We start from the raw sequence: 420,000 nt of genomic DNA on the forward strand, positions 1-420,000 counted from the left end.
ACCAGATCACTTAACTTGGAGGCATCCAGAGGGGTCATTGGAGCATGCTTACATTGTCTACATGGAGACACTTTTTACTCTTTGTCATAGGGCAGGGGTAGTAATCTTTGATTAGTTGCAAAGCATAACATCTACATCTTTAAAACTGGCACTACTAAGACAGTCATGCTCTTTCTGGTCAAGCTCTTTTCTGAGTAGTCCTCTTCCCTGTTGTGTCCAGTTTACATTTTGTTCATTGTGTAGGCACCAGGAGCTGAACCATGAGAGGGAAAGGACTTCCTTCCCCTGCTCCCCCTTTTACTTCATTCAGATCTGAGAATGAGCTGGGGGTGCTTGCCTTGTTCAGTTGTATTTGTGCTTTTCATTTTAAAGTTCAAGTGGCAATCCCCACTGTAGTTGTGAATTTGAGTCATGGGAGGCTCACAGAAAGGGGGGGGGGAGGAAAATATGGCAGAGAAGATGTAAAGATGCTCATGTTTAGTAGTCCCAGGTTTCCTGGTAGATGCCTAGATCCAATGGAACACATAGTATAATGAGGTAGGTAAGTTGTTGATCATTAATTAAGTTAGTTTAGTCTTAGAAATGAATGTCAAGTGGATTAACTCTTCAAGAGTGAAAGGGTAGTGTATTGATCTCTGGAGGTCTGGGTTAAGGGGACAGTTATTCTTGTTGGGAATACATGGACCAGTAGTTGGGAATACAGGGACAAGAAAGATGCTTGTGTTGGATAGGCCTTTTGTTGCCTGACATGAAAAGAAAATAAGAGAAATGAGGAGGAACATGGGATATGATCAATATGTTCAAGAATTTGAATGAATCTCATGGAGAAGAGGAACTCCACTTGTTCTCCTTAGTTCTAGAGGAAAAACAACAAAAACAAACAACCTAGGAACAAAGATTGGGGGTGGGGAACAGACGATGTAGAAATATAAATTTTATTTATTTAGAGCTGTGTTCTGATTAAGTCCAGAAATTTTTGACTTATCTATTCTGTCCTATGAAACCCTCTAAATCTCAAATGACCTTGATTAATTAAGATGAACTCAGTTGTCATGAAATTGAGGGGATTCTTCTATGCAGTTAAGATAACTGTAAAGAAAAAAAATACTGCACGTTCCTGAAATCTAGGGTCAAGGATCAAATCCCAGCTTCGCCCCCTGGGGGGATCTTGACCAAGTTACTTCCCTACCACCTGACTCCTAGTGATGTAACATTATTAATAACCCTCCTGAATTCATTTGTCATCTTCAAACTTGTCATTTCCTCTCCATTCCAATGATTTTGAATTCTAGATGTCTTTATACAAATCCCATTCTCTGTCCTCTGCTGCCTAATCCCTTATTCCCATCTCCTTCAAACAACTTCCCCAGCCTATCACTCTAAAGCTATTCACCCCTACACTGTGCCCTTTAGAATAATTGCTCCATAGGTAGCAAACTTGTTTTCATTTTAAATTGTTTCTTTTCATTCCTTTCATCTTCTTGTTCTCACTGAGCCTTGGTTCCCTCCTAATGACAAAGACTCCCTGGCCACCTTTTCCAATACTGACTGTACTTTGACATTCATACCCCTCTCCCAATTCGTTGGTTGAGGTCTTTGCTCCCCATTGTCACTTCCAGGCTCTCTCTACCACCATAATCAAGTAATCTCTCCTATTTTGAGGTTCATTCCATACGTTTGCTATCCAATGAATTCTGATAGCTGTGGCTTGCAATTCCCCAGAATTTTCTACTTCTTTCATTGTTCAGTTCAGTGCCTGGCTCACAGATTTCTTTCTTCACTGGCACCTATCCTCATATTAGAGGACTCCAAAATACATATTGCTATTCTCTTAAACATCTTTACTTCCCAGTTCCTCCACTTGCTCATTTTCCATGACTTACTCTTCCACTTCACCCAGCTACACACAGAGAAGGTCAGGCCTTCACCCAGGAATCCTCCACTTCCATGCTTCTGAACTATGAAATTCTCTTACCTGATCACAATCTGTTGTCATTTCACCTCTCTTTCTGCCCTGCAACCCCAAAACATGTTCTTTATCCTCCAATCTATCAGTCCCTCAGTTCTTCCCCAGGTCTTTGCACCTATGTTGGCTGCATCTTGATAAGCCTTCCCATCTTGATCTCACTAGTGTAATTTTTTTTTTTTAATCCCTTCCCTCCTTATTCTATTGCTGCTCTTTCCCTGCTCAGCCTCAGCCCCAGATTACTCTCACTATCTGCAGCCTTCACTCATATTCATGTGCTATTGAACAAAGCTGGAAAAAAATCACAAAATTATACTAACTAGATCCATAACAAATTTAAATTGGATATCCTCAACAGGGCTCTCACTGTAGCCTCTCTAATTGATTCACTCTCCCACTCACTACAGCAGCTTTTCCAAACCTTTTCATTCATTCCTCCTATAATTCCCTCTTTTCCCAGTCTCTCAATTGAGAATGTTGCTTCAAATTTTACCAGGAAAATTCAAGCCATTAGCTGAGAACTTCCTCTTCTCTCCTCCTCCTTAACTCTTATCCTCAGTTGCCTTCTATCACTATCTCTGCCTTTATTCAAGGTTCACCCTTCTAACACACACAAGTGATCTCATTCCATGCCATTTTCTCCAGCAGACTGTCCTCTGTATCAATTCCACTTTCTCACTTATCTTCAGTCTCTCTCAGTTTATTGGCTGCTTCTACACTGCCTATAGATATGTCCATGTCTCACATCTGCTCAAAAAATCCTCACTTGGTCCACTGATCCCTGCTAGCAATCATCCTCTATCTATCTTCTCTTCTCCTTGAGAAGGTAGACTTCAATGAGTGTCTCCACTTCCTGTCCTTTCACTTTCTTTTTGACTTCAGTCAAAAGTCTGTTTTTTTAACTTATTCAACCAAATTTCTTCCATCCAGTTACTTAGGATCCCTTGATCACCAAATCTAATGTCTTTTCTCAGTTCTCAATCAGTACGACTTAGAGTAGCCTTTGACACTTTTTGTTGATCATCCTTTTCTCCTTAATAATGTCTTCTTTATAGGTTTTTGTGATATCATTCCTTCCTAGTTCTGTTCTTGCTTATGTGACTGCTCCTTCTCAATCTCTTTTGCTGAATTTTCATCCAGGTCATACCCACTGAGTAAGGTAATCCTATAGGGCTCTATCTATTGGACCCTCTTCTATTAGTCCTCTATACTATTTATCACTTGATCTCATTAGCTACCATGGATTCAATTATTATCTCTATGAAGATGATTCTCAAATCTACTTATCCAGCCCTAACCTTTTTTGCTCATTCCCAATCTTCTTATATCTTCTCCCTGCCCCTCCACAATCTTCAATCCACTAACACTGGTCTCCTCATTGTGCTTTTTGACAAAGACTCTTGATCTCACAAGTAGGCATTTTCTCTGACTATCCTTCTATAATGCCTACAATTCTCCCTTTCTTCATCTTTCTCTTGATACCCTTTAAGTCCCATCTAAAATCCTAAAAGTTTTTCCTCATTCTCTTTTAATTCCAGAGTCCCTGTTGATTATCTCAATTTGTGTGTGTGTGTGTGTGTGTGTGTGTGTGTGTGTGTGTGTGTGTTTGTCTGGAGGAAGAGAGAAACAGAGAGATAGACAGAGAGACAAAGAGAGAGAGGAGATTGTCATAATTATTTGCATGTTGTCTCCCATTCCCTATGAGATTTTTGAGAGCCCATACTGTTTGGGGTCTTTATTTTATGCCCAGCATTTAGCACAGCACTTACCACATAACAGAAAGTTAATAAATGTTTACTAATTGATTTACTGACTAAGAGGATTGAACTTGATTTTTTTCAAATCCTTTTCAATTCTGCTATATTGTATTCTATATCCTAATTTTGTATTCCAAGGTCTATTTCTTCACTAACATCTATTTACAACTCTATGATTATCAGAGATAGTCCAATCTTGTTCAATTACCACACTGTGGTTTTTCTGTTTTCCTGAATTCTAAGGGAAACTACTTCTAAATCACAATCCTAGGACAATCTAGTCCTTGAGGTCTATTTTGGGGATTTTTTGTTTGTTTGTTTAACTCAGCTTTATGTGAGCAGGAAACTGTCCATGTTCAGATTTCAGTTCTTACTTCACTGAAGTTCTACATATCACTTTTCATCTGGGAATTATGGGAATTATGGTTTCCCTTTTATATTGGGTTTAGGCACATACTCAAATTGTGAAAGAAGTAGTGGAGGGTTCTGAATCTCCTAATCTAGCATTATGATTTGATGCATTTCACCTTTCTCTCTTTTCTTCATCTCTATGCCTTCTTTATTCTCTCTCCTACTTCCTCCTCCCTCTGTCTCCTAATTTCCCTCTGTCCTTAGTATTTTTCTCTATCAAGTCTTCTTTCCTCTTTTCCTATCTTTTCTTCTCCCTTTCTTTTCTTTTCTTTCTCCCTGATTTTCCTCTTAATCCTATCCTTTGTCATCTCTCCTCTCTTCTCCTCTTATCTCTCACGCCTCCCACTGTCATTCTTCTCTCCTGTCTCATTCATTCACTCCCTGTCTCTCTCCTCTATTTTGCTCTTTTACTTCATTTCTCTTTCATGCTCTCATTTCTCTCCTCTTTCATCCTCTAGCTTCTCTCTTCTCTTACTTCTTTTCTTTTATAGCCTCACTCTTTTTGATTTTCCTCTCTCATACTTTCATTCCTTGTTTTCTAGCTCATCTGTTTCCTTGCTTTCATACATTCATTACTTTTTATTCTTTCTATCCTCTTCAGTTGAATCCTTCTTCTTTCTCTCTCCGTGTCTCTATGAGCTTCTTTCTTCCTCTCTCTCTCCCTCTCAATGATCTCACTCCTTCTTATTTATTCTCTCTCATCTCTCTTCTCTCATTCTCTCTCCTTCCTCTCTTGAATAGTCCCTCAATCTTTTTCTTCTTCTCTTCCCTCTTTTTCCACAGGGGAAGGCTCCTGGGCCCTCAGGCTGGCTGGCTCCTGAATTGTATAAGGCGCACACCCCAGATTGCTATAATATTGAGCAAGGATTTCCAACACATGCTTCCCCCTGGCAAATTGCCACCCACAGTGTGCCATGTGCCAACATAACACTTCAACTTAAAGAGGGAAAACTGCCAGATCAATGTTTTAGCTACAGACCCCTGTCAGGGCTGGATGGGGAAATCTTGGCGGAGGCCCCTGGCAGGAGGCAGGAGTCTGGGAGGCTGGGTAGCTTGTGGGGCTGTTGCTGGGGTTTGCTAGATAAAGGGGGCCTTTTGCTATGTCTAAAGCTGCCTCTCTATCCCGGCCTGAGTCCCATTGATCCCAAATCAATGGAATTTTACTTTGTTCTTTGTTCATGTTGGGGAGTATACATATAAGCTGCTGTGCTTGATAGTTCTGAGGGTCTGGCTATAGAATGGAACTGCTGAAAAGAACCTTAGAATGTAAGCTGTTAGAACACAGGATAGAATATCAGTGCCAGGAGCAAGCTTACAACTTAGAATGTTCTAATATGTGGGAGAAATGTTTGTAGTGGCTGCAGTTGAGACGGGAAAGGAGGGGTGGAGGTGGAGAGAGGTGGAGGTGCTGGAATGTAGACCACTGCCTTCTCCCTTTTCCGAAGAATTTGGCCTATTCTTATAGCCTGAATTCTGTACATATAGTCCAAGTGACTCAAAAAGGCCTCAGAAACACAAATCTTATTTTTCTAGGAGTTGAAATCATAAGGAAAAAAGGAAGATGATTTCTTTTCTTGATCATGAAGGAAATCACTTCCCAGAAATTCTATGCATCCAGTAGCCTCATTGCCTTTACTCACAGGTCATATCCCCGAAGTTATAGCAGCTACTTTAAAGCACTCATCTTTGCTAATGTAGGAACACCCATAGAAAGGCTCTTCTCTCATTTAGGCAGTAATAAGAGCCCCAAGGAAGAAGCCCAAGAGAATGGAAAAAAACCCTATCTGAAACACCACTGGTATAGAGAGGAGAGGGTGCTTGGTTGCTAACATAAACACATATATTCTAATCATTACTATTTCATAAAAAGCCCTGTTTGTTTGTCCCTGGACTAGCCACCTGCACAGCTGTATCTCATCAAGGGCCATTTAATATGTTCTCAGATCATTGTCTACACTAATTGTCTTAAACAAGCCTAACTTCATTTCACCTTATTCCCTAATGGACCCAGGAGGTTTTAATTACCTGTAGGTGGCTCTTCCTACAATCACACATCAGCTTCATTAAAATACACAATATGTTCATATAATCGGTTTCCCATTAAAATCCAATGGGTTCCCATCAAAATGAGTTATGCTCCCAAAAAAAAGCACAAACCCACTAAAATATATTTTAATTAAAGTAAATTAAATATTGCACGTGTCTATTATAGAGAGTAAGCCACACAGCACCCTAGAGCAATCAGGGAGGAAAATGTTGATGTTGAGAACACTACAGAGTACAGTGGGAGAAGCTTTGTTCTGAGAGTCTAGCCAAAGCTTTACCACTAGTTAGCTGTTTAACTCTGGACAAGTCAATGTCCCTCACTGGGTACTGATATTTTATCTTCTGTCAAATAAGGAGGCTAGGCTCAAAGGTCCTTCCTGACTTTAAGATCCATCAAGTGTCATGAAGCAGAAAGAGAACAGGACTTGGAGTGGGGAAGACCAGGCTTCAGGTACCAGTTTGCCACATACTCTAAGCATGGCTTTGGATAATCTACTTCTTGGAGATTGTTTTCTTCTAGAACTAACAGTCTGAGATTCAGTGAGTGCATTCTTTTTATTATAAAACATATAATTTTTATAATTTTATTATAAAACATATCAGGGGGCTAGAATGTTTGATTAAGCAAGATACCCTATGTCTTTAAGAATACAGATAATAGTTCTGGGTTTGAGGGAGCTCTGATCATCCCAGGACAGAGATCCTTTAACCACTAACTTCAATGGCTCTGCTCTAAATTTGGATTATTGGAGGACCTGGGTCAGAGTTAATCATTACAGTCATAGAGTATGAGGGCCAGAAGGAAATATGGATCAAATAGAAATTTAGACTACGGAATGTTAAAAGGGATTTTAGAACATAGAATGTTGGAACTGAAAGTGAACTTAGAGATCACAGAATTAAAACATTTTCTGGACATCCCCCTCCCTTCCCTTCTTGCTAGTATTTTCCCCTTTAAAATTATCTATCATCTACTCTGTATATATCTTGTGTGTGCATAATTGTTTGCATATTGCCTCCCCCATTGGAATGTGAGTTCCTTGAGAATAGGGATTGCTTTTGCCTTTCTTGGTCATTTCAGAACTTAGCACAGTATCTGCCACATTGTAAGCTCTATCCTTATTGATTGCTCCAACATCTTGATTTAACAGATAAGGAAATTAAGATTGAGAAGTTTAATCTTCACCAAAGTCACAGAGGACGGAGAGAAGTCATTTTAGCAGGAGCATTAAAAGCACAAGGAACAAGTTCAATGGATTCTTTCCCTCTGTTCGCTGGGCTCCCTTGCAGAACAGGCTGGCCCATCCATGGCCCTCCTCCTGGAAGGCTGAGCCATCAACCCTCAGCTCCATGAGTTCTCAGCAGGAAATGCCTTCAACTGCTTCCCAGGGGAATGATGTAGTGATGTGCTCTCCTCAGTACACAGCCAAGTGGTGCCCACGGCTCCCTCGCTTGCCAAAATGTGGGCTGCTTTAGCAGGCTGACTGGGCTCTGGAGACTTGGAGACAGTGCAAGGGAGAAGGAGAAGAGAAAATCCCAATATACCCCCCACATACACACACACACACACACACACACACACACACACACACACAAATACCTCCTCCCCCAGCAGCTAAATAGAGTTGTCTTTCAGGCTGCCTTTGGGAAGCCCACCCCAGAGAGTCAGATTTGTTAACAAAGCAGCCAAATGTGGAAGGAATACTTTCCTGGGAGTAAGGAGACTTGGTTTTGAAACCTGGCTCTACCATTTTAAAGTTGTGTAACCTCAGGCAAATCATTTTATTGCTCTGAATTTGTTTCCTCCTCTATAAAATGGAGGGCTTAGATTGGACGATCATTAAGGTCCCTTCTGTCTCCCACATGCCCACTGAAGCTTCTGGAGGGCTTGCTGCAGGAGCTGCCTAGAAGATGCTAGGGAGTCCCCCACTTTGGTGGGGCAGGAAAATGGAACCCTTTACCCCACTTTCTCAGTTCCAGTTAAATTAGATCCAAATAAGGTCCTACAGATGATTCAACCCTTGTCTCTATCTGATTGTCAAAGTCACTTCTTAGAATTCAGGAGTTACTTCCCCCTCCTCCCCCCTTCTCCATGCCCCAAAGAACCCACAGCCAACACCATGACTCACTGGCTAATTCTGTCCTTTCACAGCTGCCTTGGTCCTTAGTTGTGTTCAAATGAGTATTCAGATTCTTTCGTGTAAGAAGCTGTGCAGGGTATAGTGCAAAGGGTGCTAGACTTTGGGTCATCAGATCTAGGTTTAAGTCCTGATCTAACCACTAATTAGATGTATAAGCCTTAGCAAATTACTTTGTCTCTTTGGGCCTCAATTTTCTCACCTGTAAAAATTATAGATAATAATATTTGTGCTATCCATTTCACAGGCTTTGTTTAAATAAAGCATTTTGAAAATTGAAAAGTACTATGGAAATATAAGCAATGATGATGATAGGTGTACATCTCAATATGATTATAAATTCCTTCAAGATATACCCAAATATTCCCTGAATTATAAAAACTCAAGTAGATTTCTAAGGTCTTTTACATCTCTAATATTCCATACTTCATTTTCTAACATACTATGACCTAGAACTCTTAGAACATGGAGCTCCAATATACTATGTTCCTTGTGCTAAGATTCTATGCTCTAAGGTCCTTTATGTGCCGTTTCATGTTTCTGAATTCTCTGTTCCTTATAGTTCTAACATCTTATTCTTATTCTTGAAGGGTCCTTCCAGATCTCTCGGAACTCTAAGAGTCTATGGTTTTTCTTGGCAAGGCTCTTAAAATGCTGTAGGCCCAGGTGGGTATGCCTGTGGCCTTGTCAACAGTGTCCTAAAGAACACTGGGAAGTCGGTCACTCAAAGTGTGAAACAAAAACCCAAGCAGAAAAGTAACCTGACAAACCCACGCCATCAGCTTTTCTGCACCCCGAGCTCATGGGCCTTGGTGCCATGTTGAACTACCTACCCATTCTTCCAGTTTCCCTCCATCCTCAAGTCCCATTAAGTACCAATAATGGAACTGCTTACTGGGCCCCACCACAATTCAACCCTTATATTTTATTTATAGCTGACAAAGCTCTGAGCAGGAAAAATATAATCATACTTTAAATAATGGAACGAGTCGGTATTAAAGCTACCAGGGCAGTTACCGGAGTTGCAAAAATGTTTCCCCACAGACCTGACTGGGCGCACACTGACTGCATTTTTAATTTTTAAAACATATTTCTTTCCAAATTATTCCGTGTTACAGAGAAGCCACGTTTATGGAGGTGATAAATTACTGTAATAAAGTGCCTTTTCTCCAAATATATAGGAAGAAGCCACTCTGCACACAGCCTAGAGAGGCTGGCCCCGAGAGAGCCTCTGAGAACCAAGAAAGAGGCCTGCTGTCTGCTCTCCACTTTAATTATTTTGCCGACGCATCCTACATTTTTAATAGAGGGTTTTCTTTAAGCAAAGAATTCTGCTTGGTCCCCGATTTCTCTGTGTTTTCATGTACGCATGTGTGCACTCATGACACACGTGTCACGCTCATGTCACACTTGGTAAGAAATTATACCATCATTTCTTGGAATCTTCTATCTCTATAGAGCTTTATAGCATAGAAAGTCATTTCTTCTCAATACTCTCATGAAATAAGATTCTCCTCATTTTTTAAATCAGGAAACTAAGACTAAGGGAGTAAAAGAACTTTTCCATGGAGCTGCTCCACAAAGGGGAACTTAGGACTTCAGACTTAGGAACCTAGGACTTCAGACTCAAACTCAATCAATGGGTATTTTTAAAATACATTTTTATTGATTTTTTGTTTTTACCTTCCCCAATTTTCTCCTACTACCCCTTCTAACTCCCAAAGAGCCATTCCACAAAAAAAAAGTAAAGTTTTTGGTGGCAACTAGTATTAAGTGACTTGTCCAGGGTCACACAGCCAGTATGTGTCTAAGGCTGGATTTGAATTCAGATCCTCCTGACTTCAGGTTTGGTGTTCTATCCACTCTTCTATCCACCTAACCCCCAAAAATATTTCTAGTATGTGTGCTGCTGAAGAAAACACCCAAAGAATATTTTTTAAAGAGAGGAAGAGAAAAAAACCACACCGCAAAACTGATCAATATAATAGGAAAAATCTGAAAATGTATGCAATTTCCCACACTCGTCTACCTTCTATCTCTGCAAGGGAGTAGGGGAGGTATAACCTCATCTCTCTTTCTTTGGGAGCATGCTTTCAACAAGCATTTATTAAGCATCTATAATGTTCTAAGTACTGTACCAGGGAAGGGGATTCCAATATAAAAATAAAACAATTCCTGTTCTCAAGGAGCTTATATAGGATAAAGATGGGGAAGTGGGGATGGGGAGAGCAGGGAGATATTTTAGACTGTTTACCTGGTCAGTCAGTCAACAAGTATTAAGTAAGCACTTACTAAGAGCCAGGAATTGTGCACCAAAAGGCAACAAACATAGGGCTCCCCCTTAATTACCACCAATACTGTTCTCTTCCTGAATTACTTGGTGTTGGTCCCATGAGCCTTCTAGGGAACTCTCCTGCCCCTTCTCAGGCTATGGGTCCAGTGGGCATTTTTAAGTCCCAAATCTAAGAAGCCCCTTGCTTATCACATCATCAGTTCTTTTAGATGTGCTGGGATTCTTTCTGAATCCTCCTCTTCCCATGCCAGTCTTCAAGCCCCATAAAGAGTGAAAGGATCTATTCCACCACATCCCCATCCCCCTCATGGGGCAGTGGGCTAGGACAGGAAGGAGGAGAAGGAAGGAAAAGATGATTAAGGGGACAAAGAGTTGGGAGATGTGGACAATGAGAATGTAGAGTGAGGAAGAAGGGGAACTTGGGGGAGCAGAGGGCGGTACTGCTGTTTCCCTGAGTTCTCTGCTCTGGAGGCAACAGATCAGATGTTTCCTAAAAGGGTACTGAGGTGCAAATGATGTGGTGATGGAGGTGGAGGGAGGGGAGGCGGCTTCTAAAATAAGTAACTTCTTCCGAAATGCTGTGGTTTGCACTGGGGAAGGAAGACTCCGGAAATTAGCTCTCTTTTAGTGACAAGGTCCAACACAAGCTTTCTCCTCTCTCCACAGGGCATAGCAGCTTTGGATCGGTCTTATTCTAGGCAATATGAGGCAACCTGAAACCCTTTCCTCCCTCCTCTCCCTTCTCAACTGTGACGTATAGACCAGTATTAGTATTTTTTCTCCAAGGCTCCACAGTTTAGCATCTCAGATTTCCTGATGAGAATAATAGCTGATCTTTATATAGTACTTGCTATGTGCCAGATATTGTCCTAAATTTTTTTTATAATTCTTATCACATTTGATTCTCATAATAACCTGGGGAGGGGGAGCGGATCCAGTTATTATCCTCATTTTACAAATGAGGAAACTAAGGCAAAAAGAGATTAAGTGACTTGTCCAGGCTGATTTCAGAAAATCCTGGAAAGACTTAGATGAACTGATGCTGAGTAAAGTGAGCACAATCAAGGGAACACTGTACACAGTAACAACAAGATTAGGTGATGATCAGCTATGATGGACTTGGATTTCAACATGCGGTGATTCAAGGCAATTCCAATAGATTTGGGATAAAAAGAGCCATCCGCAACCAGAGAGAGAATTATGGAGACTGAACATAAATTGAAACATAGTATTTTCACTTTTTTATTTTTTTAGTTTGCTTGGTTTTTTTTTTTTTTTTTTCTTTCTTCTGTTTTTTTTCCCCTTTGTTTCCCTTTTCCCCTTTTGGTCTGATTTTTCTTGCACCACATGACAAATTTGGAAATATGTTTAAAAGAATTGCACATATTTAACTTATATTGCTTACTGTCTTGAGGAAGGTAAAGGTAAAGACACAAAGTCTTACAAAAATGAATGTTGAAAAAATAAAATATTATTTAAAAATTTTTTTAAAGTGATTTGCCCAGGGTCATATAGCTAATAATCATTAAAGGCTAGATTTGAAGTCAGATCATCCTGACTTTTGTCCACTGTGCCACCTAGCTTCCCTTCAAAGTCTCAAAATATTGATAGTGTAGTCCCAGGTCTTAGATCAACAAAATACTAATTTACTATCCACAAACCCTTTCCTCTAAAGGCTCAGCTCATTATTGATCATGATTGATGATGATGATAAAATACTTCCTATAGTCCTATAAGGTTTACACTTTCCTTGTAACAACTCTGTGAGGTGGGTTGTGAAAATAGTATTCAGCATATTTTATAGAGAAGGAAATATGAATTACTAGTGTTTTTATTAATAACAACAAGCTGAACTCTGTAAAGAAGATAGTTTATGCATGTTGATATAATCATTAACCTCTGAGACTCTAAGGTTAAGAAGGGTTCAATAATTTATTCATAGTCATACAGTTATACACCTAACCAAATAATTCAGTGGTACAATGGACAGAGCACCAGGAAGATCCAAGTTCAAATGTAGACTCAATGCTTGCTAGCTCTGACTGAGGGCAAGTCACTGAATGAACTCATATTAGCTTCAGTTCCTCATTTATAAAATGGGGACACTATGGAGAAGGAAATGGCAGAGCTCTAGTATCTTTGCCTAGAAAACCCCTAGACTTTTTCTTTAGGGTCACATAACATAGAGTCAGACATGATTAAATGACAGAACAACAACATACATTTATTAAGTGATGAAGCTGTGATTTTAACACAGGGCTTTTAATACCAAATATTGCACTCTTTCTATAATATAGAACATGTTATTTAGGCCAAAATAACATTCATATTGGATATTAACAATAACAATAGTACCAAAGCAAACTTTCAAATTTAAATGACTCTAGAGCAGGAAGAGACCTTAGAACTTAGGATTTTAGAATAATAATAACTAAAAGTAATAGCATTTATATAGCATTGTAAGGTTTGCAAAGCACTTTAGATATGCTAACTCATTTGATCCTCACAACAATCCTGTAAGGTAAATGCTTTCTTATCCCTATTTTATAGATGAGAAAACTGAGGCACAAAAAGATCAAATGATTTGCCTAGGGTCGCAGTTAGAGAATGTCTAAGTCAGGACTTAAACTCACATCTTCTTCACTGCAGATCCTGCTATCCATTGTGCCCCATAGCTGTAAGGGACCTTAGAATATAAAATATTAGAATTAGAAGGGATTTTAAAATATGAGAATTAGAATATTAGAACATAGATAATAGAATATTAGAGTTGAGAGGCATTTTAGAACATAGACATAGAATGTGACCTTCGTAATATCAAGGTCTGTTTCTTTTTCTTTTTCTTTCTTTTTTTTTTTTTTGTATTTGTATCACCAGGATAGCACATAGAAGGTATTTAAACATGTGTTGAATAGAAATGAGGTTGGGAGGAAGCTTACCAACAGAGAGAACATTTACTAAGCCCCACTGGAAGATGCAAAATTCAGTCAAGCACATTCCCTACATTCAGGGGTGCTCACAGTCATAAGGCAGATGAGATGCAAATGCAGATAAGTCCAAGGAATAATGTGATAGGATGGATGCATTAGGGGGGTATAGAGGGCTATGTGAGGTTCTGGAAAATTGGACTGTTAGCACACAATGTTGGGATTGGAAGGAGTTTTAGAACATAGATTAATGTAGGACAGAAAACAAGGGACATGAGAGAGCACATAGTTCAAACTCTTGGTTTTAAGTGGGGAGGAAGCTGGAGGCCAGCAGAGGGGAAGTTACATGCCTGAGGAAGCTGCCACTCTGCAATGTGCTGGTCTAGTTGTTGGCTTGTCGATTTTGCCTCTCCTGGCTTCCAGGTGTAGAGGACTCAAGAGAGATTTTGCACTTAACTAAACTGAATCTCTTTCTTCCCTAGCTAGCAACAAAGCCCCTTACTCTGCTTCCAGAAAGGTAGTGACTATCCTGAGCTACAGGAGTCAAGGTCCATAAAAGGGGACTTCTTTTTTTAATCTTCTGAGGCTGGCTGTTTGACCCTAGGATTGCCCTTTAACCACTAGGTACCTCCCACAACTATTAACTAATAATATCTTCTACAATTATTAATTAAACATGGACAACTTGATGGATAGAGAGCTGTGTGTATAGTCAGGAAGACCTAATATAATCCAGCCTCAGACACTTCCTAGCTGTGTGATCTTGGACCACTGTCTGCTTCAGTTTACTTATCTGTGGGATGGGGATAATAATGCATCTATCTCCCAGGATTGTTGTAAATGGGATAATATTTGTTAACCACTTGCAAACTGTTATATAAATGGTAGTTGTCATCATCATCATCATTAAATGATAAAAGCCACATACTCATATGTGGCTTCAAAAGTACTTTCTTTGTTCCAACCCTGTAAGGTAAGTAGTGTAAAGAAGCTTTATACCCATCATATAGATTTGGAAGTTGATGTTCCCAAACATCAATTGCTTGTTCCAAATCCCACAGCTAATAAATGTCATAATTGGTACTTAAATCTACAACTTTTTTTTGAAAAAAAATTTATTGATATATTTTATTTCTCTATTGCATTCATTTCCAAATAAATATACCCTTTCCTCTTCTGTAGTCATTCCTTGTTGTTTTTGTTGTTCAGTCATTTCAGTCATGTCTCACTCTTCATGGCCCAATTTGGTGTTTTTGTGACCAAGAAATTGGAGTGATTTTCCACTTCCTTCTTCAATTCATTCTACTGATGAAGAAACTGAGGCAGATAGGGTGAAATGAGTTGCTTAGTATAACACAGGTAAGAAGTGTCTGAGGCTGGATTTGAACTCAGGTCTTCCTGGAGCTCTAGCATCATCTAGCTGCTTGCATTCCTTGTGCCAAATAATTAAAAAGAAAGAAGGAAAAAGAAAGCAGTTCATCAAAATTAACCAACACTTCAGCCTCTGACAACATAAGCAATATTCTACATTCCTAGTCCCCTATCTCTATAAAGAAGGGATGGACGTGCATTTTTTCCTCTGTTCTTACGAGAGTTTCATTCATTATCATTAAACAGCATCAAATCTGAAATCTTCTGACTTCAGGCTCTTCAGTCTCCTTTCTAGTACACCATGCTGAAATCCAGGCTCCGCAAAACAGAGGGGCCTCTCATCTGCTGATGAGAAACCCCCTTTCCTTCTGAGAAAGGAAATGAAACCTTTGTGGTGAGTTTCATAAAACCATGCTTGGCAGATGAGAGCATGCAACCCAAACTTCACTGAGAGCAACTCATGGAGAAGCTAGTTTATAATCTGCGTGAATTTATATGACAAGCTGATACATATCCAGATGACATGACCGACCGCCTCAAGGGGACTGAAAACCATGTCATGGGAAGCTAAATTGAAGGAACTGCTGGTGTTTAATTTGGAGAAGAGCAGGTGCAGGGGTGAGATGGTGGCTGTTTTCAAATATGTACAGAGCTGCTATATGAAAAAGGAATTTTTCTCATATACAGAGAATCCAGAATCCAGATCAATATACAGAAAGGTTTCTTAATAGATCAGAAAGTCTGACAGTGAAATGAGCTGCCTGGAAAAATTTTGAGCTCCCTATCTCTATAGATGTTCAAGCAGAGATTAGATAATCATCTGCCACAGATTCCATAAAAAGAAATTCCTGAATTGCGTAGGATATTGGATAAGATGCCCTATGAATCTATATCTCATGTTCAAAGATCCTATAGAGTGTTACCAAGACATCCCTAGAACACACAAAGACCCTTCAATAATAATCTTTGAACTGGGAGTTTTGGTCCAATCAGAAGGGCTCTGGGAATCTCCAGTTTCAGGGGACCACATCTGAGCATGTTACTATAAAATGAGAGGGCTATGGTTGGGAAAGGTGGAAATCAAGTATCCCATTAAACCAGAAGCAGGAAAGCTCTGGGAAACCTCTCATAGAATCAGAGAGGTTAATCCAGTTCTGCTATTCAGGAATCTCATTTATAGCATCTTTGATAAATAGCATTTGAAGAATCCCAATTATGAGGAACTCTCTACTTTTTAAGGCAGCCCATTCCTTTTTAAGGCATTCCTTGTTGTTAAAAAGTTTTAAATCCTTGAGTTTCATACTAATTCCTTGATTATGAATATCAGAAGCCAGACTTTTAAAAGTGATATTCTAAATTAGGCCATATCTTTACAATTAGACAATTGACAAAGATGTGGAAAACACAGGATTCTACTTTGTCTATTTTTTAAAAAAAATTATTGTTTTGAAAAGCTTTTGATTTTGCAAAGTAAAACCACATCTTAAAAGCTCTCCAACAAGGTGGCTCCCATAGCTATATCTAAATCATATAAGATACTTTTAAAGGTATAATAAAATACAACTTTTCTCAATGTTCTGATTATTAATATCAAACAAAGCATGAAATAGGAGAACAATACAGAATTCAAATCATAGGCCATTTGAATAAAAATAATACTGAACCTTTATATAGCACTTTAAGATTGGCAAAGCGCTTTACAATTATTATCTCATTTGATTCTTACAACATCCTTGGGAGATGGAGGCTTTTATTAGTCCCATTTTACAGATGAGGAAACTGAGGCACACAGATATTAAATGATTTAGCCAGATCACACAGCTGATAAATGTCTGAGGATACATTTGAATTCAATTTCCTGATTCTAGCCTTGTAAGCTTTGAAATGTCCAGAGAGACTTCTCCCTATGCCACCTAATAACCCCACTTGTTCACTTATGATGTTCATAACTGTCACAGAGGATGTTTAGGGCGGAATCCAAATGGAAGAGGAAGGGAGAAGGCAGAGGGATAGAGGTGTTCCTCCAGATACTTCTGTTGGCAGATCACATTGTGCTGAATGCATCAGTTCTTGGAACATGGCACAACTTCCTCAAAAAGATTCATAATCATCAAAGGAGTCCAAGCTAGACAGATTAACTGTCTCCACAGGAAAGACCAAATGAATGAAGAGTGACTATTGTCCAAAGTCTGTGCAGTCATGTGCAGAGTCATGTGCGGTGAGATGGGCAATCTATATAGAGCATGTCTATCAATATACATATCTAAGACATTATAAATGGATAATGAACAGTCCAGAATTTAAAGGGGGCAGACAGTGGGGTTGGATTGCATTGGAAAACTGTGAAATACTTTTAATAACACCAGCCTTCTCCCTAAAACAGTCATCTTTTAAAACCAGTCTTCTGGGCAGGGTGGTACAAGCCTGTAATCTCTGTTCTGGTAAGAACATTAGCTGGAGCTAACAGATTGTTTGAGTTTGAGAGTTCTGAGTTTAAGAGATCGAAAGCCAGCTAGATGTCTACTGAAGATCTGGCACTAATATAGTGAGCCCCAGGAGAAAGCCTAAGGAATGGTAAACAGACCCAAGTTGTTAATGAAACAGGTCACACATTTCCTTGCCAATCAGCAGTGGGATTGGATCCATGGGTGGCCATTGCATATCCAATCTGGGCAAGACAGGGAGACCCAGTCTCAATCCTCTACCCCAAACCCAATATTCTTCCAGCATGTGGCTGTTAACCATGAAATAATTATTGCCCCTGGAGAAGTGAAGTTGAGGATCGCCCAAAGATCAGTGAAGATGTGTATAGTGAGTGTGAATTGGAAGCCACATATTATAAAGGAGGAAGTCACCAGAAGTGATATCAGATGCACTGTCAGATGATATCAGGTGATTATGCAGTGAGAGCAAACGGCAACCAATGGGCAGTACTCGTCTTCCAATGCCAGGAGAATTAGAGGAAGCTCTTCGGCCCATTGTGTGGAGCCCCTCAGTAAATTCATGGAAATGCCTCAATGAGTATTGCCCAGAAATGGGCAGGTCTGGATGGGTGGCCAGATGCCTCCCTAGCAGATTTAGCCATATCAATGAGATCACGGATTCGTGAGAATATTGAAGCTTCTGGTCTTACCTTCTGGGACTAAGTAAAATAAGGCTAAACCCTCTTTTATACATAGCTCTTCACCTGGTTGAAGGAAATGCTGTCTCTCATGTTCCAGTTTTCTCTCTGGCAGATTAGGTATTCCCATTTCTCCAATATATCTCCCGGTAGCGTGCTCTCTGCTCTCCTTACCAAGCCAGCTATCCTCCAGATGTCACAAAGTTTGTCAATTTCATGGCTCCCAGAGCTGAACACAATCCTCCAAATCCCAGAACCTGATTTAGAAGGAGCCTCAGTGGTCTTCTGCCCCCAAAGGGTATCATTGTGGACTCACTGTGTAGTCATCCAGCCTTGGCTTGGAGACCCCCGTAAGGAAGGGCTCGCTCCTTCTGGAGGCTGAGGGGCTTTCTGGCCAAGGCAAAGTACAGTGGGACTCAGGCCTTCTATAGCAGACTTTTGTTAATGCAGCCCAAGATCCTAGGTCTTAATGTAGGATTTAGGACCAGAAAAGACCTTGGAGGTCCTTTAATCCAAGCCTTCATGTTACAGATGTGGGAACTAAGGCTGGAGGCAACTTGTGATCAGTTGATAGAGCTGGAAGGGACCTTAGAGGTCATCTCCTTTTACGGAGGAAAGTTGCCCAAGATCATGAGATCAGCCAGTGGCAGCTAGGACTGGCACAGAGTGTTGGCCAGCCAGTGTTCTAGCTGCTGTGCCAAGCTGAGGACAGACTAAAATGTACTTCGGGTTGCAAAGAGCAAAGCCTGGATTCTATCCTGGGTCCTCTGACCACCGACCAGGATTTTTTTTGCCACCAGGCCACATTACATTAGCTGGGTACCCCCTCCCCATCCACCCACCCTCATCTCTGCTCTTCCTATCATTTCTACCCCCTTTCTGGGGCACTTCCCTTGTGAAATTCATGGGGACTGTTGGGAAAGAGCCAATCCTGCCCAGGTAATGTACTGCCTGGGCCTGGGCCCAGTCAGACGGGGTGTGACGAAGTGGGAGAGTGAACCCTATGAATGATGGTGGGGAAGGGGAGGGGCAGGAAAAGAGCTCAAAGTTCCGGGAGGCAGAAGGGCTTGTTTGTGGGCCTTCCTACCCTGAGCGAGCTGCTCTGAACCAGGCTAGGGGTGATATTGTGGGTCTGTGTCTGATCTCTCCTTGGCTGCCTGCCTGCTCCTCCACCAGGCTGCCAGACCTGCTTTTCCATGCCCCCCCCCTCCCCACCCCAATCCTCCATCTGTCCTGAGGCTGCAGCCACCCAGGCATTCAGATTAGGTGGGGAGTCCCAGGCCTTCGCTTTCCCCTTGAGACCAGAGATTGGGACAAGCACAAGGCAATGGCAGCGAGTCACAAGTGAACTCCCAGACACACCCAGGCGTGTGCACATTTACGGGTACAGCAGCATAACCACCAGGAATCACTTATTTCTACAGCATTTGCAGATTTATAAGCTACCTTTCCTACAAACCTAGGAGGCAGGTCAGGTAGGGTTTTACAGATGAGGAAACAGATTTGTTCAGCTAGAGGGCTTACAAAAGCACTAGAAGCCGCTCCTAGTTCCATCTCCTCTTCATTTCTCTTTGTAGCCTGGATAACACCAGGAACCCTTTGCCCACCTCCCACTGGGCAGTTAGGTCCCCCACAGGCAGTTAGTATTTCTCCCCCACTCAGGTTTCTAGGATTAGCCATAAGGGCTTATGAATGTCTTTCTAAGTCTGTCACCTCAAGCCCTCATTCTAGATTGTCCTCCACAATATCAGTTGCCAGTTAGAGTTAGTAGCATCTCTCCTAAATCATTGATCCGTTAATGAGTACCCTAATATCATATGGCCAATTAACATCCATCAACTTCTACATGAGGCTATTTACCACAAAGATGTACTTATAAGGTATTCCCCCGGCCCCCAGTATCAAGGATGCATTCCCCCCACTACACCTTGGTTCCTGGGGAAAGTGAGCTCAAAGAGAAACATGGCACTAGACCTCCCAAGCTCAATTCTAAATATGGCATAAACAAAGACAGAGTTCACGTGCTTGCAGAAAATGCCATCTGTGCATGCTAGGTTCATTCTCTGTGGGCCAAGCAGGTCATTCCCTTCATAGGGGCTGCTTGGCCAGGCTCAGCTGCTAGAGGATCTGGTAGGGACTGTTTCCTGACCTTCAGAGATCACAAGGTCACAACCTGGTTCCACATACATCCTTCATCCAAGAGCATGGAGCCAGAGTGGGACAGTGTGCTCATGGGCAGGAGCCTGTGGGAGAGAGGGTGCTCAGCCTCCCCAACCTCAGGGAGAGAAAGGCTGCCTATAAGGAAGGGGATGGGAGATAGTTGGGCGCTGAAGGTGGTTGTGGGAATTGTATGATTCAATGCGGTGCAGTCAACAGAGTGCTTAACTTGGAGTCGGGAAAACCCAGATTCAAATTATATTTTAGACCCTTACTTGTTATGTGACTCTAAGCAAGTCTTGTGACCTTGCAAAACCTCAGATCCCTCATCCATAAAATGGAAATAATAATAACACCGCCTGGCACATAGCAAGTGATTAATAAATACTCGTTGATTAATTGATTGATTGACTTGGAATAAAAAAGATGTGTTTCAATCCTAGCTCAAACTGTTACTACCTGTGTAATTCTTATCAAATCATTTACTTTCTCAACCTCAGATTCATAGAGTGTAGAATAGGGATAATAATAATAACTACTTCAAAAAGTTGTTATATGGACCAAAGAATAACAATATATAAAGCTTTTTGCAAATCTTAAAGTATTATATAAATGCAAGTGATTATTATTATTATTATTAATAAATTACTTGTCCAGGGTAATACAGGCTGTGTAAAATCATTTCACCCCTTAATATAGGTCCAAAGACCTTTTCATACATACATGTATATGTACATATACATATAATCTACATGCATTAATGAGCCTTCCTGCTTTGATCTTGCTCTTGGGAGTCCAGTACCCCAAATTAGGCAATGTATTAGAATGCAAAGAGGCCAAGACTTGCCGCAGGAAGATTTGAGTAGGAATCTCAGATCTGCTATCTATGGGATTGAGAACAAAGTTATTTAATCTCTCTAAACCTCAGTTTCTTCCTCTATAAAATTAGGGAGGTCTAGAGTTGGAATAGATGGTCTCTAAGGTCCTTTTCTTGCCCTAATACTTTGTAATCCTAGAAGCACATACATGTACTTAACTTTAAATTAAGTGAAAAGATTATAGGTCTCAGAAGTAGAAGACCTTGGATCAAATACTGCCTTCAACTTTTATGAACTGTGGGATATATAAGAAAGTCATTTAATCTCTCAAAGCCTCAGTTTTCATCTATAAAATGGAATAATACCAGCATTAGCTGTTTCATAGGATGCTGTGAGAGGGAAATAACTTTGCTTAAAGCACTACGTAACTTGGAGTTATCACAAGCATCACTATTACAATTATAACACGTATACCACATACTTCCATGCATACACACGTACACATTTATATATTTTAAGTATCTTGGATTTGGTCATTCTTTCCATTCATGTAGGACATTTCCCCTTTCCATATTAGTAGATGGTTTCCTTGAGTTAAGAAATAACAATGGAAATAATAATAACTAGAAAAAAAAAATCTCCTTGTGGCCAGCCTTCCGGTGATGGAAATTTGCAGGTTTGGGGTGGTTCCCTGCTGGATGGAAGACAGAAAATTCAGACTCCAGGCCCACACCTGCAGCCTTTCCAGTTCTGCCAGATAGCACTCTTGAGAATCCAGGGTCACATTGGGCCCCAACAAGAGATTAGAAAAAGGACTTCGGGGGAGGGTGGAGGCTATAATTGTGTCCTGTGTGCCAGCCTTCTTTCCTGTCTCACTGTGGCCTAGAGGCAGCTCTGACCAACTCCAGAGCAGGAGTTGGGCTAAGTCCTGGGCAGCTGGGATGGCTTCAAGTCCAATCCTCGTGATGGTGGCCATCCTGGCCAACTGTCTGTTGTCTGATGATGAACCATTCTAAGCTAAGAGAAACCTGTCACCACAGAGTGGCCACAGATTGATGGAATTCTTCTACACAGGAATCCTAAAATAAGCTACTGTCTTAAAAGAGCTGTGGATTTGCATGAGCGGAAGGAATGTGAGAAAATCACAGCTCCTTAAAGTAATGAAGAATTATATATGTTCTGCCTTCTATATACAAGTCTTCCTACCTGTCTTCCTGTCTGTCTGCTATCTGTCTGTCTGCCTGTCTGCCACCCTGCCTGTCTGCCAGCCTGTCTGCCACCTTCCCTTCCTGATTGCCTGCCCGCCTGCCTGTCTGCCACTCTGCCTTCCTCTCTGCCTATCTGCTTGCCACCTTGCCTCTCTCCCTCCCTCCCTGCCTGTCTGCCACCCTGTTTGTCTGCCTGTCTGTCTGCCAGCCTATCTGCTTATCAGCTATGTATATGTTTGTATGGATGCGTGTAGGACCTGTCTGTCATCTGTTCCCCACATAGAGGCATTGTGGTATGGGAGATAAAGGACAGGCTTGGAGACATAAACCCCTGAGTCCAGTGTGCCATATGTCACATGTTAGCTAGGTGACTAGAGACACCCCTAACCTTTTAGTGCCTCCAATTATCTCTCTAAGATTCATTTATGGAAGAGTTATGGATCTGCATTTGTGGAGGGAGTTTTCACAATGGAAGTCCCATACATCAGCGAAATTTTAGATTAAGACCAAGAAAAAGAGCACACACACATTGTCCGACTAGCCAGGGGCAGACAAGGCCCAGGGGAAAGGCTGGAGTAGCTTCTGGAGGCCTTTTCCCCAAATGGAGAAAAGTGGACACCTGCTGATAATCAATGAATGACAAGACTTTCCTGCCATGCAGCATTCTGGGGGTGGACTTGCTGTGGAGGAGGAAGGCCTTAGGAAAGACCAGGAGGCAGGAATGAACAGGGCCCACGTGGAGCCCAGTGGGGAGCCTCCTCTGACCGGGATTCAGAGAGCTCACACAGTACTGTGGAAAATTCAGCTTGCAGCCTGGCCTTTGGAGGCCACGAAGCTTGTTCCCATTCCAGTGGACCCACACAGCTTGTGAAGTGCTTTTCTCTACAGCATACTTGTGACACAGGTAGGATAAGTATTATTATTCCCATTTTCTCCAGGAAACCCCTAGGGAAGGTGGAAAAGACTGGCTCTCAGACAAAAGAAGACTGAAAAGTGGGAGCTTCTTTTAGACAAGGAACTTCCCCACGGTGGGACTCCAGTTTCTTTGTTTGTAAAAGAGAGGTTGCACCCATGATCTAGAAGGTCCCTTTCATGCACTAAGGTTCCCTCTAGCTCTCCTAATCTGCTGGAAGACCTAGTCATACCCAACGTCGAGTCTGTCTTGTAGGGCAGAGATATTAGGCCAGGTGCTTTTATTTCTAGGCAGGAAACCTGCTTCATTCAGGTGTGGTAAGAGTTAATAAATGTCTGCCCAGCCCTACACTGAGTTTGTAGGCTGGAAAGCCGAGTCTATCATTACTCTGTAAAGGGTAGACTTCCCCAAGTGTCATTATGTTTAATTAAATGCGTCAGTGCCCCCTTCTTTGAGGTGGAGGTGAAAGATGGGGTTGAGGATGATGGAAGTCAGCCAGGATTTGCCTTAGAAGACTCATAGAACCTCCAAGCTAAAAAGGACCTCTAATTCATCTAGTATAATTGTTACCTGACGAAGAATCCTTTCTACAACATTCCTGACAAATGCACTTAGTACAGATCCTAGCAAGTAGTAGTAGGTACATAGAAATGTTTATCTATGTTTTATATAATTGCACATATATACACCGTATCAAATTGCTAACAAGCTTAGGGAAGGGGGAAGTGAGGGATGAAGGGAAAAAATTTAGAACTCAAAAATTTTTAAATGTTATTAAAAATTGTCTTTACATGTAATTGGAAAAAATGAAATACTATTTAAAAAGAAAACAAAAAAAATGCTTATTACTGGCTGGTCATCCACTGTTTGCTAAAGATCTCAAATGATGGGAAACCCATTACTTCCAGAAGAAGCCTTTTATACTTTTGGATAGGTCTAATTGTTTGGAAGTTATCCCTCACATCCAGCTAAATCCACTCCTGGACAGTTTCACCAGCTGCTCCTGGTTCTCTCTGGGCTGAGCAGGATAATTCTAATCCCTTTTTCTTTCAGATACTTAAAGAGAGATATCATGTCACCACTAGATCTTCTTTTTTGAAGGTTAAAACCGTCTAGTTCTTTTAACCAGTTCTCATATTTCGGACTGATATTGAGGCCTTTTATCTTCATTGACCTCCTCTGCATGCTTCCTAATGGCAGTGGCAGAGTGAACATAATGTTGGACTTGGGGTGAGGAAGAACTGGATTTGAATCCTGCTTTAAATACATATGAGCTTTGTGACCTTGGCCAAAGTATTGGATCTCAGTCTTGGTTTCCTCCTCTGTAAAATGAAGAAAAATGAATAATAGCATCTGTCTCAGAAAGTTGTTGTGAGGATCAAATGAGATAAATATGTAAGGTGCTTTGCAGACCTTAAGAATGTTATATATATGCTAGCTGTTATTATTATTGTTATTATTATTAATGCTCTTCCAAAAAAAAAACAATCTAGTCCACATGTGTTTTTACAAAGGCAGAACAAGACAAATCCCTAACTAATGCTGGACATTGTGTTTTTCTTAATGCAGCCTAAGAATGGGGACTCTCAGGTTAGAGCTGGCAGAATCTTGATAGGAGAGGGGGTACACAACAAGCCTGGAGTGGAACTAACATCCAGCTGTGAAAACTGAGAGGTAGGACCAATCTCTAGGGCCCACAGAGTAATATATAACATTCATACCGAAAGGCAGGAGGCAAGAATTCCAGGGAAAATCCTCTGAACCTGGAGAACAACCGACACAAAGACCAAACTAACATAAAAGACAACAGCATGGAAAGACTTCAGAGCTCTGAGCAATACTTTACAGTATTGAGGGTGAAGCATGGGGTTCCTTTTTAGTTTGATGGAAAACATGAAGAAATAAATATTTCTCCAGCATAAAAGTCTTTTCCAGACAATTCACTGTAGGAAAGTATGTCATGGGTCAAGAAAAAAAATTAATGCCCTGAGAAAAAGGCGGGGAGGAAATCATCATACTTCGAAGGAAGAAAGGATGAATTTGAAGAGCATGGAGAAGCATGGGAAGGTTTATGTGAACTTGTGCAAAGGGAAGCAAATAAAATTGGGAGAGTAATATGGACTTGACTACAACAGTATAACTGGAAAGAACAAAATCAAAACCACATGCTGAGAAACTCTGACCACACTTGGCCTTAAGGAAGAGAGATGAGAATGTGGCTCCCACTGTTCCTTGCAGTAGCAAGGAACTATTAAATGTCTATTCCTGGCTGTTTACTGTTAATTGGATGTGTAATACTATCTGTTTCAGACTTGAATGATGCAACACTTTGTGTCACTTAGTTAATGCATTAGTTTTGCTAACCTGCTTTTTCCCCCCTTTTTTATTCTTTGATATATTTTATTCTTCTCTCTGAGAAGAAAAAAAAAACCTTGACTTGCCCAGAATCTCACAAAGCACTTGAACTCAGGGTATCCTAGCTCCAGGCCCTCTCCACTGTACTATGTTAGTATCTAGCTATTCCTATGTGGATCCTAGGACCATAGATATGGAACTAAAGGGGAATTCAGAAGCCATAATTTTACAGATGAAGAAACTAAGAAATAGTGACATTAAATGATTTGCCTGTAGTCATGCAAGTAGTAAATGTCAGAGGCAGGATAATTGGGCCAAATTCTATTGAGTAATTATGGACCTCATTTTGAAGTCTCTGCAATATTACAGGTCTTAAAACAATCAGCACAATGTCAAAACATTTGGAAGACTTGATAATCCTTCTTCCTTTTGGTTTCTCCATTGGACATTCTCCATTCTCATGATAAACCTATAAATGAAGATACATTTCCCTGGCTTATATTAAGAATGAAATTTTCATCAAGCAAAGTTGTATCTGCTATGTAATATTTCTAATACTCATTTACTTTTTCAATATATACATAAAAGATACATTATTGGAGGCTAATTTTCTAGAAATGTATATATGATCATCTTAATTTGGCCCTCACTGCTGCATGGAGATACTATTACTCTTCTTTAAATCATTTCCTAAAGTACGTCTTAAAATGTCTCTTCCAAATCTTCTCTCCTCTTCTCAATCTAGCTGAACACTTCTTCCCTTTCTTTCAGCACAGAACTTTGCTTCATACTTTACTATCAAAATTCAGATGCTCTAATTAACTCCCTAGTCTCTCCAGTAGACGCATAAACCTCAAATTGACTCAACTCTAGTCCCCATTTTCTTCTCCTTTGCTCCAATTTTGGAGGAAAAGGTGAACCTTTTTATTGACAAATCCATTAACTTTCATTTTTCAGGAGATTTAATTATCCCTTTGATTGTACCTTCTTTCTTTAGTGACCCCTTCTCAAATTCTTATTGACCAGATCATCATTGTTCTTCCTATATCTCTACATCCTTAAAAATTCTTTACTTAATCTCGCCATCCCCTCAAATTATTTCCCTATATTTCTGTTCCCTCCCATTGCCAAATCTGAAGAACAGCCATGTACACTCATTGTCTCCATTCATTCAAATCTTTTAATCTGGATCATCTTGTCAAGCCTCAGCCTCCCACCATCTGTTTCTTTCACTCCTACTCACATGCTGTTGAAAGAAGCTAGGGACAATCACTAAACTGTGTCAACTGCACACACTGTTAGTTATATGATCTTAGTTGGGCTCCTCACTGCAGCAAATCAATCTTTTTATATTTCTTTGATTGATTCACTAAACCTCTCAGTTTAATGGCTTTTCCCAACTTTTTTTGTTCCTCCTCAAACCTCCTATGGCTTTCCCTTCCCCTATCCTTTCAGCTAAGAACCATGTCTCATAAGTCTTTTTTAAAAAATTCTATTATTTTAGTTTTTATAATTTTTAATAGTGTTTTATTTTCCAAACACATATAAAGATAGTTTTAAACATTCATTTTTTAAAAATTTTATTTATTTTTTAAAATTTTAAAAAATTTTATAATTATAAAATTTTTGACAGTACATATGCATGAGTAATTTTTTAAATAACATTATTCCTTGTATTCATTTTTCTAAATTTTTCCCTCCCTCCATCTACTCCCTCCCCTAGTTGACAGGCAATCCCATACATTTTACATGTGTTACAGTATAACCTAGATACAATATATGTGTGTAAATACCATTTTCTCAACATTCATTTTTGTATAAATGTATGGTGGATGTCTTGTATTTTAAACATTTTAAACTCAACATTCAAAATTGATGCATTATCTTTCCTTCCAATCCTTCCTCTTCCTAACTTCTCTATTTCTGTATAAGATACAATCATCTTCCCAGTTAGCCAGAAGATAATTTATCTTCAACTTCTTTCTCTCACATCCCATATCCTAACATTGTTGTTTCAAATTTCAGAACGTCTTTTGTATATATATCCCCTTCTTTCCCCTGCCACTGCCATCATCCCAATTATACTCTCATCCCCTCCCACATAGATTATTAAAATCATCTGCTTGCTGCCCTCCCTGCCTCAAGTCTGTCCCATTACAATCCACTCTTCCAGTCAGTCAGTTTGTAAATAGGCATTTATTAAACACCTCCCATGTGCCAGGCACTGTGCTATACTCTGCATATATAAATATGAATAAAAACAGATATTCCTTATTGTCAAGGAGCCTTCATTCTAGCAAGGGGGAAATAGCACATAAAAAGGGAGCTGAAAATGGGGATAGAATGGAGAGAGAAAAAGATAGACAGGAGCATGGTGGCTAAGCCTAAAGAATAATGGAGTTTTCTCCTGAAATGGAAATTCTGGGAAGAATTCAGTGGGAGAAGAGGCCTGCAGGAAAGGAATTAGGAGGCAGCCATGACATGATGGTTAAGTCCAGAGAATCAGGGGTGATGACTCAACTGTCAAATTGTGTGCAAGTCTGACTACATCACCCTCCTTCTTCAATCAACTTCAGTGGCTCCCTATTTTTTCTAAGATCAAATATAAAATTTTCTGTTTCCCTTTTACAATCCTTCATAACCTGGCCTCTTCTACTTTCCCAGTCTTCTCACATCTTATTCTTCACTATTTTTTTCTGAGAACCAAGCGTTGCTGTTTTTTGAACTTGATACTCTATATGTTGACTTATAGTACCTGACACAAAGTGGGAACTCAATAAATGCTTGTAAGCTTGGTTTTGTTTGGCTTCTGACTCCACACTGAAATAGCTCTCTCCAGGGTTCCTGGCATATCTTAATTACTACATGCAAAGTCCTTTCTTGGCCTCCAACTCAACATCTGGATTGGTAGAGGGTATTTTTCTTCCCAGGGAGCCTTCTGTCCTATTGAAATCCCAGGTTTGCAACAACAATAAACAACAGCAACCAAAAAAAAAGTCCAGTACTTGACATATAGTGAGAATTTAATTAATAGTTATTGAATTGAAAGCCTTTAATGTGGTATTTTGTTCTACTAAATCAAATATATTTTTGTAGTTAACAAACCATAAACACAGTGGTATTTTCTACTCTCTGTATACTTTTCCATCAACTGTGTGATTGAAATGATACAGTCTATAGTGGAATATTATTTTTGAAAGCCTACAAGTTCACTTCTCAAATTTCATCAAGGACACCCTGAAAAAGCACATAGGTGCAATGCTATATGTAATATATGTTGTTTTGCCCATGTAATTTATGTATTTACACATGAGAGAGTCCATTTACTCTATGTACTGTCTGGCATAGATTCTCATTATATACTTTACTTCTCTAAATTCTGTTTGCTATGTGTCTGAATAAATAGGTTTTTTGCTATTTGTGTACATAGTAGAGCTGATATCTGGTGGCAAATAGGGTAGGGTCAAATCTCCGATAATATAGCTTGGGAATTTCCTTTTTCCATTAAGTGATAGTAATTAGGAGCTTGAATCTAGAAAATTATTTTCCCTAGATTTTAATTTTTAATTTTTTTCTAGATGAACAATATTTAAAGGTACCAATAGATAGAATTCTATCCTGATACTCCTTTTCTTTGAGGAAAGCAGAGTGGCCAGCCTCTGCCTTCTTCTTGCTTTCTTTCCTGGCAGGAATCAATTTCCCTTGGAGAAGGGTGAGGGGAGAAGTTGCTAGAGATGTCTATTCCTTATTCCTCAAAAGCTACATCTTAGATAGACCCATAATTGTCTATTATATTAAATTATTATATATTATTATTGTTATTATATATTTGAGATTAATATATTATTATATCATATTAAATTTTTATTATGTGTCAGGTACTGGACATCTTATTGTTCTCTTTCAAAGTTGGAAGCCAGAAGACCAGGATCTCTTCTCTCTACCTATTACCCCCCCAACTCCCATGCAGGCAGAGAATAATTAATTTTTATCAATGAGGGGAATACCATGCAAATAGGTTTTGCTGCTTGGGTTACAAAGGGTATTCTTATACATTCCCATACTGTCATCACTTTACTTCCTAGTCATCCTCTATATGATGCTGTCCAAATCTATATTTGAAATGGACCCACCTGGGACTTTGCCTCTAAGAGCCTGGGCTCCAAGCTAGGTCTCCTTGCCACTTCTAGATCATCTCCACACCATTTCTCCTCATTCCCCTTTCTAGTTCCCTTTCATGTGTTGTTCATGTTCCCCATCAGAATACAAGCTTTTTGAGAGCAAAGATCATTTTGCTCATATTCATATCTTCAATGCTGATAGGACAGTGCTGGTATATTGTGATATCTCTATCTGTATAAACTTTATAGACGTGAGAAATTAGGCAATTTGGATCAATAACTATTCATTACCTTTTTGTTAATGCTGTGTGGGCTGAGACCATTTTCTTGCCTTTTGTATCTTCCCCTCTTTCTTTTAATCCAAACCTTTTAAGGTATAATTTTATCTAGTTCAACTTTTCTTTCCATCTTTCTTCCATGACACTTCCAATTCCTGATGTGATATATTTGTAACTGTGGTGTTAAAACTGAAACATGGTTTCACTACTCTTAAAGATGAAAAAATTAGTTTTCAATATTTCTGTCTCTGTCTTTCTCTCTCTCTGTCTTCTTCTCTCCCGTTCTCTCCTTTCTTTCCTTCTTTTCCTCCCCTAATTGAGGCAATTTATAGGTTATTTCGTTATTTTTAAACTAAAGAAATTTTAAACTTCTTTTAAACATATTAATTTGTCAACATTTTTCCATTTTCAAATAGATTAGGTTGGAATTATTTTAATTGGATGTCATAACTTTTTCTCATTTTTATTTTTTCTTATAGATTTACATTAGAGTTGATCTTTGTGATAAGACGTATTTGCTACAGTTTATCAACTCTTCTGGATATTCTCTCTTCTCTGTTTTTGTTTTGTTTATTTATTTTTTTTGTAATGCTGCTCCCTCTGGTTTTCTTCCTATTTGTCTGACAGGTCCTTCCCACTCTTCTTTTCTGGTTCTCCATCCATGTTATACCCATTAACCATGAGTTGTACCCAAAGCTCTAACCTGGGTTCTTTTTTATTTTTTCACTCTACACTGTCTTCCTTTGCATCAACTCCTTTGGGTTTAATGATCACCTTTTTGCAGATGATTCACATATCTAAATATCTACCATTTGTTTTTCTCCTAATCTATATAGTCCACATTACCATCTACCTTATTGACATCTTGAATTGGATGTCCCACAGACATCTTAGATTCAGTTTGTAGAAAATAGAATTCATTCTCTACCTCCTCCTCCAAATCTTTCTTTCCTCTAAATTTCCCTGTTACTATCTGGCTACTCTCATCCTCTCAGTCACCTAGATTGTCTTTTTTTAATTTAAATTTTAAGTTCCCCACTATCTCCCTCTCTTACCCATTGAGATAGCAAGAAATACAATAGCCATTATACATATACAGTCATGAAAAACATTTCTGCATTAGCCATGTTCTGAAAAAATAAAAAAGCAAAAAAGTAGGGGGGGACATGCTATAATCTTTCTTCTGAGTCCATTAGTTTTTTTTTTTTATTTAGAGATTGATAGCATATTTTATTATAAGTTCTTGGAATTACAGTTGATCATTGTATTGATCAGAATTACTAAGTATTTTTTATAATTTATTTTCCTTAGAATATTGCTGTTATTGTGTAGATTGTTCTTCTAGTTTTGTTCACTTCACTTTGCATCAGTTCATATAGGATTTCCCAGATTTTTCTGAAACCATCCCTTTCATAATTTCTTTTTTAATTAAATTTAAAAATTAATTTTATAATTATAATTTTTTGATATGTACATATACATGGGTAATTTTTTACAGTATTATCCCTTGTACTCACTTCTGTTCTGAATTTTCCCCTCCTTCCCTCCACCCCCTCTCCTAGATGTCAGGCAGTCCCATACATGTTAAATGTGTTATAGTATATCCTAGATACAATATATGTGTGCAGAACCAAATTTCTTGTTGCATAGGAGGAATTGGATTCAGAAAGTAAAAATTACCTGGGAAGAAAGACAAAAATGCAAACAGTTTACATTCATTTCCCAGTGTTCCTTCTCTGGGTGTAGCTGATTCTGTCCATCCTTGATCAATTAGAACTGAAGTAGATCTTCTCTTTGTTGAAGATATCCACTTCCATCAGAATACATCCTCATATAGTATCGTTGTTGAAGTGTACAATGATATCCTGGTTCTGCTCATTTCACTCAGCATCAGTTCATGTAAGTCTCTCCAAGCCTCTCTGTATTCATCCTGCTGGTCATTTCTTACAGAACAATAATATTCCATAACATTCATAAACCATAATTTACCTAACCATTCTCCAATTGATGGGCATCCATTCATTTTCTAGTTTCTAGCCACACAAAAAGGGCTGCCACAAACATTTTGGCACATACAGGTCCCCTTCTTTAGTATTTCTTTGGGATATAAACCCAATAGTAGCACTGCTGGATCAAAAGGTATGCACAGTTTGATAACTTTTTGGACATAATTCCAGATCTCCAAAATGGTTGGATTCTTTCACAACTCCACCAACAATGTATCAGTGTCCAATTCAGAACAGAAGTGAGTACAAGGGATAATGTAAAAAATTACCCATGCATATGTACTGTCAAAAAAATTATAATTATAAAATTAATTTAAAAATTTATTTTAAAAAGTTTTCCCATAGCCCATCCAACATTCATCATTATTTTTTCCTGTCATCTTAGCCAATTTGACAGGTGTGTAATGGTATCTCAGAGTTGTCTTAATTTGCATTTCTCTGATCAATAGTGATTTGGAACACTCTTTCATATGAGTGGAAACAGTTTCAATTTCATCATCTGAAAATTGTCTATTCATATCCTTTGACCACTTATCAATTGAAGAATGGCTTGATATCTTATAAATTAGAGTTAGTTCTCTATATATTTTGGAAATGAGGCTTTTATCAGAACCTTTGACTGTAAAAGTGTTTTCCCAGTTTGTTACTTCCCTTCTAATCTTGTCTGCATTCGTTTTGCTTGTACAAAAGCTTTTTAATTTGATGTAATCAAAATTTTCTATTTGTTATCAATAATGATCTCTAGTTCTCATTTGGCCACAAATTCCTTCCTTTTCCACAAGTCTGAGAGGTAAACTATCCTATGTTTCTCTAATTTATTTATGATATCATTCTTTATGCCTAAATTATGGACCCATTTTGATCTTATCTTGATATATGGTGTTAAGTGTGGGTCCATATCTAATTTCTGCCACACTAATTTCCAGTTTTCCCAGCAGTTTTTGTCAAATAATGAATTCTTATCCCAAAAGTTGGGATCTTTGGGTTTGTCAAACACTAGATTGCTATAGTTGTACACTATTTTATCCTGTGAACCTAAACTATTCCACTAATCAACTTGTCTATTTCTTAGCCAATACCAAATGGTTTTGGACTGCTGCTTTATAATATAGTTTTTGATCAGGTACATCTAGGCCACCTTCATTTGATTTTTTTTTTTCATTAATTCCCTTGAAATTCTCGACCTTTTGTTCTTCCATATGAATTTTGTTGTTATTTTTTCTTGGGAGTCTGATTGGTATAGCACTAAATAAATAGATTAGTTTAGGGAGTTGTCATCTTTATTATATTTGCTTGGCCTATCCAAGAGCACTTTTTTAAAGGGTGATTTTTTTAAAAAAAATTTAAATTAATTTTATAATTATAACTTTTTTTGACAGTACATATGCATGGGTAATTTTTTACAACATTATCCCTTGTACTCACTTCTGTTCCGAATTTTCCCCTTCTTCCCTCCACCCCCTCCCCTAGATGGCAGGCTTTCCCATACATATTAAATATGTTATAGTATAACCTAGATACAATATATATGTGCAGAACTGAATTTTGTTGTTGTTGTTATTGTTGCAAAGGAAGAATTGGATTCAGAAAGTAAAAATAACCTGGGGAGAAAACCAAAAAATGCTAACAGTTTACACTCATTTCCCAGTGTTCCTTCTCTGGGTGTAGCTGATTCTGTCCATCATTGATCAATTGGAATTGGATTAGCTCTTCTCTATGGCAAAGATATCCACTTCCATCAGAATATATCCTCATATAGTATTGTTGTTGAAGTGTATAATGATCTCCTAATTCTGCTTATTTCACTTAGCATCAGTTCATGTAAGTCTCTCCAAGCCTCTCTGGATTCATCCTACTGGTCATTTCTTACAGAACAATAATATTCCATAACATTCATATTCCATAATTTATCCAACCATTCTCCAATTGATGGCCATCCATTCATTTTCCAGTTTCTAGCCACTACAAAAAGGGCTGCCACAAACATTTTAGCACATACAGGTCCTTTTCCCTTCTTTAGTATTTCCTTTATCCAAGAGCATTTAATGTCTTTCCAATTACTTAAATGTGACTTTATTTTTTGCCAAATGTTTTGTAATTTTGCTCATATAATTCCTGACTTTCCTTTGGTAGATAGATTCCCAAATATTTTATACTCTTGACAGTTGTTTTGAATGGAATTTCTCTTTGTATCTCTTGCTGTTGGATTTTGTTGGTGATATATAAAAATGCTGAGGATTTATGTGGATTTATTTTGTATCCTTCAATTTTGCTAAAGTTGTGGATTATTTATAATAACTTTTTATTAGAATCTCTGGGGTTCTCTAATTATACCATCATATCATCTATAAAGAGTGATAGTTTGGTTTCCTCCTTACCTACTCTAATTCCTTTAATCTCTTTCTTTACTCTTATTGCTGAGGCTAGCATTTTTAATACAATATTGAATAGTAATGGTGATAGTGGGCAACCTTGGTTCACTCCTGATCTTATTGGGAATGGTTCCAGTTTATCCCCCATTACATATGATGCTTATTGATGGTTTTAAATATATGCTCCTGACTATTTTAAGGAGTAGTCTATTTATTCCTATACTCTCAAGTGTTTTTAGTAGGAATGGATGTTGGATTTTATCAAATGCTTTTTCTGCATCTATTGAGATGATCATATGGTTTTTGTTAATTTGATTATTAATATGGTCAATTATACTAATAGCTTTCCTAATATTAAACCAGCCCTGCATTCCTGGTATAAATCCTTCTTGATCATGGTGTATTATCCTGGGGATGATTTTCTGTAGTCTTTTTGCTAATATCTTATTTAAGATTTTAGCATCAATATTCATTAAGGAGATTGGTCTATAGTTTTCTTTCTCAGTTTTCAACCTACATGGTTTAGGTATCATTATCATGTCTGTGTCATACAAGGAATTTGGTAGAACTCCTTTGTTCCCTATTTTTTCAAATAGTTTATATAACACTGGGGCTAATTGTTCTTTAAATGTTTGGTAGAATTCATATGTAAATCCATCTGGTCCTGGGGATTTTTTTCTTAGGGAGTTGATTAATAGCTTGTTCTATTTCTTTTTCTGAAATGGGACTAATTTTTTATTTTATTTTAATAGTTTTTATTTACCAGATATATGCATGGGTAATTTTACAACATTGACAATTCCCAAACCTTTTGTTCTAATTTTTCCCCTCCTTCCCCTCCCCCCAGATGTCAGGTTTACTAATACATGTTAAATATGTTAAAGTATAAATTAAATACAATATATGTATACATGTCCAAACAGTTGTTTTGCTGTACAAAAAGAATTGGACTTTGAAATAGTGTACAATTAGCCTGTGAAGGAAATCCAAAATGCAGGCGGACAAAATTAGAGGGATTGGGAAGTCTATGTAGTGGTTCATAGTCATCTCCCAGAGTTCTTTTGCTGGGTGTAGCTGGTTTAGTTCGTTACTGCTCTATTGGCACTGATTTGTTGAAAATGGACACATCCATCAGAATTGATCATCATATAGTATTGTTGTTGAAGCATACAACAATCTCCTGATCCTGCTCCTGAAATGGGACTATTTAAGCAATTTACTTCCTCCTCTGTTAATGTGGGAAGCCTATATTTTTGGAGGTAGTCATCCATTTCATTTAAATTATCAAATTTACTGGCATAAAGTTGGGCAAAGTATTTCCTTATTATTGCTCTAATTTCCTCTTTCTTGGTGGAAATATCCCCCTTTTCATTTTTAAGACTAACAATTTGATTTTCCTCTTTCCTTTTTCTGATCAGATTTACCAAAGGTTTATCTATTTTATTGGCTTTTTCATAAAACCAACTCTTGGTTTTATTTATTAATTCAATAGTTTTTTTACTTTCAATATTATTGATTTCTCCTTTTAATTTTAGAATTTCAAGTTTAGTTTTTGTTTAGGGTTTTTAATTTGGTCTTTTTCTAGCTTTTTAAGTTGCAGGCCCAATTCATTAATCTTCTCTTTCTCTATTTTATTCAAGTAAGCCTTTAAAGATATAAAATTTCCCCTTATTACCGCTTTAGCTGCATCCCACAAATTTTGGTATGATGTCACATCGTTGTCATTATCTTGGGTGAAATTATTAATTGTTTCTATAATTTGCTGTTTCACCCAGTCATTCTTTAAGAGGAGATTATTTAGTTTCCAATTACTTTTTGATCTATTTACCCCTAACTTTTTGGTGAATGTAGTTTTTATTGCATCGTGATCTGAAAAGAAAGACTTTACTATTTCTGCCTTCCTACATTTAATTTTGAGATCTTTATGTCCTAATATATGGTCAATTTTTGAATAGGTTCCATGAACTGCTGAGAAGAAAATATACACCTTTCTGTCACCATTCAGTTTTCTCCAAAGATCTATCATACCTAATTTTTCTAATATTCTATTTATCTCTTTAATTTCTTTCTTATTTGTTTTGTGTTTGATTTATCTAATTCTGAGAGTACAAGATTGAGATCTCCCACTATTATAGTTTTGCTATCTATTTCTTCTTGCAGCTCTCTTAACTTCTTTTTTAAGAATTTAGATGCTGCACCACTTGGTGCGTATATGTTTAATATTGATACTGCTTCATTATCTATGCTACCCTTTAGCAAGATATAATGCCCTTCCTTATCTCTTTTAATTAGATCAATTTTTGTTTTTGCTTGATCTGGGATGAGGATGGTTACTCCTGCTTTTTTGGCTTCACCTGAAGCATAGTAGATTCTGCTCCATCCTTTTACTTTTATTCTGAATGTATCATCCTGTTTCAGGTGTTTCCTGTAAACAATATATAGTAGGATTCTACCTTTTAATCCAGTCTGCTAATTGCTTCCTCTTTATAGGGGGAGTTTACCCCATTCACATTTATGGTTAGAATGACTAATTCTATATTGCTGCCATCCTGTTAACCCCTGCTTATGCTTTTTTTCCCTTGCCCCTCCGAACTCCTTCCCCAGTATTAAACTTATGGGCCCCACTTGCGTCATGCAGCCCTCCCTTTTTAGTATCCCTCCCCCCTCCCATTAAATCCTTTCCCCTTTCTTGTACCCTTCCCTTATTATTCTTTTCCTTTTCCCTTTTCCTCTCCCCCTTTTTAATGAGGTGTGAGAGAATTCTTTGTAAAGCAAATATGTCAATTATTTTCTCTTTGAGCCAATTCTGATGGGAATACAATTTACACAATGTACTTCCCCTTTCTAAATTCCCTCAGATATGATAAGTTTTCTTTGCTTCTTCCTGGGATGTAGTTTCCTTCTTTTTATCTCCCCTTTTCCCATTTTCTGACACTATCCCCTTTCCATTTCTACTTCGTTTTTTATGTTATATCAGTAAAATCAAATTATACATGTGGACTTTCTGTATATCCACAACAGAACTACAGTTCTCAAGAGTTCCTTTTACCTTTTTCTGCTTCTCTTGAGTTCTGTGGTTGGAGATCAAATTTTTTGTTTAGATCTGTTTTGTTTTTTTTTTTTTTTTTTCCTTAGAAACAAATGGAATTCATCTGTTTCATTAAATGTCCATCTTCTTCCATGGAAGAAAATGCTCAACTTAGATGGGTAGTTTATTCTTGGCTGCATTCCAAGTTCTTTTGCCTTTCGGAATATCAGATTCCAGGCCCTTCAATCCTTTAATGTGGAGGCAGCCAGATCTTGAATGACCCTTATTGTGGCACCTTGGAATTTGAATTGTTTTTTCCTGGCTGTTTGTAATATTTTTTCCTTAGTCTGATAGTTCTGAAATTTGGCCATAATATTCTGTGGAGGGTTTGTTTGTTTGTTTGTTGGTCTTTTTCAGAAGGTGTTTGATGAATTCTTTCAATGCTTATTTTACCTTCTGGTTCTATTACCTCTGGGCCATTCTCTTTGATGATTTCCTGTAAAATAGAATCTAGGTTCTTTTTTCATCATAATTTTTGGGAAGTCCAATAATCCTCAGATTATCTCTCCTATATCTATTTTCCAGGTCTGTTGATTTTCCAAGTAAATATTTGACGTTTTTCTCCAGCTTTTCATTTTTTTTTTTGGTTTTGCTTGACTGATTCTTGGTATCTCAATGAATCATTCATTTCTATTTGTTTAGTTCTGATTTTTAATGAGTTGTTTTCTTCATTTGTTTTTTTTAACTTCTTCTTGTATATGTCCAATTGAGTTTTTAGATGAGTTGTTTTGCTCTATAGAATTTTTTTCCATTTCACTATTTTCTTTTTCCAATTCACAAATCCTACTTTCTTGGGAATTTTTTATCTTTTCCAATTCACAAATCCTACTTTCCAGGGATTTTTTTAACCTTTCCCAATTCACATATTCTGTTTCCTTGCACTTCCTGTGAATTATTTATCTTTTCCAATTCAAATTTCAGGATGTTGTTACTCTTTTGCATAGCTTCTCTTTCCTTTTCCCATTCTTCTTCTAACTCTCTTTTGAAGTTTTTAATAGTCTCTTTTAGGAGAGAGTTATGTGATGGGGGCCAGGTAACATTCCCCTTCAAGTTATTATCTGGAGACTATCTGCTATTAGTCTCCTCGAGGTTACACACCTACTCTCTTTCTGTATAGAAGCTATCAATCGTCCTTTTAATTTTTTTACTCATTTTTAAAAACCTGTAAGGTCTGCCTTCAGGGCAAGGAGGTTACCAGCTTCCTCTGCAGAGCAGAGATAAATATATGGATGGCAACTCCCCCACAGGAAGTGATTCAGAGCTGGTTAGCATGGGCTGAGCTGCAGAAGAGCCCAGTGAAGAACCCCCTCTATGTGGCCTAGCAACTGCCCTGAGGCTAGAGCCTGAACAGTGAAAATGTCACAACCCCAGGCCAAATCCCCACCCCACCCATGGGGCTGTGGATATTAGCAGCTGACCAGCGAATAGCCCCTGTGAACAGACCGGAAGTGTCTCTGTCCTGGGAAGCACAGTCACTGCTGTGGAAGTTTCGCTGCTATGAAAGTTCCACTGTCCCAGGCTGAGCCCCCCACTGTGCAGATTAGAGGCTGCCCTGGGCTGTATCCCCCTGCCATGCAAGTTCTTAACTGCCTCAAGAAAAATCTCCATACAGCAGAATGGGGCTACACAGCCGGGCTGTGATCTGTGCTGAGTCACTTCCGGTTTGGGGTGGCTATAGGCAGACTATGGGGTAGCTATAGGCAGACTACATAATTTCTTACAACATAATTATCATAATTTGTTAAGCAATTCTCCAGTTGATGAGAATCCCTTCAGTTTCCAATTCTTTGCCACCACAAAGAAGAGCTGTGACATGTTTTTGTACACATACATTCTTTTCCTCTTTCTTTGATCTTCTTGTACTTGTATGGTTGAATAAGAGGGTATATAGCCCTTTAGATATAGCTCCAAATTGTTTTCTAGAATAGTTGGACTAGTTTATAGATCCATCAACAGCAAATTAGTGTACCTATTTTCCTATATCCTCTTTAGCATTTGCCATTTTCCTCTACAGTGAACTTTGCCAGTCTTAATAGTCATATGAAAAAAATGCTTTAAATCACTAATAATCAGAGAAATACAAATTTAGGGGGTTTTTTGTTTTGTTTTTTGCTGAGGCAATTGGGGTTAAGCGACTTGCCCAAGATCACACAGCTAGGAAGTATTAAAATGTCTGAAAACAGATTTGGATTGAGGGCCTCCTGACTTCAGGATTGGTGCACTATCCAGAGCATTACTTAGCTGCCCAGAAATGAATATTTAAACAATTCTGAGGTTGTTAAGACAACTTTCTCTGAATCTAAGAGAGAGACTAATGGTGGATATCATCTGCATAAAGATGATAATTGAACCCAGGGAGGCTAATGAGACAACCAAGGGAACAGCATAGAGTGAAAAGAGAAGAGAACTCAGGATATAGCCTTGGGCACTACTCTTGATTAGTGGATGTAAAGTTCTGATCGTCTCTCAGTTGTAATCCTTCTCTGGGAGGAGGTTTCTTTTCTGTATAATCTTTTCCTCTATGAGCAAGTTTCTTGGGAGGCTTCTGGAGCCTCCAGCCAGCCTCTTCTTCTTCCTGAATCCTGGCTCTGAATCTCCTCCAGCTCTTGTCCTTCCCCAATCCAGACTGCTCTCCAGGCTCAATGTTGCCTCTTTTTATCCTCCCAGAGAATGGACTTGTGGGTATTCCCAGGGGCTTGTGGGAATTACTTACAACCAATGAACTTGTTCCTCTTAGATTCCTAAGGTATAAACTCCCTTTAAAGGCCTGAGCCAAAGGTCTGAACAAGAGAACTGTTAAGTCAACCTGAGTTCTCACCTTGTAATTGTCCAGACAACCTGAGTTCTCACCTGGTAATACTAACAAATGGATATAATATGGATAAATGGTATGGAAGTGAAATGATGTGAAATGGTACCTCAGAGTTGTTTTAAGTTGCATTTCTCTATTTTCTCTAGCTTTGATTTCTTTTTCTAAAAGCTACCTGTTCTTATCCTTTGGCCATTTATCAATTGGGGAATGGCTCCAATTATTATAAGTTGGCTCTGTTTTTTATATATTTGAAAAATGAGAAAATGTACTGCAAATTATTTTTTCAGTTTCCTACTTTTCTTCTAATTTTGGATGCATTAGTTTTGTTTGAACAAAACATTAAGTGTAATCAAAATTATCCATTTTTATCTCCTGTGAATCCATCTCTCTTTCTCTTGCTTGGTCATGAACTCTTCCCTTATCTATAGATCAGGTAAATTTTTCCATGCTTCCCTAATTTTTTTTATGACACCACCTTTATGTTAAAGTAATGAATCCATTTTGAACTTATCTTGACATGCATCTTAGTTTATGCCTAGTTATTGCCAATCTACTTTCCATTTTCCTCTCAATTTTTGTCAGTTAATGAGTTCTTGCCTCAATAGTTGGGATCTTTAATCTGTATCAAATACTTTGGGATCTTTATCAAATGCTAGGTTATTATGCTCTGTATATTGTGTACCTAATATATCCCATTGAGCAATCACTTTATTTCCTAACCAGTACCAAAATTGTTTTTAATGATTACTGCTTTGTAATATAGTATGAATCTAGTACTGCTAGACCTCCTTCCTCCACATTTTTTCCACTGATTTTTTAAAAAGTATTTTTGACCTTTAGTTCTTCCAGATGAATTTTTTTTGTTTTTTTTCTAATTATCAAATAATTCTTTGGTAGTTGATTCGTATGGCACTAGATAAATAAATTAATTTGGGAAGAATTATCATGAGCAATTAACATTTCTCAAATTATTTCAATCTCTCTTTATTTGTGTGAAGAATATTTTATAATTTTGTTCATATTGTTCCTGTGTGTGTCTTCTCAAGTAGATCCCTCCCCCAAGTATATTATGCAATTATTTTAAATGGAATTTTTCTTTTCATCTCTTCTTGCCAGATTTTGTTGGTAATATATAGAAATGCTGATGATTATTATGGGTTTATGTTATATCCTGTAACTTTGCTAAAGCTGTTAATTATTTCAACTACTTTTTAGTTGACTCTCTAGAGTTCTTTAAGCATATTAACATATCATCTACAAAAAGTGATAGTTTTTGTTTCCTCATTGTTTAATTTCTTTTTTCTACTCTTATTACTATAACTAGTATTTCTAGTACAATATTGAATAATAATGGTGATAATAGATGTTCTTGCTTTATCCCTGATCTTATTGGAAAGGTTTCTGGCTTATTCTTACTCCAAATAATGCTTTCTCCTCATTTAAAAAAAAAGTTCCATTTCTCTCTCTGCTTTTTAGTGTTTTTTTTTTTTTTAATAGGACTGGTATTATATTTTATCAAAAAAATTTTCCTGTATCTATTGATATATGATTTTTGTTGTTTTTGTTATTGGTCAATTATGCTTTTAGTTTTCCTAATATTTTCACCTAGACTCTAAACTCAATACCACTCTTATTTCCTTAGTCTCATTCATCCCATATATGCAAATCATTACCAAATATTATGACATCTACCTTGAAACATTTCTTACCTATATTCCTTTCTCTTTACAAATGCAGCCACCCCTTTCATTGAAGAATATATTACCTCTCACCTGAACAACTGCAATATCCTTCTTGGTCACCAATTCTATTATGTCAAGTCTCTTTCTTCTTCAATGATCCCCTCAGCTGCTAAAATAACTTTTCTGCATTATAATTTTCATATATCATTTTCAAATAGTAATACTTTTGTTTCCTCTTTGTGCTATTCCTTCAGTTTCTTTTTTTTGTTTTACTGTGATAAAGTAGTATTATGAACTATATTAACTAATAATGTTAATAATGGACATTCTTGCTTCACCCATGATCTTATTGGAAAGATCATTAGTGTTTTTTCATTACCTATAATGTTAGTTTTTGATTTTGTATGGATACTGTTTACCATAAGAAGGAAAAATCTATTTATTCCTATAATTTTCAAGATTTTTAAACATGTATTTTGCTAAGTATTTTTATTTCTATTTCCCCGAAAACCTTTTTTCTTATCTATTGACATAATCTTAATTGTTTTGTTATTAATCCAATCTATTATGTTTATGAAAAGCAGTATAGTATAATGTTAGAACTGGACTCAGATCCAGGAAAGCCCCTAGATTCTAGTTCTTCCTTTGACAATACTGGTTATATAAACCTGGATAAATGATGTAACCTGTTAGGGCTCTAAGCCACTCTTTAAGACCATAAGTTGCAGAGAAGTCATTGACCCTGGATTGGTAGAGGAAGTTTCCTTATCTGCAAGTTCCCTATACCCAATGAATTTATAGTTGCACTCTATATCCTTATTTTGTTTGTACTTTTTTTAATGTTGAACCTTCTATTCTTGGTATAAATATAATCTGATCATAGTATTTTTGCTAATATTTTATTCAATATTTTTAATCAATATTATAGTCTCTTGCTATAGTCTCTTTGGATTTTTATTCGATATTTTTGAATCAATATTTATTAAACATATTGGTCTGTAGTTATTTCTGCTTCATTTTTTAATTTAACTACAATGATCATATTTGTTTCATAAAAAAAGAATTTGGTAAAAATTCTTTTTTTTTTCTATTTTTGCACAAAATGTTCAAAGTATTAGACTTCATTGTTCTTTGAATTTTTGACAGAAAATACAATGTGGAACAGTCTCTGAAAAGGCACTGAGGTGATGGAATGTTGAGCTTGTAGGCCAGGACTATAAAGACTATAGACTTCTAGCAAGTGACTACATAAGGGGTTAGCTAAGTTGATTACAAAAAAGGAAAGAAATTACCAAAAATGAAAAAGGGGGGGCAGCTAGTTGGTATAGTGGGTAGAACACCAGCCTTGAAGTCAGAAGGACCTGGGCTTTGAGGGATTTTTTCCCTTTGGAGCTCATTTATAGATTGTTCGATTTCTGTACTGAGATTGTTATTTAAATTCTCTATTTCTTTTTTTTTTTCATTAAACTTTGTATTCATATATTTTATTTAAGTTATCAGTTTTATTGACATGTAATTAAACAAATTCTAATATTTTGCTTTATTCTCATCTATTGTGATTTCTCTTTTTTCTTTCTTTCTTTCTTTCTTTTTTTTTTTTTTTTTTTTTTTTGCTGAGGCAATTGGGGTTAAGTGATTTTCCCAGGGTCAAACAGCCAAGAAGTGTCCAGTGTCTGAAATCAGATTTGAACTCAGGTCCTTCTGACTTCAAGGCTGGTGTTCTACCCACTATACCAACTAGCTGACCCCCCTTTTTCATTTTTGGTAATTTCTTTCCTTTTTTGTAATCAACTTAGCTAACCCCTTATGTAGTCACTTGCTAGAAGTCTATAGTCTTTATAGTCCTGGCCTACAAGCTCAACATTCCATCACCTCAGTGCCTTTTCAGAGACTGTTCCACATGTATGCTTTTTCTCCTCATCTTTATGTCTTAGAAACCTCAATTTCCCTCACATTTCAGCCTAGTTGCTATCTACTACAGAGTACTTTTCTACTATCTACTACAGAGTACTTTTTCTGATCCATATAATTCTTAGTGCTCTTTCTCTCCTCAAATTACATAATTATATTTCTGTTAAATATTTTAAACTAAATTTGTATATAGCCACATGTGTATATGTAACATATATGTATAATCTACATACATGTGTATGTGTATGTGCATATATACATATATGCATATATGTGTGCATATACACATATATGTATATATGTGTATATATATATATACACATATATGTAAAATCTAAATATTGTGTCCCTTCCTTCTCTGTACCCAGCAGAATATAAATTCTTTAAGGCAGTGCCTTTTTTTTTTTTTTTTTTTTGTCATTGCATCCTTGGTGCCAAACACATTATCTTGGATATAATATTAAAAGATTCAGTGAATTGAATTGAATCTGACTAATATGGAGGATAAGGGCCAGAGAAGAGTTGAAAATAACCCCCATGTCATGAACCTAGATGACTTGACAGATGGTGCATCCACCTCAGAAATAGATAAGTGTACTGGGAAAATTAGATTTATGGTGAGGATAATGAATTCTGTTTTTTTTTTTTCCCCTTTAACATGTTGATTGTGAGATGTCTATGGGACATCCAAATAGACAGAGATGTCCTGCAGGCAGTGTGATGGGATATTCAAGTATAGAAGAGAGATTAAGATTGGGTACATAGATTTGGGAGTGATTTGCATAAAGATAATTAGGCCCTTGGGAGCTGATGAAATGAGAAAAAGAGAGTGAGAAGAGGGGAGAAAGAGAGAATGAGGGAAAGAAAGGGGAAGAGAGAGAGAGGACAGAGAAAGAGAGAGACACAGAGAGACAAAGAATAAGGCCATAAGCACAGCTTTGGGGGATCCAGTTGGATGATAATCTAGCAAAGGACATAAAGAAATAGTAGTTAAATTTTATTCCAAAGAGCTAAAAGAGGGTATCTGATTGTCTTCTATGCAGAAGGGATGAAAGAGGGGACAATACTGAATACTGCAGATGATATTAAACTTTCTCCATAGGTTAATTACTTTTGCTAAACTGTTGCTTTTTTAAATCCCTTTTTTATTCTTTGTTGCAAAGGATCTCTCTGGCAGGGAGAGACGGAAGAAACACTTTGGGAAATGAAGATGATGTGAAATGAAAATATCAGTCTAATCTTTTTTTTTTTTTTTAATAAGCAATGACCACATAAATAGAAGAACCAGGAATTAGTGTTGTCATGATGAAATCTAAGGGGGAAGAGAATATCCTAGCAGAGGAGTCTAAAGTTACTAAGAAAAGGCTATTAGATTTGGTATTTAAAAGTTCATTTGTAAGAGCAATTTGAAGAAAGCAGTTTCATTAGAGTTAGTTTGAGAAGCTACTTGGATGAGTCAGTGAGTGAATAAATAGGAGATGAAGAAATGGAGGCAATAAGTATAAGTAACTTTTTCCAAAAGTTGCACAATATTCCAAAAGTTTGACAATAAAAGCAGAGGATGAGGTTTACACATACTTACTTATTAGCTGTGTGACCATGAGAAAGTCATTTAACTTGTCTGAGCCCCAACTTCCTTGAGGAAGATTCAAAGAGAGTAGTTTTAAAAAATGATGTATGAGACCTTAATCTTTATTATGCAAGACACCCTTGTGAGAAATATGATTGGAGTTAAGAAGATTTTCACATTAGAATATAAGCTTCTTGAGAGCAGGAGCTGTTTTGCTTTTGTCTGTGCATCCAAGCATCCAGCCCAATACCTACAGTAAGTACCAATAAATACTTATTGAATTGAAAGAGAAGTTGGAATTTGTGCTAACATCCAAGTAAAGATGAAAAACTAACACATATTAAAGAGACAATTAAGCACTAGCTGAAGGATATGTACTATCAGTATAAGCAGAATCCGGAATGTCAGGGCAGCTTACAGCTCCAGACCTCAGGCATAATCATTCAACCTTTCACGGCTTTAGTTTCCCTGTATGTAAAATGAGAGGATTGCCAAGCGGATGTTCAAGATCCATTCTGGCTCTAAAAGTCTTTCATCCAAGAAGGATGAAATCTAAGAAATGGAATAATCTCAGAAGACTGCTTGGTGTGGTGCAGAACCTCCCTTTTGAATAGTGCTTTTCAAAAGCAAAGATTTCCCAACTCTACTACTACTTTGCTGTATGACCTTAGTTAAATTGTGTTAATCTCTCTGGGCCTTAGTTTCTCCATCTGCAAAATGAAGATTTTGGACTAGATGATCTCTGTGGTTCCTCTCAATTCTAATATTCTTTCTTCTCAGCTTTGACATTCTGTGTCCTAATGTTCTGTTTCTAGGTTCTTTCCTACTCTGACCTATGTTCTAAGGCATATGATTCTGTAATTTTTCACAAGCGTGAAGAGAATTATCTAGACAGAGAATAGGGGAAAACTACCTCCCACACTGTCTTTGAGAGGAAGATGACCTATGGGCATTGGGTAAGGGGAAGGAAGCTGGGCTTTTCTCCAACCCACAGGCTTTAAATGTCAAAACGAAATATTTCGGCCACCACAAATAGGTCATTTTAAAAAAATTTCAGGGAATTTTTCTTTGGTTTTACTGAGAAGATTATAATGGACAAGAGAAGATAGTCTTTGGCGTGTGATGAAAAAGGCCTTATGAAAAACAATCCTGAACTGGAGTTTGGGGGCCTATTTTAAATGCTACTTCTTCCATTAACCTGTGATTCCCCAACACACAAGTAATATTTTCTTATCTCTTAAATGAATAGAATTAAACTAGATGCTCTCTGAAATCTCTTTCAACTCTAACATTATATTACTAAGCTGTATTTCAGCTCTGACATTCGGTATTCTTTATTTTACGCTTCATTCCATACGCCTTTACTCCTGTAACTCCTGTCTAAATCCTTTGTCTATAATTCAGTAGTGGGTATGTCTAAACCTTATCCTGGATCTTGGTTCCAGATTACTTTGGACCTATGTTCTTGAAATGATTATGTTTCCTTCACAAGATAAAATTTTTCTAGCATTAATATGATGTGAATTTCTTACCTTTATATACATACATACATATATATATATATATATATATATATAATCACCATATAGATGGTGATTGATTATTGATAAATGAAAGTGGGTCTATATATCTCAGCTATGGAACTAACCCTTCAAGGGTATTACAGATGGACTTTAGAAAGAGTGGAGAAATAACAAACAATGAAATGGAGAGGGGAAGAGATATTCACAGAAACATAGACTAAGTTCCTTGTCTGAACATTTTATCAACCCTTTCACCACCTTGCTGAAGGGCTTCCTTTAGGTATACTAATTGATGTTACATGAGAATTATTATAGCACATGGACTATCTGTTATCTCACTCTCACTATGTGATTAGCTCACTTCATCTTCTGACTACATATCTTTGAAAATTCATACCATTCTTTTCACATGCAATTTATTATTAGCAATATTCTGAAAACCATTTACATGCACATTGTCCTTTGAGTGAACCACAATTTTGACTTCTTCAAAACTGTGTTTTTCTATGATTTATAGCAATGCATCATTGGAAGAATACTGATATTACATATAAGTTTTTGTTTCAGGGGAAGGTGATAATTTAAAAGGCTCCATAATTCACTTAACTTCAAAATGCCCTAAATAACTCCGTAAAACAGAGGTCAGCAAATTATGATTGAGGGGTCAAATATTACCTGCTGCTTATTTTTGTACTGCCTGGAGCTAAAAATTCTTAGCTCTCAGATTATATAAAAATGGGCTCTGGGACTGGATTTGATCTTCAGGCCATAGTTATTTCTGACCCCTGCTCTAAGACCATAAATTATTAAAAAAAAAAAAAAAAGGGCACCGATCTGCATTGGTATAGGGAGTGTTTTCATCTGGATTTCCTGTGCCAATAAAATTATTGTCCCTATTCTTTTTTTAACCAAAGCTTTTTTATTTTTTAAAATGTATGCACAGATAATCTCCAACATTCACCCTGCAAAACCTCATGTTCCAAACTTTTTTCCCTCCCTTTCCCCTAGTCCCTCCCCAAGATAGCAAGCAATCCAAATATAGGTTACACATGTATAATTATTCTACATATATTTCCATAATTATCATGCTGCACAAGAAAAAATAACATCAAAAAAGAAAACAAAATGCAAGCAAACCACCACAAAAAAGTGAAAATACTATATTGTGATCCACATGCAGTCTCCACAATCCTCCCTCTGGGTGTAGATGGCTCTTTTCATCACAAGATCACTGCAATTGGCCTGAATCATCTCATTGTTGAAGAGAGTCATGTCCATCAACATTGATCTTTGTATAGCCTTGTTGTTGCCAACAATGATCTCCTGGTTCTGCTCCTTTTACTCAGCATCAGTTTACTTAAGTCTCTCCAGGTGTCTCTGAAATCATCCTCCTGATCATTTCTTACAGAATAATAATTTTCCGTGACATTCATATACCATAACTTATTCAGCCATTCTCCAACTGATGGGCATCCACTCAGTTTCCAGTTTCTTACCACTACAAAAAGGGCTGCCGCAAACATTTTTGCACATGTGGATTCCTTTCCCTCCTTTGAGATCTCTTTGGGATATAAGCCCAGTAGACACACTGTTGGATCAAAGGATATATGCACAGTTTGATAGCCCTTTGGGCATAGTTTCAAATTACTTTCCAGAATGGTTGGATTAGTTCACAACTCCACCAACAATGTATTAGTGTCCCAGTTTTTCCACATTCCCTTCAACATTTGTCATTATCTTTTTCTGTCATCTTAGTCAGTGGTGTGTAATGGTACCTCAAAGTTGTCTTAATTTGCATTTCTCTGATTCATAGTGATTTAGAGCACCTTTTCAAATGAGTAGAAATGATTTCAATTTCTTCATCTGAAAATTATTCATATCCTTTTACTATTTTTTATCACCTGGAGAAAGGCTGGAATTCTTATATACTTGAGTAATTCTCTATATATTTTAGAAATGAGTCCTTTAACAGAATCCTTGAATATAATTTTTTTCCAGTTTATTGCTTCCTTTTTAATCTTGTCTGCATTGGTTTTGTTTGCACAAAAACCTTTTAACTTAATATAATCAAAATTATCCATTTTGTATTTCATAGTATACTCCAGTTCTTCTTTGACCACAAATTCCTTCCATCACAAATCTGAGAGGTAGACTATCCTTTGTTATTCTAGTTTGCTTATAAAATCATTCTTTACATCTAAATCATGAACCTATTTCAACCTTATTTTGGTAAAGGGTGTTAGGTGTGGGTCAATGCCAAGTTTCTGCCATATTAATTTCCAATTTTCCCAGCAATTTTTAATCAAATAGTGAGTTCTTATCATGGAACCTGGGTCTTTGAGTGTATCAAACACTAGATTACTGTAGTCATTGACTATTGTGTCTTGTGAACCTAAACTATTCCATTGATGGACTACTATATTTCTTAGATAGTAGCAAATGGTTTTGATGGGCACTGCTTTATAATAGTTTTAGGTATGGTATAGCTAGGCTACCTTCATTTGCATTTTTCATTAATTCCCTTGAAATTCTTGATCTTTTGTTCTCTAAAATGAACTTTGTTATTTTTTTTTTTAGCTTTGTAAAATAATTTCTTGGGAGTTTGATTGGTATGGCACTGAATAAGTAGATTAATTTAGGTAGTGTTGTCATTTTTATTATATTAGTTCAGTCATGAGCACTTGATATTTTTCAAGTTAATTAGATCTGACTTTATTTGTGTGGAAAGTATTTTGTAATTGTGTTCATATAGTTCCTGACTTTGCCTTGGCAGGTAGACTCCCACATATTTTATATTATCTACATTTAGGATCATGGTTGGTCTTTGCATTGATCAAAGTTTTAAAGTCTTTCACAAAGTCTTGCTTTGTTGGTAATATAAAAAATACTGATTTCTGTGGATTTATTGTTTCCTGCAATTTTACTAAAGTTGTGAATTGTTTCTAGTAGTTTAGCAAACTACTAGAAACTACTAGTTTTTTTAATAGATTCTCTAGAATTCTCTAAGTATGCCATCATATCATCTGCAAAGAGTGATAATTTGGTTCCCTCATTATCTACTCTAATTACTTTAATTTCTTTTTCTTCTCTTATTGCCAAAGTTAACATTTCTAATACAATATTGAATAGTAATGGTGATATTGGGCTAATGTCCCTATTCTTATTCCTAATTCATGTATTCCAACATACTTTTTCTTTCTATTCAATTATGGATCCAGTTCATTATATAATTGCTGTGGCTTTTCAAGTTATATTCTTCAACCTGGCTTTTCTTATATAATTAGGCTGAACTTTTTTGAATGACAATGGATCTCTTGTAGGAAGCTGAGCAATATTGTTGGGGCTTGATACTATCAGCACAAGGCTATATGAAAACAGAAGCATCTGGTACTTCTCTTTGATTTGGATGCTGTGTTGGACATACTCCAGGAGAATAGGAAATACTTTTGGTATATATGTCTCTATGTTTTATACTTTCCATCATCATTTATAAGATTTTTAAATAAAGTTGTTTCTATCCAATGAAGGAATTTCTTTTGTTTGACCATACATATTTGTTGTAAGGGTTTTGATTTTCTCTTTTTCTCAGTGGGGGGTGAATGTAGGAAGTACAGAAATTGAGTTTTTTTGGTTAACAGAAAAAATTAAATTAAATAATTAAGCTGTTTCTGTTCTCTATCAAAGAACCTTTTATAATGCTCACAAATTGTAGGGAGATACTTTGTTTGAGGCAAGATTTTAAAGCAATATTTTGCTCAACTTAATTAATTTTTGAGAAAAATAATAAACAAGTAATGAACACAATGGTATTTCATATTCTTTGCACCTTGCAATCATTTGTGTGACTTTAAGTTTATGGTTTACCATACAATATCTTTGCAAAAACCTCCTTTTTTCTCATATCTTTATCAAAGTTGTTCTTGACAGTTGTGAATTACAATAAAACTTTTGTAAAGATGGAAAAGTAGGCATATGGGTTGATAGCTTTTGATATCTTTTCATTTGTTTTTTTGGGGGGTACCAATATCATCCATGATTTTTTTCAAGTTCTTTAACTTTTACTCTTTTAAGATAACTCTAGAATACATCTCCCAATTCCCTCAAAATGGTATCTCACCATGGACCTCCTCTCTGTATACTTGGACTGATCCAATGGCTCTCCCCATCTTTTTTTTTTTTTAATTTACCATCATCTTTACTTTTCTATGTAACACATTCAAGACTGTGATGCTAGTGTCCAGGTGTGATGCCTCTAATATCAGTGATGAAGAATACAGTTATTGTAGAAATTTTGAAAAATCTTTGCCATTTTTATGTTTGTTGTCTTCCACTTAATTTCATCCTTAAAAATTATTGTAATCTCCTTGCTTAATTGATAAAAACTTTCTTCAAACATATTTTCCCTACATTACTTCCAAATTTTTAAAGAAATATTACATATAAACTTATATCAATAATTGTTTTTGGCTGCTATGTCTTTTCTTTCAAGTTTCATTAAAATGACCATTTCTATATCCAAATAGAACAGAAAAGGAAAGTTGTATCAGAAATCACAGATCTCTATAATGGACTGTTTGCTTTTCTTTTTAAGTATATGATTGCTTCAACATAACTTTCAAAGCTGTCCTGTTTGTGTTTTACTTGGATTTCCTTCTGTTCACTTCTATGCATTTAAAAAAGTGTTTCAATAGTCCTTTTTCTGTTCTTTTTCTTCTTTATTTTTTGGCTATCCTATAACTACTCTCCCTTTACCCTACCTCCTGACCCCATTGAAAATAAGAATGAAGGAAAACAAGACAAAACTCTTGTAACATCTAAAAATATATATACCATTCTGTATCTTCGGGCCCTCTCTCAGGAAGTAAATAATATGCTTCATCAATAGTCATTTAGCATCATGATTGATCTTTGCATTGATCAAAGTTTTAAAGTCTTTCACAGTTATTTTTCTTTACAATGTTGTTATTGTATAGATTGTTCTTTGGGTTCTGCTCACTTCATTTCATCAGTCCACATAAATCTTTCCAGGTTATTGAAACCATCCCTTTTACCCTTTCAGTATATTAATATTCCATTACATTCATGTGACAAAACTTGTTCAACCATTCCCCAACTGATGGACACCCTCAAAGTTTCCAGTTCTTTGCCATAACAAAAAGACTTGCTATTAACATTCTTTCACATATTTTCCTTTCTGTTTTATTTCTTGAGGATTCAGGCCTGTGGTGGAATTGATGAGTCAAAAGCAAAATAACAGTTTAGTGACTTTGGGGTTATAGTTATGAATTATTTGCCACAAGAAGTAAATGATAGAGTGTAAATGATAGAGTAAACACAGCTCCATCAACTCAGCATTAAGGTGCCAGTTTTCCCACAGTCCCTTTAATAATTGTCATTTTTCTTTTTTGTTAATTTGGCAATTTAATAGTGGTATAAGATGGAACTTCAAGTTTGTTTTAATTTGCATTTCTCTAATTATTATTTGTTTAAATATTTTTCAATGATAATTAATAATGTAGATTTATTTTTGACAAGGTTATCAAATGTTTCCCATGTGATATAAGAGAAAACCAAGGTGTTTTGAACGTGCTATATAATATGTGAATTATTATTATTGTATTTTAGTTGTAGATGTATAATAAATGGTATTGAATAAATAACATAAGGACAGTTTGATTAATCAATTTTTCTAAGAGTCAAAGAGAAAGATTTGGGTAGAGAAAAAAAGAAAAATGTTTGAGAACAAAAATTTCTCTCAGCCACTATTGATATGAAACTTGGATGAAGTCATTGTGGGACAGTTTATATGATGCTTCTCTCTTTTTTATCCTTCACAGAAAGTTCCCACTTCTTATACAGAACTGCTTTCTAGACTTTTTCTCTTGAGTTTAAAAAGTAACAGAGATGGCAGCAATAAAAATCCAATACTAGATATACTCTTTATCTAACTTTCCTTTCTGAAACCCAATCCTAGATGTCAGAGTGGATGATATTTGCCAATGAATCATGAGATTTGAAAGGTGGAAGAGGCCTTAGGATGTACTGTAGAATATTAGAATTAGAAAAAGGCATTAGAGGTCATCTGGCCTAAACCCCAACTGAAGTAGGACTCTTTATAGCTTCCCAACAAATGTCCTCCAGTTTCTATTTGTATACCATCAATGACAGGGAATTCACTGACTCCACACATATCCTTTGGATGGTATCCATTAGCAGGTGTTCACGGGTTTTGATCATGACCCACAAACTGGAACTCACCTCTCAACTCAGAAATAGAGGGAGTCTTTCTTCTCTCTTTCCACCAGAAAGAGTGGGGATTAAATGCTTGTCCAAGTATGTTTCTCATAAATGATAAATTGCTGGATTCTTCATTCTATCATCTATTTTATGGGTGAATCATTGCCATTCTCATTCCCATTCCCTTCTCTTTAAAAAGAAGAAGAGATTCATGGGACAGTAGTATGCTCAGAACTTATGCTCTAAGCTTTTTCATCAAATTAGTATCAGTCTTCTGCTCCTTGCCTCTCTTCTCTGCCCTTCACTCAGACCCCAAACACAGGTTTATTTATTTACCCTTTTCATGATACTGTCTTTAAACTTAGTGTTCATGTTCTTTATCCTTCCCTGAATCTACCTTTCCTCTTATTCCCCATTTTATCCTCTTCTCATTTCCTCCTGTTGAGTTGAATAAATACATTCATTAATAAATAAATTACATGTAAAAACAATTTTAATATTCTTTTTAAAAAAGTTTTGAGCTCCAAATTCTGTCCCTTCTTCCCTCCCCTTCTTCTTCCTTAGGACAGTAAGCAATCTAATATAGGTTATACATGTGCAATCATATGAAACATTTCCATAGTAGTCATTTTGTTCAAGAAAACTTGAATATTTTTATAATAGGTTTTTAAAAAAATCTCTTTGGGATGCAGACCTAGTAATGGCATTGCTGTATTAAAGCATATGAACAGTTTTATAGCCTTTGGGGCATAGTTCTAAATTGTTCTCCAGAATGTTTGGATCAGTTCACAACTTTACCAACAATGCATTAATGTCCCAATTTTCTCATTAATACTCTAACATTTTGGAGTATTATTTTCCTTTTTTTGTCATATTAGCCAATTTTATGTGTGAGATGGTACCTCAGGATTGTTTTAAATTGCATTCCAATCAATAATAATTTATAGTATTTTTTTCATATGACTATAAACAGCTTTGATTTCTTAGTCTGAAAACCTCCTGTTTATATCCTTTACCATTTATCAATTGATGAATAACTTTTATTCTTTCAAATTTTGCTGTTTTCTATATGTTTGAAAAATGAGAGATAATTTATCAGAGATAATTGCTGTAAAATTTCTCCTCAGTTTTCTGCTTTCCTTCAACCTGGGTTGCATAAATTTTATTTGTGCAAAAACTTTTAAATTTTATATAATTAAAGTTATATATTTTACATTTCATGATATTCTCTATATCTTGTTTATTCCTAAATTCTTCCATTATCCATAGATCTGACACATAAACTCTTCTAAGCTCTCCTCATTTCCTAGGTGTATCACCCTTGATGTCTAAATCATATACCCATTTTGACCATATCTTGGTACATGATATGTGATGTTGGTCTATACCTAGTTTCTGCCATGCAGTTTTTTAGTTTTCCCAGAAGTTTTAGTCAAATAATGAGCAAATGTCAAATAAAAGCTTAGCTCTTTAGGTTTATCAAATTTGGGGTTTATCAAATTACAATGTATTGTGTACCTAATTTTTCCACTGATCTACTCTTTTTTTTTAACCAGTGACAGATTGGTTTTGGTAATTGTTACTTTATAATAGAGTTTGACATCTGGTAACATTTTTTTCATCGATGGACTGAATGTATTTTTAGAGCAAACTACTTATGTATGTTTTTGACTCTTCTTTAACCAGTTCATATGAAAGTTAGGTTCAAGTAATACTTGTTTCCCTCTATTCCTTCCTCACTTGTGTAGACTTCCATTTGTCTACCCATTTATGTGAGAAAAGTATCCCAACTCTTCCCCTCTTTTTCTTCTCTACTTTATCCTTTTTCCAACTCTTCCCCTTTTTTGCTTCTTTATTGTATTCTTTTCCCTTCCTTTACTTTCTTTTCTTAAGATAACCAAGATAAAATACTCTCAAGGCCTTTGTCTTATTTAACTTCTTCATAACATTAGGGTTCTAAGGGGATTATTAGCCCTCCATCAGAATATAAATATTTTATCCTTGGAAAATCCTTTCAGATTACTTGTGTGATTTACCTTTTAATATTTTTCTCAACTTCCAAATTTATATTTAAAATTTTCTACTAAATTCTAGTTTTGTTTTGGGTTTTTTTTTTTTTTTTGGTAACAAATATTTGAATGTCCTTTATTATTTTTTTTGAAAAATCCATTTTTTTCTTCTATAGGATTATACTTGGTTTTATTGGGCAAGTTATTATTGGTTTCCTTTTTGGAATATTGTATTCCATGGTCTCTGCTTCTTTTTAGTGCTAATTGCTAAAACTTCAGTGATTTTCACTGTGGTTCTTATGAACCTGAATTCATTCTTTCTGGTTATTTGCAAATTTTTTTTTTTTTACTTGGAAGCTCTGGATTTTAGCTATGATGTCCCTAGGCATTTTCCTTTTAGGCTTTCTTTTAGGAGATGATTAGTAGATTCTATTTTCATTTTGCCCTTTTGTTTTAATATGTCTGGGTAGTTTTCCTTCATTATTACTTAGTATAGATATCCTAGATCTTTTTTTAAATTCATAACTATCTGAAAGCCCAATGATCCTTAAATTATCTCATCTTGCTCTATATACCAAGTCAGTTATTTTTGATAGGAGACGCATTTTCTTAACATTTTGACTCTGTTTTAAAATCTCTTATTGTCTTATGAGGTCATTAACTTATGTTTGGTCCAATCTAATTTTCAACAAGTCTATTACTTTGGATAAGGATTTATATTTCTTGTGCTAAGTAGTTTTATCAGCCTGAGAGAACTAACAAATTTTCTTTCTAAATCTTTCTTCCAGACCTCTCGTTTCTTTTCCATTTGGGGGACCATCATAACTTCATTTAGGATAAATATTAAACTTAAAAAAGATTTTTACTTTTTCTAGTATTTCTCATTGATCTTGTGAGCAATCTATGTTACTTTGCCTAGAGGGTTTGGAATTATTCTGCTGTTCTGGATTTGTGTTTTGGGCATTGCAAACATCATAATGGTTCTTCATTTTTAAAAAAAAAATTTCTACTCATTCTTCTTGTTTTGCTTCCTGGTTTTGGATGAGATGTTAGAGGAGCTGAATTGCACTGATTCCTCCTCCCCTGCCATCTTGGTTGATCTTCCCATTACACCAACAGAAGAAGGTTCTGGGATACAAGTGCCCATTACTGCTTGTAAAACATTCAGTAGCTCAGAATGCTGAATCATTTGCTAAGGGTTTTCCTCACTATCTCACAAATAACTGATGAGGCTGGGTTCATAGATGAACCTAGGGTACATTAGGTGTTTAAATGTTTGTTGAATTGAGTTATGGATTTATAGAATCCTCTATTGTTCTACAACTTGGGACTGATGTTTTTTTCTTCTGGTTCTTCATTTCCCCATCTACAAAATAGGAGCAGTGAGTCTGAGCCATCCTGCTCTAAGAAAGTTACCAGTGAAGACCTTGGCCTAGTAGAAAGACCACTGGATCAGGAATCAGGTTTATGGATTTGGGTCCTGTCTTTGTCACTAATTTGGGAACTCTAACGAACCTTCTAAGGTCTCTTCCAGGTATAATATCCAAAGATTAGGCAATCGATTCCCTCTTTGTGCCTCTTCTATGTTATTGCTATGTTTTATTTTGCACTATAACTATTAGTCTCTGTCATATTTCTCCCTGACACTCTCAGATATTTGAGGACAGACTTTTTCTTTTTAATCATTTCTCTTCATTTCTCTTACTCTATACTCAACAATTTTCTGTATGAAGTGGATCTTTACTGTATCTTTTCTTAAAGCTGAATATAGTGGGTACTTAATAAGTGCTTAATGAATTGAATCTATATACATTAAGCTCTTTATAAATGTTTATTGAGTCTAATTTAATCTATACAGCAAATTATCTCAAAGATTCAGGGAGCCTAAATCAGTCTCCATATAGTGGGCAATATATAATTGGCCCCTAAATGAGTATTTAGTATTTGTTAGTCATAGAGTCATATTTTTAGAGCTAGAAGGGACCTTAAAGGTTATATAACATAGTTTTTCACTTCACAGATAAGGGTCAAAAGAAGTTAAGTCCTATAGATCCTATGTGGTAAAGGGAGGATTTGAACCTTTGCCCTCCAAATCTAGCAGAGTTTTCCATTGCAGCAGCTGCATCTGTACATAACAAACTCTTAATAAGTGTTTAATTGCACTGACTTTTCACTTAGTAGGCACTACTTAAACTTTTTTTTTAAATTAAATGGAATTTCTCTTTGTAATGGGGTAAAGCTGGGGGAGGAGGCTGGGGACCATTCCACAGAGACTTTTTCCGCCCAGCTTTTGAGACAAGTCACATAGTGGTATGCATTCCTGCAGCATTAATGCCTCCTCGGGGAATCCGACCTTTCAGAAATATGAGAAGGTTGCATGCACACAGCCTATCCTGCTAGGATTGGATTCAGCCTTCACTGGGAACAGCTAACCACAGGCCGGCTGCTTCTGACAAACACATCAGTGCTCAGCTTTCTCCACTACTCCAGCTTAGAGAGTAAAGGGCCTTCGCTTTTGATAAGTATATTTGGGAGGGCAGCAAAGAGGAAATCAGTCATTGTTAGTGGGATTGGGGAAGATCATTAGCCCCACCTGTCACGTGATGTAGCACTTCAGGCTGTTGTCAATCTTGTGTCCAAGATACAAATCTGGTGTTGAATCCTGGCTCTTCCACTTATTGCCTCTGTGATCTTAGTAAGCATCTGGTCTGAACCTCAGTTTCCACATCTTCGAAAGAAGAAATTGGACTATGATCTCAAGGACCCCTTCCAGCTCTAAAAATACAATTCTATGATCAGCAAATATTAAGTGAAAGTTTTATGTGGACATTCATTTAGGTTCATTGAATCTTTAAACTTATATGCTTAAATTCAGCTCAATAATCATTGATCAAGAGCCTAATGTATACAAGTTCAATTCATTAAACATTTATTAAATAATATGTGTAGATCCAAATCAAGACATAATAAAGGAACAGATAGTTGAATGCTATTCTTAAATTCTAGTTCTTAGATCCACTGTATACAGAGAGCACTGTGCTACTTGAGAAGATTAATAAGGAACAAAGTTCTTCAAGGAGCTACAGTAGTGAACTTGTTATTATATATCCAAGGGATAAATGGGATATTCAAGGAAGGTTAGCACTTCTAGTGGGAGGACTTGCTGAGCCCTTTTTAGACCTGCCCATCCAGCTTTGGTGTCCACCTGGCACTCAACTGTCACCTGTGGCTCCAAGCTGTAGCAGGAGCAGTAGCCACATCCTAGTCAAACCACCTCAGCAGAGGGGCTAAACAAGTTGAGGTAACTAACAGTCCTCAAATCCAGCAGTGAGTTAGAGCATGGGAAAATCTCCTTTGGCAGAATGGTTGGACAAGAGCAATTTGTTCCAACAGCCATGAAAAGTTGGCTGAAACAGGCACTGTGGAACACTTAGACTTTGGTCAGATGTCAAAGACTCCAAAGTCATCCACTGCATCCCAGTTGTTCTGACTTTTGTCTTGGCACTGGACTTTGATGACTCTGGAAGATAGAGCTTACAACTGTGCAATTCTGCCCCGTGATGTCATTGGTTTTCTTTGAAAATAAAACACAAACAATAATCCATGTATTCATTCATTTGTTCAACAATATACTAGACTAGGAATTAAGGGATGTGAATTAGGAGATCTAAGTTTGATCCTTTCTCCTCAGGTTCATGTGTGACTTTGGACAAGTCACCTATATTCTAACATTCCTGTGAAGATCAAGAAATATTCTATTACAAACTTTTTGTAAGAACAATAGAAATGTAAGCTATTATTAATAATGTGATAAGGTAAATACCTAGCATTACATGATTTTATAAATGATCATGTCTGTTGCCTTTGCCTCTGTGGAGACTAAGGCTGGTGGATTGATTGAGTTTGAGAGTTCTTAGTTGAAGTAGGGGTTAAAGTCTGACACCAATATGGTGAGCATCTAGTAGTACCCTATACTACTAGGATGTCCAGGTTGAAAATGGAGCAGATCAAAGTTCCTTTGTGCATCAGCAATTAGATTGGGCCTGTGAGTGGCTAGTATACTAGACTAAAAAGTCTAGGTGAGAAGAAGACCCAGTCTCAAAATTAAAAAAAAACAAACAAACAAAAAAAACAAACAAAAAACCCCAAAACAACAATAAAAGCATACTAAACTATTTGAGGAATATTTTCTAATTTGGGGATACCAAAGTCTTATATGAGCTACAAATGATTACTATCTAGCATGTCATGAGTGCTTATTAAAGGAAATCATTTTGTTTTACCCACACATTTTACAAATGCGTAAACAAATGCGTATATGACATACCAGTGGTCACACAGGCAGTAAGTGATGGAACCAGGACTAGAATCCTGATTCTTACTTAGATCAGTCAGTGCTTTTTCTATAAAATGGTCCCCCATTGTTAGAAGCTATTTGGGGTCTCCTTCCAGAATATTCCCCTATGGGCTGAGGAATGTTTTGTCCTCTTGCTGTTGGTTCAATTACAGGCTCCTTCAACTGTGGAATATGTATAACTCACCATATGGAATGAATAAAAAAAGGAGTAAGTCACAAAATACTGGGCAAGAAAAACCTTAGGCTCTAGTCTAGGGCTGGGGAACCTCTACCCTGCAGGCCATCTCAGGCCAGCAAAATCATTGGCCTTATCAAACAGGATATAATGAGCTGAAAATTAGGTACAACAACCTCCCATTGCTTGAGTTCTATAAGTTGATAATATGGCCCATGAATGATGTTATAAAAATCCAAATGGCCTTTGTCAGAAAAAAGGTTCTCCACCCCTGCTTTAGCCACATAAGAGTATCCAAATGGTTTCTGATCTAGGTCCTACGTAGTTTGAATTGCTTCTGGTACTAACAGGTTCTAAATTTCTGAGATTCCATGGCCTTTCCAGTTCCATCTAACTTTGTATGTTCCAAAGTCTCTTCCATTTCTAAAATTCTCTCATGTTAGATAAGGATGTTCTTTCAAGCCCTAACATTTTATGTTTTGAAGTCCCTCCAAATCCTAATATTTTATGTTCTAAGGTCTCTTCTAGATCTAATATTCTATATTTGAAAATCTTTTCTAACTCTAACATTTTATAATCTAATACTCTCTCTTCTAGGGTCCCTTCCAGTCCTAACAATCTATGTTCAATACTGTAAAATTCTATCTTCTCAAGGTATCTTCCAATTCTAACATTCTATGTAGACTCCTGCCAGTTCTAACATTCAGTATTTTAAAATTATTTCTAGTCCTAACTTTCTATATTTGAACATGCTATGTTCTAAGTTCCCTTACTTCATTGGCCACCTATGACTATCTTCTTGGGCACAGTCACTGATTACCCGACAACTACAGTAGGCTGTGAATCTCTTGGTCAATATGCAGTGTGCTTCTCCCAAGGCTCATTTTAATTTCAGCTAAGGAGTAGACGGAATTACCTATGGTGAAATTGACCCCAAACAGGAATTGAGTCAATGAAAATAATTTCCCCCAAAATGTCATCTGATCTGGAAGAAATTTGATTTTCTTTCCAGCTGTGCTCATACCGTAAGTTTGGGCAATAACTAACTTTGGGCATTAATCAGCTTCACTCTGACTTGTGGGGAAGTCCCAAATATTCACAAGAATCACACCCACCTGTAAAAGCAGTCCTTAGCAGTAGCTGAGACAAAGGCGCTCCCTTTCTTGGGCCTAGGAGTTGTTTGCTCTTTGTACTTACCTTAACCTGATTTCAGAGTCTGCAAAGAAACTGCAGGTAAGAAGGAGAAAGGGAAAAGCAGCACTTTTTTACTGTGTGACTTTGAACAAGTGGCTTCAATTCTAAATCTCATTTTCACCATATATTTATAGGAGTTGAATTAGATGTTGGCCCTTTCCAGTGCTAACATTCTATGTTCTGTATTCTAATAATTTATGTTCCAAGGTTCCTTTCAACTCTTACATTCTAACATTCTAAGATCCTTTCTACTTCTAACATTCTGCATTCTACTTTAAGGCCTTTTCCAACTTTAACTTTCTAGATTCTATTGTTTTAACATTCTATATGCTTTGTTGATTCCTGTAAATCTTAATATTCCATGGATAAGCCTCTAGGTATCACAGTGGATAAATGATAAACTTGGCATTAGGAAGACCTGATTTCAAATCCAACCTTTGACACTGCTGTGTGAATTTGGGCAATTTAGCTTTAATTTCCTCATCTGTTAAATGGGCATAACAAACATACCTATCTCTCAAGATTGTTATGAAGACAATATTTGTAAAAGCACTTTTGTTAACCTTAAAGTACCATGTAAATGCTAATTCTAATGATGAAGAATAAATATTCTATGAGATCTGGTGATGTTGTTACTATGCTACTACTATACAGTACAAAGAAAGGTTGCTATGTTAACAGCTATGGAATTGTAGACCTAGTGTGGAACTCAACAAATCCTCAAGAGGGTTTAGATATTGGGTTTGGAAGAGTGATTTTATAAGGGAAGAGTCAAGCCTGCCACTTTGCCAATGGAAAATCCTCCTCATTCCCTGACAAACTAGAGGAAGGAGGGGAAAAAGATAAATGGGATTCACATCGTTTTGTTCTAAGCACTTCCCTTATGTTTTAGATTTTGTATTGATGGACTGATGATATAATTTGCTTTAAAACCAGGTGGCCTCTTAGTTTCCATCTGTTCTGTCGATCACTGTCTCTAGTGAGCTGCCTGGCACATTTAGTGCCATACAAGCATCGAGGCCCAGAAGAGAGCCCTCTTTTAAATTCTCAGAGATGGAGTGTCATATAGTTGAGATTGAAAGACATGGTTTTGAGTCTTGGCTCTGTTAGTTCTCTCTCTGTGTCCTCAGACAAGTGACTTTCTCTCTCTGATTTTCTGATCTCTCATCTGCAAAATGAAAACATAATAATTCCTTACAGGACTGTAGTGGACAAGCAGACTAGTCCTGATGATGGTGATTATGGCTATATCCAGGGCCAGTTTCATATGAGATGAACAGCCAGAAGTGACGCTTATGCAAATGTTTCTCTTAGGAGGTAAAGAGATGCTGACACCCTACATTTTATTTGAAGTTTCTCAAAGACTCATTTTGTGGGTTAACCTGGCCCAAGCACAAAATATGATGCCAAACCCCAAACCTCAAAAGAAAGGACAGAGACCAAGTAGGTTTTCCCCCCTGGAGACACGTCTTTCTTCTTTTGTTCTCCTTTCTCTGCAGCCTCTTTTTTTTTTTTTTTTTTTTTTTTTTTTTTTTGTGGGGTGGAAGCCAAATGGCTTGATCCCTCCAGCACTTTAAGATTATAAGAGTGAAAAGAATTCTAAATGTGCCATCTGGAGATTTGGGTTCTAGGGCCTGCTCTAATGCTTGCTAACTATGAGATCCCAGGCAAGAAGTACAAACGTATTGTCATTTTGAAGACACTGCCACCCAAAGGATAGAAATAATTTACCCAAGGCCCTAAAATTAGAAAGCAGCAAAATTGGGATTCAAACCCTTGTCCTTGGATAACCAGTCAGCTGTTTCCATTAAGCCACACCATCTATGTAGACAATCAATTAATCAATAATCAATCAGTCAGCATCACTATGCGCCTACCATGTGCCAGGTACTGTTCTAAAAGATGAAACCATTAATGAGATCCCAGGAATTTTATTACTATAAACGGTCTTAAATAAAATGTTACTACCCTAAAGTTTATAGGAAAGTTCTGTGCTGAGAATCTCTTGTATGATCTTCCTTATCTACCCTCCATCTGTTCTTTCAAAACAAGAAATGATAAAACCATGAGTCCTTCTTTAACTTGTGATAGAGACATCAGCATCCAGAGAGAAAACTATGGAGATTGAATGGGGAATCACAACCTTTTTGTTGTTGTTTGTTTGCTTGTTTTTTTCTCATTTTTTTCTTTTGATTTATTTGATTTTTCTTGCGCTGGCATGATAAAAGTTGAAATATGTTAAGAAAAATTGCACATTTAACCTACACCGAATTACTTGCTATCTATGAGAAGGGAGAGAAAAAGTTAGAACACGTTTTGCAAGGGTGAAGGCTGAAAACTATCTTTGCATATATTTTGAAAAATAAAAAACTATTTTTTAAAGTCCTTTTTTAATCCCTAACCCTCAGGGGAGAACAATGTGAGCTCTTTCTCCCTGACACATTCAAATATTTGACACAGAGACTTCCATGGGAGGAAAAGTCTCCCATGGTCCTGGGACTACAGTTCTAATTCTGAGCATCTCGCTGCAGAGAGAAGCTCCTCTGTGACTCATCTTGACTCGGGGGAAAAACCCATTGAGTTAAAAACAAAAGTAAGAAAGGCCCAGGTTGATCCTTCCCGTTTCCCTCCTAGGCTGAGGCAGAAATCTGTAAATAACTTGTTAGGATTTGTTTTTTCTTTTGCTTCTTTTGGGGACGACGGCACCCTGGTGCTAGTTGCTAATTTACTCACTTCATAGAACTGCTTGTGCGTGGGGAGGTTTCGAGTGGGGTACGGAAACCGCCTCCCCCAGCACCGCAGACCTTTAGCGGCCTCTCTTCCCGGGGGGCCCAGAAGCCCGAAGGTACAGCCGAGAAGTGGAGGTACGGGAATGTCGCGGCTAGCCGGGAGCACAATAGTCACAAACACTCATGTTCGGCTTGGACTTAAAACTTTACCTACTTCACAACTCCTCCAAGAATCTCATGCCCATTTTATAGGCCAAAACACTGAGGTTCTGGGAGGCTCCGAGCCCTCCCCACCGGCCACGCAGCAGGTTAGGAGATACCGTCCCAGGAAGCCCTCCCGTTTCACAGATCCGGTAACTGAGGCTCCTCTCAGAGGAAGGAAGTGACCGGGTCAAGGTCGCCGACCTCCCGGGCTGTACACGAGAGGGGCTGCTGACCAGAAAGAGGTGTTAGGTGGGGCCCCGGGAGAGTCGGAGGGCGGAGTGGAAGGGACAAAGGGCGGCCCGGGGGAGCCCGGGGAGGGCGGGGCTTGTTCCCCGCCCCCTCGCAGTCCCCGTGGGCCCCGGGGCCGCGCTCCCGGGAGGCCTGCGTGGCAGACAGCGAGCGGAGGGGCAGGCTCGGCCCCGGCGGGGGAGGCGGGAGCGCGCGTGCGCGGCCCCGGCGGCGGCGGCGGAGTTGGTGGTGGCGGCCGCGCGGCTAAGTTGCGTCCGGGACTCCGGGGCTCCGGCTGCGCCGCGCTTCGCCCGCAGGAGCCGGTAAGGCCCCCGGGGGCTTGGGGAGACCAGCGGGGGCAGAGTGGGGAGGGGCAACCTCAGGTCCCCGGCCGCCGGGCAAGAAGCTGGGAGAGAGGCGAAACCTCGGGCTTGGGACAGCAGGAGAACTCCGCGCCCCCTCCCCCATTTTACCCCCTTCCTCCAGGGCTCAGCGCCCCGGGACCCCCCTCCTCCAAGGGCCCCTCTCCTGAGTCCTCCCTCCCCCAAGCACCCCCAACTTGGGCGGTCAGCGCCCGGGGGGCGGGGAGGAGGGAGAGGGGTGGCTGAACTTGACCCTGGCTGAGCTTGGGTGTTCCTATGTGTCTGGGTCGGCTTGAGCGCGGTCGTGGGGGCGCGTCTGTGAGTCAGTTTGGGGGCGTCCGTCCTTCTGCTGGTGCGCTGTCTGCCTGTGTGTCCGGGTCGGTGTGCTCCGTTATCTGTCGGGGCTGCTGTGCAGGAGTGTCCGGGTCTCGGCGTCCATGTGTTGTCCCCGTTCCCTCCATCCAGGCGGGAAGGGGCTTGGCCGTCAGCCAGTTTCCCTCAGTGCCTACAGCTCCCAGCTGCTCCGGGCTGTGCAGAGTCCAAGATTCCTCTTCCTGTGCACGGCCCCGGGGCTGTGTGTGCCGCGGGGGGGCTCCCAGAAAGAGAAGCTGGGCTCGGGCTGCTGGGCTTTTCCAGAACCGAGAGAACAGCAGAGAGGAGTAAGCTTTGGAGGGACCGTGGGGGATGGGCCCGCTGACCCCGGGACCGCCTCAGATCCTACAGGTAGACACTTACACCAGGTGACTGTTTTCTCGTGTGCTTTCCTCACGACAGGTCTGTGAAGTAGGGAGGGCAGGAAGTTTTGTTCCTGTTGCAGATGTTGAAAATTGAGTTCAGAGAAATAAAGTCCTTTTCCCGCTGTTACAGAAAGACTAAGGTGGGGTTGGAATCCACGGCTCCGGACTCGGTGGGTACGGTGGTGGTCAAGGTGAACACTGAGACATAGACACGCAAACACAAAGGCGCTGGCGCATACAGCCCGACAGAACGGACACATGGCTATGATAAGCACATGGACCCGTTTCTTCCAGGCTCACTTCACCGTCATCACCTGACCTGGGGCCTGGAACTTCTTCTCCTGACCCTTAGTTAGAGGTCTGGGGAGCGGACCATTCCCCTCTGGGTCTTCTTTATTTGGATGGGGTTTTAACCCCGCCCGGGTATACAGTGACACAGAAACAACCAGATTGCTTGATTCTAGAGGAGTTTATATCTTGTCTTTGCTTCAAAAGGTCAGGAACTCTTCATTTCTGAATCTTCTTAGGCTGCTTTTGACTTTAAATAAAGACAGCAACTTTTTCCTGTCAGATTCTTATATATTAGGAGAGACTTTTTGTTATGTATCCATGAGTTCCACCCCCCCTCCATTTCCTCAGGATGTAGGAGAAAACTTAGGCTGTAGGATGGCATTGGAAGGCATTTCAGAACATAGAATGTTAGAGCATATATAGAAATACTCTGGACCTGAATTTGAATTTTGGTTTTAATCCAAGCTGTATAAACTGCTCTGATCTGTATAATCTGTAAAATGGGCATCAAAAATTCACACTTCTATCGACAATATTGTCAGGAAAGTGCTTTATAAATTGTTTTGCCGTAGGAATAGTGAATTACCTTAGAACAAAATGTTAGAATTGGGAGGAAATTTAGATCAGCTCTGTAATGGGTGAGTGGCTGAGCTAGAACTTGAACCCAGACCTTCCAACTCCAATTCAGTTCACTTTTCAATACACCAGAATTCATTATTTGTTGATAAAGCCATAAAAACTGGAAACTTTTCTATAAGTTAATTGTAGAGATCCCTCAAGATAAGTGAATTGTCCAACTTTTGGGAAGCAGTACCTGTGGTATTGCTTAGGGTTCAACACTACCACTTAGCTTTGAGAAAGTTTCTTAAGATACCTTGGAGTCTTCATTTGTAAAATGAGGAACTGTAATCCTACTAAATCCCTCATAGGGATGTGAGGATTAAATGAGATAACAAATTAGGTACTCTAAAGAACATTCTAAAAAGAATTGTCCCCTTTGCACAATGTTAGAACTCACACAAGGTTGGTTAACTGGTGATGACATAATTTGATTCCAACAAGTTTTGAAACTAGCTTCTGAGGGGTAGAAATGTTGGATCCATATTTGCTGAGAGAGTGTCCACACTGATGAAATCATGAGGCCTAAAGTTATTGAAGTTATATTATTATTACTCACAGGTCTCTTGTTACTTTTGGGATGACCTGTTGTCTGGTTTGCCTGTGTTTTTGTACAGTGTAATGTTTCCATTTTCTTTAAAAGCAACCAAAAAACCCAACAGAATTTTACTCTTCCAAATTTGGGGATAGGACAAAAAAGGTAATGAGGGGCTGGGAGCTTTCTCTATTAGTGAGAGAAAGAGATACTTTGCATATGCAAATGTGATATTTGAATGAGAATACAAACAGATATCTACCTTATACAGCCACAGTATATGGATGATTGTGGCTTCTTTAAAAAATATTTTTCCATACGGAAATTATTGTTGTAGCTCTACTATAGGCAGTATGATATTGACAGAAAAGAGAATGAATGAGTTCTAGCTCTGACTTTGTACCTGCTGTGTGACTTTGGGTGAGTCGATTCCCCTTTCCAGGTCCCAAATTATCTTTTCTGAAGAATGAGAAAATTGGGATGTTAGATAGCTTCTAAGGTATCAGCTCTAAATTCTGGGATCCTCAGTCAGCTGTGTTGACTAATTAAGGAAATAGGATAAGCAGTTCAACCGCTGGTAAAACTGGCTGTATAGAGTGATGGGAAAGAGACTTGGCTTTGTAGCCAGTATACTTAGCTTGAACCTTGGCTTTGCTACTTAATATTTTTGTGACCTTGATCCCAACATTGTACATTAATTCTCAAACTTTTGGTCTCAGGACTCCTTATACTCATAAAAATTATTGAAGACCACACCTACCTCACAGAGCTTGGCTTATGCAGAGTTATAGATATTTTGGTATTACAAAAATAGTTTTGACCTTGTGGGCCCTTCCCTGAAAGGGTTTCAGGGAGAGCTGGAAGTTTCCAGGCCACTGGACCATAGTGTGTAGGACATTGGCCTTAGGGGCAGGATGAGTTGTGTTCAAATCCTGCCTCAGGTGACTTAGCTTTTGTAACTCTGGGAATATCACTTAACTCTCTGTGACTTAGTTTCTTCCTCTATAAAACAAGTGAGCTGAACTGGCTGGCCTCTAAAGTCCCTTCCTGACCTATATCTATGATCCTATGATCTAGTTATTTCCCCTTCTGGCCCTCACTTGCCTCATGAATCATTTTGAACCTAATGAACTTTAAAGTTCCTTCCATTTCCCTTATACTATGATCATAGGTTCTTTACAAAAAAAAGAAAAAAAAAAAAAAAGCTCTAACATTCTGTATTCTAAGGGTCCTTCTACTCTAACATTCTTTAATTCTCTAAATCACAAATGATTGATGCCAAAGACTTTGAAGCAAGTGTTCCATGTCGTTAAAAAAAAAAAAAGGCCCAATTCCCTTAAAAAAAAAAAAACAAAAAACAAAAAAAAACTAACCCCAACTCCCAACTCACAGCACTTCTGTGTTTGCTGGAAACTCCACCTCCCCCATCATGGCACAGCCTTCCTTCATTCCCCCCAAATAAAATACAACTCTGGGGAGGGGTAGAATGAGTCACTCCCTGGCAGAGATCCTCACTGGCAAAGGTTTGGGAAGGTTCTTGCCCAACTTCCCAGAAGAAAAGGCACAGGAGGTTGGAATGTTTTCTGTGGTTTGTGAAGCTCTGTGGTCCCGTCAGCTTTGGAAATGACTGAAAATGAGAGTTTAAAAAAATAATCCCTAAGGAACAACCAGGAACAAGGCTGCCCCAAAATCCTTCTCCCCCATCCCTACTTCATTTCTTTATTTCTCTCTGAGCTGGGAAGTGACTTTCAGATAATACAGAATGCCAGTATTTAGACATAAAGCTCTTAGAATTGCTAACTGGCTTTTTGGGAGTCATAAGATAGAATTCTGGAGAAAATCTACAAGACCTGATTAGTAGAATAGAATAATAAAAGTTTGATCAGGAGTCATATTGAGTTAGCTACATCTGCTTGAGAACATTTCAGATAGATATTTTGAGGATTAGACCAGTGAAGTTATTTGTCTGAAAGAAGACACGAAACATTTTGTATTTTTTTTTTTTTTGCCATCAATCACTTGTGATTTTTAGAGTCTAATAATATAGCAGAAGCAGCCTTAGAATGCAGTTAGAGGCACAGTATTAAAGGCACTTTAGAACATAGGATGAGCAAACTATATACTAACCTTGTCATCCTCTTTTCAATTAACAACAATGTTTTCCTATTATCTCTATAATCAAATAGATCTTCTTCCATGGGGTATTTCAGACTTACCATTTCTCACATCTTGGGCTCATCCTACCTTTCCAGTCTTCTTAAATATTATTTCCTCTCCGTTATTCCACATCCCTCCATATAGTCTACAGTTCAGCCGTACTGGCCTCCTTGCTATTCTCCTCACATGACCCTGGGTTTCCAGTTTCCATTTCTTTGCACTGTTTCCCTTCTCACCTGCAGCTCCTAGAAGCCAAGGTTGCCTTCCAGCCCCAGCTCAACTTCTGTCTTCTATAGAAGACCTTTCCTGTCTATCCCCTCCGCTTCTGCTGCTGCTTTTCCCTCTGAAGTTACCTTGTATCTACTTTACATGTATCTTGTATACATTTATATAGCAACATGTTGTTTTCTCATTTACAATGTAAACTCCTTAAGGCCAAGGGTTTTCTCTTTTGTCTTTGTATCCTAGATAATACTTGGTCAGCTAGGTGGCCCAGTGAAAAGATACAGTTCGAGGTCTGGAATCAGGAATACTGATATTTTTGAGTTCGGATACAGCCCCAGACACTTGACTAGCTGTGTGACACTAGGCAAGCCACTTAACCCTGTTTGCCTTAGTTTCTCATCTATAAAATGAGCTGGAGAAGGAAATGGCAAACTTCTCTTGTATCCTTGCCAAGAAAACCCCAAATGGGGTTACAAAGAGTCAAACAAAACTGAACAATAAATTTATAATTGCAAACTTGATTGACTGATATTATAGTGGAAAGAGACTTGGACTGAGACTCAGAAGGCTAGGTTCAAATTTTGTGCAAATTACTTCCTTCAGCTCCAGTTTGAATGTACACTGAAGAAGCCAGACCGTATAATCTCTTCAGAGTTGTTTTGTCTCTAACATTGTGTGTTCTAAGATCCTTCAAGTTCTGACCTTTAGTATTTCAAAATTCAAACATTTTGGGTTCTATGCTCTTACATTTTACATATTTTAAGGCCCTTTCATGCACTGACATCCTATATCCCATGTTCCAGAATTCTTCTGTATTTTAAAATTTCTTCTAGCTTAGAAATTGTTTGATTCTGTAATATCCCCTATAGCCTTTTAGAGGAGATGGAACACTTGCAGCAGTGATGTGTAGTAACAAGAGTACTGGATTTGGGGGTCAGCCCCTGGAGTCAGATAATGGTTTTGCCATATCCTGTGTAGATGACCTCAGGCAAGTCACAATCTCTCTGTACTTCAGGTCCTATTTCTCAACTAAGCTATGTATCTTTTCTTTCTTTCTGAAGAGAGAACCCTTAATAGATAGTCTCTAGGATGAGGTGTTGGATGAGGTGGTTTAAGCCCCCTTTCAGCCCTAAATATTATGATCCTATGAGCATAGAGAGCTCATTCAGAGCAGGGATGAGAATCTAGGTACCAGTCCTGGGCTCTTTCTACAATCCCAATATGTCTCTTTGTTCATATCTTAAATCATTACTTGTGAAGGAAGTATGCTTTGAAGTTTGTTTTTGAGTCTTTCTTAAAGTTTCCTTTGCATTAAGTGGAAAGGTATCTCTCTCTCTCTCATAAGTATATTCTGCAAATTGACGAACATTTGCAAATTGCTTTGAGATACACTAATTTAAGGTGTGAAATAATAGATCTTGCAGGAAGGCACAGCCACATTTCTGGCATTGATTGATTCTTTCCCGTCTGGCCTGTGATTTGGGGAGGTAAAAATAGTCCTTATTTTCATCTTTTATCTTTTATCCTGATGTCATCCTTTAAAAAGATGCACACACATGCCACAGAACTCATTTGGGCCATTATCACTTGCGGTGTCAGAGGTTCCTTCCAGATCTGACCAGACTCTGTGTTCTAAAGGTCCCGTAACTTTGATATTCTATGTTCTGAGGATGGAATGGAGTTAGGAGACCTGGTTCTAATCCCAGCTCTACTATTCAAATGCTCTCTTTTTGTCACTTGAAGTCATTTCCCTAGTTTCACAGGTTCAGTTTCTTTACTATAGTTAAGGTATTTAGACTACATGCCCTCTAAGACCCTTTTACATCTGGCATGTTATATAATATACTTATGAGAGAAAGAGAGAGATAACTTTTACATAACACATTCTGTGTTCCAAGGTATTTTTATGTGTGAATGTTCCATGTTTCTTGTTCCAGTGTTCTATATTCTCAGGACCCTTGTGACTATGAGATTCTGTGACTTTGTGGACTGAAAGTATTTCTGGAATGATTGCTGTCCTGCCAGAAGGCTTCCAGGCACCAAGTATGTATCTATGAGTCTCTGTGCTTGACTAATGAAAAGGCTAAACTGTGGAGGAAAACTCACCTATATCCTGAGTACCTGGCTGCCTCCCTTCATCCTAGCAGTCTAGAGAGCAAAGAGATTTTTTCATGGGAAAAAAAAATGTTAGTTTAAAGAAAAGAAAACTACAGGTAGATGACATCAGCCTTTCCTGTCTGAATTTAGTGACGTAAACACAATCCTATGATTTGGCTAGGTCTGAATTAAGCAGCATTCTTGTGCCTTGCTGCCAGACACAGATTAGCAGGATTTACATGCTACAACCAGTCATTAGGGTAATTTCCTGTGACATTAAATTTGGAAAAATGAACTTGGGGCATGATCTAGCAATTCGACATCTGTCTCTCTAATGGGGCTTCTGGTGTGAAAACAAACACACCCACCCACCCCTTTCCAGGCTCTGCAGAAGTTGTCATGAGTTTTGCCTTCTTTTTCCACAAGCTCTGAACTATAACAGAAAATCCTGGACTAGGTCAAGAGATTTTGGTTTTGAATTTGAGCTTTATCACTTATAAAATGTGAAATCTTTTCCAAGTCTTTAAACTATTATCATCATCAACAGTGATAATAAAACAGGGTTAATCAGCAAGTGCTTATTAAACACCTATTGTGTGCCAAACATTATTCTAAATGCTGAGGATAAAAGGACAAAAATTAAATCTGGGGTTTGTGAACTTGTTTTTAAAATACTTTGATAACTACATTTCAGCATCATTACTTTCCTTGGTAATCCATTGTGTTTTATTTTATGCTTTTAAAGGCATCAGTCCAAGAAGTTTTCATCATAAGCTTCATGTGTTGTCTGGAAGGTCCAGCAAGGAAGGTGTAAAGGTAGCACAACATAGAAAGGAAAAAGAGCTGGTGCTAGGACCAGAATGCTTGGTTTTGAATCTCTTCTCTTCCTCATACTTCTTGGGTAACAAGTAACAGAACCTCTCTGGTTCTCAGATTCCTTATTGGTAAGCCCGGGCACAGACTGTATCAGGAAAGGAGCTGGGATTCTGAATCCATTGAACGCTCCATTTCCTGTAGACAGAGGTACCGCACAGTCCCTGTGGTGCTCCAAAGAGAAGAGCCGGAGGGCTTCTGAAGCGTCCCCTATCATCACTGCCTGCAGCCGGCTTATCAGAAATGAAAGGGGGGAGGGAGGCAGCACTGGGGAGTAGCCTCGTCTGTTCACATCACACCAACGGGGAAATTGGCAGACCTGAGTTTGTATATTTCCAATGCTGAGCCCTGAGCCCACATCTAGTCCTTCCCTGTATGTCTTGACAAGTACTTGTTTTTTTTTTTTTTTAACTCAGTGAATCATAACACATCAAATAATTCTGTTCAGCTCTAACATTCTTTGTCCTACTATTTTACGGTTTAAAGTCCTTTCCAGATAACATTTTTAAAAATTTTGGATATTCTATGTTATAAGGTTCTTTCCACATCTGACATTCTATTTTCCAAATTCTTTTGAGTTCTTAACATTTTCTATGCATTTATTTGAGCTGTAAAAGGACTTTAGCTCTGTATCCTAACATTGTTATATTCTTAGGTCCTTCCATCCCTAACATTCTTCATTTTAATCCTTTAAACTCAGTATATGAATCTATCAGAACTGTGATGTCATACTCATATAGAAATGAAGGCTCCTGAGCTGTGGTTGACTCAGTTTTAAAATGTAATGCTATATTTTATTGGGTTTTATTTTTCATTAAATATTTCCCAATTACATTTTAATCTGGTTCAGTCTTGTTTGACACTTCGGTTGTCTGGGACTTTAGACATCATTTTGGACAATCCCCTTGTTTTACAAATTAGGAAATTGAGGCTCTGGGACTTAATTGACTTGCCTAAGGTCACAAAACTAGGGAAGGGCAGAGTGTAAACTTAAATCAAGATCTCCTGGTCTCTACTACTGTAGACTTTCTGATATTTGGCTTCATCTTTAAAACTTAAACCAGGCACTCACTGTCTTACTTGAGGTGTGTGAAGGGTGACTAAGGGCATCTGCACTGAGGCCCCAAACTGGATCCAGATGCCACTAATTCTTCCTAAATTGCCTTCCCCAAAATAGAGAGGAACAAGACAGCAGCTGCTCGGCAAGAGGCAGAATGTGAATGTCTAGACACTCAAAGTCCCCAAAGTCTATTGGGTGGGGGAGGTATAGAAATGAGGCACTTTGCCTTTGTCCCCTTCACTTCCTTTATTAAAAAAAAGCGTACTTTTAAAATTTGAAGACAAATCCTCTCAGAGAAAGTGGAGTCCCTGGGCATAGAACTAATCTTAGTAGCAGTATTTAATTCAGGAGGCAGATGTTTTGTTAATTATTTACACAGTATTTGCTGTAGTTCACTGCTCCTTGAAGAGTCTGGTGTAATCGGAGGTTGGGACCTGTGAGCAGCTGTCTATCACAGATGGGGGTGCATGGAAAGGAGGGTAGCACGACTAGGTGAGAACTTCTCTTGTCTTCTTTCCAAAGCTTCCTCTGGCTCAGAATTGGCAGAAATAATCCCAAAGACCTCTCCTAGAAATAATATATTCACAATGGGCTTAAAGAGTGCAGCTGGAATAATTCAGTTCTGTTTAATCATTTAGTAAATATCTATTATGTGTAGACTACTCTGCTAGATGCTGGATAGGATATGGACCCTGTCCTCATGGAGGTTACAAGTAGGGAGATGTTGACACAAACTTAGATTATGGAAATACAATCTCTGTGCATTAGAGCTACAGAAAAGGAGCACTTTTGTATACATGTATATATGTGTGTATATATATATATATATATGTCTATCCAAATTTTATATATATATACATATATATGTATATAAGTGCAGTATGTGCATATGTACATACTATTTATAAATTTATGCTCAGAACAAGCAAATCTTGAGTGAGTAAGGGGAAGCAGAGAGATCAGCAGCTCTGGTTGAGGATGTTCTCTTCCCAGTGGTGTCAGAATCAAAAAGAAATAGGAGAACTAGTCAGTAAAAAGAACCCTTGTGGACTGTATATTGACTTAAGTTTAAAAAACATCATATTATCTATGTTTCAGTATATTTTTGGTATTGTTATCTCCTAAGTACACTTTAATCTGATTCAGAGGTTGGGGAGTTTCGGGGCCCCATCAGGTTGCATGCTTGGCTCTTCACTGTTTCACTAGATTTCATTGATTTAGAAATGTCCTGCATCAGGCTGTCACACTAGATTACGAAGTTTTTGTGATATATGATCTGGGGCCTATAGAGAATCATGTCTAATCATGGTGTCATGTTATTTTTAAGCTTGGTGGGACAATGACCTATCTTATCAGGTGGTACAGAAGCCACACGAGAAATTAGAAAGTTCTGTACTAGATTTTGGGGCTCCAGGTCCTGATTCTAGCTCTGCTTCTTACTTTATGCTGTTGGCAAGTCATTTAACCTTCATTCGTTCTATAAAATGAGGCTGTTGAGCTAGATATTCTCTAAGGTACTGTAAGAGCTACCATTCTATGTTCTCATATTAGCACATATTTAGCAAAAAATCAGGCAGCTAGATGGCTCAGTGGACAGAGGCTGGGCCTGGAGTTAGGAAGACTTCTTTTCCTGAGTTCAAATCTGGCCTCAGATATTTACTACCTGTGTCACCCTAGGAAAGTCTGATTGCCTTAGTTCCTTCATCTGCAAAATGAGCTGAAGAAGGAAATATCAAAAGAGTCAGACACTACTGAAACCAAATAAACAACAAGAAAAGAATAGGATAAGATAGACATTGGACCTGTGATCTTATTAATATAGGGACATTGCACATGAGAAGTTTGGAAACCCCTCTGCAGTATATAGTCTGACACTGAGGAGTTAAGTGATTTGCTCTGCTTCACCTAGCCACTGTATGTTAGAGGTAAATCCAGGCCTTTCCAGCTGCAAGACCACTTCTTTGCCTACTGTACCATGAGTCCTCTTAGCAAGAATGATGAACTAAAATGCTTCTTATAATCAGTGAAAATAGGAAGCTACAAGTAGTAATTAATCTCAGTACTCCAATCCCTACCCCTTTAAGTCCCAGGTGAACTCTTTCTGCTTTTATCCCACGGAGACAGCTTCTGCATGGACGATTTCCATAAGGTTGCTTAGATTTCACCCTTGGTACCCCTTGCTACTTAGTCCCTAGATTACACCACTCTGCTAATTGTCTGTGCTCTGAGGTTCTGTTCTGTTCTAGTCTTCTGTGATCTGAGACTTCTTTTCTTTAAGGTTCTATATTCTCAGGACCCTTCCCAGATCTAACATTCTATGTTTCTCTTTAGAAATATCTAGCTCTCACAACATGGCAAATATGGAAATATGTTTAAAAGGATAGCACATATTTAACCTATATCGGGTTTCTTGCTGACTTGGGGAGATGAGGGAGGAAAGGGAATTTGGAACACAAAGTTTTACAAAAAATGTATGTTGAAAACTATCTTTACATGTATTTGGGAAAATAAAATACTTTTGGGGAAAAAAGAAACTTCTAGTTCTCTTCCTACCATTACCTAAAACAAAGTTGACTAGAATAGGAAACTGAATCTGAAAATTTATACAATCATTTTTACACTCCGGAGGATCTTTAAACAGACCTTTGCCTTATAGAGAGTCAAAATTTTGAGATGGAATGTGAGATTACTAAACCCTTAAAAATTCGTTATCTTGGTATTTTGAAAAGGAAGCTAATGTGTTAGAAACACTATAATGTTATGTTCTAATAATCAGATGACATCTGGTTGAAATATTTGTGGATTAAGGTTATGTGACAATGAGGAAAGAAAAATCTATGAAAGTCATTATGATGGACACTCAGAAAAAGTGAATGAATTTGCTAGATTATGTCTGATAATAGGATTCCTAATCTAAGATTAAAATCAATAATCGCTCTCACACAGCAATACAACTGCCTGTAAAAGCATTGTTTAGAGCAGTGGGGTCAAACTCAGTTAGAAATACATTTCTCCCCACAGGCTGCATATTGACTTAGAAAAAACACAAATGAACATTATCTTTGGAATTTTTTTTTGTATTTTTCTTTATTTTGTTCAATATTTTCCAGTTACTTTTTAATCTGATCCTGCAGTTTGACCATCTGGTATAGAGGATCTCAGAAAGAGATAAACTGTACCATGAGTTAGGAAACCTTATCAAATTTCTGCATTCTCATTTCTCCTTCCTCTTTTTCTTTCTAATAAATTAGTGACATCTCCCCTGTAGGTGGGAGTCTTGAAAATATAATCAACTGGATAGGAGAGTCTCAGTTTCTTCATCTGCAAAATGGAAATAGTAATACATTTTCCACACTTGACTCTCCATATATAGTATGTATCTATGCATCTAGCTTTGGAGGCTTATCTACTGTTCCTGAGCCTTTGTACTGCTAGGAAACGCTAGGCCTGTCTCTTAGTTTCTCTACAATGAAATCCTTGAGGGCAGAGACTTTGTTTTTTAACTTTCTCACCATTCCCATTAGCTAAGTAGTACTGTGGATAGAGCACTGACCCTAAGGTCAGGTTTCTAAAACCCCAGTTTAAATCCAGCCATAGACACTTTCTAGCTATGATTCTGGGCAAATCACTTAATCTGGTTTGCCTCAGTTTTCTGATCTGTAAAATGAACTAGAGAAGGAAATAGCAAATCACTCCAGTATCTTTGCCAAGAAAACCCCCAATGGGATTTTGGGCAGTTGGAGACAACTGAAATAACTCCGTAACAAGCATTCCTATTGCTTAATACGGCATCTAGCAAACCCTCAATAGATATTTTTTAAATAACTACTTACCTCCCAAAGCTGTTGTGAAGAAAGTGTTTTATAAACATTAACTCTTTGTAACTATTGTAGCATTATTATCATTATGCTCCCAAGCTTCAGAAGCATTTTGTTCATCTTGATCTTCTTTTGAGAACATGCAAACAGTTTTCTATCTACTTTATATCTTTCCGGTAACTTCTTGTTTACATGTTAACTCCCACACTTGTTGACAGCAGGAATCTTTTTCTGTATGTATCTTCATGTCCTCAGTGCTAAGCACTAAGTGCCTGACAAATAGGAAGCACATATTAAATGCTTGTTAATCAATATACTCTCCAAAGGTGCATCATATCTGGCTAGTGAATTAATTGAAAAACCATCTATAATAATAATTTGTAGTTGCCCAGTTACGAGGTAACTGTGATGAGGAGAGAAAAGTCTGGGTCATGGTGGGCAGGTGAGCGATGCCTGTTAACTCCCTTCTCTCTCTCCTGCCAGTCTCAGGATATTTTCATTTGACATCACTTTTGGATAGCAACAGCACTTGGAGATTCTGGCTCTGGACAGACTGTGGATATGTGCTAGTATTTCTTTCCTCCCTTCCCTGCCCTTACAGTACTTTTCTCAAAGAATGCTTCCCTCAGTTTTATTCCTTCAATTCTTTAGCAAAAAGAGACTTTGTTGGAAATCATATCCATTTGTTTCCATGTTTTCTTAAATTACAAGGGTCAAAGACCAAATAATCAGGCCAGTGACCCTCTTGGGATGAACACTGAACAGGTGGCAGGGAAACTTTGGACTTCACCAGCATATTCACACTCTTGAAATCCTCAAGCCCTAAACTTAGAAAGATCCTGGAGAATCACCAGAGAACAGGAGTTTGGTAGTCTGGGGAAGTCTCAAAATAATGTTGGAGGAAATGCTAAATTTCAGTTAAAGGTTAGTGAAAATAATGATGTAATTTTCCCTCATCTAATTTCATGTATATTCTAAAATGTATTCACAGACCCCAGAGTAAGAACCCTTAACAAAAAATGTTAGAACTAGAAGGAGTCTTCTAACAGAGAATGTTACAGCATAGAATGTTAGTGCTAGAAGGGGCATTAGGACAGAGCATGTCAGAATACAGAGTATTAGAACTGGAAAGGACCTCAGAAATCATCTAATTAAATCCCCTCATTTACAAGCCAAGAAAATGAGGCCCAAAAAGGAGAAATGACTTGCCTGAGATTACTCAGGGGGCCAGTGGCTGGAACATGGGTCTTCTTTATTCCCAGGTAAGCCTTGCTTCTATGTGTGCATCTTTAAGAAAGAGCTTACAATGTATTGTTACAGGGTACAGAACGTCTGTCACACATGTCTCATTTGTAAAATGGAGCCTTTCAATTGATGACAAGAAAAACGGATATAAAATAGTTGGGATGATTCTGTCTGGCTGCCTGACCCGTCTGCTTGTTCATCTCTGCTGGGAGGGGACACGTCAGGGATGGGAACAGAAGCTGCCTTGTTCCTGGCACAGGCTCCAGTGTTTTCCCCTCTCCAGCTACTGAGCTCAGCCAAGTGTCTTCCTAGTTGAGAGAGAGAGAGAGAGAGAGAGGAGGAGGAGGAAGGAAGGGAGAGAGAGAGGGGGGAGGGAGAGACAGAGAGAGACACAGAGAGAGAAGGAGGGAGGGAGAGAGAAAGAAAAGGAAGGAGAGAGAGGGAGGGAGGGAAGGAGAGAGAGAGAGGAAGAAAGAGGGAAAGACAGAGAGAGAGAGAGAGAGAAACTTAGAGAGGGAGGGAGGGAAACAGAGAGAAGGAGGGAAGGAGACAGAGAGCGAGAGAGACATAAACAGACAGAAAGAGAGACAGAGACACATATAGACAGAGAGACAGACAGACAGATAGACACAGAGACAGAGAGGGAACAAGAGAGACACAGAAAGAGAAAAGAGAGACAGAGGTGGGGGAGGGAGGAGGGAGGGGAAGGAAGAGGAGAAAGGCACCTCATTAGTCAGAGGTTAGATAAAAGCCTGTGTTCTGGAGGACTTAGAGCCTGCTGAGTGTGTTCAGGAGCCCAGCTGCACCTATTGATCTGTCCTGCCTGCTTCTCAAGTAAAAGTGAACCCCGGACTTGAGACCAGCTATTGATACAGGAATAGCAAAATAAAAATGACTCACAGTTTTGTAATCCACGAATGTTGACACAGCCCTTTAACTTAGAGCATTTTGTGAGGGGGGTAGCTCCATTTTACATTTAATAGTAAAACTGAGACTTGTTAGGGTCGGAGAGTGGGATCCAGGATTTGCACACTGGTCTTTGATTTTACGTCTCGTATTCTTTGGTAGATGATACCAAGGACCTTCTAACAGCATGAATCGCTGGGGTCCAGAGCTCAGAGCAGTCTTGCAGACTTTATTCTTTGATGTTGTACTTCAAGACTACATATTAATTCAACAAATATTTATTAAATTACTGTTATATAAAAAGTCCTACAAAGAATTCTGGGCTAGGAATTAAAAAACCCTAGAGACAGTTCTTCATTTTGTGATCTGATACAAGCCACTTAACTTCTGAGCAACACTTTTTTTCCTCTGTAAAATGAGACAGTCTTACTCGCGTGTACTGGCTAAGATCTCTTATAGCTCTAATGCATCATGTTCTAAAGATTTAGAGAATAGGGTTTGAACTCTGGTTCTAACAGTTAATAGATGCATGACATTGAGCGAATCTCTTTACTTTGCTGAACCTCTGTTTCACAGATCCTTCTAATTGGTCTCCCTGCCTCAAGCTTCATCCCAGTCCCATCCATTTTACCTTCCCACTCAATGAGCTCCAGTAGTCCCGATTACTTCCAAGATTAACTGTGAGATCCTCACTTTGGCTGTTGAAACTTGTGACAACCTAGTCTCTACCCTTCAGTCTTGTTATATTTCATTCCCCTCCATGCATTACATAATCCAGACACATTGGCTTACTTGCTGTTCCTCAAATGTGAGGAACATCTCCCATTCCCTTGCCTTTCCCCGGGGTTGTCTATCCCCAATGCCTAGAATGTTCTCCTTCCTTGTCACTAGCTCCTGGTTTCTTTCCAAGATGGCTGGCTGATGCCTTTGGAGATTGTCTTCTGTCTACCCTGTTTATATCTCAATATGTACCTATTTCTGTGTAGACTGTATGCTTCTAGAGGGCAGGACTTTTTCCTCAGTACTCAGTCTAGAATTTAGTAGGTGCTTAATAAATATTTGTTGATGAATTAAAATGATGATAATAAAATATGTGTCATCTCTGTACAGTTTTTTTGTGAAGAAGTTTTGTGAACAATAAAGTGCTATAGAAATGTGAGTTGCTATTATCACTAAACATAGTTCCTGATATTAGATATATGTAATCCAGTAGAAGTGAAACACATACAGATTAGAATGTGATGAAGTTTATAAGAGAGAGAGAAAGAGAACTCTGGATTGATCAGAGAGAGAGGCTTTCTTTAAGAGCAGTACTTAGGGAAGATTTTCTGATGAATATTGGATCTAAACTGGGCCTTAAATGAAGGAAAAAATGAGATTGGGGCAGAGACTGTTTCATATGTTGGCAACTGGGTACAATGTAAACAGAGGCTAAGAATTGATGTTCCTGGATTCTCACTCCAACAGTGTATTATTTGAGTCTACTCATCTTCATGGTGTTTAGAGGGTAATTTTAACTTGACTAACCTCTTTGTTTTCTTCAAACATCAATCATTCAGTTTATGACATCCTGTCAGTTGTGTTAAGGGTTTGGATTCAATAAAGGGTCATGAATTCTTAATGAAATCAAGAAAATAATTTCTAAATAAAACTATTGGGGAATTTCTCTTAATATCTGTTAAGATTTACCAAAGAACTTTTTGTAATAAGAAAGGGACTTTTGTAATAAGAAAGGGAATTTTTAAAAAGTCATGCAGTTTATAGAACTCTTTCCTTATAAACATCATTTCAAGCAAGAAATTACTGAGTGTTGTTGGCACAGGTATTTTGACATTTAAGTACAGGACTGTCTAGCCTATTGTGGACACATATGTTAGAATATATAATGCCATAGCTGGGAAGACCTCAGGGTATAAAATGTTAGGAGATATGGGACACGGAATGGGACACTTAGGAGGAACTTTGGAGCATAGAACATTGAGACTGGAAGGAATATTGAAATTGAATGTTGGAGACTGTCTAGTTTAATCCTCCATATTTGATAATTAAAGAAAGTAAGACCCAAAAAAGATGAGTTAACTTTCGGCCACAGTATAGTCTCAATTAGTGACTGACTTGAAGTCTAGTGTTCTTTTTACTACATCATGTTTGAGCTATGTAGTGGATTTTCTGAGAAATGTTGTTAATATTTGGTACCTGAATTTTAGGGCAGAAGAAAGTAACTTTTTAGATGTCTTACAGAAACTTTTTCCTTTTTAAATTGATGATCTGTGTTTGGTGGTTGTCTTTGTGATTGGGATAGGAGAAACTGAGTCAGAAAACGTTATTTTTAAAAATCCCCAAGAGGCCTCATGGCCATTTGTGAGAACAATAAGATTTTTTATCATGTCTGGAGAAGGTTGTTTTTTTTTTAAAGCACTCTCCTGTCCAGCAGCTGGCAAACAATAACTTAAAAATAAAGCAGGAAACATTCTGTATTCACAAATGGTTATAAAGCACTTAAATACATCTATTAAAATCAGGAGTCATGAAGGCTAAATGCTGCAGCATAGAGCTGTGTTTCTGTCGCTCTCTGCAATGGGGAAGCCTAATCTTTAGGGCTTTCTCACCCTTTTATGCTTTTCCTGCTGTATATTTGTAAAATGAAGCTTCTGCTGGCAAAAGCAGGTTTTAGCAACTGCGACGACTCTTTGAGGATCTAATAAGGCCCCCAAGGAGCCTGTGTTCCAGTTATGCTTTTCTTCCCCCCCAGAGGGAAACTGTGATATTCCTTCTCCTGTAGAAAAAGACGCTTTCCTAACACTTTGGGTTGAGCGCACCATAGATCTTGCGTCCTATTAACGGAATTACAGCCATAACTTCTGGAAGACAAAATTAGCCCTTTGGAATTGGCGTTGGGAGGGGAGCAGGAGAAGCTGTCATGCCATTTTGTCTCTGGAAGGGAAAACTTTTTTTTTTTTTAATTGATTACTTAAACCTTAAGGAGTGTAGGCACACAGATCAAAGAAGAAAAATTACAGAATTGAAAGCTGAGCAGACAACTTGGATTACCCTGCTCTGACCTCCAAGATATTAGCATCTGGACACCTTTTCAGCACAGGGTAAGGCAAAGAACTCTGTGTTTGGACTTAGGATCATAGCCCTTAGGGTAGTGCTAGAACTGAAAGGGACTTCTGAAGCCCTCAGATATAAACCTTTCATTATGCTAGGTGGAATTGAGGCCCAAGGAAATTAGGTGACTTGATGAAAGTCATCCAGAGAATGTCTTTGAGAAATTGGAGTGGAAGACCCTTTTCTGCCTCTTTATCATTTGAGATCTTGGACAAGTCCCATTACCTACTAGCTGAAATCTTTCACCTGTAAAATGAAGGGAAAATATTTGCATTGTTTACTGACCATTAGAAACCATTTATTCCAAAGCCCCCATTTTATAGAGAGGAAACTGAGGGCCAGAGACCTGCATGTATGGTAGAACCAGTATTCAAAGATGAGTCTCATTTCTAATCCTATGCATTTTCCACCAGAGCACACTGGTGTTAATGAGAATAATGTTTGTAAGCTGTAAAGTTGTTCATTGGTGTTCAGTTGTTTCAGTCACGTCCCATCTGAGATTTTCTTGGCAAAGATAGTGGAGTAGCTTCTCCACCTTATTCTACAGATGAGAAAACTGAGGCAGACAGATCACACAGCCATTAAGTGTCTGTGGTCAGATTTGAACTCAAGGCTTAGACTTCAGATCCAGAGCTCTATTCACTGTACCATCTGGCTGCCCTCAACTGTAAACTGCTGCACCGTAAATATGAGTTGTTTTGCCCTTTCTTAGATACTTCATGAGCATCCATCATATTCAGAGCTCTATGGTAGGTACTATTGGATTCTCCCAATATATATGGGAAGTATAATGGAAGCAATCCTGGCCTGGGAGTCAGAGAACCTGGGTCAACAACTCTGGGAAGAAAAGACTACAAAGGTTATTATTCTCAAAGTACTGGTGAGAAAACCTGAGCTGACATTGCCACCAAATTGATGTAGACTTCAGTCATCTCATGCTTGGACAATTACCATAGTCAAATGGTTGCTCTCCCTTCCTCAAGTCTTTCCTGGCTACAGGCTGGCTCTCCGTCAGCTATCAAAGGGAAATTTTCCAAAGTCCAGGTCTGACCTTGTCACTTTCCTATTCAGTAAACTTTTTTACATCCAAGGTCAAATATAAAACCTTCTTTGGGGAATATGAAGACCTCCCCAAACTGTCCTTTCCTACCTCTCCAGTCTTCTTATTCCTTGCACCCACTTTGTTCTCTGTGCTCCATTGGTCCTAGTTTCCTTGCTCTCCTTTCCACAAAACTCTCCATTTCCTAACGCTTTGCCATTTCAGTGTTTGATCCCCATGCTTGGAATTCCCAGTCTTTGGTTTCCCTAACTTTCTTCAAGTCTCAATTAAAATGCTATCTTTCACAACCCTTAATGTTTGTGCCTTCCCTATGAAATTATCTCCAATTTATCCTGTTTATATCTTTTTGCATGTGATCTCCCCCATTATTTTGTGAGCTCCTTGAAAGCAGAGATTTTTATTTCATATTCCCAGTAGTTAGTACAGTGTCTACAAAATGCCATACAAGGTACTTAATAAGTGCTTTTTGACTTCTTGTCTCGCAGCAACGTGGCAGAGCCAGAGCTAAACTGACCCATCTAGTGTTCTTTGTACTTGTTTTCTTCATGTTGTCATTTTTTCTTTTTCTTATAAAGCCATAGGAATAATAGCTCTCTCAATTCATTGCACCTTAAGGTTTACAGCAGAGTGGTGTTGTCAGAACAATCCTTTGAAGAGGATAGTGCTAAATATTATTATCCCTATTTTAATGATGAGGAAACTGAGGCTCAGAATGGTCAAGTAAGTTTGCCTAAGGTCTGTTAAGTGCCAGAGATGGGGCTCAAGCCTAGATTTCTTGTCTCCCTGAAAGCACATACATTGCAATGTGGTGGCAGTGATGTAAGAATAAATTAGAAGATATGTAAAGTTCTTGGAGCTTTTCTTGGGTATGAGAAGTACTCTCTGTGTTATTTTTCCTAATTCTGGATTTCTTAGTGTTATTTTTTTCTAAGTTAAAGAAACTGTTTTGAGTTCTGGGATGACAGTGTAAAGATAATGGGAAAGGGTGAACAGAGGCCTGCCTATCATTTAAGTTGTCTGCTGCAGAATTCATTTATTTTCACAAGACTTAAAAGGCTGTCTCATTAATCTCCCAGGGCTCCTATTCCAATTTACTTTCACTTTGTTGATTTTTAGATTTTAGTTTTTGGTCTTAAAATTTCAAGAGTAACTAGCACATTGTCCAAGGTTTGTATTTCATAGAATAAGAGACTCTGAGTTTCAGAGGGAACCCTGGAACCTAGAACATGATGAAGTTAAGGGACCCAGAACATAGAGTAGTAGTAGTTAGAAATTCCCCAATCTCCCCATATTGGTAACACACTTTTTCTTTTTACGCCTAATAGTGTGCTGCACTGTGCATTTAGTTATCTGAGCCCGTCTCACTCTCCAGAGCTCCATGAGGGCAGGGACTGCCTCTCTCTCCAGTAGGGAGCGTCTGGTCTGGATACAGGGGCTTAGTACTATTCGAATGAATGTATGATTTGGCATAGTACCTAGGAGACATCGGATATTCTGGCATTTTACAGTGGTGAATACTTAAGGCCTAGAGGGGTGAGATATACTTGTCCAAGGCTGAGCTCAAACTCACACAATGAGTTAGTGCCAGAGCTGCCACGGGAACCTGGGGCTTCTGGGTCCAAGTCTAGCCTTCTCTTCATTACCACACAGTAAAACAAAGACAAATGACTAAGGCTCATTCTTTGAACCATCACTTGCTCATAAGGGATCAGAAGGTATCCCAAGAATGGGAGTGTTAGTGTGCAATTGTGGTTTATTTCTAAACTCCGAAGGCTGAAAATATGATAGCTCCTTTTCTCAGAGTATAGAATGTCTTATGAAAAAGGATTAGTCATATTTGATTACATGAACATTTTTTTCTTCATCATCATAACATCAATTCTCATGTTGTGCTTGACTGGCCTCATGGTTTCCCCATGCTCCATTAGTTATCCTTAAGGCAAAAATTAAATGTTTTTACACAAGCGAAAAATATCTGCTTCCGTTTGGCTAAGAGGTGCAGGATCCAGATGTTCTCGAATGTTCTTCCTTCAGCCCCAGCATCTGGCTGCTTTGCAAGTTTCATAGGGAGTTTTTATGAGACAGCTTTGAAGTAAGTTGTGGCCTCAAATCACATGATGGCTAAAGTTGCATAATTTTGGAACTTGATTTTATTTTTTACAAGAAATATAAGTTTGGCTCGAAGAGGCAATTGAGCTTGAAGTCACAGGCACTGGGAATTAGGGGGCATGCATTCCAGGTTTGTCTCTGCTACCAGTTTGCTGTGGGACTTGGGGCCGGTCACTTGTCCCTCCTGGGCCTCAGTTTCCCTGATATGGAGATAATGTTACAAATGCTGTCTGTCTCCTAGGAACGTGGTGAAAATCAAATGAGGTGATGTCATAAGGCCTTTGTAATACCACGTCCGACTCTCAGCCTCCTCATCTGAAAAGGAAGTAGTGAAACTAAACTAATATTCCTGCGCAGCTTCTCTTTTTAAAAAAGATTATGCTTAATTTATTTTGACATTCACTTTTTGAAGTTTTGAATGTCAAATTCTCTCTCTTCCTCTAGGAGAACACCCATTGAGAAGGCAACCAAGATAATATCAGCTACACATGTGAATTCATGCAAAACATATTTCCATATTAACCAAGTTGCCAACTCTTCTCTCCCCCCAAACACCCAAGAAACATAAAATAAGTGAAAAAAGTCCACTGGCCTTTTCCAATGCCTCTTTATGATGTGGAGCTTTTCTCTGCTTTCCTAAATAGCTGTGTATTTACTTATATGTTTATATATTGTATCTCCTTAGTGTAACATAAACTGCTTGAAAGCAAGGACTCTTCTTTCCCTCCCTCCTTCCTCTCTCACTCCTTCCCTTTTACCTCCTCTTCTCTTCCCTCCTCTTTCTTTCTCTTCCTCCCTTCTCTGTCTCTGTCTCTTCCTTTCTTCTCCCCCTCTGTCTATCTGTGTCTCTTTCTCTCTCCCTTTTCTCTCTCTCCTCTCTCTGTCTCTGCCTCTGGCTCTCTCTCTATGTCTCTATCTCTCTGTTTCTCTGTCTCTGTCTTTCTCCTTTGTCCGTCTGTCTCTCCTCTCTCTGTCTCTCCTCCCCCTCCTCCCCCCCTCTCTCCTTCTGTCTCTGTCTCTCTCTGTCTCTGTCTCTCTCTCTCTATGTCTCTATCTCTTTGTCTCTGTGTCTGTCTTTCTTCTCTCTCTCTCTCTCTCTCTCTGTCTCTCTGTCTATCTTTCTGCCTTTCTCCTCTCTCTCTCTCTCTCTCTCTCTCTCTCTCTCTCTCTCTCTCTCTCTCTCTCTCTGTCTCTGTCTCTCTCTCTCCCTCTCCTTCTCTCCCTCTCTCCCTCCCTCCCTCCCTCTCTCCTTCCCTCCCTCCCTCCCCCCCTTCCCTCCCTCCCTCCCCCCCTCTTTCTCTCTCTCTCTCTCTCTCTCTCTCTCTCTCTCTCTCTCTCTCTTCTCTCTCTCTCTCTCTCTCTCTCTCTCTCTCTCCCTCTCCCTCTCCCTCTCCCTCTCCCTCTCCCTCTCCCTCTCCCTCTCCCTCTCCCTCTCCCTCTCCCTCTCCCTCTCCCTCTCCCTCTCCTTCCCCCCTCTCTCTCCTCCAAATCTCCTTTTGTACCTCTCTGTTTATGTTAGGCACTTAATAAATGTTTGTTAGTTTAGAGGAGACCCCAGTCTCTCAAAGAATATGTAGTTTAGTGGAAGTTCTGCTAGGTCCTGTAAAACTGGAAAGCTTTGTGTTGTGGGCCTAGTAAAGGATTATGCTTATCATTCAAAGATCAGACTAGCCATGTGGGGAAATGCTTATCACCAATGCCCGTGAGTTAATATTGTTTTAATCACAGCAATTCGTAAATTTATCTATTAAAGATGTGTAGAGTCTGAGACCTACATCAATGGAGAAAGCATCCACAGTGCTGAAATCATCATTAGAACCGATTTTTCTGGTGCCAGGAAGGCTTGGAAGTGGGTAAGGAACATCATCAAGGAAGAAAAAAAGAAAATTTAGTGTCCACAGGAGGCAAAAAATCCCAACTTCCTACCCCTGGGTATGAAAGTTATCCCTAGTGTACCTGTGGGCACATTAGTCAGCATATCTTATGAGTCACCCTCCTTCAGCACTATGGCTGATACCATTAGCTCTTCACAGAGAAGGGTGCTGAGAAGAAATGAGTGTTTGTAAAGCTGTTGTAAAGGGAGAGGGACCACCTGTCCACCTGATAACTTTTTTTCATCATCTGATTGTTCGTAGGGTTCAATTCAAGAAGTAAATAGCTTCAATTAATTAATTTATGTATATATTCATATATGTGAATATGATATTTTTTCAATAAAAGCAAGATTCTTGAGTCCAGTCTTGTTAAGGTCTATGAGCTAATACTCCATAGTGGCATGGAAACCCCATTGGACTAGGAGCTGAAGAAGTGCAGTTTTAATCTTAGTTTCTTTTTGGGGGCTTACATTTCCTATCTCTTAAATGAGTGTATTGGACCTCTGAGCACTTTTTTTTCCATCTTAAAAAGAGTTTATGTCCAACTCATAACATTCTATGAGTTGGAGTCCTTTAACATAATGTGCCATATATTCTAATGTTCAATGCTCATCTCCAACATTTTGACTTTTGTATGTGAGAGGGATACAGAGGTCCATGGAAGGAATCAGAGAGGCTTTGTCCCTGGAGCAAGTAGCATTGAGGCGGCACTCCAAAGGATGACAGATTGGGGCACCCTAACTACACAAGTAAATCAGATCCCATGATGCCCAAGCAATGATCTTTAGGGGTGGAAAAAGCATCTTTGGCCAGAGATGAGGTAGATGCCCTTTAAATTGAAGTATGTGGGCGGAGGGAAGGATTCCAAGCAGAAGAGGAAGTTCTTTATTGATATTATTCAAATATTGGCACATCCTGCTTGCTCAATTGTCTCTGGGGAGACTGGAACACTTTTAAAGGTATTGACTTATTCAGGTCTTTTTGCTCCCAGGTAGAGAACAGTGAATCTCACTGGGTCTCTATTTGTTTAATAATTATATAGTGTTGACATAACAATGTGGGAAGAAAACTCTGGGGAATGGGGCTCCTTTTAGGCCAGTATTTGCAGTTAATGGGTTTTGGTGTCTGGCAGAAGTGGAGCAAAGATTGGGCATCTCCCCACATCTATTTTAGCTCCTGTAAAGGGTTCAACTGAGCTCTATGTTTGTTTCCTTTATTTTTTGATGTTTCTTTTTCACTATGAATTTGGCAGTTATCACAAATATAACCATTTCAAAATACAAAAAAAACAAAAACAAAAACAAAAAAAAAACCAAGAAAAGAATTGTAGAAGAAACTGATCTCTGATCTTTTTATTATATACAAGTATGTTGTTTTAAAGAGAAATTACACTTCTGCTTGTAAGGAGTGGGTGTGAGTTCAGGGCAGGGCTTTTGAGGGACTTTATCCTCTAAGTAAGAGAAGTTGTTGACTCCATTTGGCTGCATGTCCTTCGAGTTACAGCCATCTTCCTACCCTGCTGCAGGGCTGGCAGCAGGTATTTGTATGTGTGTGATTTGAAAGATGAGTGGGATTCATAGGGAGAGCAGCCACCCAGAAAGCTGAGAAGCAAAAAATGAGCCAATTTGGGATACAGGACAAAGAAAGCAGAACAGAAACAGAAACTAAGACAGAAATGGGCAATGACAACAGCAGAAAGGAGGGACAAAGAAAAAGGAGACCAGAGACATAAAGGGAAATAGAAGATTGAGAGAGGTAAGGTGAGGGAATGGAGAACAAGGAGCAAGATAAGAAAGGGAAGGGGATGATGAAGCTTTCTGCAGGGATTGAGTCAAAAAGAGAGCTCAGCACCAAAAGTTGAAGTACTGATGTTCCCTCATGAATCTGACTTTGAAAAAACAAGATCAAGAGAGAAGAGCAGGATCCATTTCATAAAGAATTTGACTACAGTGAAAGCTGAATCTAAAAAACCAAACTAGCAAATGTCCGAGGCATTTGAGTCCATCATATAGGTCGTGGGGAAAATCTATGCCTAAGTAAAAAGCTTAAACTTTTATATAAAGAGAACTTTCTCTTAAATTGGCAACCCTGAATTCAAAGTAGAGGCTCTAAAGTGGGGAGTCAGGTAGACCTGGATTTGTCCTGACTCCTCCACCTATGACTCCTAAACTATTTAGCTCTGTGATCCTGAGCAAGTTAACTGTGCAAGTTAAGCATCTCCTCATTTGCAAAATGGGGTTACAAGGCATGTTACAATAAAGTACTCAGGAAATGCAATTGGCTTTAGTATTACTTGTAATCTCTGCTTTGATTATAGCTCTGGAGGCTCCATGAAGTTCTAAAAAGTCTAAAAATGGAGCCTAAAATGTTTTATCAAGGGCCTAATTGTCCAGTGGTTCTCACAGGGGCTCCCAGGAGAGCTGACTGGAATCACGAGAATCATGGATGGTTGTCACGCCTGCAGCTTGGCGTGTTTGCACATGATGGGCAGAGGGGCAGCAGTAGAAACACTGACCTTAGACTCAGGATACCTACTTTTGAGTCCCTACTCTATGACTAAATGACCCTGTGACCTATTGAGTCATTTGATCTCATTGAATGTTTGCTTCCTCATTTTTTGAGGGATGATGGGTGGGGATGGGGGGTAAATCATTCCTGCATTTCTAACCTCCAAGAAGGCTTAGTTGACTTCCAGCATGTGGAAATAAGAGTCTTTATTGGGACTAGAGCTCCCAGCCTAGACTGGTTTGTGGTCTGTGTCTATTACCCAAGGACCCATTTCTCCAAGGGCAGCTCTGCTGCTAGGAGAGGAACTTTTTTTCAGCCACATAATTTCCTGAGGACTACCTTAGGTCCAGGTGCAAACTGCAGTAGTAGAGATGCCTTACAAGCAGCAATAGATCTTTGGGAGCAAAGTGAGTCCTTTGTGATTATAGAGAAGATGCTTTACATTCAGTCTTTCATTTGAACTTCACCCCAAAATCTATGCAATGGGGAGGGCAAAAAGTATTGTTTCTCTTATAAATGATGAGATTGAGACTCAGACTAGTGACTTGTCAAAAGTCTCCCAGGATATATGTGATTTCAAAGATAAGAAGGACTTGGAAGGGGAGCAGGATTATCAGGAACAAAGATGGGTGTGAACCCGAGTCTTCTTACTCTACTGAGCCTCAGTTTCCTTTTCTGTAAAATTCAATAGCACTACACCACCTAAAATAGATTATGTACTCGTCTAATTGATCTAATTTTTTAAAGATAATTTTTTGGGCAGGCAGGAAGACCAGAGCAATCAATAAGACATTGTTGATCATGAGATGATCTTTTCCCTTCAGTACTAATGAAGCCAAAGAACAGACTACCCCAAGTGTTTCCAAACCTTGCCTCCTGCAAAAGCTTGCTCCTTTTCCCAGTCCTCTCAGACTAAATCAGTTCTACATTATGTAAATGGAACCTAGTGAATGTCTGACTTGGGAACAGCCAGATACCCAGACATGTTTCTGAAACTTACCTGGGGTGGTGTAATCCTGTGTTGTAATCTGTAGCTTTTTTTTTTTTTTTTTTTACCTTTTCTTTGCTCTTTGTCCCTCTCCCATCCCCACCCCCACGGTTTTTTATTTATTTTTTTTCTGAAAAAGAAAAGATCATGTTTTATGAACCAGACTTACATGTTCCAATTTTGTGTCCCAAGGTTCTTTCTGCCTATTATTATTTTTATGTTTGAAGGACCCTTCTAGTTCTTGCATTTTACATTCTCTGGTCTAGCATTGCATATTATTAAGATATCTGAAGACAGTTCAGTCTTTGCTAGCTTAAACATTTATCTCGTTTCCCCAACAATTTTGATGGAACATGGTCCTGAGTCTTGCATGTTCTGATTGTCTTCCTAGCCTAGATGGGTTCCAGCTTTTTAACATCCCTCCCAAAATGTGGCATTTGGAACTGAATTTGATATTCTATGAATCTTAATTAAGGAAGAGGATTAAGGGATGTGATATCCCTTCATCATGGATAGTTAGTATGTTCCATCAGATGAAGAGCTGAGGGAGAACTGAATCTTCAGTTTATTCTTTTTCTCCTGACACAGTGCTGTTCATTTCTGTTTATATGCTACAAAACCAATTTATGGCATTAGCTTTGTTTCCAGTTTGGATCTTGGATTATGTTGTCCTCTAACTTCATATCCTCTACTTATTCCATTGCCCACTGCCTCTGGTGTGGACATACAAGACTGCATTAGCATTTTGGGACCTGCATTGTTATACTGTTGACTCATACTAAGCTAATGATCCATTAAAAAAAAGACCCAGATTATGGTGGCTTTTTTTCATTTCTGTGAATTACCATTAAGCCACAACTTTCCTATCCTGTGCTCAGTAGTTGTGAATATTCTGTTCCCCTCATTCTTGGAGTTTCCATCTCCCTCCTCTTACCTGTTCATATTCCTTTCTATTGGCCAGGAATCACATCATTTGGTGAGGGCTCCAGATGGGAGGCTGCAGATGTGCTGGGGAATCACTAATTACATCTCTGGAAGTATTTCTGGGGACATCTGTGGTCTTTATTTAGAAGGTGGGTGCCTGATGATTTAATACAAGGGAAATAATACCAGCATCATGATTCTAGTTTCAGGATAGACGTCTGATTACTGCTTTGGGAAATTCAAGCAATTGGCTGAGGCCATGTTTATGTCCTTTTTTCTAGACTTGTCTGTCTGCTGCTTGAGAAAGCTAAGAACTCTTTTCTCCTTTATAGGAAAACATTTAAAAAGTTTATTTGTCTGTCTATGTGTGTGTTTGTATGTTTATATATGTGGATGTATGTATGTATATATGTATTTACATGGTCTTGTGGTTTCTCTATTCAAACTAATTTAATTAATTGGAAAGTTGTATCATTAAATTAAATTGTACATATCTTTGTTTTACGCCTGGGGAAACTGAATCCCAGAGAAGGAAAGTGCCTTACCTAAGGTTTTATGGTTAGTGAATTTTAGAACATAGAATGTTAGAGCTGAGAAAATATGAAAGACTGAGAAGTTAGGGGAAAGAGGAAGGATAAGGAAGAGCCTTTATGAAATAAGGCAAAGGCAAAAAAAAATCTAAATTCAGAACTGATGGCATCAAGTATATACCATGGCTACATAAGGGAAAATAATTAAACAGGAATGAATGGACACAGAATCCTGAGAGTGATTTTGAAATGATAAAAAGTTAGGACATTTTATGGTCAAATTTCATTTCTTTAAATATAAATGAGATAATATATGTAAAGTACTTTGGAATCATAAAGAACCACATAAATGCCAATTATTACTAAAAGTTGCAAAGCCAGTTTGGTTGTGCTGTTTTGTTTTTTTTAAATCATATACCATTTCTGTGACAACATTGATCAAACAAACATAATTAAGATTATGTGATGGAGACAAACTTAGAAATAAATAAATTTTTAAGCATTTTAGGACATAGCATAAAATGTTATAGGTGGTAGGTATCCTAGAATTACCATTAGAAGATAAAATGTTGTATTAAAAAAAAAACTAGAATGTTAAAGGAACCATTGAATAAGAATCTAGCCTAACTCATTTTTTTTATGAAGAAACTATGGTCCAAAGTCATATAGAGAGTTATTGACAGAATTTAGAACATATAGCATAAAATCTTATAGGTAGTAGGTACCCTAGAATTACCATTAGAAGATAGAATGTCAATTAAAAAAAAAGATACCAGAATGTTAAAGGAACTTTGAATAAGAATCTAGCCTAACTTGTTTTTCTTATGAAAAAACTATAGTCCAAAGTCATATAGAATGTTATTGACAGGATCTTAACTTGAACCCATTTCTTCTCAAGACTACATTGGTCTCTCTTTCCAAAGGTGTCTGATCAATTAGAGAGTCCCCAAGATACTTAGGCCTTAATTTCTTAATTTGTAAAATAAAGATCTTAGACTAGCTGATTTCTAAGTTCCCTTCTGAATTCTAGCAGCAACATTCTATGTTCTAACATCTTTCTTCTGAGGTTGGTTCCAACTGTAAGAGTCTATCTTCAATGGTTTCTTTCAGTTCTGATTTTGCATTTTCTAAGGTGCCTTTCTAATATCCTGTAACTCCATAGCCAGGCCTTATTAGTAAGTACTGTGTTTTAACCAGTGAGATGCTGAGCCATGGACACTCTAGAAGGGGGCCCTGGGGCCCTCAGCATCCGGCAATAATTTTATTCCACAAAGAGGCTTTCTTTGCCAAAAGCCCTTCTGTATGATGGATGGGATTGAAAGGTTGATCTGACTAAATTGCGATGTGAATACTAACGACAGAGATATTTCTGCTGTGAAATATTCCTACCAGGCATCCTAGCGGTGGTGTAAATGCTGTAAGATAATGGACAATAAAAGTCACTCACAAATAATACTCTCCCAGGACCCGCTTGCCTTTCTTGCCCTGGGTACACTGAACCAAGGAGGTAATGTAATCATGAGGCGGAGATAGTCATTTAAATATATGGGTTATCTCCCAAGCATCTTGTCAGATTTATTTTATTGTGGCAGAGCCATAGGGGGAAGAAGAGAAACCAGGCAGCAGAGCTCAGAAAGTCCTCACTGATCTTGTGGTTACTCCTACGATGGTTTAGCATCATTTCACTGTTTCTGAGAGGCTGCATCGTGTGGGAGCCCGATGAGCTTCTTCGGGGCGGGGGGAACCCCGAGGCTATTTCTTGAGACCGTGTTGGAGCCCTAACCTTTGGGCCTCTGGTTTACCCTCTGCCTGGGGGAGGAGAAATATTGGGCTCCTCATTTCCATTTTCCGACTGTTACAAGAGCACTGGTGTCATTACAGTCTGGGCCATGTGCGGAGGTAACGTGGCTTGTTGTGTACAATAGTAGGTAATATGTGTGTGTGTGTGTGTGTGTGTGTGTGTACACACACATATATAAATATATACTATAATAATATAGTAAAAACTTCTGGTATAATAATATGTAGAACTGCAGAATCTTAGATCTGGAAAGAAAGCCTTAGCACACAGAAGGCTAGAGATAGAGGAAGCCTTAGAACAAAGGCAGTAATAACAACTAACATTCCCGTAGTCCTTTACATTGACAAAGAACTTTCTTCACATTAGCCTTGTTAATCCGGTTGCTGCAAATAGTTGTTTACCCATTTACAGATGAGGAAGTCTTAGTTCAGAGAAGTTACTTGCTCAACAGCACAAGACCATCAAATGTCAGATACAAAATTTCAAAATCAGATCTGACTTTGAGTCCAGTGATAATCCCTTAATACCAGTTTAGAACACAGCATTATAGAATATTCGAATTAGCAGGTCCAGCTGAATGTTAGAATTTAGCACATGGAATATTAGATTATTGATCTACCTCTTCTGGACAAAAGGTAAAACTGGATAAGAAGTATCTCATTTTATATAGGTGGGGAAATTTAAGCCATTGGGAATATTAATGACTTGCTTGTGCTCATATGGTAGGGGGTCAGGTCTGGCGGTCCTCTTGATGACCTGTTTAGTACCCTAGCTGTGTGCAAGGCAGTGTTCCAGGTTGTACAAAGAAGAACTTAAATTCATCTGAGGTGGGAGGGCTGTGATACGGTTACAGGTAAGTAAATGCAAAGTATTGTAAGGTAATTTCAAGAGGGACAGCTGGAGGATGAGCCTTTGTGGGATAGAGATAGTGTTTGAATTGGGCTTTGAAGGAAGTTATGTCATATGTCATAGTTGGGGGAAATTACCTGTGTAAAGCGAGGGAGACAAGAGATGAAAAGCCATGAATGAGCCAGTTTGGCTGGAACAGAGAATATGTGGAATGCAATGATATAACAGTGGCTGGGAGGCAAACTGTGGAGGTCTGGTTGAGAATTTTGTATTTTATTAAAGAACAGTTGGAATCTAGTTACTTAAGAGACAGCAAGAAAGTGACATTGTCAGGTCCGTTTTAGGAATATAAATTTGGCTTCTGGGTGATGGATGGATGGGAGAGCTGGAAGGTCACTTAAGAGGCCTTTGGAATGGTTAAGAAAAGAGGTGATGAAGACCTGAATTAGTGGGGTGTTATAGAGAAAATTTATAGATGTGGTGACTGATTCCATATGTGGAGAAGCAACAGGCAGAGACTGTTAATAACTGACATTATAAATGTGGGTCGCTGAAAGGGTGGTGATGGTTCCATAAGTATTTGGATTCTTGGGTATACGAAGACCAAGGTACTAGTCCTGTCTCTACTGTTTGGTAACTGGGTGACACTTCCCCTTTCAGTATTTCAGGTTCCCATCTGTAAAATGAGAGGTTTGGATCAAATGCTCTCTGACGTCTCCTCCAGCAGTAATCATCTCTTCTTTTAGCTCTAGTGCTTTGATCTAGTGATCCATTAATTTTATTTTTAAAAAATTAAAAAAATATATTTCACCCATGGGATTTTAATTCAGTTCAGCAAATATCTATTTAGTAAGCACTATGCCAGACCTGCGCAGCCATGTGGTTCAGGGGACTAAGCACCAGATCTGGAGATGGGAGGATTCACCTTCCTGAGTTCAAATCCTGTCTCAGACACTTACTGGCTGAGTGACCTGGGCAAGGCACCTACTGCTCGCTTTATAAAATGAGCCGGATAAAGAAGAAAGTGTTTGCCAAGGAAATCCCAAATAGGCTCACAAAGTATTGAACGGGACTGAAAAACAACCTAACAATGCTAGGCCTGAGAATACAGAGTGCACACAGTCTGAAAACTCATAAAGAGCTTACATTCCGCATTAAGTACATTTTTAAGTAAACATGGGATCTTAGAGAGAGAGAGCCTTTACTACCAGGGGGATAGGGAAAGTAGGAAGTGGCAAGTTGAGTCAAATGAAAGAAGTAATTTCATTTTTACAGGGAAAGTGGGAATTTCTGTGCATCTTCTAAGCTAGGTGAGACCTGGGCAGAGTTACTAACATTAAAAAGCTCTAGGAACTAGTGTGTGATGTTTTTCAACTTCACCCCCAGCATAGGATGAATTAATACACGTTACTGCTGCCATTGTAGTCACTCCAGTAAATTTAGAACAACTCTCAGCAGTTTTATTTTTTAGGGTGTGATAAATCCTAAGTTAAATGTGGGGTATAATAAAAAGAGCTTGGAGTCTGGTCAGTCTGGATTCTAGTTTTGGCCCTGCCCCTCATTCTCTGTGATCTTGGGCAAATCACCTTAGCCTCTCTCTCAGCTTTCCTTTCCCAGGTTATTAAAAAAAGAAAGGGTTGGACTGTATGACCTCTATAAAGCCTCTTTGAGCCTTAACAGTCTATATTCTAGGAGTGTGTGTTTTGTGGTTCCTTCTGGATCTACCTTTCGGTGTTGTACCTTCCTGATGAGATAACGTTCCTTTTTAGATGTAACACTCCATATTCTGTATTCCAGCATCCTTTGTTTTCTGACCTAAAAGTGTGTGCCACTTTCTAAACCTTAATAGGATGCCACCGAAGGGCCTTGCTAGCTCTTATCTGATAGGTTTCAGCTGTTTGTAATTTTCAGTTCTTCATCTGGCTCAGCACAGCTGGCTTTGTGAGGATTTTGTAAGGTTTGTGGACTGGTCCCATTCCAGGCCTTATCCAAATATTACTCCTTGTCTTTGGGGTAGTGGGTTGCAGTCCATTGGAAGCTGACTTGCTGAGATTGTTTCTAGAGGGAATTTTGGCAGGGGTGGGATGGGGCACCATGGTACATCTAGTCTTGAAGGAACAAGGAGAGGATATTTTTAAAGAACTGTTTTCCAAAGTATGTGGTTGGGTGAACTTCTTTAAAGCAGAAAACTATCTCTTACTAGGTATTTCCTGGTTGTTAGGTATAGCTTAGGGAGGAGTTAAAATATCTAGGAAAGCAAATTTTATGTTCCTTAGAGCTATTTCTGCCCTTTTTTTCCTTGCCCACTGAGGTCTTTGTAGATGTCACCTTGTGGCTGGCTCAGAATCTGGCCCTCAGTACCCTCCAAGGTAAGTCCAGACTGTAGAGAGACCATGAGATTGCAAACTGGCATTCTTACTGGACAAGGAATTGGAGGAAGAACTGCATCTAATGTATGGGACAGTAAAATAGAGTTTGACTTTAATAATTTTTAAAATTCTTTTTTTGCTAGGGGGGAGGGGGACAAGGGGACGAGGTAATTGGAATTAAGTTACTTGTCCAGGGCCACACAGCTAGTAAGAGTTAAGTAGCTCAGACTGATTTTGAACCCCAATCCTCCTGACTTCAGAGCTGATGCTCTAAGCAATGTGCCATTTAGATGCTCTTTTGGCTTTCAATATTAAGGATAATAGCTTGATAGAGGAGGAGTCCTAGATTTAGAATCAGAAGGACTTGAATTTGAGTCCCAGCTCTGATTTTGATTAGCTTTGTGACTTTTGAGCAAATTATTTATCACTCATAGTTTCAAATTTCTCATTTGAAAAAATGGAATTTGTCTATACTGTCTATTTAACAGGGTTGTCTAGGGGGAAATGATTTGTAAACCTTGAAGCACTATAGAAATGTGAAGTACTATTATTATTATCTACTTGATAGAGCTATTGTGAATATGGGAGAAAATAATGTCTATCACACTTTATAAACTTTGCAATGCTTTGTGAAAAAATATTACAGATTGTTAGTGTTTGAAGGAGTAAAAGAGATGTTCTGATCCAACCAGCTAGGTGGTTTAGATTACAAGTAGATTAGAAGGTTGAATCTGAAGTCAGGAAGCCTTAAATTCAAATCTGACCTCAGACATTTACTATATGACCATAATACAAGTTACTAACTCATTTGTAAAATGGGGGTAATAATAGTACCCCCATTGTTTTGTTTTGTTTTGAGGATCAGGTGTTAAGAGTATTTATATAGTGCTTTAGTAACCTTAAAGCTTTATCATCTTCAGCCTCTTCCTTCAACAGATGGGGATGCTGATTTAGAATTTGTCCAAGAACACATAATGAGTGGGTGACAGTGAAGCTTGAATCAGATCTCTTGACTCTGTCAGCTGTATGAATATGGGGTGGGCTGTCAAGAACAGTACTGAATTTCCAGCCAGTGGGATGTATGATGGGATAGGATCTCTTCTCAGGTTCCTCATGTATCAGAAGACGTCAGAGGGCCCTTCCAGTTCTGATACCTTTTTGACTTAAACTTTCTCCTCAAAGTCTTAAGTCACCCAGAGTAACCCCTGGTACTTCCCAGAGCTATTTAGCTTTTATTTGTGATTTCTTATCTTTTCAGTGGTAGGTGGCTGATAGAGCCATACTTCAGGCTGGCATAGGAGAATAAGTTGGGATTAGATTTGTCCTCAGCAGGAAAATGATTATATGTGTGACTCTCTACTCTGGGCCCAGCATTGCTTAGTTGTACAATTTTCTTTTTCCTTCCTGTGACTTATATGATAGTACTTCCTATTTCAGGGAATCTGCCCACTTTGATTCCACAGTGACTCTCCTCAGTCTTTTTCTCTTTTAAGTCCCTCTTCTCTCTTATTTCCCTTTTCCATTTCCCCTATTCCTGCTCTTACTCCTTCCGTCAAGCCATCTTTCCCCCAGAGTTGCTTCATGTATTTAAGTTCTTACACTTAGGTCTAGATGGGGAATATTTACTATAGGATTATAGGTTTTCCAAAGGCAGGCTGATCACCAATAGTTTTAAACATTTCTGTTCCATCTATGTCTGTTCTCTTCTTTCTGACTTGGATTACTAATATGCTTCAGATAACCTCGTTGTTGTTTTACCAAGTCTGTTCTTTTTAATGATTCTGATGACGTTTTTCTTGTGGAGGAATTTCAGGTGCTTGAAAAGAAGCTCAAAGATCATCTAGTGACCTAAATCCCTTTAAAAATTATTTTGTTAATAAAAAAATTTTCTACTTTAATTAGAGGAAGAAAAATCTTTAACAAATATGCATAGTTGAGCAAAAGAATTTCTCACACTGCCATTTGTCTATATATATCTGCTTTCTCTGCCAGCGGGTGAATAGCACAGATTATTATTGGTCCTCTGGAATCACAGTCATGTCATTAATAAAAGTATTTGTCTTTCACTTTAACCCTTTAATTTTACAAAGGAAGAGATTGAGGTACAAAGTGGTGATATGACTACCTGGTAGTTAACACAGTCTTGGAGCATCTCAGTTTTCTTTACTAGGTACCTCACCACTCCCTTTTGACTACTCTTAACCAAGTGTTGGTGCTAACCCTAATGCTCAAAGGCTAAAATTGTTTCTTATATCCTTACTCAAACACTAACTCTTTTGCTTCCCCTTTCCCCCAATTGCAATCTTAGTTTCTCTCATTGCTAGGCTTCCTCCCATACCACTCCTTAAAAAACAAAACAAAACAACAACAACAAAAAACTTTTCCTACTTGGATCCATGGAACTGTTACCTGCTTTGTTGCCATCTCTTAGGACATTAATGATTTGGCCCCTCTCCAGAGAGGATGGAGCTAGTTATGGGCTTTTTCGAGGGAACAGGGAGAACTTCTAATATAATTTATCTTGTTTCCTGTTGTCACCTTTAACCGTAAAACAATTGTTAGGGGAGGAGAAGGAGGAGGGGATCTTTCTTTTTATGTGCCAATATTTTATTACCAGGAGAGGGAAGCTTGGCAGAAGGATTTGGATCACATTTATTAATAAGTGAGAGTGATTCTAAGATACATAATCATAGAGCATAGTCTATTAGAGTTAGAGGGGACTTCATAACGCATATTGGAATATTGAATATAGATTGTTTCTGTGTTCTTAAGTCTCTTTCTGCATTCTCTGGTTCTATAGTATTTTACTTTTTGCAAAGAATTTTTAAGAAGCCTGGGGAGAATTGATGATATTATTATCATTTTGCAGAGAAAGCAAGACCCAAAGGAGATAAAGTGATTTGATCACACTCAAGCCAGTATTGTGATAGACTATTAGAGATATAAGAAACCTTAGATATCATCCAGTCCATTGTCTTCCTTCTATAGATTAAAATGCTTAAGACCTGAATAAAGGAAGGGTCTTGTTTAAGGTTACACAGCTAGTAAGTGCTAGAGCTGGGACTTAAGCCCAGGTCTCCTTACTTCAAGTCTAGTACTCCTTCCAGAAGACCCTGCTGCCTCTTCAATAAGCTGTATGATAACAGAATTTATTGTGGGTTTTTTCTTTATATCCCTAGTATTTGACATAGTGACTGTTTTAGAGTAGATGCTTATTAATGCTTACAACTAACTAAAAATCTTCCTGGATAGATTTAAATGGCTATGTTGTTTTATATGTGAACATGTGTTGGGTCATAGCTCTTGTTTTAGATGTGGAGTTAGTACCCCTTGGGTCAGATTGTACAAGAAAGAAGAACCCACTCTTTAGGTTGTGAAAAGAGCACCCTATTTGAAACCAAGGGATCTGGGTTTGAATCCCATTTCTGCCACTTAATGCCCATGTGTTCTTAGTCTCTGAAACCTATACATCTGTTGCCAATGAAACATTTGTCAAACCAATCCTTTTTTTGACGTTATTTTCTGTGGAACTGACAGCTCACAGTGGAACAGTTGGAAGATATCTGATGTAATCAGCTCCAAGTTTAATGTCTGGTTTGACCAGGCTGCCTTCGTTTTTGGGTCTGAGATCTTGCTGCTTCCTGTCAAATGATTAAGCTGTCACACTGGCATCCCCAGAGACTGAGTGAGAGGAGGGGTAGGACTCTAGCTTCTGTATACAGCCTTAAGAAGAAGGTAGAATTGGAAGGGACCTTAGAGAGCATCTGATTCAAGCTACTTAGTGTACAGAAGGGGAAACTGAGGTTCAGAGAGGTTAAGTGATTTACCTAGAGTTCTTTAGATATAAATAAATAGTAGAACTGGGATTCAAACTCAAATTCTGCCCCCAAATACAGCTTCCTTTCCACTAAACCATAATTCTCTATTGTGGCATCACAATAATAAGAACTCTCATCTTCATTGTTCTTTCCAGTTGTAACACTTCTAGTCTCACCATACCATAAAATAGACAGGGAAGGAACTGTTATTTTCAAATTAAAGAGAAGAGATATATGTGTCTAATTATAACATTCTGTGTTCTCACCTTGTGCTCTAAGGGCTTCTCCAGTTCTCATACTCTATATTCTAAGTTTCCTTCCAACCCTAACATTATATGGTCTTATGTTTGGACATTCCATGTTCTAAGGTCCATTCCAACTTGAATATTCTATAACTTTGTTGAGCAAAGTTTATCTAACAAAAAAGCCAGAGTTAAAATAGTGCCCACTTCTAATGAGTTAACTGTTCTAGCCCAATGCAAGTTAAGATCACCACCATTATTTCTTTGATATCTATGCAAAAGCCTAATAGATAAATGATACTTGTCCAAGATAAATTTTAAATATTTCTTCTCTCTCCCCACCCCTACCTTGTTTTCCATCTCCCTTCCAAGAAATATCTTTTTTTTTTTTTTTTTTTTTTTTTTTTTTTTTTTTATTAATGGAGGAAAAGGTAGCAATGGTATTGAAGTAGGTAAGGAAAGAGAAGAATGATTGACAGGGCTTTAAAATTATTTGGAAACCCATAGCATATCTTGTATGTAGAATCTTTTTAAATTTAAGGAAATTAAAGGAAAAAAAGAAAATAGAGATTTCTTAGTTTGGCAGTTAAGCCCTCCACAATGCACAACCTACCTGGGTTTATCTGATCTTATACCCTTTCACAAACTGCATTCTAGCCAAACTGGAATATTTGTTATAAGATCAAAGCACTGGAAGGGACCTTAGAAGGTAGTTCAACCCCTTAATTTTAAGAGATGTTCATAAACCTTGGCCAAGGTCACAAGAAGGTAGAGATTTGAACCCAGCTTCTCTAATCTATTATTCTTTGATCTAACCTTCTTCAGATATTCCTAGAGCAAGAAACTCTAGTTTAGAGTTCTTCTTTGCCTCAGTCATATAACGTCTTGTTTCATGCTTATCTGTGTATCTTTATCTAATAATGAGTCATAGAATTTGAAATTTGAAATGACCTTAGAGATCACCTACTTTAGTACACTTATTTTTCATTATTATTATTTTTTAAAGGGAGACTTAGAGATAATAAGCACAGACTTGTGGGGGAATTGTTTCCTTCTGTTTGCTTTTTTATAATGAAATTTTATTGATGCCTTTTGTTTTTCTATCACAGTCATTTTCAGCCATATGACTCTACCTCCAATCCCTATCCAGTGACCGTTCCCTTCGAACAAAGAAAAAGTTAAGCAAAAGCAGTAGCAGTGTTTGCTGGCTGTGTCTGACATGAATGCAATACTCCATATTCATAGTCATCCACCTCACCAAGGAAAACCTCAGGGCCCTCATGTTATGTGTATGGAACAATCTCTCAAAGGAATGTGCCGCATCCAAGGTCAGAGGTCTAAGTGACAGACAGGTTTGGGGCCGAAATCCTTTGATTCCAAGACAAACTTTGCCTCTGTTTTCCTTCTCTCTCTCTCTCTGTCCCTCCCCCAATAGTAAGTGCCATTAAGGGCAGAGACAATATTGTTTTTCATCTATGATACCCAGATCTGAGCATAAGGCCCTGCTCACAGAATGTCCTTAAGAAATGTTGGTTGCCTTGCATTGGCTTTTTGAGAATTTAGCCTTTGAGATTAGCCACAGGCTCCTGCATTCCTGACATAGTTGGCCTGTGACTGTTTTTGGCAAGGGCTGCTTTATTGTTAACTGACTTGGCAAAAAACAGTCCCTCTGAAATCCTGACTTTCAGTGCCTTTGCTCAAGGCGTCTTGTAGAACAACTCTTTCAATTTCCTTTTTTGCCAGTTCCGCCCAGCCCCAGAATCTGGTGATTTCCCTGACTGCACCCATTGCACCATCTCTTGCAAAATCAGTGTTCTTGGAGAAGTGAGGAACTGTAGTAGTGAGCATTGGGAGCTGATAGAGTGTGACAGAATGATGATTGGAGTCCCAGGGCCTGAGTTCAAATCCCTCTCACATACTTGTATGACCCGGACCAGGACCTTTGCTCCTTGTGTCTTAATTAGTTTTTAAAGAAGGCTGAACTAGTTGCTTTTGAAGATATTGCTGATTCTAGATCTATGACTCGGGGGTCAGGCCTTGGAGTCCAGTACCATAAGCTGTTCTTCAAAGGATGGGTGAGATGTTCACTTTTACCTGCTGGCCTACATGTTGAAAACAAAAGACACTTTAGCCAAAAGAAAAAAAAGGAAAAATAAAACCTTCCCCCCTGCCCACGGGTGTGTGTGTGTGGTGTGTGGGAAGGGGGGATGAGGAATATTCACCCGAAGATGACCCTGGGAGCGGCCGGGAAGGCTTCTCCCGCCGAGGACACTGGTGGCCCAGACACATCCATGGCAGGTGGACGGGCCTTGGGGAGCGCAGGTAGCCGAGTGCTCTGTGCCTCTGGAGCGCTGAGCTGGCAGGTAGGGCCTGCTGGGGCAGCCCTGCCGCTCGCTGTGACCCCCCACTAGCTATGGCATCTCCCCCTGCGTTTCTGTTAGGCGGCTCTGCTGGTGTGTGGTCACCAGGCTGCTCTCTGCTACCATCTGCTGGCCTTCTTTGCACCTGTCTGATGAGGTATAAAGCTGCTCCAGCCAGGAAAGGCTAGCAGAACATCCTCAGGCTAAGGAAGGCCAGTCCTTTCATTTGTTTTTGTCCAGCACCAGTTTGAAGTTATGGTCCCAGACAACTTTCTGACTTAGGATTAGGAATTTCCTTATAAATGATGTTATAGCCTTGGTTATGAGCCTTTGTTCTCCAAACCTGTTTTGAGAACTCTACCCAAGAATACCCCTTAAGAGTTCCTCCATTGTAGAGATGAACCCTATCTCACTCCCAAATCCACTTTGATTGGCATGAAAATTAAGTTAGATTCAGAGTACCTGGGCTATATGTGTTTTCTGGCAACAAAAGCCCCGTCTTCTGCCCACAGAAAAATCGGTGTCTCGTCTGCAAACATTAAAGTGCTGTAATAAATAGCTTTTTGCTCATTAACAATAATTAAGATACCAACTTACCTTTGCTTCTTGGAGTAATATTTCCAGCTTCTTTCAACATTTCCTTGTTGAAAATGTTTTTCATATCTTTAATTTTCTTTGTTTGGATATTTTCCAGTTTCTTACTTAGTTCACCTATTTATTATCTGCTAAATGCAAGGCAGTGGATGTTATGAAAGATATTATGATGAAAAATGATGTGGTCCCTGGGATTTCATTGGTATAGATGCTTTTGCTATCCTAAACCTTAATAGGTGATCTCTGAATGTGTCTGTGGATCAAAAATTTGTCCTTGCAGCCACTAAATGAGAAACCTCTTTGTTTTTAGCTAGGTTTGTCCTTGAACAACATTATGTGTCACCTTGCTCATACTTGTAGACTTTCCAGGGTGGTTAGACCTGTTAGAGCTTGTACTGTGTTGAAAAGCATAAGGTGGGTATTTTGATGGAGGAGATCAGATAGAAAATGGTATGGGAGACAGGGAACATTTATTCCAAAGAAAGGGAGGCATGACTTCTTAGCTGAAGCAGTTGGGGGAAACTTCAAGGGAAAGAAGGCACTTAAAAGCTTGGTCATAGAATTTGACCTGAAAGGGACTTTAGACATTAGTCCCTTCCCTTTATTTTACTCACTAAGAAAGTGAGGCTCAAAGAGAGGAAGTAACCTACCGTAAATCACATAGGTAGTAAATAGAAAATCAGATATTTGAACCCAGTTTTCTAATCCCAAATATATTTTTGATTACCTAATGCTGCTTCTTATGCCAACACATGAAGATGCAGAATGCATTCCAGTCCTGTCCTAATATACAAACTTTGGTAGCTTTTGAAGGATAGATGGAAGGTTGACCAATTAGATCCAATTCATTTTGATTACAATAATCTAGGTAACACCTAAAGAGAAGCTAAATTGCATGGTAACTATTGGAAAGACACTGGTATTTAAGAAATTATGTATAGTAATAATTATTGACTAGTGACTAAATATATTCATTCTCCTGTTGATCACATTTTAAAATGAATTACTAAGATTCATTGTATTCAGCAGATGACATCTGGCTGAATTTCTACTCTTGTAAATTTGTGTTCTTGACTTTTTTCCCCTTGTTTAATCAAACATAATCTGCATTTTATGGACCTTTCCTGTTATTTTCCCAGAAGCCTCCATTTATAGAAAGAAAGGGGGGGTACGGGAGTTGGAATGGAAGGAATCAGCATGGAGCAGTAGAAAGATTCTTCTCTTGGCACCTCAGATTCTTTTATAAAATAAGAAAATTGGATTCTGTAATTGTGTGACAAAGTGATCTTTGAGATCCTTTTCAGCTCTAATATTTCAAGGTTCCAAGTTTCGCTTTAACTTGGATACTTAGTGTTTTTTTCCCCCTAAATGAGACTAAGTGCCTCACATAAGGTTCACTTGTAGAAAACCAAAGGCAGGGGAGATTACCTTATGAATCTTGTTCCTGAGAATGCAGGCTATCACTGCTTTTGAAACACAGGGAACCAGAAATCACAGTATTATAGATTTAGAACTGGAGGGGAGCTTAGATGTCTGATCTCTTCATTTTATGGATGAGTCACCTGTATCCCAGGGAGTAAATGAATGAATAAAAATGCACTTATTAAGTGCTTACTATGTGCCAGGTATAGTATGTGCTGTGGGGCTTAGGTGACTCCCCCAAGGTCACATGAGCAGCGCGTGGCAAGCTGGAGTTGGGACTCCATGGGAATTCTCGTCCCGCCTGTCCCCCGCCTTTGTGGGCTTAGCTTTGTGTCTCCTGTTTGGGGAGAGAACTAGACCCATGCTTCCTTTTGCTTGGACTGGCCCTGTCTGGATGATAAGAAAAGCAGCCTTTGTGGGAGCTGTGTCCTCCTGGTGTTTAAGGCCCAGCTCCAGTGCCCTGACACGCAGAGGAATTCTGTCTTTTCCAAAGAGGCTTTTGTTTGCCTGCAGTTAAGCCCTGAATGCTGAGTGGGTCCTGGGTAGAGGTGCCCTGCTGCTACTGCTGGAGCACCAGGGCCTACCCCGGGGGCACACACTGCCCATGATTTCCAGATACAGGCGAATTTCCATTCAAGAACTGACTCAGAATCTTATTGTCATGAGAGTGAATAGGCGCAGGCCTGGGGCTGTGAGGGAAGGTCCCCAGCTTTTTAAAAATCCATCACCCATATAGGTCCCAGAAGAGGTATGGAGGAAGTGGATAGCAAAGCAAATGCTTTTTCTGGTATTGGAATAAATAAAAGTGGCTTGGAAAGTCCTGGGGAAAACTTGAAGTTAGGGGTCTGGAGACCCTGCCATTGATTTCACAAGGTGACACTTGGGCACACTTCCCATTTTTAGGATTCAGTTTCTTAATCCATAAAATCATAAAGTTAGACTTAAATGATGTCCTAGGGCTCTTCCACCACTAATTATCTATACTTTAACATTTAAGATTCAGCCTATCTTTCCAGACTTATTTTACTTTACTTCCTCTCATGTGCATAACATTCCAACCATTGTAGCCTCGGCTTACTTTCCCACCCTCCAAATCCTTTATACATGGCTGGTCCCCTGTGCTTGGAAATGTTCTTCCTCATTTGCTTTCTTCCCTCTGTCCCTTGAAGTCTCAATTCAAAGGTACCTCCTGTCAGAGGCCTTTTCTGCTTCTCCCCAACTGTTAGTTCTCCCAAACTAAAAATCAAAATTACTTTGTACTCATTTTCTGTGTGTTTTGTATTTATGTACATGCTATTTCCTACCAGTAGATTACAAACTCCTTGGGGAGTGTGGGACACATAGGAAGTACAAGTCTCTTCTTCTGTAGGCAATAGGGAACAGTTGAAGGTCTTTAAGCAAGAGAGCACATGGTCAGATAGGTCAGATAGCTCATTCAGGAGTCCAGGATAGATTAGAAGGCTGTGGGAGACTGGAAGAGAGAGAAAATTAGATAGATTATTTGAGAAGTAATTAGGTACGATCTACTCTAGGCTGGTGACTGTAGAGAGGAGATGGATATTAATATACAGGAGGTAGGATATGACAACTGATTAGATATAGGGAGAGGGAAGAATTAAGAGACATTGCTTCATTGTTGAGCCTGGATAAGTGAGGATGGATGGAGTTTGCTGGTCCATGGAAATTGGTTATTGCATCAGTTGGAGATTTTTAAGTCTTTCCAGATTATTTATTTTTACTATGTTGTTAGAGTATAAATTGTTCTTCTGGTTGTGGTCACTTTATTCTGTATCAGTTAAAAGTCTTCTTAGGATTCTCTGAAATCCCTCCGTTATTTCTGACAGCATCATAACATTTCATTATATCAATGACTTTGCCTGTTTGTTACAAGCTTTTTTGTTTTGTTTTTTTAAGGGAGGGGATCAGGTTTTGGAAGGAAAGAAAATGAGTGTAAAATGAAAAAGTATTAATTAAAAAGGAGCTTAAACTCATAGCTAATCCCTTGGGACTTTATTTATCTTCTTTTTCCTTTCTCTAGCCCATCTTTTTTTTGTGTGGATTGGCATGATACCATGGAAGGACAACATAGCCATGCACGTCACCTTGGGGATCAGCCAGCGACAGAGTGTCCACCTGACCCCCAAGTAAGTATAATGGCTTTTTCTGGGAGGGTTGGTGGGAAAAAGGAGGTGTCCTTTTTAAGGACATTTTCTAAGCCACATTGTCACAGCCATCTCTACTCTAAGCCATACTGACTTTTTTTTTAGGGAATCACTTTCTTTTAAGTGAACAGAAAGCTGCATTTGCTTTGTTTGGGACCCCACCCTCTGGACCTCCAGTGATTCACAGACCACAATAATGAAATGAGGGAAGACTGCCTTTTTGAGGATTTGGTGATGGAAATAGGGATATTTGGCCTGGTGAACTCTTAGTAGGTATAAAATACCTGACTTCAGCTTTTGAAAGGCTGTCATCTATATGCGGGATTAGCCTTGTTTTGCTTGGCCCCAGAGAACAGAACTAGAATAGGTCAGAGGATGCTGCAGAGAAGCAGATTTCAGCTCAGAAGAAGATAAAACTTACAAATAATTAGAACTGTTCAAAGTGAAATGGGTTATTTTCAATAGATTTCTTCCATCAGGAGCTGAATGACTACTGGTCAGAAGTAATAGAAACAGGATTCTTCTGCTAGGATGAGCTCCCTGACGTGGTATCTAAAGTTTCTTCCAAAGATCTGCATTAATTACTCCATTCCCCCCTCCCAAAAAAACTGTCCTAGAGACCCCATGATAAGATGAACATTTAGAGGATTTACTGTTTCTTAAGGAATCAGATTAGAAAAGAGAAAGTATGGTAGTAGAGAGCTCAAGTAGTTTGGGTGAAAGGTGATGAAAATCTGAATGAAAATGGTGGTGGTGTATATAGCACAGGGACAGGGAATGTCTGATCTGCGGGCCATATGAAGCCCACAAAATCATTTGCCAAGGCAATACAGGCCATGATATAGTGAAAGCTAGGTACAATAATCTCTACTTGAGTTCTACAAATTAATAATTTTGTATGGCCCATGAATAATGTTATAAATATCCAAATGGTTCTTGGCAGAAAAAGTTCTTTACTCTGATAACAGAGAGAAGGGAGTGATTGGAGAGATTTTGTTGACATTTAGCAGTTGATTGAGCTTTATGGGGTGATGGAGAGGGAAGAATAAAAAATGAGTTCAAAGTTAGAAATCTGGCTAAGAAGCTAGAGGTGAGACATAGGGAAATAGAGACAAGTATTCGGAGGTGGAGATTGAGGTGTGGGGGAGGATGGTGAAGATGTTTTATTTTAGATTCATTGAAATTGAGATCTTGATGGAATTCCTGGGAAGAGATGTGTAGCAGATGATGGATTCAGTGTGAGAATAAAGTTCAAGGCTGAATTTATGGATTGGGAGAGTTATCTGCTTAATGACTTGTTTACAAGAGAGAGAAGAAAAGACATGTGTGGGTCCTGATTTTGTTACTTAACTAGCTAGCCATGTGGACTTGCACAAATAACTTCTTTGATCCAGTAATTCTGAAATTTAGTTAATGATATTCCTTGGAGATTGTATTTTGGGGTCTCTTTTAGGAGGTGATTGGTGAATTCTTTCAATAGCTATTTTACCCTCTCGTTCTAGGATATCAAGGCAGTTTTTTTCTTGATGATTTCCTGAAAGATGAAATCTAGGCTCTTTTTTTATCATGGTTTTCAAGAAGTTAAATAATCCTTAGATTGTCTCTCCTAAATCTATTTTTCAGATCAGTTGTTTTTCCAGTGAGGTATTTTACATTTTTTTCTATTCTTTCTTTCTTTCTTTTTTTTTTTTTTTTTTTTTTTTTTTTTTTTTTTGGTTTTGTTTGACTGTTTCTAGATGTCTCATTGAGACATTCATTTCCATTTGTTTGATTCTAATTTTTAGTGAATTATTTTCTTCAGTTACCTTTTTTAAACTCCTTTTGTATTTGACCAATTGAATTTTTAAATGAGTTGTTTTGTTCAATGGATTTTTTTCCCCATTTTACAAATTCTGTTTTTCAAGGAGTTGGTTTCATTTTCCATTTTGTCAAATCTGTTTTGTGAGGAGTTATATGCTTTTTCCATTTTACTGAATCTATTTTGTAAGGAGTTTTTTTAAGATAATTTATGTTTCCTTTTATAAATTCTCCTGCAATGTTCCATTTCCTTTCCCTATTTTTCTTCTAACTCTCTTTTAAGATCCTATTTGAATTTTTCCAAGAGAGCCTAGTGAGATGGGGACCAACTCCTATCACCCACTGGGGCTTCATTTGAAGATGATTTGCTTTTAGTGTCCTCAGAATTTGAGGTCTGTTCTTCTCCTTCTTCATAAAAACTATCTATGGTCAGAGTTCATTTTGCTTTTTTGCTCATTTTTTTAAAAGGTTGAGGTCTGCTTTTAAGACAAAGGGGAGATTATCCAAATTTCTTCCACAGGTGACAGTGACTGTGCTGGGTCAATGCTGACTCACTCCTGGTGCTGAGTGGATGAGGTCAGGTTATTCTGGCGTTCAGGGCTCACTATTTGGTTGTTTTTTTTTTTGTTTGTTTGTGTTGGATGTCTCACTGCTCATCTGCTGTTCCACTGGTTTGCATCCAGGACAGAGTAGCCAACACTGCAGTAGATTCCTCTGGTTATATTCCCTGGCTCCTGAGACCCACACTGCCCTGGCTCCCTGAGCTCAGCCTGTGCTCAGCCCTTCCTTCCCTGCCCAATTGAAATAGACCTTTTCTGAAGTTCTAAAATATCATCTGCTGGAAATTAGTTACACTCCAAATATCTGTGGGTTCTGTGACTCCAAAACCAGTTAAGAGGCTTGATCTGGTATTGATCTGAGGGACACCAGGGAAAGCTCAGATAAAGATGTATCTCCTCTCTGCCATCTTGGTCTGGCCCACACAGATAATTTCTTGATGAGCCTTCAATTCCATCTTCCCACTTCCATTCCCTGCAGGCCAGAGACATTTATCCTAGCACTATTATTGCACAGAGCTTTTGTGATGATGATCTAGTGAATTAATACATCCAGTGAAAAAAATGCTTCTTGGCCATAAGATTCAATTCACCAATACACCAAATGTGTATTAAGTGCCTACTATGTGCAAAGCATTATACTCACAGCTGAGATAAGAAATAATGCAGTCTCTGTTCCCTCTATCTACCAGGGGATAGAATAGGACTGGGCATAAAAAACTATAATTCAGGATATATTGTAATAGGTAAAGGAGAGTTTCAGGCAAAATTTGAGGAGGACTAATAACACATTTCAGCTGAAGGATTGAGAGCCAGTTTTGCGTATGTATGTTCTGAGCCTTGAAGGAAAAAGATTTCAACAGGGATGAGGAAGGTATGCTGAATGTGAGCTCTGATTGTTATTCTCACCCACATCACTACAGCATGACTGTACAGACAGACCTTATTTTGTTATGCTTTGCTTTATTGTATTTAGCAAATATTGTGGTTTTTTAAAATAAATTGAAGGTTTGTGGCAATCCTGCATTGAGCAAGGTTATGTGTGCCATTTTCCTATCAGTATGTGCTCGCATTGTGTCTCTGCCTCATGTTTTAGTGATTCTCAGAATGTTTCACACTTGTGTATTATTGTTATATCTGTTATGGTGATCTGTGATTGATGTTTTTTTCCTACTTAATGGGATTTTATTTTCTCCAGTCACATGTACTTTTCAACATTCATTTTTGTAAGATTTTTAATTCCAATTTTCCCCCATTCTTTCCTTCCTTCCTCAAGACAGCAAACAAACTGATTTGTTTTATATATATGTGTGTGTATACATATATATATGATAATTTTCAACATATTTTCATATTAGTCATGTTGCAAAAGAAAAAAATCAGAACAAAAGGGAAAAACCATTATAGAAAAAAAAAACAAAAAACAAAAAAAGAGTGACAAAACTATGTTTCAATCTTCAGTCAGTCTCCATATTTCTCTCTCTGGATGCAGATGGTATTTTTCATCCCATATCTATTGGAGTTGTCTTGGATCACTGTATTGCTGAGAAGAGCTAAGTCTATCATAATTGATCATCACGAAATCTTACTTTTATAAAAGCTCAGTGCTCTTTGATGTCACTATTGCACTTGTTTCAGGGCACCACAAACCACACCAGTATTCCTTGAGACATAAATTTACTTGATAAAACAGCAATAATGTTTTGATAAGATTGACTCCAATTTTGATTTTTTGGGGGGGTAGTTATGAAATATTTTAATTATTAAAGCTTTTTATTTTCTTTTTAAAATTATAGCTTTTTATTTACAGAACACATGCATGGGTAATTTTTCAACATTATCTCTTGCACTCACTTCTGTTCCAACTTTTCCCTTCCCTCCTTCCCCCACTTTCCCTAGATGGCATGTTATACATTTGACTCCAATTTTGAAAGAAGTTCTGTGGATAAAATACTATCAAATAGCATTGCATATTACAGAAAAACTTTTCACAAAAGGAAGAATAGGTCATTATGGCAAATTTCATTGTAGTATGATTTTATGAAATTGCCACAACCACCCAAGCCTTCAGCAATCACTACTCAGATCAGCCAGCTGCCATTTGAGGCTGCTGTCAGCAACATTGAGACCAGACCCTCCACCAGCAAAAAGATTACAGCTCACTGAAGACTCAGATGATGGTTAGCATTTTACAGCAGTAAAGTATTTTTTAATTAAGATATATAACAATGAGTTTTTAGACCTAGTGCTATTGTGCATGTAATAGAATACAGTAAAGTTATAAACATAACTTTTATATTCACTGGGAAACCAAAAAATGTGTGTAACTCCCTTTATTGTGATTTTTGCTTCATTGTAGTAGTCTGAAACCAAATGTGCAATATCTCTGAGGTATGTCTGTGGAAGATTAAAGTTCATTGTTAAAGTTTCGCTGTTAATTGATGTGCTGCTAGTCCAAATATTGGGAATGACACTTAAAGACATCTTTGGGGTTTTTGTCTTTTCATTTCCAGTCTAAAATGTTTTTAGTGGCTTCTGACTATTTTTGTTTTTCCAATGGAAGCATGTCCTGAGTTGGGCAAGATTTATTTAATTTATATGCTCTATTCTCTCTCTTTTTTTGGGGGGGAGGGGAGGTAACCCAGGACCATTATTTAAAACACTGGTGAGGCAGGGGTGGGGCAGAGGTCACACCCTCCCAACCCTGATGACTGACCCTAACCCTGCCCCTCCAAGGGACTCCAGAAGGGCAGATCGCAGTGAGGGCCAGAGGGACACAATATGGACATCAAGGGGAGGGGCAGCTCCCCTGGTTGGGGCAGCCAGGCCCCCCAGGAAAACCAATAAATTTAGAGTAGGTCATAGCAGGGCAGGGCCCTCCCACTGCTCCAGGCCTAGTTTCCCATTTTTACTTTGGAAATATGCTCCATTCTCTAATCGACATAGAAAAGATTTAGAAATAGAATGATTTCTGAGACCATCTGATAATTTACAACATGCATTCTCTTTGCTATGGACCGTGCTAAGTATTGTAGATACAAAGAAATGCTACATAGCTCTTGCTTTCAAGGAGCTCAGATTTTACTGGGGGAGACAACCGTGTATAGACAGGTTATATACAGAATAAACTGGAAATAATCTCAGAGAGATGGCACTGAGATTAAGGAGGAAAAGGAAAGGCTTCTTGAAAAAGTTTAAGATTTTAGATGAGACTTAGGGAATCCAGGAGGATTCCTAGAGATGAGGAGGAGAGGGACATCCAGGGATGATGCTCAGAGAGGCTGGAGGTGATGGGGTGGTGATGTAGGTGATGTAGGTGGAGAGTAGCGAGGAGGCCAGTGTTTCTGGTCACAGAGTTAGGGAGGGTGGTGGTGATGGGTGAGAAACTGCCAAGGTAGAAAGGGTTTAAAGCCAGGCCCAGGCATTTTGTGTGATCCTGGAGATGATCAGGAGCCACTAGAGTTTGTTGAATAGACATGGACAGACTTGTGGCTTAGCAGGATCAATTTGACAGTAGAGTGGAGGATGAATTGGAATGGGAAAGATTTAAAAGAGGGAGACCAACTTTGTCATTTTATAGAGGAAGAAACAAGTCCACAAAGTGTGGCTTGTGTAGGACACACAGTAGCCTTGGATTCAGGATGCAGAATCAGTCTGTTACACTCTTCACCAAATTAAGAACAACAACTCTAAAGTTTCCTTAAGTGATTGATCCTTATTAAAGTGTTACCTCTTTGTCCAATTCAGCATTGATTAGAGGCCTATTACTCTCTAGGTACCAGGAATACAGAGATAAAACAGAATTGCCCTTGTATGTGGTGGTGGTGCTGGTGGGTAGCATATAGGGATGTAAGTAAGCACAAAATATATGCAGGTTAATTGGTGAAAGAGCTAGTCCATGAGAGGCCACAAATTTGAGAACTGAATAATTGACTCAATGATATATTTCTTGTCACCCTTGGTCTTATAGTCAGGGATATGAGACAAGCTAAATATTGCAGAATACAAAATAACACACCAAATATAAAAACAACTCACCTTTATAAAGTACTTTATAAAGCCCATTACTTCATAGCAATTCTGGAAAGAAGACAATGCAAATACGATTATTTCCATTTTACAGATGTAAAATCTGAGGCTTCAAGATTTGTCTGCAGTTAAATAACTAGTAAGTGTTCAGGCTACAATTTAAACCTACATTATCTAATTCTAAATCCGGTGTTCTTTGTTCTTTGACTGTGCCATCATGTTTTAGTGACGTACAAGGTCTGAACAAGGACTGTTGTTTATTCAGTTTTTAGAAGTGTGGAATGAGGGTAGGGATAAGGATGGATCCAAGGAAAGGATGGAGCAGACCATGTCTGGGAAGGAATAAATATTTTTGAGCACCTATTGTGGTACTATGATTCTGTTCTCCAGTTTTTTTTTGTTTTGTTTTGTTTTAACCCACGAACCATCCCTGCTCCCTCTCTTATACTTACTTTTAGGCCTTAGATACTAGGATTATGGCATAATCTTAACTACTTTTAAAATTTTAATTTTTTTAGTTAGACTGTCTTGATTTGGAAGTAGAAAAATTTTAGTTATGGGACAGATTTAATTGGTTCTGTTATGGATGTTATTTTCTCTTATATAATTAGGATTAATATAGTTTTTGAGGTTTATCTTTAATTGATTTGGTTTCTTCTTTATTCCCTGAACCTCTTTTTCTTTCTCCCCCACAGCTATTAAGTGGGAGAACATATCCTACTTAGAATTCTAATGTACAGAACACTGCTTACCTATTCTGTGTTAGAAGATTCATAATTTGTTTTGCAGTTCCATGAAGATTCCTACTTGATAATCCTATAGACCATATAAAAAGTGGTGAATTTTTAAGACTCAACTCAGAGGTTACTTTCTTTGTGAAGCCTTTCCTGAATCCCTCCAATTGTTAGCATTCTAACTCTTCATGACTCTATTTGGTGTTTTATTGGCAAAGATATTAGATTGGTTCGCCATTTCTTTCGCCAGTTCATTTTATAGATAAGGAACTGAGGTATATGGGATTGAGTAACTTGTCCAGGGTCATACAACTAGAAAGTATCTAAGGCCGAATTTGAATTTATGAAGATGAGTCCTCCTGATTCTAAGCCCCCGAGCTATACCCTTTGTACCATCTATTTTTTTCTCCATTTTAATTTTTTTATTTATAATTTTTTCACAGTATATATGCATAATTTTTAATAATATTTTCCCTTGTATTCATTTTTCCAAATTATCCCCTCCCTCCCTCTATTCCCTCCCCTTGATGACAGATAATCCCATACATTTTACATGTGTTACAATATAACCCAGATACAATATATGTGTGTAAATTCCATTTTCTTGTTGCACATTAAGTATTAGATTCCGACGGTATAAGTAACCTGGGTAGATAGACAGTAGTGCTAACAATTTACATTCACTTCCCAGTGTTCCTTCTCTGGGTGTAGTTGTTTCTGTCCATCATTGATCAACTGGAAGTGAGTTGGATCTTTATGTTGAGGATTTCCACTTCCATCAGAATACATCTTCATACAGCATTGAAGTGTACAGTGATCTTCTGGTTCTATTCATTTCACTCAGCATCAGTTGATGTAAGTCTCTCCAAGCCTCTCTGCATTCCTCCTGCTGGTCATTTCTTACAGAGCAATAATATTCCATAACCTTCATATACCATAATTTACCCAACCATTCTCCAATTGATGGGCATCCATTCATCTTCCACTTTCTGGCCACTATGAAAAGAGCTGCTACAAACATTTTGGCACATACAGGTCCCTTTCCCTTCTTTAGTATTTCTTTGGGATATAAGCCCAGTAGTAGCACTGCTGGATCAAAGGGTATGCACAGTTTGATAACTTTTTGGGCGTAGTTCCAAATTGCTCTCCAGAATGGCTGGATTCTTTCACAACTCCACCAACAATGTATTAGTGTCCCAGTTTTCCCACATCCCCTCCAACATTCATCATTATTTGTTCCTGTCTTCTTAGCCAATCTGATAGGTGTGTAGTGGTATCTCAGAGTTGTCTTAATTTGCATTTCTCTGATCAGTAGTGATTTGGAACACTTTCATATGAGTGGATATAGTTTCAATTTCATCATCTGAGAATTGTCTGTTCATATCGTTTGACCATTTATCAATTGGAGAATGTGTACCATCTATTTTTATATCCCTCCCTTACCTTATGCTCCCATTACCTAGCATAGTACATGCACATGGGTGCTTAATAATTGTTGAATTGTAATGTTGATTTGATTAGCAAAGCTGTTGAAAGTTAATATCAGACTGTTTGACCTAGAAGAGACTTTCTTAGTAAGGTCTTTAAAAATAAGACCATATTCCTTAGAATATGAAATACAAGAGCAGAAAATAGAGCCAGAAGGACCATGGGATGTTAGAACATTGCTTATAGAATATTAAAGACGAAAGTCATCTTAAAATATAGAATGTTAGACCTAGGAGAAATTTTATCATATTGAGAATTATATAACACAGAGCATAGAATATTAGAGCTCAAAGGAACCTTAAAATATGCTTAAGGTATCATCCAATCCATCTTCATTTCATAGAATAGAAAATAGGTTTGAGGAGAGGTTGCCTAAGTTGCTCAAGGCCATTTATTTAGTGGCAGAGCTGGGAGTGATACCCTAGTTTCTTGACTTTTAGTCCAGGGTCCTTTCTCCATGCCTTTTTAAAAAAATTTTCCATACTTAGCCTTCCCACTCTTGGCTGACAGAAAAAGAAAGGAGTCTTATTTCCAAGCAGGAATCTAGGTAACCAGAACTCAAGAAGGCTGTGATGCTGGCTACCTCTTGGGCAGTCCCCTTCTCCCTGACTACTCTAGTGGTTTTCCTGCATTCTCTGCAAATGGTGTCTCCTCTGGTAATGCACCAATTTGTCATATTAAGTCATTCAATAATAATTGAATCCCCTTGATTAATCTCCTAGAATTAGCCAGTTGCATTTTGAGCAATTAGGGTTAATTACTGCCTCATTTGGCAGGAGAGAGCCCCTGTAATTATTTCATGAACAAGATGAGGAAGTGTTCTGCTGCCACAGATACGTTTGTGGCATCTTGTAGCACATGTTAGAATCGGTAATGCCATAGTTAAGTGTAATTAGTAACTATTACTCTGTGCTCGCCTGTTACCCGGGCTCTAGGCTGCCGTGCTTCTCCATGTGGCTATTATTGGGTGAACATTTCTCCAGGCCTGCCAGCATCTGTCCAGAGCTCAGTAATGAGTTCTGAGAGCAGGGCATTTTTTTCCTGGGGGCCTTCCAGAGTGGGAATGGGAGAGGAGGAGAGTCACATTTTTGTTTTCTGCTTTGTATCAAGGTTTCCTGGTAAAAAAAAAAATACCAACAAAGCAAAACTATGGAGCATTGTGAACTCAGGCTGTTAGAACTAGGAGTGATAGAATCATGGGTAGGTAGAGCCAAAGTGGACCTTTCGGACCAAGAACGTTAGCGGTCTGCCAGTTCAGCCGCCTCATTTTGCAGAAGAGCCAATGGAGTCCCTTTACATTGACCTGCCTGAAGTCACTCCACTCGTAATTGGCACTGTCAGGATTGGAACATTGCATAGTAGAGTATTGATAAACTGGGGAAAATGAGACCCGTATTGATGTTGTTGCAGGTAGTTTTTCTCCTTTGACTTTAGGAGGTTCTTATCACTGCACTATATGCCTTCATGAGGTGCTGATAGTGCTCAGGGAAAGCAGTAGAGTCATAATTTCAAAAACTTTGGTTTTTAACAGATCAAGAGGCAGCCTGATATAGTGCAAAGAGCACAGACCTTGGAGTGAATCAGAAGAAATGGACTCATACTGTGATATTTACTAGTCATGTTACCAGAGGGGAATTTCTTTAGCTTTCTGAGCCTCAGTTTCCTCATATGTTAAATAGGGATTATAATTCCTGGAGTGCTCAATAGAAACAGGGGCTACTATTATTTGTAAAGTTAGTTTGGGCCGTAAATAGAGTGGGTTTTCTTTTTGGTGGACACACTCATTTGCAAAGATAAGACTTTATAATCTGTTAAGGTTTTCCCCTTCTTTAAAATGTCATATATCTTTGAAGGTGAAATTAGTTTACAGTAAATGTCATTCTGATGAAATATGCATTTTAAAATCAGAGAAACAGTTGCCTCAAGATTAATGATGCATTGCAAATATCAAGGAAAAAAGATCTCCATCCAGCGTAAAGATAATTAAAATTCAGGTCAGAAGTCTGACTTAGTCAGGCCAAATTTTTTAATGAGATTTCAGAAAACTAATTGGGCGAGTATATTATTTTCTTTTAAAATTTAATGTTATGCTCCTTCAAAAACTAAAAAGGTATTTATTCATAAGTACAGGTTATCATGATTCAAGGATTTTAAACTCTGATGAATCCACTGTGGGATGCTTATGTTTTTAGTCCAAGCTGAGTGGAAAATGGACTTTTCATCAGTGCAAGATAATGGGGAATCCTTGGATCCTTTTCTTATCTCAGTTCCAAAGAAGAGGATCCCCTAAAATCTGTCCCTAATTTGCTCAGAGTGGTCACAGAATGCTAATACTAGAGAAGACCTTCGAACAAATAAAGCTATAACTGGAAGGACTTTAGAACCTTGTATGTTAGAAAATAAAATATAGAATGTTAGAGTTGGAAGGGATCCTTAGATTGTAGACAATTAGAGCATAAAACATAGAATGGCAGAGCTGAAAGGATTGTCAGAAGTCATCTACTGTAATCTCCCTCCCAATGCAGGAGCCCCTTCTATGGCATTGTTATAAGATGTAGCTTCCCTGTCTCTGTGTTGACCATGTTGGTCTTTTGGTCAGAAGCCCGAGGGAGGAAATTATGACTTCCCCCTGCTTGAACACAGTCATTGAGTCAGTCTGTTCCATTGCTGCAGAGCTGTAAATGTTAAGAAATTCTTCCTTATCATCAGCTCCAATGTGCCAACCTAAAGATTGATTTTCCCTCATTTTGTTGGAAGTTTGGGTACAGATTTTGATAACTAGAGGCAGAACCCATCAACCACATTACAAATTCAACCAGAAAAAGCCAATTTATCTTTTTTCTTTTTGGGGCTACCTAGAACTGTACAGTGGAGTATGGAAGGTATAAACTGCAACATTAATTCAGATTTCTTATTTCTTATTCAGTCTGATCAGAGTGGTCTCAAATCCATACATAGGAAGCTCCATATCATTAAAGGTGTAAGGAATGTCAGAGGTTAATTAGTTTACTCCCTGACCAGTGGGTTAATCCTCTATATAACATCTTGGTCACCTTCCATTCTGATCTTTGCTCCCTTCTTTCTTTCTGAATCATAATTTCTCCTAGGGAAATGGGTAGTTGAATGAGTTGCCACTTTTCCCATTTTTGATGCCCAATCATCCTTTCCACCTCTGTAGCCCATGCAGCTGTCTGAATAAGAACCAGGTCATAGGGTTATTTAAGGGAACGATGGAAAATAGGAATTAACATAAAGTCTTAGAATTAGATTTGTTTAAAAAATAGAAACAACTGTAACTGTAACTTCAGCACTTCTCACAATACGTAGCATATGATAAGAGTTTATTTAATAAATGCTTTTTTTTTTCATTCTTATGTAGTGAACTCTCCTTCACTGGAAAGTTTTAGGTAAAGTTTGGGTGGCATGTGAGGTCCCAAGATTTTGGGACTGTGCCTGAATAGGGGAAGCTCATGTTTTTAAATGAAGAATAGTATTCATGTTTTCTTTTTCATTCTTGAACTTCTAAGTCTTTTAGAGTCAGAAAGGACCTCAGAAGTTATCTAGTTCAGCTTTCTCATTTTACATACTAGGAAGGCCCAGGAAAATTAAGTGACTTGCCTGAAGTGACATTGAAAATGGTGGGATTGAAATTCAGACTCAGGTCCTGTAATTCCTGAATATTACCTTTGAACAAACATTCTTTATGTTCCATGTAAAGGGTATTCAAAAGCAGCTAGGTAACAGAATGGATAGAGAGCTAGCCAGAATCAGGAAGACTCATTTTCCTAAGGTAATAGCCAACCTGTGTGACCCTGGGCAATTCACTTAACTCTGCTTGCCTCAGTTTCCTCATCTGTAAAATGAACTGGAGAAGGAGATTACAAACTAATAACTTTACCAAGAAAACCCCAAATAGGGTCACAAAGAGTTGAACATGACTTAAAACAACTGAATAGAACAAGAGTACTCCAATCTTTAAAGTTCTATGCACTCATTTGCCATTAGATAGTCAAAGGGCACCGAGTTGTGTTTTGGGGGTACAATTGTCCTCCCTTCTTATCTAGTAACTTGAGATCCCTCAGAAGGGATTTTTATTAGTTGTTTGAATATCACTGAATAAACAGATAACTTCCTGAGGAGAGAAGAGAAGTCTATATTTTTTTGGATTTGCAAGTATATGGACTTTCAGAGGAATTTCTACATTAGTATATATAAAAATGTAAATCCATCAATATGACTTCTTTAAACCAGATATAATTCTTAGCAACAATAATGAAGACTCACAAGTACTCCTGCAAATGTGATGGAATAACGTTACAAATCAATATCTGTCCTGGGCCCAGCTGTGGCTCCTGGAGAGGAGCTGAAAGAAGCATCTTGCCTCCAGCTGTTACTTCTTGCCTATCCAGAGGGGAAAACACCCAAAGGAGAGATTGTGCATTCTTAAATCTTTCCAGTTCCTTTCAGTTTGGCTGGTCACCTACCTTACTTTTGTGCTAATCGCCATACCCTGTTCCTCAGTACCCTCAGGCTTTTATTCAAGAAGGTTTGGCAGACCAGGTTCCAAACTGGAACACAATTAACAGTCATAGACCAAAAACAGCTAACCAAAAAAGTGTACTTAACCTTAGCCAAGAAAGGAATATACAAGCATGTAGCATTGATTCAGTCATCTAGCTTTGCTGCCTCTGTGGTGACCATATTGGTCTTTTGGTCAGAAGTCTGAGGAAGGAACGAACCACTGACTTCTCATTTGCTAGCTTTTTGTACTGAAGTCACCAGGAAGCTATTTCAAAGGCTGAAGGTCTCTGTGCTAATTAAGGGCTTCAAGAAAAAATAATTAGCCCAGCCTAAATAATACATATTGATCTTATCATACTTCCTGAGATAATTAATACCATACCTTCTATATTAGAAACTCTGTAACAGACCTGAAAGCTTGGAGTGGCTTTTTCTTTTAAGAGGATAAATCAGTTTTCCATGAAAGATATTGATTTGTTTGTTTTTGAGGCAATTGGGGTTAAGTGACTTGTCCAGGTTCACACTGCTGGTGTCTGAGGCTGGATTTAAAGTTGGTTCCCACTACCTGCCCCAAGGACATTGTTAATGGCAGAAAGCTGCCTCTTCATTGGCATTCCCTGACATATCACCTTCTTCCTTCCCAAATGTTCTAGCCAAAATTGAATGGGAGAGGGATGAGTTATTCCTCTCCCCTACCCCAACTGTAATGCTGGAGAAACTGAGGCAAGATAGAGATTGGAGAGTTTTTAATATTTTATTTAAAGGGAGAGATTGGGCTGGAGGTAAAACAGGATCCATGTTGGCTCCAGGGCTGGACTGGACTCATATCTCAAAGCATCCAGCAGGGATGGATTCCAGGGCTTCTTATAAGGCTCCAGGGAAGTCCTTATCAAGGGAACAAAGCAGGGTGGAGGTGAGCACTGATGAGCAGGAACTTCCAGAAACAGGCCATAAATTCAGTTCTAACAGATTGGGGGTATGGAAGGATCATAAATCCTGTTAAGTTGGGAGGACTAGGAGCCAGGATACCTGAAATAGGAGATATGCTTACCTATTTCTAAAAAAAAAATCTGCATTTTATGGCTCTATGGAATGCTAGTTGTCTGGGCCCCCAGCCCTAATTCACATCAGTTCTAATGGTCAGGAATAGGGATTGCAACCAGGGGACTGAGGCAGAACAGTTCAAGAAACTGACGCAGAACAATTTAGGGAAACTGAGATAGAACAATTCAGGAAACCTGTGCCATAACACCACCCTGATCTATGAGTTCTAAAATCTCTTACTGTTCAAAAAAAATTATGTACTGAAGTTTAACATTCTCAATCCTAAATTTCAAATTTTAGTATTCTCTAGTTTTAGGGCATATTTCAACTCTTAAAGTCTCTCCTATTATGCATGCAGGTAGGATGATCTTGAAATCAGTGGCTAATTTGGGGATTAGCACATTCCATTCTAATGGATTATGAATGGTAGCTTGAAAGTTGATATCTAACTGGGGTTCCTGTTTTTTTTAATTTTGTTTTGAGTATTATATTCCTCCATTTTTCCTTGCCTATTATGAGGTAGTATTGTTTCAATTAGTTCTGATTGGTTAAGATAAGTAATGCAAATCTGGGTCATTGCATATGTAAATGTGCAGCTGTAGTCTTGTAAGGTTCCAGAATTTGTCAGCCTCTGAGGTTTCTAGGAACCCTCAGGGGGTTAACTCCTGAAAGGGGTTGGGAGTGGAGGATAGTTGCCTGCTGACAATGGGAATCATCAAGGCTTAAGCCCCCACACCCAGGTATATATTTCTTTTATGTAAGAACATATAATTCTTATATATAATCTAAATTTGTGGACACTGTGATTCAGTTAGAAATAACCAAACTTAGTGTCAGAGCACTTAGAAGGACTTTCCTCTTAAACTGCTACTTACAGCTTTATACAGGTCACTTTCTCTCTTCTAGCTTTTGTTTAAGCACTTCTCTTAAAAAAAAAAAAAAAAAGGCTCTCTAATATCCCATAAAGCCCCACATCTACTGGGTCTTTTAACATGTTGAGACATTCATCCACTGATGGCCTGACAGCCCTCCTTTTTTTTTTTTTTGGGTTGTGGATTATTTTAGATCAGAGGATCACAGATTTAGGGCTGAAAAGGGATCTTAGAAGCCATCAATCCAGCCTTTTCATTTTATAGATGAGGAAATGGAGACCCAGACAGGTTAATATGTCTGCTCCAGGTCACACAAGTACTAAGTGATAGAGCCAAGATGTGGACCCATGTTGTTTCCAGATCCCATCCATTGTCTACTGGGCATCTCCCAAGCTCAGCACACCCAGTGTCTGGACATCAAGGTGGAGCTCAGGTGTAGGAGAGCCATGGGGCCTACAGTAGTGCTACAGAAGAGCATTCATAGGATTGCATGGACTTTGGAGATGTCAGAGATCTTATGGGTGAAGAAAATGGAACTAATAACTTGAACTCTACACCATTTTTGTCTCAAAAGACAAATGCTTCCAAAGAGGGCATTTGTGTGCTCTGTATGAAGCTGTTAGGTGGACTGAATAGTTCTGAATGCTATCTCTTGTCCTTGCTTTGTATCTTAAATAAGTTAGTAGTCCCAGAGCAGGAAGAGAATTTAAAGGACATTTAGTCCAACCCCTCCTCGAAGAAGAACAGCCCTGATAGTTGGATAACCAGGTTGTGATTTAAGAACCCTGAACACAGTGAGCAATAGTATTTCCAGAGAAAGGATGATAATCTGGGCCATCTACCTCCTTTCCAAGAGAGTATCAGATTCAGAGGCAGAATAAGACACCAACATGAACATCATGTGAATCTGTTTTGCTTGATTAGGTGCATTTGTTGGAAGGTTTTTGCTTTTGTTTTAAATTAGGAGAGGAGAGAAAATAAATGATTATTAATTGAAAAATAAAACAAAGGGGGAAAAAGACAAGGGTATAGAAGAAGTTGGGGAAGACCTTTGGTGATGGGCAAATTACTCTGATAATATATGCTCTAGTGAAAAGCTCATTCAGCTGGATTTTAGAAAACCTGGTTTCAGATCCTAGCTCTGTCACACACTGTATGTGATTTTGGCAATTCTCAGATTCAGAGAACTAATTGAGAAATTTGTGAATCTTTGTATACTTTTAGAGATTTAGACTCTTCAGTGTGAGAAGGAATCCAAGATGTTGTCTATGACTGAACTGGAGGGTAGTAGAATAATATCATAATCACAGGTAGCATTTATAGTGTTTTAAGGTCCACAAGGCATTTTACATATTATCTTGTGTGATCTTCACAGCAACCTAGTGAGCTAGGGACTGAGGCTGAGAGATAACTTGGCAGAGAAATCATACAGCTAGTAAAATGTCTGAGTCAGAACTTGAACTTGGGTCTTCTTGATTCCAAGGCTAGCCCTCCACCAACTGTGCCACCTACCTGCCAGGAGAAGTTGTAAATATCTTTTGTATGTTTATTTATCTAATGTTGTTGTTTTTTAAGCACTTTCTTTTGTAAGGCGACATAGTATAATGGAAAGAATATTAGATTTGGAGGTTGGAGAAACAAGGTTCACATCTTGTAACTTTGGGCCTCTGTGTAACTTTACCCGTAGGCCTCAGTTTCTCTATCTATAAAATGAGGAGTTTAGATAAGATATCTCTGAGTGCTGCCATAAACTCTGTGGTAGATAGATTTTAAAACATTGTCCTCAGCTTTAAAAGGAATAAGGACATGGTCTCCCACCCATCTTTTATGATAACCTTGCAAAATTATAACCTTAAATTGGGGGGAGCTAGGTGACACAATGGGGTAGATTGCTGGCCTGGAGTCCAGAAGATTCCTCTTCCCAGGTTCACATAACTTTACCCTGTTTGCCTCAGTTTCCTTATCTGTGAAATGAGCTGAAGAAGGAAATGGCAAACTACTCCAGTATCTTTGCCAAGAAAATCCCATTAGGGCCACAGAGTCTGACAAGACTGAAATAACTGAACAACAAAAACCTTAAAATTGTTATAGGAAAAAATGATTTGCTATTGTGCAGAATCAAATATAATTAATTAGTATATAAGAGAAGTACAAAATGGTATTCTAGATCAAAAGAAAGGTTAGCAATAGCTGAAATTTATGCCTATTATTAATGCTGTAAGATTGGACCTTACAATGAGGGTTAAGTACTAGAAGCATTATTATCCCTTTTACAGAGATGAAAACTGAGAGAAGTTAAATTGCTCAGGGTCACAGCTAGTATCTTGAGGTAGAATTTGAACCTGGGTCTTTCTAATTCCAAATCTAGCACTTTATTCACTATGACATCTTGCCTTTGAGGAAGTCACAAATCAGTTTACGCTATTAAGCCTTAAAGAGAAATTCAAGACCTAAGTAATTTCCCAATTCCCCAGGACTAACCTTTCCATATAAATGCCAATTTTAAGTTAACCTGGTTCCATAAACCTCTATGTCAGTTAAAATTCTAATCTTGGGCCTCCCGCCATGAATTATAAAAATCAATTTCATGGAGCTGTGTAATCAGTGATGTTTAGGAAGCCAATTCTTTTTCTCTCTCCTAAAGATAAAAGTTGAGCTAACCTTGACTTTGAAGTATTGAAAATAATTACCGGGAGTGTCACTTTATTTGAAGATGCTCTTCGTGGGCACTTCAGCTGAGAGAGCTTATGAAGAGAATGATGGCCTGAAGTTAAATTCACAACTCCATGCCTCCCTTCATTACAACACTGACAGAATTCTCTGACACAGTGACATTTTTGCCTTGGCTGGAATTGATAATTATCTGTATGCAGATCCCATCAGGGTGCATACTTTTCTGGTTATATTTGGACTTTGAACATCCACTTAGAGAATCACACAAAGAGCTAATACGTGGACATACCTTGGAAGTGGGGCCACAGAGACCTTTTTATGGGAAAGGCTGGGGGCAAGGAATTCTGGGGGACATGTTACTGGGGAGCATTTCTGTCTATTATAATGATAATTTTCCTATATCCTAGGACTCTAAAATTTGGAATAATAGTTTCATCTTCCTTTTACAATGCTACCAATTAGAATTTCTAAGAATAATAGATTCATAGAACATAGAAGCACAAACTGTTTTTCAAAAGATAGAGGAAGCAATGAGGGAACATTGCTTTTATGAGCTTAATTTTCAATTGTAAAGAGGAACTGGTTGTTTAAGTAGAAATTATGGGAACCTTGAAGGAAGTAACTATTACATTGTGGAGTTTGTGACAGAGAAGAAGAAAACTAAATGTAGCCTGAATGGTATACCCTCTGTTTTAACTTATAAGGTTTCAGAAAAAGGATATGAATCATGTCATGGATTAAAATTCTCTGGTAGCCAGCACAAATACATAGGAAACCTCAAGATAAAATTTTGAAGGTACAAAAAAAGAAACAATTCTGATGAAAAGGGAGAGATGTCTTAAAGAGACCAATGCAGCTGTACAAGGAACTTACTGACCAACTTCGATTTTTAAAAGATGTGTCTAAAACATAAAACAAAGACAGGTAACAATAGATGAATTCAAAAGCCTTACAATAGTAGTGTCAGGAGTGCTAATGTTCAGAATGAACTGAGGCTGGAAAAAAAAACTAAGGACAAAAAAAAGAGGGTTTTTTTTTTTTTTTTCAAAAGATATTTGAAGAAAAGAAGACCAAAGAAGGGATAAGATTGTTGCTCTGGAAGGATTGATTGATGATTGGATAGAAGGCAAGCTTCAACTCCTCCCTCCCCCTTTTTGTTCCTGTTTTCTCTTCTAAGGAAAATGATCTTTGGGCTAGAAAGCAAAAAATAATGTAATGTAAGTCATTTGAAATCTAAGAGAAGTAGAAGGAGATTGTAGGAAAGCCTGCCTTTGAATTCAGTTCATTGGACTCAGGTGAGTTACATCCTGATTACTGAAAGGACTAGTGTCTGTTATTGTTTAACCACCATCTTTGAATGATGAAAAATGAAAGAGGTGCAATAGGACTGGGGAAGGGGAAATACCATTTCAGTTTTTTAAAAAAGAGAAGAGAATCTAAATTTAAAACTATATACTAGTGAGTGTAACTTTGGTTCCTGGTAAAATATTATTTTATATTACCAAAGGAATGGTTAATGAGCCTATAGAAAAGGAAGTTGTGCTAACCAAAAGTCAGCCTGGTTTCAAGATAGGTCATATAATATAATATAATTTCCTTTCTTTTAGTCAAGAATTACTAGATTGGTAGGGCCAGTAACATATAAGTTCTTCAAATGTAAAAATATCCATTTTGTCTTTGTATTTTTAATATCTCATACATAAAAATTATTTCTTTGACAAATATTTATTGAGTTTTTCAAATTCAGCCCCTTAGGTATATTTGCCTAGACTTTAGTAAAACATTTGATCAAGTCTCTTATTTTCTTGTTGTGGATGCACTGCAAGACAGCAAACACATTCAAGAGCTCCTGAACTGGCTGAATGGCTAGACCCACCAAATAGGCATTGGGTGCTCATTGTAGTCCAGTAGCTCAGTAATCTTTTTGCTATTTAGTGTTTTGAACAGTGATTTGTGACTGGATAAAAGAAGAGATGGCATTTGTAGATGATACAGATGTGGGTGGAAGTGATGGTTCATGTAATAACGTTATAAGAATCAGGATCCCAAAAGACCTCAACAGGTTAAAAATGTTGGGCTGAATCTAATAAAATGAAATTCAACACAGATGAATGTGAAGTCTTATATTTGAATTGAAAATCAGTTCTTATAAGCACAAGGTTGGGGAGGTACAGCTAGACTGCAGTTTGCTTGAAAAAGTCTGACCATTTTGAATGTGCTATGAACTCAGTATGAATCTACATTGTGATATGGCAGCCAAGAAGTGAGCTTGACCTTGGACTGCATTGAGAGATATTGTGACCAGGACTAAGGATATGAGAATCTCAATGTAGTCTGCCCTGGTCAAACCACATATAGGGTATTATTTGTTCTGAAAACCACATTGTAGAAAAGATGATGATAATAAATTGGATAGTCCAGAGTGGTACAGGTTTTCAAGACAAGCTGCTACAATTGTTGGAGAAGTAGACCTCTGTTTAGAACTGCCCTCAGGGGCTTAACTATAGCTGTGTGACCTTGAGTAATTTCCTCACTGCTCTATCTCAGTCTTTTCATCTATAAAATGGGGATAATTATAACACTGCCTCCTGGGGTGATGATAAAATGAGTTAAAATTTGTAAAAAAAAATAAATAATAGTAATAATAATAATAATTCACAGACTTTAAAGTGCTGTATCAGTGGCAGCAATTTATATAGCTGTACATACTTGTCTGGATAAAGAACCTTCTCCCATTTTCAAAGGGCCAATTTGGACAATAAAGAGTTCCCTGTTATTGGAAATGATCAGTCAGGGGATCTGGGAATGTTTGGCTCTTCCCCACCCCCCCCCAAAAAAAAAGATTTTGAAGGGGAGGAATAAATATTTTCAGGTTTTTGAAGATCTGTGCTTTGGGAGAGAGATTGGATTTCTATTGAGCTTCCAAGGACTTTACTAGGAGCAGTGGGTAGAAGTTGAGACAAATTTAGGTCTGAGATGAGTAAAAACTTCCTAAAGATGATAGCTATCTAAACGTGGAATGGGCTCCTTTGGAAGGCAGTGGGTGCTCCTCTTTGACCTCTTGCTGGAATGCTGTAAGGGGATTTTTTTTCAGCTGTGGGTTGAACTTGATAGCCCTGGAGGTCCCTCCTCTCCCTCTGTGTTTCTGTGACCAGAGAACAGGGTCACTGCTGGAAGGGCCCTTAGAGCACAGAATGTCAGGACGACAGAACGGGGGGGTGTTTCAGCTACTTCGGAACCTCCCTAGCTGCTTCCCAGGGCTGTTGTCAGGACCAGGTGAAGGCTTTGTAGCCCTGGGGGCTCCTCCTATGGTTATATTTTTTCCCACTGAACTCCTCTCTGACCCCAGTTCTTGCAGCCTTTTCCTCCTGACCAAGGGCCCACCCTTCTCAATTAACCGCCAGTGTGGAGGGCCACTGCGGCCTCCTCCTCAGCAAACAGGCCGGCCACCAGCCGGAACCGCCACCTGCTGTGACAAAGTTGGAACTCTCATCTCGTTGTTTCACTCTTGCTCCGTTTTTTTCTCTTTCTCAGAGACATTTGACTTCGTTTCCCTATCGCTGTACCTTAGCTGACTTCCAGATAGAAAAGAAGATAGGCCGAGGGCAGTTCAGTGAAGTTTACAAAGCAACGTGCCTCTTGGACAGGAAAACCGTGGCTCTGAAGAAGGTCCAGGTAACCATTTTAGGATGGAGGCTGGTTTCTTCTCTTTGGCCCATTCTCTCTCCCCACTCCAGCCAATATAGGGATATATACTTCCCCTTACTATTATTCTGGGTGTGTCTGGGCACGAGGACTCACCCAACTTTGACTATGAGCCCTTTTGAACAGAAGTGAGTCCTCTGTGGTTGGAATTGTTAGCTTGGAGGCTTGGAATGCGGGAGGAACAGTTCTGCACGGCACCGAGGGTGGTCCAAGTCATCTCCAAAGTCCAGACTAAGTGTTCCTGCCTCAAGAGATTATCCCTGGTCACCAGCCATTCTAGAGACTGTTGTTGGCTTCCCTGGGATCCTTTCACTGCGTTGTTGTAGAGGAAATCATTTAAATTCTCAACTTGAGTGCAGCCTCCCTTCAAATCTGCCCCTGTGACACCTGCTTGTTCAGAATTGTGTCGGCACTAAGGAGGAGGCCTTGGAGAATGCAGAATGTCACACCGGGATGGGATCTTGGAGCATGTGTGTGAGCCCTGAGAGAGTCAAGTGTAATCACGAATACGAGACAACAAAACACACCTTCCCGGAGCAAGCATTGCACCAACTAAGGAAGAGCTGGGGGTGTGAGGTCAACTGTGAAAGTTCAGAACACGGAATGTAGGAGCTAAAGGGGACCTGGGAATGCAGTATGTTCCCCGGAGCATGAGAGCTGAGAAAGCTCAGGACGTACAAAGTTTAAAGAGCCCATAGTGTTTGAACTGGGCGGTTTGTTAGGCAGGTACATCCACAGTAGATAGGGTACCAGATCTGGAGTCAAGAAGACTCATTTTCCTGAGTTCAGAACTGCTCTCGGGCACTCCCTGGCTGTGTGTCCTTGGGCAAGCCACTTAATTTTTGTTTGCCTCAGTTTCCTCATCTGTAAAACGGATTAGAAAAGGAAATGGCAGCCACTCCAGGATCTTTTCCAAGAATACCTTCAGACATGAGTGAAATAACTGAACAACAAGAAGGAATGTTGGAACTAGAATGTTTGCTGTAGAAGGGATGTTAGAGTAGTTTTAGTTCATTTTTTTTTCTTTTTAATAAACTGCAGGCCAAAGAATAAATTTAAGTAAAACAGAACTGCAGTTGAAAGAGTACTGAACATGAAGTCAGGAAGACCTGAGTTAAATTCAGCCTCAGATACTTACTAGTTGTCTGCTCCTAGGCAAGTCACTTAAACTCTATCTCAGTCTTCTCATCTGTGAAATGGGGATAACAGTATCACCTACTTTCCAGGGTTGTGAATATAAAATGAAGTAATACTTATAAAACACTTTGCAAATCTTAAAATACTATATAAATGCTAGCTACCATCATCATTATTAATAAAATAATTTTCCATCCTACTCCCCTTTAGAAAATGAAAATACTTCTCTGTGCATTTCACAAACATTCACATATGAGTCATGAGTGAGAAACAGTAAACTCATTGCACATGTGGCAGGTTTAAACATCATTTTGTTCAACTAAATCTCCCTTTAATTCTTTAGCAGAGCTTCAACAGTCCCCTGATTTGTTCATATAGAGTTATGAAGTGAATGTTAATGCTTATTACTCTGGTAATTACAAGCTCATGTAGAAGCACATGATGGATGGAGTTAAAAGACCACTGGATTGGGAGTCAAGGAACAAGTCACTTCCCCTCCATGAATGATGTCCATTCAGAAAAGAATGTTTAGCTAGAGAATGATCAGTAAAGGGTCACATAGAGCTCTACCATGCTGAACACTAACATTCAACGGTCTGAATCCTTTCCAGCTCTAAATATTCTGTGATTTAACATTCTGTGTTCAGAGATCCCTTCCAGATCTAAAAATCTGTAAACTAGACCTGGGGAAGAAAAAGCCATTTTGAATTGAATGGCCAAAGAAACACATTTTTAAATGACATGTCTTGGATGACTTTGGTGTTTTAGTTGTAAATTTCATGATAGATTTACTAATACCTGCATATAATCAGAAGATTCATCTATTTCTCATGCATTCATTAAGTGCCTCATATGAGAAATTTGAATCATAGATTCATCTCAGTTGTGTTGTTGTTAAGTTGTGTCCAGATCTTTGTGGGTGACCCTCTGGGTCATATTGTCCATTGGGCTTTCTTGGCAGGGATACTAGAGTGGCTTGCCATTTCTTTCTCCAGTGGATTACTGCAAACAAAGGTGAAATGACTTGCCTATAGTCATACAGCTAAGTGTTCTAATAAGTGTTTGGGGTTACTTTGAACTCAGATTTTCCTGAATCCAGGTCCAGTACTCTTTCACTGAGCCATCTAGCTGCCCTCACCCCAGTTTACTAAACCAGAAATAATATGACTTTCACTCCTTATCCCTGTGGGATAGGGATAAGGACTAGACTTGTAATTTCATTGATATAGTTACCTCTCAAATGAGAAAATTTTCTCTTAATGCAGCTTGGTACCTTCTCTGCAATTTATAATCTTGAAGAGTTGACTAGAAAAGTGATTTGCCTGAGATCTCACAGCCAGAATGTGTCAGAGACAGAACTTAAAGCCAGGTCTTCCCAGCTTTGAAGCCCCCATCCACTGTAGCACGTTGCCTCTCTCGGGGATGAAAGAGCTTTGTGAACTATGAAGTACTAGCTACTTGTGATCTTTTATATCTTCTGTTATTCTCTCTGGTTTCTAAAATAGGTGTTTTGTGTCTCTTTTAAAGATATTTGAAATGATGGATGCCAAAGCCAGACAAGACTGCATTAAAGAGATTGACCTCTTAAAGGTAAGATTTCTTATGCAAAGTGTTAGGATATTCTAATTTATCCCTGGGAATGTCCCTGAGCCTGTGTTCCTCCTGTATGAGCCTATGTCTGACATATTTGAGCTGACATTTATAATAGTACTCCATGAGTACAAAGCACATCCACGTCCATGAATTAGCACATTTTATCCTCACGGTGGCCCTGTGTGGTATGCAATACAAATATTATTCTCATTTTATCCGTGATGGAAACTTTTGCTCAGAAAAGGAAACTCATGCGGGGTCTTGTAGTTATAAAAATAGTAATCCTGTTAACTAGATAATCAGGAAAATGGTGGAGGTGGTCCTGATCTGACCTTAGTGGGGGGGAGGGGGAGAATCATTAACGGCAACAACAATGCACATTTTTATAAGCCTGCAAGACCTGGAGCCTTCTAGTTTACCCCATTTTACAGAAGAGGGAACTGAAGGCCAGGGAAGTTTGGTTATTTGTTTAAGGTTAGGTAGCTTCACAGGTGGGGTTTCTGTCTGGTCCTTTGACTTCAAGGCCAGATATTTACCCTCTGAGGTAAGGAGGGGAACGGCATGAAACTCAGACAATGAGGTCCTCTCAGTAGAGAGAAGTGCCCCCCCCCCCAAAAAAAAGTCAGGTTTGGGCTCCGTGCCTGGGGAAAATAAACACCAGCCCTCTTCTTCCCCACCAGAACTGCTGTGTAAGGTAGTGAGCTCCCTGGTCTTTGAATGGAAACTAGCTGACTGTGACTGTCCTGTTGGAGCTAGGACTCACACTCAGACAAGGTTTAGACTCTATGCCCTTTGTGGCTCCTTCTAGCTCTCAGGTTCCACGATTTTAAATATTCTTTGACTCTTTTACAGTGTTATAATCCACATTGTGAAGGCAAAAAGCATCCCTCCTTCCTTTATTTATCTCCAGAGCATTGGCACTCTGAGGGTCCCGTTCTCAAATTTCTTGTGATCCAACTCCTTCATTTTACAGATGGAAAAAATTGAAAGCCAGAGAGATGGGGTGGCTCTTCTGATATCTCACAGATTGTGATTAGCAAAATTTAGACTTCAAACCCAAAGCCTCAGCCTCTGAATCCAGTCTTCATTCCACTACACCTTGTAGACTGTTTCAGTCTCTTCCCAAGTTAGAAGCAAAAAACACTATCAACATAAAACCAAACCATCATCTGGTCCCCATCTCTGCCTTATACATATGGATGTATTTTCTCTCCCCTCTTGGGTTCTGCATGCAAAGTGACAGGTGCTCTGAAATATTCTTTCCCAGAGAACATCAAAAATGTATGTTTGGCTCTGCTTAGGCCTGAGGGCAGGGTTTGGCTGCTCTTAGCTCAGAGTAGAGCTTTAGATTTGTGATTGAGCCACTCTCTCCCCATCTTATTTATTTATTTTCCTTTGTGGCTGAACATAGATATTTGAATATTCAGTAGGATTTTGTTTTGTTTTGGGTTGTTTTTTTTTTTTTTAACTCTTCCCCCACACACACACCTTTTCCTACCTCTTGCTACCTTGAGGACTTGCTTCTTGTTAATTGGCCAGAAGTTTGGCAAAGCTCTCCTAGGTTACCTGAGGCCAGAAAGGACAGAAGAAACTACATAACAATGAAAAAAAGGAAAAGGGGAAAAGGATCTGGCCCTGGGGTTCTGAAGAATGGGACTCTTTGGTGGATTCTACTTGACAACTTCTCTCCCTGCCATATCTCCCAGTTCTTGTTCTTGTCCTGGTCCTTGATTCTAAACAAGCCACTGAGCCTCCTTTTTTCCTCTTCTATATGGTTAGTGGTGGTAATTAGACTATATGATCTCTAAGGTCCTTTCCTATTCTGACATTCTGTGCTTCTTTCTCATGCTTTGTAAGATAGCAATGATAGTTTAGCATTTTGTAGAGTTTGTATTGCATTTCTATGGTTTTTTGTTTTGTTTTGTTTTTAACATTAAGCAGAAAATTTTCCTTACAATATCCTTTTGAAGTTGGTACACAGTGTAATTATCATCATCTCCATTTTAAAGATGAGGAAACTGAGTCTAGAGAGGCTATGACCTGCCCAGAGCCAGACAGCCAGTAAATGTGGGTCCTGGAAGTTGAATTGGGTCTGTTGATTTTGAGATCATTATGTGTTCTTTTATTTTGCACACCCTATTTCTTGACAGCCCTGTGTTTAAAAAAAAAAAAAAATCACATATTTGGAATTGGAAGGCAAATCAGTTCCAATTTAGTCCAACACCTTTATTTTACAAATTAAGGAACTGACAACTAAAGAGATTAAGTTACTTGTTGGGTCTCAGGGATAGCAAGTGGTAGGTATGAGATTTGAACTGAGTCCCTCTCATTCAAAAATCCTTCCCACCGTATTATGCTGAAAATGACCCATGATGATATTTCTAAAATCCTTGCATTTTTTTTCATATTGAGATAAATGGTGCTCAGTGCTCACATTGCTTTGCCATATTATAGTTTACAAAATGTTTTCTAAGAAGCAAACCTATAAAGTTGGAAGGGCAACTATTAATTTTCCCCATTTTATAGATGAGGAAACTGAGGCTCAGAGGGTCATACAGCTGCCAGGAGACAAAACTTGAACTCAAATCTTATGATTTTGTTTTTTCTAGTACTTCCTCCATCCAAGCAGCCACAGCTCAGCCTGGGCTAAGAAGCCAGTTGGGTAAATCGGGTTGTATTGCCAATTCACAGGGGATATCTTTGTTAATGCTGCCTATAGGGCATTTCTTTCAAATGTATATCGGTCCTTCTGTGAAGGACACAACAAAATATGACAGATCTTTCTGGCGATGGAGAGAATTGGGCTGCTGGGGAGCTGAGCCAATCACTGAGAACGGGGAAGTTCTCTATGTCAACTCAGGAAACCCCTTTTCATTGTGCTGGTCAGCATTTCAGAAAACTGGATGCAGGTGTGAGCTGGGCCCCTGGGGGGGGCAGGGTTATTCAGGGTCTTGTTGGGGGACTGGGGAGGAGTTGGAGGGACCCGTTCCCATACTTCTGTCAGTGGCAGTAGTAGGCTCTCGCTTTCCTTGCTGCTGGGAAGCTAATAACTTGTCAGATCAATACCTGTGACTCATCTCTCTCCTTAATTGATAGCTCCCACGTTGGTGGTAGTTACAGCTATATCTAAATAACCCAAGGACATTGAGGAGACATGGGGGGATGGTCCCAGGCCAAAGAAATGTCAAGCTAAAGAAATGTTTTGTTTTCTTTTTGTGGGAGGAGCATTCTCTTTCATATAGGAGATATGTTCCTGAAAAGTTTTATGTAAATTAAATCCTATCTTCCTACTGACTGATTATTCCTGAGATGTATTGCATCTGTAATTGGAAGTGTGTCTTGGAATCTTAGAACTAGAAAGGGCCTTAAAACAGCATGTTAGAGCTAGAAGATCTTTGTATGTTAGAAGTTAGAATACAAAATGTCAGCTGGAAGAGGCCTTAGAGATTATGTAGTCTAACTCTTTCATTTCACAAATTAGGAAACTGAAGCAGCTGGAGTATAGTGGAAAAAGTCAAGAACTGAGGCTAGAAAGACGAAGCATCTCACACAAAGTCAGTACCATTCAGTTCAACACATTCTTATTCCATTCAAACTTACCTCAGTGGGACAAACATATTAAGTGACTGGAAAAGATAAAAAATGTATCTGCCTTTATGGAGTTTACAATCTCATGAATTGTAATCTGTAACCAGGAATCTAGATCCTGGTTAAGCCCTCCCTAGATAGAAACAGAATGGCATAGGAGGAAGATTGTTGTCTTGGAAGCCTAATCTCTGCCATTTGTTAGCTTTCTTCCTTGGTCAAGCATGGCATCTCTTTGGGCCTTAGGTTCTTCATCCATGGCTGGTCTTTCTATAACATGCTCTTTCAGCTTTCTCTGGTCCATGTGATGGAGCGGTATATCATAGCACCCACAACTCGGGCAGTGATCAGGAAAGGCTTTTCCAGGAAGAGCCTCCTAAGCTGAGCCTTGAAGGAAGGATTGAGAGACTGAGTGCAAAAATCACTCAGGCAGGGACTGCTTGGCTGGAACACAAGAGGAGCCTATGTGAAATAAGTCTGGGAAGCTAGTCTGGGTCAGATCTGGAAGCCTTTGAATGCCACATTACACAGGCAAGAAGGAACTGCTGAACATTCTTGAGCAGGACAAATACATGGTCAGATCTGTGCCTTAAAAGGATGATTTTGAGTACTCTGGGGAGAATTGATTGGAGAGAGGCAATCATTTACAAAGTGATGGTAGTTCAGGTGACGGACACTGAAGGCCTGAACGAGGGTCAAAAAGATGTTTGAACATCTGCCTGAATTATAAAGCTGTCTTTCAGCCAAGACTCCGAGTCCCCAGATTTCACAGTCTCTGTCATATATTGATTCTGAAGCCTCAGACCCTGGTACCTTGTGTCCCTCACCTTTTGCTGTTTTTTATTTTTTTCTTTGCAGCAACTGAACCACCCAAACATCATTAAATATTTGGACTCTTTCATTGAAGAGAGTGAGCTGAACATTGTCCTGGAGCTGGCTGATGCAGGTGACCTCTCTCAGATGATTAAGGTAAGCTACCTCTACACCGACGCAAGATAGAGACACATAGTTATTACAGTTTCTCTTAAGTGTACCACTTAATGTACCACAGTGGAGGTTCAGGGGAGGAAGTTTCCCATAGTGTGGGCTGAGGCGTCATGATTCACGCAGGCCAGAAATCTGTTGATTTTGTTAAAACAAACCAAAAACCCGCAAGGGTATTCTCCCAGGGAAATGGGGTACTCATCCCAAGGGTCAGAAGATAGAGGGGCCAGATTGAAATCAATTTTGAGTCAGTATCAAAGAGATCATCAAAGCAGGCAAAACCCAGTTAAGAGTTCTTCACATTTCCCTGCTAGCCATAGTTCATGTTGACTTTCAGAACTCCTGACCATGCTACTCTTTTGACTTATCTTTGGTTATCCAGCCTTGGTCTTTGTTTTATAGGTGACCTAAAAACTCCTCATTTGTGAATGAGTTCACTGGATTTGCATCTCTCTCTCTCTCTAGACAACTAACTTAGGAAATCAGAATCTTTTGTATCTGTGTTATCAAAATGTTCTCCTTGAGAATTTCTTCACCCGCTTGGTGTAATGTTCTCTTCTTTAAATTGTGATCATTCTCTGGGAGCAGGTTTCTTGGGGAGCTTCTGGGAGCAGCCTTAGTTTCAGTTCAGTTTAATCACCTCAAATGCAGCCAGGAGTTAAAATCCAAATCCTTTATTGTTTCCTTCAAAGTCTTGAATCTTTTCCTGGGGCCTGGTTAGCTTTAATAGAGGCCTATCTCTCTCCTTGGTTCCAAGAGCTCCCTCCAAATGTCTCTGAATCCAAAGGTTTGTCCTTCAGCCTCCAACCAGCTTCAGCCTTTCATCCTCCCAATGTCTCCAGCAAGCACAAAGGTAGAAGTTGGAATGAATCTTGACTCTGCCTCCAAGAATGGGATTGTGGGTTTCTGTGGGTTTATGAATCTCCCAGAAGTCAATCCTAGTTGTAAATCTCCTGGAAGTCCATGAGCAGGCTTTTCCTTTCCTCCTTATATATGCTCTCTAAAGGTGTGAAGTCTAATGTGTGAACCAATGAGTGAACTCCTTTAAAGGTATGAACTCCTTTAAAGGCGTGAACTAAGTACATTATCTTTGTCTCAAGTTCTGGCCCGTAATATCTCCTTGTAGGATCAGATCAATCATACTGAACCATGCTAAATTAGATAATTATTGTCTTCTATCAATTTCAGTGACTTAGCACCTTGTAAGAATCCTAACGGCTTGGGCTGAATTCTTCTGACAAATTTAAGGCTATGGAATTCTACCTTGTCCTTTTTCTGAATTCTTTTTAATGGACTATTTTGGCATTTAGAGCATATAACCAGACATGTTTGACTTTTCTCTCCACTCTCTCTCTGGAATGATTATTCTTCCTTCAAAGGTTGCCAGCATTCCTCCTTCAACAATTAGGTCCTTCTTCCTGACCAGGATCAAACCAGGCAGAAATTTTGGACCCACCATAGTAATGAAGATACAAGTATGATGAGGGGCCAAGACAGCTCACGTCCTCACTTCCACAGAGATGATGTTGAGGGTGTGAGGCATTGCCCTGCTGGGAACCAAATAAAACCATCCTTCTACCCATGAGTGTTTTTATTCCTCTGAGTTTGAGCCTGCCCTGCCCTCTATCTTCCCCTGAGCCCTCATCAGTGGGGTAGGGAGGTAAACAGCTGCTGCCCAGTAGTGGGATATGGGTATCTTACCTGAGATGTTTGAAGAGTGCCTTACAGCCTCTGAAGTGCCAGTTTCCCAGAACCTTACCTTATAGATGTCTGGCCATGAGCACTTTAGAATAAAGAAACCAATTGTCTTCTTCACTCTGTTAAAGTACTCCTTTGTCATTTAGCAGAGCTTGATGGTTGCAAAGGGGCATTTTTTGTTTTATGGCTTCCAAGGCGTGGGGTGCTCAGAGATGCAGAGGGTACAGGATGTAAATGACCACACAAGTGGCTCATCTGTGGCCCTGCCCAGGGTTAAGTGCCTCCCCAACCTGAGAGCAGTTTGGCTGACACCATAGAAACTAACCCAGAGGCTTTCCCAGTGTTTGTAAGCTGAATTTCCCCTTTTATAATTCATAGCATAATGCAGATTCTCATGTAAGCCTAGAGTGAGAGTTTTTCACTTGTTTTTAAAAAATATTTTGATGATTGTATTTCTATGATGTACATTTTAAGTTATTCTAGAAAGGATTTATGGGATTCACCAGCCTGTTATGCCAAAAAGCTTAACCCTAGTATACAGAAAGAATTGAAGTAGTCTTAGAAGCCCCCTTGCTTAGGGAGCAAGGAATGGTTAATGATTAGCCAAAGGAAACTTGAGAAGTTACAGCCAGACAAGTAGGAGAAAGAATCTAGGAAGAGCACTATCATAAAAATTCAGAAAAAAAAGAGTATCCAGGAAGAGAAGGTGGTCAGTGGTATCATGATCTGGCAATTAAAAGATCATTGATAACTTTGAAGAGTTCAGTTGATAAAGTCAGAAGCAAATGTAAAGGGTACAGAGTCAGGAACAGTCATTTCCTGAGTTCACATCTGGCCTCAGATTCTTACTGTGTGTCCCTGTGTAACTCACTTAACCTTGCTTGCCTCATTTTCCTCATCTGTAAAATTATCTGGAGAAGGATTTGGCAAATCATGCCAGTATCTTTGCCAAGAAAATCCCAAGAGTCACAAAGAGTAGGATGTGACTGAAGAACGATTGAATAATAATAAAAGGGTTGAAAAATAAATGAGAGAAGCAGAAATGAAGGCAGTAAATATAGGGGGCTTTTCTAAGAGTTTAACTGTGGAAGAAGAGAGATATAATAAGTCATGGTAGGTCATTTTTTTTTTTAAAGAGAAGGGGGATATCTAGGGATGTTTTAGGTAGTAATGAATACTCTCAAATATAAAGAGATAGTGAAGATTAAAGAAGGCAGGGATGATTGAAGGGATAACCTGCTAGAAGGGACTAGAAAGGGATAAGATCAGTAGTACAAGTAATTGACCTCATTAAAAAAAACAAACAAACAAACAAAAAAAACCAATAGCTTTTCATCAGAAACTAGAATGATGTCAAGAGTTGTGACATAGAGTAGGTGAGAGTTGGGAGATCAGGTAGAATGATTCTCTTTTCTCAGTAAAATATGAGGTTTTGCTGAGAGAAAAGGACAGAAGATGGTAGGGGAGGCTTAAGGAGAGAAAGAAAGGTTTGGAATAGCCAATGTGGGCAGGGTGAGAGGGTAGAAAGTAAGTGAAGAATAAAAGGATTACCTTGCTTCAGTGAAGGCTCAGTTGCAGTAAGATAGCACAGCCTGGTGGGGTCCAGTCAGCAGAGTTGGGGGCTTCCTCCAGCACCATTCAGCAGCAGGCTCAGTAGAGATGAATGCTGGGGAAGGACTAGAGCAGGGATTGATAAGGTCTGAGCAGTGGTACGATGAAAGGCAAGGCTTTTGAGAGGGGTCGCTGATGTAATGTTGAATTAGCTATCTGTAAGGGGAAGGCACGGGAAGCCAGATGATGGCCTAGGAGAGCTTTGAGGGGCAGAATGGCTGTAAGCCACAGGGAGAACAAAGAAGAGTTTTAAGAGGAGGTGTAGCAGAAGAAAAGAAATGAAAGGAGGTTACAGTTGGAGGAATCAGAGAACTTGAGTCCCGGAAGTGGGACACTCATCCTCTTAGGGTTAGTGGGATCATTGCCACTGCCTTGGGATTTGAGTGGCTTCTCATGCTGGGGGCTCAATGGCTTTGGGTAATTGTGTTATAATTATCAAGATAAAATTCTTGATTATAGGACTGAGAAGCTCTTTAACATACAGAGACTTTGACCTGGATGGTTTCCTCAATACTTCAGACACCAAGTGCTTTCCAAAGACCCCATTGGAAAAATGGCCTCTGAATTATTCTTGTCATTCTGGCCTGCTGATTTATTTCAAACAACACAGGGAGATGTATATTCATCACTGCCATAGAGAGTTTTTCAACACAGAGTTTCGAGAAGAAGGGTTCCCATATATATGATGAACTTTTTCAGATCAGTGTTGTCAAACTCAGATAGAAATACATCCCTGAAGGCTTCATATTGATTTAGGAAACTTGAAATTTAACATTATCTCTATTGTATTGTACTTATTTTGTTAAACATTTCCTAATTACATTTTAATCTAGTTCTCCTGCAGTAGGAGTTTTTGAGGGCCTGTGAGCATCTGGTCCAGATGCTTCTACTTTGCTGATGATGCTGTGCTGATTTCATCAAACCCAGAATATTATAGGGACTCATCAATAAAATGTAACATTATGTAAAAGAGATCAAACTAATACAAAATTAACTAGATGGATGATGAATGCCTGTTGTCCAGACTGTATGCTTCTGGATGAACAGTGCATTGAGTTAGTACAGTAGTATATATATCTGTGATCTGGAAGAGATCCTGAAGATGGACAAATTGTCCCCAAAATTGACTATGAGGAAAGAGAGCTGGTTGGATGGTATTTAGGAAATTGTGCAGTGCTTTTAATGATCCCACAGTATTTCCTAATGTTAAGATCTTTTCTAAAAAAAATAATAATAAATTTGGGGCTTTTTTATTTCATATCACGTTTCCCAATAGGTAATTTTCCTCCTTTCCTTCCCAGAAGGTTGTTTATTATAGCAAAAGAATAAAAAAGAGAAAATGAACACAATTTAGCAAAACTAACCCAATGTATTGATCAAGACTGATATTACCATTAGTTTTCACACCCTTGTTCACCACTCTATTCCTTTCCAAAAAAGTAGGGGGAGGTACCTATTCATGTCTCTTTGGGGAAAACTTGGTCATTACAGTTTTGCAACATTCAGTTTTGAATATTTTATTGTTCTTTCCATTTATAGATTTTTACTCATTGTTTATAGTATTTCCCTGCTTCTGCTTACTTTGTTTTGCATGAGTTCATGTAAGTTTTTTCATGCCTTTTTGTAGTCATCATATTTACCATTTTTATAGCAGAGTAATATTTCATTTCAATCACATATCAGAATTTGTTTAGCCATTCCACAGTCAAAGGTCACACAAAGATTTTCCCCCAGTTGGCCACTTTTCTTCTTATCCTTATTGAGTTAATTTTATTCATGCAAAAACTTTTCAATTTCATGTAATTGAAATAATCTTTTTATCTTTTGCAAAGATTCCTAGTCTTTGTTTGGTTAGGAAGATACCCTAAATATTAATTACATCCATTTTTCTTTTAAATTTTTAAGATATGATTTTTAATATTCAAGTCATGTAGTCTTTTCAAACTTATATTTGTTTATGACATGAGTTGTTAATTTAAATCTAATTTCTGCCAACATTTTTTCCAATTTTTCTAGGAATGTTTTCCAAATTGAGAGGTTTTTTTTTGCATTTTATGTTAGTCTATTCTAATAGGCAGCTTTAAAGATTTTTTTTAATAATAAATTTTTCCTGAATAAATTTTTCATTGCTATATGGTTTCAAATTTTGGAAAACCTTGACCTCAATAGGAATCAAAGTTGTAAATGACTCAAAGAGAAATGGAGAGACATAAACCTCCTTATAGGGCATTCAATCTTTTTGTTTGTCTCTGTACTGGCTGTCTCCCTGCTTAGAATCCTGACCTCAACCTCTTAGAACCCCTAGTATTCTTCAGGACCCAACTTAAGTGTCACCTTCTTACAACACATGAAGCCTCTCCTGATCTTTCCCTATTTCCCAGTGCCTTTTCTCCCTTCCAAATTACCTTTTGTCATATATAAGGGAATCCCAAAAATCTTGGTGTGGTTTTAAACTATTAAAGCTGTAGCATTAATATTAATAGTCCAGTGTTAATCCTTGGACTATAAATCACTGAAGGAATATTATCAAGAAAATGCATGAAATAAGCTGGCCAAATGAATAGAGTAATGTATAAATAAAAGGAGATCCCCAAATATCTTATTGAAGTTGACAAGATATGAAAATAAATCCTAAAGCAGAAGTGTCAACCAGATAGGCTGCATGTGGTTTACAGAGCTCCCAACAACCCAAACCAGATGAAAATATAGTGCCTATCTGATTTTAATGTGTTGCTGTATTAATAAAAAAAAAGAAATATATAAACATATGTGATTTCCAAGTCAATATGTATCCTGCAAGGATTCTGAAGTATGGTTCAGTACTTGAGTTTGACCCCATTTCCCTTGAAGAAAGTCTCCAGGATGTGAGGTGGATCCTCTGTGGCAGATTTGTAGAATAACATGGACAAGCATCCCTCAGGATGAAAAGGCACATTGGAGTGGTGATCTGGGCTGATGGAGGGCATACCCACATCACAGACGCCGAGAGAGGGCCGGCAGCATTAGGTTGTGGTACCTCTTCCTCTTCCCTGGGTGAGGGATGGGAAGTTAGCCTTGGACATGGAACCCAAGGGCAGGATAAATTGAATCAGAATATCAGGACTGGAAAGGGCTTTGGAGAATAGAATGCTAAAACAAAATATGTTAGTATTGGAAGGGACTTCATAATACCTGATGTTGCAACAGAGGATGTAAGAGCTGGGAAGGATCTTGTAACAGTTAGCATTGGAAGGAATTGAGACATAGAATATTAGGACATAGAATATAAGTATTTAGAAAACCCAAAGAATGCAGAATGTTAGCCCTACAAAGGGCTAGCCACTTCGCTGTCGGGCCCTCATGAGGAGACTGGGGCCCAGGGAGAAGGGCCATCCATGTTCAAAGGCACCTAGCCAGTTAGAGGCAGAGCTGGGCTGGGACCCTGGGTTCTCCACTACACAAGGCTTCCTCTTTTTTAAAGACAAGAAGAGGGAGGCAAGGAGGAAAAGCAGGTTTCCCTTCCCTGATCAGGTGTTGTTTCTTCAGCTCCATGGCTCTCCCCACCGCATCTCCTCTCTTCCTATTGGGGCCCCAGCAGGACTGTGGATGAACAGAAGTCTCTGACCAGGGCTTCCAGACAGCTGGTGCTGAGCTACTCTCTGGGCTAGCTCGGCAGTCCCAGCTATGCTGTCCTCTATCAGGAGCAAGAAACATTTTTTTCTTTAAGTTTACTGACTTTCTTCCCCACAGGGACCAGGGCTTGTGAAAATGTTCACTGCTTTGCTCTTCTGTTATTTTGCTCAGAGGAATACTTGTATTGCGGAAAAGCAGCTTTAGTTGAACCATCATCACCTGCTTCTATATTTTCGTTGACATATTAATGCATTCTCAGAGATGTTAATCTTCAGACGCATCCCCGGTGAGAACAGATGTGGTATATCATGTTTGTTCGCACTTTCAGCCCGCTCTCTGCATTTTACCTGTTTCCCTCCATCATTATTCAATGATTATTATAAATGAACACTTTCGAAAAGTTCACCTCCCTGCTTTGGTCATGTACTAAATCATCATCATGTCACAGCAGTTTGTCTTTCTCAGTATGTGCCTGATGTTGCCTGTTGTACTCCAGAGCACATCGTCCAGTCACTCATGTTCCCGAGCAGGGACTGGGCATATTTATCTTTGTATCTTCCCTAGCACAGTGCTCCACACTCCAAAGGTACTCAGTCAATGTTCAATGAACGGTAGGACCTCGGATCGAAAGAGATCTCAGGATATGGATGATTAGAGCAGGAAGGAACCTTAAAGGTAGAATGTTAACATCTAGAAAATGGAATGCCAAAGCAAAAGAGACTGTAAGACAGAGGCATTCAACTGTGGCCCACAGTACCACCCAAACCAGATTAAAATATAAGTGGGAAATACTTAACAAGATAAATAAAAAGTACAATAAAACATAGATAATGATACATTTTAAAACTAAGTCAATATGCAGCCTGCAGGAGCTTTACAAGTCATTTGTTTCTTTTTGAGAGTAACATCACTATTGCAGAACATGGAATGTTCAGGCTGTCAGAACGAGAAGATGCTACAGAACAGAATATCAATTCAAACACAGAAGATTATAATATAGAATTGCAGTGTTGTTCTATGTGGCCTAGAGGGAAAATGGATTAGGGAAGAAGTATATGTGAGATTTTTAGTCACAGTTTCCCCCTAATTAGCCAGCATACATCAATACCACCAATAGATTACAAAGTCCTAACCATTTCTCTGCCTCAACCATTGAGTAAAAAAATTACATTACTACATAATAGTATATAGTATTATAATACTACATGTAACACTATATAATTTTACTTTGGTAAACTGAATTTTCTCCTTCTGTGCTCATCCTTTCTCCTACTCCATGTTTTCTCACCTGTAACTCTAATCCTAAGTAGTTTTCCATTTTTATTCTCATTTTTCCTTCCTTCTTTTCTTTGAGGAACCAGTAAACTTCCTTCTCTTAAAAGCTAAGCCCTATGAAGAGAGACTTATTGCCTGTGTAACCTTGGGGAGCCCCTTAACCTTCCTGGACCTCAAGTTCCTTTTCTGTAAAAGAAGGGTTTTAGACTTGAGGGTCTCTGATAATCTTATCACTTCCCACTTATAATTACCTTGATTCATCTCCAGAATCTTGGATCTCTTTCTGCATAAGTACTGTAACACACCCCCTCCAAACCGGGTAGATTGTAGGATTTCCAGAAACTGCTTTCTGTCTCCCGGGTACAGCAGAGAGCTTACTCTAATTGAATCTCTTTTTTCCATCTTCTCTTTCATGGCTTACAAACATGTTAAATATTACTTGACCCTCTTCCTCACTCTAGCTCCTATTGTCATAATTTCCTGTGTATCTTGAGAGGTCCTAAGTAAATATTCCACACCTGTGGCTCCCTTTACCTTACCTCTCCCTCCCTCCTTACCGTCCTGCAGTGTCTGCTCCCAGGCTGAAATTGCTCTCCACAAGGACACAAAACCATGGATTGACGGGTCAAGTGGCTGTTCTCAGTCTTCTTCCCTGTTTCTAGATACTATCTCCCCACCTTGGCTTCTATGGCACTGCCCTTCTTAGAAAGTGCTTTACTAACCTTACTGTACCATTATTGTTAATTATTTCTTCCTTCCTTCCCTTTCTCTGACTCTTCCTTCTCTCTCTTTTCCCTTTTGCTCACCCTCTAGATGTAAATAGACTGCCTCACTTCCAGGGCTTTACCACTGTGTGTTGGGATTAATTCATGCTTTTTCCCAAGATTGTCTGTAATTGGAACAAAAGGTTTTGCAATTGTCGATGGTGAAAAATTACCCATGCATATATCTTGTAAACAAAAAGCTATAATAAAATAAAATAAACTGTTAGGAAAAAAAAAAGGTTGTCTGTCTGCTGAGGTAGCTTATAGTCTCCCTGTAGCATCATCTGGCCTGTAAAAGACTGGCCTGTGCTTTCAGTGTCTCACCAGAGCCGAGAACCTTGCCATCAGCTGCAGCTAGCTTTCTCCCTTCCCTCTCTGTCTCCCCCCTCCATTAGGCCCCTCTCTCCATTTCCCTATACATACTTCATATTAGCTTATGCCAATTCTCCACTTCCCATAAGTAACTACATCTAACTCCTCTAGTCCCAACACTATAGGACACACATACCTCGAGATTCTGCTTCCCCTCTTTGGGGTCACACCCCCCAGGTTAAGAAGTTTTACTGTAAGAGATGAATGAGATTTCCCTTGTGGTCTTGGGCAAGACTCCTTTCTTGGTGGGCCAAAGTGAATGATCCCTAAGTCCCTTACAGATCTTATATTTTGTCCTGATACATTGAGGATTTTAGAGGTGGTTGGGGTGGTGGTTTGCTTCAGTCTCTCTTTTAATCCTCCTCTTTAAAGCACCTTTTTGCTGCAGAAGTTACTGCTCCATCCTTCCCTTGAATAAATATCTTTCTCCAATGTCATATATGAAGCTAGAACTATATTATCAAGAATAATAATTTAAAATGTAAAGTTAACAGATAAGGTGTTTCCTTTCCTTGGGGCAGTGCACTGTAGTGTATCTTTGTTCTGTATGGTCCTAGGATCTCTGTCCCTCCCTCTCTTAAAAGACTTCCAGGTTTCTCGTAGGCATCGCTTGAGGGGTTACTCCAGGCCCCAAATCCTTAGTTGGGGCTCTGCATCTCCCCTGGTGCAGCAGGGAAGCTGCATCCCCACGCTGCTTGCCCTTCTCATCTGCTCTAACCCAGCACAAGACTGGCAGAAAGCTGCAGATCTTGTTCAGAAAGTGTGGGGCTGACAAAGCCAGGCAGCTCCACCGGGCCAGGCTTCGGTGCCGACATTATTTACGAGTGACTGTAAAGGAGTAGCTATGCGGTGGTTCAGGAATCCACTGGAGAGTTTGGGGCTTCCTGGTAAATGTCAGGCAAGGCTTATTGGACATGACATTTAGAAAATTACCACTTGCAGTCTAGGATCTCCTTTCTTAAATACTTTAATGAGAATTAAACCAATATTATGGCATAAATAACACTTTCCATCTCCCCTTGCAGTCTGGCTGTAAGTGTGTCTTCATTTGAGTTTTAGTGTACTCTCTGTCATATTTGCACCAAGGGCCTCGAAACCCCAACTGGGTGACCCGTCCAGAAGGACCATGATGTAGTAGTTTTGAGAGTGAGTTGGTTTTAGAGTGAGAAGATCTGGTTGGCATTCGGATTTTGTGACTTATTAGTGTGATCATTTCCTTTTTCTGTTCCTCAGTTTCCTCGTCTGTAACATGAGGAGGTTGAATTAGGTGACTTTTATGAATTCTCTTAATTGCAAATTCTATGATTCACAGTAGCTGGGATAAAGGAAATGGACTTTCTAGGATTCCCCCCCCCCCCCAGATCTTTTATTTTTGTTGTTACTATTGTTGTTTGTCGAAATTTCATTGGTGCCTTTAAAATGGGAGGAAGGTAAAGCATTTTGAACTCAAAAGTTTTATAAAAAATGAATGTTAAAAGACCATGCTGCCAGTGGAAAGATCATTGCCTTGGGAATCCAAAGTGTCAGACTGGAAAAGGCTCGCTCAGTAGAAGTTTTTCTAGTGGATAGAGCACCAGACCTGGAGTCCAGAAGACCTTTGTTCAAATGTGGCCTTAGGCATTTACATCTGTGAAACCCTGGGCAAGTCACTTAGTCCTGCTTACCTCAGTTTCCTCATCTTTAGAATGAGCTGGAAAAGGAAATGGCAAATCACTCCAATATCTTTGCTGAGAAACCCCAAGTGGGGTGTTGGACACAACTGAACAACAGTTCAGCTTACATTGAGTTTACATCAAGGTCAAATCTCTGCGCCTTCCACCTCCAATTATAGTTGAAGGTGAGCAGAACAAGTCCAGGCCCATTCAGAACCATCCCTTAGGGTCACAAGATTATAGATTTGGACCTGGGGGGGGGGGGCCCTCCAAGGCCTCTTGGCTGACCTCTCATTTTCCAGCTGAAGAGAGTAGAGCCAAGGAAGAGGTTAGAATGACTCACTTAGTCGCATAGATGGGAACACAAGATCCGGACCATCTCTAGAACCATCTTTCTACCCCCCTATGCCTCCTCTTCCTCCAAAGAATAGAAGGCAAGGATCATGTCTCCATGAGTCCTTGTTTTTCCAGGCTAGCCATTTTCTCTTCTGTCAGTGATCTTTAACTTTAGCAGGTTTACATTGCTCCCTTAATATTGGCTAAGTATCATCCTGGCCTCCAGTTGCTTCCCCATCCCCCTCTCCCACCTCCTTTGGTTCCCTGAAGTCTTGGGGCTTTCTGTGTGTCTCCCAGGCTGTTTACCCATTGTCTTTCATTTTTGTTTCTCCAGAACACAAAGCTTTGATCTAAATAAGGTAGTGTATGATAAGTGCCCCCTTTCTTCCCTTGCTGTCTTGTAGAGGTGACATTGGGCTCTTGAAAGTTCTACCAGTGGAGCGGAGACTCCAGCAGATCTTAGCAAGCTGGGAACAGCATGCATAAGCATCACATTTTTGGTGCCCGCTGTCTCAAGCAGTACAAAGACTATAGTGCTAGATTTTTTTCAGCCATAGTGACTCGTGGAACCAGGTTTCACAACGAGGATTTTTGCATCACAGACCCCATTGGTGATAGGCTAGTGAAGCCTAGAGACTTGGAGTCATTTTTTTTTAAATGAGTAAAATAGAATATATAAGCTTACAAAGGAAACCATATTGTGATATAGTTACAAAAATTGTTTTTTTAAAAAAGACAAGTTCATGAACCCCAAGTTATGAGTGTCTAAGTCATTGGAGGGTTGGGATCTGCCATGGGAAGGGGAATGGGGCTAGTTATGTAGGCTGAACCCACAGATCATGGAGTAGAGTAGATTGAGTGGTTCTGTACATCACAGAATTAAGTGGAGAATACTTGAAATGTTCCAGACAAAGCATTAAGAGGGACTCAAGGAGGGGAGAGATCATTTCCAGATGGAAAGGCCATTAGGGAAGTCTTCTTGGAGAAGGTGACCCTCTAGCTGGTTCTTGAAGGAGGCTGAAGATTTCAGCAGCCAGAATTGGTCTGAACATCTATTGAATCAGATAACAAGCCTGGCAGTGACAACGTTCGTGAAACTCAGGCCAGAGGCAGGCAGTTGGCACCCATACAGAGTTGGAAAAAGGAGAGATTGAAGCCTCTGTTGACACTGCATGAGCTGTGGCTGCCCAGTTCCTGCACACAGTGTTCCTTGATGAACGTCTGCCAGTAGGGTCCCAGTTTACAGTTTGAGGTTTATAAGCGGCTTGCTGCCAGGTCTGGCTGGTGCCTGCAAATGCCACATATCATGCTGCCACTCCCAGGCACTTCCCTGGCAGCCGCCCCCATCAGAGAGGGCCAGCCCTGCATTCCAGAGCGTCCGAGAGGCCTTGGCCAGGCAGCCCGGTGCGTTCTGTTTGGTTTTCTCTCAATCCCTGGGCTGCTGAAATTCAGAGTACTTGCTGTTGCTTTATAATTTAGGACATACTTAGAGTCATGGCAAGTTAGACCAGGAAGAGATCTTAGAATGTCACCTGGGAGAGCCGGAAGGGACGTTGAGAATCACCTTGCCTGAATCCTCATTTTGCAGATGGGGAAGCTGACCCAGGGAGAAGTTATTCCTGATGGTCACAGAGCTTATAAAGGGCAACAACAAGGCCTGCCTGATATCTTGTCAGCGTTTTTTCCATTGTAACAAGCTTTCTAGTCTCTGATTCCTTGGGAAAAAGTGTTTGATGGCCATGGAGGGATGGAGAATCTTGAACTTGTTAACTGACCATTCAGTTAGAATGTTAGAATATTAGAAAGTTAGAAAAGAATATTGTCAGAAAACCTATCTATTTATACACTTTTTTTTTCTTTTCCCCCAAACTCCATTTATTACTTAAGGGAAGATATCCTCAACATTTGTTGTTTTGAGGCATTAAATATGTTTCACAAGGTAATTAAGGAGATTAATGCTAATTATAATTGGTGTCCATTCAAGAATGTCAAACCTATTTAAGTATGTTTTTCGTAATGGTTGTTAATTAGTGAATTGTAGGAGGTTTACACCACACAGAAGGAGTGGAATGGTAATGACCAGGCAGAGCTGGCTTTTCTTATAGTTGATAGGAAAAGAACAGTTTTCAGCAGGTAACTTAACCTGAATAGTTAAAAAAAAAAAAAAAAAAAGTAAAACAAAAATCTCCAGCACTCATATGCTGCTTTACAGTGTGCAACATGTTCTCATGATTTGCCTCATATAATTAAAAAAAAAATGAGGATTTGAATACTTGTCCTGTCAGTGACTGACCATGTCACATTGTGGGCCTCTCTTGAGGCTAGCTCATTTCAGAGCTCCTGTCAAGCTTTTACGTCACATGATGTAAAAGAATATGAAAGAATTATCCACTGTACAAATGAGGGAACTAGAGCTAGGAGAGGTTAAGATTCTGGGCCTACTCAAAATCACACTGATATTAAATAGTCTTTTGACTGTAAATTCAGTGCTATTTTCCACTGCACCTGATGAATTTGGGGGAGGGTGAGATTGGTCATATTTTTTCCTAATTGTATAAATCTCTCATTTTCCCTTCCTTCTGTTCTCCTCGCCACCCTTTCCTTCTCTCGTCTCTCCATCTTCCTCTCTTCTCCCTGCCCTTCTTCCTTCTCTCTTCAACACCCACTTCTCTTTCCTACCTTCTGCTTCTCTCTTCTCTCCACCTTCGTTTCCATCTTTCTCTCTCGGGCCTTTCCTCTTCTCTTCTCTTCTCCTTCCCCTTTCTCTTTCTTCTTCTGTATCTCACTTGTTTTGTGCTTTTCTTGTTTATTTGTTTCTCTTATTCTTATCTTTCTCCCCTCTCTCCTTTGCCCCTTTTTGCTCTCTCCCTCTCTCTTTTTCTCCCTCTTCTTTCCCCTTGTCTTTCTTTGTCCTCCCTGCCCCTTCCCCCCTTCTCCTCCCCATCCCCCTCATCTTCCGCTCTGTCCTCTTCTCTTTGGGTGTTGCGTTTTCTTCCACAGTTTTTTAAAAAGCAGAAACGGTTAATCCCCGAGAGGACGGTCTGGAAGTACTTTGTGCAGTTGTGCAGCGCCGTGGAGCACATGCACTCCCGCAGGGTGATGCACAGAGGTAACATTAATCCGCTCTCTCTTTTCACTGAATAATAATATAATGTTCCAATTAGTAAGTGGCTACATTCAAAAACAATTATGCTGATGTGCAGCCAACGCATGTTTGGAGAGACGGCAGCACTGGTGAGATGGATTTCTCCTGGTTTTTTTTTTTTTTTTTTTGCTTCCTTGTTAGAGTCAGTCCAGAGTGAGGGGAGCATTGTGAAGAAGAGCTGCTTTGTATTCTAATCACTGGTATTAAGTCAAGTGTCAAACCTGCCATTAGCAGAGTGTCAGAAGTGGAAGGCTGCAGCTTGGGGGGTGCGGCAAGCTCCATGGCATCGACTTCATTGTGTTAAGCGTGATGTCCTGATGGAGGAGTGGTGGGGATTTCTTGGTTCCCCCACAGGGTTTCCCACAATTTGCCCGCCTTCCTGGACTCCTTAGAATCGGGCAGAACCTTAGAGCTCAGGAAGTTCCACAGAGCTAGAAGAAGCCTTAGAACCCAATGTGGGAGAGCAGGTGAGATGACAGGCTTAGTCTCTAGCAGGCTCCTTAGAGGACACTTGGTCTCTCCCCCAATATTTACAAATGAGGGAACTGAGACCAGGGATTAAGGTCAGTCAGGCCGCAGTCAGGGCCTCCGACTCCAGAGCAAGGGCTCCCTAGGACTTTGCTCCATGGGGGTCCAACCTGTTACTCTACAAATGAGGAGATAAAGTGACTGGCCCCAGGTCATCTAGCAAGCCAGTGACAGAGCCAGTTCCGGGACTCAGGTCTCCTCTTCCTGCCCAGCGGTTTCCACAGTTCCGCCCGCCTTGTGGCTGCTCTGGGGGTGTTCGGGCAAATCTTTGGGAATGGGGAGCCTGAAGACCCAAGAGGCCTCCTGAGTCTGACTTGTAGCTTTCTTTCCCTCCCAGACATAAAGCCTGCCAACGTGTTTATAACGGCCACAGGTGTGGTGAAGCTGGGAGACCTCGGGCTGGGCCGCTTCTTCAGCTCCAAGACCACGGCAGCACACTCCTTAGGTAAGCCCCTACCTTCCCAGAGGTCAGTAAGATTTGGAATTAGGGAGTCTCACCCTGTATTTTCTCTTATTTTAAAGCTGGTACGAGTAAGCCTTTCTTTAAGAAAGGCTTCCCCAATTCTTCTTCCTCCCCTTCTCTCTTTTCTTTCTCTCTCTCCCTCCCTTCCTTTCTTTCCTTTCCCCTTCCCCTCTTCCTTTTCTCCAACCCTCCCCTCTCCTCTCCTCTTAAATACTTAAATACCAAAGACGAGAGATGCCGATAGGACCCATCATGAAGACATTTCTGCCCACGTTTGTCTTGGAGTAGGTAATACAAGAAAGCTGTAGAGCCCTGGATTCTCCTGTGCTTCTTGTTTCTTGGCACTTTCCAGTAGCTGCTGCAAGGACTTGACCTTTTTTCAGGTTTTTATAAAAGTCAAATGTGCTTGAAACTTGCTCTTTCTGAGCTTTTTAAGCCATAGAATTGCTGGAAGACTCTTCAAGCACAGAATCTTATGAAACGTGGAACTTAAACTATTAGAGCTGGAATGGACCTAGACACGATCTATTCTAGTACTCCCATTTTACAGATGAGAAAACTTAAGGCCCAGAGAGGGGAAGTGACTTGTCCATTTTAGCCAAACTGTGATGAGAAATACTAGACAGTGTTATTATTGCTATTATTTATATTAAAATTTTCACCGAAATGTTATGGGGGAAAGGGAAATTGTGAATTACAAAAAAGTTCTATTCTACTTTCTTTCCCCAACCTCTTAAAAATGGTTTTGGGCCCAAATCATTTCTGTCTCACCCCAAACTTACAAGCTGGTCTGTCTCTCATGTTCTGACACCTTTGTGCAAGTGACACACATTGAGTGTAAACAGAATGATAATATGGGAGCGTCTTTTGGTTCACGCGAAAGAGCTCTCTGAAAAATATGATTTTTTCATGTAAACTGTTAGTGTGCATTATTCATATAGCTCCAGATGGCTGTAAGACTTGTAGCGGATAGCATATGATTTGGTGAAATTTATTAATTCTGGTGATCAAACAGTGGTAGCTGTTTAAAGTGCTTTAAAAAAACCAACTGTGTCATACCCCTCTGATTCAGAACATTTGAATACTAGGAAGCTGGCTTTGCTCTAAGTCACTATTGGGTTGGTTATTATCTTGTTCAGAAATAATACTAACCTTGACTATTATGGCTCAAAGGGCCAGTTTCAGTTGGGGGGGGTCTCAAAAGATAATGTTTGTTTCATCCAATTTATTCTTTGTCTCTTTTCTATTCATGGTGAAATCTAAGTATAAGTCACATTCCCTGTGCTATTCTGATATTTATGTCGAGGCTCAAAGAATCTTAAGAATATTAGAACATAAAGTTTGACAGTTGGAAGAAACATTGGAATCCAGAATGTTAGAGCTGGAAGGGACCTTAGAGAATATCATATTAGAAATGGAAAAGCTCTTTGAACATAGTGTATAAGGTTTCGGTTTGGCATAAGAACCTTGGTTCTGTTCTTTGCTAATCTTGGATAAGTTGCTTAAATCACTCTGAGCCTCAGTTTCCTTATCTGTAAAATGAAGATGTTGGATTAGATTCTTAATGATCGGATTCTCTGAATATTGGAGCATAATGTAGCACTGCAGAGGACTTTAGAATAGAATCTTAGAACTTCTCTTCAGACATTCATTTCCTTTTTTCTGGACTATTGTAATGTAGCTTTCTAAATGGTCTCCATTTATTCATTTCAATCCATCCCACACAGTGGGATGCAGGTCTGAGATGTTTGCCTTCTGCTCAAGAAGTCTCAATGCCTCCCTATTACCTTAAGGATACAACACAAGCCCCTCTGATATTTAAAGCCTTTCACATTCTGGCTAACTTACTAGACTGATAACAAATTATTCCCCCTTCACACACTCCATGCTCTAGCCAAATAGGCTATTCTTTCTATATGATGTTTCTTCCTCTCCCATCTTTTTCCATACCTTTGCACAGACTAACTGTCCTCTTTGTCTAGAATATATTCTTTTCCCATTTGTGAGTCTTGGAAACCTTGATTCCTTTCATGTTCCACATGAGTCCTTCTCTGAATTGTTGCTATTCCATTCCCCTTTCCAATTTTTTATTTGGTATATGTCCTGTCCAGGGTGTGCCTAGTGTCTCAAGTGTACAATTCTAAGCTATTCACACTTTATTTACTTGTCTGTGATCATGTATCTCCTCAGTAGGATTTAAGCTTCCAAAAGGGTTTTTATATTTGTATCACCAGTGCCTGATGTGTGTTGGCGTATAGTAGGCACTTTAATACATTTTTGATCGATAAATCATCTAGAACTATTTCCTTATTTTATAGATGTGGAAACTCGGGTTCAAAAAGTTGTTAGTTGCTCAGCCTCCCAAAATGAGTCAGTGGTAATGCTGGGGCTCAAACTCGGGCATCCTGACACTCTGCCAGCCAAGAGCTCGTCTTATTATACCAGCCCCATGATTGTTTTTCCCTTGATTCCACTGAGGCTAGAACTCTGCTTTTAGAACATTAGTTGCAATACCTTAAAAATATATTAATACACATGCACACACGTGTGTGCACACACATTCATGCATGGCAGGTGGAACTTTGCTTTGTACCTTGTGATCACATCAAGGGTAAGAGAGGTATGGGGAAAAGAGACAAAACGGAAGAAACTGAGAGAAACCAGTCTTTTCTCCTGAGCAGCTAAAATATCCCTAATTTTATCTTGTTAGATTTGAGCCTCCTTTCAATACTGCACACACATGCTCACACACACACACACACACACACACACAAAACCATCAGAGCCAGTTAAGATCACATCATTAGGAACGGGAAGAAACATGATCTTTTCCAATAATATGATTTTATCTAGTTTGGCTGCTGCACTTATTATAATAATAAGAATAAATTGGGACTTAGAAATGGACTCTGTCTGAGCATACAACCCTTATCCTTGGACTAATTGAAGATTCCTATGTAGTTATCAGGAGAGCATCACTTTGTAAACCCCTGTCTCTTTTCCAAATGCAGATAAAAAATATTTTGAACATGAGCAAAATAGGAATGGGTTGGGGTGAAAAATGATTTGAATTTGGACTGAAGAGCCCAAGTTCTACCCTAGTCTTAGTCCTTTGCTGTATGGCCTTGGGGCAAGTCCAGGAGCCTCAGTTTACTGCTATGCAGAGAAGAGATAAGAATACACAAACTCTGTCTTTTAAGATTTTGAGGATCAAACAGGGTCAACATTTTAAAATCCCTAAGCTTCATGTGAATGTCAGTTCATATTTTTATTACTAAATTTCTAGCTGAAGGATGGAAGGGGAAAAAAAGAAACCCTGCTCATTACAAACCAAAATAATGAATCAGTTCTTCAATCCCCAACTTTTTAAAGTCATTGAATTAGTTGTCATTCAGTCAGCAGGCCTGAGTTCTAATCTCTGCCTTTGGCATTAACTTGTTGCATGATCTCAAGTAAATTACTTTATTTATTTGAGTCTCATTTTCCTCATCTATAAAATGAGGAATTTGGATCAACTCAGCTCAAAGATTGTCTCCCTGAGTTAACCTTTGCAGAGCTTCTCGAGCTAGGAGGGACCCTGGAGATCTAGTCTAAACGACCCTTCCTTTTATAGACAAAAAACTGAGTCTTGGGTGAAGTGGTGTGTTTATGTTCTGTATTCTGTCCCCCAACATTCCTTGTTCCAAGGATTTGCTTTTGGCTTTAACTAGTTTTGATTCTTTGATTCTGTTTCTAGCTTCGATGGGACTGGGGGGATAATTCTGCATCTGTTTAAATATGCATTCCCTCATTTTAAGGTAGACCTACTATGTGTTGTTGTAGTGTGGAGCAGCATTGCCATAGCAACTCAACTGATCTCTGATCTCTAAAGCGACTGACCCATGAATTGAACATGGGACTTATGCAAATACATTCTTCTCTTTCTCTTCTCCCCCAGCCCTGCCTCCCTTAGATTTCATGTTTGCTCCCATCAGCCTGGCATAAAAGGGCATTAGGCAGTACTACAGCCAGTGTGACAGGTGTACTACCCGGCGGTGGCAGCGCGGCTGCCTTCGTGTCAGGGACCGCAGCCATAATTAGAGCAAGGAACAGAATAAGCGTCAGACGAATTACCAGGCAGCAGATCATATTTGTCAGGCAGGATTGCATACAGGAAAAAATAAGTGACAGAACACGCCGGGGTAATGAAAGAGAAATGAAGGATTTGCCCGTACACAGCTCACAAGATTCAAGCTTGTGTCTCGCTTGGAGCAAGAGCAGCCAGTTGCTGCAAGGCAGTCCACGTCTGGAAGGAGGGGAGGCGGGACCCACTTACGCCAATACCTGATGGACAGAGAGCCCTGTCAAGGGGAGGAGTGGGGACTCACCACCTGCCAAAGGAGAGCAGCGGCCTCCCCCAAGCCATTCGGGAAATGGTATCATGCGGGAGAGTGGGGGGGAGGACATCATCTTTGGGCTGCAAGGGTTTGAAAGGCTGTCTTGAGAAGAGAGATTAGATTTGTTCTCCTTGGCCCCAGAGGGCAGAGCTAAGGGGAGGTGAGACAGCCCCAGGGAAGGTACTTCCAGCTTACTGTGAGGGAGAAAGCTATGGGAGGCAGCCGGGACGTTGGGATGGGGCTCTTTCCTCGTTGTGTGATCCTTCCACGGGCCTTCGTGGGGTGAAGGGTTTGTGTTAGATGATCTTTAAGGATCCCTCTTTGCTCTAAAATCATGATTCTGATGATTAGCGCTATCCAACATGGGATAGGCTACCTTGGGAGCTCCTTATTCTTAGAGGTATTCGAGCACATGGGCAGACACTAGCAGGGGCTATGGTAGAAGTGGTGGAAAGGCTGGACTTTGTGATCTCTGGTCCCAAACCACGTGACCGCCCATCCAACCCTGAGATTCCATAAGGTTCAAGCTGAAAATGGCAACACGGTGAAGAAGGTTTCAGTCTTTGCAAAACAGGCAGCTATGCTAGATGGAGTCCCTTCTACCTTCTGAATAGCAGGCTAATGGAACTTGTAGATTCTAATCATGGAACAGGTTACCCCCAGAGGGGAGAGCAGTGGGAGTCACTGAACAGGATGTACTTGCTATTTCCTTCCCATGTGATCTTAGGGACAGGTTACTTTATACTTAAAATGAGGATGATTATACAAACTCATAGGATTTTTGAGTTGATCAGATGAGATCATGTATGCAAAAATGCAAACACAAAGTGCCATATAAATGCTCATGTTGATCATTATTGAGGTTAATTGTGGAAATACCATGTAGGGCAATTCTAATATTCTGTCTCCCAGTGTAAGAGAAAGAGTGAGCTAAAAATTAGTTCTGAATTAGAATTACCTGAGGGTAAAACTAGAAGTAATTGGTAGAAATTGTAAGGAGGTAAATTTTGAGTCAGGATGAGGAAAAGTCTTTTAATAATTACAGCTGTCTAACAGTGAGCTAAAAAAAAATGCTGAGGTCCCTTGAAGCTCCAAGAGCTGCAGAATCTGAGTTGGAAGGGACTTTAGTGGTCTTTTAGCCCACTATATGCCTGAAAAGGAATTCATTCTGCCACAAGCTCAATAAATGGTCATCCAGAATTTACTTGATGATCTCCCAGGTGGGCTGCTTGTTACCTCCAGGGTCACCTTATTCCTTACTGGGCTCCATTTGAAACTGCTCAGGATTCCAGGAGGAGGGTTGTGAGAAGGGTTGGGTGCAGATGATTTGTCTGAGATGGGGATACAACTTGAAGAGAAGACAGAGCAGGGACATAGTCACTCCTAAAATGTCAGGAAGGCAGTGAAGAGACCCAGGCAGCGGGCTTCCTCTAAAGTAGCACGTTGCCCCAGGAGGGTGCCTGTGCTAACACATTGTGGGATTTGGGATTAGGCAGGAGGGCATAGTCCTATTTACCTTCAGTATTTGTACACAACTGCTTGTTTGTTATCTCACTATAAGCCTCCCCAATGACAGATACTGTTTTTTGCCTTCTCCTCCCCCCCCCTTGTTTTTTTTTTTGTTTTTTTTTTTTGTTTTTTTTGGCTTCTCCACTTATTTAGAGCAATCAGCTCTAAATAAGTAGAATGCACATATCTTATAGTTGTTCAGTAATTTCAGTCATGTCCAACTCTTTGTGACCCCACTTGGGGTTTTCTTAGCAAAAATACCCGAGTGGTTGGCCATTTCCTTCTCCAGCGCATTTTACAGATGAGGAAACTGAGACATAGGGTGAAGTGACAGCTATTTGAGGCCATATTTGAACTCAGGTTTTCCTTACTCCAGGCTCAGTGCTCTATCCACTGTACCACATGGCAGGCACTTAACAAATGCTTATTGTCTATGACTATGAATTCATAGAAATTGATGAATCTCAGCAAGAGCATTTATTGTTGGATCAGTCCACATATTTGCTCTCCCATATCCTGTTTCCCATATCTCCTATGTTTTATTTCCATTTTAGAAACCAACATTGAGGTTCTCAGCCTTAGAGAGGTCATAGGCAGGGCCGGTCCTCAGTTACAAAGATAATGGAGCTGTCTGGGAGAGGGCTACTTGGAGAGAGCAGTCAGGCTGCTTTGCAGGATGAAGAGGTCCCCAAGCTCTTGCCCTATTTTGGCCTCCAGTGAGAATTGCCAAATCCCCAACTTTCTTGATTTTCCTTAAATGGATATCTAATGAAGTGCTTTCTCTCCTCTTATACCCAATTCGCTAAACATTTCATAAGATCTAGAGCTGAGAATCATCATCATCATGAACACTTCATCTAGATTTTATGAACTTATGGATATGTATGCACACATGTATACATGTATTTTATGTACATATGGTGAGGAGTAAACTGAGATTCTAAACCGAGATGGGTCGGTTCCTTTTCTCTCTCTCCTTCCTTCCCCAAAGTTACCAAGGGCAGGGTCGGCAGCAAAGGAATTTGCTACTTAATGCTGTATGGAAACATAGTCTTTATTGATTAGAAGAGACACCGGAGAGCCAGTGGGCAAAATGGCTGCATGGTACAAGACCAATTTTGCAAAGAATAGATTTTTGAGGACTCTGTTTTATACAAGAGCACAATCATTCAGATGCAGTGATGTAAGGAGGTTCTGGAGAGTGATGTCAATAAGATAAGGATTCTCTTGTTATGTTTTGGGGACAGACAGAAGTCTCTTCCCAAAAAGGAATTTCCTGCTGGCATTTGGTCTATCTGAGTAGATTAGAATGCGGGCTGTAAAACCCTGGCCAGCTCAGATAGCCCAAACTAGTTTGACCACATCTTGTATCAAAGGTCCAAGTCCCAAAGGAAGTTGGAGATCAAACAAGGAATATCAAGGGGCGGTTACCGCCCTCAACACATATACACATACAGGCACATACATATTCTTGTGTGCATATATAATTACATTTCACTATAATTAATTTCCATTGTAATTCTCTGTACTTTATTTTATGTATCTAAAAACATTATTCTGAGAAAAGACCTATAGGCTTCATCAGACTTTCACAAGTATCTATGACACACAAAAGAGGATAATTCTCTCAGTTTGCAAATGAGATAATTTAGGCCTACTGAGGAAAAATAATAATAATGTCTAATATTTTTGTAGCATTTTTGAAGTTTTGAAAGTACTTTACAAGTATTATCTCATTTTATCCTCGTAACAACCTAGGAGGTAGATGCTAACATCAGCCCCATTTTACAGAGGAGGAAATTAAGGGTCAGACAGTGGTTAGGTGACTTGCCCAGAGTCCTGTAGTTTATGTTGGGGTCCTACTTGAACTCCAGGCCTCCTAAGTGCTCTCTCCTGTGTCACCTAGATGTCTCCCAAGACACCCAGCATCTTCCCATTAGATTTTCTCAAGGGAAGAGAGTGCACTTCTTCCTTATCCCCAGTGCTTAGCATCAGCACACAGTAAACACTTAATAAACTCCTATCAATTGACTGGAGATAACTCTGCCATGGACTCATGGAGCTGACACGAGATCACGGGATTCCTGAGAAGTTGTCCTTACTCCTGCCAGACTAAGGCCGCCAAGCTCCCATTTTCTTAGTGAAGCTGAGAAATTCATTTAGATAATGAAATCCCACTTTATTGGTGGGTAAGGATATACTTGCTCTTAACTCTGCAAACAAGAATGATTTTGAAATGCAGAACAAAACCCAAAGAATCCAGATCAAAAACCAAAAACATCAAAACCAGAATAACATCAAAAGCATCAGAAAGAAAAAGAAGAATCTTACTGAGAAACTATTTTAATAAAATCAGTTGTATATATGCCCAGTGACTGGAGAAAGGCTCAGGTCCCACAGAGGCATCTTCCACTGTGAGTAGGCTTGGAAAGCAGACATTATGAAGAAAAAACAGTGCAAGTGAAGTGTTAACCCATTATCATTCATTCGAACAATGAATATTAAATTATTAACAGTAACAAATAGTATAAAAGATGTTATCAAAGAGATATGAGCCTGGAAAAGCAGATAGGCCCATTGTGTAGTGAGAGTGGGAGTTAACAGATGCAGAGCCTCTATGCTGTATAGTTTCTTTTTTTAAAATTTATTTTATTTTCAATTCAGGGAACAAAACAAGAATTTCCATATTACAGTACAACAAAAAGATGATTGCATACAAAACTGCAAAGCTACCATGTACAACTTGCTGTTCCCTCCAAAAATACAATGAAATTATCATACAGATCTCTTTTTTTTTCCTTTTGTTCCTTCCTCTCCTCCCCTACCTTAGAGATGGCTAGTATTAGACATAAATTGACATATACATATATATATATATATGTGTGTGTGTGTGTGTGTGTGTGTATATATATATATTTCACACACACACAAACACACAATGTAAAATTATTCTATATACACTTCTGTTTACCAGTTCTTTCTCTTAATGCACATAGTATCTCTTTTCAAAATATATCCTCTATTTCTAATTTGTGTATTTATAGGAATTAAAAATGGCTTAGTTGCTCAAAACTGTTCTTAAAACAATGTGTCTATTACCATATATGATACTCACATTCAGAGATATAATTACTATTTGTGAATTTCCCTCCATCTTACTTTTTCTTATTATTTTCTTTCTCAGCCTCTTTTTATCTTCTCCCCATACTTTTCTCCCCTCACTTCACCCATCCCTTTCCCCCAATCCTTCTCCCACTTCCCATCTTAATCCACATCCCTCCAAAAATTATCCCATCCTCCTAAATCCCAATCCACATATTCCTCTAAAAGTCTCCTATTTCCCCAGTTTTCTCACCTCTCTACTTGTTCAGAAAACTTCTACACTCTTCCATTAAAAGCTGCATATATTCTAATATTAGGAGACCTAAGGCTCCCAGCAAATTGACTAAACACCTTCCCCTCCCCCATTAAGTTATAACAAGATCTGGAAAAGAGTTACACACTGGAGAATGCATGGATGGGTTGCAATCTTCATCATTGGAGGGGGTGCCCACCTCACTCCTCCACTTCAGTGAGTTCAGAAGTAATATTCATAACTACCATTTACAAAAGGATGTTGGAGGCGGGATTTAAATCTAGATCCCTATCACCCAAGTCCACCACTCCATTTGTATTCCACAATGCCCTTCTTATCGTACCATCTCGAGAACAGAAAGTGAATTTAGAGCACTAAATAGAAAGAGATATTTCAGGCTATCCATGGTGTTCTAACATCTACATCTTAGTCTAATCTAGTTTAAGTCTTGAAAACTAGTGAAATGGGATGTGTGTGTGTGTGTGTGTGTGTGTGTGTGTGTGTGTGTGTGCGCGCGCGCATGCATGTACGCCTGCCTGCCCCTCATGTGTACCACTTGTCTCTGCTTTAAGTACCTTGAAGCCAGGGACCTGAAGTATTCCCTCTGGAAAGGACCTTAGAACATAAAAATATTAAAAAGATACTTTTCCAGCTCAAAATGATCTTTGAGATGATACTGCCAAATCTCACTTTAGAGAATAGGAAACTGAGATGCTTGAAAACCCGTTTTACATGGTTTTTCATAGACTGTGCCTGGAAGATTGGAATGCATCATTTTTTTTTAATCTTTCCTTCCTCTAGGAATTCAGAGACCTAGCCAGTACTGAGTACACTAGACTGCCTAACAAATTCTCTCATCAGTCTCTCATTGTCTCTGTCTCTCATTCTCTCTGAATTCTGTCTGACTCTCATTCTCTGTCTCTCATTCTTTAACTCACTCTCTCACCTCTGTCTCATTCTCTCTGACTCTCATTCTCTGTCTCTCATTCTTTAACTCACTCTCTCACCTCTGTCTCATTCTCTCTGACTCTCATTCTCTCTCTGTCTCATTCTTTAACTCACTCTCTCACCTCTGTCTCATTCTCTCTGACTCTCATTCTCTCTCTGTCTCATTCTTTAACTCACTCTCTCACCTCTGTCTCATTCTCTCTGACTCTCATTCTGTCTCTCATTCTCTCTCTCATTCTGACTCTCATTCTGTCTCTGACTCTCATTCTCTCTCTGACTCTCATTCTCTGTCTCTCATTCTTTAACTCACTCTCTCACCTCTGTCTCATTCTCTCTGACTCTCATTCTGTCTCTCATTCTCTCTCTCATTCTGACTCTCATTCTGTCTCTGACTCTCATTCTCTCTCTGACTCTCATTCTCTCTCTGACTCTTATTCTCTCTCTGTCTCTCATTCTCTCTGACTCATTCACTGTGACTCTTGTTCACTGTGACTCTCAATCTCTCTGTCTTTCATTCTCTTGGTCTTTGGTTCTCACCACTGTTCTCATCCTCACCCAGGCCCTTCTAAGTTCTGAGAGGCTTCTGGCCTTAAAAGTCCCTTCAAATCCAGTTTGTGTGGGTCATTTAGTGCCCACCTCTTGGCATAAAAGTTAAGATTGGGAGAGCAAGCAAACAGAATGGCCTTGCCTTCTGATTCGGAATCGTCATTTCATAGCCTCAGATCACAGCAGCGTAAATGGTGATGTGATGAGTGAGTCCTTTTTCTTATTGAAGTTGATGCTTTGGGGTTTGGTATGAGTCTGGGACAAAGCCCTTCCTTAGCAAGTCTATTATTGCTTCTGTGGGGATGTCAGAAAATGTACAGTAAAGTCTTCCCTTTTTCTTCCCCACATCCTCTACTAGTTTCCTTGTTTAAAAAAATAATGGTTTAATTTCTGTATAACCATCAGGGGAAGGCAGAGATGGGCCCAGGTCTCTTCCTGGCCAGCAGTGTGAAGGAATTCCCCTGTGCTTCTTACTGAATTGCCCAGGATTCCAATCTAATCATCTGGGCTCACCACTATATTGCTTTAGCCAATTTGACAAGGATGACTATTAATCAGAAACTTTCTTTGGACTCTGCCCAACTGGGAATTGAAGTATTCTTGCACATATGAAATCACCTTCAGATGACTTTCTAAATCTCTAAATGGAGGCTAGGATCTGCCATGAGCAAGTACATGCTGTCCCTGTCTTTTCTCCCTGAACTCCCTGAACATAGTAAGGGTAAATGGTTAGTTACTTCTTTGTTTAAAAATTTGGTTTGGTAGCCCTTGCCATGACACATCCTATAAAAACAATTTTGGGATTGTTACCATTCTGAGGGATGCAGTGAATAAAGTGCCGGGCCTGGAGTCAGGAAGACTCATTTCCCTGAGTTCAAATCCAGCCTGAGATATTTACTAGCTATATGACTCTGGGGAAGTCACTTACCCTCCTCTGCCTCAGTTTCCTTATCTGCAGAATAAGCTGGAGAAAAAAATGACAAACCACTCCAGTATCTTTGCCAAGAAAATCTCAAACGGAATCACGAAGAGTCATAAGGGACTGAAATGATTGAACAACAAAACATTCTGAAGATCATTTGATTCCAGAGTTGGAAATTTTATCTATAGAAGATAAAATACTGAAATTGGGAAATACTTTATAATGGTCTCTATCCCTAACATTTGATTCTCAAAAGGCCCTCTCCTATTTTAACAACCTAGACACTGAGTTGTTTCCCATTGCTAATACTCTGATCTCAGGTCCCTTCTGGCTCTGACAGTTTATAAATAACACCTTTTTTTTTTTTTTTTTTTTCAGAAGTCACATTTTCCATTGACATTGACCAGCTCTCATTGTATCTTGTTTTGTTCATTCTTGTCACCGTACTCTTCCTTTCCTTCTCTCATGCTCTTCTAAAATGGGATTGGATTTGTCCTTTCAATATTATGTGAATCTGCTTGTCCCAATAACCAGGTACCTACAGGTAGCCATAGGACTCTCAGAAAAGCACATTAATTAGGGAGTCCTAAATAAGTAACAAAATATATTCTTCTATTTCATTTTTATTCTCAAAAAAAAAGTTGAACAGGAATTTTAAAAAAAACTTACGTGAAAGCTTTGCCTTTTTCATATACAAAACCATGAGTATTTCAAAACATTTCGAAGTTTGTTTTGACAGGAGTGGAATGTCTCAGGAATGAAGGGATGCTTTAATCAGCTCCCCCTTTGAGGTCCCTGTTTTGCTCTGATATTTCTCTGTTTGAAACTCAGATTTCTCTTGTAAAGATACAAGAAAGGTCAGAATTTGTTAGGTTCCTCTTTCATATTCAGAGCTCTGTCCCCCACTGTGAAAAAGAAAAGTGAGAGATTGGGAAGCCATGTTTGGGCGCTGGATTAGAGATTTGCTGGAAGGTTCTGTTGAAACAGAAACAATAAAAGATTCCCTTATCAAATTGTCTGTTTTAAGATCAGTCAGTAGTAACTCCTGAGTTTTGTTGGCTTGGGTTCAGTCGTTCAGTCAGGCAGTCTTTATTGAATTCCCTCAGGTAACTGGACCAGCTCATGTCTAAGATTTCTCCCCACACTAACATTCTCTGATCTAACATTCATCACTCGCAGGTTCCTTCCAGCCCCAGCCTTCTTTGTTTTCAAGTCCCTTTTGGTTTTGACATTCTGTGTTCTATGTTCTGTATTCTAATGTGCTATATTCGCTGGGCCCTTTCAGTCCTAAAGTTCTGTGTGTTAGCTCTCTTCTTATTTTGACATTCGGTGTTCCATATTCTCCAATGCTCTGTTCTCAGGTCCTTTCTAGATCTAACATTCTATGTTTCTGGGTCCCTTCTGGTTTTGACATTCCACATTTTTTGTTCGGTACTCTAACACACTGAATTCGTGGGACTCTTTCAGCTCTGATAACCTATGATTTCAACATAGCTCTAACTAGCTGTGCTGAATATTTACATCAGGCATTGTGAGTGACAGTACTGCAGCTGTACACTATTATAGTAAAACTCCAAAATCAAGAATGAGGACTAAATGCATGCCATTCTTGGAAAATTATCATCGTTTTTAATAATAGGAAATTTGCTGATAAAATTGCATATATGTGGTGCATTTATGTTTTTTGCATTACGCCTATTACTGCCTTTGAACCTGAATAATCCTTCAAGTTCTGTAAAGTAGGAATGTCCAGAAAATAGATATTACATTCTTTGTAACTGTAAAGTACTGGGTAAAGGTAAAATATTATTTTTAAGAAGTTTCCCCTTAGCCCCCATGTAATACTCTCTATCTCTCCAGCGAATTTATTTATTTATTATGTTTTTTTTATTATTTTATTATTATGTTTTTTTAGGCACCTATTGGTGTGTTTAGCTCTATTGTGAGAATGTAGGCTTTATGAAAATAGTGGGTTTTGTTCTATCTGAATCTTGTATCATACCTAGTGATGAGCCTTAGGGCTTTTGTACCTCCAGCCAATAGGAACTTAATGCATATTTGTTGAATTGAAGTAAATCAGCTTCACATTTTACAAATGATGAAACTTTCCAGAGAAAGTGACCTTGCTTAGAGTTGTGTGGTGTAGAGCTGGGTTTTGAATCTAAGTTTTGAGATTTCAAATTCAGGCTGCTTCTGAAGTAATGGTCCTGAAGGGGTGCTAAAACTCCCTAGGTCTGGTAATGACAATGTGTGGTATATAGCCATCACTGAAATAAGGACGCCATTAGGTTGAGAACAGAAATTCCAGCATCGGAACAGTCTCCTAATTTACTGGCCATTGATGGACAAGTCCCCATGACTGCACAGTTTCTTTCCTTCCCATCATACCTGTGGTGTGCTCTGCTCTCTCACAGCATCTCTGCACACTAATGAAACCCATCTGGAATAGATGGGGGAATTTGTAGCATGGATGCTGGTTCTTCCTTCTTCTAGTGCATGTAGCACAAAGCAGCTGAGATGATGCTGATGTCCCAGGATGAGTCTTTGACCTCATTCACACTTATAACTGAGACTCAGAGTTGCATGTGGCAGAGGATAAACATAGGACTGAATAAACTACCTTCCTTCATATAATGAATCACCCTCTGACTTCCTCTGTAGACTGTGCCTTCTCTGCCCCTAGCCTGATGGGTCTTTGTCTTAGTAATTGTCTTAACTGTATACAGGTATAAATTATTTTCTTTATAATAATATCTTTTTATTTTTCAAAATATATGCAAAGGTAGTTTTAACATTCACCCTTTGCAAAACCTTGTGTTCTAAATTTTTTCCCTCCCTTTCCTCCCTTGGACAGCAAGTAATCCAATATAGGTTAAACATGCAATTCTTCTAAACATATTTCCATATTTATCATGTACAGGTATAAATTCACTTCACACAAAAGGAGTTTTTCCTAAAAATTCTGTATAAAATTCTTTATTATCTATAAATTTTATCTTAAATACATAAAGGGGAGCATACCTTTGAATGCTACACAGTATTCCCTCCTGTTTTACAAGTTTTCATTTGATTGATCACAGAGTAGGTTAAAGACAGGTATTTCATCTTATATAAACTGTGTTTCTTCCCAAGTGTAAAGCAAAGTACTCACACATAGTGGGCATTTAATGAGTGTCTACAGACTTGAAATGTCATGTGTATGCCTGCATGGACTTTTTGTGTTTTTTTTCTGTGTATGTATATGTATATACATACATATATTCACACAAAAATATATTTTATAATATATATATTTTATAATATATATAATATATATTATTCATTCTCTCTCTCTCTCTCTTTTCTCTCCCTACACACACATACACACACACACACCCACTATCATAGAATACTAGGAGAAAGACAAAGCATGGGGCTAGTTTGGAGTAGATAAATATAGATATAGACATATATGTATATATATATATGTATTCATATATGGAGGGAGTTTTTTTATTATTTTTATCATTTAACAAATGAATATCCCAGTGGCCAGAAAGGTGAAGATTTGCCCAAATGAATTGTAAAGAAGAAAAGAATGAAGGGAGGGAAGGAGGAAGAAACAGAGGGTTCACCTCTATGTGATTAGTTTTTTAGAAGCTGATTGACATTATCAGCATATTCATATTTTCTACGGGTTGTTCATTTTCTTCTCACTCCTTGCATCTATACCCCACCCTCCAGCTTATTTAAAGAACTGATTTGGTATTCAGCAAAGCTTCATAAACTCTCAGACTGATGAGGGAGAACAAGAATCATATGAAGAACATTGTCCATTGGAAAGATTATCTTTTAATAATTAATTGATGTTCCTTGGAGAAGAAAGAAAAGGATGTAGAATTGTAGACTATTAGTGCAGATAGGATTTTAGAACATAGATTATAAGAGCTGGAAGTAAACTTGGAATTGTAAGTATTTTAATATAGAATGTTTGAAAACAGTTAACACTTTTAAGTGTAGAACCTTGGAGTTTGTCAAGTCCAGTTCTTTCATTCTACAGATAAAAAAAACTGAGGTGAAAAAGATGATTTTTCTCACCTCGCCCAAGATTAGACTGTGACTCCCAGTCTTGGTGTTCATCACTGCATTGCTGCATTCTAGGCTTTACTGATTTTTTCTTTCTCTAGCCAAAAAGAAAAAGTGAATTTCTTTTCCCTGTTTCATTTCAGTTGGAACACCTTACTACATGTCCCCGGAGAGAATTCATGAAAATGGCTATAACTTTAAATCTGATATCTGGTCTTTGGGCTGTTTATTGTATGAGGTAAGAAATTTCAGAGATTTAATATAATGCTGTGAAGAAGAGTATTCAAAGTAAAGGTGTCTGAGTAAAGACACGGGCCACGACTGATTGTTGCTCCCAAAAGTCTTAAGACACAGAGTGTCCAAGCTGTAACTACATGTCAAGAACCAGCTACTTGGCATCAAAAGCTTAGGTTTCTTTTTTTATTATTAATTTTATAATTACACATTTTTGACAGTATATATGCATGAGTAATTTTTTTATAACATTATCCCTTGTATTCATTTTTCCAGATTTTCCCCTCCCTCCCTCTACTCCCTCCCCTAGATGACAGGCAATCCCATACATTTTACATATGTTACAGTATAACCCAGATACAATATATATGTGCAAATCCAATTTTCTTGTTGCACATTAAGTATTGGATTCTGAAGGTGTAAGTAACCTGAGTAAATAGACAATAGTGCTAACAGTTTACATTCACTTCCCAGTGTTCCTTCTCTGGGTGTAGTTGTTTCTGTCCATCATTGATCAGCTGGAAGTGAGTTGGATCTTCTTTATGTTGAAGATATCCACTTCCATCAGAATACATCCTCATGCAGTATTGTTGTTGAAGTGTATAGCGATCTTCTGGTTCTGTTCATTTTACTCAGCATCAGTTCATGCAAGTCTCTCCAAGCCAAAGGCTTAGGTTTCAATCCTGGCTTTGTTCTTTATTACCTCTAAGATTTTGAGTTTTATTTTCCCCATCTATACAGTGAGAGAATTGGACTAGATGCTATTTAAGGTTCTTCCTAACTGGAAGAGCTCTATTCAAAACCATAGAATCTATAGAGTAGTGGAAAGAAGGAAAGAGTATGGGACTATTCAGAAGGTAGTGACCAGGCTGGTTTATCTGAAGTAGAAAAGGTGAATAGTGTGAAATAAGACTAGAGAGGGACCATGAAGGGCTTTGAAAGATAGTTTAAGGGTTTTAGATTTAGCCTAACATGAAAAACACAATGAGTAACATTCCTTTGAATCAAGGCACAGGATAGGAAGATTACTTGCACAGGAACATGGAACCTTTTGCTTTCATAGGCATAAGTAGATACTGAATTTTTTTTTACTAGTTTAATTATATTACTGGAGTTATTCTTTAAGAAGATTAATCAGGCATATTTTAGGATAAGTTGGAAGGGAGAAACTGAAGACTAATGAGGCTGTTGCAAAAGTTTAAATAGAGGTAATAAAGAATGAACAAGAAGATTATCTTTAGGATTAGGAAGATATTGCTAGGTAAGGACTTTAGGTAGACTACTTTAAGGTAGAACTTATAGAACTGGTAAGCTGATTGGATATTTGAGATAAGAGGAGAAGAGTCTAAGATAATTCTGATATTTTGAGCCTGGGTGATTGGTGGTATTAGTATATACATGGAGAGAAAATTAGATGGGTAGAAAATATAAGATTGGGTAATGAATAATGAGCTCAGTTTTGGTCATATTTGAGGTACCTGTGTAGCATCTGGCTTGCCAGGAAGCAATATGAGATATTTGTGTGGAGCTTAGAAGAGAGATCACAAAAAAGATACAGATTTGGGAGACATACAACAAAGGTGATAGTCGAAGATTTAGAAATAAACATGATTTTATTTCTATTCTTTTGCCTTTGATAAAGTTGCAGAGGCAGATCCAAAATTGGAATTAGGACAAAACTTCCAAACAATGAGAGTGGTCCTCAAATGGAATGGACTATCTATTTCTGAATTTCCCAGTAGGAAAGGTCTTCCAATAAAGGCTGAATGGGTGCTTACCCATTATAAAATTGAAAGAGAAGGAGATGTGATGTCCCTTCTAAATCTCAAATTCTGTGAATAGGGCCAGAGATGGAACTTTTACATTTAGGAAGGAGGAAAAGGATCGATCCAGCAAATAAGATACCACCACAATCATAGCTAACATTATATAATACTTGTGGCTTGCTAAGTACTTGATGTAGTTTATTTCATTTGCTCCTCATGACAAGCTGTGAGGTAGGTACCATTATTATTCCCATTTTATAGTTAAGGAAACTGCGGCTAAGAAAGGTTAAATGACACCCTGGCTCCCACAGCTAGCAAGCATCTGAAGACAGGCCTTCCTGACTTCAAATCTAAGACCTTACTGAGGAGAAGAACCAGGAGAAAGCAAGATCCTAGAAACTTGAGGGAGGGAAAAGGGAATAGCAATAAGAAGAGGATATAGAACAGTCTTGAGTGTTGCAGATAGGTCAGAGAAGATGATGAAGAAATGGGGATTGCATTGCATGAAATCCTTGTCAATGCAAGGGGTGGTTACATGATGCTGAGGGCAGTGGGAGTTGTCAAGGGTTGAGGAGGGAGTAAGAAGAAAGAAAGTAAAGCCAAACATGAAAAGGTAAAAGTAGGTCAAGAGGTAGGAGAGCAAAAAAAAATTTTTTTAATGGGGAGGTGAGCACATTTACAGGCAAAAGAGCCTCTGGAATAGAATGGATGGACCTAGAAACTGAAAAAGAAAAAAAAGTAATACTAGTCACATCCTTAAAACCTAAATTTCTCACAGGTACATTGTAATAAGCTTATTATTTTGTTCCATATATCATAAGTTAGGCACCTTAATTGTTCTGTCCCTAATAGCCTTAATTTGAAGCGTGTTAACTTTAACTAATTTTAAATGGGCCTAAGTAATTCTCTGCTTTAATCCTTGATTTCATTCTTATGGATCTGTCTCTCCCTATGAGAATCATAATTCTCTTTTTAATTTTATTTTTAATTCTGAATTTAACAAAACTAAATAAAACCATCCATAGATTATATATAGAACTGCAAATCTCTAATATATAGCTTGCTTTTCCTTTTAAGTATATAATTATTTTTAATATGTAGCTTTCAAAGCTTTCTGGCTTTTCTCCTTTTCTTTCTGGCCTTCTTCTCTTCTACATATTCAAAAAAATGATTCAATGACCTTTTTTTTCCTTTTCCTATTTTTTGGACAATCTTATCTTCCTTCCCAACTGAAAAAGAAAAGCAAAACTATAGTAACAAATTTGCATCCTCAAATAAAAAAATTCTCTTATTGGCTGTGTCCAAAAATTCATGTCCTATTCTTGAACCTCAACTCATCACCATACTTTATTTTGTTGTTGTTGAGTAGTTTCAGTCATATCCAACTCTTCAAAACTTCATTTGGGGTTTTCTTGGCAAAAAGTGGTTCACCATTTTCTTCTCCAGATCACTTTATAGTTGAAGAAACTGAGGGTTAAATGAGTTGGCCAGAATTAGTATGTGTCTGAGTTGATATTTGAACTCAGGTCTTCCTGACTCCAAGCTTGTTACTCTATCTACTGTTCACTTCACTACCCCCATTCTTCATTTTAAAGGAGCATAATGAACAGTCTCTCTATAGTGTTTAACAAAACCAATCATCTTTTCTTCTTGGATACTCTCTTCTTTCTACGTTTTCATAATTCTGTCTCTCGTCTGACAGCTCTTTTTGAGTCTTTTACTAGATCTTTACCCAAGTCTTGCCTGTTAAGCCATGGGTTTCCTCCATGCTCTATGCTGGTCCCCCTTCTCTCTAAACAAAGTGCTTCACTTGGTGAGCTCACAGCTCCCATAGGTTAAATTGTCATTTCTATACAGATAATTCCCAGATCTGTATCTCTAGCCCTACTCTCTTCTGAGCACCAGACTTGTTTTATTGGATGACCCTTAGGATCTCAAATTCACCATATCTGACACAAAAGTCATTTCATTATCTTTCTCCCAGACCCTTTCTTCTTCCTAATTTTTCTATAAAACTGTTGAGGAAATGACTATTCTTCTAGTCATAGGACTCCCAACCTTGATGTTATCCCCTAATCCTCATTCATTTCCCTACACATCCAGTTTGTTGCCAAATCCTTTTGTTTTTTATGCTCACAGCATTTCTCACATTCATCCACTTTTCTGCCCTTACATAGCTGCATGGTTGTGCGGGCCCATAGTCTAAGGCCTGGGCCTGAGGATTCCATAGTGGATTCCAGCTTTCCACCTTTTTCCTTTACTCAGCTCCATCACAGCCCTGTGACGCCATCCTCCAGCTTAGCCGGCCCCTTGCTGTGGCGGGATCCAGGATAAAAAGCTGCATTTGGCCTTTAAAGTCCTTCCCAGCCTGGCCTCTCTGGTCCCACACTGGACCCCTCTCGAGGCCTCCAGCTGCTGAGCCTGCCTACTGTTGCTTACACATCGCTCTCTATCTGGGATGTTCTTTTACCTCCTTTTGTTCAAGACTCCATTCAACTTCTCCCCAACGGAAAAGGCCTGTCTCAGTCCCCTGCCCCACAAATACTGTGCCTTTCTTCTGGGTGTATCCCCACTTACATGGTATGGATCATCTGTGAATGTAGTCATTTGTATGTTGTTTCCCCGTTGGAATGGGAGATTCTCAAGGCAGATATTGTGCCCTGGCACAGGACCAGACATGTAGTAGGTGCTTAATAATAAGTACTTGTTGGCCTGCCATGCACCAGGACTGCTAGGATAAAAACAAAAAAGATCCTGGCATTGAGGAACTTATATTCTCTCAGGGAACCAGTGTATACCTAGGAAAGTATTTGCAAGATGGAGTCAAAATAAAGTCATTTATTGATGGGGAAAGTACTATACTTGGGGGTGGTAGAGGATTGGGGAAAGAGCTATATAAATTGTGTGTGTGTGTGTGTGTGTGTGTGTGTGTGTGAGAGAGAGAGAGAGAGAGAGAGAGAGAGAGAGAGAGAGAGAGAGAGAGAGAGAGAGAGAGAGACAGACAGAGAGGGAGAAGAAGAAAGAAAACAAGAGAAAGAGAATACTAGTTGTAGAGTTCTGTGAAAGGGACTCCTGTAGAAGAAAGCATGAAGTGATGTTGGTCTCAAGCTGACAGACATGGACATCATGAAGCTTTTCAGTCCTATCGGACCTATCAGATTTGGGGAGCTTTCTCCTCACTATGATGAGGCACATTTATGGGTGTGCGGAATCCCTCTGGTTGTATGGACCTGTTACCTCTTGAGGTTTCACCCTTCTCTTGTGGCTTGTGATCTGTAACCCTTCGTTCCTTCTCATCCTGGACAACTGTTCCCCATAAATCCTCCATAGAGAATCCATCACATGTTTGGAGGAGACATAGAATAGAATGGAGTACATGTAGTAAATATATACTTACTTGTATCCATACATGTATATATATATATAATAAAGGCATGCATGCATGTATTACACATATATATGTACTTCAGGATTCTGAAAGTTGGAAGGGATATTAATTATAATTGTTATTCCATTTTCAGGCATATCCAAATTTTCATTATCCCATTTGGGTTTTGTTTTGTTTTGTTTTTTTAGCAGATACTAGAGTGATATGCCATTTCTCCAGCTCATTTTACAGATGAGGAAACTGAGGCAAACAGGGTTAAGTGACTTGCTGAGAGGGTCACAAAGCTGGGAGGTATCTGAGGTCAGAATTGAACTCAAGAAGATGAGGTTTCATGACTTCAGGCCTGAAGCTCTTCCTAATTTGCCACCTAGCTACCCTAATAATAATTATAACTGAATACACACATCTCCATATGTACATGTGTATATAGACATATATATGTTTGTATGTCTGTGTGTGTATGTGTGTATGCACACATATACACACACTAAGTAATCTATGTGTAAAGCACAAATAGAAACATGTTTCTTTGGCCACATATTGACATAAAAAACCCCACAAGTTTACATTATGTTAGATTGTATTTTTAGTCATTTTGTTACAAACTTCTCAGTTACATTTTAATCTGGTTCTGGTCACACTGAGGAGTTTGTGGGCTGTGATTTGGTACTTCTGCTCAGAATATGATCTCATTGGTTCTCGTTTGTCCTTAGAACATACAGCATAGTTTGCCAGCTAGAACAACTCTTTGAAGGCAAAATATGGAATGTTACAACTGTTAGGACCCTTAGAAGTTAAAAAAGCCAAGTCCAAAAACATTTATTATATGTTTACTATGTTGCCAGGCAGTTTGTTAAGTACTAGAGATACAGAGAAAGGCAAAAAACACGGGGCCTGTTCTCAAGGGGTTAACATTCTAACGGCAGAGGAATGTAAGATATATACAGAGAATGCAGGAAGCACCCTGGGATGAGAAGACAGCAGCTGAGTCTGGGGGGAGGTGCAGAAAAGGCGAGGTAGGATAAGGTATAGGTAGGATAAGGATAAGGTCAGGGAAGGTAAAAGGTAGAGGTGAGGAATTTGTTCAGTCCAGAGGTGGAGAACAATTAGTATAAAGGCAGGGGAAGAGGAAAGAGACCATGTTGGAGAAACTGCATGTGGACCATTGACTAGTTTCCAAGAACTTCATTCTTTAGAACAAAATGTTAAAGTATTAGAAGTCACCTAGTTTTCATTTTATAAAAGGAGAGAGCTGAGACATGGAAGTGTCTTGCTCAAAACAGCTAAGATTTGGGCCCAAGACTTCTCATTCCAACCTGTTTTCCTGCTGCCATACCCCCAAGTCTGAGGGCTTCTTCCCCCTTGAATATCTCTGAGCGGCTCTGGCCTCCGCAGTGGCCCTGGCCACTCGGCCTCTGTGGGCTTCGTGCTATTTGGATTGATGAGTTGCCATCAATGCTGGGCTCTTTGTCCTTCTCGGCACATGTGACTCCCATTTGTCACCCTCCTTCTGAAAGTGAAGGAGCATTGGATTTTCACCCAGCCAGCTCTTCCATTCCAATCTTCAGCTGAGGTAACTAAATGTTTGCTTAACAAGGTAATGTCCCATCGTTAGTGTATTACCAGTCATGAGTCCCTCAGTTCGATAGGGGCTGATTTATTTGTTTGGAGTATGGGAGGGAGGAAGGGCCTGCTGCAGTGGTTTGCAGCTAGGAAGGGAACTATTGGTGCTGGGAAGTCAATGGAATAGATCAATACAATCCTGCCAGCGGGATTAAGCAGCCTCTGGGAATATCCAGGAGCTGAACGGCCCTTTGTCTTCTTCAAAAGGGAACTTAACACAGCCCCAAATGGGAACAAGCTCTGTCCAGGGGCCTTGAGCTGCCTGTGGCATAAAATGAGGAAAATGGGATCGTTTCATGAAATAGAGAGTACGGGCCTCAGAATAAGCAGGACCTGTGTTTGATTCCTAGCTCCCAGTGACATTGTAGAAATTTGAGTCAGAAAGCTTGACTCGTTCCTAATTCTTGATGCTACTTAAGTGACTGTAAGCTAATCACTTCATCTGTGTAGTTTTCTGTTTTCTTGGCTGTAAAAGGAGGTGTTTGCACCTGTTTGTTCCCTAAATCTTCATTTTATAAAACTTTGACTTGCCAGCTGTGTGATTATGGATCATTTCATCCCTATCCATGTCCCAGTGGCTTCACAGGGTTGTGGCAAAAGTGTTTGGTAAAGCCTCTGGAAATGAGAGCCGCTCTTCTGATCTGCTCCTCTGCCCCCACCGTGTTTCCTCCATGCCTGTAAATCTGTTTGGGACAGAGAAGAATCTGGGTGTTTCTCCCATATTCAGTCTCCACTCCCCCCTCCCTTCAGCCTGGAGAAATGTAGTCATTTCTTACATTTCAGGAAGGACATTAACAAACTTGCTGGGGAAGAGGCTTAACGCCATTAAAGTGCAGTGAACATAGGAAGAAACTGAAGATGTTTAGCCAAGAGAAGGTTATCTTCTTTTTAATATCAGATATCTAAATACTTAAAGGAGAATCAGTTACCCATGAGCAGAATAGGCCATCATAGAAGGTAATGGGGTCCACACTGAAGACAGATGAGAACAAGAACAACGGCATTTATTTAGTGCTTGCTAGTGCCCAGCACTGTGCCGAGCACTTTTCAAATATCTCCTTTGTTTTAAAGTTGAGGAAATTGAGGCAGAAATTGAGTGACTTGTCGGTGTGCCCGTGGCTTATAAGCAACCAAGACTTTGACCTAGCTCCTCCTAACTCTGGGCTCCCAGCTCTGTCCATGTGGCACAAATCTCCTCTGACATCCTGCAGAACAGCAGGGTAACAAGAGTGCTGGGCCCGAAGTTCAGAGATGGAGGTCCAAGACGCAGGATGTCAAAACCTCAGTGGAACAGTCTTGGAAATAATCTAAAAAAAACTCTCACGGTATCCTCAAGAAGTGACCATTCATCTTTAAAGACCGTTATTCTAGTTGAATTCTAGTTGAATGATTAACTGAGTCATCTGACTCAATTTATATAAATTTTATATAAGTTAGGTGGCTGAGTAGAGGGAGATCTGGAATCAGGAAGACCTGAGTTTGAATTCTTCCAAAGATATGTGCTAGCAATGTGACCCTGGGCAAGTCATTTAACTTGTATTTGCCTCAGTTTCCCAATCTAAAAAATGGATATGACAACAGCCCCTAATACCCTCAGTATTATTGTGAGGATAATATTTTTAAAGCGGATAGTACTGTGTCTGGCATATAGTAAACACTATATAAATGTTAGCCATATATAAATATCATCACTTCTCTATTCCTGTAATTTATGACCTTCTTAATGCAGCCCAGTATCATATTAGCTTTCCTAACTAACACTGCTGAACTTATATTGAACTTGTAGTCTACTAAAACTTCCATATATTTTTCAAAACAGTTCTAATCATAATCCTTCCCATCTTGTCTACCTTTGTAAAGCTGATTTCTTTGGTATCCGATTGTAAAATTTGACTCTTATCCCTATTGAATTTCATCTTATCAAGTCCAGCTCAGCTCTAGTCTATCCGGATCCTTTTGGATACTGAATTGTGCTAGCTATTCCTTCTGGTCTTTCCTTCATTTACAAGTCTGATGAGCATACACTATCTATGTTTTTATCCACATTATTGATAAAAATTTTAAATAGAATAAGACCAGAAACAGATCCCTAGGTCACTCCACTGGAGACTTCTACCATGTTAACATGGAACTATTAATAACCACTCTGAAGTCCAGGCATACAACTGGTTCTGAATCCATCTGATTATATCATCCAAACTATATCTTCCCAAATTCTCCACAAGGACAGAAGGAGATACTTTACCAAGACTTGCTGAAATCCAGATAAATTATATCCAGAGTATCCTCCTCATCTGTGAGTTTAGGAATATTGTTTTAAAAAAAGGAAATTTTCCCTTTGTTTCAGTAACTTTATAACTATACCTTTCTTCTTTTTCCATTAATACTAATGTGTTATATTCTTTTTTAAATAGTGTTTTATTTTTTCCAATTATATGTGGAGACTATTTTAACATTCATTTTTAAAATAAAATTTTGAGTTCCAAATTTTTTCCTTCTCCCTTAGATGATAACTTGATATATTAATATAGTATATTTAGGGTCCTTCTAATTGTAACATGTTCTCCATCCTATATTCCAACAGCTGGCCTCAGACAATTTATGTTTGCTTCAGTCTCAGATGTAAAACGGGGATAATAGTAGTGTCTTCCTCTCAGAGTCATTGTGAAGGTCAAATGAGACAATATTTGTGAAGCATTTTGAATATAGTAAGCTCAGTGTAAATGTCAGCTATTGTTGGATTGGATTCCCTCTAGAGTAATTTTGAATTCTGGGATTTTGTGATAGTCAACATTTATTAAGTGTCTCCTCCATCTAGGCACTGTGCTAAGCACTGAGAATAGAAATAAAAAGAAAAATATCTCCTGCCCTCAAGGAGCTCATAATCCAACTGGGGAAGACAGTACACAAAAGGAAGCTGAAAGGGGACAGGGTTGAGGGAAAGGGCACCAGAAGATCCCCAGCATAGGGACATGATGTTTTGTGGCCTTAAAACCAAGCAGAGAAGCTGGTGGTGTGAGCTAGAAAATTCTGAGTTCTCTACAAAGTGAGACTTTGGGGAGGAATTTTTGCTCTGTTGATTCCCAACAATGACAATATAATAGGCATGGTGCTGTGCTGGCGTTTTCAGGGCATATATTGTACCCCATGGACCCTCAGATCCATAAGAGAGCATTGTGTCCATCCCTTGTTTTAAAGGGAAGCCTGGAAGCCAAAGAGGCAAACCCAAGGAGGAGAGCCTAGGTCTCCATGGCATTTGCCACCATCTGTGCCCCTTTCCCTCTGAGTCTCTGTCCACCCCCCTCCCTCCATCAGGGTACTCATAAAGTGCCACTTGTGGCCACTCATAAAGTCATACATTTCAAGAGCTGGGGCAGGGGAAAGAGTGTGTGTGTGTGTGTGTGTGTGTGTGTGTGTGTGTGTGTGTGTGTGATGGGCAGGGACCTATGGGGAATTAAAGACAACTAGGGTTAAGGAGACCCATCTTCCTATGTTCAATTTCGACCCTGGCCGTTTCCCAGCTGTGTGACCCTGGGCAAGTCACTTAACCCAGTCTGCCTCATCTGTAAAATGACTTGGACAAGGAAAATGGCAAACTACTCCTATATCTTTGCCAAGAAAATGCTCAATGAGTTCATAAAATGATTGAACAACAGGGGGGAGGGAGGAGAATTAAAACCATATGGCTTTAGAACAATGTCAGTTAGATCTGCAATGTCAGAGATGAGAGGGAACTTATAAACTAGAATGTCAAAATGTAAAACATTTGCAGGTCTTTAGAAAAGCTGGACCAATCTCTTCCTTTTAAAGATGAGGTAACTAAGGGCCCAAAGAGAAGGCGAGGGATTTGGCTAGTGTGGACAGGAAGCCTGGGATCTTTGCTGTTGCATTGCCCGAGCTGACCCTGATGGAAGTGGGTCAGGGGAAGGAATCTCAGGATGTGAGGCAAAAGGATAGGAAATGTGTCTTTGTCTGGCTTGGATGATAAGAAGGTGATATATATATATATATATATATATATATATATATATATATATATACATTTTTTTTTTGAAGGGGAGAAGTGAGTGAGGATAAATCCCCGCAGGGGACTTGTGTAAGTGGGGCAGGAAGAGAGCGGGAATGGAGCAGGAGAGGAGGAGGCAGACCTTTGTCCCCAATTTGGATATGAACAGCCTGAACCCAAGCCATAGAGGACTCCAGGGTCCTGATTGAGTAAGTCCTACACACGCCAGCCCCACTTGGAATCGGTGGGCAGCTTTCTCAGCTCCGGAGGCTCCGGGCTAAACCGAGGAGCCTGGCACTTACTGGAGGAACCTGTGCTTTATTTTCATTATCCTTGGCACCCCGTAGAGGCTCCCAGCGGGCAGCCAGGGCTCCTCAGAATTTATTTATTTACACGGAAGCTCATCTCCGAGATCAGTGCTGCTGGATCTGGGCCTTTAGCGCTGGCATCCCAGTGAGGGGTCTGCTTGCGGCATACATCCAGCGGTGCCCTCCAGAATTAGTGCTCGAACTCCGCACAGCAGCCACTGAGTCTGTGCCCGTGATTAAGACCAAACAAGGGAAACAGGGAAAAATATCCAACAACTCTGGGTTTGCCAGCCCTGTATATTTTAGTAGCTCAGCATTGTCTTAAAAACCATAGGAATGTTTGTTGAATTGGGGAAGCTCTCAAGCCTCCAGATTACTATGAGGAACTTTTCTAACCTCAAACTTTTGGTGTCAGTTTGGTGAGCCATTTATTAAGCACCTACTGTGTGCAAGGCAAATCAGCTTAGTGAATAGCAACTCATATTTCTATAGAGCTTTTGGTGAGGGATTCCCAAGCTGGGGAACATGAACCCCTATGGGGGTGGGGATGAGAAACTTGTCAGAGGGATAGGGGGAATAGTTAGTAAAAAAACTATCTTATTGGTATAACTGAATCTAATTAATTTTAGTTCTTATTTGTAAATGTATGATAAAATTTAGAATTTATTTTTCATATTGAATAGAGAATACAGGGATAGTTACTAAAAGCCCAAAGCTATGGGGAGCTAAAAAAGTTTGAGAGCTCCCATTTCCTCATATTGCCAGGGAGCCACTGAGCTCAGAAAAAGCAGGTGAGTGCTGCACCGGCTCTCCAAGTAAGAAAGAACTCCAAGTTCTGCCAGCCGGAGCCTGAGCTCACACCTTCTCCTTCCCGCCCAGCGCAGCCAAGTTAGCGTGATGTCCGTGCCGTGAGTGCCAAGTGCCCCGCTGCAGCCTCGCTGACTCCTCGAGGGGCCCTCCAGGCCTTTCAGGCACTTGTCTGCAAGAAGGGTGGAGATAAAGACCCAGATAAAGCTGCTTGGCAAGGAGGTTTGGGGGCTCAGGAGGAAGAAAACAAACGTGGCCGGATTCTGACATGGAGCGACGGGGAGCATGAGTGCACATCACAGCCTAACAGAGTAAGGCAGAACTCGTGTCAAGCACTACTCGAGGCTTTGTCATCTGTACGATGGGGAGAGAGCTGCTCATCACTCAGAGTTGTTGTGAGGAAGGTTCTTTGCAAACTGTAAAATAACACTTGAAAATAATGCTTTAGGCATTGCAGGGCACTTTCTTCACAGCTGTGCTGTGGGAAACATTGTATTTTTATCCTCATGTTACAGAGGAGGAAACTGAGGCTCCAAGAGGTTAACTTGCCTGGTTAACTAAGTGGCCAAACCAAGTTCCAAATCTGGGTGTCTCTCAGCTCCCTAGTCAGCCCCACTGGGGATTTGCGCTTGCCGGGTCACAGCCGTGCGCAGTGAAGTCACTCCTGACGCTTTTGTTGAAGCTTTACCAGGGCTTCCTCCTCTGAACAGTAATGACTGGCACAGAAGAATTCAGCTTAATCCTTTTTCTTTCTTGCTCAGTGACGTATTCAAATGACATAGATTGACTCCTCTGGTCTCCCAGCTGCTCTCTGCCAGGGCAACAGATGTACTTTTGTAACCATCCAATTAACCCATGTCCCTTTGGTTACCATTTTGATTATTTGAATTGTATCCCCCGAGTGTTGCCACTTTGCAGAGTGCCAGAAGCCCTTCTATTGTGTCTGACTCCCGTCCTCACACACACACATGTCCTGTCACTTCAACAGCAACAGAAGTCTCACAAATATTTGTGAAGCACCTAGTGTGCGCAAGGCACCCGAAGGGCCAACCCAGTTCCTGCCCTCAGGGAGCATCTCCCCTGGTGACTGCAGAAGAGGAACTGATAGAAATGAGAACGTTATTTAAGGGTATAACAAAGTTCATACGGTATCCTAAGAGTTCTGAGCAGGAAGGCCAGGGAAGATATGAGCAAAGGCCTGGAGACAGCAGGGGGCAGTTGGCAATACCAGTGGCCATGGGGCAAGTGACTAGAATCCTGGCTGCCAGCGGGCTTCCTCGCAGGGGACACAGCTGGTGCATGCGCTCTGCCACCCTTGTGTCCTTCAACAATTGCTGGGACATCTCATCTCGGATCCATACCGTGCAAGGGGACACAGGAAAGGGGTTGATAACTATTTAAAAAAACAACCACAGACAAAAAAATCACTGCTCTGCTGGAAACTTGCTGTGTGTTTCTGCAACAAGACGGTGTTCTTTGGACAGTCTCCCTGGTGCATGATAATGAGCGAGGGTCTAACAATTATCAAATGGTCCCCTTATTAAAACCAGAGCGTCGCACATCTCCCTCAGCCGAGGCTAATGTGAAGAGCTTGGTGATTTGATGCAGCTTGCAAAAAAATGGTTTAAAAACGGGCCCTGTGAGCAGAGGAGGTATCGGGCACAATTAGCCCACGGTGCTTCATTAGGATGAGGCATTGCCCCATTGTTTGGCACTGGAGGTAACAGTGAGTGAGAGTGACAAGAAACACTTGAATCCCATTACGGATTAATAAGCAGATGGGGCACAGCCCGGGCCGCATGCTGGGCCGGCGTGCCGCTCGCTTTGCCGAGCCTCTCCACAGCTCCCCGCTCGCCTTTGAAGACAGGCCTGATTAGTGCTCTTCGTGCCTTAGTATGTAAATGGTGGGCCAGCTCGCCCGCTTCCTGGGCAACAGCTGTAACGAGCCGGGGTCTGGCCGCGTCCTGCAGGACGATCCTAGAGGGCCTGACTTTTCCAGGATGGCAGGCCTGGAGGCCCAGCACAAAGCGACGGTCTCTAACTGGGACGTTTCACATCGCTGGAGAACGACCTTAAAATATGCAGTTGTCTGAACTAGAAAGTTATCCAAGCGGGCCAGTGGTAGGGTAGACACCCATCCCAAGAAGGTCCATTAAAACCAGAATATTTGTGGTGGAGCTTGTGTGGGGGGGAACAAACTCTGGTTCGTGTTTGTAACGGACCGTTGCTGCATGCGAAACAGGAGGACCCGGGAGCGGGAGGTAACCTGAAGGGAGCAGAGCCATCAGGCGAGCGCAGCAGGGCTGGGAGCAGCACCGACAAGGTCACCGGGCCTAGATGGTGAAATCAGGAAGGCGCAGAGGGACGTGGGCCATATTCGGCTGGTGCGTTGGTTAGTTTTGCTGTGTGATTTTTTCTCCCTCTTTGCTATAAGGGATGTTTATTTCAGAAGAAGAGAGAGGGAAATATGCACACATGTGTGGCTATGCATCATAGGTGAGCATTCGTCAACACCAGTGTATGTATATATGTGAAAATGTGGGTGATGACAAAACCAAAAACCGGGAGGGGGTGAAAAACTGAAAAGTCCATTATTCATGAATAAATTGAGGCACTTAAATCTATATGTAAATGTGCTCTTTTTGTTATTTTGAAGTTTACACAATGTTTTCCTTACCCCAATCCTGTGAAGTAGGTAGCATGAGTATCCCTGTTTTACAGATGAGAAAACTGGGGCCAGAAGCAGCAATCTTCTGCCATTAGTTCCTAACAGAAAGGATCTGTGCTTTCTTCTGGAAAGATTAGAAGACCTGGGTTCAAGTCTCAGCCCTGCCATTATTGTCCTTCTCTAGCCTCAGTTTCCTCATCTGTCAATGGTAATAATATTTGCACGTTTTCCTTCAGAGGGCAGTTGTAGTGAAAATACTTTGTAAGCTAAGAGTTGTAATATTGAATGTGAATTGCTGCTGCTGCTGCTGTTATCCTTCTCAAGGGGATGGATGTGCATTCAGACTTTGCTCATGGCACCAGGCAGGATACAAAGCTGAGAGCTCCCTGTGTAATTTGGATTATCTACTTGTACCTCAGCCCTTCCTCACTGTTGTGCTCTCTTGTGACCCTCTTCTTGGGGAGCCAGGGGACAATCCTAGCTTCCCCCAAGTAAGTGGTGCTAATTCTTCCAGCCAGGGAGCAAATGACCCTTTCTCTGGCCCCATGCAATCACAGACCACAGGACTCCCACTGTGATAATTTCTATGATGGATGGATACTTATTCTTCTTTTCCTGAGTCTACTTTTATAAATCTGGGTGTTTCTGGATCTTGCTGAAGTAACGTCCTCTCCTCCCATCCAGGTGCTTACTTTCTCCCCCCAGTGATCTAAGGAAGTCAGATGTCTCAGTGGGATTTCACAGAACTGAATGGGTGGTTTTTTAATAAAGTGTAACTAGGAAGTTTTTCCGTTCTTCTATTCTTTTGTGAAAACCAGAAAAACCAATCGGAACCATTTCTCTTACCAGGCGGCCTCACAGGAAGGGAGGATGGCAGATGGGGAGAAATAACAGCAATTGATAATTTTCCACTAAATCTTCTTGGTACCTCCTCCTGACATGAGGATGACCCAGGATTCTTGCACATCCCACTAGTGGAGCAAAAGCTCTGGCAAGCCCTCTCATGCTTGAAAGGTTTTGACCTTGTGCCAGATGACAGAGCCATGACTGTTGTCTGTGAACCAGCTTAGCTAAGTATGGAGGAGATTGTCACCGGGTTGGCCACCAGATAATAAATGTGTTTTGGCCCAGCACTAAAAACAAAACAAAACAAAAAAACCTTCTACTAAGCAATAGAGTTTCTGATATGTGTTGGTGAAAAGCATTACTTTTATCAATGAGATTATAGATTGTTAGAGTACTGAATAACAATTTCTGTATCACTTTAAAGTTTACAAGCACTTTAATCACAAAGCTAGAAGGCGGATGGTTATAAATATTTTAATCTCCATTTTACAGATGAGGAAATATGAGATTCAAGAGTTTATGTGATTTGTCCAGGAAAGGGGATGGGGCAGTGTCCTCTTGAGAGAGGTCCTAGTTGGTGGCCAAAATATCAGACACTTGTCAGAATCAAGAAACAGCTTTGTGCAACTGCTAGACTGAAAATTCATTTTGTGTTTCCTCCTTATAGATGGCAGCTCTTCAAAGTCCCTTCTATGGAGATAAAATGAATCTTTTTTCTCTTTGTCAGAAGATAGAGCAATGTGACTATCCTCCTCTTCCAGGAGAACATTACTCTGAGAAGGTGAGTTAAATAAATCTGCCACTAGCCAGAGTCACCAACATATCTTTGTCAGGAGTTTTAGGGACCAGGCCGGATACTGATTTCATGGCCACAACTAGCAATGGCACAACTACCTTCCAATGAAAAAGACAGTTAATCCTGTCCATCCTGGCCCCAAATAATTTCCCAAAGACAGTTTGCAGAGAACCGCATTGTTACACCTAGAAGGAACTTCAGGAGATCTCATTCAGCATCATTTTGAGAAGAAACTTAAACTCAGGGTGATGGAGACACTGGGGCTTCCAGGTTTGATACCTTTGACGTCGAGCCCAGGGTCTTTTTTCCTCGCATGCTGCTGCTGCTGCTTCCCTTTGAAGGTGTGGACTTTGCTAGAAGTGTCCCTGTAGGCTGGCCCACTTGGTAACAGCAAATACTTGAGGATGTACCTGCGGGCAGCCAGAATTAGTGTGAGCTGACAGATGTGTTTCCTGTCTGCACAATTACTGTCTGCGTGCCTCCCTCTGGCTATGCTAAAGAGTGTGTGTAGTGCACGGCTGCAGTCCAGGGTGAACAGAACGCTTTCCAAGACTGGTCCCAGAGAAGGGCTCCAGATGGTGTTAGACACCATTAACAGAACACTGGAGAAGGCAAGAGACCTCTTACTCTCTCGGCCTGCTGTTTGCTGTTCCTAGCAACCAGGTTTCTTCCCCCCTTCTTTTTAGAAATCGAATTAGTAGAACAGAATCCCCTTTGTCTTTAGCTTCATGGTCTTTATCATCAGAAGCAGATGATCGCCCCCATTCTGAGGAGACTAGGCCTTCCCTTCCATTAGCTCTACTCAGAGTGCTTTAGGATGGCCAGGTAAAGGAGGGTCTATAGGCTGCCATGATTGAGAGCTTTGTTTAATAGCAACTTAAACTGCTTCGAAGGCAAGTCCCTTCCCAAAGAGGGGATCATCCTTGCTAGAGAAGGAAGCGTGTTCTGTGACAGCCACTCCACCAAGCCTGGGGCCCAAAGGTGCACCATGACATGCGCTTTTCTTTTTCCCACTAACTCCCCCAGGGAGCAGACAACAACTAACTCTCCATACTCGGTTTTGGAACCTGAGTACTAGTGGGAAAGATTTTTATGTTCTACTGTTTTGAATTCTTGGAGGCTATTTTTGTTATCAAGTTCATTGTCATCATTTATGCACTGGGATGAACATGGTAGGTTTTTTGAATGTTTTAGTTCAGTATTTCCCAAAATAATGTTGTCCTAGAACACTTTGGGGTTGGAAATACATGACCCATCACTTCTAATTAAGGAAATCTGGAAAATCACCAATAAGTTATACCTTGTATATATCTGGATATGTATTTATGTACATGTATCCTACCCAAAAATTAGCCCAATTTTATATTGAAAACCTGTTGTGTGCTAAATATTAAGATTCAAAATTTCCTATTTGCCTCATAGAATTAGTATCTCCTTCCTGGAGGTCTCTTTAAGTACAGGCTGGATGATCACTTGACAGACTAGTATGGTGGGGATTACTTTCAGACATGAATTGGATTAGATAGCTTCCAAAGTCCCCTTTCCAACTCTAAAATCTGTGACCCTATGAGCAAAATGTGTATAGTGTGAGGTTCTTTGACTCAGAGGTGAAATCCATTTAGCTTATTCTTCTCATTTTAAAAATCAGAAAAGAGCTCAAAATGTTTCGGTACTGTGCCTACGGTCATATAAATGTTAGACAATAAAGTCTGCTTCATTAATGATCATTGATGACCTTAAATCATGTTGCTTTGTTAATTTTTTTGAGGAGAAAATACCACTGGCATTGCTCTTTTCTTAGCAAGACCCTATTTACGTTGGGAAGGTTAATTTGGAATTTGAAAACATAGGTTTGAATTTACTTTTTAAAACTTGTCCAGCAATCAGATCCTGAATAGAACAGTAGAATGTACTTTGCATCACACCAACCTGTCTCTGCCATTACAGACTAAAACATAGAAGTTTTAGTCCTCCAAGCCAAAATGTTTGATAGCTAAATAGTTGATGTTATCACTATTTTGGTTGGGAATCTTGCTGTGGCTATCTGTGATGAGATTCTTACCTGCAAGAAGTACATTTATTTGTCATTTTCCAGAAGGGGAAGACAATATGTAACTAACTGTAGTTTCCTGGTTCCGAGGAACTAGAAAATACAAACTCACTAACACCACTGGTATGCCTAAGTGAAAGGCATTGGGCTATGTTGATAAACTTGATGCCAGTTTTTCCTTTTGGCTATTCAAATTTGCCAAGCCCCAAAGTAGATGGTGCCAGTTTCTACAATTAGATTTACACTCATAGTAGAAGGTTTTAGAAAATTTTAGAACTAAACCTGGGACTGACTTGGGAGAATGTCAGACCTGAAAAGGAGATTTGATCACAGGATGTGGTGTCCAACTCCAGTAAAAATAGGAACCAACAAACAGGATCCCTGAAGACCACACATTGGCTTAGTTTAACAATATGATGCCCACATTTTATTGTTTTTATTCTGTTAAACATTTCCCAATTACATTTTCATCTGGTTTGGGCCATACTCAGGAGTGTTGTTGGGAGATGCAAGATTGACATACCTGATCTAGTCCAAACCTTTTAATTTATAGGGAATGAGAATGGGGCAGAGGAGAGAAGCCAACGGCTATTATTGACTGTTAGAGCTAGAATCCATTTGAAAATGTCTTTCTGTCGATCTTTACTTGTAGCTAGCTAAGCTTCCAAAATTTATACTCCTGGTCAAGTACCTGAAACTTCTCAAGATGCCATATTTGATGGTCAGCTATTATGTTTGGCCTCAGAGAGCAGAATTAGGAACAATGGATGGAAGTTCAATTTGGGCTGGATGTTAGGGAAAAAACACAAAACTCTTTCCCATTAGAATTGTCAAAAAATGAATTGAGCTGCCTCAAGAGCTGTTGCCAGAGGTATCTCCTTCCTGGAGGTCTCTTTAAGTAGAGGCTGGATGATCACTTGATGGGCTAGTATGGTAGGGATTACTTTCAAGCATGAATTGGATTAGATAGCTTCCAAAGTCCCTTTTCCAATTCTAAAATCTTGACCCTAAGAGCAAAATTGTGTAGTGTGAGATTTATTTCCATCCTCCCTCTTCCTGTATTGTTCTCCCGAGCCTGGTTCAGTAGCTCAAGTACATTCATGGGACAGTTTGTAAAATGCTGGTGTACATCCCCTCTGGCATCCCCAAAACCATGGGTGCTAGGCAGTAGCTAGATATTAAAATAAATAGTGGAGGGATGATGCAATTTAAGTGTGTGCTTTATAAGGTCATTATTTTAATTACTATTAAAATAATTGGCACTGTGGCAATCAGAAGAATGTGAGAAGATCAGAGGCTCAAGGCTGTTCCTTCCCCAGCCTTGGAGGTATGAGCAGCTTTTAGTCTGTGTAATTAAAAGCTCCCGTCTTTCATGTGCACAATAAAGGGGGCTGGGAAGTGGGCAATCTGACTGTAACCCTTTTGCATTTTAATGCATTTGTGATGATCAATAAGCCCTATCCTTGAGTTGTGTCCTCTGATTTTAGCATCTTCGTGATTGTCATTTTACATCCACACTCCCGGGGTTCTAGGGTGTATCCCAGTCTGTGTTATAGCTCAGTGCTTCATTGCAGTGTGAAGGGAGACTCTGTGAGAAAATGTCAATGCTTTCTCTTGAAGATCTTTGCTGAAGCCTCATCCTTGGGTGCAGGTGAGCCTGGGTTCTCAATGGTTCTGCCATATATGATGGAAAGTCTCTCAATCACTAAGGACCCAGTAATGGACTACTATGCCTGCCACCTACACCCCAATCTAACTAAAATAAGATGAGAAATCTGGTGATGAACCTAACCAGAGAGCTGAGCTGCTCTCCCTCTAACCTATGATGATCTGCAGAAATGGATTATTTATTCTACATTGACAGTCATGAACCTTTTGAATTTAAAAATGTAAAATATGGAAAAGTTTAATATGCCCAAAAGTGTAGCTTTTTTCCATCTGAAAATAGGCTTAATGGCTTTGCTTACCTCATTTTTTTAGGGTATATAGACACCACCAGTATTTATAGCTTCTTGTTTAAAACCTCAAATTGACTGGATTTAATAGTACTTAGACCTCAATCCACTGAAGCTTCCCTTGTTCAGCAGCTGAGTAAATAGGACCAGAGTGAAGGTCTTGGCTCCGACTTTTAGAATGTCACTTCAAAGGAAACTTCCTTCCACAGTAATGGATGCAGTTCTCTTGCTTCTCTTTCAGTTGCGAGAACTGGTCAGTATGTGCATATACCCAGACCCTGACCAGAGACCTGACATCAGCTACGTGCACCAGCTAGCCAAACAGATGCACATCTGGAACGCTAGCACTTGAGTCCAGAGGCGATTCACCCAACAAAGCCATCATCACTTAATCTTACTTGAATTTTCTTTCTCCAAAGAAGCTGACTGGTGGCCCATGAGAGGAACAATTGAGCAAAGAGGCCCCGGGTAGTTCTGCAGGGTTTTGGTCCTGGCTTTAAAAGTGAAGAGGCAGTGCAAGCTCGGGAGGGGGTGGAGGGAGGGGAGCAAGCCAAGGACAGTTAGTTACCATTCCTCTTCAAGGAGTCCTTTCTCTAAACAGTTGTGTATAATACAGGGTGTCTGTTAACAAGGGTGTCTCGGGAAACTTCCAGTGAAGCACTCTCTTGTATCTCAGTTGTAATGTGAAATGCCAAAAAAGAACTCCTTCATTGAATTGTTCGTCAGTGTTTAAACACATGTAAGATTTGCCACAGACTGGTAATTTGTGTAACTGTTAATAAGCTTCTTTTGCAAACTGTTAATAGTACATTTAATTAAGTCCTTCATATCCTTTGTAAGTGATCAAACTCTGTGTTTGGTGTTCTCTGTTGCAAAGTGAAAACATGGGTAGTGGTAGTATTGGTTTTGGTTTGGTGGTTTTAAATTTTCTAAAGGAAAAGTGGAGATTTTGCTACTTTTTTACCTGCTTATAACTAACTAGTTAAGTACAGAAGAGTTAGAATTATAGTATGTTAGATAGAGCTGGAAGGGACCTAAAAGATTCTAATGCAAAATGATTCATGTGGTGGAGAAAGAAACTCAGGCCCATATAGGAAAAGTGACTTGCTCAGGGTCACACTGCAAAACACATGGTCAAGCCAGGACTAAAACCCATATTCCTTGGTTCCCAGCTCTACCAGGAATTCAAGAAACAAATCATCTTATTTTTCTCTCCCAAAGTCATCAGCTTGAATGTAGCCAAGGTTTCCTCTCGATATTTTTGTTCCACATTATCTGTCTTAACAAATTCAAACGTGTGCAGTTTTTACTCATACACAAATGCCAACCAAGACTATGGATAATGGATGGCCTCATTCAAGAGAAATGTCCAACTCAGTTACATACAGAAATGTTCTGCGGATCTTGTTTTCCCCAGCAGGATTAGAATCTAGGTCTAATTAACTGTGAAAATGAACTTCTAAATGTGAACTCGTGGTAAACTTAACCTTTTGAAGGAGGTGGATGGAATGTGTTTTATACATCGACACAACTGTCATTCCTGGGAGTTGGTGATGCTCCAGTGGGTTAGAATGAAAAGGACTCCCTGTTTGGTGGGAGTCTGAAGTCAAGCTGTGGGGAGGCATTCGAGCAGGACTTTGTGCTGTCTGGCATACTGCCTCAAATCCACCCCCAATGTGTGACATTATTTCTGTGGCCACAATATAGAATTTTGAGATTTTCTTCAAATGCAGTGTTTGCTTTGTTCTTAATATTTGTCCTCCAATATTGAAATAAAACTGGTATAAGAAGGTGATTGCACATGTGTGTGTGTGTGAATAGAACTGCCTATGTCATTTAATTTCATTTAATCTAACTCCATCTGACAAGAAAAAATTGTGTCCCAGAGACTTTTGCAGAGCTGGAGATACAGAATACTAGAGTTAGAAGAGACCTAGAGGATCTAGTCCAATTCTTCTATTTTATAGAACAGGAAAGCCGGAGGCCTCTTTCTTGAACATGCAGCTAGAAAAATGGCTGAGCCCAAATAATTTCAGAGCATTCTCTCACACTTGGGCACTTGCAAAGGTCTCTATTTGGTAACTTACATTAAAAATCACCTTTAAGAATGACAATAGTAAAATGAACACAAGTGGTATAATGTCTGCATGTATCAAGCCAAAGCCCTCAGGTGGATGCTTTTTAAACATTATTGATGAAAACCAGGGAAATGGCTTGACACTCCCTCAAAAGAGAAAAGGACCACTACTTACCTGCTATAAAAAACATAGGAACTTGTTGTTTAAAAAGTATTTAAGGGGTCACTAGATGATGCATTGGATAGAGCACAGGCCTGGAATCAGGAGGACCTGAATTCAAATCAGATACCCTGAAAAAGTCACTTAACCCTATTGCTTCCTTCTGCCCCACCTCTCCAAAGAAAAAGTATTTAAAAGTCCTATAACTTTACTAATAATCTAATCCAGATAGATGTTGTATAACATAGCAATTAGATAGTAGATATGAGTTTGAATTGAAGCCCAAGACACTTTGATAGGTATAGGAATTCCATAACTATGAGGGTTAGTTGTTCTCCCGAGCCTGGTTCAGTAGCTCAAGTACATTCATGGGACAGTTTATAAAATGGAGATATTAACCTACCTAATGGGAAAACCATCAAAATATATGCTGCTATTAGTAATTTGAGAATATTCAACATCCTGCAAAGCAACTGAAATAGCTTTTAAAAACCTGTAATAAAATGACCACTGCAGTAGTTACACAATTACCATTTATTTATTTTTGATGCATTTGTCTTACATAAGGTGATCCGGAGGCAACCCCAAACCTTCTGATTCAGTACAGTTGATGAGCAAACCCCTTTTAGGAAGTGTCCATTGTTTGTACTGTTTCATCCAGGACTTCAATTTCCAGGGAAGTGACTTTCTCTGTAAGAACAGCAGTTGTCCCTTTCTCACACTTGTACCTGCCAAATCTATGAAGGACAAAAAAGAGGTAAAGGATGAGGCTTCATTGAACTCAGTTTCGAATATAAGAGCCAAAGAGGACATTTGAACATAAAATATTAGAAAGACAATGTCAGAGCTAGAAAAGACCTTAGGACAGAACTGGAAATTGAGCCAGAGATATGCAAGAATTTTCCCCAAGATAATTATATAGTAAGTAAACTATTTAAAGAGCAGGTCTGAGACTTAAACCTACATTGAACTCCCAGCCTACAGTGATATTTCTACCTTGCTGCCTTAACTTCTTCATGCAAGAAATTGAAAATGCTCTGATGTACTCTTTAGATTGATAAAGTTTTAAACTCTCACATGGCACTTGCAAGGTGAAAGGGAGCTGGATGAAATGGGTAAAAATTATAGGGACCCAGATTTCAGGTCACTATAATAATCACTGTCAAAGAATGGATTGGGCTGTTCTGTGATAAACTGAGCTCTGCACTGCTGGAGACATCAGACCTAACCTGACTTGGGAAACAAAGGCGTCTGAGGCTGTAAGATACATATTTGTACAGTTAATCCTCACAGTGGGGCTGGGAATTAAGACACTGTCAAATGCCAATGCAAGTCCAACTGCTCCTCCCATCTGTCCCCAATTGGGAAGTTCGTTTCCATAAATATAAAGCTTCATTTGGGCTTGCAGAAAACTGCTGGCTGGAATAAGACATATGTACCTCGAAAATCTACCTTACTTCTAAATGGAACTTGTAATGGAAGGAGGCAGTGGAAGAGCATTCTTTTTAGTCATCTCTAGGTCTCTGCAGGAATCAAATATGCAGTCTCTAAAAACCACAGTTTAGAAAGAATGCAAACTGCAAAAGGAGCTTGTTTAAAAATGTAAGCAAAAGTTAAGTTTTTTCCACCACAACTGAATCCTTCTGGTCTTTCAGGCTACTACCCCTTTGGCCAAAAACTGATTTGTACAAAATCTGAGGATAGTCTAGAATCGCAATTATTTTGGAGGTAGATCTGTATATGAGGGAAATTTAGACAGAGTAAAAACAAGCTATCAATAACAATCTATTAAAAAAAATAAGTCATCTAGTAAAACCACTCAATTGACGGAGGAGGAAAAGTGGAGCCAGATGACTTATGTCACACTTAGTAATTAGGCAGAATTTGAACGTAGGATCCTCTGATTCCAGATCTAAGTCTTCACTATGCTCTGCACCAGTGCCCAAAATACACAGATGAAATCATACAACAGATTCTTGTATTCCTCTGCAGTAAGCAAGGAGATCTGGGTTCAAATTCTTACTTAGTACTTGTGAAAATTTGAGCAAGTTTCTATGAGCCTTAGTTTGCTCACTTACAAAATGGAGGTGGTGATAATTTCATTAGGTTTACTTTTGAGAACTTTGTAAACATTAAAGCAATACAGAAATATGTTTAAGAACTATCATCATTTTCCTTTCAAGAGAGGAAAAATGAAGAATCTGATCTCTCTTTAGAAAGTTCTTCCCAGCTCTGAATCTTAGAGATCAGCCCAACAAAAGTACTCAGCAAGTAAGTGGTAGGCAATAAATGTTTGCCGATTATTATACTATGGGTATGATCTCATAAGGCTTAGTCTTGGGGCCTGAATGAGGAAATATCATGTTGCAATTTTCTAGTAGTGACAGTATGACCACTGTTGAACAAACCCTTTATTTGTGGATGAGGTGCTCTTTGTTGGGTAAAAAAAAAAAAAAAAGCCATTAAAATATCTCCTTTATATTTAATTTAAAAATCTCCCTTGAGATACAAAGCCCTTATTTTTAGCACCATATAAGGTATTCTTTTTTACCTTATGTAAATGAGCCTTGGACTATTTAAATACCACACACTGCAAAACTCAATAGCCAAGAGAATTCTTAAGATTCAAATTAACCAATGAAAATTTCTTCAGTCATTATCAATACTCATAAAGAGGGGGAAAACAAAGAAATGTGAAGGCTACACCCACTCAGCCTCACACTAGATTGCAGACAAGGGCCCAAAAGACCTGGGACAAGCCCCTAGAAAGTCAAGATCTATACAATTCAATCCCTGTTGCCAAGTTCGTATCCTCAGATCACATCTGTTAGAGAAAGCATGCAGGGATAAGTGTCCTGCTTTCTAATCTCCTGCCTCTTCTGCAGGAGACTGACTGCTTTCCTTCTAGTTTTGAGTCCAGGCTCTGCCACAATGAGCTGAAGGACTATGGATGAGTATTTTCTTCCTCCAGACTATTTTCTCATTGGTAAAATGAGACAGACAGCTTACATAATTCCTAAAATTCTGAGGTCCCTTCCAGCTCTAACATTTCATATTCTTCCACTTCCAGTTATGATAATTTATGGGTCTAAGAGAATACTAAAGCTCAAAGGCCTTAGTAATCATCTAACCCAATTCCTTTATTGAGTCCAAAGAAATGAAGCACCTTGTCAAAGTCACACAATGAGTTGGTGATCAAATTGGACCCAGAATCCATTTTTCTTGATTAAATGGTCTATTTTCATTGCTTCTTCCAATAAATAAAATCCTTTCTTCCTGAATGCACTTTGGTAACTGCAACAGTGTTTTCCATCTTTGGATGAGGGTAGGGGAATACAAAATCACTATATGATCCGATAGAGGATCAATGCACAAGCTAGCCATCAGCTGTTACATGACAGTATGTGGTACTTTCTGCTGACAGTAATTCTATAAATTATACCCCCACACACTCAGAAAAAATCCTGTATCTCTCAGAAGCTTCTGTTCAAAGTTTAGTCATAAGATACTTCTGGAGTCCACCACAGCTAGAGGGGAAATAGGAATATATGGACTACTTAATTTTAAATAGAAATCGAATACTATAAAGACCCTAAGAGAAATAACAAAGTCAAGTCTTTTCTATTTTAAAAACAGGAAAATCAAAGCCCTGAGAAGTCAAGTTCTTTAAGTTAAAATGTCATTAGTGTTATAGCCAACAATAGAAATTGGGTCCTGGTGCTCTTTTCACTGAACTGTACCATCTCCCATACTGTAGTCCTGGAAAGTCAAGTCAGCAAGCTTTAATTAAGCCCTTACTCTCTGTTTGGCACTGTGCTAACAAAAATATGGTCCCTGCCCTCAAGGAGCTCAAATTTTAATGGGGTAAAGTTTAGTGATTATATAAATCAAAACTAAATTCAACAGAGAATCTCCCAATTTAAAGAAACCTTTTATAAGAAAAACAATTTTTCTAATTCAGTCATGTGTCTTATAAGACAGGACTTAGTATTAGTTTTCTTAATGTGATGTGTATTTGTGCAGAAGAGTTACAGTAATGGTCTAGACTGAAGACCAAACCCAAGAAAAAACTGAAGGCAGTATGACATAACAGAAAAAGCCCCATGCTTATTGTTAAAAGACATGACTGGGTTCAAATTTCAGATCCTTCACTTACACTTGTGTACTAGTGAACAAATTGCTTACCTTTTCTGAGCCTATTTATTTATTTGTAAAATGAGGGAAATCATATGAGATCTTTCTATCTCTTAGCTCTCTGTGTTCTATGTTCTGACATTCTACACTGAGAGAATCTTTCCAGCTCCACAATTACGTATTTTAGCAAAAGATGTTCTCACATTTCTTCCAGTTCATTCTTTGCTTAAACAAGAGAAAATCAAATCTGCTCACCTATTTCCCTTCTTGTTGGGAATTTCATATGGACGGAGGAAGTCCAACTTGGACTTGCTGATTACACAGAGATCTATGTTGCTTCCAGATCCCAAGTCATTGAAGATCCCAGCTGAAATGGCCTCACTTACTAGCTTCTTGGCTTCTTCCTCCTAAAAACAACAACAACAACAAAAAAAAGCTTGCCATCATTGAATGCAATCTGTAGTCTTGTGTTTTAATAACTACAAGAAAAAACATGAACTTGCCTTATGGTCAATAAACCTTATGCAAAATCAAAAGACAATAGCTCCACAGTGTCAGTGCCTAGCAATAGTGCTATGCACACAATAGATACTTAACGTCTGCTGAACTGAATTATGTGGAGTTACAAGTAAATCATTTGAAAGAAACTAGAAAGGCTTTCCATGTCCAATCTTACTCTCCTCAACCTCCCATCCAGATGCTTGATCATCATCCTCCCCCTACCCCCAAGCTCAACATTCCTCTTTTGGAAAACAAAAATCTAATGACACAAATTATTAAGGACATTATGAGGCAGTGGAAAGAACCCTGGATTCCAGCTTAGATAGTTATTGTCTGTGTGTCTACAGGCAAGTCCTTTAGCCTCTCTGAGCCTCAGTTTCCTCATTAATAAAATGAGGGGGTTAGGTTAGATAGTCTTTAAGGTTACTTTCAGCTCTAAGTACTATAATCCCGTTTCCAGAAGAGGATAATCAGAATAGTAAGAGGATTTCTAACAGTATCACATGAGGAATAGCTGAAGCATATTTTTAGCATGGAGAGAAGACCCCTTAGAAAGAACATAATCATTGTTTTCAAATAGCTGGTGGGATGTCAAGATTTGGCTGGGAGAAGAGAACAAGCCTCAATGGGCAGGAACTACAAGAAGTAAAAGAGGCATGTCCCAGTGAAGTGAGCCCCTTTTAAATGAGTTTTGTATTGCTTAAGGTGTGTAGGCAGAAGCTGCATGATCAACCATCTACCACAGACATTGTAGGGGGACACTTTCAATGTCCAGAAAAGAATGTGATGTACGTGTGTGAGTGTGTCACAGCTGGACTCCGGCTTCAGGTCCTCTCTTGACTTCAGCTCATTACGGCATTACAGCACAGTGATCGGTAGCCTAGATCTTGGAATCGGAGCTCTGCAGGCCTCAAATCCTGAATCAGCAAAGTGACTTAGGAAAGTCTCTAAAGGATTTTTTTTTTTTTTTTTTTGGCTGAGGCAGTTGGAGTTAAGTGACTTGACACAGCTAGGAAGTGTTAAGTGTCTGAGACCACATTTGAACTCAGGTCCTCCTGACTTCAGGGCTGGTGCTCCATCTACTGCACCACCTGGCAGCCCCTAAAGGTACTTCTGATTGTATGACAGTAAATCCACGTTTTCCCTCCTTCAATATAATGTTGTTTGTTTTTTAAGTATCAGTGCTGCTAAAAATTTGAGAGAGATGATATCAATTTTTCAATGTTCAAAATAAAGATGTGACCTATCTTTAGAAAGAACACAACTCCTAAACAAGTCTTCCTTTGCTGTCAGGGTGAGCTGGGAAAAGAGGGTGTAACAATTTTGGGGAGAGGTAAAATGAATAAAGTGCCTATCACCATGTGTAGCTTAAACCTATTTTGAAATTCAGCTATTGCTTTCAAGTCTTTTCTAATTCTATAATAATTTTATAATAGTCTAAGTTTTATGTCATTATATACAGCATAATGACATACAACTAAGCCTCAAAAGGAAGAAGACCTGGGTTCAGGTCCTGCTTCTGATACATGACTCTTGGCAAGTTCTTTTGCCACACTAAATCTGTAAATTGCAGGTTAGGTACCAAATTATCTTTGTAGGCGTTTCCTTATCCACAAATTCCCTGTGCCAACAAAATCTAGATCTAGACTCTATCCTTAATAATCTGCAAAAAGGGACAAGGCAAATAGGAAAAAGGAAGAATACTAAGAATGTAGGAGGAAAGTCAGTGATGAAACGTCAGGAGAGGATCTAGAAGGAAGTAAGGGTAAGTATGTGTCTGAAGCCAAACTTGACAAGTTATGTTAGTTCTGAGTCTGGATAAGGAATTAGGAAACCCAGTTTGGGGTACATCCCCCCAAACTAAGCTAACTTATAAAACTAAATACATAGATCCTGACCAGGTCACGCCTCCAAACTTGGTCTGGTGTGTTTCATCCTTGATCAGGAATAAAATATTTCTCCCAGCTCTAACTTTCTGTTTCATGTTCCAATATTCTATGTTGTAAAAGTCCTTCTAATTTCAACATCCTATATTCTAAAGTCTTTTCTGGCTATCATAGTCTAAGCCAGGGGTTCTCAAACTACGGTCCGCAGGGTTATGGCAAACAGGCTGAGGGGTGGAGAAAGAGTGTGAGTTTTTGTTTTTACTATTGTCCAGCCTTCCAACAGTCTGAGGGACAGTGAACTGGCCCCCTATTTAAAAAGTTTGAGGACCACTGGTCTAAGCTCTAACATTCCATGTTCTATGGTCTCTTCCTTTGTTTCCTTTCTGATGTTCTAAGGGAAGCAGAAAACTCCCAGCTACAAATCCCAGTCCCATGATTTGAACTCACCTACCACACGTGGGAAGAAGCTGTTAGAAGGCACCCCCCTTTACTTTCTGTATTGACTGCACCAGGCAATAACAACTTATTCCAGCAACATTAGCTCCCTCTACAGACTCAATGAAAGATACACAGTAAAATTTAGTACCTGGGTGGCCTGAGCCCAGCAAATTCTCTATAATACAAGCTTATCTCAAGCTCTGAAATACCACATTTATAAACACCAATAAATTCCACAATTTATACTTTGCAAAATGTCAAATTCTTAACACCTAATCATGGTGAACAAAAAGACTGGCTACATCCAATTCAGGCAGGGAAGAGTCGGAAAGGATTTTGATGCACGATGTTGGGTAAAAGTTTTTCATCCAAAGCATTTCCAAACTCAGTTGGGAAATAAGCTGTAAGTAAATGATAAGCTAATAAATGATAAAAATCTTTGAAGCTAAAGAATGATACAGCATAAAGAACACAGGGCCAGATGTGTTGACAGCTGGTTTCTATCTTAACTCTGTTATCCAGGAGTGGCAGAAGCTTAGAAACTCACATAACCCCTCTGGGCCTCAGTTTCTATTCTAAAAAGAAAAGCAAGAAGGCAGGCATTGTAGAAAACAAAATTTGAAAATCTGACTATAATATTGACCACATGACTGAAGGAGTCACTGAATGTCTCTAAACCTTTGTTTCATCTATGAAATAATTAGACGATAACTGGAGTACCTAGTCCACTGAGTTGTTATGCTCAAACCAGATAATTTTGGTAAATGTATACATTTTAAAGATAAGTAGATATAGATAGTACCTACTTTTGTCTTTATGCATGTATACAAGTCAGTCACTATGATTATGATGATTATTGTGTACCCTTCTCACTCCAAAATTCTAGATTTGAGGTCACTTCAAATTCTAACATTCTGTATTTGCTTCCAGTTTTAACAATCTGATCCTAAGACCAAATGATATTACTTCAGTGGTGAAGGACACAAAAAGCATTAAAAATTACTGCAGTAATCCCAATGCTGTATTTACCAATATTCTCTGTGGAAATGATGGGGTTTTTCTGAGAGGCAATCTAAGTGATGGTACTAGCAGGTAACTTTAAGGGGCCAAACTGGGTCATGACTATTATAGGGAAGAAACTACAGAGATAGCCATTTAAAAAAATAAAGAACTAAATAAAATAACCTTTATTTGGGGACCTACAATGCTATTTTCTTTTTTAAATGATTTAAAGAATTTAGGTTAAAATAAGTTCAGATAAAGGTTAAAATGCAGCACTTACGTATTTAATCTGGAAAGCCAGGTGGCCACAAATATCTGTGGCCTCAAATAACCACAGTGACTAATGGCAGAGACCTATCTGCTCCAGGGCTGAAGAAATTGCTGACAATCTACTATACTGAGGCCAAATGAAGTGCCTCAATATAATTAACTTTGTGAACTTGAACAAGTCACTTTTCACTACTAGCAGCTGAAAATGAGAAGGGTTAGCCCAAATTAGATGCTCTCTTGGGTCCCATGCAGCTAACTTTAATGATTCAAATTAGATTATATATGTAAAAACACTCTTTTAAAACACAAAGCAATTCTAGATGCATTGATTATGTCAATACTGACATTACTGTCAAAGTTTCAATGTGACACAATCCTCCCAGAATTGCTTCTGGTTCAATCACCAGCTCCACATGTCCCTGAAGTTAAGGCCTAAGGAAGCAGAATCATTTCTCCTTCTCACTCCTTGCTAAAATAACAACTATTTCAAAGATGATCTCAGCATTCTGTAGACATAGAAAAGCATGTGGGTAATAGGTTTCCTATTGTCACAGCCTAATATGACAGTGTCCAAAAGAGGAATACAAGACACAGGGTATGCCTTTTATTTTAATTCTACTATTTTGTAAGGAAAACGCAAAACAACAGCAGGAAAAGAATTGTAGATCCTTTCTACACACATTTGATTAAAGACCATCTGTCTTCATAAGCAACTCACTATCTTTGCTTATGACATCAATGATAATTTGCATGTTGTTTTTATTGGTATTATTTAACAAGTTTTCAACATATCAATGTGTAAAAATATGGATATTTAAAATTTTTAAATATTGTTTTAATAATAATGGTCATTTCATTCTAAAGCACTTTAAGGCTTACACAGTGCTTTCTTCATTAAAATTCTATGATATAAATAAGAATAAATATCATTCCCATGTTAAAAATGAGGAAAATTAAAGCTCAAAGAAATAAAGTGATTTGTCCATTCTAATCATTGTTGGTGCTAGGATTCAAATCCTAATGTCTTGACTTCATGTCCAGCATTCTTTCCCAATATATTACAGGGCTCCTCTTTGATTAATACTTGATAAGTATTTTAATTAAGTACCTTAAGGAGGTACTTAAGCCAAGAAACATGTTTTTGATAATGTGCAAAATATATTTTCTCTTGGCATCAATAAAACATTTATTACCTTTAGCCTGCATTACCAAGGTTTTGGCAAAATCATCAAGAAAAAAAAAATCAAGGAATATGATCTATAGAAGAAACTAATTGCACCCATAATAACACTAAAAAAAAAAAAAGCAGCCAACATTAATTTCAGAATTAATCCCCTGTGGCAAAATGTGCAGGTGCCTCTTGTTTAAAGAATAAGATGGTACCCATGTCACAGGAGACATTTACCTGAGAAAAAGGCTGGTTTGATAAAAGTTTACATTTTTAACTCTGACCAACAAATTTTATTTGGAACACAATGCTAATGATGCCAGGGTCATGGGTTCAAGTCCCATGTGGACTGGTTTAACTGCCACAGCCTAGGCACCTGCTAACTCTGGCCAGGTATCACAAGTGAGATTAGATGAAGAGGAAGGATGGATCTGTCTATATACCCTACCCCCACTGGAAAAATACAGAAAAAGCCAGTCCAACTGCTTAAAAACAGCTTTTTTTCTATGTAGAGAATAGCACACAACTTGATATAAGACAAAAGAATTCTAGGACATATGAATCAAAACCAAACAGGTGCTCCAAGTCTAGTGTTTTCATATAAAAAATATAATCATAAGAATGACAGCAAAGAAAGGCCCTTAAAACAACATTAAGTTAAAACCAAATAATTTAAAAAAGAAAGAAAGAAGTAGAAGTGGGACAAGACTTTAGAACCTAAAACATTAAAGTACAGGACAAAGAATATCTAGCTGGAAGGGACACTACAATTTAGTGTGTTATGATATATAAATATGATATATCTCCATGACATGGAGGGACCTCCTAGAACATTAAGAGCTTGGCGCTAGAGATGATCATTTCACACAAGACGAAAATGAGACCCAGACAGGTGATTTCCTCTTTATCATACAGTTAGTAAGCAGCTGACATAAAACTAGAACACAAGTCCCCCCCGTGTCCCTCATGTCCCCAATCTAATGTCCTAGCCACTACACCCTCCTTCATCATCAACAGCATGATGCTTTTAAATCAGTTTTGAATTAAAACTACCTTAAATTTTTGCCAAAGCCATAACTTTCCTTAATAAATAAGCCAAGCATTCTCCTGCAAATTTTAATAATTTCTAAAAAGAGTCAACACAAGGCACGAAAGCATGCAACATTTCAACAGGCCAAAGAAAAGGAGGTTATAACAAATATGCTGACGAATCTTCATTACAGTGTTATGAAGGAATTGCTGTGATAATTAATCCTAACCAAAAGGACACCCTCCCCTCAAAAGTTCAGAGAATATAAAAGGAGTACTTCCTGCTTTATGGCTACAAAGACCAAGCTAACTGGGAATATCAGTCCCCCAGGTCTATACTGCTTCTTAAATGAGATTACAATAAGAGTGATGTACTATAATACAAGTCAGCTGTGACAGGCAGCACTTTATAGAGCTATCTGTTTGTCTCCATCACTACATCACACAATGTGTCCCAGGACTCCAATGTGCAACTCCATTTACCACTACATGACAAATGGGCGGCACTTGTAAAAGGCACCAAGAGGTCCAGATCAGCCATGTAATGGTCACCACAGCTGTACCAGAGTGCTTGAGGGGACAAAACAGACCCCCAAGTTCATTAAACTGACCAGTAATGGATCTTTCAAAAAGTGCCTTAGGAATAGTACAGTAAAGGCTAAAATAAATAACTCAGCATGGAAGGCTAATCTGAAATGGTGTTTGATAAATTATTTATAACACAGACGATTGTCTGCATTTAATATTGGAGCTACTAGTAGCATCTTTAAAAGATGATTTATGTGTTGCAATGCTATTAAACTTTATATTGGCCCACTGCTAGCTATAAAGTCTGCTGAGATTTAGAGAATGAGTTTTAAACTGTCACGGCAACATCATAGTAGATGGAGACTGTATTAAATCTTTACTTTAAACCTGTTATCTAGAGAGTTGCATTTTGTAGACACTCACAAACTGATAGATTACCTCTCCACATCTGCTATGGTGCAGGTCCAAAATAGTAGAGCTAAGGAACTTTTCCACATTTTTCTTGTATATAGCTTCAATCGAATTTCTCTTCCCATGTAAGTGATTTTCAGATTTGGAATGGCAGCAAAGTAAAATTTAAGGGCCTATACTACTGGATGTACTGGCTACCTCAGTAGCAAATTAATGTTCTTCTATATCTAAGCGGTCCATTACACGGACTTATTATATTACTTAGTTCTTGAGAAAAATTATACACATATGATAGAGTATTTGACAGGCTATTCAGGGATAGCCTTGGGAATATGAAAATGAAATTGTATCAAAAGTCACATAATTTCAAAATAATAATGGTTTAAAAAAAAGGAATTGATTTTCTGCATGGTATTTGTTCTGAGTCATCATGATCTAGTAAAGGAAGTGACAGCACAGGATATGGCAAAGAAATGCCTTGGACTCAGAAGACCCAGATTCTAATGTTTATTTGGCGATAAATTTGCTACATGACCGGAGCTGGGGGTTAGGAGAAAGAGACAAAAAAAACTTTTCTGAACTCCCCCCAATAGTACTAAATTACATCATCCTGTCAGATCCCTTCTGGCTCTGATATTGGATAGTCTTAATATCCTATGTTCTTTCTTTCTTTCTTTTTTTTTAATTAATTAATTATAGTTTTTATTTACCAGATATATGCATGGCTAATTTTAAAGCATTGACAACTGCCAAACCTTTTGTTCCAATTTTTCCCCTCCTTCTCCCCCCCCCCACCCCAGATGGCAGGTTGACCAATACATGTTAAATAACATCCTATGTTCTAACAAATCATTTCCACTCTGAATTATGTCCTGAGGTTCTTTCTGTCTAGTTTTGGCAAAGTGCCTTCTAGCCCTGCTATTCCAATCTATGTACACTTAGATTCTACAGTTCTAAAGAGTAAGAGAACAATGCTTACATGAGATGAAAAGATCTACCATGGTCCACTGCTCACTAAAACTTTTCTAGGAAACTAAAGAAGAAATATCTTAACCTTAGACAAATCACTTGAACTCACTGCATCTTACTTTCCTTATCTGTAAAAAGCGTAGTAGCTGATCTCTAAGGTCCGTTCTGGCTCTAATATATCTAATATTATAATACAGTACAATGGAAAGAATACTAGACTTGCTATTGAGAGACAAATTATATGATCTCAGGAAAATCATCATCTACTCTCAATCACAGTTTCATTCTATGATTTTCTGCATGGTATTTGTTCTGAGTCATCATGATCTAGTAAAGGAAGTGACAGCACAGGATATGGCAAAGAAATGCTCCTACCTCACAGGATGTTATGAGGATGAAGCTAATATAGAGTAATTTCAAAACAAGATTAAAACACAACATAAAAACAGAACAAAAATATCAGAAAGATAAAAGAGACTTCTAAACATGTTATTGATTAGAAGTTCTGACCATACTCAATGTGACAGAATCATTTACAAGTTGCTGAATAAAATTTAAAGAGTTCAAAAAAAGTGTTTAAAATAACCACCCAAGGGCAGTTAGGTGGCACAGTAGATAGAGCACTAGCCCTGAAGTCAGGAGGACCTGAGTTCAAATTTGACCTCAGACATTTAACACTTCTTAGCTGTGTGACCCAGAGCAAGTCAATTAACCCCAATTGCCCCCATTAAAAAATAAATAAACAAGTGAATAAATAAATAAATAAATGAATGAATACATGAATGAAGTAACCACCCAAAACAATATGCTTCTTCTGTTCTGAAATATAACTGATATATCGCAGATGTAGGGAAATATTTTAGGGCAAAAAAATTGGTCTGATTTTCCGGAAACCAGGACTGTGTGGCAAGATTGTAAGAATTTAGATTTTACTTTCTGTGAGAGCTGTTTGGTTAAATGCAGTATTCCTATACAAACACCTGGGAATTGTTAAGTATAATTGAACTGCATCTGGTGCTGATTGCATCTGTCGAGTAGGGAATTAGGGGCTAAGTGTGCCATTATGTTTTTAAACTTCTACTATCTCCACTCTTCCCTTTCCTGCCAATGGGCTTTTGTGAATTCTATGAGGTGTTCACACAGAAGAGAAATCCTATCATTTATGGGAATGAGAGCTGATGGACAGAGGGAATGGGGACTTAAGAGATTTATAAGGTATGCCTATTTACATAAACAACTGACCCCAACTCAGAGGGTCTCAGAGGTATGACCTCAGTGCACATAAGACCTAATAGAAGGGCCTGGACTTCATCAATTTATCCAGTGGAAGGCAACATATTACTAATGCCCTAGAGACATAAAAATGATATCTTTAAAAAAGTATTAAAGGTGATTGAGTTCAACCTCTTAACATTTGGCAAGTAGACACCCAGCCTTTAATTCAGCATTTTCAGTGATTAGGAATTTATTGTCTTAAAAAGAAGTATTTCTGAAAGCTCAAATTGTCTTTTTCTTTCTTTTTTTTTTTTTTTTAATACTGAGATACAATGCAAGTCTGTAAATTTCCAAATAATATTTTTCATTCTATTATATGAAATTACAAATGGATCTTCTTAGCATCATGGTTTTCCTCCGATGGATCCAGTATACCTTGTCAAAGGCTTTCTTAAAATGTTACCCTTAAAAAGTTAATATAACTAGTATGGACATTAAAAAGAGAAAGAATGGAAACTTCTACAGGGAGAAGCAGCCAAGCATCAAGCTGCAAGAGGACATATAATACTGCAATATTCACAAGAGAAATCACTACTTACACCCACTTTTCTGAAGGAAAGCAGCCAGAACTCATCATTCAGACTGATAATAGGTATTAAGTCTAAGACACAGGTAGTAGTTTAAAAACCAGATTAAGGAAATGTTTTTACTAATCATATTTCATAATTGTCAACACAAAGATCAAAAACTTCCATACAGATTCAAGGTTAGGAGGAAAAGAGAGTTCCCAACTCCTAAACTCTTACCTCTCATCATTTTTTTTGCTCAGTACTTTTCCTTACAATCCTTTGACCACCTGCCAAATGCTCCAAAAGAATTAAAGTCTGTTCATGAATCCTTGAAACACTAGACATAAAAAACATCTTGGCTCAAACCAAACCCCGTGTTTTAGCCTGTTCTTGGAGGCAAGTAATCAAGACAACTAGGGAGAAGGAAACCCAAGTAAGCTTCAGGTGGACAATGAAAGAACAAAGCAGGAGGAGGAAAGGAAAGAGATGCAGGTAGTCTTTTCCCTATAAAATGTGTAAATGTACACATTTAAATGTATAGGCTATGTTAGATAAAATATAATTGTATAAGAGGAACAAAAGAAAGACTAAGTTTTAAAATAAGATAGTAAAAGCACTGCTCAAAATGAAAAGCAAAGCATGTCCAATGATAAACATTCCCTGTTTCCATAAAATGTTCCTGGTTAGTGACAGAGCTCTGCCAATAAATTATCCCTTAAAGGCCAACATCAGAAAAGAATGAAATGAATTCGTTTTTTGGTTCCTAGGGCAAGGGAGAGACCAGAAATAAAGAGTTCCCAGAGAAAGAAGAAATAATAAGAAATGCTGTCATCTAAAACTGGAGTATTCTGAAAAGAAGTCAGGTGTATTGGAAAGAGTCAGAAGGCTTGGACTTGAATCCCTGTTGTAGCTGGGTCATTTTCTCAACATAGACTGCAGTTTCCTCATCTATAAAATGGAAGGCACCAATAGATGGTTCCTAAAGTCCTATTCAGTTAACAATAATAAAAATTTTATTACAGAAAAATCAGGCAGAACTGGAAGGCACTTTGGAGATCTTCTATAGTCTAATCACATCATTTTACAAATGAGGATTCTGAGAACCAGATGGGGGAGACTATGAGCAAATCAAAAAACAAACAGGCAAAAAACAAGTTAAGTAGGAAAGCCAAGAGACAAGTCTGGGTTCACAGTCTCTAGATACACCACCACAGGGTAATAGTATTCCTCTCTCAGCACAGTTGGGACAAAAGGACTTTGCCAATGGAATGATAAAACTAATGTTTCTTATTTATGCAGATCTACTGCCATTCATCTATTCAAGATTATAGAGTATCTCCCTACTACTGCCAATACTTTGAAGGAAAGTATTGTTGTCACCTGTTGGGTGAGGCTGAAAACCCTCCATAGTTTGAGTTATATTCACTTTCATTATCTTCTCTACATCAAATAATTGCTGCCTGCCTCCCAAACAAGTCCTCAAATCCTCTGGTCTTCAGGCCTCTCTTGCATGATGTTTTACCTCCTGAATTCCTAGCAAATACCCTAAAGCACTCTTGGAATCCTGCATTTGCCCCTGTTAGTCCTGGACAAGGAGAATCCTTGAACTCGCATATTGACTCAGAGTTCTTTTAAGGCTGTAAGTGGCAGAGTACTATTGTTTGAAAAATTTGAATTGAGATATATCCAAAGGACAATGGAGAGACATTTGATTAGCATGAGCAGAATGAAAAGAATGTCATCAAAGAAAAAAATTACCAGAAAAGAGATTGACCAGTCATGGACTGGTCACCCATCAAGTGATACCCCCATTCCCTCCCTGGTGGTGAGCCAGTGAGGATGCATAGACAAGTCACACACAATGAGTACAGATGGGTTGTAGTAAGCATTAACAGGGAAGATAACCATATTGATGAGACCACAGATCCTTTTCTGTTTTGGAAAATACTGATACTTTGTTATCTGAGTCTACTAATATACCAAAAATACAAATATTGACAATTTATATCAAGAGAGAAATTAGAAATTCTCTTCAAGTACTACTGAGAGATAGGCAAACAGGAAAGAACATGAGAATTGGAGTTGGACTGGATTCAAGGTCTGCCTGAGCTTAATACTTTTATGACTTTGGGCAAATTATTTCACCTCTCTAGGACTCAGACCTCAGAGCTAAAAATGAAGCTAGAATACAAAATTTTAACCCTTTTTTTACATCTCGGGAAGTCTGTTGATAACTATGAATTCATTCTCCAAATGTTTTTAAATAATTGAAGGAAATATTAAATTTCTTTCCCATCCAATTTCATGAATCTCAGGTTAAGAAGCCCTTATTTTAAGAGTCTCCACATATAAATTCTTTTATATAGGCTAAGTGACTACAAACTCATACTTTGTTATTCTGATTTATAGGCCATATCTTAAATATCCTAAAATTAAAAGTTTGAAATGAAAAAAAATATTGGTACACACTATAAAAAAACAACAACACTAGTTACAGGATGCACTCAGGCTGCATGTATATGCCATATTTAGATAAGAGTGTGGTCTATAATCAATGTTTTTTGTTTTGCTTTCATCTCACCATTAAAAGTAAATATTACTACCATTATATTAGAAGTAAAATTCAATGCTACATCATAAAGTCCTTCAGTAAAGTCTTTGCTCAAAGATTTCAGTTATGACCTTTATTCTTCTCTATACAAAACATTGAGTATGATGTCTTTAACTACATTGGCCATGAAATTACACATTAGCAACAAAGTTCATGGTATATTGGGGAAAAAAAACAAACAAACATTAAATTCAGAATGAGAGAACAAGTTCAAATCTCTCCTCTGTCACTTGGTATCTATAACCTTGGGCAAGGTATTTTCACTTTCTCTGGGCCTCAGTTTCTTTATCCATAAAATAAGAAAGTTAGACTAGGAATCCTTTCTAGCTTTAAATCTATGGCATAATTTTTGTGTGTGACACACAGAATTAACAGATAAGCCTCTCAAAGATATTTACGGTTTTATACAAAGATTCTGAAGTGTACTTGTGATTTTCAAAAACTACCTACACCAGGGAATAGGACTACAGATGCCTATTTGTTACCAGACAGACAGTGTGATATAATGGAAAGATCTCAAGACTGGGATTCAGGAGAATTGAGCCAAACAATGGCTCAAATATTTCTTAGCATAGTAGAGCAGAAAGAATAGCGTGGGGGGGGGGGGGGGAGGTGCGGCACTCTTGCTTTCTCTTGACATTGCATATAGTTTCTCCCTACTTAGTCAAGTAGCCAGTTCCTATTTCTTTTTTTAAAAATTTATTTCTTGATATCTTTTATTCTAGCTCTTTAGTTATATAACATGTTACTGCATATTCATATCCACCAGGTTCTCTACCACTGCCCTCTGGATGACTGTCATTTTCACTTCCTTGGAATCAATACTGTGTCATGATACAGTCACAGAATATGTTATTTTTATTATTTTACAATGATCCTAACTCTTCATTGCTCATTAACCTCACCAAAGTTGGTAAAACATTTTGAATTTCTTCAGTTAAATTTCTGTAACATAAATAAGATATCTTTGATCTCATGGAGTTTACAACTTGCTAGAAGAATGCCACACACAAATAACCTAAATGCAAAATTCAATATGAGAAACAGAGAATAAAAATATTCATGAAAGTGGGAATGTAATTGAAGACAGTAAAATAATTTCTAATGAAAATCTGAGAAGTTTTTAAGAAGGAAATATCATTTGAACTTGGTATTAAAGACTGGAAGTGGAAATGAGGACAGGAAGAAAAGAGCATAAGTCATAAAAATCAGGACAAGCAAAGGTACAGAAGTGAGAAAGTGAAGGATATTTCTTCTAGTTTAGTAAGAAAATAAAGTATGGGAAGGAGCTATGTAAAAATAAGTTTACTTTACTTTACCAGTAAGATAAACTGGTGCCACACATAGGAAGAAAAAGCATACAGTGGCAAAAACACTGGCATTTGAGTCAGGAATTAAGTTCAAATTTGATTTCTTCCACTGATTAGTGGTATGACATGGATCAAGTCACAACCTGTTTGGGTCTCAGTTCCCTCCTCTATTAAATGAAATAACTGGCCTAGACTCTAAGGACCCTTCCAACTCTAAATCTCCAGTCATTCTGATCTCTGTCTGGCCACTGGATCCAGATGCTCTGGAGGAGAAGATGAGGTCTGTAACTTTACCCAGCTTCCCTCACTTAAATCGAATTCACTTGCCGTCAAGACATCACATCCCTGATGCCATGGTTCTCTCTGAGAATAAAGGGCAAACAACAACAATGAAACTCCAGATTATCTAAGTATAAATATCTAAATATATCCCACTACTAATCTACATAGCTTATTTTTTGCACAGACATGATCACAGATTCTTTAAGCACCCAGTAGGGTGTCAGGTTATGTAGAAGGCAGCCTGGTTGGATATGGGACTGGGTGGGAATAAGCATATAAATAATTTATAAATCATATTTGATGGTCATAACAACTCCAAATTATTGGTGCTATTGTGAACCTTATTTTATAGTACAAGAAACTGCGACAAACAGTGGTTAAGTGACTTGTTCAATGTCTAAGTCCAGATTTAAATTCAGGACTTCCTGGCTTATCAAAAAGTTGAACTTTCTGAACTACAAAAATTCACAAAAACTGTTGAGGTATAAAAAAAGTTGCTCAGCAACCTGTTACTTTAAATTTCATTACATTCCCACACCTAAAGCAATAATTTATCTGCTGCCTTCCAGGCCATTCTCTCTCCTTTTTCAAACAGCTAAGTAACTGGCATAATGCCTGTCTTAATTTTTTTTTTTAATAATAGCTTTTTATTTTCAAAATACATGCAAAGATAATTTTCAACATTCACACTTGCAAAACCTTGTGTTCCAAGTTTTTTTCCATCCCTTCCTCCTACCACCTTCCCCTATACAAGTAACCCAATATATGTTAAACATGTGCAATCCTCTATACATATTTCCACAATTACCATGCACAAGAAAAATCAGATCAAAAAAGGGAAAGAAAGTGGGAAAGAATTCAAAACCCAAGCAAACAACAAAAAAGGGGAAAATACTATGATGTGATCCATACTTAGTCCCCACAGTCCACTATTTGTCTGGATGCAGATGGCTTTCTTCATCATAAGATCATTGGAATTGGCCTGAATCACCTCACTGTTGAAAAGAGCCACATCCAGCTAAGCTAATCACTAAATAATCTTGTTATTGTGTACAATTTTCTCTTGGTTCTTTTCACTTCACTTAGTTATCAATTCATGTGAGTCTTTTCAAGTTTTTCTGAAATAAACTGCTTCTCATTCCAGAACATTCATACACCATAATTTATTCAGCCATTCTCCAATTGAAGGGCATCCACTCAGTTTCCAGTTTCTTGTCACTACAAAAGGGCTGCCATAAACATTTTTGTACATGTGGGTCCCTTTCCCTCCTTTATGGATCTCTTTGGGCCCAGTAGAAACACTGCTAGATCAAAGGACGTGAAGTTTGTTACTGTCTTATTCTTGATCCCAAATCTTTACTGTTTTATGCCTGTTTTATGCTCCTGATCTCCTAAAGGTCACCTTGCCAAACCCCAACACTAGATTACTGCAATGATTCCTCTCAAGTCCCTTTTCAATGTTGTTAGTCACAATAATGCTCATTTGATCCACAAGTGTTTGTTATCTAATCTCAATCCAGAGCTCACTGCACTAAAATAATTTTTTAATTTCTCCCTATGTGATTTCCCATCTCACTCTTCTCTTCACAATCTTCCCATATTTACCCATCCCATCACCACCATCTCAACTGAGCTGCTTTTATCCCTCATGAGAAAACAGACCATTGTCATGACCCTATTAACTAGAAGATCAAACATAAAATCCTGGTTGGTACTGAAAGCCCTTTACAATCTAGACTCTGCTTAACTTTCCAATTTGCTTACACTTTAATCTCTTCTATGATTCAAGTTGTCCCTCATACAGGATATTCCCAAATCTGTGCATTTAACTGAAATGCTCTCTACTTACCTTGGCCACTGACTTGCTGACCTCTTTTAAGACTGAGCTCAAATTCTAAATTTTCAGGCTTCTCCTCCTTTCATCTCCTTCACCCTAAGACTTACACTATTTACCATTTATTTACAAATAGACAGCCCATTATAACGTGAGCTTTGGGAGGTCAGAGACCCCATTTTTGCCTTTCTTTATATTTCCTGTGTTTAGCACAGCCTCTGCACCTGGCTACTAATCTGAGTAGGTGTTATACCTCCCTTTTCCCTATTAGAATGTAAATCCCCCTGAAGACAGAACTGTGTCACTTTGGTCTTTTATCTCCCCAGCATCTACAGTAGCATGTGGCACATATTGAGAACTTAATAAATGCCTGAAGATTGATTAACTACATGGAAAGGTTATCCAACACTGATGAAGTTACAAAAGTATTGAAATGAAATACAATTTCAACTTGGAAGGAGTCTTAGAAATCACATAAATTAAGCCTCTCATTTTAATAACTGAGGAAACCAAGGCACAGAAAGATTAGATAACTTGTCTGAGGTCACAAAATCTTAGACCTAGAGTCAGGTCCTCTAAGTCCCAATTCTACCACACAATGCTGTTAATATAAACATGTTGACGACAATTTCTTTCTACATGAGTTAAAATGGCATTTTGTAGAACACCATGTGGCAAGAATATGGTCTACATAATGTTTTAAGCCAGGAAGCAAAGAGGAATCCAAATACAATTTAAAACTATTGGCCCAATACACATAGGGATGATTAACTAACTGGAAGATTGTTTGAGAAGCCAAGAACCTTCCCTCACTCATGCAGGTAACAAATTAAGGTTTAACTCTTAAATGACCTGTTAAATGAAAAGTACAACATTCATTATGATGCTAATTTGCCCACACAATATAAGCAAACAAAGACCACACAATTACTTAAGCCTGAATGTTATTTTATACTTATTTTCTACACAATTATATAAACACACACATACTCCTTTGCTAGGGTCCTTAATGATATTTCACTGCATATTAGATTCTAGTGTTTTGGTAGTTTGTTCTACTCACAAGTCCTGGGCTTACTATCACCTCCCCCTTTCTAATACTGTATCCCACACAAGTGTAATAAACCATGTTAATATTTCATACCACTGTGAAATGTGCTGGAGTATCAATTCAACATCTGCTGTCTTTAGGGTCCTGGAGTCCCGCAGAGACACTTTCAATTTGTAATTGAGTTCTATACTGAATTAATCAGCAGTTTATCTTTTTTACTAAAATAACGTCTTCCCCACTAACCTGGATTTACATTAACAATTTATGCCAAATAACCTGCCAAGACAAAACTTATATGATTCTAAGCTACCATCCAGTAATGTTCCTTCTTATATTTCATTCCCAGTACTCTTAAACCTCAGGACATAGAAAAGTGCAACTACATTGTTGTATACCACAAACTCCAAGTCAGATGACAGTCTTAAATCTGCAATTTAATTAATGATTGGGGGTGGGGGTGGTTAACTTTAGGGTTCCTCTTTAATAGTGATAGCTATCCTCTATAGTAGTGATAGCTATCATTTATTAAGTAAGCTGTGATGAAAATTTTGTAAAATAGATTTGCAGTGACAGAATGAACTTTCTGCTTCTCTACTTCTCTTAAAGCTTTTGCCCTTGCAATTTTTAACCTCTGTATTAATTCATCTTTTTCAAACCATTCCGTGCTCTAGATGGTGACAAGAACAATAGGAAAAGTAATTTTGGATAAAGGAAGGGATCTTATTTGCTCTAAATTATGTACTTTTTTAGACCAAATCAGCAATGGCAATTAAACCAGTTATAAGTAAGACAAAGGATGATTAGTTAAGAAAGAAGCGCCCCCCCCCCCAACACATGGCCAAAAATAAATAAGGATCTTTACATCAAATTTCTGATAAAAATTTTCAGACTTTTTCAAATCAGTTTTGTTGATTTCCCCACTCCCTCATCTTTTTCTTTCTTTCTTTTTTTTTTTTTAATATTATTTGTTATATAAGAAGGCTCTCTTGAGTGAGGGAGATCAGAATCTTGGGAGAAATTATGGTAATGTTTAAAAAAAGGACATTAAACATATTTTTAAAAACAAAGTATGAACCATATTATAGAGTAAACATTAAAAATGGAAGGAAATTGGAAATAAACTACTACAACATTTTACAGGTGAAGTAACTGAGGCCCAGAGAGGTTAACTAGCTTGACCAAGGTGTCATAGTAGTGGCAAAACTGAGACTTTACTACATTATCTCTGATTCCCAGTCCAATGCTCTTTCTATTTTATTTATGGTCATGTTTCCCAACTGCCTATGTGAAATTTCACCTAAGATCCTTATCCTCCTATCTCCAATTCTTGAATATGTTGATTAAATATTCTGTATTCATACAGAAATTACTTTTTTGGGGTTACCTATTGAATAAGAAAATGATTTTTTGGTATGTTTTACAAATAGTTGCATAAGTAATTTCCACTGTAACCTGAAAAATATTTCAATACTACTTTTCCATGATTATAATGCTATAATAAGCAAACAGTAGACACCTGAATAAGTTGGTTGAATATAAGGAAACAAAATTCTATATATAACAGAGTATGGAAACAAATTTTGAAGGAAAAATTTCTTAAAAAGAAAGAAAACCAAGTCTCCCAAAGGTAATAATTATACAAGTTAGCCATTTGTGGGCACTGAATTGTGATCTTATGAATTTAAAATCTTTAGAAAATTAAGAACTTCATAGGTAACACAGGATATCTCCATAGATGATTAGATCAAAGCTTCTTAAACTTCTTAAACTGGGTGATGATTTCATGGAGGTTTCATGACTGAATGTGGGGGTCGGAAAAAAATGTCTGAAAATTTCTTGGACAAAAAAGGATCACCAGTGGAAAAAGTTTAAGAAACCCTGGATTAAATGACCTCTAATTCCTTCTAACAAAAACATCCCAAGTTTCAATGTCTAAAATTCTATGAATTTTTCAGATTTTAATATTTTTATTAAGGTTCCTTCCAGTTCTAATGTTTTTAGCTCTAATATTCCATGTTCTCAGATTACTTTTAGTTGTGACATTCTATAGTTCTAATTTTAATTTCTAGATTTCCCAAGCCCCTGCCCTACCACAGAGTCCATAATCAGCCCTCACTGGTAATTTTATTAAAAAGTTAACTCTCCATGTAATCTATTCTACTTCCTGACACTAAAAAGCAGAGAAAAACATTTCTCAATACCCACTCATTAGGAAAATTCAACTTTTAACTCAACAAGAGATTATCTCAACAGCAGTTGGATTTGAGACTCTATTTTAGGACTTTTCTTCCCAGAAAAGTCTGAGATACCAAACTACCTTTCTTATCTTCAGGTGAATATCAAAACAAACAATGTGAATATTTATACTATGGAATATGAAAATGTAAACAGCAGAGCTAAAAGGGAAAAACTATACTCAGTAAGCCCTTCCCTTTTTTTGTCTTCTCAATTTTAGAACACCAAAAAGTTCACATTTAAAAAGTACTAATTTGACTTTTAAACCATGAAGACTTGTAACACAAAAGATTAGGATGAAAAAAATTAACTATCAACCACCTCATCATCAATCTAATCTAACAGATCTCCAAGTCTCCTATTGAACTATACAAATCTAAAACTAACTAATCAATGCTCGTTTAAAAAATAATTCTATATTGCACCCCAGGGTTATCTTATGTTTGTGACAATTCAAAAGCTATTTTTTTCATAGTAAGCAAAATTGAATAATCTTGAGTTTTCAAGTTGAAAGAAACTACTGAAAAGAGGACACAGCTCATAGAGGTCTTAGAATGCTAAACTTAAGAGCTGGAGAGGCCTTAGAACATCGAATATTAAAATTACAAAAGATCTTTTAAATAAACATATTCAAGTGCCTAATTTTACATGTCAAAAAAAAAAACTTACTATAAATGAAAACATCTGGTTCACTGAAAGTCTCTAATTGCATTCAAGAGAAAATACTTTTTTAACATAATAATACTAACAAGCTACTGATATTAAATTTTAAAAGGTACTTTGTATTTTCACTTGGGCTTCACAACCCTGTGTTGTATTATTCCCATTTTAGAGATGATATTTGGAGCAAAAAGTTGTGATTTTCCCCAGTCACAGAGTTAAGGAAATGTTACTGATGGGATCTGAATCCTGGCTTTCCTAATACCAAAGCCAGAACTTTTCCTATTAAACTGCCCAGATCAATAATTCAAGTTTCAAGTCAAGATACATACCCCAAATAACCTTAAGAAATATCTCCTCTGAAAAATGATTACCCCAAACCTCCTTATTGTCCATATTTCTTATATCAACAGAATTTAACATTAAATAAAGGTAGTAGGAATAGAAAACCTCTGAGGTCCCCTCTGATTTGAAGATTCTACAGGAACACCAAGAACTGCCAATATCAGTTTCCCCTAAACAGCTCCAGTGCTGCCTTAGGCCTGCTACTAAAACACTGAACCTATGTAAGAATCCCTATCATCAGAAGGCAGATCTCACTAAAGAGCTGTCAAAATAACTAGTGACACCTGTCAAAATTAACTAATCAAAGAACTCATTCTAAAAATAGTCAAATACAGATAAAAAAGATGGGCAAGAAAACAAATGAATATGGCTACATTAGTCCTCTGCACTCATCTACAGAAAGATTCTTGGCTCTCTGTAGACATATGCAATACCTAAACAGATGAAATTGCACAAACATAACCTTAAAATATAAAAACTTGGAAAACAGTCTAAAGATCACCTCATTAAGCTGGCACCTATTAAAGTGTTATTGAACAACAAAACATCAACAGACAGACGACAGAAATGCAGAATATGAAAACAGTTGTTTACTTCAGGTACTGAAGGTCAGCCTTTTCTTTTTAATTTTACATTTGCTTAAGCTCTGTGTTTGAAGCCAACGTGGGTTCAAGTTCCTCGGGAAGGCGCTTCGGCTTAACACTGATAGACTTCCTTGATTTTCATTGTCTGCTGTCTGAGTTTAGCCAGCAAGCCTCCCAGCAAGTGGTCACCTTCCTACGGAGTCATTAAACCGCTGAATGTCAGCTGGTGGGATTAGCCAGCAGCTTCCACACCTGAGCCCCTATGGCAGGGACAGAGACATTTGGATCAAGATCACTAATGAATACAGAATTCATATGCAGCCTGTCATTGCTGTGGCGCTCCCAGGCACACACAGACAGTGGAAATACGACAGAGAACAGAACAATTGTTGACAAAGATTAAAAAGTTTTGGCAGTTGGAGGGGAAAACCCCCTCAAACACTACTCTTCTCATCATTCAAATAGCATGTTTGGTTTTTTTCTTTATTTTTATTCAGACTCTTAAAAGATATGTGTGTAGTACTTAGTGCCTGAAACAGAAAAATAACTTCAATATTCAGAGATTTTTCAGGAACTTAATTTCATGATGGATGTTTGGGGAAATATGCCTTCTTTATGTCTCATATTATTAAAAAGGAAAAGTCATTCCTATGTATTATTTTATAAATGCTGAAGAAAATAAGAATTCAGAGAACATACTGGAGGGAAATAGTTAAAAGGGACAAAATATATACAATCTAAACAAAATTCTTTCTTCTTAACAAAATAGTATGTACCAGTCATGAATTGTGGCAAAATGGAAAGCACATTGGACTTGAGTCTCAGAGGCTCTGGCCTCAAGTCCTTGGGCCAATATTTAATGTGTGACCCTCACTGGGCCTCAAGTTTCCTGTGGGAGGAGGAGAACGATGAGAAAGAAAGAGGTAGATAATACTTTATTTTTACTAAAATAATCTTTGCTTCCCAAAGCTTAAAAGAAAGTACTATATAAAAGTGAATTGATACTATTACTGTCTGAGTGAAAAATAATAAGAAGAAAAGCCTGCAGCATACCAGGTAGGATCCTCTAAAGAGAATTTATGATAAAACATGGAAAAAAGCCACACAGGAAAAGAAGATGGGAGGGAGATGTCACTGGAGAGGTAGGTTAAAGTGCTCTACTTAGAATCTGGACGTCCTAAGTATGAATCTTGTGTTCAACTTACTAGCTATGTGAGAAGGGGTGAATTATATAATTATAGATTTAGCACTAGAAAGAACCTTCAATGTCACCTGTTCCAATTTTACAGAGGAGAGAGAAAACTCTGGTCCAGAAGTTAATTTGCTCAAGGTCACAGAGGTGATAGAATCTGTATCGCCAAATTCACAAGTGTCTTTTTACTCTTATCAATCCCTTTGAAGCTCAGATTCCTCATCTGTAAGCTAGGAATACCTACAGTAATGACCTTTCCTCATAATTTCTTAATTTTTAACTCTTTTTTTTTTAAATCCTATATTCCTCTCAACCCTCCTCAATCACTGGCCCAGACTCAGATATTTACTGGCTGTGTAACCCTGGACGAGTTGCTTAACGCTTTGTCTCAGTTTCTTTACCTGTAAAATGATTTGGAAATGGAAATGAGAAACCACTCCATTCTCTTTGCCAAGACATTATTATTAAAATAACAATTCACAGTATTCTTATGACTCAAGTCAATTGTCCTTTTCCATCTACACTCTTCTCCCATTTCTATTCTACAACTGGCTATATGACAAATTAATTCCATTCCACCACAGCTAGATATTTGGCACTATCTTTTTGAGGCAACTACAGGGCTGAAACTACGAACATCTTTAGCAATCTATAAGGCCTTTTTTCTCAAGAGGCCAGGTCTTGCCTTATGATGAAATATGACTCCATAAATCAGACAGCTGAAGCAGCACTTGTGTACGTCACCATCCATCTTTTGTGGTTTCTCTCTGAAGGGTGTAGGCTAAGAGCTCATCTCTCCGGCAATGCAACCAGGGAAAGGACCATCCAGGCTGGCATTGACAAAGCATGTGCTACTTTAAACTGAAGACACACTAAGACTGGGGGGCTGGGGGCAGAGGGGGAGCAGGAGACAGGGAAAGAGTAGAACATCCTGCTGGTGTTAGCATGCCTCAGGCAGTGGTAGAAGCTTCAGCAACTCATCTTCAAAAGGCAGAGAGCCAGGGCTCTAGAAACCTGCAAAAATTGGCTAAGCCTGCAGTCTTCATTTCTTTAAGTCGAGCATCTTCAAAGTCTAGAATTCTAACTGTAGGGCACAGCAGCTGCCGGTGCAGATTTGATTCTCTCTGCTTTTGGCAGCTCTCAACTTGAAATTCTAGCAAAAGAATTTTTCAAGTTGCTATTATTGCCTGTCATGGATTTATAAATATTGTGCACTCTCTGCTGTGGCATGGCTCTCGTGGGACGCCAGCGCATGCCAAAAGCATAACAGAATGAGAAACAGTTCCTCTTCTTCAAATAAATGCTAATTTTTTCTTAACTGTGCTCACACGATGTGTTTGGTGATCAACTTCAATAGTACAGAATATATATCAGAGAGGAAAAAAAAGCTGATTGTCTTTTCCGGCATCATTCAGCTGCTACTTTCATTAAGCTTGTTTAATTAGATTCCAGATGCTAATTTGCAAGTCGATACCAGAGGGTGCAGGACAGTTTGCCTTTGAATCCTCTCTCTGTGATGTGGTGGTCTTGTAGCACACCACTACCCTTCAGTAGCCTGAGCAAGATTTTCTGACAATTAGTGCAAGGGGGAACAGTATTGATCTTGACAGACTAAATATTAATCTTCTACACATTTGAATGAATTATAATCTTCAAGAGTTTGTTTCTCACATACCAAATAAAAAATTCACTTGCAGTAAAATTAGCTACATTTTAAATGATTCTTATTAGTATTTATAATATGACCACCATCGATATTTCAATTAAACCATTTTATGGATCTGCATTTCCAAACAGAAGGTTCAGAACACATAATGATAGAAAATAGAACATCAGAACCATGAAGAACAAAGAATGCTAGGAAGTTGGCACCAGAATGTTAGAAAAAAAATCTTGGAGAACAACTAGTTCTTTACCATCTAGGGAAACTGAGATGCAAGTTTCACAGGCGATTATAACTAAGAGTAGGACCATAATCATCAGACTTAATATAATTGTGTTTTCACCCTATCAGACTTTCAGTTCCTTATCTTTACCAGTCCTCTTTTTAACAGGTACCAAGATATACAAGGGTAGAAACCTTAGATCAACTAGTCCAACTTCCTCATTTGACAAATGAGTTATGTTGTTTTCTATTTCCACATAGAATAGTCAAAGTTGGGTGAGTGCTCTACACTAGAAAGTGGTTTACAAATACAAAGATAAGTACCCATAACATTATTGCTTAAACTAGTTAATACACAGGGCTACAAAGAAAAATTTTTTTGTGAATGGTTTCATGAAATCCATGATCACTACAAAAAAACTTAATACTCTTCTTAGGGTGGTGTCAGTTATGTACACTTTGTAAACAATAAAGCACTAGATAAATGGGAACTACTGTCAATGCTATAGATAGTAAACATAATTCACCATATATTGAAATGTGCATGCTTTATTCATTCATTTAGAAAGCATTTCTAAAGTAATATGCATAATCCTGAACTAGCCATTGGGAGTTAGCCTTTAGGAGTTACACACACTTAAATGTTATTCATAGTCACTGCCCTTAAGGCTCTTTGATAAGCATGAATATAAATAAATATACAAAGTAAACTATGTGAAATGAGTATGAGTGGTCCAAATAAGATGCTCCAAGAGAAGCTGGGTAGTGTAGCAGAAAGAGTACTGGGCATATAAAGGGGATCTGGATGGCAAATCAGACCCAATAATCTGGAAAGAATATGACCATTAATCTCCCTGAACTTCACTTCTTTTATCTGTAAAATGAAATTAATATTACTTACGGGTAGAATTTCAACAAGCTTAGCAAAAAAGGGTCTTTATTCCCCAAGAGAATGACATGTATGAATCAGGTACAAAAATGCTTTGAACTCAGAAAGACAAATAGGACAAAGAAGGTCAAGTATTACATTGAATTTGGAGTTCCAAGTTTCACAACTAATTATTACCATTAACAGGAACAAGAACGTTAATTTCTTGATTTGTGGTGTGATCTTATTTCAAGAGAATGCTGGACCTGGAGTCAAGAAGACACTGAGTTCAAATTTAGCTTCAGAAACTTTCTAGATATGTAGCCCCAGGCAAGTCACTTAACATCTTTCTTCCTGGAAAATGGGGAGGATAATAAGGAAGATGATAACCTTCCTCCCAGGCTCTTTTGAGGATATAATTAGATAATATTTATAAAATATTTTTGCAAACCATAGAGTATTTTTAGCTAGCAAAATGCTATTAGCATTATTTCCACTCTAACAGACTTTTCCCTACCATTTTTTTAAACCAGTACCAAGACACTTAAGAATCTGAAAAATATAAGGACTAACAAATATATGCATCCAAGGACACAACCAATAAAAAGAACAACCCCCATATATATATATATATATATATATATATATATATATATATATATATATATATATATATATATATATATATATATATATATATATCTATCAGATGCTAACTTGCAGAACTCTTTGTGGTAGCAAAAAACTGGAAATAAAAAAGATATCCACTTATTTGGGAATGTGACATAAATATAATGGAGTATTATTTTACTGTAATAAATGACAGACATGATATAGAAAAACATAGAGAAACATGAAAAGATTTTTATAAACTGATGAATAGTGAAGTAACCAGTCAGGAAAACAATATACACTAAAACACTGTATATTATACATAATAATATACAACAAAAACAATAACTATAAACCACCTAAATTACTAAAAATGAATGATTGCTGCAATATTATAAAAGAGAAGCATGATCCCAAAGAAGAAATATGGGACAACTTCCTACACTCCAAAGCAGAAGTAGAGAGTTACACAGATGTGATATAATACATATACTATTTTTCCAATGCACTGAACAGTTTTACTTCTCCCTCTCACCCACTACCTTCTTCTCTTTTCTTGGTCTTTTTTTAATAAAAATTTCTTTGTTATATTGATTGGCAAGAAGGACTTAAGAGAAAATTTAAGCCATGCAAAAACAGAAGATATCTTTACAAGTTTATTTTAAGCAAGGTACAGTCACCCAGGCCTTTACTAACTCTGAGAGTTTGAGACAGTGAATCACTTGAGCCCAGGGGTTCTGAGTTTCAATACATTAAGTCAATCCAGTGTCTAAATGCAGTATCTTTATAATGAGGCCTCCAAGAACAAGAAGTTACTAGGTTGTCTAAGGAAGGGCAAACCAGCACAGGTTGGAAATGGAGCAGGTCAAAGGGCAATTGGATCAGGTCTCGGGGGTGGCAGCTGCTGGGAAGAGAGAGGAAGCATAGTCTTCCTCTCACATACTCCTGCCACCAACTTTTTTTTTTTTTTTTTTTTTTTTTTAGCAGAATCTAAGGACTGAAAGAGATCTTAGTTTAAAAGAAAAAAATAAATAAAAATCTAGTTTCGAATCTTGGTTTGCTCTTACCTGCCCTTCCACCAATCTTTTTAACTCAGTTTCTTCCTCTGTAAATTGAAGGGGATCACTGAACTAGATAACTACCTCTAAAGTTCAGTCTTGTTCTAAATCCTATGATCCTCAAGAATAAAGGCCTTCAAGTCCAACCTCTTTATTTTAGAAATGAGGAAAGTGAAATTCAAAGATATCCAATTTTATACATATTAATATTAAAGACTTATAATTTGAATCCAAGTTCTCTGACCCCAGATCTACCACCACGTCTGAGAAGTTTATTGTCTAATTATGGGAGAAAGAGAGAATAAGACCAGGAAGACACTATTTTTGTAAACAAAATATTTTAAAAAAATATTATCCTCCTCCTCATTTTCTGATCATGCAATTTTGCTCTACAAGACCTCCACATACCTTCTTTACAGAGCAGAGATGTAGCCTTGACTCAATCCTCTTTATAAAAAGGTAAATAAAAGTCTTTCTATTTAAGGAATCTTAGGTTTTACTTATACATTCTGAATATTCAACTTATGAAATGTTATTAGACAGCATCCATGGTAAATCTATAATAAAATGTAATTTACAGTAAAAATAGCTTTGTAAGCATGCTTAGTCTTATTCTTCATCATCAGAATTTTAAAACTCTTAACTATATTTCATACTTATTGGCCCAGAAAAAAAAAATCTCTCCAAGATTTTTCTAAGCACTATATGTCTATTGTTGATAGTATTAATTGCCTATTGTTTACTTTAAACTGCCTTAATTAGAAAAGCCACTCTACATACACCTTAACAATTGATTTTTTTGCTCGTCTGTCACTTACAGAAACTTGTAAAAGGGCTTATTTAACTGAATAAAAAACATTCACTTAAAACTGCAAATTTAAATAATCAATCCTCTATAGAAATTTAGTAAATGAGCAAACACATTGAACAAGTACAAAGATTTTCAGAGCCAGTAGAGATCCGAAGACTATCTAATATATATTACCTTCATTTTTTACAGAGAGGCAGGGAGGGGAAGCAATAAATTCAAGGTTACCCTGCGGATTAGTGGCACATGTGGGATTACAATTCAAGTCTTTTTACAATAGTTCTGAAGTAGAAAGTATACACTGTATATCCAATTACAAAATAATGGGGGGTGTGCATGTGCACACACACTTACACACCTAACAGTTTGTGGGTACAGATGCAAAATACTTTCTTTATATAATCTCATTTTATCCTTGTGATGTAGATAAGTCATTACTAACCCCATTTTACAGATGAGAAAAAAAGCCAAAAAATAACAAGAAAGTTAAGTAGTAATTGCTAGTAATGATATAGTATGATTTCAAGCTCAGTGCTCTTTTTATTAAACTTCAAAAGTTTATAATTTCACTGATAAGGGTATTCCCTTTAATTTTGCAGATTATAACTTATTTATGCCTGTTTATCCTGTACAATTCTCATTTATGTCCTTCCACAAATCTAAGGGGAAAATGGGAGGATTGCCTATCCAATATCTTGGATGTTGTCCTTGTATTGTCTTGACATTGCATGGATTTGAAAGGAGCACCCAAGTTATTCACCAATAATCCCTTCATCTAACCATGTAATTGGCCTATCTTTTTTTTTTTTTTTTTTTTTTTTTACCCCGACATTTTTCTGATGACAACCTTTAGCTCTTCATTTTTATTCTACTTTTCCGGGAATAGATTCACAAAAGAAATGCTCATAATATCTGGCCTTTACATAGTGTTTTAAGCTTTAAAATGCCCTTTATGTAAGTTATTCAACAATGGTAACTTCTATAGCAAATTTCTACAATTCACAAAGTACTTTCTTGCTACCTGTGAAGAAAAATTAGACAAAATATTACAGAAAAGGTAAGCTGAGGCTCAGAGAGTTTAAGTGAAGTATCTAGGCTCAAAAAGTAGTAGAACCAGGAATCAAATTCAAATATTTGGATTTTCAAAATCAAAAGATCCACTGTGCCATATGGCCCTTACAGAATATCTATAAGAAATCTTTACTGAAAAGAATCTCAATACTAGTATTGCAAATTGATGAGTAATTACTCATATCTGATTTTCAAACTCAGAAATATTTCACAATGTCATTGATGAAACAATGGAATGGGATCAAGTGACCTAGGTTCAAGATCCAGGTTGTAGAGTCTGCTTACCAATGACTTATTGTATAATCTTGGACAAGTCATTTTTCTTCTCTACAGATATGGTCCCTTCTCACTTTAATATTCTATATTCTGACATTTGTGTTCCAAAGTCCTTTCTAATTGTCAATACTATATTCTATACTCTTAGATTTTTCAAGTTCTATCCAACTACAGCTGAGGCAATCTATATTCTAATTTTTCAGTTCTCACATTTCAAAATTTTATGGCCAAAAGTTGTTCACAAATGTGACATTTTATGATTTTGTGCCCACTTTTCAAACTTTGTTTTTAGTGACTTAGCATTTTTCATTTTTTCTGTGTTCATGAATCATCCTATTTAAGAATACCAGAGAAAAATAACATGAAAATATAATCTCACATGGAGAAAATATAACCACACAATAATCTCATTTACAGAGGATACAGGGATCTATTTACTGTTCCTAATTTGAGCAGGACACCATTACTTTTAATACAAAATCACTAACTACAACTCTCCTAACACATTTTGTTAACAGAAGAAAAAAAATTGAGCAGTGACCAAATTATTTACTTGTAATGCCAATTCACTAAAGGGATACACAGTTTCCAATCAAAGTGACCAACCAAAGGGGTAACTATTTGGATGACATCACATAAGAACTACACATTAAATGAGCACTTGAATTAGATTAAAAAAAAAGGCAGTTTGAGGTGAAAAACTTCAATGTCACTTATTCATTTCAAGGGAGAATTACCAGTAGAAGAAAATTTTCCATTCTGTAGAAACATTTAAAAACAAAAGATAAAATAAAATAATTCTCATTTCTGTAATGCCTTAAGAATTAAACTGCACTTTTTTCATTACTATCTCAAGGGGATAATGATTAGTTAATCAAGAGCTAATGATTCCCTCGTGACAGAAAAAGATGATGGGTTTTCAGAGAAACTTGTCCAGACACAAGTGGCTCTTGATATACACTAGTGATCTTCCCATCATCACACATTGTCTTTCCAGGTAAGACAAAATTACCTTTATGGATGCTGTTATAATTTAGTAGACTATGGCATATGACACACAGTCAGGAAACTATAATAATAAGTTCATTAAAGTATAAAGTGTCATGATATCTGAAGAGTGTGGATAGGTGTGTGTGCACACACATAGGTATGTGGAGTGCGCAGAGTTCAGGGAAGGCAGCTTAGGTAGTCTAATAGTATGGCTTCCAATGAAGTCATTTGCTCCTAGTCTAACATTCTTTTCACAAAATCTCTTCTCTATACACAAACTTACATTTATATTCAGAGTGAGACACCTAATTTAGGATAATTTACCTAGTTTAAGAGTTTGGATCTTGTCTAGAGATTCAGGAAGCAACAAAGTGGACATGGTTGTAGTTTTAGATGAACTATATAACTATACTGAATGATAAACATGACCAGTAGAAAAACCATATAGCCAACAAGGCACCCAAGGTCCCAGAAGAAAAGCATTAATAGCTTTCAAAACAGTAGTCCAAAGCTAAATTGCTCATTTTTCTTTAGATCCAAGTGGTTTCATACAAAAAGATACTAATGAAACAACTTGGGCTTATAATTTCTCATCATAATAAAGCTTTCCTACTTATAGCACTTTAAGTTCATTCATTTTGACCTATTAGTTTCATGATCATGGACAAGTCATATAATTTTACTGAAACTCAATTTCCTATCTAAAGTACAGATAGAATAAGACATTTCCACAATTTATTTCCTCTTTCCATCCTCAGGGTTTCCTTTGTTATAGAACTTAATGTCATAGAAGTAGTCAGTCTCGGGTAACAATCTAGGTATTCAGATATTTTAAAAAAAAACCATAAATAGTATATGCATCTTCATAAAACTACTAGGCCTTGAGGAAAGCGTTATATGATGACATACTTGCGTATTCACAAAGAGGAACATGACAATAGGGCATAGTGTTATCAAGACTGCAGTACTGCTCAATGGAGTTATGAACACACTGCGCCTTCCATTTCCTACTGGGCACAATGTATCTCCTGAGGAAAGGCTGCCACAGGCTAACCTAAGCAATTTTCATCTGCCCAAAAGGACATCTCACTTTACAGGAAGTCTCTTGCTTCCTGATATGGTTCAATGCCAGCCTCCTCAAGTGAAAAGAAGAGCTACAGAAAGTCAGACAGAACAAGTACCTTGTGTCTTCCACCTCCTTCTGGGCACAGCATGTCCCCTGAGGGAAGGGTCAAGGGGCTGGGTCATCTACCACAAAGCTATCCATGCCAGCATGAAGCAACCTCCATCTCCTACTGTCAGTCCAATCTCCTAATTGGGATATGGAGAACCACAGGTGCAAAGAAGAGCAATCTATCCTCTGACTTCAGGTCTTCAATTTCTTGCTACACCTGTCCTTTGAGGAATGAAAGACACTGGGGAATGGAACTGCTTTCTCCTACTGTACAAATTCAACTTCATCTCTTCCTGCCTAATCTCCAATTTTTGGAGGTAAAAGCAAAAGAGCCATGAAGCAGGACCATGCTTCCCTTTCATATGACACTTGCCTCCAGCCCATTCTCCAACTTCCACTGGGAAGAGGAATGGCTCCCCCTTCATTCACTGAACATTCTCACATTTGATTATAGCAGGTACCAAATCCCAATCATATCATAATTATATGCCAGGGATTCTGAACTCTTGTGGATCACCATCAAACATCCCCCAACTCCCAATTCCCCATTCTTATCCCCCTCAAACTTCCCACTCCCAATTTTCAACCACCAGGCCTTCTATAATGCCTATTGGAAGGCTTATTCTTAGCCAATAAATCTCTCTTCGACTTAAACCTTGTCTTCTTTTATCTACTAATTCTTACTGAAATCTGCTCCTTTTTCTTCTCTGCTCACCCCTTCTTCCCATCTTCACTCCTGCCCAGAGATACATATCCTCTGCCTACCCTTTTCCCATACCCGCATCTTCACTCATTCACTCATTGAGGCAGAGGAGTTGGAATATTCCTTGCTCTCTTATATCATTTCCAGATTCTCCTCCTTCTTCCATCACTCAAATCCATGCTATTCATATTCACCACCTAAACAAAATCATGACTATTCTTGTCTACAGACATCCATAGCATTTCCCTTCCTTCCTCAATGAGTTCAGGACATGGTTTACAATTTCTCTCCTCCCCAATTTATTGCCCTTAGACTAGGAAAATCCAACATACACACTTACTCTCTCTTAAACACTTCAACCACCAAGCTCTTAAACTCTTCATTTCTTGTGAACTACTCCACCTCAGCCACACCCAATGATAGTCATATCACTGATGTAGCCATCAGTCACAAATGTATCACCACCTCTATGTTCAAGAATTCTTAGTCCCCATATCTAACCATAATCTGTGGAAATTTTTTGCCCCATACAAAATCTTACTCTTCATTCACATTGTGACCTCCAAACTCTCGATCCCTCAATTCTCTGCCAGGTCATCTCTTCTGCAATAACCACTCTCCCCATTCCCCAATTTGACTTCTTGGTGAGCCAATTCAATTCTCCACTGGCCTCCTCTCTTGAATCCCTAGCTCCATGCTCCAATCTTAAATTACTCTCATCATTTGTTGCCTTCACATATGCTGCTGAACAAAGATGGAGAAAGTTATGTAACCATTCTTTCTGAGTTCACTTCAAATTTATGTTCCACAACTTCAACTGGAATGTTAACAGATTCTAAATAATCCAACTATATCTCCTTTATTAACTCAATATCCCACCCTCCTCAATGAGATTTCCAAGTGTCTTCATCCCTCCTCAAACCTGTCATGCTTCCCTTTCCTCACATTTTCTATCTTGCCTCATATTTTATAGGAAACATTGAGGTCAAACCAAAGAGCTCTTTCTTTTCCCTCTTCTTAATCTTCTATCAGATGCCTTCAATTACTATCTTCTCCTTCATTCCTTTCTCATATGATGAGATGGTCATATTCCTTACCAAGACTTATGACCCTCCTGTTTGATTAAGTGTTCACATTCCATCTCATCTCCTTTAACAAATTGCTCTATCCCCCACTCTAATTTATTTTCAATTTCTCTTTGATTGGCTCAATCCCTATTGCCTACAAACATGTTCACGTCTCTGCCATCCTGACAAAGCCTTCACTTATTATACCTGCTAACTATTGCATCCTATCTCTCTTTGGCCCATTGCAGCTAAACTCCTTGAAAAAGCCCTCTAGAATAGGGCCTTCATATTCTCTCCTCCCACTCTCTTCTTAACTCCTTTTAATTTGGCTTCTGATCTTATCATTCCACTGAAACTGTTCTAAAGCTACTAAAAATCTCTTAAGTTGCCAAATAATGGCCTTTCTCTACCCTTATTCTCCTTGATCTCTGACCCTGTTTTTTACCTTCTCCTAACATTCTGTTCTCTTTAGGTTTGGGGGACACTATTCTTACTTGCTTCTCTTCCTACCTATCTGACTGCTTCTTTGCTAGATATATATTCATTTCAGTCACTGCCTCTTATCTATAACTATCCTTCAGGGTTCTATCCTGGGCCCTCTTCTCTTTTCCTTCTTGATTATTTTATTTGTATTCTCATTAGCTACCACAGATTAAATTATCTCTACACTGTTGATGTTCAAATCTACCCATTCTGGTACAAACGTTCTACCAACCTCCAATTGAGCATCTCCAACCGCTATTCAGACATTTCAAACTGAATGTTCAATCTTAAATTCAACATATCCAAAATGAAAATCATCTTTTCCCCAACCCTTGTGCTCCTAGCTTCCTTATTAGTATAAAGTATATCTCATCCTCCCAGTTCCTCAGGCTTGCAAATTGGGAATCAGCTTCAATTCCTCACTAATACTTATCCCCCGTTATTCAATCTGTGGCGAAGGCCTATCCATTTCATTTTCGTAACATCTTTCAAATATTCTCCCTCCTCTATCCTGATGCTATAAACAATTACATTAAAAATCTTTATTATCTCACTTAAGAACCAATATAATAGCCTGTTGGTGGGTATGCCTGCCCTTCCCCCTATCTCATTTCTCATCATTCTAATCCATTCTCCATTAAATCAGTGGTTATTTTTCTAAAGTACAGATCCAACCATGCCTACCCACCACCCCCAATAAACTTCAATGGTTCTCTATTGCCTCCCAGATCAAATGCAAAATACTCTATTTGGCATTCAAAGCCCTTTATATCATAGTCTTCTTCTATTTTTCCAATCTTCTTATACCCCAATTCCCCAAGAGATACACTCTTATCTAGTAACCTAAACCTCCTTACTGTTCCTCAAACGAGACACTCTGCCTTTCTTAAGTCCCAAGTAAAATCCACCTTCTAAAGAAAAACTTTTCCAACCACTCTTAATTCTAGGGCTTTCCTCTTTCTAAATTATTTCCGATCTATCATGTATATACTTTGCTTATCACATATTTGTTTGCATGTTGTCTCCCCTATTAGCCAGTAAGTTCTTAGAAGGGAAGGCTATCTTTTGTCCCTTTTTGTATCCTTGCACTTAGCACTGTATAGTGCATTCTACACACTAAATAAATGTTTAGTGACTGATTGCTTGGAGCAGAACCAAAAGCTGGAGAGGCACTGCAGAGAAACACAAAATGTAAGAGAAAAATGACTTTAAAAATGCTCTAGTTCAATGCATTTTACAACTGAGGAAATAAAAATCCTGACAGATTAAATTACTTGCCCAAGGCTCCATCTGACTTGAAATCCAAGAAGAAAAAACCTGAGAAAATTTGGTAGCAATGGACAATGTTGCCTACATGTCATTCACTTCTAGGTTCAATTATAATGACATGGGAGGGAAACAAAAAAGAGTTGCTAATTCTTCACATCCAAACTCGTGTAACTTTTTGGAGTTTATAACCTCTAGTTTTGGTAGACATGGTTGGGTTTTTTGGTTGCTATTTTGTTTTTAAACAAAATGTATCAAGATCGTGGAAAATCTTAACTAGATTGGAATAAGCAGTTATCTACTTACTAGTAGGCTAAAAATCAAACTGAATCAGTCAACTGAATATGGGGGGGGGAGGAAGAGGGGGGAAACAGACAATAATTATCTTGAACACAAAACTCTAGGCTAGCAACAATCTTATTTTCTCCCAGATTTGTACATGGTTTACAAAATGAGTATCCTGCTCAAAAGACCAGGCAAACATAAATAATATCAAACTAAAAATGTCATCATAAAAACCACTATGGAGAAGACTCCCTGAAATGATGTAATATGGAAGATGGATTTGATTTACCAAAGAAGACAGAACTAGCATCAATGGAGAAGTTTAACAGGACAGTACTTAACAATTAAAGTTCTTCAAAAGTGGAACCAGCTGCCTCTAAAAGTAATTTTACATCATATAAGTACAAAGCTACAAAATTCAGAAATAAGTCTTCAATGAGTAATGAAGAAAAAAGTTTTAAGTGGAGACTGTGACACCACCTGTCATGGATTTTTTTAAGGGATGATTTCTGATTAAGGTGGCAATTAGACCAGATGACCTAAGTCTTTGCTCAATGTCCTAGATGCTTAAGATCATAGGTACTAAAGATAGAAAAGAATTTAGAAGTCACTAATCTGACCTCCTCACTGTACAAAGGGAAAACATACATGTACACCTGTACATTGTGAAAATGAAGCCCCAAGAAGTTTAGTTACTTGTAGTAGTTGTTACAGAATTTGAACCTAGGATTTCTTACACTAAACTCAATGCTCTAGGTATGCCATGGCTGCACCCTGCCAATTCTAATGTTCTGTGTTCTATAATCCATTCCAATAGTATCATGCTATGTTCAAAAGTCTCTTATACTTCTAAAATTTCTACAGTCTAAACTTCTTTATTCTAAAGCCCCTCAAGCTTCTTTTGATTTTCCATACATTTTCTACCTCTAAAATTCTAAGATTCAATGACAATTTTCACTTCCTGTTCCGGAAGTATGATTACAAGAACAATGAAAGAATGCAAAGAAAGTCTTGAAAATAGGAAAGGTATTGATCATTAAAAAAGATTCAGTGGTGTGTCACTCAGAAGATAATCCTTATTTCTCATCCTATCTGGAAAAAGAAATAAAAAAGATCTCTGTAAATTAGGATCCCTTTGAAACCAGTGTTCCAATCCATTTATGGAAAAGCCTGGTCTATTAATGAAAACATCCTTTTCATATGCCATGATAAGGACCAAACCATACAAACCTAAAAAGCTGTGAACCTTCCCTCCAGGATTTTGTGATACATGTACAGTTGTGCCATTTGCACCAGAATGTGAAAGAAGAAATCAGACGCCATTTTGAAGCTTACAAACTGACATGGTGTTCCTTTAATATGGCTGGGAGGAAGACATTTGATTCATTCTAGTATTGGTAGAACTTGCCAGGAGAATGTCCCTCAAGCCATGTAGTAGTTATCTCATCTAGTCACCTTCATTATGAAATTTTCAAATCTTATGTCATTAAATTTAAATTTCCTGCAAATACTTTGCAAAATTCAAAGTGAAAGTCCAGTTGTGGATAACACATACATTTTGAAATTTTTCTGATACAGGGATTGGTTTTAGGGTTTTTCCTCTTCTTTCTCTTCTTTTCTTAAAAAAGTATATATTATATGGGTTTGCTCTCTTGAAACGAAAAGAGGAAAAAATTTAAGTGATATAGAAAAAAGAAATCAATAAGAATTTATTTTTTAAAATATAAATGCTAAATGCCAAAGAGCAGAACAGAAGAGTAGACTAGCCAATCATTAAACCATACAAATGTATACTCCAAACTCCAGTAAAATGCTAGTCTCCAATACTATAAAGGATGATGAGGCTCAATAGCCCATAAGAGGCTGCAAACTACTAATTGTTTTAAGAGAGAAATAAATAACAGTGAAATATTGGGCAAATATATAATTAACCATTCTAGTATTCTGTGCATATCAGCATGAGTGGGAATAAATTATTCCTAACAAATAATGACAAGTCAAATTGACTTAGCATTTTAACATTTACTTTAACATTTAATACTATGATGCAGGAAACACAACTATTATCATTCCATTTTACAGATGAGAAAAACCAGGATACGTAAAGCAAAGAGATGTGTCTATAATCAATTCTCTAATAATGGGCTCCGGATAAAATGGAATATAGAAGGGAAAACCCAACACAAGTGGACTTGGACCATGAAAATCTTTCTCTTAACTCTAGCTCTGCTGTTACCACTGGTAAGTCAGAGATCTGCTCTATATCTCAGTCCCTTCATTCACAAATCAGAAAAACTTTTGTCCTACTTACTTCACATTTATTTTGAATTCCCAATTAGAGAAAGGTAGACCTGAACTGCAGAACTCAGAGATCATCGTACAATTCACTCATTTTTATGAAAACAAGCAAGGTCTGCACAAGTAAAGGGACTTGCACAAAGTAACAAAACTTCTAAGTGGCAGAGTCTAGATTCAAACTCAGACCATCTGACTCTAAGGCCAATTCTTCTTACTATACCATACTTCCTTTGCCATGCTTTTTTTTTAGGTATGTTATCAATTTTTAACATGAACATTAGACAGAGAGATGGGTACATAGGTAGCTATATAAAGTACACTGCTTTTGAAACAAATGAACTTAAGTTTCCTTTTAAAGAAAATCCACTATAAAATTTCTATAGAAGATGGTGAAACATAGCAGCTTTACATACCTCCATGTCTGGTTTAAATTTATCTTCAAATACAGCCATTGCTGCCAAAGACCCAGAACCTATAAGAAATAAGATTCAGCTTATTAGAGTTGAAAGAGATCTTAAGACATTGTCCAATCTAACCCCCTTGTTCGAAAGATAAACTAAAACAAAAAAAGGAAATATACTTTTCAACTGGTACTCAAAAAGATTTCCTTAATTTCTTTGCCTAAAAAATGTCCAATTTTCCAAGTCTGTGCTGTTGAAAAAGGGCAAAATACCATAAAGTCGAATTCAAATGTGAAAAAATGCTCAATCCTAATTATACCATATATACCCAGCATGTTCTTCTTCAATAATATTCACACTTACAAAACTCAAAAAAGCCTGGTTCTAAACCCTGCTTTAATTATTAGCATGAGTGAGAATATATTATTCATAACAAAATAACTCACATTTGCTTAGCACTTTAATATTTACATTAACATTTGACACTGTGATGTGGGCAGTACAAGTATTATTATTCCATTTTACAGATGAAAAAAATACGGATAAGACTAAGTAACAAGTATCCATAATCAATGTAAATAAGAGCTAGGACTCAAATCCAGGTCTTCCAAGTCTATGCCCAGTGCTCTTTCAACTATCTACACTGCTGAAGCATGAAAATGAGGTTAGAGAAACACACAAAAAAGAGAGAATGCCACATCACTTTATATATTCTGCTCCACTTTGATTCCTATGGCCCACATTTCTGCTTTGGCAGGTTGTTGGGTATATTGCTAAATACCATGCTAGAAGACTAGATTGTTTTAATGAGCTGTCCTGGTAACGGCCACCTTGACACACAGGGAGGACACTAGCACACCAGCAATGACACATTGGGAGGAAAGTAATGTCCTGGCAACAGTAATGGGACCTCAAGCTGCTGCCACCACACTCTTTCACTACTCCTATAGAGCATGGCTTTGGGACGATTATTTTCAGTGTGTGCTCTGACAAGTAACAACTGAGTGGCCCCAAAATGACAGACAAGGAAACAAAAATATGTTATCTCAACAGTGATTGGTTCAAAGGTTAAGTACTACAAAGGTCCCAGTGTTATAAATAAATACATGCTCCCAATTCATGGATATTAAAAAAAAAAAAAAAAAGCTCAGCACTATTTGAAATTTTAAACTTGCTTTGTTCAGAAAAGAGTGACTCTTTAGAAAATCATCATCTTGTCTGTACTGGATCCTGGCAATATTTCAGGCCGCTCTACTTTGGGAGCGAGAATAAAGTTGGTCACAATTTTTTACTCCAATTAGAAGATTTTTTTGGCATTTATGACTTTTTAACTTGTTTTGCATACCACTATCTATTTAGCTGGGTCACAGAGAAAACCATATTTTCTATTTAAAATGATTTGTGTACATCGCTTGACCACCTCAATGGTTTTAGCAAAGGAAAAAGGCAGCGATTAAACAGTTTCAAATGAGGTGTCCTGCTGATTTTATCAAGTCGGCTGAATGTATAATGAAAAAGGAGCCACTGACAGTGACACCACATTGAGAAAATACAGACTGCCTTATCTGAACCATTTAAGGAGGTCCAATTATAGATCAAATTTAAAGGGTAGAAACAGCAGATTTACAGACACAAATCAATGAACATGGTAATCCCGATGAATATGACAGATACTCCTGTTACAGAATATTGCTGTGGTTGAGGATCATTACCTTTACAGTACCAAATACATCACATCTAAGAGCAGTGGGAAGCAGAGAGTGTGGACCTGTATTACAAGCAATGACTATTCATTTAGGCACTAGAGCAATAGGCAACTCCAATTTCTATTTTTTACCCCTCCTCTTTAAGAAAATTAAAACTGAAAATTTAAGAATTCTTAAGAAGCCTTTCAAAAGGGATGGTGATAAACTCGATATATAAATCAGGGCTATCACAACAAATTAGTATAAAATCACCTAATGTTGGAGACCTTGGGAAATATGTTAGCACCATGGATATTAGAAATATTAAACAATGTTAAAGATGGAAGAAACTTTGGAATATAATATAGCAAAACTAAAAGGAAGCTTCAAAGAGAATTTCAGAACTGGAAAAGTTCTCTGAGATTAGTACTCCAAATTGAAGAATAAAATGAGTACCAGTTAGAGCCCAAGTAGAGAAACAAAAAGGTGAAGAACTGTCCAAAGTCATCAGTACAGTAAGCTTTCCACTAAGGGTTGCCTCCTAGTAAATTCACTAAATCACAAATCTTCTCAGACCCCAAGAGCTTGAAATTCAATCCAATTTGACAAGCATGAATTAAGCAACTACTAAGCTGGTAGATCTGGCTTTACAAAGACCAAAAAAAAAAAAAAAAGGAAAGAGTTCAGGCCCTCCAAAGGCTTACATTCTCTTGTAAAGAATTACAATCTCTTACAAATATGTAGCTATTTTCAGGTTTACAAAATGTTTTATATATACATAGTATTTTATCATTTATAAGTAGCAATTCTGAGAGATAGAAAATAAAGAAAGTATCTTTGCTCCATTTATCTTTAGACTGAGATCTTTGAAACAAAAGGAACTAATACACAAAGCTATACTACAGTTTAGAACAATCTGCATACGGCTTCAGACTTCAGTAATGTTATCCAATTGGGCATAAGGGGGGAAAGGAGTATGCTTATGAAAAAATTAATAAGGTACCACTAATGTTTTATAGCAATACAGGTTTTATATTGTAGTAGACAGTAGACCTTACATCTGAATAATAATTTAGAGTTTTCAACAAATTTTAATATATATTATCCCACTTGATTTCCAAAACAGTACTGTTAGTCAACAACTGAACATTTACTAAGGGCTTGTTACATGTATGGGAAAAAATACTATACTGAGTATTAGAAAGACAATGAGGTTAGAGATCTCTCTCTCTCTCTCTCTCTCTCTCTCTCTCTCTCTCTCTCTCTCTCTCTCTCTCTCTCTCTCTCTCCCTCCCTCCCTCCCTCCCTCCCTCCATTAATATATATATATATATATATATATATATATATATATATATACTATAGTATAGTTATAGTATAGATCTCATTTTCTTTATTTTACCTATAGGAAAAAAAAAAAAAGGGTCCAGAAAGGGTAAGCTATTTGCCTGAGATGACAAAGCTCGTAATTATTAAAGGCAAAAACTTTAGCACAGGTTTTTGAACATGAATCCAATGTTCTTTCCATCACTAAACACAAATCTTAGATAAAGGTTATAAGAACCACAAGCTTAAAGAAGATTGGCAAAAAATAGGGATGGAATAGCATGAAATACCATATATCCCAATATAAGTTCCTAAAGGATACTTGACCTACATATAAATAAAAGGTCACATTCAAAAAGTTAAAGGGGGGGGGGGGGAATGGCTGGCAATCAAAAATTTACAGATGTTATGGCCAGAGGGAGAATTTTGAACCAAAGGAGAGAGATCATTACAAAATATAAAATTTAGGTATTTTTTATTATATGAAATTGAAGTTTTTGCATGGAAAAAAAAAAATCATTGCAACTAAGAAACTGTTCAAAGAGGAGAGGGGAAATTTTTACATTAAGTAATCTCTCACAAATGCCTGATACTTAAACAATAGGAAATTAACACAACTACATAGCTTCAAGAATACTTAAGTAGCCAAAGGGATATAAACAGTTCTCAAAAGAATTGCAAAATTTTAATAACCACAAGAAAAATTGCTCTAGAATGCTTTAAAAAGAAAGAAAGAAAATGAAATGCAAATTTCTCATTAGAGTGCAAGCTCTTTGCCAGGTTTCATTCTTTGTACTTAAATCTCCAGGGCCTAGAAAAAAGCCTGGCATAAAAGCTTTTAGTTGACACTTGTTGATTATTATTTTTTAAGCAAAACTCAAAAATAAATAATTAAATTAAATTTTTAAAAAAATTAAATTAAATTGAATGGTGACCTTATAGTCAAGAAATTGGCAAAATTGGGGGAAAAAAAGATGGGAGAATACTACATCCTGGAGGGGCAGTGGAAAGATAAGTAACAAATGCAGTAAGATGGACCTGTAAACTGGTCCCACCATTCTGGAAAGCAATTTGGAATTATGCTAATAAAAAAGTTACTAAGTATCCATACCCTTTGACTCCGATTCCTCTGCTAGACATATATGCCCCAAGAGTGTCAAAAAAAAAAAAAAAAAAAAAGAAGCCACATATGCATTATAATTACATCATTTTTTGTAGTAATAAAGTAACAAATAAAAAATGCTCACTGACTAAAGGATGGCTAACAAAGTTGTGCTAACAAGAATGTAATAAAATATTACTGTGCAATAAGAAATGAAAACTTGTATAAAATGATAAAAAATGATAACAATATACAAAATAATCACAAAGCTATACAGAAAAAAATAAAATTAAACTGAATGTTGTATAATTATAATGATCAAACTGAAACCCAAGGAAGAGATGAGAAAATCATTTTACTCCTTTTATTAAAGAAGTGGGACATTATGGGTATGGAATGCTGCATATTTAATCAAAACTTCTTTGATGTTTTGAATGTTTTTTTCTTCCTGAATTCCTGATGGAAGGTAAAGTTCAAAGGTAGTGGAGAGATGGGACGATAATTCAGAGATAAATGATTTTTTTTGGCAACAATTTTTCCCAAAAAGCTTTTAGGTTTCAGTTTTCATCTCTCAACCTAACCACTTATATATATCAGGTGACTTATGGCTAGAAGGACCTCATTAAGTCATCTAGTCAAGTGGTATCATACTCAATTCTTGTAGGCCACATGTTGACTTAGAAAACATCAAGTTAACATCATATTGTGCTGTGTTTTTTGCTTATCAAACATTTCTCAAATTGTATTTTAATCTGGGTTGGGCTGTACTGAAAGCTTCACACTGACATTCTCTCATCTATCCTAAATTCTAATTTACAAATGAGGAAAAGGAACCCAGGAGAGAGCTCTGAAGCAATATTAGATGGAGTAGTAAGCCTGAAGTCAGAAAAAACTGCATTCAAATATAGTTTAAGACACTTACTAGTTGTGGGTCCCTGGACATTTCTTAACATCACTTCAGTTTCTTCATCTGTAAAATGGGGATAATAAAAAAGCATCTACCCTCCTAGGATTGTTGTGAATATCACATGACATAATAGTTGTAAAGCACCTGGAACAATGCCTGGCACATTGTAAGGACTATGTAAACATTAACTATCATCATGGTGATTTGGCCAAGATTACAAAATAGGAAGCAACAGATCTAAACCAGGTCTTGATTTCAAATCCTTTTGCACTACATTATGGTACATGACTCCAAGAATCATTAAAAAATATGATAAAGACTTTTCCTAATCCTCTCCCTACCAAGTGGTTTTTTTAGATTCAAGCTCCATTTAAAAAAAAAAAAAAATCATTTTCCCATATAAAAATATCTCCCACACCAAATTCTTTTTTTTCTTTCAGAGAAACAAGTCGCACATTTTTAAACTACCTATCTCTCTTCATCCTGTTTTCCCTACCCCTCTCCAAGCACTAGAACACACTCATTCACCCTCACATCCATAACCTGATTGGGCAAATAATTTTCTCTTCCAGGTCTACTTTATAAAATAAAAAGGTTGTATCTGATTATCTCCAAGGTTCTTTTCTAGCTCTCATACTCTATTGTTCTATGTTCCAACAAGGTACCTCTGTGTTCCAAGGTTCTAATATGTTCTCAGGTTCCTTTAAGATTTAATATTCTGCATTCTAAGGTGCTTCCAACCATAGCATTTTAGGATTCTATGAATGTCCTTGCCGGAAGCAAGTGAAGGAAAATAAAAAGCTAGTCAGCAATCACTTTCTACAACTGTTCACTCTTTGTCACTAGGTATTTCTGCCTTCATTCCACCAATCCTGGTTTAGGATAGCACCAAGTGGATGGGAGCTACTATATAGTTCCCACTTCTGATCTCACTAGAATAAAGATCTTTAACTTTTTGTGTGGCATAGAGTCTTTTTGGCACTTTGGTGAAGCTTTGGACTCTCTCCTCAGAATAAATTTTTAAATGCATAAAGTAGATGAATTAAAAAGGAAACCAATGATAAAAAACAAAAACAAAAACAAACAAACAAAAAAACTGAACAAGACCTAAGAAGCAATCAGTCCCAAACCCTGGATGAATGGATGAATCCTCTCTATAGAGAAGTCCAACACAGTCATTGAGTTTCTATTTGAAGACCTTCAATGATAAGAGGACTTCCTCCAGAAGCAGCCCACTCCACTGCAAGAAAGCTCCTAAATCTTAATTTAGTTCTTTTTATAAAATCTCCCTATATATCTCTAGAAATCTGTCTCTTTGTAACTTCCTTCTGCCTTCCAGTACATAATAAAACAGTCTATTCTCCACATTACAATTCTTCAAATATTGTGACAGTTACTATCTTTTCAGGATCTAACTATCCTTAGTTCCTTATAAAACAAAAAACAAAAAACCTCTGAAGCTATCCTTTCTATCAAATGTTAGATTGAGCAACACGTTGAAATACAAAACACAACTTAAGTCAAACCACTGAAAGGATTAATAAATGTCCTCTCATCTAATAGTTCTCTTAAACAACTAATAAAACCATATATAATATGCAGATAAATATACAAGGTCAATTGTATTACTCTATATTATAAAGTTACATATTTTCATTAAATTTACAGGGTCCCAGATTGAGGGCTGTAAAAGTTTTGAAATGCAGGCTAATTCAACGTTCTCATTTTATAATTGAGAAAACTGAGGCCTAAAGGGGCCAAATGACTTAGCTGAGGTCATATAGAGAGTAGGGGGAAAAAGTGATTTGAACTCTGGTCCTCAACTTCAAAACCGGCATTCTTTTCATTACACCACTGCATGAAAGTAAAATCTACTTTTCTTCTCAAAGACTATGCCAACAAGATCATAAACTTTGGCAGGTCTTACTAAAAAGGAAAGACTTTAAGTACCAGCAGAGTGAAGGATTACCAGGATGGTCAACAGATAGTGATTTCTAGCCACAGCATGAAATGAATTCTATGGTGCAAGGGAGGAAGGGGCTTCAATCTGCATATGTAAAATGATGGATTGTAGAATCTTTTGAAGTCAAAAGGATACAGGGAGGGAAGTTGCAAAGAGACATTTCTAGAGATACACATATGGGGCAGCTAATGGGTAGAGCATCAGCCCTGAGTTCAAATCTGACCTCGTACACTTAACACTTCCTAGATGCATGATCCTGAGCAAGTCCTTTAACCCCAATTGCCTAAGCCAAAAAAAGAGAGACAGAGACAGAGATGGAGGGAGGGGAGAGGAAAAAGGAAAGGGGAGAAGGAGGGAGAGGAAAATGGAGGGAAGGAGGGAGGGAAAGGGAGAGAGAGATTTTATAAAAGGAAGAACTAACCTAACATTTAGGAGTTTTCCTAGAATGGAGTGGACTATTTCTGGAGAAAGTCCTCATCACTGAAGACCTTCAACAGAGAAAATTCAACAAGGCTTTAGTTCTGTCATCTTGATTTGTTATCTAATGGCAAAATAACTTGATGTTTTGGATCATCATAACAATAGGAAAGCAGGAGACTTCTGCATATTTATGTTGGTGCTTGATTACTTGTGTGCCAACCTTTTAAAAAATCTATAAAATTGAAACCTGAGTATGAACAAGTGTATATGTGTTCCTTCCTGGATCACTGCCTTGTCACAGGCAAAAGTCTTGTGCAGCTCCATAATGCTATGCCATGCATGGTTACTCAAGAGAGACATAATAGAGAGTTCTGACAATAGTGATCCACTGGAAAAATAATCCAATATCTTTGCCAAGAAAATCCCATGAACAATACTGATAGAAGGGCCTGGTGTAATAAGAGTCCATAGGACACAAAGAATAAGACATAACTAAACACTGAACTATAAGTGCATATATACATAAGTACTCTGTGTGTGTATATAAATACATGTGCACATATTTATGTAAATATCAAATTCCTATTGAACCCAATAAAAATGGAGGTATTATTATAACCTTTTTTTTACATCTCAACATTAAAGTTCAGAAAGGAAAAGGGATTGTCCAATGTCACACTTTTAAGAAAACACTTCAAAGAATTCAGCCATTTTTCAAAAAGAAACAAAAACATCATCACACTCTGTACTTTGCTCAAATATAGCATAAGTGAAAGTTTCCTTCCTCCTGATGCACAGCCTTTCATTTCCAAAGACGACACTGGACCTGCTAGCATTGCATTTAAACACAACTGTTCTATAGCAACAACTTTCAGTCTTTCATTTACCACTTACTCTGAGAATCTTTTCAAAATGGCTTGATCTCTTCCAGGAAAAAGCAACATAAGAAAACAAGCAAAACTCATTTTATTTGGGGGAGGTAAAATAAGAGTGGGAAGGAGGGATGCTAGTTAAACAAAGCTTCCAAGAGATTTCTAACTGTCTCTAAAACTCCTGTTCATTTTTGGCATTCTATGTTATAGATTTCCTTCTAGAATATTATAGTCTATTAAAGCTCCTTTCATTTCTAGCACTCTATGTTCTAAGTAAACTTTTATTCTACTCTTCCTCTTCCATCTGCCCCTCTCCCTTCTAGAACCTTCTCTTCAATTCACAGACTGACTGTAGATGACTATAATCACATAGTGCCTGCAGCTAAGGACAAAACTCTAAGGGGGAAGTACCTGCCTGTTTCCCACCCAAATCAGGGACTGAGGAAATCACCATGTTCCATAAGCAAATTATATACCATTTTGCTCAATCACAGATGTTACCTCTCTGAATTTGATTTATATGATGGCATTACCTTTCAGGCTCCACCTCTTTTTTTTTTTTTTTGCTTTCAGAGTAATTTTATTTAGAAGTGTGGTCTATCTTCAGTAGGCAGTCGATTAATAAAGTTTATAGCTGGCATATTTACCTTTTTTTCTTAAATAAAAGAAATTCATTAAGGACCAATATGTCAATTTTAAACTAAAATTAGAAAGATTTAAAAGAATTCCATTATGATGTATGACAGGATTTTTTGAACAAATATACCAGAGTTTATGTTTATATACTGCCCCTTTCAAAACAGCCACCTTGGGAAGCTAGATATTTATTAGAATTAGAAAATCACAGAATCTAGTCCACTTCTGATCTAAAACACATATTCCATCTACTACATTTCCAAGAAGTAGTCACCTATATTCTGCTAAAAAATTTACAGTGGCAAGGATTTTACTATGTACTAAGGCAGCCATACAATTTAAAACAGCTCTAATTGTTAGGAAGTTTTTCCTAATATCAAACAAAATTTACCTACACATAATTTTTACTCATTGTTCACAATCTATTTCTGAGGTCAAACAGACTCAAGAAAGCATCAATTTTCATTCCATAGACCAGACCCCACTCTTACCCTCTCAAGCCTCCTCCTCTAGGCTAAACTCTCTCCAGTTCCTTTAACAGTTTCCTGTATACTATGGTTGTGGCTATACTCCAATTCCAGTTGTTCTCTTTTATGCAAGCTCTACTTTGTCAATGTCCTTCATAAAATGTGGCACTCAGAACAGCACCAGGCACACAGGAAACATTTAATAAATGCTTGTTGAGCTCTCCTTTTGGAGTTACTTTCAGAATATATTATTTAACTATTATCAATTTCTAGGCTCTGAAAATGTATGTAATTTTTGATAAATCCAAGTCATTCAGGATTTTTAATTGATGACAAAAGAGGACAATTGATGACAATATCAAATATGAACCAGGAACAGAATCCTGGTTTTTACCATTATGAGGTTAATTTTTATTCAATTTTATGAAAACACAATATAGTACATTAATAACTGATATGCACCAAGAAAATGATGTGATTTGCTCTGAAAATGTACAAACAGTGTATCTTTTGTTTGAGGAGCTTTTTGTTTTTGTTTTTAGAAAATGTTATTTTTTAATCATTGGAAAATTCAGCAGCCCATTACATAAAAGGATGAAATACAAAAATCATTTCCCTAGTCTGTTTTTTTTCATTTTATGTTCACCAAGAACGTCAAGATACTTTTTAATTTTGTAATTTTCTAATAGCCTATGTGCTTTATTTTAAAAATCTAGATGCTAATAACATTCCATATTCTAACATTCTGTATTCCAGTATTCCTCCTAATACTAATATTCTTTGATTCTATGATTTTTAGGCGTATACTATATTCCTAGCACTGCTTATCTAGCATAGGGACAAATAGTCTATGATATATTCATGTGAGCCAGCACAGGTTTGAAAATTAATACAATTAAAACACATTTAAGACCTTGATTAAAATTAGTTTCCTCCATTTGGCTTCTAGGGAATAATACTGCAATTAGATATGAATTTGACCAATGAACTACACATGGTATTATGCCAGCCAGCAGCATCCCTGTCTGAGGAAAAACAAAAACAAAAACATTTCTCTCAACAATGCCTCAGAATTCTAGAGGGAAAAAAGAAAAAAAAGAAAAAAAACAAAACAAAACAAAACAAAACAAACAAACAAAAAAAAAACCACCTACAAGGAACCTGAGTTCAATTGCTCTTCTTCCAAATCAATTTTGCCAGATTTTTTACTAACTGAAATGTCTTGTGCTAAGGAGCAGTCCATTTTAGGCATCCAAGGACCTGTTTGCCACCACTGACTGCCACAGTGTAAGATGTATGCAGCGGTAAAAGAGTAACATTTAGAACTTTCCAATCCATCAGTGTCAGCCCTCCCTGACAGGGCGCTTACTCACCCTCCCTCATTGTTAGTCAATTTGCTTCTCGTTCTGGGTAAAATTTGGTGCTCTCCACAGCCCCATCGATTGGGATCATTTTTCACTCTGGTTCCTGGCTGAGAGGCCCAGTCTCTCGGTGTTTCCGCCGGCTCCGAAGGCCGACATTGCCAATGCGTGAAGAGCTGATTTATGAATATGAAACAACGTGGGTACCAGGGGACCCAGTTCAGCCACTAGATGTTCAGTGGAACATCTCGCTGCTTCCTAAAGCTGAAATACTGCCTTTCCATGGTTTAATTTTATGCATGCATTTCATTATGTCTTGGCCAGAAGCTTTATCCTTAGACAAGCCAGGCAATCAGACAATCTTGCATCGTTTGCTGAAATCCAGATTTGTCCTTTGTCAGCATAAACAGTTTAATTTGATGTTTTCACTCCTGAGTAAGCACTGAGTATCACATTTAAACCTCTCGTGAGAGGGAAGAACGCTTTCTTTTCATCAGCAAATGTACCTCTATGTCAGATATTTTGCTGTTTATTTACAATGAACACACAAAAAAACCAATTCTTCCATTTAATATGTTTTTAAAGTATTTTTCAAATGTAAAAGGACATTTTCTCTGAAAAACTAATTACCTCAATGAGTTTAATTCAATTTATACTTGTAATGGAATAGGAACATAACTGAGTCCAGTTTTATTCAGAATAAATAATTTAAAACACTATTTTAAGGGACCTGGGATTTTTCATATAATTACTGCTGTGCTGTTTCATTGACCTGACAGATTATAATATCCCTTCTCTCAAGAAGAGACTAAATATCAGAACCACTGGTACCTAAGAAATGAAAGGTTTTTATTTAAACTAATGTAAGTATTTCCCAAACTAATCTGGCCAGGGATCACTTTTGAAATATACCAGGAAAATTTATAAATTGAGAGGTAAAAGGGAAAAAAAAAAGGCAGAGAATATGAAATAGTCTCAGAAATTTTTAAAAAGTCACAAAAATTTTCACAGAGGAAATTTAGCCTACTTCAATGTCCCCTGAAATACAGCATGTAACATGTATTCTTAATCCACAATTTTATATTTAGTATTTCAAGGGGAAAATAATACCAACACTGAAATTTTCTTCCAATCTTTCATTTACAATACAATCTACAGTTTGAAAAAAAGCTGGACTAAATAGAGGGAATACAAATACAGATGAGATCACAAGTTGAAAGGAAGATATTACATGGAAGAGATTTGAATTTTAATTCTATGCAACTATAAATTCTTTTTTAGAATCCTAAAATGTCAGGCCTGGAAGAGATATTACAGACCAACTATGTCAACATCTTCATTGTGCCAACAAAGGTAGAGAGGCAAACAGAGCAAGATTAAACTACTTCCTCAAGTCATATTAGTCATAAAATAACAGAACTAAGATTTGAATCTAAATTTCCTGGCACCAAATTCAGTCTTTTTAAAAAATACAAATCAATAAAAATAAAGACTCTACAGATAACTACCAAAGCTAGAGTTGTCAGAAAAATGGCACAGGAAAAAATGCTTTAATATTTGCCTCTCTTAATCACATCCATATGTCATTAAACCATACCAGCAAAAAAAGAAGCTCTAACTCAGCATTCTGCATCTTATCTAGTTATCAGCTCTTCAAGAAAGAATCTTTACTTCTACTGGAAGCTCATTCTAGGTAGACCTGACAGATTTCACAAATGCATCTCTAACCCTGGTCCACTTTTTAAAAATAACTTTTCCAATGGCAGATTATTCTACTTTTTAGTTCTTTTACATCATTCAAATTCCTCACAGTTGAAAGAACCACAAAATTTAATAATTATTTAAATGTATTTAAGTGTAAAAATTCATACTGTTCTTATAACAATGAGATCTGTCTGCAAAGAACCAAGAGCAATCCTTCAAGTCCCAGATTAAAATGCAAGATCACTAATGTCTAAAATGGTTTCAACTCAAGTTACACAACAGAGACTAGATATTAGGAAAGCACCAAGTGACAGAAGAGTATAAAGGCATTCTTCTGAGGGCACAATTTCATTCCAACATTGAAACAAGAGCAGGTAATGCTGCCCAAGTTAACCTCTCTCTCTGAAGTACAGTTTAAAGCAAAGTAGTTAGAACAGAAAGCAGAACTAACCTTTCTGAAAGAAGGGCACTGACATTTAGTTGTACATTGAGAACTATACTCAAAATGGAGAGAACACTTTGTGGCAAAAATGTTGAAGCAAGAATAAAGTAGAAAGTGTTTCTCTTTGCCAATTCTTTGGCCATTCCAGTTACTAGAAGGCACTTAATGTTTTAAAGCAGAAACAGAAAGGAAAATTTGGTTCATCTGTAGTAATTACAATTAAGAATTGGTGAAGTGTCGAACACCCTATATATCCTGTAATCATAATAGGGATTTTATAGGCAAAGATTTTTAAGCTGATGGCACCATCTATTGGCCTTGTGCCATGTTTGCAACAGGCCAAGATTTTGATTCTTAAATTCAAAGTCCATAGGCTTGTTTGTTCCCAAATATTTTAACCTAGCCTTTTCTATTTTATATAAATTCAACTCACTGTGCATTTGATCTTCTAAATTTACTATCCTGTAAAAGATAAACTCATAAAAGCAAAAACTAATAAAGAAACCAGAATTTAGAACTATGCACAAAAAACTATATTAAAAGATTATAAAAACTTTTGCTACAACAAAATAACCATCCAGCCAACTTTCTTTCATTTTACAGATAAAGATACAGGCCTGCTAAGAAGCAAGTCAGCCAAGATCAAAGAGAAGTGGCAAGACTACAATTTGAATCTAGGTCTTCTAATTCCAAGCCCAATGGTTGGTATGGTACAGGAGGGGGTGTCATGCTAATTTTTTTTAAAAAATAATCTCTAGGTTAAATTCTCACAGAATAGTAGTTACTATCTTTCCATATAAAATCAAAAGAATGAATGGGAATGGAAACTTAATGCTGACATATGCTGCTTTGATTGCTGAAATAAACATCTCAATAGAAATTACTTTCTTCAGAGCTTCCTATTTCTCAAAGGATTATAACTATAGGGAAGACACCAATATACTACTGCACTTAAACTAGAAATATACTATTATCCAAACACTTAATTATAATCAGTCTTCCAGTCAGTCAATCAATTAACTATGTATGTACCAGACAATGGTCTAAGCACTAACGATACAAAGAAAAAGCAAAAATAGTCCTAACCCTCAAGAATTTATATTCTAATAAAAGGAGAAATACTTAATTCAGGAAAGGGTTCTTAGAGAAGCTGGTCTTTGGGTCTGAATCTTAAACTAAGCCAAAGATGCTAAAAGTAGAAGGTTGGGAGGGAGAACAGCCAGAGCAAAAAGAAGGAAATGAGAAATAAGGACATTGTGTTCAAGAAACAACAAGCAGACCAGTATGGCTAGACTGAAGACTACACAGAGGTCAGTAGAATTTACGAAGACTGTAAAAGTAGGGAGGAGTCAGGTTATAAAAGGTATTAAATGCCAAGTAAAAGACTTTTATATTTGATCTTGTAAGTAACCAGGATTTGATGTTTATTGAATACGGAGGTGGCATGATAGGACTTACATTTCAGAAAAACTTTAGATGGGTACTTAATGTATTCTATTAAAAAACAGGCAAAATAATTTTAATGCAAGAAAATGAGAAATTTATGCACAAAGAAAATTAACATATTAAGAATAAGAAGGAAAGTTGTGAAATACAGGGGGCAAAAAATCTTGGTATCATCTGGATAAGGATTTGGTAGCCAAGATATGTAGAATTCTAATAGAAATCTATTAGATCAAAAACCATTCCCCCCCAAAAGAGAAATGGATAAAGGCTATGAACAAGCAATTTAAAAAAAAAATTAAATGCAAGCTATTAACAATTATATGAAAAGAATGTTTTAAATTGCTAATAATAATACTCCAAATCAACTCTAAGGTTTTATTTAATACCCAGAAAACAGATAAAGATAACAAAACATAGGAAGAGTCAATGTTAGAGGGGTCATAGGAAGAAAGGTACACTAATGCAATGTTATGGAGATGTGAATTAGTATAATCATTTTGAAAAGCAATTTGGAATTATTCAAATAAACTGGTTAAAATGTACAAACTCTGCACACAACTCAGAGTTTCTACTGAAGAGATATATCCAAAGGAGGCCACTAACAACAACAAAAAAAAGGATCCACATATACACCAAAATATTTATAGCAATATTTTTTGTTATAGCAAAGAATGGGGGGGAAAAGTCAATGCTCATCAACTAGGGAACAGCTAAATGAATTGAGGTACAAATAATGAAATGTTACTGTGCTGTAACGACAAATATGATGAATACAGAAAAGCATGGCCTTATACACATACACTGTTTCAGAATGAAGTAAACAAAGTCAAGACCAAGGATATATAATGACTGTAACAATGCAATACAAAGAACTACCACAAAAATATTGAAATGAATACTGCAAAATTACAAATAACAAGTATGACCTCAAAGTAGAGCTATGAAGAGACAATTCCTCTCCCCAGAAATGAGGTCCAATAGTTTTGTATTTTTCTAATGTTTTTTTTCTCTCTCTTTTTCTTTGAAAATGTTTAATTCTTGTTGATTTAAGAAAGAAAATGAACACTGAAAAGTTACAAAGAACAAAATGGCCCCAAAGAAGAAAAAAAAAAGAACATAGTAATTCCTTTCTCCTCACTTCTTTGCAACCATGGGGGAATCTATGAGTTGGAGCATTGTATAGATTATGAGGTGTTTTTTTTTTCAATTGCTTAATCAGTTTTGCTGATATTTTTCTGTTTTTCATTTTTTTTTAGATGACATAAAAATAAAAGAAAATCACATTGGTAACTATGTGTGGAAGATGGGTTAAAGTGGAGAGAGAGACTTGATATAAAAAAAGTAATCAGAAGGTTACTGCATTAATCCAGACAAGAGGTGATTAAGACCTGAACTAAGATGTTGGCTGAAGAAAAAGGAACAGATACAAGAGATCTTGTGAAGGTATAAATATAAAGACTTAACAAAAGAATAGATATGTAAAGTAAGAAAAATAAGGAATTGAGAAAAACTTCAATATTGAGAACCTCGGTGGATGGAAGGATGGTGATATCCTGAACCAAAATCCAGAAGTAAGCTAGGTTTGAGGGGAAAGATAAGTTCTGACTTAAATGTTGAATTTCAGGTTTAAGAAAGGAGACTAGAACTGTGAAAATATATATCTCAGTCATTTACATATATGATTATTTGACAGCATGGAAGCTAATAAAATTACCAAGAACTGTGAAGATTATCTTGGCAGAGTGAAGAGAGGCCAGAATGAGCTTTGAGGATACCAGTTTGTGGGAATCACTAAGATGAAGATCCGGCAAGAGACTGAGAAGGGGCACTCAGGTAGAAGGAAATCCAAGAAAGAGTAGTCACAAATATCCATAAGTGGGAGAGTATCCAGGAAGAAGGCAGGCAACAGTTATCAAAAATGCTGCATAGCAATCAAGAATAAGAATAAAGAGGGTATTAGATATGTAAATTAAGAGATTGATGTAACTTTAATGACAGTCATTTCAGTTAACTATGAGGTTGCAATTCATATTGCTGAGCATTTAAAAGAAAAAAAGGAAAGTGAAGAAATATAGATGATTTTTTCAAGAAAGTTCATTTTGAAAAGGGGAAAATAAACAAAAAGGAGAATAAACTATGTGTTTATCAATTACAAAATTTGTATAACTTGCTTTTACCTTTAAAAAGACTCACAAAAAGATACTTTAACATATGTAACATGTATTGATCAACCTGCCATCTGGGGAAGGAGGATGGAGGAAAGGAAGTGAAAAATTGGAATAAAAGGCTTGACAATTGTCAATGCTGTAAAATTACCCATGCATATATCTTGTAAAAAAAAAAAAAAAAAAAAAAAGACTCACAAAAAGCCAGAATATCATATATTTCACTTCTTGAAATCTTACTTAACAGCTGAAGACATATAGAAAATAATCACTAGAAAAATTTCATTTCTACATCAAATCACATAAAAATCTCTTTGGCAAAAAGAGATCATGGAGAGTGGAAAAAAGTTTAAGAAGTCCTGCTGTAGACAAATTCGAATTAGAAAACTGTACACTTTGAATACTGATTAGCAAAATCAAGAAAAAGTCATAATAAGGCATTTCTCTAGTCCAGGGCAGCTTAAAAAGACAAACAGAAAGATATTCAGACATTAGGGAAGGGACTGGCCAGGAACATGGTTCAGGAATGAAAAGGTGGCTAAGACAGAATACCAGGGCAGAAAGAAGTCCTAGAAGACCCCTGAACTAATGGTGGAAGCAGGAATGGGTGCTTCTGGCAACTGTTGCCCATTACTCAAGAGTGGAGAGAAATAGTCAAGTAAGTACAGTTGCAGAGTTAGCTGAATATTCTATTCTTTTAGGTTAATATTCTGAAAATATATAAGGGCTTTATTTTGCAGAAATGTCCCATCTAAATTTTTAATCATGTGACTCCTCTATGGAAATAAGTTAGCAAAATCAAACTTTTTGGGGGAGAGGTGGAGAAGGGGTGTCAGCATTGGTACAAAAAGGGTTGCCAACATATTGTATAGCAACAGCCTCTAAGTTTTTTCTGATCCTATGTGGGTCTGCCTAACCTGAGTAAACTGGTAAGATAAAAGACTCATATAATTAAAGAATTATAAGAATGGCCTTTTGTCTTTAAGAGATAGATATGTAAGTTATTTCTTTCCTTTCCTTTCAGTGGTTAAGTCTGGATATTTTACTCAATCTTTAACATAGCCAGGAAAAGTAATCAACCACTTCAAAAATTAACCTAATTTTTAAAACCCTACTACATGGATTAAAAAAAAAAAAAAAAAAAAAAAAAAAAAAAAAAAAGAGGGAAATAAAGAAAGGGGGAGAAAAATCTAAGGAATGCAATGCATTTCTTTGGATGGCCACAAACTTTCTTCACAGACATGATACACACCATTAAACTTTTAAAACACAGATTTACTAATACACAGTTCACCTAAGAGGTTCCCAAGTGCCTCCTTCTTATCAAGGGCCAAGCTCTTATACTCAAGACTTGGTCCAACTCAGGGGTATACTACCATATTAAATATGAACAAGATAGCAATAGTCAAGTAAACTTAAATTAGGAGCAGTTTTCAGGTTCCTTCTTGGCTAGTTGCCAACATAACCCCATGAGTTGACAAAATGTAAGCACCTTTGTCTTTTAAGTAATTTGTAGCTTCTAGCTCTTCCTGTCAAATCTCTCAAAAATTTAATTAACAAGTTTGACTTTAGTTTTGTGTCTTGTAAATGAAGTGTTCTAATTTGAGTAAATTATAAAAATCTGCATTAAAACCCCATTTTCACACTTATTCTACATGTAGTGACCCAAATTTCACTGTGAATTTAAATGTTCCATAAGAAAAGATTACTTCAATAAAAACATTCTAACTTGAAAATCCTGAGGGATCATAACTCTGAGGTTATGAATTATAGGATCATAGAATGTGTGAGCTGGATGGAACCAGAGAAAATAAATCTTTGAACACAGAACATTATGCCTGAAAAAGACTTTGAAATAAAAAATAAAAGCTGCTTTTAAAAAACTCAGAACTGGCTATTAAAACTACAAATATAAAATATTAGAACATAGAAAAGGATGTTACAGATGGAAGGCTAATAACTTTAGAACACTGACCATACAATAGGAGGAGCAATTTGATAGAGTGGCATTAAATAAATAAATTATATCATCTCTTAAACAGATTCAGTTTCTCATGTCTAAAACATGAATAATTTCAAAAGGTAATGAATAATGATTAATATTACTATATTTTTATAAGATTATTACAATTATAGATTACCATTTCCTAATGTCCTGACATTACCTTATCAAAAGATCATATAAAGCACTATCTTGACTGATCTTTCTCTTGTTTTGGTTGTTTTTAATTTTTTAAATGGTAGTAAAATGATTAGTTTTAATTTTTCAAATGGGTAATAAGACCCAAATGGTTGGGACAAAAAGATTTTCTAACATTGTAGCTCCCCACACTGAGGAAATCATGGATCCAAAACCTATGGCTCAAAAAAACCTCAAAAACAAAAAACAAAACAAAACAAAACAAAACAAACAAACAAACAAACAAAAAAAAACACAACCTACTTCTCATACAGCAATATCACCACCTGGTGGTCAAAGTATGCTCCAAAAAATTAATCAAAAATAGTATATTTTTAAAGGCTCAACAAATGTTGAATGAGAAATTAGACAATGTAACATTCTTCAGAAGCTGCTGGGGGCAGCTAGACAGCACAGTAGATAAGAGGACTAGTCCTGGAGTCAAGAGGACCTGAATTCAAATTTGACTTTAGATAGCTAACACACCCTAGCTAATGTGACCCTGAGCAAGTTACTTAAACCCAATTGCCTCCATCATAAATAAATAAATATGTGAAATGAATTGTGAATTCTTTAAAAAAAAAATCTACTGCTTAAAAAAAAAAACCGACTACCAAGAAAATATATATGGGCAACTCTAACCTATTAAAGTGGTTTGTAAAATGGAAATACTAGCCCTCACCTACAATGGAATTTATAAATGAGAACTGTTTTTGGTAGTTAGGTAAATACAAAGCAAATGTATATTGAAGGATGTGGGTGAATGTGAATTATGAAAGTAAATCATTATTTCATTACTATGATTTTTCCCAATAAAATATAAGATTAATGTTAATCATTAATTGTGTGATTTGGGGAAAGCCATTGTCTAAGCTTAAGTTTTTCAGTCTATAAAATGGGTCTACATGAAAATTCTCTTATAGGTTTGTTGTGAAAAAAGCATTATTCCTCTTGTTATCAATTTGCATACTTGTGAAATGGAAGTTAAATAGTTGGATTATCTTATAGTGCTTATGTAAGAAAAATGCTTTGTAAAATACAAAATACTAGGGAAATTGTGAGTGATTATTATTATTGGTCCAAATAGGATGATTCCAAAGGTTAAGGAAACCAGATACGTTTTCCTTACATTGATTAAAAAATATTTTAAAAATCAGCTCTATCCCATTACTATCCCACAATTTAAAGGAATCAGAAAAGAAAGAAACAATACTTAGGGCTGAAATTGACAGTAGAGAATACATTTTAAGGAAACAGTTTTGAATGCAATTCTAAATTTATTTTAAGCACCTTCATTTAAAAATAATTACAAGGATTCATTTGTACAGCATCTAAGGGGCACATCATTCTCCCACCAAAGAGAGAACAGCTGTTATATAAAAACCTTATAAGAGGACAGACAACACAATGGGATTGAAGAGTCTCTAAATGACAATTTCCAAATGTCTCGAGATAGTAATTTCCTAGGCTCTATGGTGCCAAGATACCAATTACTAAAATTTTAAGATGCAGAAAACATCCAGTTTTATGGAGCTTACTAAAGAACTACACACTCTCTCTCTCTCTCTCTCTCTCTCTCTCTCTCTCTCTCTCTCTCTCTCTCTCTCTCTCTCTCACACACACACACACACACACACACACACACACACACACACACACACACACAAAGTGTCTGTATCTGTTTCTGTGTCCATTAATTTCAAAAATAAAAGCACATATTGCTACCTATCGTTTCACTTTCCTAATTCAATAAAAGAAAATTCTCTTTAAAATGGACTGCTTTTGGAAATTGCAGATTCCTTTATCAGTGAATGTTTTCAAGCTAAAACTAGATGTTGTCCTGTTTGTTGTTGATGGGACTTACAGTTCAGGATGGTGTTGGACTAGATAACTTCAAGGATCCTTTCCAGTTCTAAAATTGTCTCATCTACCATTTTAAATTCCAAGGTCTCTTCTAATGATAATTTTCTATGTTCTGACATTCAACACTCCAAAGTCTCTACTATCTCTAACCAGCTAGGTTTTGTTTTCAAAGTGATTTTTTTTTAAAGCATTATTTTGGGTAGCAGCCAAAATACGAGTCAAGAAATGTGAGAAGGCTATGAAAGACATTTGTTCAAGAAAAAGAGAACATTTATTTGAAAGGTCAAAAAGGAAAAGAACACCATTCTAAAATATGTAATTCAACTCACCCATGGTGACATAAGGCAATTTATCAGTTGATCCATGAGGATAGATGCTGTAGAGGTGAGGTCCAGTAACATCCACTCCTCCTAAAACCAAAGCTGCACCAATGTAACCTTGATACCTAATGGACAGTGTGCATTAAAAAAAAAAAAAAAAAAAAAAAAAAGGCACCATTTAAACAAATTTTAATATAAGCAAAGCAAGTTATACTCCGGAAAAAATAGGAAATAATTAAGAGGGAAGGCACTGGCATTCAGTAATGCTGATGGCAAAATGATTCTCTTTCTTTTTTACCTGGCTTTTCTAAAGGTAGGATTCTCCAAAACTATGCCCAAACTCATTTTTTCCAAGTTGTGTTCTGAATGGTTACTTATAGTTGAACAATGATAAAATTTTGCATTTACAAACTCTTGTTGTTGTTCAGTTTTTATGTCTTGTAAACTCTTCATGACTCCATTTTGGGAGTTTTCTTGGCAAAAATATTGTGTGGTTTGCTGTTTCCTTATCCAGATCATTTTACAAGTGAGAAATTGAGACAAACAGGAAAAGTTTCAGAGCTAATAAGTGTCTGAGGAAGAATCTGAGTTCCTGACAGTGAGATTTACTGATTCTAAGCCCAGTGTTCTATCCACTGGAAACCATCTCACTGTTGTTTCCACAAAACATGGTTCATTTGACAGCAAATGGGACCTACAGAAGGAAAATGGGTTACATATCTAATGACAAGATTCAAGTCCCCATCCCCTAACTACCAGTCTAGAGCTCTTTTTTTCCTATGCCACATTGTCTTTCCTCATTAACCAACTCACTAAAAATGGAGCATCACACATAAAAGAAAGTGCCAGAGGTCCCTGAAAGAGGAAAACCCCTATTCTCCCCACTGACTCTATCATACATGAAACTATTTTTGAGGAAGTAAGTCATTAGGGCAAAAGAAAAAAGAGCAAACCAAACTTTGGTATATGCGCCTGACTATTTAGCAAATAAATAGCCATACAAGATCCCTTCTCCTATGCCTTGAGGGGCTGACAGAGATGCACATTTTATAAACTGGAACACTATATATAAATGCCAAACTTCTGAAATGCAGAGATTATTAAGAATGCTTTGATTAAGAACTTCAAAACTAGTACTGGTATATTGGTACAAAGTACAACCCATCCATGTCTTCTTATCCAGTTCATAGATATAACAAAGGATTATTCTAACTTACTGAAGGACTTCCCTAGTGCTCTTTCTTACAGTTTTGAGAATCAAGAGAACATTCAGACAATCCATCTGCTAAACTTTGCTCTCATCCTTTTCTGATCTTATATTTTCTTGATGATTATCCATCTTTGGTTCTTCAGAGGTTATAGCATTCCAGGTCTCACTATCATATAAAAGCCCTAATAAAGTACAGGAAGCTTATAGATCAAAGTACTGTTTTTTCAAGCAACATAGCCCACTCTCTTCCTTTTCAACACTGGAGCCAGCTCACTGTTCATTTATATTGTCTGCCCCAGAAATACATACTACAGGATAGCCATTCAGAAGCACAAAGAAATCTGGGCAGCAAACATTTTTTATCCATTTAGTCTATCCTGTGTTGTTGAACAGGCCAAACTGAGTTGTGTGATTATCAAACTTTTCCAGAAGGGTCTGCAACTAGGAGCAATGAATGCAATGTCATCTATAAACAGGAATATGTAGAAAGAACTCTAATTTCCATATATCTACAACTATGGTGGCATAATTTTTGGTAAGCATAAATCTGTTTATTATGCCTTGCTTAATGTCTGTAATAGGATCTTGAACAGGGTCATTTCTAATGTGGGACTCTTAAAGATTTTGATATATAGATGGAAGACAACTTGCTGTATAAAGGGCCTATAAGGTGGCATTTCATTTTTACCACATTGAATGCATTTTTTCCAAAATAAGGAAATACACAATCAATTATGAAGTAGTAAAGATGTGATATATTCTTGAATATATTATGCAAAAGCTTAGACTATTTACTCTCAACTATTATCATCATCAAAGATGCCCTTAATTTATGTATGGTTGACATTTACAAAGATTTTATAGGTAGGAGAAAAGATATCTAAATCCCTAAATGACATTTTTTTTATTTGCTTTTTTGGGTATCAATAAGGTATGATTTTTTTTTCCAAGTCATTGGTATCTCCTTTAGATAGCTTATATATTGTTCATTTGATGCTGTCACAATTTTATCACCTCTAGAATGAAGCTCCTCTATATGCCTGATCAAATCAAAATCCTTTCCCCATATCTGTGCTCTTTACTGTCAATTCTATTTCCTCTGTTAAGTTCCCCAGGAACTGTGGTTTTGGAATCTAACTTGTATGACTCTTTATCCTTCATGAAGAAAAGTTTTCTGTAATTATTTTTGCAAATCTTTTCCATTTTTCTTGTTTGTAACTCCTTTTCTAATTTAATCCTTAAAGTCCTTGGGATGACTTTGCTTAGATGGTTATCTTGCCAACTTCTTTCTTCTCAACTGCTTCTCTATTTTATAAAGATGATACTGCTCAAATTGTATTTTTTTTCATGTGATTTTACATACAAATTTATATTGTAATCCATTGTTGCTTTTGGCAGTTACCTCTTTCCATTTGGCAAGTAAGGTGATTGCTAACTGACTAGCACTATCTGGGTTCCTTTGGTTTCCTTGCTGTAGCAATTAATTTACACTGGTTTAACTTCTAGATAAAATTAATATAGATGGAAGAGATATTATTTCCACTGTCCACTTCCAATTTTTAATGATTAGAAGCTTAAATAATGCAGGTTTAAATTTTCATTGCATACTGAATCTTTTTCTAATTACTGTTTTTTCCTTTGATTTACTATTAATTCTGATCTTAATTGTGACAAGTCAACAATCTTGGGCACAGACAGAAAACAAGCATTATTACCATCTCTGTAAGTATTTTTCTGTCTGATAAGTGTGGTCAATTTTATGTTCTTCCCATTATTAGGGGAGGTAGGGGGAGAGAGAGAAGAGAGAAGGGGCACATTATTATCGTCTTCTATTTTTTCCTTTTTTCTTTTTTTCTTTTTTTATCTTTCCTCCTTGAGACATCTTATAAGTCAATCTCAATTCTTTCAAGACTGTCCCACCTTCCTTAAATTTTCACTTGATCTGGTCCAGTTACTCTTTTCACCTTTGTCTTCCTAAATGCCACAAATACACTATGATCCAAATATGGTGCTTTCTATCACTGACCATAAAAATAGGTCATAAAAGAAATGTCAATAAGTTATTTTAAATATGTCTGCCATCATTACAGTTTCATCCATGAATGCTTTCAAGATGATCTGGCTCATTTAACTCTCACACCCAACTTTTATAAATTAATTTTTATTTCCATGGCTTTTCAGTGTTTTACAGAGCAATATTGGCTCATAATTTTCCATCATGCTACAGTACTATTTAATAAATGAGCTTGCATTTCAAACTGAAATTACCCTTGGCAGTCATTGCTCTTTACTTAGCAAGGAAAGCAAGTATTTGTTGGCTAAGTTAATTTCCAAGCTCCTTTGGTTTCTTCACCCTGACAAGAATTTTATATATTGAACTTTTACAGGAAATGGTGATAATGAGAGTCAATATCTTTCCCTATTTTCCCAACTTTTCTACATCAAAGTATATATCTGGATCAATCAACTTAAAAGCTGTTACAACTTTTCATAATGCATTCTCCTATATATCCTTTCTATTTTGATGGTTATTTTTAACCTTTGCTCTTATCAGCTGATAGTTTGCCAAAAAACAAAACAAAACAGCTGGTTCTCATATCTCTCACATCACTTTGCTTTCTTTCTTTAAAAAAAAAAAAAAAAAAAAAAAAAAAAATCATGACATATAGCTCTGAAGCTTTGTGAGTTGCTTATATGGTCTCTGTTGATTCTCAAAACTGAGTCATGTTTTGCCACACATTCTTCACCCCTCTCCCCACTCTCTCACTGATGTGGCTGAGGAACCAAGCACATAAAGACTCTGTCTGAAAGATCTCAAGTTCCTCAAAGAATGACTGTTCTTCATTTTCTAAAATAGATATTGGCATATCCATAAAAAATAACTAAAGGGGAAGATTTAGAAAAACCTTCAAAGTTTGTATGACCTAACAAGTCATAACAACAAGATCTAAAAAAAAATAAAATGAGTAAATCAAAGAGAACAGTTATAATAGCATTTATTAATAGCTCCAATGTGCAAGACACCATGCTATGTGCTTAATACCTCATTTGATTCTCACAAAAACTCTTTGAGACAGGTGCTTTCATCATGATCCCCGTTATAGAGCTGAGGAACCTGAGATAAAGAGAAGTCAAGTGACGTGCCCAGTTTCACTTCATGAGTATATGGGGTCACATCTGAACTTGGATCTTGCTAACCAGAGGCCCAGCACTTTATTCACTGCACCAAAAGTTGCTTCAATATATAGATTATATAGTATTGTAAAGAAAAACTGAAGAGCAAAGAACTCTGTATCCAGTGTAGACCAACCACAATTCCTGAGAAATGAAAATGCTTCTCACTTCTTGAAAAAAAAAGTTAAAGACTAAAATGAGGCATACATTTTCAGACTTAACTCAAAATGCAATTTTGTTTAACCTGACTGCTGAAGGATTTCAAGAAACAGGTTTGCTCTGCTGAGAGGGAAAACAGTAAAAGAGGGTTTAGGATAATAAGTCAGAAAAAAAGAATAGGAACATCAAGTCCTTTTAAAAGCTGCACAAAACATGAGTTTTGTTAGAAACTCATATAACTTTAGAACTAATATACTGATTGTATTACATTAAAAGAGAGAAACACAAAGTATAGTCCAAATTTCACGTATAATCCTAGTATTTATCCAATCCAGAATAATTAAAAAATAAAAACTTTACTTAAAAAACATATTAGATAATAACTGCATAAGTTGCATTTAATTTTTATGGCAGTCTTTTTGCTTATGCTCATAATAAGCACCACTTTAAAATAAAATGATCAATTGTCCTAAGAAATGTTTCTAGAGTACAGCTAGATGGCACAGTGGATAGAGCACTGGTCCCGGAGTCAGGAGGGCCCACCTCAGAGAGCTGACACTTACTAGCTGTGTGACCCTGAGCAAGTCACTCAACCCCAACTATCTCACCTCTCTTCCTCAAAAAACAAACAAAAAAACTGTAATTGTTAAATACTGTTAAAACAAATGGCACTTTGTTGAAATTCCCTAATTATCAAAGAAATACAAATCAGGAGAACCTTAAAACACCACCTAGAATTGTCAAAGTAGCAAGAAAATTATTTTTATTTTTATTTTTTTTTTTGCAATTAATCAGTGGAAGTTTATAAATTAAAAACCAACATCTACAATCTATACATAATATACAAATGGTTATGCACTTAACTGTATTGTATATGTTCCAGAGAAACAAATTCCCATGGGAAAATACTGCTGCACTTTCATTTGCTAAATAAATGAAAAGAGCTCAAGAAATGTTACAGGAAATCTGTTAAACGTACCGATGGCAAAATGATAGTTATGGTTATTATTATTGTTTTTGCATTTCACCTTTCATGAGACGTGTCCATAACATTATGTAAAAGCATGTTAACTTCAATGGAGAAGAGAAAAACAAGCAAACAAACAAACAAAACAAACAGAAAAACCCTAACAAACCACCTTGATTCTGTTCCATCTCGTTTGAGATGCCTCCTCAAAAAAGACTTCTTTGCTCTCAGGCACAATAAATCCAAGCAGAAAATAGAGTATCAAAACCAGTAATAGCTCTAGCAAGAAAATTATAAAACCAAAGTTGATAGGCTGTGGAGAAATAGAAGTGGATGGGACTGCAGATTAGTACAAACATTTGAGAGTAATATAATGATAAGTATTAAAAATAGTAAAACATAGCTTTTAATAACTCTAATTCTACTGCTAGCATTTTATCTCAAAAACACATAAAAGGAAGGATAAAAAGACCTATGTGCACAAAAATACTCGCAGTTTCTCTATTTGTAATAGCAGAAAATAGATGAGCAACCTATATGTAAAAAACAACCTGAGAAATGCTGAATAAACTGCTGTGTATAATAATGTAATGCAATTTTGTGATATAAAAAAATGACTCATACAAGGAAATGTGGAAAGACCTATATACATGAAAATAAATGTACAATCAGCAGAACCAGAACTGTGCATACATTGACTACAAATATGTTGGGAGAGAGGAGAGAAGGAACAAGACCAGAAGTTGTATAACTCTGGTCGTATCTAAGAGGGAGGGAATAAAAGCATTTTTGTTTGTTTCTTAATTAAGTAAGCTTAAAACAGTGAATATATATATTTTAAGAGAACTAAATGTTTCTTGTTGCCTTTAGGGACAAAATGAAATCAATCCCTTTCCTCCTTATAGAGTATTTGTGAGCTACCCTTTCATTTTAATTGCAACTTGCTTATCTTCTTCTGTTCACTGTGAAAGAATTACCAATAGTGATATGGTTAAATTCTTCCAATGGTATCCACTGGACAAATAGTTCATTTCTAGAGTATCTAAGATTAAGTTAATGTTTTCAAATGGTTTTAAAACTTTTGTTCTACAATTGCATTACAGTCATAGTGAACACAAATAAAATTAAAGGCTATTTTCTTTTTCGTTTCAATAGTTGCCTTGGTCAAATAATTCATCACCAAGCAAATAATTTAAGTTTGTTCATTCTTAGCTAAACTATTACAGGCACGATACCAAAGTCTTTCCAATATGATAAACAGCCTAAGCTTTTATTCCACTGGTTTAAGTTTGAAAACCTAAATCACTTTCATTTCCATAAGGCTTTTTAAATTGTAACACTATATACAAATATAGGGTGATATGATTGTTCTTTCAAATAATATAAGGATATCATTAGAAAAAGTCATTGAACTTTTTCCTACCTAAAAGTTCTGAGTTATTAATATCTAGTAAGGTTGTAAAGCTCTTTATATAGAAAAACTCATTTGATAATACTTTGTCTTAAAATATATAAAACATTGAATTACAAGATTTGAAATATGCATGTTCACTCTGTTCTTATGTTACTCAACATATTAACTGGACTGAATTGCCTCTATGGTCTGCTACCAGATCTAAGGGCCTAATATCAGAGAGAAAAAAATAACTTAGTTTTGAGTTAGGGTTTTTGGATTTTAATCCCCACTTGGAAAATTATCTGTGGGGACTTATGCAAGTCATTTCCCTTCTCTTGAGAAGAGGTTTAGACTAGATGATGTTTAAGATTCTTTCCAGTTCTAAATGTTTAAACTATCCTCATCTGACAAGAATTCAATTTTAAATTTTGTAATATATTTAACAAGCCACTGGAGGGAGCTCTTACAGTCTTGTGAATTTAAAATAAAAAACAGCAGTTTTTTTCTCTAATTTCCATCAACTTGCTTTTTGTGTATGACATTTTTAATTGAATGAAACTTAAGTGGATATATTCTTCCAGTCATTCAGAGAAGCAAAGTATTTCTGAGCTTGAAAAGACCTCAAAGCTGAAAAAAAAAAAAAAAATGTTCTCTCATCTTCACATGATCACCTTGTCTTCAATAAAACACTTCAATAAGATCTCAGTAACTTCTGAGCCAAGCCATACCAATTTTGGACAGTTCTAATGGCTGGGAAGACTTTCTTTACACCAAATCAAAATCTGCCTCTCTCAAAAATTCTATTCACTATTCCTGTTCTGCCCTCTGAGGGCACAAAATAAATCTAATTTATTTTCCAAATGAAAAGAATTACCAGGTTCCCCAGTTCTCTCTTCCCTAATAAGCTAGATATCTTCAGCTCCTTCATCTCATCACCATAAAGTATGAGCACTTTACCATACCATAAAGTATGGTCTTCTAGTCCACTGACCGTCTTATTGGTTACTTTTCTCTAGATGAGTTCTAATTTGCTAGTATCCTTCCTACAATTTTCTTAATGGCTTCCCAACCACTTCTAGGATAAAATATAAATTTATCTGGTATTTAAAGCCCCTCCTAAAATACTATCCACACCCAGAGAAAGAACTATGAAGACAACGCAACTATATTCATTCCCCCCCCCTTCTCATGATTTTTCCCTTTCATTCTGTTTCTTCTTTTACATGACCAATGTGGAAATATATTTAATATCATTTTACATATATGGCGCTCTTGTCAAATTGCTTACCATCTTGAGAATGGAGAAAAAATATGGAATTCAAAATCTTATAAAAGTGAATGTTGAAAACTATAAATAATTAGCAAAAATGAAACATTGTTAAGCAGAAGGCACTAAGAGGAGGGATAGAGAAATGCCAACAGCTTAGGGGTGGGGGGGGGGGGGGGAAGCAAGGATCAGGCAAGTTGGACATTACTCTTTAGACTAGAAATGTTAAGATTTAGAATACTGTATTATGTAATACCTTCTAATAACAGGATTAGGAAACACTTCACCCAAAGAAATTTTAAAATACTGACTTGGGTAATTCAATAGCATTGTATTATAGTTTGGTATACAAAAAAAGTTAAGAGATATGGAGAGGTGAAAGGATTTTTCTCAAATTATTAAATGATGAAGTTTGGAAACTGAACCACAAACTTCTGCTTCAGATTCCTATGAAAATTTTCTCTTATGGACTGAATTATGGAATTGGAGAAATTAAGACTTTGTTCCTTATGAATGATCTTTGTTCTGCAACCACTTGAATGTTTAAAGATAAAGTGATTTATGATTAACCCCCTCCCCCCAAAAAAAGCCCTTCATAACATGGCTTCAGTCTATCTTTTCAGACTATTATAATACATTGTTCTCCCTTATACAATTTATGCTCCAGTCACAATTCCCCATGTGTAATATTCCATTTTTCACCTCCCACACTGGCTCCATTCCAGAAATGCTTGCCCTTTTCACCTCTCCTTTTCAGAACAACTGCCAAAAGAGTTTCAGCTCACCTCAGTCTGTGAACATCTATCACCCACAGTAGAATATAAATTCCTCAAGGAGAGGGATAGTTTTATCTTTCTACATCCAGATAGCACATCACCAGGCACACAGATGGCACTTAATGAATGCTCAACAATTCATTGGCTATACCCATGGTTTAATTCCATTCAATTAAAAAAAAAAAAACTTGTTAAGTTTTGGTTTGGGCAAGGTATCATGCTCCGCCTTGGATGTGAAGACATTCATAAGAATGCCAGGCCTCAGGAAGCTTTTATTCTACTACTGAAAGAAAATGTACACAGATAAGTAAATACAAGTAATTTGAAGAGAGAAAAAACAAAAACAACTGGGTCAATGAGAAGCTTCACAGAGAAGTTGGAACTTAAAGGGAAAATGGAAGATTAGGAGAAGAAACAGAGGAACTATTTAGAAATCAGATGTCTAGTTGTAAATAAGTAGAAACTATTGTATTCATGGATGGCAGTCACCTTAGACTTTAAGGTTTATGAGACATTTTATATACATTTTCTCTTTTGAGCCCTACAACCTACGAGGGAGACACACTACAAGCCGTATAATCCCTACTTCAACATGAGGAAACTCAGAGGCTAAGTTATCTGCCCATGCTTGCACATATTACTAGCAGTGCAAGCAGGCGTCAAACCCACATCTTAATTTGCACTACAGCAGTCTTTCCACATGGTTTTCCAAGGTACAACAAGAAGCTATGTACTTCCATACATACTGTATCTGTGAATTGACAAATAGGGCAAGGACCTAACTCTGTTATTAACTCATTATGTGAGACCCTAGATAAGTCAAGAGGCTTCAGATTCTTTTTTTTTTTCTTCCAGATTCTTAATATGTAAAACAGGGCATATATGATTAGATTCTAAACCAAGGATCTATGAATTTGGAGTTGGTTTTTTAATATTTTGATAACATATTTCAACATAATTGGCTTCTTTTATGCCATTTCTTTTTTATGAATTTAAAAACATTAATCTGAAAAGGATTCGTAAGCTCTATCAGACTATCAAAGGAGTCCATAACACAAAAACAGTTGGACTAAATGATCCCTAGGGCACACTGCAGTTTTAATAGCATTCTATATTTTGAGGTCCCTTCTGACTCTAAAATTCTATATTCTAGATATGCCAGCTCTATAATTCCATTCATAGTAGCAAGCTACCTTTTAAGTTTAACAAATTCCCTTAAGAAAAAAAAGTGGATATAAAATCAACCAGATCACAGGTAATATACATATTTAAACATAAAGAACACATACCCCAACCAACCCAAGGCAATTCAGTCACCATATTGTTTTAGATTGCTTTGTTCACAATGTGAAAACTACGCTTACAAAAGAGAATATGCTTCTCATGGGTAAGAACCCTATTTTTTGTATTTCTCCCAAGTGTCTCTCACTGGGCCTAATACATAGAAGGTGCTCAAAGATTTGTTTTCTGTCTTCAATTGCACATAGCATTTTAAACTTATAATGTATTATTATATACTCAATATTTCAAACTTTAAGCTTCAGGAAGACAGGGACCATGTCTTATCTAAACTATGCGTTCCCATAAGTGCCTAGTATAATACTATTCTATACAAATAGGTGCATAATGTTAGTGAAAATGAATATACAAAGACAACTCACAGAATCCTAGTCAACTAGAATCCAGTCAACTGTTTTTGTTTCTGAATTAAAACTATTCTAACCCATTAAATGACAGGTAAGACAACAGCGTATCACAAAAAAAGAGCATTGGTCTGGTCTTCTAAAGACCTAGTTTCTAATCCTCACTCTGTTAATTAGCTACATTACCCTAGTCAAATTCTTGGGTAAGTCATGCCCTGCCTTTATTAAATGGATTTCACAAAAGACAACTTCCTGGCTACGAGACTTTGGGGACACAATCATCTCTCTTGTCTCACTTTCTTCCCTGTAACATGGGAGATTTGGATTATACTTCTGCTAACATCCTCCTAACCCTAAATCTATAATTCTAGGAGACAAAGTCATAGAATGGATGGTATAGGACATGGAGTTAAAAAAACCTGGGCTGGAATTCTAACTCTCCTCCTTACTACCCATGTTCCCTTAGCTAAGTCACAATCTCTCAGAGCTCAGTTAGTCTGATCTGCAAAATCTGGGGTTTGGACTAGATGATTCAGAAGCTCCTTACAATTATATATGCATCTAAGCACGAGGTTCGTCACTTAATGTAAGATTTAAAAAAAAATAAACCTAGTAAGTAGTACAATACTACAGAGAAAATAAGTAAGTCATCAAGTTACCTAAAAAGCATCTGTTTAAGCATTCGGTTAGCTGTGACAACTCTAGGTAGACGTCCTGTAGAAAGGGAATGGAGCTCCAAGTTGGAAGAGATCAGCTGAGTTGTCATATCAGTGTCTGCAGCAGTCCCAGCACCACAGCAACTGGAAAATATGAGCAATTTACAAATGTCAAGGTTCAATTACCCATTCAGTCAATAGAAAACTTTCAGATAACTTTCTTAAAGAAAGAAAAAGAAAGGTGGGGCTATGATATTAAGACTGTTAAGCCCAATTCATCAATCTATCCCTTGCTTAGATTTAAGATCTGGACTGTTAAAGGCAACAGATAAAATGCTAAAATCCTCTCAGTATAATGAAAAAAAGCACTAATCTAGGAATGAAATGAGGTGGTTTTTCATCTTGGCTCCTCCATTAACTTTCTGTGTGATCTTGGGCAAGTCACTGTACCTAATAAAGGAATCAGCTTTTTTAAAAGAAAACATGAGAACTGACTAGATCCTGAGAATCCAACATGCAGTCTGCAATCCAAATGTAACTTATTTGACCTTGGGGTATACCATTTACCAAATATTTTTAGCAAGATGTTTACCTCATTAGCTAGGAAGTAGGGAAGTAAATAGAGATAGGGTTTAAACATTTGCTCACTGTCCCTCTGCATCCAAATGCTTAAATGTGTCATATTAGCGAGTTTAGAACAATTATTAGCAGCTCTCACTGAAAATAAATATAATAAATTCATGCTGTCTGGGCACGTGGCTCATTATTGAGAAACCTGGGCATTTCTGGTCATTTTACTGTCCATTCTAGGAGACATTTTATGATTTCAGTTCAGATATTCCAAGTCCCAAGATCCTTATCCGCATTAATATTCTGTGTTTTATTCTAAGGTCCAGCTCCTCAGTTTACATTCTCTTTTCTAACATCCTATTTCTAAGATAACTTTCCAATTCTAATATTCTATTTTCTAACACAGTTCCCAACTTGTACAAATATGATGAACCTTCCTAAATATCAAAATATTTCACTGGATCCACAGGATAGCAATAGCTATTCTATTAGCATCTGATGAGTTAGGAAAATACATAACAAAAAAGCTATTATGAACTTAAGTGAACATGTATTTTATTAACCACAGAATTTATATCCTTTTGCAAAAGAGTGATACAAATCTTTGAAACATGTTAGTTACCCAGTCCAGAGAAAATACATTTCCTTATTGATTATACTGAGGCTATACGAAGTGGCCAATGCCATTTTGTAGCTTTCAGAGACTAAAAGTCTGGTGGAAGGAAACCTTAGACCTAAATTCCATATTAGGATTCCTTGTAGTAACTCCGCAGCATAGACTAGGAACTACTATTCTGACATTCTGTTTCAATGTTCTTTTAGTATTAATATTCCTAAAGATATGAGATCTTTAAAACAGAACATCTAATTCATAGAGTCATGGATCACAAATTGAGAGTTGAAAGGAACTTTAGAAAAATATTATATTTGAAAGATTTTATACGTGGTGGAAATAGCACTGGACTTGAAGAAAAAGAATTCAGCTTAATATGAATTGTGTGGCTTTAGCCACTTAAACAAAATGGGCCTTAGTGTACTCGATTATAAAATAAGGAAAATGGAACTAGATGATCTCGAAAGTCTATTTCTGGTGCTAAATCTTATGATCCAAATATCTTCATTCCCAGTGAGTTTAAATTACTAAAATCAAACTCTCAAAACACTAAGAATTATAATGAACAATCAATACTTACTAGATATTAGGAGATATAAAATGTATTTTTGAACAGTTCTTGTCAGCAACAACCATTCCTTCTGTTGCTCTTGTATCTGCCCCAAGAACTATGCCATCCTAGTAAAAAAAAAAAAAAAAAAAGCAAACACATTTAACAGACATACAACAAAAACATGTTTTAAGTCAGTGGGGTATAGTGGATTTGAGTCAGAAAACATATATGAATCAAATCTCTGACAATTATTAGCTATGTCACCATGTACAAGTCACTGCACCACTATACATTTCAATTGATTCATCTATTTAAAAAGGGATAATAAGCCTAAAAGAGTTTAAAACAATTTTAAAATTCGTATCAGACACAATGTACACATTAAGAGAATCGTTAAAAGAATAAATCATGGATAAAAGACAAAAAACAAAAAAAAAAAAAACAAAAAAAAACCCAACCCTGTTAATTAGCATTCCTTCCCAATAAAACATCTATAATTATGCTTTAAAAAGATATTCTAATATATTACACTTTTATTGGATGAGCCCAAGAAATAGCAAATTAAAATCAGAAGACCTGGGTTCAAATCGAAGTTCTGTCACCTCTGTGACTTAAACATGGTCCATCTCTCTGGAGCTTAGTTTCCTCTTCTATAAAAATGAGAGGGTTGAATTACACAATTTACCAAGTTCACTCCCACTCTAAAATCTTAAATCTTAAAAAATTACAAAAGGGAATCAAATATCACTTGTATCAAATGATTTCCAAAATGCTTCCAATTAAAAGGTTTCAATTCAGCAAGTATTTACTGAACGAATGTTCAGCATGTACACAGCATTGGGGAAGATAGAAAAAGTATGAAATTATAGCTAACTCCCACACAGTGCTCATTATTCACCAGAATCAAAGTAAGACACATATAGTCTGACAATTCTCAGATACTGATAGATTGACAAAAATTTTTAACATTCTAGATTTTCTTTCTATACCTTGTAAACCACTCCAGCGATGGTCGTGCCTGTTTTCCGAGCCGTTGGAAGTTTATAGCCCTTTTTCACAAACTCAGCTTCAATGATGGCATTTCTGACATTGAGGGGAAAAAAAATCTGGTTAAACGGCACCCTACTTCTCTGTGTGAGATTAGCTAAAAGGAGGAAGTAGTTCACAGTAGAAAAACTTGAAAAAGGAGGCACCAGTTTGAGAGGAAAGAGCACAAGATGAAGAATTAGTAGACTATACTTAGTGGTACACCACAAAGCTTTCTTTCTGCAAGAAGTTTTGTAGCCACAAACCTGAGGTCAAGTTCTGTGATTGAGTCAATCATTCACCCAAGTTTCCTCAAGTCTAAAATAAAGCATTGGGCTAAATGATTTCTTAAACACCTTCCAATTCTAAAATGCTTCTATCACTTTGTCAAAAGCAAACTGGGATGGGATGGAGAGAGGAGCAGTAAGGACTTGCATGATACCCAAGCCAGGATCTAGGATCTATACTACTTAAGCAAAATGGAAAATACAGCTAGACAATTTTTTTTAGAAAATCATGATTTCACTGACATATGGTACTACTGGATGAGAAAACTCCCTCAACCAATATACATCAGCACCTTCTCTGAAACTGAAGAATCACCTCCAGCATCAAAGGCAAAGTGACTTGCCTGTGTCACACAGCTGGTGTGAAAAGAACCTAGAATACAGTTTTTGATTCCAAGGCTAGGTCTTTAATCATTATGCCACTCTCATTTCTTTTTAAAACTACTGCTTATAAGTAAATATGGATAAAATACTATATCAGTGAGTTCAGAACCAAAGTAACAATTATTTAACTGTTCTTTTAAGAAGTAAAATTGTATTCAAATTTTGCCCATGACATGTAATATTTTGGTACAGTCCAGTTCAGATTTTCAGAAATGAACTACTAAAAAAAATCCACTACAGTGAGATAACAGGTAAATTCTCCACATATCAGCATAAGATTGGGTTAAATAAAATCAATTCTATTGGGTGGTCATCATCATGCTTAAGAAGGGCAGATTTTTTGGAAGTGACCCTAGCACATAAGGGAGAAAATGGAAAAGGAAAAAGAGCCAGTAAGAAGAGGATTCAATTTAATTAAACAAATAGTTGTCAAAGACATTAAAACTCCATATTCTGCAGTGATGACTCAAAAGTCCAAAGAAACAGTCTCTGCTTGAAAAAACTTTGCAGGAGGGAAGGACAAAAAACTGTACTCAGAGATGTAAACAAGAGATCTTAGGAGAGAAAGGGAATTTACCAAGTCAGAGGTGAGTAGGGCATGTTTTTTCCATATGTTAAAGCCCAGGAAGGTAATATTTGACTATATGATGTAATTTTATTGTATTATAAGAAAATAAGAAATATGAAAGAATCAAGAAACATACAGGAAGATTTATACGATGAAGAATGAAGTAGAATTTGCAAACCAATATACACAACAACTACACTGTAAATGAGAGAAGTTTGTGTGTGTTTTTTTTTAAAGGAAACTGGATGCTGTGTAATTACTAAGAACCAAGTTTGAAATTGAAAAGGGTTACTTTCACTGAAAAAATGTCCAATGTTAAAGATGCTATCAAAATTGGTAGGAGTACCATTTATTTTTGCTCAGCTGCTTATTTTTTCTTTTTAAACTATTGCATTTATCTGGAAATTACTGTGATACGATAATCTGCCAAACAAAAAAGATGACAAAGAGCTCTTAAAGAAGGGAAAGGGACCTGTATGTGCAAGAATGTTTGTGGCAGTCCTCTTTGTGGTGGCCAGAAACTGGAAATTGAATGGATGCCCATCAATTAGAGAATGGCTGAATAAATTGTGGTAAATGAACATTATGGAATATTATTGTTCTGTAAGAAATGACCAACAACAGGATGACTACAGAGAGGCCTGGAGAGACTTACATGAACTGATGCTGAGTGAAATGAGCAGGACCAAGAGATCGTTGTATATTTCAACAACAATACTATATGAGGATCAATTCTGATGGATGTGGCCAATTCAGAGGACTGAGGCCAATTCTAATGGTGTTAAGATGAAGAGAGGCATCTATATCCAGAGAGAAGACTGTGGGAACTGAGTATGGACCACAACATAGCATTTTCACTCTTTTTGTTGTTGTTTGCTTGCATTTTATTTTCTTTCTCATTTTTTCCCTTTTTGATCTGATTTTTCTTATGCAGCAAGATAATTGTATAAAAATGTATGCATATAATGGATTTAATATATATTTTTACCAAGTTTAACATATATTGGATTACTTGCCATGTAAGGAAGGGGATGAGAAGTGGAGGAAAAAGTGGAATACAAGAGTAAATGTTGAAAAATTATCCATGCATATTTTTAAAATAAGAAGATTTAATTTTTTAAAAAACGAAAGTAAAAGCAACAAAAAACAAACAAAAAAGGAGGGCAAAAAAGTTTAAGATCAAAAATTCAATGCAGATGAGAGGATACTGAGAGGCAATAGAAAAGGAAGAGGAAGAAAAAGAAAGAGGAAAGGAAATAATAAAAAGGGACAAGAGATTGGGGAGATATGAAGGAAAAAAAGGAAACCAGGATAAAGAAAGAGCATGTCTCCTGAGTTTAAGCTTGACCTCTGATGCTTACTATATTACACTCTTTGGTCAAGTCAGTTCATTCCTCTGTACCTCAGTTTCTTTATTAATAAAAATGAGAGCTGTAGTGGAAAGCCTTTGAGACCCCTTTTAACCTTACGGGGTTCTTCCTTAGGAAGAAAATGGAGAAAGAGGCTTTCACAAATACACACGTTCCACATGCCAAACTCATCTTCTTTCTCCGCAAACCCTCCTCTTTTTCTAATGTTTCCATTTCTTCCAAAAGTACAGGCTCTCTCCCAATCAGGCCCTTCACTCCTCAAGCTCACCAACCCCCTCCTTCTAAATCCGACCTGTGGCCAGGGTCTGTCCTTTTAACACCGAATACAAGCTAACCCATCTCACGGCTCCCCGACACTGTCCCAGATGAGGCCGGCCCATCCTGACCCAAGTCTCTCCCTGCCCTCCACGCTCATTCGGCTGTCACTCAACAAACTCCAACGGCTCCTCGTCACTTCACGCTCAGATACAACGTCCTCTGAAAGGCGAAGCCCTTCCTGAGCCCTCCGCGGTTTTCTTAAAGACTCCCGGGCAACAAGACCCCCGTCCCTCATCTTCTCGGGCTGAAGTGGTTCTCCCTCGCTCTCCTCTCTGCTAGACCCTCACTCTCCTCAGTCTTAATTCTGGCGCCTTCCTGTTATCTCCAATTTGTCCTGTACGTAGCATGCTGTCGGATAGTTGTTCGCGCGCGGTCTCCGTGAGGGCCGTAGTCTTTCTTTGTACTCCCGGCACGAGGAAGGCGCTTAGTCACTGAGAACTCACTCACACACAGGAACCCCCTCCCAGGCACCCGAAATTAACAGCCGAGGAGAGGGCCCCCCACAGCTACCGCGGGCCCCGCGCTCGGGACCTCGAATCCCTTAGTCACCCGCGGGCCGTATTCGCCAGCTCTCCTCCGTCCCTCTGCCGGCCCGGCCAGAGCCTCGTTCCCGGCCACCCTCACGGAATCCGGCTCCGGCTCCCAGTCCCAACCGTTGCCCTAGTCCAATCCTACTTCATACCTGCGGCAGTTATCGAAAGAGAAACCGCCGGCCGGAGCCTGGCATACGGAGACGGCCGCCATCTTTCCCTGGGGAGTACTTCCGGGGCCGGGGCCGGGGCGGGACCTCGGGAGCAGGCGCAGTACTTCCGGCGCAGCGCCGCCGTCGGCGCGTGAAAAGAGAATGGGGCGGGCCTTCGGAGGACGCGGAGCACGTAGGCTCTCGGGCTCCAGTCCTAAAGGCCGAGGTACCTTTTACGAAGCAGGAAGTTACGGTTCCAATTTCCGACTCCCCAGTTCCCTATTCATTGCACAATCCCACGTAGTGAGATCATCCTTTTGCAACTGTTAGTATTTAATATAGTAATTGCCGAGGTGGGGAGGGGCCTAATACGCCGGTGCTGGCCACTGAGTCACGGAGACCTGAGTTCAAGTGCTGACTAGGCCCTGAACAAGTCCCTTAACCCTTCAGTGACCCAGACAATTCCCTAAGACTTTAGCCAACCTTTCCTGGCTCCTCATACCAAGGAAAGCAGAGGTCCGGCACCTGGGCCTGTTGTAACTATTGTTCCACCATCTTCAGAAGATGGCTCGGGCTAGCGCTCTTATCTGAGTGTCTTTGCATTTAGAGCTGAAAGGGAGCGAGGGCAAGGGGCGAAAGAAGGAAACAAGCGCCCATTAACCATAAACTCTGTGCCAAGTACTGTGCTAAAGACTGCAAATAGTTGATGGGGTGGGGGCTGTTACTCCCATTTTGCTGTTGGGGAAACTGAGGCAAAGAGTGGTTAAGTGGCTCGGCTAGGGTCATAAAAGACTAGAAGTACAGAAGTAAGCACTTACTAATGTGGACTTCCCCTGTCAGGAAGGAGCCCAGACAGCTGGCTATTACCAGGTTTAATCAGGCCACGCACATCCTGGGCTATGGCGTGCAGTAAGGATGGACGTCTGAATCAGCTCCCACTCCGGGCGTCTCAGCTACCCCGATGAGCTTATCTGGTGGCCAGGGGCGCTCCGTCTGGCCCCGGGATCCCGCCCTCAGGAGTCTTCCTCCTCTCCTCCAAGACTATTCCCCTTAAAAGAGGCATTCATGGAAGAGCTTTGCTGAGTCTTTTCCAGGTGCAAACCAAGTATGGCGCGCGCTCTCAGGCTCACGGTGTCTTCCGTTCAATGGCATCTTTCTCTTTACTGTAGCTCATCCCGCTTAGTCTGCCCAGCGCTGCTGTGGCCCGTGCCGAGCCTCGGAGCACGGTCCCTGACGGAGTATTCCAAACTCCTTCCCTGTAGAAGAAAAAGAATACACCTGCAAGGTCATGCTATCTTTATTTGAACACTCACAGGGATAGTGAATAGAGGCATAAAGAAGTCAACAGATTCGCATTCTTAGCTATGTACAGAGGAAGAAAAGAAAAGCGGCTGTAGATGCAGGACTTTTAAGCGTTTGATGTCGGGGCCAAAAGCCAGCCTGGTCTATGAAACGTCGTTTGGGATCTGGGGTTGGCTACCTCTGCACTAGCTGATTTGACAATTAAGTCAGCCCAGTCTTAAACCAATGGTTCCAAAGTTGGTGAAAGAAGGTATCCAGGAAATAGTTTCAAGAGATCCTGAAGTCCAGTAGAAGTTCTTAGAACTTATTTTATTAACCTTTCATAAACTTTATTTCCCTTTTTAACTTTTTGAATGTTTGTTTTTTTCTTTGTCAGATAGCATGAAATCTACACTTAAATTTTTTGGGGATTCACTTGATGCATAGTACATTTCTTTCTCACCCCTCCCTTATGCATATGTCTTTTTTTTTTTTTTTTTTTTTTTTTTTTTAAATGGGTCTCTTGTAAGCAACAGATTGTGGGACTTGGTTTTCTTATCCAATCTGTCACTCTTTTTTCATTTTATTGCATTGTTTAATCCCTTCATATTGAAAGTTAAAAGAGTCAGGTTTATATTTTCCTCCATTTGTCTCTAATGTTGTGTTCTTTTCAAATTAGGGTTTTTTCATTGTTCACAGCAACAAGAAGATTATATGATGATCAATTCTGAAGGATGTGGATCTTTTCAACAGCGAGGTGATTCAGGCCAGTTCCAATTATCTTCCAAAGGAAAGAGCCATCTGCACGCAGAGAAGACTGAGGGGATTGAGAGTGGATCACAACACAGTATTTTACTTTTTTGTTGTTGTTTGCTTGCATTTTGTTTTCTTTCTCATTTTTTTTTCCTTTTGGATTTGATTTTCCTTGTGCAGCATAATTGTGGAAATATGTACAGAAGAATTGGACATGTTTAACATATACTGGATTACTTGCCATCTAGGGGAAGGAATGGGGGAAAGAGGAGAGAAAAAAATTTGAAATACAAGGTTTTACAAGGGTGAATGTTGAAAATTATCTATGCATATGTTTTGAAAATACAAGGCTTTTTTTTTTTTTTTAAGTTAGGGTTTTTCCTCTTCCCTGGTAAACAATACTATGTCTCTTCAGTTACTTTAGTTTATTCCTGTATAAGGTGTCATTATTTCAACTGGCTTTCTTCTTCTCAGGCTTGATTCCCTCTTCCCAGCTGATACTTCTTTTTCTTTGGAGTTTTGCTTATTGTTTCTTTTTTCCCTCCTACTTTTATCTCGTTTTTAGTTCTTACTGATGTGAATTAGGAGAGTAATTCCTGGTTCCAAATGGTGTGTTTGGGGTTTAACACCAAATGATGAGATTGTAGGTACCAAATGTTGTGAAGAATTCACAAAAGTAGATTTATTTAGGAGGTTACAGATAAATGAAGAGATATAATAGACACCAGGAGTGATAAATATGAAATAGAATTAAGAGAGCATATAGTTAGCAAGGAAAGGGATTTTAATAATTAATGATGGAAAAGACAAGTTAGTGGAACTTACTGGAACTCAGAATTAACCCAGAGAAAGGGAACATTTGATGAGGTTAAAATATGCCTTTGGCCAGCAGATTAAATCTATAGAGAAGTTTAGCACTCTAAAAAGAGTTAGTGAGGTATAAGAAGGAGAAAGACGTCATGAAGCATGGTGGAATGAGAGGAGAGACACTAAGAGCATTTAGGGATATAGGGAGAGACACGGGAGAGGGGGAATGGGGAAGGACAGTCATCAAGAGGCAGAATGTTATGGCAGGCTATAATCCAAAAGGGGTTCAGCAAAGATGACATAGGCAAATGAACAGCTTTATATGGGAAATGTCACCTCAGGGGTTTGACATAACTCAGATTTCTGATTGGATATAGCAAGGTAAAGCTATCCATGATCTCCATAGAAGGTGGGACTGTGAGGTTAAACTGATCTCCATCAGTGCCCTTCCCTGCCTGCTTCAGAGAGTAATTCCCTTTCTGCCAACTACATCCAGTTACTCAGGACCTCATCTATTTTTCCTTTCAATCAATCAAATGGATTTCCCCCTCCTCTCTTCCCCTTCAACTATTTCTGTTTATTAATTTTAATTTTATTTTTGTACCCTTGTTCAAAGAACATCTCTTTCCCTTACTTTCCTTACTTTATATCCTTCCTTTCTGTCTGCTCCAGACCCTCATTCTCTTATTCATATCTCCTGTATTTACCTAGTCACTCTCAATTCTTTGTACTATTCAAGCAATCAGAACTTTTGAGATATCCATTCTCCTCTCCTCTAAGTAATTTTTGCCACTGCCTTGTGGTGCTTGTCCACCAGTTCCCCTTTTCCAATGTGGCTCAGTTCCAGAAAAAAGGTCGTCTTTACCCCTCTCTCCTTCAGTATATTTAAGAAGAAGATTCTCACTAGTCTCATTGCTATCGCACCTTGAAAAACAGAATTGGCCAAATGGTAACAGAGACACAAGTATATTTTATTTAAAATGTTTGAATCAATATTCATTAGAGAAATTGATCAATAGTTTTCTTTCTCCTATACAACATAAATATGGTTTTGATACCTAAACCAGGAAGAACACAAATAAAGAAAGAAAACTATAGATCATTTTCCTTAATGATTATCAATGTAAAAACTTTAAATAAAATACTTTTTAAGGAGATTACAGCAATATGTCACAAAGCTTACACACTGTGACCAGGTGAGATTTATATAAGAAATGCAGTGCTGATTCAGTATTAGGAAAACTATCAGCATAATCAACTACTTCACCAACAACAAAACAAAAAGAAATTACTCCATTATCCCAACAATACACAGAAAAAGACTTTGAAAAATTACAATGCTTATTCCTGTTAGAAAAACACTAGAAAGAATAGGAATAAATTGAGTTTTCCTTAAAACAATAAGTAGCTATCTAAAACTATCAGCAAGCTTTTTTTGCAATGAGTTTGAGTGAGAAACCTTCCCAATAAGATCACAAATGAAAGCAAACATATCCTTCCTTTATCATCACTATCCAATATTGTGGTAGATATAATAGCCATAGTAGTTAGACAAGAAAAAGAAATTGAAAGAAATAGAATAGGCAATGAGGAAGCAAAACTATCACTCTTTGCAGACAATATGATAGTATCCTTAGAGAATATTAGAAGATCAACTGAAAAACCTCATTGAAAAAACTAACACCTTTAGAAAAGTAGCAGGTTATGAAATAAACCTACATAAATCATTAGCATTTTATATATTGCCAACAAAACCCAGCAGGACTACAGAAAAATACCATTTTAAATAACTGCAGACAAATACTTGGAATTCACCTGCCGAGACAAGCCCATGAATTACATGAACATAATTGCAAAAAGAAGATCTAAATAATTGGAGAAATATTAATTGCTTATGGATAGACTGAGCCAATATAATAAAATTGGCAATTCTATCAATTATTTATACAGTGACATGCCATACTACCAAAGAATTATTTTAAAGTGCTAGAAAAGATTTTTAAAAATCATCTGAAGAATAAAAGGTTAAGAATATTAAAGAAATCAATAAAAATATAAAGGAAGATGGCACAGCAGTACCAAATTTCAAAATATTGCAAAGCAATAATCATCAAATAAATTTGGTACTAGTTAAGAAATAGGGATGGATCAGTGGAATAGATTAGGTATATAATATACAGTAGTAAGTGAATATAGTAATCTTGTATTTGATCAACTCAAAAGATGCAAGCTTTTGGACCAAGGACTCGCTGTCTGACAAAAATCACTAGAAAAACTAAAAAGCAATTTGGCAGAGATTGGATATAAATCAAATCACAATGTATAACAATATAAGGTCAAAAATGGATATATTATTTAGGCATAAAGTATAATAACATAAGCAAATTAGGGGAACATGAAAAAATTTACATGTCAGCTGTATGGTTAAGAGAAGAATTTATGACCAAAAATGAGATAAAGGGGACCACAAGAAGTAAAATATATAATTTTGATTACATGAAATTTAAAAGGGCTTATACAAACAAAACCAATGCAGCCAAGATAAGAAGGAAAGCAGGAAACTGGGGGAGGGAGGGAAGGTGTGATTTCAGAGAAGAAATTTATAATAAGTTTCTCTGATTAATACCTTATTGCTTATATAGCAAATAGAGCCAAATTTATAAAAAATAGGAGTTGTTTCTCAATTGATAAATGGTCAAATAGATCCTTTTTGAAAAATTTGAAGCTATTAATAATGGGAAAAAGTGTTCTAAATATACTAATTAGAGAAATCCAAATTAAAATAACTCTGAGATGTCATCTCATACTTTTCAAATTGACTAATATGGCAGAAAAGGAAAATAGCAAATGTTGAAGACGATGTGGAAAAATTGGGACATTAATGCACTGTTGGAGTTGTGAACTAGTCCAACCAACTTGGAGAACAATTTGAAACTATGCCTAATGGGCTATAAAACTTTGCATATCCTTTGATCCAGCAGTACCAATAAGGTCTGTATTCAAAAGATATCAAAGAAAAAGGGAAAAAGATGTAAATGTATAAAAATATTTGGAGAGGTTCTTTTTGTGGTGACAAAGAATTGGAAATTTAAGAGATGCCCATCAACTGGGAAATGGTTGAACAAGTTGTATATGATTTTATGGGAATAGTATTACTCTATAAGAAATGAAGAGGGGCATCTAGGTGGCGCAGTGAATAGAGCACCAGCCTTGAATTCAGGAGGACCGGAGTTCAAATATGATCTCAGACACTTCCTAGCTGTGTGACCCTGGACAAGTCACTTAACCCCAGCCTCAGGGGAAAAAAGAAAAAAGAAAAAGAAATGAAGAGAGGGATGGTTTCAGAAAACACCTGGAGAGATTTATAAGAACTGATGCAAAGTGAAGTGAGAAGAACCAGGAGAATGTTGTACACAGAACAATTTGTAAAGATGATCAGCTATGAATGATAGTTATAATAATAAAGACAATGATCCAAGCAATTTCAAAGGATTTATGATGAAAAATATTATCCACCTCCAAAGAGAGAGCTGATGGAGTTTGAGTACAGAATGAAACATTTTTTTACTTTATTTTTCTTGCTTTTTTTTTTTTCAACATGGCTAATATGTAAATATGTTTTGTGATTTCACTTGCATAATTGGTATCACCTTTCTTTGCCTTCTCAGTGGATAGAGGAAGGATTGCAGGAGAGAGAGAATCTGGAACTCAATTTTTAGAAAAATGAATATGAAAAATAAATAAATGATAAATTTATTTTTAAAAATAAATAAAAGAGAAATGATAATTATGAGAGCAGAATTTATGCCTAGAAAAAAGAATGAACATATAGGAACTGAGGGGATTAAAATAACAAGTGGTAGTGGAAATTAAATGAACCAAACTGACTCCTTATTATTCAATTCTGGAACTTGCTCAGTTTCCTTTCCATTCAATTATTGGTCAAGTCCAATTTCTGTTCTGTGAGAAAGCCTTATTTAGTTGTGGGGATTGGGTGTATTGTAGAACTTACCCTTATATGACTAGAAAACTGGACCACCTTTAGCTGCTCTTTAGCTTGTTGTTTGTCCTTCGTTCTCAAAGATAGAGATATGATATGTAGAGATATGAAAACCATAATATCAGGCAGGTGATGCCATATATTCAAGTGAATTGGATATTAGTGAGGGAGGGCTGTGTAAAGTCACCTGCTTCACTTCTTCCTCTGGAGCTATCTGGGTCTAATGGCAAGATATAGATTAGGATGGCTGGAAATGGTCCTGAATACAGTGGAATATCTTGGCCTTTTTAAGTTAAGGTCTTCAACAGGTCTCAGTTTGACTGACTTAATGCCCAATTAGTGATTATTGTTACTATTTTCTTGTTCCTTTGATTGTTCACAGATGCTTTGGGGGAAATGAGATACCTCTTTTTTCTGATTTCAGGGGATTATACCTGTTCATGCTCTCCTTTTCAGAGAAAAATCTCTAATCTTTCCTTCAATTAGAAATCAGATTACTTAATATTGTATCCTGGTTAATTGTTTCCTTTTAATTAAATGACCTTCTTTGATTGTTTTTGTCGTATAAAATTGTGTTTTTCTCCCCTTCCCTCTATTCAGGGTTCAGTGTCAAAGCTGAAAAGGGGGCCTGGTCTAGATTTGGGCAACTGGCATGCTTTGCTTAATAAATAAATTTGCTCAAGAGCCTTTGTTTCCTCAGACATTTCATCTTTCACTCCCCACAAATAAAATAGAAAATCTTGAATCTGCAAAAGCAAGCCTTACCAAAAAGACAAAAGAGAGAAGAGATTGAGAATTCAACTAGACAAAAATGAAAGATAACCTAGAAATAAAACACCACAATAACGTTAAAAGAGAATTTGCTTACCATGCAAGGAAAACATATTGATCTTAAAAAAAAAAAAAAAAACAACATGCACTGAGACAACCCATATGGATCATAAATTTCCCAGAAGAACATGAGAGGACAAAAAACTTTTGCACCATAATAAAAGAAAAAATAGAAGAGAACCAAAATTTCTGACTATAAAAATGAAATTCTAATGAAAAAATTCAAAGATTATCTCCAGAGGGAGAGAAAAACTGAGATTGCAAAAATTCAACAATTCAATTCAGAAACAAGTTCTGCAAGCCAACAAGAGAAAGACTTTCAAATACAAAAAAAAAAAAAAAAAAAAAAGATACATTTCAATGTGGAAGGTTATATAAAAGAGGGGAGGAGAGTGGAGGAATAGAGGACAATGTGTGATATGCTCAAATTAAGGATCAAATTAAGGGCTAACCATCAAAGATGATCTTTGTGGTCTCAGAAAGAAAAGCATCTACAGAGAAGTAGATGAGGTGGAAGAAGGAAAGATTGAAAGGGGGAGTGAAGGAAGATAGGAAGGAGTCCTTACTTTGAAAGTGGGAAAGGATTCTACAGATGAATGTTCCTATGGGTGAAAAGAGATGAGCAGTGAATGAAGATGAGGCTTTTGCTTTGGATGAGACCCAAAGGATTTGGTTCTTGAAAAGTCTACTTGTTCTGCAAATGGGAGAAGTTGGAATTCTCTGGAGAGCTTGGGCACAGGGAGATTTATTTCTGGGCAAATGTAGGGGAAATGGTCGATAAGAAAGAGTATAGATGAGTAATGGGGAAATTTCCTCTTTGGGACTTGGAATAATTGGCATTGTTCCATGAATGAAGTACAGTGGAAAAGAGGGATCCATGAAATAAGCCCTACAAGGCAGTGGCAGAAAGCACCCAGAGGTGAGAGGCTAGAATGAATAGCCTAAGAGCTTTGACTATAGGAAAAATACAGAGAAAAGAGAGAAATCAGATGATTGTAGAGTTCATGTATCAGAGAATGTGGATCTAGATTAAATTGAAAGAGAATTTGAGTAATGAAGAGGGTGAAAAAAATCCTTTTTGGAAAGGGGCACCAAAAAAATGAGATTTTAAAAAATTAATGAACAGGCTTAGACAAAAAGTAGGAGAAGAAAGGGAATTTACTTGATGAAAAAGAAAAAGGGAAAAGAAATAACTAAATATCTAGATAAAAGCAGGAGAGAAAAAGGAACTAATGAACAAAACGAAGAGGAATGGGTAACAAAGAGTTAAGAGCAAGGAGAGGGAAAGAAAGTCAGTGGGAATAAGGCCACCTTCCATCTTTTATAACTTTAAATGTGAATGAATTAAATAATCCAATAAAATGAAAAAGAGCGGCATATTGCATAAGAAAACAAAATCCTGCAATCTGTTGCTTATAAGAAACAGATTTTAAAAACAGGCATATGAAAATTAAGCCTGAGGACATAGAAAAAATAGGTACAATAGGGAAGAAATTAAAAGCCCAAAAGGAAATAAATTGGAAATAAAAAAGACATAAAACTAAAAATTGATCCTTTGAATAGCTAACAGAAATGATAAATTCTTAGCTAACTTGATTAAAATTAATTAAAAAGAAGATAGCAGAAAATCAAATCAATAAAACAGTAAATGAGTAACATGAAATTACAGCAAAATTAGAAGAAATAAAAATAATAATCAGAATGTATTGTCCACAGTTACATTCTAGCAAAGCTGAAAATGAAATAAATAGAGAAATATATTTGAAAATATAAAATAATCAAGACAACAGAAGACTAGATAGAGATCTCAAATGACCTGATCTCAGAAAAGGATGTAGATCTACCCATAAAGGAAATACTAAAGCAACAAAACTTCTTTTCCTGATTAAATTCACAGGGGAATTCTATCAAACTCTGAAATAATTAATGCTATTTTTCACAAATTATTTTCAAAAATTGATAAAGGACCCTACCAGAATTCTTTTATAAGGCAAATGTAGTTCTAATACCTAAATTAGGGAAAAAACATAGAAAGAAAAATGATAGGATAATATCATTAATGAATATTGACTAGAATTTTAAAATAAAATCCTATTAGACAGCTGACAGGAATTTATCTAATAAATTGTTCATTATGATCAAGTGGAATTTATATCAGGGATATAATATATAATATAATAATATCAGGGATGCAAAGATTGTTCAACATTAAGAAAACAGTCAACACAATCATATTTTCTAAAACCACACGATCATCTCAATAGATGCAGAAAAAGCATTTAACAAAGTAAAGTTTTTATGCTCAAAATTCTTTAAATTATAATTATAGAGGAACATTTTTAATATCATGAAAAGCACCTAAAGAAAGCATCATATGTAATGAGAATATATTAGAACCTTTTCTAAGAAATATAGAGTGAAGTATGGATGCTGTTCTTCCCACTATTATTTTATATACTTCTGAAAATATTAGCTCTAGCAATAAGACAAGAGAAAAATATTAAAGGAATAAAGATAGCTAAAGTTTCCATTTGTAGAAAGTTTATTTGGCAAGCCCCATGGAATCAGCAAAGCTAGTCAAATAATAGCTTCAACAAAATTGAGAACTACAAAATAAATCCTCAAAAATAAACAGCATTTCTATATAAACAAAACACAAGAAGCAATAGTAGACAAGGAAATCCCATTTCAAATAACTACAAACATGCTTAACTATCTAAGGATCTACTTCTCAAAGCACACAAAAAGTATAACTTCAATTACAAAGCATTCCTTGCAGAAATAAAAAACAATCTAAATAGCTGAAGGAATATTCAGTATTCATAGCTAAGCTGTATCAATATAATAAACATGATAGTATTGCCAAAATGTATACATCTAATGATATATCAGTCAAATTATCAAGGACATACTTTATAGGAATTGATGGAATAATTTAAAAATTAAAATTCATTTGGAAAAATAAAATACCTAGAATATCAATAGAAATAATGAAAAGGACTAAGAACAAATGACATTATAAAGTAGCAATTATCAAACTATTTGGGATTGGTTAAAGAATGGTGAGATCAATGGAATAGACTGGACAAGGGAGATTTAGGAAAAAATAGAACTCAGTAATTCAATATTTGATAAATTGGAAAACATAAATTACCTATGGGAAAACAACTATTAGAAACAAAATGTTGTAAAAACTAGAAAGTAGATTGGCAGAAATTAGACTTAGACCATCACCTTATACCACTGTCCTCAATACATTTTAAATAAACACTTGACCTTAATATTAAAACTATTTTAATTATTATATATAAATATAATATAAAATATATAAAAATAGTTTTCTATCAGTTTTGGATAAATCTAACAGAAAGATAAACAAAAGAGAAAATATGAGATTGAACACACCTCTGGAGAAACTAGAATTTTAAAAATACATTTAAAATGAGAAGAGAAAAAATAACATACATCCCCCATCGCTTTGGGTAGGAGATATACTCTTCCCCCCCTCCCCCCACCCCGAGGCAATTGGGGTTAAGTGATTTGCCCAGGGTCACACAGCTAGGAAATGTTAAGTGCCTGAGATCAAATTTGAATTCAGGTTCTTCCTGACTTCAAGAGCTGATGCCCTATATACTGTGCCACCTAGCTGCCACTAGGAGATATATTCTTAACCAAACAAGTGATCAAGGCAATTATAAAAAATAAAATATATAACTTGGATCACATGAAATTGAAAAGCTTCATCACAACAACGATAATGTTTTTAGAATAAGAAAGCAAGTGACTGAATGGGAAAATCTTCATATCACAATTCTCGGATAAGGGTTTGGAATCCAGATGTGTGTGTGTGTGTGTGTGTATGTATGTATATATATATATATATATATATATATATATATATATATACATATATACACACACACACACACATATATATACACACACATATACATATATATATTACATATACACACACATACATATATATTACACACATATACAGATATATGCATACATATTACACATCTACAGATATATGCATATATATTACACACATATACAGATATATGCATACATATTACACATCTACAGATACATGCATATATATTACACATTCATATATACATATATATATACATATACATACACACACATATATATATGTAAAAGTTATTCCCCAGTAGATCAAAGGATATGAACAGTTCTCAAAAGAATTGCAAAGTATTCATAAAGACATGAAAAGGGCCCTAAATTACTAATAATCAGAGAAATGCAAATTTAAAAGCCCTGAGGCTTCACCTTGCATCCTACAAGTTGGCAAAAATGACCCCCCACCCCAAATGGCAACAATCCTGAAGGATAGTGGAAATATAAGGACACTAATACGTTATTCTGGAGCTATGAAATGGTACAATCATTTTGGAAAACAATTTGAAATTTTGCAAATAAAATGTCTAAAATATAGGTACTCTTTGAACCAGAGTCTCCATTACAGGCATTGATAAGAAAAGGAATCCATTGACAAGAAAAGAAGTTTCCATATACTCCAAAATATTTATAGTATCGATGAGAGAAAGGAAAGGGGAAATCCCTTAGTCCACGCAAAGATAGTAACATAATCCCATGAGGCGCAGTGTCCCCTGTAAATGAATTTACAGGCCTGAAAACCTAGATTGATAAATAAAAGGTTTATTGTAGAAATTTGGAAGTAAAGCTCAGTTAGAAAGATGCCAGGGCCAAAGATGGCCGCTGGGCGGGCAGGAACCCTTACATAGCCAGAAGGATACCAAGTTTTGGGGGGAAGGGCTCCTGTAACGAGAGGGCTCCAGCTTGGCTCTTTTATACCTAAAAGGAGATTGTAGGCAGTGCCAAGTTCTGGCGGGCTTTCAGATAAGGAAGAAACTGTTTGTGGGGGCTGAGAAAACCCAAGCCAGCTCAGATCCGGTGGGGCTAGGCCTGCATATTCAAAAGGGTGCTTTTTAACCAGGATTTGTGAATCAAGGTCAGTCATGGGGGTTGGGAAATCAGAAAGGAATCTTAAAGGGACTTCAACCCCCATCAATATCACTATTTGTAATACCTAAAAATTGGAAACAAAGTAGATGTCCAGCAATTTGGGAGTGGCTAAACAAATTGTGGTACACGAATATAATGGAATATAATTGAGCTATAAGAAATGACATGTGTTTGTGATGCATACAGAAAAGCATGGAAACATCACTAATGCAAAGTAAAGTGAAAAGCCAAGAAAAAAACATACATATTAACTACAATAATGTAAATGGAAAAAATAATGATACACCAAAAAAATCAATATTATAAAAATCAAGTGTGACTTTAATGAAGAGTTTAGAGAAAATAACCCCAACCAATCTCTTCATAGAGATGAGAGATCCACAGGCATTACACATTATACATGTTTTTGGATTTTTTTAATGTATCAATCAACTGTGTCTTTTTTTTTTCTTTTTAAAAAAGATATGAGAGAATAGCCTCTACAAAATACAGAAAAAGGAGATAGCCATAGAAAGTAAAGCATTAAAAGGAAAATATGACAGCTAAAAGGGGTCTAAAAACATAAAACATCTGAGCTTGAAAAGGACATTAGAAAATTGCGACTCAGAAATAGAAAAAAAATCATAGTACATAAAATCCTCAATCTTTAAGATTTCTCAGAAAACAGTATAAGAATTCGAATGATTTTCTTCCCTAACTCCCCCCCCACCTCCATCCCTTTCTCAAGGAGTTCATCATTATTTTCCTTTCATCGATAACTTCTGCCCTTATACTCAGGAATATCTATAATAATGTTTTAAAATTCTTTAATATTCCAATTTTTTGGCCTCTTTTAATTCTATAACCTACTCCTTTACTATAACTCATATACATACAGGAATGCTTATAATTTGGATCTCACTATTACAAAAAAAAAAAAAAAAAAAAGTCCCATCTCTTTAATCTAAAATTGACATTCTTATAGAGCACTAGTCTTGAAATCAGGAAGACCTGAGTTCAAATCTGATCTCAAACATTTAATACGTCCTAGATGTGTGACCCAATTGCCTCAGCTAAACAAACAAACAAACAAACAAACAAATATATAAGTAAATTGACATTCTTCTATCTTACCATAACCTTTTATCATTCAATGTCTCCATATGTGTCCCCCCTCCTAAATTATTCTTCACCTCATTGCAATCTTTAGTCCCTTCACCTTTTGGTTCTTTCTCAGGCTATTATCCCTACTCTGACTTTACTTTCTTCTCTTCCCAGTCTTTTCACTAAAATTAACCAATTCAACTCCACAGTCCATCAATGTGACTACTTCTGCAGATAGTTGTTCCTACATCACATCTAACCTCCCTTCTTATTAAGCCTAGACTTCTGGATCTTTAAAATTCCCAAGGTTGCCTCTAAGCCTCCATGTCTATCTTGAGAACTATTATCATTAATTTTTTCAGGGAAGTAAAATCAAAATACAAAAGATCAATAGGAGTCTAACTCATAAAAGCATAAACTCATGTAATGGAGTCCAAAGCACAGCTAGGTAGGAGAAAGATCACTGATTCTTCCACAGAGTCATAGAGTGGTCTACTTGACAATTGGAAAAGTCACAGCAAAGAGAACACCAAGCAGGGAACTATCTCCTTTTAACTGATGTAGCACCTCCCCCATCTAGCCTCCATGTCAAAGGAGAGAGACACCATCAAGGGAACACTTGGTGTTCATCAATCTTGCTAAAATGCAAAGTACTTTCAGGATTGGGCTACCACATGGCTAGAAACAAATGCCAAAATACCTACATTGGAACCAGAAAGAATAGCTCTGAGCATGGGGGAATGGACTATGATACATCCAAATTGCCAAATTTGATGTCCTTTTTTCAGTCCTCATCCTACTTAACTCTCCTGATGTATTTGAAATTATTGACCTAAATATGCTTTCTCTCCAGGATTTCATCACAATACTCTTGTCTCCCTCCTACTTGTCTGACTGTTCTTTTTCTACTACCATGTGCTTAATATCAATATCAAATCCCCTAAAAATGTGGATGATCCTCAAAGCCCTGTCCTTGGTTTATTCTCTTCTCTTTTCACACTTTCTTTTGTCAATCTTATCAGTACTCATGGATTTATTTCTGTGCAGATTAACTCATGAATTCCCTATAGCTCCATCCCCAGTCTCTTCTCTGAGTTTCATTCCTATATTAACAACTGCCTATTGGACATTTCAGACTACTCTTATCTATTTCAGATTAATTGTTTCCTCCCCTTTGGTTTCCTGGATATTTTAGAAGTCATAAAAAACAGGAAATTCAGGACTGGGATGACTTCAGGTTGGGTGACAAATTATTCCCAAAGCCATTCTAACATTCTGCTGTGAGGAGGGCATTTTAAAAGGACCTCATAAAGCTTTATGATGAGGATAGCAAATTTGGCGAGGTAGCTCTCAGAGGAAAAATTCAAGACATCAACAAGCACACATAAAAATGCATGAGGTCAATAATAATTAGAGAAATCTAGATTTTTAAAACTCTGAGTTGCTAACTTATGTGCATCAAATTGTACATAGGAGGATGAAGAGGAGGAGGAGGAGAAAGATGAGGAACAGGAGGAAGAGGAGGGGGAGGAAGAGGGGGAAAAAGAGGAGGAAAAGGAGAAGGAAGAGGAAGAAGAGGAGGAGGAGGAGAAGTAATAGTACACTAATTCACTGTGGTAGAGCCATGAATTGGTTTAGCCATTTTGGTAGACTTTGGATCTATGCTCCCCAATATAACTAAATTATGCATTTGTTTTGATCTACTAGTAGATGCATACCACAAAGAGATTGAAGAAAGGGAAGAAAGACATATATGTTTAAAAATATTTGCTGTAGCAAAGAATTGGAAGGTAAGAGATACTCATAAATTGGTGAAAAACTTGAACAAATTATTTTGTATTAATATAATGAAATATTATTTAGCCAAAAAAATGATGAAAGGAATAGTTTCAGAAAAACTTGGGAATTTGTATATGAACTGATGCACAGTAAAGTAAGAAGAACCAGGACAACTATTCTACTATATCAATGATATTGTAAAGGGAAATAACTCTGAAAGACTTAAGGTATTTGTTTAATGAAATGACCACCCATGTTTCTAGAGGGTCATTGATGAAGCATGCTAAGTACCTCACACAAAGAGAGAGATAGTGGTCTTAATTTTCAGAATGAAACATACCTTTTTGGACATTGTCAATGTGTGAATTTGTTTTGCTTTAACTATGAATATTTATTTCAAGGGCTTCACTTTTCCTTTTTTTCAAAGTTGTGATAGGGGATAGAGGGAGAATTGTAGTAGTATTCCAGTTTCCCCTCAAAAAAAGAAGAAAAGAAAAATAAGATCACTGAAACTTTTATTTAATGCCCAGAAACTAACAGAAGGAAACTCAGAAGGAAACTCAAAAAAAGAAGGTTTTGAATATAACATATTGAATTTACTACATTAAAATAAAAGCAAGTTGGGCATAATAGAAATTCACAGTTACACATACAATCCTTAGTATCTGTTCTACTTTTATATAAAAATATTCATTTTATTTTGTGGTTAAGTTCAAAATTATTTTAGAAGGCATAAAGGCTGAAACATTAAGTTTAGAAGACAATAGTTAATCCAGTTTGACTAGAATGCAAAATATATGATATAGAGCAATATGAAATCAATTTGGAAAGATAGAGGTAAGTAGACTTGTAAAGGAAAGATAATATGACACAGTAAAAAATTGCATATTGAATTTTGAATCAGTACATCTAGATTTAAATCCAGATTCTACTACTTATTATCTATTTGACTGTAGCCAAGTCACTTAACTATTTGTTCTTATCTGTTTAAGATATTAATTATTGCTTTTTCCTTGGATTTCTTGTATAGTTTAGGAGCCATAAAGAAAAAGAAAGGCAAGATTGGAATGATTTAAAATCAGAGGACATAAATAGTATGCTTGAAGCCATCCTAGTGTCCTGCTAAGTGAGGGTCTTTTTAAAAGAGAATCACAATGCTTTTTGAAGAGGTTGGTGAAAAAAAGCCCTTGAGGTCTACAGGAGAAGATGAAAAAATAGCACCTGACCAATAGTGTAATGTAGCCTTTGACGTATCCAGAAGTAGCATCATCATTCTAGGGGCTAGAATAAAACTATAGAATTTGTGGAGGCATCAGTAGCAGTCAGTAAAAGAGCAGCTTGATGGTGAGAAGAGAATGTGTTGAGCCAAGAAAGAGACAATCCAGTGACTTTCTCTTTGAGTATGAAATGCTTGTGAAGCATAAAGGAATTGATCAACCCACTCGTGATCAATTGATTTTCCTTGGACCAGTTAATAATGCCAGAAGGCAAAGAGTAGGTAAGAGGCAATGAAATGTTAAGGTCTTCAACAAAGTTCAAAGAGGTATCTATACTTTGTTACTCCTTTATAAGATGTGAAGAAGGTCTGTATAAGGACTGAGCTATGAGATATTTATGAGTTATTATTTTAGCTCTTTCTGTTTCTAGATATAAAATACAAATATGCACTGAGAAAAATCAAGGATAGCAAAACTAAAATTTCACACATGCATCAGGTGTGACTTGGTACAATTCAAGCTTTGAACAATATCATAATCAGATATATAGCAAACAACAGGGGAAGCTATTTCATTCACTCATGTCTAAAGAGGGGATTGGAACAGTGGTTCCAAGCAGTGTGGTTGAACCTAGAGCATCCCATGGTGATTCACTCAAATATGACTCTCTGAATCACTAACCATACTTCCTAGTGCTATTAATCAATGAAACACCAGACTGTGTCAAAGTGAAGCAAAATGTTTCCTCTATAATGAGGGATTTGAATTAATCAGTTTCCCTATAGCTCATTCCTTTCTGCCTCTCTCTGTCTCTGTGTCTCCCTTTCTGTCTGTGTATATATATTTCTTTCTTTATATAAATATATGATTTCATAATATTATAAATGAAGTATAAGATAAAAGAAATGCATAATCATATATAATGCATATTTTATATATATATATATATATATATATAATCTCTGCTACTGGGGAGGCTGAAGCTGATGGATTGCTTTAGCTCAAAAATACTAAGCGACAGTGAACTAACCTTATTGAGTGACCTCACTAAGTTCATCATCAATATGGAGAGAACATGGGAGCAGGGGGCCAGCAAGTTGCACAAGGAAAAGAAACTGGATCTAGCCTATGAGTAGTTCCTACTAGCCTTATAGTAACACTGTGAATAAGATATCCAAGCCACATTTTCAGCTTGGGCAAGACTTGGTCTTTAAAAAAAAAAGAGTGATAGGGAGGGATAGAAAAGAGATAACATGTACCAGAAGGGTTAAACTACTGCCACCATCTTGACCAACAACCCTGCCTCTATCTTTGTCCCTGCAATCAGCATGTAAAATAATAGCAACTTCTGTGGACAAGGAGCCTAATATCATCCTCTTCCTTCTACCCTCATCATCAACTTCAGACTAACTGCTACCCATTGGCACACAATGACAGCATCTCTTAGACCACAAACATTTTCCAAAGAGAGTGTCTTAGGCACATGTCAAGAGCAAGATATAATTTTTGCAAAGCCAATGAATTGCATCATTGTCTTTGTAATGTTGAGTGAAAGCAAGGAAGGCCCTCCCATATTGACTGGACATTCTGTGGCAAATTTGTGCACAACATGGACAAGAGTCTATGGTACTGACAAGCATGGATGGATTGTGATATGTATTATTGTAACATCCAAATTAATGAAATCATGAATCCACCTGTGGATTTGAAAGTGTATATACATTTGTAAAACAATGCCTTATGTAGACCTTATTACCACCCCAGAACTCAGCATAGGGCTCTGTGTTTGCAAGCTGCTTAATATACATATGTTTAGTGAATAATTGGATGAATTACTATGAATTAATTCAGATCAACTCATCTCATAATCATTCAGAATAGAGGAAGGCAAATTGATACAGTAAATTGCTGTCTACATTCCCAGGAGCAATTTGTAGAACAGGGACAGTAAAAGAAGTGAATAGTAAAAATAGGGAGAGGCAGCAAACACACTGAGACAATCAATAGCTTCAGTAAAATATCAGGACACAAGATAAATGCACAAAACATTCCTATTTCTAAATGTTCTATAACAACACAGAGGGAGGAAATGATGGGAAAACCCCATTCAAAATAAGTACCCTGCACAAATATTTGGGAATAAACCTAATAAGACACATTTAAGACAAATATATAGAATTCTGAAAATATTCTTTATAAAAATAAAGGAAGATAAATAATTAGAGGAATTTTCAATTGCTCATGTTTAGGCCATACTATTAAGTAAAATAGTCATCTAGACCTCTAAAGACTTACATAAACTGATACAAAATGAAATGAGCAGAACCAGGGGAATATTATATACAAAAGCAGCAATATTGCATAATGCTTAACTATGAATGATTTAGCTATTATCAGCAAGACAATGATCCAAGACAGTTCTGAAAGACTTATCATGAAAAATGCTATCTATCTCCAGAAAAAGAACTGGAGTATAAAGTCCGAGCTAGCTCCCTGGAGGCCTCAGGATCAGCCAGAGTCAGGATAAACAAAAGTCCTTGATCTTTAGGGGGAGAAGTGAAGGAGAAAAACAAACTGCCACAAGGCTCACTACCAACTTTTCTCCTCCCCGTCCTGTTGCAAAGTCATTCTAGCTTGTTATCTAATTCAATTTTCTTATTTTCTAAATAAGAAACTGAATTCCAAAAAGATGAAATTACATAGTAAATGACAAAGGCAGGATTTGAACCCAGGTCTTCTAACTTCAAATTTACTACCCTTTATACTGTTTCACAATTTCTATCAATTCTCCGATGAAGAATTTCAAATTATTAAAACAATATGCAAGATTGCTCCATATGACTAACACTAAGAAAAAATTAAATAAATATTAATAAATGTTAAAAAGATCAAGACATATGAGTCCAGCAAATTGGCAAAGATAATAAAAGAAGAAAATTGTCTGTATTGGAAAGGGCTATTGGAAGGCAGAAATGCAACTATCTTGGTGGTAAAACTGTGAATTAGTCCAACTGTTCTGGAAAACAATTTATAATTTTAAAGGAGAAATAACTAAACTGTTCATACTCTTTAGTTCAGAATTTCCAGTGATGAACGTATAACACTAAAGATGTAGGAGGGGGAAATGGAAAGATATATCCCATATATACAAAAAAATTCTGGCACTATTTTTGTGATAGAAAAGAGTTGTAAAAAAAAAAGTACCCAATAGTCCAGGAATAAGAAAAAATTGAGTTATACTACTATGAGAAATTGCAAATTTGAGGAATTCAGATAAATTTAGGTAGATTTATATGAGATGATGCAGAGAGAAATAAACAGAATCAGGAAAACAATAGGCAACTAGATGGCAAGGAAGATAGAGTGCTGGACATAGGTTTAGGAAGAACTGAGTTTGAGTCTTTCCTGAGACTCTCGGTCTATTAACCTGGACAAATCATTTAATCTCTCTATACTAGTTTCTTCATTTGTAAAATGAAGAGCTTGGACTCATTGGCCTCTAAGGTTCTTTCCTATTCTAAATTTAGGATCCTATGAATATACATAGTAACTATAATAAAAATGCAACAATATGTCAAAACTTAACATTGTATAAATAAAATGAGGTATCTTGGTCCTAAGAAAAAATGAGGAAAAATGTATCTTTCATTAGAGAGGTGGGGGAGGGTTACACAAGGTTGTCAGATGAATCTGACATGTCAGTAGGTTTTGTTTAACTATTTATGGGTTACAGGGGATGACTCATTTGGGGAGAAAGAGTGGCACATTCAGAAACAACTGTGAGATAAAAAACAAAAGGCACAAATACAACTTACTAAAAAAATAAATAAAGATACCTAGAACATGTCATGGTTCAATGGTGAGAAAATATGGGAACTATCTATAGTACTGAATCACTTTGGTTAGAAAATATGGGAACTATCCTAAAATATTACATCTAGAAGAAATCTTAGACTTCAGAGTGTTAGAACATAGACAACACAGTATTAACGCTGAAAGAGATTATATGAATCATTGATTTCAGTGACTTCACTTTTTTAGATGAGGAATCTGATGAGTAAAGAGGTGATATGACTTGCCCAGTTGCACAGCAAGGATGGGACGAAAAGCCAGATACTTTGATTCTTATTACAGTTTTCTTTTCACTGTATAAAACTATTTGTCAACAGAATCTCAGACTGCTTCATCACCCAAGTAGATACAAAATAAATCCACATAAATCATCAACATTTTTACATGTTATCAACAAAGTCCAGCAGCAAGATACAAAGAGAAATTCCATTTAAAATAACTGTAGATAATTTAAAATATTTGGGATTCTACCTTTCAAGTCAGTCAGAGTAAGTAAAGTAGTCATCTAGACCTCTAAAGACTTACATAAACTGATACAAAATGAAATGAGCAGAACCAGGGGAATATTATATACAAAAGCAGCAATATTCCATAATGCTTAACTATGAATGATTTAGCTATTATCAGCAAGACAATGATCCAAGACAGTTCTGAAAGACTTATCATGAAAAATGTTATCTATCTCCAGAAAAAGAACTGGAGTATAAAGTCCGAGCTAGCTCCCTGGAGGCCAAACACAATCACAAAATACTTTCCACACAAAGTCAGATCTAATCAACTGGAAAATATCAAGTGCTCATGGATAGATTGAGCTAATATAATAAAAATAACAATACTACCTTAGTTAATCTACTTATTCAGTGCTATACCAATCTAACTCCCAAGAAATTATTTTACAGAGCTAGAAAAAAATAATAACAAAGTTCATCTGGAAGAACAAAAGGTCAAGGATTTCTAGGGAATTAATGAAAAAAATTACAAGTGAAGGTGGCCTAGCTGTACCAGACCTAAAACTATATTATAAAGCAGTGGTCCTCAAAACCGTTTGGTACTGACTAAGAAATAGTGTAATTGATCAGTGGAATAGGTTAAGTTCACAAGATACTATAGTAATCTAATGTTTGATAAACTCACAGACTCCAGCTTCTGGGATAAAAACTCACTATGTGACAAAAATTGCTGGAAAAATTGGAAATTAGTATGGCAGAAATTAGGCATTAACCCACACCTAAAATACCTTATACTAAGATAAAGTTGAAATCAGTTCATAATTTAGACATAAAGATTGATATTATAAGCAAATTAAAAGAACAAAATATAATCTACCTCTCAGATCTGTAGAGAAGGAAGAAATTTGTGGCCAAAGAATTAGAGTACATTATAGAATACAAAATGAATAATTTTGATTATATTAAGTTAAAATGTTTTTGTTCTTGTAAACAAAATCAATGCATACAAGATTAGAAATTATAAACAATAAACTGGGAGAAATGTTTACATTCAAAGGTTCTGATAAAGGCCTAATTTCTAAAATATAAAGAGAATTGATTCAAATTTATAAGAATTCAAGCCTTTCTCCAATTAATAAATAGTCAAAGGATATGAACAGACAATTTTTAGATGAAGAAATTGCAACTATTTCTAGTTATATGAAAAGGTGCTCTAAATAATTATCAATCAAAGAAATGCAAGTTAAGACAACTCTGAGGTACCACCACCACATACCTCTCAGATTGGCTAAGATGACAGGAAGAGATAATGACAAATGTTGGAGGGAATGTAGGAAACCTGGAATACTAATACATTGTTGGTGGAGTTGTGAAATGATCCAACCATTTTGGAGAGCAATTCAAAAATATGCCCAAAGGGCTATCAAACTGTCCATAGCAGAGACCAGAGTCTCTACTGGGCCTATATTCTAAAGAGATCATAAAGGAGAGAAAGTTACCCACATGTACAAAAATGATTGTAGCGGCCCTTTTTGTAGTGGCAAGAAACTGGAAACTCAGTGGATGCCCATCAGCTGGAGAATGGCTGAATAAATTATGGTATATGAATGTTATGAATATTATTGTTCTATAAAAAAAATGATCAACAGAATGATTTGAAAGAAGCCTGGAGAGACTTACAAGAATTGATGCTAAGTGAAGCAAGTAGAACTAGGAAATCATTGTACACGGCAACAACAAGATTATACTATGATCAATTCTCATGGACGGGGCTCTTCAACAATGAAATAATTCAGTCCAGTTCCAATGGTCTTGTAATGAAAAGAGCCTTTTGCACATAGAGAGAAGACTGTGGGGACTGAGTATGGATCATAACATAGTATTTTCACTTTTTGTTGTTTGCTTGCATTTTGTTTTCTTTCTCATTTTTTCTTTTTTGATCTGATTTTTCTTGTGCAGCATGATAATTATGGAAATATGTATAAAAGAATTGCACTGTTTAACATATTGAATTACTAGCCATCTTGGGGAGGTGATGGGGGAAGGGAGGAAAAATTTGGAACTCAAAATTTTGTAAGGGTGAATCTTGAAAATTATCTAAGCATATGTTTTGAAAATAAAAAGCTGTAATAAAAAAATTTTTTAAAAAGTTCCCTAGTATAGCCATGCTTATTAATCTAAGCAAGAATCCTTTACACCTTGCTCCTTATCTTAACATTGAACCTCTCTTCAACTTTACCAAGGAGTTTCTTCATAACAATGACTGGATATATAAGTAAAATTTAAAAGCACAGTAGGTCTTCAAAGACCTACTTTATTTAAAAGCATACCCCTGTAGAATATGATAACCAATTTATTTTTTCCAATTGTTACAAGTCCTGCTCCCAGAGTGGGATCTAAACTGTGGTTCCAGAGAAATATATTTACATATTGTATACCAGGGAAAGCAGTATTTTCTTTTACAATTCTGCCAACCTAAATTCATTTATGTAAGGGTGAGATAGACAGATTCAGGAGATAATTATAAGCTACTTAAGACATCACTGCATGTAAGAACAACTAACTTTAGTCCAAATTATATCCCTTAATTCAATTTGATTCAGCAGACATTTATGAAACATGTTCTACCAATGGATTTGGACTCATAAACAGCATATACCTAGAGTCGAAAGGGACATTAGAAGTAAGACATTAGAAGTAATTTAGCTCAACCACTTCATTTTATAGGTTAGGAAACTGAAGATCAGAAAAGTAAGGAGGAATAGAAGGGAAGAAGCATTTGCTATGTGCTTTTTAGAAATACCTCATTTGATCTCATAACCACTCTGTGAAATAGAGAATGTTATTATCCCCATTTTACAATTGAAGAATCTGAGGCAAAAAGATTAATTGACTTGTCCAAGATCACACAACTAGTAAGTTTCTGAATCCAGACTTGAATTTAGATCTTCTTCCTGACTCCAGGCCCAGAATTCTGTTCACTGCTATTCCACCTAGCTGCCTAACATTACTTGCTACTACCTCACACAGGTGGTAGAACTATTCTTTGAATTGATTACAAATTCACTGCACTTTTCCCACTGCACCATGATGAATCAGAGGATCTAGGTTTGAATTCTGAATCTTTCATTTCTTACCTTTATGACCTTGAAGTGGGCATTTCATTTCTCCAGACCTGTGTTCTCATCTGTCAGATTATGAGGTTGACATTATTCCAGGGAAATAATGATGACTAATACTATGTACCCTCCTCATTGAAAGGTGATGGACTTACAATGGAGAATAAGGCATACATTTTTGGACATAGACAATGTGAGAATTTGTTTTGTACAACTATGAATATTTATAAGAGTTTTATATTTTTCCCATGGGTGAAATAGGAAATACAGAAAATAAATGCTTATTGTTTTTTAAAAATTAATTAAATGAAAGAATTGACTTAGTTGACCTCTAAAGCCCCTTCCAGCTTTAAATATATAATCTATGATAGATGTAAACATTGTGCTAAGATTGGGGAATACACAAATATAAATGAGATATATTTCTTCTCCTCTTGTATGGTAGGGAAGACAAGGAACAATTTAACATACCATTCAATTCAATAACTATTAAGCACTTTAAAAAACTCAAGATATGGGTTTAGTAAAAAGGAAAAATTACACTTTCTCTGCCCCCAAGGACTTTATCATCTAATGAAGGGAAGAAAGCTACAACAGGTAGACAGTAAAAGTGATACAATTTGACATGAAATTGTGGTAATGAAAAAATCTAGGAGAGATTCAGAACCATAGATAGTTCCTTGAAGGTAATGTGCTATAAGAAAACAGAAATAAATTATTTTCACTAGGAGACCTCCCAGGTGAGCTTCAAGAGAATGAGGAGATAGAATGTGATTGTGGGATGGGAGAATGAGGGACACACATATGTAAGTAAATATAATACATGATAATTCAGGTAAATTCATTATAGAAGAGCAAAATTCTAAGTGAAGTATAAAAAAGGAAGGTTCATTTCCATAGGGTGGGAGGTTGGAACTAGACAAAACTTCTTAGAGGTCAAATAATTGATGTTAACTATACGCTCTTCCATTGTGCTGACCAGTTTTCTGACAAACTGGTCAGCAGAGAAGTCCAGGATGAAGATTTTGAAAGAGTCTCCTTCATCCTTTGTAAGGACAGACATATGTGGTTAGATTATGGGGTGGAAGGTGGGGTAATGTGGGAAAAGTGTGTAGTACCTCCTATTCTCAGCCCAATTAGTTAGTCTACAATGCACTAGTTGCTAGGGCAACAATGAATCTCTCTCTCTCTCTCTCTCTCTCTCTCTCTCTCTCTCTCTCTCTCTCTCTCTCGATATAAATAGGCATAAAAAAACCTGTGTAGCTTTCTTGTGCACAAATTACTGTAGATGCTGTACAGTTCCCAGCTTCTGTGCTTCCCACAATCCCTTGTTCAACCCTCCTGCTTTTCATTGTATGGCAGAAAGCTGGCTTCTCAATAAATCCAGAGTCATTAATTTTCCACTTATGTGACTCTAGCTTTTTAATAAAGCACAATGTAATTATGAGAATGTCATTCTGATATAGTGAGAAAATGTTCTATGCTCTAACATTCTACATTCCATATTCTAATATTCTATGTTCCAACATTCTGTGTCTCTTAGTACACCTTCCAGATCTAATTATAATCTATGATTCTCTGACATACCAAATTTCCTGAGCTTTCTCATGTATAAAATGAAGAGATTGGTACAAATGATCTCTAAAGTCCCTTTTAATTCAGATCAATGATTCTAAGTCACATCTGTTCTTTTGGCTTCAAATTCTCTGTTCTGTATCTGCCTTTGTCTATCTCTCTGTCTCTGTCTCTGTCTCTCTGTGTGTATTGTGTATGTGTCTCTCTGTCTCTGTATGTGTGTTTCTCTGTCTCTGTCTGCCTGACTGACTCTGTCTCTCTCTCACCCACTCTCTGCCTCACAGGATTACTATGGGGGAACACTTCATAAATGTTAAAGCACTATACAAATGGGAACTATGAAGATGATAAAAACTATGTAATAGCTATGTGATTTAAGGAAAGTTACTTATCCTTTTACCTTTTTTTCTTCCCATCTATGAAATGGGAATAGTAAAATATACTCTATCCATATCACAAAATATGAAATATTTTGGAAATTTAAATGAATCATATACAAGTATAACACAGAACTGGCCAATGTGGGCTCAATCCTGGAAACTTGTACGAGAACCCATGAGGATGTTTGCTGAGCCTACTTCTGGAAGAATAAAGATGACTCTCTGAGTTCTAGAGGGCTAGTGGGAAGGAATAATATTTTCCCGTCACTGCCATCTATCAGTCTATATGCCAGTCCTCACTGCCAGTCTATCAGGTTAGACTATGAAATCATGGTCTCTCAGGCTAACTTATGTCTTAGATGGGGCCATCTCCATCTTGTGTTTTTTCCCTTTATTGAAGGGACTTGTACAATTTCAGGAGATTAGGAAAGCAGAGGGTCCTTGTGATGGAAGTCCTTGGCAGACTTTAGCAGCTGAACCCATAGAGGAAAGATCTATAAGAGCAAGTCCAGCAATGGAGCAATAGTGTCCTACAAAGATGTCATGTCCTACAAACAAAAGAAATTAATTCATCCATTGGTTATGTCAAATTCAGACATGAACTTGGTGAGATAAATGCTTCACAACAATGACTTTATATTTGAGTCCATTCTCCCCAAGGAGTTTATACTCCCAAATTGGGGTGATTATTTTTATTTTGACATATCTTTTTAATGAATATGATTTTGTAAAATGAAATTGATATTAATTAGTTAACCAATATTGGGACAGTAAACACTGGTGATATTATGGGGCAAAACATACCAGAATAGGGACTAAATTTGATAGCATTAGAAAGCCCCTGTAAAGTTGTACCTAGAACCCTGATGGGTTCTCTGGCTTGCTCTGCCAATAGTGTGTTATATCCCTTCCGTCCTCTGGGAACCAAACTTGCCAATGCAATTTCTTAAATGAGAAACTGATGCCCAACCTCCCATCAGCTGCCTCTATATAACACTAGATATAGCTGAGGGCACCTCACTTTGCAGCATGCCCTGTAGCTTGACTGAATAGTAATACTTAAGAGGCATAATATCTGACATCTTCACAGTATTTTGCAGTATGAAAATGCTTTGCAACTGTTTCACAACATTGAGATAGAGGAATATTATTTTTATTGTCCCTTCTAGCCACAGATTTTTGATCCAACCATCTCCAATTTACAAATGAGTAAACTGAGGCAGAGAAGGGTTGCTCCTTTCAAGATCCATCTTAGACACATATTGGCTAAATAATCCTAGTAATTCTTCTAACTTCTTAGTGTCTCAAGCATCTCTTTAAGACTGAAAGTTGAAAAATAGAAGTTGATCATCAATGAAGTTTCCTAATTGGGAACTGTCTATACAAATGTGAGATTAGAGGTTAGCCCTTCCTGTTCCCCATACCCACCAAGTTAAACCCAAGTTTTAGTACCAAGGAAATGACCTGTCTGAGGTCCAACAAGTAACAAAAGCAGGCAATGGAATCTAGATCTTCTGCCTACAAGTCAAAAGCTAACACACAATGCCACTTTTGAGCCTAAGGATTTCTTCTTGTGGTTCCCAAGTTTGGGAAGTTGGCAACAGGAAGCTATTTAAGTAGTATTTGATAATCCAAGCTAATTTGTGGAAACATAAAATAATTTTTAAAAAAGGGAAGAGGAGAAAGCAAGGGATGGCAATAATAGGATGAAGTAAGAAAGAAGAGAACAAGGGGGAAGGCTTATAAGAATAGTGCAAGGATATTGTTAAAACCAACCCCATTTGGTTCTTGCTTTGACTAGATGAGAATGTTTTTTAATTTCATAGATCAGAACTGTGATTGGAGCTTATATACCTCTTCAAATCAATCAAAGCTACTATGAGAGACTGAATCATGCCCCCAATGAAATTTTTTTTTAGAATTTTTTTCCACAGTATATATGCATGAGTAATTTTTTTATAATATTATCCCTTGTATTCATTTTTCCAAATTATCCCCCTCTCCCTCCACTCCCTCCCCCTGATGACAGGCAATCCCATACATTTTACATGTGTTACAATATAACCTAGATACAATATATGTGTGTAAATGCCATTTTCTTGTTGCACATTAAGTATTAGATTCCGAAGGTATAAGTAACCTGGGTATATAGACAGTAGTGCTAACAATTTACATTCACTTCCCAGTGTTCCTTCTCTGGGTGTAGTTATTTCTGTCCATCATTGATCAACTGGAAATGAGTTGGATATTCTTTATGTTGAAGATATCCACTTCCATCAGAATACTTCTTCATACAGCACCCAATGAAATTTTTTAAAAATATATTTCTATTAATTTCATCAAATGTTTCCCAATTACATATAAAAATTTAACAATTTTTTTTTAATTTTGAGAATTTGGAACTCTTCTCTTCTCTCCTTCCCTCTGCCTTGTGGAAGCAGGAAATTTGATAGCAATTACACATGTAAAGTCAAACAAACACATTTCCATATTAGTCATATTGTAAAAGAAAACACAAACAAAAAAAAAGGAAAAATAGAGTAAAAAATGTATGCTCTAATTTTCATTCAGAGTTCATCAATTGTCTCTCTGGAGGTGGATAACATTTTTTGTCATAGATCCTTTAGAACTGTCTAGGATCATTGTCTGGATTATCATAACTATTATAACTAATGAGTTATTCTAAGTCATTCACAGCTGATCATCCTTATATTATTGTTGTTATTGTATACAATGTTTCTTAGCTCTGCTCACTTCAATTTGAATCAGTTCATATAAGTCTTCCCAGATTTTTCTGAAACCATCCTGCTCATAATTTCTTATAGCACAACACTATTCTATCACAATCATATACCACAACTTGTTTAGCCATTCTCCAGTTCTTTGCCAACATAAAAAGATTTTCTAGAAATATTTTTGTATGAATAGGTCATTTTCCCTTTTCTTTAATCTCTTTGGGATACAGACTTAGTAGAAGTATTGCTGGATCAAAGAATATGCAATTTTATAGCAGTTTGGGTGTAGTTCCACATTGTGTTCCAGAATGGTTGGAATAGTTCACAGTTCTGTCAATAATGTGTTAGTATCCCAGTTTTTCCACATCCCTTCCAGTATTTGTCATTTTCCTTTTCTGTAATGTTAGCTAATCTGACAGGTGTGAGATAGTATCTCAGAGTTGTTTTGATTTTCATTTCTCCAAGTAGTAGTGATTTAGAGCATTTTTTGATGGCTATTGATAGCTTTGGTTTATTCTTTTGAAAACTGCTTGTTCCCTATGCCCAAAAGGCTATAAAATTGTACATGCCATTGGATTCAACAGTAACACTACTGGATATATATACCAAAGAGATCATAAAAAGGGAAAGGGACCTAGATGTGCAAAAATGTTTGCAGGAGCTCTTTTTGTGCTTTTAAGGAATTGAAACTTGAGTGGAAGCCCATCAATTGGGGAATGGATGAGTAAGTTGTGGTATTTGAATTAATGGAATATTATTGTTCTATAAGAAATGATGATAACCTGTGTTTTGATAAACCCAAAGACCCCAGCTTCTGGAATAAGAACTCATTATTTGTCAAAAATTGTTGGGAAAATTGGAAATTAGTATGGCAGAAACTAGGCATTGACCCACACCTAACACCCTATACCAAGATAAAGTCGAAATGGGTTCATGATTTAGACATAAAGAATGATGTTATAAGCAAAATGGAAGAACAAAGGATCATCTACCTCTCAGATCTATGGAAAATGAAGGAATTTATGATGAAAAAAGAACTAGAATACATTATAGAATGCAAAATGGATAATTTTGATTATATTAAGTTAAAAAGATTTTGTTCAAAACAAAACCAATGCAGACAAGATTAGAAAGGAAATGATAAACTGGAGGAAAAAATTCACATTCAAAGGCCTTATTTCTAAAATATATAGAGAAGTGACTCAACTGTATAAGAATTCAAATCATTCTCCAATTGATAAATGGTCAAAATATATGAACAGACAATTTTCAGATAAAGAAATTAAAATCACCTATAGTCATGTGAAAAAATTCTCTAAATCACTATTGATCAGAGAAATGCAAATCAAAATAACTCTGAGGTACAACCTCATGCTATTCAGATTGGCTAAGACTACAGGAAAAGATAATGATGAATGTTAGAGGGCTTGTGGGAACACTGGAACACTAATCCATTGTTGTTGGAGTTGTCCACTGAGCCAACCATTCTGGAGAGCAATTTGGAATTATGCCCAAAGGGCTATCAAATTGTGTATACCCTTTCTACTGGGCATTATCTCAAAAGAGATCATTAAAAAAGGGAAAAGGACACACATGTGCAAAAACGTTTGTAGCAGCCGTTTTTGTAGTGGCAAGAAACTGGAAACTGAGTGGATACCCATCAGAGAATGGTTGAATAAGTTATGGTATGTGAATATTATAGAAATACTATTGGTCTAAAAGAAACAATTAGCAGGATGATTTCAGAAAAACCTGGAAAGACTTAGATGAACTGATGCTGAGTGAAGTAAGCAGAACCAGGAGAACACTGTACACAGCAATAGCAAGATTATACAGTGATCAATTCTAATAGTTATGGCTCTTTTCAACAGTGAGGCGCTTTAAGCCAGTTCCAATGAAGAGAGCCATCTGCATTCAGAGAAGGGAATGTGGGGACAATAGTATTTTCACCTTTTTTATTGTTTTTTGCTTGCATTTTATTTTTTATCAATTTTTTTCCTTTTTTTAATCTGATTTTTCTTGTGCAGCATGATAATTGTGGAAATATGTATAAAAGAATTGTACATGTTTAGCATATTCAATTATTTGCCATCTAGAGGAGGGAGAGGAAGGAGGGGAAAAATTGGAACGCAAGGTTTTGAAAGGATGAATGTTGAAAATTATGCATATGTTTTGAAAATAAAAAGCTTTAATAAAAAAAAAAGTGATGAGTGACTGATTTCAGAAAGTCCTTTAAAGTCTAACCTGAACTGATGCTGAATGAAGTGAGCGGAACAAGGAGAGAATTGTACATAGCAGCAGCAAGATTGTGTGATGATAAACTATGACAGACTTAGCTCTTCTTAATAATACAGTAATCTAAGATAGTTCCAATAGGCTTAAGATAGAAAATGCCATCCACAGCCAGAGAAAGAACTATGGAAATTGAATATGGATTGAAGATATTTTTTTTCTTGTGGTTTCTCCCCTTTTTTTGATTTTTCTTTCACAATATGAATGTGATAAATATGGTTTTCCCCTGAGGCAATTGGGGTTAAGTGACTTGCCCAGGATCACACAGCTAGGAAGTGTTAAGTGTCTGAGGCTAGATTTGAACTCAAGTTTTCCTGAATTCAGGACTAGTGCTCTATCCACCTAATTGCCCCAATATGAAAAATAGGTTTTAAAAAAAATTGTATTATATCAAATTGCTTGCTGTCTTGGAGGGGTGATGGAAAGAAGGGAAGAAGAAAAAATTAAAACTCAAAATCTTATTAAAGTGAATGTTGTAAGCCATCTTTACATGCAATTGGGGGAAAATACTATTAAGTAGGAAAGAAAAAAAAGAAAACTGCCAGTTCCTATCCTTTAAACATTTGCCAACTGAGAAATGGCTCTTATTTGTATAAGATATGTTTTCTGATATGTTTGAGAAATAAAGGCTTAACAGAGAAACTTACTATAAATTCTCCTCCTCCTCAGTCCCAAGTTTCCTGGTTTGTTTGTTTTTTTCCCCTAATTTTGGCTGTATAAGTTTGGTTTTTACAAAAGCTTTTTTCCCCTATGTAATTAAAATGATCTATTTTACTTTCTGTAATCCTTTCTGCCTCTTCTTTGGTCAAAAAACTCTTCCCTTATCCATAGATCTGGTAGATATCTTTTTCCATATTCCCCTAATTTACTTATGATATTACCCTTCCTATCTGAAACATTTGTCAATTTTGACTTTATATTAATATATGGTGTGAGATGTTGATATGTGCCTATTTTCTGCAAACATCTTCCAGTTTCCCCAACCATTTTTCTTAAATGTTGAGGTGTTACTTCAAAACCTTGGCTCTTTGAATTCATTAAATGCTAAATTACTATGGTATAGATTTATTACTATGTATTGTATACCCAATTTATTCTATTGATCCACTTCTTTATTTCTTAGCCAGGACTAGATTGTTTTAATGATTATCACATTGCAATATAGTATGGAACTACTAGGCTGCCTTCCTTCCCATTTTTTTTTTACTGATTCCTTTGATATTCTTGACTATTTGTTATTCCAAATGAATTTTGTTTTATTTTGTTTTGTATTTCTATAAAGTTATTCTTTAGCAGTTTGATTTAGCAGCATTGAATAAGTAAGTTAACTTAGGTAGAATTATTGGGTTGGCACACTCATGAACTATTAACGTTTCTCCAATTATTTAGATCTCTTATTATCTGTGTGAAGTGTTTTTTTGGTGAGTTCATATAATTCTTGGATTTGTCTTGACAAGTAGATTCATCAGTATTTTAAAGTGCCTGCAGCTATTTTAAATGGCATTTCTCTTTCTCTTCCTGCTGGTTTTGTTGTTATAGAAATTCTGGTGATTTATGTGGGTTTATTTCATAACCTGTAACTTTGCTAAAGTTGTTAATTCTTCAACTAGTTTTTAGTTGGTTCTCTAGGGTTGTCTATCATATCACCTGCAAAGAGCGAAAGTTTCATTTCTTCATTACCTATTTTTATTCTTTTAATTGTTTTCTTGTCTTATTGCTGTAGCTAGCACCTCCTCAACCCACTGGGAAAGCTTCTAGTTTATTTCTGTTAAAGATGTCTACTCATGGTTTTTTTAAAATGCTCTACTTATTCCTATGCTTTCTAGTATTTTTAATAGGAATGAGTGTTTTATTTTGTCAAAGGCTTTTTTCTGTATCTAATGAGATAATATGATTTTTGTCATTTTTGTTATTGATGCATCAATTATAGTCAATTATGTTGATAGTTTTCCTAATCTTTAATCAGCAATACATTCCTAGTATAAATCCCACTTGGTCATAGTATGTCATCTTTGTGATATATTACTGTAATTTCCTAGCTAGCATTTTATTTAAAATTTTTGCATTGATATTTGTTAAGGAAAATGGTCTAGAGTTTTCTTTCTTTGCTTTTGCTCTTCTGTGTTCAGGTATTAAAAACTATACTTCTGTTACAAAAGTAATATGATAGAATTCCTTCTTCATCTACTTTCCCAAATAGTTTACATAGTATTGGGATTAACTGTTTGATAGAATTCACTTGTAAATCTATCTAGTCCTTAAGGTTTTTCTAAAGGAGCTCATTTATGGTTCAATTTCTTTTTCTAAGAAAAGATAATGTAAATATTCTATTTCCTTTTCTGTTAATCTGGGCAATTTGTATCTTTGTAAATATTCATTCATTTCACTAAGCTTGTTAGTTTTACTAGAATGTAATTGGGCAATATAACTTTTTAATGTCATTTAATGTCAATATAACGGTTTTAATGTCATTTAATGTCCGTTCATTATTTTCATTTTTGATACTAGCAATTTGATTTTTTCTTTCTTTTTTTGAAATCAATTAACCAATGTTTTTTCCTGTATATAAGTTCAATTTTTTTACTTTCAATTTTATTAATTTCTCTTTTTATTTTTTAGGATCTACACTATGGTGTTTAATTGGAGATTATTAATTTGCTCTTTTTCTAATTTTTTTAGTTGTGCATCCAATTTATTGATCTGTTCTTTCTCTCTTTTGTTGATCATAATTTTAGAGATATAAAATTTCCCCTAAATATTGCTTTGGTTGTATCCATGAATTTTGGAATGTTGTCTCATGACAACAATGAGTTTATATGAGATTATTAATTGTTTATGTGATTTTTTAATCCACTTATTCTTTAGAATTAGGTTATTTAGTTTAAATCTATGCTTTCAAGGTCATTTATTGAATGTAGTTTTTATTGCATTGTAGTATGAAAAGATATATTTAATATTTCTGCTTTTCTGCATTAGGCTGTGAAATTTTATGCCCTGATATTTGGTCAATTTTTGTGAAGATTTTATGTACAAAAAAGGGAGAGGGGTAAGTAGATAGTATAGTAAATAAAGCACTGACCCTGAAATCAGGAAGAGCATAATTCAAATTTGGCCTCTTGACACTTATTAACTTTGCCATCCTGGGGGAATCACTTACTCCCAAAAAGAAAAAAAATGCTACGTGAAACTAAGAAAAATTCAAAAAAATTTTTCTAGAAGTCTATCATATCTAGCTTTTCAAAGATTATATTCATTTCTTTGACTTCTTTCTTATTTACTTTATGATTAGATTTATCTAGCTCTGAGAGCTAGCATAGCTAGCATAGTTTTACTTTCTATTTACTCTTGTAATTCACTTAATTTTTCCTATAAGAATGTGTCATTTCCTGCATGTATATTAATATTCATAGTACATCACTGTTTATGTTCCTTTTAGGAAGATGTAGTTTCCCTACTTGTTTCTTTTAATTAGGTCTATTTTTACTTTGCTTTGTTTAATATCATAAGTGCTACCTCTGTCTTTTTTTATTTCACCTGAAGCGTAATAGATTCTTCTCTAACCCCTTATTTGAGTTCTGTATATGTGGCTCTATTTCAAGTGTATATATGTTGCTTAAGGTGTTGGGAATTTTCCAAACTAAGGGCTAAGAAAGCCCTTAATTCAGTACTTTTCATATAAAATAAACTCTAAAATCAGAGAGGAAGGAACCACGATGATAGGGACCATATGGCCTCTAAGCCTAAAATGAGTTAATTATTGTATTAGCATGTTACAGTGATAAAAACTCTCACTTCAATAGTTGATGCTCTACTAACCCTTTACAAAGTGTTTTCCTCAAAACAACACAATGAAGTAGATGGATAAATATTGACTACTACTGTGATTTCATTGGCATAGGGGACTCCCATTGAGGAAATTCCTTCTATCAATGTAACATTTGCTACACAACTTAAGAGTCTTAGAGTAGCTTGAACAAACTGAAGGTAAATAACATGTTCTGAAATCTGGTACAATAGAATATATTCTGGTTCTAGAATTCAAGAATCAGGATGCAAATCGTGTCATTGTCATTGAGGCTTGATGACTGTATGAACTTAGGGTAATTATTCAATGTATCTGATTCTGTTTCCTCATCTGTAAAATGCTGGACAATGAGTTGGACAAAATGATCTCTGGAGTCCCTTCTTTCTGGGTCTATGATCCCAGGTCCCAGGATGGGTCAGGGAGGTGGAAGCTGTTCCTAGGCCTTTCTGAAACCATCTATCTATTGCACAGTCCTTCATTGTCCCCATTTAATAATTGAAGGTCCTAAGGCTCAGAAAGGGGCCTGGACTTGCTTAAAATAACATTATTAGTTAGGTGCAGAGCTTAGGGAAAAACCACAAGCAGGTCTCTTAATTCCAAAATGTGCTCGCTCATTGAAGTGAAAGCCTTGAGTAACAGAAGTTTTGCAAACCAGTGGCTGGGAACTCTTAGCTTATAGCTTTCTAAAAGAAAACCTCAGGGACTCAGGGGACAGAAGTCCACAGTTGAGAGTCAGAGGAAGCCTTTGAGAACTTCTAGGCCAATTTTTTTTGATTTTGAAAACTTGGAAACTCAGACTCAAGCTGGTAAAGAGTTGCTTAAAAATCATTGTTAGCCTTTTGTATAGATGGACTTGAACCCGTCATCCTGAACTTTTCCACAGCACTATACTGTCATTAAGGGCCAGGACAACTTCAGCCCAAGTCTCCTGCCTCTACCACATACTCATCTGTAGCCATGTTTGCATATCAAACTCCACCTTCCATTGCACTAGGAGGGATGAGGACATATAAATAATTCAACTAAACTCCACTAACCTTTATCAAATGTGTAGAACCAAGAGAACATTGTACACAATAACAAGAAGACTATGATGGTCAGCTATGATGGATGTGGCTGTTTTCAACAAGGAGGTGATTCAGGATAAATCCAATAGACTTGTGATGGAGAGAGCCATTTACATCCAGAGAGAGAACTATGGAAACTGAATGTGGATCACAGCATAGTATTTTCACCTTTTTTTGTTGTTGTTATTTGCTTGCTTGTTTTTATTCACTCATTGTTTTCTTTTTTGAACTGATTTTTCTTGTGCAACATGATAAATGTGGAAATATGCTTAGAAGAATTGCACATGTTTAACTTATATTGGATTACTTGCTGTCTAAGGGAAGCGGGAGGGGGAGAGGGAGGGTGAAAATTTTGATACACAAGGTTTTGCAAGGATAAATGTTGAAAATTATCTGTGCATGTATTTTGAAAAAAACACTATTATTATTTTTTTAAAAATACATTTATTAAATACCCATATGTTCCATTTCTACCTGCTCAGTAGCTTCTCATTCTTTAAAACTCAACTAAAATGTCACCCTCTCTAGAAAATGTTCCTGAATAAATGACCTTTCCCCTCAGTATCATACTTTGTATTCTCTAATGCCTTTGGACCATGCACACATTGCTTACTTACCATGGAGGTGCTCTAATTCCCTGCCACATGGGGGACAATCCACCCCCTCTTTGAACCACCTCATATTCTGGTGAAGGGAAAGGGATTGAGCTAATATTTTAGCAGAGTCTCATTTCTAAGTCCGAATCCCTCCTTGGACTTAAGTTCCAGATACCCTAGATTCTAGGGATGGCAGGCTACCACACCCTGTTGTTGCAATCCATGACTTGAACTCCCTGGTTCAATAGGGCATACTGCACCTGAAAGTGAGAAAGACAAATGACAAATTAAAAATACAAACACCAGGAAGCCCATTTTTCAGAACTTGAGTAAAAGTGAAGGAGAGTTTCAAAGAAATTCTTCCCCTCATACCTGTCCAGTTTGGGGTGTTTTATTTTGTTTTGCTTTGCTTTGTTTTGCAATCCTAGCTCTAGATTTAGAATTCTTTTCTATGGTCTCTGAGGAGATATAAGTAATTTCCATGCACTTCTTTCCCCAATGCTACACAGTAAAATCTCAATACAACCAATGTCAAAAGATCATGTGACTTCCTACAAGTACAGATGAAAAAAATCACAATTATCCCCAAATACAAAGTTTTACAAATTTACAGATTCATAAAACAAGCAAAGAGTTCACCAAATATTCTGCTTGTTTAGCCTTAGGCTTGCGGAGCCTTTCTCAACCAACAAGCAAAAGAAAGAATAAAGACAAGAAAAACTGACTTCTCACCTAGAACAGAAACCTAGTCCACTGATTTATCCAAACTATATGGAACTCTCCCCACAGGGAGGTGGGTCATGGTGTATGTGACCCCTTTCTCAAATGAGAAACTATTCTAGGTGGAAGCTCTTCCAACAATTCCCTCAGTGCATAAGACCATCCTACTGGGATCTGTATAAAATGTCCCTATCTACACATGGCACATTATTATTCTCTAGGGGTCCCTTTAGTATAGGTGATTGTCACAGGTACCAGCAATTTCCTCTGTTTCCCTTATCCCAAAGGATACCCCAAATTCCCTCATGAATTCTTGCTACTGCCAGGGTAAATTCACTGCAAACTCATCCACCAGGAAGAGAAAACAAGCTGGTTCAATTAGAGAAGTGGGGAGGAATAAGAGGTACTATGGGATTTGGGGCACAGGGCTTCTCACCTTAAGAAGCTAGAAGACATTTTGCTTTCATACAAGACAAACAATCTGGGTCTAAATGCAAAAATATGAATATTTCCACTAGCCATTCAGTGATTCCATATTTATCACATTAAACTTAATATCAATTCTTATACAGGGTTTAGTCATACAGAACATATATTAGTCTATCAATACTTATACAGAATTCATAAATACAAGAAATATCAATATTTAAATACTCTAGCAACCAACAAAAGAAAATTTGCAAAATCAATCATTGGGAACTAAATATTTATATAGAATTCAATAATACAAAAAGGATACTATTTATCAGTCAAGCATTCAACAAAATAAAAAATTAGCAAATGCAAAAAATGAAAATAACTTATAAAGGAATATTCCTGGGAGGGGGGAAATCAATTTTATTTACAACCCTTAAAAAAAACCTCAAATTTTTCTAGGATCTTGCAGGACAGGGTATCTAAATCAAACTAACTACAGTGATCATTTCTTCCTGGAAAACTAGGTAGTTACTTTCACATTCCCAGGATTCTCCAGTATCCTTAAGGGATTTGGGGGTATCTAGATACTCTGCAAATGGCTCCAGTCCTCACCAAAGGTATTCTCCAAAGTATAGGGCAATGTCCCCTGCTCTTCAGTTTCATTTAGTTATTAACAGTCAAATTAGTTTTTTTTTTTTCCTGAGGCAATTGGGTCTCAAAGAGTTTGTTGGGGTTTCTCTGTTGGGCCAGCAGACTATGTCTCCCATTATACTGACTCTGAGGTCACTATGGCTTAAACTCCTGGTTCTGGTAGGGTTCACTGACAGCATCTGAAAGAAAGGAGGACATATGACACTTCTGGCTGATTTCTGGAATCTTCAGTAAAAGAGAAGGAGGGCACACACCATTCAGCATTGCATGTAATGTTTATCTCTACGTGTTTCATATCCCGCTGTGAGCTCCTTGAGTTGAGGGATGATGTCTTATTCATACTGTATCTTCCTCCTCCTCCCAGAGCCAAGTACAATGTTCTGCATACAGTGGGTATTTAGGTATTAGAACTGGGGAATTTCTGGTGCTGATTGTAGAAAAGGTCACTTTCCAGGCTTGTTGGGTAATTCTCATATAATGGGGACACTTTATATATATCAAACATGGATATTTATAACCAACAGTTATTTATTAAACATCTACAATGTCCCTGGCACTGTGCCAGGTTCCGAGGTTAAAAAGGCAAAAACAAAATAAATAGCTCCTGTTTTCAAGGAGCTTACATTCTACTAGAATGGAGGAAAGCAATGTGGTAAAAGGAAGGGAGCAGTTACAGCTACATTATGGCAGCATTTTTTCCCAGTGCTGAGAATGCATGCAGCTTATATATGTAAGGAATAGGGTGGTTCGGGCCCCTTCACCCAGGAGGAGGAGAGTCATAGATTTAGAGCAGAAAATGAATATCCATGAGTGTAGCCCTTGACTCCAAAGAATTCTATTAACTTCTCTCTTTAGCCTTATCTGAACTACTCATGGTTGATGTATTCAAAGATACAAAAGGTCTGCTTACCTTAAGATCAGTGCATTTGTAAGAGGCTCCAGATCCTTTTGTTTGTCTGAGTAAAAAATATCACAGCACCTGAAATCTGGGAGCTATTCAGGGATCAACCTACGTCTGGACAGGGTTGATTTATTGGGAATAGTAACAAATATTGCTTCGTTTTTCTGAATTAGATAAATATGGAACCTCAGGGGAGTAATAAAGTGAAATATATGTACTTTTTTGGTACCTTCCTAGTATGACCTCACTTACACAATTTACATATTATTCAATAAACCCTGAAATTAGATCAAATTGCTTTGGTGCCTCTGTACAGGGCACAATCAACATTTTTAAACCAGCAACAGAATGAGGAGAGGCACAGGAATAGTGAACATCAGAAAGGCAGGTGATCAGGAAACCTGGGGATATTTTTCTATATGGATTTTGTGCTCTATACTGAAATCCTTTGGGAAGAGGAACCAGCAGGAAGACGTCCTATTTGTGTCCCCCTCAGTAGAATGTGTTCGTCTTAATACTGTAGACCATCACTGATTCCAGTGTCTGTAATGACACAAAGGAATGACAAGTACCCAAGGATTATTTGAACCCTTGTTTCTTTTCTTTTAATTATTATATCATAATATTTTATATCATAATATTTCTTTATATACTTTCTATCATCACCCAGAATATACCTGATAACAAAGAAAAACTCAAAAGCTGAGAAATAAAATTACTGTTTGTTGGTATTTGCCAAACTCAACATTTGCAGTTATCTGGTCTCTCGATTCAGTTTGAGTCAGTGCATTTTATTCTGAGTTCAGTTGCTTTTTTGGTTGTTTAATGGTCATCCTTGTAGTCGTTCTGTATATTGTTCTGATTCTGCTTACTTCATTCTGTATCCATTTATGCAAGACTTCCTGTGTTTCTTTGAATTTTCCATCTTTGTTTCTAATAGCACAGAAATATTCCATTATATGTCTATACCAGAATATGTTCAACTGTTTTCCTAATTTATGAACAAACATTGTTTCCAGCTTTTTTGTTCCCCAAAATGATGAGGTTCTTTTCATATCAAATGAGATAATTTATGTAAATTGATTTGCAAATTGTAAAGAACTGTATAATTGCTATTATGATAATAATGATGACTTTTTCTATCCCTGACTTCCTTAGGATATATATCCAGTAATGAGACTGCTGGATCAAAAGATATGAACAGTTTGGTAAATAGTAAATATTGTATAATTTCAAATTTATTTCTAGAATAGTAATTTTACAATTTACAATTTGTATCAAAAGCGTACTGATGTATCCAAGTACTTATAGCCTCTCAGCATTGAGTTTTTACACTTCTATCCTCTTTGCCAATTTGTTGAATATGAAGTAAAACTCTGAAGCATCATAAAATATTAGGTAGTAACAGTAGCAGCTAGGTGGTACAGTGGATTGAGAACACTGGAACATGGAATCTGGAATACCATCTATGTTCAAATTCAACATGAATCTACTATATAAATCTAAACAACTCAGTTTCTGTTTGCTTCAGTTTTTCTCATCTGTGAAATGGAGAGATAATAATGATATCAATTTCCCAGGTTATGAGTATCAAATAAGATAATTGTAAGGTGCTTAGTATAGTACCTGACACATAGTAGGAGCTATATAAATGATAACAATTAGTAGTAGCACTAGTAGCAGCAGTAGTAGTATCTACTCTTCAATTTTCTAAACAGTACCCAATCATTTTGTAGTATGATTAGAGATTTGATAATACTAGATTCTCTTCATTCCAACATTTTCTCATTATTTCCCTTGAGATTCTTGACTTTTTGTTCCTCCAAATGAATGCTATTATTTTATTTAGTAGTTCTTTGGTAATTTGATTAACATAGTATTAGATCTTTAAATCAATTTAGTAACATGATAAAGGAGACCATTTGTTATTTTTTATTATACTGGAATGGCCTTGTCATGAAAAATTAATTTCGACCAGCAGGAGGAATACAGAGAGGCTTGGAGAGACTTACATCAACTGATACTTAGTGAAATGAGCAGAACCAGAAGATCGCTGTACACTTCAATGCTGTATGAAGATGTATTCTGATGGAAGTGGATATCTTCAACATAAAGAAGATCCAACTCACTTCCAGTTGATCAATGATGGACAGAAACAACTACACCCAGAGAAGGAACACTGGGAAGTGAATGTAAATTGTTAGCACTACTGTCTTTATCTACCCAGGTTACTTATACCTTCGGAATCTAATACTTAACGTGCAATAAGAAAACTGGATTTACACACATATATTGTATCTAGGTTATACTAACACATGTAAAATGTATGGGATTGCCTGTCATCTAGAGGAGGGAGTAGAGGAAGGGAGGGGAAATTTTGGAAAAATGAATACAAGGGATAATGTTGTAAAAAAAAAATTACTCATGCATTAAAAAAAAGAAAAATTAATTTCTAATTTTTAGCATCCTTTATTTTTATAAATAGTGTTTTATTATTGTAGTTATATGAGAATATCCCCATAGGTGAACTCTGAGGTGGTTTATATATTTTGTAATTACTCTGAATGGAATTTTTCTATCTTTTCCATTGGATTTTGTTGGTGATCTACAGAAAAGTTAATGATATTGTATTTTCATTTTCTATCCTTCCACTTTACTGAAGCTATTAATTGCTTTGATTATTTTCTTTTACTAAATCACTGGGATTCTGTAAATAAATCACAGAGTCAACCACACTTCTTCCTCTCAGCTACCTTTTATTCTATACCTGTGAATAATCCCTTTCCTCCCCAAATTTCTACACCTTGCTTTGGGATCTGAGTTCAAAACAGCACTCTACCACTGTTTCTGAAAAAGGTACATTAATTGACATCCCTATTGCTTTACTCACTCTCCCTGTGACTACTTCTTTCCCTATCCATTACCAGGGTATTGTTCCCCTCTACTGTCCTTGTGGGAAGGGATAGTTTTACTTCTAGATTTATAATGCCAACACTTAGTATGGTGCCCGGAACATAGTAAATACTTAATGTTTTTTCATTCATATATCATCTACAAATAGAAATAATTTTGCCTGTTTTTGTATTTTCAATTTCTATTTCTTATCTCATTGCCATGACCAGCATTTCTAGCCCTATATCAAGCAGGACTTGAGAAGAAGAACAATCTTATTGCAAATAATGTTAGGTATTAGTTTTAGATTCATAGTTTGGATAATGTTAAGGAAAGATCCTTATGTTTTTTATACATTTTAGTATCCTTAACACAAATAGATTCTATATTCTGTTGGAGATTTTTTTCTTTTATCTAATGCTATAATAAAGTGATTTTTTAAAAAAATGTTATTATTTATGTTATTTATATTAAAAGTTTTTAACATTAATCTTTAAATTCTTAGTACAAATCAAACGTGATCATATATTCTCTTTGCAAATATTTTATTTAATCTTACATTAGTATACATGAGTGACATTGATGTATGATATTATTTTTCTGCTTTATCTTTCCCTGTTTGGAGCATTAGGGCCACATGTGTCTCACAGAAGGAATTTATAAAAACCTTCTTGAATTGTACATGTTTAACCTATATCAGATTGCTTGCTGTCTAGTGTGAGGAGAGGTTGGAAGAGAAGGAGAATACAAGGTTTTACAAAGGTGAATACTGAAAATTATTTTTGCATGTTTTGGGGGAAAAAAGCTACTAGAAAGAAGTTTTTAAATAATAAGAATAAAAAAGGAAAAGAGAAAGTACCTTCTTTCTCTACTTATGTACACCTAGTTTAAGAGTTAATGGTTATTTAGACACTTAGTAGTATCCACTTATAATCTATTTAGATTTCTGCAGTAAATGTTATTTTATGGTTTGTTCAACCTATCTTTCTAAGATTTGACTATTTAAAATTAGTTCTTGTTCTTTCAATATGGGAATTTCTTATTTTTGTAAATATTCATCTACTTCATTAAGAAACAATGAAATACAGTTTAAAAAAAAAGACTAGCTCTAGAATCAGAGGACTGAGGTTCAAATCTTAACTTTATATCCTTGGAAAAATCACTCAGCTTTGCAGGACTTTGGCTTCTTTATCTGCAAAATGAAGTGGTTAGACTAGATAATCCTACAATTATTTTGGGAAATAATAGGTTATGATCATGTTCCTTATTTTTCTATTCATTTGTTGTTATTCTTCCTCATTTTTCACTTTTAAACTTTTAAAATCAAGGCTAATTGCTTGTCTATTTTGTCTTCAAAAACAACTTAATTTTATGATCACAAAGATGTTAAAATACTAAAATAAAAAGAACTGTGTTTTATATGACTTCACAGGTATAATGGGTATCATATCATACTGCTTGCCTTTCAGTTGGTAAGGGAGGGGCTGAATTGAGGGAGGGAATTTGGAGCTTAAAAAGTTATTATTACAATAATAGTCTTGTTTTCAGTGTTGTTCATCTCTTCTCTGACTTTTCAGGATTTATATTATTGTACTTCTTTAGGGACTTTTTTAATTGTTGATTTCTAGATCTTTTAAAAATTATATGCTCAATTCATTGTCTTCTCTTTTTTTAATATTTTTTTCTAATTAACAGTATACTTCTTATTCCTAGATAATAGAATAGGATTATAGATTTAAAGTAGTAGAACTCCTCATGTTATAACGAGGAAACCGAGATTCAGAAGTTAAATGACTTATTAGAGAACTAGATTGATATTAGAAGAATTGAATTTATCAACACTCTCTAGCTCTGATACTTCATGAGAGTCATTTCCCCTCCTTCAGTTCATTTCGACAAGAACTTATCAAAACCCTAACCTAGACATCATGCTAGACCCTGGACAAAACAAAGCTCTGCTGTTCTCTACTATTAGAGCTTTCTCTCTAAACCTCAGTTTACTCATCTGTAAAAAGAAGATAATGCACAACCTACTTTCCATAACTACTGAACAAAAACATGTTGCAAGCCATAAAGTGCTTTAGAGACATTAGTTATCATTACTCTGAGAGCAGGGGTGTCCAATGGCAGTCATTAGGATATTCCAAATTAGTCTGGTGAGACCAGATCTGGATTTACAATCAGAAGGCATGGGTTCCAATCCCCCCTCTGACATTTGTTCCCTATATGACTATAATCAAATCACCTTATGCCTTCAGTCTTATGATATGTAAAATGATGGGGGATAAAGTGAATAGCCTCTAAGGCCCTTCTAGCTTTAATCCTCTGCTTCATGATTTCCCTAAGACTCCTTTCAGCTCTAAAAGCTGTGTTTTAGGTCAATGGTCCACCAGGGGCCCTCAGAACTAAAGAGGTTACTAACCACTTACCCTCACATTACTTAAGCCTAGCAGGACATAGAGTGCCCTTGTACTTTACCCTCTGTAGTGTACTGCTCACTTGTCAAGAGGATGCTGGGATAAGATTCCTGCATGGAAAATGAGAGCAGTTGTATCCTTGTGCTGGCTTGGCTGCTTACTGGTTCTGTGACTTCAGGCTTGTCAGTATCCCTCTCTGTACCTCAGTGTGCCCGTCTATAAAAATGAGGAGGCTGGATCAGATGATAACTCAGATCCCTCCCAAACTGGGAATCTAATCTTATGATGCTATGATTCACACCTGAGAGTGTCATACTGAGCCACCATTTCCTCTGCCTCCACCTCCTTCCCTAATAGTGAGGGAGAAGAATCAGGGAAGAGACAATATCTTCAGAGGCACAGGAGGGAGGGAAGGGATGATCTGTTCACACTTTCTCTAATAAATGCTACAAACTTGATCTTTACCAAACATTCCCACTCTGGAGAAATGGAGACAGATGCCTTGTTCTCAGTAGCTGGCACCAGTGTGGCATCCCTCTCTAGTGTCTCTATTTTATGTCTAATATATTTATTTCTCACATGGAGATGGAATGTTAATTACTCTCGAGAGATAGAGACAAATGCTGTCTCCCCTTTTAGCTATATTGAGGTGTAAAACTCCCAGGAAGCTCTCAGGGGGAAGGGAAGAAAAGATAAGGGAAGAGGGACCTATATTTGGAAAAATAAAAAACAACAACAAAAACACAAAACTTCTATATGGAGGAAAATTGGCTGTTAGCTGCTTGGCAGGTTTTTAGGACACAAGCTCTTGATCTCATGGGGACAAAAGAGAAAGAGAAGAACAAAGCCCCCCAGAAAAAATAAGCAAGGGCAGTGAGACAGACTGAGTTTAGTCTCTGAGTACAGGACTTTGGGAATTGATTAAAAGTCCAAAAATTAGAAGGCTGCTTTTTTACAGAATGGAACAGCTAAGTAATAGAATGGTGAGCCTAGAATCAAGAAGATTCCATTTCATGAATTCAAATCCAGTTTCAACACTTACTAGCTGTATGACTCTGAACAAGTCACTTATTTCTATTTGCCTCAGTTTCCTCATCTGTAAAAATAAGCTGGAAAAGGAAAAGGTGAGGAAAACCTCCAATAAGATCATGAAGAGTTAGATGTGGCTGAAAAGTGACTAAACATAACTTTCTTAGAATATTCACCATCTCTGCAAGTTAAAATTTCATCCATCATTCATTTAAGGCACCTGTCAAATGCCATTTCTTACATGAAGGCTTCCCTGTTCTTCTCCTACCCCCAAAACTTAAAGTTTTCTCTTCTTCCTGTAATTTATATGCTGTTTGTATCTCACTTATAAGATTTAGAATTATAGGATTGTAGAAGATTGGAGCTGACAAGAGCCTTAGAACACAAAATGTTAAGAGTAAGGAGTCTACCAAGGGAAATGTTAGAACATAGAGTTGGAAGGGACTCTAGAACACAGTATGTTAGAACACAATGTTAAACTGGAAAGGGCTTACACAAGACTAGTCAAATAATAACAAAATATCAGATCTAGAAGAGAGAATTAAAATACAGAATATTAGAGCTGGAAGGGATCTAAATAAAAATGTTGGAAAATAGAACATATGTGCTAAAGCTAGAAAAGACTTAGAGCATAAACCATAACAAAAAGGAATTTTAGTGCTTAAAAGGACCTTTTCTCCCATTGTTTCTGTTAGATAAAATCTTTTCCTATCGAGCCTTCATGTCCTAGATCTCTACTCCTTCCTTGCTCAGTATTCCCGAACAAATTGCCCCCTTTCTCTCTCTCTCTCTCTCTCTCTCTCTCTCTCTCTCTCTCTCTCTCTCTCTCTCTCTCTCTCTCTCTCTCTCTCTCTCTCTCTCTTCTCTTCTCTTCTCTTCTCTTCTCTTCTTTCCTCCTCCCCCTCTTTCCTCTCTCTCTCTTTCTCTCTATCTTTCTCTCTCATATGCACTGCTACATCACTTATGATCTGGGTCAATCATCAGATATTTTTCAACACTGCTTTGTGTTGGTGTCTTTTCTATTACATATGTTTTATACTCTGCTGCTTTAAACTACAAATTCCTTAAAAGTAGGGATCATCTCTTGCATATTTTTCAGACCCCTTAACATCTTGTAAAATGATTTGCATATATCAGATTCCCCCAAACTAATGAATGATCATTTAAAAGAATAGCTGGCATTTATATGGTTCTTTAAGGTTAACAAAACATTTCAAACACATTATCTTATTTGATACTCACAACATTTCCATTTTACAGATGAAGAAACTGAAGCTCAGAAAGAGAAAGTGATTTCCTTATGGTCAAGCAGAGAGTTAGTCAATCAGCATATATTAAATGTCTTGGCCACACACTGTGCTAAGTTTGAGGGATACAAAGAATGGCAAAAAACAAAAATAAAAACACCAGTCTTTATTCTAATGGAGCTCACAATCCAATATGGCAGGAGGGAACAATAAATAAATAACTATATATAAACAAGATATATACAGAATATATTAAGGGTGGTCTCAGGCAGAAGTCATTAAAATTAAGAAGGGCAAGGGAAGTCTTCCTTAGAAAGGGAGACTTTAGCTAAGACTTTAAGAAATCCAAGGAAACTAAGAGGCAGAAATGGAGGAAGAGAGTGTTTCAGGCATGGAGAAAACCAGGAAAAATATTGAGTTGGGAGAGGGAGTGTGGTATTCAAGGAACAACAAGGAGGCCTGTGCCACTAGAGTAAATGGTGGCAAATAGGGCAAGTTTTTTTGGGGGCAAATTAAGAAGGACGTTGAACACCAAACAGAGGGTTTTATATTTTATTTTAGAAGCAATAAGAAGCTACTGGATCTGATTAAATCTGATTAGATATACACTTTAGGACTGACAGTCAAAAAGAAGATGGGCTGCAATGAGGGAAAACAAGGCAGAAAGACTAATGAGAACATATGAGTGGGAATAAGGTGCCAAAACCAACCATCCCCATCAAATAACTTTGCAGACCTAATAGCAAAGATAAAAAAATCAATGTGAGTTATTAAAATAAAAACTAGAAAAAATATGGGGTAGTCATAAGAGGACTAAAAGCCAGAGAAGGTCTTAGAGATTGCTCATCTATCCCATTTCCTACAAAAATGAGGAATTTAAGATCTAGAAAAGGGATAATTGTCTCATGTTGACAGAACCAGTTTTCAGACCCAGCCCTTTAACTCCAAAGTCAGTCTTCCTTTACTTACATTACCACACTGACTCAATGACAAAGCTTTAGCTCACCACTGCTTAGGGCAGGAGCTCTTAATCTTAATCTGTGGAAGCCTATAGGTCCCCTTTTCAGGTTGTTTTTTAATGCATAAAATACATTTTATGAAATATAGAGATTGTAAAAAAGTAGGACATCTAGGTAATACCATGCATAGAGCACTGGGTGAAGAAAAGTGGGACACCTAGGTAATGCTGTTCATAGACCACTGGATCTGGAGTAAGAAAGACCCAAAAGAGCAGAATTTAAATCTGACTTCAGACACTTACAAGCTGTGTGATCCTGGGCAAGTCACTAACTCTTGCCTAAAATTGAAGAAGGAAATGACAAAGCACTCCCGTATCTTTGGCCATTATCCATAGGTTCATGAAGAGATAGACATGTCTGAATGACTGAACAAAGGAAACTATGTTGGAATATACTTATTAAAATATTTATTTTTGAAAACAAATAGCTAGATTAAGGACCCCTAGATTAGGGGAATCAATCAAGGAAGGGTTGATGGAGGAAGTGGTATCACCTCCTGAAATCTCTGTATTAATAGGATCATGTCTGCAAATGAGGGAAGTGTCCATTAGTACTCTACCCTAATCAGACATTATGTGTGTGTGTGCGCGCGTGCAAAAAAGATAAATAGATATATACATACATCCATAAACAGACAGACAGATAGACAGAGATAGACAGGTAGACAGATAGATAGATAGATAGATAGATAGATAGATAGATAGATAGATAGATAGATAGATGATAGATAGATAGATCTCATTGTGTTCAGTTCTGGGACCTACTTTTTTTTTCCCCTGAGGCTGGGGTTAAGTGACTTGCCCAGGGTCACACAGCCAGGAAGTGTTAAGTGTCTGAGACCAGATTTGAACTCGGGTCCTCCTGAATTGAAGGCTGGTGCTCTATCCACTGTGCCACCTAGCTGCCCCGGGGACCTACATTTTAAAAAAATTATTGACAAATGGATGGCATCCAGAGGAGAATTAACAGGATGGAGAAGAAAAGCTCAAAACCACACCATAAAAATATTGATTGAAGAAAATAGATATATTTCCCCAAAAGAGAAAATTTAGGAAGGGCCCAATCACTGTCTTGAAGTGTCTAAATGACGATCACATGGAAAAGAGAGAATAGAACTAACAGTGAATGGAAGTGGCAAGAAGGCAGATTTCAGCCCAGTATAGTGATGATGGTGATAGTGGTAAAAGTGGTGATCCAGAATGATCTCCTGACTACTATGTGAAGCAGATCTTGCAAGTATTAGTATCCCCATTTTACAAATGAGAAAACACACAGAGAAGTAAAGTGACTTATTTGAAGTCAGTACAGATAAAAATTGTCAGGATGGGTTGAGCCCAGGTGTCTACTGGCTCCAATGTCAACATTCTTTCCACTCTTCCACAAATAGAAGAATTTCCTAAGTGTGATCTCCATCCCAAAGTGGAATGGTTTCCCCAGGAAAGTTACCATTTCTGGAAGACTTCAAGTAGAAACAGAACAACTGTTGGATCGGAGATGTTGTAGAGAAGATTCCTGTTATAGTTTTCTTTGCTTGTCTGAGTACAGGCTTTCCATAGAAATTAAGCTGTGGAAATATGTCTAAAAAATTGTACATGTTTAATTTATATTGGATAACTTGCTGTCTAGGGGAGGGGGTGGGGAGAAGGGAGGAAGAAAATTGGAACACAAGATTTTGTTAGGATGAATGTTTATAAGTATTTTGAAAATAAAAGCTATTATTAAAACAAATAAATAAAAAATGTTAGCTAAAAAAGAAAAACAAATTAAGCTGAAAGAGAAAAAGGACTCCTTCTTCCGGAACCCACTACTGGAACACAGAATCTGTTGCATGGTGCCAGCCTTATCTTTTATTCTTCCACTGTATTGATTATTATTATTTAATAATTTTAAATTTTATTTAATAATTTTATAATTAATTATATGTATAATAAAATATGCAATAAACTAAATAATTAATTTAATAATAAGTGATTATTAAGTCATTTCAGTCATGTCTGACTGTTCATGATCCCAAGGGGGGTTTTCTTAGCAGAGACACTGGAATGATTTGTCATTTCCTTCCCCAGCTCATTTTACAGATGAGTTAACTGATACAGAGAGGGTAAGTGACTTACCTGGGAGTCACACAGCTAAGTGTCTGAGGTCAGATTTGAGCTTTCCTGACTCCAAGTCCAACACTTTGTGCACCAGGGCACCATCTGTGGAGTGCCTATTCCCTAGTCACTACCTTACAGAAAGGTTTACTTGCTAGGCTCCTTATTCATTGAGTGAATCTGGGTAAATTACTTAATTTTCCCTCCCACCTCAGGCTCTGTTATCCTATGATCTACCATCCCACTACAAGCTCTTCCTGAGGACAGGGACCTTAGGTAACCTCCCAGACAAATGGCATCCAGTCTCTGCCCGGATGTCCCAGGAGGTGAAGAAACTTCATTACGGACACTTCTCCTCCAATGTGTGTTTAGGAAATGCATTTTTTCCAATAATTATCATAGCATAGAGCAATTTTAATGTAACTTGAATTTCATGTTTGCTTATGTGCAGTTTCATTTGAGAGAAACATTGGGAACAAAAAATTGCTCCATTTCATAATAACTTGCGAGCTGTATCCCTTCTTCTGCCCACTTCTGCAAGAAAACTGGTTGGGCTCTTTCAAGGTAATGTGCCAAATTTATTGCACGTGTTCTAGGACAGTAGCAGCTATAAGCTGAGGAGGGCTAGTTTGTACCCACACCAATCTCCCTCCCTTGGGAACCAGTGTGCAGGCTGGGCAAGCAGCCTGAGGCTGAAGATGCTACCATTATTTATTGTAGTATTTATGTATTGGACCTGGAGACAGGAAGACTCATCTTCCTGAGTTCAGATTCAGCAAGTCATTTAATCCTGTTAGTTTCCTTCTCTGTAAAATAAACTACAGAAGACAATGGCAAATCACTCGAGTATCTCTAGCAAGAACATTTCAAATGGGGCCACAAAGAGTTGGACACAACTGAAAAATGTACAAAACTGTGTTACCTTTTTTATCAGGTTCTTATCTCTTTTTGTCACTAAGGAAGTTTAGAGCATAGTACCCCAACCCCACTTTACCCATAAGCCCTGTTGTTTTTATTGTGAGATATTTCACAGCACAGTAATTTTTAGGAACACATATGTTGAGTTAAAGCAGAACTGACTGTACTCCCTAAGGCAGTCCATTCTATTATTAGACCTCGTTCTGCACTAGGATGTTCTACTTCATACTTCTAGGCTTGATTAATTGAACACAATGTCTAGAGAAGGAATCTCCAACTAGAAGATGGTTGCCTGCCAATGAACCTCAATGTGTCACCTGGTACATCTGTGCACAAGTCAGATTTACAAAATGATGAGCACTCCCTTTAGTCATAGGGATTACTGTGGGATACATAGAGCATATAGTTTGTGCAGTGGATAGAACATTGGACCTGGAGTTAAGAAGGATCAAGTTCCTGAGTTCAAATCCAGCTTCAGATATTGTGTGACACTGGGCAAATCATTTAACTGTTTACCTCAGTTTTCTCATCTGTAAAATGAGCTGGAGAAGGAAATGTCAAATCATTCCTATATTTTTGCCAAGAAAACACCAAATAGGATCATGAAGAATAAGACACAACCAAAATAACTATTAACCAGGAAATATAAACAAGAGCTATCAGCCCTATCACCTGTCATCAGCTTGGTTCCTTAAAACACTCTCTAGGTTTTCCCAATCCAATTTATTGGACAATTGAAATGAGTTCCTCAGGAAGAGGCAATGTGGTACAGTAGAAAAAACACTGGATTCAGAATCTGAAGACCTGGATTCAAATCTTCCTTCTGTCCTTTATTCTCTTTGTAATCTTAGATAAGTCACTTCTTCCCTTGGGACTGCAGTCTTTTCATTTATAAAATAGGAGAGTTAGACTAAATGATATTTAAAATCCCTCCTATCAACTAGCAACATGCATGTATCAAAATACCTACCATGTGCCAAGTACTGTGTCAGGTGCTGGGGGTACAAATATAAAGAGTGAAATACTCTCTCCTCACAAAACCTTATGTCTGATGGGGAGACAATTACATGCATAAGTATTAAAACAATAAATTTTAAAATTCTTAAATGCAAAGTAGTTAGGGGGGAAAGGCATTATGAATCAATCAATATTTATTAAGCACCCACTCTGTGCCAAGTACTATTCTAAAGCCTGGGATATAAATACAAAGAATGAAACAATAGCAGTTGTGGGGGAGGGAATCAGAAAAGGTTTATGTATAAAATATTGCTTTTGATAAGTATTGAAGGAAGAGAGAGACTCCAAGAGGCAGAATGTACACTGAGTATGTGGAAAGGCCAGTGGGAAAGTGTGGAGACAAAACAGGAATAGAGTGTGTCCGATGAGAACCAGAGAGTTTGTCTGGGTCACAGAGTGGGGGGGGGGTAGAGTCGGGGACAGCAAACCTGCCAAGACAGCTTAGGGCTCTAACAGCTAAACAGAGGAGGTTTATGTTTTATCCTAGAGGCAATAGGAGACCACTAAAGCTTATTGAGAAGCAAAGTGACCTGGTCAGGTTCTCAGTTCAGGAAAATCATTTTGGCAGCTCTGTGGAAATGAGATTAGAGTGATTAGGTACTTGAAGGGAAGCCAATTAGAAGGCTGTTGTAAAAATCTAGGAGAGAGGTGATGAGGTCCTGAACAAAGTGAATGTGGGGGGAAAGAAGTCAAATATGAGAGATGCTGCAGGGAGATTTGCAATTGATTGGATCTCCGGGGTGAGGTTGCCAAGGTTATGAACCTGGGAGACCAAAAGGAAGGTGGGGCCTTTGACAGAAATAGTGGATCTTGGAAGAAGGATGGGTTCAAAGGGAAGATAAATCAGTTCTGTTTTTGACATGTTGAATTTGAGATGTTTCTGGAATGTCCCACTTGAAATGTCTAAGAGGCAATTGATGGCACAGGGACCGAAGCTCAAAAGAGAAATTGAGGCTGGATATAAAGATCTAGGAGTTACCCACATAGAGATGACAATCAACCCTGTGGGAGCTGATGAAGTCAACAAAAGTAAAAGCATAAATAGAAAAAGGAAGAGGACTCAAGAAAGAATCATCGTTAAGTATTATATAAATGATAACCCAGTCAATGATCCTGAGAAAGAGCAAGCAGACAGGTAGAAGAACCAGGATGAATGAATGAGCATTTATTGAGCACCAACTATATGTAAAGCTCTTTGATAAATGTTGAGAATACAAACAAAAAAAAAATCATACAGTCCCTCTTCTCAAGAAGCTCACAATATAGCTCCTTGAAGACGGAGTATGTTTTTGCCTTTATTTGAATTCTCAGCACATAGCACAACATCTGGCACTTGAACACTAAATAAATGCTTGGTTTTTTTGGCTTGGAAAGAAAGAAGCTCACAGTATAATAGACAATAATGTACATAGAGGAGGTTTTAGCTGCAAGTTAGATGGAAAAGTCCCACCTTCATTAGGGTGAAAAGTAGATAGTAATGTACAATTTTTAAATGCCATTTTAATTTTGACATTTTAAATGTCATAAAAACATATCCATTTCTGATGGTTGATTCTGATATTTCTTCCAAATGGTTCTGATGAACTAACTACCATAAGATCAAAATATGAAGTATCAAGGACTTTGATGATGAGCATTTTCTTTTCAGGGTTTTTAGTAGCTGTGGTTGCTAAGAAAGTGGGAGCTGAAGCATCTGAGAAGCAAGTGGCAGCTTGCAGCTCCATAAGGGGTGATTTCCTATATGATAGTTGCAGGGGGCTGTCTGGAAGCAGAACAGGTATCTGGGCTGTATTGCTATTCATTCCCAGGCTCTGAGTTTTAGAAGTCTATCAGGGTCCTGGGTTAACTCAACCAAATTCTGGGGAGATATACAAATGGCATAGTGCAAACCCACAGAGGAGAGAATATCCTAGAGCAGGGGGTGGTCAACGTGTCACATATGGCAAATAAGATGAGAAATGAGAAAAAACCTCACTAAAGCTTTTGGCACATCTTGCATAGAATTAGAGTCTAATAAAAAAAAAATCTTTGTAGTTGTTTCTAAAGGACAGAGAAGACTTTGCATGTTTGAAAGCAGCAGGGAAGAAACCCAGGGAAGGGAGAGTTTAAAAATTAAGAAGGAGATACCCACTGAGGGGGCAATCAGCTGGAGAAGACAAGAGTGGATGGGACCAAAGGTACTTGTAGAGAGGCAAAATGAAAGGCCGTGGAGACTGGAGGAAAAAGGAAAACAATGGGAAAGGGTTTTGAGATGAGGAGTAAAGGTAGAGAGGGAGCTTTCTGTTTTCTCAATAATTCAAGAAAAGAGGTCCTCTGATGATGGGTACAAGCTCAAGGAGAGAGGAGACGAATGGCTTCTGTGGGAGTGAGATAAGGGTCCATGAGGGAAGATTAAATGGATCAATTTGCTGTAGTGAGACATTTGTAGTCTTTGTTTCTGACAGTTGAATTTGAGATGTTTCTGGAATGTCCCATTTGAAATGTCTAATAGGCAATTGATGACATAGGGACTGAAGCTCAAAAGAAAAATTGAGGCTGGATATATAGTTCTGGAAGTTACTCACAGAAAGATAGGTAAAATCTGAGGCTCCAAACTTTCTGATTCTGTCATTCTCACTTTTGAGTTTCTCTGTGTATTTCTTATAAACAGAGCTCTGACTCACTTCCAGGCCATTTCGAAACCATACTACCCATCCCCTCCTTCTAATTCTCCTCTCTGTGTTGTTTTTCCTCTTTAAAGGGTAGGGACTACCTTGCTTGCTTGCACCCAGCCCTTAGTACTGTGCCTGGCATATGATACATGCTTAATAAAGGCTTTCTCATTTATTCATTCTACTTGATCTATTCTTGAAGGATGGGTAGACACAACTGAGACAGAGGGAACTGAATAAATGAGATGAAAATAATAACAATAATAATTGCAAGCATTTATGCAACACTTTCAGGTTTGCAAAACATTTTATGATTACCTCCTTTGATCCTCACAACTACTCTGGGAGATAAGAACTATTATTGTCCCCATTTTAGGTTAAGAGCATTCACGCAATTTTTCCAGTATCCCACAGCTAGTAAATGATTGAGTTGGGATTCAAACTCATGTTTCCATTAATGCCAAGTGCAAAACCCTTATCCACTAGAAGCAAGCAGGAAAGCATGTCTGACTCACATATATAAGCCACTCTATGCTTAATATTTGAAGATGTGTCTTGCCCACTCTGCCGAAACTTACCTGTACAGCTATGGCACTTGGATATCCATATATGAATTGGTGACTACACCTCCCCCTTTCCCTCCAAGTTTTTGTTTTGGACACTCCAAGTCCAGATTCATCGTGAACCATCTCCATCTCCTGAAAGAAACCTCCCTCAGATTATGTTGCTAGAGGATGGGTTCCATAAAGATCTCTTCTCTCTGTATCAGATCCAACCACTACACTTTGAATCAGGAAACCTTGTTTCACATCTCAGCTCTATCACTAATTAACCTGAGTTTCTAATTTCTTTCTTTTTTTTTTTGTGGCAAGGCAATCAGGGATAAGTGACTTGCTCAGGCTCATACAGCTAGTAAGTGTCAGGTGTCTGAGATTGGATTTGAATTCAGATCTCCTGATTCTAGGGCCACTGCACCACCTAGCTGCCTCTTGAGTTTCTTCTTCCTCATCTAATCATTTTATTTCGATTTTATCAATGGGATTTTCTCGACAAAGATACTGGATTTGTTTACCATTTTCCGCTCCAGAGTGTCCCCATTTTACAGATGAAGAACTGAGGCAAATAGGAGATACGTGATTTGTCTGGGTCACATAGCTAGTGTCTGAAGCTGCATTTGAACTCAGCTTTTTCTGACTCCAGGACCACAGCTCTCTGTGGACCTGCACCACTTAAATGCCCCAATCATTTCACTACCCTGCTCAAAAATCTTCCAAGGCTCCCTATTGTCTATTATGCTAAAATGCAAACTCCTTTGCCTCTGCTAGAGATCCTCTATAATTTTGCTCCTCCCTGCTAATTTCCAGGGACATACTGGTAAATGTTTAATAACCATTTCCCTGGTAGGTCATAATTTTTAAGTTTAAATTTCATTATGTCTAACTATTTAAGGGCTATCATATGGAAAATGGATCAGTCTTCTGGTTGACCCAGAAGGCAGAAATAGGAGCAATGAGTGGGAGTTATAACAGAGAATCAGATTTTTACCTGCTATGAGAAAACAATCCTAACAATTAAGGCTGTTGAAAAATCATCAAGCTATATAAAGCCTGGCAGTAGATGGTGCTTAATAAATACCCAGTGCTCCAATCATTTGGCTGCTTAACCTGCCTACATATGATAGGCCGTAATGCATTATGTAAGTCATATTATAATGGCTATTTAATTTCTCCGCTCAGGACCTCAGTTTCTCCTTCTGAAAAATGAAGGGGTTGAACTGTATAATCCCTAAGGTCAACCCCCCTTTAAAAACCTATAAGAGCCATCCCCCTGCTCCCATTCTGCTGCCTCTTCTCCTTCAGTTCCCTTTCTTCACAGCCCAGAAAGTTCAGTCCCTAACAAAGTTCCCTGCCTTCCCAGCCTGCTTCCCCGGCTCTTGGTTGCAGCCTGAGCTGCTGTGAACAGCTACATGCTCAGCCCCTGGGGGGCCCAGGTACATTAAGCTTCATGTCATGGCCGGCTCCTGCTCCTTTGCTTGCCTTCTCCTCGTCCTTCTGTCACCTTTTAATAGATTTCTTGGGGAACGAGTAATTTGTTCCTGGTGCCGGCTTTACACTCGACATGAAATCCCGGCAGGCCTCCGAGGTCAGCGAGGAGATGCTCAAAGCCGGCTGTGAGAGGCAGATGCTGGGTTATTCATGACCCCTAAGCCGGACCACTCTACCAATTACCGCCCAGCCGGCTCCCTGCCATGGAGCTGCCCAGGGCCAAGTGTTTGAAGTCCGTGCAAGGGAGCGGCTGCCGGTAAACAAAACTTGGGCAGCAGCCTGGATTGATGGGCAGCCGAGATGTGCACCGTCCTATCAACACGGGCCCAGGCCCACTCCCGCTGGACCCCGCTCCAGGGTGCCTGCAACAGCGAGACTTTCCAGTCCAGCCCCCGGCTCACCCACAGCCACTGGGGCTGGAGGTCCTTGGGGGGGAGGCTACTGGAAAGAATCCAGCCTGGAGTCAGAGCACAGGCAGCTTGGTTTCTGGGTCACTGTCTTATTACACTCTGAGAAGCGCAGAATGTTAGCGCTGGAAGGAGTTCGGGACCAGCCGGTCCAACTGCATCATCCACAGAAAAGACTTACCCAAGATGACCAAAACAGTTGGAGATTAGGGATTTCAAACCGGAAGGGACCTCTAAAGGTCACTTATCTCCCAGCTACTCAAACCCCATGTGGGGCCCCAAAACTGACTGTGGAGGTTGTGAAATTGTGATTTATTATCAGTAAATATTTGATTTGTATAACTATTTTATATACCAATGTACCTGCAGTCATGTAAAAATTTCTCAGATGAAAAGCAGTCATGAGTGGAAAAAGTTTAAGAAGCCTTCATCCAGTCCAGGCCCCTTATTTTAAAAGGGGAAACTGAGACCCAGAGAAGGGAAGGATCTTGACCTCAGTGGCAGAACTAGGACTTCTGATCTCACATCTGTAAGACTAAAGTTCTTCACAACAAGGGTTTATGTTGAAGAATATCCACACATATGTTTTGAAAAATAAAAAAGAATAGAATAGGAAATATATCTTTAGAGGAATAAAAATAATCAATAAGTAAGTAAATAAACTTTCTAATACTTATAACCCCCATTTTTATAATTCTGCAAGTTTACAAAATGCTTTTCTACAACAACCTTATAAAATAAATAGCAAAAGTTTTAAATTTACAGATATAATAATAATAATAACTCACATCTACATAGTACTTCAAGATTTGCAAAGCAGTTTATGCCCATAATCTCATGTGGTTCCTTTGGCCTGTGAAATAGGCTCCATTTTACAGCTTCTTAGTGTCTGAATCAGAATTGGAAGCCAAATCCTGACTCCAAATCAAATGCTATGTCTACTACTTCACAGAACTACAACTGGAAAAGATTGATGGATTACATGCAGTCATGTCTGACTCTTCATGAACCCATTTAGGGCAAACCTGGAAGGTGTTTGCCTACTTCTTCACAGAACTACAACTTGAAGAGATTAAATGACTGGCCTAGAGCCATACAGCTCCTAACTGCCTGTGTGTTCTGCCCAGTGTAAAGCCTGTTTTAGACCCAAAGAACCCACCAACAGCCACCTGACCCCTGGCACTTCTAATTCCATAGTTATGAAATGGGAAGGTTACTTCTTAATGGGGACTTCCACTTTTGTTGCTGCCATATTAAAAAACCTTCAATAATTACCTAGTAGATAGGGGACAAAACTTGGACTCCTCCCTCAGTTATGGAAGGCAGCTAGTTGTACAGTGAATAAAGTGAGGAAGATGAATTCAAAATTGGACTCAGTCACTAACTAACTGGGTGACTGAGCAAGCCATTTAATCTCAATTTGCCTCAGTTTCCTCAACTGCAAAATGGGGATAATAAGAGCACCTACCTCAGAGGGCTGTTAGATGAATCAAATGAGATATTGGTAAAGTGCCTGGCACCTAGTAGGTTTATTCACTCCCTTCTTCCCATTCTCTATACACCAACATATTTCTGTAGCCTCATGTCATACTGTTCTTCTTTGTGCACTCAACACTCCAGCCAGGATGACTAGTCCTTCCCTATATAGTCATGGTTTCCCTACATCTATACCCTTGCTTATTGCCATTCTGTAGGCTGGAAGACCCTCCTCCCTATCTCTGCTAGTTGATGTTGGGTCCAGTCTTTTAAGGTTAATCTTAGAGACTATCTCCTCCCATAACCAGCCTCGTGCTATTGCACGGTCACCTCTCCCTTCTATCATCATGAAACATGCACATTTCTAGCTGTGTGACACTGGACAAGAACTTTCTCTCAATTCCAGGTCCCTTTAATGGATGCTAAGGTCTTCTTCTGCTCTAAGTTATATGATCTTAAGTTCTATTATTCTACCTCTCCATGCTTATCTCCCATTCCTTTCCTCTGAGATCCAAATAACTCTGAATTATTTGAATTGCCATCTCTATCTTTCATCTAGCCCAGAATCCTGTCCCTGACAAACCTTACAGCATGGTTTAGAGGAATAACATGAATTCTCTTCATCATCTTGTACCCCAAACTTCCAGGAACTCACATAGGAAACCATCATGACTCTGTCATTCTGCAATTTATCTAAATCTATCTTAAATTTAGTTATATTTCCAACCTCTTCTCCTTCTGGGGAAATAAGTACCATCTGTTTTCTCACTTCCAGCTTTCAGGAGCCCTTAGCTCTGGTGCCTAGAATAATATATTTGAGAATTGGGGAATATTTACTTGAGTTTTCTTTTTATCTCCTTCACAAGTTTATAGACATCTCCCTCTCTCAGCCTGGGACTCCAAGCCCAGCACTCGATCCCTGTACAACCTGGTACATAGAATGCTGGAGCATAGACCCTACGAACAGTGAAACAGATTTCCTGTTTCAGGCACGTGTTTGGCTAAATCAATGAAGTCTCCTCCAGTTCTAAGATGGCCAAAATTCCATGGTCCTTCCTGGCCCAAGGGCACCATTGAACCAAGGCCTTTAAATCAACCTCTACGGTGACTCTCAAGTCATTTCCTTATTTGGATTTATCCTATAGATGTCCAAACAGAGGAATATTGACCACTTGCAAGGAATATTTTTAAAGGGATTCATGCTTAGAGCAGGAGAGTTGGATTAGGTGTTCTCTCAGGTCTCTTTTAGCACTGACGTTCTATGTTTTAAGATCTCTTCCAATTCTAAATTTCATGTTCCAATATGTGACAGTCTGAGACAATTAGATGATGCGGTGGATAGAGCTCTGGGCTTGGAGTCAGGAAGGCCTGAGTTCAAATCCAGTCTCAAATATTTATTAGCCATGTGACTCCAGGCAAGTCACTCCAAGTTTGCCAGTTTCCATAACTGAGGAAATGGGGATAATAACAGCACTTCCCTCCCAGGGTTGTAAGGATGAAATGAATAAAATGTATAAAGTACTTATCACAGTGGCTGGCATATAGTATATACTTAATAAGTGCTTTATTAATAAATAAAAACATTTCTTTTCCCTTTCCTTCTTTTCTTCCTTCTTCCTTACTTCTTCTCTCCCTTTTTCTTTTTCTCCCTCCTTCCCTTTCTCTTTTCTTCCTCCCTTCCTTCCTTCCTTCTTTCTTCTCTCCTTCCTTTACTCTCTCCCTCTCCTTTCTTTCTTCCTACCTTCTTCCTTTTCTCCCTTCTTCCTCCTTTACTTCCTCTCTCCCTCCCTCTTTCTTTTTCCCCTTCCTTCTCTTTCTCCCTTACTTCTTTCTTCCTTCCCTCCTTTCCTTCTTTCCTCCTTCCCCTTCATTCCTTTCTTTCTTTCTTCTTTTTTCTTCTTTCCTTACTGTTTAACCATTCTATGTTCTTATTTTATGAGCAAATAAAGCAGGCAAATACCTCCTAGAGCTATCCCCAAATGCTTTAGTGAAAAGAACAACCAATGAATAGATAGAAAGCCTACTTAAGTTCTTTCACACACTGTGTTATCCTAAAGAGTAATGCTAGTTCTTTCTTGATGCACCTCAATGCTAGTCCCTTTTCTCTGATGATTATTTCCAATTAATCCTGTTTATGTAGCATTTGGTCAGAGTTGTTTTCATGTTGTCTCCCTCATTAGACTATAAAATTGTTGTTTCTCCAATGTTTAGCACATGGCTTAGTCTGGCACATGGGAAATAACCAATAAATGTTTGTTGACTGATTGATTAATGTCACTTCCCCAAGTCATGGTATGAGAAGATGAGAGGATATATTGATACTACCCCCCCATCAGTCCCCCACCTCCATGTCACTTGAGATCACAGATGGGAACATGCTTTGTCCTTGGAAAGTGTTATATAAATTCAGCTGTTAGGAGATATTTAAGTGTATTCCAAGTTGCATCTGCATGGACTCTCCCTCTGCTAGCACAGATTGAAGCAACTCCACGCTGCTGAATTCTTGTTCATGTTTTCCAACATTCTCCCAGAGGATACATACACACAATGGATAAGAAGCCTTCCCCCTTCTTTGAACATCTCAGGGGTATTATCCTTTCTTCTGAATATGTGGTGTGGAATTCCAACAACTCTCCTAGACTACTGGGGAGGAGGGAGGACTGGAAGGAAGAGAATTCATCTTCCTCTCCCTTTTCTTTTCTTATCCTCCCTCCAGCATTTATGACTGCTACAAGCATCTGGAAGGAAGGAAATATGCATTTATTAAGCACCTAATATGCACTATGCTCCGCACTAAGCATTTGATCCTCACAGCTAATCTGGAAAATAGGTGCTAATATCCAGTTAAGGAAACTGAGGGAGGCAGTTTTAAGACTTGTCCAAGACAATACTAGTGGCTGAGACTGAATTTGAACCTGGGTTTCCTGACTTCAGATACAATGCTTTAACCACTATAGGACTTAGCTTCCTCACCTGGCAGTGAGCACATGTGCTTATCTGAATTTGAAACATAAATTTCTGGCTAAATCATCTGCTTTGTAATTTTTTTATTTGAACAGAGTGATCCTGAAAGGGGGATATTTCTAGTTTTGATAGTAGTATTATAAGTTCAAGAGCATAGAAGCTTTTGGGTCCAGATACTGTTACCCAGCAGGAAGTAACTTCTGAAACAACTTCTCAAAGGAGATGACCATCACCTAGAGGATGAGCCCAAGACATATCCATGGCTTGCCAGAAGATATGGACCTTGAGGGACTTGTTTAGACAGTGTAGAGCCAAGACAAAAATGAAATGCCTTTTCTACAGTTTTAAACAATAATTTATATTTTAATGTTTCAAGTATTAACTTCCTGGAAAAGTAGAATAAGAGTTAAAGGTTATTATTTTATGTTTGGAGCATAATATCAGTAGTTTGAGCTATTATTTCCAGTCTCTTTTACAAGTTATGAAGATCTGTACTAAGCCTGATTTACTCACTCCAACTTGCCCTCACTCTGGCAAGTCTAAATTTCAAGAGATGGCTGCACTCAAAATCTCTCAGGGTACTAAGAATCCCTGTAATTCAGTAATATGCTTCCTCCACTCACCCTTTTAGCCCTCAAGCCCCAACCAATGTATTCCCATTCACACAAATCAGCCCACCCCACATTAAAATACTAAACATATTTACTTCATAATATAGCAAAAAAAAATTAACACTAACATCAAATCCAGAAATAATAAGTACATTTAAGTCCTCACAAAAACATGGGTCATACTATCTTATCAATGAACTTACTATGATAAATAAAAGGAAAAAAGACACTGATAAATAAAATGTAACCAAGGTTCAAAAGAAGAAAAAGGAATGAATAAAATCAGAATTTAATAGGAAAAAAAATGTCAGGCTCATACTTACAGATATCTAGGGAAAATTGAAATGAAGAAAATCCATGTTCTCGGATAATTCATAACTCTGTAGGCTTTAGAGTCATAGTTTATTAAGGAACATCTGTACCACCTCTTTGCTAATGTTCCCTTCTGATTTCACTATTCTTTAACTAAACAAATCCTCCTTCCTTTCCCTCCCTTCCTTTTCCTTCCTTCCCCTCTTCTCCCCTTTCTTCCCCTTCCTTCCTCTCCTTTTTCTTTCCCTTCCCTTCCTTTCTTTTCCCTTTCTTTCCCTACAGTCCCTTTCTTTCCCTTCTCTTCTCTTCTCCAACTAAAGTTGACATGCCCTTTTAACTTCTAATTATCCTTATAAAGAAATTGGGAGTGTTATATTGCTGAACTCTGCAGAAGTTCCTTTTAAGTCAGAACTCTGCACAGATCATCTGGCTATCACTCTCTAGGTAATGCAGACAAACCCAGTCAACTTTTCACTTACCAAGATTCTATACCATACAATTAGATCTCAGCATCTCTTCCTAGGGAGCAAAATAGTGGCAAAACATATCTTTCCCCTTTCATTTTTTTCTCTCAGAGCAGAAAGTAAAACAACTACTTCTGAAAGACTTCATCTCTCAAATTGTAGATGTACCAAAAAGCCAATAGCTGAAATTGAAATTTGCTTTCAATGATCTTGAACCTTTAAGACAATCTGGAACCAGTATGCTTGCCAGATGACTGTTCCATTTTTTCATAAAGCTTTTTTTTTCATTTGCCAGTTCTTGATCCTTCCAGCCAGTTTCTTTACCACTGCTTTCAGTGGCTTAAATCAGTCTTCTGACATTTAATGACTCATATTTTGCTTATGAGGTAAAAACTCACCAAATCTCCCCTTACCCATCCTTATTTTATCCTCTCATAATTTCCAAACAGTTATGTTTTCAACTGAGTAGTTTTAAGTCCTAAAAATAGCCCTACTGAGCTAAATGGAAGCTAAATGGAAGAATTAAAAGAAATTAGAGTAATACAAGAAAATTATAAAATAAGAACTGATAATTTGGTATTTTTTAAAAGCACAAAAAATTAAAGAAAATAATACCTTAAAAACCAGAATTAGCCAAATGGAAAAAGAGGCATAAAATTCACCCAAGAAAACAATTCTTTAAAAATTAGAATTGGGTAACTGGAAGCTAATGACTCCATGAGACATTAAAAAATAATAAAATAAAGTCAAAAGCATGAAAAATAGAAGAAAATGTGAAATATCTCATTGAAAAAACAACTGACCTAAAAAATAGATTGAGAAATAACGTAAGGTTAGACTACTTGAAAGTCATGATTTAAAAAAAGACAGTCTTGTCATTATGTTTCAAGAAATTATCAAGGAAAAACTGCTCTTATAATCTAGAAAAAGAGAATAAAATAGAAATTGAAAGAATCCATCAATCATCTCCTGAAGGAGATTCCCAAATGAAAACTCCCAGAAATATTATAGCCAAATTTCAAAGTTCCAAAGTCAAGAAGAAAATATTGCAAGCTAAGAAACAATTCAAATATGGAGTCACAGTCAGGATCACACAAGACTCAATAACTTTCATATTAAAGGATTGGAGGACTTGGAAAATGATATCCAGAGACGGCACAGGAGTTAGGGTTACAATCAAAAATAACCTATCCAGCATATTTGAGTATAATCCTTCTCAGGAAAAAATGGGTATTTAATAAAACAGAAGATGTTCAAATATTTCTAATGAAAAGACTAGTGTTAAATAGAAAATTTAACATTCAAACACAAGACTCAAGAGAAGCATAAAAAAGTAAACATGAAAGAGAAATCATAAGGTATTTAAAATATAGTTGAACTATTTAATATTCCTATATAGGAAGATGATAAGTACAATAAGTGCAATAAAAGGAATGAGTATGAGTCAATTATAAAAACAAACAAACAAAAACCTGAAGGAGTGAGAAAGAGGTATGTGGTAGGAGAAGGGGAAAGGAGAAGTAGGATAAAGAAATGTGCAAGAGCTTTTGTAGTTGAAGAGAAAATTGGAGAATAGTAGGCAATGCTTGAACCTCACTTTCATCAGGATTAAAAAAGAGAAGAATATATGTGTGTGTATGTGTGTATATGTTTACATGTACATACATGCACATATTCAATTGGATATAGAAATCTATCTTACACAACAAGGAAGTAGGAAGAAAAAATATGTATGTTGGGGTGGAGAGGGAGATGATAAACAGGATGTAAAATGAATTAAGAAGAACCAGAAGATCACTGTCCACAATAACAACAATGTTGTAATGATGATCAACTTAAAAGACTTAACTACTCTGATCAATATAATAATCCAAGACTATTCCAAAGGACTCATGATGAAAAAATTATTTCTGCCTCCAGTGAGAGAACTGCTGAACTCTAAGTACAAATTGAAGTTTGTTTTGTTTTGTTTTGTTTTGTTTGTGATATGGGTAATGTGAAAATGATTTACATGATTTCACATATGCAAATGATATCATTTTGCTTGTTCAGCGAGTGGAGGAAGGGTAGGAGAGAAGGAGAGAATTTGAAACTCAAAATTTAAAAAGATTGTTAAAAATAAATTAATAATGACTTTTTTAAATGAAAAGAATAAAGTGATTGTCCTCAAAGTTCTGTTCTGGACTACAAGCATAATACCCAGAGAATGTGAGAAAACAAACAAACAAACAAACATTTAATTCTTTTATTTCGAGCTAGACTCTTAAGAACTAAACCCATTTACATGAGTCCATAGCTTATATCCCTTGGTAAGAGGAGATACTCTAAGCTTCCCAAGCCTTTCATAGGCTGTCACACTATAATCATGTAAAAAAATCTTAAAAGATTTAAGAACACTGATTAATGCAAAGATCAATCATGACTTCAAAAATCATGAAACATGATCATGAAACATGCTCCCAATTTCTTGGAAACCAGGACACAGACTAAAGGTGCTGACTGCCATTCAGACACAACCCATGTGAAATTTTCAGACACAACCCATGTGAAATTTGTTTTCATGAGAATGTAGCTTGGGGAATTGTCAAATGGCTCAAAGGAAGATGGCATAAATATCTCAAGCCTGTCTCTCTTCTCTAAGGAAGACTTTCATTCCTGCCAGGAAGTAAACAGGAGATTGGGAATAAGAGCTCGGTCACTCTGTTCTCTTCAGAGAGAGGGAGTAATGGGCTAGAATATTATCTCTCTGCTCCCTTAAATATTGTTATGGGCTGTGATTTTCAGGTTCAAGGTAACTTCTGATCATTGTTTCATTAACTGGAGAAGCAGGACTATAGGTTTAATGCCCAAGGCTTAACTACCTTCCCTAAAAAAAAGACATTTCCAAGATGAATAGCAGGCAGCAAAGAAAACCTATAGCAAAACAAACAAATAAAGTAAGTAAATGAGAAGGTATATGTGGGAGTAAACATACAAGACAATACAGAGTAAAGAAGTTCTCCCACTGAAAGTGAGGTGACTCAGCTCAATCAAGGAAAAGAGAAAGAATCCCAGATTTCATCCAACAGGAAGTTCCTTCAAGTCTCCAAAATAGCAAGCTGGACATAAGGGTATGAAGGAGCTCTCTCCTCCGCTACAACCAACTTTGCCCCACCCCTCAAGCAGGGATGATCTCCACTATCAAAATGACAGTCTCATATCAATGGGCTTTGGGTCTTGGGTTACATATAATATACACTAAAAATGCTTCTCAATAAATTTCAGTTCTCTCTCTCTCCTCTGCTGTCAGTTTCTGTCAGTGTCTGTCTTTCCTCTTTCCCCCATACTCTCTTCCTCCTTCCCTCCCTCCCCTCCCTCCCTTCCTCCCTCCCTTCCTCCTTCTCTCTCTCTCTCTCTCTCTCTCTCTCTCTCTCTCTCTCTCTCTCTCTCTCTCTCTCTCTCTCTCTCTCTCTCTCTCTCTCTCTGTCTCTCTCTGTCTCTCTCTCTCTCTCTCTCTCTCTCTCTCTCTCTCTCTCTCTCTCTCTCTCTCTCTCTCTCTCTCTCTCTCTCTCTCTTCTTCTCCCTTCCTCTCTCCCTCTTTCTTTCTCTTTCTGTCACTGACTCTCTTTGTCTTTCTCTCTCTCCCTTTGTGTGTCTGTCTCTTTCTTTTCTCTCTCTCCCCTCTCTCTTTTTCTGTTTTCGTCTCTGTCTGTTTCTCTCCCTCCCTCCCCCTTCTATCCCTTTACTCTCTCTCCTTCCCTCCCTCCCTCTTTCTTCCTCCCTGTCTTTCTTCTCTCTCTCTCCTTTCTGTTTCTCTCTTTCTCTGTGTCTGTTTCTCTCCCTCCCTCCCTCTTTTCCTCTCTCCCCCCCTCCCCAGTCAATATATTCATTCAGTTAAAAGCATTTCTTAAGTGTTTAGTATATTCCAGGCAGCATGCTAAATGATGGGATTTTTTTTTGAAAAAGGCAAAAGATAGTCATGTTCAACCTTAATGATGCCTTTTGCATGACTTCTGCACCACTCATTGTTGGTAACATGGCAATTATTTACAACCTTTATGAATTGAATTCATGGTCTTTTAGGCTACCTGCAATGGGACTTCTCTTAGTGCTCCATGACTCAAAATCATATTGCACCCACAAGAAAATACTAGTGCTATAAAAGGGCTTTCGTGACAATGATCCTTTCAGCATCTTGGTCCAATCATTGTCCATCTACAGTAATTCTTTCTACACATATATAGCACAGATAAATGTATTGTATGTATATGTATATATAGACTAACTTAATGAGCTGCCCTTTCAACATCGTATTAAATCTGGCTAATGTGTATCATGCATTTCATTTTCCCCTAGAAAATAATTAGATCAACCCCTTTCAGGTGACTGCTAATTTCACTGAGAAAGACTTGCAGTATTTGATATAATTAGCAATGAATCATCTATAAACTGAAGCACTTGAGCATCCCTCTTCCATTTGGCTTTTGTATAGCCACCCTGTATAACACTGATGAATGCCTTAAAGGAGTTTTTGTTTTATGTTCTTGCTTCTGTTACACAGATCATTGACCAAAGATTTTTCCATGGTCACATGAATTTCATAGAACCTCATGTGCTTTTTTTAGCTTGAGTAGAGAAGGCACCTTATGTGAGAGGTACCTTTAAGCCTACATTTTGTCCTAATAAGTCCAAAGCTTTCTTGCAAACACCTAATAATAGAATGGGATCTTCTGTATTACTCATTTATGAAGATTTCCCATCCAGTTGACCATCTCAAGCAGCTTTATATCTGCCTTTAAGCTATCTCACTTCTCCATACAAAAATCTATACCAGACTTCCATTATGGCCTTTCGCCCAAAGCTGAACCTTACTGATCACCTAGCTCACCACATTAACCATACTGGACACTGGACACTGTCCACACTCTGGACATCACTGACTCCTTCTATTAATAATCAGTACTACCATTATTTCTGGAAAGAGTATGATTACTTATACTTTATGGTTCCATTCACCAACCCTGGGACTCCTCAGATCAAAACTCCCTACTAGCCTTCTCCCCCCACCAACTAAGTATTGTGTCCCCCAATTGGAATACAACTCCTTTAGGATAAGGATTGTTTGACTTTTGTATTTCTAGCCCCTAGCACTGAGGATAGTGCCTGGATCAGAATGGGTACTTAATAAACATTTTTTTTCATTCATTCATGTGATTTTCCAAAAAATATTGATTAAAAAAACTTGGCTATTTCCTTATGTTTTCATCAAAGATACTCTTGATTCATATAGAAACCAACATCAGAAATATTTTATAGTACTTATTACATGCACAATCTTGAGAAAGTCAGTCAATCTATCTCCATGGGCTTTATCTGGAAATAAAGGGGTTTGGGTTATATGAATTCTGAAGCTTCTTCTACCTCTCAGTCTGTGAATTTTCCTCTGTTTGAGATACCTTGAAAATATCTCCTTGGATGCCTTGAACATTGTGTTACCTCCAGAAAATATTTTTTCTTTTTTTTTCTTTGTAAATCTATGTATTTTATTTATTTAAAAATGTTATTCAATGGAAATATATTTAGAAGAAACACACATGTTTAACCTACATTGGATTGATTATTGTCTTGGGTGGGGAAGAGAGGGAGAAAAATTTTGCAAAGGTGAATGCTGAAAACTATCTTTGCATGTATTTTAAAGTGATAAAAATACTATTAAAAGAAAAAATACTGGAAAATGTTATTCAGAGAACTGGTCATCCAGAGACTTCATCTGAGTTGGTGAGTTAGGGGATGTCTACCTCAAGCACAATTCCCCTGATGAAATGGGTAGAGATGAAATGGGTAGATGAGAACAATGTTCAACAGCTGAGAAGGCAGCTAAAGCAGGTGCTACAGAGCACTTAGAACTCGATCAGACATTGAAGACAAAGGATTTCTTCTGTGTGTATACATATATGTGTGTGTTCTTGTATGCATGCAGTTGTACACCTTTTAGTGCCACTGCCACTTCCTAATATAGCATTGCGATACTGAATTTAGCATGGGGCTTTACTAATCCACTGATTAGATTACCACAGATATTTTCTAACATTTTTACCTTAAATTTCTTTGATTTAGCTGTCCTTTAATCCGTTGCTAAAAAAAATACTCAATTTCTTTCTTTTTAAATGATTTTCAGTGTTCACACCATCTAGTACCTTTGGACTCTTTTTCCCCTTTGACAGGTTAGATCTGCACTTTCACCCAAGTATCCAGTGAGAAATTCCCTCTACCAAAGCAGGTCAGCACCTCCTCTGCAACTTGGTTTCAGAAAGTTGACCAGATATTGAAAGGCTAAGTGACTTGTCCATGGTTATTCACCAGTGTGTCAGAGGTAAGACTTGAACATATATTGTTCCAACTCCAAGGCCGGCTCTCTTGTCTCCCAGTCACATTGCCTCTTAACTGTTCATTCCTTTAAAGAATGTATTCATGAGATGAAAGCACAAGGCTTTGGAGTAATCCAGAATCCTTGACCTCTCATTCCTTAATCCCAAACTATACCCTCCAACATTTTAACTCTCTTCTTCTGTGTCCCCTTCCCCTTGGTCCTTTAGCTTATGCTGATTTAGTTTAAAGTAACTTATCCAATTCTTTACTCCCATTGTTTCTTCACCTGCCAGTCACATTTATCTTCATAATAGTCTTTTAATTTATACTCATCATAAACAGTCCAGGCTGAGTCCACCGATCTAGTGTCCTATGAAATAGGATTACTTTGGGGGAATATAACGAAAGCAACTTTTTTCTCCCCCAGGAAAATCCAGAAGCTGAGTTTTCATTTAGCAGTGATTTCTCTCCTTTTGGTTTCATTTATACTGAGAATATCCACATGGAGGAAATTGTGTCCATTCTATTGGACAATGATCACACATAATGTTTGGAGACAATTCAAGAACTCTGATCTGCTCTCTTCACTCTACTTGCACCCTTATGGAGAGGAGGCACGGTACCCAGAACTGAGAACCCCTTTTTCTGCTTCATGGGTTTCCATGGACAAAAAAAAAAAAAAAACCAAATACCACCAAGGGAATACTGATGTCAAACAGATGTTGTTATTATTATTATTAATATTATTATTAGCATCTCTCTACTGGGATCCCCTCCACCAGCTGCTCCCTGTTCCCTGTTCTGCATTCCCTTCCTTATTCCAGCCCTGTTGTTTTTCTCTGGCCTGATAAAGTTGGACTACCCCCCTCTCTGGGGTGAATTCCAGGCGTTCAAATTGGATTGGCATTCAAACGCCCGAGCAGTTGCTGGCTGCCAGTCTGGGGAACAGAAACAGCAGGTTTTTGCTGGAGGGGACAACTGCTTTATTTCCCTCGTGGCTGTTGACAGCCAAGCAGATGTCCTACAATGATTATTTTTACCTCGGAGTCAGAGCGGGGCCTCCCGCCCATCTTCCCAGGTGCGGCTTCTAGACCCAGCACAGCCCAGCGCCTTGGTCCTTGCACAGGTGAGCAGGCTTCTAGCGCCACCTACCTCCTTTTTCCCAACTGCTTTCCCCGGCTCCATCCTCAGGATTGGTCCGTCCCAGGTGGAAGGGAGCTTGGCAATGGCTAGTTGGAGACTGCCCCCATCCCCCAACGCAGTATTTAAAAATAGGTAAAGAAACTATGTTTAAGAGAATGAGCGGATTTGTCAAAATTCACTTAGAGAGAAAGATCAAATTGGAAGCCAGATGAACTGAATTGAGCTGAATTATCTTGAACTGAAGAGAAATGTTTTGTGGGATATCTTATACTGAATTTGCAGTCCTAGACCATCATTTCTGAGCAATAGCCATTCCCCTTCCCTCTCCCCAGGCTTCCCACCCTCGGAATCTCAGAGGCTAATATATAGAATGTCAGAATTGAAGGAGACATTAAAGGTCTGCTAGTCCAAATCCCTCATTTTGCAAATGAGTAAACTGAAGTTGAGATTTAAAAAAAAAATGATTTGCTCAAATAAGGTAAGACATTGAGTGGAATATCCTTATCTAGACAACGGTACAATGGAAATAGGTCACATAAAAACCCATATTTCTCTAAAACTCTAAAGTTTACAGAGATGTCCTCTGATCCCATAAAGTAACAAGGGACTTTGTTGTTCAATTATCGTGTCTAACTTCATGAACTATCTGAAATATTCTTGGCAAAGATACTGAAGTGGTTTGCCATTTCCTTCTCTAGCTTCATTGACAGATGAGGAAACTGAGGCAAACAAAATTAAATGACTTGCCCAGGTTCATAGAGCTAAGAAGTGTCTGAGGTTATATTTGAAGTCAGTTCTTCCTAGCTCCAGCCCCAGCTCTCTTATCCACTGTGCCTCTCAGCTTCCCTCCATGGATAAATCAGAATTATATACAATTTCTTGAAAAAGTAAAACAAAGATGATTTTGTTTAACAACCTATTATTCACCAATGTTTTAAAATTTATTTTATTTTTCCAAATATATTTGCCAATATTAAGAGAAGCATAAAACTAGAAGACATATACCTTATCTTTCCCAAAGAGATCCAACTCAAAGTACAAATCAAAGAGGTTTTCCTATATATTGGAGAAATTGTCCAAATGTGCCTGTTTGGGGGTAACAAGGTACTTATTGTATAAATGTTGGGATGTTGCCAAACCTCATAAAATAGATAATTAATCAGTCCAAAAAATTTGGAAAAACAAAGTGAACAGAGAAACTCTACTGCCCAAACAATGATATAGTTACATGGAATGCCAGTAGAATTTGGCCATCACTCTAAGAATATGCATACATGTATGTTTATGTAATGTATATGTATGTGTGTGCATGTAAGTGTTATACTGTATGCATACATATATAATGTCCTGTGAACATGTGTGTGTCAGCATGCATGAGTGTGTGTGTGTTTGAAGGGAAGGGGAAAAGCTATAATTTCATTATTATAGGAAATTCCCAATGAGGAATTTCTTCCAATAATAAAGATCATTATCTTCTCCACAAGTTATAGGTGTAAAGATATGCCTGAGGTCATTGATAAGATAAATACATTTCCTAATTGATAAGTGGTGAAGGATATGAATAGGCACTTTTCTGATGAAAAAACCAAGTTATCTTTAGTCATATTTTTAAATGCTCTAAATCATCACTTTATATTATAAAAATATAAATTAAAACAACTCTGAGATACCACCTTACACCTATCAGACTTAAACTGGAGTCTTAATGCAGATTGAAGTAAACTATTTTCACTTTTTCTTCAAAGTTTTTTCTTCTTTCACAATCTAACATGGAAATAATATTTTACATGATGGTACATATGTAAACTTTATCAAATTGCTTACTGTCTTATGGAAAACAGATCAATAGGAAGGAGAGAAAAATTTTGGAATTCAAATTTTTATTTTTAAATGAATGTTAAAAATTGCCTTTGCCTATAATTGGAAAAAATAAAATACTATTTAAAATTTTTAAAAGAAAATTCAAATTTTGTTATCACCTACCTATTGAAACAGAATTTATTTCTCAAAAGGGGCACAGTTCTCTTATGGTTGTTTACTTGAATTTTAACTACATCAGTTTACTGGTTACTTTGCCACTCTTAACCTGTAGGTGGTTACCTTAAAGATCAAATCACAGTGATCTATATGCTGGAGAAAAATTCCGGATTTGGAAACTGAAGCCTTAAAACACCAAAGCTAGAGTTTGAAGAGGTAGCTTTGAATACTGGTTTTAATACTTATATTTGCTATCTCTGTGATCTTGGGAAAGTCACTTCCCCTCGTCATTCATAAAAGGGGGTTAGATTGGATGATTCAATTTAAATTTAATGGAGCTGCTCACAAAAGCTTTTCCAAACCTCCTTTCTCTTCAAGACTCTGATGCTGTCCTATTTGCCCTTTGTCTCTATAGATGAAATTACCTCCTACTTTACTGAGAAATAGAGACCCATGTGATCTGATAGTCTTTGTCTTCTTTAATCTGTCTTCTGTTTTTGACACTCTTGACCATCCCTTCTTTCTGAATAATGTCCTTGCTTGGCTTCCATGACATTGCTTGCTCTTAATTTTTCTCTTATTTGTCTGGCTGCTCTTTCTCAGTCTGCTTTTCTGATTCATCATGCCTCTCCTACCCCTTAAAGATGGGTGCCCCTCATAGATCTCTCCAGGATCCTTCTCCTCTTCTTCCTCCTCCTTCCCCTCCTCCTCCTCCTCCTCCTCCTCCTCCTCCCTTCTTCTTCTTTGTCTTCTTCTCTGACTATATTCTCATTTTGTGGATGTCATTAATTACCATGTTTTCAGTCATCATTTCTTTGCAGAAAGTTCCCATATCTATACATCTGTCTCTCATTTCTTTCTTGAATTACAATCTCAAAATTCCAACTTTATGTTAAGCATCTCCATCTAGATATGGAGCCAGTCCCTCAAACTCAATGTTTCCAAAATTGAACTCATCATTTTTCCTTCAAATATGCCATTCCTCTTAATTCCCCATTTCTTTGGCATGTACCAAATCCTAATCATCAGGACACATGATGACCTCAAAGATAACTCAAAAGTTATCTTTCACTTTTTTTCTTTCTCTCTTCCCCCATAGCCAAGCATTTGCTGGAATAGATTAATTCTACCCAAGACATTGCTCAAATTAGTACAATGTCTCATACATGGTAAACACTTAATAAATGATTGTTGACTGACTAATTGACATTTATTCTCTCATTTTTATTCCATGGCTACTACCCTAGTTTATTATCTTGCATATGAATTATTATAATAGCACCATAATTAGTCTCTCTCTGCCTCCAACTGAGATAAACTATCCTTTACCCATTTGCAGAACTAACAAAATACCTAAAACACCAGTCTGACTATTTTATTCCCCTGCTCATTATTTCAGTGGTTCCCTATTGTTTCTCAGAATAAAATACAGACTTCTTGACCTGACATTAAGTGTCCTTTATAATTTAAGTCAAGCCTACCTTCCCACATTTATTCCACATTAATCTCCTTCATGTTTTCCTATTCTAGCCATACTGAATTATAAACTACTTCCTAAGCTCATGCTGTTGTCGGTAGAGGTATGATTATTTCCTGCCAGATCTTCACTTCTTCCAATCAACTTTCCTGGAGAAGTCTCTTTGTCCTTCTGCTTATAGCTTTTGCATCTAAAAGGAATCCTAAAAAATAATCTACGATCCTTATTTAACAGATGGGAAAAGCTTTATAGCCAGTCCTAATTAATAGCTTCCTTGAGTTCTATCTCCCTTAGATCTTCAGCTGCTTCCTAGAAATCTATACCTGGATATTCAACTTGCATCTTACATTCAATCTCTCCAGAACTGGAAAGAATCTTCCTGAGAAAGGTTCACAAGTTCTTCCCAGCTTTCCCTTTTCTCCTTAAGACAACACCATCACGTGGCTCTTTCCAACTATGAGATGATTCAGATCAGTTCCAATAAACCTGTGATGAGGAGAGCCATCTACACCCAGAGAGAAGACTGTGGGAATTGACAACATGGCATTTTCACTTTTTGGGGAGGTTGTTATTTGCTTGCATTTTGTTTTCTTTCTCATTTTTCCCCTTTTTAATCTGACTTTTCTTGTATAGCAAGATAATTGTATAAATATGTATACATATATTAGATTTAACATAGTTTTTGTTTCTTGCTGAGGCAATTGGGGCTAAGTGACTTGCCCAGAGTCACACAGCTAGGAGTGTCTGAGTGGCTTAAGGGTCTGAGATCAGATTTGAACTCAGGTCCTCCTGACTTCAGGGCTGGTTCTTTATCCACTACAACAACTAGCTGCCCCAGTTTAACATATACTTTTACCATGTTTAACATATATTGGATTACTTGCCATCTAGGGGAGAGAGTAGGGGAAGAGGGTAAAATAGGAACACAAGGTTTTTTAAGGGTCAATGTTGAAAAATTATCTTTGTATATGTTTTGAAAATAAAAAAATCAATAAAAATTATGCCCCCCAAAAAAGCAATACCATCCACTCATATTTGAAACTGCAAAGGAAAATTTGAGTCTTCCCTTGTCCTAAAATTACCCTTCCTCTTATTTATTCAAATGTCCATTCCTTTCCCCAATTGATAAAATTTTCAGATGAAGAAATTAAAGCAGTCATATGAAAAAAAATTCTCTAAATCACTATTGATTAGAGAAGTGCAAATTAAAACAACTCTGAGGTACCACTTCACACCTATCAGAATGGCTAATATGACAGAAAAGGAAAATGATAAATGTTGGAGAGAATGTGGGAAAACTGGGATACTGAGGCATTGTTGGTGGAATTGTGAAATGATCCAGCCATTCTGGAAAGCAATTTGGAACTATGCCCAAAGAGCTACAAAAGCAATACTGCATCATCTACGTTCCAAAGAGATCATTAAAAAAATGGAAAAGGACACACATGTACAAAAATGTTTACAGCAGAGACAGCTAGATGGTACAATGCACAGAGCACCATCTCTGAAGTCAGGAGGAATCCAGTTTAAATCCAGCCTCAAACATATAACACTTTTTAAAATAGTTTTTATTTACCAGATATATGCATGGGTAATTTTACAGCATTGACAATTGCCAAACCTTTTGTTCTAATTTTTCCCCTCCTTCCCCCCCCCATGGCAGATTGACCAATACATGTTCAATATGTTAAAGTATAAATTAAATACAATATAAAACATGTAACACATATTAACTGTGCAAGTCATTTAACCCAATTGGCTAATCCCCCAAAAGTGTTTATAGCAACTTTTTTTGTGGTGACTAAGAATTAGAAATCAAGAGTATGCTCATCAACTGGGGAATGGCTGAAAAAATTGTGGTATATAAATATAATGGAATACTATTGTGCTATAAGAAATGATGATCAAGCTGATTTCAGAAAAGCCTGGAAAAATTTACATAAACTAAAGTAAAAGTGAACAGAACCAGGAAAACACTGTACACAATAAGAGCAACATTGTGTGGATGACCAATTTTGATAGATTTTGCTCTTCTCAGAAACACAATGATCTAAGACCATCTCAAAAGAAAATGCCATCCAGATCCAGAGAAAGAACTATGGAGTCTGAATGCAGATCAAAATACTATTATCATGTTTTTGTTGTTTTTTTTCTTTCTTGTGATTTTTCCCTTTTGTTCTGATTCTTCTTTAATAACATGACTAACATGGAAATATCTTTAATAAGATAGTAGTTGTAAAACCTATATCAATAGTTTGGCATTTTAGGGAGGGGATGGGGAAGGAGAAAAAATGGAAACTGAAATCTTACAAAAGTAAATGTTAAAAATTAATAAGTAATTTTCAAATGTTCATTCCTATTTCTTGTACTTAGACAACTCCTCTTGAATCCATCCTGATCCTTCCACTTCTACATCAGTTCAAAGTCTTCATCACTTCTCACCAGGACTTATCCCTTCCGAAGTAATCCTGCTTCACATAGCTAAGGCATAGATCTGTCCATGAAATATAATCATTCTCCACTGTTTCCAGGATTAAATGTGGACTCTTCTGCCTAGCATTTAAGGGCCTTCACAATTTGGCTCCAACTGACCTTTCCAGCAATATTTCACATTAACTTGCCTTCATGCCCTTTACAACCTGTTGCCATGGTACAGAAGAAAAAAAGCAGGAAATATAGGTCAAAATCTACTGCTAAAATTTTATTTGTCAGCTATGTGACCTTGGGCAAGTTATTCAAATCCATCAATCAATAAACCCAATAAACACCTACTATATGTCAGGTACTGCTAATCACTGGGGACTTTAAAAAAGAGGCAAAAAATTAGTTTCTGCTCTAAAGGATTTCACAAGATCAAATATTTGGATCATAGATATATAGCTGGAAGGAATCTCAGAATTTTTTTAATTCAATGGTCCCCTGTATTTTTTGTTCCACAAATTCTTTTGAACATCAAAACATGTAAGTGAGCTCTCAGGGTAATTTCATATACTATTCATAATACTCATTACAATTATTTAGGCACTATTACAGAATTTTTGTCCCAAGCCCCTTAGACCAGCAACATAAAATCCGAAGGAGTTTGTGAAACTACTAGTATAGCCTAAATTTCTTGTTTGACAGATGAGAAAATTAAGACCCACAGGCATTACACAATTTGTTCAAGGTCACATAGCAGACAAATCTTGACATTAGGATTTGAACCTAGGCTTCCTGACTCCAAATCCAGTCCTCTTTCCACTGCATCTGAGCCTCAATTTGGGCCATCTATAAAGCATTGTAGATAATTCTTGCACAACCTACCCCCACAAAATGTGAGCAATCTTGAAAGCACTATGGAAGTGTAAATTGAATTGTTACCAATGGCAACTTGTAATTCTCTCTTACTAGCAAAAGAGGCTCATTTTATTGCAGCTAAATATCAGTATCACAGCAAAGGTCTATTGACTACCTTTTCAAAATGTTGACCATGGCCCAATAAATCAGACCCATGAAAAAGGCAGTTTGTTGTGTATGCCCAAGCAAGGAAGGGATTGGGGGCAAAAAGGGGGACAATCAACTTGGACCCTCTCTCTTCCAGAGCTCTCCCTCTACGCTCGTAAGTTCCCTCATTATTCCTCCACTGTTGAGGGATCCTAAATCACTGCCAGCCTCAATAATGGGCCTCCAAACAGTTTGTCTCTGGTTAAAAAGAGGAGCAATATCAATAGCCAGTGTCCAGCTGAGCTAGGAGGTTGGGCTCTGTTGTTTGAGACAATACATCTGTCACCTCAAAACCCATAAAGATTGAAATTAATGTCCTGGTCTGTGGCTTGCTTCCATCAAAGACAATGAGGACAATCTGGGAAAGTGAGATTAGATTTGACCATTCTTGGAGCCTGGGTGATGGGGTGGAAGGAAATAGGGGGAGATGGGCACTAGCTTGGTAAATGTACCTCTATCTGGATGACTGGAGTCGAAAGGTCTAGACTCAGGTCCTCATTCTACCACTTACCAGCCATGGGCCTCTGTACCTCCTTTTTTGCATTGGTAAAATGTAGGTGCCTGTACCCCCTGCAGTTGTAAAAACCAGTGTTAGGGAATATGAAGTGCTTTATAACTATCAACCTTTGTTCTTATTCTTCCTCTAGCATCCTTCTCTGATGTCCCACTATGGCCTATTGTGATAACAGATCTCAGGGCAAGGCAGTTACTTTCAAGCTGGGAACAACAGAACTAATGACAATCTGTCCCTTATTCTAGTTTCAGCTTCCATGAATGGAGGGAGGCTCATCTTGGCTCAGCTTGGTCATGAGTGATGAATTATCCAGCTTCAGCAATTCTCCAAGGTTTTCTACTGCATCATAAATGAGTTGTGAAGTAAATCAATGGATACTCAAAACAATCAAGAATCATTGATCCTTTTGGAGGCAACTAAGGGCATAAGGAGATAGAGTGCTAGGTTTAAAGTCAGGAAATCCTGGGTTAAAATCTGGCCTCAGACACAAATGAGCTCGGTGATCCTGAATAAGTCATTAACCTGTCTGACTCAGTTTCCTCAACTGTAAAATGGGGATATCATCTATTCCCCAGAGTTGCTGTGAGGAGCAAGTGAAATAATATTTGTAAAGTGCTTACATAATAGGAATTTAATAAATGCTTGTTTCCTTCCTTTTAAATTTTGGAGTATCACCCTCATCATCATTGTTAAAAGTACATAGGATTGCTGAGCTACACAAAAATGACCTACATTTGGAAATTCAGAAATTTCAGAATTCTAATCTAGTATTCTAATAAATACCCCAGTTCTGACTCCATGGAGCTGGACAAGAAGATGGATGTTCCTTCTCTCATTCCCATTAATTTTGGGATCTGTATTTCAGTCTCTAAGGTTGACATCTTGGACAAAAGCTTTCTGAAAAAATTGCTCTTTATTTGGTTTGATTTTGTATGTATTGGAAGTCATAAGATGCTCCTAACTATAACAAGATGAAACAGTGGGTAGAGTACTTGCTCTAAAGTAAGAAAGAGTAGCATTTGGAATTCCCAACCATTTTACAGATGAGGAAACTGAGGCTAACAGAAGTCAATAACTTGCCAAGAGTCACACAGATAGTAAGTCGGAAGCAAAATCGGAACTCAGCATTTCCTGATTCTAAGTGCAGTAGCTTATCCAAAGCACCATTTAGGAAGCCCGAATTCAAATCCTGCCTCAGACACTTATTAGCTGCAAGAGCTGGATAAGTCATTGAACCACTCTGTGTCTCAGCTTCTTCATCTGAAAAATGGAGGAGATGGGGCAGATTCAATGGGTCCCTTCAAGCTTCAAATTTATGATTTTATAAATTCCTTTAATTTAATCCCCAACAGGTAAACTATTGTAAACTTAAACAAGTTTCTTTACCTAGAATGGCCTCAATTTCCTTCCTTAGAAAATCAGTCAAGCAAGCAAGAAAGTATCCTATTGCCAGTTACAGTGCTAAACAAACAAACAAACAAAAAAAAAAAAAAAAAAAAGAGGCAGGTCTCTGCCCTAAATAAACTTACATTCTATAAGGAAGCTGCCATATCACCAAGCAAATGTCAGAAATTTGGAGCTGGGTGGGATCTTACATGTAAGAAATCTGAGCCCAGAGAGAGTAAGGGGCTTACCTGAAGTCACGTAGATGAGTGACTGAGGCAGGATCTGAACCCATGGCCTTGACCCCACCAACCACCCCCTCTATGAGCTCGCTGCTTTGGGCTATAGGTTCTCTGCTCAAACAGATCCGTCCAGCTCTAAACATTCCATGGTCTAGGTAGGAACATTCTGCGTCCTCAGCTTTAACTTTCAATGAAGCTACCTCGAAATCTCCGCAAGTGGAGTTAAGCTGATGAGGGGAGCGCAGCGGGAGGAGAGAAAGGGTGAGGGGGATGGGGGAAGGTTTCACCGCTCTGCCTCCTAGGTGCTAGAGGAAACGGTCCGTGGGGAAGGTTCTGTGCCTCGGGGGGAGAGGTGGGCTGTCTACTGATGTCCCAGCTCTTCCTGCCGCCTCCGGGACTCACAACCCGCCTATTCAACCATCGGGGAGTCCGTCACCCCGGCCCCGCAACTTCTTCGGTCCTTGAACCCAACCTGTACTTTAAAGTAACGGCCTTAACTCGGGAGAGGATTTTCGGCCCCGCCCCCGCCCCTGGGGAGATGCCCCCTCCCCTCGGGGAGCCGCCCCCAGAAAGGTCAGAGCGAATGCTGCGGCCGCGCGGAGGCAGAGAGAGCTCCTGGTACCCAGCTCTGAGGAGGACGCATGGGCAAGGCTGACCGTGCCGCGGGTCCCTTCCAGGTGAGAAGCAGGCCCTCCACGCAGAGGGCAGGGGCCCCGGGAGGCGTGGGTCGGGGCCGGACTCGGGGGTCCATGAGACCCAGGGCAGGACGACGTGGGGCTGCTAAGTGGGAGCATCCCTACCAGCCTTTGCGGGGCGAAGAATAACTCGTCACTAAGTGTCCGCAGCTGAGCCGGACTTCTAACGCCTCTTGCCAGTCGCGGGATTAGGGGAGTAGAGAAAGGCTGCTCAGAAGTCCGGGGATTGTGGATTAGAGTTTATTGAAGTCTAGTATCAGTAGTTGGTAACGGAATAGATGCTGTAAAATGAGCAAATCCCTTTCTCACAAGCAGGTAGTGCAAGTATTTATCACTCTTTTTTTCAGGGACCAGAAAAGAGACTGAAAGGGGTTTTCAGTAATTTGTCCAGAGTCACAGCCGAGAGCTGAGAGCCCAAGTTTCCTTATTACATTTTCTCCTTAGACCATTTGGCTTCACAATATAGAATTCCAGAATGTAAAATATTAAATCTGGAAGGAAGCTAAGAACACGGGCTGCAGAGCAAGAATGAATTTAGAACATAGAACTTTAGGCTACAAATGATCTTAGAAGACGAAAACTTAAGGACACAAAGTGCTTTAAACCTAACAGGAGCCTTAGGGTAGTAGCATTGGAAGTGAGCTGGAACATAAAATGTTAGATCTGGAAGGGACTTAAAGTATAGGTGATGATGTTTTGGTCCCTTCAGTTCCAATAAGTCATTTTCCCCTTAAAGGTCACTTTAAGCCCTGAGGGACCATTTCTCTTTGAGTCCTCTGGGTTGGCTCCAATGGCTTCCTTCCCCTACAGACCATGTTTGGGACATTCTCAGTCCATTCTCAGAGTGGGCTCATTTTGAGGGGGTAAGAGAACAGGGAAAGGGTGTAGGAAGGAAGAGAAAGAAAGGGCTGTAAGGGAGCTAAAGTTTGGGGGTGAATATGTTTCTTAGCCTCATTTGCCTGACCACAGTAATCTGAAGATTCCAGCCTTGGTGTTGACATAACCAGCCGTGAATCATTAGGCCCTTCAGGAGTTGGCAGAGTTCTGGGTTTCGGGGTCATTTTCTCTATTTACTCCTACTACTTCCTTTCTATAATTATTTGACTCTGGAGCTAGAGGATAGTAGAGATGGAATGGAATTAGAGAAAGGGCTAAGGAATGTGACCTTTTGTCTCACACACAGAAGCTAAGAACTCTCCAAGGTGATCCCATCTCCCAGGCACTGACCCCATATGCCCTTTCTCCCTCACCTTGGCTTTTAGTTGTATCCCCTTTGGAATGTAGGTTAATTTGGAATGTGTGATTAAAAAAAAAAAATCACTAGGGGAATGAGCTGATTTGCCCTTTAGGAACATTTGATTGGAAATTATTCCAAAGAAGCCAGAATTAGGGGAAAATTATTTCTCCAGACTGGTTTTAGAGGTGCAATTGGCTAGAAGCAGGGGAATAACTAAATTGACCATTTATTCTAGAGAATCTAAAGTCAACGATGCTCACTAGTCATGTATAAAGCACTCTCTAGGATGATGGAAATACAAATCTAAAACAATAGTCTGTAACCTCAGGCAGCTTCCATTCTTCTAGAAGGCTTCAACATGTATATAGTTAGGTAACTACAAGATGATTGAAGGGGGAGGAGAGCACACACAGCCAGGGGAATTAGGCATCTGAGTTAAACCTTGAAGAATGTCAAAAGTCTAAGAGGCAGAGATAAGAAGAGAAACCATCACAGGCATAGGGAACAGCATTTGTTTAAAAAAAAAATGGAGGTGGGAAATGGAATGCAGAATTTGGTAACAGAAAAAAAAAAAAGGCGGTTTTGGCTGAAACATAGAGTATATGAAGGGGAATAATGTGAAATAATTCCCAAAAGGTAGGCTGAAGCCACCTCAAAAGACTTTAAATGCTAAGATGAGAAGTTTGCATTTTTTCCTAAATACAATAAGGAGCTACCGAATATTCTTGAGCAGGGAAGCTAGACAATCAGACTTTTGGCAGCTCTTTGGAGTTTAAAATATCACATTGAAGGCTATTGAAATGATGCATCCTCCCAAGACACTCAGGGTTGCAATTTGAGAGTCATCTTTGACTCTTCCCCCTCCTTAACTCTCCTAATCTAGCCAGCCAGTTGCCGAGTCTTATGCATTCTACCTCTACAACATCTCTCTTAGCCAATCTATTTTCTATTCACATCACTTCAAAATATTCTAACCCAGACCCTAATTCTCTATTCCCTGGACTATTTTCATAGTATCCTAATGGGCCTCCATGTTTCAATCCATATTCAATCCATACTCTTCAAAGATACTAGAATATTCACCAGCTTACTTCCTGCTCAAGAGTCTTCCATGAAATTGAGTGGATGCCCATCAATTGAGGAATGATTAAAATATGAATATAATGAACATATGAATATAATGAAATATTATTGTTCTATAAGAAATGATGAACAGGCTGATTTCAGAAAAGCCTGGAAAGACATACATGAACCACTGAGTGAAATGAGCAGAACAAGGAGAGCATTATACACAGTAACAGCAAGATTGTGTAATCAACTATGAGAGACTTAGCTCTTCTCAGCATTGGTGATCCAAGATGATTCCAATATACATGGAATAGAAAATACTGTCCTCAGATCTATGTTTTCTTTCACAACTTGACTTTTATGGAAATGTTTTGTATAACTTCACATGTGGTTTCTTAATTGTGGGCGAGGCTAAGGGAGAAAACCTAGAACTTAAAAATCTTTAAAAAAAAAAAACACAAATATAAAGATTGTTTTGAATGTAATTGAAGAAACATATTAAATAAATGGATAAATAAGCTAATGAATAAATAAATAAATATTTGAAAAGAAACTAGTGTCCTCATCCAGAGGGAGAATTATAGAAACTGAATACAGATCAAAGCAAACTATTTTCACCTTTTGGGGGGTTTGCTTTTGTTTTCTCATGGTTTTTCACTTTTGTTCTGATTTTTCTTTCGCAATATGACCATTGTGGAAATAAACTTAAAATGATTATACATTTATAACCTATATCAGATTGTTTGTCTTGGGGAGGGAGGGTGAGAAAAACATTTGGAACTTAAAATCTTACAAAAATGAATGTTGAAAGGTATCTTTACATATAATTAAAAAACATAAAATAGTACTGAAATTAAAAAAAAAAGAATCTTCCATGGTTTCTTGATGCCTCTAAGATAAAATATAAATTCTTGATCCTGGCATTTAAAGACCTCCATGATCTGGACCAACAAATCCAATTTCCCAGATTTAATTGATATCATTCCCTTTCATGTACCCTTTAGGTAGATTGGTCTGTTAGCTGTTTGCCAAACATTCATTCTCTAGTCTCCATGTCTTCACACCGGCTATTCCCATACCTGGAATGGACTCTGACTTCATTTCCTCTTCTAAGAATTTTTAATTTCTTCCAAGGTTTAACTCAGGTGCCACCTCCAATAGAAAGTCTCCTCTCATTAGTCCTCCCTCCTCAAATCATCTTGCATTTACTTATGTATAGATATAGATAGATTAAAGCACTTATCAAGCATTTACTAAGTGTCAGGTACTAAATTACTACAGATATAAATTAAAGGATACTAGAGAGTTCTTTCCTCAAGGAGTTTCTATTCTCGTGGGAAGACAGTACATACAGGGGAGCTAGAAATGGCAGAGGCTTAGCAGGAGTCTAATTTTCCAGTAGGAAGGGTATGGAAAATGGCCCAAGTGATGATGGCCCAAATGGAGATGGGAAAGCCTGGAACTAAGCAAGATAAGGCCAAAATAAATCCAAAGTGACCTATAAAGCTCAGAAATGTTAGAGTAGAGTGCAATTTCCTGGATGGGAAAAGATGAAGATGGTGGCCTAAGTAGAGATAGTCCATCCAGAAATGTCCAGGGAAGACTATATCATATCCCCCAGTACAATGTAGTCCCATAAAGGCAGCCCCTGTTTCATTTATGTCTTTTAGATCATCAGCACCTAGCAGAGTGCCTTGTACATGATATTTAATCAATCAATAAATAAAAATTAATTAAGTGCCTACTTTGTGCCAGGCACTATGCTAAGTACTAGCTATACAAATGTTTCTTGAATATAATTGGAGCTGTAAAATGTAAGTAATAATATTTAGGCCTCCTATCTCACTGAGATGTTGGGTAAAAAGAATTTTATAATCTTGAAGTTGTATAGAAATGGGAAATGTTATTTATAGGATTTGAAGGTGGTTAGAAGGCTCCTCTGAATAATTCTTTTTTATCTTCCTGTGACAGGGTTCCTTGCAAACATCTCAGTGATCCTTAAATCTCCTCAGCTTTAGCCCCACCTGCTCTACCCCTGGTATAAGAGCCATTATTCCCAGCATGTCAGGAAGACTTCCTTGGTTCCTCCTCCTTCTCCTGGTAAATTTGGTTGTCTCTTTATGGCCTGTGAGAGTCATACTGACTGACTCTGTGACCTTCAATAAGTTCATCTTCCATCCTGGGCTTCATCTGTATAATAGGAGGATTTGGACCAGATAATGTCTAAACTCTGTAATTCTCTCTGAAATAAAAATCAGTGATTTTGGGGGAAGGAAGGAGAACTGGGTCCAGAGAAGGGGGTGGATACATTCCTTTTCTTTCTCATTAGCCTGTGGGTGGTGGGAAATATACAGAAGTCAGATCCTTAATACCACCATGTCTCTCTGGATTTGTGTCTGTGTCTATCTCTTTGGGAGATCGGGAGTTTCTTCTGGAACCCCTCAAACTCTTCAGCTTCGTTGAAGACCCTCAAACACACAGGTAGGTGCCATCATTTCTAGTGTAGTGATAAATAGCCAAACAGAAATCCAAATCCAGAACTTATGGCTCAATAGCACTTCCTGGCTCTTTCTTACTGAGACTTAAACTCAGTTCTACTCTAACACTCTTTTCACTATACCGCTTCTAGAGTTAAATAGAACTGAATAGAAATATCCAGTCATCAGCTCAGTCAAAACCCATTTATTTGGAGGTATAATAAAAATAGCTATCATTTTTATAACACTTTAAGATTTGATAAGTGTTTTAGAAATATTATCTCACCCCATTTTACAGTTGAAGAAACTGAGATAGACAGAGATTAAAGTGACTCAGACAGGTTTATATATCTAGTGAGTGTCCTGAGAGTGGATTTGAACTCAGAACTTTCTGACTCGAGGCTCAGAGCTCCATATTCTGCTCTTTCCACCTAACTGCTTCTAGAGTACCTATAGAGAGGATTCCTCTTCAGGTAGGAGTTGGACCAGACGGCCTCTTAGGTCCCTTCCAGCTCCAGCATTCTGTAAATCTATAATTCATGCACTCATATCTGTCCTATGGAGAGCAGTCCAGAGATCTGGATTCAAATCCCACCCCATGGGACCTTGGCAAGTAAGCCACTTCCCTTTTGGGGGCCTCAGTTTCTCATCTATCAAATGAGCACATGGACAACTTAATTTCTAAGGCCCTTCCATCTCTAAACTCTCAACAATCCTAAGAAAGGACCCTGTTCTTGGTCTCCCCTTCAGTGAGTGACTCAGTATAACTTTCTTTTGTCAGTCAGTCAGACAGTCGATAAACATTTATTAGGTATGCCAGACATTGTGCTAATAATCACTAGGATATAAAAAAAGGTCTTTTGCAATCAGTCTGCTTGAGGGCTGTGCCCTATCTTAGAAATCTCAGTGCCTGCCACATAACCTCAAGTCAAGGTATGGTAATCACACCATAGCTCTGAAGTTTCCAAGCTGAGGGAATATTTTCTGTCTGATGTCATAAAATGGGGGGATGGGATGGTGGAGGAGGAGGAGAGGACCTTCTAATACAGCCTCTTTACTTTACAGATGAGGATCTTCAAATCCAGAGGGTAAAGGTGACTTGAGAATTCAGATTTTTTTACTCAAGGCTCTGGTTTCTCTAGTCTCCATTTCCTGGTATGTACAGTGAGGTATTTAGGACAGATGACTGCTAGGGTCCTTTCGAGATCTAATCATAGATCATCAGGCTGGAAGGGTCCTTGGAGATCACCTAAGCCAGCCACAGCCTTCACCCTTTCTCCCTGAATCTTTCCCTCGCAGCTCCAGGGTATTTTCCTGCAGCGGTGGAGACGTCCAGTGGAGTCTATGAGTTTGTGAGAGGCTGGCAACTAGACTGGTGGGATGCCCACAACTTCTGTGACCAGCGTTTTGCCCAGCTGGCTGTAGAGCCCCAAGATGAGGCTGTGACTGAGCTACTTCAGAGAAAAGTGCAGGGTCCCATCTGGCTGGGCCAGAGGACAGCCTTGCTACAGAGACGGCAGCTAAAGCGTGAGTGTTGTCCATTTAGAGGGTTGTAGGAGGGGAGAGCAGTCACAGATAACTTTGGATTTGGGCCCCTGGCAGAAATAAAAACAGGGGCCTTCTCACCATCTTGCCCAGAAACATCTCATAGGTGTGTAGAGTTAATTTTATTTTTAATATAATGTTTTATTAACTAACAAGATTTATATTTCTTCCTTCCACTCTTCTCTCTACCCCACCTCTCAAAAAGAAAAACAAAACTTAAAAAATACGCAAAACAAATTCCTATGTTGACCATACCAAAAATGTCTCATTTTGCATCATTCTTGAATCTGCCACCTCTTTTTCAAGAGGTAGATAATATACTTCATCTTTGTTCTCTGAAATTTGTCATTATATTGATAATTTCTTAAGGTTTTTTCCTCTTTACAAAATTATATTGTTCTCCTACTTCTGCTCTCTTTGTATCATGTAAGTCTTCTCAGATTTCTCTGATTTTTGTCATTTTGTGTCATAGTAGTATTCCTTTATATTTATATATCATAATTTGTTCAACCATTCTCCAATTAATTGATAAGTAGCTTTTTAATTTTCAGTTCTTTGCCACTACAAAAGAGCTGCTAAAGATATTTTTGTATATGTGACTCCTTTCACTTTCTTTAATCACTCAGTGGGAATACAGGCATAGCAGTGCTATTAAGCTAGGTCAAATTTTAGTGACTTTGGGGCGATCATTCTAAAGTGCTTTCCAGAGTGATTGGACCAATTCACAGTTCCATCAATAGTGAATTGATGGACCTGTTTTGCCACAGCTACTTCAACATGTGCACAGCATTTGGAGCTACTAGAGACCTTTGAGACCATTTCATCCAACAGATAACCAAAGAGAGGTGGGGTCCAAGCCACACAGTATGGGGCAGAACCGGGATTGGAACTCAGTCCTTCAGTTCCAAATACGTGTGCTTTCTCTGCCAGAGACCAGTCCCAGCTAGGACATTCAGCTATAGATTGAGGGGCTTGGACTGGAGGGGCTTTAGGGCCCCGGGGCCTCAGGCTCCTAGTTCAGGGTTTTCTGTAGGGAGCCCTTTTCTGGGGGCCACCATGCTCATTCCTGGGGATCACGGGGTCCCCTCTTCTCTCCCTCCCTCAGGCACGTACATACTATCCAGCCTGGTGTTCAGGGCACAGACAGATACAAGGCATGCCAGGCTGCTGGTAGACTTTCCTGCGCTGGCAGCCATCACAGTTTGCACCCATCTACAGTGGGACCTGGCCGTGGGCAAGGAGGGCACCGTCTTCTCCTATGCTGCCCCAGCCTTCACCAATGAGTTCCTGCTGCGAGGTCTCACCGCCCACAACGGACTGGTCCACTTGGCCCTCGTTATCCACGGACACCACTCCCCCTACCTGCCAGTCTTCCCTGCAGATGGAAGGTGGCACCATGTCTGTGCCACATGGGAGAAGCAGAGGGGTCGCTGGACCCTTGGGGCAGATGGCAAGCTGCAGACAGGGGCCCAGAGCCTGTCCCCATCCCAGTCCTTGTCTCCTGGAGGTGTGTTTGTTATTGGGCAGAACCAGGACTCCTTGGGGGGTGACTTCAAGAAGGAAGAGGCCTTCAGAGGCAACATCACCAATCTGTCTGTGTGGGCCCGAGTCCTGAGCCCGGAGCAGTTGGACATGGCCCAAGCATGCGAGATATCCAATGAGGGGCTGCTTTTTGGCTGGAATCGTGGGGCCCTGGAGATCGCCCCCACCCTCCAGGAGGTCGTGTTGCCCTTCAGATGCCCTGGTAAGTCCCTCCAGCAAGTCCTGCTTTTGCACTAATTCATTCTCCCAAGCATATAATAAGGGTCACAAGATTCCAAGCTATGAGAGAAAGATCATCTCATTAAACTCTATTTTATCAAGAAAATTGGGTCTCCAACAGAAGAAGTAATATGCCCAAGGTCCTAAGTCTACTAAGTAACTGAATCAGAATTTGAACACTGCTCTCCTGACTCCACTCCAGGGTTCTATTCCTTGTACTTTGCTGAACCAATTGAATTTCGGTAGGCCGCCAAACATTTAGTTAGCATTTTATTTTAAGAGTCCTTGTGGACTTGGAAGGAAAGAATGTGGAATCAAATCTCAGCAGTTAATAGTCGTGCAATCTTGGGATAATCATTTCACCTCACATGGTATTTAAAGCTTATAAAGTGCTTAGTTCATAATACTTTAAGAAGGAAGCAGTGCTCTTTTTATTACTCCCATTTTACAGGTGAGAAAACTAAGGAACAAAGAGTTTAAAAAAGCTGCCCAAGATTATACAACTAGAGAATGTTTACAGTGAGAATGAAAACCCCATTCCTTTGACTTAAAATCCAGTATTCATTCGACTATATCCAACTGTTATCACTACCGCCACCACCGTCATGATAATGATGATCATCATCACTATTATTGTTGTTGTTATTATTCCTTCCCATGGATCACTACGCTGGGTGCTAGAGGAAATACAAAGATAAATGAGATAGGACTCTGGTCCCCAGTCTGGTTCCCAATCTGGTATGACATATATACAATTACTGAGACATACGGGTAGGCTATATATACTATCAGCTAGTATCCCAGAGTGATGTCTGGAACATCCTTTGTATGACCTTCCTTAGGATGTATAAAGGAAAGGTTTGTTTTATTAATTAACCGGAGGAAGTAATTATATAAGACATAATCTGATTTCCAGGTAGTATTATACTCAGCCCATCAGCTCAGTAATCCCACCAAGGTCTCTCTAACACATGGGCAAATTAGCCTTCCTCTTCCTTTGCCCTCATCCCTGACACTCCAGAAGAATAGATCTTGGGGAGGAAACCCCATTGACCAAGTTCAAAATTTGTCTAAGATATGAAATGGTACATTGCACAAAAATCACTAAATACTTAAATAGGTCACTGGGCCTTGGAGGCAGGAAGAACAGAGCTCAAATCCAGACCTGTTTCAATATAGTTATAACATAATTGGTGATACTCCAGAAGGGATTCACACATTGGATAAAGGGGCTAGGAAGGCTGCTCTGAACACCCTTTCAGCACTGAGCCTGCTGTTTTTGCTAGAGGACTGAATCTTGTCCCCTGTACCCACAGTGCCTGTAGAAGAATGCCCAACTTTGGATGCTGGCAGTGGAACACTAGGGTCTGAGCTGTGCCTTCAATCCCTTCCTTTCCTCTGCCATTACAGGCCAGGTAGGTTTTGCTTGCCTATTACCACCTTCCAATCAGCTTCCTTGTGGGGCTAGAATCAAATCCGTGTATACAGTCAGAACTCCTGACTAAGAGAGAGGTGGTGAGATGGAGTGGGCTAGGTGTAGGGCTAGGGACTTTAAAGCTCAGTTTCTAATTCTTGAAAGCCTGCCCCTAGACCACTGGATCAGTTGTCTTATACACAAGGTGCCAAGTAGATGTTTATGTCATTTTTAATCAAATCACATTTTGGTTTTGCAAAATTGCAAATTTGGGTGAAATTTGCAACATTTGAGGTGTGGCTAAAAGAACGTTGGTTTCAGAGTCACAATTGGGCACAGTAGATCCAGTTCTATAACTAATTAAATATAAATGTTTTCAGACTTAACCTCTCTGGATCTCCCTCTCATAAAGGAAATTCATGACATTTAGAGCTTGAAAAAGCCTTAAAATTTTTTTCTTCCAAGTCTCTAATTTTACAGATGAGAAAACAGGCCCAGAGAAGTTAATTTTAATTGCCCAAGATGACACAGGCAGTAATGAGAAAAGTCAGAATTCAAATCCAAAACCAGTGAGTGTACTTACTACTCTGCTACTCAATTGTCTCATATCAAAATAATATTAACATATTCAATTAGACTGTCTCCATGGTCCCTTTCAGTTCAAATATACTATGTTCTAGCATTTTTTCTCCTAACATTCGGTGTTCTCATATCCCTTCCAGTAATAACAATCTATGTTCTGAGGTCTCTTTCAGTTCTAACATTCATTGCTCTAAAGTGTCATTCACCACTAATATGTCTTCTGTTAAAATAGTCCATGTTTCTAAGATCCTGTCCAGCTCTAGCATTCTACAGTCTATGTTTAAACATCTGTTTTTAAAGCTCCTTTCCAGACCTAACATTGTAGTCTTTGTTCTAGCAGTTAAATGTTTTAAGATCTCTTCCAGCTTTACATTTTATATTCTAATTGGTAGATTCCTTCCATCTCTAACATTCTGTGATTTGAACAGCTTATGTTCTTATTTTTCTTGAACACATTTTTTATTAAAACTTTTTATTTTCAAAACATATTTATGGATAATTTTTCAACATTGATTCTTGTAAAACCTTGTGTTCCAAATTTTCCCTCTCTTCTCCCCACCTCCTCCCATAGATGGCAAGTAATCCAATATGTTAAACATGTGCTATTCTTCTATACATATTTCTACAATTATTGTGCTGCACAAGACAAATCAGATCAAAAAGGGGAGAAAATGAGGGAAAAATGCAAGCAAACAACAAAAAGAGTGAAAATAAGATGTTGTGACCCACATTCAGTTCCCATAGTCTTCCCTCTAGATGCAGATGGCTCTCTTTATCACATGGAACTGCTCTGAATCATCTCTTTGTTGAAAGGAGCCACATCCATCAGATTTGATCATCATATAATCTTCTATTATTATTATTATTATTATTATTATAGCTTTTTATTGACAAAACATATATATGGGTAATTTTTCAACATTGACCCTTGCAAAAACTTTGAACAGCCTATGTTCTAATGAACCATCTATCTAGGTCTCTCTGGAGAGGGAAGAGAGGAGAATGGGTCTCAGAACTGACTTAGGAACAGTTTAAGCAAAAGAAAAAATCTGGTTCTCCTCCCTGAACCAGTCCAAGATGCTATGTGCTACATTTGCTTCTTTTCAGGGGTATATCAGCGACTGAGAGAAGTCCAGAAAACAGCAGATGGGGAGTTTATCAGCCGGATCAACACTCTAGCCAATGCTACGGTGGTGAGCCAGAAAAAGTTTGGGGAGTCCCAAGCATCCCATAGGACAGAGAAATTCTGCTACAATAAATTCTCACTAATTCAGACCCATTTAATTAGAATTTCAATAATTGAAAATTGACATAATGCAGTCAAGGAAATTAACAGTGTTGGCATTTCAGGGCTTGACATTTACCTTCCTAAGGAGTTCAGCAATACATGCAATAATGCTGCTTTTTCATGGCATCTGCATTTTCATTGGGAATGGCATTCCCTCCACCAGCAGCCCCCTCCCTTAATAGACTGTTTTAAAAAACTATCACCAGTCAACCAGTTTTTGGTGATATGACATTGGGTCAGTCATTTAATCCTGATGAGCTTCAGTTTCCCCGTCTGTCCCTGTGCCATGCTCCATTGACAGTTACATGTGGGGCCTGCACAGGAAGCCTCTCCCATTTGGCAGGACCTGCTGAATTTTTCTTTCTGTTGCTATAGCATTCGAGAACCCAGAACTGACTCTACCAGGCAACAAATGTGCTAATAAAGGGCTTTTATCTATTTATTACAATAGTGTTTGGTGAGACCCCAGAGTTCCAATTCCTATGTAAATTGGAGAGCAATAAAAGTATAATTTTTTTTAGAAATTCGTAACAATTGTTACTTTCTTCTGCTTTTCAACTTAAAAATCATTTTCTTCACAATAACCCTATGAGGAAAATGGCTCAAAAATTATATCCACTCTTTTCCTTGATTATGGAGTTCAGGCACCATTTTCTGCGTAACCAGACTACTTTTGCACTTAACCATTTTCTGTGTATATTTATTTTTATTAACTTTATATAAATTCTAGATATATCTTACATACCAGTTTATATGTCCTTTCTCCCTAATGGAGATCCCACTAATTAGAATCACAGTAATTGAAAATTGTCATAAATCAGACCAGGGCTATATTTTATATGTCCTTATTTTTCTCCCCCCTTAGAATGTAAGCTGCTTCTTATGAGTCAAAATTGTTTGATTTAATATCCATATTGCCTAGCACAGTGCCTGTCAAATAGTAAGCACTTAATGAATTTTTTTGATTAGTTTACAAATTAGGAAGTTGAAGGTTGGGGACTTAAAATGATTTGCTGAAAAAGTCCCATAATTTATGAGAGACTGGGACACAATTTCAACCCAGGTGTTTTGTTTTTTGCTAAACTTCCCAAGATTAGACTAAAAGGTGCCAGGCCTCAGGTGAATGCAAACAAAGACATACATACACTAAGCATAATGAGGGAAGAAACTTTTCTTTCTCTTTTAAAAAAAATTAAATATATTTTTATTTATTATTGCCCAATTATATTTTTAGTTTTTAACATTTTTTTTAAAATTTTGTGTTTCAATTTCTCTCCATTCTGCCCCTCTCTCACTCCTTGAGAAGATAAGCAATATATCGATTTTGACTGAAATCATGCAAAAACATATCTGCATATTAGCCACGTTGTAAAAGAAAGCACACACACATACAAACGTGCACACATGCACACACACACAGGAAAAACAAAGGAAGTGAAAAAAGTCTGTAAACAGTCCTCTCTCTGCAGATAGAAAGCATTTTTCATCATGGATCCTCTGAAATTGTCCTGTTTGCTGCTACTAATTAAAAACAAAACACCTCAAATAGAACTTAGAAGTTCCCTCCAAAAAAAAAAAGAGAAAGAAATAAGGATCTCTTCACATTTCATTATTACTTGGCATTGTTCTAAAATTATATTTGCATTTCTACATAGCAATAACAAAAAAAAAATCACTGGATCATTGTTTTGATCAGAATAGCTAAGAGAATTTTCCCCCAATTTAGCCATTGGGAAATGCCTTGCTCTCTGGCTCATCAACATAATCCTAGGTCCTAAACTGCAGCAGGAAGCAAAGGGACATTTGGCTTCTCTGCTCTCAGCTTTCCAGAGATGACTTTGCAGAAGATCCTGGGTCCCTGAGTGTGCCTGAGGCAACCAGCTTCTTAGGGATCCTGGAACAGGCCCTGGCAGCCCAAGAGACCCCCCTCCAGCCAGCTGATCTGCTTGCTGTGCTGAGCTTCCTGAAGAGAGTTATTGCCATCGAGGAAGGAGAGCAAGACACTTTTGGGCAGCAGGAACATCTCATCCAGAGCTTCTTAGCAGTGGCTGCCCTCCTGTTAGAAGAGCAAACTGAAGCCCAATGGCTGGAAATTAAAGAGGTAAATCTCATGGCGTGGAAGGGAGGGGTCCAGCTGCCCTTATTGTCCATCTATGGGTTATGACAGGCACCTTTGAGAAGTTCATGGGCCACTGAAGAACAGCATCAAGCCTCAGGTTCCATATTTGTTAAACCGGATAATGGTACCAACCTGCAGGCTTTTAAGGAAAGTTATTTGAAAAATTCAAAGATCAGTAGAGAGACTTATTATTAGTACTCTGCTTATCTCACTGAACCAACTGTTTTAAGCAGGAGAATACTTTGTAAGCAGTAAAGCACCACACATTTGTAAGGTTTAAATAAGAGATGTAAACTCTAATACCTTGGTCTCAGCAGTGAATATTATTCATAAGAAATCATAGTCATAAAGTTTTATCACTTAGAACACAGAAATGGAAAAGGGTATCTCTAATGCAATTGAACAAGAGTTTATTAAGAACCTATTACTTGCCAGTTACTGTTCCCCACAATGGTAAAAGAAAATAAATATTACATAGCTCATGTCCTCAAGGAGCTCACAATTTAACAAATAAGATAAGACGAGTACATTTATCTTGTTAATAATGTGATCTTATGAAGTATTATGTTTTAACATAGTCACCTCCATGACTATGGGCAAGTCCCTTCTCTTTTGCCCAGAGGCAGCTAGAGGGGACCTGTGGATAGAGCTCTAGCCCTAAAATCTGACAGATCTGAATTCAAATCCAGCCTCAGATACGCATTGGCTGTGTGATTCTGGGCAGGTCTACTTTTTAGGTCTCAGTTCCCTCAAGTATAAAATGGAGATATAGCATAAAGCCAGCACCATTCCTGGGATGTAGAAGGTGCTTGATAAGTACTTATCCTTCCTTCCCTCTCTGAAGCTTGAACTATAGGGACTTTAAGATCTTTTTTGACTTCAGGATTCTTTTTTTCTGTGTTCTAAACTGTGTCCTACTCCTAACAATTCTAGCAGCAGATAGATCTCCTGAACCTAGAGTCAGAGACTGAGTTCAAATCTGTCTAGTTCACTGGGCATATCCAGAGTTATCCTGGATAAGATACTTAACCCTTTCTGACTCAGTCTTCTCATCTCTAAAATGGAGATAATAGCGTTTTCCTCCCAGGGCTGCTTTGGGGATAAAATGAGATAATATTTGTAAATGTTTTGCCAACTTTAAAGCACTGCATAAATGCTAACTATTATTATTGTGTTGTTGAATACCATAGATCCCTTCTGTTAGCACAGATTATTGACAAAAGTGTCAAAACACAGTGAGTTGCACTGGTCACTATCAATTAGAAGGCAGTTCTTTGCTGATGTTGCAGAGTCTCTCTGAGAATGGAGGGAAGGGATACAGTTATAGAGGAAAAAGAGACTCTCAGTTCAGACTGCAAGCATGAGCTCTGTCCTCAGATCACCAGAAGTCCCATGGTTCTGGTGGAGAGCGTGGACCGCATTGCTGTGAGCCTGAGCCTCCTTCTCACAGCTGAGAAATCCAATATTTCCATCCAGAAAGGCCCCATAGGTGAGTATGCATGATAATGTCCTGACCAACTATGTGAACTGAAGAAACGTGCTTCCTCCTTGGGCTTCCCTTCATTTCTTCCTCTGTAAAGTGGCAATGATCATGCTTGTGCTTATATAATCTCAGTGTTGAAAGGAAAAGATTTCTTTTTACAATATCTCCAGCCTTCATTTGAAAATCTTCAGAGGGAAAATTCATTACCTTTCAAGATATCCCATCCTACTTTTAGATACCCTCAAATTGCTAACAAATTCTTCATTATATCAAGCTGAAATCTACCTCCCTGGAACTTCTCATTGTTCAGTCCTCTGGGACTGAACAGTATAGTTAATCCCTTTGTGCATAGTAGTTTACAGAGACAGGGTTCTCCTTAGGGATTTCCTTAGGGAATTCCCAGATGAGAAAATTTCCTCCAACAAGGCAAATCAGTATCTCTTCTGCAACTTGATAGTCTTAGAGAGTTACTTAGAACAATAGTTCTCAAGGTGTGGTCCAGAGAATCCTGGAGGGGTCTCTGAAACCCTTTCAGAGGGACTACAAATTCAAAATTAGTTTTTATTTCTAATCCAGTAAACATCTATAAATATAGCCTACATAAACAAAAACTCTTTGGACATATTCTCAATAATTTTTAGTAGTACAAAGATACTGAGAAAAAAATTTGAGATCACTAATAAATACTGAGAAGTATCATTCCTAGAGTACTTAAAGTTAGTGATCATAGTCCTTCAATCCCCCCCAAAAAATCTTCTCCAAACTAAACATCTAATGTTCTATTATGGCATGGTGTCCAATCCCTTCAACATCTGTCCAATCCCTTCAACATCCTGGTCATCTTCTCTCAACGTCCTTTCTGCATAGAGGTTCCCCCGAGTAAAAGTTCTAGAAAGGCATATCTGTCTAGTACCAGATTTGTCTAGTCCTTCAACCCACCCTCCCCATAGCTGTTCAAACTCAAATGATCAAATGCAAATTTCTTCTGCCCTTTCCATCTGACTCCTACTTGTCTTTCTAGCTATTTTTATAATTTTTCCCTTCAGTCATCTTATGTGCTAACCAAACTAGCCCTTTTATTGTCCCTCACACATGGTAGCTCATTTCCTACACCTATCAAGCATAAATTATTTATAATACCTGACTCTTTCCTCTTGCCTCCTCCTCTAAGAAATTCTTAGTTCCCTTCAAAGCTCTACTAAAGTATGTCCTTCTGCATCTTCTGATCTCCCAGCTGCTAATGTCTTCTCCCAAAAAGTTCTTTGTATTTATCATATATAAATTTTTTAAATGCACATGTTGTTTCTCTCTTGTAGAATGTAATCTCCTTGAGGGCAGGAACTATTTTATTTTTGTTGTCATGTTTCCCATATCTGGCACACACTTCATACGAACTTAATAAATGCTTAAGGATCAATTCAATTACCAAGCAAGAAAGACTTGGTGGTTAGGCCCAGTGATAGACTATGTGGCTAATTTTTAAGGACCAAATTAGAGACATGAGGCTCATTACCAGGACATTAGCCATAGCAATTAATGAAGACCTACTCAGGTATTCCATGATGTCATTGGTTCTCTTCAAAAATGAAGGCTGGGGGCAGATAAGTGGCACAATGGAGTCAGGAGGACCTGAGTTCAAATCTGGATTCAGACACTTAATACCTACTAGCTTTGTGATCCTGGACAAGTCACTTAACCCCAATTGCCTTCCAAAAAAAGGAGGCTAAACAACAACAACATGGAGGAAAGCTGTGATCTGCTTTATAGCCCAATGATAAAGTCATGGGTCCTTGACACACTGAATAGTATAACATTACTGACAAATTCACTTATAAGGAGGACGGAGCAGAAGGAAGGTCTATAGAGGTCTGTACCCTGGGCCAGTGCATAAGGATCCCAGGTTCAGGGGAGAACATCCAACCCTAAAAACACAAAGTTCCAGCCATCCCGAGCATAGGAAGCTCTTCATCCTTGGGATGCTGCTCTTTCTCCAGGCATTGAAGCTCAAAGCCTGAACCTGAGAGAATTGACCAGTAGCGAATACTACTTCACGAAGATTCCAGGTGGACCAGAGTATATCCAAGTGCCCTTTGAGGAAATAAGAAAACTTCAAGGAAGAGGTGAGCTCTGGGAGATAAAACTGGCCCAGTCTCTCTGAGGAACAGAGTCTGAGAGACTCTATACTTTCCTCTAGCTCAGGCCTGTTTCTGTTATAAAATTTCTTCAGGAAGAGAGCTCAAAAAAATTCCTTCTACCTTCAGATGCTTTCAGGCAGAGGATCAGAGCTACCACACAGTCCCAAGGGTAGCTTAAGCCAGGCTAAAATGTAATTGGGAAATATATAACAATAAGAATACAATATAACCTGGATAATATCGATACAAATGTAGAAAATATTAGTATACATAGTAATGTTAATTTTTAGTATAATATAGTGTCCCCATCCAGTTGTGTTTGATACCACTGCTTTAAGGGATCAACAGTACTCCTCAGTGGGAAGAGAGGGGAGGAGCCCTCAAGGATGTGAGATGAGGTTCAGAGGGGAGCCAAGGCCCAGACCTTAAGGAGCCCCACTTTGAGAACAAAAATGGAGTCCCCCAGTCTGAGGGGAACTTCTGCTCTCAAACAACCTTCTGACATGAAGGAAGACGTGGCCCCTTGCCTCCTGGGAACATCTCACCTGAGTTGGGAGACTAGACAGTTACAAAGAAAAATATGCACTGACCTAATGAAGTGGGTCAGAGAATGAATGGGGCTGTGGGGCTAGTGGGTTAGTGATCGGAAGGGGCTATACCTAAACAGATAACATTTCCCATCTGCCTAGGTCTCTCCAAAGTCACTGTGATCAACACCTGCTTTGCCTACAGTGCCCTCCAGCACTCCTTAGGTTGGGAAGGGCAGGAAGGTGGCAAGGTTCTCAGCCAAGAGGCTTCTATACCTGAGGAAAGGCAAAAGTGAGTGGGGACTTGTTCTCCTTGGGTCCCTCTGGGTGGCAACTTCTAGAGACCAAAGAATGCTAATCATTATGGATGCCTTTTTTTCCCAGAGAAGGATTGATTGATGGAATGGAGGGAAGATATAATGATGGGGAAGGAAAACAGAATCACAGAATATAGATTTAGTTCAAATGTCACCACCTACAAGAGGCCTCTACTAACTGCCCCAGCTTCTAGTGCCCTCCCCTATTAAAATTACTATATTGATTTTGAATATATTTGCATATGCTTCTGTGGGCCACATCTCCCTCAATAGAATGTAAACTCTTGAGGACAGTCTCTATTTCATTCTTGTCTTTGTATCTCCACAGCCTAGCACAGTGCTTAGAACATACTAAGTATTTAATAAATATTTGCTTGGGTAGCTGATAGGTTTATATAGGAAGACATTTACAAAATGGAATATTGGGGCTGAAAGGAATCTTAGTATCTACAATGTTAGAACACAGACCATAAAAGATTAGAACTAGAAGGGACCTTAGAACAGAATGTTAGAGCTTGAAGGGACTTTAGAATATAGAATACAATAGTTTAAAAGATCTTTAGAAATGACCTTCATTTTATTAAGCAGGAAAGTGACCTCAGGGTCACATATGTCAGAGTTGAAAGAGGTAATGGGACTTATAGACACGCAGATAATAAATGTCAGAGCTAGGACTAGAAACTAGATGTCCAAGACAGGAAACGATTAGAGCTGGTCACATAGCAAATTTGACCCTCTTCCTTCTCAGGAAAGACTCTTTCCATTTCAACATATTACCCATTTTGTTTCCAGGTACCTAAGCATGCAGGTAGGATCAGCCATCATCTCATCCATAGTTCTGATCAGCCTTCAGGAGGTGAGCACAGCAGTGCATTTCCATCTCCTACACCAGACCCAGGTAAGGTAGGGTGGATGGCATCCACAGTGACAGATCTACTAGAGACCTTAACCATAATCCTCAGCCTCAAAAAGAGATGCCTTCCTCTTCCTCCCCTGCTCATCCCACTAGCAAAAATTTTGAGGCTCAGAGAGGAACTTGGACAGAAACAGAGAAATGTTTCATTTATCTGCTTTCAAATAAATAGCAGCAAGCAGAACTACTGACTAAAAATTATGGGATAGAAAGCCAGTCTTGGTTTCCAGAAGCCCCAGGTCCTTCCTCTAGCACATGCCCTCCACCATCTACATTGATCATCTTGTGAATCTTCCCTCACTGATGCAGAGCTTAAGGTCTTGGCTAATTACCTGGAGGCCTTTGCAGTTTAAGTGAGTTGTTATACCCAGAAGAAATCAAAGAAAAAGGAAAATAATTCACAGAAGCAAAAATACTTATAACAGCTCTTTTTGTGATGGCAAAGAATTGGAAGCTAAAGGGAGGCCCATCAGTTGGGGGATGGCTGAATAAGTTATGGTATTTGAATGTAATGGAATACTATTGTACTTAAGTAATGATGAAAGGGACAGGTTCAGAAAAACCTAGAAAGATTTGTATGAACTGATGCAAAGTGAAATGAGCAGAATCCAAAAAATCTATACAATAATAGCAATATTTTGAAGGAACTCAACTTTGAAAGACTTATTAATTGAATAACACAATAATCAACCACAATTCCAAAGAACTAACAATGGACTATGCTATCTACCTCCAGATAAAGAAGTGATGAATTCAGGGTACAGATCAAAGCAAAAAAAAAAAAAAAAAAGGGTTTACCTTTTTAGCAGAGCAGAGGGGAACATGGCTAGTGTGAGAATTTGTTTTACATGACTATACATATTTGGATTGCGTTTTGTTTTTCTTGTCTTCCAAATGGGTTGGGGAAACAATTTGGAATTTAAAATAAAATTAAGTCATATGCCATATTCTAATACTAGTTGTGTGACTTTGGGAAAGTCAATCTTAGATTCCTGAGGTTCCTAAAATAAGGATCTTTATTTGTACACTACCACTCTCACTGGCTTATTGTGGTAAAAGTGTTGTAAATCTTTGAGCGACTTTTGGAAAGGCAGTATGGTATGATATTTAAGAGCCTAGAATCAGAAGAATTTAGTTCAAGTTAAAAACTCTGATGCTATATCACATCCTATTCTTAAAACTAAAGGGGATTTCAGAGATTCTCTAGTAAAACTTCCTTATTTCATAAATGAGGAAACTGAGATCCAGAGAGCTCAAATAAATAACTTGTCTAATATCAGATAGATAATAAATAGGGAGCTAGGACTTGAATCCAGCTCCATCCAACATTCACTCCAACACTGTATCATTAGCAGTCTCGTACAAGTCACTTAAGAACTCTGTGTTTCCTCATTTGTAAAATGAAGGTAATAATAGTAATATTACTTACCTCACAAGATTATTTTGAGGAAAGCCCTCTATAAAAGCTCAAAGAGTTAAAGAAATAGCAGTTGTCATTTTTAGTCAGAATCTTATTTGAAATTCAAATTGTTCTCTCTTTTTAAACACTAAGAGCTACATAATGTTTTGGCATTTAAAACCCTAATTCCTCTTGAGCTATTGCCCTTCTGGGTCCTTGACCCTTTTTTCTATTCCTGGTCATCCATTGCTCATAATTCTGCTCCTTTGTAAAGAACTGTAACTAGTATTTTCAGTGATTCTTTCTTTCTTCTAAGGATACCATGCAGACTTCTCTGTCTGCAGCTTAAAGTCACTTCACCCTTAACCTATCTTTCCAGGCTCATTAGACATTAATACCCTTCCCTCACTCTACACTTTGGACTTTCTTGTTGAAAGTGTCCATCTCCCATCCCCATGCCTTGAACAGGCTATCCCCCCTTGCCAGAATGCATTCTTTCCCCTTCTTTGCCCTTTCAGAAGCCTTAATTCTTTCAAAACTCAGCCCTAGTAGCACCTTCTACATCCAGTCTTTCCCCCAAGCTTCTAGTGCCTCACCCCTAGAACTTTCATATTTTTATGAATTTCATATCTTTACATACAGTTACATATCTAAATGCTGTATACTCCTATATACTGCAGATTATTTGAGGACAGTCTAATTATCCCTGGCAGCCAGCACAGTGCTTAGTGCCTAACAAACGTTTAGTGCTGTATTGGGAGGGAAGTGAACTCTCTCTAGCCTTCCATTCTTACATTTTCTTCTCCTGCAGGACTTTTCAGATAAACTCATGGAACCTATCTGTGCCTTCTGGAACTTCAGCACCAGGTGAAGCAGTCCTTGATTCAGGAGAAGGCAGCCAGCTTGCTATAATTTGCTCCAGGCTAGGATTTCCTGGGAAAGATTGGAAGGGGGCAGTGAAAGACTATGGAATCCCTCATTTGGGGGAAGGAGGGAAAGGTGGACAGAAGAAGAGCAATCCCATTAGATCTGGAGTCCTGTATCCTGGTACTGCTTCTTAACACATGTGTGATCTTTTTTTTTCCTTTTCCTGAGGCTGGGGTTAAGTGACTTGCCCAGGGTCACACAGCTAGGAAGTGTTAAGTGTCTGAGACTAGATTTGAACTTGGGTCCTCCTGAATTCAAAGCTGGTGCTCTATCCACTGCGCCACCTAGCTGCCCCAACACCTGTGTGATCTTGGGCACAGTGACCTAATCTTACAAAATCTCAGTTTCCTCATAAAGAAATTAGGATAGGTCAGAGGTTCTTAACTTTTTTGCGTGTTATAAATGCTCATGAATTCCTTCTCAGAATAATAATTTAAAATACATAAAATAAAAATACATAGGATAACATCAATTACCAAAATATAAAAAATTCCAAATTCACAGGCTTCAGATGAAGAACCCTGAATTAAATTATGTTAAAAGAATTATCTAAGGGTTCATGGATAGTAAGTGGTAGCAACAGCATTAGAACTCAGCTCTTTTGCCTCCAAATCCAACATTCTATCTACTATACCAGGGCAATCTGGGGAAGTCATTGAAATATTCTAAGCTTCAGTTTTCTTATCTGTAAAATGGTCATAAAAATATAAGTACTAGCTAGGTTATTGTGAAGAAAGTACTCTGTAAACCTTAAAGTGCTGAAGAAATGGGAGCTGATATTTTTAATCAGAATTTATTTGAACTGTCTTCATGCTGCTCACGTATTAGAATGTGAACTCTTTGAGAGCAAAGGATATCTTTTCTATTTTCAACCCAGAACTTTACACAGAGTGAGTGTTCAGATGCTTTTTCATTCATCCATTCATCCATTCATTTATTATCAATTTATTCATCCATCAATTTATTCATTCATCCATTTATTCATTTATCTATTTATCCATCCATCTATCCATTCATTCAATTTATCCATTTATTCATTTATCCATCCTATATTCATCCTTCTATCCATCCATCCATCCATTCATTCATGATGTCTACTGTCCTTAAAACTCTAAATTCATTTATTTTGTTCAAAGTGAGACTCGCTCTGACAGGGAAACATTCTAGATGATCCAAGATTGCCCTTGAGGGTGAGAGGAGAATAAGGAGATTCTAAGCACACTAAGATCCTTTCTTTTATAGTCTTCTTATTTTCTCCTCTGTTTAGCCAGACTTGGGAGAGTTGTCTTCCCACGGTGCTTAGTGTAGTAGGAAAAACAAAAGCACTAACTCCTCCACTATGTGACTTCTCCACTAACTCTGTGACTTGAAAGGAGTTATATCAACTCAGGTAATCTTGTCTTTCCATTTGCAAGATAGAGGTAGTGGTTTCTGCCCTCCTGCCTCACAGGGTATTTGAGGTTCATGAGGAAGCGAGGTACAGGGAATGTTTTCCAGTCCCAGTTCTTACATGTCCTAGCTTTATAACAGTGGGTAAGTCCCCTAAGCTTTCTTAATTTTGGTCATGGATGACCTCTGAAGGTCCCTTCCTAGATTCAGTGATTCTATTCCCAAACGAAAGTGATACAGCTAAAAATCATGTTATTAGCAATGCCACAGTGACCCCTTCTGGCCAATGAAGGAAAGAGATACTACTGAAGGAGTTTGAACATGATTTACTTTCCAAAATCAGATATAAGTCTAACAAATTATCTAAACAAGAATTCCCTATACAGCCCTTAAAAAATAAATAAGCCATCTGGCTTGTACCTAAAAATTTCAGCTACTACCTCCTAAAAGTGAAACAGCCCCTACTTATTATAATATTTATTGCTAAATCAAGTCAAGAATTGGTTCATTATAATAGCCACCAACCTATTATTTGTTCTGCCCTCTGGAGTCAATCAAAATGAGTTTAGTTGCTTTTCCATAGGTTAACCCTTCACATACCTAAAGAGAGCTAGAATGTCCTTCTAAGATTAGACATTATTGGTTTCTTAAACTAGAGTCCAGGAGATAGCATAGTTCCCAGCAGAGCAGAGTGGGTATGTGCCTGAACATAACTGAAGTCCTGATTTGTCATATTTGCCAATGTCCTTGGACATCACAGGAGCTGGCTCCTTCACACCCCTGGCCCGCCAGTTCCACTGGCTGTGCCAGAAACGAGCATGATATTCCCAAAGTGGTCTGACCAGGACAGTGAGGAAGGGGACTGTCACCATCCAAGTGTTAAACATGAAGTTCCTACTAATGAAGCCTAAGGTCCTGTTAGCTTTCTTGGCTGCCATGTCATTCCAAAGACACCCAGTTTTGGGGGAAGCCCGATATAGAACATGGATTTTATCACTTCTCGGTTCCTTCTTGTTAGAGTTGAGTGATTATTCTCACCTCCCATCTCTGAACTTCATGGGCAGATCCAGATCAACAAGGAGCTAACAGTCCTGCAAACTCTCTTACGAGCCTTGGAGCCCTAAAGTCCCCAACAGTTTGTGAAAACTGGGCGATATTTCTGACCCCCTCCACCCCTTTAAAAACCTAAGCCTTCCTCTACTTCTTACATACCTGTTGGGTTTTCATATGTTTTCCTGGCTTTATGGGTTTTCTTTTTGTTTCTTCTCTTAAAGAATTCCCATTGATTTCCAAGGGAAAATGTGAGGGGACATGATTCCTTCCTGTTGCTTGGGGGGAATGTGTAATAATTGAAGGGGTCTTTTGAATGGGGAGTAGAAGGTAGAGAGGGTCCCGAAGTAATGAGTGGAGGGATTGTTGCCTGCCTATCATGCCTTCAGATAAGAGACACACATGGAGAGAGAGAGACAGAGACAGAGTCTATGCCTATATACTACATACTATGCATATGAATATAAATGTACACACATGTATGTATATAGATACTTAAAGGCACAGCCAGATATATACATTTACACACATACAGTGGAGAGAAGGGATTACTGTTCAATACTAATAATAATGGAAATCCTTGAACTGCTGCTGCTGCTGCTGCTAATGATAAATATGATGATGAATTAATATTATGGCTACCTAGAGATCCTCAGAACAATCCTGATAAGGAAGGTAGACCAGGCTTTTATTTGTTTGTTTGTTTGTTTGTTTGTTTGTTTGTTTGTTTGTTTTTGCTTAGACAATTGGAGTTAAGTGACTTGTTTGCTCAGGATCACACAGATAGGAAGTGTTGAGTATCTGAGACCACATTTGAACTCAGGTTGTCCTGACTTCAGGGCTGGTGCTCTATCCACTGTGCCACCTAATTGCCCCCAGGCTTTTTTTAAATATAGTTTTATGGATGAAAAAACTGAGGTTCACATAAGTTGAGATTAACCTTAGTGATAAAATGTCTTACCCTGTTCCCCTACCCATAATAGAGGATACAGTTAAGTTACTAGAGTTGGTGCCCAATCTTTCCCCCTAAATCAAAAGTTCTTAACCCATAATCTATGAACTTGTTCTTCTAATATTTGAACAAATATTTTGATATTTGGAAAAACATGATTTACATGTAATGGGCAGCTAGGTGGCCCAGTGGAAAGAGTGCTGGGCATGGAGTCAATTATCCTGAGTCTGAATCCAGCTTGAGACATTTACTAGCTGGGTGATCCTGGGTAAGTCACTTAACTCTGCCTGAATTCCTCATCTGTAAAATGAATTGGACTCCGAGAGAGTCTGACACAATTGAAAAACAATAATTTATATGTAATTTGTTTCCTTTGCAATCTTAGGAATTATTTTATGCTTTTAAAAAACATTATTCTGAGAAGGAAGAAAAGAAAGAAGGAAACAAACCTTTACTGGGTTCCTCCTATGTGCCAGGCAGTGTTAAACTTTTTTAAAAATATTATCTCATTTAATCCTTTCAACAATCCTGGGTGGTAGGTATTATTATTATCCTCATTTTACAGATGAGGAAAGTCAGATAGAAGTCACAAAGCTAGTAAGTGTCTGAAGTGAAATTTGAACTGACTTTAGCTTCAGCATTCCATCTACTGCACCTCCCAGCTACCATTAGGTGGGTCCATAGGCTTCCAGAGACTTCCCCAAAGGTTTCCATCATTCAAAAAACCGTAAAAAAAAACCCAAAACATCTAAATGATTCAGGGTCTCTGATAGGAGAAGGCTCTGTCAATGAGTTAAGTGCAAAGTCCTTGAAACTTATAAAAGCAACAGTAACAATAATAATTAACCATGGATAAAATTTTGCACCTATTTGGAGTTTTTCTTGGTTAATATTTTGGGCTCTTAGGGAATGGAGTTAGAAGGGAACTTCTACTTTCTAGGTAAGCAAACTGAAACCCAGAGAGATTAAAGGAATTTTTATTGTTCACTCATTTTTTTAGTTGTTTCCAACTCTGTGTGAGATTTTCTTGGCAAAGATATTGGAGTGGTTTGCCATTTCCTTCTCCAGCTCATTTTACAGATGAGGAAACTGAGGCAAACAGAGTTAGGTGACTTACTAACGTCACACAGCTAGTAAGTATCTGAGAATAGTTTGAACTCAGGTTTTCTGACCAGACCTGGTATCACCTACCTGCCCCCATTAAGGGAATTGCTCAATATCAATTAGGTAGTAAGTAGAATGGGCAAGATTTGAAACTAGGTCCTCTGACTCCCGATCCAGAATATATCAGTCTGTGCTATACATCCCTTCCTCAAGTTTGACTTGAGGATAATGGGGAGCAGAGTCACAATTCAAACTTCAGGCCCACAGAATTTAAATCTAATGTTATTTCCATGATATCACAACTGTAGTGCCTGCACATGTGCTGGGGTGTTTTTAGAAGTTTTGCTGGAATTTTTTGCTTTTCACATCATGTTTTCTTTTTTAATTAATTTTTTTTCAATCAACATGCATTTCTATTCTCTCCCTCTCTTCTCCTCGCCCCAACCTCACAATAAAGACAAAATGGGAAACAAAAACCTTATTCCTCTACCCCAAACCCTCCATTTAGCAAATTAAAAAAAAAAAAAAAAAAAAAAAAAGGTTGAACAAAACCAAATGGAGGGAGCAATCACATCTGGGAATGCAAGCCCTATTTCATACCCAGCATTGGAAAGGAAAAAAGGCAGGAAGGGAGGGTAAAAGAAAGGAAAAAAGGCAGGGATGGAGTGTGGGAAGAAGGGAAAGAAGGCAGGGATGGAAGGTGAGAGGAAGGTGAGAGGAAGGAAAAAAGGAAGAAAGGGAGAGTGAGAGGAAGAAAAAAAAAGCAGGGATGGACAATGGAAGGAAGAAAAAAAGGCAGGGAGGGAGGCAAGAGTAAAAGAAGGAAAGAAAAGAAACACTTGTTAAGCATCTACTATGTGCCAGATACTATGCTAAACACTAACAAATGTTACCTTATTTGATCCTCACAACAAGCTTTAGGTGCTATTATAATCCCATTTACAAATGAGGAACCTGGCAGGCAGAGGTTAAATGATTTGTCCAGAATCATACAAATAAGTGTCTTACTCAGAATTTGAACTGAGGTTTTTCTGGCTTTAAACCCAGGATTGCACCTCCTCCCCTCCCTCAGGAGAGAAGTGACCTAGAATGTCCAAGTTTATCTTCACAACATCCTTGTAGAATATGTAGAATAGGTTTATCAGCCCTATTCTGTAGATTATTAGAAAGCTGAAAGGACAAATTATGTCTAAGGTTAGATATTAAATTAGTGGCAAGATTAGCATCCAGCCTGGTAGCAGTGCTCCAGGCTACTAATAATAATAGGACAGTGTGAGCTCATTCTAATGAAAGGTCCTCTGTTTTCCTCTCATATCAGCTCTGAGGCTGGGGGCTCCTGGTCCAATGAAGGATGTGTAGTGATTGCTCAGCACCCAGAATCTACCTCCTGTTTCTGCAACCACAGCACCAACTTTGCCATCCTTTTACAGGTGTTTGATGTGCAGGTGGGTCAGAAAAAAAGGAGAAGGGGGTAGGGAAAAGTGTTTGGTGATCGAGTTAAGGGGTTCAATCAGTACTGGAAATAGTGAGGTGCCACAGTGGATAGAGTGTTGGCCTTGGAATCAGGAAGAGTTGAATTTCAAATTCTGTCTCAGACATTTATTAGCTGTGTGACCCTCCTCAGTTTGGGCCTCAGTTTCCCCAACTATAGGGTAAGAGAATAGAATAACAAAGCAATTCCAATAGATTTGTGATAGAACCATCTGCATCCAGAGAGAAGACTATGGAAATTGAATGTGGATCACAGCATAGTATTTTCACCTTTTTGTTGTTATTTATTTATTTCTTTTCTTTCTCATTTTTCCCCTTTTCATCTGATTTTTCTTGCACAACATGATAAATGTGGAAATATATATAGAAGACTTGCACATGTTTAACCTATATTGAATTGCTTATTATCCAGGGAGGGGAGAGAGAAAAGAGGGAGAGAGAGAAAAAAAAAAATTTGGAACATAACGTTTTACAAGGAGAAATGTTGAAAAATTATTTTACATGTGTTCTGAAAAATAAAAGGCTATAATTATTATTTTTAAGAGAAAGAATAGAATTTATCTACCTCTCAGAGTTGTTGTCAAAATCTAATTAAAAATGTGCAAAGCACTTTGTTAATTTTAAAATTATAAGGAAATGCCAACTGCTATTATTAATTTTTGTCTTTAATAATAATCCAATTACAGTCATCAGAATCCTGATTGGGCCAAGGTTGAGGTTGGGGAGAGAGGACAGTGGGGGTAAGGATCTATAGGAGGGGAATGTTAAGGGTTGGAAGAGATATGAAAATGTAGAGCTGGGAAAGACCAAAGCAACTAATGTCAGGGCCATGAGGGAATTTAATCATCAACCAGTCCAAGCTCCCCACTTTAAAGATGAGGAAACTGATGAAAGGAAAAGCAGCTTTCCCCAACTAGTCATTCTGACATGGGTAGAAAAAAAAAAATAACATGCATCTCCATGTGGTTTAGCCTTGTTCATCTCTTCAAACAGAGGAGCTCTGAAGAGGAGTCTGTGCTGAAGACACTCTCTTTCATCGGCTGTGGAGTGTCCTTTTGTGCTCTCATCACCACCTTCATCCTTTTCCTGGCTGTTGGGTAAGGGATCCTCAGACATCTGATGAGCCCTGCATGTGCTCTGCCCCAGACTGCCCTGCACCTCACAAGGGCTCCCTGGGACTCATATGGTCCCCTTCTCAAGCATCTCAAGGGAAGGAGGTGCTCAGGTGCTCCCTCAAATTTGGCCCTACCATCCAGCTCCTTTCTGATCTGAGCACTCACCTTTGTACCAGCTAGAGGCGGGGAGAGCACATGAAACGTTGTTGAGATTTGGGGAAGATCTTCTTCCTTGTCTTTTTTCTCTTGGCACCCCTGTCCCTCTTCTCCACTTTCCCCTCTGCCTCCTCCCTCTCCATCCCTCCTTCCTTCTCCTCATCTCTTCTTTCCTTTGTCATCTCATCTTCTTCTACTCCATTTCTTCCTTTTCTTCATCCTCATCTCCTCCCTCTTCCACTCACCCTTTTTTTTCTCCTTTTTCTCTTACTCATCTTCTTGATCTCCTCATCTCCCTTTCTTCCTCATTGCTTCCTTTTGCCTCTTCATCTCCTCCTCCCTTCTCATATTCCTCCCTTCTCCTCCTTTCCTTCTCCCTCTCCTCTTTCTTGTCTGTCTCCCCCAGGCTCCCACAGTCTGAGAGGACCACCGTTCACAAGAACCTTATCCTTGCTCTAGCAGCTGCCGAAGCCCTTCTCATGTTCGGCGAATGGGCAAAAGCCAAGAAGGTGGGCAGCCCTAACCTGGAGGTGTGCGCGTGAGTCAGAATGGGGAACATGGGTCCTAACTGGACAGAGAAGGCTCTAAGATATCCCTTCCTTTCTCCCCTCCATCTCATTACCTTCTTACGAGAGAAGAAGGAATGGACCAGACAGAGGCCCGGGACAGTTTTACATTTTATATTTGTTCTTCAACCACGAAAAACCAAACTAAAAGCACACAGCCTCCTTTGTGTGTTTTCTCTTACCAGCTAACCAGAGCACAAACAGTAGTTTCATTTCATTACATTTCATCCCCTGCCGTTCCTGTTTCCTTTTGCCTTCAGACTTTCCCACCAGCAGAGCCTTTCCAGTGAGTCCCATCCTCTCATTGTGTGGTGTTTTAGTTTCAGATTCATTTCCTGATCTTCCAGTGAATAGCCTGAATTAATTTGAGTATTGACTGATTTGATCGCCAAGGAACTCTCACCGTAATTTGAAAATATCAGTTCCATGGCACTTTTTTGGCACTATTGCCCAACTCTCACACCCACACATTGCTACTAAATACATAGTAATTGTTATTATTAATTCATACCTCTGATGCTCCAGGCTCTGCTAGTTTCTCCCTGTGATGTCATCATACATGACTCAACTTCTCTGCTGCCATCTCCTGGTCTCCAGCTGCTTTGCATGCTTGCTGCACCTGTCACTGATGATTAGACCTAAAAGGACTCGGCTCTCATTGATTGGCCAACAACCAATTGGCCAAGCCCCACTGGGTCCCTGATTGGGCCCTGATTGACTCAGAATGAATAGCAATTGCTTCCATTTTGGCCGGAAATTCTGATGGACTTCTCCCAGACTGATTGATTGATTGATTGATTTTTTTGACTAGGTAGAAGAGGCTACTCTGGCTCATTTCTTACCTAGCTTTAATCAATGCCCAGATCAGACTAAGACCTGTTGGCCTTAAAAAGGCCTCATCTCTTCATCCAGGGCCACCTCCAGATACCCTGTATCTGGCCATTGGACCCAGATGAGTCTGGAAGAGAAAGTGAGGCAGGTGACTACACAGAGATTCACTTGCATGTCATGGCATCCTCCCTAATGTCATGCATGATCCTCTTCCAGAATGAGGGACAAACAACAAGAGCTAAAGGGACAACCTTTAACTCTTTTGTGATTTAAGTCCTAGACAACTAGGTAGAGAAGGTATTTTAGTTTGTCTTTTTAACTATTTCATCCAAAATTACCCATTTATATTTACTCAGTCCAGCTCAGATTATCTAAATTATAGTTCCCAAATAACTTTAAATTCCTATTATATCTCTGGTTGCTGACCTGGAGATTCTTCAAATCATCCTGAGAATTCCACTTAAGAAATCTGCAAAGAAGTAAAATTGGGGAGTTTTTCCAGCCTTCCTAATTGTTCCTAGCTGCCTCATCAAGACTGAAAAGAATTGGGTAAATCTGGTGAGCTCCATCCTACTTCTTCACTCACTCCCCCAGAACAAACCATGTTATTCCCTATGTACTTTTAGAAATAATTGCCAATGCCATGTCTCATCTGAACCTCCAAAAACTCTTGTAAGGGAAACAAGGAAGCATATATTTTACTGATAAGGAAATTGAATGAAATTGAGAGAAAGAAAGCAGCTTACCCAGAGGCACTCAGAATTAGTGGCAGTCAAAACAAAAACCCAGATCTCTTGACTTTCGTTGTATCACTCATTCTTGTGAATCAACAGATCAGTTAATAAACATTGTTTAATTGCCTCCTGTGTGAACCATCCTCCTGATGCAGCTGCTGATTTTTAATAACATTTCTAACTGACAGCCACCTACTAAAACTTAAGGTTTACAAAATGTTTCATGTATTTGATCTCCTTTGGTCCTCACAACTGTCCTTTGAGGTAGACAGTACAGAGTATTATCATCTCTGTCTTACTGATGAAATTAAATCTCAGAGACATGAAGTGGATTTCCCAATGAAATAATAAAAGACAAAACCAGAGCTTTTCCATATTCAGTGTTCCTTTCATATGTCATCATTTTTTAATCATTTAATTATTTTCCATTTCTTTAGCATTTTTACAATTTCAAGGTGTTTTTCTCTTACTATAACCTCGTAAAGTGGGAGATGTTATGTTGTCCCCATTTTATGGATCAGGAAACTGAGAGTCAGAGATGAGGAATGTCACTCCTTTGACCAAGGCTTCAGATTCTGAGTCAAATTCCTGACTTGAGCCCCATGAGTGAAATGGAAAGGATTTCAAGATTTGAGGTGGCCCAAGATGTGGGAGATGATACACTGGCCCTTATATTTGCCCTTCCCGGTCCTAGGTGGTGTGCATGGTGCTGACAGCCTTCTTGCACCTCTTCTTCATGGCTGCCTTTACCTGGATGCTGGTTGAGGGGCTTCTGCTGTGGAGTAAGGTTGTAGCTGTCAACAAGAGTGAGGACAGGAGGATGAGATTTTACTACATGATAGGCTGGGGTAAGGACTGAGCTATCCAGGAGGCCCATAAAGACAGGGAGATGGGAGGAAGGAGAAGAGATCACTAGACTACATTATCACTTCAAACAATGATGTCTTAGAGATGAGCCTATGTGAGAGGCAGGCTGATATTTGGACCAAAATGTCATAGCAGTGTTGGATACAGTCAGAATATCTCAGTTTGAATCCCAGACTGAATATTTATTGTCTGTGTAATCTTGGAAAAATGACACATTCCTTGGGTTAATTTTTGCTTTGGTCAAATAAGGTCATTGGACTAGGAGGTCTCAAGTCTCTCTGAATTCTAAATCCATCTCCACTAGGAATCCAAGGCTCTAACCACTACTCAGTACTGCCTCTAATCATGAACCTGAATTGAACTCATGACTACATATGCACAAATTCTGTCCCTGATGCTGTTCCCCAATCCAGACCCAAATTTTTTGTTCCCCACACTCCAGATTCTCTCAAAATTCCCCTTATTCCATCTACCAAAAGATAAAGGAGATACCCCAAAGTGTCTAAGAAGTGGTCTGAAAAACTAAGGCTATTTGGTCTGAGATAATTGGGGAGAGAAGCTGGAAATGATTGTTAATATCTTGTTGGTCTTGATAATATTGAGGGAATTAAGACAGGGACTGGTTAATTGTAGGAAATGTGTAAACCACACTGTGACTCAATTCTGGAGTTACCTCAATTCTCTTTCTAAGTGATTGTGGGTCTAGTCCAATTTCTGCCTTGTGAGAAAACTTTATTCAATTGTAGGAATTAGGAGAAAACCTTATTGTATTGTATAGTTTGAACACTTTTTGTGTGGCTGAGAAACTGGACTACCTCTATCTGCTGCTTAGAGACTCAACTAAGTTTTCTCACAATTGTACATCTCAAGCAACTCATATGTCTTACCTGAAAATCGGTCCTGTATTGATCAATCAGTTATTATCTTACAGACACTTAGGGGAGTGGGACACCTTTTTCAGAATTCAGGGAATTGCATCTGTTCATTCTTCCCCTCTCAATTTAAATCCCTAATCTTTCATCCTTTTAAGAATCAGATTATCTGACATTTAATTGTTTCCTTTTAATTAAGTGGCCTTATTTTATTGTTTTTAATATATAAAAGTCCATCTCCCCTTGTATTCGGTGTTCAGCCCCAAGCTGAGAAAGGGACCTGGCCCCAATTCATTAGGCTGTTGCTATGTATTGCTTAAAAAGTTGGTATGCTTGTAAGGTCAAACTTTCGTTTCCTCTGTCACCCACCATCTCTCTCCTCCTACAGGTCTCCCAGTGGTCGTTGTAGGTATCACTCTGGCTTCCTCCTTTGATGGCTATATGGCTGATCATCATTGCTGGCTGAGCTTGCGGAAAGGTGTCATCTGGGCTTTTGCAGGACCTGTCCTCTTTGTATTGACTGTGAGTGAAAGGTGGGGACAAGGGGAGCCCTGAGGGGGTGGCTCTAAAAATTGGGATTGGCCAGAAAGAGAATATTCAGTGAAACTTAAATGAGAAGGCTCCAGGAAATCCAAGAGAATGGTGGATCCTATGAAATAGAAAGTGAGTTTGGCAACAATACTATATGATGATTAATTCTGATGGACAGAGGCCCTCTCCAACAATGAGATGAACCAAATCAGCGCCAATAGCGCAGTAATGAACTGAACCAGCTACACCCAGAGAAAGAACTCTGGGAGTTGACTATGAACCACTACATAGAATTCCCAATCCCTATATTTTTGTCCGCCTGCATTTTTTGTTTCAATCACAGGCTAATTGTACACTGTTTCAAAGTCTGATTGTTTTTGTACAGCAAAACAACTGTTTGGACATATATATATATATATGTATATATATATGTATATATATATATATTGTATTTAATTTATACTTTAACATATTTAACATGTATTGGTCAACCTGCCATCTGGAGGAAGGAGTAGAGGGGAAGGAGGGGAAAAGTTGAAACAAAGGGTTTTGCAATTCTCAATGCTGGAAATTTACCTATGCATAAAATTTTTGTAAAAATTAATTTAATTAATTAATTTTAAAAACAAAGTAAGTTTGGGGGCTTAGGATGAAATGTGGGGATCTGAGAGATCAGGGATAAAGTCTAGAGAAGAAGGACGGGAGAGAACAGATCCTGAGGAGATAGGAGACAGATTTTAGGAAAATTAAATTAGGGTCAAGAAAACTGTACGTCCTGAGGAGGCTGATGGGTTGTTATGGGAGGGTAAGGGGAGTGAGGAAGAGAAAAGAGCTTCATGGAAAAGGAAATAAGATCCAAATGGACAAAGTTAGGACTGTTATTTGGGTAGATAGGTAGGAATATCTGGAGGTGAGTCCTGAGGGTCTGGGGTATTGAATTTTGGAGGACTCTATAAAAAGTAGTTCTTTTTTTTCCCCTAATAACAGCTTTTTATTTTCAAAATACATATAAAGCTGTCTAGGAGAAGGGGGTGAGAGGACGGAGGGAGAAAAAAATTGGAACACAAGATTTTGAAAGCTATTTTTGCATATATTTTGAAAATAAAAAGTTATTATTAAAAAATAAAGTGAAAAAGGAAAAAAATACATGCAAATATAGTTTTCAACATTCACCCTTGCAAAACTTTGTGTTCCAAATTGTTCTCCCTTCCTTCCCCCCCATCCTTCCCTAGATAGCAAGTAATCCAATATATGTACATATATTCTATACATTGAATAGTAATTCTTGATGGGAAGAGAGGGAGAAGGAACAGAAAGCAAGGCACTGAGGGAGAAAGCTAGAAGAGGGACCCAGGAAGGATAGAGAGAATAAATATTGAGGAAATGGGAATATAACACATCTATTCTGGTCCCCAGGTGAATACCTTCATTTTGTTCCGAGTGGTGATAGTCACTGTGTCCAGTGCCCGGCGACGGTCCAGAATGCTGAGCCCCCAACATACCCTGGAGAGGCAGATTGGAATCCAGATATGGTAAGGGGCCACTGGGGCCACCTATTGAGAACCAAAGAGAAATTTTCAGTGACAATCTGAATGTGATGGGCGAATACTCAGGTTAATTTTGGACATCTAACCTAAATCTATGGGGCTCCATGATGATATAGTAGATAGGATTCTAGGACTTGGAGTCAGGAACAATAAGGTTCAAATTCTGTCTCCACCCTTAGCTATGTGAATACAGACAAACAGTGTCTCAGAGCTTGTTTCTTGGAGTGAAAAAAATGGAGATAGTAATATCTGTATTCCTCGGGATATTGTTGTAAGGCTCAAATGAGCTCATTTATGCAACATATTTTGCAAATATTTAAATACTGTGCATTGAATTAGAATCAGAAGGCTTCCATGGCATCCCTGGGTGACTTTAAACAAGTTACTTTTTTTCCCTCTGGGTAGAGAAGGAAGGAGCTAGAATCAGATGGCCTCTGAGGCCCTTCTAGCTCTGGGTCTGTGACCCTATGAATATTTGAGTGTGTCTGTGGACAGGATCATATGGTGGATCTGTCCCATATCCCCCCAGTTCAGGAAGGAAACAAGAAGAGACTTATTTTTGCCCAAGGACACAGTCTGGAATAGAAGGCCCAAGCTGAGAGCTTCTCCCAAGTTGAGAACCCTAAGTGGTAAGTAGGGGAGAAAGAACTGCCAGCTAGATGGCCCAGTGCCAAGTCTGAAGTCTGGAAAACCTGAGTTCAAATCTGGAAAGGAAAGGGTAAAGGAAAAAGTCTTGTATCATGATAGAGGAGAAAAGATGGCACTTTTGGTTAGTGGGTACTGAAACAAAGCTGGAACATTTTAACCCCTCTGTCTGCCTTTGTTGAGCTGATGGAGAAGTGAAGGAGCAATATCATGGCCCAAATGTCCTTCCAAAAATAACCTCCTAAGAAGTTCTTGGAAAGAGAAATTTCTTCACTGTAAAAAGTAGTGTTTGTTTGGGATCTGCCTTGAGAGAGAGAGTGTTCTGAGTGAGGGGTGTAGGATTTAGGGGGGAAATAAATGCAAAGAAAGTTTTCAACATTCACCCTTGTGTTCCAAATTTTTCTCCCTCTGTCCCCATCTCCCTGCTCTCTTAGGCAGCAAGGAATCTACCATAGGTTAAACATGTGCAATTCTTCTAAAAATATTTTCACATTTATCACTCTGCACAAGAAAAATCAGATTTTAAAAATGAGAAAAAACAAACAAGCAAACAACAACAAAAAAGGTGAAAATACTGTGTTGTGATCCATATTCAGTCTCCATAGTCTTCTCTCTAGATACAGAGGGGTCTCTCCATCACAAGTCTTTTGGAATTAGTCTGAATCATCTCATGGAATGACATTTCACCAACCTTCTGGGTTGGTCCTATTTCCTGCTTATTATTCCTCTGCCCAAGAAGGCTCATTATCACAATAATGTTTTTATTACCCCTTTACAGAATAATGCTTTTATTATGTTAACTAAAATATATATGATTAACTAAGAAAATCAATTATATTGAAATTCAGTTATCAAAAAAAGGTTAAGTTTGTATATTCTAGGTTCAGAACCCCTGGTTCTAATTCAATCTTTCCTTACCCTCTGCTCCCTATTTATTTTACAGGCAGAGAAAAGGGAAATCAATGCCCATGAGCAAACGACTATTCATAGAATAGTGATGGGAAGATAGGACAGAAGTTGCCTTCCCTGACCTTGGTCTTTATTGGAGTGGGATGGGAGCAGGGTGTGTCCCATCTTGGCTTCTGAATTGATGGGGTTTTCTCTCCTTTTTCCCCCAGGGCAACAATCAAACCTGTGTTGGTGCTGCTGCCAGTTCTGGGCCTGACTTGGCTGGGTAGCATGCTGGCACACCTCAGCATGGCATGGGCATATGTGTCCATCATCCTCAACTCTTTCCAGGTACCCCCCACTCAGGGAACAACAGAAGAAAAGCAGGATAGAGGGTCTGGGCCCAGCTCATTGGCCTTCCTGGACATCCAGATCCTCTATTTTCTCCTTATCATTCCTCTGCCCAAAGTGTCCCATTACAGAAGGTGACTAAGAAGTCCAAGCAGAGGAGTCAGATTCCAGGATTGGTATTGGCCCCCATTATTGGCGATTGAGTAATGAGATCACTTTACATAGCAGTCTTAGAATTCGTAATTTCCCAATCCAGTGACCTTATTTTACAGATGGGTAAATTGAGGCCCAGAGGGAAAAATTATTTGCCCAAGGTCACTGTACTAGGAAATTTAAAAGGTGGGATTCAAACCCAGGTTCAACTCTATTGAATTAAATCCTCTGGCTCCAAATTCAGGGCTTTTTCCACCTGCTACTGCCCTTTTTGACTTTTCAGGAAACGCAAAAATAGGTTAAATCAGAAGATCTGGATTTAAACTCTCACACCAGACAATTTCTGGCTATGTGGTCTTGAACAAGACATTTCACTTCTCTGAGCCCCAGTTTCTCCATCTGTAAAAGTGAGTCAGAGTAGATGGCCACTGAGGTCTCTTCCAATTCTAAATCTATGATACTAAGTAATTATGTTACATACATTGTAGCTACACGCTGTGTAACTTTAATCAAGTCCCCGCCCTTCTTTTAGCCTCATCTATAAAATGGGGATAATAATGCTTGCCCTCCTTAGCTCATAGGACAACTGTGTGGAAAGCCTGTGTGAACTGTTATTGTGTAATCTTACCTTATAAGGTAGAGAAGCCCAAACCTGGGACAGTGGGATGCTTGTGCATGTGTGTGTGTAGATTTCCCAATGCCCTGTGTCTGACCAGTCTAAGGTGGGGAGAAAGAAGGGGTTGCAGAGGGAGGGGGACAGAGTTCTCTGCTTCCAGGTCCTGTAAATGGGTCAGTAACATCTATCTGGTCTCTGAGGCCTGAGAAAGTGTCCAACCATATCCTCCAATAGAGCTCTTGCTCCACAACATCATTTCCATGAAGTTCCAGGATCCATCTGCACTAACTCCTGAACCATCCATAGCCCCTGGAAGACTATACTCAAAACTTTCTCCCCTTCTTCCTACGCAGTCCAGCTCTCAGCAACTGACCCTTATTATTGGGAAAGAAGGAAAAATCTGATTGTCATTCACACTAAGTCTTTGTTCTCTCTCTCCCTGCCTATCTCTGGCCATGTTTCTCTCATTTTATCTCTTTCCTTTCTCTGCCTCTCTCTCTCCGTTCTTTTTTTCCTGTCTCTCCATGTCTCTCCTTGTCCCTGGTATCTCCCTCTACTCAGCAGAGAAGCAGGCTTCATCTGAGGAAGACAATGGGAGGTGGGAAGCATCAGAGCACTCAGGATGGTACCCACTGGAGGTGCTCATTCCTCTTCTAGAGCACCTCTTCTAAATCTTCTGATCAGACCTGTTAGTTAATTCTTCCTTCAGTGGAAGATGGCAGATCCTCAAGTCATGATTAACTTGGTGGGGTTGGTAGATAAAGCCTAAAATACTAATAAGATTACTCCCTGAGAGGGCAGCTAGTTAGTATAATGATAGAGCAACCATCCCTGAAGTCAGGAGGACTTGAATTAAAATGTGTCCCTGGGCAAGTCACTTAACCCTAATTTCCTCAGCAAAAATAAAAATTCCCTGAGGCAAGCAGAAAAGGGCATTGTTGGGGTTCAGCTCAGTCTTATAGTCCCATACCTATTTACCCAGGACCTCATCAGGCATTTCACTCAGTACCTCTATATTTTTTATCTCTCTTTCCTGTCCTAGTCTCTCCTTTGCAATTCTATCTCTGCTTATTCCTTTCCAATCTCTACTGTAGCTCATCTCAGGTTCACCATCTCTGTCTTTGCTTCTATCTCTGCTGATTTCAGTTTTTCTATGATCTTGTCTCTCATAAACTCATATGACATTAGAGCTAGGAGGGAACTTGGGACATCAAATTCAGAGCATTAAAGCATAAAATTGTGGTAGAATATAGAAAGTGAGGGCTGGAAAGGACTTTTGAACATGGACTATTGAGCAAAATGAGACTTTAGGAGAAGAGGAAGGGAAGGGGAAAAAATAAGGCAGGCAAACAGATAACTTGCTAGGGTCACACAGCTGGTAAGAGTTTAAAGCTGGATTTTAACTTAGGACTTACTGAATTCCTTTAGAACCCAGCTTCTTAAACTATAGTTCGCAACTCACATGGGGACTTATAACTTAATGTGGAGGTCATGAGATTTTATGATTAGTAAATGTTTGCTTTATATATCTGTCTTACATACCTATATACTCAGAATCACATAAAAATTTCTCAGATAAAAAGGGGCTCACAAGTAAAAAAAAAAGTTTAAGAAGCCGTGCTTTAGAACATAGAATATTAGAGTTGGAAGGGTCCTTAAAACAGACTAAAACAACATAGACCTAGAAAGACTCTAGAAAACTTTAGTCCAATAGGTAAATCACAGGGGATCTCTGAACCAACTCCAACGCTCACTGTGATGTCTCAGGCCACTAGGGGGCAAAATCTCCCAAAGGAAATGCCAACCTTGGTTTTCCTCGGGGAAAAGGGAGCTGGTATTCAGCCATCACCACTCCCCCATTCAGCTTCCCCCTGACCTGGCCTCCCACACAAGAAAATGGCAGGCCCTGCGCCCCTGCCCACTCCTCCCTCCAGAAGCAGGTAGATTATCCCAAGCCCCCAAGCTGGAGTAATGATGCTTTAACCTTTTTGTGTTATGTCTCTAGGGGCTGTACATATTCCTGGTCTATGCTGTCTACAACAGTGAGGTGAGTGGTGGGGAAGAGTCTAGCAATGAGCACCTTAAGATTGCCTCAGTGATTGAGAATGTGACTCAGTACCCTTCACCAAATGGTGAATGACCCCAAATGGTCATAATGATGCAGTGTGGAGAAGGAAAGAATGAGGGAACTATTGTAGAAGAGAAGGAAAATCTCAAAATCATAGAATCTTTGAGCTACAATAGTCCCAAGATCTGAGATCTTGAGTTAGAGAAGCTCTTGGAGGCCATTAAGCCCAAATGACCCACTCAAAGTAACTTGCACAGGTAGCAGTGAGATTTCAGCCCAAGATCCTCCACCTTCAGAGCCAGTAGTCATCTAGTCCAGCCCCTTACTAAGAAGACTCTCCCCTGTCGGGCCTGACAAAATGGTCATCCAGCCTCCACTAAGACTCTTCTGTGATGGGAAACCCATTACTTACTGAGGTGGCCATTCTTGTGTCAAGCTGAAATGTGCCTGGCCCCCACTGTCCTGGTTCTGTTGTTGGGGACCAAGCAGAAAGAGTCTAATCCTCCCCTTCACAGAAGCACCTGGTGGGTGCATTGGCTGAGTGCTGGTCCTAGAATCAGGAAGACCAGAGTTCAAAACTAATCCTAGACATCACTAGCTGTGCGACCACATAAACTGTTTGCCTTAACTTCCTCAGCTGTAAAACAGAATAACAGCATCTCCTTGTAAATAGCACTTAGCAAATAGTTAATTGTTCAGTGGTTTGAATCATCCCCAATCCTTCATGCCCCCATTTGGGGTTTTCTTGGCAACGATACTAAAATGGTTTGCTATTTCCTTCTCCTGCTCATTTTACAGATGAGGAAACTGAGGCAGACAGGATTAAGTGACTTGGCCCAGGGTCACACAGTGACCCTAGTGTTTGAGGCTAGATTTGAACTCAAATCCTCCTGACTTCAGGCTCACTGCACTACACATTTGCTTCTTGGCATATAAGAAGTGCTATATAAATGCTTGTCCTCTTGTCTCATCCATATGATACTCCCTTAGATATTGAGAGGCAAAGATCCTAATTTTCTCTTAAGAATCCTTAAGTGGATTTTGATAGACTCTTAGGGTCTGGGGCCAGAATTTAACTCCAAGGTTGTCTCCAAAGTCCAGCTAAATCAGGACCTGCTGCCCCTGCTTAAGACAGATTCTATTCCCCTGAGACTGGTTCATGTCCTAATTCTATCCTGCACTAACTGTGTGATGTTGGACAAGTCACTTTCTGGGTCTCAGTTTCCTCTGTAAAATTAAAAGGTTGGACCCTGTAGCTTGGACTTTCTTTAATTTCTGTGGTGATATTACCATCGGTTTCATCCCTGTTTCTTCTCTCACTCCCCATCCCAGGTTAGACTTGCCATACAGAGAATGAAGGAGAAGAAGAAAGCTCTCTTATTTACAGTAAGTACTGCATGTGAGATCTGGGGGAAGGCAGAAGCATCTTTTACCTTCATAATGTTTTGTAGATCTCTATATTTCCTCCTACCTGTGTGATAAAAATGAGATGTATCTGACAGCACTTTACATCAGCTGGGTCTCCCCTTTCCTTTAGGGGAGGCAGGGAACTTAGTATTTGGCAGTCTAACTCAGGGGCCCATGCATACATAGCTCTGCTTTCTACCCACATCCCCCAACCTCTGGACTTCCAATTTACTTCAGCCCACCTGAATCATCAGGGGATTTGTGACTTACAGAACTGTTCTCGGCCAATAAATTACTCATCCAGCCCAAGGAATGCAGCTCCTCAGGAGATGGAGAAAGGAATTCTTCCTGTTCCTGTCAGTAGGACCTCTACCCCAGCCACAGCCATTCGGGCCCCACCTCAAGGGAACATTGTCCGCCAAGGTACCAGGTGGCCCCTTTCCTTCTGATTGCAAGACCCTGGGCAAGTCACTGTGTCCTGTTATATGACATCCCTTCTTTATCTCTCAAATTGGGACAGTCATCTTAAGTATTTGACTAGTACTTTTCCCTTTTTAAAAGTGGGACCCCATATTGGGTTTCATAATTGAATGTAGAAGTCACAAAATCATAATTTATTATCAGTAAATGTTTAATTTTCATATTTTATATGTTCATATGCCTGAGTCATGTAAAAATTTCTCAGTTGAAATCACAAGAAAAAAAACTTTAAGAAATCCTGTCTTAATAGATCCTTGAACCATCCCTGTAGGCAGCATAGTGAATGCTAGACAGCTAAAACAGTAGCAGAAGATTTGAGTTTAATAATAATAATAGTAACATCTATTTATCATGTTAAAGTTTGCATAGTACTTAGCAAATATAACTCTTGTGATCCTCACAAAATCCTGGAAGAGAGGTGCTAGTATTAGCCCCATTTTACAGATGAAGAAACTGAAGATGAGAGGTTAAATGACTCACCCAAAGTCAGAGTAGATATCTGATACAGGATTTGAACTCATATCTTCCTGGCTCAAAGTCCCAGCACTCTATCCACAATATCACTTAATCACTTGTTTAAGTCCATAGAAGTGGAATGAGCCAGAACAAGTCACTAAATTGGTCTCCTCATTTGTAAAATGGGGATAATAATTCTTGTACAGCTAAGCACACTGAGTGTTTTGGAAGAATAGTGTTTTGTAAATCTTAATATATTATGCAAATGGAAATAATTTGGATTATTCTGAAAAGGATCTTTAACAATAAAAGAGGTTGTTAGAGGTGAAACAGACCTTAGAACACTAGAATAACTCCTGTTTTTATAGCACTTTAAAGCTTTTGATGGGTTTTTTCCTCAGGGTGACCTCTTGAGTACAGGCAGTGTTATTAACACTTTATAGATTAGGAAACTGATACTTAGCAGAGAAGCTTAACTTAAATAATGACAGTAATAATGATTAATATGCATATATTGCTTTAAGGTTTGATCCTTACCATAACCCTGGGATGTTTACTCCAGATTGTCCAATTCTGATCTTCTTCCACATTGTTCAGCTCTCTCTTAATTAAACTGTTAGAACTGGGAGGAGCCTTAAAAAAGGGGTGCAGGATCAAAGAAGTGAGGAGCAGCCATTTGTTAGAGTGGGGTATTCTGGGAAGGGACAATCATTTTTTCATTGGCTTGAAGATTCAGTGGCACAAAATAAGGAAGATGACTTGTTCTCCATCAGTGTCTAAGGTTTGGTGATTTATTTTGTTGAGTCGGTTTTCAGTCATGCCCAATTCTTTGTGACACCTTTTGGGGTTTTCTTGGCAAAGATATTGGAGTGGTTTGCCATTTCCTTCTCCAGCTTGGTGATTTGGGGGTTCCATTAAAGCCAAACTTTAGCACGACTATTGTTGCTTTTGTAAAACTCCAGGGAATCTCGGAGCCAGAATCCCAGTGGGGATTTCATCCATCATGTCATCGGAGAAGTCAGTAAGTAGCCTTTGGACTTGGTGTTTGGGGATGGGAGCATTCTCTGAAGCCCTGAACCAGGATGGAGGAACTGATACAGATCCCAAGATGCCTTGGTGCCCCAGGGACTCATCACAAAATTCTATCACTAAAAAGGACCTTTGGGACCTTGAATGTCAGAACCAAAGTATACATAAAAACATGAAAGGTTCAGACTGAGAGGGAGCTTGAAGCACAAACCATCAGAACTAGAAGAGATCTTGACTGTTGGGACATAGAACATAGGTTGTTTGAGATGGAAGGGATCTTAGAGATCATCTAATTCAATGCTCTCAGTCTAAAGCTAAGAAAACGGGGAGCCCAAAGTCACAGTGAGTCAAGGAGAGAGCTGGGGGTTGGAACCTCTTAGTCTGATTTGTGTACTACTCTTTTCACTCTATTAAAGCTGCCTCTAGCCCCTGGGTCTAACCTGGGCAATCCCAAGACTGGGGGGATGCTTTTACTGTCCAGCATAGAAAACAGAAGGAATGAAAAAGAGATTGGAAAGGTAGAACCCTGATCAGATGATCAGTCCACTGGAGGCTCCCCCATCCTCTTCTGGACCTCTGGTGGACCAGCTAAGGCTCACCACCCTGAGCCCGCCAGGCCAGAGGAGCTTTCAGCCATCGGGGGCTGAATAGGCAGCTGGGCATTCAGTTACTGGGCAGAATAGCCCTGAGGGAGGTGCTAGCTGGGAGATGAGCCAGGGGACATGATTTCTGAGTCCGGGAGCATTAATCTCCACATGGTGTCTGAATGCCAAGGCCAAGAGACGGAGGGAGGCTGAGAGATCGAATCAGTTTGTTGCTGGGCTGGTGTTGGAGGGGAGGAGGGAGATGAGGAAACCATTTCATAACAGCTGCAGCTGTTGGGAAAGGGGTGGGGGTGGGCAGCCAGTCCCTGATCTGCTCCAGGAGAAGCCAACTTTACTAAAAGGGGATCCTATTCTCCCTCCCCCAGCCCCCCAGCATTCCAGGAAGGGAGGAATTCCAGGTCCTACACTGTCGTCTAGTCTAACTTTGTCACTTTACAGATGGAGAAACGGAGGCCCAGGAATGAGGAAGGTCACAAGAAGAAGCCAGTGAGCCCCTTCCCACAGACCCCTAACTTCTGAGTCCTTGGAATACATGTGGAAGGGAGGAAGGAAGAAAGGACTGAGTTGAGAAGAGCTAGATTGGGAAATGGAAGGCAGATTAGGGGCAGACTTGGGGTGACAGAATATTGAGAGAGGACAGAAAAAGGTTTGAATTGAGTGAGAAGAGAGGGGAAGGCGTTTCTAGAAAAGGTGGAGTAGAATTTAGATGGGGAAACTGAGCACAAAATTCCCATGGCTCCCCTGATTTGGGATGTGCTAATAACCCTGTCTTTGATTTTCATCCTGTTTTCAGGCAGTGGAGTTGACAGCATTCAAATCCTCAGGTATGAAATGGGAGGAGGCAGAGACAAAACCCTTCCTGAGGTGAGGGCTGGTGGCTGGGGAATAAGTGACCTAGAGCCAGAGCTCAGAATGGGGCTCAGCAACAGCTCCCTACCCCCATCCTCGCCCTGGAAATTCTGATGTGATTCAGAAAGGAGCCTAATCTGAGGGAGCAGAGCTCTCCTTACCACTTTCTCCATCTTGTCCCCTCTCCCCCCTCAGTTCCTGTCCCCCTCAAAGCCTCAAATATGTAATTTCATGCCACAGATTTCACCATTAGACCTCCATTAGTACTTTGTCCCCTGGAAGAAGGTTCTTATATGTTCAATTGCTGATTCCTCAGTTAATTGGTCCCTTTCCAGAAAGCAGGATTTATTTTGGGGGACTTTTGTGGGAAAGGCAAGGAGAATCCCTGGGAACCTTGTGGCTGATAGAGTGGGTGAGGGAAATGACTGAGGTGGGGTGGGGGGTAAAAAGGGAGAGGGGGAAAAGAGTCTAAACTTGAAGATAAACAAAGCAGTTTTGAATCTGGCTGCCTTGGCCCCACCATGCCCCTTTCTTTCTCCCCTTCTGCTATTTCCTCCCCTCCCCATTCTCTCCTCCCACAAAAGCAGGAGATCTCATCTCCCCCTCCCACCTGCCCCCCCTTGTCACCAAACACAAGACCTCCCTGCTCTCTACTCTTCCCACTATACTATTTCCCTATAGATAGGAGGCCCTCCTTTCCCTTTACCCCCATCCCTCAAAATTCAGAGATGCCTTTTCTCTCCTCCCACCTCCCTAGCCTCTCCCTGCTCAAAAGCAGAAGGTCCTTTCTTCCTTCATTCCACCTCCCCCAAGCCCAAAGGCGGGAGATGAGTCTCCTTGGACTGACACAAGAACCACTTATCCACCTGCTCCCAGTTTTCCTTTCTTGGTCTTCCCCCTCCCCCCTTCCTACAGTAGCCCCTGAATCCAGAGGTGGCCCAGGTGGAAGAGGATATTCAGAACTGGTGGGGTGCTATCCTGTTTCCTCCCCCCAGGAAAAAAAGGCAGCCCTCTTCAGTTGGGGAGGACTGTGGCTGAGCCTGACACTGAGGGGGATAAAAGTGGGGTGGAAGAGAGGGATGTAAAACCATGACATAGCCCCTCCTCAATCCCCTGTAGCTATCTGTTTGCATCTGTTTGCCCCTGATGCATGTCACCTGCAGTATTGTGGGTTCCATGCATGATTCCCAGATATTTTTGCATAGATATATACAGATATATAATTACCCTTCCAGTCATCTGTGCCCCCCCACCCCCACACCAGGTTAACTAAACAAGCCCATGTCCTAGATAAATCTGGAGAATTTACTGTCCTGAGCCATTTGGTGTAGCAAGGTCACTATCATTTATCTCCCAGGGAATTGTCAACTTCTGAGAAGAGCTCACACTTTCCCCTCACCCCCTTCTCTACCACTCTCCCCTTCCCCCATCCCTGTCCTAGGGACAAAGGGAAGAAGAGGAGAGAAGGGGGAATCCTAGAATGTTAGCATTGCTGTTTCAGAGAGTTGAAGCTGGATTATCCTTTAGAGCCCAAAACATGGACTGTTAGAATCAGAAGGGACCTTAGAACAGAAAACATTCATTATTAGGCACCTACCTCCCCATCCCACCCTCCATGACTACCAGCACCATAATGATGGCTGTCTCTGTTCCTTATAACTCCATCAACTTTTAGTCCTTTTTTGAACCCCGAACTCCTGAGCCTAAGAGATCCACCAGTCTCATCCTCCCAAGTTGTGAGATAATAGGTGTGGGGGGGCAGACACCCCATTTTACAGAGAAAGAAACTACTGAGAGGGGGAATAATCTGCCCCAAAACACATAACTATTTGGTAGCAAAAAGGTCTCTCCTGGAACTGTTGAATCTGATGAATCTCAGAGCTGGAAGGGACTCCAGAGAGTACCTAGTCTAATCCTATCTGGAAAACCGTGCCTTCTCCAGTCTCCTCAGTGAGTTTTCTTCTGCGAGACAGTCTCCACAGATGGATTCTTCACTGACTTAATGGCCATCCCTGCCACTTTGGGGCAACTTGACTCAAAAGGTAGTGCCTCCTATTATTGTTAGATCCAACTCTGCAACACTGGGACTTTCACCCAGGCCACTAAGTGGCTGACTTTGGTAGGCCTATAAAGGACCTTCCTTGCGGGTGTCTGACAATATCTCATTTTTCAGAGAAGGGGAGGAGGACCAGAGAGACTGAATCCCTAGCCTGGTGTCCCACACTCAGAAATTAGCAGAGACAAGCGTCAAAGCTAGTTTTCTCTATTTTCCACTATTTCACAGGAACTCTCTATTTTTGCCTCTGACAAAAACAGTCATCAGAATTCCCCCTCCCTCAAGTCTTCTCTTTTCTAGGCTAAATCCCTCCAGTTCCACCAATAGCATAGTGCTTTCAACATCTTAGCCATCTTCTTGTGGATAGTCTCTTACTTGACAGGATTCTTTATAAAACACAGTACCCAGGACTGTACACAGTACTCCAGAATCCAGTGCTAAGACTAGGATGGAAACGAAACCTTCAAGTTGGAGCTATTGGACCTGAGTTCAAATCCTACGTAACTGGAAGAAGGTGACCTTGGTCACTTCAGGTCATTTCATCTCTCTAGGCTTCAGTTTTCTTCATTTGAGAAATGAGGGGATTGAACTAGATCTTCCAACACTAAAGTTAGGATCGATGAACTTCCCATTCTGGCCACCACATATTTATTAAAGCAATCTAAGATCAAATTGACTGCATAATGGATGGTAAATTTTCTTGGAGGCAAGAAGATCTGGATTTAGAATCTGCTTCTAACTGTGTGACCTTGTATAAGTCACCTAACTTCTCAATACCCTAGGCAGCTCTCTAAAACTACAGATCATAAAGTTCTTTCCTAGAAACTTCCTATACTGATTTAATAACAGGTTCTATATTGATTTAGTAATTTTAAAAAGTCTCAATGAGGCTGTTTGACTGCCATGTCATACTGTTAACTCATGTCCAGCTTGAGGTTCATTAAAGCCCTCAGATCTTTTACACACAAACTATTGACAACTTACCTTTTCTCCATCCTGTTCCATTGATCCCTCCACTTTTAATATTCTAAAGTCCCATCCAACTCTTACATTCCATATTATAGCAGTCCCTTGTTCTAAGATCCTTTTCAACTCTAACACTGGGCTAGAAATGGTCCTCATGTGTCTTATCTCACCCCAGGCCCTCTTTCCCCTAGAAGCAAAGGCCAGTATGGACAAGGAGGGAAGGAAGAGCCATTGCATTTAGTAGGGGACAGAAACAGAGGGAGGCAGTGACCCTGGGGGGAAAGAAAGGTCAGATTTTCCAGGAAAGAAGGCATGGCCCATGGCTTGGAGAGTTACCGCATGGTTCGTCCTTCACCTTAGCATCCTTGTTCTAGTCTGGTCTCTGGGCAGGTTTTGCAGGGGTAAACATGCCCTTCCTTGGACACTTCCAGTCCCATGGATTTCCTCTTCCTTCCCCTTAGCCCTCCACAACCCCCCAAGGTTCACCTTCAAGTGCCAGGACCCAAAATGACCACTTTACCCTTATCCCCCCACTTTTTTTTCTTCCCTTTCCTCTGAAGCAAGAATGAACTCAGAGCTCCCTCCCTCCCTCCCCTCCCCACCTCCAACTCCTGTGACATAAGCCTTGTCTTAACAAACAAGGGATGCCAGCAGCTCTGGCTCCTTCTTGGCTTCAAGTGATTTCTGCATTGTTTCCTAGGGATAATTTCATTATCCTCAGTGAATGCACGTTGCTAAGCCATGCATAGCAACATGGAGTGAGCTTCTCCCTGACTCCAGGAAGGTGCTGCCCTGCCCAGCAGGGCCCAGCTCCCTGGGAGAAACGGGGAAAGTAGCCCTAGGAGATACACCCCCCACTTCTGGGAGCAGGTGCCTCCCACCCCCCTCAGGAAAACAGTTTTTTCTTCTACCCCAGCCCTTTTCCCTCATCTCAAAGAAAAAGACCTCCTTCCCAGCAGAAAGTGGGGTTACCTTCACCTTCCTAAGGAAAACCCTACCTACCACAAGCCTACCTGTGATCTGGTTCTTTCCCCTGCTAAAAGTCTGAAGGTACTCTATTCCTCCTATCCCTAGGAAAACAAGCCATCCCAGCCCTCAAAGAATAATACATCAGAAAGGTCAATCTCTGTCCAAAAAAAATCTGGCCAATATCATCACCACCACTCTACCACCCTCATGCCCCTCCCAGCCAAATGTCTCCAAAGATTTGGGTCCATCTATCTCCCAGACCATGCCCTTCCCCCCTACCAGTCAGTCAGTCAACTAGCATTAAGCATCCCTTAGGTGCCAGACAATGCTAAGTGCAGAAGCAGCCAGATTTGCCCTCTCTTCCCCTCCCCTCCCCTGAAAAAGCCTTGTTTTCTCTCTACTAGTCTGCCATAGAGGCAGAATTTGAAGAAATAGACTTGGGAAATTCTGAACCCTTCTTGTAGAAGTTGAAGCATTAGGTAGCAGATGAAATGGGCATAGGTAAAGATCCCTTCCCCTCCACTCCTTCCTTTCCCTTCTCTGTTTTCTCTTCCCAGTGGATCTAGAACATCAGTAGATAACCAGTTCCACCTTCAGAACTAGGCTTAATTCCTTATAGCCTTAATTCTAGTCTCTGCTCTATTCCAGGTTTCTAGGGAAAGTGTCAACATGTGACCCTAACAGAACTTGTAAAGCCCTTAGAGAAGGTTGCCTGCCCATCGTGCCAGTCTCGGGCCAAGCTTTCGGATGTACATCCTGGAAATCAGCACTCCACCCCCAGCCCAGAGGAAGAACTTGGCCAGCACACCAAGGACATGAGCCTTGCACACTGGAGGCCTGAAATAAACATTTGTTGACTTGAATGGTGGCACTGAATTGAATGGAATAGAACCAGAGACCTGGGTGGAGCACATGTTCTCACTGGGTGGTTTGGGATTCGCCTTTTGCAATGTGTCTTAAGATAACATTTCTGACCCAACACAAAATCTGGGTTAGAAGATCCCCTCAGAAGTTATCTTGTGGTCCAACCCATGACTGAAGAATCACCACTAAAATTCACCTGATATGTGGCCATCTAGCAGTCTCTATTTTTCCTTTGAACAGATGTTAGAGTAGAAAGCTTTTCTGGACATTAAACCCACATCTACCTCTTTGCAGCATCCCTCTCTTGCTCCAGATTCATTTCCCTGGGGACAAATGGCATAAGTTCAGCCCTCAGTCTTCTCAGGGTAAACATCCCTATTCCTTTCAACTGATCATCCTAGATTCAATGATCTTGTTGTGCTTGCCCTCCTCTGGACAATTTCCACCTTCTCATGTCTGAGATTCACCTACCATTTGATATTGGGGGGGGGGGTTTAATACATAATGGCTACAATGCAATTCATTAAAATTAACAATCACAAAACAATTGAGACTGATTGTAGCAAAATAATAAACAAAAGACTGCCCCCAAAAAAAGAGATATGAAAAATCACTTCTCCCCAAACTCTTACTTTTTGCACAGGTCAATGTCCATGAGTATGGAATATTGTAGAGGTATGAAATATTGTATATAACATCAGCTTTTTAAAATATGTTTATAGGTTTTACTAGATTTTTCTTCTCTGCTTTTTTGTTTCTTTTTAAATAGCACTTTAAATTTTTATGCTTTAGCATACCATTTGGTATTGTATAGAGCTTTAGAGAATGTTAGAAAAGACCTTAGACTTTGGAATGATGAAGCTTGAAGGGACCTAAAAATAATAGAATTTCAGAACTCAAAAATATGGGATGTTAGAGCTAGAAGGAACAATGGAAAAAACATTGGGTGTGGAGTCAGGAAGATTAAATTCTAATCCTGATACGTTCACTTTCACTATAGAGTCACACTTCCCTCCCCCCACTCAGTCTTTTTCATCTACAAAATGAAGTTTGATTATGAGCAATATCATCTCATAGAACAGAGAGAAGCAGTGGAATCCAGTTTAAAGAAAACTTGTCAAGATACACAATTAAGTCATGCCAAAGTTATTCACAGGTGAAAATAAAGGGAGTGAACACACAAGAAAAATGGAAAATAGTAGCAAGAAATAGCTATTTTCTCTATTGAGAATAATGGGGCAACCACACTTGAATCCTAACAATGCAGTTGTGCTCATAAAGAGTTAATTTTGAAGAGAAAAAAATAGGAAAAACAGCTGGATTAGACCAAGAGGCTATAGAGATCCCTATGAGAGGGAATAAATTTGTGGGGACATACTCAAACTATCCAAAGGAGAAGATATCAAAAGCATGGGAAAAAATCTCAGGTATCTGAGAGAATAACGTTGACTACTGACTTACACATCTACTCTTTCTCATCTATACAGAATCTTTATCAACATTTTCTCTATATAAATTGAGAACATTTCTGATGAGAGAATTATTAGGAAACAAGGAGGCTTTTGCAAGTAAGATATTCAACAATGGACCACACTTTATCATTTCACAATTTACTGAAAGATGTAGAGAATATAAGATCCTATTGTGTTAATCCTTTTTTGATAATGAAACACACACACATACACACACACATTTGATTTGATAGAATAAGACATTGTCTTACTGGCTCTTTGACAACAAAGTATTTCCCATTTGTGCATCAAAATCATACAAGATTCCTTGGAAGATATAACAATAGAAATAATACTATTCAATGATTCACTTGATAATAAGCATCAGGCAAGGCATAAAACATGGAGATGGATGCATTTTCTCCAAAGAGGTTCACTGCTGCAATAGAGGAAAGCCAGGGCAAAGTCTAAGTGGAAGCAGAGCTGATGAAGTTTTCTAGATCTCCTATTTGGGTATGTCGTTGTTCTGATTGCATGGAGACTCATAAGAATGCAGAATCTGTAATTTGCAAAGGAGTTTGAACTTCCATATACACAAGAAAGACTAAAAAGATGAAAAATTCTATTGCCCAGATTTTAACATGCATTTAACAAGCTCACAGAGCTTGATCTGTCGGTATATGTATCTGGGACAGATACTAAAAATGTACAATGATTTAAACCCAGAACTGCACAGGAGAAAGAGAGGAAGGTAGATTGCTTTGGGGAAATCATAGAACTTCTTACCACAAGCTTTTCATGAGAGCTAAGACCTATCTTTTCAATACTAACATGTTGAGTCATGGAATATAATTACCTCTGAAGAACTAAAAGTGACCATCCTACAGAGGACAACAGAGAGGATAGGAGAGAGAGTAGCAATAGAGTGCAATATGTAACCATTGAGAAGCTTATAATAATAGACAAAATCAAGGAAGAGATGAATTGTTCACATGGCAAGAATGACAGATGACAGATGAGCATGTTGCCAGATGCTTTCCCAGCACACACTAAAATATAGAAACAAATCAGGATGGCCTCCAGAATCTCCATACCTGGAGCTTCAATAATGAATTTTTGGGAAGACATAGTCAAAAATTATACAGAATAGGCAAGCATAGATGAGTTGAACTCTACACTACTGAATATATGAAATTATAGATGTTTGAGTAAAATAAAGCAGTTAGTTTAGATGATCCTGGAGGTCATCTCCAGCTTGTGAATCAATGAATAGAATGTAAGAACATGGAATGTCAGAAGTGGAAAGGAACTTAGAATTAAACAATGTTAGAACATGGTACATAGGCAATTGGGAGATGGAAAGAAGCTTAGAACTGGCGAGAAGACAGGAATCCAAAGAAAACTTGGAACAGAAATTGTTAAAACTGGAAGAAAATTCAGAAGTCATTTAGTCCAAATCCTACTTGAAAAGCATGAATCTCCTTTACTGCCTTCCCCAATGTTGATCTATGTGACTTTGGATGAGCCACAGCTTCCCCATCATAGAATTAAGAACTGAAGAGAACTTCAAAGATTATCTAGTCTAGTAATATCATTTTACAGAACAGGAAACTGAGGCCCTAGATGCTGACCCAGAATAGAAGGCAGATCCTCTGACTCCAGAATCTTTGGTTTTGCTATTCAACGTTCTTCAGCATAGGAAATAATCCCCAAAACAAGATGTTAGAATATAGAGAAAAGACTGAAACTTGAGAAGTCCAGAGAATATGTGATCTCCTTTACTTCTCATGAGAAAAATAGCTAGCACTTACAGGGCACTTTGCAGTTTGTGCTTTACATTTATTATTTCATTTTCTCAAAGTTTGCAAGAACTTTGTGAGATAGATACTATAATTATCTCCCTTTTATAGATGAGGAAATTGAATTGAGGATAAAAACTGACATGTCCTGAATCAGACAGCTAGTAAGTATCATAAAGTATCTGTAAGTATCCTAAGGTAGGATCTGACTCTAGTCTCCTTGACTACAAATCTCTCTTCCACTATACCACCTAGTTACCTTGTATCCTTCCCTCTTCCTGGACCATCTTTAGGATCTGGTCCTTCCTACACACAGAAGCACTCAGATACATAAATACACGAGCATATTCACAAGCCTCAGTCCCTGAGACCCATGCCATCTAAACTTTTCATCTATGTATCAATAAAACATTTTTAACCCCTCATATGTATATTTATTTATAAATTACACATATGTGTGTGCACTTCTGTACTAATGAGCAGATTATAAAGCTTATACCAAAATTTAAAGTGCGAGATAAAGATAACACAATATTTGATCCTAGATTCAATAAACAGCCACTTACTGGAGGAGAGATGATCATGACATAGTCAGACCTGTGCTTAAGGAAAGTCTCTTTTGGCAGCTGTGGAAGATAGATTGAAGGAAAAACAGCCTTGAACAGAAGATGAGCTGGGAGGCTGTTCCAAAAATTTAGGTGAGAGGTGATGAGGTCCTGAACTAGTGATAGCTCATGAGAGAGCAAACACAGATGGAAAAGATGTTGTGAGATAGAAAAACCATTTGGCAAGTGATTGGCTATATGGTGTGAGGGAGAGGGAGAGGCAAAGATGAAAATTAGATTTCAGAGCAGAGGAATAGAAGGATGAAGGTTCCCTCCACAATATTAGGACAGGTCTGAAAAGGGCTGGACTTAGGAGATTAGATAATGCACCAAGATTGGCAATGCAGAGCATAACTCATGCCCTCTTACCCCGGTCCACCAAGATTGGGGTTGAGGGAGGGCAGGGCTCTCACTCAGGGCCGCTGAAGCACATAGAGTTCCTCCAGGCCCTCCTGCCAAAGTCAAAGTCCAGAGGGCTAACTATGGGACTCCTGAGCTGGGAGGAAAATTTGTCAATGCAGTCACTTCAGGTGACAGGGGCCAAGGGGAGATGATAACCCTGCGGATGAAGGGTGAGGCAGCATCCGCCATACTGATACAGTGGGAGAGTATTGAGTGATCATGGGTAAAGGGGGTCATTTAGTTGTGCTTGTCAAAAGTCCACGACTGCCTGTCTCTAAGGCTGGAATTTTTAGCCTCTTGTCCTCTGATTGATTCATGCCCACCTTGGAGTTAAGTCATTGTTTCCTGAGGTGCATAGCCCTCACTTAGAAGACCACTGTCTTAGACTCCTGGATTGGAATGGTTGTGACCCTATTTTCCCCTTGAGAGTGGGGATCACCAGCCTTAATACTGCCTTTTCTCAAAGCCTGTGCCCTGGACATCACCCCAGGAATGAATTGTGATGCTGGAGATATGTCAAATTTTCATGTTTTTCTTCTACTTTTATTGATCCCTGTGCTTCTTCATGGCATGGAGGGAACTCTGGAGTCTAAAACGTTCTGCCAGGGAAACACTGGGTGGAGCTGGAAAGATTTGGAGGCTGGGTGTCTCTTAGCTGAGGACCTGAGAGATTAGACATAAATTTTTGGTCATTACAACTCTTCCTAACTCCCTCATTTTTGTAGGGAGTGTCCCCATTCTTCCAGTAGCCCAAGTGTTAACCCTGGGAAGCATCTTTGGTTCTTCATGCTCTCAACTACCACCACCTTCTCAAATCTAGTAACTTGCCAGTTCTTATCGATTCCACATCCTCAACATTTCTAGACTCCATTCCCTTTTCTCTACACATATCATAGCCACCTTCATCCAGAACCTCAGCCCCTCTAATTGATACTAATGCAAAAGCTTCCTATCGGTCTCCCTTCTGTCAACCTCTGCACGGCTGCTAAATCAACATTCCTAAATTAGAGATCCAAACATGTTACTTCTCCAACTCAAGAAACTCCAGTGGCTCCCCAATACCATTAGGATAAAATGCAAACTCCTCAGACTTTTAAGGTCCTTTATGCTCTGGTTCTTGCTCATATTTCCATGCTGATTACATAGTAATTCCTCCCTCACTTACTTTTCAACCAAGCTAACTTATCTGTTTGCTCTTTTCCATGTGAAGTATTCCATTTCTTCCTGCTGTATTTGCATTATCTATCCCCCTTATCTAGAATACTCTCTCTTCTACCCTCCCCTAACACTTAGAACTCCTAATTCTCTTCAAAGCTCTTTCCAGCTTCCTTTGATCCCCCCAGTTTCTAGGGTCCCATTAACTCATCATTTCTTTTGTATACATCCTGTGTGTATTTTCTAGTATTTTGTAAGCTTTTTGAGGGCACAAACTGCATCACTTCTGTATTTATATTCCTAAAGTAGGTGTTAGTTGATTGATTGATGAATAATGTTTGATCAGGCAAGGAAGAGCTCTGACCTCTTCACACTAATGAAATCCTACATTCATAAAGTACTTTGTCCCAGACAGTAGTAGAATCAGGAAAGGGGAAGAAGCTATTCCTCCTTACCACTATCTCTTCCTTCTTCATCAAAAAGGAGGGGATGAGGGGGGAGTCAAAGCCTGTGCCATAGACATCACCCTAGCGATGAGTCAAAAAGGCACTTGGTTTAGGCTCCCCATATTTAGGGATCCCCAAAGCTTCATTTGTAATATTTGCATATTGGGGGAGGGGATTGGTCAGAGGATGGTTCTCCTGCTAAGCTTCCCTCCCCAGTTTCATTGCTCCCTACATCCTTGTAATGTCTCCATCTCCATGGAGATGGATGACATATATCCATACTGGATTAGATTCATCCTGAATTTGAAGTCATGTAAAAGGTCTGAGGGAGGGAGTGAAGAGTCCTATTCCATCCAACACAGGGAATTAGGACTCCTGTCCATGGCGGGGGAGAGGGGGAATGATGGGAAATTAAATCAGGGGTTCCAAGGTATTCTCACCAACCATCCTGCTCCTTTTTATTCTGAGAGTCCAATTAGTGGATGCCTGCAGCCAGGTTCTTTGACCCTTTCTCTCCCCCTCTATTCTCATCATACACCTGTCCCCACCTTGATTGAGCTCAGCAGATACATGTGAGCTTCCACATGGCTCTACTGTCCTATTCTCATCCCCCTTCCACCATGGTAATGTCTATTCATCTTCTTTGTCTTGCCAGTGGCTGGATTACCTTGGAATATGGAAAACTCACTTTAGGAAGTAGGGGACCAGCCAGAACTCCTGCCCCATAGATTCATAGGATGTTAAAGCTGGAAAGGAGTTTAGAACATAGAATGTCAGAGCTATGAGGGAGCTTGGAACACAGAATGTCAGAGCTTCTACAGCTCAATTTACAGATGAGGAAACTGAGGCAAACAGAGTTAAATTACTTGTCCAAAGTCACACAGCTAGTAAGTATATGGAACGAACTACATTTAAATTCTGGAAGATGAATCTTCCTGACTTCAGCCTGTTACTCTAATCATTGAGCCATCCAGAGCCCACTATATTTTACTTTACCACCCCAGTGTTTAAAAAGCATGCTTCTTCAGTGTCTCTACCTGCTTTTTGAAAACCACTGATAATGCTCTCCCTCATTTCTTTTGATTCACTTTCTCCTACCCCTAAAACACATATACACACATGTGCATACAGAAGCACACATATAAATGCATGCATGTGTGCATGCACATGCATGCATACACACACACACTCGCACGCACACACACACACACCCTTGGTAGAGAAATGGAGCATACTATTCAAAACTGGTGATCTACACCTGTTTCTCTTTGCTGAGTTTTTGCCCTTGGCTTTATGCACCCCCCTCCACCTTCCCTCAGAGCCTCAACCCCAGTGAATTGAGATTGATACTTAAAGTTTCAAAAGACAAAAGTAAAAACACTTTGAAACCAATTGCAAAATTTATTGGAGGAGGGCAGAAGGGTAGAGACCTTCCCATTGGGGAGGGGGAGACACTTAAGGGCACTTCTTATTTTCCAGAAAGAGGACACAGTGTGTGTCTCCCATCCGCTGGTCAATGGGCCACCCAATTCAAAGTGGGGATTGAATCACAGAGACTGACAGACGGGAAAGAGAAATACCCATGCTCTTGAGCCAAGGTTCACCAGATTTGGGCAAATTGCAACAAGGAAGGCTCTAGGGGGAAAGGCCCTTGGTTCATCTATTCATGCATTGTATTGTTCTGAGGATCTCTTGCCCCCCCCACCCCATCTAGCTCGCCAGCCATCCCTAGTGAATCAGGCAGATTGTGGGAGAGGGGCATGAGTGCTGGGGAACTAGATCTGAGAACAGATTCTGGGCCACTGAGAATACAATGCAAAAAAGGTGAGGGAGGCTTTGGGATGGGGCTTGTATTTGGGTCAGAAAAGATCCCAGTAAGGAAAGAGCAGATAGACCAGTACCAGGTAAATGAGCAACTCATTTTGGACTCCAAACCATTACGACTGGCAAGCACTAGAGTCCCTATTTCCCAGCCCTTCACCTGAAAACAGCTTTTGTCTCCCCAGGCCCTGCAAAGGTGATCAGGTACAGGCTACAGACAGAGCTCCTTGGCAATCTGTTTTCTTCCTAGGTATCCACGAGAGAGAGAGAGAAAGGGCAGCCCACTATATCTCCACAGTGGCAAAGGCTTTACAGGCTCAGAATTTCTTTCACTTCAGCCCTTTTCTCCCCCACCCCCATACACACAGCCATCCTGAGAACCCTCATAGGGTCTAGAGTTCCCTTGGGGGGTGAGGGTGAGCAAGAGACCCTAACCATTCTGATTCATGGAATCTCTGAGCTAGAAATTACCCCTGAGTTCATCTGGTCAGAGGACTCCCCCCTCATTCCTGATTATGAATCTTCCTCACAATGTCCCCAACAAGTTGTTTATTCAGATTTTGTGAAGTTGTCTGATAGTAGAGAATCCATTCAACATTTGGACAGCTCTAGCAGTAAGGATGTTATTCCTTGAGGATGTTAGATCCTAAATCTGTCATTTTTAAATTTCTACCTACTGTTCCTAGAGCTGTCCTCTGAGCCCAGGAGAAATGAGTCTACTTGGGAATCCCCAAATTCCTGCAATTAAAAGAACTTTAGAGACAATGACCCAATTCCGCAATGAGGCTGGGAAAGAATAAAGGTGTTGGTAATGGGAATGTAACAGCACCAGGGAGCTGTCAATGGGCACCAACCCTAAATCCTCTCCCCTCCCTCTCCTCAACTCCTAGGGTTGTCCCCAAATCTGTCCATAGAGATCTCCATTTCCCTCTCAAGGCATGACAGAGATGGTTGGAGAGAGCAAATCTTTTCTGTAGCCTTGCAAATAATATCAGCCTGGATTTGTCCAATGAGAGGATGAATTGTGATTTGTATCCAATTTTTTCTCTAGGGAAGGCAGGAGGTGGGGGGAGGATTTCCTGTGCCAGCCACTCTCCAGGTTCCCTCCATTCTCCATAAGCCTCTGCTCAGGGTGACACACTCTTTTATTGCTAAAATAACAAGATCTATGAAATAAGGGCTGAGCCCCACCCTCCCTTTACTCATTCTATGTTCTCTTAAGGGTTCATGAAGAAATCAGACAAAGGCATGATGAGCTGGCGCTGCGGGCTCCCCCCTGCCCTTTCTCTGGGGAGGCGCTCTGTCTCCTCTCTTCCTCTCTCCCATCTTCTCCTGTATCTGGGGTGTGTATCGTGGAGTCTGAGTCTGTCCTGTGGGGAGGCTGAGACTAAGGAAAAGGGGCTCCCTGTGAAGTTACGCCCCATCTCGTCTGTGCCCGGGCTTCAGCCTCTCGGCACAAAGAGCAGGATGGACTAGAGGGGATGCCCCTCCTGTCCCCCAAGGGCCCAGGGCTGGTGACGGGCACTCAGTCGGCTTAGCCACGCAGTCACTGGCTGAGAAGCTCTACAGAAGAGAAAATGGCAGGGCTAGAAAGGACCTTATTGATCATCTCGCCCAACATCTCCTCTTCAGTTTATGGAGGTGGAAATTGAGGCACAGAGAGGGAAACGGCCTTGTCTGAGGCCACACCGTGAGTCAGCGTGAGGGCCAGGACCAGTGTTCAGGTCTCCTGACTTCCAGGTCAGAGCTCTTTCCTAGCATTCACCTCTCCTAGATAATGACCATAGAATCCTAGAATTTAGAGCTGGAAAGGGACTTAGGAAGCATCCAACCACTTCACTTTACAAAGAAGGAAACTGAGGCCCGAGGGAGGGAAACGACTTGTCCGGAGTCACACAGGTAGCGGGTAGCAAAGCCGAGATTTGTTCTCCGAGACATCAGCCTGGCTCAGCAGGGCCCGGGAGTTGCAGGCACACATGGGCACATGTGCTCACACATGCGTACATACACATACACACACAGCAGGGGTCAGGTCCACCCCCCTTCCCTCCCCCTTTTGCAAACGCTGGCCGGGGAGGATGTCCCTGGGAGAGAGGGGTGGAGCAGTTCCAAGAAATAAGATCCACCAGGCTTGTGATAATAAAATAAATCATCTCCAGATATGGCCAAGGCCACCCCTCCCCTGCCCGGCCCGGAGGGTCCCCGGGGCTGGCCGGGCCAGGCCAGAGGCTCAAGTCCGCTTGGCGTGCAGCATCTCGATGAGCAGGTTGTTGCAGGGGACCTCCCCGCCCAGGTGCTTGTGGTAGAGGTACTCCTCGGCCTGCATGCTAAGGGAGCGCACCTCGGCCAGGCGCAGGAGCAGCTGCCGGAACTTGTCGCCGCAGTGCGGGTAGTGGCACATGGTGTACTCCAGCAGGGCCGCATTGGCCTTCTCCTGCGCATCCTTGGCCAGGCTGTGGTTCTCCAGGAACTTCACATCTGCACAGAGATGGACAACGTCAGCTTCAGCGTTGCCCCCGGCTCCGCCGCCCCCAACCCCGTCCCCGCTGCCGCCCCGGTACCCATCACCCGCACTGACTCCCCCACTCCATCCCCATTATTAGTCAGGGCCGGCAATAGGAAAAAACAATGTCTGGAGCCAGGGGAGCCGGATTCAAATCCGTGCTGTGCCTTTGAATAAATCTTTCCTTTTCTATACTTTAGCTTTTCCCCCTTTAAATGGGGTATAATAGAGATTCATCCCCAAAGCCAGGAGGACCAGGATTCAAAGCAACACACACATGTAGAGAGAGACAGAGACAGAGAGAGAAACTGGGGGGGGGGGGAAGAGAGGGAAAGACACATACACAGAGAGATGAGAGATGGGGGAAGGAAGAGAGAGACAAAGACAGAGAGTCAAGAGAGAGACAGAGAGACAGAGACAGAGAGAGACAGAGACAGACAGAGAGAAACAGAGAGACAGAGAAGAAGAGAGGGAGGGAGAGGGAGAAGGAGAGAGGAGGGAAGGAGGAGGGGGAAGAGAAGAAGAAGGAGGAGGAGGAGAGTTACAGAGACAGAAACAGATAGAAAGAAATGGGAGGAAGGAAAGGGAGAGACAAACAGAGAGAATCAAAGAAAAATAAGGGGAGGGGAAAGACAGAGAGAGAGAGAAAAGAGACAGAGAGAGTAACAGAGATAGACAAACAGAGAGACAGAGAAAGAGACAGACAGAGAGAAAGAGAGAGGGGGGAGGACAAGAAGGGAAAGAGACAGAGAAAGGGAGAGAAAGAGACAGAAAGAAGAAAGGGAGACAGAGAGAGGGGGAAAAGAGAGACAGAGAAAGAAGAGAAGGGAGAGACAGAGAGAGGGGAGAGGAGAGGGAGGAGAGAGACAGAGAAAGGGAGAAAGAGAAGGAGACAAACAGATAGACAATGTCACCCTGGACAAGAGGTATAGTCTCTCAGGGTCCCAGGCAATTTTCTAAAATTCTGAGTTGCAGGTGGTGATTACCTCCATTTATAAGATTTTCCTTACCATGAAGCAATTTATATCAGTGAAACTATAGATCTTGTCCCTATCCCTATAAAATGACTAAAATGGACTATAAATGTCTCAATTCCTTTGATGTCTAATGGAAAGATACAGATAAAATGTTTTTCAAGATCAAAGGAGGAAGGGGCAGCTAGATGGTACAGTGGATAGAGCACCAGTCTTGGAATTAGGAGGGCCTGAGTTCAAATGTGGTCTCAGACACTTGACAATTACTAGCCGTGTGACTCTGGGCAAGTCACTTAATCCCAATTACACACACACACACACACACACACACACACACACACACACACACACCCAAAGAAAAGATCATGGAGGGGGAAAGATAATTATAATTATGGTTGACATTTATATAGCACTTATTTTGTGCCAGACCCTTTACAAATATTATCTCATTTGAGCCTCATTAACAATCTTGAAAGGTAGGTGCTATTATCCCCTTTCTCAGATGGAGAAACTGAGGTAAACAGAAATTTGATGATTTCCGCAAAGTTATACAGATAGTAACTGTCTGTGGATGATTTAGCACTCATCTTCCCCATGGAGAAGGTGATATTTAAGCTGGATCTTTGGAAATGGGTGGGATTTCAGCCGGTAAAGATAGTATTCCATCTTTCCATACCAAACATGGGGAATAGATTAGATAAAGGCACAAATGCAGGAGAACATGGGGGTATTGACAGGGGACAATATAACCTCATCTGGTGAGGCATAAAGTACATGGGATGGAATTGCATTTCCTAAAGTTGGAAAGATCATGTTGCATCCTGAGTACTCAACTAAGAAGTACTTTATTCCATATATAAATAGAAACTGTTAGAAAGCTATAGCTCACCCTGCTCAAATCTGTGCATTAGGAAAATGGGTGTAACATTTTAGGAAGCATGGAATTGGAGGGGGCAGCAGCAGCCTCACTAATCACCAAATTACCCATAGGTATCAGCTGTTCCCCTTATCCTTTTATCTCTATTCCTAGTGTCTGTATCCCCATCACTACCATCTCCAGAATCTCTTTAAAGTCACCGTAATCCCCATTCCCTGCATCCCTATCACCATCATTCCATCTCCATGGTCACCAGCCCCACCCCCATTACTGTCATTACAAAGTTCTGATGAAGCACTTGCTTTCTCTAAGACAAGGTACTTCAGCCCTTGAGGTCTGGGAAATCACAATTGAAGGGACATATATTCCTGTGCCAACTCCCATGGAGAGGATGCCCAGGATCCCCTAATATAAATGTGGTAAAGGAGAAAGGAAATGGGATTCAGAACCAAGCCCTGCCAGCTTGGACTGACCACTCCCCCTCCCTCTCAATTACTCAGCCTCTTTTTCTGTAAAATGAGATTAACACAGGACTTGTCTCACAGAATTGTGGTGGGAAAACACATTTTGTAAATCTTTAAAAGGACTAGAGAAAGAATTATTACTAACCCTGACAGGCAATCTTTCAGCTTTTTAGTAAGGGGCTCCAGTGACAAAGATAATTAATCCTGACCTGAGGTGGCCCAGTTTACTTTTGGAAAGTTCTCATCTTTAAGGAAGTTTTTTCTTTAAGATAAGCTAAATTCTGCCTTCCTCTAGCCTCAAGTTCATAAGCAGCCTTTAATTTCTTGAAGATAATGATTCTTGTCTCCTGAGTCTTTTGTTCTCTGAGCACACAGTCCCAGATCCACCTGTTGGAAACTTTTTTCCTGATGGGCCCAGAAAAAAAGTGTTGCCTACCCCAGAAAACCCTCTCCAATGCACCTTTCTTCGATACCCCCCAACTGAAAGGATCTCTCTCACCTCAGATTTTGCTAGAGCACTTTGTCTGAATTGCTCCTTTGCTTCCATACCATCTTGAAGAGAGTCTAGAACCCTGAATCCAAGAACCCTGGGAAAAGCTTAACTTGTCAACCCTACTTCTAGCCTGCCCCCACAGCCATGATGGAGGAGACTGGACCTCCCTGTGGAGAAAAGTCTCATCATCCCGACCCCTGACCAACCACTGACCAAATAAATATCACTGAAGGATGAGCTGTGCTTCCCCTCTCCTCACCCGCAGCTTCCTTTGCAGGTCCAGGCAGCTCCTGCCTTCTTCTTGCTACTGATTTTCCCTGAGATACACAGATAATGTCAGTGGCTGATTTTGAAAGATTTGAGTCTTTCCCTTTCCCATTCTTGGTGGATGGAGGTGGGAAGGAGGAAATCAGATTTTCCATGATCATTTTTGACTGTCAGGGACTCATCAACACAGCTGAGTATTAGGAGGATTAAAGTTGGAGCTTTTTACAATGGGCACAGACTACTCTGACACCATCTGAGAGGCTGAGACTCCCTCCACACACTGTCCCTTCCTCCCTCCCCTGTCCCTCAGATTCAGCAAGAGGGTTGTAAATGTACAGGCAGAGGTGAAAATTCACCCATCATAAGCTCTATTGTTAGAAAGATCTTTATGACACAGAATGTTAGAACTGGAAGGAACCTTAGAACACAGAATGCTAGACCAGAAAAAAAAAAGTCTTCTCCACCAAAGACCTTGGAATCATCAGCAGGATTCATAAGCAGACATGATTTTATCAGTGCAGATGACATTTAAGAGGATGTGTTGCCATCTGCTTTGCTGCTGCACCCTAAGGACCCTGGGACTTTTCCATCTGACTTGTAGCTGAAGCCTCCTCAATATTCTTTGCACATAGTAAGAAATTAATAAATGCTTTTTTTATTCATTCATCATGTTTTACCTTGTAAACTCTCTGAGAATAAAGATCACATTATTTCCTATCTTTCTATTCCCAGGACCAAATATAGTTTCCTTGCATGCCAGCAAACAATTTAAAAATTCTTCTGAAGGAAATTAACTGGATTGAAGGACAGGTGGGAAGAGAGAAAGGAAGGGTATAAGTATTTATATAGTGCCTACTATGTGTCACACTGTGCTAAGCTCTTTTTTACAAGTATTATCTTGTTTGATCCTCCCAACAACCCTGCAAGGCAGGAACTATTGTTACCCAATTTACAGTAAGGAAAACTGTAAGGAAACTGAGGCAAAAACAAGTTAATTGACTTGCCCAGATCATATAACTAATAAGCATCTAAGACTGGATTTGAATCCCTGCACTACTACTGGGTAGCAGGATGACTTGGAAAGAGCATTGATGGTGTAGCCAGTCAGAGGGAATGGACTTAAATTGCAGCCACAGGCTTGCTACATGTGTGAGTTCTGGCAAATCATTTTATTTAGTCTCCTTACCTGAAAAAAAAAAAGGAAGAAGTTGAACTAGATAACCCCTAGCTAGCATTCTGTGTCCTAGGTTCCTTCCAGTTCTAACATTCTATGTTGTAAAGATCTTTCCAACTCTGGGGGCCAGTGATCGAGTGAAATTTCACCTCTGCCTGTATTCTCACATCCCTCCTGGTGAACCTGAGGGGCCGGAGGGGGGAAGGGAGAGTGTGAATCCTCAGTCTCTCAGGTGGAATCGGCCCAGTTTCTGCCCCTCATGAAAAGCCCTAACTCTAATCCTCCTAACACTCAGGTACTCAACCATCATGGAAACCCTGATCCTCCTGCCCGCCCACAGCGCCTGTCTAAGGCCCTTGTTGTCCACAACAGCTTCCAAGGAAATTTGAGCCCCAGCAAGCAGAGGCTAAAGTGCCCCCAGGTGCTGATCCCTGATTCACCCCCTTCTGCAGGCACACACACACTCTCACACACTCACACTCACACACATACACACACACACACACACACACACACACACACACACACACACACACTACAGCCCCAGCATCCAATACCACCCAAACAAGAAAGGCATAACCAACACTCAGGGTGCTCTCCCACCCTAGGAAATTGCTTATAATTTGATGTTATTAAGTTAAAATTAAATTATAAAATCAAATAATTATTCATCTCATCTAAGATTTAATAATTAAATGTTTTAAATAAAAAAGAACTGGATACTTAATCTCTTTGAGTCTTTCATTTTCCTATCTGTAAAATGACAGGACAGGAATCAAGGTATCTAGATCTGAATCCCTGTCCCAACATGAACTCTTTAACCTAGGATGAGTAGAAGGGCACCTAGGGGGTGCAATGGACAGAGGGAAGTCGGGAAGACTCATCTTCCTAAATTCAAGTCCCACTTGACACTCCCTAGCTGGGTGATCTTGGGCAAGTCACTTAACTTTGCTTCAGTTTCCCTATCTGTAAAATGAGCTGAAGAATCAAATAGAAAACCACACCAGTGTTTTTGCCAAGAAAACCCTGAATAGAAGTGAGAAGAGTCAGACGACTGACAGGGTCTGAAACAATAACAAAATGAAATGGGATTTGTAGACTTCCGAACTTTCCACAAATGGGAAGAAATATCATTATTACATTTAACTCAGTGTAGGTGTGATTTTGTGGAAAGAACACCAGAATAAGCCTGAAAACCTAAGTGCATAGAGTTGGGTAAGTGGATTCCCTTCTATGCTGAAGGGTCCCATTGATTAAAAAGAGTTTTGGGAGGAAGCAATGAACTTGGAGCTCTCAACTGGAGTCATAGAAGCAGAGTTTATATCCTGGGCCTGCTGCTTACTACCTGAATGATTTTGGGCCAGTCCCTTAATATCACTGACCCTCAGCTTCCCCCGTTGTAAAATGAAGGAGTTGGACTCACAATGGCTGCAGGGATTCCTTCCAGCTCTAGTATAAAGATTCCATGCATCTCCTCTATCTATGGGCTCCTCCTATGGGGCCTTAGTAGGGCAACTTCATGAGCTCCACTGGCTTAAAAAAAACTCCTCACCTGCTGACTCTCTGCCCTTGTTAAGGTTGATCCTCAGACAACAGGTACCCAGCCCATTGCTAGTGTAGACTTGAAGTTTTCTCAGCCTTCTAATACCTGCCCAAGCTCATCTTTTGCTGGCAGAGAACTCTTTGAGAGCCCAGTCATCACTGGACTTCCATGAGACACTGAGGGTAGGCAGCAGAAGAATGTATACATATAATTTAACAAATTATTAGTAGTAGTACTTTTATATTTCCCCAGAGCTTTACACACATAGCCCTACGAGGTAGTAAGTACAGCAAAGACATCTCCCTTTTTAGCAACCCAGGCTCAAAGATATGAAAGTATTTATTTGCCAGTGGTCACATAGCTAATAAAGTCAACACTTGAATCCAGACCTTTTGACTGTAAATCCTTAAATTCTTCCAACAAGATCTCAACCACAGACACAAGACCTGTTGCTCCCAGCTCTCTCTAGGTCCACCCCAATATTTTGCATATGAGGGGTGAACTCAATTTATCTTCTCTACCAAAGGTATTTCCAGAAGCCAAACATCCTCCTCCTCCTTAGGTAACCTGGCACGATAGACTCGACTTAGGGTCAGAACACCTGGCTCAAGTGTCAGTTCCCTTGATACTTAAAATGTCAAATCACTCTGTCTCTGGACCACAACTCTCTCTGTAGTAAGGTAGTAAAGTGGAGATTTTACTCTGCTTCTTTGGATACATAACTGACCTCAGATGTGGTATATGTGAAGGCCACATGCTTGCTGTGTGACTTTAGTCAAGTCATTTAACTCCTGAATGTCCCCGAGTTAACTCTGTAAGACTATTATTTGTGAAGGAGTTATATATCTGCATTGATAGATTTCATTAGTATTAAAGTTCCCTGGGGTAAGAAAATACCCCATTAGTACAGGGAACTTTAATACTAATGCAATCATTAGTCCAAACGTGTGTGTGTACATATACACATACACATACACACATATACACATATATGTATATGTGGTATTTGTCATATCACCAAGAGTTTTCATAGATTATAAACGGTGGGATCTAGAAGCATTGAATATCTGAAATGGAGGACACTTCTTAGAACCCAGCTTCTTAAACTGCAGTCTCAACCCCAGATGGGTCCTATAAGTAACTGAATGTGGGAGTTGGAAAGTTATGATTTGTCATCATTAAATGCTTGATTTGTATACTATTATATATATATATATATATATATATATACATATATATATTATATTTCTATATATCCAAGGTCACATAAACATTTCTTAAGCAAAAAGGGCTTGAAAGTTTAAGAAGCTCTGCCCTAAAATACAGGTCTTACCAGGCTATTCACCTGCTCATTAAATTCCAATTGCTCCCTATAACCTTTAGGATCAAATATAAACTCATTGAGTTAGGCTTCAACCTATCTTAGTATTACATATTACTTTTTCTCCTTCATATACTCTACAATTGAGTCCAACTTATTCCCTGTTCGTTCAACACAGTGCTAGATTTCCATCTCCATGCTTAGAATGTATTCCTTCTTCAGGAAATTCTTAGTTTCCTCCAAAGCTCAGCTCAAGTTCCACTTCCTACAGGAAGAACTTTACTGATCCCCCCAGGGACTAGTGTCTCCTCCCCATTACCTTGAATCTTTGCTTGTTTTTGTACACACACACACACACACACACACACACACACACACACATTGTCTTTTATGATGAAATACAAGCTCCTTGTGGGCAACAACAATTTAATTTGCTTTCCTGGATCCTTTTTTCATATTTCGGGGTTTTATTGCTCCTGTGTCCTCCTTACTTCTTCAGGGAACAGTAAATTTCCTCAAGATCCTCTAGGTCAGGTGGATGTTGCTATGAGCCCTGGGGGAGGTGCTCCTTTGGGGAGGCACCCCAACTCTAATAGATCTACCACCTCTGAGCCCCTCTAGGGGCCAAGAGCCTTCTCTGACCGTGACCTTGGAATAAAGGAAGAAAATAAACATTTATTAAGCAACGATTATGAGGCAGGCATGTGGCTAAATGCTTTACAAATATTACCTTATTTGATCCTGACAGCAACCCTGAGAGGCTCAATTGAGTCTAGATTGATTGACTGATTGACTGGCAGGTTCCACAAAACTGGAAGGATCCCAACTGGGAACAGTGACAACTTTATGTCTGCTGTGGGATGACCAGCCTAGCTAAGAATGAAGAGGGTCATTACAAAGTTGACCACCAGAATAATCAATTTCACAGCCACAGAAACTCTTAGAACCACCTGCCAAGTAACAAAGGGCTCACAATCTGAGGACATGGAGGGAATGTCTACACTGATAAAATCATCAAGCTTTGGAGTATTTGGTATAATAAGTAATTTTATGGTATGAAAATTATTAGATCACTTTAATATAAATATATACAAATAAAACAATCATTTAATATAAATATCAAAATTATATGAATAATCGGGTAGTACAGAATTATTATTTAATCATATTATTGACTCTGCTACTCACAACCTGTATAGCTTTGGGGCAAGCTCCTTCCCCTTTCTGAACCTCAATTTCTTCATCAGTAAAATGAGAAAGTAAATGAAGTGATCTTCAAAGTCCCTTTTCACTCTAAATTGAAGGATACCTTATGATAACAACATACATTTCTATAACACTTGGAAATTTTCAAAGGACTTTGCTCACAGTTCTGTAAGATATGTCTGATCTCTTTTTGACAAAAGGAGAAACATGGTCACATAGCTGGTGAATGTCAGAGCTGGGATTCAAATTATGGTTTGAATTCAAACCATAATTTGAAACCCACTTTTTTCCCCTACTTAGCTGCCACTCATAAGTCTACTTGCTCATTTTCCGTGGGAAATATCGAAGGACTAGAGAGGTAGCTAATTCAGAGTCACCCAATGAGTCAGCAGCAGGGGCCAAATTTGAACCCAGGCCTTTTAACTTCAGCTTTATTTTTCCTATATCCCAAGAACCGGAGTGAGGTGCAGAGAGTGGGAGAGACTAGTTTAAGATATTTAGGTATTGCAGTGGAGATAGCACAGGACCTGAAATCAAGAAGACTGGACTTCAAATCCAATCTTAGATATTCACTAGCTATGTGACCCTGCACAAGTTACTTAATCTCTGTCTGCCTCAGTTTCCTCCACTGTAAAATGGAGCTCCTTCCAGAGCTGCTATGAAATTCAAATGAGGTGATATGTGTAAAGCATTTAGCATTTGTCTGGTACATAATAGTTGCTTAATTAATGTTTGTTTTCTCCCTTTCCTCTAAGGTCATAGTCAGAGAAGGTTCCTGGCCCTTAGGAGGACTCTCAGGGGGGAGACAGATCTATTAGGGCTGAGGTGCCTTCCTAATAGAGCATCCCCCAGGGAGAACTTCACAACATCAGTTTGATCTAGAGGATCTTGAAGAAATTTACCGTTCCTTGAAGAAAATGGGGAACAAACAAGAGTGACAAAGCCCTGAAAAGAGGATTTGGGAGGAGGCAGTTTGGTGCTGTGGAGTTTTGAACTTGGTTTCAAACTGTACCACTTCCTAAGAGCTTAGACAAGGTTTCCCCTCTCTGAGACTAAATTCCTCATTCGTAAAATTAGGGGATGCTGTATCCTCTCATCTGAACTCTGAGGTCTCTTCCAGCTCTCCTGTACAACTGTGATTATCCACACTCCTCAATGGGGAAGACCATGATCTGGGATTCAAGAGAAGTAATCATTTCTCTCCTTCACAAGCTCCAGATGGCAGCCCAAGAGAGACCACTGTATTATTGTATGTGACCTGGACCATTGGTATCTAAGTTAGAAGAGAACTCAGGTCTTATGACTTCAGAAACAATGTTCCTTCTCCTAAGCTATGATAAGTAGGACACATTTACCTTTTCCCCCTTCCCCACCAATAACATACACAGAAGGAATGAACAGGTTATGGGCTGGTAAAGCATTCAGCAGTGAGTGTCCATCTCCCAGGGTCATCAGGGCCCAAGAACAAGTGCTTCCCTATTCTTCCTCCAAAACTATTTGTCTTGTGAAGTAAGGGCACGGGTGGGGACTACTTAGGACCATCAGCTAAGTGAGACAGGTAACACTGTGCTGTGTGTTAAGGAAGATGAGACAAGTCACAACTTCCCATGTGGAACTCCTTCATCCACACTCACAGACTTTGATGTAGTTAGGGCAGAACTTCTGTGGCCAATTAAACTCCACCCCTAAACCTCTCAAATGGAGCATCAAGGTACAGAATCTTGTACCATCAGAGCTTTAAGTCCACTTAGTATACACTGTTAGAACTAGAAGGGACCTGAGAATATAGAATGTTGAAACTGAAAGTGGCCTTAAAATATACAATTACAGAATATTACAACCAGATAGGTATTAGAAAATGTAACATTAAAACTGGAAGAACACAAAAATGTAAATAAAAACAATAATAACAGCAACAAAAGCCAGATAAATGTAAAAGAATCAGAAAGGTTATGGAAACTAACAGGGCAATTTTGTTACTACCTTGTTAAAATTATTTTGGCTTTTTACAGTTACATTTACCATCATTTACAATCATTCTTTTTGTTTTGTTATAGTCTATTTGCCTTTGTTTTTATTTTTTTTTGTTCTTGTTTATGTAATATGTATACTTGTCAATGAAAGTCAACATAGTAATTTTTAAAAAGAATATAGACTATGAGAGAAGAGAAAAAAAAAACCATTATGTCTGAGATGGAAGGGATGATCTCAGACCAAAGACAAAGAATACAGAACACCAGAGATGGAAGAGATCCTAGAACAGCGTAAGATCAGAGAATATCTGAACTAGAATATTTGTGCTGGAGAAGATCCCAAAGGCTGTCCAGCTCAATCTTTACCTGAAGCAAGAATTCCCTCCTCAACATTCCTACCGAGGGTCTTTCATGCAGTCTCAGCCTGAA

General features: G+C 38.3%; 4 protein-coding genes and 1 long non-coding RNA gene across 9 annotated transcripts in view; 2 read left to right on the forward strand and 3 right to left on the reverse strand.

The window, feature by feature from the left end:
• The first annotated feature begins 22,964 nt into the window (after positions 1-22,964).
• NEK6 (NIMA related kinase 6) lies at positions 22,965-189,760 on the forward strand. Of its 5 annotated transcripts, XM_074293058.1 has the most exons (11): positions 64,627-65,079; positions 70,840-70,945; positions 107,499-107,604; positions 128,872-129,012; positions 131,707-131,769; positions 136,216-136,326; positions 150,662-150,770; positions 151,672-151,779; positions 167,662-167,756; positions 183,832-183,945; positions 188,207-189,760. In XM_074293058.1, the coding sequence occupies exons 3-11, from the start codon at positions 107,533-107,535 to the stop codon at positions 188,315-188,317; spliced, it is 924 nt and encodes a 307-aa protein (XP_074149159.1). In that variant the 5' UTR covers positions 64,627-65,079; positions 70,840-70,945; positions 107,499-107,532; the 3' UTR covers positions 188,318-189,760. The 5 variants fall into 5 exon arrangements, with proteins under 5 accessions (XP_074149157.1, XP_074149158.1, XP_074149155.1 ...); XM_074293056.1 differs by lacking the exons at positions 64,627-65,079; positions 70,840-70,945 and adding an exon at positions 22,965-23,117; XM_074293057.1 differs by lacking the exons at positions 64,627-65,079; positions 70,840-70,945 and adding an exon at positions 60,779-60,855.
• Positions 121,489-122,252, reverse strand: LOC141557420 (uncharacterized). Its single transcript, XR_012486786.1, has 2 exons — positions 121,800-122,252; positions 121,489-121,633 (listed from the first exon to the last, which is right to left on the reverse strand). It is a non-coding gene; the product is annotated as an uncharacterized LOC141557420 (long non-coding RNA).
• Positions 189,761-190,721: 961 nt separating the features above from the next.
• Positions 190,722-270,298, reverse strand: PSMB7 (proteasome 20S subunit beta 7). Its single transcript, XM_074293059.1, has 8 exons — positions 270,149-270,298; positions 266,503-266,596; positions 265,541-265,638; positions 263,781-263,921; positions 252,539-252,654; positions 231,684-231,742; positions 194,592-194,743; positions 190,722-190,939 (listed from the first exon to the last, which is right to left on the reverse strand). Exons 1-8 carry the CDS (start codon positions 270,208-270,210, stop codon positions 190,828-190,830), a joined length of 834 nt encoding a protein of 277 aa, XP_074149160.1. The 5' UTR covers positions 270,211-270,298; the 3' UTR covers positions 190,722-190,827.
• Positions 270,299-355,638: 85,340 nt separating this feature from the next.
• Positions 355,639-399,097, forward strand: ADGRD2 (adhesion G protein-coupled receptor D2). Its single transcript, XM_074284829.1, has 26 exons — positions 355,639-355,693; positions 356,380-356,607; positions 357,731-358,369; positions 359,703-359,801; positions 361,490-361,575; positions 363,493-363,771; positions 365,167-365,278; positions 367,267-367,392; positions 368,097-368,226; positions 369,044-369,149; positions 371,375-371,430; positions 373,640-373,728; positions 377,252-377,430; positions 378,470-378,573; positions 379,154-379,256; positions 381,573-381,726; positions 383,006-383,139; positions 384,565-384,680; positions 386,459-386,579; positions 389,354-389,395; positions 390,749-390,802; positions 391,096-391,246; positions 392,722-392,780; positions 393,811-393,879; positions 394,187-394,217; positions 398,882-399,097. The coding sequence occupies exons 1-26, from the start codon at positions 355,639-355,641 to the stop codon at positions 398,887-398,889; spliced, it is 3,330 nt and encodes a 1,109-aa protein (XP_074140930.1). The 3' UTR covers positions 398,890-399,097.
• Positions 399,098-406,342: 7,245 nt separating this feature from the next.
• Positions 406,343-420,000, reverse strand: part of NR5A1 (nuclear receptor subfamily 5 group A member 1) — a 50,297-nt gene continuing 36,639 nt past the window's right edge. Inside the window, exon 7 of the mRNA XM_074293061.1 lies at positions 406,343-409,254. Within this exon, the coding sequence (XP_074149162.1) occupies positions 409,007-409,254 (248 nt within the window). The 3' untranslated portion in view covers positions 406,343-409,006. The remainder of the gene's footprint in view (positions 409,255-420,000) is intronic.

Source organism: Sminthopsis crassicaudata, chromosome 2, assembly GCF_048593235.1.
Source record: "Sminthopsis crassicaudata isolate SCR6 chromosome 2, ASM4859323v1, whole genome shotgun sequence".
Taxonomy (NCBI): Eukaryota; Metazoa; Chordata; class Mammalia; order Dasyuromorphia; family Dasyuridae; genus Sminthopsis; species Sminthopsis crassicaudata.

Coding starts and splice junctions, on each gene's coding strand:
- ADGRD2 (XM_074284829.1), top strand. CDS start 355,639: ATGGAGAGCAGTCCAGAGATCTGGATTCAAATCCCACCCCATGGGACC. Junction 383,140..384,564: donor CTGTCCTCTTTGTATTGACT/GTGAGTGAAAGG, acceptor TCTGGTCCCCAG/GTGAATACCTTCATTTTGTT. Junction 390,803..391,095: donor AGAAAGCTCTCTTATTTACA/GTAAGTACTGCA, acceptor TGTGACTTACAG/AACTGTTCTCGGCCAATAAA.
- NEK6 (XM_074293054.1), top strand. CDS start 65,024: ATGGGCCCGCTGACCCCGGGACCGCCTCAGATCCTACAGGTAGACACT. Junction 65,080..107,498: donor CAGGTAGACACTTACACCAG/GTGACTGTTTTC, acceptor TCCTTTCTCTAG/CCCATCTTTTTTTTGTGTGG. Junction 167,757..183,831: donor TGGGCTGTTTATTGTATGAG/GTAAGAAATTTC, acceptor TCCTCCTTATAG/ATGGCAGCTCTTCAAAGTCC.
- PSMB7 (XM_074293059.1), bottom strand. CDS start 270,210: ATGGCGGCCGTCTCCGTATGCCAGGCTCCGGCCGGCGGTTTCTCTTTC. Junction 265,639..266,502: donor TCGCTGGAGTGGTTTACAAG/GTATAGAAAGAA, acceptor TTTTTTTACTAG/GATGGCATAGTTCTTGGGGC. Junction 231,743..252,538: donor ATTGCCTTATGTCACCATGG/GTGAGTTGAATT, acceptor TATTTCTTATAG/GTTCTGGGTCTTTGGCAGCA.